Source organism: Canis aureus, chromosome 30, assembly GCF_053574225.1.
Source record: "Canis aureus isolate CA01 chromosome 30, VMU_Caureus_v.1.0, whole genome shotgun sequence".
NCBI lineage: Eukaryota > Metazoa > Chordata > Mammalia > Carnivora > Canidae > Canis > Canis aureus.
In genome coordinates, this window is record NC_135640.1 from 37,206,229 (window position 1) to 37,749,608 (window position 543,380).

The 543,380-nt window shown below is 42.9% G+C and overlaps 3 protein-coding genes and 11 long non-coding RNA genes across 42 annotated transcripts; 7 read left to right on the forward strand and 7 right to left on the reverse strand.

The window, feature by feature from the left end:
* The first annotated feature begins 29,164 nt into the window (after positions 1-29,164).
* On the forward strand, positions 29,165-107,728 carry KCNJ15 (potassium inwardly rectifying channel subfamily J member 15). Of its 9 annotated transcripts, none has more exons than XM_077879201.1 (4): positions 29,165-29,183; positions 59,666-59,860; positions 97,491-97,591; positions 99,912-107,728. In XM_077879201.1, the coding sequence occupies exon 4, from the start codon at positions 99,929-99,931 to the stop codon at positions 101,057-101,059; it is 1,131 nt and encodes a 376-aa protein (XP_077735327.1). In that variant the 5' UTR covers positions 29,165-29,183; positions 59,666-59,860; positions 97,491-97,591; positions 99,912-99,928; the 3' UTR covers positions 101,060-107,728. The 9 variants fall into 9 exon arrangements, with proteins under 9 accessions (XP_077735327.1, XP_077735332.1, XP_077735328.1 ...); XM_077879202.1 differs by lacking the exon at positions 29,165-29,183 and adding an exon at positions 59,120-59,537 and having other exon boundaries at positions 59,719-59,860; XM_077879200.1 differs by lacking the exon at positions 29,165-29,183 and adding an exon at positions 59,435-59,537.
* Positions 41,885-49,478, reverse strand: LOC144301947 (uncharacterized). The gene is made up of 3 exons (XR_013368870.1): positions 49,344-49,478; positions 45,538-45,599; positions 41,885-42,158 (listed from the first exon to the last, which is right to left on the reverse strand). It is a non-coding gene; the product is annotated as an uncharacterized LOC144301947 (long non-coding RNA).
* Positions 107,729-142,342: 34,614 nt separating the features above from the next.
* LOC144301948 (uncharacterized) lies at positions 142,343-147,070 on the reverse strand. Its single transcript, XR_013368872.1, has 4 exons — positions 146,885-147,070; positions 145,438-145,584; positions 144,570-144,732; positions 142,343-143,196 (listed from the first exon to the last, which is right to left on the reverse strand). It is a non-coding gene; the product is annotated as an uncharacterized LOC144301948 (long non-coding RNA).
* Positions 147,071-173,764: 26,694 nt separating this feature from the next.
* Positions 173,765-360,015, reverse strand: ERG (ETS transcription factor ERG). Of its 8 annotated transcripts, XM_077879208.1 has the most exons (12): positions 359,853-360,012; positions 357,416-357,517; positions 349,450-349,537; positions 232,475-232,692; positions 214,814-214,965; positions 194,709-194,912; positions 193,808-193,888; positions 191,793-191,864; positions 183,941-184,009; positions 183,219-183,275; positions 182,469-182,516; positions 173,765-175,736 (listed from the first exon to the last, which is right to left on the reverse strand). In XM_077879208.1, the coding sequence occupies exons 3-12, from the start codon at positions 349,486-349,488 to the stop codon at positions 175,216-175,218; spliced, it is 1,461 nt and encodes a 486-aa protein (XP_077735334.1). In that variant the 5' UTR covers positions 349,489-349,537; positions 357,416-357,517; positions 359,853-360,012; the 3' UTR covers positions 173,765-175,215. The 8 variants fall into 8 exon arrangements, with proteins under 8 accessions (XP_077735334.1, XP_077735339.1, XP_077735338.1 ...); XM_077879213.1 differs by lacking the exon at positions 232,475-232,692 and having other exon boundaries at positions 359,853-360,015; XM_077879212.1 differs by lacking the exons at positions 349,450-349,537; positions 357,416-357,517; positions 359,853-360,012 and adding exons at positions 268,778-268,904; positions 279,952-280,092.
* On the forward strand, positions 270,392-273,757 carry LOC144301956 (uncharacterized). The gene is made up of 3 exons (XR_013368891.1): positions 270,392-270,564; positions 271,353-272,517; positions 272,985-273,757. It is a non-coding gene; the product is annotated as an uncharacterized LOC144301956 (long non-coding RNA).
* On the forward strand, positions 277,391-282,329 carry LOC144301952 (uncharacterized). The gene is made up of 2 exons (XR_013368887.1): positions 277,391-277,645; positions 279,005-282,329. It is a non-coding gene; the product is annotated as an uncharacterized LOC144301952 (long non-coding RNA).
* On the reverse strand, positions 287,119-288,492 carry LOC144301959 (uncharacterized). Its single transcript, XR_013368893.1, has 2 exons — positions 287,456-288,492; positions 287,119-287,252 (listed from the first exon to the last, which is right to left on the reverse strand). It is a non-coding gene; the product is annotated as an uncharacterized LOC144301959 (long non-coding RNA).
* Positions 359,590-422,950, forward strand: LOC144301951 (uncharacterized). Of its 12 annotated transcripts, none has more exons than XR_013368876.1 (9): positions 359,592-359,865; positions 363,736-364,168; positions 375,332-375,513; positions 381,137-381,291; positions 384,802-384,889; positions 384,991-385,874; positions 408,234-408,591; positions 416,010-416,260; positions 416,480-418,997. It is a non-coding gene; the product is annotated as an uncharacterized LOC144301951 (long non-coding RNA). The 12 variants fall into 12 exon arrangements; XR_013368875.1 differs by lacking the exon at positions 363,736-364,168 and adding an exon at positions 422,479-422,950 and having other exon boundaries at positions 359,593-359,865; positions 416,480-419,058; XR_013368883.1 differs by lacking the exon at positions 363,736-364,168 and having other exon boundaries at positions 359,593-359,865; positions 416,480-416,703; positions 417,877-418,997.
* On the forward strand, positions 364,178-368,509 carry LOC144301955 (uncharacterized). The gene is made up of 2 exons (XR_013368890.1): positions 364,178-366,542; positions 368,100-368,509. It is a non-coding gene; the product is annotated as an uncharacterized LOC144301955 (long non-coding RNA).
* Positions 386,203-395,690, forward strand: LOC144301958 (uncharacterized). Its single transcript, XR_013368892.1, has 2 exons — positions 386,203-386,618; positions 391,723-395,690. It is a non-coding gene; the product is annotated as an uncharacterized LOC144301958 (long non-coding RNA).
* Positions 409,856-415,494, reverse strand: LOC144301954 (uncharacterized). Its single transcript, XR_013368889.1, has 2 exons — positions 414,181-415,494; positions 409,856-412,513 (listed from the first exon to the last, which is right to left on the reverse strand). It is a non-coding gene; the product is annotated as an uncharacterized LOC144301954 (long non-coding RNA).
* Positions 422,951-449,010: 26,060 nt separating the features above from the next.
* Positions 449,011-464,333, reverse strand: LOC144301953 (uncharacterized). Its single transcript, XR_013368888.1, has 2 exons — positions 463,893-464,333; positions 449,011-449,736 (listed from the first exon to the last, which is right to left on the reverse strand). It is a non-coding gene; the product is annotated as an uncharacterized LOC144301953 (long non-coding RNA).
* A 10,385-nt stretch (positions 464,334-474,718) lies between these two features.
* Positions 474,719-484,589, reverse strand: LOC144301961 (uncharacterized). The gene is made up of 3 exons (XR_013368896.1): positions 483,760-484,589; positions 483,013-483,205; positions 474,719-475,113 (listed from the first exon to the last, which is right to left on the reverse strand). It is a non-coding gene; the product is annotated as an uncharacterized LOC144301961 (long non-coding RNA).
* LOC144301960 (uncharacterized) lies at positions 481,859-501,330 on the forward strand. Of its 3 annotated transcripts, XM_077879215.1 has the most exons (4): positions 481,859-482,015; positions 485,564-485,703; positions 491,230-491,556; positions 497,039-501,330. In XM_077879215.1, the coding sequence occupies exons 2-4, from the start codon at positions 485,701-485,703 to the stop codon at positions 497,042-497,044; spliced, it is 336 nt and encodes a 111-aa protein (XP_077735341.1). In that variant the 5' UTR covers positions 481,859-482,015; positions 485,564-485,700; the 3' UTR covers positions 497,045-501,330. The 3 variants fall into 3 exon arrangements, 1 of the variants encoding a protein (XP_077735341.1); XR_013368895.1 differs by lacking the exon at positions 485,564-485,703; XR_013368894.1 differs by lacking the exons at positions 485,564-485,703; positions 491,230-491,556; positions 497,039-501,330 and adding an exon at positions 488,778-489,211.
* The last annotated feature ends 42,050 nt before the right edge of the window (positions 501,331-543,380 follow it).

Here is a 543,380-nt window from a genome sequence, read left to right on the forward strand (position 1 = left end):
TAGGCACCAGCCTGGAGCTGAGGCACCCACGTCCCCCGGGGTCCTCCAGGGAACCTAGGGGGTCAAGGCAGGGCCAGGCCCTATTCCTTTCTGAGGACAAGAGAAGTCAGGGCAGAGAGTTAGGGTCTCCTGCCCTGGCCAGGCCAATTCTCGATCTCATGTTCCCTCTGCTGCTGGGACTCCTGGTCCTGTCTGCAAAGGTCCCAGGGATCTCCCTCCTCTGAGGCTCCCTCCCTCATTGGTGTGGTTCCTGTGGGCAGGCTGGTCACTGGGGGTTGAGACCCTGGGTGTCCCCAGAAGTCCTAACTCAGGAGAAATCTATTAGGACAACCAGGGTGTTAGAATTTCATGGACTCTGTGGGGCCAGCCTGTCCTTGTTTACTGCAGGTGTTCCTGGAAGGGGATGACTCTGCTACAGGGTGATACAGTGACCTGGTCTGTTTCCCTCATGAGGCCCTCCATCTCCAGCCTGTGCCTCCCCTCATGTCCAGTGGAAGGTACCCATTCCAGTGAGACATCTTCAGAAGTAGGCCCCTGAGGATGGAGCAGTTTGTATTTGGGATCATTTTGCCTCCTTTTATCACTTTAAACAGTGGGTGGCTTCCTAGTATCTCTGTGGCAGAGCCAGGCTCAGAGTCCTCTTGTCCATCCCCTGGGACTCTGCCACGAGAGGCAGTTCCCCGAACCCAATACTGACAAGGGAACAAGGCACCTGTCATCACAGCCCAGTAGGCAGATCCTGGAAGGTGCCAGAAGAGCATCAGTGGACAAGGTGTGAGTATGGGGGCAGTGGTGTCTCCCCAGTGAAATCACATACCTTCAGAGGTACTCTGCAACTACAAGTGGCTGGTCTTTTAAAAGTGACGAAAAGGGGTAAAAAAAAAAAAAAAGTATTCTTCAAAAACCAGGTCTGAAGAGGTAAAATAAAATTAAAAGTATTGACCCTTAGAGAAGTCCAGGATATTTTATGGACTGAAATAACCAAGTGCAAGAAAATACATAGAAAGAGGACTCAGAGAATGTTCTGGGATGGTAGCCTTTTCCCAAATCCCATCTGTGGAGTGGAATTTAAAGAAGCCAGGAGGAGCCTTTCCTCATCGCTGGTATCTGTGCCTCTCCTGTCCTGTCCTCCTCTCCTCTCCTCTGTTGTTTTATCCTATTATTTCCTTTCTTTTTTTTCTGTGGTTTTAAAAATATATTTTTAAAAGTTTTATCTCGTAAGTACCAACCTACATAATCTCTAACTCTTTACAGTTTGCACATATTCAGGTTTGGGTTTATCACCCAGATCATACAGTGTCCCCTGAGGTCTGTCTCCCCTGCAAGTGAGCTGCTTCCTGTGGCCCCCAGACAGAGGCAGCCCTGCCCCCAATCAGCCTCCACCCATTGGTCACAGCACTCAGAGTACAGGCTGTACGTCCTCTTGGGTTTTCTCTGGCCAAGCAGTTCACAGCATCCCCTCCATGCAGAGTGCTGCCTGCTTTTCTTCTTTCTCTCTTCTTCTTCTTCTTTTTTTTTGGATTGTATTTAAATTCAAGCTAGTTAACATATAGTGTATTAATAGTTTAGGAGGTAGAATTTAGTGATTTAATGTTGCATACAACACCCAATGCTCATTCCATCACATGCTCTCCTTCATGCCCATCACCCAGTTACCCCATCCCTCCCTACACCCTCCCCTCCAGTAACCCTCAGTTGGTTCTCTACGGTTAAGAGTCTCTTATGGTTTTTCTCCCTCTCTATTTTCATCTTCTTTTATTTTTCCTTCCCTTCCCCAACGTTCTTCTGCTTTGTTTCGTAAATTTCACACATGACTAAAATCATATGATATTTGTCTTTCTTTGCTCGACATATTTCACTTAGCATAATATCCTCTAGCTCCACCCACATCCTTGCAAATGGCAGGATTTCATTCCTTTTGATGGCTGAGTAATATTCCATTGTATGTATATAGACCACATCTTCTTTATCCATTTATCTGTCAATGGACATGTGGGCTCTTTCCGTATTTTGGCTATTGTGCACATTGCTCCTACAAACATTAGGGTACATGTGCCCCCTGACCACTAATCAGGCCTCGACCAGTACAAAAAGATTGAGATCATACTGTGCATAATTTCAGACCACAATGTGATGAAACTTGAAGTCAGCCACAAGAAAAAGTTTGGAAAGACCACACATACATGGAGGTTAAAGAACAACCTTCTAAGGAAAGAATGAGTCAACCAGAACATTAAAGAATAATTTAAAAAAATACATGGAAGCAGATGAAAATGAAAACCTAACTGTCCAAAACCTTTGGGACACAGCAAAGGTGGTCAGAAGAGGGAAGTATAGAGCAATACAGGTCTTCCTCAAGAAGCAGGAAAAGTCTTGGGACACCTGGGTGGCTCAGTGGTTGAATGTCTGCCTTCAGCTCAGGTTGTGATCCTGGGGTCCTGGGACCAAGTCCAGAATCAGGCACCGTGGAGGGAGCTAGCTTCTCCCTCTACCTATGTCTTTGCCTCTCTCTGTGAGTCTCTCATGAATAAATAAATAAATAAAATCTCTAAAAATTAAAAAGAAGCAGGAAAAACACAACCTAAGCTGACACATAGTAAAGGAGCTGGAAAAAGAACAGCAAATAAAGCTTCGATCCAACAAGAGAGGAGAAATAATACATATTAGATCTGAAATAAAGGTTAGGGAAATCAAAACAACAGAACGGATCAATGAAACTGGGAGCTGGTTATTTGAAAGAATTAACAAAATTGATAAAACCTCTAGCCAGATTGATCAAAAAGAAAAGAGAAAGGACCCAAATAAAATCATGAATGACTTCTGCCCAGGGCATGATCCTGGAGACCCGGGATCGAGTCCCATGTCGGGCTCCCTGCATGGAGCCTGCTTCTCCCTCTGCTTGTGTCTCTGCCTCTCTCTCTGTGTGTGTCTCTCATGAATAAGTAAATCTTAAAAATAATAATAAAATAAAATAAAATAAAATCATGAATGAAAGAGGTTTCATAGCTTTCCACTGCAGGGTCACCTTTGAGCTGTGCTCCCTCCTGTGTGTACGTGTGTGAGAATGTGTGTGTGTTTATTTGCCATCAAGGGGGAACTTTTATCAAGAGAAACTTTTATTTTATCTCCTAAATATTAGAAACATTTAAAGAACAAACAATATTTTAAAACAACAGAGGCAAAAAATAAAAATAAAAAATAAAACAACAAAGACTTAAAAATGAGAAAATAAGAAATGGTGGTTGGGAAATCTGAACTCCCCTAAAATAATCAAAGAATGTGGGGCTACACTCCTAAAAATTTCTAAACAAATCAAAATTCCTTCTTGCAGCTTCCATGACACAGAAACGGACTTCATTGTTTTAAGTGTCTTTCTCATGTCAGACTGAGATGATGGCACGTCCTAGTGGACCTTTCATTTTAATAAAAATGCAATACTATCTAGTTCCACAGAGTCCAATGATGAGGAAATATGTATTCATGAGAATTATATCACTGAATCTGTATTTTAAAAATACCAACTTAAGTTATACCAGAAGTTTCAATGAAAGCAGTCATGGCATTAAATAATAGTAGCTTCCCTCAAGAAAGAGCAATCAGACATTATTCACAGAACTCCAGGCAAAGGCTGCCCTGTGTCCAGTCCCACCTGGATCCCTGCACCCTCACAGTGGGACCATTCTCCTTCTTGCGGGCATGATGACCCCGGGGACCCCCGCACACTTGCCAGCCTCTGTAGGAGGAGAGCAGCAGGAGAAAGAGGACCAGTCAGGAAAGGCTGGCAGTTCCTCCATGATGGCCAGCATCGGCCTTTTGGGATCATTTTCTTGCCTTAGCTGCTGGAACTTTCCCTTGCTGGACACAGCTGCCACCCAGCTTTTTGCGGCCCTGTCCTGATGGAAGAGGATCTCCTGTGATAGTGGGTGGTGTTTCTCTCCAGCTCTTGATCCAGGTCTTGGGCCATCCTCTTGTAGAGATTGCGAATCTCACATATGGAGCTCATATGTCTGCTTGCAGTAGAAATAACATTGGCACAGGCCAACCTGCTGTGTGTGTCTACCGATACAATGCACTGAGGAGAACACAATGTTGCCTCTGTGGTACTCTGTCAGAAGTCCATAACTGGACTCTGATTATGGAGAAATTCCAAGCAAATCTGAAGTCGGGAACATTTTGCAGAGTGGCCCATCTGCTTCAAACCTTTAAGGGTCATTAAAGACCAAGAAGTCCTGAGAAATTATTTCAGATTCAAAGAAGCTCATGGGACAGGACAACTAAATGCAAGGTATGATCCTGGAATAAATCCTGAGCCACAGGAAAGAAACAGAGGTGATGGTATTGGATAAATTGAAAAAAAATGGGAATATGGGCAATAGATTAGATAAACATTGTGTCCATGTTAAATTCCAATTGTGGTCATCATACTCTAGTGGGGATATACTAGAATGCCTGGGGGGTCAGAGGCTTTATGGCTTTAACTTTGTCAAGATAAAGTTAGTCTGGTCTCCTCTTGATTCTAGAGTTTACCTTTGCATAGGGCTCTTTCCCTCTACCTACCTCTCAGAGTTTCCCCCACTGCAGGAAACTCTCCCATGCCTCTTTTGGCTTCTTTTTTCTATATTCCATAGCCCAGAGGGACGGATATGTCCCCCTCATACCCAGCACTGGCTTCCACAGCCGGGGTGTATTAAACAGAACCCATGTTTCACGTGTGGCTTCTACACAGGATCCTGAAAAATGAAAGAATTGTGTGGCTGTGTTTGTGGAGGTTACATATGGGCACCTATGTTGGGGTGCCTGCTCCCAGGTTCTCTGATCCTCACAGAGAACTATGTTTTGCTGAGTTACTCAGAATCACTGAAATTTTCTGTTCACCCTCACTCTAGTTATTTTGGCTCTACGATAAAGAAAAGTTAATTACTTGCACATTTGATTAACTGAAAAAAAAATCCAGACTGTAATTTTTGAGTCTTGATCAATTAGGACTACTTGCCCAGAGGAACCAAATTAATGGTTTTCACATTCAAGTTGCAGAGAAGAAGTTCTGGCTGCCTTTCTTATTGCACCTTCCCAAAGGTCAGAGCTTGTAAAAACAATTGTGATGGTACTAGTAATCCTGGTGCTTGGTCATCAACAAATCTGTTCCAGGCTTGGTCTTGGGAGAACTTTGCACCATGAGATATGGATGGGCCAATTTCAAGTACAGATGAGGAAATGGCCCTGCTGCTTAGATTCTTGCATGGGTCCTATATGTACATAGTTTGGGCATGGCTGCAAACAATTTGCTCATAACTTTGTTTAAGCCTCTCCAAAGGTCAAAGAAGAATCTTCAGAATTTAATCTTTGTGTAAAAGAACACCAACTGTCTTGCCCAGTTAACTCCTCTCTTGCCTTGATCCGTCTCTGTTTTCCTTTTATTTCTCTTTAAAAGGCAAATTAAGGGGCATCTGGGTGGCTCAGTGGCTGAGTGTCTGCCTTTAGCTCGGATCGTGATCCTGGGGTCCGGGGATCGAGTTCCACATCAGGCTCCCTGCAGGGAGCCTGCTTGTCCCTCTGCCTGTGTCTCTGCCTCTCTCTGTCTCTCATGAATAAATAAATAAAATATATTTTTTAAAAAGTCAAACTAAAAACAACAAGATAGACTTATTTCACTCAGCATAATACCCTCCAGTTCCATCCACGTTGAAGCAAATGGTGGGTATTTGTCATTTCTAATGGCTGAGTAATATTCCACAGTATACATAGACCACATCTTCTTTATCCATTCATCTTTCGATGGACACCGAGGCTCCTTCCACAGTTTGGCTATTGTGGACATTGCTGCTATAAACATCGGGGTGCAGGCAACTCTGGGAAACGAACTAGGGGTGGTGGAAGGGAAGGAGGGCGGGGGTTGGGGGTGAAATGGGTGACAGGCACTGAGGGGGGCACTTGACGGGATGAGCACTGGGTGTTATTCTGTATGTTAGCAAATTGAACACCAATAAAAAATAAATTACAAAAAAGAAAAAAAAAAACAAGATAGCATGGAGTAGCTCAGGCTGCAGAACAACTCAACTTGAATTCACTTCTGTCAGCTACAAACATGTCAAGCTCTTCCCTTAGTTCCTTGAGCCTCAATTTACTCACCTGTAATGTCAACGTCAAAATCAAGTTGAGGAGATTGAAGAAAGGACATTCATCACACAACAGACTTGAAGCTTCTCACAGAACACATGTATCCAGTGGTAGCAGTCTTCGTCTCCCCTCTTGGGAGACTCTGATCTTGAAACAGAGTTGGCATCAGGCTCCAGTGGCGATGCTGACACTACACAAACTTCCAGCCAGTGTGCAAGCACTCTGCTCTACCATGCTGGGGTGGGGCAGGTGTGCACAATATGAATGAGTGCCTGGGGAGAAAGGGGTGGGCTATTCTCTAAGCGGTCAAGCCTGACCACTGGTCTGCCTCCCGGAAACTCACCTCTCTTTTTGTGCTTGGATTCTTGCCTTCCAAATGGAAGGAAATCGTCTCTCCATCATACCACTGTAAAGAATTGTTGAAAACAGTTGTTCTAAAAAATTTTTTTGAGACAAAAACGTTAAGTAATGACTACCAAGGCATTAGTCATCAATATCAATAAGGAAGTCTGCTTTTAGTTAGCAAGATCCCTAACTAGGAGGGATTAAGCAGCTCTTACAAAAGTGTGTATTATATAATTTTGTCCTAAGCTGAAAGCCAGCATCTCTGTATCCAGCCCCACATCAACATCTGAAATACCTTTTCCCATAATCCAAATCATCCAAGAATAAACACTCTTAATCAAAGTCTTAAGAGGAGGGAAAAAGGAATTTGTTTTTCCAGTTGATTTTAACCATCTTTTCCAAAGCAGGAGGCTGTCCCTGGTGGTACCTTCCTCATAATGCTTTAGTGAAATATGGCCATTGCCACTACTTCTAGCAAGTTCTCCGGGTGCAGAGAATCAAGACATGGCACCTGCCATGACTAACAGGCACCAGAATTTTGGAGGTTCCAACTAACTCATTTTACTCTTTGGGTGAGCTCATATTTTTTACACTTTGCAAAGAGAGAGATACCCTTGAACTCTGCAGTCCGTCCCACAGTGTGGAAAGCTTAAAAGAGATAGAGAACTGTTATTATGAAATGCTAGAGCAAATATTTCCAAGACTGCTTCACAAGGTTTCTTGGAATTAACATCAGTTACTTACTATATGATGAAAAAGCCATGCATTCATGAGTGTTTTTTTAGCCGGAGGAGTGTTTGCTGGGAATAGTGCAAACAGAGCTTGAGAGCCAGATCATAAGTGGGAGCATAATAGCAGCTCTAAAGATGGGAAGTGGTGTCCCCTGGTAGTCATTGTTGCTGAATCCTGAATAGCTCTGCTCATGGTTTCACCAGGAGCTTGCAACATCATGTAGAAAATAGATTTATAAAAATAATTAAGTAAATATAGAACTACATGGAAAATTTGGCAGAGAATTATATATTTTTATGATTATGTAAGTAATATACATGTTCTTAGTGGAAAATATGAAAAATAAAAATATGGCAAATAAAAGAAAATAAAAATCATCCAAATTGCCCAATTCCACCATGAAAGGTAACCATTTTCTGAGATACATATATATTTTTCTTTTTCTACAAAATTATGTTCATGCACTATACTTGTCTTGTGATTTTTCACTTAAGTTAATTATTTTTTGTGTTTTAGTATCTGAGTGACTGAATCCTTAGGACATCCATTGCAAAAATAATATTTCATTGAAATCTAAGTTTTTTCCTAAAATATTTATTTGAACTTTGCTGTCTACTCTAAAACATACCTGTATTTGTTTTAATATAAATTAAAACATATTTTATATAAAATATGCAACATATAAATATGAAATGTAAAATATGTTATAGGCAAATAAACAATCTATAAAGTATAAAATGTAATATATTTTGTTACATAAAATATATAATATAAAATATATAAAAAATATGCTTCATTCTATGTAAATGAAAGCTGCTGTTTTCCTGTACTCTTAGATATTTCAGGTAATGCCATTTAAATACTTCTACTAAAAAAATTCCTGAAAATAATAAACAAACAAACAAATAAATAAGCACTTATACTTACCACACACCTAGGAATTCTTTTTGCCTAATTTTAGCCAGCATCTTTAAAATACTCTATGTCACTGGAAAAAAGCTCATTAATAATTTTTATATGTAACCCTGCCCACCCCACCAACACATACTCTACTATTGATTTAGAGACTAATTAATATGCATTTAGGGACTCTTTGGCCATAATTTCAAGGTGTGGAAAAAATAGGTTTCCTCAGGAAAACTGATTCTCCAACCCAATTCTAGAGTCGATCTGAGGTGCCCCTTCATTACGCATAAATGTATCAATTTACAGAAAAAAAAAAACATAAAATCAATGGGTCACAACTTTTTACTTAAAAAATTTCTCCACTGGAAACCTGACTGGCTCAGTGGTTGAGCGTCTGCCTTTGGCTCAGGGCATGATCCCCGGGTCCTGGGATGGAGTCCCGCATCAGGCTCCCTGGAGGGAGCCTGCCTCTCCCTCTGCCTATGTCTCTGCCTTTCTTTCTGTGTCTCTCATTAATAAATAAATAAGATCTTAAAAAATTTTTTCTTCCACTAAGTGTCATGCAGTTTGGGCTTATTTTTTTGCTGGCCTATGAGGAAATTAGTCACCGCATGGCAAAAGATGAGCCATAAACATGTCCCTCCTGCTTGACATGACAAGTTGCTTCCCTCATATTCTCCAGGTTGCTATGGTATGTTGCAGATGATAAAATCATGTTCTCTCCAGACACAGGCATGGTGCTTCTAAGATGGAATTAAATGTGTCAATATTTCCTGACTCATTTCCCAAAATGTCATAACTCCCCATTTTATCACCATTGTAGGGACCACCCAAATCAGATATTTGGACAACAGAAATATGGATTGAAAGATGGAGAAACAACTTCCTTCCCAGTGACTTACAAATGAGCCCAGCTCTGCTGATCAGGAGCTATCTGAGGAGATATCCCCACCATCCAACTCACCAAAGCCTAACATTCCACAGTTGGATCTTCATACTTTTGGCTTTAGACTGCTAAAGTTGTATTGTTTACAAAGATGCAAGTGTCAAAGAGCTCAAGCTGTACACTTTTTTTTTAATAAATTTATTTTTTATTGGTGTTCAATTTACCAACATACAGAATAACACCCAGTGCTCATCCCGTCAAGTGCCCCGCTCAGTGCCTGTCACCCAGTCACCCCCACCCCCCCGCCCACCTCCTCTTCCACCACCCCTAGTTCGTTTCCCAGAGTTAGGAGTCTTTATGTTCTGTCTCCCTTTCTGATATTTCCCACACATTTCTTCTCCCTTCCCTTATATTCCCTTTCACTATTTTTTAAAATTTATTTATTTATGATAGTCACAGAGAGAGAGAGAGAAAGAGGCAGAGACACAGGCAGAGGGAGAAGCAGGCTCCATGCACAGGATCCCGATGTGGGATTCGATCCCGGGTCGCCAGGATCGCGCCCTGGGCCAAAGGTAGGCGCCAAACCGCTACACCACCCAGGGATCCCCCCCTTTCACTATTATTTATATTCCCCAAATGAATGAGAACATATAATGTTTGTCCTTCTCCGATTGTCTTACTTCACTCAGCATAATACCCTCCAGTTCCATCCACGTTGAAGCAAATGGTGGGTATTTGTCATTTCTAATGGCTGAGTAATATTCCATTGTATACATAAACCACATCTTCTTTATCCACTCATCTTTCGATGGACACCGAGGCTCCTTCCACAGTTTGGCTATTGTGGCCATTGCTGCTATAAACATTGGGTTGCAGGTGTCCCAGCATTTCATTGCATCTGTATCTTTGGGGTAAATCTCCAGCAGTGCAACTGCTGGGTCGTAGGGCAGGTCTATTTTTAACTCTTTGAGGAACCTCCACACAGTTTTCCAGAGTGGCTGCACCAGTTCACATTCCCACCAACAGTGTAAGAGGGTTCCCTTTTCTCCGCATCCTCTCCAACATTTGTAGAACAAATTATTTTAAGATTTGTGTGGAATCAGAAAAGACCCCGAATAGCCAGGGGAATTTTAAAAAAGAAAACCATATCTGGGGGCATCACGATGCCAGATTTCAGGTTGTACTAGAAAGCTGTGGTCATCAAGACAGTGTGGTACTGGCACAAAAACAGACACATAGATCAATGGGACAGAATAGAGAACCCAGAAGTGGACCCTCAACTTTATGGTTAACTAATATTCGATAAAGGAGGAAAGACTATCCATTGGAAGAAAGACAGTCTCTTCAATAAATGGTGCTGAGACAATTGGATATCCACATGCAGAAGAATGAAACTAGACCACTCTCTTTCACCATACACAAAGATCAACTCAAAATGGATGAAAGATCTAAATGTGAGACAAGATTCCATCACAATCCTAGAGGAGAACACAGGCAACACCCTTTTTGAACTTGGCCACAGTAACTTCTTGCAAGATACATCCACGAAGGCAAAAGAAACAAAAGCAAAAATGAACTATTGGGACTTCATCAAGATAAGAAGCTTCTGCACAGCAAAGGATACAGTCAACAAAACTAAAAGACAACCTACAGAATGGGAGAAGATATTTGCAAATGACGTATCAGATAAAGGGCTAGTTTCCAAGATCTATAAAGAACTTATTAAACTCAACACCAAAGAAACAAACAATCCAATCATGAAATGGGCAAAAGACATGAAGAGAAATCTCACAGAGGAAGACATAGACATGGCCAACATGCACATGAGAAAATGCTCTGCTTCACTTGCCATCAGGGAAATACAAATCAAAACCACAATGAGATCCCACCTCACTCCAGGGAGAATGGGGAAAATTAACAAGGCAGGAAGCCGTACACTTTTGTCAGTCATTTGCCACAGTGTTTCTCAAGCAGGGGTGATCAAATTACCTTTATCAGTAACTTAAGGAAGGGGGGGAGAGGTGGAACATGGTTAATTAAATATCTCTAAGCCCATCCCCTAGAGATTCTAATTCTGTAGCTCTGTGGAGGGCTCTTGGAATCTGAAGTTCAGCCTCTCCAGGAGATTTCTATCTGAGAACCAATAATTATGACTGCAGTTGGGCACCTATGTGGCTCAGTCGGCTAAGTGTCTGCCTTCAGCTCAGGTCATGATCCTGAGGTCCTGGGATAGACTACAGTATAAGGCTCCCTGCTCAGTGGGGAGTCTATTTATCTCTCTCTCTCTCTCTGTCTCTCTGCTTGTTCTCTCTCTTAAATAAATAAATAAAAATTTTAAAAAATTTTTTTTATTTTTTTTTATTTTTTTGATTTATTTTTTATTGGTGTTCAATTTACTAACATACAGAATAACCCCCAGTGCCCATCACCCATTCACTCCCACCCCCCGCCCTCCTCCCCTTCTACCACCCCTAGTTCGTTTCCCAGAGTTAGCAGCCTTTACGTTCTGTCTCCCTTTCTGATATTTCCCACACATTTCTTCCCCCTTCCCTTATATTCCCTTTCACTATTATTTATATTCCCCAAATGAATGAGAACATATAATGTTTGTCCTTCTCCGACTGGCTTACTTCACTCATTCCTGATCAAAACTCTTCAGAGTGTAGGGATAGAGGGAACATTCCTCAACATCTTAAAAGCCATCTATGAAAAGCCCACAGCAAATATCATTCTCAATGGGGAAGTACTGGGAGCCTTTCCCCTAAGATCAGGAACAAGACAGGGATGTCCACTCTCACCACTGCTGTTCAACATAGTACTGGAAGTCCTAGCCTCAGCAATCAGACAACAAAAAGACATTAAAGGCATTCAAATTGGCAAAGAAGAAGTCAAACTCTCCCTCTTCGCCGATGACATGATACTCTACATAGAAAACCCAAAAGTCTCCACCCCAAGATTGCTAGAACTCATACAGCAATTCGGTAGCGTGGCAGGATACAAAATCAATGCCCAGAAGTCAGTGGCATTTCTATACACTAACAATGAGACTGAAGAAAGAGAAATTAAGGAGTCAATCCCATTTACAATTGCACCCAAAAGCATAAGATACCTAGGAATAAACCTAACCAAAGATGTAAAGGATCTATACCCTCAAAACTATAGAACACTTCTGAAAGAAATTGAGGAAGACACAAAGAGATGGAAAAATATTCCATGCTCATGGATTGGCAGAATTAATATTGTGAAAATGTCAATGTTACCCAGGGCAATACACACGTTTAATGCAATCCCTATCAAAATACCATGGACTTTCTTCAGAGAGTTAGAACAAATTATTTTAAGATTTGTGTGGAATCAGAAAAGACCCCGAATAGCCAGGGGAATTTTAAAAAAGAAAACCATATCTGGGGGCATCACAATGCCAGATTTCAGGTTGTACTACAAAGCTGTGGTCATCAAGACAGTGTGGTACTGGCACAAAAACAGACACATAGATCAGTGGAACAGAATAGAGAATCCAGAAGTGGACCCTGAACTTTATGGGCAACTAATATTCGATAAAGGAGGAAAGACTATCCATTGGAAGAAAGACAGTCTCTTCAATAAATGGTGCTGGGAAAATTGGACATCCACATGCAGAAGAATGAAACTAGACCACTCTCTTTCACCATACACAAAGATCAACTCAAAATGGATGAAAGATCTATATGTGAGACAAGATTCCATCAAAATCCTAGAGAAGAACACAGGCAACACCCTTTTTGAACTCGGCCACAGTAACTTCTTGCAAGATACATCCACGAAGGCAAAAGAAACAAAAGCAAAAATGAACTATTGGGACTTCATCAAGATAAGAAGCTTTTGCACAGCAAAGGATACAGTCAACAAAACTAAAAGACAACCTACAGAATGGGAGAAGATATTTGCAAATGACGTATCAGATAAAGGGCTAGTTTCCAAGATCTATAAAGAACTTATTAAACTCAACACCAAAGAAACAAACAATCCAATCATGAAATGGGCAAAAGACATGAAGAGAAATCTCACAGAGGAAGACATAGACATGGCCAACATGCACATGAGAAAATGCTCTGCATCACTTGCCATCAGGGAAATACAAATCAAAACCACAATGAGATACCACCTCACACCAGTGAGAATGGGGAAAATTAACAAGGCAGGAAACAACAAATGTTGGAGAGGATGCGGAGAAAAGGGAACCCTCATACACTGTTGGTGGGAATGTGAACTGGTGCAGCCACTCTGGAAAACTGTGTGGAGGTTCCTCAAACAGTTAAAAATATACCTGCCCTACGACCCAGCAATTGCCCTGCTGGAGATTTTCCCCAAAGATACAAATGCAATGAAACGCCGGGACACCTGCACCCCGATGTTTATAGCAGCAATGGCCACGATAGCCAAACTGTGGAAGGAGCCTCGGTGTCCAACGAAAGATGAATGGATAAAGAAGATGTGGTTTATGTATACAATGGAATATTACTCAGGTATTATGCTGAGTAAAATTTTAATTAATAATTAAAAACGTATGAGTGCGGGATCCCTGGGTGGCGCAGTGGTTTAGCGCCTGCCTTTGGCCCAGGGCGCGATCCTGGAGACCCGGGATCGAATCCCACGTCAGGCTCCCGGTGCATGGAGCCTGCTTCTCCCTCTGCCTGTGTCTCTGCCTCTCTCTCTCTCTCTGTGACTATCATAAATAAATAAATAAAAAAAAAAAAAAACAAAAAACGTATGAGTGCAATCATGAATACTTTCTTGAGATCAGAGGAGACATTTAATGATCTCTGGGGGTGATTCAGTGAATGAGGGACACAGAGGAGTCTACACAGGGCACTGAACAAGCCCGATTTTTCCTGGAGTGGTCTTCTATCAAGTGCTTTCTCAGAGAGGGTACGATAATTGTATATTTTGAATAAATGTCCTGTGAAAAGACAAAAACAAATATGTGAGCATTTGTGTCTCCTTCTGTTCATCTAGGGAGAGGTTTACATGGCATATATTAAGCCTTCCCACTCACCCTGAAGTTCCATCCTTCACACAGGCATGAGCCCCAGCAGGGTGGTCCTGGACCAGCTATTTTTAAACCCATTCTGACCTCACCTATCAGGTCAGAGGCCAGTGATGGGAGGAGGTACTTGCCTCCTGTGTTAGTTTCCTAGGCCTGCCATCACAAAATACCCACACACAGGGTGACTTGAGCAACAGGTTTATCATCTCACAGCTCTGGAGGTTAGTCTGAGATCAATGGGGTCAGAAGGGTTAGTTCCTTCTGAGGGTCTGAGAATGATCAGTTCCGGGCCTCTTCCCCAGCTTCCAGTGGCTTTGTACATTCCTTGGCTTGATGGCCATCTTCTCCTTGTGTTTTCATACTTTCTTCCCTCTGTGTGTCTGTCTCTGTGTCCAAATTTCCCCTCTTTATAAAGACATCAGTCATCTTGGATTAGAGCCAGCCTAATGACTTCATCTTAGTTTGATCATTTGAGACCAAATGACTCTATACCCTAATAAGGTCACATTCACAGGTACTGGGGACTTCAACATCTTTCGGGAATGCAATTTGGCCTTATAGGCTTATAGGCTTCTGCTTTTCTCCCTCGGATCTGTCTCAGCCATGCATTTCTGTGCCCTTAGTGGCTGGGGACAGCACCTGGTCCTGCACCTGGTTCTCTACTTTGTTCTGAGCAGCTGGGCAAACACCTCTCATCAGTGCCCCCACAGCTCCATGAAGGATCCTAGCAACTTCTCAGTGACTTATGTGAGCCCAGTAAAGGCAGCTAATCACAGCAGGGACACAAAGAAATAGAGCTCAAACCAGATGTTTGCAACAAGCTAGGAAATTGACAAGTGAGCTCCAGATGGTCTTTCCAACTTTAATTTTACCAGATTTCTCCTTACTGTGACTTTTATTAAATCATTATTTATTATTATTATTATTAATTTGTCTAATCTTAGAAACAAATTATACCCATTTCTCTGGAGGGATTTTTAGATCTTGCTTCCAGGTCTTGCCCAATAAAAGGTTAAAATTCAAATACCTAATGATCGAAGAGTTCACTTTCTCCATGGAACCATTTTTACCTAAGGTGATAATAGTGACAACAGCAATCATCCTTAAGATGCTATGATGTAATTTTTTTTTTAATTGTATATATCGGGCAGCCCTGGTGGCTCAGCAGTTTAGCGCTGCCTACAGCCCAGGGCGTGATCCTGCAGACCCAGGATCAAGTCCCATGTCGGGCTCCCTGCATGAAGCCTGCTTCTCCCTCTGCCTGTGTCTCTGCCTCTCTCTCTCTCTCTCTCCTCTCTGTGTATTCTCATGAATAAATAAATAAAATCTTTAAAAAATTGTATATATAAAAAAGAAGAAGAAGAATGATCTACTTGTCACCTCAGAGGAAACCAAGAGGAATAGGATTCTTAGTCCTCACTGGAGGTGAAACTTTCCACCTATCATAAGGTACCTGATATACTTCCCATGAGTATTACTCTTCATGTCCAAGAGTACTGAGCACACTTCCTTTGAAATCTTCCCCAGAAGGACCAGCTGATGAAGCCATTGGCTCCATCAGTGCTGGTGCCATCATGGACCTCCTCTGGCACTGCAAGGCCACAGCTCAACTCTTGGTAGCCTGGGGAAGGTGAGGTGTTCTAAGTGCCCCAGGGCATTGCTGAAACAGACTTGGCAGCAAGGCATTAAAGCAACAGACATTAGTTTAGGATTCCAACACAGGGCTATGTGCTTACTGTTGCCTAAATATTAGGAAATACTGCTCTATTAGCAGTGGCGTTAGATATGTTCTCTAGGGCACAAATTGAAATATGATGGCCTCCACTCTGGCTGAGCTCTCTTCACTTAAAACACTCATATTTACTGGAGAGACTCATTCCCAAGAAGTCATGTCCATTTATTCCATCTGCAAAGTAAGGCGAGGCTTCTTATCCAGACTCCATGTGTGCACACACGTACATGCGTGCATGTACATTGAAGGACAGAGATAGCCCTGCATACAACCTGAATGTATCTGGAAAAAGTTTGGTTATTGTTCCTTCAACATCAGGGATAATTAGAGACTAAGCCCGGAGCCCCCTTGTGTGATAGCTTAGGGAAAGAGACCTGAGAGGGGCAGGTAGCCCAAAGGGACCAGGGTGTGAAGAGTCACTGTGTGTGCTGGCTCTGCCCAATGATATGCTCAGAGTCAGACAGGGTGACAAAATGTGTTCTAGGGGCATCTGGGTGGCTCAGTCAGTTAAGTTTCCAACTCTTGACTTCAGCTTGGGTCATGGTCTCAGGGTCCTGGGATTGAGCCTCATGTCAGGCTCTGCACCCACCGTGGAGTCTACTTGAGACTGTCTCTCCCTCTCCATTGATCCCTCTCCACTTACACTCTTTCTCTCTCTCTCAAAAAATAAATAAAATAAAATTTAAATAAAAAATATATGTTCAGCATTTTTTCATGTGTCTGTTGGGTGTTTGTATGTCTTCTTTGGAGAAATGTCTGTTCATGTCTTAGCCATCAAAAAGAATGAAAGTTGGGATGCCTGGATGGCTCAGTGGTTAATTGTCTGTCTTTGGCTCAGGGCGTGATCCTGGAGTCTCTGGATTGAGTCCCATATCAGGCTCATAGAGCCTACTTCTCCCCCTGCCTATGTCTCTGCCTCTCTTTCTCTGTGTGTCTCACGAGTAAATAAATAAAATCTTAAAAAAAAAAAGAATGAAATTCTTGCCATTTGCAATGACATGGATGGAACTGGAGGATATTATGCTGAGTGAAATAAATCAGTCAAAGAAAGACAAATACCATATGATTTAACTCATATGAGGAATTTAAGAAACAAAACAGATGGACATACAGGAAGGAAAGGAAAAATAAAATAAGATGAAAATAGAGAGAACGGCATACCATAAGAGACTCTTAACTATAGGAAATCAATTGAGGGTTGCTGGATTGGAGAGGAGTGGGGGGATGGGATAAATGGGTGATGGGTATTAGGAGGGCACTTGATGGAATGAGCACTGGGTGTTATATGCAACTGATGAATCACTGAATTCTACTTCTGAAACTAATAATACAGTATATGGTACTTAAATTGAATTTAAATAAAAAATTTAAAGAATATATATGTTCTACAAATCCCAGCAACAAGTCTGGGGTCGGGAAAGGGAATCTTCACTAAACAGCATTAGAAGCCCCTGATGGTGCAACATAAAGCTGAGTGATGGTGCAACATAAAACTGATTTATAATGGTGCAACATAAAACTGAGGGGCATCTGGCAGTTGCCATGAACAGGCCTCTTGCCAGGTTAGTTCAAGCTTTCCCTTTGTACTGCAGCAAAATGTCTAGCCCCTGGCCACCAGCAGTTATGAATGGAGGCCCTTCCTGCAGGATTTAGGGCCTGGGTGGGTCTGTGGGTCTTGGAAAGGGCTCTACCCTTGTATCTAGAGGCTCCAAGGTCAGTAGTCCCAGGCGTGCTGCTTTCAATCTATGTAATCCTGAGATAATCACATGACTTTGCTGAGTTCTGCTTTCCTAATCTGAAACTTGGGAAAATAAAGTCTCCCCCATGGGAGTTGAGTGTCTGGCACTTGTGAAAGTGCCTTGCCCATATGAAACACATAATTCATTTTCCCTTAAGTGAATTTAACTTTTATTTGTTGAGCCTTGAAGTGACCTAGAAGGATGTACCTTTAAAAAGCCAGAAAATGGGGCACTGTGCATTTGTACGTGTCTTGACTCTTTCTTTGACTTCATAACACTCGACAATTTCACATTTCATACTTATATACAGACAGTTTTCCATTTTTACTGAAAATTAATACTTGCTTATTTTTCTATGAAATAATATTAGAGGAAAAGTGTGGGAAAATACAGAAATTTCTAAAGAAACATCCCAAATCACCTTGTAAAACTCACCATTTATTGTTGAAATGTATTTTCTTTCAATGTATATTTATTAATTATTGACACATTAATCAATTGATTGATTTAATAATTTCCTAAGGGGAGTTTCCTAGGGATATTAGTGTCAAGAATGGTTTTAAGTCCCTGGGCTAGAATTTACTCTCTCTTTAGGAATATTGTGCTGATTTGCAGCCCTGTGATCACTGAGGTAGAGTTCAAGTTTTATCATGTTTTCCTTCATATTAAATACATTATTTAAAATTTTGCTAACTTGATAGGTAAAAATTGTGACATAATTTCTCTTACTTATACCTCTTTGAATTTTTAGGAAAGTTGAATATATGTGCATTTTGGTAATTGACACTTCATTTTCTAAATTATTTATTTGTGTACCCCTTTTATTTTTTATTCAGATCTTAGCTTTTCTTAGTGTTTGTAGAAGCTTTCGACAATATAATAGCTTGGTTTGTCATATATGCTATCAAAGCTTTGTGCTGTCATTTAGAAATTATATGATTATATTAGTTATCTATTACTTCCTAACAAATTACCCCAAAACATAGGGACATAACACAAGAAACATTTATTATTTCACAAGTTCTGTAGGTTGGAAATTCCAGAGCAGCTTGGCTGTTTGATTCTAGTTCAGATCTCCCTAGAGCTGCCAGCAGGGTGTTGGCTGGGATGGCAGGTACTGGAGGCTTGACCAGATCTATGCAAGGTAAGTAAGAGGAAGCCACAGTGATGTCTTTTATGACTTACCATAAGGAATTCACACTGTAGTAGTTTTGTAAATAAATTACCAAAATTGACTGAAAAGAAAATCTCAATAGATCTAGAACAATTGGGCAGCCTGGGTGGCTCAGCAGTTTAGCGCCGCCTTCAGCCCAGGGTGTGATCGTGGAGACCCGGGATCGAGTCCCACGTCGGGCTCCCTGCATGGAGCCTACTTCTCCCTCTGCCTCTCTCTCTCTGTGTCTCTCATGAATAAATAAAATCTTAAAAAAAAAAGATCTAGAACAATTAAAGAAATAAAATCGACAGTGAGATTGTCTCCACATGAAAAAGGCACATTATCACATGGTTCAACCCAAGTCAACTTTTCAGGAAATAGATATTCTTATTCCACATCATATTTTCAGAAGAGTAATGGATAGAGTAAGTTTGACAACATACTTTATGACACCAAGAAATAAAACAAAACACCTGGATAACACCCCCAGACAAGCACAGTACATGAAGGAAATTATAAGACCGATGTCACTAATGGAAACAAGTGGGATGCCTGAGTGACTCAGTGGTTTTGCATCTGCCTTTGGGTCAGGGTACGATCCCGGGGTCCAGAGATCAAATCCTACATCGGGCTCCCTGCAGGGAGCCTGCTTCTCCCTCTGCCTATGTCTCTGCCTCTTTCTGTGTTTCAAATGAATGAATGAATGAATAAAATCTTTGAAAAAAAAAAGAAACAAGCAATATTACTTATGAAAATCCAAATCTAAAGAATATTAGCAAACCAAATAGAACTTATATAAAAATACATCATAATGAAATAGGATTTATCACAGGAGTGTATTAATGGTTTAACTTTAGAAAATCTATTATCTGATTCACTACATTTTCAGGTTCAAGGGAAAGTCACATTATGGCCTTCTTGCAAATAGGAACATCAACCCACCAGCACCTGAGCACTATGTTGGGGGTGGAAGGTATTGTAAACAGTGAAATCATTCACTGAAAGCCAAAAATGTGGAAAATGTCATACTAACCAGGCTGCAGGAGGGTAAAGTGCAAGCACCGAAGCAAAAAGGCAGGGCATTGTCTCACTTAAGCCTTCACTAAGATCAAAACTGGACATCTCAAAATTTTCACCGATTTGTGCATGCATGTCTATAAACAACAGTGAGGGCACCATGGATCTAAATTCGGAGGTTACAGATACATTTTTAAAATTTATTTATATAGTTTTAAAAGATTTTATTTATCTATTCATGAAAGACACAGAGAGAGGCAGAGACATAGACAGAGGGAGGAGAAGCAGGCTCCATGCAGGAGCCTGATGTGGGACTCGATCCCGGAACTCCAGAATCATATCCTGAGCTGAAAGCAGATGCTCAATGCTCAACCACTGAGCGACTCAGGCATCCCTACAGTTACATTTTAGAAAGTAGGTAAATTTGCAAATATGGAACCTGTGAACAATGAAGATCAATTCTATATATATACATATATGTGTATGTACATATACACATGAACACAAACACACATATTTATAATATAAGCAGATATATACATATATGTAATAAAAGACATTGAGGCACAGAGATGCTTGTGGAAAAAGTAAAAAACAAAGTTAAACAAAACCCACCAAAAGACATACAGAGGAATTCTAGGTGGAGAGACATGTCATGTTCACAAATGAGATTTCCTTTCTCAAAGGTGAGAGCTCTCTGTTGATCTATGAACTTAATCTAAGTTCACACAAAATCCAACCAGGAGTATTTTGTGGAGAATGACAAGCTGATATCTATGTTTCTCTGGAAGAGTTCAGGAATTATCAAGACAGCTTTGAAGAGGAAGAAGGAGAGCAAAAGAACAGAGGCCAAAAGAAGGAGAGTTGATACTCACTTCGCCAGATGTGAAATAAATGCCTAAAATCAACTAAAAGAGGACAAGTAGCCAATAAAACTTGGCAAATACTTATAGGTAAATCACAGATGAGCAACTTGAAAAGCTGAACGACATAGGGAAGTATTGTCTACCTTTCTAGATTGTTTAAAATGACAGCTTTATTGGACTTTTTTCACACACCATCAAATTCACCCTTTTAAAGCATCTAGTTTAGTGGATTTTGTTACATTCACAGAGCTGTGCAACCATCTGTTGCACTATTTCATTTCTGGATATTTTTATCTCTCTCCAACACAAAACTGTCTTCTTTAGCAGTCACTCCTCATGCCTTCCTCCCCTAACTCCCTAGAAAAACACAAATCTATTTACTGTTCCTTTGGATTTGCCTATTCGGGACATTTCATATAAATGGAATCATATAGTATGTAGCTTTTTGTGATTGGCTTCTTCCACTTAGCGTCATGTTTTTAAGATTCATCCATGCTGTGTCATGTATCGGTACTCCATTTGTTTCTAATCCTGAGTAATATTCCATTGCATGGATAGACCATATTTTATGAATCCATTCATCCATTGATAGACATTCAGGTTGTTTCCACTTTTTGGTTATTATGAATAATGCTGCTGTGAACATTCATGTACATATTTTTGGGTTAACATACATTTTAATTCCTCTTGAGTATCTACCTAGAACTGGAATTGCTGGGTTATATGGTAACTCCATGTTAACATTTTGAAAAACTGCCAAACTGTTTTCCTAAGCAGCTTTACCATTTTGCAATCACATCAGCAATCCATGGGGGTTGTAATTTCTCCACACCCTCACCAGCACATGTCATTGCCTGCATTGGACAACGAAGAGTCCTAGAGGGCAAGTCTTGTCATGGTTTGTACTTGATTTCCCCAGTTAACTAATGGAGTTGTGCATTTCTTCATGTGCTTATTGGCCATTTCTATGCCTTCTTGGGAGAACTGTCTATTGACATCTTTTCTCCATTTCTCATTTGAATTATTTATCATTTTAGTGTTGAATTGGAAGGGTTCTTTATATAGGCTGAATACAAGTCAGTCTTTTCAAAATTTCTTGAAACAAATGAAATAATAGGGATGTCTGGGTGGCTCAGTGGTTGAGCATCTTCCTTTGGTTTAGGGCATGATCCCCGGGTCCTGGATTGAGTCTCACATCGGGCTCCCTGTGGGGAGCTTGCTACTCCCTCTGCCTATGTCTCTGCCTCTCTCTCTCTGTGTTTCTCATGAATAAATAATATCTTAAAAACATAAATAATAATGACATTTATATCCATCCAAGGGGCAAACTTTAAAATACATGAAAAGCAAGCGAGAAACTATCCTAATTCCTGCTGGGCATGTAAATTGTGTCATGTATATTGTAGAGCAGTTTGGTGATATCTGGTAAAAGCTACAGGTCAATAGACCATGGGCCCAGCCGTTCTCCTTGTTGGTATATACACTAAGGAACCTTTCTATATGTCCAAGAGACCTGTTCAGATGCGTTCACTGCAGCATTGTTTGCAATAACCCCAAACTGGAAGCCAGCCAGATGCCTATCGATAGTAGAATGCACACATAACTTGTGGGAAAGTCACACAATGGGATACTACATAGAAGTAAAATGAATGAATGCGATCTACACACATCGGCATGGATAAAATGTGGAAGGTGTAATAGTGAGTGAAAAAGGAAGTTTGTAGAACCATCCTAGCAGAGGCTGGTCTATTGTACCCTAATCTCATTTCTCTTTCCTGACAGTCCCTATTTCTCAGCCTCCTTTGCATAAGTAAGGCCATGTTTCTGAGTTACAGCCAAGGAGATGTGCATAGAAGAGATGCATGCAGCTTCCAGGCCTGCCCCAAGACACTTCCTCTGCAACCCTCCACTCTGTCCTTGCCCAGGATGTTGACCTCAAGGAGGCGCCTTTCATCCGTGGCAGCCACAACCCCAGAAGGACTGCAAGGAGTAGAGTCCCTCCTTCCAACCCACAGCCCCACTACCCCCTTACTGACTGCATATGGACTGTCTGTGAGATATGTTCTATCATGGTAAGCTGCAAGATTCTGAGGTTCCCCTGTTGCAGAGGCTGTCAATACCAGGAATATAAGAGTTAGAAGATAGGAGAAAGACAATATATTACTCATGTCATAAAAGCACAGTTAGGAAGAAGCCTCTCAATTTGAAGATACTGTTTAACTCTAAAGACTGGCATCTTAGTGTGAACTTAGATGATTGTCCATCTCAGGAGCTGGCACAATTTTTCTGCAAAGGATCGACCAGAAAGTAAGTATTTTAGGCTTTGTGGGCCCTATGTGCCCCTGTGGCAACTACTCAGCTCTGCCAATATAGTATGAAAGCCACCATGCATAAGCAGATGGTCATGACCTGGTCTGCCTGCAGGCTGTGGTCTGCCCACCTCCTCTGGAGTCCCCAGTTTCCACATCTGTAAAATGGGCATGATAATAATCGTACCTACCCAAAGTGGTTGGTTTTTATTTTATAAATTTATTTTTTATTGGTGTTCAATTTGCCAACATATAGAATAACACCCAGTGCTCATCCCGTCAAGTGCCCCCCTCAGTGCCCGTCACCCAGTCACCCACACCCCCCACCCACCTCCCCTTCCACCACCCCTAGTTCGTTTCCCAGAGTAAAGAGTCTCTCATGTTCTGTCTCCCTTTCTGATATTTCCCACTCATTTTTTCTCCTTTCCCCTTTATTCCCTTTCACTATTTTTTATATTCCCCAAATGAATGATACCATATAATGTTTGTCCTTCTCCAATTGACTTACTTCACTCAGCATAATACCCTCCAGTTCCATCCCCAATGTGGTGGTTTGAAGGCTGAGTTAAATGCATAGGAATTGCTTAGCTATATAATATTTCATAAATATAATAATTACTACCGTTGCTTTTAACATTTTTAATAATAACATTTTATTAATATTTATTACTTTCACTGATGCTGCTACATCATCTATGGAAGTAAGGGAGTGCATCTAATACATAATGAGCATCACCAGCAAACTAAGAATATTGTACCCCATAATTTCACCCACAGCAATCCTCAGGGAAAAGTATCATTATTATTTTACACTCACAAAAGAGAAAACTGACTTGTAGGGTAACTCATTAACTGGTAAGAAATAGAACTAGTGTATGAACACAGGTCATTCTGACATGTCTTCCAGCTAACCTGTGTGTCCAGAAGACTCCACATGAGCATAATTTGCATTGAGGATCTTATTCATGCCTTTCATTTACGAATTCAGGATATGTGGTGTCCTAAAGACTTTTCTGGCCATACTAGGTTTTGTGAGTTTACTTTCTAATGAAACTAAATTATTGATAATATTGCAAAGGGAATCTAGAAGAGGAGCAAGAGAAAAAAAAGATACCTAAACTGCCTTGACTGACGGAAGAATAAAATGCTGTTTAGCTATTGTGGCGGCCTCAAATGTGCAACAAAAATCCTAGAATTAAGAGAAGTTTTTTAACATGCAGCTGGCAGCACATGTCAAACGGCTGTCAGAGAAGAGAGCAAGATCTAAATTCTAGATGCGCCCCACGTGAGGGGTCACTAAACACATCAAAGTCCTTTCCAAACGCTTGGTATGTTGAGCTAAACAGTTTCTCCTGTTAATTTTTAAACTTATGGATATTTCAAAGATAAATGAAACACAACTTCTAACTCATTTATGTGCATGTCATAAAAATGTGATTTTATATAAAAATCTCTTGGCTTTTAGAAGTAAATCGAGCTGATGCAATCAAAATAAGAAACTTCAGGGTATGAGGCAATCATTTCTAAAAAAAAAAAAAACAGCTCAAAAATTCAGGCCAGTCTATAAAGAAATTTTTGAGGTTCGAGGGCAAAATGTGAGATACAGGAAAAATGTAATAATCATTTTTCATAAAGATATTTCTTTCATTTACATGATTCATCTTTTATTCTGACATAATATCATCTCTTTCTCTCTCTATGTATATATTTTTGGTGTTAAAAATATTCTTTTAATGTAGTTGACATTATCTACTTTTTCTTCATTTATCATTTCATTATTCAGGGCATTTTTTTTCTTGAGCTACTTTATGGTGAGGTCTATCCTTTTTCTAACTTCTCACACTGACTACATATCTCATTAATTTTAAGATTTGCTATTTTTTTCCCCTAATGACTGTGATACATATTCCTACTAAAATCGATATGTTTCCTTTGAAAGACTGCTCCAGTATTTTGGGGGTGTAGTAGTTGTATTTTTATGCACTTCTAACTATTATCCACTTTAATCTGTTCTATGAGCCAGGTTTATTTAGAAGTGTGTTTTTAAATTTCCAAATGTTTAAAACATATGTTTTAAATTAACTTCAAATAATTGTTTTCTATTTTTATTTTATTTTATTTTGTTTTCTATTTTTAAAAATATTGTGCCATTATAGAAGTTCTTTGATATTTTAAAGATTTGCTTTGTGGTTTATTACGAGGTCAATTTTTGTGTGTTCGTGGATGCATAAAAGTGTTATGTTCTCTCATTTTGAGATAGGGTTTTCATGGATGCTAGCTACATCAAATTGTTAATTCTCTCGCTTTAAAATTCTGTTTATATCTAATAATTTCTTTTTATCTCATCTAGTTTTCTGAGACGGATGTGTTAAAATTTGCAGTTCTTGCTGATGTTTCAGTTTTAACCTGATAATTTCCTCATCTTGAGTATATTTATTTTCAGGCTACATAATCCAATACATAGAGTTTCAGAATTTTTATATATTTTTTTCTTGAATTATTCCTCTTTCATGATGTGTTGGCCCTCTTGATTTCTAATAACATTTGTGTGTGTGTGTGTGTGTGTGTGTGTGTTTTTACCTTAAAGCCTATTTTGTCTGGCATGAATAACTACATTAGTTTTCTGCCATCTTCTTTATGTCTTCATATTTTGTTTAGCTTAAACTGCATAGTTGGATTTTTTTAAAATCAAAATTGAAAATCTCTATCTTTTAATTAAGTAAACTCAGCCCATTTTAGTCATTTAAAAAGTTAATTTCTACCATGTCCATTTAAGTTTTATGCATACCATAATTTTTTGCTTCTCTTGTCCTGCTTCCTTTTCTTTTAGAAATTAAGTTGTTGTTGTGTTGCTGTTTTTTTTTTTTTTCTAAAATTCCCTCTTATCTATTCTTATTAAGTTATATACTGTACTTCTGGTCTTTCACTGGTAACACTTAAATATTTAGTATGCATACTTAACTGGGTTCTAATGTTAATGATTGTCTCAGCCATTCTCATGAACTGTAGAAACACAAGGGTTTGACTTAATACCAGATCACTCCCTCTCATATTCTATGCTATGTTTATCTCGTGGTTTAGTTGAGCCTCATCATTATGCTTTATATTTAGTTGCAATTTTTAAAGAACCTCTAAATCACTTGTAGTTATCTGCATATTCAATTAAGTTTGTAGTTCTTACTCAGGTTTTATGTAAATAAAAGTATATCATAGATGTATATATTTTATTTATATAAAAAAGAGTTAAAAATAAAAATGTTATTTGGGTGCCTGGGTGGCTAAGTCGGCTGAATGTTCAACTGTTGATTTCAGCTCAGGTCATGATGTTAGGGTCCTGAGATTGAGCCCAGTATGAGGCTCCATGCTGAGTGCAGAGCCTGCTTGAGATTCCTCTCCATCTGCCCCTTCCTCCTCCTTGTGTTCTCTTTCTCTCACAAATCAATCAATCAATCAATCAATGAAATCTTAAAAAATAATTAATGAAAATGTTATTCCATCCTTACTCCTGAAGAATAGCTTATTTGTTTATAAAATTCTCTATTTCCCCCAGCACCTTAACTATATTACCTCACCATCTTCTGATCTCTTTTATTGTCTTTGAGAACTCTGCTTTACTCTACACTAGTTGTTGTTCCCTTGTAGTTGGTCTGCTTTTCTCTCTTATACTTTTTTATTATTTTATCTTTGCTACAATATGTGCAGGGGTGAATTTAGATCCCTATCTTCCTGCTCCAAGCTCAGTATATTTATTGAGTCTGAGTGTCCTCTCTCTTTTTTCTTTTTTAAAAAGACCTTAACTATTTAAATTATTGAAATATAATTGACATACAATTTTTATTAGCTCCAGGTGTACAACATATTGATTTGACAATTCTGTACATTATAGAGTGCTCACCATGATGTCTGTCACCACACTTTATTATAACATTATTGACTTTATTTCTCATACTGTACTTTTCATCCCCTTGACATATTTATTTTGTAACTAGAAGTGTGTACATTTTACTCTCCTTTACCTATCCCCCCCACCTCCCTTCTTGTAACCATCAGTTTGTTGCCTATATTTGAGTCTGTGCTTGTGTGGTTGTTTTGGTGGTTAGTTTCTTGGATTCCACATATAAGTGAAATCATATGGTATTTGTCTTTCTCTCCCTGCTTTAGAAAATCCTCAGCAATTATTTACTTGAATTTTGCATCTCCCTTACTTTTTCCATTTTCTTGCTGGAACACTTATAAAACATGTTATTTATCCTCTCATATTTCCCTTTTCTTTATCTCTCTATACTGCTTTGTTAGTCATTTCTCATATCTGTCTTCCAATTCACCAATATTCTCTTCAGCTGTATTTCTTCTGCCTGCCAATTGAGATTTTAATTTCAGTAACTATGTTTTGTTTCTCAAAGATATAGCTTGGTTTTTCTCAATCTGTTTATTCCTTTTCAGTAGCATTTTTAAAACCTATATCGCCAATCATTTTAAACACACTTATCTTATATTCTCTTTTGTATTCTTATATCCCTACTACTAGAATTCTAATTCTTCTATTTACTGTGTGCCTGCTTACCCTTGCAGAGTGTATTGTGTCCTTGCATATTTTAATTTAAAAAAATGGAAACTAATCTTCATTGAGGTTTATGTTTTTCCTCTATGTGGTCTGGGTTATCAGAGTTTTTCTCAAGGGAGATTTTTATCTTTGCTTATCTGCTAAGATTCCAAAGGGGCACATTTGTCTGGAACGAGTTTTATGCTTATTTCTTAGCTAGGAAATTCCTGGACAAAGTGAGGGAGTGAAAATTTAAACCCTAACTTTGTGATCAGAGAGGGCTATGCTACTGAATTCTTAGGATTATTCCTACCTTTGCACCCAAATCCAGACAGAAAGAGGTAGTCTTTCTTGTTGCAACCCTGTACTAATGAGTAGGTGATTTTCTGGTCCAGCTTTCACAATCCAGTCCTAATAGGGTAATCTCAGTTCCCACCTTTGCTTTGTCTGGTTCCAAGACCTCAACTTATGTCCCTGTATGGGTATTGATGATTTAGGCTCCTGTAGTTCCAAAATCAAAATCTACTCCACTCCCTCCTATCTACTTTAGTATCAGGTCACATGTTTCTAGCACCTCTTTTGTGCTTTTTTTGTGTGTGCTTTTTTTTTTTAATGCTATGCTGTGTTTTTAAATATTTGGAGCATGAGGTATATAATCTGACCTACATTATTATCCAACCTGGTCTCAGGGATGTTTCCCTAGATTCAACACAAAGAATTGGAGAGTTAAAATATGAAACATAACCTCTTCTGAAAAAAATACTACTAAAAATAAAACTAACATCTTAAGTGTCCCTCTTGATGTTCTAAATTATATATTATATATTTGTGTTTCCTAAATCGTTCATCATTGCTGAGACCTCTGTTTTCTTGGAAGCCTTGGGCACAGAACAAGGATACTGTGGCTTGCAGAAACACATGCAGTTCCACGAACACCCGGTAGATGGCGTAAATATAACCAGCTTCCAGGGAAGGGCCTCAGTGATGTTCAGAATCAGAAGCAAGAGAACCATTTATCACTAAAAAGAGAGTTTTGATGGAGGGCTAAAGTTGTATGAAGTTTGAGGCAATCAGGGAAGTTGAAGTATCTTGATCTCTCCCAAACAATATATGAAAATATCTTCTGCGAGGACAACTCTATTTAAGTTTTGTTCAATTTCTTAAAAAAACAAAAAACAAAAAAAGTGGTTGTCCCAACAGTAGATCAGAAGGATGAAGAGGGGAAAATATCCAAAGTAGGGGAAAGTCTGAATTTTATGGAACATTTTCACCAGGTGATTCTTTCGTTGATGGTAACACTTTTTTTTTTCCTTTTTCCTTTTTTTTCTTACTCAGGTTGATTAAAAGTGGAACCCCCCAAAGACAAAACAAACAAAAAACCATATTTAGTCACTCTTGCCACAGCATGGACTTTCCTTTTCAGAAAAGGAACTTCAGGCCCTACTGAACTGGCAACCCCAACGTTGAGGGAGAGTCCCGCCCTTAGATTGCCCAATGCGCTGGGTTGTGGTAAGACCAAGGCTTGTCCAATTCCTGTCAACTCCAAGACGTGGAAGAAATTCCTTGTGAGACAAGAAAGTCTGCGGAGAAGAGCTTTAAAATCCACAGCCCTGGTGCCTTCATTTAGATGAATCCAAGTTCTCACTCTACCTCGCACTCCACATGTAGCAACAGAGAGACACATGCAGGTGAGGGCGCACACACTCAGCGTTCACACACACTCTGCGTGGAGGGCTTCCTCGTCCTCTCCTGCCCCCAACCCTGGAGTCCAGGATTTCCCAGAGGAACAAAACAGGACCAGTCTGAGTGGTAAGTGTTAAAGCCAAGAGGGGTGCAGAACGGCTTTTCCACGTGGGGCTAGAGGCCTCCTGTTCTGTTCTCCTAACATGTGGCCAGGGTCATTCTGGCTTTAGGAATTGGAGGCTCAGCAGGAGACGGCAGATGAAAGAATCCAGGGTAAGATTTAGTCACAAGAAGAGGAAAAAGGGTGATGCCAAATATTCAGATCCAGGTGTGAGTGGAAAGAGCAGGATGGGAGTGCAACTTTGATGGTGTCCGTCTCTTTGGATCAGATAGATTGGAAAGAGAAATATGCGCAGGGTAAGGCAAGAAATCACTAACACAAACGGGCTGGAACATACTGGCTGTGCTCCCGGCTGATCCTGGGCAACGTGGAAAAGACAGCATGCAATCCTCAGACCACCTCCCACCCACCCACCCCCATGGCAATGTCCTTTGTTGACTGTCCCAGAGGACACGGGTATTTCACTAGCAAGAGAGGTCAGTAGTGGAAAGACTGCATGATTTTGCTGTGGAGGGAAAGTCATTCAATGTGAGGCATCCAATTTTCATAGCACGAAGTGAGCTCATGAGGATGAGCATTACTACTCCGCGGTGAGTAATGTGTTTGTGAGGATGTGTGCGTAAAACCGAGATGTTTTCCCATTGCATTAGCTCTTGGCTTTCCTTGTTTGTTTCTATTGCTGCAACTCTGTGAGGGAGCTAGCGACCGTTCCCTTTTATCAGTGACCGATTCAACACCCTCTTGTCACATTCATCACATTTTTCTCATTTTTTTTTTTCCCCGGGACTCACAGTTCTGATTCTGGCCTCTCCTGGGGTTTCAAGATGATTAATCTCTCTCATTCGTTCCTTTTCAGCTTTGTGTTAAGCAGTGGTAGAAGCAATCACATGCCTTCTTGCTTTACTTGGAAATCAACTTTCATGTTTTCCAATCACTGGAGTTTTTGTGGGACTCTGAATGCAGATTGAGAAGTTCGCTTGGCTGAGTTGCCAAAAACAATTAAATTCAAGTGAAACATTTTTATTTAAATCTCCATGGAATCCTGCTTGGGTTTTTTATTTTCCTTACTTTGCATAGATATTAATGATATTTACTCTATAACCAGTAATAGGATAAAAGATAGATGCATTTTTTTCTTCTCTAAATATTTTCTTATTTAGAAGAACAGTCTACTAACGTGTGGCAAACAAATTTAACATTTGATTAGACACAGGCTAAATTACAACCCCGAGTATAGCAGTTGAATAGAGACCTAGTGCAGGCACCCATCTGTGGAAAGTTATAATTGCACCTAGACTGTTTTCCTCACTGGCTTCCCCTTGAGCTCCAGGACAAAAGTTGAGTAACAAAAACAATCTATTCTTCAGTTTTATTGTGAGAAACAAGGGGCAAGTGTTTAAGTTTCTAGCAGCCCAAAGGGTTGGTAAGACGGTAAGAACTGACAGGTTGATTTTTACAATTACTGCTATTAAGCGCTCCACACAGTGGTTCTCAACCGGGAACTATTTTGCATCCCTCCTCATCCCCACCCCAGGAACATTTGTCAATGTCCAGAGACAGTTTTGGTTGTCATAACTGGGGGAAGGGACGCTGCTGGCTTCCAGAGGGTAGAGGCCAAGGATACAGCCAAACATCCAATGCACAGGACAAAGGGACATTCCCCAACAACAAATGATTTAGCCCCAAATGTCACTAGTGGCAACACATTGAAAAATGCTACTGTAATACTTTGTCTAAGGAAACAAAAACTCATACTACATGACTGATTTACATAGGTTAGATTTTTTTAACACCTTTATTGAGGTATCATTCACACACCAAAATATGTACACATTTGGAGTGCGTAATTCAGTGTCGTTTAGTTTGTTTGCAGATTGTGCAATCGCCACAGTCAATTTTACATTTTGGTCACCCGCCCCAAAAGTTACATTTTCATTCACTTTCGTCATCATCCCCCCTCCCCAAGGCCTAGACAACCACCCACCTACTTGCTATCTCTGAAGTTTTGCCTATTGCGTATATTTCATATCAATGGAATTATATGATATGGTACCTTTTGTGTCTGGCTTCTTTCACTGAGCATCATGTTTTCAAGGTTCATCCATTTTGTGGCAGATGTCAGTACTTCATCCCTTTTAATTGATGAACAATATGGTATATAAACAAACTATATCTTATCTATGCATTCATCAGTTTATGGCATTGGAGTTATTTCTACTCTGGCAGTTTTGAAGAGTGCTGGTTGAACATTCAGGTACAAGTTATCATGTGAAAGTATATTTTAATTTCTCTTGGGCACATACCCAAGAATAGAATTAACAGGTCCTATAATTAACAGGTCATGTTTCCCATTTTGAGGAACTGCCATACTGTTTTCCAAACTAGTGCACCCATTCTGTATCACCACCAGGAACATAGGAGGTTCCAATTTCTTCACATTCTGTGTCTTTTTCATGATTGTTATCTTAGTGGGTGCCAAGTGGTATCTCACTGTGGGTTTGACGTGCATTTCTCTAATTAATAATGAGGTTGAGCATCTTTTAATGTGCTTATTGTCCAGCTGCTTATCTTCTCTGAAGAAATGTCTATTTTTTAAAAATATTTTATTTATTTATTCACGAGAGACACACAGAGAGAGGCAGAGACATAGGCAGAGGGAGAAGCAGGCTCCCTGCACGGAGCCTGATGTGGGACTCAATTCCAGGACCCCACCTGGCTCATGACTTGAGCTAAAGGCAGACACTCAACCAGTGAGCCACCCGGGTGCCCCAGAAGAAATGTCTATTCAGATCAATCATTTTTTAATTATATTTTTTATTTTTTATTATTGCCTTGTTAAAAAGTCTTTGTATAGACACAAGTTCCTTATCAGATATGTGGTTTGCAAATATTTTCTTTCATTCTGTGGGTTGTCTTTTCACTTTCTTGATGGTGTGATTCGCAACCTAAAAGTTTTCAGTTTCGGTAAGTTCCAATTTATCTATTTTTTTCCTTTTGTTACTTGTGCTTTTTACATCATATTTAAGGCTTTATTTCCATATTCCCTCTTAAGAGTTGTATAATTTCAGCTCTTGGATTTAGCTCTATAGTCTATTTTGAGTTAATTTTTTTGTATAACAAAGGCATCCAGCTTCATTCTTTTCCAAGTGGACATCCAGTTGTGTCAGCACCATTTGTCAAAAAGACTTTTCTGGCACCATTGAGTTGTCTTGGCTCCTTGTTGAAACCAATTGATCATAAATGTGAGAGTTTATTTGGGGTCTCTATTCTATTTTATTGATCTGTCTGTACTTATGCCAGTACTACACTGTCATATTTATTGTAGTTTTGTAACAAGTTTTGAAATCAGGAAGTATGAGTCTTCTTTGGACTTTGGTTGTCTTCTATATTGTTTTAGGTATTCTGTGTCCTTTGAATTTTCACATAAACTGTTAATTTTGGAAACACAATCAGCTGGGAATTTAATAGGCATTGCATTGAATCTGTAGATCAGTTTGAGAAATATTGCCATTTTAACAATATTAAGTCTTTAAATCCATGAACATGGAATACTTTCTCATTTGTTTTGCTTTTCTTTAATTCCTTTCAACAATTTTTTTTGTAATTTTCAGTGTAAGAGTCTTATATTACTTTTGTTAAGTTTATTCCTAAATATTTTTTGATGCTTTTAAAAATGGAATTTTATTTTTTAAATATAAATTCAATTTGCTAACATACATAGCAAACATCATAACATACATAACATCATTAGTTTCAGATGTAGTTTTTAATAACATCATTTGGATATAACACCCAGTGCTCATCACATCATGTGCCCTCCTTAATGCCCATCATACAGTTACCCCATCTCCCGCTTCCCCCATGACCCTCAGTTTGCTTCCCAAAGAGTCTCCTTATGTCATTTTCAGATTGTTCATTGCTAGCATATAGCAATACAATTGATGTTTGTAAATTGATCTTGTGTCCTGCAATCTTGATGAACTCATGACTTTTTAGTGGATTCCTTAGGATTTTCTACAAGATGCCATATGCAAATAGAGATAATTTGCCTTCTTCCTTTACAATCTAGATGGGTTTTCTTCCTTTTATTTGCCTAATTTCCCAAGCTAGACCCTCCAATACAATGTTGAATAGACATGGTGAGAAAGGATATGTTAATATTGTTCCCAATCTTGGGGAAGAAGCATTCAATCTTTCATAATTAAGTATAATGTTATCTGTAGATTTTTTGTAAATATCCTTTATTGTGTTGAAGAAAATTTTTTCTCTTCCTAATTTGTTGACTTTTTAAAAAAATAATGAATGGATATTAGATTTTGTCAAATGCTTTTTTGCTCTTTTGAAATGACCATGTGGTTTTGTCCTTTATTTTATTGATATGGTGTATTACATTGATTGTTGTATATTATTTTGTTGTTGTATGTTAAACCAGCCTTACATTGGTCATAGTGAATAATCCTTTTTACATATTGCTAGATTCAGTTTGTTAGTATTTTGTTGAGGATTTTTAGGGTCTATATTCATAAAAGACATTGGTCGGCAGTTTTAAGAGTTTTCTTAGGATGTATTTGGTTTTTGTATCTGTAATACTGGTCTCATAGAATGAGTTGAAAATAGTTCCCTCCTTTTTTATTTGCTCAAATAATTTTTGAATAGTTGTATTTATTTATCTTATTTTTGCGGGGGGTGGGGAGCAGAGAGAGAGAGAAAATCTTAAGCAGGCTCCACACCCAACACAGAGCCATAGGGATATAAGATCTCACGATCCTGAGATCACGACCAGAGCGGAAATCAAGAGTTGGGTGCTTAACTGACTGAGCTGCCCTGGCACCCCTCCTTTTATATTTCTATAAGATTGGTAATGATGACCAATCTGCTCTTTCATTCTTTATTTTAATAATTTGGGTTTTTTATTTTTTCCTTAGTCAGTCTAGCCAAAGCTTTGTCAATTTTGTTGGTCTTTTCAAGGAACCAACTTTTGGTTTCATTAATTTTTGCATGTTTTTTCTAATCTCTATTTCATTATTTTCCACTCTAATTTTTAGTATTTATTCCCTATACTTACTTCAGCTCCAGTTTTTTGTTATTTTTCCAGTGCCTTAAGGGGGAAGTTTGGGTTATTGATTTGAAGCTCTTTCTTCCTTTTTAATGTAGGTGTTTCTGGCTATGCATCTCCTTATAACCATTTCTTTACTTGTATCCTGTATGTTTTCATGTGATGAGTTTAGTTTTTATTCATCTCAAAGTATATCCTAATTTCCTTTGTGATTTATTCTTTGATTGATTATTTAGGAGTGTGCTGTTTAATTTCCACATATTTGTTAATTTCTCAAATCACTTTTTATTATATATTTCTAATTTCATTCATTGTGGTTCATAGAACATACTTTACATGATTTCAAACTTTTGAAATTTACTGAACCAAGTATAAAGTCTATCTAGGAAAATGTTTCATGTGCGTTTTGTACTATAAATAAATAGTAAATTTATTTATTTATGTATTTATTTATTTATTATAAATTTGTAGATATATGTACTATATTATATTATATGTATATTATATATGTACTGTATTATACATATAGTACAATGGTCTATAAATGTTCATTAGTTTTTGTTTGTTGATAGTGTTGTTCAATTCTTATATCTTTTTGACCTACTTCCTAGATGTTCTATACATTATTGAAAATGGGATATAGGAGTCCTCACCAATTATTGTTGAATTGTCTATTTCTTCTTTGATTCTGTCTGCTTTTGCTTCATGTGTTTTAGGGTATTGTTGTTAGTTGCATATATGTTTTCAATTATTATATTTTTCTGATCCATTGACACTTTCTTCATTACAAAATGTCCTGTTTATCTCTAGTAATATTTTTTTTTTGCCTTCAAATCTATTTTCCCTGATACTAGTAGTATTTTTCTGGTTACTGTTTGTATAGTATAACTTTCTCCACACTTTTTATTTTCAATATATTTGTATTACTGAATCTAAGGTTTGTATCTTGTGGACAGCATATAGTGGAATTATGTTTTCTTATCCAATCTAAGAATTTCTGCCTTTTGATTAGACTGCTTAATCCATTTCCATGTAATGTTGTTATTGATATGGTTGAATTTGCAGCTTTCATTTTATGTTTTGCTTTTTATCACATTTTGTTCCTCTATTCCTCCTTTACCCACTTTCTTTTGCATTGAATTCATATTTTAGTGTAATATTTTAATCCCTCCAATGACTTTTCAAGTATATTTTTTAGTTATTTTCTCAGTGGCTTAGAGTAAGTTATTTTCTAGAGTTTATAGTATATGTCTTAACTTATTGAAATTGACTTTAAACTTATGCTAACTTAATATCTATAATAATTATAATAATGATATTATTATTATTATTAAAGATTTTATTTATTTACTAATGATAGACACACAGAGAGAGGCAGAGACACAGGCAGAGGGAGAAGCAGGCTCCCTGTAGGGAGCCTGATGTGGGACTCGATACCCAGACTCTGGGATCACAACCTGAGCCAAAGGCAGATGCTCAACCACTGTGCCACCCAAGCATCCCTGTAATATTGTTATACATATTATCTCTCTGTATGTTACAAATCCTACAATAAATTGTTGTAATTATTACATTATACAATTTTATATCTTTTAAGGAAGTTAAGATGAGAAGGGAGAGAAAGTATAGATCTAAATACTTTGTTATGTCAATCTTTGTATTTTTCATTTCTTCTTCTCTTCATTTGTTCCTGTAGATTCAAGTTACCATCTGGTGTCATCTCATCACCGCAACATAGCTTTGTTCCCTTCCACCTCTTTTATGCTGTCATAGTCAGATATATTACATTAATATATGTAATAAGCCCTGAATCATACCCTGAATAAAGTTCTACATAATATGGTGAAGTGATTAGTTACTGCAGCCCTGGGTCCCATGTAGGTAAAAAAGGAACACCCAAATGAAATAACTTCTTTCCAGCAAGATATAACAATGGCAATTAAGAGACTTCATAACTTTGTGATCTCTTTGAAGGACTGACTAAGGCTGGGTCTAAAGATCTCCAATCCATGAAAGAGTGCTTCACAACTGGGAACTTTTTTTGAATAGGCCAACTATTCCCTGAAACCATCACAACCAAGGCTTCCATGTCTGATATTCCTGTGGTTATAGAGACCCAGCTTGAGTGCTGTCATTAATATTATTATAGAGTTTCTTCTTGCCTATATAAACATTTCAATAATTAAGAGGTTAGGCATAAAGACATCTGCTATTTTGGAAAGCTGAGTAGTGAGTGACTGGTTTTTACAATGATTCATATTTCTGAATTTTAAAATTTGTTCAGCATCCCAAGTCTGACAAGTTTAAGAATGAAATGAAATGCAATATTGGCAACAGAGGTGTTTTCTGACTCATGAATAAGCCATCCAGGTAAAGGCAGTACCTGTCAGACAGGTTGGGCATGTTGCTAGATCACTTTCTCCATGCTTCAGCAGAGGGTGATGTCTAGACACCCACATAAAGTAGTTTCCTGCTAAAGTCAAGAAATGCTGGGAGTTTAACTGAAACCTTCACTTTCCAGAAAAAATCAATATGCTCAGCAAATGGTTTCAGTAGATTTAGCAGGTTTTTGGCTACAGAGACTCTAGTTTGGGGCCTTTCTTGAAGAAGTTTAAGAAGTTTCCTCCCCTTTCCTTTTGCCTTTGCTTTTTTTTAAAATAAATTTATTTTTTATTGGTGTTCAATTTACCAACATACAGAATAACACCCAGTGCTCATCCCGTCAAGTGCCCCCCCCATGCCCGTCACCCATTCACCCCCACCCCCCGCCCTCCTCCCCTTCCACCACCCCTAGTTCGTTTCCCAGAGTTAGGAGTCTTTATGTTATGTCTCCCTTTCTGATATTTCCCACACATTTCTCCTCCCTTCCCTTATATTCCCTTTCACTATTATTTATATTCCCCAAATGGATGAGAACATACACTGTTTGTGAACATACACTGATTGACTTACTTCACTCAGCATAATACCTTTTGCCTTTGCTTTTAAGAAAACCTGTCAACAAACTGCTTCAGGTTTTGTCTCAACTCTATCCTCTTATGCCCAAAGAGTTGAGCTGGAATTTGAGCTTATTTGTTACTCCTGGAAAAGAAGGTATAGCCACTCCCAACTGCTATCCCAGGTAGGGCTGTGTTGGGAGCCTTGTGAGGGTATTTTTCATCCTTGTTTTCTCTGATTGTGTACTCACTCTATCAACGACATGAACGTTTAGCATTTTGTCTTTGACATATGGACTATCAAAAATGCTAAGATATTGAGTACTTAAAACTTTTAAAAACTGCTTCACATCAGTGGCTATTGGTCTGTGATGCACTCTGGAAGTTGTCTGTTGACTTTTACCAGCAACAAAGAGAAATGTGAAGATAAAATACTTCAATCTTTGATGAGCTCCAGTCAGAGATGATTTTCTCTAGAATAAGTCTGTCATTTTTGTAAAGATAGGTGATTTAGACTATGTTAAACTTTCTATTCTGCAATTGTATTGTTACTTCCTTTTGCCTATAAACTTGGTATTCGTTCATTTCCTCAAAAAATAAATGCTGTGTTGTTTCATCACAGTGCTCATATGAAAAAGTCACACCATCAGGAGGTCTGCTCTCTCCCCTTTCTGAATTATCTGCCAGGTCAGGATGGGGCATACCATTTAGCTTATTGAGGGCAATAATGGGGGGATCTAGCTTTAGTCAGTGTCCTGGATATGGCTTACATGATTTTCTTCATCATCACTTGCACCTGATTTTCTGTGTCAATTTATCCAAACCAAATTTTAATTATATTTGAAAAGGCCTGTTGTCATTCCCTTTATGAATTTTTAGCATGCTTGCACTAACTCCTCCACCAGGTGTTAAGGGAAGAAAGCCTATATTCTCCTCCCTGCACATCTAGTGCATTATCAGTGGAAGAAATGGTACTCGATAAGCAGTCCCTTTTCTTCCTGACACTGGTTCTCTTAGGTACATTCACAGTATGAGTTAGATATATGGATGGTTTCTCAACCAAAATGCTTGGTTCTGAACCTCTCTCCAAATTTCACTATAGACCAATCTCCAGACTATTTTACGGCTATGAAAATCAGGTTCTTTCTGTGAACATATGTGTTCTTGTTTCTCCTCAGAGGAGTCTGACCAGAAAATATCCAGTGATTTCCCTTAGTTACAGGGACACTCCTCTGAGAAGGACTTAGTCCCAGGTGTGGTTCAAGTATTTTGACATTGACCTGTTGACATTCTGGCAAAAGTACTAATTTCCACTTGGGAGGTCAAGATACAACTTAGTCATAGTCCTGTATTTGGAACTGTCTTCAGCTACATGCAGCTGAGCAAATTTGACATGTTTTCATGACTTGAGAGACTCAAGCAGGCAGTGTAGGGATGGCAGAGGAACTCACAATGTCATCAGGGACCTAGGTTCCCTCTTTCTTTCTACTCAGACATTCTTAGCACAGGTTTGCTTCTCCACATTGCAAGAGGGCTGGCTGTTATACCACCAGCAGGAATAGAGAAAGGGTGAAAGGAAAAAGTGACACATTCTGTTAAGTAAAATCTTGTAAAGAGATCTTCCAGAGGTGTGTGGACACCTTACCCAAAATTTGGTTTAGGTGTTGAAACTGATGACATGGTACATGTATCCACCAAGGGTATGGCAAGTTTTACTACTGACATATGAGGCTTTAAGGGGTGAGCAAGGCAGGCTCCCAAGATGATCCAAAAATAGAACAGAGACTGCTGTGTCCTTTACTGAGGGTAGGAAATGTGGCCAGGGTGAGAGTTCCTGCATGTGGGTAGGAGCTTATGGGGTTGAAACTTTCCACCATGTCAAAGGAGGGAGCATCTAGGCTTCTTTATCAGCCTCCTAGATGTGGGGCAGAAAAGGAAGGGAGGTGGGGCTTGAAAGCAGTCAGATATCAGAAATGGAGTCAGACTATTACACCAGCTCAGTAATCTTCTGCTTATTCCTCATAGGTGGCTGAGAAGTGTAATGTTTTAGCTGCTATAATAGACCTTTGACTCTTCGGGTATAAAGATTTGAAGATGCTGGTGAGTTAGGCAAACATCAGTCTCTTCTCTCCTATTGTCTTCATTTAACAATCATAGGAAAAGTTCCTCCTGTTGTTCTTCATTTGGACATTAAAAGTGATTTTGGCTGTCCATCAAGATCAATGGTGTTCACGCACTCTGCTTATATTTGGTAGATGACCAGATCCAGTGAACTACTGCAACTTGGGCTTTCCCAAGGCTTTCAGAGGAGCAACAGGGAAACTCTGAGAAGGGAGCTGGTAGCTACCCTTTGGGCTATAGTAGGACCCATAGTGTGTGTTCAGTTATAAATACAAGCATATGAACACAGGCATCTTTTTTTAATTAATTATTTATTTTTTTAATAATACATTTATTTTTTATTGGTGTTCAATTTGCCAACATACAGAATAACACCCAGTGCTCATCCCGTCAAGTGCCCCCCTCAGTGCCCGCCACCCAATCACCCCCACCTCCCGCCCTTCTCCCCTTCCACCACCCCTAGTTCGTTTCCCAGTTAGGAGTGAACACAGGCATCTTAAAGCTTGATCACAGTCATACCTCCTTTGTTAATTGCAAAGACAAAATGAACATACATCATTTAAAAACCAGCCTAAATCTGACTTCTGAGTTGAAGGCTGTAATGCTTTAAACTCAAGGAAGAAGTCCTCTGAAAGATATTTCATAAAGGGAAGAAATTTTCCCCAGTGGAAGGAAAAGAGGAGAGAAATAGAATAATTAGCTTAAAATGTCTTCCAATACTATATTGTCCAGGGTTTAATATGGAAAAACAAGAGTGTTGGAGAAAAACATTTCTCCCTCTGGCTCTCTAAATCTCCTTACCTGTCCTTCCCTTACAAAGCTTTTTTTTTTTTTTTACTCAGAGGTCACTCCCTCGTTAAAGACAATCCTGCAACTGGAAGGCAACTCCCTGGGGAAGGTCTGTAAGTTCAAACCTTACTATTAGGTTCTCAGCTGTGACAGTGGACATCTAGGGTGTTCCTGGATGAAGGTAACAAGCCATTTCCCACTGACCCACAGAAGCTGTGGTTTCTGGCTTGCTGATACAGGAGGAAAAAAGACCTATTCACACGGCAGGGATGGAGAAGAATTCAGAACTAGTTTTTGTTTTTGTTTTTGTGTTCAATATTTCAGGGAGCCAGATGTTCCTGGAGGTATGTTCACACTTACTACTAAGAATTCAAGCAGAAATATTTTTGATTTGACATTTACTTTACAACTTTAATATTTGTAGCCACTGCTCAGTTCCCACGAGATTGCTATCTGACCAGCCCAAGGGTCACAAAGCCACCAAGCCAGAAAGCACACCAAATTTAATAGCCACCTAGGGCACTCAGTGTGAAGGCATCTCGCTTTCCCAGAGAACCCATGGGCAACCCACAGGACTCCCTTGGCAGGGAATCTGAACACATGAGTTCTGAAAAACCTATTCTAGGTCCTGATTTATTTTTATGTTTTTCCTCCTCCTCCCCCAGCCCCGCTTTTTTCTTTTGAAGAGCTTCAAACAAAAATAATTTCCACTGTAGCTGGAAAAACAGAAAAGGTACTTAACTCCAACCACATTTTTGGTACCCCATAAAAGCTAAATAAAAAATAATAGTTAAACAATGCACGAGGTACTGCATAGATGTGCAAGACCTTCGCAGGCTAATGAGCAAACCAAAGTATGAAAAAAAGTCTGCTCCTCCAACCTTATCTCAAAATACGAATTAGAGCTATAAGGGAAACACCAGCACCAATGCTCGCAGTACAGGAGCTTCACTTGGGCTCTCCTCTCAACCTGAGGTGAAAGCAACAAACGTTCTGTATGTCTGCTTCTCTGTGATGGCCTAACAGTGGAAAAGATATTGTTGCCATGACTTTATCATTTGATGCAGATGTTTAACTTGTGTCTTTTGATCTTGTCAGCAAAATTGATGCTAAAACATTAGAACAGGACTCTTGGTGTATGTATGTTTTCTTATGAGGTGTAAATTTGCACATATGAGCATTATTTTTACTGCAATCCCTTGCAGAGCTTCTCATTCTGGCATATATTCCCTATTCTCTCTCCCTGTTATGAATAAACTTACTAGTCATTTCTACCTCCCCTCACCCTTGTATCTCCAAGGACCACTATACTAAAATACACATTATCAAGGGAATTGCTGTGTCCCACCCTCTTTTTTAACAGCCATTGAGAAACGTAGACTCCCACCATGGCATTGTAGATGCCTAACCTCTTGGGATCTCTAGATTTTTCAAGGTCAGCAAAAAGTTAGAAGAATGGGGAATTCTCAAAGGTCATCGAGGCTAGATCTTCTTCAGAGGGCCTGATGACCGGATTGGGTGCATTCTTCCAGTTTTTCTGATTAAAAATGGTTAAAAAGTAGCTAGAAGGTTCTGAAAAATCAAAAGTGGTTACGATAACAAGTTAAGCATTAGCAAGGAAGTTTTTCTTGAGCCTAAGACTTAATGCATGGTCTGGGCTTTACCAGTAATCTTATACCGGTTGTCTGTTTTTCTTTCAGAGGTGGGTGGGAAGTCGTTTCCCAAATGCATCTGAGTTGTTGAATATCCATTATGTTACAGGGGAGCCATTCCTTCTTCCAAAACAACTGTAATTTTTATGGAGTCTAAGTGAAAACAGGCACATTTATTTTCTTATGGGTAAAGTTCTTGGAATGCTCTATTACAAGGAGTTAGTACATTTCTTGACCAAGTAACACTTGACCAAACATTGCTTTCACAATTGACTTCTCTTAAAAGAAAGGGAAAAAAAAAAGATTTAAAAATGTAAGCATTTGGTCTGTAAACTCAAGAGTTTTCCGGGGACTCGGTTTCTAGAAAGGCCCATCTTCCATGAAAAATTTCCATGGTCAACAGGTGGTACGTCATCAGTGTATTGCCTACAATAAAAGTTACATATGAATATTATTGCTGCTCTTGAGTTTAACAAACACACCCAAACTAGTTATTTTATTCAAATTATTGACAGATTCTCTGTGACTTAGGATTGATGAGTATGGCAAATGCAATTAAAAAAAAAAAAAAGGTCCAGGATAGACAGCATCATGGAACATATTGTACCTTATTGTAAAATAAAAATAGCCTTGGACAGCCCATGGAATGTGTTCTAGCAGCCTAATCAGTTCTTTACTGTGGTTTTCCTGCCAGTCGGGGAGCCCTGCGTCACAGAGAGTGGGTGCCAAGTGTCTGGTTTGAGCTTTGGTAAGACATGTTTTTCTTGCTGAAAATTTTCAGGTTTTCAGTTTCGCCAAGTACAAGGCAGCCAGGTCACCTTTCTATGCAGTGGGACATTGCTTTAGTTCCGGGTGTCTCATTGAAGGCTAGGGTATTGGAGCTCAGCTCACCAGTGGGCAGCGTGAGCCTACAGTCTGCGGGAAGACCTGCTGGACAACGCCTTGTCCACGGTGAATGGCAAGGATGAGGGTAGCCCAGTGGAATTTTCATCTTGTACAAAATAATTCACTCTCCAGATCCAGACTCTCTGCTACAAACAGCAAATCTGTGATGTACAGTTGAGGCAACTGCATAGATAAATTTGGGCAAAGTAATATGGGATTTTCACCCTCCATGGATTATCCCATTTTTTTAGTCTAAACTTTTCAAGAAAGACTTGCTCTTTTTCACCCTTGGTTCCAGTGTTGTGTATAAACAGCTTTGTTTTGTCCAGGGAGGGATTATCCTCAATAGGCACAAGAGTCCCTGGTGCCACGGCTGCCCTTCTGGGCTCTGGTCGCCTTCATCCTACACTGTGTTCATTGGTTATTTTGTCTTGTTCAGGGAAGACCCAAATGGTGCATTTTCCATGCTATTTCTTGATTCTTTACCTTAATATAAAATGTAATCAGGGAGCCAGCACTACCATGGTTATGTGCTTCCCAAGTCAACCCAAAGTTGCTCCTAAATAGATGCTGTCCCACTGATGCTTCTCTGATACTTGTTTCTGCCATATCGACAGTGATCTGGGGATATCTGAGCACCAGCATTTCACATGGGGCTGCATGCAGAAAAGCCTCCTTCCCTGTATACACACACACATACATGCACACACGCACGCACGCTGCATGCATTGGCACACACGCATGAACATGCACCCTTTGAGTCCAAACCAAACAAACACCCAGGGCAAGAAGTTTAAAGAGAATGAGCCTCATCCAACATTTATTATCATTTTAAGTGCCCAAGTAGTTTCATTTCAAATTCTTACTATGCCTGTGGGCTCTACAACTTTTCTTGCCCAGCCCTCACCACCATGCCTCTCCTACCGGACTGGCATCCTTGCTTCCCGGCACATGCCCAAACCATCCCTTCCCCCGCTTCTTCTCTAGGACTCTCTCTATCTGCTCAGCAAAATCCTTCATCCCTGAAGGTCTCAGTCCAAAACGAACCTCTTCAGTCATACATTCCCATCCTCCCAGCCACCTCTTTGAGCCCCGTGACCTCTTCTTGCCTTCTTTGTCCTCTTTTCCTCTTGACAAATGAAGCATCTGTGTGCTCACTTAAAAGCTCTAGGTGAAGAGGAAAGAAAATTCAATTGCACTAAGGATCTATTCTATTTACTGCTGTTCTCAGAGCTGTTAGGAGAGTACCTGGCCCATAGCAGGTGCTTCACTAAACTTAGTGGATGTTGAATAAACAAAATTATCAAGCCAAATGATGCAGCATATGAGGAGTAAACAAAGAGCAGAGATTCAATTCCCTGCCTGTCCACCTGGCTCTGGACCTCAGCACAAGACTTAGCATGTCTTTATTCCAGTAACAAATGACCAACAATGGAAATCAGGCTTGAACTATCTGCCATAGCTCATGTCTAAATCAGAAACATCGAACGTCTCTTGCCCTTGTCCCCACCATTAGTGAGATTTGGGCGAAGTTTTTAGAAAGTTAAGATTTTGGATGGTTTTTCAAGCTATAATGTTTGAGGACTATTTATCTTCTTTCTGACTTTTTCTATTGGACCATACTTTTCTGAAGGGTAGGACTATAGAGTAAGTATCCTTTTATTTTCTTATATTCAGAGCACAAACCTTGCATTTAGTGCTCAATAATTACTTATTGGAAAGAATCCCTTTTTTTTTTTCTTCCTGTACTTACTGCACAGGGAAGATTGTTTCAAATGATACATTTTATACTATTTGACCTGCTGGATCAAGGATTGGCAAATTTTTTCTCAAAAAGACCAGATGGGAAACATTTTTTGTTTTGTGGGCCATACGTTCTTTTCACAATTCTGTGACACTGCCACTATGGCATGAGAGCAGCCATAAACAATTTGTAAACAATTGCATGGCTATACTGTAATAAATCTTTATAAAAATAGGTGGTGGGCCATATTTGACTTCTGGGCTATGGTTTGCTGGCCCCCATGCTAGAATATTCTTATCATAAAAGAACCATTAGTCAAACAAACTGTTTGGTTCTATTGTGTTGAGTTGGACATAAACCCTGTGAGATCATTTTTGTTGCATTTCTATTGTTGTCCATTTGTTACTTGAATAAAGACTTGCTCAGTGACTCCCAAGCTTGAATCCTTATTTATTTCATTTTTAGATGGTATGAAGCTTGACCCATTTAAAAAATGCACCAAGGCACTGCCTTTTCTTTTTTCTTTTAAATAACTCCTCCTTTTTTCTTGTAAATAATACCCCATCTTTGTGACTATCTTGTTTATGCAAACCGAACCTGAGACAAAGCTCCTGGTGCTAGCTCACTAAGCTCTTTGTGGTTAAACTGGTTTCTCACCCACCAGAGTCCAGGAGGGAGACAGAAAGGACTGTACCAGATTAGATGTATTTTGAGGAGGAATTGATAGGTAATATAAACCAGGCTGCACCTCCTCATTCTCCCTGAGCCTAACAACAACTAGTTCTCATACAGAAGTTGTACACAAGGAAGGACAAAGGGGTGGACTTTGGTCCCTTAGTTGAGATCCTAAAAATACTAAGAAAGCAGAGATGAGCCCACATTCCAGAATGTGGTACAGAAATTTGACCTAAACTGCACCTTAGGACCTGACCATTGACCATTGTCCTTCCTCATCTGGTGCTTACCAACCACCCTCTGCAGAGCTGTGCCTTACACTTTGTTCAAACACTGGAGAAGGTTGGAGATTGTAGAAATTTTGACTCCCTTAGTAGGAGGACACCCCGGAGCTCCCTAGTCTCCAACTACCCCCTCTAAACAGATCTACACACAACCAATAAGTTATTTACCTCTGGCTCCACCCCATCCCTGCACAAACCAGAGTTCAAAATGACTTACGGAAGTGAGGGAAGAGAAACATTTTCCTTTGACCCTTGGAAAAGCTGTGTCTCATCCAGGCCCTAGGGACAATGTAAACTGGTTAATAAGGCAGTGGGAATTTGTCGTTTATTTTTTTAAGATTTATTTATTTATTTCTAGAGATTGAGAGAGAGTGAGTGACAGAAGGGGCAGAGGGAGAGAATCTTCAAGCAGACTCCCTGCAGAGCACAAAGTCTGAGATCATGACCTGAGCCAACACCAAGAGCCAACACTCAACAGACTGATCCACCTAGGTGCCCCAGTCTTGTAACTTTTAAGGTTCTTATTCTGCAGAATTAACAGGAACCAGTAGGTACTCCAGACTAAGAACAGCATCTGTTCTTTTTGAGAAGAGGTCATCAAAGGGAGCACCTGGATGGCTCAGTCAGTTGGGCAACTGCTTTCGGCTCAGGTCATGATCTAGGGTCCTAGGATCGAGCTCCACATTAGGCTCTTGTTTGGTGGGGAGTCTGCTTCTCTCTCTGCTTCTCGCTGCTTATACTCTTTCTCTCTCTCAAATAAATATATATATATTTTTAAAGAGGTCATCAAAGTAACCAGAGTGGTAGACTGGGAGCAGACCAAAGTGCCATCTATGGGACTTGGATACATCTGGAAGCAGATGGCCACATGGACATTGTGAGTCTAAGATGTTTTTTTCAGGGTTGGGGAAGGTACAGGGAAAGGCACAGCTCTCTCTGTGGCCACAGAATGGTTCTATAGGTACCACTATCACAGGGAGGGTCTAAAAACAGAAGGAAGTGGAGATAGTGGGTTGGGAACCTGGACTAGAAATCTGAGTTTACCTCATCCTGGTTCTGTGCCAATATCTTCTCTCTGTCTTCCTCTCTGTGTCTCAACCCTGGTTTTATCTCCATCATCCCAGGATTACAAGCACAACATTGATATCCAACCATCACCCCAGACCAACTAAATCTGAAACCCTTGGCTATTTAAAAAGTCTCAAAAAAAAAAAAAAGTCTCTCTTGGTGATTCTAATGTATAGTCATGATTGGGAACCACTGTTCTATTTCATTATTGTTATAATGCTAAAAATACTACTGGGAGAAGTTACCAAAGGCTACTTGTTACCCCATAGTCCCTTTACTTGAGAACTCCCTCATCTGAAACTAGGCTGTGAGATCACCTTATAAATAATTCCACCTATATATTCTTTTAAAAAGATGAAAGATGTCTGTAGCTAGAATAGTCAAATAGGACTCTGGTCTGATGTAATGTGTTCATTTTTGACCATTTCTGTTTTCTTCATGGTGTGACCCATTACTGCAGCTCAATCCTGAGATGACCCACATGGGTTGTGAACTCATAGGTGGCTGCAAAATACAGTGATTCAGAGTATGAGCTTTGAATGAGGCCATGATTTGTATCTCTGTGCCTCACATTACTAGCTATTTGGTCTTGGGCAAGTGACTTTATCTAAGGTTTAGTTTTTTCTTCTATAAAGTCGAAAGAATTATGTTATAGACACTGATTTGTTAAATATAGTAGTGAATGTACTATTAGAATAAATAACCTAATAGTTAATAATAATTAAACAAGATAATGGCTATAAAACACCTAAATCAAATTCCTGATCCATGGTAATACTTCCACAAATGGCAGTTTTTATCATTAAAACCAAAATGAATTGCGTGTTTGGGCCAGAGTCTCAATTTCTTGTCATATGGAATAATGGCTCCAGGATACTAATCAAGTCCACTAATAAAGTCTTGATTTTTTTTGAGCAGTAAGCTCACTAAAGTTTGCTTGTTTTGCCAAGTTCAATCAGATCCAGGAGTATTGGTTACTGTCGGCATACAAAGAAGACAAACTTTTGGAGAGATCTTTCTGCAGAATACAAGCCAAAAACAAAAAACTCCAGGGCTGTCTTTGATTTTCTTTGAATTCACAAAACTCATATGAGGGATGAGGATATTTTCATATTCCCTACTATCTGCTGGGGGTTAAGAGTTGAATTACAGTGACTTGAAAGGAGTGTTTCTAAAATCTTGGTTAAAATCAGTGTTAATCATTTAGATGAAGTATGAACCTCCCCATGCCTGATTTCAATTATGAAAAAATAAAGCAGAAATATATTCCAAAGCAAGTGGAGTTCCAACATAATCTGCAGGAGATAAATTATGTTTCATGTAGCCCTACCTTGTGACCACAGTACTTGTATCTGGCCAGTATGGTGTGTGTGTATGTGTGTGTGCGTGTGTGTGTGTGTTGAAGGGGCATGTATTTACCTACTTCTCTATCACACTGGTAGAACCAGTCCTACTTTACAAATTTCACATCTGGGATTTGCTGTTCATAATAGTGTAAATGTATGTTTGAGAACCAAACAGGAGACACTTAAGGTGGGAAGCCATCCTGAGCTTCAATTTAAAGAAAAAAGGAAGTTTAAAAGAAAAAGAGAAAGTCCCATCACAAAACCAGAAAATGAAGGACAGATGGGTGGATGGATGGGTAGATAGATAGACGATAGATTTAATAAAGCACTGGAGTTAAAAGAAATCCCTGTTACTCTGCATACCGTGCTCTCCAAGGTTACTCGTACTCTCAACCTCTTGGTGGAAGGACAGTGTCATTGTTTCATTCTTGTTCCATATTGTGCTAGTTTCCTCACATGCACGTAAAAGAAGCTTTCCATTACCTGCCACCCTCATTGCACTCTGAGGATTGAACCCAACACCTAACAAACACCAAAAAGGACCTTGCTGGTGTGGGCTTCCCTCTTAACCGAAATTCCATCTCTTGGACTCAGTGAAGTGATGAGCATTACTGTTTCCAAATTTGGCCCCTGCTGACCCTGCCTAGTGATTTCTACAATCCACTTTCTCCCCCTATATATTGCTGGTAAGAGGATATTGACTCATAGAAGAACACCATCCATACACTCCGAACCCCATAATCTCTGACCTTCCTTGCTTACACACATCAACAAGTTAGTTGTATCTGTATTTGATTCAGCATCAGGTGGAGTCAGCATGTCTGCAGCAAACAAGGAACAGAAGGAGTGTTTGAGCAACGTCAACTATTATCAGGTTCTATAACCAAGATAGGAGATAGATTCCCATGCTTGATTTCTGGGAATACTAATGTCCCATGAAAGTCAAGAAACAATGCTGAACTAAGTGGCATAAACCGTATGACTTATCATTGCAATGCAAGTCACTTCAGGGAAATTGGCGTGACAAAACTCAAGTTTCCTAGGAATGAACTAATTGAGTTCTATTTATTCAAGTAATCTAAACTATTTGACTACTCAAGTGGTTTTTTATTTTAAAAAAGAGAATATTCAGAAAACCTTCAGATCTACACTGCTATCCTTGGAAGAAACAGCAGGACTTCTAGGGAATGCAAATCATTTAAGGTATTTTAAGCCAGCTCTGGGTCTCTGCATAAGAACCGGTAAAAACAGCAGATCTTGAAGGAATCAAGAGTATCCAGTGTATCTGTCCCACAATTTGAACACAGAAGAAGAAAGGGTAATCTAGGTATTAGAACAGGGATTTGCACAGGACCATTAGTGGGTGTGAGTTCCGGCAAAACAAATGAGTATCCTGTCACAGTGGCCAAGTGCAATAGGCAGGAAGAGTGTCTTGATACCAGACACCTTCACCATAGAACTCTCCTCCCCAGTGTCCTCTGACAGAGTGCTCATGAAGTCAGACACTTCCTGTCTCCTCCTTCATCTAAACTGCACAAGAACTCAGAAGGTAAATTTGCTCCCCCATTCACTAGTGCAAAAACCAGCCCAGAGAAGTGAGTTAACTTACCTTGGTCATGCAGTTAGTGCATAGCCATTCTGGATGGCGTGTCTGGAACTAAATCTATACTTTTCCCCATTATATTGTACTGCTTACCAGAAAGAAATAATATAACAATTCAGCATTCCAAGGCAAGGATTACATTTTGCATTCAGTTTTTCTGTTAGTCTCACACTGTAAAGTGAGAACTGACGGGTAAGATAAGATATACCATTAAGCAATTTGAAAAACAAAACATGACGATGTTTGCCCAAGAGCTCAGTGTGAGTCTAAGCTGATAATTCAAGTACTCCTGTTGGTGTGCATGCTTCACTGAGTGATAAGTGCTATTTACTGACTGATAAATCATAATGCCGTGCCTTTGGAATCACCGCTGCCTAGTAAGTACACACAGATTTCAGAAGGGAAGTGAGCTCAGGCAAGTTTTCAGTGATTAGCAGAAAGTTGACAATGGGAATAGTGTGAAGAGGAGCAAGTCAATGCTCACTCTGGCCAAGGGCGACCACCTTCGAAAATGAACCAAAGCTAGTGAGACAGAACCGAATGTCCTCCAGTACATGGTGAAAATTAAATGCATGAGGGACAAATAACCCAAGGAATATTTCTCAGTGGGGGAGTTAAGCAAATTCAGTCATGCCATTTCTAGCCTGGATAGGTGCTAGTAACCTTAGACGAAGTTGAAGGTGGCACAACCTGGCTTTCAGGAGCCCAGGCTTGCCTCAGAACTGTCCAGATTCTCTTATTCAGGCTGCACCATCAAGGAGGAGAATAGCAAAGAAAAAGAAGAGAAAAGAAAAAAAAGAAAAGAAAAGAAAAGACAAGAAAAGGAGAAAGAAGAGAAGAGGAGAAGAGAAAAGAGAAGAGAAGAGAAGAGAAGAGAAGAGAAGAAGAGAAGAGATAGAAGAAAAGCAATCTTTTATTAGCCTTCTTTATTGTTTCTTTGTTTTGCTGGTGACTCAGCAATACCTACAGATGTACCTGGTAAGATGAAGTGCCATGCAAGGACAAGAGTGACCATGGACAGCCTTCCCTTTGAGCCTATTTTTAAAAAATATTTTATTTCAATTCAATTTGCCAACGTACAATATTAACATCCAGTGATCGTCACCTCATGTGCCTTCCTTAATGCTGGTCACCTGGTCTCCCCATCCCCCCACGCACCTCCCCTTCTGCAACCCTTTGTTTGTTTCCCAGAGTTAGGAGTCTCTCATGGTTTGTCTTCCTCCCTAATTGAGACCATTTTGGGGAGGGGGGGTAGAGCTTCACCTTCTCCAGGCAGTGTTACCTGAACCACATGAACCCTCTGCTGTGGCTGACAAGGAACAAATGGGGTTTTACAGCTGAAATTTTAAGAGTTCCCAACACCCTCTTTCTACACTCATACTACATCTTTGGTGTGAAGTCCTTCAGAGCTTATGACAACTCAGCTGGGATTTTGCACTTTGCATAATTTAGCCAATTTGTATCACTCAGTTTTTCCACAATAACTAGAATATTTTGGCAAAAGGTACAATTCTGCAATGGGAAAGATCCCAAAGTAAAAAACCCTAGTTGTTTACCCAGTTCTGCTAATAATTAAATACCTAAAATGAGCCCTCAGAATTCTCTTAGGCCCTCCCACATTTGTCATGTAGGAATAGGGGTATTGAGGTAGAAGCAGAATGTTTTATGACATTCTTTTGCATGGCTATCAGAGATAGGGGCTATATGGGTTCATAGGGAAGTGATTCAGGGCATTAGAAATGTATGCATTACAGCATAGTAATATCATTAACCGCTAAATCAAATAAAGGGCTGGAAAACATGTGATGTGCCCCCAGTGGGCTGTGCCAGAGGCCAAGGACTGAACTTAGCTCTCAGTGTGTTCAGGGACCCAAATATCAGGGCAAGAAGTGTCAGAACAATGAGGCCTATAGAGAGGGGACAGTATGATGCAATAGGGTGAGGAAGGGTAGTGTCTTCAACAGCAGATGGAGTTGTACACTTTGCTTGTCCTTTGATATATCCAGCCCCAAAAGAAGGATGCATCGTCAACTTGGTGATTTTTTTTAAAGCTGAAGTATACAGCTTATCACTAACTAAGGAGCAGTCACTAAAATATGAAAATGGGGAAAAGTAGAATAATGCACTGCTTTTTTCTTCCCCAAATGATCGCTGAAATTATTCAGGGTGATACTAGTATTTTCTGTACTATTCTATTTTAAATATTCTAAATGTAGCTCTTGGAGTCTCAGACACAGATTCAACCTACCGAGTGTAAAATACTGTATTTGACCATCTGGTGGAGATAGTTCCATGGCCACACATCTCTCACTGTCTGGCCTAGAAGATTCCCTCTATAATTGGTTCAGGATTAAAAAACAGTAAGATAACAATAGAAGAAGTGAGTTAATGCATGTAACACATTGCCAGATCAGTGATACGGTTAAGCTTTGAAAGGAAGGTGGCATCATATTGGTTGCAATGACCTGGGGATGGTAACTCTACCCTGTAGGTGTTGCATTTCTGTCTATCAGCCCGTACTGTCAACACTGAAAACCAGACATTACGATATACCTTTCACTGGTGTGAATTGCCACTGTTCACTTAGTAAAAGTGGCTCTGAGGTGAACCAGAAACAAATTGTGTGTTTTTAACATGAGGTCTAAGGTTGCACCATCAACAGCTAACACAACAGAGTCTAACTTGAATAACGCAAGGGGATACTGGGTCACTGTTGGGTACATGTCAGTGGGCTCTGTAACTCACCAACTCCCAAGTCTTACTACAGATGGGGACCTAGAATATCCAACTCACTCTGCTAGAGGTTTTAAGGAAGGTGTCCAGCTTCTATACAGAGCAGTGAACATTTCTTGCATCTAACTTTTTAAGTACGCATTTTCCCATTTGACAAAATTGGATTTTACACATGCCCTAGCAAAAGTCAGATTGGTGCTCACAAATTAGGATATAGTGCTTATATTAACACTTTTATTTTCAAATCAAGTTTTAAAAATTTAGCAGTTGACTACAAAAGAACTGAGGACACACTTGGGAATAGGGTGACCAGCCAGAGTTGTTTTTCTGGGACTGAGGGATTTTCCAGGACATGAGACTTTCTGAGCTAAAACTCAGAGAATCATGGGTAAACCAGGATGATTGCTCACCCTTCAGAGGAATAACTTGGAGATTACATTTCTGTTAAGTAACTTGTGCATTTTGGGGTACTTTTTGTGCGATTCCATTAAAGAAGCATGTGAGAAAGCCTCCATGTTTTCCTGAGGAGGAATTCTTTTTGTTGGGAATAATGGTGGGAAGATGGAGAAAACTTCAGCGACAGACCAACAGGAGGTTGTTCTCAATTCCATCTGATTTTCCCATAGGAACCTGAAGGACAAGGGGAGATGGGTCATTTTTGAAATCTGCTAGAAGAATGAATAGGGCAGGGGATCCCTGGGTGGCGCAGCGGTTTGGCGCCTGCCTTTGGCCCAGGGCGCGATCCTGGAGACCCGGGATCGAATCCCACGTCAGGCTCCCGGTGCCTGGGGCCTGCTTCTCCCTCTGCCTGTGTCTCTGCCTCTCCCTCTCTCTCTGTGACTATCCTAAATAAATAAATAAAATATTTAAAAAAAAAAAAAAAAAGAATGAATAGGGCAAAGGATATTCTAGTTGGAGGAGCTGTGCCCGCCTTTTAAGACCTGGTTTAAAAACCAGTACATGATATGAAGTTCAAGAATGTATGACCTTTTAGATAACTCAGTGACGGCCATTCACCTGTTCTGTGAAAGAGGTCTTTCTTCCATAGGACAGGAATAAGCGGCCTTGTCACAAGGGCTGGGAAAGCTTTTAAAGCCATCTTACCTACAAGGTCAGCTTTTCCATTAGGTTTACAGAAAGACTGTTATTTTGCCTTATTCTTTTAGTTGGTAGCTCCTATGACTTGTGTAGTTGGCTTGTTAAGCTCCTTTTCAGAATTTGTTGTTATTGTCGATAATTTCAGAATCTCTCAGGTTCTTCACAGAACATAGAACAGCCACATTCCTCACCCTAAATGATGCCCTAAAACTTGGCATGTTTGGTCATGATTGCATTCAACAGAAGAGGGCCTAACGTGTATTTATCTGCTTCTCTATCTGTCTCAACCTCAGTTAAGAAAAAAAATTGAGTGGCTTGTGAGTTCTGGGTTGAGGTAAGCTGGCAGCAGGAAAAAGTTAATGCAACAGGGACCTTGTTTGGGCCATATGGCATGTTACGGGAAGGAGGAGCAGAGAGAATGCTAGAACTCACCACCATCCTTGGAAGGCAAAATGAGACCATTCTGTCTTTGGATTCTTCAGAGATGTTGTACGTGTCACCAATGATCAGCACCAAAAGCAAAGGGTGAGCTCTGGGATAAGGGCGGCCACCTGCTTCAATTTCTGCATTAAATGCCTGGGGACACTCTTTTATTTCTAGCCTGATCTGGTGTAGTATCCACCAGGAGAGCTTCTCATGCCCACATCTTTGGAGTCTTTGTTCTTATTGTTCTACTAACACTTGAACCTCCTAGCCCATCAGCCAAATCTGGGGAGGAAATGAGTCCAACAGTTTATTCTCATATTCTGATGGCATCAAACTGGGTACCCACAGCTCATTTTATACCAATACAGGCTTTGATGTAGGTTTCTACCACTTGAAGAAATTATATGGGTATGAACATGTTTAAAAGTAGGGACTAACGTGGTATAGCACAGTGTATAAGAACCTTTAATGAGATGTTGGTGTAGATTCTGGGTTTCATGCTCTGTGGACACTGTAAAGCTCACTCTCTGGTCTTCTGAGTCTAACTTGAAATATTAAGAGACCAGACAGAATGACCCGTAGGTTCCTTTGAGCTATAACTAAGCCTTGCTGATTCTTCTTTTTGCTTCTTTTCTGGGATATAACTGCTAGTGAAAGTTTCCCTCTTCCTCAGAGCCATGCCATTGAAGAGATGTTCAGCAGGAGAGGCAAGACTGCAAAGGGGGGAGACAAGGTATTTAAGTATAGGATGGCACAGAGAGCTGGTGAGTTGCTCTGATAAAGTGGGGTTTACAGGTTAGTTCAAGCTCATTTCTGTTTCGTGATGGGAACGTCTGAATGGAAGGTAGAAATGTAAAGAACATGAGCTCAGATCACTTAACTAAAAAAATTAATATCAACAAAATGTTAATGTTAATAAATAAAGATGTCGCCTTTATACTTTGGATGTTACTAAGAGAAGGGTAACTTTCAGGCTTATGAGGTCACTCCAGGGCCAACCTGATCTATACTTTTTCCTAGTCAATGAAACACCCTAATGATTCTCTAACTGAATCCATTTCTGTTTTTGTGGATTCTTGCTGTCTGGACAGGATTCCGTGAGGTTAAGGTTAGAGCTGCATTGCTGGGTTGTCTCTGGGGGGAGCTCACTTGGCTCATTTCATCTTCACTGTTATTTGTTCTGTTCCTTCTTTCTGAAATGCCTACAGCCCTTCTTTATCTCCACCTATGAAAACCTTGTCAGTTGAATTTGATTATTTCCTCCTCTGGAGGCCTACCTTCAAACTCCGGGGTGGAGTCCATTGCCCTTCCTGTGGGCTTCTAGAATATTTCCATCATATAGTACTTATCATACAGTTTATAGTCAGCTATTTTCCAATCTTTCTTCTGAACTGCATTTTAGTCCAGTCCCGGGACTGTGGGGTCATTGTAACCCAGCAAAGAGGAGATACTCAGTTTAGTTATGAATCAAATGAAATTGACAGGGTATCAAAAATGAAGTGTTCTATTGGTGCTCGAAGGCTCTGCTGGGATCCTTCTGGCACTTTGAGGAGCTGACCATGTGCATAGAAAGACCACGTGCGTCTTAGATCAAATTCCAAATTTTAGTGCTGATACCCCAATTTTATTATTTTTTATTTATTTTTTTAAAAAGATTTATTTATTCATTTAAAGAGAGAGAGAGAACAAGTGAGCACACATGCCTGAAAGCAGGGATGAGGGGAGGAGCAGAGGGAGAGAGAGAGAGAGAGAGAGAGAATCTCAAGCAGACTCCCCCACTGACCACAGAGCCCAACGTGGGACTCGATCTTACCACCTCAAAATCATGACCTGAGCTGACACCAAGAGTCTGATACTTAGATGACTGAACCACCCAGCCCCCCCACCCCTGACTCCAATTTTATTTTGATTGAGAAACTGATGTAGCAGAGGAAGAGAGTGGGGATGCTGTGGGAGTGAGGGTTCACAGTAAGGGGGGTAACTGTACCAGTGGAAAGGAACACTTCCAGTGTTCACGGGATGAGCCTATGTCGCTGGTGGTCTGCCCAGATCCCCCCCCTCCCCCCGCCCAGATCTCTTTCCCTGCTCCTGGGTGTGCATTCCCCATCTTCCAGGTGTACTACTTCTGATGCCTTGCAGCTGCTACCCCTGACCTCCCACCTCTTCATAAGCCTGCCCCTGTGCTACCGGAGCCACTTCCTTGTGGATACAGAAAGCCAGAGCACCAGGACAGCTGGATGCCCCATTGGCCCTTCTACTCCTAGCAAAGGTGGCTGGGCAGGAGCAAGGCAGTCCAGCTCCCACATCTAATATGCGACTTTCACTCCAAAACTCCCTCCAGATTCAGGCAGGGAACTGGCCTGAACTTAAAATTGCCCTCTTAACTTCATTCCCTCCCCTGCTTGCCCCACCTCCTCTCCCTCAGATTTCTCCCAGGAGCACTTTAATAAATTGCACATGCATCTTTGTCGCAACAGCTGCTTCTAGAGAGCCACTCCAAGACAAGATTTCAACATTGTGGCTTCCTGACACAAGCCTCCCCCTGGCAAGGTCAAAGGCAAGCAGGCCCCCAGGTCTGGCTTTGCAGAGTCTTGAAAGGATTGAGATGGGCATTCTTCATTCTCCACGGCTCACCTACATTCCTGGGGGATGTTTGACATGCCTCTGGGCCAGGGGCTATGAGCGCAAATGAGGCACCCGACCAAGTCCTGCCTGGCCTGTGGGGGACACTTGAAGCCCCTGGGGTCATAAGCGGCTTCCAGGAAGTTTTAAAAACTGACATAATCCTCCGTAAATAGTCCCATATCTAAAGCAACTTAAATAGGTAAAAATGTACTTTTTTCCTCTTATCACACTTGAAGGTTTTTTATGTCTCAATTTAAGCCAAGATGAGAATTGGAAGCACTACAGCTTTTTTTTTTTCTTCTTCTTCTTCTCTTTTGGAAATTTTTCTTGGGAAATGGCTCTCTCAGAAGAGCTGGTTCTTGTGATCTTTTCTGTCCAGTTTTCAGACATCATTTAAAACTTTGGATAAAAATTCAGACTTTAGATGTATACTCTATTAAAATTTGACACATATAAGAGTCTTGCTTTCAATTAACTAGGGAGGAAGGAAAGAAGAAAGAGTTACGGAATACTCCTTCATGTTTGTTTTTTATTTTAGGCTAAAAGATCAGTAACATCGACCATCTTCAGTTACAAGATGATTAGCTATGTTTTTTTGAAGTAATCTGATTGTAGATTCTGATAGAAGTGGGTTGCAAAGCAGATTTCACTCACTGTATGGGAGGGAGACTGGTGACACAAATGCTTTTGTCAAGATTAGTAATTTGTCTCGTTTCTCTCCCTCATTTAGCACTGGAAATACTTAGATCATTCAATTACTGGAGCGTGCCAAGGAGTCTGTCCCCTGCGACAGAAATCTCGTAGATACTTTTCTAGAGCTATCGCACACACATCTCATCACTTTATCATGCATTTATAATGCCTTATGTCCTTTTGTGAATTGTTACAGCTACGACCTCCATATCTGATAGTTGATGTGTAGCCCCAAAGGAAAATGAACAAAAACAGGTGGACACCGCCAACATGAAGCATATTGTCTTAACCTTTAAATCTTTCCATGTTTTCATACTATTTTGAACTCCTTTTCTTCTTTCATCATTTTTAAGAGCGTGTTATTAAGGAATACGAGCTCTGCTGTGTATGGTCCTGCAAGATCTAAAACTTGCCAGAGTATTAGACTGTGATTATCATTCAGGTAGTGTATGAATTGATATTCAAAGGGATTGACACATGCATATGTATGTCCACAACAGACGAATTTGAGAAAAATGTAGCCTAATGAAGAATGCATGAGGAGAGTTGTTTTGAGCCTCACTCCCTTCCAGCTCTGTGACTCTGAGCACGTCACTTAACCTCTCTGACTTCCACTTCCTGGCCCTGAAACTAATCGTGCCTTTTTGGTCTGAGCACCAAATTAATAACATATCTGAACGAACTTTATACATTGAGAAACAGTATTCGAATGTTACTTTACTAATTAAAGCTGGCCCTGGGAATATTCATTAAAAGTAAGAAAATAAGAATTAAATTTCAATTGTGACAAGCCGCACTGTCTATTCATAATCTTTTATCAAGCTACCTGACGATTAATTGTTTGAGGGACTATGATGTGCCAGGTGTCCCTCAACAGACACATAGTGCACAAGACAGGTGTGGTCAAGCACTAAACGAAATCGACAGCAAATGATAAAGAGTCAGGACAATTTAGACAGTGCTAAGTGGCATACAGAATAAAAGGGAGAACTAGGCATCCAGTTGGGTTGGGGCTGTATGAGATGGGGGGCCTGGGTCCCCTGAGAAGGTGCCACGGGGCTAAGTCTTGACCAGAATCGCTGGGTGAATGAAGATCTGAGGGAGAACATTCCAGGCCAATGGGACAGCCTGCACAAACCACTTGACGTAGGATACGGTCAGGCCTTGAAGCTGGGTTTTCCACTTGCTATTTTGCACTTCTGTGTTTCCCTGTTCTATGTGGGGCTTTCATCACATCCTCCTCTGATATGTGTCTGATTCTACGGTCTGGAGTAGGATCACCAGCTTGAAGACATCTGCACTCCCTCATGTCTTCTTCATCCCCTCCAGTTCTGAGGCCCCAGGGGAGCCCAGCATCTTCTCTGAGGAGCCACCCTACTTTCGCAGGCTGAAAAGGCCTCTGCTCCCTGGGAAAGAGGACAAAAGGGAAGGATGATGCATCATTCCCACTGGGGAATCAGAAAAAGGGCATGATTTACACCAAGGCTTGGAGTCAAGGAAGGTGGTAGGGTAAAGTAGGCAGTTTCAGGCTTTACCCCTTAAAAAAAAAATAACCCCTCATCCCTTCCTGCCCCCATTTATTCGAGCCCCCTGAAAAGCAAGAGCTGCATCCAGCATGAAGTGGAGGAGATGCATAGGAGTGGACCCAGGATGCAGGGGAGGGGATGTACCATTTGCTACCAACAAATCAGTCGGGTCATCTAGTCTTCCCTCCAGCTTAAGGCACCTGCAGAGCCCTGGCCCTGCCGAGGTGCTTGTACAGGGGACATGTGAGTGCGTCATCATCATTTTGTGACAGAGAGCCTTCACTTCCCTTGACAGCATTGCCTGTGACCCGTGCCGGGGAGCTCACTGGGGAAGGCACCTGCGGGAAAGCCATCCTGTCTCTTAGGGCTTCCCCGAGCTCCATGTGCACTCTGGCCCCAGAAGTTTGGCGACCCTGACGGGCCTCGGACGGGCCTCCCTGGCATGATGGCCACAAGAAATGACTTGGCATAGGAAGGACATACAACACTATTCCAGAAAGAAACCTTGCCTCCACTTCCAGAGACTGAGACCTCCCTTTAGACTTCTGCCTCAAGGATGAAGTCTGGCCGTTTCTCATAAAAGCACCGGACACTGGGCACAAATGCTGGAAACCAGATTCCAACACGGAGCCTCAATCCGAGCTTCTGTGATCCCAAAGAACTCGATTTTACCCACATCTATGCAACTTCTTTAAGCTTTTTTTGGTTAGGGAAAACAGAGGCTCCAGGGAGATTGAGCTAAAAACACAAGAGTTTTCCTCTGTGACATTTTGCTTATGTACATTCGATATATGTATCATCTGTATGGGTTTGTTCTGCTTTTCCCAAGAGGCAGGGATTCTGTTAACATTCATTTGCAGTGGGGAGAGGGACGAGGAGGAGGGAACATGGGATGTCGGAGAGCTGGTTAGCAGAGATGTTAACTGGTTATTTATTTATGGTTTATTTAGGCAAAGGGGCCTTTAAAAAAGGCTTTGATAAGAGTGGCCAAAGTTTCTTCAAAGATTAACTGGCCCCTTGTCTTTAAAAGGGAATCAGTTTTCTTTCCTACAGGTGTTCGGGGAGCTCAGGACCCGGTGTCCACTAGAATCTTTTGCTGGTCTGTAGATTTCCTTAAGGCACACTGCTGACATCATGGAGCCCTCTCTCCCTCTCCCCCTCCCTCCTCCCTCCTCGTCCCTCCTCCCTCTGCTCAATCTCTCCCAATCTCTTTCCTCCTCTCTTCAGTTCCTTCAGGTAAATCCTACTCCAACTTGTACCAACTTGTTTTTGACTGACAGCGAACGGCGAGAGACTTTTCTTCACTTTGAGAGAACCTAAACACCTATCTTTCCCAAGGCAACCTGCATCGCCTGGACATTTCTTTGCCGGGGTCATCACTTCCCATCCAGGCAGGAGTCTGGTGCATCCGCGTCTCTGCAGGTAAGAGGTACGCGCTTCGGTCAACCCCGCAGCACTGAGCCCGGCTGGAGAGGTTTCTGAACAAACTTTGCTCCAAAGCAATGAACGAGGGGTGATTCTCTTAAAACTCCCTTAAATCATTCAAAACTTCCAAGCTTATCTGGGGAAACTTTACAAGGGCTGTTTGCATGTGGAGAACGGGTTTTTTACTTAATGATGGGGCAAAAAAAAAAAAAAAAGTGCTTTATTCTTGCCTGTGAAACAATATCCAGATGTTGTCTTGTTTGCTGTGGGTGTAAGTGATCTAGGTGGAGGGAAGGAGGGACTCCCAGACTTCTCCTTGCAAGGGTTTTCCTTTCGCAGTGGCTGTCAGAGCAAGTTTGTTACTGATTTTTCAGTGATTATAGAGTTCTTGGGTCTTTTTCTGGCAGTCAGTCTCCTTTGTCCGGGGAGAAGGCAGTCCAGGTTGCCGTAAGGCGAAACCTCAGCGGAATATTTTTAAATCTGTTACCTATGCTTAGGAAGGGGGAAAAAAAGTTACGTAAGTTTTCCACGGTAGGTGGAAGGAAGGTAAACAATTCTGACTTTGGAAATATTATGAACCTTTGTTCACAACCCGTGGGGAAGCGGGTCTCAGAACCTGTGTGTGATCGCCTGTAAGTTTCGACTGCTCGCAGCCGAGAAATGTTCCTCTGAGTGGCACTTCCACGCTGCTCCCGGGAAGTAGGTTTTTGTTTGTCTGTTTTTTTTTGTTTTGTTTTGTTTTTATCTCCTCTCTGTACTTCCGCATGTAGTCGCCTGAAGGAAGTAAGAATCTGTCATTGGGTGAGGTGTTTCTTGACCTCCCAACTCCCAAAAGCCACGGGTTAGGACACTGTCGACCAATGCAGTGGCCACCTGGGGGAATTAAAGACCAGGATGACTCGTGCCACTCGGTTCACACATGTAGGTTTAGTTCTTCGGAATGGAAAATATTTCGACTTTTTTCTTATTCTTTTTTTCTTTTTCTTTTTCCTTTTTTTTCTTTGTTTTTTTTTTTGTGTTTTATTTTTTATTTTTTAATTTTTTTATCGGAGTTCAATTTGCCAACCTATAGCATAACCCCCAGTGCTCATCCCGCCAAGTGCCCCCCTAAGTGCCCGTCACCCAGTCACCCTGTCCCCCCGCCCACCTCCCCTTCCACTACCCCTTGTTCGTTTCCCAGAGTTAGGTGTGTCTCATGTTTTGTCACCCTCTCTGATATTTTCACTCATTTTCTCTTCTGTCCCCTTTATTCCCTTTCACTATTTTTTATACTCCCCAAATGAATGAGACGTATCATGTTTGTCCTTCTCTGATTGACTTACTTCACTCAGCATAATACCCTCCAGGTCCATCCACCTCAAAGCAAATGGTGGGTATTTGTCGTTTCTAATGGCTGTTTTTTTTTTTTCCTTTTTCTTTTTTTTTTTTACCTAAAGGAAGAATCTTGAAAACTAAAATGGCAAATGATCTGTAAAGTCCTTTCCTGCCTGGAAGCCCCAGAGTCACACTCATGCACACGCGCGATCTACTGTTATCCCAGACCCCTACCTTGCGTTGTCCCCTCTCGTAAATGCTTGGACAACAATAGCCTTAGGTGACACGTCCTCTCCATTTCTTTTTTTTTTTTTTTTTTTTTTATTTTATTTTTATTTTTATTTTTTTTTTGTCCTCTCCATTTCAAGTCCCCCTAAGCATCCAAAGAAAAGAGTCGCAGGGCACCTTCCGGGGACCGTGACCCACACAACAAGGCAGCACTTACCCCACACACGACTCCCTCGACTCTTTCTTCCCTGGGTTTTCAGGGTGTGTGTGGGTGGTGGTGGTGGTGGTGTTATTATTATTTTTTCCCCTCTTGTTTTGTGTTGCTTTGTTTAGCAGTTTCACTGCGTTTCTGGCTGGGAGTGTAATCCGTGCCGGTGCAGGGAGCCACCCAGGGGTCACGTGGCAAGTCTTCAGGAAAAGTTAGAGTAGGAGAGTTGAACCGGATCAGGTCCCTATCTCGGAAATGCTAATCAAATAACGGAGCTGACGTGTCTCAGCAAAGGCAGAAGTACCTTGGGGGTTGGTTAGGAAGGGGCTTGGTTGAATGCTGTGAATCTGGTTGTTTAAGGAAAACACATTAAAAAAAATATATTTTATTTGTTTATTCATGAGAGAGGCAGAGACACAGGCAGAGACACAGGCAGAGGGAGAAGCAGGCTCTGGGCAGGGAGCCCAGATGTGGGACTCGATCCCTGAACCCCTAGATCACGCCCTGGGCCAAAGGCAGACGCTCAACCACTTAGCCACCCAGGTGCCCCTAGCAGGTTCTTTCTTTTTTTATTTTATTTATTTATTCATGAGAGACACATGCAGAGAGAGAGAGAGAGAGGCAGAGATACAGGCAGAGGGAGAAGCAGGCTCCATGCAGGGAGCCCCATGTGGGACTCGATCCCCGGTCTCCCGGATCACACCCTGGGCTGCAGGCGTCACTAAACCGCTGAGCCACCCGGGCTGCCCAGGAAAACACATTTTTAAAAAGCCCTCCCACCCTCTCCCTACGGCTTCCTCCACCAACCGTTGTGGTCATTTTACGGAAAGTGCTATTTTCCCAATTTCCTCTCCTCACACTGCACACTGGTGCAGTCGGCTCGTTTTTTTTTGGGGGGGGGTGGAAGAGAGCGAGACCCCAGGCTTCCCCTGCCAGCCGTCCTGAGAGCCAACAAAAGCAGGTCTGCGGGCTCCTGGATGCAGGGCTCAGCGGGCACACTTGGCTCTGCCCTTGCAGGAGGAAATCTGGGGAGGGCTGCACTTTCTCGTTTTGGTGTGTGTATGTGTGTGTGTGTGTACACACGTGTGTAATTATCCACCTGACACACGGCCACATGCTCATACACGGAAAGCCACCGGTGTGTGGCACTGAACGAGCAGAGCGCAAACTTTTCCAGACTTAATCAGCAAGTGTCAAGCACTTGAAATATCCTTTCCTGCCTCACCCCCTCCTGGGTTAGAGATGGAGCAATGCTCTGACTTCCTCGCCTGCCCCACTTAGGAGCCCAGACTGTATTTTGCGGACTGTATTTGCGCGGTGGCCACATCTGAGTCTCCCAGCCCACCCAACAGTCCCCGGGGGGCGCCCCAAGCAGGACGGGGCCCAGATGGCGAGCCCCTGCGCAGGGCTCACAGCCTCCCTATCATTCTGATCATTGCCTGCAGTCTTCAATGTGTAAGTGACTCAGCTACTGTCTTTCCGCCTGCAACAATTGAAGCACATCACGCTGGAGGAAACGAGGTGTCTCCACATGTGTTTTAATTTGTCTTTCAAGTCAGAGTGAGTTCACTCCAAAAAATAGTCAGGCAGCTATGGCAAGTGTTAATGTTAGTTTGTACACTTGCAAAGAAGAGGTTGTTGCGTGTTAGTGGATAAATGCAAGAGGCATTTAATACTAACCAAGCAGAGGTGATTATCCATCCTTCTCTCTCCCCTGCCCCTCACCTCCATCTCATAGGGGGGCCACCTAGGCAGTGGGGTTTTGGCTGCAGGTGGAGAGTGGGGTGCAGCAGGGCTGGGTAGAGGGGTTGCAGAAGAGCAAAGTGAACCAAGCCGGGCTGTGCTCTGTGTGTAAGGATGGAAGGCTCTGGAAGGGGACAGCTCCGACCCAACACACCTGGCTCTTTGCTGCTTGTTCAGGTAGCTTCCCTGTGCCAGTTTTACAGGCAGGTAAAAGGAATGGTGTGGCCAGAAACAAGCAGCCCTAGAAATGCCAAACCTTCCCTCAACTAAAGAAAAAAAAAAAAAAACAGGCAGCCTGCTTCTCCACCTTGAAAGGGAGAAATGAGGGCACAGAATGAGAGAAAATAATGTGTAATCTAAAAAAACAAACAATCTAAATAAAACAAGTTTTATTTTGTAAGTGTTACTTGGTTGAAATGAAAGGGGAAAAATGAGCAAATGCACATTCTTGCTGTAAGACAAGGCAAGAAACTGGAGTCTGACAAATGTGACAAAATATTCTCTGGGTTAATACAGACAAGGGTGAGGGCTTCTCCACTCGGTGTGATGCAGCTGGAGTCCACATAGGGATTCTTACCATATTTCTAGGGCCTTTTAGCCAAAAATATTTCTGTTCATTTCCTAGAAAAAATATCATCAGACCTCACAAGGGGTCTGTGTACCTGTGTTCCCTTCAGTGGGCATGGTGCCTTAACAGGTGAAAAGATCAATATACCCATGGTCATAGCAGTTCAGTGTGACTCTAGAAGGTCCCATGGAGCCTGATTCCAGAATACAGTCTGTGCTTCTAGACCTAAAATCCTATAGCACAAAATGCCAGATATTTTAGTCATGGTATAGACACAAGTCAGGGCTGCCTGATAATGCTCACAGCATCGGACAGATGGTACACGAGGTGGACAAGATGGTGATTTGTGGTACAAAAACACTCTTGTTCATAGGAACCAACTAAGTGGAAGATCATGTCTATCCTGCCAGGGGACCGAGGACCCAGAGGAAATGTGGGAAAGAATTAGTAACAGAATAAGAACAGTTTTATTTTGTTCTTTCATTTGAGCCCTGCAGCTCAAATTTAGGGCAATCTAGATGCGTATCGATCCACAGTAAACAAAGCAAGCGATTCCTTCAGGGATGAGGACGGTGATATTTATCCAGAGCCACCGTGTTCCATTGGCCATTTATGCCCTCATCCAGGGTTCTGGGTTCTCAACCTGACATGTCCCTGGGATTACAGATCACCCTGAGGCCATTGAAATACACAGGGGACTCGGAGGGTGACTCCTGCAGTAGAGATCCAATCCTCAGGTTGTTTTGAGGACGCTGGTAGTCAAGTTTGGGTTTCAGTCCACATCCTATTTCAGCTGGGGTTGCCCCCATGTCAGGGTGATCACTATGAAAATTCTTGTGTGTTTTCTCCAGCACCAACACACAGGCTGATCAAGATCACATGGAGCTTGAAGAATATACAATTTGGAGGGCCCTCTTTAAGGAGAAGGAATGCAAAATCATGACTAGAAAATTAGGTACAAAGCTTTGGAGAGGGCTGGTCTAAGTATAAGCGAGGCTCCCTGAAGCTTGGTTTCATTACCTTCAAGATCAATCCACGCTGTGTCATACATAATAAAGGCCCAATGCTTGTTTTGTGAAGGAATGGTTGCATTCACTTATGTAAATTTTAACTGCTGGCTGCCCTCTGAGTAACTGGAAAATGATAAGCAAAAATACCATCGTGCTTATACATATCTAATGATCGGTGGTGATATATGGAAAATTGATCTGGGCGATATGTAGAATGTTTCTCATTTCACTGGCAGGTTGCCGTGAAATGTAGATCCTTATGCTGTGGCCAAACCTTTAGGCCATAACTAGGCCCAAGGGCAAGATGCTATCAAAGTTCTGTTTTTCCTACAGCAGAATGTGTGGGCACTGAAATTAATGGTGCACTTTTTCCATTTGAAAGGCCCTCACTCAAGTTAAAACCAGAAGAACACCCTGCTAACCATGGGCCTAGAACCTAGAATGAATTTAAAGGCATCAGGAATGTGCCTCTCTTCTAACTGACTAGAGGGTTTGCCCTGTGAAATGTCCATGTGTCTGGCAAGGGACAGCCTCTTTCCTCCTTTCTGTTAATGCTGTTTCCCACTCAGACAGCAGGGTAACAGAGCCATTTCTCGGTATGAATGCTTGCAAAACCCATGCATACCAGGTCAGGTAATGCACTCACTCAGCAATGTTTATGCCTTCAAACGTTGGCAGAGTGATATCTTGCTCCATCCTACTCCACCCTGCCAAAGAACACAAAGTCAGTTCCCCAAATCGGTCTTTCTTACTTCTTGAATTACCCTTTATTCCTATCTTTTAAGAACACATTTGAGAAGTTTATCCTTTGCTTTGAAACATCACGAAATTTGGCATCATCTGTACTCTTCCTAAAAACCCCATCCCAACATACCTGCTAGAGGCTGAAAAAAAATATATAAGCCCTGGAGCACCTTGTTCCTTTGCCTAGAATTCTCTAAATACTAAGGAATGAGAACCTGTTGGGTCTTCTTTATATTTTCAAAAGTCCATGGAAAGATTTTATATTTAAATGCAAGGAGAGTGTGCATTTAGACGCAACATTAATAATGAAACAGTGTAGGTATAGACAGAGTATTTCAGTGTTAACAACATCACGAAACAGTGGTGCTTTATTTTCAACATTTTGTCTTATTTAATGAATTTCAAATCTGTAATTTCCACCTGAGGTCCATATTAAAGATGAAACATCCCCCAACATTGCTGTCTAAACAGCATCAAAAAATGCTGTCATTTTTTACAAAAATGTTTATCTATTCATTTTTTAAAAAGACTTTTTAAAAATCATTTATTTAAAAAGATCTATTCATTTTTTTAAAAAAGATTTTATCTATTCATTTGAGAGAGAGAGGGAGCAGAAAGAAAGAGAGCACAAGTGGGGGGAGGAGGAGCAAAGGGAGAAGTAGGCTCCCCACTAAGCAGGGAACTAGACTCGGGGTACTCAATTCCAGGACCCAGGGATCACGACCCGAGCAGAGGACAGACCAACTGAGCTACCCAGACACCCTGTGATGTTGGTCTTACCAACACTCCTTAACAAAGGAGTTGGGTATTATGTCACATGGCTCAATTGTTGTCAATGAGAATGCTGGGATAATCCGATCAAGAAAGACTCAGGGTTCCATTTCCTGATACCACAACCCACCTGGCTCTTATGGGCAGAAGAATTGGCTTCTCCCAGGCAGGCCATAGCTGCCTTGGGAGGTAAGGGGAAGTGAGGACACCACTCCAGGTCTCCATGACTCCATCACCTGGGAACTAGAGGAGACCCTTAGGTGCTGGCCTACTACTTCCTGGCCCAGGGGTCTGGGAGGAGGAGTGGTTCCCCTAGCCAAAAGGCAGGAGGGGGTATCCTGAACCACAATGGGACTTGATAGTAAAGCATCATCTGTCCTAGGACATTCTACTGGCAAGCAATGAGTCCTGAAGAGGGGTTCCATGTCACTCTTGCCCTACAAAAAATAAGGTGGCTTGTACTTAGATAGGAATCTATCATAGTCTATAACTCCCTCTTGGCCTTCACAATCATCATCAGCATGCTAAAACTCTGAGAAGTCCCACAGCAGAGGCATCCTTTGACTTTGACTCCCAAGTCGTAGAACCATGTTGGACTATAGAACTGCCTCCCACCTCCTCCTACTTCCTTACAGCTATTCTTTACTCCTTTGACTAATATTTCATGCAGCTTCACTGGGAACACCTTTTCAAACTCCAATCGGTATGGGGTGGCAAGGTGTCATGTTCTCCAAGAAAGAACATGTTGTAATGTTCATGTGCTACTTGGCTGTGGGTTGTACCTTCTGGACCTGAGCTGTCCTTGCAGGTGATTGGCCAGTTTCTGGGATTGTGACATGACCACAGACCAGTTTCTGGAATTGTGACATGACCACAGACCATTCTTAGTCATCCCCTAAGAATGTATTTACTTCTCACTTCTGTGAAAAGTACATCCATCTTATTCCCTAAGGATCTAAGTGGATTTACATTCCACTTAAGTGGATTTCCAAAGGCACATCCACATACCTTCACACAAATACAACATGACCATAAAAGTAGATGAGAAAGGAAAATACAGGTAAGCCTCAAAGAGGTAATTTGATTAAATCATTTGCTTCCTTTATGTGAGTTTCATCTATTTTTTAAAAACACAAACTAAATGTACACAGGCCCACAGCAGCAGAATCTTATTTGTTACTTCAGAATTAAATGTGAGTTTTAAATGCACCTTATATTTGAACCTGGAAATCAATCAGGGCCCTTGCTGTGTCTAGTCTTCTCATGTACCATATTTTATAATTCCTTTGAAAGACAAGGTCTATTCTCCCTCTTGGGATTTTTTTTTTTTTTTGCATATCTATCTCTATAATTTAATTGTCTGTAAGTGAGGGGACAAACATTCTCCACTGGTTTAGACTCAGGTCTGGCACCAGCACCAGAAAGCCATCTAGGATCCACCACACCTGGGCTAGGAGCCCTCTGTCGACATCCCTCCCCACCCTGGATTAGCTGGTTCATCACACTTGGTCCCACATTACAAGAGCCCATCTACTCATCTCTCTCACCTACTGAATTGCAAGGTCCATGATGATGGAGATTTTACATGATTCTTCCTCTGTGCTCCCAGAGCTTGCCACAAATAATTCCTCAGGCGATGCTTTTTGAATCGACACGCATTGACACGAAGGTGGAATTTTTGCCATAATTACATCTTCAGTTGAACCACGACATGCATTTATGCCAACGGAGAACTTTTTATCCAAAGTGTTTTAAAAATACATGTATCTGAAAACTACCTACGGGTGCATTTTTTTTTCTCTTGGTGTACATTACAAAGTGATAGATCAACTGCTAGAATTGCTTAAGTGGGGTCATTATGGAAGGGAGACATATTTTTACGAGTTTCTACAGGGCACCCCATACCTGTTACAAAGTAGTTGAGTAAATTTTCCCCACACAGGGAAAATAGGCAGCATGCAAAGTATTTTGCAAAGAGGGAAACTGAAATAGAACTCCATGGCTTTGGCATGGGTCTGTGCACTGAAAGTTTGATCCTAGGGAAAGAAAGAAGAGGAGGCATTTGCTGCAATCCTGGAGAGGAAGAGGGTGATTTGATCCATGGTTTGGACAATCCAGGGAACCCGGCCGTATTGTCACATCATTCAAGTTGTCCTCAAGTGCTATGTTTTAGTCTGGCATGTGTTAGCATACCTATAGCAATGAGGTTATTTGGGTTCCAATGTGCTTTAAATTTTAAGTTGAAGAGAATTTTCTAAGATTTCCCATTTTAAGGATGAAAGGTGATAGGACTAAAACTTACAGGAACCACCTTTCTGTGATCACCATCAAATACATCTCACTCCGACCAAGAGCAGCCTGTGCCAGTACACAGTGTTTCAGAGTCCAAGGCTGTGTGAGCATATATATATATATTTAAAAATACATTTTATAATGATGGATATTAGCTTGTGTAGTCCAGTCTCTTGGGGGATGTTCTCTAAACTATCCTTTATGTAACACACCTCATTTAGTTTTCAATATCTGAAGAAATGGCCTATGACGTACCAGCCCTAAAGTGGGTGGAAATGAATATTTAATGAGTTTTTAATCAAATCCAAACAGGATTTTGGATATTTGGATTCTAGCCCTGATCCCCTTCGTCCTGCACATGTGTGTGGGTAGCTTGCTCGGCAGGAGGCTGGGTGGCTGTGGGAGAAGACTCAGTCCTTGATCTCAAGGAGCCCCCAGTCTGCTTCTGTGAGGATGTGTGGGTAGGAACAGAGGTGGAGAAATAGTAAAAAAACACTCAAAGAGCGGAACATCTGTGGTGCCAGGAAGAACACGAGAACTGCACGAGGAGCCATGGTAAACAGCTGGAGATAGTCAAGAGATAAGACCAGATATGTTTGGGACAGTAAGGAAAGGCCTGGGGCATTCCAGAGAGTACTAAAGAATGAATAAGACTTTGAAAGTCAGGATGGGAGGAGAAGCCATCAGAGTCAGAGGATAGCAGGTGCCCCAGGGAGGGAATGAAGGGGCAGTGCTGGCAGTAGTCAAGGTGAGGTTGAGTGCTCACCAAAGGCCACTAGGTTCTAGACCCACCTTAATCCTGACAACTATCTATCCTATCTGGCAGGCTGTATTATGGGCCTTGTTTTCAAGAGGAGGAAAGCAGGGTGCAGACGTTATGTAACTTGCTTCAGAAGGGGTGAAGTCATCTTTGAAGTAGGGTCATTGGCCTCTGGAGACCACCTCCTTAAATGCTGTGCCTCTGGAAATGAGACTCAAGGGTAGGCTGGTTGCCAAAGACTGTTTTTGGGGTTCAGTTTGGTAAGCAGTGAGGAGTCACTTTGAAGGCTTTGGTTTGGGGGGTCCTGAGCTGCACTTTAAAGGAATGAAGGCCACGTGACTGGCCGGAAGGATGTTTTGAGAGGCTGAAGATGTGGAGCCCAAAGTGACAGAAGAAGGGGAAAGGAAAGCACTCGCAAGGTGCATTAAAAGGCGGAGTCTCTGGGTTCCCACTAGATTAAGCAGGAGGGAAGGATTTTACAGGCAGGTGTCAGATTGAGGATGCTGTTGCTTGGAACCAAAAGTCAGGAGAAGTAACTTCATTTAGGGGGAACGAATAGTACGATTTCTGTTTGGCACAGGTCAGTTCTGGGCAGTTCTCTAGGAAAGGTGTCCCATGGGATGTTGGAAGCACAGAGTAGATCTGAGAGGAAGTGCTGTTGGTCAGCAGCAGTTAATGTAATGGGACCAGTCATGGTCAAGAAGGTCAGGTGGAGGACACAAGAGACAGTATAAAAAGAAATAAAGGAGGATGAACAACGGACCTTGGAGAACATAACTGGTGGGGGCCCGAGGTTGAGAAAAGGGAAAGTCTACCATGCAGAAAGAGAACAAATCATCAGAGAAGCAGATAGAGGACCAAAGCAGCAATGGGCAGTAGGAATTTTCTGGAGACGCTCTTACTGATACCACCTTGACTCATTTATCAGAGTAGGTGAGAAGCAGGTTTGGAAGTTGAGGGAAAGAAGCTGCAGGTGGTCTGATGGTGCCAACAAGAAAAGAGAGTAGAGAGGGCTTGGTGGCCTCTTCCCAACTCCACAAGAGATAAAAAAAATCAGACGATTGAGAGATTATCGTTTGGCTGGCAAGTCAGAGTCCTCAGAGGTTCTTCTGAGCCTGCTCTTGGTGAAAGTTTCCTTCCCTACATGCCCCAATCTGTGGGTGGCTACCCATGCCTTTCCTCCTGAAACCCAACCAAGTGATTCAATAAATTAACCTCCATCACAATTTTAAAAGTATAGGCTTAGGGTGGAGCAGAGCTTACATGTACCCCTGAAGGAAGATTCTAGCAACTCAAGCCCTTTCACACCTGGGTGAATACCTGGCTTTTGCAAGTTACCAGCTTCAGTTCTCCCGAGACACTCTGGATAAACGACAAGTCCATTCTTGAATGTGTTTCCAGTAAAAGGGGAAAGATAATGCAGTGTCCAAATTTGCTAATTACTGCAATGATTAAAGCAAGACTTTTCAAGTCTATTCTTTCATAAGATCAGCGACCTTTTGAACACAAGCAGGATCTGACAAAGACCGTCATAAGGAGGGAAAGAGAATGAGCAAGCAATGCCAGTTCCCTCAGAACAATTAGTTGCTGTTGGCATTGAACCTACAGCTTAAAGTTTGTTTTGCTGGGACTACTTTCTGGTTTCTTGGTGCTGTGCTGTGATTAAACAAAACTCAGCAAGACATAAATGCTATATATTATAGTCATTTTGAAAAATATATAGGTGGATTAAAAGAATGGAAACTTTCATTTTCTTAGCAAAAGTCAAGTCAATACTATTTCGGAAACTTCTGGATAGGAGAACATACATATGTGATAAGATTTCTTGAAGTCCTGCAGAAACGAAAGATGAGCGAGAAAAAGCCCCTGGTAGGTAGTGGTGGAAGCTGCCACTCTGTTAAGAGAGACAGGCTGATCTCATGACAAGAGACTTTGGACTTTGGAAGCCAGCATTCCTGGATGTGAATTCCAGGCATGCAATCCCAGCCACAGAGTCCTTGAGTAAGGCACATGGACGTTTGAGCCTCGGTGTCTTTGCACATTTGGGGGCACATGGGAAGCCATCAATCTGTAAAGACTGGTTCCTTCTGTTCCCATTCAAGATTCCCCACCTCCCGCGTGGATTTTCCAGCATCACCCCTGCCCCAACCCAAGGTGAACACAGGCTTTTCTTTAAGGTGGCTGGAGAGAGGAGAGAAATTGAGTAGATCTGAGGGTGGAAGCCCGGGCTGTGTGATCCTCTGCTAGTTATCTAACTTCTCAGTTTCTCATCTGTAAACTTAGAGGGATTCCTGCCACAGGGAAACCAGGGAGTTAAAGGAGATGCTTTTTGTGAAAATGTCAGGAAGGCTCTTCTGGCTTCTAGGAATTAATAGATAACGACCATTCTCCAAATGACCAAAATGAGCTTGCTTTCCTCCCTAAGGACTTAACTCCCTCCTTATACAGTTCTGTTTTTCAAAAACTTACTTTGTAAGGAAACTCAGAATTCCAGAATCTAGCTCACCACTCTTACAAAAATCTTCAAATGAATTTTCTTATTCTTTTACTTATAAAAGGGATTATACCCCTATAGCTACTCATACCTTGATAAACAAGATTTAGATTTGGTAGAGGCTGATTTACTGGGTGGTTCTTAATGCAGATTCAATCAGAAAATATACCCTCATAATTATTTTTTGACATTCTTCTTTCTTTGTTTTTTTTTTTTTTCTGTCAAAACCACATAGAAACGTTAAAAAGGTAACTTTCTCCTAGGTTTTATAAGGAGAGGAGAGTGACAAAGAGAAATACTATGAACTTGGCATACAAATGAAGCATGCTCTGGAATTTGGGTGGGTCTAGGAAAAAGTACAGACTTCAGTGGAAAACATACATGGGTGTGTGAGAAATCCCTGTAAACTATAAATTGAGTGCATACTGCACAGGCTGGTATGGAAAGCAACCACAGTGCTCTCTAAAATCAGGGGAAGGGAGACAGAAAGGAAGCTTGGCACCAAAACACCAGGTGTCCCTGGCAGTCGGGGAGGTTTGCAGTTAGGGACGGTCTTGCCCAGACTTATGGTACCTGACTGTCAAAAGCATCGACCAGGGTGTCTGTTAGCCAACATTCTCCATCACTGACCTCAGTTTCTCAACTCTCCTCCCCCACCTCTCCTTACCAAGGTCCCCTATTCAGTTCCTCTGGATTTGTCCTCATCTCATTGCCTTTGCCCACATGATTTCTTTCCTCGAAGCTGCTAATCGTTGCCATTCCAGTCTTGTGATCCACCCTCAACACTTTCCTTCAAGGCCCAATAGGCTTGGCTTTCCCTTCCATGGAGCCTCATCACATTTGGACTCCCTGAATTTCCTTTTCTCTAGACAGAACCAGACCTAGAATGTGTCTGTGCCATGAAGACCTTTTCATACATTGGGTCCCCGTGTGGGCATCTGTTCAGTACAGGTGTCATCATCCCTTGCCCCAATCAGATAATGAGCCCCTGGTGGTGGTGGTGGGAGGAACGTCTCATTTGACCCAGTGACAGACAGCTACCCTTCTCAGAGTCCTGCTTTGCACCCTAAGTTGGATGAAGTCAGCTAGCCATTAGTGTTTCTATTCTAATGCAAGGTAAGCTTTATCATCTCCCTTGTTTGAAAGGAGGACGCTGAAAACCAGGAAGCATGGATACTTGTCCAAAGTCACCAGCTCAAGTACCTTCCACAGGGCATCTTCCTTTGTCCTCAGGATGTGCCCATCAGGTTGGCCTTGGCACAAGCTTTTAGACTTTAAGGACTGCCCCCACTGTCATACCAGGAGACTGAGATTTAGGGTTCCAACCCTATATCTTTCCACTATATCATGTTCCTTTCCTATCAGCAAAACGATCAAGACAAAGCTGAGCATGGAATAATATTGAATGCATATGTGATCATTCATCCGGTTTTGTCAAGACCAAGGGAAGATAACAAAATTCTGTAAATTGGACCAGAGTATGTGTGTGTTTGTATATATGTAAGTGTGTACAGAAAGAGAGAGAGAGAGGTCAGGTTTAACACAGGTAAGCAATTCCTACTGTCCCTAAACTGTTGATGTTTGTCAGTAGTTCCTTCCCAGAACTGTTATTCCTAAGGTTGATCCTATAAGGAAAATCCCTGAGGACTGAGCTGAGCACCATTTTGGTTATTTTTCTAGTCAGAAAGCAATAAGCCTGTGTGCTATGCTGCTTATACTCTATAATCGTCTACACCCAAGTTTACCTCATCTGTAAACTTAGAGGGATTCCTGCCACAGGGAAACCAGGGAGTTAAAGGAGATGCTTTTTGTGAAAATGTCAGGAAGGCATTGGCTTTGGGCCTGGTCATTATTATTCCATGCAGGTAGTCCACATCCTGTCCAGAGGTCATTATGGGAACAGATCAGCAGAGAAGAAATATCCGTAGAAATGCATGTGGAGGTCATCGAAAGTGAAGGTTCATGAGATCCATCCAGTCAGGGAAATTTCTAGTGTGTTCCCATTTGTTTATAATAATTATCCACCACAAAGGGCTGCTTGGTAGCCCAGTGTTTCATTTTTTATTTATTTATTTTTTAAAAAGATTGATTGATTGATTGATTGATTGATTGATTTATGATAGACATAGAGAGAGAGGCAGAGACACAGGAGGAGGGAGAAGCAGGCTCCATGCTGGGAGCCTGACGTGGGACTTGATCTGGGGACTCCAGGATCACACCCTGGGCCAAAGGCAAGCGCTAAACTGCTGATCCACCCAGGGATCCCCTAGCCCAGTGTTTTAAAAACAAACTACAAAACCTGCGACCTAACACTAAGATCAGGCTCATGACAGAGAGTATGAAGCCCATGACAGCTTGGAGAGCTACTAAAATGTGATTCTTTTTCTTTTGTTTGTTTTAGATTTTATTTATTTATTTATTTATTTATTTATTTATTTATTTATTTGAGAGCAACGGAGTGAGCATGAGCAGGGGGAGAAGCAGAGACAGAGGGAGAAGCAGACTCCCCACTGAGCAGGGAACCTGACTTGGAGCTCACTCCCAGGACCCTGAGATCATGATCACTTGAGCTGAAGGCAGATGCTTCACAGACTGAGCCACCCAGGTGTCCCCTAAAATGTGATTCTTGATCAGATAATTTTCCAAGGTTTCAGAGCCCTTTGGAGAGAATTCAGGAGAGAGAAAAAATTTCTAGTGTCCCCCAGCACCGATGAAGAATGAAAAAATGCTGTATTGCCTTCCAGGTAGTAGTTCTGCTTGGCAGTTTCTGTTGTCAAATAACTTAAAAAAATAGATATACTCTATGTTGGCAAATTGAATACAAATAAAAAATTAAAAAAAATAAAACAGCACAACTTCCCACTCCCCCAAAATAAAATATAGATACCTTTTTTGGCAAAGGGGCTGTCATTTACCCATAAAAACCAAAGTCTTGTGCTGGCCATCCTTGTGGCCCAAGGGCTCTACTGTTCATCCACCATGGAAGTGGGTGAGGAGGGCTCAAATGCTTGGCTTCACCTTCTGGGGTAGAGGGCAAGTTCCCACCCATTTTAGCTATCACATGAGCATGTAGCCTAAGATTGGACTGCACACACCCTCCCAGTGCCCCAGGATTCTTTCCTGCAGAGCCAGGCCCCCTCATTACTGCCCTGGATCTCTGGGACCTTCAGTTGAGTTGGGCCCCAGCACCTGGACTTGAGGTAAGACCCCCAGAGTGCTTCCTGCTGGTCACACAGGGTGGTACAGAAGGAAGGGAAAAATAAAACACCGAAACCTCAAAACACCAGGGAATTTCTGGAAGGTCCAACCAAAATGATTCATCTTGACCTCAGGCATGATTTTTTTTCCCTACTCTCTATTTCATTTCCACTAGTATGTATCTTACTGATTTGAAGAAAACTTCCACTTTTGGCATTTCTAGTGCTTAAATATGAATAAGCATGACTGTATGAGATTGCAAATAATATACAGCATTAACTTTATTAGGAAAAAGAGCAATTAATACTTGTAACCTATACTGTTAAGATTGAAACCCCAGTGTGTGTGAACAAAGGCTTTGGGTATAAAACTCTCAGTAATGCATCAAATATGATTCTAAACATAGCAATTAGCTATTAATTCAGATTAAATGCACAAATAAATAACTTGCAGAATTAGTCACTAAGATCTTAGTGACATGGTATATGATAAATGCAGCTATGTGAACAAGCACACATCCCTAGGTTTATTTCTTTCAATATCATGTACCATATTACTCATAAACTGCATTGCATGTGAAAACTGATGTTTAAAATATTAAATTAAAAATAAATAAATAAAATAAAATAAAATATTAAATGATTGTAGCTAGCTAGTAGCCTAGTTATCCTTACTGGTTGTTCAGTTGATCACATTTTACCTTAGGTCTTTACGACCTACTTAAGGCCTGATTAACTCTTGTTCACATTTTTTGAGAGCGAGAAAGAGCCTACATATATTGCTGTGAATACATCTTAGCTCTGAGAGATGACTCACTTGTGTGTAACTTTATTTAATATCCCTAGCTATTCATTCTGGTCCTGGAAAATCTCCTTTTTATTTCTTTCTTTTTCTTTCTTCCTTCTTCCTTCCCTCCTCCCATCTTCCTTCTTTCCTTTCTTTCTTGCTTTTTTTAAACCACTGTCTCCCTCTTTTCCCCAATATTAACAAAGCAACTTCCCCAGCTTGCAAATATTAGAACCTATTCATCTCTAATAATTTTCAAGTCAGTCTGTTCCAACGTCCTATAGATAAATTATCAGTTACTCATGACACCTGAGATCTCTCCCACCAGAATTTAGGTTGTGTGTTTTCAGAGGGCCATTTATTTTTAAAACCAGCATGGTCCATAAGACCAAGGGCTTCGTTCACCAGAGCTCTGTTAGCCCTACAGCAGCATTGTTGAGCACCAATAGTTATACATTCAATGTATACGTTAAAGAAGTAAATGAAGTTTCAGAATTTCGCATGCGCTCTGATGTTCACCGCTGCCCATGCTGAAGAGAGCTTGGAGACCATTTCGTCCAACCCTCTCATTTTACAGATGAGGAAAACAGGCCTAATTGATAGCTGGCAATACTAAATTATAGCCCTTCTAAAACTCAATAGCAGAGTTAGTAGGCTTCTTAATGTGCTCAATTACCATATGGATCCCACGAGCTGATGAGTGTGCTGTGACCTTGAGCATTTACATTCTGTGGTTTTCAGATGTTTATGTTTCTAACGTGGTATTTGTAATCCCAAGGCCCGGTAACCTTTACCATGAAGGTCTTGCCAGTCCCCAGCTCTGGGCACCTCCCCTCTTCCATACTCAGCCAGGGCTCCCAGGCTGCCCAGTATCGGCAAAGTCACAGCAGGTGCAGCCTAGAGACCAGGTCCTGTGTGAGGGGCTCACAGGCCCTGTGGCTGGTTGAACTCCTTTCTTTATCCCCTATCTCCTCTCCTGGCTTCTCAGGAACTAGCTCAGATCCTTCCACATCCTTCAGCCCTGCTCATGTTACCCCAAAGGACCATACCATCATTCCCTGGATGAAGAGCACAGTTCATCAAATTTCATCCTCTATTCCTTAATATTTCTCTATAGCTCTTCCTATCTTTCTTCCCCTTCCCCTCAAATGGAACAGAAGTTTCATGAGAACAAGCACTTTGTTTGTACACTGGTATCCCCAGTGTCTGGAATAGTCTGGAAAGTAGTAGGTGCTCAATAAATACATGTGTAATGGAGATAACCTTTCTTCTTTCCTTCCTATCTTAGGGAAATAGGTGTCCCCCTCCTTTCTAGGACTCACCCCTGGGAGCATCAATGCCTCCTGAACAGTGTCTCTCTCAAATCTTTGACCTCTAGAACATGTCCTCTCTCCTGAAATCTTATTTCCTTAGTTGTCTCTTCTGATGAACCTATATGGCTGTCCAACAATCAGGTGGCACTTTCTCCAGCTGCTTTGCTTGAAAGTCTTCTCTCCTTCTTTTCAATGCAGGCAGTCTCCAAGATTCTGTCCTCAGCTGCCTTCTGCCCTTAGTGCTTTTCTTTTGTACAGATCTTATTGACTCATGTGGTTAACTCCTGCTCCTTGAGATGAGAGCCAACTTCACCATGTTGTCTTCAGTATTCTCTACTTTTCATGTAAATCCTCCTTTTTATCCGGGGACCAACCCCAGAGACCTGCCAGCTCCTGTTCCCCTGCCACTACTCTACCTCTAATAGGTGTGTGAATTTCACCTGTTGGTAGGCCAAGGTGGTGATGCCCTTGAGTTCATGTATTGCTTAGGTGAATAAAACAGCATCCTGAATAATGTCTCTGTAGCTACTCCCTCCATCTACACCTGTCTTGCTACTGGCTTCTCTTTACTTGTTGAAAGATCCATGGCCTTTTAAAATCTATTGCCAGTATAGCCTTAAATTTGTCCTCATACTAACTTTCTTGAGGTACCACAGTGATTCTCAACCATCAATACACAGTAGAAACAAATAGGGAATTTTGAAAAAGTACCAAAACTCAGGTTCCAAATAATATGTCCCTTCTTTCCCTTGTGTCTGATGAGCGGTTCTGATTCAATTGATATGTGGGGAAGCCAAGGTATTAGGGCACTTGAAAACTTCCCCAGATGTTTCTTAGATGCCAGCCACAGTGGAAAAGTATTGATATAACCTATGATCCAATCAAATGAATGTGCCCAAGAAAGTACTTTGCTACCACATCATACTTTCGCCTGGGCAATTCCCTTCACAGACAATTCTCTTTCTTCTATTTCCTCTTCCTATAGAAAATGCATGAAGGCTTCTGTGATTCTTTCAGTTGGAAAGAATCAATCCTTTCTTGAAAGTTTTTGTATGTTTCTATACGTTACATTCATCCATGTCAGCCGGGGAGATACTATGTTAAATAAGGACAATATAGAGTATGAGAATAAGAAAAAGTCCCTGTCTTTATACTGTTTACAGTCTCATGGGATAGAAGAAACACACGAGCCACTAAATAATATTAAGCCTTATGATAGAAGTCTAAAAGTGTCCACAAGATAGTGTTTAGCCATAATGGATTCTATTCTGCTTGGTGTTGCAACAATTCATGTATATGTCATCTCCCCTATTAGATGGTATCGTTTGAGGACCAGGACATCAGACATAAGACTGAATTTTCTTAGAGCTAAATGTTTGGTGAATGAGTGAGTGACCGAGTGAGTAAATTAGTAACATGTTGGCAATTAGGCAATAATGGAGAATAGTAGCAATTTCCAGGAAATAGTGGCCGAGATGGAGGGGTTGTCCCACTGGAATTTAAAAGCCACGTCATCATTTTTAATCCTAGGCTATGTATGAGTTTTACAGTTTTTCTCAAACATCCACTCCATAGTTTGTTTAAAATGCCAATAGGACTAGCATTAGAAACTAGGTCTTATTTATCATGACTGAGAAGGGGGTAATGGTCTACCCAAAATAATACTTAGCTCTTTTGGCTTAAGAAGTAAATCCTAGAGATCAAATGTGGTGGCTTAATAGATGAAGAGAAGAACTAGAGGAGATTAGAAGGAATCTATTAGAAGGAATAGATCCCTATGGATCCATGAGCCTTCCCTCCATTCCTTCTAACCTTACCGTGGTCTTCAAGTTAAGTCCTTGGGCTTCTTAAAGATATTCTCGAGAAACCTGCTACATTGAATGAAGACAAATAGGATTTTGCAGCAATTTCCAGGCTAATGTTGTATGTGGGTGCATGTATGTGTGTATGCATGTGTGTGGGGTGGGCGAGGTAAATAAAGGAGGAACCAAAACACATGTGAAAGTAATTAGATTTCTTTAGTGGAAACCTCTAATCCCTTGAGTAACTACGGGTATGATTAATCATTCCTGAAAAAGGAAGCCATCCTCAGAGAGAAAAGCTGTATCTGAACATCTCTGTATTCTTTGAGGACACCTGTGAATCACAGCATAAGGGTCATCAGCAAAGGAAACTGAAATGGTCAGGCCAGCTTCCGGGAGCGTCTGAGTCAGGATGGTCAAAAGGAAATGTTCCTTAACCCAGAGAATTGCAGCATAGTGGAAAGTCGCTTCCCACAGAGGTGGAACAGTATGTAACTATAAGTTGCTTCAAAGAAAGAATTCAGAAAACTTCTTGTGTACTGATAAATGTGTTGAAACTGCTCATGTGTTTTGGGTGATCTTTGACCTTCACTCATTCTTTAATTTATAGATTGCTTATTAATCCATTTATTGGTTCATTTGTTGACTCATTTGTAGAGTGATGAATATGAATCATTAAAACTTTTGTTTTGAGCACCTTCTGGATGCCAGGGACTGTGTTACTGTGGGTACAAAGATGAACACCGCCAATCTTTGTTCTCAAGAAACTCACCAACTGGAAGAGGAGATGAATGCATTCAGAGACAATCATGGTGCTGGAGTGAGGGCATTATAGTTTGAGTTACAGTGGTGAAGGAGAGGCAGGGTCCTAAATGAACCCTTAGTGGGAGGAGTGAGCCAAGGGTACCATGGAGGTTCAGCTGAGAGATCTGGCACTAGGATAGGCTTTTCAGGCAGCCAAGATGCCAGGAACAAAGACAGGTAGAAAGATGTGGGGCATTATGCAGCCTGCACAGAAGTGAAAGCAACTCATCATCCCTGAAGCATGGGCAGTGGAGAGAACATCCAGAGATGTCACCAGCAGGATGAAGCCTTGAAAGGGCAGCAGAACTGGGGATGGACACAAGAATTATTCTGGAGGCAGAACTGAAGACAATGTGTTGTGGTCATAAAGGTAGGGGGGTAGGAAGGTGACCTGGCATCAAGCTTGGGTGAATGTGGAGCCACTCACAGAAAGGATACAGGAGTAGCAGCAGCATTGGAGTGGGAGGCTTCAAGGCAGTACAGCGCACAGGGAATGCTGACTTCGAGGACAGAATCCCTCCTGCATCTTCTGCCGGTAAATGAGGATGTGTGTTACAGGGGACCGAGGCAAAGGCACTTTTTCTCCACTCAATTCATCAATACACCAATGCATAAGAGTGTTCATTTTGAGACCCATGGCTGCTTTCCCTAGCACTGCAAGAATCTAAGCTGCCTTTGCTTCCATCATCCATCCATCATCCATCCATCCATCCATCATCCATCCATCCATTCATCTATCAACACTAAACCCCTGCTAGAACCTTGGCATTGGCACATGCAATATAAGGTATGACAGCTTATATTCCAATGAAGGGCAATGGAATATGACACATAATGACCCGGATTTGGGGTCAGACAGACCAGGATCTAAATACTGCCACCACCACTGACTAGTCATATGGCCTTAGGCAATCTTTCTAACTTGTCTGAGACCCTTAATTTTTTTAAAGTTAAATTCAATTAGCCACCATATAGTGCATACTTAGTTTCAGATGTAGTGTTCAATAATTTTTCGGTTGTGTATAACACCTAGTGCTCATCACATCACATACCCCCCTTAATGCCCATCACCCAGTTACTCCATCCCCTCCACCTCCCTCCCCTCCAACAATTCTCAGTTTGTTTCCTATAGTTAAGAGACTCATGGGTTTTCTCCCTCTCTGATGACTTTTCAGTTTTCCCTCCCCTACATTATGATCCTCTGCACTGTTTCTTATATTCCACATATGAGTGAAACCATATGATAATTGTCTTTCTCTGATTGACTTATTTTGCTCAGCATAATGCCCTCCAGTTCCATCCATGTCTATGTAAATGGTAAATAATTTCTGATGGCTGAGTAACATCCCATGGTATATATAGACCACGTCTTCTTTATCCATTCATCTGTCGATGGACATCTGGGCTCTTTCCACAGTTTCACTATTGTGGACATTGCTTCTATAAACATTGGGGTGTAGGGGTGCCCCTTCAGATCACCAAATTTGTAATGGTTTGTATCTTTGGGGTAAATACCTAGTAGTACAATTGCTGGGTCATAAGGTAGCTCTATTTTTAACTTTTTGAAAAACCTCCATACTGTTCTCCAGAACAGCTGCATCAGTTTGCATTCCCACCAACAGTGTAAGAGGGTTCCTCTTTCTCTGCATCCTCACCAACATCTGTTGTTTCCTGTCTTGTTAATTTTAGCCATTCTGACTGGTATGAGGTGGGATCTCATTGTGGTTTTGTTTTGTATATCCCTGTTGCTGAGTGATGTTGAGCATTTTTCATGTGTCTGTTGTGAGCCCTTTATTTTCACCAGAGTTCTACCAGAGTTACTGTCGTTTGGAGTTAAGGAATAGGAAGTGCCAACACGGTGCTGGTCATGTGTATGTTCTCAGTTAATGGTTGTTGGTAACTTGGTAAGTGTTATTGCAATGAGATGTACATAAGGAAACAAACAATTCCACCACACCGAGGTAAATATTCCAAGAGACTGAAGCACAGGGACAGGGAAACATATAGGGAAATCACCGAACCCATGAGAACAGGGGAAGCACCTACCTAGAATGAACAGTGTCTCAAAGGTAGATATGAGAAAGCAGCCGAAGAAAGGGAGAGAGCTTTCTAGCAGATAGTCTGGCATGTTTGGAAGCATAGAATCAGTCAATAAAGGACCAACCCATTTGGGCAACTATGAGTCATTCAGCATGGCTTGCACAGGCTGCAGAGCGGCTGGTGCCAAGGCAGAGGTAGTGGGTGGCTCCTGAAGGGTGCACACACCATGCTCAGAAGGTCAGCAGCTCAGGCCTTGGTTTGTGGATAACCTGGGCCCCATAGCTGGGCAGTGGAGGAGCACTTTCAGAAGCTCTTAAAGGCTGTAATGTGGGGAATACCTTAGAAGGACAGCCACTGGAGACAGGGACCTAGTTATGAGCCTGCTGTGGTCACCAGAGAAAGAAAGTATGTGCCTCTACACCAAGGTGGTGGTGGTGACAAGAGAGAAGGACACCTTTAAGGATATTGAGATAAACTAAAGGTATTCCAAACGTGGCTATGGGATGCAACACATTCTCCTTAGCTGAACTTTTTGTCCCTCCTCACAACCCCAAAACAACAAATTGGCTTTTCTCATTCCATGAGGGTTGTTTACCAATGATCACGAGGAAGCAAGAGATGGCACCCAGGGAGCACAGGGACCATTACCCAGCTTTGCAACTAGGGTCTCACTCTCGGTTCCACCCTCTGAAAATGGGATCTCTAGTGGAAAATAGGGCTGAAGACAGATTCAAGATAGAACACTGAATTGGCCAACTAGGTGTAATTTAGATGCCAATTCATGTCAAGTGGTCATTTAGAACTTAAAACTTTCTTTGTTGCCCCCTCCATGGTCCTTGTCAATCCCAAACATGTGCTCTTAGGCGCCGAGGTATTCCAGTCTGAGTTCTTTTGGGCTACATTATGTTTGTGTGTGATGTGAACCTAGACTCAGAGGAGGTATCATCCTAATTCAATCACACATCACTTTTCCCTGACACTAGCTGCACAGTATAGAAGATGCAGATATTTGAAAATGGGTTCACTACCACTAGTGCAGAGTGCCATATGGCTCAGAAATTAAGCAAAGGCATGTGGTTCAAATTAGACCAAAGTAGTCTTTTGAAAGTTGTACTGGGACACACAAACATAAATGGCCAAGTAGACTCTGTGAATTAAAAGAATCATTTTGTTTGTCAATAATGAATGTGTGTGTGTGTTTTTACTCGCAAATATTCATTGAGCACCATATGTATTTTTCTCCTCTTCCTTTGGATAAAGAACATTTGTAACCCACTGACTCTCAGGACCAGGGTCCCATCAGAGTGAGAGTGTATGGAAGTAGCTCTTACTAGTCAGAAACTTCTGACGTGGCTTTCTTTAACTTAACGTTAGCACCACGGGATCTTTGATAATAGGAGTGGTCAAAACGTTGGTTTCTAGCTATGCTTCTCGTAAAGGAAGTTTCCTTTAAGCCAACACGGGAAAAGAATTGCTGACTACAGGATTGGCTTGTGATGCTTTTTAATGTTCTCTCTCTCTCTCTCTTTTTTTAAATGAAGTCAGCTAGTGATCTTGAACTTCTTCCCATAGGTAAAGCTCCTTTTGCAACAGTTTGTGAGAGAAATCAGCCTTACTGGCTCCCACAGCTGGGGATGGCCGTCCATGAAAGACGACAGAGTCACCCCAACCATTTTCTGTGTTCTGTTGTGCCATTCAGATGAGGAATTGTGGTTGCAAAATGCTAATTGCATCCCCAAGTGTAGCTGCCTCATCGCTGGGGAGCTTGTTAGAAATGCAAATTCTCAGACCTCAGCCCAGAACTTCTGAATCAGAATCTGCATTTTAGCAGGAACCCCAGGGAATCTGTCTGCATATTAAGATTTGATAAGCACTCATCTAAAGTAACAGACTGAAAAATATACAGCCTCCCTCTACACACACAAACACACACAGACACGGACACTTTGGGACCTACAGGCACGATGCATACACGTATCGTCCTGCATTAATACACTATGTACATTTGAAAATACGCACAACATATAAACATTGAAAAGGATGAAGTGGAAATTCAATTTGAATACTTCTATTTCTTCCTTGCTCTTGGATTCTTGACTCACAAAACATCAGAGACTCCAGTTCTAAGGAAGCAAACAGAGAGCTATTGCTGAAAAGGATCTTAGAGCCTTTTATATATGATGGCCAGTATGCTTGAAGCCTCACAGCACGTGAAACCGTAGAAATTAGTTAGGCTAAATCGAATATATTGATGCCTCTTGTGCTTCTCAATTTCATCAGTGTGAAAACTATAAAACCCATTTTCTCTACAAGGCAGGATCCTGTAGGATATTCTTTGAGCTATGGCACAAAATAGGAAGTCTAAACCTTCATTTCTACTTTGGTGATTCAAGTCAGTGGTGTATTTGTACCCCTCTCCTTCTGAGGCGCCTAGCTTTGGACTGGCCTCCCCTCTGACCTACAGCATCAGTTCTCATGTCTTTAAGTTTTATCAGTTACTAAATCTGGACATTTGGGAGTTCACTTGCATGACACCTTTGTCCTCCTGGTTCTTCTCTCAGACACAAAGTCCCTACCATGTGGTCGGACTTGTGCTAGCATGAGGGTTAAAAGAGGAATTACCATTAAGCCTGGTTTAAGGAGAATCAGAAGTCTCAAACACAGTGCTGCAGCAACACTTAAATGTTATCATGAAGTGTAAACAACTTGCAAAAGGCAGAAGAAAGGAGGAAGAGGAACTCTCCCTGGAAGCTGAAGGAAGTGATATTTGAGCTGGGCCTTGGGGGATGAATAGGAGTTTGCCACACACGGGGGCACAGGAAAGGAATTTGAGGTAAAGGACCTGCCTGAGCAAAGGCATTGGGCAGGAAACCTGCTTTATATTAGCATGCATTTCACTCGAGTGAAATAGAACTCAACTAAATGAAGCCTCAAGTTGATATGAAATAGCAACCCTGAATGCTTCCCCAACACTAGGTTCTTGGAGTTGTACAATCTAAACGTCTCTGAAAATAAATTATTTCATACGGTTTGGCCACAGCAGTGTGTGGAAAGTTTTTCAGTAGGGCACAGTAAGTACTTCTCATTTACAGTAAAATCTGGAATGTTTGGGAATGGTCTGTGCTAGGGAAATTGAATTTTCAGATTAACTCCATAAAAATGGAAAGTGTGGTTGAAAACCTTCCTCGTTTTGTTTTCCTTTGAAGAGATAACTGCTCTTAACATTTTAGAGGCATTTCATTTTCATCTAACCTAGAGAGGGAAACATGGAGCAAATACACTCTATGCCCGGCTTTATCAAATCCCTATTTTTAACGGACATGGTTAGCATTTTTGCCATGGTTTTTAAAGACTGAACAATATTTCGGCTTATGAATATTTTATAAATTTAAAACCATTTCTATGTTATTGGTAATGCAGATTGACTTGAATATTTCAGTATTGTAACTAATGTAGAAGGCATTCTTGTACATAATCCCAATGTCTCTGGATCAAAGAGTATAAATAAATAGTTTTAAATTTTAAGCATATTGTCAATTAGCACCAGAAAAAGCTATGGCAAATGATTCTATCATAAGCCATATATGGAGCCATTCATCTCTGCATGCTTGTCTGTATGGACTATTGACGTGTCTTTAAAAATCTTTGATGACTTGACCAGTGAGAAGCTGTGTTTCTTGGACCTGTGGTGCCTCTGCCTCCTATCCTGCCAGGCTCTGGGGCTGCCCAAGGCTCAGATGGGGACTGCTTCTCCCACACTCCATTTCTGGGAGAATCTCATCCACTTATACGTTTCAGATTTTATTTGCAGGCTTCAACGTCAAAGTCGGCCCGCCTGCCCCACCTTCTCTTGTGAACCTCAGCCTAGACCCCAGGTCTTATCTCTGCTTATCTCTGCTCTGTCCTATGCATCCCCCAGAGCACTCCTTCAAACCTCACCTCTAGAGGAGCTAGATCCTCCATCTGGATTGAGATTGTGTGCCAGAGTGAGCGTCACACACTATGGGGATCTGAGAACATATGAATGATTTTTAAATTCCAGAAGATTCAGTGCCCTCTGAATCAGTATGTTTACTTTAACTCCCCACCCCCATCCCATCTACCTCATTTTCATGCCAGGAGGTCATGAGCCATTTTAGGACTCATCTGTTAGAGGTGTCTATTGGCTATCTTGAACAGGTAACTCAGAAGCCCTTGGCTCCCTCAGTCTGCTAACACTGTCCTTGTCCATGCGTAGGTACTTATGGCTTGGATTGTTGAAAGCACCAGCTAGCCAGACTTCAAGCATCTATGCTTGTCTCCTTCCAATTTATTCTACATGTTGTGTCAGAAATGATGGCTTTGAAAGCAAGTCTGATCCCCTTTTTCTTGATTGAAACTCTGAAATTCTTCTTGTTCCCCTAGTATGAGGGTAATAGTCCTCATGGAGCTCCCCATGCATGGCAGGGCTTTGCCCCAAGCTCTTGCTTGATCTTGACCCTTATCTACTCAATGTCCCTTCCCACTTCCTGGAAGGTGGAAGTTCCATGCCAGTTGGGCCTTTGCAAACACATGTGTCCCTCTGCCCAGAACACTCATCTTGATCCTAGCCCACCTCCTTACCTGCTGAGTGCTCCACATTCTTTATGTCTCCACCTTAATGCCACCTCCCCAGGGAAGCCTTCCTGGGACCCCTGACTAGGACATATTATATACACTATGTTCCATTCTCTCGTCCTTTCTTGCGTTTCTCCCTAATTCTTCTCACAAATATCTTCAAAAATTCACCTAATGATTTATTTAATACCTCCCTTCCCTGCTCTATTATAAACTACACAAAAGCAAGGGCCAAGCAAGTCTTATTCACTGTTGGATCTCCAGCATGCAGTGCAGGGCTTAGCACATAACAGGTGCTCAATAATCTCTTGGTGTGCAAATGAATGAAAAACACTGTCGAAATATCTTCAGATTTTTCACCTTTTTAATTTTTTTGATGCGTATGTTTATAAAGGTTGTTGTTTGGGGGGCCATCGTTTGTTTTTTTATTAACTTACAAGAACTTTCTATAATCAAAATATTAACCCTCTGCTGTTTTCTTTGTTAAACGTAATTTCCCTTTGTTAGGTCATATCTTATATGTTTTGTTTATTGTAAACATATAATGATAATAGCTCTTTATACTAATTAGTGTAAGCAAGCAGAGCACCAAGGTGCTTTATGCATTATAACCTCACACCACCCTGTCAAGCATAGGAGTTCTTATTGTCACTATTCTGCAGGTGAGAAACTGAGGCACAGAGGGGTTAGGTAAGTTATCGAAAGTCACATAGCTACTATTAATATAAGTAGGACTCTGTACTCTTAACCTTTATGCTCCTTCTGAAGAAAGGTTTTTTTTTTTTTTTTTTTTTTTTAAGTACAGAGTAGGTAATATTCAACTTGACTTTTAAAGTGCAGGTTGAGTTAACGGAGAATGAGAACCTTTAGGAAGGAATGGCATGTACAGGACAAGGAACCTCGAGGGGATTGTGCGCAGAAGGAAAAGGCAAGTATGCACCCAGGCTACATCCTGAAGGGAACAAAGATAGAGAGAGAGAGAGCAAGAGTCAGACAAAACTCAAGTTAGCTTTGTAGAGGTGTGTAGTGTAGAGACTACCTACACTACACTATCCTGTCCTGTCAGCAGGGAGGGCCACCGGAGGATTTATAAAGGGGAGTGTTGTCAGAATGACTGCTCTGTAGATGAGTAGCTTTCTTTCTTTCTGGTAAGAATGAGAAGGAAATCATGGTAAGATCAAGTTGGGTGCAACTGAACAGTGTATTTGCTGTAAAAACCCAGCTTCACAATTCTGAGAAATGCAACGTGTCAGGCTCTGCAGACAGAAGGTTATCTGTGAATTTGAGCTGTCTTTTCCTCTTCTGTTTCCATGTAAGAAGAAATTGTACTGTTGCTTCTGAGTAAGGGGTGTTGGGATGTCCCCCCACGGCTACTGCCATTGCCTTCTCGCTGCATCCGAGCCCTGTCACTGCCAATGCCGGGCCATGCTGTGATGTCACACTGGAAAAGAATGAACTGTGGTTCTCATTGTTAGGGATCACAGATATTCTTCTAGAAGGAACAAGGATTGCTACAAATGTTAAGTGTCTATGGGGAAATCAGTCAAGGAGGATTCAAGATGTTGGCCGTACTTCTGTGACAGAATCAGAAGCACTGTCCCTCAGAGCCTCACTAATGACAGGTGAAACCCTGTCCAGGTCCACGGAGCCTGGAGAGATTAGGGGCAAAATTCAGGAGTGTCCATGATCAAGGCTGGGGCAGAGGGAGGAGCAGTTTGTTCTGAATCACCTCTAACTAAAGTCTATACTTTTGTACTATGAATGGGGAAAACATTGCCATCCTACCAGCCCCAACTGTGACTTGGTCAGAGCAGGAATCATGCTTTTTCACTTCATTTTCACAATGCATTTGTTTCAGAGACTTTGAAATAACATGTCTGCTCAGTGCACCTCCATTGCTTGAAAAAGAAGCCCAACTCTTTTTTTTTTTTTTAATGCTTGAATAAGTGCATTTTAATATTACTGGTGTCTTTTGTAATCCTATTTAGCTAATTTTTATCTATTTAAACCCATCCTAAGAAGGCAGTCCAACCCAAAGGACCACATCACAAAAATGGTTATAAGGAATCCCTGAGCTGAAAGATTAAAAATGAGACTCGCTAGCTAGACTTTCTGATCCTTCTGGTGAACCATGCATGAAATGGCCACACTCTCATTCCACAATGATTGTATTTGTCTTCAGGGTTCCTAGTACTGGGAAAGTCTGGGTGGTTGTTCTCCTAAGAGTGTTATCTGTATGTGAAAACTTGTCTTTAAAATTTTTTGGCCTTCTGAGCTACTCTTGAGCGTACATTTGCTCTTCCCTAGGGATATCAGATTTAGCAAATAAAAATACAGGTCTTGTTTGTGCTACATCTATCTAGTACATGTATATGGATTTTAGATTAGCAACGAATACTTTTTAGTATAAATAAGTATATATCAAATATTGCATGGGACATAGTTATACTAAAAGATTATTGGTTGTCCACTTGAAATTCAGTTTTGACTGGGCATCTCATATTTTAACCTAGCAACTCTAAAAGTGCCAAAATTGGGCTGATGGTCCTCCAGCTAATTAACTATAGATGGTTAGAAAGTGTCTCCTGACACTGTTTACTGATGGAGATTCATTAACCACCAAGGGTCTCAGACTGAATGGGAAGGGATTTTGAAGTTTGAGATTTTCTTAGTGATCATAAGCATCTATATTTTCAACTTGGGGACAAGCAGACAACTCAGAAGTATGACCAGTCCTTCAAGTAAACTAACCACAAATCCAAGAATTTGGGTATAAACTGTATACCCCTGAGGTCCTGTGATATCCAGTTTCTCTATCAGAGAAATGTGGTCAAAGTTTAGACTGACAGTGAAGCTGAATTTCAAAACCTTTTGACACTCGTCCCATTGTTAAATAACCTGGTTCCAAATCAAGCAAAAGTCTTAATTTCTTCTGTCTGGGACGAGATTCCAATCATGATAATAATGAGCGTGGAAATCACCAAGGACAAGAATGCCACTTCTGTGTCCAGGTGAATCACACCAGGTGAATCACACCAGAGGCCATTAATCATCAGTTGATAGAGACCAGCAATTCCAAATTAATTCTAAACAGAAGAAAAAGTAGTCAGCTTGCAGCCAGAAAAATAACCCAGCCTGAAATCGGTATGTATATTTATACTGTGATACTCTTCCTATATTTCTTTGCCTTTATCAGAGTGGAAATATAATTGTGAGGCAAAGCAAGATGTGAAGGGTTGAAGGTGGTGGATTCAATGTCTTAATGAGTGAGAGATTTATTAAGGGGAAGGTCAACTTGAAATTTTGCAAATTATGTAATGATAATTGTAACAACACAGTGCTCTCTGCTCTCAAGCCACCTTTCAAGCAGGGATATGAAGGTTAGAGAAAAGGAACATCCTGGCTTGCTTCCTACTTTTTCCTTCCTTTTTTAATGCTCCAACTATGCTCAGTTTGAGTTTTATTAAAGAGAATATACCAAATAAAATACTTGTTTCTCTACAAGTACTATCTGCAAAGACAATATCTTCCATTCTGATTTATAGCAGGTTACAGTCAGACAAACCCAAATGCTCTGTATTTCCTTCTCCTTACCTAAAATCTGAAGGGGACAATGCTGAGCCACCTCCTCCCCGTTGCATTTGAACCGATGCAGACAAGAAGAGTAAGTGAGAGTCCATGAGCTAGTTAAAGAAATCTCTTCCCTGGAGAGAAAATTGGGGGCAGTGTCACTAGGGAGGCTAACGCAACACAATTCGCCTTGGGTTTTTTTTCCCCCCTCAGACATAAATTTTCCTGTTTTACCAGTCATCCCACAACAATGCATGTCCAAGCCATGCTGTGATTAGAGGGGAGAGTATGCTTATTACCCAACTTCTTCACATGTTGGAGCAAGGAGAGACCAAGGGTGGTAAACCAAAGGAAATTTCCATTTGCTGTTTAGCTGCTGCACATTCTTACTCTATAGGAAAGTTAGCTGTTATTAAGTAATAATGTTCAGCTGAAGTTGGTCACTTGTAACAACAGACAGATGTATAATGTTTTATTTAGGTTAGCCAGCTCTTTCACAAATAAAGGGCTTGAAATTAAACTGTCTTTACAAAAATATTCTGCAAATGATACCTCTGCCTTATTCCAGTGCTCAGATTCTTTGCCATGGAAAATGGAAAATGAGTCTCCTGTTGAACCCTGTGTCTGTTTAAACTTGTTTTTGCCGAGTAGAGAAAGGTTGATGTGCTACAGAATGAAAAAAAAATTTTTTTTAAAGAATCTGCATTGAGGAATAAAGGGTATAACTATGCAAACCACATTTAGAGATGGAAAAGGATTTTTTTAGTACTTATGGAATTTGAAACAATAATAATGGAATGGAAACATAGGGAAAGGGCTAAATGTTTGACCGCAGAGGCAAATTGGATCATCAGATGCTCACATGCAATGCAAAATGTGGGATTTGTCTTTAAAGGAGTACTTGTTGGTTTCCAAAGGAAAGAGCTCGCCAACCCACCAAGCCATCGCTGACAAACTCTGGCCACATAATCCCTTGGGAAGTTGGGTTCTTTTTAAGACACAGGTTTTGGGCAGCACCTGCAGAGCTTCTGATTCAGTAGCTGAAGTGTGAAACTTAAGAACTGGCATTTCAAATGAGCTTTCAAGTGGTATGGATGCTGCAGTTGTTGGGGGGACGGGTTTGCCCTCTTCTATGCCACCCTGTTGTCAGTATCCAGAGAGATGGATAGCTCATCTCAAGATATTTTGTGACAATAAACACAGAAACCTGCCTGTCAGACAAATTGAAAGGCACAAAGCCTTGCTTCCTCCCCTAATCCTGCCACAGTCTCAGCGACCTTGAACAAGTCATGCAACTTTTTGATCCTTTTTTCCCCCAGATATAAATTGCAGAGTTTAAACTGGATCAGCACTCTTTAAAGTGTTCTCAAATGTTATAGAAATGCCAGATATATCAGACTCTGTAATATACAACCATGAGATGTCAATCTCCACTGGGTGCAGACCAGGAACCATTTGGATGTTTGGAAGCAAAGCTTCCCAAAATTATCTGAGTACAAATCCCTTTATTTGTGGAATGCCTGCACCACACACTTGGGGGAAGATCTAACAAGGGATGGCTAAGACCCTTCAGGCCCCGCTCACTCAGCCATGGAGTCCAGGTTCACTCTTCTGGCCTCTGACATTCCTGGCCAGTGAACCCTGAAATCCACTCCAGGATGATACCCTCCATCTAAGGAAGAAACTTTCAGGCAATTTTCAACCAAAATTGCTTTCCTTTTCACCAAAATTTCCCTTTTATTTCCCCAGGATAATATACTTGAACTTCTATCCCCTAGGATGCTTCTCCTGGCAATTGAATACCCTACCAGGCATCTACCATACTTATATATTTAACCCCATCAACTTTCTCTTCTTTCTTACATCAAAGGGCCCATTCTTTTGTTTGAAAGTAATGAGACTGAACTTTGAGATGATCCGCTTTATGTGCTTGTGAATTTCCTACGTATTTTATATAGTTCATATATAATTCATTAAGCGGTGCATGGTGCAAATCATGCTCTCAAAGTGCGGTCTCAATACCAGCAGGTCAGCGTCACCTGGGAACTCATTAGAAATGCAGATTCTCAGAAGACTCCACTTTGGACCTACTGAATCAGAAACTCTGACCCAGCATGTTTCAAGGCCTCTGGGTGATTCTGATGCCCGCTGAGGTTAGAGAAGTCATGGTTTCGAGACGAGAGAAAATGGATACTGGCTCAAGCAAACCTTGTGCTGTCTTATAGTTTCCTAATCTAGAATCCTTGAACAATAACAGTACCTCTTTCAGAATTGATGTGAAAATTAAATTACTATATGGCACGTCTATAAGGTCTGGCATGCTATCAACAATAAGTCACTGGGTGACGGGCACTGAGGAGAGCACTTGATGGAATGAGTAGTGGTTGGTATACATTGGCAAATCGAACTTCAATTAAAAAAACAATAAATCAAATATAGCTATTTATTCTGTAATGGATACTAACATGAAGTGAGCAGGGACTTACCTTATGCTGCATCAAAGTTCATCATGAATAGAAACATTCCTTCTGAGCTGAATTTGACGACTGAGGGGCACAGTGGCTAGATAGGAACACAGCTACAGAGACAGACAGATCTGGTCTGCCAACAAGGTCCTCCATGGATTAATTTTATGAATATGTGTAAATTATCTCATCTCTCTAAACTTCATTTCCTCATGTGGAAAATAGAGAAAATACTTTCTTCGCAAGGTAAAGAGAAGGGTGAAATACTATATTGTCTGTAATTGCTTTGGAAAGTGCCTGGTCCTTTTTAAGTACCCTCTTCCCAAATGAAAGTTGCCAGAGGTATAACGATAATGTGTGTCTCTCATTACAGATTATGAGGCTACCTTAACTAAGGGTGTCTTGTTCAACAGAATATTAGAGTGATAACATCTAAGGCCCTTCTACCTCATCCTGAAAACTTGTCAAGATAAACTTAAATATTGATTTAGAAACAATTTATATGAGAATTTATTCACCTTTCTATGTTGTCCTTGAGATCAGGCAAATCTGTTCCTACTTGAATCTTGTTAGATTTGGGTTTCTTTTTTGATTCATTGTTTAGTCATAGACCAACATTCAGAGTTTACATTAGGGATATTTCAAGACTTTCCATATTTTCTTTAAAATACTGTATCCTTTAGGTCAGGCCTATAATCCTAAAACACAAAAACATGTAGTAGGGCTGTCCTTGTGGTCAGGCTTTCACTAGATTTTGCCTCAGTAACAATCACTTCTAAGAATCCAGTGGCTTAAGCAACCAGAGTCATTTGTCACTTGTGTTGCAAGTCAGCTTTGGCTCGGCTGTGGCTCAGCTGGAGGTGCCTCCCTCCTCCCATTCCTCAGAGGAAGGAGCAGCCCATCTGAGACTATCTGAGACCCCAACACGAGTCTGATGCCTCTGTTGAAGCATGGGTGAGTCACTGCGGCTCACATCCCATTGGCCAACACAGTCACTTGGCCACATCTGACACTAAAGGATGAAAACAGATTCTCTATCCCCCAACCCCTAGAGAGAGGCCTAAGGAAGAGTTCCTTATAGATGGACCCAGCAGAGAGGTACAGCAAATAACTGGAAGCCACAATCAGCTACAACAACCAACAATGACCCTAGCTTTGTCAATTAGGATCCTAGTTCTTAGCCTCAAAATATAGATCAAGATAGAGCAATTGCTGGGTCGTAGGGCAGGTATATTTTTAACTGTTTGAGGAACCTCCACACAGTTTTCCAGAGTGGCTGCACCAGTTCACATTCCCACCAACAAGATAGAGGAAACTTAGTTGCAAGTTTCCTATCATCTCAACTGGTACTTCCCCTCAGATCCTTAAGATTCTTATGGAGAAGAATGGCCAATTCCACAGCTTCCTGGAAGCTATCATTCCTTCCAGCCTTCCCCAGTCCTCAATGGCTTGATGGGAAAAATGGATTTGCAGAAGAAAATAATCATTTCCCCAGGAGATAAGAGTCAAAGAACGACCCTTTGGAATCTGCTGAGAGTCAACTTTATCCACCTTCTTCTTTTTCTGTAGAGATGCCCATTTCTGAGGCCACCTGGACAAGGTCAACTGTGTCCTCAGCTGACATGGATGGAGTCAACAATTACGTTAAGAACAGTCAGATCAGCCACTGAAGCGAGTCCTAGACTGCTTTGAAGTGCAGGGAAGAATATGGCATGAGGCCAGACCCAAAGGTCCCAGCACATGTATTTGTGTGACCATAGTTACAGGATCCAAAGAAAGGATAGCCAAGCCTCACTGATTTTATTTTCAATTATTTTTAAAGCTTTTGAGTTCAGTGAACCCCAAGTACATGCTTGTCAAGCATTTCTTTTTCTACTTACTAGCTAAACCCAAACCTTAAAGTGAAATTTAATCTAGGTATTTTGGATTCATAGCTATGAGACATATCATCCAAAAACTGTTTTGTTAGAAATATTTGATGTCCAAGGAAGCTTTTTAAGCAACTTTCCCTACAAACAGAAAGCTGTTTTGATAGAGCTTTGTAGTCAGATCCTCTCAAACTGCAATTTTCATCTGGAAATCCAAAATTATGGTTTGATTTGGATTTCATTACTTCATGCCACCCCACCCCCTTTAAAGGTACATGAAATCACATCACTTGACTTTGGCTGAGGAACTCTGCTGTCTCCCTATTTTGTTATTAGCTATTTTTCTGCAGGTGAAAGTTAGTTATTTTTCTGCCCACTGAGGAACCCAGAATGAAGTTTTTGTCAGGATGGGCACATTGAAAACTTCAAATTTGACTCAACAGAGCAAGTTTTTAGAAGGAATCAGTGTTGTACTAATGAGTAAGGAAAAAAATCATTCTTTAATGCTTTAAAAATCAGTACTTATCACTGGCTCACTAGGTAGTTGGCATTCATCCATGAGTATGGTGGAGATTGGACATTTCTGAAAACTAACAACCAGATGTTTCCAGTGCTTATGTGCAACAGTGTTATTTTAGAATTCTCAGTGAAAGTGAGGGGATAAGGCTCTCCATCAAGAGCAGAAAAGCTGTTGATATCATTTGAGCTGTACATCATGCTGTGGAAGTTTCCAACGTGTGTTCCTGGAGCATCACCTGTGAGCTTGTTAGATGTACAAATTCTTGTACATCCCAAACCTACTGAAATCAGAAACTCCATCCCAAACCTACTGAAATCAGAAACTCTAACACTTCCAGGTGATTCTGATGCAGCTAAAGCTTGAGCACCTTTGTCAAGGTGGCAGAGAGGGTAGGCATGGGAGCTTCACAGGGGCACTACTGCCACATGCCAGCTGTTGAGAACTTGGGTGAGTTGCTTAACCTCTGTTGCTTAACCCTCCTATTTCCTCCTCATGGGGATAATGACAGCACTTGCCTCATAGGGTTGGTATGAGGGTTAATTAAGTTCATGCATGGAAAGCACGGAGAACAATGGCTGGCACATAGCACTGTATAGTGTTATCTATTGATGATGATGATGATGATGATGATGATGATGATGATAACTTATCTGAATCTTTATTTTATAATTGTCATTGTTATTATTCATCCGCATCTTTCCCACATTGGACCACTTCTGACTCTATTCTGACTTTATTCAGGCTTATTAGTTGCATGCATATTTCTTCTAATTGGTCAGTGGATTTCTGGTCATTTATAGATTGATTCCTCTCTAATAGGATGAGTATTCCAGCTCGGTGTGGCTAAATTCTTTGATCATTCATTCTTATAAGATGCTCTCTATTTGATAGAATTTTGTCCTCTCTGAGGAAATGTTGGGAACTCTATTTCATTTTTCCATTCTCATTGTTTTGCTCCCAAGACTGGAGGTGTAGTTCTTCATATAGCTAAATACCGTTTTCAATGTGCCTACTGTTTAATTCTATTTCAAAAATATGTTTTTCTTTCCTTTATCTCCAGAAAACAAATGCTCCACAGCATAGGCAATAAATGACTTCATTCTATGTGTGTGTTATTGGCTTGAAGTAGGAAAGGAATGTTGACCTCTTTATTCAGTAGTTTCAAGGACTTGACTTCAATAAAGATATCACAGTTCTAAGATTACAATCCCACCCCACATGCTGGAACAATATAATGAAAACTGGAGAAATAAATACAATTTCCAGAGACTAAAGAAAACTATCATGACTTGTATGGAATATTCCTTATTTGTGGGATTAGGAGAAGGGAACTTAGAGGAGAATATCTTTTATTGTTCTTTCCATCTTGAGCTTTAAGAAACTGCTACTATTTCTTAACATTTTAGAAGTGAAGCCAGGTAAATAGCACAATCAGTAAAGAAAAACATACCCAAGAAAGTGACACAAAATTTTATGAAATGGGAATGTGTATAAACAATGAGGTAGACTTCGTGAAGGAAGTCTGCTGCAGAATATAATACTGAAAATTCAGAGCATATGATGAAGTATAAATGAAAAAGGATACTGGTAAGATTTATGGGTGCAAAGAAAGATGCTGGATCTTCACAGATGATCATTACAGGTGGTAATAGATCAGTGATGAAGAGATGGTTTGCCAAACACTGCAAACACACTAGGGGAATCGAGTGCATGAGAGGCTATCCAGGTTGATAAATGGGGCCACGGGCATGAAGAGAGAGCACATTTACAATAATTGATAAATCAGAAGGGAAGTGTGAAGGATATGTATACCCGTGTGTAAGACAGACAAAAATGTGGGTAGATCTACAGATATATATCTTAGTAAGAAGTATTCCAGGAAAGTAGGAGGTGAAAGAGCCTTCTGAATTTAGAATAGATTACATTAAACTCTGGAGGCTGAAGAGGCATTTGTGGTGTACTGACAAGAACTCCGGTCAAGCTTTTAAAGACTTTGGACCTTGTTCTTTCTGCCATGAACCATCTGTGTGATGAAGACCTGTCACTCCAACCTCCTGGGTCTATCTCCGTGTTTGAAAAACGTGTGTCAGATGCCTTGGGTTTGACAATCTTTTCAGCTCTGATGTTCTGTGACTCAACAGTAATAATGCATTTCCACAGGCGGTAAAAATATTCTAGACTCTTCCCTTCCAATGCTCACTGTTTACTTCCTCTGCACTTCCCCTTCCTGCCTCCCTGTTTGCTGGTCAGTTGATAGTGGGCCTCAATGGGGGTGAGTTAACCCACTCTTTCCAGGGTGTTTTACTATTGAGCTCCCTCCAGAGGGTGGGAATTCTATGGGGAGAGCTGTGGTTGGGGCTTCAATTTAATTCTTAAAACATTCCTTGAGCCTTTGGTCTATTCTGGGCACCGTGCCAGATTATCAGGGATTGGAAGGTGAATGCTAGGGCCCTAGCCCTGGGGAGAATCGTGAAGGGTCAGTTTCACTGGGTCAGTCTCTCTGTAAACACCTGTGCGTCCCTCTTTCTTTCAGGCAGAAGCAGAATCCCATGGTAGCCAGGTGGGTGAAGGGGAGCGAGGACGTCCCATCTGCCTTGAAGAAGACGCCTTCTGACCTGCTGAGGGAGTGACCAGGTAGTAAACAGTCTGAGGGCACAGGGTGTTGAGAGGGAGGGAAAAGGTGCTTACCCTTTGAGTGTGGTCTACCAGCCACTCTTTTCCACAGAGAGATGCTAAAACCAAGAATCCCCTCCCCAGAGGCTCTAAGTCTTGTTCCCCCTTTTAAGGCCATCAATCTTGAATAGCTATTGGTGTCATTACCTCCAACACTAGATGTGCAGAAATGTAACAAGAGAGCTTTCAGCAGAAAGAGGGAAAAGATCCAGCTCATCTGAAGCCTGGCCCATTGCCTCTTTTAAAGAGAGGTTAAAACAGAAGCTTCATGGCACTGCCTTCATGTAAACAGGGCCAAGTTTTCCAGAATCTGGCAGACAGCTGAGCTTGGAGCTTCGCTCGTGCCCGCAGGACACTCGTGTGTCACTCACACTTGAAAACTTAAGCCTCTGTTTTTATTTCAGTGGATTGAATGGCATGCACTTTCCCTTAGCAGTTTCTCTCTCTCTCTCTCTCTCTCTCTCCCTTTTTTTAAAGTGCATGCATTTACTTGTACATAAACTTCATTTGCTTTGGGCAATGCTCACGTTCTGAGCTTGACTATGCTTTTGGGCATGGTGGCATGTTGTTTTGTTCCCAAGTTTTTGTGGTGGTCACTTTCCTCTTGGTTACGGAAAAATGCTGCTGAGGGGCTGATAAAGCCTATGTTCTTCAGTTATATCCTGTATTTTTCTCTTAAATTAATCTCTACATAAGTGGAATAGGCTTCAAAAAGAAAAATAAATTCTGAATAGCTTAGGGCCCTTCTTTGCAATGAAAATGAAAAAGTAACTTTTCTTTCCAAGAAAAAAAAAATCATTTCAAGGGTTATTCAGTAAATGACACGCTCTTAATATAACAGGAAAATTAAAAAGCACAAATCCCTGCATCTTCAACAAGTGTTAGTTTCTGATGGATGGTTTCAGTTTCCTTGAAAGGATTTGCCCAGAAGATTACTTCCAAAACTTCTGTTGAGATAATGCTGCCCTAACAGCGAAGATTATTGCATGAATCACAGACCACTGTATCCAGTTCCTTTTTAAAGGGGGGATTTTTTCCTTTATCCTTAAAATACCAATGAGGTGGAAAAAACCCCACATGCCAACCAGGTAGTGTTACCCTGTAATTACTCCCATTGTCTGTTTCAAGGAATATAGGATGATTTATTTCAGTTGTCAGGCAGGTAGTATAAGATGCTGTATGGCCTCACACTCAGCTTGTTCCTGTCTGTTGATGCAGAGGGAAGCATTCCCGGGGACTCAGCTTGGAAACCTGGTCCTTTTCCAGGTGGGTCTCTTCTGCCACAATGTCAGATGCCTGTACTTGCCTACTTGTTCTATAGCTTTTTACAAGAGATTCCTATGTTGGTTCTGGTTGTTTCTAAAGGAATAAGGCAAAAATTTTGTGCCATACCTAAATGTCATACCTAATATGACATTTTGATAATTAGCATATTAACCAAGCTATTAATGAAGCATAATTATTCACTATGTGTTTGTTGTTGGTTGGTTGATGACTTAGTCCTTTCCAATATAATCATGAACCAGGAGAGGTCATCAATTCTAAAGTATTCATTGGATTGGGGGGGGATGCATTTCTGTTGCAGAGAATGCCACACAAAAGGGTAAGTTTTTTAAAAATTGTATTTATATTACCAGTTTTAAAAATATGTATTAATATTCTCTATTGCTATATTAAAACTATCATATAGATGGTGCATTTTAGTTGTATGAGTGCTGACCCAATGCTCAGTCAACTTATTTTTAAACTTTCTAGAATTGGAAATTTGTGCTAACTATACATAAATATTCATAATACTCAGTGGGGTAGATGCATGTGAGTGTGATTTTATAATGAGAAAAACTGGCATCATTTTTGAGTGTAAGGCTTTGTTTTGGCACTTTCTAGGCATTATTTCATTTAACCATCACAAAAACCTGAGGAGTAGGTTATATTCCCATTTTACAGATCAAGGAGCTGAGATCCAGAGAACTTAAATAGCTCTGGGCACTGTGCCAGATTATCAGAGATTGGAAGTGTGAAGGATATGCAAGGTCACACAGCAAATAAATTGGACAGTTGGCATTTAGCCCAGGTTTGCTGATCTCCAGAGTTCATGCTCCTCACTCCACCCTACTGTCTTCCTTAAGTACTGGTAGACTAGTCTTGCCTGCCAAATTCACCTTTCTTATATAGATCTATATACATTCCTACATACTTCATTTGATTATCCTATTTCTGTTTTCTGGTTGTTCTACTACATGTGACAGTACCAGAACATCTTTCTTTGCCATTTCCTTAGGTGGTCGCAATAGCCTGATGATGGATGCCATTCACATCAGTATGTCCAGTGCTCCCCTGGTGAAGCACACGGCAGGAGCTGGGCTCAAAGCCAACAGGCCCCGAGTCATGTCCAAGAGTGGGCACAGCAATGTGAGAATTGACAAAGTGGATGGCATATACTTACTCTACCTTCAAGACTTGTGGACAACTGTCATTGACATGAAGTGGAGATATAAGCTCACCCTGTTTGCCGCCACATTCGTGATGACCTGGTTCCTTTTTGGAGTGATCTACTATGCCATTGCTTTTATTCATGGGGATTTAGAACCAAGTGAGGATGTTTCAAATCACACCCCCTGCATCATGAAAGTAGACTCTCTCACTGGAGCATTTCTGTTTTCTCTGGAATCCCAGACTACCATTGGCTATGGAGTCCGCTCCATCACTGAGGAATGCCCTCATGCCATTTTTTTGTTGGTTGCTCAGCTGGTCATTACGACCCTGATTGAGATCTTCATCACGGGCACCTTTCTGGCCAAGATTGCCAGACCCAAAAAGCGGGCAGAGACCATCAAGTTCAGCCACTGTGCGGTCATTACCAAGCAGAATGGGAAGCTGTGTTTGGTGATCCAGGTGGCGAACATGAGGAAGAGCCTCCTGATTCAGTGCCAGCTCTCAGGCAAGCTCCTCCAGACCCATGTCACCAAGGAGGGGGAGCGGATTCTGCTCAACCAAGCCACTGTCAAATTCCATGTGGACTCCTCTTCTGAGAGCCCCTTCCTCATCTTGCCCATGACATTCTACCACGTATTGGATGAGACGAGCCCCCTGAGAGATCTCACACCCCAGAACCTGAAGGAGAAGGAGTTTGAACTCGTGGTCCTCCTCAACGCCACCGTGGAATCCACCAGCGCAGTCTGCCAGAGTCGCACATCTTATATCCCAGAAGAGATCTACTGGGGCTTCGAGTTTGTGCCTGTGGTTTCTCTCTCAAAAAATGGAAAGTATGTGGCTGATTTCAGCCAGTTTGAACAGATCCGGAAGAGCCCGGATTGCACCTTTTACTGCGCAGATTCTGAGAAGCAGAAACTGGAAGAGAAGTACAGGCAGGAGGATCAGAGGGAAAGGGAACTGAGAACTCTTCTGTTACAACAGAGCAATGTCTGATGGCGGCGGCCACCCCTGGTTTGACTCTGTGAGCCATTTCCACCTCTGAGCTCCTTTCGAACGCAAAGGTCACCATGAGAATGGAAACGTGTGGATTCACTCTAAAACACTACACAGACATACAAAATCCACTTTTTTCCCTGGCACCTGAGCAAGCGTTTCTGTGTTTGAGAAGGTTCCTTTTCAACATGCTTTGTCTGAAGCAAACTCTCAAAATTCCTATTTTCTAAGGCGGGGCTGTATTTCCAAAAACTTGGTGTAGGGCAACTGAAATCATGTCGGGCTGGGTGGAGAGTTAGCAATGCTGCTGTTGAAAGGAAATGCATTTCTACACAGGATATCAGCTATAACGCAAGGTATTTATTCTAAACAAGTATCAAAGACGTTATGGCCAAGAGTTGAAATGTGGTTCAGTATCCCTTTATACCGTTGCTTTATAACACCCTCTTTTTAGGCAGAGAAAATGTTATATTTAATGGAGGCTATCAGGTAATGGAGTCAAGGGACTCTGTGCTCACAAAAATAATAATTCCATTCTTACCTCTTTGCAATGGATTTAATTGTGCAGAGTGAAATAGAATCAATCAGGTATTAAGGACTGTGAAACATATACAAATGGAGTTGACTCCTTTGTTCACAGTAATTTTTTTGTTGGAATGTACTAGTCATTTTCTATTCAAAATATAGCTCACAAACCAGCAGTATCAGCACCATCCGGGAGCTTATTAGCAATATAGACTCTGTGGCCCCACCCGGACTTCGAGAAATAGTCTGTATCTTCACGAGACCTCCAAGTGATTTGTATACAAAAGAAAGCCTGAAACATGGAAAGTTTTCAGGGGAACTTTCTAAAGCCATAGCATGCCATGGGTCCCAAACCCACATGGTCTCCAGACCTGTCCTTCTTTCTTCAGCTTATTATTATGGGCCAATATTCTTATCAGCCATTTCGTTCCTTGTCTGTTAAAATTGTCCACTAAGGAACTGCCACTGATATTCCAAAATAAAAAAAAATCACTTGAGAATAATGGTTGCCTCACTCATGCTAAGCATATGCATGTTGACTACAGTTAGCACAAAAGAAAAATGAAGCTGTGTTTCAATCAGAAATTTGCTCAGATGTTGAAGCCTACAAGGTTGGATGGGGCCATGAGGAACAAGAAGAGCCGAGGATAATGAATTCACATACAGATGACTCTTTGAAGCATGAATGGGATTGGATGATATGATGACATGTAAAGAATGCCTTCAATATTTAAATAAATCTCATGCAACTGAGTGGTACAAGGGTAACATTTTACTCTTGGCAGAACTTAGGGGCCATGTATTTCTTTGAGGCAAAGAATATACATGGGCTTGGACTGGTTAAACATGCAAAAGGTGAATTCTCATTTCATTCAAACCAGGACAGACTTGTGTACTCACTCAAGAAAAATGTGACTGTAAGTGGGTAGGCACCGTATAGAACTACACATGAGCCCACATACATGTACACACAGACACACACATGCACACACACACATCCATGCACATTCTAGCTTTTCAAGCATAATTGTGGAAATTATCAGTGAAAGACATTTGCAGTTAAGAAAGCAAGTCCTCGACAAATATGCTCACATATGTTTTATTCCACAAAAATTAAGAAACCAGGGCTCAGAGAAAAGGAGAAAGTAATCCAGATTCAGGTGATCAGTGAAATGATGCTATGGATTATAGCAAACGTAGTCATATCTTTATGCTACCACATTTTCAAATGTCCTTCCATGGGAGAGAGGATGTGGCTGAAATCTCTGACCTGGAGCCAAACATCTAACACAGATGTAAGAACAGCGGTAAAGTTAGTTCTAGAGGTTTAAAGGGCAATTTCAATGCACAAGAGGCTTTTTCTTTATTATTCAGGAATATTTTCTCTCTTTCTGTTAATAATTTAATGGCAGATTGTTTTAGATCTTCATTCTTCTAAAGAAATTATGTTAGTTTAGTTAGACATTAGCCCTTTAGTCATTATGTGTGGTTTTTTTTATTGTCTATTGTGCTATAATCGACAGGAAAATAATGCCACAGGCATGTTTACAGGTTTTCTGTTGCACTATTAAATTCTTTACACAGGATTTACATCAATGCTAATTTGAATGTGATCAAGATTAGGAAACTTGCATACTTCATTGTATTTGGTACAGTGATGTAGCATGAGATGGAGAAGTCTTTTGTTTGTTCATTTAGCATATCTATTTTAGCCAATCTGGAGGACTTGATCATTTGATCTTTTGCACTATACACAAGACAAATATGCAGTATCTTAAAAATCTTAAAAGCCAATACTTGTACAAGTCAATAGATTGTATTGTAATAGAATATCCTGTAAATAGTTTTAAACTTGTATCTGGTTTGAAAGTTAGCATTCCAAAAAAGAAGAAAGAAAGAAAGAAGAAAGAAAGAAAGAAAGAAAGAAAGAAAGAAAGAAAGAAAGAAAGAAAGAAAGAAAGAAAAGAAAGTTAGCATTCCCTACTTATTATTACTTTCTACACAAAACTCTGGTGTTAACATACTAGCAAAAGATGTAGGTGGCAAAGTTATTTCATTATATCTAAACAGTCTTTTGACTGAGACAGATTCAAGCTCAACACCCAACTAAGACATAATCAAACTAATGGAATGTTGTTGGCCCAAGAAGTCTTTTGTATTTTGAAACATTTCCAATACATCAGGCCTTCTCAGTGAGACCATTCAAATATGTCATGTTCCATTTGAAAAATCACAAAGTAAATAACAGCAAATCAGTGTAATCTGAAAGCTGTGTCTAATTTCAGTAAGAAAATATATTGTACGTGCATGGTACCTAGTAGCCAATGGTTCCAGACAGCATAGCCAAGATTCACTCATTGATCCTCCCAAGGAGTCATCTTTGGAATCAGGTTGGAGTCACACATTAGTTCCTTTTCTCACTCGGGAAAATTATAGCACTAGATGAGACTCCGGAAATGTAAAATAACTGGCTAAAAGTGAAAAATGCTATGAATAAGTGGACCAGATATTGAGATGACTGTAAACAATTATTCATTTGAATTTTCTTTGAATTGAATTTTCAATTTTAATTGATAGTGATTTTGATACCATTGAATGTAAATTAAGATATATAAATAAGTGACACTTCTACTCCTATGTGATTCTTTCTCCCTTACTTGGATCCTCATATCATATCACCTCGAGAAACAAGGAAAGAGAGGTGAAAAGCAAAGAAGGCACTAGGCCTTTGCATTGGTAGCTGAGGAAAGGATTATCCCCACCTTTGGGCTCAGTTCTGTATTTTGTCACTATAGTCAAAGGGTCAGACATTTGACGCTCTGGTATAATGAATACTGCGAGCCTCTCAATCTTGGTTTTTCCTTCTTGCTAGACTTTTCTTTGCCTGTTAAGCATTTGAAACACATCATTTTGAATGCAGGTTATTTTATCAAAACTTTCTGAGATGGTATTTTTTAAATGAAATATTAGCATTTCAAGTCCTGATTTCCATATTCTGTGGTTTGCACTTGAATTCCAGCATTTGACTCCAGATAGGTCCAAGATGCACTTCATTTTCTTCCTCTGGGAAGACACACCTGAAAGTCTAAATGTTTAACATTTCATTTGTAATTGATTAACTACCTACATTTAACCTTCTGTGAACCTCAGGTTATTTTTAATCAGAATCGGCTGCCCATCCTTCCTTGGGCCTATGGACAGCAATCCCCAGCCTTTAAGAAATACTGATGGATTTTTTTTTAATTTTTATTTATTTATGATAGTCACACACAGAGAGAGAGGCAGAGACATAGGCAGAGGGAGAAGCAGGCTCCATGCACCAGGAGCCCGACGTGGGATTCGATCCCAGGTCTCCAGTATCGTGCCCCGGGCCAAAGGCAGGTGCTAAACCGCTGCGCCACCCAGGGATCCCAAGAAACACTGATGAATTAAGACAAATTTTTTCCTGAAGTTGTTTTTTTTTTTAATTTTTTTTTTTTTATGATAGTCACAGAGAGAGAGAGAGAGAGAGGCAGAGACATAGGCAGAGGGAGAAGCAGGCTCCAGGAGCCCAATGTGGGATTCAATCCCGGGTTTCCAGGATCGTGCCCTGGGCCAAAGGCAGGCGCCAAACCGCTGTGCCACCCAGGGATCCCGTTTCCTGAAGTTTTCCACTAAATACTTAACGAGAAAGAAACAGGAAGCAGAAATAAGACTTCAGCCACTTCATCTTTATCCTCTGTCAATTCTTCTGAGTTTAATTTCCTTTCTACTTAATGTGTGCTTCACTGGCTTTTCTTCATCTTTGTCATCTACTCTAACAAGTTAATTATCCTGTGGATTAAAAAAATTAACTCAAATTAGTAATTTGGGGGCATTTAGATGGCCAGAATTTGGGGACAGGGATTTTTATTTTTCAGTTGCTATGTTGTCAGTGTATAAGAAATAGAAAACCAACAAACAGCTAATTGCAGTTGATAGTTAATTCCTAATTAAATTACACTAATTGATTGTAGAAGTCAAAGGATATAATTGATATAGAAGCACAAAAGCCAAAGATGTCATATGTGTAGGTAAAAGCCATATAACTCGAATGGGTTGATAATACCAGAGTGAGGAATGTCGGACATGCTGTATCTACAGGATATGTCTTGTATTTAATTTTTGTCCAGCATCCTGTATTAAGATGCTATAAATGTTCTATATTCATTTTTTTCTTAGAAAATTTACAAAATTGCACAGCCAATTAGAAAAATATTTCAAATTTAACTAAATGTCTTGTATATTTGTTTGCTAAATCTGACAGTCCTGTAGAGAGTATTCACATCATCCCAAGCTATGCCCAGCTCTAGAAGAACAACAAACAAATATTCCTTCACTTGGAAGCAATATTTTTCATACAACCGGCAATAAAGGGAGTATTCCAGAAAAATATTTCGTTGGCTTGCCCCATTAGTAAAAGTAAATTTCAGCAAAACACAGAGGGCCTCTGATACATTCCATACAGTGCAAAATAGCATGTTTTTCGAGGATGTCTATCAGGGAAAGGCCTAGAATGATGGGTTCAAAGTCTCCTGCCACATGGTGTACAAGAGTCCTGTTTTCCAACCCCTGGCCAGAGAATCAGGCCAATGGTTAGGGTGGATTCCCAATGACCAGTGAGTGGGCAAAGCCAAAGATGGGGAAATCAACTGAAAAGTCCATCACCAAGCTTTTGCTTCACACCTCCCACCTCATGACGGTGTAACTATATTTCACCAGGATCTTATCTTCATTCAAGGCCAAACTGTATCTAGTATCCAGGCATTCTGATGCCCTGAAGATACCCAATTTCACCCCTCAAAAATTATTCAAGAAAAAATAGAACTCATTCAAAATTAGACTCCAAGGAAGCTACCACAATTGATGGTCAAGTACCCATTAAAAAAAATCAGAAGTTGTTGACTCTGAGCTAGGAAATGTGACCTCTTAGTTTATCATTACTCTTATTGTTATTACTGCAAATGTCCTTAATATTATGGAAAAAGTAAAAAGCTTCCAAGAAGGTGATTGGAGGGGAGTTCAAAGGAGTGATTTTTTCATTCACTATAATTTAACTATATTCTTTCATCTGTAATCAAATCTTAAGATTAAGGATGTTGTATTAAATCAAATCATTACAGGAAGTATGACTGTATCAGGGACTTTTTACAAAAACAAACTTCCAGATCACCAGAGGAAGCTGTGTTTGTGTGCTGACAGAGTATTAAATAGCAGGCAGTACAGGAAGGCAGGATAACAGCCAACTTGGATCTATTTTGGAAGAATTATTTCTGTAGGGTGTCATGGAATTGTAAGTTACATAAAGTATGCTTTGGTAAACAGACATCTCCATTCCAAAAGGACCCACTCCAAAATACCACTTAATCAAATTCACGAGAATGTTATGGAGATCAAAATCCCAAATGACATGCAGATTTTACAAGCAAACAGTCCCACTACTTAGAAACCCTGGCAGTGGGGCGCCTGAGTGGCTCAGATGGTTAAGTGTCTGTGTTCGGCTTGGGTCGTGATCTTTGTCCAGGTCCTGGGATCAAGCCCCACATCCAGCTCCCGACTCAGCTGGGAGCCTGTTTCTGCCTCTGCCTCTCCCCCTACTCATTCTCTCTCTCTCTCTCTCTCTCTCTTTCTCTGTATCTCTTTGTCTCAATTGAATAAATAAAATCTTTTTTAAAAATTGAAAAAAAAAAAAGAACCCCTGGCAATGTGTGCATAGCAAAATCTTGATCATGCTTCTGTCTCTTGTTACATACAGCACTAGATTTGATGGCTGCCTGTATTATGCCACAAGATGAGTGTCCATGCTTCCCTATGATATTTGAACTGGTTCTATGCTTGGATTTGCCTAAGCAGAATCATGATTTACATTTCTCAAGATTGAGTTAGTACCAGTTGGTGTTGGAAATCTCATACTAACTGATTCCTATACTATGTCACCACCAAGCCCAATCAGACCATGACCAATCAGCTTGAAATATATACTTCCATGTTCTACAAACCCACACCTCGATTTGTCAAGCCATTTCTTGTTTTTGTAGGTATCTCCTCCTTTTCCTGTTTATATATGGAATCTCTCTAGTCTGTGAAACAATAGCAAGTACAATAAAGCTCATTTTACAATCTTGAGTTTCTTTTCATTTCATTGGAATGGTAACAGTGTCACAGTGGCACTCTGATGGAGAGGGATCTAGTATTTCCTTGAAGAGCTCAGAGGCTGTTTCCAGTGACAGCAACTACAATAATTTGGGACTGAGTAGGTACTAAAACCTTGTGAAGATGGGATTATCTGTCAGGGCCTGAAAGAATGTATTTCCCTTCCTTTTTTAGTCAAAGAAAAGAAAATGAAACCACTGTCTCATCTCTTTCTTTTGCCTCAATACTCTAGTGATCATTTCATTTTCATCACTGATTAAAGATTAACTATTTAACAACATCTTTTGAGCACCTCATCCTTTATCAAAGTCCTTTATGTTCCATTGCCCTTTTACTTTGATGGATTAAAAGAAAGAAAACACAATGTTATGTAACCCTTAAGGGCATCTTTACGGTGTAACTGTGGAACAACACGCCTATTTAAAATCCACACAGCAGAGGTAAGCAATGGGGACAGCTGTAGTGCTGGAAGCACCTTGCTGGGGAAACCATCCACACATACAACAGAATAGCAGCCGTAGCTCCAACCCTGCTACAGGTGTCTCCTTGGAATCTTCTCTTTTGGAATCCTGGCTCATTCACTTCTACATTCTCGGTGGTGCTAAGACTCTGTTCTTTGAGTGAGAACGTGACAGTTGGAAATAAAAAAAGACTGGTGTCTATATTAAGAAGTCAAATTTGAGGATGCTGTCTGGGCAAGGAAACAAATTGTTTTCCAGAAAGTGCACAGTAATTTGGAACACAATAATAAGGCTCAGGAGTAGGAAACATTTTATTAATTTCAATTTGCACTGAATTTCTCAGACCCATATTTTTTTCTACCCCTTTATCTCAAGAATCTGCTTGCTCTTGTGGGGTCACCTTGGCCAAGAACAGAGCTCTCCATGTCCAAGACTTAAGATAGCTTTTCCTTTACCACACCATATCCCTGGGGCAGTGAATATGGGCATTTGTCACAGCAGCACGGGAAGCTTTGCTTCTGGGCTAGACACAAGGCATCCTGGAAGCTGTCATTTCTCTTCTCAGAAATCCTTGGTTTTGGTAACCTGCCTTCAAAAATGTTAGACAAACAAGTATAATGGTTTAATTTTTCATGCAAAAGTTCATACTCTTCCTGGAAATTCTTACTCATTTGAGATTTTTTGCCAAATTTCCTATATCTTTACTTGAATTTAATGTATCCATTATAGTGTTTAGCCTGTAATATATCTGAGTATCCCAAATGATTTTCACCCCAGGACCACTTTCTGTATATCTTAGACTTTCTTTTTTTTTTTTTTAATTTTTATTTATTTATGATAGTCACACACACAGAGAGAGAGGCAGAGACATAGACAGAGGGAGAAGCAGGCTCCATGCACCGGGAGCCCGACGTGGGATTCGATCCTGGGTATCCAGGATCGCGCCCTGGGCCAAAGGCAGGCGCCAAACCGCTGCACCACCCAGGGATCCCCTATCTTAGACTTTCTGAAGCTGTCAGAAACTCTTGCTTTTGACAGTACACCTTCTCTGTAAACTCTGTTTACGTGTGATTTAAAGATCTTCCACAACTCTGCTACAAACAATTAGACTCACAGTTTTATACCAACACAGAACAGTGTTTGGTTTTCCTTAACCCTTCACCCCATGCATCTGGATGACCTCTACATGTGAAACATGTTGTAGCATGTCTTATTGCCAGTACCTTTCTTCTGTTCAAAACACACACACACACACACACACACACACACACACACATTTCATGATTTCTGGCCACACCTTGAATTTGCAGAGAACAAACCATACTATGCTTGTAGGGTTCTGAACACTTCAGCAATGTCAAATATTTATTAGTCCATTATATACTTGGTAAAGGAGGTAGGACATTTCTGATCACCTATACTTTGCAGGAGAAGACCCTACTGTTCACTGAGGTTAGTGTCTTACCTACTGTGACCTAGCAAGCCAGCACAGCAATCTACAGTTTTCCTTCCTGCTCTCATTTACATTCTCCTAAATTTACAATGTGAAATGTCATTATGGAGCTGATGACATAGGTCAAAATTGGGCAGAATGAATCACCCAGTGAAAGCATAAGGCTAGGAGTCTAGATAAATTCCATGAGGGCCTAGCATGCTGCAAGAGGCCTATTATTCAGAAGCCAAAACACACAGGATAAGGAGCTAGAAGGCAGAAAAGACATGCAGGAATCATTCTGGAAGGAAAGGACAGAGGGGCATGAATACCAGAGTCCAAACAGAGTCTACAGCCCTGCTATTCATCTAAGTAGGGGCAAATAGTCAAAGAATAGATGTAGGGGTGGCCAGGATTAAGAAATCCGGAAGGAAAGTCATGGTGACCAAGCAAATGTACTTTGTTTGGTTCAAGGTTCTTTATATTTATTGTCATAATGAATAATTGCAACATATTTCCTTAACACAGGTAAGCATTGTTAGGATCCCCATTTTACAGAAGATAAAACCGAGGCTCAGAGAAATTTATCAACTTGTCCAAAGCTATATAGCTAGTAAGGGACAGAACCATGAGTAAAGCCCAGACTGAACAAAGTGAAAGCTTGTCTTCTTCCCCAGTCTCTATCCTGCATCCCGGGTGGGCCCTTACACAAGGCATCCAAAGGAGCCTCGTGGATTTAGTGGTTGATGTTTTTGGAGCAAAACAACATTTGCTTGGCCCTCAAGTGTTTTTGCCAAGTAAAAACAAAAGCATGGTTGAGTTGCTGTGTCACCACAGACCTGGCCCATGAGGGCTGAATTAATGCTGAAGAACAGCAACACAAATAATAAAGGATTTTGTTCGAGTGTTTCCTACTGTGGATGGCATGGTATGTTTCCAACTGGTTGTTTTGCTGTGTTCTGAAGACCTGACTTGTAAGGATTGATATTAGGATCTTTAGTGAAACTCCAAGGTAGGTAATCACTTCAAGATCTTGGCTGATTGGGTGAGAGACAAAGAGAGTTTTATAGAGATAAGCAAATACTACAGAATCAGCAGAACTTTCTGGAATCTGGTACTGAGTATATGGAGCCTATTGGGGGCAAGTGAGTGGCCCCAGCACACACTGTCACTGCTATGATAATGGCCAAGGCTGGAGTGGGAGTGATCAGGATCCAGACACCAAGCAAAGCTAGAAACACATGATCACAAGGGAGTCTCTAGAAGCTGACTATGAAGGGAATTCTAATGGATAGGTCCTGACACCAGGAAAGACAGGTCTGCAAATATCCCCATTTTGTGGGCAAATGGGAGGGAAGGGTGGTATGAAACCACAACAGAGGATGAGATCAAGTGAGTGAAGTTTCAGGAGCAGGCCTCCAGTCCCAGGGTCTCCAAATCAGGAGCAGAATCCTGTCCCTAGGAATGCATGAAGAAAAGCAGGGAAGATCTTATTTCTGGAACAACAACAACAACAACAACAACAACAACAAAAAACTGAGGCTAGAATTCCAACACAAAGAGGCTGGCTGAGATAGGAATGGAACTGGGTAAAATATTGTGGCTTCTTCCTGGAAAGAAGTACAACTTGCTTTGTCAAGGAAGACTTGGTGAGGACTCAATGGCCCATCACATCTTCACTTCCCCTGAGTAGAATTCAAGCTGGAAACCAGAGCTCATGCTTTAGAGCTCACTAAAGCAAAGCTGGGAGGCCTAGAGGCAAGAACACCATTTTCCTTCCAGACATGGTGTGTAGTTTACTGACAGAAAAAGTAGTTCCTTGCTTTACTTAATATTTACTCAGCCAAGCCGGACACTTTAATAATCACCTGATTACAAAGCCACATCCTTGGAGTGCTGTGATCTCCACATTAATATTGACTTGGCAAATAAAAATGCAACTGATAAACTCAACACCCAAAAAACAAATAATCCAGTCAGGAAATGGGCAGAAGATATGAACAGACATTTCTTCAAAAAAGACTTACAAATGGGCAATAGACACACGAGAAAATAAATGTATCATATCACTTGGCATCAGGGAAACACAAATCAAAGCCACAATGAGATACCACCTCACACCAGTCAGAATGGCTAAAATTAACAAGACAGGAAACAACAAATGTTAGCAAGGATGCAGAAAGGGTGAAGCCTCTTACACTGTTGGTGGGAATGCAAGCTGGTACAGCCACTCTGGAAAACAGTATGGAGGTTCCTTAAGAAGTTGAAAATAGAGCTACCCTATGACACACCAATTGCACTACTAGGTATTTACCCCAAAGATACAAATGTAGTGATCCCAAATGACACCTGCACCACAATGTTTATGGCAGCAATGTCCACAATAGCCAAACTGTGGGAAGAGCTGAGATGTCCATGGATAGAAGAATGGGTAAAGAAGATGTGGTATATATACAATGGAATCTTACTCAGCCATCAGAAAAGATGAATATTTACCATTTACATGGGCATGGATGAAACCAGAGGGTATTATGCTGAGCAAAATAAGTCAATGAGAGAAAGACAATTATATGGTTTCACTCATATGTGGAATATAAGAAACAGTGAAGAGGATCATAGGGCCAGGGAGGGAAAACTGAATGGAAAATCATCAGAGAAGGAGAAAAACCATGAGAGACTCTTAACCTTAGGAAACAAACTGAGGGTTGCTGGAGGGGACTTGAGAGGGATGGGATAATTGGGTGATGGGCCTTAAGGAGGGCACTTGATGTGATGAGCACTGAGTGTTACATGCAACTCATAAATTATTGAACACTACATCTGAAATTAATAATGTACTAAATGTTGGCTAATTGAATTTAAAAAACTTTTTAAAAAATATTGATTTGGCAATGTTCCTTGCACTAAGGAGTTCAAAGCAGATTCCTAAAAGAGCCATACTATTCATATTCTTTTCCTAGGGCTGCCATAACAAATTGCCACAAACTTAGTGGTTTATAGCAACAGAAATTTGTTGTCCCAGTTGTGGAGGCAAGAGTCTGAAATAGGTTTTCAGGGCTGTGCTCTCTCTGTAACCTGTAAGACAGGTTCCTTTCTGACCTCTTCCAGGTTCTGGAAGCCCCGGACATTCTTTGGTTTGTGGCTGTGCCTCTCCAACCTCTGCTCTGTCTTCACAAGGCCTCTCTACCTGGGTCTTCGTATCATCTCTTCTCAGGGTATTTTTCCATTTTAAGGACACGAGTTAGATTGAATTAAGGACCACTTAATGAGCTCATTTTGATTTGATTACCTTTGTAAAGACCTTATTTCCAAATAAGATCACATTCTGAGGTACTAGGAGTTAGGACCTCCACATATCTTTTTGAAGGGACAGTTCAACATATAACACTCTTCTTTCCTATTGACTTCATCACCAGCTTGTCTACACTCAACGCTGCTCCTCTTCTCCTCCTTGGAAGAGATACATGCTCCTCTCAATTACAGTGACTGTCCTGGATCTCCCAGTGCTGCATAATGAACAGACAAAGCAGATCTTCAGCAGATTTTCTGTTGTAATTTGATCATAGCTCTGTGGAAACCATGGCAGAGGACACTCCTAGATAGTCCTTCTGAAAGGGTTTCTGGTTTTCAGTGTAGAGAACAAAAAGTCTTCTTGGGAATCCTCTCCACTGCTTCATACATGGGATGCCTTTTTTTTTTTTAAGATTTTATTTATTTATTCTTGAGAGACACACAGAGAGAGACGGAGACATAGGCAGAGAGAGAAGCAGGCTCCCATGCAGGGAGCCCAGTGTGGGATTCGATCCCAGGACTCCAGGATCACGCCCTTGGCCAACTGCTGAGCCACCCAGGTGTCCCCATGGGAAGACTTTTTGACACTGGTTTTCATGTAGTCAGAGGATAGCTGTAGCCTCTACAAGTTCATCACATACTGGGCTCCTTGCCACCACAACTGCTATCACAAAGAGCTTGCTGATTTCCCAAGACTTGAAAGTACTTGATTTTTAGATGCATTTCATAATTCTGTGTCTGTAATTTTTGGCATCTTGTGTCCTCTACTACAAAGGTTAGGAAAAACCCTTCTTTCAATTAAGGCATGCTTCATGAAGGCAGCTCTGCAGGGTCCACAGTTTAGAGCTAAGGAACAACTGCTGCGTTCTCACACTTGCATCATTTTGCTGAATCAGGTGGCATCACATGTTCTGAGAACAATGCTCTCATTCATTGTTTTCATCCTCAAACCATCTCCTCTCCTAGCACTGGAAATCTGAATTCCACCTTGCTACTCCTACCTCTCTCTAACATAATCTTTCTTTTTTTTAAAAAAATATTTTATTTATTCATGAGAGACACAGAGAGAGGCAGAGACACAGGAAGAGGGAGAAGCAGGCTTCATGCAGGGAGCCCGATATGGGACCTGATCCTGGGACTCCAGGATCATGCCCTGGGCTGAAGGCAGGCACTAAACTGCTGAGCCATCCAGGGATCCCTCTCCAGCATAATCTAACCCATTGCCAGTCTCTGTCCATAGCACCCCTGACATGGCTTTCATTCTATTGCTCCACCTTTTGTTCAGGCTATCATCATCCATCATCTGTTTTATCCAAAAAGATTTGCAGTGGCTGTACTGTCTCCAGTCTTTTTCCCTTTCAGTCTGCCTTCCATGCTGTACCCAGAGTGGTCATTCTAGAATGTATGACATTACAATCTGATCATATTACATCCTCACACCAAACTTGACTCTTTAAAATAAAGACCAAGTGTCCTAACATGAATTGATGGCTTTCTGAGTTCTGGTTCCTGACAACAACCTTCTTTTGCTTCGCATTCTGTCTTCATACATCATACATCCTGAACCATTTGGAATTCCCTGAATGCTTCCTCCTCTTTCCAGCCTCTAGGCTGTTGGGTACGCTTCTCCCTCTGTCTGGCATGTCCCTGGCCAAGTCCTGAGAGTGCTGCTGAATGCCTTGTTTGAACGGCTTTCTTGACAAGTCTGTGATATCCCTGATATGGGCTCCTGGCCACTCTATTGTCTCCCCATAACACACAGCTCCAGCCTCTCAGAAAGTTTCCCTGACGTGATTGAGCTTACTATGCCTATAGATAATAGTCCACAACTGCCCAGCTATATCTCCAGAGCCAGGCCTTGCAACTGGGCTGCTTCCAGGCCTTGATTCACTTAGGTAAGTGACTCAACATGGATTCTTCTGATAAAACTAGGGTGGAGTGAGGTAAGATAATGAGACATTTGCCTTGGGTGCTAAATATAAGGGGTGCTGAAAAGGTAAGCAATCAAGACGAATATTTTGAGGCAATGGTTTTTTAAAACCAAAATTAATGCAAAAAATCCATGATGGACAAACTACCAAAAATTTAAATAAAGATAGGATCAGTAAGAGTGCTCAAAGGAAATTCTATAGCTTTAGGTCTTTATTTTAGAGAAGAAAGGCCTAAAATCAATAATTTAGTCTCCAGCCTCAATAAGTTATAAGAATAGTAAATTGAACCCAAAATAAATGGAAGGAAATATCAAAAACAAGCCAGAAATCAATGAAATAAAAAATATAGGAACAATAGTTCTGTTTGAAGTAACAAATTTAACCTTCTACAGATAATAGCTATGCATGCTGGGGAAAAATACATAAAATTAGTTACCCAAGGATTCTACAGAATAAAGAGAAACACTCTCTTAAAGAGAGTTGAAATTCATGGGAATCAACAAGTATGGGTGAAGTTCCCATCTGTGTTGTCTTGCCCTAAGACAACTGCAGTTGTGATATGTCATAGATCAGCTAATACTCCTATGAAAAGTTATCATTATTCTGGCTCAAGATAAAAGGGAAGGTTCCCAAGGCAACCAGGGTTACTGGAGGGTGGCAAAAATCTAAGAAAGAGGGGAATGGGAATCCCTAATTCTGTGCATAAAATCTAGAAAAGTCTGTGGGTGACCACTGAACCATTTACACATGGGGTAGACTTCAAAGTCCAAACTAAGAACAGAGGCACTGCATAACCATGGTTGAGATCAAGTTTGAAGTTTAACCCTACCCAAGTTGTTGCCTGTTAAAAGAAAAGCATTAGCACACTTTATAAGAAGGACACTACAAGTCCTTGACAATTTTCAAGATACAGTGCAAAATTAAATGACATATAAAGAATCAGAAAAATGTGATCCAGACTCAGGAGAAAAGACATTTAACAGAGGTTGACCCTGAGATGACTCATAAATGTTAAAACTGCTCAATGAGACAGAGAAAATACAATGGTGATGAATGAAAAAATAAAACTCACTAGTAATATAGAATGTATAAATAAGAACCAAGCTGAAATTTTGGAACTAAAAAAAATAAAATATCTGCAATAAAAAATTTACTAATGGGTTGAATAGCAGAATGGAAGTGAAAAAGGGAAGGATAGGTAAACTTGAATATATCAGAAGTAGCCAAACTAAAGAAAAGAGTGGGAAAAAAAAGACTTTAAAAAGTTGACAAAGCCCAGGGACCTGGGGGATAATGATAAATGCCTAATGTACAGCCAAGCAGAGACCCAGTCAATTCTATTTCTAGACATTACCCAAGTGCAAGGAAAATATATATCCATTCAAAGACGTATACATCATTGTTCATGGGAACTTTATTTATAATAGCTGGAAAATCTGTGAACAGTCTAAATGTTCAATAGGTGAGCGGGTTAACAAAATGTGATCTACTTGTACAATGGGATACAATAAAAATTAAGATCTACTGATGAAGACAACAATATAGATGGATCTCAAAGTCATTATGATGAACAAAGGAAGCCAGCTAAAGAGAATACATACTGCTTTTTCCATATAGAATTCTAAAATATTCCAAATAATCTACAGTAACAGAAGGATAACCAGATGCTGCCTGGGGTCAAAGGTGGAGAATGAAACAGAAAGCAAAGGGCATGAGGAAATTCTTGAGGATGATGGAAATGTTCAGAATTTTTGTCGTGATGATATAGTTTTTTTAATCTCAAAACTAAGGTCTAGAGGTCTACTGTTTGGCATAGTACCTATTATTAACAATAAACTATTCTATAATTTACAATATTTTAAGAGGATAGATCTCAGGTTAAATAGTCTTACAAAAAAATCTCCACAAAATGGAACATAAGGAAATTTTTTGAAATAATGAATATGTTTAGAATTTTGGTTGTGGTGATCGTATCATGTGTGTGCACGTGTTCAAACTCATGGACATATGCATTAAGTGTGTGCTATTTTGTTTGTCAATTATACCTCAATAAGCTAAACACCCCCTCCCACACACACACACACCTCACACACACCAGGACAACGTAAGTGAATGAAGTTATTATATCTTAATTTTACCACAATAAATAGGATTCAAGAATTAGCGTACATATTCATCACTAGGGAGCTAGTTGAAATGAAGATTCTGATTCACTAGACTTGGGATGGGTCCTGAGATCCCTCATTTTTGTAACAAGCTCCCAGATGATACCAAAGCTGGTAGTTGAATTCTATACTAAAGGGAGCCTGAGACCACATGACTAAATCTAGATATTGCCAAGGAGCATTTTATAAATCCTCTTCCCATGTGTGATTAGCATCACCAATCCCATTCTTATAGAGCTGTGGCATGTCCCACAACTTTTCCTATATAGTCTTATCAATCTGTGAGAGTCTGACAGAAATAACAATCACCTCTGACATTAATTAGACACGTACTAAGTGTTGGGTACTGTTCTCACAGCAGCACAGAAATTTACTCATTTAATCCTCAGTGCAAAAGCAGGTACTATTACTATCCCATAACAAACAATATCAAGACTAAAGTAAAGTGAGTTTAAAGGATTTGCCAAGGTCACTCAGCTGATACCCAGAAGAGGCAGACTCAGCCACAGGCATTGCTCACTTCATCATTGTGCATTATGGCTTCTTCTCAGAAGAATTATCATCTTCCAAGTGTGGCAGGTTCTGGCCTGAAAGTCAGAGCTGCTGATCCATGCCAGGAATCTTCCCACTTTGCCATTCCTTATGGAGAGCTTTACTATTTCAACATCAAATATTTATTGATCACTTGCCATGTGTCAGGCTTTATCCACAAGATGGTAGTGATCTTGGCATGTTCCCCCGAAAGTATGGCATCCATTGGCAGTTTGCTCTTTGCGGAGTTTGCTGAGAATGCCCACTGGCATTCCTCACCCTTTTTCCCTAATTTTGATGTTGTGTCAGAGCAAAATCAGTACCATATTTTTCCTTAGTGTCTCTTCGTACCAGAGTCCAGGCTGTGGGAGAACCATGATATGAGCTTCTGGGGACTTGGGCTGTCCTTTTGATCCCTGCTATCAAGGGAATGGAGTGGTGATCAGATATCCCTGTTGTAAGGGAGACTATACATGAAATAGTAGTCAGGGAAAACTCTGGAGTTTCTTCTTAGAGGCCTATCAAACATTTCCATCCAGTCATTTTCTAAGGAGGGAGCAGACACCCTGGGCTCATCATCCATCCACCAAGTCTCCTGATTGTAAATGTTTAAAACTTCCTTTTTTTCCTGTTGTCTCTATGTGCCCACAAATAGGCTGTAAATACCCCACCCAGGAGACCAGGTGTACCAGGGTGATAAGGCTGGTTCCTTCCACAAGTTCCCTTCTTTGCCCTCCCTGACTGTGACCTAGTGACAACAAATGTACCAGTAAAACCCGCTCACACTTTTTTAAAAAAGATTTTATTTATTTATTCATGAGAGACACAGAGAGGGAGAGAGAAAGAGAGAGAGAGAGGCAGAGACACAGGCAGAGGGAGAAGCAGGCTCCATGCAGGGAGCCCGACCTGAGACTTGATCCTGGGTCTCCAGGATCACACCCTGGGCCGAAGGTGGCGCTAAACTGCTGGGCCACCTGGGCTGCCCCGGCTCACCCTTTTGCTGGTGTACTCCACCTGACCCCACTACAGGCACTTGTCCTTGGGTGTCATTCCTTCTGGGCTTCCCACCTGCGTGGTTGAACCCACTCCCTGAGTGTTCTGTCCATGTGGCCCCTACATGCTATACCATGCCATGCCTCTCTCCTCCAGGACCTGCAAGTATAATCTTTTATTTTCATATGCCTCTCTTTTGCATTATTCTGTGCCCACCCAGATCAGTCACCAAAGAAACCCATTTTAAGTCACATAACTATTCCTTACAATACATGATTCTTCTTTCTCCTGCCTGAACTGAGGGTGTGAGAGTTCCAGGTTCCCAGGGTGAACCTCTAGCAGCAAAGTTTGTAAAAGTTGGGAGCTGGGCACGGTATCCAGAGACTTCTAAGTGAAACATTGACAGTGTCCATTATAGCACAGGAGCCTTTCAGAGCAGCTGGAAGGAGGAATTTCCTGAAGGGCAGGGTTGTTGTTGATAAGAACAGATTGGCAAAGAAGACAGAACCAAACTGTAGTAACAAGACCTCTAACTGTAGGTCTTCCCTGAGGCAGGGACCTGGACTCTTGACCTCTCCAAGCCCTCACATATCTGTGAGTCTACCTCAGAGAATTTTGAGTCTATTAGGACTTTGTGGGTTCCACAAAGTGGAACATCAGCCACCAGAGAGGCTGATCCAAGGGGACACTGGCCAGGCTCACTTCCCAGCTGAGGACATGGCTTAAAAACAGACTGGGCAGCTTCCTGGTAGTCCCGTCGCTCTTACGGAACAGTATTTTGGTGAGCTGAGTGTAAATGAATGAGAAACACATGGATTTAATTTCCCTTGAAATTAGGGATGGGTGAGCCCAGCCACAGTTTGGAATTACTGAATGTCTCAAACTATTTTGTTCAAGTGCTTTTGGTTCAGAAAAACCAACACCATGGTTCTGTAAAGCATGTTTCTCCTCATTTATATGAGCCTTCATGTATTTTAAAGAGAATTTGATCTTCATACTTTTTTTTTTTTGATCTTCATACTTCAACTTCTTTGTATTCCACTTATCAAGATGTTTAATAAAATTTCTTGGAAGTCTGAGAAATGCTTTATAACTTTTATTTTCAAACATCTAACTTAGGAAAATGAAACAATGGGGAAGTTTGGGGAAATCCTATGCCAGAAAATGTGGGTGGGGGTTAAAGTTCACACTTTTAGGAAGTTCTTAGGGCCCGGAATTACATAGCCATATGTAATAGGTGCACGGTCATAATGTGCTAAAGGAGTATATTCAAAAGCCTCTTGGAAAGTGCAGGGAAATGTGGGTAAGGTCGATAAGGACAAGCTTGGGGGAGACTGGAAAGTGCGGTGTCAGATTACTCCAGGTCCCATCTCTTGTCAGGATGTATACCCTTAGCAGCAATAATAGAATGGAGCAGAACTATAGCATCCTAACATCACCCACCAGCACGGATCTCCACCATTGTCCAGGAATCTCTTTGTTTTACAAGACAAGTAATAAAAGAGTTGCTTATGAACTGTTAAAGGGTGGATGGATGACAGAGATGGGAGAAATGTGTCACAGGTGGTGGGTATAGGGGGGAGGGGGAGAGCTACTGCTGGAGGAATGCTAGTGCCATTTTTGTTTCAATAATGTGGCTCCAGCCAAAGACACACATGTGAGTCCTAAAGAGCTGTTTTCATCCAAAGCTCAGCTTCACGTTCCAAGACACCAAGTAAGACACAAAGTGGAGAGAGACAGTTGTCTCCCTTTTCATGGAACGGTCTGTTTGCCTTCTGTTGGAAGCACAGTACTCACCAAACCCTAATGGACCTACTTCTCTTCACAGTGCCATGGGCAGATCGCAGAGTGCTGGATGCTGCCCAGCAGGAGAAAGGAAGGAAATAACAGACTCCTTGGTTTTCTGATAAAGTTTGTCTCAGGTGCCTGGGGGATTCTCAGAAAAACAATTTGTGTTGGGGACTTTACGTAGGAAACAGTAAAATTTACTGACAAAATCCAAAGAATAAGATAATAGGGTTTATTATGGTTAATATGTGTCCCATTTCAATCCCCAGGCTGTGTACACAGAACAAACGCAGATTACATACCTATTTAATTTTTAAAAAGATTTTATTTATATTCATGAGAGACACACAGAGAGACGCAGAGACACAGGCAGAGGAGAAGCAGGCTCATGGGACTCCATCCCCAGAACCTAGGTACACAACCTGAGCCAAAGGTAGACGCTCAACCATTGAGCCACCCAGGTGCTCTCATACCTCTTTAAAACCAGGTTTACTTCAGCTTTGAAATTAGAAGACCGAGTTAGGAGTCTTCCATGTTCTGTCTCCCTTTCTGATATTTCCGACTCCTAACTCTGGGAAACGAACTAGGGGAGGTGGAAGGGGAGGAGGGCGGGGGGGGGTGGGGGGGGGTGACTGGGTGGCGGGCACTGAGGGGGGCACTTGACGGGATGAGCACTGGGTGTTATTCTGTATGTTGGCAAATTGAACACCAATAAAAAATAAATTTATTATTAAAAAAAAAAAGAAATTAGAAGACCCTAACAGGGGCCACGTGGCAGTGTCAATAGCAGTCATCAATATTCTTGGACTCCCCAAAATTTCGTAGTCTCCATTGTAGCTAGCTGGATTGAGGACATGTGATTGGTTCTGGACAACAGAGTACCAGTATAACTGATGTATATTCTTTTCTGACCAAGGCAGTTAATTCTTCTATTCCTTCTTTTGCTTTGCTCAGTGATCTAGGACTGCAGATGGCTGTGCAGATGGCTTAGCTACATTGGACTTCTTGCAAAGGAGAACTATGGGATGCCTAGATGGCTCAGTGGTTGAGCCTTGCTTTTGGATCAGGGCGTGATCCTGGAGTTCAGGGATCAAGTCCCACATTGGGATCCTTGAGGGGAGCCTGCTTATCCCTCTGCCTATGTCTCTGCCTCTCTCTCTCTCTCTTTCTCTGTGTGTGTGTGTGTCTGTGTCTTTGAATAAATAAGCAAAATCTTAAAAAAAAAAAGAACTAAGCATTTATTCTGATAAGTACCTGGGATTTGTGGGTGGGGGAGGCTTGTTTGTTATAGTAGCTGGTGCTAATTAGCCTAACTAACACAAGCGATAAACTTTGGGTTTCTGTCTTAAGACATGTCATTATAATGCCCTGGCATTGATAAAACTCATAATTTTATGCTAGATTCTTAGTAATTTTTGTAAATGTAATGATGCCTTGTATTAGTTATCTGCTGTTGCCTAACAAATTACCTTGGAAGGTGGTGGTTTATAGCAACAAGCATTTATTACTTTATTATTATTATCAATGTTTTTGATGGTCAAGAATGTGGAAGAGACTTGGTCAGGTGCTTCTACTCCAAGTCTCTCATGAGGTTTCAGGCAAGGTGTTAGCAGGAGCTGCAGTCATCTGAGAAGCCAATTGGGGCTGGAGAAGACACCACTGATGGAAGCACTTAAGTTTCACTGGCTTGACTGGAGTTCTCACTTCCTCACTACATGGGCCTCTACACAGTAATTCTTATTACACGAAAGCTAGCATCTTCCAGGGATAGTGATTCAAGGGAGAAAGCAAACAAGAAAACACCACACCTTCAAGTGCCCTGCCCCTGACATTGTCCTCTGTCACTTGTGCTTTGCTTCCCTGTTCACTAGAAGTGAGTCACTGCCTCCATTGTCTAAGTCAAGAGGAGAATAGGCTCCACCTTTTCAAGAGAGTGTCAAAGAATTTGTAGGCATATTTTAGACAACACATACCCCATCACTTCAGAACAGGTTTGTAAGTAGCTGATGGGAATGGAATAATGGGTTGTGCCTAAAGTTTCAGGGGAAGGGCTTCAGCAAACCATCATAGATTGGGCTAATGGAGTGTAATTATGTGAGTACTCCTTTTTTTAAAACTATATTCCCTGGTCTCATGAGCAAAGAAAAAAGCTCAAGTCATTCTATTGGGGCTAAGCAGACTGAGCCCCTGACATGAAGCCACCGAGATGCCAAGGTGAGATGCCTTGCAAATTATAAGCTCATATGACATGATGCAGAGGAAATGGCTTTTCATGAAACAGGGGCCTGGTTGTGTAGGCAGGCTGTGTTAGAGATACAGCTTTTCTCTAACATAACCACCACCTCCTCCTAACTTCCCAGTTTATCCAGTGTGATATAGCATGTTGTTTGCTGGTACAAATTCCAGGAGTTTGCACACAGGAAGACAGGATAAAATAGAATAGAATAGGATAGATAATAATAAATACTTCCCTTTGCAGAAAACATGGTAGGTAGGTGAAGCTGGTCTTGACTTAAGTTCAATAGCAGGAAGTAGCCTTAACACTGGAAATATTAAGTCTATAGTATTGGGATTTTTCTTCATTCCTCCCATATCCATGGTGTCTATTAAAATATGCCCTACATAATAAGCACTTTGTTGAATGTTTTTTTATTCATTGAATGAGATAGCACTCATCATGGAGGAGAAAGTAGTGAGATTCACTAGGTTACTGCTGTCAGGAACTTCCTAATCCCGGACATATTGGTGACAGACTTGCAGCCTGGGGAATGGTTGTGTGTGTGCCTAGGGATCAGATTGGGATTTAATCCAATTCTATGGTGGCCCATCCTTGGCTGAGCCCACTGGGATCTTCACCAAAAGGTAGGGCAAAGACAAGAGATGAAAGCTCAGTCAAGCCACACTTTCTCAGGTTGTTGGTGTTTCAGGAGCCAGATACCATAATTTGCTTCAGCGGTCATGGAAAGTAGCTATTGGAGACATCTGGTGAGTGTGGTCAAGCTGGCTATGTCCCATTGGCCTGCCAGGCCCTAGGAACTACTGGTGGCCACAAGAAGGGGATATCACTTTAGATGCACAACGCTGCCCCCAGATTGGGTAACAACATCAGGCTCTGGTGCTATCTAGCAGTACACTTATTCTGAGCTGCTGTCAGTAACCAGGTTATGAAGTCCTCCAGCTTCAAGGTAGCATAGCTGAGTTTGGTCTCCTCCCTCTAGAAACAGAGAGCTAAAGGGCCGAGGGGAAATGAACTTCCTTCTAATCTGGGCATGTGCAGTTCTGGTTGCTGAAGTTTGAGACAACAGACTGATGAAGTAAGACATCCTGACTTGAGTTAGTTTTATTTTAGCTTAAAAAGGACTCTGTTTGTTTGTTTGAATACCAAGAGGAGAAAAGATGGAGTATGATGTCACAGAAGCCAAAGCCACTGTCAACAGTCGCAAGTGCCCCTGAAAAGCCAAGAAAATGAAGACCAAAAAGTTTCCATTGACTTCACTCTCATGGAACTCACTGATGATCCCAGGAGAATGGTTTTGATAAAATAAATAATGGGTGGGGTGGGTTAAGTAGAAAATTAAGATTAGGAAATGAAACCAATGAGTATAGATACTTCCAAGAATTTATGCTATGAAGAAGACCAGAAAGTGCTGTGTAGGTGAAGATTGTTCAGGTGATTGAGGGAAGGTTTGGGTTTTTGTTGTTTTTGATTTGTTTTGTTTATATAATCATTCATGAACATTATTGGTTTGGGGTATTTTTTTGTTATTTTGTTTAAATTCAATTAGTTAACATATAGTGTATCATTAGTTTTAGATTTAGAGTTCAGTAATTCACCAATTGCATATAACACTCAGTGCTCATTCCATCATGTGCACTCCTTAATGCCCATCACCCAGTTTCCCCATTCCCCTCAATTCCTCTCCAGCAACCCTCAGTTTGTTCCTTATAGTTAAAAGTTTTTTATGGTTTATCTCCCTCTCTAATTTTGTTTTATTTTATTTTTCCTTCCCTTTCCCTATGATCCTGCTTTGTTTCTTAAATTCCACATGAGTGAAGCCAAATGAAAATTATTTCTCTGATTGACTTATTTCACTTAGCATAATATCCTCCAGTTCTACCCACATCAATGTAGGTGGTAAGATTTCATCCTTTTTGATGGCTGAGTAATATTCCATTATATATATATATATATACATATATATACACATAAAATATGTATATATACACACACACACCATATCTTCTTTATCCATCCATCTGTTGATGGATATATGGGCTCTTTCTATAGTTTGACTATGGTGGACATTGCTGCTATAACATAAAGATGCAGGTGCCCCTTCAGATAAATATCTAGTAATGCAACTGCTGGGTTGTAGGGAAGCCATATTTTTAAATTAAGGAACCTCCATACTGTTTTCCAGAGTGACTGCACCAGCTTGTTTTTTGGGGGGTTTTGGTGGTTTTTTTTTTTTTTTTTTGAGAGAGAGTGAGTGTGTGAGTGGGGGGAGGGGCAGGAGGAGAGGTGGAGAGGTAGAGAGTGAATCCCAAGTAGGCACCATGCTTAGCAAGGAACCTGTTGCAAGGCTGAATCTCATGACCCTGAGATCATGACTTGAGCCAAAATCAAGAGACACTTAATGAACTGAGCCACCCAGGTGCCCCAGGGAAGGTTTTATTATATTTGTTTGTTTGTTTATAGTTTTTCTTTTTTCCCAATGTAAATGTGTGTGTGTGTAAAGCCAATATTGTAAGAATGATTTAAAATTTATATGTCTGTTTTATATCAACTAAATTATTTTTCTTTTTACCTTTTAAACTTCTTTCAAATACCCCATATTCTACCTCTTTTTCTGGCAACCACTAATCTGTTGTCTACAACCATGAGTTTGTTTTTGTTTTGTTTTGGTTTTGGTTTTTAAAAATTACACATAAAAAGATACCATAAAGTCTTCGTTTTTCATTGACTTATTTCACTTAGCATAGTGTCCTTAAGTTTCATCCATGTTGTCACAAATGCAAGATTTTATTCTTTTTTATGGCTGAGTAGCATTCCATTATAGATATGGATAGATAGGTAGATAGATGATAGACAAGATAAGAAGCTTTTGCACAGCAAAGGATACAGTCAACAAAACTAAAAGACAACCTGCAGAATGGTAGAAGATATTTGCAAATGACGTATCAGATAAAGGGCTAGTTTCCAAGATCTATAAAGAACTTATTAAACTCAACACCAAAGAAACAAACAATCCAATCATGAAATGGGCAAAAGACATGAAGAGAAATCTCACAGAGGAAGACATAGACATGGCCAACATGCACATGAGAAAATGCTCTGCATCACTTGCCATCATGGAAATACAAATCAAAACCACAATGAGATACCACCTCACACCAGTGATAATGGGGAAAATTAACAAGGCAGGAAACAACAAATGTTGAAGAGGATGCGGAGAAAAGGGAACCCTCCTGCACTGTTGGTGGGAATGTGAACTGGTGCAGCCACTCTGGAAAACTGTGTGGAGGTTCCTCAAAGAGTTAAAAATAGACCTGCCCTACGACCCAGCAATTGCACTGTTGGGAATTTACCCCAAAGATTCAGATGCAATGAAACACCGGGACACTTGCACCCCGATGTTTCTAACAGCAATGTCCACAATAGCCAAACTGTGGAAGGAGCCTTGGTGTCCATCGAAAGATGAATGGATAAAGAAGATGTGGTCTAGGTATACAATGGAATATTACTCAGCCATTAGAAATGACAAATACCCACCATTTGCTTCAATGTGGATGGAACTGGAGGGTATTATGCTGAGTAAGTCAATCGGAGAAGGACAAACAGTGTATGTTCTCATTCATTTGGGGAATATAAATAATAGTGAAAGGGAATATAAAGGAAGGGAGAAGAAATGTGTGGGAAATATCAGAAAGGGAGACAGAACATAAAGACTCCTAACTCTGGGAAATGAACTAGGGGTGGTGGAAGGGGAGGAGGGAGGGGGGTGGGGGTGACTGGGTGACGGGCACTGAAGGGGGCACTTGATGGGATGAGCACTGGGTGTTATTCTGTATGTTGGCAAATTGAACACCAATAAAAAATTAATTCATTAAAAAAGATAGATAATAGATATGTGTATATATAGCACATGATTTCTTTATCCATTTATTGATTGCTGGACACTTAGGTTGTTTCCATATCTTGGCTATTGTAAATAATTCTACAATGAACAATGGGATACAGACATCTTTTCAAATTAATGTTTTTGTTTTCTTTGGACAAATGCCCCAAAGTAGAATTTCTGATCACATGAGAATTCTGTTTTTAACTTTTTTAGAAATATTCTTTCAGTTTCCCATAATGGCTACACCAATTATATTCCCACCAATAGTACATAAGGGTTTCCTTTTCTTCACCGACAACACTTGCTATTTCTTGTCTTTTCAATAATAGCCATTTTAACAGCTGTGAGATGGGATCTCATTGTGGTTTTGATTTGCACTTCCCTAAGGGCTAATAATGTTGAGCATTTTTTCATGTATCTGTTTGCCATCTATATGTCTTCTTTGGAAAATGTCTATTTAGATCTTATGTCCATCTTTTAATCCAATTGTTTGTTTTGTTTTACTATAGAGTTGTATGAGTTCTTCATGTATTAGCCCTTTATTCGATACACAATTTCAAATATTTTCTCTTACTCAGTAGGTTGTCTTTTCATTTTGTTGATTTTTTTTGTTGTTGTGCAGAAGCTTTTTAGTATGATGCAATTTCACTTATCTATTTATGGTTTTGCTTTTGGTGTCAGATTCAAAAAGTAATCACAAAGACAAAGGTCAAGAAGCTTACTACCTATGTTTTCTTCTAGGAATTTTATGGTTTTAGGTCTTATGTTCTAGTCTTTAATTGATTTTAAATTAATTTTTATGTATGATGTAAGATAGTGGTCCAGTTTCATTCTTTTGCATGTGGCTGTCCACTTTTCCCAACACCATTTATTGAAGAGACTGTCCTTTCCCCATTGTATGTTCTTGGCTCCTTTGTCATAAATTAATTGACCATATATGTGTGGGTTTATTTTTGGACTCTTGATTCTGTTCCATTGATCTTCATGTCTGTTTTTTATGCCAATACCATACTATTTTAATTATTATAGCTTTGTAATATAGTTTGAAATCAGGAGCAATATGCCTTTAGCTTTGTTTTCTTCCTCAAGATTTTTTTGACAATTCAGAGTCTCCTGTGGTTCCATACACATTTTGGAATTATTTATTCTATTTCTTTGAAAAATGCCATTGGAATTTTGATAGAGATTGCATTGAACCTGTGGATTGCTTTGGGCGGTATGGATAGTTTAACAACATTGATCTTTTCAATTCATGAGCAGGTAACACAATGGAAATAGAAACATGCTTATTAATAATAACTCTAAATGTAAAAGAATTAAGTTCTTCAATCAAAAGATGTAGAATGGCTGAATAGAAAAAAAGCAGCAAGATCCATCTATATACTACTCATAAGAGGCTTACTGGATGTAAAGACACACACAGATTGAAAGTGAAAAGATAGAAAAACGTTTCCCTTTTTTCTATGGAAAACCAAAAGAAAGCTGGAGTAGCTATATTTATATCAGACTAAATGGACTTTAAAGTAAAGACTGTAATAAGAGACAAAGCTGGGTGTTACATAATGATAAAGGGGTCAATCCAACAAGAAGTCATAACATTTATAAATATTTTTGCACCCAACATAGGATGGCTTAAATATATAAAACAAATATTGTAGCAAATTAGAGAAATAAATTGACAGCAGTACAGTAATAGTAGAGAACTTTAATACCTCACTTACATCAATAGACCATCCACACACACACACACACACACACGGACACGCACATACACACAAACAAAAACAAAAACAAAAACAAAAAACCAGTAAGGAAACATTGGTCCTAAATGACACATTAGACCAGATGGACTTAACAGATATACAGAACATTCCATCCAAAAACAAAATAAGGATGCCTTAGTGGCTCAGTAGTTGAGCGTCTGTCTTTGGCTCAAGGCATGATCCCGGGGTCCTGGGATCGAGTTACGCATTGGGATCCCTGCAGGGAGCCTGCTTCTCCTTCTGCCTATGTCTCTGCCTCTCTCTGTGTATCTCTCATGAATGAATAAATAAAATATTTATTTTTTAAAATTTGTTTAAAATATTATTTATCTGTTTATTTATTTATTTATGAGAGACACAGAGAGAGGCAGACATAGGCAGATGGAGAAGTAGGCTCTTCGCAGGGAGCCCAATGTGTGACTCGATCCCAGGACCCCAGGATCACAGCCGAGCCAAAAGCAGATGCTCAACTACTGGGCCACCTGGGCATCCCTAAATAAAATCTTGAAAAAAAAATAAATAAAAGCAAGAGAATAGACGTTCTTCTCAAGTACACATGGTACATTCTGCAGGATTAATCACAGGTTAGTCCACAAAATAAGTCATATAAATGTAGGAGAATTTAAATCATATCAGACATATTTTCTGACCACAATGATATGAAACTGTAAATTAATTAAACTTTAAAAAATCACAAATATGTAGAGATGAAACTACATGCTACACAACAATCAATGGATCAAAGAAGAAATCAAAAAGAAAATCAAGAAATACCTTGACACAAAGGAAAATGGAAATATAATGTACCAAAATTTGTAAGATGCAGCAAAAGCAGTTTTAAGAGGCAAGTTCAGAATGCTAAAAGCCTAGAGCAAGAAACAAGAAAAGTCCAAGCAAGCAACCCAATTTTACACCTCAAGGAACTAGAAAAAGAACAAATGAAGTTCAAAGTTAGTAGAAGGAAATAAATAACAAAGAAAAGAGCAGAAAGAAATGAAATAGAGACAAGACAATAGAGAAGATTCTGATCTTTTATAATATTTCCTCTCTGTTCCTTTCTTCTCTTGCTCTCTTCCTTTATGGTTTGATAGTCATCAAACCATCACTTCAGTGGCATATTTCTACTCCTCTCTATCTTTTGTGAATTTACTACAGATTTTGGCTGCATGATTACCATAAGGTTTACATTTAAGCAGGTGTATTAACAGACCTAAAGGAATAAATTGACAGCAATTAAATAATAGCAGGGGACTTTAACACCTCACTGGCATCCATGGATAAGGTACCACGACATGACTGCCTTGCTTGAACAATTCTGTGAGCCGGCAGAGAAATGACTGAAGCCCACTACTCAAGGAGAAGCTAAGAACTGCACCTCGTCCACTCGATAAGAAGTGTTCCTTGCTTAGGAGGACCTTATCTGCAGGAACAGAATGGGGAGGGACTAGCAGTTAGGCTATTTGAGGCTCTCCTGATTTGAACAGATTTACGACAGCACATAGTATTAAGCCTCAATTTTAGGCCTTATTCCAAACACACATCAAGTATCTTCATCATCAAACACTCCTATGAAATATCATTGCACCATTTTACAGATGGTGGATCCGAAGCGTAAATCTGGACTTAGCAAACTTGACAGGGTTGGCCAGTTTGTAAGTGGCTGAGGTGGAGGCCTGACCCCATAAACCATTGCTTCCAGGGCGGACACCCTAGAAATGGATTGGGAGAGGGAAAGAGAAAGAAGGAAAGGAGATCAGCAAATACATCAGACACACCCTCCCCCAATAGCCATAAAGCTCCATTTAAACACAGCCTCTTTCTCTGCTCACCCACCATTTGACCTTTCCAGTTCCACACAACCTTCCCCAAGGCAGCTGCGTTAATAGCACAGCCCCACTGACTGTTAGCAGCCAGGCTCTACTTCAGATGTCCATCTTGGTGCTTTCTTTAATCAGTGGCCCCTGAAATAGCTATAAGCCCAACTGCTCCAGACACACTCTGATTACACAGTCCCAGGGAAGAAAAATCATCCAAGCAGATCAACCAGCTCCCAGGTGTTTCAAACTCCCAAGCTAGGGACTGCCCTGAATTAGTCACCCTTTTGCACATGCATGTTGGGCATGCCAGTGGGGTTTGGATTTCTAGAATAAATTCCTCTGCACTGAAAGAGACCCTAACTCTCATCCAATCCAACCCTTTCAATTCCCCATAAAAGAAACTAAGTTTAAGTGATATCCTCAAAGTCACAAAGCTAGTTAGGGCAGGACCTGCTAGAGTCCCTTTCTTAGGCCCTTTACCAACTCCTTCTTCTGGTGAGCCCTGCCACTACAAAGGTCAAAGAAGGCAGCTGCTCTATTTCTCAAAATCCTTTGCAGTTAGAGTGACCATATGACCCAGTTCCAGACATGCCATGAGCCAATCTGCTGGAGGGAATCTGGGAGTGATTTTTCTTCCCTGGCAGAAGAAAAGAGGCAAGCAAAAAGAGCTCTATCTTCCCTGGCCACCTGTCTGGGGCTGAACTGTCCTTACCCCCAAATTCTTATGCTGACATCTTAACCCCCAGTCCTTGGAATGTGACAGTATTTTTTAGAGGTACTGTTTTTAAAGAGTTAAATAAGTTAAAATGGGGTCATTAAGGTGGCCCTAGTCTAATAAGACTGCTATCCCAATAAGAGGAGATTAGGTCACAGACACACACACAGATGAGAGGAGGACACATGGAAAAGAGAACATCTATAAGCCAGGGAGATATGTCTCAGCAGAAACCAACCCTCCCTGCTGACCTCTTGATCTCAGATCTCCAGTCTCCAGAGCTGTGAGACAATAAGTTTCTGTTGCTGAAGCCGTCCAGTATGCAGACTTTGTCATCGCAGCCCTAGGACACTATATTCTATCCCCCCTTCCCTGGCTTCTATAACAGCCTTTGAGGACATGATACTTGAAGTCAAAGAAGGTATCTTTTAACCATGAGGAGAATATTAGAGATGTTACACAGCAACTTGGCCTGAGACTGCACCTCTGCAAGCTCCAGGGCATGGCCCTGCTACACTGTGGGGAGTGAGGCTGTAAGACCCTCTTAGTCTGTTCCCTGCTTGTTCAGCCTTCCAGCCGGAGGATCTTCTCTAACGTCGTGCCTAGACATCACTTACTCATGAGATGTCATTCCTGTAGTTGGACTGTCCTGACATCCCAGCAGCATCACCATTAAACCTCAACTCCCACACCAAGCCTGTGACTTATACTCTGCTTCCCCAGGTCCAAGACTTATCATTATCAATCACAATGTCACCTTCAATCTTTCATGGTTTAGTCAAGTTCCAGGGAACTTGATTTACAAAAAGAGAGGTATTTGGAGGCAGTGTGTACTCTGGAGATTAGTTCAAAGTAGGGGTTCATGGACTCCAGGATTTCTGGAGCCACTGGAGGCCTCTCTGCAGGACCTTGGTCCTAAGATCATCTACATTATGTTATGTCAGCCCCTGAGATGGAAATCAATCCAGCACTGTGCCCTAGCCCTGCCACCTGCTCAAAGTCTGCCCTGACCCAGTTCACTAGGCTGCCTGCACATCTGTCACCTGCCTTTGCCAGCTGCCCTAGTCCCATCCCTCAAACCCATGGAGAAGCCTGGTGCCTACTGAGAACTCTACTCCCTTCAGATACCAGCCTCACACTCAAGGCACCTCTTGTGACTCTCCTCCCCTCCTCTCTCCCCTGTCCCTCTCTCACCCCACTCCCCAGTCCTAAGCTTTTACTCTCCTCACACTCAAGTTCACCTTCTGCCTTCCAGGTTGCGCAGTGAATTCATCCCACTACCTCTCTTAGTGCCTGCTATAAGCTCCTAGTTTAGAATATGCCCAAAGGCCACAGTCATTCCTTCTTTAAAGCATGTTTTTTTCCTCTCAATACCTGAGCTCCTTAAGGGGAGGAACCACCGTTTGTTTGTTTTGTTTTGTTTTGTTTTGTTTATTATTTTTTTTTAATTTATTTTTTATTGGTGTTCAATTTACGAACATACAGAATAACCCCCAGTGCCCGTCACCCACTCACTCCCACCTTTTTTGAATCCTTGCTCCCACCCAAGGTTCTCTGGGACCTCACACGGTCCAACAGCTTCCCCAGGCACCCATGTGACCTGGAGGCCAGGAGGCACAGGCACTCACCTGAGTGGTATACTTGTTCTTACCTGTTTCTTTACTTCTACCAACCTTCTGATCCTAGCAACCAGAAGCTGTGATGATGTGATGAAATAAAAAATGAAATCTCAGATTTATTGATCACTTCCAAAGTGCTGCACACTGCTAAGGATTTTGTTAATTCTGTTGGCAACTATTATTACTATTTTTATGTATGATTTCCTACCTTACAGATGCAGGAATGGAGGCTTAGGGTGGGTGATGAGAATATGGGAATATGGCCCATGATCGCACAGCTAGGAAACTGTGAAGCCAGAAGCCCAGAAAGAGAGCTCCAGGAAATAGCAGCCCAAACCTGATTCTTTGCCGCCTTCTCATTTTCAGTGGCAGACAGAGTGGTGTGAAAGTGGGGGTTCCTGATTAAGAGACAGGATTACTGAAATTTCTGAGCTCAGTCTCCTCTTCCCTTCCCTCTACCAAACTGTGGGTTTGCACTGCAGGATCCATGAGTCAGTGCCAGCCTTCCATGGGCCCAGGATTTCAAATACCCCTAACAGGGAGCACTCAATCAGTTAGGGAATGCACTCTAATACTTCAAGATATCTATGTATGCAAATCTCATGCAGTATATTCTCCTATGGCTGCATTTTAGGTATGTAATTGAGAATGCATTTTAGGTGATGTGTTTAGCATTGAACATGCTTGAGCTCAGGACTTGGCTAGAATAACAAGTACCAAAAGTGAAGGCCCAACTCATGTGCCCGTACTATGTGAAGGGCTGTGGGCAGATGCCAGGCAGAGAGATGCTAGGTTCACTCCCACCCCCAGCTCAGCTTCAGGGGCAAGTCCATACCAGGGGTTTACCTGGAGTGGTGTCCCACATAACATAGATGGTTCTGGAGACCAAGATCTCCCAGGAGGCCCCAGGTGGCTCCAGAAATCTGGAATCTGTGACTCTCACTTTGAACTGAATCTCCACAGTACCCCAAATGCCTTCTTTATCATAAGTCTAGCTCCCTGTGACTTAGGGAAACCACTGACAGTAGGCTAAGTTTTGCAAGGCCTTTGGTATATATAGGGCAGAATTTCTTTGAAATTTCTACCAATACCTCCAGCAGTAAAAAGAGGGTGAATAGATACCCAAGGTCTTGAAGGACAGTTTGGAGTTGCCCCATAATGAGCATGGAATTTCTTTGAAGTCTTGTATTTATCTCAATAATTCATGATAATTTTATGTCCCACTCCATAATACACTGGTGTCTATTTTATATTAAATACATAATTAGTGATTGCCTGAAACCTCAAAAAAATTGATGCCCCAGGAAGCTGTGGTTTCACATCACCTCAGTGAGGGCTGTGTGCCCTGGAGTAAAAATACCCCTGTTGGAAAGCATGTTAATATAAGACATTAACCTCACTGACTATTCCAGAACCTTCTGTGGCTCACACTTAGGAAAACTACAGGCAGCTGGAGGCTTAAACTTAAACAACATGCACAGAAGGTAAAACTAACTAAAAGGCAAAATTTCTAGGAGATATTTGCACAAAGGCAACCATTTCATTTTCAGGTATACATATATGTTCCAAGTATCGGTTCATCTTTCCTGATGACAGAACCCCAACAAGTACCACTATCTGAGTATTTATATAATGTTTGATCCAAAAGCAAGGATCACAAACAAAGCCAGTGTATCTATTCTATACAGTGTCCACCCAGAGGCTACTGGCCAGAGAGACAGTGAAATGGTCTCTAGAAGTGGAGGTGCAGACTTACAGAGGATATGCCTGCAAGGATAGGGTGCCATCATGCAGGATATGGTCCACCTAACGACCATCATATGGTGCTCTGTCCAAATCAGGTCCAAGATCTGAGTCTGGGAACCAGAGGTTGGGAGTAGAATGGCCCTGCTCTCACCATGACTACTAACCACTAATGTAAAGAATTTGTGCTTTGATGTCACCACAGTTTGAGGATTTCTGGGTCTAGAGATCCTCTTTCCCAAAGTGGGGAAATGCTTCCCCCAGGGGATAGGAAAAGCCTCATTGAAACTTAAGGTATGGCTGCCGTCCAGCAACTTTCTTATGCCAAGGGGCCAACAGGTGAAGAAAGGAAGTAGCATATTGCCAGTGGTAAGCCCTGGTCTTCAGGAGAAGACAGTACTGCTGCTACACAGCAGGCAGAGGAAAATATGTTTGGCTCCTGGGTAACAAACTAGGGCATCTCTTGATGCTCTTACATTCAGTTTCAGTGCTAAAAGTACAGCATCCATGGCCTAAAGGGGTATCATACCCAAGGACTTAGATTGGTCAGAGAGGAGACTCTGCATCATCCTATCAGATGATCTGTCTATACCAGCAGAGGTATAGCTGAGGAGAAGGAAATCTAGATTGGGCAGTGGGTAGGAGAAAGATAAGTATCGATTCAATTGTAGCTGTTGATTATCAGCCTCTCTTGCTGCTCACCCTTGTGTTCCTCACTTCCTTAGATACAGATCTTCCCAGAACACTCCCCAGTAGACTTCTCCATCCAGCTTTCTGAGTCTCTTTTCAAAGGGCCTATGCTAAGATGGTGCCCTTCCTAAGATGTATCTGTCTGAGAGTGAACCTTTATTCAGGATAGTCCTTTCCCACTATAAAAATCGGTATCCCTCACCCACTTCAAATATTACTGTGGCTCATTGCCACATTGCCCTTGGCTGAAATACAGCTACGGCATCATATGAAAAAACTATTTCAATGATTAAACAAAGACCATTGAGCCACAGGGCTTCCTGTCCTTCCCTGTTAGAAAGATATTTCTGTTAATGGTGAAGCTTGGTATTAGAAATGGTGTGTTTTGACCTGTATTGTGACATTCTGAATATAGAACAGCCAAAGCAGTTCAAGTCATTGTCACTTCTTCTTATATGTAAGCAGAACACTTTGTGGAATGAGCGATTTCTTCAAGATATATCATATAAAATGTGCAGAGAAAAATGTTATGAGATTCCTTTTATAGTTGGTGGGTTTTCTTCAATAAAATGGTTAAAACTTATTTTATCAAGTCCTGTAACATATATTCTAATCATAATTGATAATCTTATTTTACCATATAGAATAGTGTGTATTTGTCTTATTGATTGCCAAGAAATCGATTTTTTTCAAATGTATTAAAACATTTAGGTTCTAACTTACAAATACACAGGGGTAGGTAGATTTTTCATCTTTCTTTTAAGATATACCTTAAAAGAAAGGTATGTGAACAATATGAAGTGTAACTGAAAATAGGAAAAATAATGCCACTCATAACTGCTCATGTTTTTAAACTATTAGCAAATAAGAAAAAGAGGAAGACAAACAAGAGGCCAAAGTACATAATAGTTAACCCTCCACATGGGGTGGGGAAGAAGCATCACCTCACCCACATGACAGTCACATATTCTAGATTTTCCCAGATGCCACTCTTTTGATCTATTATCCTTAGAAGAGCATGCAGGGCAGTCAGATAACTTGTCCTCCTTGGGAAAGAGATATGGAACACATAGCCCTTATAATAACCACACACCTTCGTTTCCATCCTACAGGACCTTGAAACACAGAGGCTTCCTGTCCTTGGCTTCCTGACCAGGTGCTCCTGGCTGGCCCTTTCCCCAGAAATTCCCAGCAGACCTGGTTCCTGGCAGTGTTTTGCTTCCAGGTATATTTTTGCCCAGAGTTGCAAATTCTCTACCTTATTCTCTACCATAAGTCTCTGTTCTTTTCCCCCCAACAACCCCCATCCATTTTCATAAAGAAAGGTTTCCCTTGCCCATGCCTCATGCTTTAAGTTACAGCCAGCATCTTTGCCAGTGGGCCACCAGCCCACTCTGCTAACTAACCAACAACTTTATATTGGCCTCTGAGGAAAAGTGCCTCATGTGATCATCAAAACTTCTGCCAGAGAACACATATGGGCAGAGCCTAGACCAAGGGCCAAACGCAACAAGCCTAAGCCAAGAACAGAGACATAAAGTCATCAACAGTCACTGATACTCCAAACACACCCCTGGTAGAGCCTGAGGTGTCCCGGGAGTGACCAAGAGTTCCCATTCCCTTGAGTCAAGAGCCTTAGCCTTGGAGAGGTCAACAGGCTTAAATGGACATATATGAGGTTGAGTCTTCACTGTCGTATCTTGACACTTGATGCTGTATAAGTAGGTAAGCAGAAGAAGTCTCACTCTCAGATCTTGTATGTTCTCTACCAAAAGGTTTGAAGCCTGGTAAGTTCCGGAAAACTGCACACCACTGTCTGTGGTAGCCACGTCTTCAATTAACTGCTATCCATGGAACAATGCATTAGCTCAGTGTGGGCAGGGACATGTCTCTCGTCATTATTTTATCCCTTATGCCTAGCTCATTCCTGGCACCAGTAAGTGCTAAACAAATATTGATGGAATGAACAATCACTATGACTTGAAAGCTTTTTATTCCAACAAACATAGGAGACTATTGATCATTATCCCCTTTGCCCTAACTTTTCAGTGTTTGCAAAGCAAGGCTTGTTCACAACCCCAACAAAATATGGCAATCACCCTCACCCAACTCCCCTGTACTACCTTTGATCCCGAGCACTCAGGCTCTCCAATGCATCTTACAGAAGATCCTCTTGTAATCAAAACCAGGTAGACCAGAAGGATTGGAAAATTCAAGATTCTTTAGGTGAATTTGTTTCTAGTAAGATCATGAAAGTATGAATTTGTATTCAGCCTGTTTCTCACGCTGCCTTGTTCCTCACTTTCTGGTAGGCCAACTTCACAACATCTCTCAGAGCAGATGTCAGGTTTTTTGTCTTGGGAGAAAATTTCAGCTTCTTATTACCAGGGTTTTATCTCCATATATGCTACTCAATGACCATCTCACTCATTCTTACCCACATATGACATGAGTTGAATATCTTCTGTTACCTTGCTTCCCCAGTTGATCTCCAAATGCAATCAGAAATATGTGGAGAGGTTCAGCATAGGAGTTCCTGAGGTGGCAGATAAGGAATTGTCCCTCCACAACCATCTTCTCAAATTCTTTTTCATTTTCCCACCTCAAACTTCCCACTTCCCCAAAATAATCATGAAATAGAAACAGAATTTTGGATTAAAACGTCTCTGTGAAGCACCAGGCCATCTGCTATAATACATTGTTATCAACATATTTATAATCATATTTATAGCTACAGAAATATTGGCCTTGCATTTTCTTGAGAGATACTGACCTCATAAATACCCCCAAAACATTATAGTAGACTAGAAAGTTTGTTAGTTTGTTTTTCGTGACAACTTGTTAAAATGTAAATTTGCCACCATATAGTATAACATCCAGTGCTAATCCCATCATGTGCCCTCCTTAACGCCCATCACCCAGTTACCCCATCTTCCCACCTACCTCCTCTTCTGCAACCCTTTGTTTGTTTCCCATAATTAGGAGTCTCTCATGGTTTGTCTTCCACTCTAATAGTAGACTAGAGTTAAGAAGGTTTTTTCAAGAATGATGGGGATTGTATGAAGATTAAGAATCAGCCTCTTTAATCTGACAGTCTTGGTAACTTAGACTGTGATACAATCCTTCTGCTCAGTTTTTCCCACATCATAATAATCAAATAGTCCCTTCCTTAACCTGAATGAATTCAAATACAACAGCTTTACACAGTAAAAGAGGCCACAGTTGATTTGAGTGAGAAATGCCTTTTCCACCTGTGAAAATGGCCCTGCAGTGCATGTAAGCTCTGGTGAGCACTAGGCCTGCCACAAGTGAGCCCAGAACAGTTATTTCTGCTGACACTGCCATTATTCTCTCTCCCCAGGACACTTCCTCTGTTATCAAGTAGAGCAAAGCCAGGAAAAAGTAAGTGAATCAAGTGTTTACTTGGCTGTTGAGTGTTGATGAAATGTTGGCCTTTGTGTGGTTCTGGACGAGGCATGCACTCTACAACCCAGCAAGCCCCAGGGTACAAAGACAGCCAAGGAGCAGGTGATACTCCTTAAACAATGCCCAGTTCCGGGTTTCCAGCCCTGTGTTTGTTCACTTACCCCAGAAGCTTGACTCGCAAGGGGCCATGTTTATGCTGACTGTGTCTCAGGGTCACTTTGGCTGAATGTGTCCACTGGTGCAGGTCCCCCAGCAAGAGACCGAGTCCTAATGCCAAGAGAGATTAGGAGCCTGCTGGCAGGAAAAAACAGGGAGGGACAAAAAGAGCAGTCCCAAGTATAGGAGTTGCCAGCTTGCTAAGCTGTTGTGAGCTTGTATCTACTTGTGGAAAATTAAAATCAGTCTTTAGCCTGGTTGAAATAATCCTCAGACTGTCTGAAAACATAGACCAGGGAATGGATTTATAGACATCTTTTCAGATTGGGAGTGCAGGAAAGCAGAGAATAAGTGAGACAAAATAAGAAAATAAGAGCCAACTTAAAGCTTCACTCTGCTGAGACTAGAGCCTGTCTTTCCAGAAAGGCAAAAAGAAAAAAAAAATAATCATGATTACTAGTATTACTGTAATTATTGTTATTATTATAATGATCTAATGATTGTACACTAATAAACATCCACTGAGCTGTTTGCTCACTTCTGTTGGTGTCTACACTTTCTGGCTCCCTTGAGGTTTGCTGGTGCAATGTGGCAAAAACTGGGCTCTTCTGACATGAAAAAAAAAAAAAAAAAAAAGCAAATTCTAGCCAAGTTTAGGGCCTGAGTAATTTAATTGGACAATAAAAGAAATATTGATATTTGCACAAAAAGTAAACTACCACAAAAAAGGTTATTCTTCCTGTGACTGACCAGTTCTCCCTAAAAAGCTGAAGAGTGTAGGGCTCTGAGTGTTGAAAGACCCATTGTTTTCCTCCTGATTCCACCATGAGTTGGCACCATGGTCTTGAGCATTGTACCGACCTCTGTATGTCCTTTCTCGTTCGGGAAGGGATTGATAACTGCTGTGCCTGCCTTGATATGAGACATCAAGCACATGCGGAGACCCTCTGAGAAGGGCAAAGGGCTGAACAGCAGCAAGATCCATTGGGTGTGGGTCCTCTCACAGCATTATGTAATTTTGTAGAAATTACCCTCATAAGAAAATGAATTATAGGTTGGAATAAAAGCCTCTCATGGAAAATGACAGGTAAGTTCCTTTTGATTTTGTTCTTTCTTCGGTTTTAATGCCTTAGGCCCAGCAATCGCTCTTGTGTCAGACATCACAGATCAAAAATTCCACACACTCAGCCACACGGCCACTCTAGGATGATAGGTCCATATCACTAGAAACTTATTCAGGAAAATTCCTTCCAGACTGATGAGTGACTAAACTGCAAGGAAAGAGTAAGAGAAAGGGTGAAACCATAAATCAGGTAGAAAAAGCAGGAAGCAGGGACTTGCTACATAGACATGATGATGCCCTACCCAGATTCCCCTTCAATGGAAGATATATTGCCCCAGCTGCCAGGACAGCTACTCGTCCTCCTTGAATGGCCTTAGTCGCAGAGGGATGGCTTACAACCAATGATGGATGGAGGAGGGAGTATTGTAAAGGCGTAGTATTTGGCCATTTTATCTCCCAGCTGGGACTGCCTGTCCTGCACCACAACTCAGCTTCTCCCCTGGCCCACCCGTGCTTTCCTACCTCCTCCCTCCCTCTGGTGTCCATCCAAGGTCACACATTCTTAAACAACTTCCACCCTAAAGTCCATCTCAAAGGGTGTACTTCTAGGCAACCCAACTTTGACAACTAAGGAAGAGAACAGATGGAAATCTCCAAGACAAAGAGGAGAATGAGGACAAGGGACAGATCTCTTTCCTTTGTACTGTTGTCACTTGCCCTTAGCTGGATTACTGCTGCAGCTAGATGCTGGAGTACAGCTAGGTTCTTAGGGTGTCTGTCTCATCCTAGCTCTGCCACTCACTAGCTGTATGGCTCTGAATAGATCAACCTCTTGGGGCATCTGTCTGCCTATTGGCAAGTGGGGAGACTCATGACCTCACCTGCCAATTGAGTCTTTGTGAGGGTCTGGTAGAGTAATGATGGGAATGTCAGTGTCTGGTAGGGAACTATCACATTCCACCTGCTGGCGATCGTTTCTCTTCCCTCCACCCAAAGCTTGAAAAGCCAGTAAGATCTTGAAAACAATAGTCCAAAAGGAAGAGTTTCTACTCTGCCTTTCAATTTTCAGATTGGCAAGGTGATTGTGGGGAAGAATTAGGGGCTGGAAGTAAGGGGAGGTGGGGGGCATTGTTGTCTCATTAAACTCTCATGTAGTAGGGTAATCTTGAGTCTCTGCTACCTGTGAGTCATCAGACCAGTCCCTCATACTCCTCAAGTGGGGGTCATGGGCATTATTAAAAATATTACACACAAATAAAAACCTCCCATACGGAAATGAGCCAAGTAAGAGGAGTCCTAGAAGACCTCCCTGAAGAAGTAGCACTTAAACTAAGAAATAAATGATAGATAGGAGTTATGTCGATGAAGAAGAGGGGGATGGTGATCCCCTAATCTGAGAAAGTGCAAGTGTAAAAGAATACCCATGGTGAAGAGAGCAGTGAGCACAAAATTTGGAAAGCATGAGGGTAAAGCCTGGAGAAGTATGGGAGTGAGTTGTGGGGCAAGACTCTAGAACTAGGTGAAAACCACATAGAGCAATTCCTGGTAGGTGATTGAAAGACTTATTAATTTATATATTTGAAAAAGAGAGAGAGAGAGCACGAGTGGGGTGGGGCAGAGGAAGAGGGAGAAGCAGACTCACTACTGAGCAGGGAGCTCAATGTGAGGCTGGATCCCAGGATGCTGGGATCATGACCTGAGCCAAAGGCAGACACTTAACCAGCTGAGCCACCCAGGCACCCCAAGACTTTTATCTTTATCCTAAGTGCAAGGGGGAGCCATACAATGGCTTTCCATAGAGTATTCAAATGAGTGTTCTGGGTGCACAGGGAAGGATAGATGAGAGGAGGCCAGAGTAGGTAATATTAATGACAACTAGCACTGATTGATTTAGTATGTGTCTGGCACACTCATAAGTGTTTTAATGAAGTGCAGGCACCTGATCAAGCAAGTACTATTATGATCTTTATTTTAACTATGATGAAATTAAAACACAGAGAGAATAAATAGCCACTATTCCATCCAGGCTATCTGGCTGCAAAGTCACACACTTAACAACTACACAACACTATGCTATGGGTAGACCAGATGGATGGCTATTTCAGTACTCTAAGCTGGGTGGTAGCAATGGAGCTGGGGGGAAGTGGATGTATTTTGAAGATATGTAGGACATTAAAAGAAAAAAAACACAGGGGATTAATAGTATACTTGTGAGGAGCACTGAGCAACATATAAAATTGTCAAATCATTATATTGTACACCTGAAATGAATATAACACTGTATGTTAACTATACCTTAATAAACTTTAAAAAAAGAAAAAAAGGAAGAGATCAAAATTCTGTTACAGATGGGTCAGAGGATGTGAAGGATGCAGTCTCAGAAATAGGGCTAGGATGGAGCTGGACAGTGCCACTCACTGCGATGTGGAGCATGGGCAGAGAACCAGGGTTGTGGTGTTTTGGGGCAGGGGAAGGAGGTGGGGGACAGCAAGGGTCCACTTGGACCTGCAGAGCACTGAGGTGCCTTAGGGACATATCTGGTAGTATTGAATTCTCAAAAGGAGACATGGTTCTATCCTCTCACAAGATTCCAGACCTTTCTGCTTGTTTATTATCCATCCAATCTGGCATGTTTATTTGTTAATATAATAGAGCTAGTGTGCTCCCAGGGTAAGAGGCCGCTATCACCCTTAACGCTTCTTTCTGAGGGCAAGAGAACTCCCCATTGGAACTGGATATCAGCACTAGGTCACCCCATCAAGCCTGAAAGCTGCTACTGTGCAATGAGGGGACAGTTGAACATGAGCAAAGGTTAGGAACATAGATTTTCCATAGGACTCTGTGCAGTCAGCTCAGGTTGCCATAACAAATATCACAAACAGGGTGGCTTAAACATCAGATGTTTATTTTCTCATAGTTCTGAAGGCTGGAAGTATAAGACCAAGATACTTTCATCGTTTATTTCTGGTGAGGGATCTCTTTCTGGCTTGTAGATGGCCTCCTTCTCAATATGTCCTCACATGGACTCCACCCTGTGTGCTTTGAAGAAAGAAAGATCCCTAGTGTCTCCTCCTCTTCTTAAAAGAATACCAGTCCTAGGGCACCTGGGTGGCTCAGTCAGTTAAGCATTTGCCTTTGGCTTAGGTCATGGTCCTGGGGGCCCTGGGAGGGGGGTCCTCAGCTCAGCAGGGGGTCTGCTTGTCCCTCTGCCCCTCCCCCTCACTCGAGCATGAGCACTCTCTTGCTCTCTCTCTCAAATAATAAAGTAAAATCTTTAAAACAAAAAAAGGATACTAGTCCCATTGGATTAGGGCTTCATTTAATCTTAATTATCTTCTTAAAGGCTCTATCTCTGCATATAGTCACATTGAGGGTTAGGGCTCCAACATATAAATTTGGGGGTGGGGACACAATCCAGTCCATAACAGATTCTAAGCCCCACCATTTATGAATTGTGAAATTGCATTCTTGTTCCATATATTACTCTTCTAAAGTTCAATTTTTCTATCTGTAAATATAGTCACTGAGAAGATGCAGTGAGATAATACACATAAGACGTGGGTAGCCCAGAACCTGACAGGCAGTAAACACTGGTAGAAATTATCTTCTTCTCTAGCAGATGTACGGTGGATAATCACTCTTCGATTGTTGTGCAGTTCAGAGCTCAGATTCCTGGGCCCACAGCGATCCTCTCCAGTTACTCCTGTCCTTATTCTTTTAATCTTGTGGTCTGACCTGCAAAAATCGTGGCCGTGAGTTGTGAGGACAGTTCTGCAACATCTTCCCAGACAAGACTGCCCTTCATCCCAAAGATGCCTTGTCCCTGTGCAGGCACAACCATGCTTGGCATTTTGCTGCCCTGCGTGAACAAGAAGCCTCACCTATGACATTTGCTCAGTGAGAGCAAGTTTAGGGAGAGGGGTAAGGAGTTTCTTTTGGAGAGCATCCCAGAAACTGAAAGGTGATTTTCTCATGTGAATTATGGGTGGGGCAATCCCCTTTGCTGGGACTCCCTTTCTCCTCACAGTTTGTTCCCAGGGCAAAATGACTGCCCCATCTACGACCTCTGATGAGTCTTTCCCTGAGAAAGAGGCACCAGTGCTGTCTTGCTTCCATTCAGAGTTTTCTTTGCTGAAGCTCCCAAAATATAACTGGTCTCAGAAGCTGGTGGGTCCCGTGTGCTGTGGCCCCTGGTGTGGGGCGTGATTATAAATCAGGCAACTGAGTCACGCATTGTCTTGCCGCCCAGGACACTAGAGATCTTTCACTTTGATGGTGAGGTACGAACTGAGACAGCTGAGTCCCTTTGACTCTGGTTTCACGGTCTAATGGTTTGAATGAAAGAGGAATTCCTAGATGCCCCAGATCCTGAAAGAGAAGATGTCCCCGCTAAGGAAACCACGGGGAGTGCAAGCATGCCTGATTTGGGGACAGGAATTCATAGGGAAGCGACTATTGACAGGGCCCTCCCCACCCTCCTACAGCCCATGGACCAACCACCCATAGGGAAGCATGCTATGTCCATGGAGATGCCTCAAGATTCTATCACTGTTTATATCAGAAATAAATAGCCAAGTTTCCCATTAATTGTCATCATTTGCACCAAACAGAGAGGAAGAACTCATATGACTATAGTTTTTAAAAAACAAATAATCTTTAAAAAAAAAACCCAATAGTTTCCTATTTCTTTTCCCAGCAACCATTTTCTTAAGAGAAAGGGGTGGGGGGAAGACTGAATTTATACTTTTGTGGGTACTAGGAGAACAAGGGAAGAAAAACACCCCATGCACCTGACCTCTTGGTACCCTTCCTCAGGATGGGAGGTTCATGTCTGAAGCCTCACAAGCTGGGGCTTCATAAGGCACCCCTGCAGCCCTGTTTCCTGGAATCCGCTAAGAGAAAAATGGCAAACCAGCCAAGATATTTGACTGAGGTTTGCTAAGAAAACATATTCTCAGTTTGGGTTGTTTTCTGAGGGGAGGGTCGGAGATGTGGTTTAAGCAAGAAAATTGCTCGTGGACAGTTATGGAAATAATGACTCTTTCACTGTCTTGCATGTCTCTGGCTATAGTTACAGGAAGCAAAGTGGAACAGTGTTTTAAAATTACCTGGGGAACGAACACAGGCAGGGGCAACAACCAAGTGAGAAGTGCCGGAGCCAAGGAAACATCATTCCATGTCAGTGATCAGGATAATTCCACAGCCGGAGGAGGCCGTTAGTTACTCTTAAGTGGGAGGTGGGAAGGTTCTGGTTTCTGGAACCTGGCTAGACTTTGAAATGAAAGGAGAGAATCAACTTCATCTGATTTGTTGCCCACACTCCCTAGAGAAGAACGTAGCTCAGGTCTCTGACGTCTACCCACCAGGAACCTCAAAGGACTCACTTTCCTGCTCTTTTAATGAGGTCACCCTATTACATGTCCTCCAGACTGCTGGACTCGAAGATGGTTCTAGGTACTTATAGTGTGTAGCATAAAGGCATGAACGGTTTCTGCCGCTCTGAGTCAACCCATGACTTGAAAATGTGGATGATTTTAGTTGTTTGACCATCAGAATGAGTTTTTTCTCCCTCCTGGATCTCTGTGGTTACCTGAGTGATATCCTGTGTCTCTTACTCTCTATCAGTTCGGAACAACGAAAAACTTGAGGGCATGGCATATCTGCTTATATATTTGGGGTTAAAGACTCAAACTTTTTATCCAACTATCTTCACTAATCCGTGGAAGATGCTAAATTCTTGGAGATCACGGCGCTCCCGTGGTCGGTCGGGATGGGTCGTTCATTGCACAATTCTTGCTCAATGAGTCACTCCTTCTGGGAGCCTAGTAACATGTACTCCGGACCCGCAGGACACCCGCTGCGGGGCTAAGCTTTGGGCCTGGCAAGGTGAGTCCCACCCATCCCTGAATATGATGCCCCTCAAGGCAGCATCCATAGCACCGTGGGAAGACAGAGGAGGGGGTGGTTACTTCTTACAGAAATCCCCAGAGAGGGAGAATATGGATGTTGGTCCAGGAAGGATGAGAAAGACCTTGGCAGGGAAGCTCTAGGTAGATGGCTTTCCAAGTACGAGCAAACACGGCTGCCGGAAGTCAGGAAAATGGAGTGGCTAACACTGCTGTCCTAGAAGATACAGAATGAAGTAGCAGGTGAGTGGGTGGTGAAATACAGCAGGTCTTCAGAAGACAGCGATTTGGATTTTTTTTTTTTTTTGTAACAGCTAGGAACCACAAAAAATGTGTGAGTGGGTCAGGAAAAAATAGTGGGTGTTGTCAAGGGAATGGTGGGTATGAGGGGGTGGCTATGATGAAGGTGCTTCAGACCAAGGGTGCAAACCCCTGGACTTCGTCCTGGCCTGCACCTGGCAGCTGTGGACCAGGACTTAATCTATCCGGCCTCAGTTCCTCCAGAGCGAGGGGCAGAGGCTGGCTGCCCCCGACCGTCCAGCACAGCAGCGCTTCCTGCGAGCCTCCTGAGACACCGTAGGGAAGACAGCTTGACTACTTGGGAAAGAGACGCAGCATTGGACGCGACCCTGGTGATGGTGGCTCTCAGATGCAAGTACTGGTCGGAATCACGTGGGTGGTGTGACAGGAGGTGGGGCAGCTGGGACCTACCCCCAGAGATTCTGGTGCAGTCCGGGGATGCGCAACACTTGGCAGAACCCTAATTGCCTGCCCCAGGGTTGTCCAGTGCCCTCAGATTGGAGGAGTGTGAAGCCCGGCAGGGCTGAGTCGGCGTCCAGCATGAGAGGGGCACCTCCTGCCTCCCCAGCTCACCCCGATCGAATGAGGGGTCTCCTCACAATTTTCTTCTCCTCCTTTCCACTCACCTCAGCCCTTCTTGCAGAACCAGATGAGAGCCTGTTGAGTTCAAAAGATCCCCAAGAGCCAAGAGGCAAAGCTGCAGCTTCCAGAGTAGCTGGTCTGAGGGGCACAGGGACCGGCTGTCCAGGTGCCACCAGCTGCCCCAGCTGCCCGGGCCTCATCAAAGTTGGTCAGCAGCCCCTGCTGAGCCCTCCCCAGAGCTAGCTGGGCCAGGCCAGGCGCCACCCCTTGGCCCTTGATGCCTCCTCATGCCTTTCTGTTCAAAGCCTCACACAGCAGCTGCAGCAGCAGCGCTGCTGAGAACTTGCTGGAAATGCACAATCTCGGCTCTCCCCCCAGACTTTAACAAAGACTTGAAGGGATTTATCGGGGAGCACATTAACATTTGAGAGGCTCTGGTCTCTGCCTCCTGGGCTGGCTGTCAATGGTGCCTTCCTACCCCACCCTGGGGGTAAGAAGGAAGGGGAGGGAGTGAAGGGGAGAGGAGGAAAGAGGAAGGAAACAAAGGAGGAAGTTGGTGGGGGGGGCAAGGGTGAGTGGAAGCAGGGGGAGAGGAGGAGGGAGAGAGAGAGGGGATGCAGACTGTCCAGACCTACCCTCTTATGGGCAAATCTCATGCCCCAGGTACTTCTCCTTTCTCCTTTCTTCCATGGCAGCCTTGCTGATGTCAACCAGGACCAGAGGGTGGGGAATTTAAAGAACTTTGAAACAAAAGACAGCTTCTGTTTGCCTTCCACTTCCTAAAAAGGAAGGCCTTATTCACCGTTCCTGTAAGAGATACAAAGCTCTGTGGATTAGGGGTGACTCGTCCCACAGCAATTTGCAGCAGGAAGCACCTCAGACCCTAGAGTCAGTCTGAGCGTAAGCAACTGAAACCCTCAATTAATCAGATTGGCTTCCACCTTTCGGGAATAGCAAACACGGAGAAAACAAATTAGCACCTGGGATGGATCCTCTTGTCTTCCCGTACCGTTCAGAGAGTTCAGAGTGTCGCCGGGGCTGGTGGCAGGTGCACAGACATCTGTGCCCCGGTGCTCCCAGGCAGGGCGGGGTGGGCGGACGGGAGACCGAAGTGCCAGGGTTTCCATCCTGAGCTGCCCTACACATGTTGGCTTGGCAGCCGCTCAGCTCAGTCTTAATTTCTTGGCCCATGCACTGGGGATTAAAAACCTAATAACTTGTTCTGTAGAGCCATTGTCAGGAAGATGAAGGCTTTGTGGGACTGCTCACCTGGTGGCCACTCCACAGGCCTCAGCACCCGTCTCGACTCCCCAGTACGGTTGCTCATGTAGGAAAGACGTTGGGGTTCAGAGCTGATGGCCAAGGAGGAATTCTTGAGACATCTTTGCTGCACAAAGGTGGTTTTATTAAAGCACCGGGATGGGACCTGTGGGCAGGAAGAGCTGCCCTGGGGTCATGAGAAGTGGCCCTTGATATACTTTCAAGTTGGGAGGGGGTTAGGGAAAGCGTAAGCCTCTGAGGAATTTTGGAAGCAAGGTTTCCAGGACCTTGAGGAGGCTGGCTATTTTTGGGGGAAAGGTTATTTATTACCGTCTAATAAAACTTGAGCCACGAGACCCTTCAGGTGTCTATCGGTGGGTCATATGCTCGGGGGAGGATTGCCAACTTGTCTTGGGGGAAGAAATAAAGAAAGCTTCCAAAGGGATTTTCTATGTTAAAGTAGACTTGCAGGGTCCTGGGGGTCGGGCTAAGATTGCCTTTTGTTCTTAGCAAAGTATTAACAGCGAGACAGCGGAGTTTCTAGAGGAAGGTCACTCTGCCTGTTTCGGGGACTGGTCAGTGGGCTGTGGGCAGTCAGGAGATTTAATTCTTCTTTTGCCTCTGCCTCCCACATCACTGTGTTTGCACGAGGTGAAGGGGACCCTGGGCTCGCCCCAAGGCCCAAGCCCTTGGCTCTGCGAAGAGAGCTTTGATTAGGGCCCTCCCCGCTGTCCACAACACCCGCAGGAGCGTGTTTCCCCGCTGAGGGATCCCAGGAAAGGCCTTCCTGCTCTAAAGCAACAACTACTGGGTGTTATGCTATATGTTGGCAAATTGAACTCCAGTAAAAAAAAAAAAAAAGAAAAAAAAGAAAACATATTTGCATGCAAAAAAAATAAAAATAAAGCAACAACCAACACAAACCGAACAGGAGCCGAAGCACTTCAGGGGAGCCTGGGAGTGAGGGCACCTCCCTTGTAGGAAACACACACAGCACCATCTCTTGGAGGAGAGCCGTACTGACTCTCGGGCTGCTCCCTGTGAGCCTCTCACCTGTACTTTCAGCCTAAACCCCAGGGCTTCTTCCCAGAGAAAGGTTCCTCTTTTCTTGCAAGGGTCTCGAATACCTTTGTTCCTCCCTCTTCTCCATCCTCCCCCCCAACCATTCCTTCTCTCTAGCTTCACTGAGTCTTCGATCAGTATCCCCCAGTTTCCGTCCTAATTTCTAAATTTATAACTCAGGCCAAACCTTCAAAGACGAGTTCTCTAAGAGGATTATGTTTAGCCCCGTAACACAAAGGGCCTTCCTTCTTCCATCTTAGCAGGGGCAGAGCAGCACCGTCGTTAAGATCCTGGCCTCTGCTGCCCCGCTGGCCTCTCTCCTGCTGCGTGACCCTGGGCAAGTTACTTAACCTCTCTGTGCTTCCGTTTCCGACCCGAAAACAAAGCTGCAGCCGAAACCACGGTGCTTGCTATAGAGTTAGGTGAGTTCATGCATCAAGCACTCAGAAGAGGTCCGCGGAGGACTCAGAGCTACTGTGTTTGCCCTCAATGGACTTCAGGGCTGTTCTCTCCTGCAGGGAGATGATTTCCCTCCGTGTGTCGGGTCACCCACCAGGCCAGCGTTTCTGCAGTGAGCTGTAAAAAGCCGATGAAGGCCACACTTGAGAATGCACATTGTTAGCACACGGATGCGGTGATCTTGATACAGGAGGTCCACAGCCTCAGTTTCAGAACCGCTGCACCCCCTGTGCGCACCCCAGGGGCAGTGATTGCCCTACATCCCAGCCCCCCAGCACCTGCAGGAGGGAGCACCAGGCCCCCTGGAAAGAGGGGCTCCATTTACGCTGGTTTGCTTCTCCATCTCCTTTGAGAAATGGCTTTTGACTGAACAAATGCTGGCCCGACTGGACATTTATGCTAAAAGAACGGGACATTTCAGGGCAACTGGCAATCCGAGTGCTCGCCTCTTCTTTTTCTTCCGTTAAGAGCACATGTGCATACATTCTCCCTATTTGAGCTGAGCCATTGTCATGAACTCTATCTGAAAAGGGGATGAAATAATAAATGGGTCTTTCACAACACAAATCTATGGAGTGGATTATTGGCGAGGGTGATAGGGATCCTGGCTCTGACTTTCATCATGTTTTACGACGAAGGAATGTCTCCCTGTTGCATCAACCACCACACGTGGACTTGCTCTTCCTCACATCTGATTGAGCGGCGGAGAAAGCAAAACCACCCTTCACGGAGAGAGTGCCGGGGCCGAGACTCCTAGCACGCCGTCCGTGTGACCGACTTGGGCAGGTACGACAGGTGCATCACACCCGTGCGCTCCCGCCCAGGATCCACCACGGAGGACCTTCTCTGTTTCTTCTTGGGAAACATGACCATGACCGAAGCCCTCAGCCGATAAGCCAGGGCTCTTCTCGGCACCTAACACCTCCACCCTGTGCCACGGGAGAACACAGCCCATGAGCAGGAAGGAGTTCGAATGCCCCCCAAGGGACCACGCCTGTGTCCTGAAGTCAGAGCCAGGGCAGGGTCTGCAGGAGGCTCCCGGCTTCCAGGACTGGGATTCCCAGACCCCAGGGGCCATCAGGAGGTCTGCTGACCCCAAGCTCCCAGTGTTGGCTCTTCTCCGGGGACCTGCTCCAAATTCTCCCCATCAATCTGAACTGAACGGACAGTTCCAGGGCATCAGAGCTCTAGGACGGCGGCCTGCAACACACACACACACACACACACACAGGGACACACACATGTGGACACACACACAGAGACTCACAACATACACACAGGGACTCGTACCACACACGCAGGCACACACAGACCGATAACACGCACAGAGGCATGCACACTTAGAACATACACACGGGTACACACAAAGACTTAGAACATACACACGGGTACACACAAAGACTCACAACACACACCTGGGTGTGCGCGCATACACACACACACACATACACAGACATTCCAAAAAAGAAGTGTGTGTCCACAAGTTCAGTCCCATGCCCCTCTCCAGGCCCTGCGCAGGCTCATGGAGTGGGGGTGGGGGCCTGCAGGGAGCACACTGGGCTCTCCAGAGCTTGCATATTCCATAGTGGGGGGAAACATTACACTGCTGAGCCCCCATAGCCCAGCTGCCCCCTCGAGGTTGTGCCCTCCTCCACTGCCAACCTCGCAGAAGGACGGATGAACCCAGTGGGAGTGGCGGGAGGAGAGACGGAGAGACACAGTGTCTGCAGGGGAAGGAAGAGCTTGGACATGAATTCCCTTTATAAATGTTCCCTACATCCTTGTGAAGCCCAGGGTTTGGCGCAGGACCACGGGGGACAAGAGAGAACTCCCGGGTTCTTCTCAGGGAGGCTGGGGGCAGGCCAGTGCACACAGGCTGACCCGCGAGCATGGGCCATGCGGGGTCAATGAGCTGCTGGACGCTGGCGGTCAGGGCAAGGACCGGGACGGGTGGCGTTGAAGGCAGTCAAGGGAGGCTCAGGCAGAGAAAGTGTCCATGGAGCTGGGTCCCGGAACGCAGGCTCCTGAGAAGGGTGCCCGGGAGGTCCCGAGCCAGGAGCCAGGCCTGCCCTGACCCGGCTGCATGCTGGGGCCCCCGGGCTGCGGGAGCTGCACCTGTGCGGGCGCTGGGCCAGGCCGAGGGCGAGCCGGAGCCGGGCAGGCAGGAGGGAGCACACACACACACACACACACCAGCTGGGCAAGGAGGCTGGTCCTGCTGGGGTACGGGACTCGGGTTCCTGTAGGACAGGGGGGAGGGCGGGAGGGGGCAGGAGGGGGAAGGGATGGCTGCAGTGATGCAGAGGACACGAAAGATGTCTCACCCCAGTGTCTCCGCCTTAAGCCGCTGGTCTACCCCCCTCCCAACAGGTGCACAGCCCACGACCTTGGTTACCCCCTCCACTTCCACCCTCCACACCCAGTCTTGGAAATCAGGGCCAATCTTCCAACAAAATGTTTCTAAGAACCTACGTGTCTAAGTAAAATATGCTTTCACGGAGGCGACCAAAATTCGATGTTCATTCCCAGTCTGAAGCAATGAACTGGGGCTCCCTCTGTTCCCAGAGTCGGGGCCGCCGCGCCTCCCTTTAAACGCCCATCAAGGGAGCTTTGGTGCGGCGGGGCGCGCGGGGAGGTGCCCTGACCCCCGCCTCTGTATTCCGGAGAGATGGTGAGAGATGATGAGAGATGATGAGAGATGATGAGAGATGCCTTGGAAGCTGAGCGGTCCAGGTTGGGAAGGCCAGGCCGCGGTGCGCGGGGCTGCAGCGCCCCCTGCTGGCAGGACGGGGTTGGTCGGGCCCAGGGCTCCCCCTCTGCAGACCCGAGCCCTCCCTGCGCTTAAAGACTCCCAGGAGGGTCTCCCAGGGCGCCTTCCCCAGGAAAGAGGGGGACCAGCTCCAAATCCTCCCCATCAGTGTGAGCTGGAAAACATGTTTCAGAGGAGTTAAGACTCTGACACTGCAGCCCACAACACACACACACACACACACGGATGCATGCGGACACACATAACACAGGGACACACACACAGGCCCAGGGACACAGGCAGAGATACACACACACGAGAACACACAGACGCACACATGGAGACTCACAACACACACACATACACACACACACACACAGACGTGTACACACATTCAGAAAGAGAAATGTGTCCCCAAAGGGCTCAGTCCCCAATCTCTCTGCAGGCCCTGCCCAGGCTCCTGGGCTGGGGGTGGGGACGCTGCACGCTGCACGGAGCACATTGGCCTCCTCCCCAGAGCTTGCTCTGTTCTAGAGTGCGGGAGAAGCGTGGCACTGATGAGCCTTGATGGCCAGCCTGCCTCGTCAAGATCCAGTCCCTGGTTTTGAACATTCATTTGGGGAATATAAAAATAGTGAAAGGGAATAAAGGGGAAAAGAGAAAAAGTGAGTGGGAAATATCAGAAAGGGAGACAGAACATGAGAGACTCCTAACTCTGGGAAACGAACTAGGGGTGGTAGGAAGGAAGGTGGGTGGGGGGTGGGGGTGACTGGGTGACGGGCACTGAGGGGGGCACTTGATGGGATGAGCACTGGGTGTTATTCTGTATGTTGGCAAATTGAACACCAATAAAAAATAAATTTATAAAAAAATAAAAATAAAACAGTCTCCTTTTCTGCTAACCTCAGATATGGATGAAGGTGGGCCGTCCACCCCACCCCCCCACCCCCACCCCCGGCCCAGGAGGAGCCTAGAACATCCTAGGATCCTCCCGCTGTGAGCCAGGGTGGTTGACAATTTGCATTCACATTCCCTGCCTGTGCAGCCCTTATCAGGGCCATGGCGGAAGGTCCTGGGGACAGGTCATGCCCCACATTCCTCCCAGGAGGCTGCTGGCCCACCAAGCTGTAACGTGCTTCCTGCTGCAGGCCGATGAGATGCGGGGCTGGTAAGTCCCCTTGCCCACGGGTGATGACGGCCTGGCCTTCACGTAGGCTGGTTTACCCTGTGGGGAGCTGATGTGAAGTCAGTCACAAGAGGCCAGGGAAGAACAGGATTTAGAAAAGATAAATGGAAACAAACAACAAGCAGCAAGGGCCGCATGTCTGCGAGTCCTGAGAGCCGCAGGGAAGGAAATTGGTTCCAAGTGACAGGAAACCTCAGATCTCAGGCCTGAGTGTGAATCTCGTCCTTCTGAGCTGTGTGACTTTGGACAGGCCACTTAACCTCTCTGAGTCCCAGCTCCGCCACCCACAAAATGAAGATTTTAATAGTGCGCGCTTCCTAATGGAGGCCCAATGAGCCAGCAGCATGTGCTGACCTGAGGAAGAGCAGGCTTTTGCTTTGCTAGCCCATCCCGCATAGCAGCACATGGGACAGACGTGGAGCTGAATCCACAGCCTTTGCAAAGGAATGTGGGCCTTTCCTTGTCACTCGAAGTGGGTGGGTGGGGGGAAGGTAGAGCCACAGAGTACACAACTCAACTAAACAGACTACAGAAAAAATTTTAAAAACCCTTTGTTGACTTTTTGCTCAAGTCCACACAGCTGTCCCAAACCTCTCCTCCCTCCCCCTCCAGCGTCCCCTCTCCCTAAATGCTTTCCTTTCCATGCATTCCCCATCCCCCTCAAATGCATGGTTCTCAGCCTTGGCTGTCCATTCAATGCACCTGAAAAACTTTAAAAAGGGCCAATCCCTGGGTTGCACCTCAGACGGGTGAAATCTGAATTTCTGGAAGCTGGGTCTGGGCATCCCTAGCTTTTAGATGCTCCAAGGTGATTTTGTATGCATCTCGGGTTGAAACCATTACTCCAAATATATTTAAAACTACTCCTTTGAAACATGAATCCATTGACCACTTCCGGCTTCTGCTAATTCCCCTCCGTGTGTCCAAGATTACTCATTGCTGGGTTATTTGTAAACTGTAAAATTCCTTGGACGGGGAGAAGTCAAATAAAACGTCGCACATCCAAGCACTGGAATACTATGCAGCTATGAAAACAAACCAGACGCTCTCATGGAACTGTTGTGGAATGTCTCTGGGGTACATTTTTAAGCAGAAAAGGCAAAATGTGTTCTGCTATATTTCACATAGAAGGTGAAGGAAGATAGAAGTTTATATTCACGGCTTTTTTTGCTTATTCATTTAAAAAATTACAAAAAGATACACAAGAGTTGAACAATAGTTATTAAATATTGAGGGTGGCCTGGGAAGGTGGAGGACAGGGTGAGAATAAAGCTTTTCACTATATGCTATTCTGTATTGCCAAATTTTTGAATCATGAGAACATGTTCATTATTCAAAAATTAAGGCAACCCTGTTGACTGTGCCCTTGACCGTGTAACTTGCAACTTGCTCTGACTCAAGGGATGTGAACAGAGGCCACATCTCAGCAAGAGTTGTAAGGGTCATGGCCTTAAAACTCTTTTTTTTTTTCCTTTTTCTACAAGAATGGGGGTGCCAAACTGGGAGAAAGCATCCTTCCTTCAACCCAGGATCTAGAACAAGCAAACACAGGGGCAAAGCCAGGAACTGCGCACAGCTGCTGACATGAAGTGTGAGTGAGAAATAGATGGCTGTTCAAAGCCTCTCTGGTTTGGGGATGTTTGTTAGTCAGCAAATCTGAGGCTGCAGGGCCTGTTGAGGCATGACGCTACAAAGGTTTGGGTGGAGGCGATGGGACCTCAACTGATTTTATACCTTTTCTGAAGTTAAAGCCAATCGGACTTGAATTTGATGTGTGGCAAAATAGGAAACTTGGTTTTGCTTGGGAGGTGGGAGGGCATGCTAAGTGTCAGGTGGCTGCTGCGCATCCGGAGACTGGAGCCCGTGGAAGGTGCCAGCTAGAGGTACACCCGGGGAGCCATCTATTTGCATTTACACCGTCAGCAGACACAGCGCCTCACGTCTGTATGAGCTCATCCAGAGAGGCGTAGAAAGAGAAGCGTTCTGAAGCCTCATCCAGGGCCCTGTAAAACGTGTAAGACAGAGGTCTGAATGGGTCCTGGAGCCAGGAAGGCGCACTGAGCAGGTGGCTATGTGGACGGGGCATTCAGGGAGAGGGTGCAGGGGAGGGAACATCTAGGGGCATTGAGGTGGTGAGCGGTGGAAGGGCTGGTCCCAGGGCTCTGGCCCTTCCTCATCTAGTAGCCTTACCCTCCCGTCCCCCACTTCTTTGTGACCATGCTCTGCTTGGAAGCATCTCCCTGGGTTCGCTCTTGGTGGACTAGTTCTCATGTACCCCAAGGTTTTCGTGTCTCCTGGCAGGGACAGCCTTTCCCTGTCCTGGCTCAACCACTTAGGCTTAGTCGCTTTCCCCTCCTAGGACCTGAAGGTGGCTTCGTCTTGCCCACCCGCATTTGATCAACGTGGTCCAGCCTCACCCCCGCTTCCCCAGGCAGGAGACTGCTTTTCGTCACCAGAGGTTTTATCTTATTGTGAGAGGCATGAAGCTTGCCCAAGACTTCTCTTCCCCTGTGTCAACCTTCCCTGACCTCAAGTTCATCATTATCTGCCAAGGTCCTGGCCACAGCATCCATCGGCAAGTCCTGGCCCAAGGGCTGTTCGCTCCCCTTTCATCCAGTGCTCCGAGGGGGTCAATCGGCCTGCAGACCCTGCACTGCTCCGGTCGCTCTGCAGCAGCCAGTGTCTCCCCCCACCCAGATCCTTCTCCGCCAAAGCCTCAGAGCAATCCTTCTAAGACAAAAAAAAAGTTGCCACTCACATCCTCCCATTCCGTATTTCCATCCAGTAACTCCCTCAGTTTCAACCTTTCACTTTCAACCTCACTGGGACCTCAAGTCCCTTGGCACCCCATCACTGTCACAGTGTCTGCAGCACTCCACAAATATTAGGCAAAATGTACATCTGGTTGTTCTTGCAGTTAGGGAGTAGGAGAGGAATTCCGTGTATCCACGTTTCTCCTGTTTCCCTGGAAACTTTTTTCTGGGATGAAAGAGGAGCCAGGGAGTGGACGGAGTGGGGGACTGAAGAAAGAGGAGAGAAAAAAGACAAAAGGGCAAGTTAGGAGGGTGGGAAAGAAAGAATAAAACCGTGTGAACTGTGTGATCCAGTGATATAATTGTCAGCCACAGAGGTCTTGGTAAAACTACTTCAACTCTCTTTAGTGTAAGTCCTCAGGTGTATGCAGGGGTTAGGGGGGAAATCACAGCAAAGCTGCTCTTCTCAGCAAAGAGACAGCCAGAGTGTCCTGCCGGCATAAAGGGCGGGCGTTGACTTTACCCCAGTCCCCCACCCACTGTCTTCCTCACACCCTGTGAAACCAACAGTGTCCACGTGTAAGACACTCACCAAGAGGAGCCAAAGACATCCCAGAGCAGGACCAAGTGGCCACATGAGCTCAAAATCATAATGCAAACAGGTGGCATGTTTGCATCTGTCCCCACCATGACTTTCATTTCATGGAAGGTGCTACAGGGCTGTTTCTCTATTAAAATAGAATAGAATAGAATAGAATAGAATAGAATAGAATAGAATAGAATAGAATAAAGTAAAATAAAATAAAATAAAATAAAATAAAATAAAATAAAATAAAATAAAATAAAATAAATAAAATAAAATATGAGTGAGTGACTCAGTCAAACAGACAGACAGATAAATAATTCTGTTGATTTGGTGCCTGCTACTGCTATGACCACTCACTACCTGGATTTCTGTGGCCTTTCAGAACAGAGGCAGGCTGGCAGGTGCTCATTACCTCCCTCACCAGAGTGCTTTGCCTGAAATCACATCTTTCGGAGCTCCTGGGGAAGAGTCATAGATATTAAATGCACTATCATCTAGTTTACATTTCTTGGCTGTGTTAAAAAAGTTTGAAAACCTTGATTAATATATTTACAGGTAGGGGCACTTGGGTGGCTCAGTCAGTTAAGCATTTTCCTTCATGCTCAGATCATGGTCCCAGGGTCCTGGGATTGAGCCCCGAGTCAGGCTCCTTGCTCAGCAGGGAGTCTGCTTCTCCCTCTCTCTCTGCCTCTCCCCCTGCTTGTGCGCTTTCTCTCTCTCTCTCAAGTAAATAAATAAAAGATAAAATCTTTAAAAAATATATTCACAGAGAACATTTGAGTTTATCTAAACTAGTAATTCTATTATCTACTGACTATTACCATATTTAGTTTCCCATGAATGAACTATGGGCCCAAACCAACAGATGTCAAGTATTTGTTTAGAGCACTGTTCGGTAAAACACAGATGGCTATTCCTAGGTCTGTACTTGATTTACCATTAAAAGGTTTGAAACTTGATGAGCACCGTGAAATGTATGGAGTTGTAGAATCAGCATATCGCACACCTGAAACTCATATAACATTGTATGTTATCTATCCTTCAGTTTAAAAATTTTTTAAGAAAAAACCTAAATTTCGTATCAATAAAGCTGTTCAAAAATATATAGGTGATTTTTGTTCATTTTCCCATCTGATAAACTTGGGAAATCAGAATAAATATCTTCAGGACTTTGGAAAAAATGAACAGTCTTCTTAAAAGTTTGAAGTGAGGAGGTCAGTTTCTAGAACAATGGCCTTTAATATTTCAGGGTGATGGTAAATTTGGGGATTTGGTGAAAGAATTGAACCATATCACCAGAAAAATTCATAAGTACTAGGAATTTTGCTATATAATTTAGAGGGTACTGAGCCATAGCTGAGGCTCTCCATTCTATGGATTAAAGTACTGAAGTCAAACTGTGCTTTCCTAGAAAATGATGACCACCATCACCTGGCATGAAGCAGGCCCAGTGTAGGTCACAGTATATGTGGGAACACGGACTTGCCCTCCGGATGAGACTTCCTCCTGACTCCGTGATAACTCTTCCCTTGTGGTTGCAATTTCCCTCACTCACCTTTGGGTAACATCTCCTCCCTACCCGTCAAAAGCTTGAGCGTGACCAAACCAACCCTAATTCCAGGGCACATGACTCAGGTTGGCCAACCTGTGTATCCCCTCTCTGTGGCTGCAGTGACGGGGTCAGGGGTGGGCATGTGACCAAAGTCTGGGAGTGACCGTCAATTCCAGTTACTTCTCTTGTAACCACTGGGAAAAAAGATGTGCTTTTTCTTTTGGGGTGGATGAGAGGTCATAATGTAGGCCAACGAGTCTCAACCAGGGCTGACTCTGTTTCTCCTGGACCCTTTGGGAATATGTCTGGAGATCTTGCTGGTTGTCATGTCAGGGAGGATGCTACTCGCATCTCAGTGGGTAGAGGACCAGGATGCTGCTGACCATCCTCAGGGAGGATGCTACTGGCATCTAGTGGATAGAGGACCAGGATGCTGCTGACCATCTACAACGCACAGGACGGCTCCCACAATAAGGAATTTTTAGGCTTGCTGTATCAATGGTCCTGGAGCTGAGAGATCTTCTGGAAGCCTGGAGTTTTGTTTTGGCCACCACCTTGCTCTGACGTAGAATGAGCCTGCCCAAGGCAGAGAGGACCAACACTGAAAGTTGGAGCAAATCCAAGCCAGGAAGACTCTGGATGCACCTCTGCCTGAAGGCCATGCCTGAAACATTCCAAGTCTGCATCATCTACAGGTACAACGTCCTTGCTCAGTCCCCCCCACACCCCCAGTGCCAGGAATCTCTCCTTCATGGAGGTTAAAACAGTGATGACGATGACGATGGGAAGCCAGGATGTGAAAGAGGAGAACACCAGTTAGAAAGACACAAGGAAACAGCGCTGGGGATGTGGGACTGGGTGGGGAGGACTCCCTGATTGAGGCAGGGCAAGGAGCCTGCTTTGTGAAGACCTGGAGGACAAGTCCCCGGGAGAAGGGGGAATGGCTGGAGCAGAGGCCTAGATGTGGAAGAGGCCATGGGGATGAGCCACAGGAAGGGGGCAGGGAGGGATAGGTGAGCCATGAAGCCAGGGAAGCAGGCAGGGAGAATCACGCAAAGCCTTGCAGACATGGTGGGAAGTGTGGTTGTACTCTTGGCCTGAAAAGAAGCTCCCAGGACGGGCCCCCTGCACCCCAATGTTCATAGCAGCAATGTCCACAAGAGCCAAACTGTGGGAGGAGCCCAGATGTCCTTCGGCAGATGAATGGATAGAGACGATGTGATCTGTATACACATTGGAATATCACTCAGCCATCAGAAAGGATGAATACCCACCATTTGCTTCAACGTGGATGGAACTGGAGGGTGTTGTGCTGAAAGAATGAAGTCAACTGGAGAAGGACAATCATCATATGGTTTCACTCATATGTGGAATATAGGAAATAATGAAAGGGACTACAAGGGAAAGGAGGGAAACTGAGTGGGGCAACATTAGAGAGGAAGACAACCATGAGAGACTCCCAACTCTAGGAAACAAACGGTTGCAGAAGGGGAGGGGGTGGGGGTGGGGTGACTGGGTGACGGGCACTGAGGGGGGCACTTGATGAGATGAGCACTGGGGGTTATACTATATGTTGGCAAATTGGATTTAATTTTTTTTAAAAAAGAAGAGGCTTCCATACTAAGAGCCCCAGGCAGCTCCCTTGTGAGAAGGAGCTGGAAAGCGAACGTCCTCCATCCGTATCCCACACAGCCCATTATAGATAAAAATCAGAAGCACACACTGCCCGGTATCCGGCTGTCCTTAAAACGCGTGGCTGCAATCATGTCATCTAATCCTTTCCGCATCTTCATGAGGTTCAGGGCCGGAGCCCCCCACCAGGACTGCCATTCTGGCTGCAGCACAGGAGAGGGTTTCTGGCCTCCAAACGGGCAAGGCGCGCGGTTCTTCCCCGGGTGTCCTGTCCCTGGGCTGGAGCACAGGACATATGCCCGTCACAGAGGATTTCCAGCACTCAACTCCCGTGTCCGTCCCCGTTTCTGAAAGGACCGTGTGTGCTGATGTTCAGGGATGGGTCACTTAGGCGGGCAGGAAGGGCAGCTGGGTCGTGGCAGGCGGTGTGACCACACGGGGCCCAGCTGTCGGGGCAGCTCGGAAAGGGCACCCCTGGGGGCAAGCGGAGGCTGACCGGGAGCCCTTGCTCATGTCACCAGCCTCGGCTCCTGGCGCTCAGCGTGGTCCCCGGGGGTCGGGCCACATGGTTGTGAATCCTCGTCCCAGGGAGGTTGTCTGTGCCTTTTCTAATTTGCACAAAGGAGCCCTTGTGCCGGTGGAGGCCCCGCTGGCAAAAACCAACCTCTTCCCTTGTCCTTTCTCGGCACTGATAGCGACGGCTGTGTCCTTCGGGCCTCCTGCCACTTGGCGTGTCAGCGGGAAGCAAGCACCTCCTCGTGTGCTGGGTGTCCCTGGACCGCTTTAGCCCTTCCTCCTTCGCACTACCTGTACTGCAGGTACTACTCAAGCGAGGAGGCAGGGCCCCACTGCACATGCTGGGCCTGCTGGGAAACAAGGATTGGAGGAAACTCATGGAAGCAGAAGCAGGTGCGAGAGTCTCCTGTTGGACTTGTTCTGTGGCAGGACCTGGAGGGCTAGCAGGGCCCGGCATCAGGCTGCAGTGGGGGGACCCCGATCCCTAGGGGTTTTAAGCTTGCCTCTCCCAGCAAGGCTAGGAGCTGGGATCCAGCACAGGGCAGATGGGGGGTGGGGGCAGGATGGCAGGACTTCATCTCTGGGTGATCTCCCAGCAGCTCAGATTCATGCTTGGGGAGCTCTGGTCGCTCCTCTGGCTCTCAGTGCAGGCCTTGTAGATGCACTTTCTGTGACATGGCAGAGGGGATGTGCTTCACCCCTTGACTACTCAGCCGTAGCTGTTTGTCGTGGAGCTTTGCAGGAGACCAACGGGTGGGAGATCAATCTGAACTAGACTTGTAGCCTGCACCGGTCACTCTCAGCAGGTATTCAAACACTAATCCAGGTATCACTCTGTCCTTTGTAGGTGTGGTTAACACCTGTAATCAGTTCACTTTAAGGAAAAGGAAATTATTCTTGATAACCTGTGTGGGCCTCATCCAACCAGTTGAAGGACTTTAAGAAGAAAACTGAAGAAGAAATTCTGCCCAAGAGTTTCCAGCCAGGTGGCCAGCCCACCGGATTTCAGACCTACCCAGCTGGATTCTACAACTGCAGAATCCAATTCCTTGAAATACACATGTGTGCACGCACACGCACACACACACGCATGTGCGCACACTTAAATCCTATTAGTTCTGCTTCTCTAACTGATACATAGTCCAAGTCCAACTCTTGCTTTTCAGTGAGTATTTTAGAGTTAGAGCATCTGTCTTGGACCAGAATAATTACGCAAGGTGAAACAACAAGACAAAAAGATCCTGGGTTTCTGAATATCATGGATGCCATACCAGCCCTAAACCATCTGCCTTTGGATTTTGATATGGAAGAGACACAAAATTCTCCCTTGAGTAAGACATTGTTTTTCTTCTTTCACAGACAAACTTAATCCTACGTGATACATATATATTTACTGAGTGATTATGATTTGACCAACAGCTGAGAAAGAGAACTTCTGAGGGGCTAATGCTACACCCAAGGTCCAACAACCAGCAAAGGGCAGGACTTAGTGCTTGCTGGTGGGATTGGAAAGCCCACAGTATCTCAACTACAATCTGCAAAACCCAGAATTTCAAGGTCCTAGGTTTTTGTAATGTCCCTTTATCATCTGTAGGGGAGGGGAGAATATATTTCTTTAAGCAATATTATTTAGTCTCAGAAAACCTGAGAGTCAGCACATACTCCGTCAGTGGGATGAGCTAAGAATCAGCTACGGATATTTCAGAAGCCCAGGGAGCACCGTGGACCTGGGGTCAGTGCAAGCTGTATCACCTCAGGCATTCTCAAAATCCGAAGCAATATACTAGGCTGAGTCCAAAGCAATCCCGAGAATGCAGGCTTGTTGGTTATCTAATGCTGTGTAATACGCTCCCCTAAAATGTAGTGGGTTAAAACGAAGAATATTTATTACCTCACAGCTTCTGTGGGGCAGGAATTCGGAAGCGGTTCAGCCGGGTGGTTCGGTGCATGTTGTCTTAGGAGATTTCAGACCAAGTCGTGGCCAAGAGCAAGGTCATCTGAAGGCTTTACTGGGGCTGGAGGACTGGCTATTGGCAGGAACCCCTCACCCCTTGGACCTCTTTCATAGTGCCTCTTGGGTGTCCCCACGGCACGGCAGCCAGCTTTCCCCAGAATGAGTTATCGAAGGGACAAGCCAAGGAGAAGATCACAATGCCTTTCATCACCTAATCTCAGAGGTCACACACTGTCACATCTGCCATCTTGTATTCAGCAGGAGCAGGTTCATGAGTCTACCCTACACTTAAAGTTTGGGGGAATTAAGCTGTCTCTTGAGGGGAGGATCATCACAGGGGACTCATGGTAGGGACAGACAAAATGCTGCCCAGACGTTCAACAATAACTAATCAACAGAGAGCATTTGGCAGAGGAAGCAAATCTACTGGGGATACCCAAACCCGTTGTGCCAAAAGTTAACTCTCAGCCACCGCACAGAGGAAATGGAGCTTCCATCCTGTGCCACAGCAATCAATGCAGCACGTCCCCCAAGGCTGCTGAACGTTGCTCCAACAGGAGCCCGCTCTGCTGGGTGTGAAACTGTGACTCAGTCTATGTTTACCCTCTTTTTGTCATGGTGCTTGAAAGACATTTATACTAGAAGATAATCATATGTGCAGATGAGTGTTTGTTTTTTTTTTTTTTTTTCAGATGAGTGTTTAAAATGACTACATCTAACAAATAAAGAAATCACCACCACGTTGGGAAATAAAACATTGCCAGGTCCTTAAAATACCATGTGTTCCTCCTTGACCCCATCTCTTTTCTTCCTGCTGAGAGGTAATCACTATCTTGATTTTGAAATAACCAGTCTCTTGCTTTTATTCATATTTTTAAAAACGCCATTACATGATCTCTCAACATGTTGTTTGTCTTTGCCTGCTTTTGAAATCTAAATAAATGAAACCATATTGAATATGTTTTCCTGCTATTTGCTTCTCTGGCTCAATATTGAGTTTGTGAGTTTTATTCATTATATGTATTTCCATTGTATAAATATACTAAAATTGTCTTAACTAATCTAATGTTGATGGACTCTTGGATTATATCCAGTTCTGATTATTCTAAGCATGCTTGTAGGGACACTGACCACAATGTGTCATGTAGGTTAGTGGGCTTGTGAGAGATTCCTGGTTTTATTTGGAATTTCTCTAACAGAATTTTGAGTATATGCTTCATCCGTTCTACAGTGAGTGCCAAAGAATGCCAAAAGGTTTGCCAAGGAGATTGTATCAGTCTCCACTCCTACCAGCAGTGCATGAGAGCCCCCCCCCTTTTTTTATATCCTCACCATTACTACTTTTTGATTGGACTACTTTTTAATGTTTGCCAAGATGGTGGGTGTAAATGGATACCATTTTGGTTTGAATTTACATATCCTGGATTACCATGAGCTTGAGCACTATCCATACATTCATTGTCCATCATGTTTCCACTCTTGAAAAGGGGGCTATTCAATTCTTTTACACATCTACTTCTTTTTCTTATTGATTTATAAAGGCTGTACATTCTGGATACTAATACTTCGCAGGTTATATGAGTCACAAATATCTTTTCCCAGCGTGTAGTTTGTCTTCACTGTCTTTAATGATACCTTTTAATGAAACAAAGTTTATTATTTTAATATAATTTTATCAAGATTTCTTTTTTTATTTTGTAGTTTTTGTGTCACTAAATTCTTTTCCACCTGAAGGTCATGAACATGTTTTTCCTGTAAAATCTTTGAAAATCTTTATACTTTGCATTTTAAATTTTAGTTTTTAACCACATGCTATGGATTTTTATGTGTGGTTTTATATAGTGCTCTAATGTATTTTTTTTATTTTTTTTATTTATGATAGTCACAGAGAGAGAGAGAGAGAGAGAGAGAGAGAGGCAGAGACATAGGCAGAGGGAGAAGCAGGCTCCATGCACCGGGAGCCTGATGTGGGATTCGATCCCGGGTCTCCAGGATCACGCCCTGGGCCAAAGGCAGGCGCCAAACCGCTGTGCCACCCAGGGATCCCTCTAATGTATTTTTTTCCTCATATATGACTTCCAATTGTTCTAGCTCCATTTATTTAAAAGTTCATTATTTGTGTAATGATCTTCACTATCATTTCTGATTATATCAGGTATTCATATATGTTGAATTTGTTTATGGATTTCTCCTCTATTCCATTGGTCTATTTTTCTCTTTTTGAGCCATTTCACATCGTGATTCTTAATTCTTTTCACTTAATGAGATTTAGTATTTTGGAGGACAAAAAAAACCATAAAATGTAAACTGTGTTTTCTTCAAGGGTATCTTGGTTAATCTGGCTCTCTCTTTTTGGTTAAAACCAAAAAACCAAAAAACAAAAAACAAAACTTTTGGGAGTTTTTGCAGGAATTCAGTGAATTTCTAGGTGATTTTGTAAATAATAGACATCTTTATAATACTGAATTATCAAACCCATGAAGATGATTCATCCCCTTATTTATTTAAATCTTCTTTGATGTCTCTCAATTAAGTTTTATTATTTTTCCATAGAGATCTTGCATATCTTTATTGTATTTATTCTCAGATACAACATATTTTATGCTATTATAAGTAATACATTTTAAGCTTAATTTTCTAGATTACTTAATATGTTAGTATGCAGAAATGCAATTGAATTTTTATTTCAACAATCTTACTAAAACTCTTATAAATTCCAAAAAATTAACCTAAGGATTAATTTGGATTTTCCATATGCACAGCCATATTTTCTGTGAATAATGAAATATCCATTTCTTTCTTTCCAATACTTAAATTTTTCATTTTATAGTCTTAGTCTTCCAGTGAGAACCTCCAAAATTATGTTGAATAGAAATGATAATAGTAGGCAACTTTGTCTTGTTCTTGAAATCAAAGAAACTGTTTCAAATTTTAAATCTTTAAGTTTGACATTTGCTGTAGGTTTTCTATAGATAACCCTTTATCAGGTTAAAGAAGTCACATTCTATTCTCAGTTTGTTAATACTTAATATATAGAAGTTTTGTTATATTTTTAGAAGTTTTACTATATTAAATTATTTTTCTGTATCCATCAGATGATGATATTTTGCTCCTATGGTGTGCTCATATGGAGATTACATTAATTGATATTTCAATGATAACTCAACTTTGCATTATTTGATAAGCCCAACTTGGTTGTAATGTATTGCTTTGATATGTGTGACTGAATTCTGTTGGCTAATACTTTGTTTAATATGTTTGCCTCTTACATTCACAAGTGTAACTGACTAGCTTTTTTATACTGTTGATTTTACTATCAAGGTTGTATTAGCATTAAAAACCATATTGAGGATTGTTTCTTCTTTTTGTATTCCTTATAATATTTTGGGAAATTTTAAAACTATTTGGACCTTGAATATTTGGTTTATTTCATTAATGAAGCCATCTGACTAATGGGAGTTTTATGACTACTAATTCAATTTCTTTAATAGCTATAAGACTATTCAGGCTTTCCACTTCTTGAGTCTTATGTCATCTGTTTTATTTTTTATAAGAATTTGTCAACTTAATCTAATTTTCAAATGAAAAGGCATAAATTGGTTTGCAATACCCTCTAATGTTTTAAAAGTCCTTAACAACCATATTTTTATTCCCTTAGTTATTTTTAATTAATACTTAATTTGCATCCTCTCTTCTTTTTAAGCAATTTTACCACAGATTTTTCAATTTTATTAATCCTTTCCAAAAACAACTTTCGTTGGTAATTCTCTATATTTTAACTCTGATTTTCACTCTATGCTCTCATATTTATATTTCACTTTCTACTTTTTTGTTGTTTGTTTATATTGCTTTATCCATTTTATTCAAATATAAATATTTATGTATACTTTTATGCGGTGCTTTAGCTATATTCCACAAAATTCTTATATATATGTTCAATTTATTATGCCATAAATGTTTTCTAACTTCCATTGTAATATCTTTTTTGAAAATGTTAGTATAGGGGCACCTGGGTGGCTCAGTGGTTGAGTATCTATCTGCCTTCGGCTCAGGGCATGATCCCTGGAATCCTGGGATCAAGTTCCGCATTAGGCTCCCCGGAGGGAGCCTGCTTCTCCCTCTGCCTGTGTCTCTGCCTCTCTCTCTGTGTCTCTCATGAATAAATAAATAAAATAATTTTTAAAAAGAAAATGTTAGTATATTTCATGAGTATAATTTTTCTGCTTGAATTTTTTTAATTGACATGTAGCATAATTACCTTGGGTCAAAGAAGGTACTTTATGATTTTAAACCTTTAAATGTGCTGAGACTTGCCTAATAAACCTACATACGATGATTTTTATAAATGATCTATATGTGAGAACAAAGTCTATCCTTCAGTTGTTGGGAATAGTTCCCTAACTTCATTAGGGCAAGTTTGCCCATCTTACATCCTTTTCTTTTTTTCCACATGTGTTATCAATAACCGAGAGAAGTATATTGATACATGAACATGACTCTAGTGTAAGAAACTGCATTATTTTGTTTTAAAATCAAAATGATATTGACTCCACCAAGAGTTGGTGAGAACTTTGAATCTTTGAATGTCATCATTCCCATGGGTTCCTCTAGTTCTAGGTCCTGGAATTGAAAGTTTTCTGGTATTTAGCGCACACTCATTGCCCCAAACTGTAGAGATTCTTGCTTTGGTGTCAGGTAGGGTCCTTGATAGAGTTGGAACCCCCAGGACTGGGCTGCAGCCCCCTCGGAGCACCATTCAGCCACATCTCTGAACTCCTGTCACTTTCCAGGGCCTATACATTCATGATGGTATAAGTCCCCATTGCTTGTGAATCCCATAGACCATAGTCTCCCATTCTTGGGGAATCTCCTCCCAACTTTCCTCCTGTCTTAGAACCCTTCTTATCTCTTTTACATGTTGTTCTCAGTAATTCTCCCCTCAAGAATCTTTGGAAGCTCAAATGAAGCTACCTCATCCTGGACGGAGCTGAAAGAATGAGATGATGACAGTTAATATATTTTTTTAATTATTTATGGTAGTCACACAGAGAGAGGGGGAGAGAGAGGCAGAGACACAGGCAGAGGGAGAAGCAGGCTCCATGCACCGGGAGCCCGATGTGGGATTCGATCCCGGGTCTACAGGATCACGCCCTGGGCCAAAGGCAGGCGCCAAACCGCTGCGCCACCCAGGGATCCCGAGATGATGACAGTTAAGATCAGGTATTTGTATAAAAAAAATAGGTATGCATCATTGCACACAGAGGTCAGCAGCTGTGTACATATACTAACAGCTGCCGCTTCATAACGTTTCTGTATGGAGTTCCTGCACTGAAGGGGCAGCAGTGGGTGGTTGAAAGTGCACCTGGCAAGCATCAAAATCCTGGGCTCGGCTGGCCTCTATTTCTCACTTGACTCACTGTTTTTTGTTTTGTTTTAAGATTTTAAGAAATTTATTCATTTGAGAGAGAGAGAGAGAAAGAGCGCGAGCAAACATGCCCTGGGGAGAGGGGTGGAGGGAAAGAGAGAAGCAGACTCCCTGCTGAAGGGGAGCCCCACACGGGTTTCATTCAGCTTTCTCTGGGAGGTAGAACAGCACCTGGAGTCAGACAGATCCTCATTGAAATCCCCATTTTCCTGTTTCACAGTCGTGCAAAATTGAACAAAGGATCTTAACAAGTGCTCAGCTTTAATTGAGCGAATGCCATAGAACACCTGAGTGTTTTCTTCTTAATTGGAATGAAGCAATTTAACTGCAAGCATGGAATGAACAGTGCTGGCTTCACACCCAGGGACCACTGCACAATCCCACCTGGCGATGCTCTGGGCCACGTGAGTGCAGGAGAAGTACAGACATGTGCAGAATGTCACATCAGAACACAGGAGGGGCACCTGGGTGGCTCAGCCTGCTAAGCGGCGGGCCTCTTGATCTCACCTCAGGTCTCGATCTCCCAGTCTTGAGTTCAAACCCTTTGGGGGGGCGGGTCCTAGAGCCTACTTAAAAAAAGAAATATAGGAGAGCAGGGATTTCTTCTAAGGAGAAGTGTCCTACTGACCAAGCTGAGACTGGTTCCACTGATGAGAGGGAACAATTATTCTCCACTCTACAGGTTTCTGGCAGTGAGAAGGTGGGCCTGGTCTAATCAGGTGAGCCTTTGAAAGAAGTCCAAGAGATTCAACATGAGAGTCTCCTGCTGGCCTTGAAGAAGCAACTGTCTTGCTGTGGGATGGCCTGACACGCTTCCAGCGGCGCCGCGTCTGATGCTGAGTGGGCCAAGACCCACCCCGCAGGGTGTGCGCCTTCAGGGACACGTGCTGTGCGGGGTTGCTCTTCTGTCCTCCCTGGGAAGGAGGGGGAGGTGCTGCAGTCCCTGCAGACAGCTGCCCCTGGCCCTGTGGGGCCTGGCAGGTAGGATGTGTTGTGACCTCCAGGTGGAGTGGGTGCCAGGCACCCTGAGGGGACAGAGCCACGTCACAAGTGAACTTGGGAGGATTCTCACGCCCATGTGACGCCTCACTCCCCAGGGTGCTCATGCCCTTAGAACTAAGTGAGATCGATGGAGAGAGAGACTGCTGAGCTGTCCTGCGTCTCTTTGCTGACCTGTGGACATGAACCCCAATTGCATAGAAGCGAAAAAAGTCCTCCACAGCCAAGTAGTCCCCTTACCAAGTGCTGCTAAACGTCTGCGACAAGGTCCCTCGTGAGCACACCCACCCACATCCAGGAACTGCTAGGCCAATGTTGGCCAGTCCGTAGGCAGCTTCTCAACTCAAGGGTTCTTCCTTGACTGTGGCCAGTGGGCATCTCTGCTGAGTCCACCTTTGGTCCAGACGTTACCTTTCTGGATGTTCCCTCATGCACACAGCTGGAGACGTTTACTGACGGCTTGAGATTGCCATGCACCCACCATGTGGGGCCTGAATTGATGAAGCATAAATGTAACCCAGCTCCCATGAGAGACACCAAACAGTGCCTTCAGTTATCGCTCCATGGCATGGTCTTGCATTCCTTCATTCCCGTCTCTCTCCAATGGGCTTGCTCTAGCTGGCCTATGTCCCTGGGCAAGTGCATGTTCAGAAATATTGGAATCACTTCAAAATGGAATAAATAGGGCAGCCCGGGTGGCTCAGCAGTTTTGCACCACCTTCAGCCCAGGGCGTGATCCTGGAGACCTGGGATCGAGTCCCGTGTCAGGTTCCCTGCAGGGAGCCTGCTTCTTCTCCCTCTGCCTGTGTCTCCGCCTCTTTCTCTCTCATGAATAAATAAAATCTTTAAAAAAGACAAAATGAAATAAAAATTCCTCTTTTACAATCCATTTTAGAAAATGCAACGTAAGTGTAGGCAATCATGGGGAAAAATAGATTAAGAGCAGAAGTCTTGGAGTCAGATGGAATGGGGACAAGTATCAGCTCATTCTCTTATCTTGGGTAAGCAAAGTAAATTATCAGCACTGAGTATCAGCATTTTTACTTTTAATGTGTATTATGAGGGCAGTTGGAAGGATAATAATGCATTATGAAATAATGCATTTGAGGTACCTGGGATGGTGTCTGCCCCTTAGCTCATTAAATATTGGTTATCTTGCATATCAGCAAGACCCTGTTTCTTTTCACATGTGCTTCTGTTCCTGGGTGTTTTTGACATAATGCAGGTGCTCACATGGAGTCCCAGCAAGTTTGTTAGACTTGCCCTGTTCCTTCAGCCTGCTATTTGAGATCCTGCATTCATCATATAACCAGTTGTCCTCATCTAACTTGTTCATCAAATAACCTATCGGGGTTGTCTTCAGTGCACCTTCTATGCCCTCCTCCTAGAAAGGTATGAGTCAGTAAGGTCAAGGACAGAGACCTGGAGTCTGTCCCTAGAAACTTCCTTTCAGATGAGTTTTGATCTCTTGATGAGTAATCTTTGGCCATGTCATTCAGTCAGTCACGACCTTGTAAAGTCTCACAATCATTTTATCAAGTCCTCTCAGAATGAAATTTGGCTACCATTTTTGTATTATTTTCCTTAAGAAATATGCTGTGTCTACGGAACATGAAAAACTCCTCTATGTTTTTTTATAAAGTTCTTATATTTAACATGCTTCCTCCGTAAGTCTGTAATTCAACATTTTTCTGGCACAAATCACAACCAAATAATATCATGGCTTGCCTTGACAGGATAATATTTTGTGAGACACTTTTATGAGAAAATGAATGAAGCTATTTTGCTTTATAAAATTAGTTTAAAATAAAAATTTTAAGTTATAAAAGTAGGCATGTTCTTTCTATATAGAAATAACGGGTTGCTTTTTAGATAGAATCAAAAGAATATGTAAATATTGCTGAGCAGTTAGCATTAACCCTTATAGTTTCAAGGTAAAGCTTTCCAGATTGGTCAGATGAAGACCATAAGGCCTGCTGAAAGAGATCCACATTGCCAGTGGGAGAGGGCTGGGAACACATGGCTTTAGATATACAAGGCTTCTGAGTTGTGGCTGGTCTATTGGGCAATTTTAGGGAGGTTTGGTTGGCAGAGATGCTTAGAACAAGCTAGAAGACAGGCCATATATCCATGGTGTGTATACAGAATTCTAATTTGAGGGGCACCTGGTTGGCTCAGCAGTTGAGTGTCTGCCTTCGGCTCAGGGTGTGATCCCAAGATCTGGGATCTAGTCCCACATCAGGCTCCTTTCAGAGAGCCTGCTTCTCCCTCTGCCTGTGTCTCTGCCTCTCATGAATAAATAAATAAAACCTTTTTTGTTTAAATTCTAATTTGACTCCTAAGAACCCATGCCCTGGTGTACATAACCCTTTCTACTGGAACGTGAACAGGACCTGTGAATATGATGGATTGTCAGTCCCACAATTAGGTTATATTCTATGACAAAAGGACCATTTCAGATATAATTAAAGCATCTAATGACCTGAGTTTGGGTTAATTTTTTTAAAAGGAAATTATTCTGGGTGGGCCTGGTCTAATCAGGTGAGCCTTTAAAAGAAGTCCAAGAGATTCAACGTGGGAGTCTCCTGCTGGCCTTGAAGAAGCAACTGTCTTGCTGTGGTGGGGACCATGTGGTGAGGACTCTGGCCCCAAAGAGTTGAGGGTGACAGCCAGTAAGGAAAGGAGACCTCAGTCCTACAGTTGCAAGGATCTGAGTTCTGGCAACACCCAGGGAGCTAGGAAAAGGACTCCAGCTTCAGATGAGATCACGATCTTATCTGACTCCTTGATTTCCACCTGGTGAGACCCTGAGCAGAGGACCCAGTTACATTGTGCCTGGACCCTTGACCCACAGAAAGTGCGAGATAATAGATGTGAACTGCTTCCAACTGCTGGGCTTGTGGTCATGTGTTCCTGGGCAGTAGATAACTAATACACATGGGAGCAAGTTGCCAGCAGGGAGGAGAGCTGCTCAGAGGGTTCATAACTCAGGAGGACACATCCAGAGTCTGCTGGCTTCCCCGATGGTGGATTTTCATGTGGCCACAGTAAAACCTGTACAGGATTGAGATTTCCCACTGAACATCACACACAAAGATTCTCTATTGTGGTGGCTCCCAGACCTCAGCACGCACCAGGATCACTTGAAGGGCTTGTCAGAATCCATGGTGGGCTTCTGCCCACAGAGTTTCTGAATCAGGAGGTCTGGGCTGGGGCCTGGGAATCTCCATGACTAACAAGTTCCCAAGTGAGGTTGATGATGCTGGACCTGGGACCTCACTTTGAGAATCACAGCTCTATGATAAACAAAGAGGTTCTAGTTACTTTTAATATTTGACTTCTACAGTCAACCTTTTCCTCATTTGATATAAAAACATTTTAGCAATTTTTTAAAAAAATCAAGGTGAAAATAAAGGAACAGAAATTACGTAACTTTGAGTAATCCAAAGTGTTTTTTATTTTTGATTAGCCATCCCAGAACTTGTATTTGAGTGGGTGATGAGAGCCAATTAAACCAGGCTTTTAAAAAAAAGTCATGTTGTGTCCACAGTTAAAGGCCCATTTGGGGGCCTGTAGGACATCTGTGTTTTCCTATTTGCCAGAGCTCCAGAACATCAGGAGCTTGTGCTGTGCCCACCATCCAAGGCGAGCCCCTCCGGGCCCTTGTTCCCGGTAACAGGTGCTTCCATGGCTCAGACAGGTGCTTGGGAGGAGCAGCGACTCCTCCGAATGCATCAGTCCTGCCAGACGACTTCACCATGGACCCTCTGCGATGTGGCAAAGGCATCAGACTGGGGGCAAAAATGAAGTCTTGCCTGAGATTTGGGAAGAGCAGGGATGCTACCAAGTGCCCAAAAGTCCATTGCGGGGATTTCACTAATGAAAAAGCCCCGAAGACCATTGAAGACGAGAGTGGACAGATCTCTTGCCAAGAGAAGTGATAGCAGGCAGGGATCGGGTGCATCAGGGCAAACCAAGAGAGGGGAGCCTCAGAGAGAGAAAAGGTTCTTCACGTAATTATAAACCGGAACTGAAGAGTGCTCTGGAGTTAGATAAAGTCAGGAGCAGAGACTTAATGTTATTTTGAGATGTAATTTAAGAATTATTTATTTGAGAGAACACAGCATTATCATGTTATCCGAAATTATCCCAGTTGCTCATGCTTGTCATAAAGCTTGCTAATAATCTGGGTTGGGGAGGGGCGTGCTGGAGAACCTAATTGAAAACATCTGCTAAAACTGAGTATGATAATCAGGTCTTATTTTTATTATTTTGCTCATGATATAATCTTGAAGGAGTGGAACTGAGTGGTGATTCAAGTAAACTCATCTTTATATGCAGAATGTAGGTAGGTGTCCTTGGCTTTGCATTCCAAAATAAAGATGACCGATCTTTTCCATTAGAAAAGTTTGGGTCACCCCAGCTGCCAACTTTTATGCTTTTATTTATTTTTTCTCCCTAAGGAGATACAGGCACTTTATGGACCTTTCCCAAACTGCTGCAAAATGATTGATGGTTGGACTCCTTCTAATCCAAGTAATGCAGAGTGTCTGAAGCTTCGGTAATCAGATCCTACTGACTTTAAAGACCACTGCCAAAATATCCATAGCACAGAGGTTTGGCAACTTGATTTAATCATAGCAAAAGGATTACAAAGTGCAAAACAAGCCCCAAAACAGCTATGAAATGGGCCAATTCAGAAACTGACTCAGGCTAAGAAGTTGCTCAGTGTCTGAAACTGCCTTCACCTTGGCCAAGGTTGGGAGGCATGTGTGACACACAGAAAAGATGTCAAGGGAAATCGACCTTAGATCACAGTGTCTGGAGACTGGTGAATCCCAAACCAGGACACCCAGGTCCTCCTGGTGTGGGAAGACCTGGCGAGGTCCTCTGAAAGGGAAGCCAAATGGCAAATTCAGAAGCTGTCGCTTATTTCTTTAGAGTGAGAAATTGTGGCTATCCGTGAGGCTTTACTGACCAACAGGAATGCAGTTAGCATTAAGAGCAGTGGCTTGTTCACCATTCAACAAACATGATCACAGCAGGAATTCAGGGTGACTTGTGACCAGGCGCTTATTTGGAATTTGTCACAACCTCAGCGCTAGATGCCTCTTTCCATTCTGGGTGCAAATATGGAGGTCCCAACGCAAAACCTTTGGTCCTTCTGCTCCAGGAGAGGCTAGGAATGAGTAAGAGAAAGTGAGCAAGAAGGACCTGGAGAGGCCAAGGCCGTTTGGGCACTAAACATCCTATTTGCTTGGCTCGCCCTCGCATGAGTTCCTGGACGAAACAAAATTATAACACAAAACCCAAAGTTCAGCACGCGTTTTGTTAGGCTACTTTAGTCGCTTAAAAAAAAAAGTGCAAATGCGGACTCCTGTGTAAATCTGATTTGCCATGCGAGGCCAAGCTTGTTTTATTACATACATTCTGCATTCTAAGAACTAATAACTTCATATTGTAAACATCAAGCATACAGAGTTAAAATTCAAGGCCACATTCTATCATTGATTGTCTCTTTTGTCGTGTATCTTTGGCTGGCCGAGATCAACTCGTAGTGTATAAATGCATAAGTTATATAATTATTATATAAAAAGGAAAAAAACAAAACAAAACAAAACAAAACAATTGACTTGTATACTTCATTCTGACAAACGCACAGCGTTCGCGACTCAAAAGGAAAACCGGAGCCTCCGCCTAACCCAATGCCTAGGTGGTTTCGGATGGCAGCAGCCAAGAAGGCCGCCTCTTACCTGACCCAGTGGGGAGCAGAGCCCCCACATCATGATGAGGTCCCGAATGTTTCTTTTAAATATCAGACAATTCCAGTTAAAATTTTCTTTTGACAAACAAACAAAAAAAAAGAGAGATGCATATTTTTTGTTTCTGCATTCTACTACGTCCCCCTCCCGTCCTCCTCCACCGTGCGGTACTCTTCCTCTTAACACTATGTTTGGTAGAACACTGACCGATGAACCCGCAAGTCTCCTCCACTCGATTCTCCAGTCTCCGTACTGTCCTAAGTCCAGTCTCTACTGCTTGACAAGTGTCTCTCCCCACCCTGTGGCCTCCTCCTCGGCTCCCTCCTCTTCCACCTTCTCCAGCCCTCCGTCTACACCACTCGCTCGCTGTCCGCACACACATTCGCAGCCCCGCCGCCCTGCCGGGCTCGCAGTTCTCAGGATGCTGTCAAGGGGTTGGCAGCTTTGGGTCACCTTCACAGCTGGCGACAGCTGGTGGCTCTCCACCCAATGGAATGAATCGGATTTCACCCCAAACAGCAAGTGCTGCTGAGTTCCACATGGCCATCTGTTCACAGGCCAGTCTCTCTCTTTCTTTCTCTTTCTTTTGTCCTTTTTCAAATTTTTGATATGTTTCTATTTTTAAATACAGGTAGTTTTCTTAAAATGACATTTCAATGGTATGTTAGGTCAAGACCGTGTTACCACTATTGCTTTGCTTTCACCCCCCCTCCCCATTTGCATGAGCAGGACCCCAAACTCTTCTCTGGAGTTTGTACACTCCTTAAGAACACTTTCTTTGGCACTTTGTCCTTGTGACTCCATGCTTCTACTTACAACGTCTCTTATAAGCTTGGTCCACATGTGGTATGTCCATGTACATTACATCTGTAGCATCCTCTTTGTTCCTGTAGTAATACTTTAGTAATCCCCTCCCACTAAGAGTCTTTGGATCTCTTCCCTGGCTTCCTTCCCCAGCGCCAGTCAGGCTTTTTCATTCCTCTTGAGGCACTTTTGATTCACGTTCTCCAATAGAGTTTGTGGCAATTTCTTGGTGATCGTATGCTGTTGGGAAAGGCCTCCGTCAGGGCTCTAGTAGTAGGTGCCCAGATGAGAAGGCATATGGCTGGCTGGAAGCCTAGTGTTGGGGTAGATACCTCCAGTTGGCGAATTCCAGTAGGGGTTCGGGGTGGCGAAAAAACTGGATGATGTCACAGGGAGGGCCGGGGGGTGCGGAGCCACAAAGTTCATCTTCTGTGGGTGGGCGTGATAGGAGCCCATGTAAGGGAGGTCCGAGGGGTACTTGTACAGAGATGATTCTGGAGGGTGGGGCTGCAGGGCCTGGGCGATCCCATGGAAGTCAAACTTGTAGGCGTAGCGCTTCCCATGGACTTTGGTCATGATATTTTTGTCATAGTAGTAACGGAGGGCGCGGCTGAGTTTATCGTAGTTCATATTGGGTTTGCTCTTCCGTTCTCCCCAGCGCCGGGCAACCTCATCAGGATCGGTCATCTTGAATTCCCCATTGGTGCCTTCCCAGGTGATGCAGTTAGAGTTTGAGCTATCTGACAGGAGCTCCAGGAGAAACTGCCAAAGCTGGATCTGTCCACTCCCTAAGGAGGTGGGAAAAGGAAACGGGACACCAGTGAGAACAGGCTCTGAGCTAACAGCATTGTTTCTCCAGCGACAGAAGTGGGTGCTGGTGCTGTGCCATGCAAATCCCCTTAACCTGGCCTGCGCACCCATCCCTTAGCTGCTGGGGGTGGCCACAGCTCTTGTCCCAAGGCCTCCCGCCCCCTTCTCCAGAAAACTGGCCTTGGCTGAACAGGAGATGCTTCACCCACCCCAGGTAGCCCATGGCCAGAGGGGCTGACACCATGGGCCAGAGGCAGGTCTCCTTGCTCCAGGAGGGGCTGATTCTGTGATGCTGTTCAAACTCCAGAGCTCCTCGTGGGACCAGACCATGGCAAGGTTCTGCTTAAGGCCACCAGCCCCCGTAGCCTGAGCCCTGCACTATCCTGCTTCATCGCCACCTCTCTCCCAAAAACCTCCACTTAACTGATCACTTGCACAAGTATATCCTTATCGCAAGCTCCGTGTCTAGGGGATCTGACCCGGGGTGAGGATCCTTGGAGACTATCAGGGGGATCCACAGATCCAAGTTCTTTATAAAATGCAAAGAATTCCTATGGTACAAAGTTTAGGTTGTAAATTTCTGACTTCCTTCCTTAGCCAAGTCAACTTTGCGTTTCAGAGGCAAAAGCGTTTATTTTTCCTATTTTGTGAGGCAAAAAGTGCCATTATGTCGATGGCAATAATGACTTAATACCATTTATATTGGCTAGGTCAAGTAAAATAATAAAAGTCAGATTTAGGAAATGAACTTCTAAAAGTTTATGGAAAAACATAGAGAATGGAAGTAAACACCGTTATTTCTAACATAACATTTTGCTGGCACCCAGAAAGCAATTCTGTCAAAACTTTTCCTAGAACAGAATTAACCCACTCAGAATGAGGAAGTTTAGAAAAAAGTTGGCTCTTTTTCAAACCAGATCACCTATTTCCAGTACTTAGGCAACTGCATCGTAACGGAAATCCACGTGTTGCCCCTGCATTGCGATGCCAATTGTGTTCAGAAGAGTTTCCAGAAGAAGAAAGGCAGTGGTGCGTGGCTGCAAGCCATTTCGGGGGGACCAAGCAAGACTCCAGCTTCATCAGTGAGATCTCATTTAGCTGGGGGTGCACGGTCAGAATTTTTTTGATCCCATTGGAGACATGTGGATGTGGCTTTTAGGTTTTATTAAATTCCAAGAAAAACCCAGGCCCAAGATTCTAGCCACCATGTTACACTACTTTAAGATGATTTATGGCTCCCCACAGGAGGGAAGCATGTAAATATCAACAGCAATCTGGAGCACCAGGAGAAGCTAAGATGTGCTGAACAGATTTTAGAAGCTTTAAAAGCAATTAAGAGGCACGTCTTTTCCCCCAAACTCCAGCTACAGCACTGCCTTGGGCTTATACCAAAAAGATTACTTTATGTTACACTATCAGTAAATATCAATAGATGTGATAAAATGATTAAGGTAACTTTAACTGGCAACTCTTCAGGGAACTGATGTCATGTAAAGGTCAATTATAAATGTTTTTTTTCCTAAATCCTCCCCTCTCACTAGCTCCCTATATAAACTGTCCAACTCGTAAGTCCTTGTTTCCGCATTGGCTACATGGAAATGGGTATGTTTGTGAATTCATCCATACAATAGCATCGTGAGAAAGGTCAGCCTTTTCTGAATGTGTTCTGGAAAATTATCATTTTCAGTCTCACAACACATTTGAAATATATTAACAGCTTGTCGCTCATCTCAATGGAAGCGTATGCTTTTTCCGAACCACATATTCAAACTGTTCCCAATCAAGTTTTGTTGCCCCCAACATCTTATTAATATGCATTTTAAAAAATACAAAGAATGGTATGAGAAAACCATATGGTTTTAGTATAGATATTGTAACCAAAGGATTACTACTTGAAAAAGATTCCATATAGGACCTGGGAATAGGGAAAAACATGGATTTTTTATTTAACATTCCAATGTATGCTTCAATGTAAACACATAGACTTGTCTGAAAATAAATATTCACTGTCAACCTTCTCCCACAGAGAGAGCAGTTCCACAGATTTTGCATAAATACACAGACCTTCCTAAATAGCCAGAAAAATACTTGGTATTTATTCAAACCTTGGCATTGTTCTTAGGAATCTATCCCTGGCCTACTTCCTTTGTAAACGTGTATGGGAGAACAAGTGGACAAAAGTGGTTTCCTATCTCTCCTGCTCCTGAAGGAGGAAGTCAGGGACCTAAGTTCATGGCTGGAAATTCAAAGATGAGCAATTTCTTACTAGACCATGTTACCCATTAGCCAGGCTCAGGCCTCTGAGCATTTCAAGGGTCTATGAAAATAAGAGATCTATAAACAAAATTCATCAGCTTCCAAACCTGAGAACAAATGCAAAAATGCAAAATTGCCTCCTGTATAAATAAATGTTACAAAATACAACATGATATCAAGCTTATTAATCGTTAAATGTAATATTCATAACAAAATTTGTTATATATATATATATAGGGCAGATTTTCTCGCTGTGCAGAAATTGTCAAGGATACACCGTGGCTGCTGAGAACTCAGCCAATGGTAGATTAATGAAGTTCCCTGTGGCCACAAATTTCAAAAGCAGTTTATTAAAACAGTAACATTTTGATAAAGGTACATCTCAGAACATCTAATAGGGAATCCAAAACAAGGATAGGAAGCCTAAGAGGGGCCTGAGTTGCTCACTGGCCAAGCCAACCAGTGGAAGAGAAGCTCTAACATTTGGGATCTGCCCTCCAGCAGCCCTGCCACCTCCCTCTGGTCCCTCACCTTCCTTCCGGAAAACCCTTCACATCTGTTTTCTTGCCCTATCTGGGTGGCAGCCTTGCAACATCAGAGGGGAGTAGCAACTTTTGCCCTGGTTTTGTCCAGGATTAACCCAAAAGCCAGGACTGGTTAGAAACACAAAGATATCAGCTGCCCACCCCCAGAAGAGCCCAATGGGATGAAGGGAGGAGGGATGCAGCCTGGAATAGATGAATGCAATCCTTTAATTTTTAGAAGGAAAGTGGTCTCTTAATGCAATTAAAAGAAGAGAAATAACAGTAGCAAAAAAGAACGACTGAATTGAAAAAGGCAAAATATCTAAAAGGTTTCTAAAGCACGGAGAAGCAGGGCTGGGAATGACTCAGCAGCTGTGGCTCCAGTTGGGTGGGGATCCCCAGAGCAGGACACAGCAGCCACCTCCCAACAGAGGGCAAAGAAAGCAGAGAGGGGCCCAATAGGCACCACGGTGGCAGCCATCTGGGGACCCTTCGCTGGGCACGCTGCAGAGAAATGGGTGCACACAGCCTGGCCCCTCCACCATGTTAAGCTCCAGGTGGCAGGCGTGTCCCAGGCTTGGTGTGGCTCACACAAGACTCAGGAGAGTGCAAGGCACTAGGGTGGTCGGAAGCACCACTTTGGAATCATCGCCGCTTCTGCTGAATCCTGGTGCTGGCACACATGGGACCTCGGGCAACTCACCCAATTCTCTGTGCCTCAGTGCCTCCATCTGTAAACTGGGGGTGACTGCAATGCTACTATCTGGCTGGGTCACTATGAGGATAAACTCAATCATGAGGGGGTCTTATCATAATTTGAGCTGAAAATCAGAGTTGAAAGAGAGGCACACACCTTGCCTATAGCTACAAGCTGAAAAAGGAAGCCAAATGTCCCCCCATGCAGCCTTCATTGGCTGTGAAGGACTTTGAACCATGTTCTCAGGGCTGGCCGGAGGCCACTGAGAGCCTACCATGTGCCAAGCACTGTTCTGAACATTTGATATTTTTAATCCCCATCGGTTCATCTGACAGCCCATTGTAGAGGTGAGGAAATTAGAGCCCAGAAAACAGACCGATTTCTGACTTATTCTGTCCAAGGTCAGCAAGGGTTGAAACCCAGCCTCCAAGCTTGGACGCCAAATCACAGCATAAACCATTGCTCTCAGGTCTGAGTTTCTGCGCACACCTCCACACTCCTAACTCCTCTCCAGGTTGTCCCTTCCCTGGGCCTGGAGCTTGGGAGGTTCCCAGTGGGAGACTGGACACTCCTACCTTCTAACAAATGGCAAAACATCCCAGAACATTGGTTTCTGGGTATGCATGAAGCTGGATACATTTCATGCCCATCATTAAAGAGCATCCAGTTAACATCGAGGGAGCCCCTGCACACCACCTGAGAAAATGCTTTTTCATGGAAAGGCAACTTCAGTTCATTAGAGAAGCTACAGTAGATGTGCAGCCATCCTGATGCGACATAAAGCTGCTGCGTGGTGTATATGTGGTCCCTGTCCTAATTATGCAGGGACATACCTCTCAGCAGGAGAAATACGGCCCATCCAATGCACATCAAATAACTCTCATTGAGACATTGAGATGCTGTGATGATCTTGCACATTTATACACTATGATGTCACCTTTCCATTTAAAATGATTAAGAACAGTTTGCATGGTACAAAGAGCAAAGGCAGCAATTTTCAGTAATGAAGGATTTATTTACCAGAGAATGGGAAAACAGAATCAAACAGGAAGAGATGTTCTCATTCACAGAAAGATAAAAGACATTCCGGTTTGTGGGGAGAAAGCCACACGAATACAACTGACGTGTGGCCCAAGGAGAGATGGAGAGAGAAGGTCTAATTCATTGTAAACGGAGGGACAGAAATCTTTACCTTCCAGCCCCAGGTGGGGATGTTGCTACTCTCCCCAGGGCCAGTGAGGATGGTCTTTGTGATACAAAGTGCAGTCTTCACCCGCCAGTCCTGAGCTGCTGACCCACTATGGACCGAGATGTTTTCCTGGCGCCTAAAGAGTCGTTGAACTAAATGGAAACCCCTCCCTTCTACTCTCTTGGCGTCCCTTCTCCAAACAGTGCCTCCTCCCTCTTGCCTATCCAGAGGTGATGTAGGGAAAGGAAATAAAACCAGGCCTTGGAGACAAAGAGTCAGGGCTCAAATCCCACCTCCCTTCTTATTGGCTGTGTGACCCAGGGAAAGTTACCTAATGTCTCTGGACCTCTGATTCCTCTTCTGTAGGATGAAGATAATGAGCCGCCAGGGCTGTCATGTGGCGGCGCCAACACAGGAGCGCCTGCCCAGGCATTACACAGGGTGGGAGCTATTTGTTATTTCACATTATTGTACTAACGTCCCCAGAGTGCTTCCGCTTCCGGGCCTTTCCTCTTTCTAATCTATCCTGAACACTGCAGCCAGATCAGTCTTCCTGAAGCACAACTGATAATAGTCATCTCAAAACATAGTAATCATTTTTATTTGAACAGTTATGCAGCGGTCATAGGGATGAGGGGGGAACCAGGGACCCAGGCGCCTTGGCCACCAGTTGGATGCTCACTGAAGAGACAAGCACCTGTGGCTCCATGAACAGTGGACAGGGCTGTCATCACCCATGTTTATTTCTCTGCCAAAATATAAGGTCCCTGAGGGTCAAGGATGCTATCTCCTTATTCCTTGCCATTCATTTCTTCAACAAATAATGGTTGAGCACCTGGTCCAGTCCCCAGGGTGCAGTAGTAAACAAAACAGCCCCTTCTAACTGTTCAGATGCCTAAAAGGTATTTGCTGAACTGGTTAATGGTACCTAAAATTGAATGCCAAAGCTCAAGACACTCAATAATGATGATATTTCATGTTCTCAAAATATAGATTCCCTTGTGGGGATGCATGCTGATTGAATCTGGACTCCTCGGTTTCCAACCCTGTTTGGGCCTCAGTGTTTAGGAAATATACATTCCAGCTTGTACTTGCAATATGCCTGTGTCATCTTGGCATTTGAATGTGCTGTTGAGAATACACAGCATATGCCATGAATTTCTGAAGTTGATGCCAGCACAGCTGGTTCTAATCTGAATACAAACAAATAAAACAGTTCGGTGGGCACTGAAATGTGATGACAGGTGATGATCCCTGGCAAGGTACGGGTCACAAGTGGGCCAATTAGGGACTCGCACTTGGTGCTAGCCTCTAAGTTCAAAAACAGGCTATTCATTGACGATGATCCTAAATCTGATGCCTCATGGTTGTAGTTAAGGTTCTCCTTTTCAAGATATTATTTGATCAGTTTGTGTGATAGGCTGAACTGTGTTCCCCCAAAATGCATATGCTGGAATCCTAACCTCCAGGATCTCAGAATGTGACCTTGTTTGGAAATAGGGTCTTTGCAGAGGTGACCAAGTGAAACTAACACCAGGGTATGTTCTAATCCAATATGACTGGGGTCCTTATAAAGGGAAATTTGGACCCAGAAACACATGCACAGAGGAGACAGGTAAAAGAGATACAAGGATACAATGACCATTGACAAGCCAAGGAGAGACGTCTGGAACAGATCCGCCCTTCACAGTCCTCAGACGGAACCAACCCTGCCTGACACCTGACACCTTCAATTTTGGACTTCTGGCCTCCAGACTGTGAGATAATAAATGTCTGTTGTGTAAACCTCCATTTGTGGCATTTTGTTATGGCGGCCCAAGGGAACCAATAGGGTTTAGATTAGGTGATACTGCTCTTTGCTGAAGCTAAAGTCTTAATTTATAACATGACCCATTTTTTTCCACTTTGGCAAATAATCCAGTGAGATCTAAAACTCAACTTTGTTCTGTTGAAGGGATTTCTCACCAATACAAGTTCATCTTTCAAAACAGCCACTGCCAAAAAGGTAACTCTATAAGGAGCAAAACCACCAGCATTATCTCACCTGGATTGGCAAGGCGGCTACTTGTTGGTCCAAGAATCTGATAAGGATCTACAGCAAAAAAAAAAAAAAAAAAAAAAAAAAGAAAGAAGTCAAATCTCAGAGACCTAGTCATGACTCGGTATGATGTCACTACAGGCATAATGCTGACCCACTTGCGTTTCCAGATTTCAGAGTTGAACACACCAAAGTTACCCAGCACCACTTCCTTTACTGAATAAGATGTCACATGGAATCTGAGAGAAGTTTCTTGTTAAAGGCCTCTTAAGCTAGTGGCCAAGCACAGATTTGGCTCAGAGCTCCCGACACCTGGCACTCTCCATCCCTGGACATAAACTGGGCAAACATGTTACATCCCCACTTGGCCTGGCCTGGGGGCCACGTTGCCTGTGCTGTTCAGCACACTGGCACTATCAGCCGTCTACTGTGCTCCACACTGGGCCTGGCACAAATGCTGGCATGCTGCACATGACCTGAAGGTGAAATGAAAAGAACTCATTTGTCACAAAGACACAGCCTGTGTGCCACAGGGTGTTTTTTCCATATTTACTGCATAGGTTTTGGAAATGTTTTAGCAAAATCTCAAGTTATCTCTAGTGAAAAGACTGATGACTTGGTCCACATTTTATACATGGAACCATGAAAAAGAAGACAAAATTCCATTGATTTCATTTAGAAAGTAACACATTTTAGAAATATGCTACTAAACCAACTTCTTTTTTGATGGCCAGCAGGATGTTCCCTGAAACATACCTAACTGAGGACGCTGGTCTTCAGTTTTGGGCACTGCGGAAGGAGATGGTTGAGCAGCTGAAAATCCAAAAACAAAAGACAGAGTTAGCTGTAGCTTCTATTTGGCCACTAGTCTTTGATGCTGTTATATTACCATCCTATCCATTATCTTAGTTATTAACATAATAGTCTTACTCTTATACATAACATCTTAGTCCTATAAGCAGCATTTAACAGCAAGAAAATTTCCTTTGTAATGAAACCAAACATTGACATTGTGACATAAAAAGAGAGGACACTTCCATTATTTAAAAAATAAACAGCACTGTTTCTGAAACTAAAAAAAAAAAATTCTTTTGAGAAACCAATGAAAATGAATCATAGTCTAAATGAAACAGAAAGAGAAATCACTAGGAAAATAAAGCTAGGGATACTTTTAAACATGGCCAAGATTAGGAAATCACCCAGTATTTAATCTGTGCGCAGAAATCTCATGACACTTGCCTTTGTCCATGTTGAAACACATCATTTGTTTCTTTTTGTTATAAAAATATAGAAGTAGGTATAACCCCAGCAGAAAAAGAATCATTGCACTTAAAGATCAGTTGCATTTTGCTGCCACTGGAACAAACATTTTATGCATTAAAAAAAGCATAGATTTGCTGCAGAAATCGTTGTGTTCTATCAATGGTTATCTGCTGCCTAGTGACCTGCAGATTCAAGCAGCTGAGCCAACACTGTACCTTTTGACTGGGGGGTGGGGTGGCCGTGACTAGTCCAGGCTGATCTCCTGGGTGGGTCATAAGGTAAATCTGCAAAGACAAATAAATTGACTGAAAGATCAATAATGTAATTTTATAATAGAAATTTTGTGTTCTGTGTTTTTTGTGAATGTTGTGACTTTTGTGTATATGAGAATAAATATTGTGGAAGAAAATCCAGTAATTCAAAGAAATATCCAACCTGTATCCCATTAGATTTGGGTTTTGTTTTGTTTTTAAAGATTTTATTTATCCATATGAGAGAGAGAGAGAGAGAGAGAGAGAGAGAGAGAGAGGCAGAGACATAGGCAGAGGAAGAAGCAGGCTCCATGCGGGGAGCCTGATGTGGGACTCGATCCCAGGAGCCCAGGATCATGCCCTGGGCTGAAGGCAGTGCTAAAACCACTGAGCCACCCGGGCTGCCCAGGTTTGGATTTTACTTAGAAATTATTGTTTTGTTTATTTTATTGATTTAACATTTTCACCCATTGATCTGACAACTCGCACTGACAGACTCTTGCAGGGTTTGCTGAGTCTTCCAAGGAAACTTCTTACAATCACAGGTCAAGACCATTTTTTAGAGTTTCTAACAATCTACTTTGACCTGCTTCCATCTGCAACCAACTTAAATTCATCCCTTTGTTATCTTCATGAACCATCCAAAACAGTGCTCACAGATTTGATAAGCCCACCAATTCTTGCTTGAGGTCTGCCCCTAAGTCCACCAACTGACACTCGTGTTCCTTTCTCTTCCTCCTTGGAAATGGGCATGGTCATCTTATCCATCAGCTGGCTCTCTCAATGACCCCTCATTTTCTTTTTATAATCTCACCCAGTTATATTACACCAGTTTTAAGTGTCCAGTTATTTTCCTATGTCAGTATCTACTTTCTCTTTTTCTCTAAATGAATTTAGAATTTCTCTAAAAGAATTTCATGAAATCAACTGCAAGACTGAAATAGTATTGCCCATGCAACACATTAACGATGAGCATAAGAGCCGAAGCATATACCAATGATTTCTTTGTATTTGCAATGCATTATCATTTGTCTCATAAATCTTCATTGCACTTTACAATGCAAACTTTACTTCTGCATCCTCAGTGCAAGTTCTATTAATGATTATGAAGACTCTAAGTCATTTCAAGGTTCTTTCAAAAATATACTCCCACACATTACCACGCATAGTCTTGCATACATAAAATGATTTCTACATGAAATCTCATTAAAGAACCACTTCAAAACTATGTCTTCTTAAATTGATGGGTACTCAGTTCAATGCCATGTGTCATTCTGAACCAACTGAAAGCCACAGCCAGATACTTCAGGTATTTCTGTTGCCAGACACCTGGAAATCACTGTAAAATCTCACTTGAAGGGCAGTGCAATTTGTTTGAAGCCTCTCTTTAAACAGAGGATTTGACCCTGCTTTAGACTGGTAGTTTGACCAGTCTTCAGAAAGTCTGACTACGTTAAAAAAAGATGCATCTCTTCCTATTTTTGGATCCCAAAGAGAATACCACTGAAATGCAACGTGAAATTCAACACAGAATTGCCTTAATTTATTTGGTCTGTTGGGCTACAAGCATCTCAACCAGTGTGGTCTATGAAATCCTACCCTCTATAGCTTTGGTTGAGTTAGATAATTTTTCTTTGTAAACTCTTCCACTGGCATTTTTGCAGTTTGGACCATAAGCCTCTTCCCACTCAGCTCCTCAGATTCTCACTTTTCTGGTGCTGGGGTTGCCCATGGGAATTAAATCTGCAGCCGCTATCAATTTACAACTGTATTTCAACTTAAGTCTCTGGGAGCACTTTGCACGTGGAGACTTATCCAGTTGCATTTTGTCTAAAACATGGTCAGCCAGTTTCAGTTTGAGAATTGTCTCAGAAAGAAAACTGGACCAGCAAGGCAACTATAACAACTTGCTTCTAGGCAGGAATCTGTGTTCCTACAGATAATAATCTCAAAATTATTATCTGAGCGTGTCAGTACAAATGAATAAATGCACGCAAAGAGCTCTAATTTGGGTTTCACCAGAGAGAATGCTAAGAGAATGAACAGCGAATGTCAGTAGGTTGGTCCACTACCACTTTAATCATAAAAGTATTCCTCATGAAGTGTGGCTGAAAAAAATTAAACACCCAACTACTAAGAGAAAAATATTTTGAAACTTTTTATTCATAAATCCTTCTTAGGATGTATAACCATGTTCCATCCTCCTTTGAAAATAAGTCAGGACCTAAACAACACCAAGTCTGACTTTTAGCCAAGAATTTGAGATGTTTATATGAACAATGATTAACATGTTCATAAACATATTGCTATGGAAGATAAGTAGGCTTTTGTTTTCGTTCATGAAATTCTGGTCCAATGTTGCCTTATCTGCTACCGCTCACGCACTGTGGGCACTGAGCCCCCCTCCAGTGGGAGGGGGAAGGGACACCGGGGAAAGATTGAATGAAGCCACAGTGAGACAGGAGGTCATGAGGGGGGGCCCTCCAGCCACACCTCCCACCCCACAGCATGGCCAGCTCTAGGCAGTCCTACTCCTGGGCTGTTTGGGAAATTATGACTCCATGCACATTTGCGATGTGTCTCTAACAATAGGACATAGAACTTCTACTAAGAACAGATTTTACATTTAATTTTTGGCACTCATTTCAATATACTCTCCATTTCTCTTGAACCGTGATCTTCGAGGTAATTAACTCATACACTTGGCAGAAGGTCCCATGTCAGAGAAGGGCTGCTTTCTGGCATCAGTTCCATTTTTTTCTATGTGTTTTAGAAACTGAAATTTATAAAAGCCATTCATGGGCAGCTTAGGGTTACCACAGAAATGTGCTTAATGCCATGATCCAGATCAAAAAGCACAAAACTAAAAATAGGGAGTTTTACTGGTTTTGGGTCCTTCCATACCAGCACTTCATTTACTGGGAGCTGGAACTGGTTGCCAGTGAATCAAGATAATATATATATTCTATTCTCCTTCCTGTGTTAGGTCCACCAAGTTTTGTATTCTGCTTTCATCAAGCTTAGAGATGAACATCCTCTAGCCCTCACCAAGTCCACTTGCTCACTTTATTTTTTTAATGGACCAGAACTTGGACCATGGAAAAGCTCATTATCATTCTGCAGGATCCATGCCATGTTTGCAAAGTAGTGCTAAAGGGCCCTGGCTGAGGTGGGAGGGAAAAGATGAGATCTGCCTGCTATCTGTGAACCTAGATGCTAATGTGAAGACAGACCAAGAGCTATTGTCCAGGACCAACCAATAAAGCCATACTCAATGGAAAGAAGTTTTGGAGTCAACCCTAATGTGATTAAGTCATTCATTCTCCTTGTTTTCCTCCAGACCCTCCTACAGTATTCTAATATCCTCTATCAAAGACATAGAGATCTGGGAACATCTTGCATTCCTGTATCACATAGCTTGTGCAGATCTCTGTGGTAATAGTCTAGCCAGGGGGAAAGCAAAGAGTGCATTTTTGGCCATGAGCTGGGATACAGGTTTTATATAGCACCTGATAGAGGAGAACATGCATAGCTGCACTGCCTTGCCACTTGACTGGTAACAATGAGTATCACTAGGTTGAGAACTCTGATGGAGTCATTTAAGTTTCTGAGAAACCCTAGAAGAGCACCAGCTGAAAAGCGAAAATCAAGGCTATATTTGCTGGCTCAACCCTCCAGCCTCTTTTGATAACATTCAAGATGGGTGTCACAGTACACGGATTGTGTGCTAATGGAGTAGGAGAGACAAGATTACAGAATGGCCCTGATGGCACACACCAGAGCTTTCCTATGAATGGGACCATGGCTCCAAATGACAAATACCCACCATTTGCTTCAACGTGGATGGAACTGGAGGGTATTATGCTGAGTGAAGTAAGCCAGTCGGAGAAGGACAAACATTATATGTTCTCATTCATTTGGGGAATATAAATAATAGTGAAAGGGAATATAAGGGAAGGGGGAAGAAATGTGTGGGCAATATCAGAAAGGGAGACAGAACGTAAAGACTGCTAACTCTGGGAAACGAACTAGGGGTGTTGGAAGGGGAGGAGGGCGGGGGGTGGGAGTGAATGGGTGACGGGCACTGGGGGTTATTCTGTATGTTAGTAAATTGAACACAAATATAAAAAATAATAAATAAAATAAAATAAAATAAAATTAGTATATATAAAAAAAAAACAATCATTGAAAGAAGTTTACACACCAAAATCTGATTGGGATTAATTTAGGGGAGAGACAAGTGATTAGTTTCAGGGAAGCTATTCAAAGGGCACTGCATAAGTATCTAGATTTTTTTATGTTTTTAAAAATATATCTGAAGAAAATACCGTAAAATGTTAAAATTTATTTAGACTTGGTGATGGTTTGTATAAGTGGTTTGTTTAAAATTTGTGTAACTTTTTAATAAATCACTCTCATACTTTATGAAATTACAAAAAATAATCACCAAAGTAAGTGTATAAATTCTACCTCTAAAGGCAAAAACCATTGTAAAGAGTAAGAAGATTTATACTTGGTTAGTATAGTTGAATATTATTAGAATTTCTGCAGTTAGAAAGTTTTCATACATTTATTTTCCTAAGTAAAAAACTGAAATAAATAAAAAATATAAAAACATAAAAAAAAAAAAAGGCATGTGTTTGAGAAGGAAAGAGGGTACTTACAGGAGAGAAGGAGAAAGGGTTTCTAGTAGTTACAACTGACACAACCCAAAAAACCATGAAACACCATAAAATCATGACCACAAAAACCAGAATGCAAAACGATATGCCTATGTGCCAATAATTTATAAGAGTAGGTAGTAGAGAGATGGATCTAAATGCTAACCTAACAAAGGGATCACGAAAGAGGGTGCACTTTGAACCAGGAACATCTGGGAAAAACAAATAGAAGCAAGCCTGGGAAGAGAAGGAAGATAAATGAACAGAGCAGTAATATGTCCACGTGTCCTTGTCTGTGAAGTCAGTAAACAGTCTTGGACAGCTGTGGGGTAAGACTAAATGACACAGTGACTTGACTGGGTAAGCAGTCAGCAGACTCAGGAATCAGTGACGCATTTGGGAAGGAAGGCTAGGAAAGAGGGGAAAAGTAGACTGGGACCAACAGCTCAGGGACGGGTCACTCAAGGCAGAAAGAAGGGAGGGGGCAGAACATGTGGGGAGGGGGCCTGCGAAGTAGGACCTGGCAGGATGGCTGGAACAAGTGCCCTGTTCCCACGGCTGTGGGGTTAGAGAATGGAGTGGCCATGAAGGTCACAATTCAGCAAACCAAGAGGGCAGGGAATGGGGAACTCGGGTCTCTATCCCCAAGGGCCCAAGAACCTCTCACAGGGAGACAACCAGCAACCACCTCTTCTGACAGCACAGGAGCACAGCTGGATCCTCAGTGCTGCTCTGGGAACTGCCCTGTTTCCCCAGAGCCAGTGCAAGCTTTTCACCTACACCGTAAAGGGCTTTCTGACTCAAAAGAGCATTCCTTCAAGGTTGATCCCTGTCTCCCACCTAGTAGGGAAATAAGTCTCTTCTCCAAGGCTGAAACCCAGAATCTGGCTTTCAGCAAATAGTCCTGGCTTGCTGGGTTTGACTCTTTATAGCTCACATATCAATGTGTATGTATCTCCCTTGACAATCACAGCAGCGGCTATCAAAACAGGTATTTTTGATACAAACGGACTCTTAGGAATGGACTCTCCTGGTATGGAAGTATGGAGGTATGGAGGTGTGATCTCCTTCCAGGTCACACACAAATTATGGCCCCAAGGAAGAGCCTTATCAGAGCTCTGGAAGGTGCACCTGACTTTGCCACCTGTCCTCCCCAGGGCAGCACAGAGGGGTGTCCCAGCCATCACCTCCCAGCCTCCCCCTCTCTATACACCTGGGAGGCCATATTTTCCAAATCTACTATGTCCGAAAATATGAAAAAGAAGTGGTTCCAGGATCCACTGTCCTATGCAGCAACAAGCAACCAGCTAGCTGGTCTGACCACTGGGCTTTATCAATGGATTTGGCTAATGTTGTGGCCTTTTGACCAGACTCCCACACTAGCTCACAATCCCTGGATTTTGTGACTTAGTCAGAGGCATCTATGAGGCAGCTTCAAACAAACAAGCAAGCAAGCAAACAAGCCCTGGCCCACCATTTTAGATAAGTTCCGTTTTTTTTTTTTTTTTTTTTTTAAGTATGGATGGAAATGTTTGTTGTTGTTGTTGTTATTGTTTTTTGTTGTTGTTTTGGAAATATTTTTTAAATGCTCACAAAAATCTTTGTGATTTTCCTATACTTCTGTTTGTTTTCCCAAGGATGCATTTATTAGAGGTAAATAGCAGGGTTTTTCACAGTCTAGTTCACTCTGGATCCTGGGTCTTGTTCCCTATTAAATGGCCTAGGCCATCTCTACAATGGCAGAGGTAACTGAGCACTTTGGCTAAGCCTTTCCGCCACGATCCCTGGGAGCAGTGGGCCAAACCCTTCATCCAAGATTAGAGAAGAGGATAATCGCCAGCCTGAAGGCAGTATGGCTGTAACAGGGCAGTGTCGGGGTGGGAGCAATGCTAAAAAGCTTCTTCACTCTTGCTATTTAGCTCAATGATCCCGTCTTTCTCACTGGAAAGAGTGGTGCCATGCTTAGTGCCCTGGATGAATTCAAAATGAGTTCTGGACATGACCCAGAGGTCAAAGGGTGACAGCTTGGGTCTAGGAAGACATGATCCACGAATGAATATGGAAAAACCAGCCCAGTGCCCTGAATGGCCACATCCTCAGTAGCAGGCTGGCAGGTTATCATTTCAAGTCCTGGTGAGGAGACAGGTCTACACTGTGCATACCCTTCTCCTCCTTTTCCACCTGGCACACATCTAATCCTCCATCAGCATGTGGCCCTTCCTCTGGAGAGCATCCTTCTTCCTTTCATGGGAGGTACATTTGCAAGCCCTCCTGCTCCTACAGTCTCTGGTGTTAGAGGTGGCGCCTCCACCGTCAGGTGGGAGCTTCAGGCTAGACGTTCACATGTAAGTGTCTGTCTCCGGCTCTGATGCTAGCTCTTATGATTAAATGCTTATGTGTGTGCATCTATCTCTGGCTCTAGGTGGCTCTACTGAAACATCTAGAACTTCGGGCAAAGCACGTACGTGCGCCTGTAAGCTGGATCCCATTGTACCCTCCGTGGTTGGCATACAGGAAGCACGCCTGGACATCTGTGGAATGAACAGGCCAGCTTTCTGAAGGTGGGATGCTTCCTGAAGCCTAGCTCATCCTCACACTCCCAAAACGTAATATTGTGCTCGTCACTAACAAGCACTTGATAATATGTACTTTCTGTAAATGGTACGTAAATCAACTACCTAGAGAAATCATCAGGAAAGACGTAAAGTAAGGGTCCGATGTAAATTCTATCTATCGCATGCTTCTGCCCTGTATGACTGGCTCTTGGGACATGCTGGGAAGTCGCCACTAGCACCAAGGGGATGCCTTGTGCGTTGCGTGTTCGCCCAAGGATGTAAATCCTTCCATCACCTCGAGAGCAGACGGGTTCCTGACTGCCAGGCATCCACATGCCGTCTTTGCCCGTCTGTCTTTGAAAGCAGCTAGTTAAAGGGCTGATCTGTTTTGAATTCTGCAGTCAGGGACCTTCGGTGTGATCTTTGAATGAAATGGTCGGATCGAATTTAGGCTCCCGATCCAGAGGCAGTATGAGACTTCTCAGACTCCCTTCAGACCCAGGATCCGCTCCCTCTGACTCACGTGACTTAGGTCACGGATCTCACGGGACATCCTGGGATGTGTCTCAAGGAACAGATCACACAGGGGCGTTTTCGTACCTGGCCTAGTTGTAATTCTTTGCGTAGCTTCAGGATATACTGAAGTATTTGGGAATATAAAAGCTGCACCCCCTGCAGACGAAAGGAAAGACAAAACATGTGAAGGTCTTTAGCTGTGGTTGTTGATCTCAGCAACAGTGTCAAATCTACTCTGCCCTGTGACACCAAAGGGAGGTGAGCCCCTCTATCCTGCTGTTCCAGACTTCAGGAGGAAGGGACGAGCACTTGGGGCAGAAGTGGATTCTGACTATGGAAGTGGACGTCAAGCTGTGCCCCATTTGTTATAGTGTCTTGTGTTTTGATTTTATAGCTTCTTGCTGAAGCCCATCTGTTTGTCTCCACCCACTCACCCTAGCCCCACCAGCAATCTCATCTTATTAAGAAAAAAAATTATATGGTGTATCTTTGCATTTTTAAATTCATAAAAATCCATAAAACATTTTACAGAGCCCTTGCAAAGAAAGTCATACCAAAGAATTGCAAAAATTTTGCCAAAGAATATATGGATCTTATTAAAAGTGACTCCACATCTCTATTCAGAGGCATGTTTCCCCTCCTCTCCATCAATGCCCCTGTTGTGAGCAGAAAAAAAAATCCCTTGCTGCAGTTCAGTCCATTTGGAATTGGTTGTCCTGTTCTCTGACTGCTTTGATGTTTAACAGTGACAACAGTCACAAAAGCAGAGCTTTCTTGAAACTTTCACTCCCTGTTATACATTTTTTAAACAACTGTGAAATTATCAGAAACTGTGGATAGCCCAAAGGTGTTTCCTAAGAGAAGGAAATTACTTTGTCTAAGTTATTTGTTATTCCTGGCCACAAGGTCAAGAATAGGCTGATGCGATAGATAGAATTTGCACACATCAGCCTTGAGAGGCGCACTCATGACTCAAAGCATTTTCTTCCTTACTTTACATTAAAAGCGCAAAGTTCTGAATATTGAGGACCAAGATTAAGCAGCAATTTCACTGTAACACTCAAACCTGGACTCACTCACATTACACATTATAAAGTAAACTGGCAAATGGTTGGAACACTGCTGTACTTCCATGGGAGGCTGGCCAAGAACTTGCTTACGAGTGGGTTACCCAAGCCTTGCCAGAATGTGAAGCTTTCCCCCCTAGCCTGGGTGGTGGCACAGGGTCCCTGCAGCTGAAACAGCGGGGTGAGCAGCCTGTGGCCATGCTTCTGTAGTGGTCTCTATCTGGAGGGAGACAGTGGATGCCAGCCGGGAGCACATCATCTGCAGAAAGCCAACTTCTACTATAAGGGCAGTGGGGGGGGGGGGGGAGGTTAGCAGGGACGAAGCATCCTGTTAGACTCTACTAGGCTCAGGCAATAAATAAAGAAAACGCAGAATCTGTGGTTAGAGGCAGAACAGCAGTATTGGGTTAGTAACCAATTTCATATCCTCCAAAATTGTAACGCGGCTTCCCTTTCGACAGAAGCTCATAGAAAGTGACCAATGAGCGTTCCTTCCTGCTGCCTTTTGCCAATGTCCAAAGTCTGTGCAAGAAGATTCGACTCGAGACAAGTCAAATGTCCTGAAACTTTTCCTAAAAGGAATAAATAAAAACTGCCTGTCCTGAGACACATTCCTTTAAGAACAAAAATGAAAAGGGCGGGGGGAGGAATACTAAGGGCCCCTTTATATTGAACATGCTTTTAGTGTCTACAGTCAGCACAGCGTATATTTGAGGACAAACAGCAGCAGATTATAATCCAGCCAACGTGAGCTAAGGCCATGGCTAAAGGCTAGTTCTGCACGGCTCTGTTACAAGAAGTCCTCTGACGGTCAAGGGGAGGGGGGCGTGCTCGGAAACCAAGGGGCACCCCCTGCCTGTAGGCGCTGGTTCCTCCAGCAGCCAGAGCCTCCTGCGCAGCCAGAAGCCCTCAACCATCCTGTGTTCTGTCTTCCTGACCGCTCTGAGGGTCCTGCGATCCAGCCTGAGAGCATGCGACCTGGAGCCAAGACCCTACGTTTGTCCTGTGGGGTAGGGGCGGGGCCAGCATTACCTGTGTTTCTAGCATGCATTAACCGTGGAGAGTTTTGTAAGGCTTTATCAACATCATCTGAAGTCAAATGTGGAAGAGGAGCTACAAAACAAAACAAAAAAGCAACATCAAAATGAAAAAAAAAAGAGAGAATTACCTTCTTTTAAAAAAAGAAGAGAAAAGGAAGAAAAACACCTCCCCACTCCCACCCTAGTATCGTGGGCTGCTTGGAAATCTCTCCATGGCCCTGCTGCTTGTTAGCGTGTTAAAACCTAGGTGGGCCCATATTTAATTCAGGGAATGAGTGATGGAGATGCCAGGCAAAGCATTTACACCAGAGTTCACAACCCCCCACTACTGCACTACTTCCATCTCCCGCTAACCATGCTTGATGCCTGAAACATTAAAGCATGCAGCAAACTTCGTGAATTCATGCCTCCGATTGCCAATATGCCATTCCCATTGTCAGGTGAGCCACATCTCACGATCCCAAACGGAAACCTGTGTTCAGGTGGGATCTGGGAGAGACCCAGTTTAGCCTTAGGGAGGATAAACCCCCTAATCCCATCAGAGAGGGGCCTTTCCGTCTGTTGCTGTTTCGGGGTGGGGCACCACGGAGACTCAGTCATGTGTGACCAGACAATGCTTTGCTTCCCTCTGCCATGTGGTCTTCTTGCTGGACGTGACCCTGGTGGAGGCAGCTGAAAGCCAATGTGACTTTGGGGCTCCTGGGGCACGCGCTGGCTGCTTCTTACCACGTTCACCTAAATCACGGCCTGGTAAGCATTTGGTCCTCTCAGACCCTAACTGAGAACTACTAGGACAGGAAGAAGCTGTCAACAAACTGTTTTGAACCTTCCCCACTCGGGTTAGCCAGAACCAGCACGACAGTGACCTCTGCCCCGAGCGGGGACCATCTTACTCTCTCTGAGGTAGTGCAGGTGGGAGAGAAGGATGTCAGCGTTGTAGCTCGGGGTGAGCCTCTGGAAGTCGTCCTTGGTCATCTTGCACAGTTCCTTTCCATCAATGTTCTGGAACAGCAAGATGTCAACATCCGGAAGGCCGTATTCTTTCACTGCCCACTCCAGCCACTGCCGGACGTGGTCCGTGCTCCACAGCGTGGGATCTGAAAGGGGAAGGAGCATAACCCATCAGTTCCCGTGGACACATTCCCAGGGCAGAGTCATGTCCCAGGCGGGGCCCCCAGCAGTCGCAGCTTTCCAGAGCGGCCCCTTTTCCCCCCCGCTGTCCCAGGAGAAGAGCCTCCAGCCAGGCTCAGGGACCTGTCACAAGGTGTCTGGGGGAAAGATAAAAACACAACTGACCCAACAGGCAGAGATCACTGCCTTTAAAGTGAATCGTTCTGGAAAGCCTAGGACTATTCCCACCACTTGGCCCCCTGGTTGCTCGGGAAATCGAAAGTTTCACTTGGGGATGGATTGTTTTTATTATTATTCTTTTTTTTTTTTCATTTACTTTTGCTTTTATGTATTTATTTTTTTTAATTTTTATTTATTTATGATAGTCACAGAGAGAGAGAGAGAGAGGCAGAGACACAGGCAGAGGGAGAAGCAGGCTCCATGCACCAGGAGCCCGACGTGGGATTCGATCCCGGGTCTCCAGGATCACGCCCTGGGCCAAAGGCAGGCGCTAAACCGCTGCGCCACCCAGGGGTCCCTACTTTTATGTATTTAAAAATGAAAAAAAATGGCAACTTTCTTTCCTTATTAAACCATGGGCATCTTTATATGAAAATAGAGTTCACAACACACATGGGGAAGGTGTTAATTACTGTCACACCAGAAAGTATTTGTACAAAATACTGAAGACTCCTGACCACAAAATTGGAAGTAAAGTGTAGGTAAACCAAAACCCTAACACCTCTGATGAGCTAGCATTTCTAGGAGAGAGCTGTCAGTTAGTCACTTGCTTTTCCCGCAGAAACTCTGGTTTTGCACCTAGCTGGCGCTGCAGGGGTAGGGGAAGGGCTGGGGGACTTTCTCACTCCACAGCTGCAGCAAACACCCCAAGGCATGCAGGCAATGCCACATATGGGAGGGGACCCCGTGGGATCCCAGATGGCACAGCCCTGGGGAGAATCCCCATGGAAATACAGCCGGAACTGCCCCCACAGGAACAGTCCGGGTAGAGGGATATTCAAGGTCCCCAAATACTGGCAGATGGGAGACACTCGGGCAACCCAGAGTTCAAATCCCAGGGTCTCTCAGTGTGCTGCAACCCCCAGAGACTGCTTCTTCCGTGTCTGTTTTATATGTAAATGAGAGCCTTGACCTTGGTTCTTAGGACAGACCCTTAGAGGTTGGGCATGCCAAGATGCTCTGATCATGAGTGAGAATCTGGTGTAGGGATAAGTCATCCCTTTGAATCACTTCATGGCTAATAGCTTTAGAAGCTTGTTTGATCTTATGAGTGTTTCAGGCTACTCAGGAGTGGCACATGCTGTGTGCTGTTGGGAGAGACTTCAAGTTTCCAGAAGTAAAGAGCAGTAACAGGGAGAAGCAGCCAGATCGTCACAGCACCAGAGGTCTCGCCTCTTCCCTCCCTGCCTTCCTCCCTTCCTTCCTTTTTCCTTCTCTCTCCTTCTGCCTCCCCTCCCCCTTCCCTTTCACACCCTAATGTTTCATATCTTTTTAACTGAAAGATTGGATTCAAATCCAATAGAATCCACTCCCTCGCTTTCCCCTCCTGAACATTCCAGAAGCAATCACCATTCTGGACTTGATGCATGCATCATCTCTATGTGTATTTGAATACTGTTACCGTATCAACTATGTGTATTGTTTGTGTTTTTAAACTTAACATGAATGGTATCTGATTTTCTTTTGGCACCCACCACCGTGTTTTCAAGATGGGTTCAAGTTAACACATGTTCAATTGGGTAAGCAGCTCTTGGGCACCACCACCCGCACAGACCAGTGAACGTCTGAGTGCCTCCCTTCCCGCGCACATGTGAAGGCATCTGCCTTGGTCCACAGCTCTGGCTCTACCCTGGAGTCACGGGGGATGGGAGCACTGAGCCTGGTCTCATCCCAGGAGATTCTAGCTTAATTCTGCTGGAGGGCAGCCCTGGCATCAGAACTATCAAAAGCTCCCCAGGTAATTCTTAGGTGCAAGTGAAGTTCAGACCATCGACCCATGGGCCTCACTGCTTGGAGTGTGGTCCTGGGATACTGAGGCGTTGACATCACCTGGGAGACCTACTTCGAAAAGCAGAATCTCAGGTGCCGCTCCCCACCTGTATTTTCATCAGATCCTCAGATGATCCGCATGCAGGTTAAGCACAGGGAAGTGCTGGCCTGAGGGGAGCACCCAGATGTGGAACTGCTGGGCTGTAGGGCAGGCACATGTTCCATTTTTCTGGTTAGGATTTCAACCAATTTTGTAACACTCACATTCTCAACCAGCCACCAGTGTACAGAATCTGAAAACCCAGGAGAGCTCTGATTCTGTGCCATCTACAGAAACTGAAATGGTAGTGTTGACAGGAAGGTGCGCACATCCCTGTGTAATTCAAACACGCGGAGATACTTTGTTAGTGTGTGAAAATTGAGTGTATCCACGGGAGGTTAGCTTTGTCTACCATTAAGTTCAGATGGCTCTTTTGCCATTATGTTGGGATTTGACCTTGGGGGAGAAAATGGTCAAAACTCTAGACTATTTTCATAGAAGGTCCTTCTTTCTTCTTTTGCTCATGGCCTGTCACAATTCCTCATTATGCAGACATGGATCCTTTCAATTCAAGCCCTCATGCCCCTAGGTTCTACGCAGAGGACAGTCACAGGCTCTCAGACAGAAGGTCTTCCCATCCGCCAGCCTTCTCGGGTCATTTCTTTAAATCCCACCATGAGGTATTAGGCAAACCCTTCATATTTGTTTTGTTTTGTTTTTGCCTTTAACAACTTAGAAGGACTATTTTGGGGGGGGGGGGGGAGGAGCATCTACTTCCTAGAAATCAGTCCAGAGTGAAATTGCATTTTCTTCTCTTAATGGTATAACTAGATATTCTAAAAATGATATATAAACATCTTCCCAAAAGTCATGGACTTCATGTTAAAATGGTAAAATGACATCTTACGATAACAGCCAAAAAGAGAAGTCTAATCTCTCTGTGGTCCCTTGGTACACTGTTAATTGGTTTCCCTTGTTAAGCCCAGGACTATCATGGCTCATTCAGTTTTCCTTTCGAAGACCTATGGGCAAGACCCCAGAGGCCAATTCCTCAGACCTGCATTGTTCTTATTACGAACATTCTCACTTTGGGTTGGTGAAATGGCTGTTCTCTCGTACTGCTGGCATGACTATAAATCGCTACCACCTTTCCAACAAACAATTCAGCAATACATTTGAAATGTCTTTTAAAAAAATGTGTGCATCGTCTCTCAACTAAAAATTCCACTTCTAGAAATTTATCGTAAGGAAATAATAGAGGATGTGCGCAATGATTTATTTTCAAGGATGTCCTTTGTAGTGCTGTTTATAATAGCATAACGTTGGAAACACCCTAAATGTCCAACCAAAGAAAACTAGTTAAGTTGCAGCACATTTAGGGATATTCCTGTGATACTTTGAAATGAAAATCATACTGCTGAATCTATTGATATGAAAAAATGCTTAAAGTGGATTAAGTTGAAACCTTTGAAAACATTACTGAAGCATAATTATTGTTGGCGAAGAAATGTAAATATAACCACAGAAAGAATATTGGAGAGCTTGGCAGTAAGATGTCAACTGTCGTCTCTGGGGAGAAGGTGATGGAGATTTTTTTTTTTTTCACTAAACTGTATTTTCTCTCCAATAGACATATAATACTTAGGTTTAAAAATTGTTTATAAAAATGTATTCTGCTCTGTTTCAAAATCAAAACAAGATCTTACAAAGAATTTATATACATATATATGTTTGTTAAAGTGTTTTTATAAAGCTTTCAAGGGCATACTATTTTAATCTCACTTTCTTATACAGTTTATTAATGGGGATTGTTTCATTCAAAAAGAATAAAGTTACACAAAGTTGTATTACTCCTGAATCTTTTTAGGAATGGATCTCTGCATCCCTGCCCTACAAGTTTATAAGCAAAGAATAGAAAAACAAACCATGGTTATATGATAGAGTAAATAAGGATGGTCCTTTCTGACCTACTCATGGGGTGCCATTATTCCAGACCTACTCTGGAGGTGTCATAACAGAGAATACTTTTCAAGGGACAAGCCCAATCACCTCAACATGAAGCACAGAAGCCTGAGTTTGCTAGACCCCAGTATCTTCATGGGATGTCATGCTAACCACTCCCCATCCTGTCATCCTACAACCACACACTACTGCCTGCCATCTCCTGAACCACTGCCTCATGCCTGTGCCTAAACACACCCACTGCATGCAGAACTAGCCCCTTCTTAATCCCTTACCTTCCCTCACCACCTCCTTTGGGGATCAGTTCTTGATGCTCTTGAGGGATAAGCACTTATAATGACCCTCTGGGCAGGGAAGTGACAACAAGACTTGCAAGCCCGAATCCTGCACCAATGATAGTCCCACAGTGAGCCCCACCTTCCCCAGCTACCAAGGCCAGGCATGGGTGCTGCAGCGGTAGGCAGCGTTTTGTAGAGTTCAGGTCAGTATGTTCGGTCCCAGCTCTCTCTTCAACTCCAGACACCCCAGTAGTCTCTAGGGTCTCCTCCATGCTCATGGTATATTAGCAAAGCTGTCTTCTTCTGTCCCACTCTGCCATCACAGAAGGGGGCTCACAAGGTCCCACAAGATTCAACAGACCTTACCTCCTTCCCTTATCCCCAACTATGCATACAAAGGAGAAACAGGAGGGAGCCACAGAATTAACCCCAGCCAAGGCATCACCTTTAGCTACGTTTAGGTGTGCCATTCCATACCTTCGGCCTCCAGAGACCAGTGGGGCTCAGGACCCATCACTTGACCTCATGATGAAGCCGGCTATTCCTTCTTCTATGAAACAACATGCAGAATTCAAGGACCTAAAGCAAGACTCCCATCAAATGAGGTCTAAGATTAATTAACTCAAGCTAGAAGGATCCAGAGGAGACAAGGAAAAGGAGACCTACCAAGGGAAAAGGCAGAGTTTTCACCAGAAAGGCTTTGCTCGAGACTACATAAATGAAAAGCATTTGACAGGATTCGGGTGACAGAAGCAGAGAAGCCCTTTAGTTTAGGGGAACAGCGAGAGCCCAGCTTCATGCCCGCAGAGACATGAAACACCTGAGGTGTTGAGGGAGAAGTGAGAAATTGGGTGTGGCTGGAGTAGAGGGCTTGAGAGGGGGCACACAAACACAGGAGGACGGAGATGAAAGTTGGGGTACCATCACAGGGAGCCTTCAGTATCTTGCTAAGAAGCCTGAACTTTATGATTCAGGAATTTCAGAGTCACTGAAAATGTCTGAGGAATCAAATTACAATTACATCAAGCACAGCAACCTCGGTGGTAAAATAAAAGGCTTTATTGGGAGCCAGAATACCAATATTTGGGTTCTGATTCAACGATTTACTAGATGTAAATGCTAACCTTTCTGGATTTTGTTTTCTTTTTCTGTGGGTAATTAAGTGAAATGTTAGGGGAATAGAAAAGTAAATGAGATAATGTATGTGAAAGCACTTTGCCAACAATAACACTGCAGAGAAATAATGCATCCACACAGTGGATTTCACATCGCAAACTCTGCTGAGATGGAATAAACAATCTCCTATCTCAGGGCCAGCCTCTTCCTTTAAGCACAAAAGTCTGATTTACGCTTTATTTTGAGAAGCTTTTGGAGGTGCTTCTGTCAGATGAATCACGAACCACTGAAGATAAGTTGTTTTGTTTTCAGCCTCCGGGCCAATTGTTTTGAAAATAGCTGTGTCATCAGTCCACATTTCATGGACATCAAAATGGTAAACCCCATACTCCAAGGGAAAAGGGAAAAAGAAGTCCTCAGTCTCTGAAGCCTCTTATTTGTATCTTTGATTCCATGGTTAATAACTACAAGTTTTACGAAGGCTATTTCGGTAAGTTGAAATGAAAAGAAAAATAATAAAGGCGAAGCATAGAGTTCAGGAGTTGCACCATTTAAATTACTGCTGGGGTTGGGGGGTGGCAAGCGGTGTGTGGGTAGAGGGTTGAAATTATTTTTACATTTCCCTGAAACTGTTTTCTGACCTAGTAGCATTCCACTGATGCCAGGAAAATATTAAGTAGATATTTAAATCAGGCAAAAGGATATTGCATTGCCAAAGACGTACTGAATCTTCACGAAATAGAATACCTCATGTGGGCAAACATTCTGTGTCAGAGACCCCCCAGAGGAACGAATAAAAGTCAGGTTAAGCAAGAGTCAAACTGGTGAGAATATAAGCCCTAGTGTCATTTTTCTTGAATACCAGCGTAAAATATTGGCTTCCAGATAGAAAAATCACCCTTGTTTAAGAACAAATATCGACACAAATTGTACCTCTAAGCCATATCACAATCCTATGAAGTCTTTGTTTATAAAACCAGGCCCTGGGCAAGTCTGCCAATCTGCTGTCCAAGACACTCAAAAGCCTGCAAAAATAAGATTTAACATTTTGCCTCTTGTTAGGGAGAGACTTTACATTCACAAAGTAGGCTCAACAGAGAGAACTGGCTTCACTTTGGGCTTTACTTTACCCCAGATTGAAATTTGAACTCAAGAAGCCTACACTGGTGGACGCCTGGGTGACTCAGCGTTTGAGCATCTGCCTTCCTTGGCTCAGGACATGGTCCCAGGTCCCCGGATCGGGTCCCACATCGGGCTCCTTGCAGGGAGCCTGCTTTTCCCTCTGTCTTTCTGCCTTTCTGTGTGTCTGTCATGAATAAATAAATAAAATCTTTTAAAAAACAAAAAAGAAGCCTACACTGGATTCTGTTTCTGAACCTTTTAATTTCCTAATTTATAGATGAGGTTCAGTTACCATTTTGATAGCTTTGATCTCTAATTTTTTTTGAATTAGTGAATTAGCCAGTGAATGAGGTCTATATAACACTGATTTTCTTTGATTCTGGTTGTTCTTTTTTGGTGGCCTATTGAATGGCCAATTTCTGCAATTTCTGCAAATGCCCCTTGAGAGTTTAAAAAGAATGCATATTCTCCTTGTTAGGTAGAGGTTTCCTCAAATCATTGGATCAAAATTGATAATGGATACCTAATTTTTTGGTCAATGATCTATCAGCTGCTGAGAAAGGCAAATTAAAATCTCTCACCTAAAGTGGATTTGTCTTTTTCTCTTTACAATTCTTTACATATCTTGAGGCTATGTTACTATGTATATACAAGTTCATCATTGTCATGTAGTTTTCATGAATGTAACTCAATTATCTCCAGTAGTGCTTTCTGCTATTTCCACTTTTGTCAAGTTTGTTTTGATTAGAATTTGACTAGTACATCTTATTCCATCTGTTTGCTGTCATCCTTTCTTTGTGTTAATGTTTTTGTAAACAGTACTTAATTGACTTTCGAGTATTTTCTTTTAAATCTAATCACTCTCTCTTTAATGGCAACTTTGGTCTACTTATACGTATTGTTACTGATCTGATTTCTGCCACCTTATTGTGTTCTTTTTATTTACCTTGCTTTATATGTTCTTTATTCCTCCTTCGTAAGCGTCTTATTGAATTTATCGATTTTTCTTCATTTTTTTTTTCCTTTCTCTACTGGTCTGGCTGTTTAACATTCAAGTTCTATTTCTTTACTTGTTACTCTTTAACAAAATCCAAATTTAATCACCAAATTTATCCCTTTCCCAAAGAAAGCAAGGAATTTAAAAGTCTTCAACTCTCATCATGATCATCCTTAATCTTGAATGATGATATTATCCAGTGTTTTTATTCTACTCTGTTGCTATTCTCCCTACTTAGGAGGTTGTGGTTGTTACTCTATAGCCATTTCTCTTTAGATCTATTCTTCTTTTTTTTTTTTTTTTAAGATTTATTTGACAGAATGAGAGAGAGAGAGAGCGCACAAGCAGGGGGAGCAGCAGGCAGAGGGACAGAGAGAGGGAGAAGTCGACTCCCCACAGAGTAGGGAGCCCAATATAGGGCTCAATACCAGGACCCTGAGATCATGACCCGAACTGAAGGCAGACACTTAACCGACTAAGCCACCCAGGCACCTCTAGAGCTATTCTTATTTCAACTAATTTCATTGCTCCCATTTCCGTATCTTATTCCTTTCTTCTAGGATCTACTTTCTTTATTAGATTTTCTGTTATTTCTTGAAGTGAGGGTCGGTTAGCAACAAACTCAGACTTTTGTTTGAGAGTATCTTTATTCTCCCCACAATTTACAGAATGGATTATAATGCACTCTTAATAAAGTTTTTTTTTTTTAAATCATATTCCTCTGAAGTTTATTCTAAAGAGCCCATTGGCTTCAAGAAGCTACTAAATGAGTCTATGGCAGAAAAAAAAAAGTTAAGAGCCCAGAAGAGAGCTAGAATTTTGTCAGTTTCTCCTAGCTCACTGAATATTTTTCTCTACTGCCCTCAGTGTTGTGTGTCATTGTGGAGAAGTCTGCTGTCCTTACAACTGTCATTATTTTCAAATAGTCTTTTTTCTTTGCTGGTTTTTAAGTTCTTTGTCTTTGGTGTTCTACAGTCTTGCCAGAATATGATTAGTGTGTACTTATTCTTATTTATCTCTATCTTCTGCTTCCTGTATATGGAAAATGGTCTTGTTCATAAATTTTGAAAAGTCAGATTTTTTTAAAAAGATTTTACTTATTTATTCATGAGAGACAGAGAGAGAGAGAGAGAGAGGCAGAGACATAGACAGAGGGAGAGGCAGGCTCCCTGGAGGGAGCCCGATGCGGGACTCGATCTCAGGACCCTGGGACCATGACCTAAGCCAAAGGCAGACACTCAACCACTGAGAGCCACCCAGGTGCCCCAAGTCAGATTTTATCTCTTCAAATATTTCATCTTGTCCATTCTTTTTACTCCCTCCTTTCTGGAACTTCTATTAGATTCAGCACATTATCACGAGCCCCATCCCTGCCCTTGACCTTTGCTCATAAATTCCATGTCTTTATCAGTGATCTGCACCCTGAAATCAATTGCAAGTCTACTTTCCTTAATTCACTCTTCGACTTTTTCAAATCAACTGTTTAACCCACCTACTGAGTTCCTGATAACTTGTAAATCCTTTTTTGTGTTTCTAGGAATTTTCATGCTGCTTCTTCAACATTATCTGTTCTTGGGATGCCTGGGTGGCTCAGTGGTTGAGTGTCTGCCTTTGGCTCAGGGCACGATCTCGGATTCCCGGGTTCGACTCCCATATCAGGCTCCCTGCATGGAGCCTGCTTCTCCCTCTGCCTGTGTCTCTGCCTCTCTCTCTCTCTCTCTCTCTCTCTGTCTCTCATGAATAAATAAAAATATTTTTAAAAAACAAAAAAACAAACAAAAGTATCTGTTCTTTTCCATAATGTCTTGCTCCTCTATTTCTAGTTCCTTCTACTGTGTGTTTAACCCCTTTTAAACCTACTTACTTTATAGTCTCAATCCCATGCTTCAATTATCTAACATTCTTGAGGCTTCATCATGTTGTCTGTCGTTTCTGCTGACTCCTGTTCTAGGTAGATTGCTTCTTCCTGTTTTTGTAATTTGGAGTCACAGAGTCATTTTACAGTGAAGCTTTCTCTGCAGGAATATTCTGTAAAGTTTGGATTGAAGATGTGTCTCTCCAGGAGGATCACATACATACTTCAGTGAGGTGTCGGAGGTGGGCATTAGCCTACGACCACTTTTCAATGCTTAATTTCTCAGCCTAGGATTGCTGGAAAACACAGTTGTGTGCATATGTACATAGAGAGAGATCAAGTCCCACTCCTTGCTTTGCATAAGACCGAGACCAAGACCTCATCTCTTGCTGCTTAAAGACCTAAATCTCTGAATGAGAGACACTGGTATCCCACCCCCATACACGTCACCTGTGACAGCCAGGTGACAAAAGGACAGAGGAATACTCTGTTCTCAGTTCCTTCCTTGTTTTGAGTTGCTAAGGAATTCACTGACTTTTTCCCCCACAGTTAGACATATAAAAGATGTCAGATTCCATGCTACATTTCCAGGTATTCTTTAAGAGGAACACCTTAAGTCTCTCTTAAGCTCAACATTTTACTAGGCCCAAGAGTCTTCTCGGCATATTTTTTTACCTATTTAAAACTTTCCCATTTCCAATGTACCGGTCAGCCTAGCTCATGCTATGCTCTGTTTCATGCATTTATTAACTGTCAAAAAATTAATTGTACATGTTAATCATGTAATACCCTACAAAAGAGTCAAACACTATAAGGAAATATGGCTATCTTTAGCCTGCTTGAGAATCAATAATTTCATTAAGTGTTTTATTCATAACACATGACTAAATTATTTTTGCTGGGCTCTAAACATATCTTTGACATTCTGACACGCCAAAATACTTCACTGGATGGAGTCATTCTCAGCTCTTCCTGAGTGGATTAACTAGTTTCAGGATTTTGTTTTCCTTCATTTCTTCCCCCTGTTGCCTCTCCTTGGTTATCCCATGACAACACAGCTTTTGCTCATCATGTTTTAGAGATGCATTGACCTGTTCCACTTAAAGTTTCTCCTTGCTCGGGTTTCCTTTGCCTCTTTAGATATTGATGTCCACAGAGTTTTGTCATGGTCCTCACTCCATACTTACCCCTGTACTTTCTGTCTATTCCCATGTCTACCTACAACATGCATAGCACATTAGTTTCCAGTGGTTGCCATTAGAGAGTACACTAAGTGACTCAAAACAACATAAATGTGTTGTCTGATGGTTGTGGAGGCCAACATCTGAGAGCAAGGTTCAGCAGGGCCCTGCTCCCTCTGGGGATCTGTGTAGAATTCTTCCCTTATCTGTTCTAGCTTCTGGTTGTGGTCAGAATCCTTGGTATTCCTTGGCCTGCAGTTCCATCAATTCAATCTCTGCTTCCATTATTACAAGGCCTTCTCCCTGTGTGTCTTCACATCATCCTCCCTTTCTGTATGTCTGTGTCCAATGTTTCCCTTCAATAAGGACACCATTTTATTAGACCCACCCCCAGGACCTCAGCTTGACTTGATTCAATCTAAAAACACTCTACTTCCAGATAAATAAATATAAAAAAATACTCTATTTCCAAATAAGGTCATGTCCTAAAGCACTGGGAGTTAGGGCTTTAACCTTTCTTTTTGTGGGGCCACAATTCAACCCACACCACATGCTTATGTCTGTGGATCGACCTCAAATCTCAGGATTTCTCCCAAATGCTTGACTTGAGTATGAAAAAAAAAACCACTATAATATCTGGAGGTCTTACAATATCCTCAGCATTGTTTATGTGCTTCAGATGTATTTTCTTATTTAATCCATACAGTGTCATACAAAGTGGGTATTACCATCATCTGTATTTTGGTGCAGCTGCAGGCCAAGGAACACCAAGATTAAGTGACTTTCCAGGTCCCAGAGAGAGACAATGGCAGAGTTTAGAACCCAGGTGTGGTAAGCCCTGATAAATGACTTTTAACCCTAATGGCTCTCAGATTGCCTTGTGGGTGGATGTCCCACTGGTAACTTAAATACAGAATAAACCAAACCAAATCATCTAACTTAATTTTTTTTCTCCACACATTAACATCCATCTAGCCACTCATGCTAAATCTAAGTTATTTTCAATTCCATCACAGAAATGTAGTGGTTACATCCTGAGCAACACAGTAGACTATTTTAACATCTCCTCTAGTATCTTGTCCCTTACTTAGTCTCCTTTGAAAAGGCCATTTCAGAATCTCTGCAACAAGAGCATCTCACCATTTCATGTCCTTGTGTTCCTCTCTGGGTAATTTTTTAAAAAAGATTTATTCATTTATTTATGACAGACATAGAGAGAGAGAGAGGCAGAGACACAGGAGGAGGGAGCAGCAGGCTCCATGCCGGGAGCCCGACACGGGACTCGATCCCGGGACTCCAGAATCACGCCCTGGGCCAAAGGCAGGCGCTAAACCACTGAGCCACCCAGGGATTCCCCTCTCTGGGTAATTTTGATAGGGTAGCACAAGAATGAGAAACTCAGACTCTAGAGTCAGAAAGAACTGGATTAGAATCCTGGCTCTCAGAGTTGTTAATTGTTGGCTGGGACTTTCTGAGCAATGATCTTTAGTTTCTTTATCTATAAAGTGAGAATAATGAATAATACCTACACCACAGGGTGCTTGGGGATTTAAATGAGATAATACCTTTTTCTACAAAGTGGATGGTCCAGTGCCTGACAATAGGGTGCACTCAACAGATGGCAGCTGTATCATTTCTGTGTTTATGATTTCAGTCACACATAGAAGAACCCCGGGACAGTTTCCTCAATCAGTATCCAGCTTATAGTGTAAGAATATAATTAACTTTGACTTCGGATTTAAGGTTTAGATGGTTTGCTTGTCTGGTTACTTGACTTGGTTGCACAGAAGCAATTTAAACAGAAGATTATAGAAACCCATTTCATAATGTAGACATAGTGGAAGAGATCCTTGGGAGCGTTTAGTGGCGTGACAAAATAACATGAAGACGTGTCATCTTTCTTACAAGTTCTGTAGGTAGATGTGAACACAAGCCTGGGAACTGGCTCTGGTCTTATCCACCTGTGCAAGTATCTCGGGGAGAGGTGCTTCCCTTCTCTCCAGTACTCTACGTTCTCATGTTTAAAGGAAGAGGTTTGTGATATAGTTAGCATTATGTGTCAACCTGACTGGATCATGGGATGTCCAGACATTTGGTTAAACATTTTTTCTGGGTGTGTCTGTAAGGGTGTATCTAGAAGAAATCAACATTTGAACTGAAAGACTGAATAGAGCAGTCTGCCCTCCCCTGTGTGGGTGGGTGACATCAACTAACCCACTAGGGACCTGAATGGAACAAAAAGGTGGAGGAAGGAAGGGACGATTTGCTCCCTTTGCCTGGTTTTTGAGCTGAGACATCGATCTTCTGCCTTCAGGTTTCTGGCTTTCATGCTTTGAGACTTGAACTAAAATCTACACCATTGACTCTCCTGGGCTTCCAGTTTGCAGACAGCAGATTGTGGGCTGTGAGACTTCTCAGCCTCCATAGTCACATGAGTTAATTCCTCATAATAAATAAATAAATGGGGAAGAGGAGAGAGAGAGATGGAGAGACATTGGTTCTGTTTCTCTGAAGAATCTTGACTAATGATACAAAGTTGAAGGCAGCCTGGTGGCTCAGCAGTTTAGTGCTGCCTTCAGCCCAGGATCGAGTCCCATGTCAGGCTCCCTGGATGGAGCCTGCTTCTCTCTCTGCCTGTGTCTCTGCCTCTCTCTCTCTGTGTGTGTGTGTGTGTGTGTGTGTGTGTGTGTGTGTGTGTGTGTCTCATGAATAAATAAATAAGATCTTTAAAAATAATAATAATACAAAGTTGAGCTAAGATCATCCAGGGTCTTATACCTTCCACTCCTGTGATTCCATGATTCTTGCTAACTAAATCTAGATTACCACTCACTCAACAGATGCACATTTACTGACCTCTGCATACAGGCCACAAGCCTGCTGCTATTTTGTCTGGTGATTAAAAATGCAAAAGATGTGTTCCCCAACCTGCAATCTAATAGAATAGACAGGCTCTAATTAACTCTAGCAAGATTCAAACAAAATAGGTTTACCGTCCAAGGTTGGTGAGGATATTCTTCTATAACTTGTTATTCACCTGCTTTCGAAGCCCAGCTTGGAGGTGTCACATTGAGAAGGAATCATGTGAGAGCCACGTGAGTCCTCTTCCACTCTTGAGAACTCAAAATCTTGACTTTACAATAAGCCAGACCAGCAAAGACTCACCGTGGACATATGCTCTCTGTCCACAATGAGCTGTTCTCTAATGTAATTCACTCTGTTCATAAAGGATGTCTTAAGGACCATACTAGTGAAATGCAGTGCTGCAATCATGTCAGAAATATGGTCACCTCTACAGTCTCACTGGACCTCAAGTGTAAAGTCCAGGGATCCTGCATTTGGGATTCAGAATTAAGAAAAACATTGTCTTCCTTGTGAAACTTCTTTGTAAAATCAGGGATTATGTCCCCACATGACTTTTTATTTTGGCTGCCAGGAAGCTCAAAGCCATACTGGAAGCTTGGCTACAATTTCTTGGCCAACCTTGTGGTCAAATGTGGTCAAAATGGATACATTCTTCTTTCATGTGATTTTGGTTTTTCATTAATATTTTAATTGCCTCAAAACTGATACCTAATTTCTTTTTGATCAGTAATTTGGTTCACAGGTTTATCAGTAGTTTAGTCTACAAAGCATCTCCAATCCTTGTGGGATTAAATGGTATATGCAGATTTAAGTACATATGAGATGCATTCTAGAATATAATGTGAAAGAAAATTAAGCATGCTAATAAAAGAACTGGTTAGATGTTTTAAAAGAAGCAATTAAATTGCCAAAAGATTAAGGTTGGCTTCCTAGACAGGGTGGATTTTCCCTGAAGAAATATTTGTGAGCAAAGAAAGGAGGAAGGGCATTCCATCAGAGGGAACCACATGGATCTAGACATAGGCTTGTGGCAATGCAGACTGTGAGAACACATGACTCAGGGCCAGGATATGGCAGAGAAAAATGATGGAGGCTGCAAAGAGATTAAGGAATCATATGAGATTCCAAGGAAACTACTCTTGACAGTCATGTTTATTGTCATCTCATCTCAGATGCTCTGAAACATGTGTCTGAACCAGTCATTTAAGCTCTTAATCCCATATGCTCTTGTCAGGAACCACTTACTTCATGTGGATGGGTCTTATCTACTCTTGATCAGTTCTGGTCACTTCCTATGTGACAGGCATGAGATTCGCAAATACTCACTGATACTTCATGAATTGAGGAGAAAGGATCCAGTGTGGAGGGCCTGAAGATGACATAATACAAGGAGCTGCAGCCATGTGTGTTTGGGCGGGGGGGGGGGGTCAAAAAAAAGGGGGGGGGTCTTAAATCATAGAAGAGCTTTTATTCATGGTGACTAAAACACAGTAAGCCTCAGTGAATGAATGAATGTAGGGAACAAGTGAATGTGGCAACTCTTTATCTCTGAGACTTCTGATTGCCATGAGTGTTTGTGCTCAAGGTGAATATTGAGACAATAAAAGTAGAAATGTTTGACTGATGAGTCACTAAATTACCTCTGAAACTAATAATACACTATATGTTAATCAACTGAATTTAAGTTGAAAAAAGGGGAAAAAAAGTAGAAATGTTTGACAAGCCCAATGCCCAATGCTTCTGCACCCATTTTAGGGAATAAAAACAGAGAAAAGGAAAAATCTTTCAAAATGATGTAAGCTGCTAAAACCTGAGGTCCTATTGCATTTTGGTCAGCATTTTGCAACTTTTAAGAAAAGTGGATGAAGACTGTGCCTTCCTCTTTGTTAGCCCTGCTGGTTAGCACACTGCCAAGTACACTGTCAATACGGAAAAAGCTACAATGACCACCAGAGGTATAGCTGGTACACAGAGGGCCAGTGTCCCCGATGGCAGATGCTCTGTGAAATGTGGAGAAATCCAGTTTTAGAATACTAGCTCCATCATGCAATGGCGACCCATTTGTTTCTAAACAGTGATCTATGTTCACAGACTCAATGAGGCAAACGTGGAACACTTGGAAGTCAGGGGCCTGCATTGTGCCCAAGTTGTCTTGGCTGTTGATAGGAATGCAGCCAAATGCCTGCAGGCCTCATACTGCGCTTGACCCAGTTTGTCAGAATGGAGCTCCAGGCTTCCTCCACTCTTCACTGCGTTCTGTACCTTTAATTGTCCTGGGTTTTCCTGTGGATGCCTCAACATATGACCGCTTGTTTTATTTTATTTTATTGATTTTATTTTTATTTTTTGAGTACCTTTGTCACACAATATTACATTGCTTCCCACCAAATGGGCGACTCTTCATTTTTTTAAATTGCTTGGAATGTCAATGTGAAATTGTTGGTTATTTCCTATCTTCCTGGCCACTCCCTCTTCTAAAAAGTAACCCAGCCTGCCTTCATTAAAAACAGTTAAGGTGTACTCAAGTAAAATTTACTCGCAGTCTCTTATTTAGATTAGAGCTTCTCAAATCGTATTATGCATGAAATCACCCAAACAGTGCATCAACAATGTGGAATCCTTGACCCTCCCCACATCCAGATTCAGGAAACTTGGAAATGTGCATTTTCAAATCATAAGTCTCCCAGGGAGTCCTGATGCAAGTGCTTCTGACTGTACTTGGAGAAACATTTTCTAGTCGACATCCAAATCCAGCTGAGCCAACCACTGAAGTGCCATTTCACCAGGCTACACGTGTCTAGCTCCTCATTAAGATTGATTTCACTGAATGACACTCTGATCTACAACCATGTCAGGAACAGCCCAACTCCATGAGATGTAGACTTAGACATACAGATGTACACCAAATAGACAGGTAGATGAAAACGCACAAATGTGATTTACCATCTAACCAGTGTACTGTGAGAGGAAGAAACACACATACAATTTTTCCAGGACAACATGCATAAGCCAGGGCTCCCCAGAATGTCTGCTGGTCTCATTGATTGAGTGTTTTTCTCAGGACTTTCTCGTTCTTCGAGGGAATATTTTTCTCTAGATTTAGAGTGAGTAGCTGGGCCATCTCTCCTATACTACTTTCCTTTTTAGCCTATGAACACTTCATGCAATGATTGAGGCATCCCCTTCTCACTGCCTGCTGACACCTTGGAGCTGAGTGACACTCACCTTTTGCAACTGTACAAGACTTAAAAATTTGCATTTTAAAAGCAGATGCTTAGAGGGGATCCCTGAGTGGCTCAGCGGTTTGGCGCCTCCCTTTGGCCCAGGGTAGGATCCTGGAGTCCCGGGATCGAGTCCCGCGTCGGGCTCCCGGCATGGAGCCTGCATCTCCCTCTGCCTGTCTCTCTCTCTCTCTCTCTCTCTGTCTATCATGAACAAATAAATAAATAAATATTTAAAAAAAATAAAAGCAGATGCTTAGAAATAAGTCATTGTTCTCAGCTATCTTTATGATTTGCCCTTCTGAGTGTCAATCAATGTGTTTAACTAGTAGGAACTCAATGTGCCAGGTGGAAGCAGATTTGGAGAATTCCATTTGTGTGCAGAGTGCTTTATGCCTGCAAGAGGTGCCTGGGTCCTGGAGTGGGGGCTGAAGGTCCAGATGCAGCAGCTGACAGAGCTGCCCCCAGGGCCTGAAATCTCATGGCCACATTGGGGAATTATTTGGATTGTGCAATGCAGCCGTCTGGGTAGGTGGGTGGGTGGGTAGGTGGGTGTGGGTGTGTGGCGTGTGTGTTCATCTGTGTGTCTGAGCACACATACATGAAGCTTGGCCAATAACTGAAAGACTCACAACTTGCAAAATCAGCCACCACTAGCTCTCTTACAAACACTATTAACTGAATAACTGCCTGCATTGGCGTGAAGCAACCAAAGGAGGGAACAGCTGAAAGAGGACTTTCTTCAGGGGATGAAACCAGTCTTTACACAAAACCTTCAGTGTGAGCCAATCTGCACGACCATCAGTCCACTCATCCAACTGACACTTAATGAGCAGCTACTATACAATATCAGGCACGCTGGATGCTCTGACTCCATTAAAGTGGTTCTTTGCCTCCTCCCCATATAAGTATCTCTCCTGTTTTCTCAACATTTTACTTAAGGTAGCAACCCTCAAGTCTGTGCCTGCTGGGAATGATACTGATGACTTCAAAGCACACTGACGATGTGACAGAAATATGACCCCGTGGGTGAACAGTTTAAGTGGTACCACACATTACCTCCTGGGTCTGTGATTCTCTAAAGTACCAAGACAAGAATCTTCAATATAGACCTTGACTGGTTCTCCCATCTTAGAGAACTAAAAGCTTTGTTTTGCCTGAATTGGAGGAACAACACTCTTAAGAAACAAGGCTACGGGTGAGATGGGCATGGATGGACATCCTTTACATTCCTACCTCATCCTGGTTATATCCGGATAGTGTCTGAGGCAACACCATCCTTTCCCTCCATTCCTCCCCAGGAACAACTGCTCTCAGCCTTTTGTAGGTACCACACATCCAGGATGCTTGCCTTGGACATTTGCATATCCATATTTTTCCCAGAGGAACAACATTCTATTCTACAGCCCAAGAGCGAGCAATGGGTTTCAGATAAGTAGCTCAGCTGCTATGATCAAACCAAGTACAGGGCTTCTGTAGAAAAGTCAACTGCCTTTTAATCAGCATCAAAATCAGTTCTGTCCCTGTCATCAAGTACACATGAGACTTCATCTCTGCTGTCTCCAGTAAAAGTCTTACAAAATGCCTCAAGATGAGGGACGGCTCCACAGGATAATGCTTTTCAATCAACTGCACCAAATCAGCTTCATGCAGTTTGCTGAGAGCCACCCTCTCCCCGTGACAATCCTAAAGCAAAGTCCGGTCCACAAGCCCACGCCAGAAGTTGGGCCACATCCTCTATATGTTGCCGTCTATGTGGAAGGGGACAGAAGTCCGTGAAAGTGAGCGTATGCAGACTAAGGGGCAGTGGGATGGGAATCACACCATGGAGGGGACTGTTTGTCATCACACTTCACAGAGATGCATTTAGTGACCCCTGGAGCAAGGGAGAATCAAGTTCTTGCAAACCTTGCCCATGCATAGATATCCTTTCACTCATCCTCCCCTTAGTTAATATTCACTTGAACACCTACTGCATTCCAGGTCAGCACCTGGTTGGCCATGGAGGTTGGGCCTTTGGGGGGGCTGAGGCTGTATGGAGGGAGGAAGCTAAAAAGCAAACACTCACATGAATGTGCAGTATGATGACCAATGGGAGTGAACACAGTAAAGACAAATAAGGCAGGGAAGATGAGGATGCTGAGATCAGCCAACTGGAGTTGAGAATGGTTCTAGATGAGAAGCCCTCAGGAAAGGGCTCTCTGAGGAGAAGTTTGCACCCAGCCCTGATGAAAGACAGAGCTACCTGGAATCAAGGGTTTCAGGCTGAAGTGGCAGCAAATCCAAGCTCCCGAGGCTGAGCCACAGGGTGACCAGATGGCTAGCCACAAGGAGTGACAGGGAGGATCCCACGGGGGCTGTGTCAGGAGCCAAGACTGAGCCCAGAACCTCAAGGAGGAGAACAAAGTGGGCAGGCAGGTCTGTGTGAACTCTAACGTGGCCTCTTACTAACTATTAGACCCTGGGAAAAGTTAGTTGACCTCTGGAAGCTCCATTTTCCTCATCAGGGAAATTGTGATTAAGAATTCCATTTCCCAAGATTTCCTGAGATGGTGTCTCCAAACTGCTTACCAAAAACCCTGCCATGGAGTAAGTTCTTATTGTGGCCATGGTATTTTTGGTTTTATGTGGCACATTTCCTCTGAGAAGCTGTGTGAAACTCATCTTTCCCATTCCCTTCAGTTTTGCTCAACAAGTTAGTTCCTGGCATTTCCTCAAATTCAGAGCTATTGCTTTGGTTTGAGTTTAGAATTACTTCTGTGGCAAAGAATTACTCTGGTTCTCGGAATCTGTAGTATAGGCCAGGGATAGCTGGAATTCTTGATTTTGAGAACGCGCAATACATAGCTCCCAGCGTTTTATTTTTTGCTGGATAAAAATTTCTTTTTTTTAAAGCCTACTATCTAGTATGAAGAGCACTTCATCTAAAAAATATTTAATACCAAATAATCTCAGAAAAAAGGGCAATTCTTCCCTTGAGTGGTCACTTTTCATAGATTTCCATTCTCTCTCTCTCTCTCTCTCTCTCTCTCTCTCTCTCTCTCTCACACACACACACACACACACACACAGATCAGGGGGCATTTCACCAAAGGTGGTCAGACTCCTGCTGGCTTCCGTGTAGAATAATGGCCCTAGACCAGTGAGGATGATGGAAGCCAGAGGTGGGAAGAGAAAGCTGAACAGCCTTCTGGAAAGGTGTGGCTTGCGGACTGAGCAGAGTGAAGTATGAGCATCTGACCTGCTGGGACGATGACTCTACGCTCGTTCGTGGTCATGTTTGGGGGCGGCATGTGCTTCTCCTCCATGTAGCTGCCATAATTCATGCCCACAGTGTCGGGGCTGCCCACCATCTTCCCGCCTTTGGCCATACTGCATTCATCCGGGGAGTTCCTGAAGGAGAAGAAGATAAATCCTACCATTATTGTTGCCACCAAGAAGCCTGCCTCCCAGTCTTTTTGTGATATACAGAGAGAACCAAAGAAGGGCAAGGTGGGGAGGCTGAGGAAGGAGGAGGAGAGAAGAGAAATGTCAAAGGGCAAATACAGTGTCTGCTCTGCGCTGAATGACCGTGTCCCCTCAAAACTCCATTTTTGAAGCCCTGACACCAAAAGTAATGGTTTTTGGAAGTGGGGCCTTTGGGAGGTGACCAGGGTCCCACAAGGTCATGACAGTGAGGACCCTGTGATGGAATTAGTGCCCTTACAAGAAGCAGAAGAGACCAGAGGACTCTCCTTCTCTGTCTCTGCCACTGAGCACACACTGAGAAGGTGGCCGTCCACAGCTCAACGAGAGAGCTCTCCCTAGACCCCAACCCTGCCAGCACCTTGGTCCTGAAGTTCTAGCCTCCAGAACTGTGAGAAATACATTAATAGATGCCTGCTGGGTAAGCCCCCCCAGTCTGTGGTATTTTGTTATGACAGCGGAGTTGGACTAATATAGCGCCCACGCTCAGTTGAAGCACCAAGCAGACACCAGGGATGCAAAGCTGCCACCTGGCTTCTCTTTCTTAAGCCAGCTCCTTCTGAAACTGTCATGTCAAAACTTCCCTGGTGACAGCTGTTTGGAAACACTTGCAGGGAACAGTGAACTACCATTGTCCTCTCTCTGTGACTATAAACAAGCCATGTACACAGATGCTTGGAGGCAACACCGGCTCTGAAGGCACTCTGACAGGCTTATCCTAGAACGGCATTCCTCTTCCAAACCTCAGAATGAGATCCTTGTGTCCAATTTCAAATCCCTATAGCCAATCTTTAGATATGGAGCTTTGAAGGCTCACCATGTCCCCAGCGGAGGTGCAAGCAGGCAGGACAGAGGAGGAGGCAGGCCTGGTACCCTGGGAGGTGGCAGGAGAGTACACTCAGCAGCCCCTAGGCTGGGATAGGATGAAGCCAGCTCTGAGGATGCAGAAAGGGATCAGCAGCTGGCACTCGGGTAACCCTTCACAGGGCTACTGTTACTAAGGCAGTTGTAGTCATTTGGATAAAGACAAATCTGCCTTTCTTTTCTGGAAATATATATATATATATTTAGTGAAATTTGAAGGGTAGAGGATATGGTGGAATCATATCTAATAGGGAAATCCCACATGGAATATCCAGCTTACCTAGGAAACAGAAAAATATGTCAATGTCTTTTAGAAATTAACCCACAGATGGTTAACTCAAGCTCACTGTATAGCTGAGGGATCTTGATAGTTGGGTTACGTCTTCTAAGGTGGATTTCTAGCAATTGCCTCTCCAGCTCTACCCAACACAGGACTTTCATGCCTTTGGGAATCTCCAAATTTCCACTGGATGTCGGATTTCCTCACCCAGTGTCTAAAGCCTTGAGGCTATGGACTCCACTCCAAGGGGTTTTACTTCATCTTCTCCACAGCTCAGTAGTAGGAGCTCTGCAGCCAACTTGTGGAATCATGGAACTGTGGGACTGGCATGGACCCGACCCTCAAGTCTGAGAAGGTCAAAACCATCTGAGGCAGAAGGGCACTCTCCAGGTGGGACAGGGCTGAGTTGGGATGGAGGAGTTTATTCAAGAGCCAAAGGTGTGGTAAGGGTGTGGACAGAAAGGGCAGACAGATGGGCAGTGCCCTGCAAAGAGCATTCAGCATCTCTAGAACTATAAAAAAACCAAAGGGCCTTCTCTGCACTTGCTCACGTGGCTGGTGCTGATGGAAGGGGCTGAGGACTGTCGAGGAGGAAGGAGCAGGCATGTCTGTGGGTAGAGATCATGGTCAGGGTCACAGGACTAGGGCCCTACCACAGGCCTGGAAATCCATGGTCCTGCTTCATGGCATCCTCACAGCTGTGCTAACATGAAGGAAATTTAAAAATAAACACAGTCTGAGTTCCCATGGTGCGGATCCTCTATATTTCCACCGCTGCCTACACATGCACTACTTCCTGCTGATGCTACTTTTCCTGGCTTCAAACACTTATCTCTAGAAGCCTCATCCTAATATCACAACATGGAATGTCTTCACTTGAGACTTTGTTTCCTATGCCTTTGGAAAATTCCACCAGTTGAGTGGAGGATGTGTGTTTTGGTCTATTTGCCTCAAGGAGAGAAGTTACTAGGGACGAGGGGACAGTCTGAAAATTTTGGTTCTTCAGGGCAAAAGCTTTAGATGCTGCTCAGTGGATGAGAGTAACTCCAGCTACAACTATAAAATCTAGGGTGAGCACTGTGGGTTCTGCTCATTCAGTCATCTGTTTAGACCACTTTTATTGAGTGCCCGCTGTATACCAGGCACCATAAATCCCCTCTTCTCCAGCAAGACAGGTAAGCTTTCCCATTCAGCTTTCATTGTAAAAAAACAGCCACATGAACCCATCAGACCTGATTTTCAAAAGCTGCCTCTTCAGAACATTGTATTTTGTTTAAGCTTCAGAGGAAGACAGATTGGAACCATGTTCTTGATCATTTCAAATAGTTTTTGTAAAAACTCTAAGGGAACTCCATCCCCGAGGAGAGGAGAGGGTCACTCCACAGGCCTCCAACATGCTGGACTCAAGCAGGTAATCAAGGCATAAGGGCCCCAGAGATCCCAGGTGTGCTGTTCCCGCTTCTCAATCTTCTCCCTTGTTTATTCTCTTGGGAATTTTAACAGCCCAAGAGGAGAGCATATATACATGGGCCCTGTCCTGAGACCCTAACCTTTATCGGTCCTCTCACAGCCTGAGGTAGCAGGTATGGGCACCATATCTACTTTTCAGAGGTATAGCTGAAGGGGTATGCTCAGTTCCCAGAGCCAGGAGGGGTCAGAATGAAGACTGGAAGCTAGACAGCCTAACCCACTGTCCATGCTTCTGGTCCCCATGTGGGGACCTCCACAAGGAAGCCTCCACCAAGGAAAGGAAGATGCTGTTCTTACAAGGTGAAATAGGCCTTAATTTCAGAAAGGCATGGAGAACTCCCTGACCACGTGTTACTCTGGTTTAAGGCATGCATTGCAACACCTGCACAATTCCTATTCTAGGACACCACTGTAGCCCCATGGCTTGTTCAATTCCTGGCACAGCAGGTATGGGACCCAACCAGGACATGTCTAAAAAAAAAAAAACCTGAGTAAGAAATAGAGGCAATTCCCGGAGATTTTTTCAGAGGCATCTATTTAGACACTTTGTTTAAGGGGAAAAAAAAATCCCAACATGATTCAGAGAACTGGCAAGTGTCTATTTAAAAGTCTCCCAATAAATACATTTTCAGCTCATGGCCCAGGTGTGATAAGGAAAGACCCACACTTCAGAAATCTGCCTCCTGGCTGACTGCACTGAGCTCCACAGACACTGTGCATTCTAAGGCTTGCAAGTTGGCAGGGAGAAACTTCCCAGGAACAGTTTGGTATTCCACTCGCATCACGTGATTCCTACTCCAACAAAAAGATTTGGACGTTCAATGCATTGCTTTTGAAATACACGTAGCAAAGGGCATCCCTTTAAATATTCTATTTTTAGTATTTGCATATGTGTTTTCCAGCAGTTTCTGTGAAAATTCTCAGGCAATTCATTAGATGCTTGTTAAATGGAGAATCGTTTGGGGAATATGAAATGTCTCTGTGTTGTTGTTCCGGGGGTTAATTTCATTATTGCAAATAGATGTCATGAAAGATATTTCTCTCAAGGACTCTGTCTTTTGGGGGCATACAGAAGTTATTATGCAAATCAAAATCACAAGGAGAGATCACCCCACACCTGTCAGGATGGCTAGTCCAAAATAAATAAATAAATAAATGTTGGCAAAGATGTAAAGAAACTGGAGCCCTCATGCTGTCGGTGGGGATGCAAAATGGTGCAGCATTGGGACACAGGATGGAGGTTCCTTGAAAGTCTTCAGAAAAGACAACCATATGACCCAGCAATCTCATTTATGCATATTTATCTGAAAGAACTGAAATCTAAACTTCAAAGAGATACTAGCACTACTATAGTCACTGCACACTCTTCACAATGATCAAGGCGTGGAAGTGACTGTCCACTGATAGGTGAATGGATAAAGATAATGTGGTGTATACAATAGTGGGATACTATTTTCCTTTAAAAAAAGGAAATTCTACAGTCTATGTGCACAAACCTTGAGGACATTACACTGAGTGACATAAGCCAGTCACAGAAGGACAAATAGCATGGGATTCCATTTACATGAGGTGTCTAATGTGGTCAATTTGAGGGAATTGAAGTGGTTTTTCAGAGCTCAGGGAGGGAGAAATGGGGAGTTAATACTAATCAAGAGGCATAAAATTTCAGTCAAGCGAGATGAAAAATCTTTTGAGACCTGTTCTCCAATATTCTACCTATGGTGAACAATAATAATGTACATCTCAAAATTTGTTGAAAGGGTAGATCTCATATTAAGTGTTCTCACCCCAATAAAATAAAATAAATTAAGAATTACTGTGCCTTCGGGTGCCTGGGTGGCTCAGCGAGTTAAGTGTTTGCCTTTGGCTCAGGTCAGGATCCAGGATCAAGTCCTGAGTTGGGTTCCCCACCCTCAGCAGGAAGTCTGCTTCTCCATCTGCCCCTCCCCCTGCTTGTACTCTTTCTCTCTCTCATTCTCTCAAATAAATAAATAAAATCTTTTTAAAAAAAGAGTTACTAGGTCTTAACTACATTCTCAAATGCACATTTTCATGTCTGGGTTTTATGTGTAACCCGAAAACCACCAGTCTTGGCAATCCCATAGAGAATGTGGCATCAGTGAGAGGGACCAGGAGCTGAGAGGACAGCTGCTCCCCTCTGTCAGAGCAGGAGAAATCTCACATTGGGCTGAGGTTGCCTCAGGGGGGGAAGGCTGGTGCAGAGGGAAGAATTTCACCAAGACACTGGACAACAGCTGGGGCACCATATCACTTCCCAACTCCCCTACCATCCCCTTGGAGCCACACAGCCTTAGGAGGTCAGTATCAGAAGCAACCTCACAGATCTCCCTGGGGTGTGGGCTAATTGGGGTCACTCCGGGGAATGCAGAAAGCCCATTCTACCAACATGATAAAAAGATGGGGCAATGGAGCCCTTCTTCAGGTAACTGGAGACACACGCCCAATTAAGTTGTTTTATTGAGCCTCAAGGAATGAATCACTTATAAACAGTAGAAAATAAAGCCTGTGACTGAGATAACCAGCACTGACTTCTTACGACATACTGGTATTTCAAATTAACGGTGAAAGGACATGGCAAAGAATATCAAATAAACTGGAACTGCATTAAATTTAAATTCAGGTGAGAAGTCAGACATGAACCCCCCCATGAACATGAACATGAACCCCCACAGGGTTCTCATACAGTTTCAGAATCAAGGAGTTAGAAGAGGCTCCATTCCCAAGCCCCCAGACATGACTTTCCAGAAGCTACTTAGACCAACAAATGTTCAGTTTATGTGAACATTTTTCTAAACAGGAGATTCCATCATTTTCCACTGTACCTTTAGAGTTATATTTCTGTGGATATGTGGTGGTTTTCAATATATTTTCCCCTACCCTTTCTCAAACTGTGTGTCATTTATAAGATTGCATACATGACACGCAATATAAGACAGTTATAAAATACATACAAGACAAAATGATAACATGAATAATCAAAGGATTGAAGTGAATGGAATGTAAGGCAGAAAAATAATTAATCATGAGATAATATCAGCACATTGAGTAGGCTTACTCTTTATAGCTGCTAGAAGTAGGACACCAATTTATCTCTGAGCTTCCTACTAGCCAAAGCAAAGAAGGAAATGTATCCTGTCATAATTCAAGGTGTCAGACACATCAAGATGAACCAGTTATTCAGCAGAAGCAGAAGTTTCTCTCATGGCTTCTCCCAAAGAAAAGTGGGTGATACAGCAAGCAATATCCTTCCCAAATCCAGAGCATTCCACGCAGTGCCTGGGAGCTGGTGACAAAGCAGGGGGCTCCAAGAACACAGATCTCAGCTGCTTTGGCTACAGAAATCAAGAGATTGCACATGCTTAGCTAGTCCTTCATACTTGCCATTTCTTGACACTTTTGGAAAGAATGGGCCAACCAGAGAGATCGGTGAAGGGATCTTGAGAGATGGAATGCTATATATTCCAGTTTCCACAATCTTCTATTTCTGTGTTTTAAACTCAAATTTGCCTCTGAAAGTGCCTAATGCATTGTGGACAAACAAATGTTTATAGACCTCAGTTGATTTGAACTTAGGCTGTTGGGATCCTGAGTCCAAGTACCTTTTTTAAAGATTTTATTTATTTATTCATGAGACACACAGAAAGAGAGGCAGAGACATAGGCAGAGGGAGAAGCAGGATCCTTGCAGGAGCCCGATGTGGGACTTGATCCCAGGACCCCAGAATCATGCCCTGAGCCAAAGGCAGACGCTCAACCACTGAGCCTCCCAGGTGCCCCTTGAGTCCAAGTATTTGACCACTACACTCTAGGACTTCACCTGGTAACTCCACATGAGCAGTCACTCTCATGGACATGCAACATAAGTGGATGGGCCCTCAGAAAACTCCATTTCTTTACTGTTGGGTATTTTCAGAAGAATATCCTCGGAGTGGCCCTGAAGGCAGTCATGGAGAGATGTGCAGATGTGAGCTGAGCAGTGGCAGCCACGTACAAAGCCAGGGCCTCCAGGGAGAAGCCCAAGATGGCATGTTGATGTGGATATACACATGAATTTTGATTAGTCTAGGTTTTTTTTTTGATCACCTCAATTTCCAGTTGAATGTCAAATGCTCCCCCCACAAGACTCCCTTGAGGTGCTCGGTACCGTACATGCTCTGCAGAGATGACGGGCTTGCACACTGGGAGCCTGGGAGGGAGTCAGATGAGAGGTCCCCACACTAAGAGGCATAGCAAGCAATAAATCTGATCCAGAATGTCGGCCCAAGAACTGAGGACCAGGACACAAGCTGGACCATCAGAAAAGCAGTCTCAGGTTTTAAGATCAAGTGGAACACAGCCCGAGACAAAAGCTTCATTTAGCTGTTCCTATACATAATACCTTATTTTTAAAAGGGGTAACACACCTGTGAAAATGTACTGAGAAATTAAAGCCGGGGCTTTGTTTTTGAAAAACAGAATAAACTTGGCATCTGACATTGGTTTGCTCACATCAGAGACTGCTTACAGCAGGGGAGATTCCATCATGGAAAGAGCCCGCAGTGAAGGGCACAGACGTGGCCATTAGCTTGACAAAAATGGAGCCTCAGCCCTGCGCTGTCCTCTGTACCACTTGAATGGACCTCATTGATCTGAGAATGTCGCTGAGGGCAGCCCCAGGCAACAATCCTGAGCTCACTAGCCACATGAAGTCTGTGATTCACCCTCACTTCAGAAGAGTTAGCAGAGGCACTAGTGCCTTAGAAAAAAGTCCAAGGCAAGTCAAATTAAATTTGGAAAATCAATATACTTCCTCTAGAAGTGGGTAGAGACAAACCCACAATCCTCTTGAAAATCCACCTATTCTTCAAGACCCATCCTTCTTCCCATGCCTGGATTCCTCTTGCACTTAAAGAGACCACTGTCTGCAGTCTTGCTCTCCACCTCATGCTGGTGGAGTGTTCCTAAGCTTTAACTTCCAGACTGATCTTCCGCAAATACAAACCCATGCTGGCTATGTGTATCCTAAATCCTTCCCACCTTTGGATAAACCCACACTCCCTAGATTCTCCATTGGCCCTGGGTCTCCTCAATTCATTCACTCCTTTAACCAGTACTTAGGGAGCAAGTCTCTCAGCCAGGCCCTGTCCCAGGTGCTAAGAATACATCGGCGTCCCTATTCTCATGGTGTCTGCATTTGAGTGCAGAAACCCCCTCTCCCACACTCCACATTCTCTTGCCCTCAAAGACCATGTTCTGTATCACCCTGACTCTTAAGTGGATAAGCAAGCTAATGTTACTATGGTGCGGTCTTCAGCTCGTCCCTGTTTACCAGAATGTCACTATCTTCCCGAATGTTCTTTTTAGTTTATTGGGTGATGAAGCTATGTGAGAGAAATACAAAGGTTTTCTTTGGCAGCTCTGCCCTAAAAGCCCAAAGAGGTCAGTTCCGAGAGAGGGCCCGTGGGAGGCTGGCTGGGGCATGCATTCCGGGCCTGTCTTAAACCCGAATACCGAAAAACCCTTCTCAGGTGGTTTTCCTCCTAAGAACCCTAAAAGCACATACTTAGTCCTAATCGACCGAACAAACTCCTAATCGAGTTTCATAGCATGAATTGAGGTAAGGCACCACAAAAAGTATTTTCAGGACCCCAGACAAGGAGGGGATTGTCTGGAGAGCGCCGGGGTAATTTGTGGGTCTGTTTTATTTCTGAATCAGAGGCAGTGGAAAAGCTGCTTCAGACCCCATGGCCCGAGCAGCGGGTGGAGCTCGGCAGTGATTCATGGAGAGCTCCCCGCTCAAACTGAAACTGTAGATGTTTGTCTTCACAGCTGTGTGTTATTTTTACCCTTGCTAAATATGTTCTCTTACACCTGGAATCCCAGTCTCTTCCCTCCAGTCCAGTCCCCTTCCCCTTCTCCAAAGCAGCTGAAGACTAAGTTAATTAAAAAAGTCACCACTAACTCACTAACAGTTAGTTCTTTGTCCCTGAAAGGGGTTTGAAGTTTCCCTGCATTTCACTATTTAAGTTTCTATTTCTCTTTATGGCTTGAGAACGGATATCAGCAAGATCTTGAAATCTGGGGAGAAATGCATCCTTTTGGGACTCATCATTTGGAAATAAAATATTCTACAGACTAAGATCTCTATAAACGTGCTCAGGATGTTTTACCTTGTGAGTGGTGTGTGTGTGTGTGTGTGTGTGTGTGTGTGTGCGCGCGCGCATGTGTGTCTTTCTTTTATTCTTTGCTCAAAACAGGTTTCTCAGAGAGGAATGAATTAAGCCCAATAGCCACCAAGGTGCTTCAATTTTTTATTTTCATAACAGGCTATGTAAATTCTGGTTAACCAACATGATTTCACTTTTGAGACAGAGTATGCCAAAGCAGTCCCCCTGTCCCTCTGCCAACACCCACAGTGACCTGATGGGACTCCCGTGTGTCATAATGGGGAGCAGGACTCCTAGGCTCTTTTCCCCTACAAAATGGAACCCATCCACTGGACGTCCCAAGAGATGGCAAAGACAGCAAGGAGTGTCTGCTGCAAAGAGGGGATGAGGAGAAGTCTGCTCCAGACAGAGAAGCAGTAGCAGAGGCTTTGTCCCCTCCTGACTTTTCCTTGAGTAAGACTCTGTCAGGCCATGTCTCAGTTTTGCAGCCCAAGGAACTGACATCTATAAAGACTCAAGGCCTCTTACAAGTAGGACAAGCTATTACTAACTGACCTCACTATCACCCTTTGGAAAATTCACCAGCTTACCAGTCTCCAACACCGTGCCACCCACACCTTGGAAGAAGGCCGAGCTTAATTAGGAGCCATCAGAAGCCTGAGGCAGACAGAAGCAAATGCAATTGCTGTTGCAGGTGTCACAGTCCTAACATAATACATGAAGTCTTACAGAAAATATAGGAAAACACATATTAAGTCAAATGTCGAGGAGTCAAAGTAGAAAGGCATGGAGAAAGTGCAGGCCCAGCAAACCACTTTCAAATACCAAATACTGAGTGCTGCACATAAAAGGAGGAATCCTGGCATTCGAAGACTTTCAGCCAAGATTCCATTCTGTAGGTAGAGGATGGGCACAGCAAGCTCAGCACAGATGACATGCAGAGTCCATGAGCCGTCACCATCCTGAGAACTCTACATTTCAGCCCAATGAGTATTTACTGGGAGCCACCAATGTGCTCGGATTGCAAGTCTCTTCATCACGCTTACAATTTTTAAAATGTGATTTTGTTTGGAGACATCTCACGAAGGTAATGTGAAGGTGAGTGCGGATAACTTGACCTGCTGTAATAAATTCAAATGAGATGCAGGTAAATGGTTTTTAATGTGTACTCTCTGCAAGACAACAAAATGGTCAGGGTGTGGATGTAATGCCTGTCGGACAAGAGACAGAATGCATGGCTCGTCTGTCATTTGGAGGAAGCGCCGCTGTCCCTGTCAACACAGAAGAGCTGTCTGGCTCAAGGAAGCAGCCTGAGGGAGAGGAGAGGAGCCCAGGCCTAGGGTCAAAGGGCCTATGACAGGTGGATGTGAGCAAGTTATGAAAATATTGAGAAACTCAATGTTTTTCATCCAAAAAAAGGGATATAATCATAATGCCATTTCACAAATTTAATGAAGAAATTGGAGGAGATACTGTGTACTAAAATTCTGTTAATAAATCACAGTATGCTGTGGAGGTACTGATGAATGTTGCTCATCTGGGATGCTCTGTTTCATGCCCAGGAGGACTGGGTCACACCATCATGCCTGCTACGGTTGAGCCCTGAACATCCCTCTGTTCTGAACTTGTCACGTGATTTCACAGAACATTCCTCACCTTTGAGGGACCATGAGCTTCTTTTACTCATCTTCATAGCAGCTAACACAGTGCATGATGTAAACACCAATTAAATGTTAATTTAGGACAAGTTTTCTCAGTTTGGGCACTATTGACATTTGGGGCCAGACCATTCTTTTGGAGATGGAAGGAGTGGGGTGGGGGCGGGGATCCTCTCTTGTATATTATGGGATGTTGAGCAGGATCTTTGGCTTCCAGCCACTAAATGTGAGGAACGCCCCCCAGTTGTGACAAAAATGTCTGCAGACTTTGCCAAATGTGCCCTGAGGCACAATCACTGTGGTTGACCACTGCTGGTTTAATGAATTAAGATCCACTGAACTCAGGCAAGAAGGCAAGGGCTCCCTCATTGTGCCTGGTGTTTATGAGCACTAAGTGTGTGGCCTCAAGGTCTCGCCCAATACTTGGAGGGGCCCAGGCTCTAACCACAGGAGGATTCTCAGTGTGGCTTGTCCACACCTCATCTGGAGTATACCCCCAGACCTTATTCACCCCCACTTCCCTCTTTCTTACTCTGTAGGTCCAACCTAGCAGCAAAGCACATCAATTCTACCTTCAAAATATATCCAGAACGCCATCATTCTCCCCACCCCTCCACCACTACCACTCTCACCGAGGCCCCACCATCCCATACCCTAATTCCTGCAGAGGCCTCTCAGCAGGTCTCGGCTTCACTACCGGAGCCAGGAGATCCTGCTAAATCCTGCTAAATCACACCCCCACTTTTGCCTACAGCACCCCGTTGGGTCTCCTAACTCACTCAGAGTGAGGCCCACGATCACTTTAACTCATTGCCTGTTTGTGGCTTGGGTTACTAAATGTCAGTCACGATTGTCCTCTAAAGCTTCAGCCTGACCTCAGGGCCTTTGCACTCAGCACTTCCTTTTCCTGGTATATTCTGCTGTTTAACCAGGGGGCAGTCTCCCTCACTACCTTTGGGGCTTTATTCAAATATCACTTTCTTAGAGGTAATGTTCTCAGGCCACCCTCTGTCCTGCCTCATTTTTCTCCTTAACATTTACCGTAATCTAACCAGCTATATGTTTTAATTGGTTATCTGATTCAATGGCCATCTTCCCCGAGGAGAAAGTGAATATAGCAGGGCAGATATTTTTTTGTGTTTTATGCCTCTCTATGTCAGGTACCTAGAACAGTGACTGCACATGGTAGATGCTCAATAAATACTTGTTGCATGAATGAACAACTGCCAGCATACCCGGTATGTCTGATGTCAAGATGGACCAATCAGATAGCCCCTTTCCTGTCGTCGTCATCACACTGCAGGTGGCATGCTCATTAAACATTATGTCCAAAGCATCTTGCTATTTCATGCTAGGCTGGAGTTACCCACCCAGTGAATCTTCCTGCCAGACCACACAGAGGGGCAAGACCCAGTCTCCCCCTCCCAGCCACACAGGCTCAGGCAGGTAAAACCCCACTATGGTGTGAGGTGAGGGAGGCGCACCTCGGCTCAGGCAGACGGACCTCCCGGGGGCAGACCAACCTCTCCACGTTGCATTCTCCCAGACTCTGCCGGCCACTCATTTTTCATCTCCCTGAATCCTGCAACAGAGCACTGATTCTCAGATCGGTGAGCACAGGAATCCCCAGAAGGCTCATTAAAGCACAGAGCTGGGCTCCATCCCAGAGTCTTGTCAGATTCAGCAGGTGTGGGGAGGGCCCAAGAATGTGCATGTCTAACAGCTCCCGGCTGGTGCTGATGCTGCTGATCTTGGGGCTCCACTGTGAGAATTGCCACACCAGGGAGCCCTCACTGGACTCGAGCAAGAGGTTAATGACTCCAGGTGGTGTGGGGACTGGGCTGGGGCAGGATTCACAGCATGGCACCCAAATTCATTATGTTCCAGCTGCAATAAGCTTCCAGGGGGGCCTACATGGATTTGTTACTTCCAGGTGGGCTACATGGGATTTTCACGTATGGAAGGATGCAGGAGATGTCCAATGCAGCCTTTCTGAGATCCGGCTGACTCTCTGAGTCAGAGATACTCAGATGCCATCAAACAGCTGCTTTGCACACAATACTGCCTTTCATTTAAGGCAATCATGTGTGTGAGTGTGTGTGCATGCGTGCATGTATGCGTGTGTGTCTTTTTCTCGCCCATCTTGCCTGTCTATAGTGACTTGAGCCTTAGCAACCTCACAGTAAATTAAGGTCATCAGCAGGGGGCTTGCTGGAGGCCAGGCGAGCATGCAACCCCACTGGCAGGAACCTTTGTGTGTACTGTGTGGGCAAACAGCTGGTTCAAGTTTGACTGTGCACAGACACTTCCCCACCGTATGAACACTTGGGGGTTTCTTGTGTGTAAGGCTGGAGTGAAGAAAGGGGGAAGGCAGGGTGGCCATGGACTACTGAGGCTGAGAAATGATGTCCTGTGTCTACACAGTGTGCAGTGAGATTAGTGTCTGCAAGAACCGTGCCCTCTGATACAGCAGCAGCCAAGCCAAACCCACAATTACTTCCCTGTTGGCTCACAAAGCAGTGGTTCCTTTCTCTCCTGTTTTCCTTTTATTATTTTTTATAGAGCTCTATTATAATGGCAACAGATTTCATTTCACCACTTATATTTCATTTCAGGACCCTGTGAGCCCAGAAGGGCTGAGGTTTTGTAGAATTCCATCATTTGGTTAAGGAACAAAGTCCCTCCCTCTACCCAAAGCACTTGGCCTTTTCCTCCAAGGGTAACAGATTGAGAGGGTCAGAAAGGACCATTCCCAAGGATGGTGTTCTGTCAGAGGGAGCTGGGTCAGATTCAGGCAAGACCCCAGCTACAGAGTGCTCTTGTCCTGGGGGATATTCACCAAAGAGCAATGAAGGACTGCAAAGGGAACTGCTCACATGTTGCAGCCAAAGTCTGGGTTTTGACTTATGTCAATTCCCCCTTGAACTTGACTTCTAGAGGCACGTGGCCCCCTCCAAAGTCCACTGCATGAAAGCTCATAGCAATGACAATTAGAAGAAGCTGCTGAGCTGGGGGCCAGGACATACACTTCTTTTCTTGCTTCTGTCCCAGAGTCCCTGACATACCGTGTCTGGGGCTTCCAGTCAGGGGACTGGTGGGGAGGTGGCCACTACCTCCAGAAAGATGCTTGGCAGGGGGTGGGGGGAATGTTCAGGAGCTACACCCCTTTTCTTGGTTCCCATGCCCTCCTCCACACTGACTCTGCCATGAAACCTGCAGGGCAGGACCCCTGTTCTCCATGGCACTGCCTCTGCCCCTGACACCTTAGATAGAGCTGATATATAGCCAGGGGCCCATTCAAGGTTTCCAGAATGAAAGTCCAGTTTCCAGTGACTGCAGGGCCATGTCCTCTTGTTACGGAGCTGGGACTGATGTGTGTATAAGTATCATGCAGTGAGTCAGAAAACCCTGCAGGTCTGACCCACAGCCATCTTCTGTCTGCTTTTTGGGCCTCTAGATGAAGTAAGCCTTAGCTACACTGAGGGATTCTGAGTATTCCCTTTCTCCATGAACCCCCCTGGCAGCCTGGCATGCTCTGAAGCACAGACTCTGCTGGGCCACCCACCTCTCAGTACTCTGGTAGGTCCCAGTGAACTACAGATATTATGAACCACCCCCTACCACTTCCCATCCGGCCAGGCTGAGCCCCTTAGTGACAAGGAACTGGACACCCCCAGGGAACCTTGGTTAGGAAGTCTAAAAGGAATGGCTTCACCAACCACTGACCAGCACAGGGTCTGGGAGTACCAGGTATGGCCAGTTTCCTGTGTCCATCTGGTCAGGGCACCACAGCCAGTGACTTAACCCAACACTAATCGAGGTGTTGCTGTGATACTATTGCATAGATACTGTTAACATCTATAACCCACTGACATTAAATAAAGGCAATTATTCTTCATAATGTGGGTGGGCCTCATCTAATCCATTGAAGGTCTAAAGAGCAAAAACTCAGCTCTCCCTAAGGAAGAGAAAGTCTGCAGCATCAACTCCTGCCTGAGTTTTCAGCCTGCCAGCCTAGCCTGTCCTCCAGATCTCACACTTGAGAGCCCACACAACCGCAAGAGCCAATTCAACAGACACACCAAGCCGGCCCCGCACCCAACTCCAGCAGATACACTGGGCTCTGGCAAGGATGGACAGGAGCACTGGATTTGTCTCTATAGTAGACATGTCAGCTGTATTGGGGTGGGTAACGATGTCACTTGGTGACCAGCTGATACCTGCGTCAGAGTTCAACTCCACAAAGCCTAGGAGGTGACTGAAGCCCCTCCCTCCCCATTTCACACCAGATCTGCCATTTTTCATCAAAGAAGCATATGGACCTTGATCAAAGGTAGATACAGTCAGCTGTGCTCTCTTCACGGACGGCACCTGCCAAACATACCACCGTGGATCCAAGAGGAAGACAAGGATCATGAGACTGAATTCCCTCAGTATCCACCACCAAAACACATCACAGTTGGCTTCAAAAGCTGGAACTGCCTTCAAAACTTCTGTCATGGGAACCTTCTGAGCAATCCTAGAATTTTGTGAGGGCCTAAGAGAGGAAGGTAGTAAGGTTTCCATTGTTCCTTCACAAGAAAACTGATAGGTTCCTCCAAAAACAATTTCATTTCACAGAAAATAGACCCACCTTTGCTCCTGAAAGGAACCCCCAAAGGGCCTCCCTTAGTCAGCTGGGCTGAGGAATATGGAAGAAGCTTCCTGGGAGCCCCGTCCTTCTTGAGGACCCAGCCCCTGGGCTAGGCTCATTGTTCCTGTCCTGAATCCCTGTGGGGACCTCCTCAGGTTGAGAAGGCTGGCGCACGGCCCCAGCCAGGTGGCAAATGGACACTGGCTACAGATGGGAAACACAAGCTCGCCTCAAAGGAAATAGCGGCCACTTCTGCAAGACACCAGGCTTCTTCTATTTACATGTTCTGCTAAACTCAGGAATAGCAGAATGAGAACAAGAGAAGGTTTCGCTTCTCTGACACCATCCTCGACTCCTTGCTTGGTCTCCTCCCGAGGCTGCTAAATCCAGGCTGGCAATTCCTAGAGCTGGTCGAAGGCCATGCTCCAGAAATAAGGGCCCGGGCCTGGCTCACTCTGCGCAGACCTGCCTGGAATCACCTCAGCACCCTCTGTCCGAAGTGTTCTCTCCCACTCTCTCCCACATGCACAGTCTTTCTCTAACACACAGACATAGACACAGACACACACACACACACACACACTGGTGGATTCCCTGCAGATAGAAACTAGATTTGGAAGAAGAAGTGCTAAGTACTCTCAGTGCTCACAGCACGATGACCAGTTAATGAACCCTGGGAACATTCTATCAGATGGATAGGTTTACCTGTGAAATACGGGCACGTAACCATCAACTAGCTGGGACTCCGCTCCCCTGAACCCTTTGACGGCATTTCCTACTGAGCTCTTTCCATCCTATCGGGACTCAAGGAGCCACTCACTGCCTTGCTGGGCCTGCCTTGGGTTTAACTCCATTTAAAGGACCAGCATCATAGCAAGATTCAACAGCAGAGTTATCATTCTCATTTTGCAGAAGCAGCTAGATGCATGGAGGGAATGGACTTCTTGGAGCCGAGGAAAGCTCTGACATCTGCAGTCTCCCTGTCTGGCATGCCAGCCTCCCCTCAGCATTCTTGCTAAGGTACGGTGACTTGGCCCCTTTATCAACTACAAGCTGATACAATGGTTTCCAGCACTTATAAAACAATTATAAAAAGCGCATTTAGCAATATATAGCAATATATATTATATATTGCAATATATAATATATATTGCAACAGGGTGGAAAACGCACTCACTGGGTGTGGAGTCAAACACTCCTGGTTTGAATCCAGTTGCTTTAAGCTGTGATCTTGGGTTAGCCAGAAAATGTGTGAGCCTCAGTTCCCTCTTCCATGGTATGGGGACAAGCATTCCTCACAGGGCTGCTTGGAGGACTGATAAATATGAAAGGGTTTTGTACGTGATAGAGCACTAACAAATGTAGGCTGTTCTTACGACTCCGTGTCAGACTGTGCAACATTTAAAAGAAATTACCCAGGGACGCCTGGGTGGCTCAGTTGGTTAAATGTCTGACCTTTGGTTTCAGCTCAGGTCGTGATCTCAGAGTCCTGGGATGGTGCCCACCTCGAGCTCTGCACTCAGCAGCAAGTACACTTGAGATTCTCTCTCTCCCTTCCCCCCTGCCACTCCCCCTGCTTGTGCTGTTTTTCTCTTACTCTTTCAAATGAATAAATAAATCCTTGGGGGGGAAAAAAAAGAAATTATCCCCTTCTTGTCTTAAGATTTTATATTCTTTCTGAATAAATATGGAGCATTATACCATATTTGAAATCAACTTTACTTTTCAAACCCCCATTGGATTAAATGTTTTTGAGTCTCAGGGACTGTTGTTCTGCATCTGACAATACATTCTATGCGACAGAGGCTTTATTGTGACAAACTCAGGAAAGTGGATACTCATGCATGCCATCAGAGCTGGGCTTTAAATATAAGAACGATGAGAAGAAACAGCGTGCAGTAAGAGAAGGGACAGAGGAGGGTGGGGGGGGGTGGAGGACATATGAAGTAGACGTGCCAGCCAAGTCATATGGCTTGGACATATGCTGCACTGCCTGGCCACTAGCTGACACTCTCCCTCCATAAAAACATAAGACAGCACTATTTTCCAGGCAATAAAAACCTCAGAGATGAATCCTGCCATATGTGGGCATGGCCCCCCTCCCACGGAGCCCTCATGCCTGGGAAATAGAATTGAACACTACATCTTCAAAGGGAGTTCTTGGTAAATATACTACCGGTTTTACAACCTCTATCCTCCACGCAAACCACTGGAGAACACATTTTATCAGCATTGCCCAATGTTACCGTTCGGAGGCCTTAGGTTCTGAAACAGTCTTTGGAGAAGCGTGACTGACTTCCAATTTACCTTTTCAGGGGACAGGAAAACCAGAAGTCCCGGAGAACAAGAGTCAGGGGTCTCCTTACCTTGAGCCGTTCACCTGGTTAGGGTTACATTCCATCTTGATGGTGACCCTGGCTGGGGGTTGAGACAGCCAGTCCTGCTGAGGGACGCGTGGGCTCATCTTGGAGGTCTGTCCATAGTCGCCAGAGGAGGACGCGGTCATGTCCGTCTTAGCCAGGTGTGGTGTCCCGTAGGCACACTCAAACAATGACTGGTCCTCGCTCACAACCGATAACGCTTCCTGAATGCCCAAAGAAACACACATTCAGGACACGCCGAAGGACAGTCATGCTTCAAAGAGCCACTGACTTTAGAGTCGTTTCTTACGGGGGGCTACATTTTAGGGAGTTTTCATAGAATCCATTCCTATGTCTGAGGAGAAAAAAGTAGCTTGTTTTCTTTCCCTTCAGACTGTAACAGTTGGAACTGACCGGCCCAGAAAAACTTTCCTGTGGGTCTCCGAGCATCCCCGGCTTGACTGCAGCAGTGCAGATAATACCCACTTTAATCTCAACTCAAGGAAGTTGAATTTCAAAGGTCTTAGAAGACATCCAATTGCATGTGTCATTATTTGACAAATGCAATCTATAATTCAAGCAGACAGGGTACAGAATGGTCGTGGAGATTAAAAAAAGAAATGTGATGGGTAACACCTAAACATCTGGCGAAATTGCTACATTCCCAGGAGATTTTAAAGAAGAGTCACTTAGAAGAAGGCTAAATAAAGGGAAGTGGAGCCCTGAAGGACAAACGTACAAAGATACAAATTTTTCCACTTCTAAGTTATTAGCTGAAATAGAGTTTCAAGCAGTGCTTCCATGATGGCGAACATCTGGATGATAAATGAACCAGAAAAAAAAAAAAAAGCTGTGAATTATCCAGATGCCTCCAAATACCAGGGTGTTTAAAATATCTGGATCTCTGACTAGCTCTTTTTCTCCTTTATTTTCTGTTAGTATCTTCGGTCTTTTGTAGGATTTGGTGAAAAGAAACAGAAGTATGTCATTGTTGGATCATTAATTCTCCTGGGGTTTGAGGTCACACAAGTGGTTAGCCTATGGCTACACTTCTATATTCTATGGCCAAATCAGCAAAGGCAAGTTAGATTTGGACATTTCAACTACTAATGATATATCATATAGCAGAAGAACTATGACACAATCTAATATTGATTTCTATCAGAGAAAAAAATTGTGCAATAACTCATTTTAATTTTAATCCTTTGGCATCCTCAGTATTGCTACTAACTGGTGAGAAGCAAATGCTGCCCAGGTCACATTTTTTTTTAATGGAAATTTTGATGCCGGGGTGGAGGCAGACCGTGGAGAACTTTAGTCCAAACTTCTCATCCCCAAATGAGAAAATGTGAGATCCAGAAAGGTCTAGAACTCACCTTGAAGTAAGCTGTGGAACTGGGGACACATCGGGCAGGTGTGTTACTGTCCACTCCCTCAACCTATGACGATGCCTTTCTTACATCTCTTGGTTTGGGATACTGTTTACATTAGCACTCCCTTCTTCTTCTTCAATTTGATATTTAAGTAAGTAGGGACCCTCCCTGTTAGTCACAGAGCCTTAAGCAGCAGCCTTTCTAAGATTCAGACCACTCTCCTTACCCAGAAGCATCGGGATCTTTAGGGAACACATGCAATTTCACAAAGCCCCCCTCCAAACCCAGTGCATACTCTGCTACTCTCTCCGCCACCCACCCAAGGACTAACTTCACAGGTACCGGAACGATGTGGCCAGGCACACTGCGCTAGGAATCAGTGAGCAGGAAAGAAGCACAAGGACCCAGCAGCGCTCTGCCCCCAGAGCAGTGGCCAAGTGCCTGTAGATACCTAACACCCCACCACCCCCAACTTATTAAACCCAACTTCTTAAAGATCCCTCAAATCACAGCTTGGGGGGACACCTGGGTGGCTCAGCAGTTGAGCATCTGCCTTCAGCTCAGGGTGTGATACTAGAGACCCGGGATCAAGTACCACATCAGGCTCCCTGCATGGAGCGTGCTTCTCCCTCTGCCCATGTCTCTGCGTGCCTCTCTGTCTGTCTCTCTCATGAATAAATAAATAAAATCTTTTTTAAAAAATCACAGCTTGGGACACTTGAGGGAAGAGTAAGCTGGTGGTTGACACAGTAACACAAAACATACAAAAAAGAACACGTTGAAAAAAGAAAAGAACACGTTGTAGCTGCTAGACAGCCAGAATCAGACATGAGAACGAAAAAAAAAAAAGGTAAGGCATCTCTGAATACATGCCAAAATCAAACACATCGACAACACACAGCAACAACACAAGGCAGCAGCACCAAAGCGCAGTGTGCGGTAACAGGCATGGGGGACCTCAGGGTTCTCTCCTCTGCAAGGGGAGTGAAGGAACCTGAGCCACCTACACTCCCAGATGGGGATTTAAGAGTAAGACTGGCATCACTACATGGACCTAGTGTAGCAGTGCTATTCAATAAAGACATAAATCACAGCTGCTTATATAATGTTTGCGGAACAGAGTCTCCCACCCCGGAGCAGCCCTGGACAGAAAGTTTTCACACACTCACAACAGGACACAAGGCTGACTGGCGCCCTCCACTCCCGCCTGATCCTGCAGACTCCAGCCCGATTCCAGCTCCGGCTCCAAGGGGGATAATGCATTACCGCATGTTACTAGCATCAGCTCACCCGGGAAAAGAAATATGAATAAAGGTGCAATTTCTAACAGAACTTGGCAGAAACAGGTGAGGTTTAAGGGACAGGCTCAGTTTTAAATTACAAGTGAAAAAGAAAAAAGTTTTCATAGCAGAGGTGAGCCTACAAGGTCAAAATATTAGTATACCCCCAAGATAAAGCAGGGTATCCTTGCAAAGCCTGCCAATGACTGAATAAATGTAGTATAAGGTTTAAGAAGTGGACCGAAAGAGCAGAACTAAGACAAGGCTCCAGTGTGTGTTTGGTGGGGGAGGAACCCCGTTCTCACATCTGGCAAAGCATTATTTCAGCATATGGCTTTCTAAAGAAAGAAATCAAAGTTAATTGAGATCGATTTTTTTTGGGGGGGTACTTACAAAGCTAAAGATAAGGGAGACACACATCTTTTCTTCATATCTTAGAATTCTCCTCAAAGTTAACATTGCATAAAAGATGAGAAAGGTGATGCAACTCAGAATATCAAAGGTTGCTTTTGTTCACTAGAGGAGAAAGAGCCCCAAAGTGAGGGTGCTTCAGAATAAACACCTCAGAAAGAGTGAAATACAATCCACATTCTGGAACGACAGAGCAATTAGAAAGCATGGCCCAAAGTGATTCTAACTAACCCGAGAGTACCGAACACCTAGAAGTAAGTACAGGTCAGCAAAAGGAAACACACAAAATCAACCTCCCGTTCTCTCTCTCCCTCTCTCACACACACCCGTACCCATGTAGCACATCTGAATGAGGGGGGAGTAAAAAAAAGCCCAAAGGGTGATTTTTCCAAGACCTACTTCAACAGCACAATCACTAGAATTAACTGCTGCTCTTCAGAGGAAAACAGGCAACAGACGCCATGGGCCAGCAGCATCTGTTTGTTCATCCATTAGACTCAGTCATGTTATTACACGCAGGCTTCATCATCCCTTTGGTTCGATATGAATGACAAAGGCTATTGCACAGGATTCTCCCGCCCTGGCAGCTCTGGGACTTCAAAGCGGGAGAGGATCTCGCCCAGTAGGATTAAAACCAGAACGGAGCTCTGAGCACAGGCTAGTAACCAGGAACACATGAATCCCTCAACTCCAGCTCGGCAAGGGACTTCTGGCCTTGACTGATGCTGTCGTTGCTTCCCTGCCTGCCACCTGGCTTCCCTCCTCATCCGTGGCCACCTCACCTACCTACCTGCCTACCTGCCAAGGGTGTCGGCAGATGCCTTAGTTAACATGTATAGGTTATGCTCTCAGAACCTTCAGCCAGCCGCAGGACTTGGGAGACTGCTTTGGTTGCTTTATAGCAGAGAACTCAAAAAAAAAAAAAAAAAAAGTCAAAACCTGGCAGAAACATGGCATAATAATTTAATATGCTTGCCTCTATGTTACTATAAAAAGACCTGAACTTTAGATTGGTGTGTGCTAGTGTGTGGGGATGTTTTCTCTGTAGCTCCAGGAAAGTTGGGATAGTCCAATGTGGCAAGTGGCAGGCTACCAATGTCATTTTTTTTTTTGAACTTACAAGACACACATAAATTCTAAGCTAAATGCCCCCAAACTAAAGGTGCTGCTGTGTTAGCACTCGAGTGTTTATTATTTCATATGAATACTGAATATACCAATAACATACAAGGACCATTCCTTCCAATCTTGGTCAGGGGACAACAGTCAACTGATAGTTTCAGAAACTGGGAAGTTCTCAACTAGATGATATTTCATAGTGTAAGACTAAAATTTGATTTATTTTCAAGTAACTAGATGTGGGTACAGCAAAGGATCCAAATGCTTAGATTACAAAGACAGCAATAAAAAGTCGACTGCACTTTGTAAGTGCACTGACATTTTCGGCAAAAGACTTCAGGGATCCTGAAACAGATGAATCCCTTCTGTAACAGATGAATATTTTTGAGGGGCTCCTATATTTCAAGTAAAAGAATTAGAAAATAAGGGATCCTATTTGCTTTTTTTTTTTTAATTTTTATTTATTTATGATAGTCACAGAGAGAGAGAGAGGCAGAGACATAGGCAGAGGGAGAAGCAGGCCCCATGCACCGGGAGCCCGACGTGGGATTCGATCCCGGGTCCCCAGGATCGCGCCCCGGGCCAAAGGCAGGCGCCAAACCGCTGCGCCACCCAGGGATCCCCCTATTTGCTTCTAATTTGTCATCCCCCCGGGTTAAAAGTACTATACTGTTAAATCCAGAGAACCCAACATACTTAGATTTCCATGAAATCCGGGCTTGACGTGGAAGCCAGTCTCAGAATGATCAGCTCTCTTTCACAGCTGGAGCAAGTGAAGCCCACAGAGAGACACGGTCCTTCCATGGTTTTCAAAAATTCAGAACATAACCAGAACTCAACATCCACAGACCTGGATTCTCAAGCCCTCCGGTGGTGAGGAAACACAAGTGGAAAAACTAAATGGAACAAGTATGCTGAGTAAGATTATGGTCATGCTTTAGAAAACATCCTTAAAGATGTCCTGGTCGTCACAACACAGTGTCTACTCCAGAAAGCTAGTGTCATCTGAAATCAGGAGCCTGCCTCTTCCACTGTGCCTCTTAGCACATTACAACCCAATACAAAACTCCACCTTAAATTTCCTCCCGCACACAGCCAAGCAGAATTTGGTGCATCACACAACTCCACACCCTGCCATGAGTAAGATATCTTGTGGCCACTTTCTCACAAACAGCCGATCCATCACAGAACACCCAGGTTGCCCAGTTAAAAAAGCGCTCTGCATGCATATCTTTTTAAAACCTATGTCACTGACTTTAAGATACACCATTTTTCACATTTTCCCAGCTCTGAAATCCAGATGATCCTACAGTCAATGGTATGCCATGGTTTATGGGCAGCATGTCTTCCACTTTGGTGGCAGAGAAAATAATTGTTCGTTTTATAACCAGTGGGGATCTTAAATCTATGAAATGTGGTTATTCAGTTCTGACAACAGTCCCATACAGTCAGTTGTCATTCCTGGATGAGAAAGTGGAATGGAGAAGAAGTGTGTTATTAACAGTGTGGACCAGGTGGAAGCAGAATCCCAGGATTTAGGATGGAATTGAAGTATCATCAGAAGATGGAAATGAACCCTCTAAGTACAACAGACTCTCCCATGAACCTAAAAGCTACTCAGCAATAGGCTCCAGTATTTATGTAATCCACAAAGCTGTTCTTTTCTCTGGTTAATCAGATAATTTAGATTCAAACTGATTGTCATGTACTGGGATGCGTTCATGGTGGATGGATGCCAGACTTCTCTTAGTGAATAATACACAGGAAAAATCGGACAGGTAGGAACACCATTATAAGTATGCTAGAGCCAGTGCCACTTGGTGGCCTTAATGGATGTCTGCAGACCTAATGATATGGGAAAACTATTTATTAGGTTGTCTCAAGCAAAATTGTTCAGAACATCTCTTTGACGCAGATGCCACACAATTGATGCTTCTAGAAAGTCACCTCCTACTCTCATTTGGGAGAGAAAAAGGCAACACAAACAAAACAGACAAAGCACCTAGGGGAGACCCTCACTTCCCACCATTCATCCAACAACCACATACCAACTGCTCGGGAGTTTTTTAAATAAATAAATAAATAAATAAATAAATAAATAAATAAATAAATAATTTCATTCATTCATTCATTCATTCATTCATTCATTTAAGACACGGGGAGAGAGAGCAAGAGAGGGGCAGAGACACAGGCAGAGGGAGAAGCAGGCTCCATGCAGGAAGCCTGACGTGGGATTCGATCTGGGGTCTCCAGGATCACACCCTGGGCTGCAGGCAGTGCTAAACCGCTGTGCCACTGGGGCTGCCCTCAGGAGTTTTTATTCTAAATGTGTATGGTTTTGCATTCAGATACAGCCAACATCTCATGTAATAAGAAACTTCATCTGACCAGTGTGTCTTTTCATCATGACACGAAAAAAGCCAAACATTAAGTGACACAGGACTCATCAAGCTGGGTGTGAATCACTGCTGCCCTTTCTTGGCATTCTTTTCTTTTTAACTCTTCAGTGTGGGGAATCATTAAAATCATAGATTAAATGCAGCATCTAGCTTTGTGTCACGTTTTTCTCATTTAACACGTTGCTATTTTAGTCCTTCAAAAAATATAAAAAATCTTGGATTAACCTCAAAGGAAAAACGCACGTAGGCAAATGAAGTCCATGTAAAGAATGTATTTATTCTCCAATATGGCATTGTTGCAGTATCGGAAAAGTTGACAATGCACAACACCAGCTCTGTGCTAGGAGAATGAGACACAGGGCTGGTGCAGAGATAAGGAGATACATCCAGATGTGCAGATACCCACTGAGACACACAGATGTACACCCATCTCACTGTCTACAATCCATCTGTCCATCTATCTGTCATCATCTTTATTCACAGAGCATGTGAGAAGACCTTCACATATTCCCCATCTCTCAGCACACTCACTGGGACAGATATTGCCTAGATGATGCAGAAGACCTGAATTCTCCCCCTTCCATTTTTCCTCGTTTCTTCCTTTTTCATCCTAGGAGTTTTCCCCCCTCTCTGTATATCCCTTTGGAAAACACTGAGCCGGAGATGGGTCCCCTGGTGACCTCCTGTCGCACTTCCCTGGTCTGAACTCTCTGGGTTTCTCCTTGGCTATGGGGCAGGCTGAGGTGGCTTCCAGAATTCTCTTTGTTCAGATACTTCTTCCTCAACTCCTGCATTTATTAAATTATAAGCACTTTCAGGGCAGGATCCTTTGTGCATGTGTTACTAGCATCAAAAGAACTTCCCAACACCACATGTTTGCTGATGTTAATATTAACCATTGAAGTCATGAAATCATATTATAGCCACATCATAATGCAATAAGTAGGGTCCAGAAACATCTATCACATCACAACAAAGGATCGACACTTATAAGATCATTGGATTTTGCAGCCAGTGACCACGAATCCAGAGGCTGTCACCAGCAATATGTCTGTAGTCACTCTCATGGAGCACATGATTGCAGCAGGGTCTTGCCTTAAATCTTTGTGGGCATAAACTGGGGACTTTGTGGAGTTAGAAATATACAAATGAAATAAGGCTTCCTGGAAAATGAGAATTCCAAAGCAAGGAAGAAGCATTCATCAGGGAGTAGAAATCCTAGAAATATTGTGAAAGCCTAGAGCTCTGCAGAAAAATTTCCAAGAAAGAATAGGTCTATCTCACACGATGAAAATGAGATTTCAGTGAACCCTGAGCAATTAGAGAGCCAGCTAACATAATGTTAAAATAACTTCTGTTTACTTGCTCGGTGATGCGCAGGATGCCCTTTCAAATATTTGAAAGGAGAGCATAAGGAGACTATTTCTCCCAGCAATCAAAGGGTACAGTTTCAGATGTGCAAGATGAGTGCGTCCCAGAGACCCACCACACAGCTTGGGGCTGGAGTTAACCACACTGTGTTGTCAACCTAAACATTTGCTATGAGGGTGCATTTTATGTTAAGTGTTCTTATCACACACACAAAAATAAATAAAGAGGGAGGAAGGAAACTTGTTGAGGTGATGGATGTGTTTATGGCATAGATTGCGGTGGTGGTTTCACGGGTGGATACTCATCCCAGACTCATTAAATTGTATACATTAAATACGTATGGCTTTTTGTATGTCAATCAAGACTCAATAAAAAAGGTTAAAAAAGGGACGCCTGGGTGGCTCAGTGGTTGAGCATCTGCCTTTGGCTCAGGGCATGATCCCAGAGTCCCAGCTTCGGGCTCTCTGCATGAAGCCTGCTTCTTCTCCTCCATCTTCCTATGTCTCTGTCTCTGTCTCTCTCTCTCTCTGTGTCTCTCATGAACAAATATATAAAATCTTAAAAAAAAAAAAAAGGTTAAAAAAAAAAACCCTAAAGGAACAATATGTAAGTGATGTCAATAGCTTCTTTGTTCTTCTACAAAGAAATGCATTCCCCCCCGCCCCACAGGCTTCTTTCCTTCTTTAGAGGTGAACGAAAAGTGTGAAAACACGTGTGGAAGCATCATGTTTATAGGTTTTAGGTAGAAGTGAGCACAAAGAATGGAACCACTGCCCCCATAGACCCTCCTATGCCCTTGGCTTTGTGTGGCTGGCATTCCATGGTTGGTTGGTTTTGTTTTCCTCATCACCGCCATCACAGAACACTCACAGATTGTCAAAAGTCTTCATCTTATTTTTATGAAGTTTTATTTTTAAGTGATTCATTTGAGATGAAAAGATTTTCTTTTCACTTCTTATAGTAAAATTTAGGATACACATGGAGTCATATCACAATGCAGGAAACAACATGGTAGAGCGTAGTGGCACTGGATCTGGGTTCAGAAGAACCAAGTTTGAAGCCAGATTCTGTCCTTGCTCTCCTTGCCACCTCAGGAACTTCGGGGACCTCTTTCTGCTCCGTGTCCCAAAAGGAGCTTGTTGGAGATGTAGAGTCTGGTCTCCAACTCTGCTGAATCAGAGTCCATTCTACCACAGCCTCCTGCGTGGACTGGGACTATTGCATACTTGCACAGTCAAGTGCAAGTAGAGCCATTTTACCCCTGCTGGAGTCTCGATTTCTTCAACCAATAAAAAATGGCATTGATAACAGCTGCCCAGCTCCCAACCATGTTAAATGGACCAAATGAGCCAGCATGTGTAAAAGGTTTTATAAACCTTAATGTTGTATTTCAATTGTTATTACGTTACAGAAAGCTGATGTGCCTGACTTGAATTCTCCACATGGTTCAAGCAGTGGTTTAGATGATCCATTTCTAGTCATATTGTTCTAGCAAGCCAGATGCACGAAAAGTGTGACATCTCTAATGTGCAATTAGTCACTTATCTTTGTAAGTACTACATTTAAAAGTCACGTACCTTCATCTAACATGGGGGAGCGAATAGGCTAACATCTCTTCTTTTATTGTTAAGAGGGCATTTGTCACTTTGGCCCCACGTGATTTAATCTTTCTGGTTCCTGATCAGTTCTTGTAGGGTTTTTGGTTGTAATTCTACCTTAGTTTCTTTGATATCAATTATCTATAAGTTTTGTATGAGAGGGGATCTAGATCCTCTGGTCAAAACTGTAGCTTCAACTACTGGTATGTTCCTTGGCATGCTTGGCATTCTCTATGTAACGAGTAAATGGATGAATAGATGGATAGGATGGATGGATGGATGAAGATACCATGTTCTTGTAACATAAGCTCTATATCTTTCCCTAGAATAGCCCATGGCATACAGTTGATGTTCCTCTAACTCCTAAAAATATCTCCTTTTCCAGCATGTGGGATCCCTGATGCTTTTTATTTTAACTTTCCCTAAAACGTCATGCGTTTTTAATAAACTTATACAAGGACATGTTTCTATAGCAGCTTGGCTAAGCAACTCACAGGGACTATGCCATCCTTCTGATTTTTGAAGCTTACTCGCCAGGAGTAAGGTGATTCAGGTTTTAAGAGGCACAGAGGATCCTCAGAATAGCATCCTGGGCTCACAGGGTAACATGGGCTTTTGCATTTTTCCTCTGTTGGAAAAGAATGGAAAAGTCCATTTCTGAACACCAAGGGTGGGATGCGTATCAACCCTCTCATCTTCAGAAGGATCTCCATGAAACACAGGCAGCACTACACTTGGCCTTTTCAAAACACACAGGCGTATGCTAAAAATACAGTGCACTGCACATCTGGAATTTGTCTCATCCATGAATCTCTCACACATGGATTCATTGTTTTCGATAAAATTCCAAGAATTTTATTCATGAGAAAGTTCTGGCACAATGGAAAACCCTGGCAAGTACAGTACGGGATAGGAGCAGCAGATGTCCCGGCCTCCACCCTCAGTGCTGCTGGCTCAGTTCATTTGCATCAGGCTTCTCTCTCATGCCTTCAAACCTCCAAGCCAAGCTTCCCTAGAAAAGGGAGCAGTATAGCAGCCTTACTTGAAAAACAAACTTGATGCAGTTCCCCCACAATTTCGACATGCAGGTGTCAGGAGGGGCCCATGGGGGTGTGAAAGCAGCATCAAGGCTCAGGGTCACTGGTTCCAGATGCAGCTGCTCACTCAGTACAGCTCAGGCCTGGGGCTGTTGACTCCTTATCTTTGAAATGAAAGTCTGCTCTTCTGATGTGTCCTAAGGTCCCTTCTTGAACCAAAACAAAATCTATTTTATTTAACTAGTGACATACTCTTCCTGCCATGGCCGGGCTGCAAGCTCCACCTTCTCTATCTCGGAGCAGATGTGCAGACGTGGCAGTGCGCAGGGTTTGGGGGGGAGGAGGAAGTCTATCCCCTGTGCCGTGGTTGCCAAGAAGTCTTTACACGTTCAAGTTAAAGGTTAACTGTAGGCTCTGTCCATGCTGTCTCAGATTTTAATTTCCCATGTCCTATGGATATCTTCTTTCTTGCTCACCGTGAGAAGGTAGGCAGGACCCTGAGAGCTCACTTCATGTCTTCAAGTGTGGTTAGGACCTAATCTCCTGCATGGGGACTCGGGTTGTTTGGCACATAAAGAACACCAGTCATAATAAAGTATGGTTCTACTAACCAAAGTCTTCGGAAGCCAGGATGATCAGGCAAGGAAGGGAGCACATGTTGGAAGCCCCTATCCCTCACAAGGTCCAAAGACCTCCCTGCTTTCTTTCCCATCCCCAACCCCAAATAATTTTTGGCACAGACTGCATACCGTATAAAGCAGAACCAAACATGGACACTCTTTCTTTCCCAGACACTGACTCCCACTGTGGAAAGAGCCAAATGCTCACCCACTGTGAGGGTTCCCTCCCTGCCAAACTCCTGCTTCAGCCCTGTGAGTGATGATGCTGCCGTCCCCGGGGCTGGGAGGCTAAGCCTGTGCTTTGCAGAAGATTTTCCAGTACATAAATCTGCCCTGGTTGCTGCACAGGAAGGAGACCAAGCAGCCAGGGTATCATAACCTTTGTTCACGCTCTGGGCTGAGCTCATTCTTCTCCCATGATGTAGTGTGCAGCACCAGGGAGTACCCTGTCACTGGAACACTTTGCATGCACCAGCAAGCTAGTTGCCAGCGAGACTCATTTTTATGACTCTGGGAGTGTTGATCTCAAAACCTAATACATTTGAATTATTCATTGTAAACTCGTCCAACAATTTCAAACTACACATACATATGTCATAACCAACAGGACTCTCTTAGAGTCTAGCTCGAGCCCCTCTGTAAATTGGTCTACGCTGGAAGCCAAAATCACTCTTTAAAACTCTGTAGGTCCATTCATACCAAAACCACTATAACCTGCAGAACAGCAGGTGGCCTAAAAATTTTAATGAGGCCTACAAAAGGGTCTAAACCTTGGGTTTTGGACTGCCTCCTTTTTTGGGACCTCTTTATACTAATTGCACTGAACACTCATGGAGAAAGCAGAACCACTGATGTCCAGTGTGTTCCCATCTTTTCCAGGGCTCGGGGCTCTGTGCATTTTGTACAGGCCCATGCTGCGCAAAGACATCTGCTGGATGGGTGAGGGGTGGCCCCTGCAGAGCCCTGTGGCCCCTGCAGAGCTAGCTCCTGTCAAAGGGGTGGGGTTTTCTGTGTTACTCATCCACCTATTTTGCACAACGAGCCTATGTATGTGTATATCACACATGGCTCTCTCTACTTAAAAAGGGCTTACCTGAAATAAAAGATGGTTCCCTGTCTTCTATCCTGGTGGACTTCCACTGATCACTACTGTAAGCACAGGTGTACTCTAAATTAATTTAAAAATTAAAACGACATATGCAAAAAAAAAAAAAAAGACATATGCAGAGCCATGTTGCTGGAAGTGACAAAAGCCACTTCTGCCCTTGTCAAATCTTACGCCGGTGAGCGACAGATCTAAAAGCGAGCAGATTGGTGCCCCTCTCAAGTCCTAATCAAGAGGGGACCAAACGGGCTCCCATGGGCTCCAACATCTGAGGCCAGACTGTTACTAATGCAGCTGATGCTGATGCTGGAACTCCCACAGTCACAAGGCGCTTCTACAGAACTCATCCTTGCACGCAGGTCTCACTAGCATCCATTGGATTTTCACTCATGTTAATGTCACTAACCTCCATTTTTGCTTCCAAGCAAAAGAGTAGACGTGTGTCCATATGCATCTTGGCAGGTGGGGTGATGAAAAGCAGCATACCTACTTAAGTATTTTTTTATATAAATTTATTTTTTAATGGTGTTCAATTTGCCAACATATAGAATAACACCCAGTGCTCATCCCCTCAAGTGCCCACCTCAGTGCCCGCCACCCAGTCACCCCCATCCCCTGCCCACCTCCCTTTCCACCACCCCTTGTTCGTTTCCCAGAGTTAGGAGTCTCTCATGTTCTGTCTCCCTTTCTGATTATTTCCCACTCATTTTTTCTCCTTTCCCCTTTACTCCCTTTCACTATTTTTTATATTCCACAAACGAATGAGACCATATAATGTTTGTTCTTCTCCGATTGACTTACTTCACTCAGCATAATACCCTCCAGTTCCAACCACCTCGAAGCAAATGGTGGTTGTCATTTCTAATGGCTGAGGAATATTCCATTGTATACATAAACCTACTTAAGTATTTGATAACTCTAACTCCTCTAAACTCATCTCCCGCTGGCTCCTCGAACCTCACAATCTGGGCAGACATTGTCATGCCAGGCAATGAACTCTCTCTCTATAGCACCAACAAAGCCATACCTTCCAGCTTCCCCTTCGTTACCCATTCAAGTGCAGGCAACAGACAAACAAACTCTAAAATTCAAAATAATTAAGTACATATTTGTAGAGTGAATTAGAGCCTTGCTTTTCGGGGTCCGATGCTGGCACAGGCAGCATCAACATTACCTGAGACCCTGTTCTATACACAGAATCCAGGCCTTGCCCCAGAGCTAGGGAGCCCAAATCCCGATGGACAAGATTACTAAGATGAATGGCATACACAAGTAGTTCTGGGAACTGGGTTAAAAAGTTGCAAGGGTTCTGAAAAGAAAGAAAAGGCAGAGCCGAGTGAGGAGGGCCAGGGAGAGAGGGACAGACAGCTGTTGTTAATATAGAATGGTCAGCGAGGTTCTCGTGGGGGGAGGCGAGGCCTGAATAAACTTAAGGAAATGAGGGAGCCATCCCAATGCACTCCTGGGGAGTGAGCCTCCAGGGTCACTGAAGCCACAACGCCAAGGCCAGAGGAGGGCACTGGGGTTGGAGGTGGGACTCTGAGATCAGGAGCAGCCAGGAAGGAAGTGCCATCGCAGAGAGGGAGAGTGTGACTATTGGCTGAGAAGGGGATTCTGATGAGGCTGAGGATGAGCAGAGCCGTGGCCAGAACCTGGTCTCCTGGGAGTGAAGGGGAACCAGGGAAATGTCTTCTTTCCTGAGATGTACTAATATTTTTTACCTTGTAAGCATTCTGCAAAGAAAGATCTTTCTATCTTTTAAGTATTATGATTTTCAAAACTCAGCGTGATCAGAATGCATGTATTATGCATGCCAGAGTATATACCAGGAGTCACACCTAATGAGACATGATAGCCATCCTTTGCCGCCTATACAATGGAGCTTACTTCCATACATCATCATATACAGAAACTTCAGGAATTCAGGATGCGTATTTTCATTCAGAGAGCCTGTCCATGGCCATGACCGTTTTTTGTGCTATTTTGCACATATAGGAAATACCTCGTTGAGGCTTCCCGCCATCCTGGACACCTCCTATAAAGGGCAGCCCTCAGGGAAACCAACCACTGGCAGTCAAAAGGAACAGCACCAAAGTGCTCCCCCGCCCTGAAGTCAGGGACAACCCCAGGGACAGAAAGTGTGAGGTGAGCAGGTATTAACAGCTCTAGATGGTGAGCAGCAGACAGCAGTTATCACTTCCGTTCTGCTCACCTCACACCCCAGTGACAGCTTCAGAGCTGGAGAAGGGATTCAGATGAACAGCTATTTCCTCTTTAGACAAAAGGATAAACTTGCTTTAGGGCAGAGGCCTTCTGAAGAACTATTTCTACTATGCTTGCCTATCAAGAACCCTAAATTCTCAAAGCTTTATCAGTGGAACGTGCCTCCTCACTGAAAAAGGGTGCTAAATTCCTTGCTAAGGAATTTGAATCCAATGTCAAAATTCAGTACATAGTCTGTGTATTAGTTTCCTAAAGCTTCAAAAAAAAAAAAAAAAAGCAGCCTAAATTAAAAGATATTTTTAAACAACAGAAATGTGTTCTCTTACAGCTCTGGAGACAGAAGTCCAAAATCAAAGTGCCAGCAGGGCTAGTTCCTTCTCAAGCTATGAGGAAGGGATCTGCCCCAGGGCTCTCCCCTTGCCTTGTAGACGGCTGTCTTCTCCCCATGGCTTCACAGAGTGTAGGCATGACTGTGTCTCTGACAAGTTTCCCCTCTGTACACAGATGCCAGCATCCTGGATTAGGGCCACCCTGATGACTTCATTCTCACTTGATAACTACTGGAAGGCTGGTTCTCTGAATAAGGTCATGTTCCGAGGTTCTGGGGATTGGGACACTAACATATGAATATGGGTGGCACAGTTTAGCCTGTAGCAGGCTGTAGGTTCCTGGAGAGCAGAGAATGGGTCGACTTCGTTCATTGCTATCCCCTGCTGCCTAGCAGAGTGTGAGGTCCCAGACTAAGTAGTTGTTGAAGTGTGTTCCAGGAACCTCCTGGGCTCCCAAGGTCCTTCCAGGCAGTCTCAGGGCTCTACAGTGTTTTCGTGATGTACTAATATATTATCTGCCTTTTCCATACTGAACCTCTCACAGGAGTGCAGTGAAGTTTTCCAGAGGCTACAGGACATATGATAGCAGAGGTGATTGGACACAGAAGCAGATATGAGAATCCAGCTGTCTCCTATTAAGCTGGACATTTTAGAGATTTGCAAAAATATAGAACAATGCCACTCTGCTCACTAAATATATTTTTTGGTAATTATAGTTATTTCTCACTGCACTGTGTTCTTTACACTAACACAATGAGTTTATTACTGTTGTTTTTTAATGAATTCATAAATAATGCTTCAAAAACATCTCAGTTTTGGTTTCTAATTCAGTCAATGTCAATAGATATTATCTAAATAAACAATGGCTTCTTAGAAACTTCAATCATTTTTAATGGTGCAAAGGAGTCCTGAAGCCACAAGTTTGAGGACCATTGCTGCAGGGGTTTAAACCAGCTGGGACATGGTCCATCTTCTCTGAAGTAACCCACAGTCTTATGGCCATTAATGTCCTTTATAAAAAAAATATTTTTAGTAGCTAAATGCTACAAAAATGAAGCCTACTGGCGATTCCCATAAGTTGACAAAAAGGAGTTATTAAAAAAAAAAAAAAAGGCAAGCCAATCTTGAGTCTCTGAAGATAGCACTTAGCCATGTGTTAAATTTGCAACTTACACGCTTCAAAACCCAAGAGTCAGGGGGGAATGGCATTCCACGTATCCCAGCTGCTGAGTGCTGGCCCCCAGATACTCCAGCACTGGACAGAAGCTACTAAAGAAGCAGGCTGCCCATCCCCTCTTAGCTACCGACTACCCACCGACATCTGTTTTCAGCTGAGACTTCTGGAGAGTGCTGTGTCTTCTGGCAAAATGGGAGAAGGTCTGGTGAGGGACCACAGACCAGCAGGAAATGAGGGGAGGCTGTAGACCACCTACCTGCTGCCAAGCTGGTTGTGGTTTGGGGGCAGGGCCAACTTGAGAAAGTGGTCCTGGGGCCATAGGGCTGCAGAACCTAGGCATGAACTTCAGGCCCATCTCTTCGCATGCCCATCTTGATGCACTTGGTGCATCTCTGGATTGGGAAGTGGCATTCTCCAATTAATGCCAAGTACCACTCTTTTTTTTTTTTTAATAACCAGGGTATCTTAGGTTCTCAACTCATTTCTTGGATGAGTTCCAATACTTGGATATTGGAAGATCCTCCCTGTTTATTTCCTTGCTGAAGACTGTGTGAAAATGTCATGTCTCATTCTAAAACAGGTTCTCAAAAATAAATAAATAAAATAAAATAAGTAAGATTCTTAAAGGCATTTGATGTAAATAATCAGTAGTTCGGCATCCACTACAACCAAAACAACCACAGTAGGCACTGGTGGTGGTGACAGAAAGCTGTCCTCAGAATCAATTATTTTAGATAGACTGTAATTACTTTAATAGAGGGACAAAATACCCTGGGAGAAAAGAAGAGCAGATTCATCAGGACTGGGGGAATGCAGGCTCCATGAGAGCAGGGATTCCCTTCTTTCAGTGACTTTTTTCACCAGTGCTTGGAAAAGTGCCCATACTCAATGCACACATGCTAATTATCTGTCATGTAACTTTGTAGTATGTGGGTGCTAGTTTGTTGATTGCTTTGGTGGGGGAGGAAGGAGGGATGAAGGAGAAAGGGAGAAGGAAGGAATTGGTGTTCACTGACCTTGAAGAATGGAGGGACAAGACAGGTTGAGATGGCGAGGAACGTTTTCAGGTAAAGAACACATGAAAAAAACTGCAGAAGTAGGACCATCCTTGTGAGTTGGAGAGGGCCGAGGATGATTCAAGGTGGGGGCAGGTTGTGGAAGCTCAGATTGGATCCAAAGACTGCACCTCATTTCTGATGGCCCTGGATGCCCCATCCAGGGTTTGTCTTTCATTCTGCACAAAACATGGGCTTCTTACTTCCATGTTTCCATAGCCTCTCCGTCCTGATCACTATTGTCTCACATCCTTTCCATTCACAATATTAATCACCTCATCTAGTCTGGGATTATATCCCTCCTATTTAGGTGAAGTACATACTTGATTATCATTTAAATTAATTTGAAAATGTAATTAATTTGTTTTGCATTATCAGGAGTGGTTTAATTTCCTACACAGAATACCTAAGAAGGCTTTCTCATGGGCTTACAATCCTGGAAGACCCAATGCCCAATGGGAGGGAATATATGTTGGAAACAAAAATAAAAGTCAGCAATTTAAAGAAAGCCAAGTTTGGAAAATTCTATCTAAGGACAGGCAATTCCCCATATGGTAAAATGGCAGTGACAACCAAAACAGGGACAGTGTCTATGGAGAATGAACTCATATATCTGAGCCACGACTTGTATTAGTCAACTTGACAGACAGTACATTTCATTAGTTTGGGACTATTGGCTCTTCTGAATGTGGGACAGCTCACAACAAATCACAAGGTCATGTGTAAAATGAAAAGAAGGGCTCCTTTACAGTAATAATAATCACACTGTGTCCCCCTGCTGCCCCTAAATAAAGTCCAACTTCCCAATGTGTCCTGGCCCCTAGAAGCCCTTAAGTCCTGAGCTTGTTTTTCTTAGTGACTACTCTTGCATTCACTGTTAGTGACCTAAGCAACGAAAGTAATTCCCAATCAACCGGAAGAAGCAGGTTAACCTGGCAAGGGATGGCCGACATCATTTGACTTTCCAGGAAAATCCTCCTTTTCTACTAACTCAAGAAACATGTACTGTGCTACCTTGTATTTAGCAGAGAGATGCAACACACAATAGCCAAAAGCAAGAGGTGCATCAATGTCAGTGCTTGTGCTGTCAACATTTCTGAGGAAGTATGTACATTCAGAAGCGAGCATTGGAGGGACCCCCTATGGCCCCAGGACTTCTGTTCATTATATGGTTTCCCAAAAAAGAGACACCGAAATCTGAAATCAGAAACACATTTTCAAGGGACAAGTGCATGATGCTCACAAGTTAGGTGCAGTGAGGCAGGGGTGTTGGCAGAGGTGGAAGAGGAGGAGGAGGAGGAGAGGAGGGAGGTCAGGAGGATGTCCGTGGGAAACCTGACAGACCCACAGCGAAGGATCTCGAAATTGCCAATGTATTCTCATCAAATTGCCGATTTCAAAAGACTTGGATCTGAGCCCAGCGAGAGATCTAATTTGGACCTTGACTCTGGCCCTCCCAAAAATTACTACTTCTATCTCAGCACCCAAACAACAGAAAAGCAGTACATGTTCAGTTGGTTAATTCCAAGTAAAGTCTGCATATCGAAACAAAATGTATACTTTTCAGGCATATGAAGTAGAAGTGAGCCAAATTAGCAAAATGCACAAGCGTGTTGGCAGTGTTTCCGTGCAGGGTTGAGCAGACCTGTCATCCACGTACAGGGGCTACATGTGTACCCACCTCATGGCCCGTTACCCACTCTAGGAATTACTCAAGCCTTTGTTTTTCTCCCTCCAGCTTCCTGCCTTCTTAAAGCATTTGCTGGCCATCAGCCAATGGGGGAAAAAGGTAAACTCCACTCTGTCCACGTCGCGACTTATCAGTGCTTCCAGTAAAAGGCCTGTGGTGGAGAGCCAGGGAAGTGAGATTTGTGGTTCCTTCAGATCTACACCTTCCTCATTACCCAGAAGGTCGGTCAATCAATAATTCTTATCTCCTGACTGGCACGGCCCTGCCTGACTTCTTACCCTCTCCCATGGGGCTGCTGTAGGGCCTGCTGAGCTTCCCTGAAGCTCTATGTAAAGGAAAATGTGTGCTTCTCTGGATGTTACCCAGGGTTAACACAGAATAGATACTGTGAGCTTAATTTTGTTTTCTAACAACAAAAATTAAACTGGAGACAACAAAGATTTCCCAAACTCCTTTAGTGCCAGACTCAATTCCTAAAGATCTTTTCCTTGGCAAGACCCATGGAATGACTCTGGAACCCTAGGTGCCCCAATGAGCATAGTTAATGATGCTAAAAAAAAAAAAAAATGTCATGATAGAGGCAAGAATGGAACATTCTGATTTCTCCTTTGGCAACTGCCACCCAAGGGGGAGTCTTGGCTGGCTGGGGGGAGCGAGCTCTTCAGTTCACATAACACCCCATCCAGCCACCCCATATAAACATGCTATCTCAGCCAAAGTGGTGTGCCCACTCTGAAAATGTGACTGGAAGGCAAGGCCTCCAGCCCCTTGTCCAACTGGAACACAAACCTGAGGCCCCAATAGAACTGATGCTCGCCTTCAGACTCTGGCCATACATTTTTAAAAAATACATTAAATCTATCCATCTAGGAACTCAGTAATTCACTTACCAAACATTTACTGACTCGTCACTCTGTGCCACGCACGCACCATGACACAACTTCAGGACCTCTTGCAAGAAGATGCAAGGGTTCTATCTACCTGCTAGTTGTATGTCATTATTGTAAGAAACCTTCCCATCTCTCTGAATGTCATGTCATAGAAATTCAGCCACCAATGCTCATAAACATCATCTATGGGAGCTGGGCTCTAAAGCTTCAAGAAGATCCAGCTTTCTTAGAAAAATCACTGACTACATATGGATATAATTATCTTCATTCTGTTTTCCCCTAGAATCACTGTATTTATAGCTTTGAGCAATTTTCTTTTTTCCCTTTGAGGAAATACTGTGAAACATTTTTCTTATAGGTAATATTAATTTGTAATAAATGCATTTTTTGATATAATAAATGACTTTTCATATTTATTTTTGAACAAACCAGGGAGTATGAAAGTAAATTTACGGGCAGCTTGCAAGCATGTCTTGCTTTTATGTGAGAAAGGAAATAAATGTAGATGCTTACTGTTAAAGTTAATGAGGCAATGCTAGTGTCAGAATTATAAGCTTCATACTTCCTCCTGTTGTGCAGTACATAGAGCATGTTTACACACCCCATCTCACTTGGATCTAATAAAATCTTTACACATTGCAAGTATCAACACCTGCAGTAGTGTTACAATGATTTCCCTCAGAACTTGTCTTTGTAAGATGATCATTTGTGTTGCATACTGGTGTTTACAATTTATGTACAACTTTGTTGCACCTCATGGTTTATCTGTCTGTTTCAGGCCATTAAACTGTAAGCTCCTGGAGGGCAGGGACATATCTGACTCGCTTCTGTGTCTTCAGGGCCAACCACACAGTCACTCAATACAGTCATCTAGTGCAGCCTTGCTTGGTGACTTACCCTTTCCAATAGCTCTGTGTTGTCATGTGTGATATGAGGATAGCAACTGTACCACTTATCTTACCTATTCCAATCTATGAGACAATTAATACAACATCGGGCATAAAGTAAGTACCTGTAAGTGTTTGCCACTAGTACCACTGCTGTTCTTGTTATTTAGACTGAATTGAATTGAAGTTCGTGAGAGCAAGGTAACTTATACAGGGGAATGGGACAGATGACCAGCAGAAAGAAAGGACCATCAGGGATTCTGTGTCCTGGTCTGCAGCTCTAGCTAAGCTATGAAACAAAGTCATAGATCTTTTTTTTTTCTAAATCATTTCCATTAATATAATTTTTAAAATAATTTACTTGTAAGTGTTCCCTGTGTTTCTTTTCCTGCCATGACGGTCTTTACCTTACCAAATACACATGGGACATTGACACACTGGAAAGCTGAGGAGACACAGAAATAGTATACCCTGGCCTCGCTGTGCAGTGGCATCTCTTCTCCTCAACATTTTACATTTTATAATTACATCTGGCAAACTGCTTTATCAGCGTAACCTTGTACCAGGAATCAAATGAAAATGAGCCAGCTCTCAGCATAGAAAGTGGAAAATCAGAAGTACACTCAACATTGACACCATTATATTCTCTACATTTCTGTTTCTAAGACAGTCTATTAAAGTTGCCATCCTAACAGTAGAAGATTCCGTTGAGCACAATGTTGGGTGAGTCCAGATTATAGATTAACAAGAGGCCACCAGAGAAGATGGGATGGGCTGGGTTTCCAGGAAGGATCTGTTAGAAGCCTCTCATGTCTGGGGGGCTTTTCAGACCCTGAAAAATCCAAAAGGGGTTCCCTTTCCTGGGCCAATCCTTATTCTCCACAACACGTTTATGTAATAACAATATTTGCAAGTGCAGTCAGAAAAGGAACTGCCGCCCATCATTAACAAATAGATGGGGCTCTGAATCATGTTCACTTTTATTGGCCAATGAATTCTCAGACTTTTTATCTTATTGTTCAATTCAGGAAAGAGGGGATTAAATAGAATTAAGCAAGGAGGGGAAACTCACTTTTTTCACTTGCAGAAAGCTAATTATAGTTTGGTCACTGAGTAATTTCATTATCTGCTTAGGATCCTTAATTAGATTTGATGTTCACTATGAAGTGTGGCAGATTTCCTTGGGGAAGCAGAACTAGGATAGAACATAAATGTTCAGTGTCACCGAATATGTTCAGAAGAATTAGACATCAGTCTTTTTAATTATTCTAGCAGTTTATCATTCCCTCATGAGCTCTACAGACATCACCATTTCAGCAGGAGAAACCAGTAGACTTCTGGGAAGATGGTCTTCCTCAATTACATGGAACTACATAATACATTTAAGACATCCCTGGCTCTGTCCATTGATGGCCAGAGCACTCCTTCCATGGTCATGGCGTGGGAACCCAAATGCCACACATTCCCTGAGCACCACCCCACGTGGAAGATAAGAGACAGCTGCCTCCACCTGAGAACCACGGTATGGTCATTACTTTCCTGGCTTTCTTGTTTTCCCTTACCCTAATATTTAAATCAAGCAATGGAACTATGTACATGATTTCATCACTGAGCTCCATATTCTGTGGTCTTCCTACAAATAACATATATTTTTTTTTAAATCTTCAGTGTTTATGTGTCACACAGGCATCCACTGATACAAACTAAGCTATAATGAATATACAAACCAGACAGCTGAGGCCATGTAGTGCCCAAGGTGTGGAGAAACCCAACATCCATTCCCATGCATTTGCTGCAGCACCGAGTCACCTTGACCTTCCCTAGCTTATAGTCCAGTCTTACGAGTGTACATACATCCTGTGTGGTATCTGCCTGTGGATGAGTTGACACCCTCTGATAGGCTATCTTAAGTCCTCATATAATAGATTGTGTGCTGGCACTCCATGAAATGGATGTTAGATTAGCCTTTACGCAAAGTCATTTACCGGATTATAGGTTGAGCACTTTGCAGTTTAATGAACACCTTTCGATCATTATCTTTTGTGATCCTTCAACCCCTCCGTCTAGACAGAGAATAGATTTTATGATACCCGGTTTATAAAGACATGGGTTGTGTTCCCAGTGGTTGACTGTGAGCCTGTTCTTTGTAACTTCTAACTCTCTGATTCACCCACAGAGACACGATAGGTTCTAAGTGAGTTGAGTGAGGCTTCCACGTAAGGCTCCTGTCTGCAGCCCTCACGATTGACCCACACTGAGCAGGGCTCTTCAGAGAGCCTGAGGCCTGGGACGTGGGAGATGGAGCTCTGAGCGTCTGGAGGGAAAGGAAAGAAGGCCAACCTCTTGAAAAAGACACTCCTGAACTGCAATGGCAGGGAGAGAAAAGAAGTCACAGCTACTAATGCAGCTTCTCTCTCTCAGGACCTTAGGGGGAAGTGGCTGTACGTGGGCTGTGCTCACACCTGCAGGACTAAGTTTATCGGCCATGTCTAGGTGTCCACTGAGCTCAGCTCTCCTGTCTTCCCATGTTGAGGAACCCTGGCAGGGCCCAAAGGAAATGAGCTCTGCAGCCTCATCTGCATACTTGCATGCAGCCCCTCAGGCTGACCCTCAGCTCTTGGCCAGCAGAGCCCATGAGGGGCAGGCAGCAGCCACCCAGGGGTGGGATACCCAGGACCTGCGAACCTGTCAACCTCCTTCTGGGATGGGGCTTTTTTTAAAAAAGATTTTATTTATTTGTTCATGAGAGACACAGACAGAAAGGCAGAGACACAGGCAGAGAGAGAAGCAGGCTCCCTATGGGGACGCTGATGTAGGACTCTATCCTAGGACCCCGGGATTCACGACCTGAGCCAAAGGCAGATGCTTAGTCACTGAGCCACCCCGGTGCCCCATGGGCTGGGGCTGTGAAGCATGGGGTGTTTTCAAGACATAACAGTCAACAAAAAGGTACTTCAAAATTAAATGGAGGAAGTGCTCAAACAAAACAAAACAAAAAGAGTCAGAGACCCGTCAAAAGCACACAGGAACCAACCTGAGAGTTCCCAATGTTGGTTGAACTCCCGAGAGTTCAACTTTGATGTGGTGGTCAAAGTTGGAACAAGATACACAACAAAATAAGTAACAAGACAATAGGATTACAACCCAAAGAGTGAAAGAAAGATCCAAATATGAACAAATAATGGAATGAGGTAAATAAATAAATGAGGGAGAAAAAGACAACTCTTCTTAACAGGAAAATCCCAAGGGATAAACACAGAAGGAATGAGGGAAATAGAAAATCACCCTCAAAAGCCCACAGTCCAAACTGCTGTGGGCATGATGTATGGACAGGTGCTACAATTAGCGGCTGGTGCTTCAAGGAAAAAAACAGGGTATCTGAACATCCTCAAAGTATCTCCTGCAAAATATGTATCGATTACTGTTATGTTAATCTACATCCACAAAATCTTTGATGCTTCCCCTTTCAGAGATGGAGCTTAATTCCCCAGACACTACCTTTGCCAATGATTCAGGTCAACCTCACCGGCAGGCAGGCTGCCGTCATGTACCCATGTGATCTGATGCGTGAGATCACCTCCTGGGTGTTTTCTTCCTAAGTACCGACAACCTCCACCTACCTGGGACAAACCCCCAATGAAGCACGCTCTACAACATGCCTGAGCAACGCTCCTCATAACCGTCAGGGTCATGAAAGACTAGGAAGAGCATGACACTGTTCCAGAGCCCAGGAATCCAATGCAATGTGGTGACCTGCTTCAGAAAAGGGACCAGTGGAAAACTGGGGGAATTTGGATAAGGTGTATAGTTTATTTAAAAGGAGGTAGCAGAGTGCCTGGGTGGCTCAGTAGGCTAAGCATCTACCTTGGGCTCAGGTCATGATCCCGGGGTCCTTGAATCAAGGCCTGTATCAGGCTCCCTGTTCACTGGGGGCCCGCTTCTCCTTCTCTGCTTCTCCCCTCCTGTCTGCCACCCCCCTCACTCTCTTCTCTCTCTCTCAAATAAAAAAAAAATAAAATCTTAAAACAAAAGGAGGTAGCAGCATTTTCTATCAAGAAGAGTGGTAAATATTTTTGGCCTTTTGGCCTTTGAAACTACAGTGTGAAAGTGGTCAAAGACAACATGTAAGTCAGTGGGTGTGGCTGAGTTCCGGCAAAACCTTCTATACAAAGAAAAAAGCTGTGAGCTGGATTTGGTGCGTGAGCCAGGCTTCCTGACTCCTGGACAGTAAAGTTGTATCAAGGTCAATTTCTCAGTTTAGACAAATGTACCCTGGTTATGAAAGACATTAACACAAGGGGAAACTAGGTAAAGGGATCTGGGAACTCTCCACGCTATCTTTGTAACTCTTCTATAAACTTAAATTTTTTTCCAAAAAAAGTTTTGAAATGAAGTAGAAATAATTGGGGTGAGTTGTGTGCCATTTTTGGATCGTCTTTGCTACCACTGCTCTGAATTTTCTTCCTCTAGTGACTATACTCAAGAATTGGTCATATATGTGGATCACATCCCACCAAACATGACCAATTCCATGTTTTCTATCTGTATTCCGCACAGAATGAGTGATATGGCGCTCATTACAGCACATGAATGTGAGAAGAGATTGCAAGACATGCTTCCTAAGTCTAAGGGAGCCCCAGCCTCAGAATGGATCCCCAAAGGGGGTTAATGGGAGTGCCTTTGGACAATGGTGGCCTCACTGTACCTCTGCTCATAAAAATGGCTGGACAGTTCCCACTAAAACCTAGGTGCCATTTTCAAGAACACAGAGTAGCAGAACCAAACGTACTCCCTCCCAAGAAAGATGAATACTGCTCTGCCACAGCCAGTGGGTAGAATGACCAGGGCTAGAATTCCTATCTCTGTATGTCCATTCTTCTGTAACAGTGGCATTAAAATCATCCTACAGTCATAGACCCCTTCCTCCAACCATACTCTTAGGCGGGAGTTCAGTGTATAAAGCAAGCAGCCTCACAGAGAAGTGACACCACAGTTAAGCCTTTGGGGGATGAGAAGGGCTTTGTGGGCAGACATGAGCAGAGCAGAAAGTGCCCACCATGCTGAAGAATCCTAACACGGTGCCAGGATCACAGGTGGTAAGGGGCACAGTGCCCCTGGTCTGAGACTCAGATGGCCCCACCTGCCACTGAGCAGTTAGGTATTTGTTACAGGTGATGGGCGGCCAGAAAAGGTTTCCCTGCAGGTGAGTGGCACACCAAGCCGTGTCTTGAAAAGACAGCATCAAGTCTAGAGGTGGATCCACACTAGGGAGGTAACATGCCCGTGAACCAAGAGCATGAGCTGGCCGGATCTGGTGGGGTCCACACCCCGAGGCCCCCGGAGCAGGCGTGTGGCCAGGGGATTACAGCTAGTTCTCTCGGCTGGGGCAGGAGGAGATTGGGGCCTGGACTCTCTTAGTCGAGAAGCACCAAGGTCCTGATCTGAAAGCTCTAATTGTAGCCATTTCCGAACCTGAGGCCTGACACCCAAGAAGCTCAGTCTTCTTCCTCTGATGCACCCCAGGCTGCTCAGGTTGAGTAGAGATGTGCTCCTTACCTCTCAAACATAAATTTGTGACTCAGATCCCGTAAGTCAGGACACAGCACAGGCACTGCAAGGACACTGTGTACTGAACTGAGCCACAGTGAGCAGTTTCCTAAATTCGCTTTCCGATCCATCCAGCCCCCACCTTGCCGTTAATCACATTCAGTCCAAGTAGGTGAGGGCTTGATGAAATTGTTGATCTTTAGCATAAACCCCTTCATTTGACTTGTTCAGCTTTCCATTGTTCTTTGGGATGCTGAGCCCCCGCCCCCTTTTTATATTAACATGATCCTACATTCAATTCTCTATATAAAACAATTCTTTTTTTTGAAAAATACTTTAAATAAGAAAACATTTATTTTAGGTATCAGTGAGTGGTGATATAGGAATGATTCAAACTTAATCCTGCCCTGACGTATGGGAAACTGACTCAAATTTGGGAGTGTCAGAAATCAAGAAGCATTTACAAATACCCAGGAGGAAATGTCCTTCAACTTTGTGGCCACAGAGAAAACAGTCCAGGTGGGAGGTTGTGGGGAAGATGGAGTTTGGGGATGCTGCCATTTTGTGAAATGGAGCTGTACTTAAATGTATGAAATTGATAACTATTTTAAAGCTCACTTAAATTCTACCTGTGATATAAGTGGGTGAGTTTGGAACTAAACGTGTATAAATTTTTAAAACAGATAGATTCATAACCTCAAAGAAGGAAGTCAGGAAAATGAACCCATTGACTCTTTCTCGGATGGCATCAGAGTGGAGCTAGGCTTCAGAAGAATGGCTAGGAGTCTACTCATGAGCAAATCTGTATTTAAGGAGTGTTTCCTTCCCATAAGCAGGGAAATGTGGGAGGGCATTTCTTGCTGATGTGTGAGTCACCCATTGAGTCACTGTGAGAGGCAAGCCCCATTGTTGGTCCTGGAATCCACTGACAAAAATGGTCATGCCTGTCAATTTCCTGTCACTTCTCTCAGCCCGACTGTCCCCAAAGCACTCAAGGTTTGTATATTCATAGAAGGACACCTCTGGAAAATGGTGAATGTCTCAAGGAGAAAGCCAAGAAATGGGAACCCAGTAGGTGCCACCTTTCCAGGTGTTCCGACATCCTGCTGTCTGCCCTCTGGCTGAGTGTCTTGGGCTATGCCATCTCTTTCTCATGCCAGGAGCTCTTGGGTCTCCGAGCCCAGCTGGGTCCCCAGGTGGGGGCTATGCTCTGCCTTAAGTGCCATCATCTGTCCGTCCGAGGCCCAGGACAGATTCCACAGCAACGATTCCAAATCTCACCCTGCCTCTCCTCTCCTCCTCAGCTTTTTGCCCTGAAAACTACACGCATCTTGAGGGTTTGAGCAAAATCTCATCAATCACGTGATGGCTAGTAGGACAGATAAAACACCTGCTCTTACAGGGCCACAGGAAAACCAAGAGAGTCCTGGCTGTGTAGAAGGTGGTGGCTGTCCCTTCTTTTCCAAATAAAGAAACAGAGTGAAAGGGGCAGGAGTGGGGGATGGGCAATATGGGTGAAGTGGGGTGGGAGGTGCAGGTTTCCAGCTATGGGGTAAGTGTGTAGCATAAGGGGTGAAAGGTGAAGCATAGGGAATATGGGCAATGGAACTGTAACAGCACTACATGGCACAAGTGGCAGCTGCACTTGTGCTGAGCAGGAGAGAGGAGAGGAAGGACAGGGAAATGGAAAGCTTAGCTCCCTCATTTTTATTTAGAGGAAATGTAATAAGTCTCTAACCAAGGTGCCTGGGTGGCTCAGTTGGTTAAGCATCTGCTTTCAACTCACATCATGATCCTGGAGTCCTGGGATGAAGCCCCACATCGCATCGGGCTCCCTGCTCAGCGCAGTCTGCTTCTCCTTCTACCTGTGCCCCTCCCCTTGCTTGTGCTCTCTCCCTCTCTCTCCCTCTCTCTCTGTCAAATAAATAAATAAAATCTTAAATAAAATCTCTAACCAAAAAAATTATCTCCAGGCTTAATGATAATTTATCCTCAGGGAGATGGACGAGTCTAGGTAAAGGAAACATAGACACTGTAGGACTTCAAGACAATAACCGCTGATGTGAACAACATGGTCACAGTGTAGCAGGGGCGCTAAGTGCCTGGGTGAACTCATGCATGGGACCTGCCCTCTCTCTTCAGAAAGGAGGAGCTACTGTCACACCCATTGTAGAGATGGTGATACTGAGCCTTCACACATTGACTAAGTTGCCTAGAGCATATCGTTAGGAAACCCCAGAATTCTGACCCAGCTGCCTGCTTCCAAAGAGGATGTCTAACTATTGAGCACAATGCACCAAATGGCCTGGGACTGAAGTGGCTGCAAAGAGGTTTTGAAACTAGCTCAGCCTGTGAAAAGACACAATGTACAGGACATAAGATGGAAGAAGGGACAGCGACCTAATTGATGTTTCTCTTCATGCTTTTAACTCTGGGCCCCTGAAAGGGACACACACACACACTTCCACTGGTACTCCATGGCCAAGGCACTCACCAGTCTTGTCACATCCAATGGAAGGCTGCAGCTGGCTACACCCAACACACAGATGGAGCCCTTTGTTAGGTAGGAGGTTCTTCGCACTGCTGCCTCTGAGGAATTAGGTCACAAGAGGCCACGATGCCTGCCACCTGTATTCAGTTCCTCTTCCCAGTGGCCACACAAGTACAGTCGCTGTTCCCAGCCACCCAAGCCTGTTCCTGCCTCAGGGCCTTTGCCCCTACTGTTCCCGCTCTGTGCACTCTCCCACGGGATATGCGACCCTGGTTCTCACATTTCCTTTCTGTCTTCGCCTGACAGCCATCTCCAATCACCTTATCAACACTGGAGCCCCCCACCCCCTGCCACTCGGTGTGTCCCCCACACTTCTCACCCCTGATGTACTCTATCATCACTGTCCCACTGAGTCCTATTTGTCTGTCACACCTCCCATCCCCACTCAATCGGGAGTACTGCATGAGTCCCTCTGCCCCTGCTTCACGTACCCTCTTGTGCTGACCGTCCCATGGGTGTCCAACACATCGGGAGCAAATATGTGAGTTGATTCCCACATCCTAAGCCCCAAAGGGATAAAGTGGTATTGCTCGTTCGCCATGCTCCCGGCAGAACTTCTTGAGACAAGCCAAAAAAACGAAGCTACCTGTCATCCAACAAAGAAAAAATCTGCCTACTGTCTTTGGGCAAATATGCGATGAACTCTAAAATCAAACCAGTCTGAAATGGGCACGGGGATTAAACGAAGGTGCCTCCCTGCAGGTGCTTGCTGCCGCAGGAATTCATCGTGGACGCAGTGAACAACCCCCCGCTGCCCAGGTGGAGGGCCACAAGAGCGAAGATCTGATCAGAGGATAATTTTTTTAAAAAAATCTTCAGCAGGGGACATATCCCAACATGTCATTCTGTATTACAAGAGCTGGGTCCTGGCAGTGGGGAGGTGACCGCTTTTGCCTCGGGCCTCTGCAGGGGAACGCAGGCGTCAGTGGCCCAATTGTCCTGGCTGTTTACGAGCCTGATCCTTGTAACACCCCTGAAATGTGTTCTCCTAAAGATGTTCCCCAAGATATGACAGCGCTCTGCATTGTTTCGCTGCATACCACACTCCTATCCCAGAGTAATCCGCCCTTCTTTTAACGGCTGATGACAGCTCCAATGGCTGGGCGAAAATCAGTTGAAGGAAAGGGAAGTCTTGTCGGAAATGAGATTAATCTTGTAACGAGTGTTCAGCTCTGATAACCCATCTGGGCACAACTGCTTAAACCGGAGAGCAATTAACCTTCACCCGACAAGCTCTGTCCAACCGTTATAACCATTAAAGAGACAGGATCCTCCCCTCCTCCTTGTAGACTAAACAACCAGATTTGAATTCCATATAAACGGCCTCTTTCTGCAGATGTGCGCTGATGACAAAGGCCAGGGGAGAGGTGGGTCACGGCTCTGCTCGTAACTCAGGTAACCTGGACCTTGGCTGGAGCCCGCGGAGGTCGCTAGCGTGAACAGTCGCTCCGGGCACTTTTAAATCAAATCCCTAGCTTTAGGGGAGGTGGGCTTAGCTGCTTTCATGCAGGAACACGTCTGCTAACAGCAACACAACCTGAAGGGGGTGGGGTTTTTTCCCCTTTTCCTTTTGTCCAACAGTAGGCATATTTGCACGGAGCTGGCCCCTTGCACTCGATTCCTCTCTTGCAACCACGCGGGCAACTGCATGAGTGAATGTATCTTGTGGTCACAAAGGGAGATTTTTTTTTTTTTAATCTCTGAGAAGTTACTAGCTTTCATGGAGAGCAAACCTGTGATCTTGCCTTTATCAGCACATGCTGTAACCGACGGGGCTAACCAAGTGGCCCACGGAGAACACTGCGTGGTTAGGGGACCCTACGGTGAAAGTAAGTTTCCCAACACTGAAGAGAAACCTCTGACATCACTTACCACTCAGACAATAGCTTTCTGGAGCATTCTTTAAAGATTTGTTTTTATGTATATTTAGAGAGAGAGAGAGCATGCATGAGCCAGGAGGAGGGGCAGGGAGAGAGGAAGAGAGAGTCTTAAGCAGATTCCATGCTGACCACAGAGCCTGAAGCAGGGCTCGATCTCATGAACCTGAGATCATGACCTGAGCCAAAACCAAGAGTCTGGACACTCAATGGACTGGGCCACCCAGGCATCCTTGGAACATTCTTTTATATGGGGGCCACTGGATTGTGTTTATGGACATGGTATTAATAATAAATAAAGAATAAGGCCCCGTGACTTAGAGGTGGCTCCAAACCAAGGCAGGTACATAATATACCCTACAGAACATGTAAACAAGAATATGTAAGTATATGTACAAACTGATACAAAGGACAGATGTTCTATATAACCAGCCAGTCTGCTAGTGGGCTAAAGCCTCAGATTCTAAAAAATAAACAAATAATAAAAGGGGAAACATGAGAACAGTCACTTAGCATGTTCTACACAAATCTCTCTCCTGAGGTTTCAATCCAGTCTTCATGATGGCCAGAGACAGTTCTCTAAATACTTCAGGCTAACGTTTAATCTCATCTTATCCCTTGAACTCAGTTTCTTTCTTCCAATGGGTAAGTCATGATATTTGAGGCCTCGCAGATGTGTCTGTACATGACAGGGCTGAGCTTACAAGACACGAGTCACTCACGCTGGCCTCTCATAACAGAATGAGAGAGAACAGGAGAGCACTGGCATCCGCTGGGCACTATTACTGCCACAGGGACACACTCTTGCAGCCACAGCCAGGAAAGCATGCTTTCATGGTCTACATTTGCATCTCCACAGTGCCTTTTCCTGCCACTGCTGGGCAGGAGTTGTGAAGGACACCCAGTGGGACTTACCCTTGCCTCACAAGGCTTTATGCCACCTCTGTGTTTGCAGCTACATGAGGTAGAAGCAGAAGATTCTGGATGTCCAGTTCTCCCAGTCCCACTGGGAGCTTTCCAGTGTCTCAGCCAGAGGCCAAGTGAAGATGGGCTGGTCAACTTTTCATCCCCAAGGAGCCATCGAGTGCACTCCAAGTAGACAAAGGTGCACATAAACAACACAACAAGAGCTCCTGACTGGTTCTTGATTTAAATTTGCACGTCTTCCCCAAGAAAAATCTTGCGGAGCCTTCATCATTATGGCTAAGATGAAACTCCCTTCTTTGTTTAGTGACAGATTCATGTCATAAGACATGACACCAGGACGCTGAGGGGAAGTTCATGTTTCTGGGCCAGTATCCTCTATGTCTACAACTCAGCAGGTATCAAAACCAGAAGACAAAAATGAAATCATTTTTGATGAGCTTAGTCTTAGGGCCGTGGAGGTTCAACTTGAGAACTTTAGAGAAAAAAGCCACAGGAATCACATATATATATATGATGTAAAAAGCATATTCATCCATGAGTCTACACTGATGGTGAAGCCAGTTCCCCATGTGACACTGATGAGCCCTGCGGTGGCACCAACCTTGCTGCACTCCTTGACATCCACCAAGTAAAACTCTGAGATAAGGAGAAACCACAGCATCACACCCAGTATCTTGTGAAACTGAAACAGCTGTAGAGTGAACGCCTGCCTTACAGTGATTTGTGATTTTGATCATCACACTGGATTTAACAGTGTGATGGCTGCCATTCATTCTGCAGAGCTGTACATGCTTTTCCTGAAACTAACTGCAGTTGACTATTCCCCAATGGCACTTACACACAGGCATGATGCCGGAATCCTAGCATCAGCACTCGGTTGTGAGGATTATCGATGAGTGGCTGCCTGTATTTCCAAAGCCCAAGAGAGGCTGCCAACCTCAAGGCCTGCCTTGTCTCCTTCCTGCCTGAATGGTGCCCCCATCCACGCCCACCTGGAACCTCAGGATGTGGGCTTATTTGGAAACAGGGTCTTTATTGATGTAATGAAGGCAAGGACTGGGGGCGGGGGAGGATCATACGAGATGAGGGCAGAACCTAAATCCAACAAGAGAACCCCAGCAAGGGACCAGAGAGGAGAGAGCAGCCAGATGCAGAGACAGGGTGATGAGATGACAGAGGAGGGGTTCAGGGGATGTGGTTACAAGCCAAGGAATGCGGGCAGCCATCTGAAGCTGGGACAGGCATGGGACCCACTCTCCCTCAGAGCTGCCAGAAGGAACTGACTCTGCTCATACCCTGATTTTGGATGTCTGGCCTCCCAAACCGCAAGAGAATAAATTTCTGTTATTGAAAGCCACCCGGTTTGTGGTTATGTGTTACAGCGGCCCTGGGAAACTAATACACTACGTATAGACACAGTTTTTAACAAAATTTTTGCCACTTTGGGGCATTATATGGCTCACTATTTGCCTTATAGAGTTAGTAAAGTTTCCAAAAGTGCTTGAGTTTATGCCAAAATTACATAAACTCCTGGTTACAGCAACCAGAGAGTCTTACGCTGTCAGAATACTAATTTTTACAAACTTTCCACGTAAACGCCTTTGTCTGACAGTGCCCTGATTCTTCTAAGAATTTTTCTGCTTGTACCACTGAGGGAACAAATGTCTGGTTCACATTCTAATGAAAGTCATCATTGTGTGGGGAGATGTCTTCACAAAGATCTTTAAATCTCTCAAAATGTTATTTGTTTGAAAATAATGTTAGAAGTTAAAAAAAAACAGCCAATGGAAATGAAAATTTAATTTCTTTAGTATTTTTTCCAACCAACATTTGTGAGGCAAATTATGACAGGTTCATGTATATTCTCTTCCCAACAAAATCTTAGTTCTTTTAAGAATTCCTTTCAATTATCCTAAGAACAATTAAGAGTGTACGGACCTCAAGTAAAATTGGTTGAGAAACACTGGACCCCTACACGGCCAATCAAGTTTCATCTAACTTTTGGACTCCCAAATAAAAGTTGTGGGTGGCTTTCCTTTGACTCCTTAAAAACTAGATCATAGTTTTTGCAGGAGAGGAACCAAGTCAGATTTGTTTTGTTCATATATACTGGCTGGAGACATGCTCCACTTAGGCAAAGATTTCAATACACATTTGGTCATGTGTTCATGTTTTCATTCATTCAGCAAACATTTACAGGGTAGCACTTCACGTGCCAGGCACTGTGCTAGGTGCAGGAGAAACAACATTAGACCAAATTCATAAACCGTTACATTGAAAATCAGTTAAAGTTACCAAGATAACAGAATACTTTAGGTTTTATGAAAGATCACATTTTCTTTGGCTTATATATAATGCCTTAAACAGTAAGGCTTATCACTAAGCTAAATACTATGTTTGCTAAACTTAAAATCTTAACTTAAAATTTCAATAGGAAATCCGGTTTTATTATCTGGCTTAGATAAGTTGGTTGTTAATTGCTATTAAAGTTAATCTTTAGGGACACCTGGGTGGCTCAGTGGTTGAGTGTCTGCCTTCGGCTCAGGGCGTGATCCCGGGGTCCTGGGATCAAGTCTCGCATCAGGCTCCCTACAGGGAGCCTGCATCTCCCTCTGCCTGTGTCTCTGCCTCTCTCTCTGTCTCCCATGAATGAATAAATAAAATCTTTAAAAATAATAATAAAAAATAAAGTTAATCTTTATTATAAAGCAGATTGTCTTGCAATCAAATACAAAGAACTTACTATTAACAAAAATGTCCTAGCACATCATACCCATTGCAGATGGGTATTAAATATTACTATTATATACTATATTACTATATATATACGATACTATATACTACTATAGGATTATTATACAGTAATTACAGTAGAGTAAGACTGCCTGATTCACTGATGATTATGGAAGCTGTCAGTGTGAACCAGTACATCAGATACCAGTATATGTCTTAGGAGATTAAGTTCTAGCCTCCCTGAAATTTCAAAGGAGGGGCTGCAGTAACAACAAAAGAGAAACACGTAGTGCCCATTGTAATTCATTAAACCCAACTCTTGATTTCTTTGTGCCCAGAAAGACTTTTTGCATAAGGGATTCTAATGCCTGAACACTGAGGTGATGTGAGGCAAAGTTTGGATATATAAACACTAATGGGTGTTGCCACTTAGTGAAAGTGAAAGCACTGCTTGGCTTTACCCCATCTGGACAGGTGTCATGTAGCAGAATGCAGGCTCCAAGAACCGTATTTCTGCTTCTAGTTTTCTAAATTTTTTTTAATTTTTTTTATTTATGATAGTCACACAGAGAGAAAGAGAGAGAGGCAGAGACACAGGCAGAGGGAGAAGCAGGCTCCATGCACCGGGAGCCCGATGTGGGATTCGATCCCAGGTCTCCAGGATCACGCCCTGGGCCAAAGGCAGGCGCCAAACCGCTGTGCCACCCAGGGATCCCTGCTTCTAGTTTTCAAATGGAAAGCATCTCCCATCACAGCCTTGGCAGAGACATGTGCACATATCAGCACATGCTCACAAATGTTCCCATCACAGTTATATTCTGGACAGCCCCATGATCACCCCACCTTCCCAAACATGGGCAGGTTCTTTAGGACACACATGCCTGTGTCTAACATTAGGTGTCCACATGTGACCCAGGGGCATTCAAGACACTGGTCTCAACACATAGTAATACCTCTGTCTTCTGATCAAAGAAGTGCAACTTCCCTCATAACTTTGAGGGGCAACTAACACAATACAGTGCATATAAGAAGTCAATAATTGCCCATTGAATGAAATGAATGAATTCTCTATGACATATGAGCAAGTATCACCTCACAATTAATGAACTCATTCAGGCATTTATTACCCAGGCAGACAGTTATTTATTATTGAACAGACATCTAATAAAGGCTTGCTTCTTACTGGGCATGTTCATCACAAACAAAAGATATGATAATTCAATAGATGGAGACGCCTGGGTGGCTCAGCGGTTGAGTATCTGCCTTTAGCTCAGGGCATGATCCCAGGATCTGGGATCGAGTCTCACATCAGGCTCCAAGCATGGGGCCTGCTTCTCCCTCTGCCTATGTCTCTACCTCTCTCTGTGTGTGTCTCTCATGAATAAATAAACAAATCTTAAAAAAAAATAGATGCCTCCTCTCCTCCTGTAGAAAATGTACCAGCTATAGTAGCTGGTTCAATCTAGCACTTGACTTCTTCCACTCTAGGGCTCCTCCAGAAACCAGCTGTAACTCGCCATTGCAGACATGCATTCATTCACGCATAGAAAAGGCGAGGGAGGTGACAGTGAGTACCTCACAGTCCTCCATCTTGGTTTTTCTTTGGATCTTCAAAATTGTTGGTTTTCTGAGCTCATGAAAATGCAGCTGAGTTCAGCAGCTAAAATTTTAAGTAACATGTTGCTTGAACCATTGAAGGGACCCCCGGTGGTGACTCTATTATGGCATGTCTACTATTCTAAGAAAAAAAAAAAAGCAAAAAAAAATACCATGAGAAAGCAGCAAATAATATATAGGGAAAGATTTTCACCTCTTTAGATAGATCCATATCTATTTAGATAAATACCCAAAGCATATTAGAGGATACCTTTCAAAAGCTGAACACTGAAACAAACAGTCAAGAATGGATTACTTCAGAAAAAGTAAAATACGGGATGAGATTAAATACTAGGAACGAGACTAGAGTGAGTAACCAAAGTGCTCATAAAAGCAAATATTGCACACAACGCATGCTATTATTTAATGCTCAAACCACCAAGATGCAGGCACTGTTATCATTACTCAATCTGTTCTACAAATGAGCAAGTGAGGCACAGAAAAGTGAAGTCACCTTGCCAGGGCACAGTGGAGCTAGGACCCGCCCCAGGCAGTCTGGTTCTGCTTCCTAAGATGGAATATGAAGCCTTAATCTCTAAAGGGGATCATGAGAAATTTAGCTCTCACTCCTCTTCTGTATCCTAGAAAAAAAGGAAGCGAGTAGAAAAAGACTCTTAAAAATGAGTTTAATTTCTCAAATGTTATTATTCTTTTAAAAGAATATGTCTCTGTGCATGGAAAAAAGACCAAAATATCCAAGAAGTGCCAAGTCTTCACCGACCCTTCACGGTGAAATATCAATCATTTTAATTTCCTTTTCTAAATGCTTATTTTCTAAAACCTATAGTAATTGTTTTTAAAATAGGGGTTAAAGAACAAAGGTTTTATTATTGTTGTTGTTTGAGCAATGCTATTCAGTGGATATACTGAACCTGTATCCACTTCAGGCTAAAGAAAATAAGACAAAACAAACCCAACCACAAGCCCCAGTCAAGCAGTGGTGATTTTCAGGGAGGATGCCAGTAGGGGTGCTGCTCCATCCCACACCAAAGTCATGTCTATCTGCTGTACAACCCTTCACCAGCATCACAAAACCGTGATTCTGCTGGCACTGGAACCAATATGGACTCTGGAGATCAGAGTCATTTTGCAAAGAACCAGAGGTGCGGGAGGTGGCATCTGGAGGGAGGCATGTTGGGGGACGCCCCAGGACATTTCAGTAAAATGTAACAAGGGACGGAAGGAGTCTTCACTCAAACAGGAGGATCTGAAGAGCTTCCAGTGTCTTCCAAGAAGATGAGTAAAAGTATATCAACAAATGACTCCTGAAAAGAGTGTCTCTTTGAGCAATTTCATGTCAACTCAACCTGCATATACGTACGGAGTAACTGTAGATAAAATCATAGGGCACACGCATGTACTAGCCTCTTCATGAGACAGGACTGCATCTAACCATGTCTGGCAGTTCCTCTGGGTCAAGTGCAGTCTGCCACCCCACCTGGTGGTCATCAACATCTATGGAGAAGGTCCTGGAGGAGGCGCTCTACTGGACATGATGTTCTTGACATTGCAAGAGCTTTCAGATCATCAAAGGAGGTGCTCTAGCATGATGTGACCCAACAACTAAGGGCAGCTCGGTCTTCTGATTCTTTTCAGGCCCAGTAGGAGATGGGAGGCGGAGGTTTCCGTGTTTGTAGTATGTAAACATCACTCTTTGGAGTTCTGCCCATGCTTGACTTGAGTGGTTTTCAGGTGCTGTTTATTTGGTTTAGTTTATTGTTAAGTGTTACTGTTTGTTGACTTGGTATATTATTTTCCCTTACAAAGGGGCCAGTTGGTAAGGACACATCCTGTAGATGGATAATTGATGATTCCCCATTGTTCAATGTTTGTGTGTTGTGGTTTTATGTGCTTTGGTTCAAAGGACCCAAACAATGCATTCACTGGAACTTCATAGCTGGTGTAAAGTCAGCACACAGAACAATCTGTGCACTGAGATTTCTGTACCCAAATCTGGTGATCTCCACTTGGCTGAAGAAAGCAAAATCTAAAATGACCTTTACTCTAAATAACCACAGAAAAAAAACCCCAGCACTTGAATCTCCAAGAGCCTTATTTTCCACCGACTACAAAGGCAGACTCACGCATCGTTCACCATGATTCACAGGGGACGGAGGTTCCTACACGACACACCTCTTACTCACAGACACGTCTGGTCTGGTGACACTCATCCCCGCCAACAACAGCACGGAGACAAGAGCAAGGATGGAACAAGAGACTAAAACCATTACTTCAGAGACGGTGGGTTTCCAACTGCTTTGAGATAGAGAATTAGGCCAGAAGGTCTGTAGCAACAGGTTTATTTCCCCCGGGAGAGAAGACAGTGAGTGAGGAGCACACATGCGCAGGGGAAGTCTCCAGCGGAGCCCTTCCTGCCGCGGTGTGCCTCTGGCGGGGCTGGCGATCTGCGGAGGAAGTGAGCTCAGGAAGTATCTGTCTACAAACCCTTTATCCTCAAGGCAATTGCTGCTACAGCATTTTACTGTTTACCAAAGCAGTAAACATGTGATCTAAAAAAAGATGTTTTCCATCTCCAAAGAGCAAGGCTTAACAAAAATATATGTGTGCTTATTTCATAACCAGCCTCTTATCAAAGCTGTGCGTGGTATGATTGTGCTTCCCAGAGAAGGGAGTCAATGGGAACGGCTTTTTAAGGAGGACAGAAGGTACTCTGTCAGAGGTGCCCAAGGAACAAACAGTGGTTCTCTCCACTGGGCTGCTCCTCTAGCCAAGTAAATTGTATTTCTCCTCTAAAGCTTAATGCAAGCTTAAAAGGGCTCATTGACTGGCTTGAGAGGTAAAGTCAAGACAACTATCCATATCGACTCAAATTGGTGGGATGGACAACCCCCAAATCAGATCAATCATAAAGTCACCTGTACCTGACTTTGGACAATATTCTTATTTTACACCTGACTCTAAACACACTTCTAATTCTAAGAGTTCACATAAGATGAAGTAAAAAATAGAACTCGAAGTAGACGTGTGGCGGCTAGGGGTTTTGATGGCATTTACCTGATTCTTTTCAGGCCTTGTAAGGAGCCTCTTGGCCACTCCTCCCTGTACGTCTTTATCCCAGATCGAAGGCCTATGAGCTGCACCATCCCAGATGCCTGTGGACAGACCAGCAGTGGAGAATCCCAGAGAGCCAGCGTGATGTGAAAGGAGGCAGGTCCCAGGGGAACCTGTGAGCACTCCTCATTCCTGTTGTCCCATATGTTTTCGAACCCTCCACTGGGTTGTTAGCTATCGCAAAGAGGGGGAAAGAGGAGGGAAAGAGGGTGAAGGTGAGAAGTACAGAGAGGAGCAGGGAGTGACAATGCCCCAAAGTGTCTTCTCCAGGAGCGGCTGCACCCAGACTCCACCACAAGCACCTCCCAGCATGGTAAGTCACCTCCAGGGCAGATGAAGTGCTGTGAGTAACGGAGAACTCATCATCTGTAGGAGTTTTTACTTCATAATAAAAGAAAGAGAACATTGGAAAATTGGCTCAAAAAAAAAAAAACTGCTGCAGAAATTGAAAAAAGAAAGAAAGAAAGAAAGCTTTTGTGGATTTCCTGATTTTAACCCTAGAAGAATTTGACTTGAGTAAACATTTATTAAGTACTTCGTACGCAATTAGTAACTTTCAGTTCACCTCACCAGGACCCCATTACACAGGTGAGAAAAAACAGATATTGTGAGGTCAGCACTTGTCAAGGGTGATATGCCCGGAAGACCATGTCCATGTTCCCTGAGGAGGTGCTAAGGCTCAGCAGAGGTGAATTCACCTGTTGGCTCCCACAGCAGCAAGCTCGGGCCACCATCCCCTAGGCTAGCTCCCTCCCTCCCCACCCCACCCTTCCCTTCCTTTCCCCTGCAAGCAAGATAAGACCAATCCTTTCCCCCACAGAGGCTATTTTAAGGATGCTGTGAAGACATGTAGAGTATCAGTGTCTCCCTGGGCACGAGATAAACACAGGCTGGGCTTGCTCCATTTCACCTTCAGCTTTCTGTTTGATCTTTGGAACATTAGGGAATACATACACATACCACAGGTCCAAGGAGCGCTTTGCAATATTAAACCACACACACATTTTTTTTTTTCTTTTAACTTGGAGCAATGTCTTGGGAAATCTACCTCAAATTGAGACACAGACTAATCGTGTTGACAAATTCTGAAGTGTTGTTTCAACAGCTTCCTCTTCCTCAAAGGTGAGTATCACATGCATACAGTTAAGTCGGAGAAAGAAAACTCGGTAAGGCCAGTGGGACCCAAAGGGGACAGGATGGTGAACCTGCTACCGGCCCTAGAGGGTCAGGGGGATTCTATCTTCGGTACAGACTCTACATCCATAAAAAAAAAAAAAAAAAAAAAAAAAAATCAATCTGCTACGCTGTAATTTTATAAGGGGAAGACAGCCATTCAATCACCAAAATGTAATGATTTAAAGGTGGCTCTGCTAGATTCAAGAGCGCAGGTTCTTTGCCTGATAGGTTATAAACGTTCTTGACAACGTTCTCCAGAACTTGACACGCACTGTCTTGAACAAAAGCATGGGAAGGACCAGCCCTGGCATCCATGTTATGATTGGACTGTGATGTGGCTTTAAAAATAAATAATTTTGCTTAGCCTTGGCATTTCTTTTCTACATGTCTCAACACTTATCTGTGCACAACAGAAGTTTACCGTTCTTCCCAGAGTTGAATCCCATGAGCACCCCTGCTGAAAGACTTGTAAGGCCTGCTGGAAAACGAAGCTGCATTTTCATGACCGATGCCAAGGCGAGAGAGCAAGGAAGTTGATACTTGGGATGAGGAAATTTAAATCAGCAGCTGATTTGGAATCTGGAACCACTGCCCTGTGGATATGGCCAAATATGGGAAAGAATTCTTGTCACCAAGCAAATGCAGATGGGTGCTGGAGTTGAGCTCTTGAATTTTCTGGCATTTTATCTTGATTAGTCACCGAAAGCAGAATAACTGTTGCCTATGGAGTTTTTCACACAAGAGTAGCAACAAAATAAGCCAGTTATAAGAAGTTTCATTATTCAGTTATTTAATGTATCATTGTTTCATTTGATAAATCATTTTTCTACATAGTCATTCAGTATTTGAGGCAGGGCAAGTAGCAGGAGAAAGAGATCATAGGATGGTAAATTGAGGGGAGACAAACAGATTTGTGTTACCTGAGCAAGTGCCTCAGCCTCTCTAACCCTCTCCCCTGGTTCCTGGTATGTACAAAAAGCAACAGTATCTAGGGGGCATGAGTATCAAATGAGATAATGCAAGCACCTAGCACAGAATCTGGCTTTTATGCAGTTTTGAGGATGATGGTAATTTGGACTAGGAACTCAAGATACAACAGCTACCTCTTAAAAACATTTCCTTAAGCTCTTTTAAAACATCAATGTAATTCTATTAAATTAATTTTTACTTAACTAAGAGAACTCTCTCTCAAGAAATATGACTTCTATTTAAAATCTATGATAATGGTTAATTATTCTACATCTTAATTTTCTCTTTATGACTTCAAAAGATTTTAATTTTTAAAAAATTAACAAAAAAAACTTTAACAAGTATTCATTGAACCTCTATACTTTGCCAGTCACTGATGAGGACACAAAAGTGGTGGACAGACTGTCACTAAGAATGAGTTCCAAGGCTTACATAGGTCTGTGCACATGATGTATTCACAGAGTATTCACACTCATAAACACAAGCAGAGCTGGGAGTATGTGCTGACAAGAGACAACGAAGTTTAAGAGAACAGAAAGAATAAGGAATGATCTTTAACTTTAGGAAACATCCCTCAGGCAAGTTTTATAAGGGGAATGTGTGGGAAATACGTTTGATCAAACAGAATGAAGGCATGAAGAAGAAATCTGTCCAGAAGTCCAGTGGCCACTGGTTGAAATAGGTTCACAGCAAAACACAAAAAACAACAAAAACAAAAAACAGCAAAACCTAATGAAATACTATAAATAAGGAAACACAAATAAGAGATGCCAGCCTTGCCTGTGAGAATGGCAAAGATTCAAAGGGTAAAATATTCACAATTGTATGGAGTGCATGCAACCGGCCTTCTCTATGGCTAGAGGTGGGAACTAGTAGAATATTTCTGTAAAGTCAAGTGGCAGGTTTTTTTTTTTTTAATTGCCAAATATTTAAATTTCCCAGTTAAAAATATGACTTTAAAAATATGTATGCCCATTGGCCCAACAATTCCTTTTGTAAGTGCCGATACTAATAAAGTGAATTTTTAAAAATTAGAGAATGTATGGCAATGCTAGTAGTGAAAAACTGAAAGCAACATTATTTTCTATAACAGGATATTGGTTATATAAAAGATAATATTTATTGTAGATGGGATATAAGGAAGCCTAAGAATTTTGCTTATTGAAAATGTTTTAAGTGACATGGGGAAATCACCTAAAAAAAGAATGTTAACTAAGAAAACCTGGATGGATAGTCAGGTGGATAAAAAACATGCGGAAGGAAGACACACCAAATGTTAGTAATTTTCTCTGGCTGCTCGGGATCAGGAGCAACTTACATTGACTTTGTAATGATTTTGTTTTTGTTTTTTTCTACATTGCGAATGTTTTATTACTATATAATTTGTGCAAAACAAGATGTATTTTTCAAAATTAATGAGAAAATAGAACAGTGGAAGATATTTCAATATTCCCATTCTTGCCCTAATCAGGAGCAACATGCACTGCAGGTCTCAACCCTCCTTCAGCAAAACAGCAAACAGCCTCTGCCCTCAAAACAAACCTAAACCAACCCTCTGCCCAGCCACACCTTGAGTGACCCCTGCATGTGTTTGCTATCTGCCCTGCTGCACCCTGACCCAAGGACTCCTACAGGCTCCTCCTCCTCCTGACCTCCCCTAGCTTGGTACCTCCCAGACCTAGGTGTGCCCTGGTCTAGGTGGGGACACTACAGTACTGACATGTAGAGGTGACCCTGTTCTTTTTGAAAGCACTGGAGCAGAGGCTGTGTAGCTCTGGGCTTCACAACTGAAGCGGGATAAGGTAAGACTAAATGGATTTGGATGGTCCAATGGCATCTGCCATTTATTGGGCACCTACCAGAGGCTCTATAGACCCCTACCAACACAAAATGGGATAGCCATTTTAATCCCATTTTACAGGTGAGGAAACTGAGGTCAGACAGGTTAAGTCACACAGGCTCACGTGACTAGTCAGGATCCAAATGCAGGTGTCCCTGTAGAAATGAAATCTCAGAAGCTGTGTACAGAATCCCCAGGGCAGGGAATAGCTGTCCTCCATCCTGTTGGGACAAAAGGAGGAGGTGGGTCCTGTGGCATCTGCAGTGTTTCCTAGCCCTGAAGAGAAGATCCTGCCAGAGCAGAGTGTGCTACCAAACACTAGAAGGACCTGGAGACTGTCTCTGTCAGTCTTCTCGGAAGATTTAGACTTCAGAGAAATCCATAATCCTGGCTTTCCCACAGCCTCCTGTATGGGTGATTCTCTTCTGCATCAGCCATTTAATCAATGTACCTGCCAAGTTACTGGGATGCCAATAACATGTTTTCTGCTTTGGGTCAACACTTCTACAGAGGGACTCTTAACTCCAAAGTTCTAAACACAGAAGTAATATTTTCCATAAGGCATTGGTAGTGGTGGTTTTATTTATTCTATTTTTATGTATGCTTTTTCAAGAGACTCAAATAAGTATGTGTGTGTTTGTAGGGTTTTTTTTTTTTTAAGTAAAGGTCTATTTTGCAAAATAATGATGATAATAATGAAATAATCACTTTAAAGAAAATGTAGATAATTAAGAAATGATTCAGGCTTTCAGAACATTCTGAGTGCACTAGAATCCTACGTAAGAGTATTTAATAGGAAAGAATCCAAAAACTTCATTGTTTCTTGTTCCCCTTTCCATGGTCACTGAGTCAGGACGGTGAGTGGACACAGGTGCACACACACAGAGGGCTAGGGAGTGCAAACCATGTCAGAGAACTGCCCATGAATGCAGGCAACATGCACTTTAAGTTAATGGCCTGGAGGTGCCTGGGTGGCTCAAGTCAGTTAAGCTTCTACCGTCAGCTCAGGTCATGATCTCAGGGTCCTGGGATCAAGCCCTGCATCAGGCTCCCAGTTCAGCGGGGAGCCTGCTTCTCCCTCTGCCTGCTGCTCCCCCTGCTTGTGCTCACTCTGTCAAATAAATAAAATCTTTAAAGAAAAAAAAAAAAAAAAGATAATGGCCTTGACGTCCACTTTCAAGCAAGGACAGGAGATCAGGGCCTGCTCTGGGGACATGCCATTTACATAGCGGGACAGCAGCATATTACATTTTATATTCCTTCCGCTGCCACTGAGTATCCCCCTCCCCCACAGTAACGAAGACTGAAACAAGTCTCACCCCACATAAGCCAACGGACTGATGAAAAATTACATGCCTAGAGCCATTCAGCTCATTAATCACATCCACCCAAACCCTAGGAGATGAACTTTACTTCATACAACCCTGAGCTTTTCACTAACTTTTCCTTCACACATGATGGCAAATATTCAGAGTGCCTGCTATGTGCAAAGCATGAAACATAGAAAATAAGCAATATATTTTTAAATTAACACCATGTTTCAATCATCAAACCCTCCAAACTCTCTTAAATCAAAGTAACTTCTTTAAACAACTAATGAAACAGTGATAGTGTGCTCCCTCACCAAGCCTTGTAATTTTCCACATCCTGCCTGCTTCTAAGATGCCTTCCAGTGGCACCATTCTCTCCTTGTCCTTCACAGTCAGAGCTCTGTGATAACGGAAAATCCCCACACTCCCATTTTCAGGACGAAGGGTCTTGAAATTCTAGGATCAGGGATTATAATGTAGCATTCAAGGGCCACCAGAGGAATCCAAGAGTTGAATTGTACTTGGACAGATTCATTTGCTTTATCATTCTAAGCATCGCATTATACACATTTAAGGGCATTTATCCTGAGATGGGATCACTGGCTTCATTAGACTTGCCAAGTGACCCAAGGCATAATGAAGGGATCAACGAAGTCTTTGGAGACTGGATTAAAAGTTCTAACCTAAGCACAACCAAAGTTCCGAGGGTAACAACTGGCTCCTTGGAGTCTCTAAGCAACACCATGCAGTTCTGAGAGGAAGTACGGAAACAGGGTGTTAAGCACCCCTCAGTACTGTCAGATGGTGGGAAAGGCAAAAAGCAGATGGGAGCACCAAAACTGATCCATGAATCACCCATGGGGACATCACCTTTGATGCTTACGTGTTTATTTGAGAACTCTTAAAATCTGATCTTAAAATCTGTGGACACTTAGAGATAAACAGGCACTCTCAGGTAAGTTCCCCAAATTCCTTTGCTTCTTCCAATGGAAACTTTTTATTCCCGATTCCAAACACCAAGAGAAAATGATGACAAGGGTCACAAAGACGGGATACAAACATCTAACTTTTCATAGTGCCTCACAAGGTCTTATAAATATTAATGAGAAAAAAGCCCACTCCAATGGGGAGTACCAAATTCAGTGAATCTGATGCTTAATCGACTAATTGATTTATTTACTGAAACAACAAAAGAACAGAGTGTGTTTGAGACTAGAAATTGCCTGTATGACAGGCTGTTTCCTAATTCCAACGGACAGCCATAATTTTCCTTATGCTAATTTGAGCTTTGCACTCACATAATTAAAACTGCAGTCAACAGAGTCGGGCCACCTTTTTCCACTCTATAAACAAGTCTGTAAAGTCATCTCATTACTTTACCCAGGAAGCCCAACAGAACACGTTTTAAAGGAAGTTACCTATAAAGATGGGCTATTTTGTTTGAACAGAGGATTAAAAAGAATCCACTTGAAGTTATTTTAAAATTCACCTGAGATATATAAAATATACACATAACCAGTGCCATCACATATTAAAGTGATCACAGTACCCTAGAAAAGTGTTAACTACGATCCAAAGTTTATTCTAAAACATTCAAGCTTCAAAATAACTTCCTATCTTCAGAAATGTATGCTTCAAATTAAACAGTATAATACATTTGTCTTTCACAAAACATACCCCACATTCTAAAGAACGGGCCATTATGTCAATGTCCTTCAATACACTGATTTTTTTTTGGAAACACACACAATTGTACTCAAGCTATTCAAAATTCACAAAGAATATTTTATTTAATTGTTATGAAATATGGACACAATTAGTAAGAATAAGAAAAGGGTAGCATTCTGCATTATAAAAAATAATTTCTGCTCATATAGTTGAAAGAGGGGCACATCAAACCTCCACTTTTAAAATTCTTTCCCATGATAGCTACATTTCACAGCAGACTCCAATCCTTGATGCCAAAGAAAGAAAAACCTTTGTAAGGTTAGTTTTTGGTACATGATTTTTTCATACATATTACTGAACGTTCCGCGAAAAATAAAACATACCTTGAGAGGCAAAAACTGAACAAAGCTTCTAAGACACAGTTCATATGGCAGGTATTAATCATACCCTCTAATACAAACATTTCAGATACCAAACCAAGAAGGATTTTTGAAAATGCCGTGGCCCAATTCTGGGCAAACTTCCATATTCATGAGCTTTCAAATTAACCAAGACCCTTGATGAAAATACAACCAAATGCTTCCTGCCTATACACAGCAAAACTAAAGACACACAACTAATTAAGCTTTCTTTTTCTTCCTTTCAGTAGATTTTTGCTGCTGATTTTTCTCATTTCAACAAATGTCACCAAGGCAAGGTGGCCTTGAAAATATTTCAACAGACCACCACTTCACAGACTCCATGCCGCTACCTTATACTAACGATTCTACTGGCTTCGCTTAGAGGAATTAAGCTAAATATAGGTTCCCATCTACACGGATTCACCACCCCATTAATAGCTCTATGCTATCTACTAGAGACATTTGCAAGAAAAACATCAGACCACATACCCCGGAGCACAGAGCACTGGTCGGCCACCGCTCTTCTATTCCCACAAACCAACCATGATGGGCAAGAACATTTACTCACAGCGCACAGAGGAGTAGTATTTTATTAAAGTTAAATATGTAACCCAACAAATCGAATTACCACCGTTTGAGTTATGAGAACAATCCACTCTCAGCATGAAGGATCCAAAAACCAAGCCAACATTTGCGTGTCCCATGACCAACCGCCACTTGTCAGGTATCTCTTCGTTTCCACTGGGGCTGGCTGGCAACCCTGATGCTAAGGAGTCATTCAAGAGCATCCAGAAGTTCAACATTTACCAGCCCATCTTTTTCTCCGACCCTGCCCTCCAACCTCTCTGAGTCCAATGCCTTCCAGCAGATACACATCCACGCACCGCTAGGGATGGTTAAAGAATACGAAAATTCGGACGCGCTCCAAAAAGCCTTTGCAAAAGTCATCCACAGCACTCAACAGTGAATTTAGAAACCCCAATTTTTTTCTGAGTTTGAAGTTTTTAAGCCTTGCGGATGGTTGGAGTAGGAAAAAGGAAATTTACTAGGCAGTGCAGAGGAAATCTTGTTGTCCTCTATTGTGGCAGTGGGGGTGTTGCCCAATCCTGACTTATCTGCCTTGATAAAGGAAACCAAAGAAAAGAGTAACAAGCACAAGATTTTGTCAAACAAAAAGGAACCCTTTTCTTACCTTAATGGTGCTGGCCATAATGCAATCAAATTTATTGATCGTTAATAAATGTTAATAATAATTATTGCTTCTCTCTGACCAGAAAGTAGTTTTGATGAGGTTGTTTAGAGCGGATGAGATTGTGCTAAGTCTGGGAAATGAAGTCAGCCAATGGCAGGAAGAGGTTTCTATTGGTCCTGGCTGCCCAGCCCGAAGAAACAGGATATTTGGGAGTGGAGAGATAAGGGACCCTGAAAACAATGTTGTTTTTCTTGATGATATGCAGCCAGGAGGTTTTTTTTTTTTTTTTTTTTTTTTTTAATTAAAAGAAAAAAGCATCCATTGCCTGGGACCAGGACCGCCACAGCAGGTGTGATTTGGTGTGCTGTCGTGTGACACGCTGCCCTGAGGCAGGATGCAGATGTGGCGGGACTCCACATGGCTTCACACGGGCTCTGAGCACCTCGGAACGAGGCGCAGAGGGCCCCCTCGAGCCAGGGTGCCAGGCATTCTGCACCCCCAGCTCCCTGGACCTGTCACACGCCTGGGACACAGGCCATGAGCCGCTCCTCCCCATACCCTCCCTGTTCCTTTCTCCCAAAAGGAAACTCTGCAGGTAGAACTTAGTTCATATCAATGTAATATATTTCCTTGCAGATTTTTAATGGCCTTCATTTATTCAACATCTCACATGAGTTTTCCAGAAGAATTTCATTTTCTCTTTCCAAACACATGCAATTTTTATTTTGCTCCATGATAAACCAGATGAAAACATAAAGACTTGCTAATCAATAAGGTAAGCAAGGCAAACAGAGAAGAGTAATAAACCTGTCAAATCCTAGTTTTTAAATATTTACTGAAAATTCAAGTAACAAAAATAAATAAATCCCAAATAACTAAAATTATACTACAGGTGGTTTATAATGTGAGCATGCCAGTCCTGCTCTAACAAAAGTCAGTGTGGCAGGACTACAGACCCCGAGAGAACTCTTGGCTATGCACGGATGCCACGTGAAGACCTCATTAAGTGTTTGAAAACCCAAGCTCCAAGTTCAGGGCCACACGTCTGTTTTCCACTCAAAGGAAGTACAGCTAATGGGGGCTTGAACATTCCTTAGAGGATTTCAAGCCTTTAATTACTCATTTTCAGGAAATTACTTGTTCTCTGGAAGAAACAACATTTTGCTTTGAATCTAGCTACACGAAAGCTGGACCAGGGAAGAGGTGTGGTCTCCATAGGGGACCCGCAGAACACAAGAGACCAAATCCTGAGTGATTGAGCAATGCCTGTTTCCAGAGGTGGGTGGTCAGGGGAATGGATTTCGCTGGGACTTCAGGCCTGCATCTGTCAAGAGTTCTATAAACAAGCCCAGGTTCCCATATCTTCTATTGTCCCCTGGCTCCCCTCCTAGGAGGAGGGGGGACAAAGAGACAGCAAAGGGAAGAGAGAATAGAATAGAATAGAATAGGATAGAATAGAATAGAATAGAAGAAAAATAAAAGGCAAAGAGAAAAGAAAAGAAAAGAGAAAAGGAAAGAAAAGGAAAAGAAAAAGAAAAAAAGAAAAGAAGAAAAGGAAAGGAAAGAAAAGAAAAGAAAGAAAAGAAAAGAAAAAAGAAAAGAAAAGAAAAAAAAAGAAAAGAAAAGAAAAGAAAAGAGAAAAGAAAAGAAAGAAACCCTGTTCTGGCTCAAAATCATAACCTTCAGGTTCTCAGCATCTACACGTCGAAGGGGGCGCTGATTTCCCCTCTTTTCATCTCTGAACAATGAACGAGATGGCAGGCTGATTAAAATTTTGTTTCCCTGAAAATTTCAAAGCACTGAGTTGTTTTATCTGGGCAGCTTCCACAAGGCTTCAAGAGTGCTGAGAAAAATGCTCTCGGCTGGCTCCACCAGGATTCCTTGCTTTTCTGCTCTCCTGAGAAGCATCAACCTTACATGTTAACCTCAGTACTCCAGTGAGCAGTGCTCCATTATGGATTCCCCAAAGAACAGCCTGAAACAGGATGAAGGCTTTGCTAACAAAAGAGCCCAGGGAGAAAGCACTGCCTAGGCCAACCTCACCCTCATCTCCTGGTTCCTAACCCTGCCCCTTCCTTGTCCTCACCCAGAGACCCAATTCTTCATGGAGTCTCTGCTTTTAATTCCTTGGTTACTGCTTAATTCAGCTGAAATAGTGAAATCTCTTAACTGTTTATGCAGAAATAAATCTCCAATGTACAGAAACAAAATACAAAGGACTCCTAATATCCTCCACCCAGTTACTCCAATTGCTGGAAATTTACATCACTTGCTTTGTGCTCTCTTTCACTCTCTAATATTTATGAATAATGCATATATGTGTATATTCGTATATATCCTTTATTCTTTAATAAAAATATTGTTTTAGTAGAGACTAATTTCCCTGCTTGGATACTTATGAATAGAAAACCAGATGCTACTATTTGATCTACCTCCTGAAGATTCTATCCATATGTTTCATTGTGTCAAATTTTGAAAATGCACACAAATACAGAAAAGTGATCTTTATTAGATCACTTATGGGCTGTAATTCCCACAATTTTTTTAAAAGGCAAATCTTCCTCACTTCTAATGACAAGATTTCAGTTGATTCTTAGCATCTTCAAAGATAATCATTCCTGATCTCTAGAATGGCATAATAGCATCCAAGCCCAGTATTCTCTGAATATTTAATGCAAAGTTATTTTTTTTACTTTGATTGGCTATTTATTAGCAGATGGCATATCTATTAACTAGAATATATTAATGCAGAAGCCATTTCCTAAACATTATCCTGGGGGAATCACCCAAAGATAAAGATCCCACTTTATCTTTCCCTTCACCCCTACCCCAAGCCTATACCTACAAATGGTCTCAGCACCAGGTCACTCAGCAGCCTAGGGACTGGGCAGCTTCTGACCAAGCACCACCCCTCCTGGGGGGAAGCCACCCTTTAGGTAGCCAGATAAATCCATGTCAGGGGCAATCTAGCAGAGGGGCACTGCCTAGGGACCATCCTGTCATGAGTCTGCAGGACAGGTTCCTTCTCTGCCCTCCCTGGGACATACAGTAAACACCACGCTGGCCCGGTATGGCCCCCTAGAGTCTGTGGTCATCAGACTCCCAGGAGTAAATTCTGCATTTCCATTTTTACTTACCCACCATGGACTCATTAGCTACAACTTATGAAAACCCTTTGTAAGCCTGTTCTTCTCTTGGTCCAAATGATAAAAAGGAAGTAATATAAAATTGACTACACATTGACTAAAACAATAAAAGGGACACTGTCATTTATTTGTCTTAAAACCACGTATTCCCGTTTTCTCAAGATTCAACAAATTCTCATCCTTGTTCTGTTAAGTAACTTCTCTGAGTGGGATATGCAAAGGAAGGTCAAGAGTTAAGATACTTTGGATGAGGGCAACATAGTTCTAAAAATGATATATGGGCACAGCAAAGAAATAAGGCCCATAATTTTAACTGGATACACAAAAGGTTTGCTCATCAATGTCTGATCGCTGTATTAAACATCCATACACTGGAATGCTCATTATCATTGAAAATATTGCAGGAAAATCAAGTAGTAGGTGAATTCTCAGTGATATGGAAAATTGTTACGATACTATGCCTGGTTAAGGTAAAAATCCAGTTATAAAGGAGAATTATATCAGAGAACCATTTTGTTAAAGGGAAAAAAGCAAGACAGAAATACTAGCAGGCTATATACTACAGTACTCATGGTAGAGAATCTTTCTTGTTTTCCCTCTTCCTTTGGCTCATCTAGATTTCCAAACATTTATAGTAAATAGAAATCAAATTTTTAAGATAAAAATTACATGAGTAACATAATGTTCTATGTTTTTGTAAATATCTGTGTCACACACAGCTCACAATACCCATGCTTCTTGAGCTCTATGTGTGTGTACCCAAAATTCACATTCCTTTTTATATCTCTAGCAGGAAGAGAATAGTTCTTTTTTTTTAATTAATTTTAGTAAAGAAACCCAGAAGATACTCATGTGTTTTGTCATGGTCATCTACCAACATATCAGTATTAATAAAGTGCCTTTTCCATGCCAGGCCCTCTGGCTAGCACTAGGAAACAAGGATGACAGGGCTCTGTCCAGCCACTGAGTGTCCTAGCATTCCGGAAGTCTGTGTTTGTTTACTTAAATTCCACCCACATAAAACTCCAGAGCCTGGAAGCAACCCATGAAATGCAAACTTTTTAAGAGTCAAACAATAGGACAAAGTGCTCTATATTGTCCCTAAAAGGACACATGAATCTTTAAATGTAAAATGTTTGGATTATTCATGAAAGCCCTGCACGGAGGATGTTCTAAGGATCCTTGCCAGGGACATGCCTGAGATTATAGATAAGGATCAAGCATCTGGAGCTGCCCCCACAATGCAAAACTGTATCACTCAGTGGAACTTTTCTATGTCAATTGGAGGATTTGCCTGAGAATATAATTCAGCATAAGGCATTCTTAGGCACCAAGGTCACTCTCATTATACACTGGTTAAGAACTGTTTTCCATTCAAAGCATGCTTCGTGAGCACAGTTTCACTCCACTGGATAAGACTGTGTGTGTGTGTGTGTGTGTGTGTGAGAGAGAGAGAGAGAGAGATAGAGAGAGAGAGAGAGAGAAAGAGAGAAATGCCCTCCAGCAACACATTAAGAAATAATCCAATTACAATTTAAATAACTATTGTTTCAACACCTTCCCTAAGTGGTTAACATATTCTTCAGCATCTTGGTTGATTTGAACTAATCTAAACCAAGGAAATTGTTATCACATACTAAATCCTCAACTTCTCAACACCAAGTTGCAATTTCCTTAATTTTGAAGCATGCGTCAGTTCAGTTCCGCAGGCTCAAATGGAGCAATGATTTCAATGAACACAATTTCATAAGCATCGCATATATTCTCAAATTTTGACAACTTTGCTCTTACCTAACTCTGTATGCCTCTAAAAATGGAGGAGTATTAAAACCAGTATTAGGAACCCTAAATATGTCAATTTATTACTCAGGGCTAAAAAGAAAAGCTGAAAAAGAAAACCCTAAGAACAATTATTTTACACAATAATTTAAAGGAACTTTTAAATTTCCTGTTTCAATGATCATGATTCTGTACACAATTTGTGAACCATTAAACGCATTAAGGTCTTCATCCATGTCACTAGGCATATATAGGCAGATGTGTTACAGTCTTTGGACTGCACGGGTCACCAAAAGGCATGGTCTACCTACAGGGCAGTCTAGCACCCATGCCACACAACTGATGGCCACCTTGTCTAGAGGCCGTCCTGCTCCTCTGCCCCTACTCAGATCTGGAGTACTATGTCCCAATTACTTCTCGGTAATCGAGAAGTTATCTTGAGTTGTATAAATTAACTTAGATTTTGATCTAGTTAGATTTTTAACTTTCTTAAGTATGTCAGGCTCACTTATAAGAGACTAGATATCAGCATTTATTTTTGTCTTGGTATTTCATAAACAACAGGCTACTTTTTTAAGAAAGATAAGAAGTAGCACTAGACTGTCCCCCAAATAATGGAAATTTACAGAGAAGCCTGCACTAGACAATTGCTCTTCCTGCTTTCAGAAAGTCTGTTCTGAGTCAGATTCAGATGGCCTTTCTTCCTATATCACTTAATACTGTTACATATTTGCTAATTTATTTATATCACAAATTGAATCAGAAATGAAGCCAAGGAACAGAACATTTGCCATAAATAATGCATTTACATTTGCAAGAGCAGAAGACAGCAACTTACATACTTAAGGGAGTCGTATGCCTACACTTGAAGGCAGGTGTGTGCAAGAGGGTGAGTCTGCATGGCTGTGGCACCTGCTACGCCGTATCCTCCTGGCACTGCACCGTCCCCCTGCATTGTACCCTCCATGCATTGTATGTACCTCTCTGCACCGTGTCCTTTCTCTGCAAACTGATGGAGAGGACCTTTCCACAGTGTCCAGTTCAAATGCAAGCAGGCCAGTTCTCTTCCAGTGGAGCCTGACAAACATCTGTTTAATCCACTTATATGTACTGAACTGAACTATGATGTCGGTTAATTCATAGTCTTCATTTGATCCCAATGCAAATCCCAGCACATATTTTGGGGAAAACTACAGTACTGGGGGACAAATGGAAATGCTCTTTCTAAATATATTATCAATGATAGGCCAGAAGACAAGCTGGGGTGTCTCTGTCTCCAGTGGACACATTTTTATCCTTTATTTACAGGCACAAAAATAATCCTGCCTCATGAATTTTAGGAGGCAACCACTTACTGGCCAAAGAACTTCACTGTTTTGTTGACTTGCTAGCTCGAATTCAGAAGCATTGCAGGGACTTTCCTTTCAACTGCTTGAACTACTGTCACTAGAGGGTGCTAAATGTCCCTTTAAAAGGCCCTTAAAGGGACTATGGGCATGGGTAATTTTTCACTTCACACATTTTGAATTGGTATCATTATCCTACACACTCATCTCATTTTTATCCATTAAAATTAAAATCCAACATTCATAATGCAAAAAACTTTTTTGGAAAATTTACATTGTTCATCCATATAACGTAAGGAAATATACCCGGATAAGGAGCAGAGATAAATCACACAGATATGCATCTAAGACTAAAGGAATCACTTTTCTAAAGGGTGAGATTTGGCCATGGCAAATGTAGAATATTCTACACCACTATCAGTAATTCCAAACCATAAAAATATTCTACTTCCCAGTAATTCTAGATGGTTCAGTATGTTCCCCATGCAAGTCCCATCAAAAACAGGTCAATTTTGAGTGCAGCTGTTTTATGTGTAGTCAATTGCTGGTATCATGCAAGCACCTTGCCTAAAGTCAGATATCAAAAGATCCTTTCCAGAGATGAGAACTGCAGGAAGGATGTGGATTATATGATAATATGTCAGAGATACCTTACAGTACCTTTGATTTTCTTTCATTATAGTTTTGGGAATATGCTACATTTCACTTATGAAAAGGATATACAATGTTAAAATATATAAAATATATTAAACTTTAAAATAGAGGATATTCTTTAAAATAATCCAATTAATGTGGATACATGGACTTCTAGGTCATCTAAATGCTAAACACTTAAAACCAAACACAGTGCCTAGGAAACACTTGCAAAAAATTCAACTGATCTTGCAAACTTCCTCTTTTTTGTCCTCACTTGTACTTTATTTTATTTTGGGGAAGGGGGGAAGGAGGGGGAGAGAGAGAACCCCAGCAGGCTCCAAGCTCGGCACAATGCCAGACGCAGGGCTTGATCTGACAACCCCGAGACCACGGCCTGAAAGAAAACCAAGAGTCGGAGGTTTAACCCACTGAGCCGTCCAGGCGCCCCCTCCCTTGTGCTTTAAAATATCTGCAGTTTTTCCTTCTTCTCCTCTTCTACTTTGGGGCGTATACCAAAGAATAGCAAGGTCAGTGGGTGACAGCTGTTTATGTGCACAGCTGTCTGGAGGCAGGGCTGCGTGTGGCTAAGGCTCCCACCTCTGAAGAGGCCACAGTAACTGGTCGCCAGGGATGTGTTTTCCTCTGGGTCCGCCAGGAGAGCAGAGGTTTATTTGCAATGCACTCCGCAGAAGGAGAATCAAGGCAGAGTTTCATCTGTCAGCCTGCAATTTTTTTTCTTTCTTTTTTTTTAATGGAGGGTGGATTGCAACTTATTATCTTTTTTATTATTATTCATTCATGAGAGACACAGAGAGAGAGAGAGAGAGAGGGGCAGAGACACAGGAAGAGGGAAAAGCAGGCTCCAGGCAGGAAGCCCAACGTGGGACTCGATCCTGGGACTCCAGGGACTCCAGGATCACGCCCTGGGCTGAAGGCAGGTGCTAAACCACTGAGCCACCCGGGCTGCCCCTCAGCCTGCGACTTTTAAAGGGAAACACACTTTACCTTGGCATGAGAGAGGCACACAGCAGATGGACGAGGTGCGGAAAATGGGGGGGGGACCCTCTGCCCACCTCCCTGTGACGCCACTCCAGACAGAGGCACTGTGAACGGAAGAGCACCTCCAGGCTCAGGGGGGTTGACATCCACACCATTCGGTTCCAATAACAAGCGCCTTAGGGGGGAAGTGCAGCATGGACGCACCGAGCTACTCCTGGATCACTGAGTGAGGCTGACACAAATGTGCTGGAGGGGAACCCAGGCGGTACCCCCCGCCGAGGGCACGAGTCCAGCGCAGCACCCTGCACATGCGCGCCCGTGCAACCGCGAAGGCAGCGATGAAGGCAGACAGATGATGATGGACAGAGTGACAGGTGCTGAGAGGCAGAGATAGAGAGGCTAGCCGGCTGTCCCACCGCCAGGCCCCGTCCCCCGAGGGTCCTGGCCACGTGACCTGGGGAACTTCGGGGGTGACTTTCTCGAGCAACGCCCCCAGATGGAGCTCCGGGAAGTGAAGACGACCAACCAATGGTCTCTAAGAGTCCTCCCAAGTCTGCATGTTATGGGATCTCCCTCTCAATAAAGGAACTAACACCACCTGGCAGTGAAAGGATATTCAATAATAACAATAATAATAATAATAATAATAATAATAATAAATACTGAGTAAATAAACAAGCAAATGAAGGAGTATGTGCCTTCTATTTTGCCTGCATCGTGATATACTTACAGCCAATTTGTCTGAATTTCAAGACAAATAATAGCTCTCCTTTTTATGCTCAGAGCCCTTGCAATTTTCCAAAGCAACTCTGGCTAAAATTATTTCCAGTTAAACTAGTTCAGCAACTGAGTTGATCCCACATGAGTGACAGATCCATTGCATTTCTAGACATTTGCCATAGCACTCCTGGCGACCATATTTCCAAGATAGCCCAATAAGATTTCCTATCAAATGTGCCCATCTAATAAGGTGACACTGACATTACTCCCACCAAAAGGTAGGGTCCGTGTCCCCACTCTTCGAAGCTGAAAAGATCTGTCACTACAGTGTAAGTTCAGCTATGTGCCTTCCAAGGTTGCCTGTGAAGACGATACAGGCAGCCTTGGATTTTTCTTGTCAAGAGCCACTCTTAAACCCCAGCCATCATAGTGAGAGAAAGCTCAAGGCACATGGAGAGGCCGCCTGTAGATATTTCAGTTCTGAGTTCCACTGAGCCAGCCGCCCCAGGCCCAGGGGTGCAAGTGGAGCAGACTTGCAGATGACGCCAGCCCCTGGCCACCATTTGACTGCAACCATCTAAGAGATCTTGGGTGAAAATGCCTGTCTTGACCTAGCCAGCTCCAGGAACCATGAAGAACATAAGTAATAAAATGGGCATTGTGATTCTAAGCCACCAAGTTCCAGAGCGATTTGTTATGCAGGGAAAGGTGACTGGAACACCCTGAGAAGTTTCCTTACTCAAAAAAGATTTTTGCAGCATTGTTACAGCAGCAAATATTCTTCTTATGTGATTGTTCATCCATTCACCAAGATCTTTACTGGCATCGACTCTATGCTCAGCATTGTGTCAAGCACTGAAGATGTGGGAAAGATGAGAAGCGGTCTTCAGCCAAAAAAGCCTATTAGTTGGGGAGGAAAGATGCCAAAATTACAACAACAACATTTGACTCAAGAGAAAGGACAAAAGAGGCAGACGTTAGGTGTGCTTCCCTCCACTCTTCCCCCCACTTCCTCTCTGCCCCTTACAGGTCCACGTGCCTCTGGATCACCTGAGCTCACCAGACTAGGACCCCCTCGCTGCCCCACTGTGACTCCCCTACTCCGTTCCCCACCCCAGCCTTCATCCTGCTGGTGCCCTGTTCCCATTTTCTGGAAGCATCTCTGCCCATCAACCTCAGGTTACTTTCCCAAGGAGACGTGGGAAAACTTTAATTTCCCCTCTGTGACTTCCCCAGAAATGGGACTGGTAAATGAGAAGCAGAGGGAGAAGGGTTCATTACCCTGAGTTACTAAAAAGAAAAGCCCCAGTGTTTGGGAGGTGTTATTATTTCCCTTGAAACATTAGCTCCTAGAAACCAGGGGCTCTGTCCCCCGTGCCGTCTCTCAGGCTTCCAGGATGCCACGGGGGCTCCCATCGGTCAGTCCTGCCCATAATGAGAGCCATCTGGAAGGCCGCACGGCGGGCCTGGCCACCCGCTGCACCAGAGCTCCTCTGCGGGCAGAGGTGAGACGCACAGGTACACACGGCGGGTCTCCGGTTTTCCAGAACCACAGTCCGAGGTGCTCCTTCCCCCAAAAAGCGCGTGAGAAAGCAGCAGTCCCCTGGAATTCTCCGCAAACATCTGTGAGGCTGCTGAAAAGGTAAGTTCTCTTGCTTTGAAACTCACACAGGAGTTCTTGCGGATGGGGCGCTGCTGTTCTGACCCCAGGCAGCCCGAGCGCCCGGACCTCACCTCCCAGACTTTGAGACATTTGGATGGGAGGCATTTGATTCCCTATTACTTAAAGCTGTTTCGAACTTTTCATCAGGAATGGAAACCATTAATGTGTCTCGCATGCCGCTCTGTTTTATGGAATTCTTGCACTGGGGAGCTCTTTTTATTTTATTATTTTCTTTAACAGCCAGAAACCTGGGAAGTTCACAAAGGAATTTTTCAACTGCCTGAAGTGACCCCTAACCTGAGAGGTTTTTGCCTAATCTGTAAATTGGAGTTAGAAGTACTGCAGTACCTTTGGAGTGGGGGGCTCTTTGTCTTTAAAAGAGCAGGGAAACCGCTAACAATGAGGCTATACATACCTTGGGCTTCTTTGTTAGTGACTCTAAACCAAAAGCAGATGTGAAGTATCAGCGGCCACCTTGTACTGACCCATGGAAGTTGAGGCTAATCCAGACCATTCTTAATAACTCAAAACTGCCACCCTTTAACTTTCTAATTTTTTTCTCACTTACAAGTGCAAAAAAGAATTGACAGTACGCATTATAGTCCATTTCCCTCTGAACACATACAGATTTTCCCCGATAGGAGCCAGGAGCAAAAGCTGTCCCCACTAAATTGTGCAGCTGTCAGCTAACCCGGTACCAGCTGAGGTGCTCATCACCTTTAACAAACAGTATCTAGAAGGAGAGAATTTATGCTGAAAATTAGATGTTCCTGTTGTTACCTTTTTCCGAGAACCAGTAAGTGCAGAGTTAAGTGAATTATTAGACTGTAAGTTAGAAAACAGAGGTTTCATGGGAAAATCCAGCAATCCAAAATGTTTCCTTAACATTGAAAACTGAAACCCTTTTAATTTCCAACTATCTTCCTGAATTTAAGAGGAATGAATGTACATGAAGAAGAAAAATCAATAGACACAGAAGTGATTCATAACCCCCAAATGAAGAAATCAATCATTCTGCACTAAATTTGAACATTCTATCAATATTGTGTCTATTTACTAAATCCGAAAGGAACTCTTCTAACATAAAATCAAATACAAAATTGTTTCAGACACTGAATATTGTTTTTTGCCTGAAAGCAGACACAAGGTGGAATGGGTACCGATGCAAGGCTAGACACTGATTGATTTTAACACCTATCAATACAACAATTAAATTGTCATGTGACACAGGACTTCCTCCTCTTACACTGAAATTAGATTGATGCATAGGTATAGCTGGAAAACAATAAGACATGATCATATTACCGTATTTCATTGACGTGAGACAGTGGATGGTAGGTGTAATGCACCATCTACTGCATCACTAGGAGAGAAAAAATAATTCTGCCAAACAAAATTAGTCACAATACTTTCTTACCCAACAGCTGTAAGACACATCCCAATTTCTGAAAATAAATATGTGCCTTAGAATAGATGAGATCGAGTCTACTTATGAAAAAACAAATCATGAAAGCACTAAAATGTCATTTTTCTTCTAAAATGTCATTTGGAACATACTGCAGGGGTTCTCAGCATTAGCACTGTCCACATTTTGAGCTGGACAATTCTTTGTTGTGGGGGACCATCCAGTTGAAGGACGTCTGCCAGCATCCCTGGCCTCTACCTATTAGCTGCTAGTAGCAACACCCCTACTCCCAGTTATAACATCCCCAACCATCTTCAGACACTGGAGGCAAAATCATGCCAGTTGAAAAACACTGGAACAAAGCAATTCAATTTGGTCAGCTTCGCAATATGATTTAGCCTGTGTATAAATGAAGAGTATCAGCCAAGTGAAGAATATTATGGGATGAGATGTATTGATCCAAAAAACCATTACATAAAAGACAGTTGGTGCTCATACAAGAGTGTGCACCGACCATCCCAACAGTCGCGATGTAAAAAAAACTTGGAAAAGTGCTCAACATCACTCATCATCAGGGAAATGCAAATCAAAACCACAGTGAGATATCACCACACACCTGCTAGGATGCCTGTTATCAAAAAGAGAGAATAAAAGTGCTGGCGAAGATGTGGAGAAAGGAAACCCCAATGTACTGCTGATGGAAATGTGAATTGGCATAGCCACTAAGGAAAACAGTATGGGAGCTTCTCGAAAAATTAAAAAATGATCTACCATATGATCCAGCAATTCCACTTCTGGGTGTTCAACCCAAGGAAATGAAATAAATCTCTTGAGAAGGTATCTACACCCTCCCTCCATGTTCAGTGCAGCGTTATTCACAATAGCCAAGATGTGGAAACCACCTGAGAGTCCATGGACAGATGAATGGATAAAGAAAAGGTAGTACATATATATAGTGAAATATTCTTCAAGCTATAAAAGATAAGGAAATCTTGCCATATGCAACAACATACATGGACCTTGAGGATATTATGTCAAGTGAACTAAGTCAGACAAAGAAAGACAAAAACTGTATGATCTGACTTACATGTGGAATATTCTTCAAAACCATAACTGAACCCATAAATATAGAGAACAGACTGGTAGTTGCCAGAGGCAAAAGAAAGATGAGCAAAATGGGTGAACTGGTCTAAAAGTATAAACCTCCAGATAGAAGATAAGTGAGTCCCAGGAGTATAGTGTACAGTATGGTGACTGCAGTCAACAACACTGTATTGTGTACTGGAAGGTTGCTAAAAGAGTAAATCTTAACGTTCTCATCACAAGAAGAAGAAATGTGTAACAATATGCGGTGATGTATGTTCACTAAACTTTTTGTGGCAATCATTTCATAATATAAACATCAAGTCTTGTCGTACACTAGAAACTAATACAACGTTATGTCAGCTATAACTCAATAAAAAAATGAAAAATCAGAATTTGGATAAAAAGCAAGTCACTATCACAAGATCTCACCACTTATAAACTACACAATAAATATTAAAAGAAATTTTTAAAAATCAAAATAAGGAAGCCATATCACAATATTTTGGGCCTATCCATATGACAAAAATGAAAAAAATTTCATTTTGGCAGCACTGGTAAGAATGTGAAGGATACACACTCTCATTCATGTATACTAGGAATGCAAATTAAGATCTTATCAGAAAATAATTTATCCTCTCACTCAGCAATTTCAATTCTGGAAATCCACCTTTTAGAAAGGCTTTCATTAAACAAATACATGGGTAAGAATATTCGCTCTAGCAATTTTTAACTAGTAATAAAACATGAGAATAAGTTGAATACCTATCAATCAGAGACTAGATAAACATATTACACAGTATTAAGAAGGACAAACCTAAATTTATCACATAAAAAAATATTCAAGGTATATTAACTTCAAAAAATTACCAGATATAGGGCACCTGGATGGTTTAGAGAGTTAAGTATCCAACTCTTGATCTCAGCTCAGGTCTTGATCTCAGGGTCGTGAGTTCAAGCCCCATGTTGGGCTCCATGCTGGGATGGAGCCTACTTTAAGAAAAACATTAATAAGATAATAAGACTTATTAATACAAGCTTTTTGAGAAAAATGAAATTTTACTTGTGTTCCACATAATTAGCATGTGTTCAAATGGTAGGAAAAAGTGGCAAAATCTTTCAGGAACAAAATTTTAAAACTTGGGTAAAGGATTTGGTTCAACACAAAAGAAACTATAGGCTAAGATTATTCTGAAAAAAAATGTGTCAGAGTGAGGAAATATCTTGACGTCTACAGAAAGATATTTGTTGTTGATTCATGTGGGCAATGAGGACTCACAAGAATAATCCAAAGGAACCTGACATAAAATGCTTCTGATTAGAACACATTGTATGACATTATGTGAAGAGATGCCTGTAGAAATTACATGTATCTTAATTCTCACTTGAACCAGGTTTGGTTCTGCAAATAAAAAGGAGTAAATATGAGACAGATTAGACAATTACGTTACTATTTCTGTAGCTAATACCTCACAGTAAAGAGGCAAAGTTATTAATCTTAAGAAGTTAGAAAAATCCAAAGAAAAAAGGAGGAAAATAACAAAGATATGAGTAAAATAAAATTAGAGAATGACCATATAATGGAGGAGATTAACAAAGTCAGATCTTTGAAAAGATCAGTTATTTAAAATCCCTTAAGTATTAAATGACAAAGAGAGAAGGTAAAAATAGCCTACAAGAATGAAAAAGGAGCCCTTACTACAGATTGTACAGACATTAGAAGGATTATAAAGAACATTATAGACCATTTCCTATTAATAGATATGAAAGTTTAGATGAAATTGATAAAATCTTTGAAAAATATAATTTACCAAAACTGCCAAAGAAAAAAACACAAGATCTGAAGTCCTGTAAATATTAAAGACATTGATTAAATCATCTAAAGCATTCCCAAAAGAAAACCAGAGAAATGAGAAAGGAACATTCCAGGCCCAGACTGACTTAACAGCAAATTCTAACATCATTCAAACAACTAATGCTAATCTTATACAAATTGCACTAGATAATAGAAAAAAGGAAAATCTGACTCAAAATGTGACTAAGACATTATGAGAGAGAAAAATTACAGGCTGATTTCACACATAAAAGCAGATGCAAAATAAACTGAACAAAAATCTCAGAAATCTAAATCCAACAGTATATGAGACATAAAAATATATACTATGATGAAGTTGAGTTTATTCGAAGAATGTAGGGTTATTTTAATCAATGTAAATATCAAAGTTAAATTGTAAAGGAGAAAAGTCATATGATAATCTCAAATAAAAGAGGGGAAAGCATTTAATAAAATTCAATATTGATTCATGATAAAAAAAATTCTTAGTAAATTACAAATAAAAGGGAACTTTGTCAGTCTCATAAATGGCATCTATGAAACCTTACAGTAAGCCACACACTTTAATGATGAAACAAAAATTTAATCCTAAAAAAAAATTAATCCTAGGAGAAAAGACAAAGAGGCTCACTGTCACCACACCTGCTGCAAATTGTACTGGAAGTCCCAGTCAGTCCATAAGGTAAAAAAATGAAGTAAAATGCCAAGAGATTAGGGGAAAAAATAGATAAGACCTTAACTCTTTGCAGATAGAGTTTTTTATCTAAAAAATCCAAGAGAATTTAAAAATACATCATTAGAATTAATAAGTTTGGAAAGCTTGCTGGCCATAGGCCAATACAGAAAACTTAATTTTATTTTTATATATCAGCATTAATAGAAAATAAAATTTTAAACAGTACTATTTTCATTAACATCAAAAATACCTTAAAATATGGTAATAAATTAAGTATAAGAATGCAGGACTTCTACACAGAGAACTACAAAATATAATTGAAAGAAGGGTCAAATAAATGGATAACCATACCATATTCATGGATTGAAAGACTTAATACTATAAAGATATCAGTTCTCTTCAAATTGATTAAGAAGAGATTCAATGTATATCTAATCAAAATTGCAACAAGATTTTTGCAGAACTTGAAAAATTGATTCCAAAATGTATGTAGAAATGCAGTGGGTCAAAACTAGAATAGATGCTCTTAAAAAAAGGTGAGGTAGAGTCACTGGGGTGGCTCAGTTGGTAAAGTGTCTGCCTTTAGCTCAGGTCACAGGATCCCAGGGTCCTGGGATTGAGCCCTGTGTGGGGCTCCCTGCTCAATGGATAGTCTGCTTCTCTCTTTCCCTCTGCTTGTTGCTGCCCTGCTTGTTACACACACACTCTCTCTCTAATAATTAAATAAAATCTTAAAAAAAAAAAAGGTAAGGCAGGACAACTTATTCTATCAAACATAATTACCAAGGCACAGTCATTAGGTCAGAGTGGTATTCATGGAAGTATGGATGAACTGAACCAACAGAAAAGAGAAGATAGCCCAGAGACAGATTTATACACATATGAACATGCTTGTTCATGACAAAGGTTGTATGCAAAGCAATGTAGAAGAAAGGAATCTCTACAAAATGGAACCAGAGAAATGGGATATCCACATGGGAAAAAGGAACTTGACAACTAACTCATACCATCAAAAATCAATCAAAAGTCAAAAATCAATTCCAGGCTAATTGTAAATATAAATGTGAGGCAAAATAATTAGGTTTCTAGAACATAATATAAAAGGATAGCTTCATGACTTTGGGATGGGGAAGATTTTAAAAATAAGGCACAAAAACATTAACTATAAAGGGCAAGACTGATAAATTGAACTCCATTAATTATTAAGAAAAAATTAAGAAATTATTTTCATCAAAAGATACCACTAAGAGAATTAAAAAAGCATCAATGAAAAAAAAAAGCATCAATGGAGTGAAAGATTATATTCATAACTCATCTAACCCTCTATTCACATTCAGAATATGTAAACAACACTGGTAAATCAGTAAGAAGACACACAACTCAGTGGAAACACAGGGAAGAAAACCTGACAGTCATTCATAAGAAAAGGGTAAGTGTCCATTGAAAGATGAATGGATAAAGAAGATGTGGTTTATGGATACAATGGAATATTACTCAACCATTAGAAGTGACAAATACCCATTTGCTTCGACATGGATGCAACTGGAGGGTATTATGCTGAGTGAAATAAGTCAATCGGAGAAGGACAAACATTATATGGTCTCATTCATTTGGGGAATATAAAAAGTAGTGAAAAGGAATAAAGGGGAAAGGAGAAAAAATGAGGGGGAAATATCAGAAAGGGAGACAGAACATGAGATACTCCTAACTCTGGGAAACGAACTAGGGGTGGTGGAAGGGAAGGTGGGCGGGGTTGGGGGTGACTGGGTGACGGGCACAGAGGGGGCACTTGAGGGGATGAGCACTGGGTGTTATTCTATACGTTGGCAAATTGAACACCAATAAAAAATAAATTTATAAAAAAAAAGGGTAAGCAGATTGGAGAAATAGAGAAAATGCAGCACACCTCTATCATTAAACCTTGCAACTCCACTATGTAATAAATCTGCAATGAAATGGATGCATATGAGCACCAAGAAAACATGTACAGTAATGTTCTCAGCAGCTTTATCTGCTGTAGCCAAACGCTGGGGACTTCTCAAAAGCCCTTCAGTAGTAGCATGAATCACCAAGTGTGGCACATTTGTATATTGGGTACTCCACGGCAAATAAAATGAAGAAACCGCACCACATTGTGGATCAATCTCACACATGTAACAGTGAGTGGAGCCAGCCATTCCACAAAGGAATACACTACACAATTACTTTTATATAAAGATCACAATGGAGGCAAAACTCCACTATAGCGACTAGGTATGCACATTAGGTGAGAAAACCACAGAGCATGGCAAAGAGGCAATGATCAAAAAATTAAGATGATATTTACCTTAGAGGGAGGTGGGGAGGAGTAAGTCTAGGGGAGGGGCCCGGGTGAGGGGAGGTCTATTCCTGTATTATAATTAATCACAGCATACATGTATTTTTCAGGTACTTTTCTCTGTTATGTTTTGAAATTTTAAAAGATTAATGAAAAGGTGTGTGTGACCATGAAATATTAGATGTTAGGCACCCATTCTCTTGTTCTCACAGATAAACATTGTATCTGGCTTCATGGGCAAGATATAAATCAGGACAGAGACCCTGATCTGGGAGAAAGGAACGATCAAGAAACGCTTTGCCATCCAATTAGCTTCCAAATAAGAGAAACTCAGATCAGGTCACAGAAAGCATTTTGTGTAAAATACCTTTTACATAATCCATCCCTCAGAAGGAGGAAGGAAGGAAGGAAGGAAGGGGGTGGGGGGAAGAGAGAGAAAGGGAGAGAGAGAGAAAAGGAGAGGAGAGGGAGTGAGGGAGAAAGGAAGGAGGAAAAGAAAAAGCTCCAGGGCTACATTTTCTCTTCAAGCCAGCAGATCAAAACTTTTCACTTGAGGAATACTTTTACAGGCAGCCAAAAGAAACGTGGGATCTGGCAATGGAGAAGAGGTAGTCTTGCCTTGCACTAATGTATCAGTTCCACTTTTCCAGGTGGGAGGAAATGGGGAGCATCACAAATACTTCTCATGACCCTCACCACCCAGTGACGAAGATCACCTCCTCCCTCCATGAGGGCCCCCACCCAGGAGGTGGTGTTAATTTAAAACCCACGCAACAAATCAGAGCCATTTATAGATGCAGAGGAGCAGCCCTCCAAGTGAAGGACCAGCTAGCTCAGTATTCCCGAGCCAGGCAGAAGCTTGGCACATCAGAGCAACAGACAGAGTTTACTGAAGCACCATGAGCCAGGGCAGGGTAATTTCATCCTGCATCTGTAGGGTGGGCAAAAGCCAGATCATACTCAGGGGTTTGGGCTTATCCCCAGTATGGCAGCAAGCCACTGGGGCTGGAGAACAAATAGACACTGTATAATCCAGCTCACGTGAACAAAGGTTTGTCAGCGTGCACAGAGGGAAGCTGGGAGAACCCAACTAAGATGCCATTGCACCTCCCAGGTAAGGGATGAGGGGCTAGGAGCTGTTGGTCGTTGTTTTGATGTTATATCTGGCCTTAGCAACTGGGAAGATAGTGTTTGCACTTCAGAGATGCGAGGAACTTGGAAAATTCAAGTTTAGGGAGGGCGGATCAGGATTTGTACTTAAAGTTGGAGGAGCTTATAAACACGGTTATGAATAAGATGGGAAAAGGTTATAAACAGGGAGGTAAGATTGTGAATCATCAAAACACATGTGCTCAGATCACATTTTTTAGAGGTGGAGAGGTGAATTCCACAAACAAGAGGTGATCAAAGCTGCATCTTGAGCTTCTCTATCACTTAGATGCTGAAGAGAGAAAAGAAGAGCCCGCCTATGACCTCAGGGCAGTGCAGGACCTGGAGGCAGCCGTGCTGAGTGCCCATTGGAGATTTGTGGTCACAGATTTAAATACCAGCCAGCACAGTTCTGTATGTTTTCTCAGGCAACATTCAGCAGCTCAAAGTGCAGCTACTATATGTGGAGCCAAAGCCTGAGCCAATCATCACAAAACCTTAATAGGTATGTCTATTATTAGCAAGATTTTATACCTGAATGTATGGAGGATAGAGAGGTTAAGTAACTTGCCCAAGGTCCCTGCCGGTGACCCAGTAGGAGATGGTTATAAAGACAGAGGTGAGAACAGGAATCCATTACTTTGAAGCAAAGTGTTTCTAACTCCACACTTCACATCCTTAAACACCATTATGATGCTACCTCTACAGGAAATAAGAAGATACCCTGGGGCAAAAGAAGCTCATAAAAGAGAAAACTTACAAAAAGACACAAGGTGGAATTTAAATTAAGAACAATACTCAGGGTTCCTGGGAAGGGTATCATCCATGTAAATACAATGTGGTACATCACGGTGTGATGATTAAAATGAGGGGGGAAAAAAAACAATACAAAAGTAGTTCACTTGACTTGCTTTTAAGGATCCATAATTCAGGTCTTGAATTTTGGAAACTAAAATAAAATAGTCAGCAACTTAAGAATGAAAGAATTTGCAGCCCAAATTAGGCACAAGGATGATAGAGCACCTCTGAGCAGGCGTGAAAAATCTAATCTTGGAATTCTCAAGTGAATGGGCTTAACTTGACAACTGTGATCATCATAAGTTTGATCAGATAAGCATATGCCAATCCTGACACACTTACTTGTGATATTCTTGATCACATATTGAGAATTTATGGTCTGAATATTAAAAACACGATGTAAGGTGCACCTGGGTGGCTCAATCGGTTAAACCTCTGCCTTCGGCTCAGGTCACAGTCCTGGGGTCCTGGGACTGAGCTCCACATCCTGCCAAGCAGGGAGCCCACGTCTCCCTTTCCCTCTGCCCCTCCCCCTGCTTGTGTGCACTCTCTTTCTAAAATAAAAATAAGTAAAAATAAAAATAAAAATATGATTGGAACTCTGCTATCTCTAGGTAAAGATAATAATTAGTTCTCTGGTCAGTTCAAGTTCTCAATGTGAAGGGTGATAATTTGTGTTTTGTGCAATAATTACAAATAGTACCAGATGAAAACTAAGAGTTTTCTCTTACAGAAAGAACTGCTTAAATCTATACCTATACCTAGAGTAGCATTAACAATGTTCCATAATAAGTGGTCTCCTCCCTATGAATAAGTTGCAGGGGGGAAATAAAAAGATTTCCTTTTAAGAAGAGGTATACAGGGGTGGTCTGTTTTATACATAAATTTTGGCCAAATATAGTTAATTAAATTAAAATATATAAAATAAGATTTGTACTTTCCCTAAAATGTGAGGAAAGATTTACTTCTGAAGTAATGGTTTTTACAAAATATGCATTTTTGGTTTCCTTTTTCTTATTGTATCTATAAATTTACTAATAAAAGGTTTTGTCTTGATTTACTAACATTTGAAAAGATGGATTATATTGGTATGGAAAGAAAAGGATGTCATAAATTAAAAATCCATACATGAACTGTATTTTCTTACTTGCAATATGACAAATGATTGTGTAGAGTTACAATCAATAAAAGCTATTTGAAAGTTATAGAATGGATTTGGCCATAACTGCTCTACTAGCAATGTTAAAATACTCCAACTCTTCTTAATTATCAGTTTATGGTGTGGATCGAGCATGTCAAAATATTTAATTTTAAGCAAGCAATTATCTACATGTGGCTTCCCATTTCAATGCAAAAGTTCGATCAAATATTTCCTGGGTATTTATCAAAGTTCAATAAAGGTCCTGTCTCATAAATCAATTTCAGACCAGACAAAAGGAATAAGCAAATTCTTGTTTATTTCAGTATTTTCTAAACCAATCCCAAAGACAGCTGCTATTTTCATGTGACTTTTCAGTAGAAACCTGAGCAATCTCGCCCTGACAATATCTTTAGATACGATATGATGGAAATAAAACAAAAAAGAAGGCATAAGCTCTATTAAACTATTTCTCTTGGACATAAAATATGTTTGGGGAAGAAATGAGTTGTTCCATATGAGCTAGGGTAGTTATTTCTTACGTGGGAGCAACTTTGGCTCTGCAAAATGTTTTATCAAAGGAGGCTTTGTGTCCGGGTGAGACTAGTTTTCCACTCAAAATCATTTCATTAAATGCCATTGGATCATACGCTTCTAGGTTCCCTCTCTGAAATATGGCCTATACAGTTCTTTAAAAAAACACATAAGTTGGGGGGAGAGGTGGAATGCTAAAATAATATGGGTTAATATTTATATCCTGCTTATGTTTTCTAAGTATCTCCTGCCTGGGCATTCAATATTTTTAAATAAATTATCCAATCATTGGTTGTCTATCATGGATAACAATCTATTATGTTAAACCTGTACCTTTTCATAGAATCAAAACAGTGGTGTTATTGTTGATACATCTTTTAGAACACCAAGTCTATACATATAATAAACATTCCAATGAGCGTCTGTCACTGCCATTCCTCCAGAAATACTCACAAAAAAAAAAATAAATTCTAAGAAAAATACTTTCTCTTGTCTACTTCGTCTGGAGAGTGATGTTGGTTGTAATAGCGACATACGCCACTAATTTATCATATACCGGGAATCACAGTAAATGCTTTATATACACTAATGATCTGAGTTCACTCTTGCCATAATCCTATGAATTGTGTGCTATTCTTCCCATTTTACAGATGAATCAACTGAGGCTTAGACAGGCTAAGTCCTTCATCTAAAGTCAGAAGCTTGCTCTGAGCAGGAATCTGGTGGTCATCCTGACCTGCCCCTCTGAGCTTCCATCCCTGGTTAGTCTACTGGGTCTGATCCTCACGCGACTCATTACTGTAATTCTCAATAAAATCCCAGTTACCCATGTGGAATACCCATCTACATCTAGCCCAATTTGCTACTGGATTTCAGTGTTTTTTCATATGAAAACCATCAATAGCAGGAGGGGCCTGAATCTGGTTTCGAAAACACAATTTGAAAGGAATTCACTCTGAAAGCTCCAAGAAGCCCAGGGATCTCTGACCAGCACCCTGGAAAGGCTCCTCAGATACCTTCACTCTCCTCTGGTTGCCTCCATCCATCTAAAAATACACATCTGGCTCCTCCTGCTCACAAACAGAAACAGAGAGTTCCAGTATCCAAAGGCAAGGCTGCTCTTTTAAGAGGCACTTTGTTTTTGTAGGTGTTCAAGGATTTGGAATCAAAGCAGCAGAATTATTAAAATTAATCCAATTTTCTTTCATTTATTTTGTTAGTTCATACCTCTAAAAGATATATTTTGGAAGGCACCGTTCAACCCGACCATTTACAAATCAAAGCTTTCTCTGGAATCCCAGAGACCTAATCCAAGCTAGACAGCGACACTCTGCCAGCTTCTGAGCCCTCCCCACTGGAAGGAATATGGAATGCGTTATTTGATTTGTGCTCACATTTAATTATAGTGTCAAAAATCTAACTTAAATGGCTTTAATCACCTGCCAAAACTATGAGTCTTTCTGGCTTGAACTTCTATAAACAAAGAATAAATTCAAATATGTCACAAAGTGGCAGCACCTCGTTGGCCACCGGACGAGGAAGGGCAACCACTGCTCTCTGGGAAGAAAGTCAATGTCTTCATATACATGACTCTTTGCCGGTTGTTTTCAAGTGATTAAACAGAACAGACATGAAGCTGAATGAGCTACCAGCACCAATATCCCACAGCCTCAGCCACCCCAATTGGCAGCACCTGAACAGAGCTACTGCTGGCTTTCCCCTGCTCCATTTTGGAGCACTTTTCGAAACATCATTGCGTGTCTAAAATATATGAAGCAAAAAGATCCTTGATAGATAACAGAATGTTCTGCTATCAGAAACTCCAAATTCCAGGAGGGAGGATAAGAAGTTACATTTTCTTGGGTGAGAGGAACCACTTGGCTGAGGATCCCCCTAGAGACAAGGAACTCCAGAGCCAGAAACAGTGTCCTTTATTTTGGAAATATTTAAAAGTCTTGAAGGAGAGATGTCAACCTCAGCACTTCTGGAAATAACTTCTGCCTCTTCTGTTTGAAATCCTTTCCTAAAGAAAATACAGAACTGGCGCAAAACACAAGAGCCCATGCTAATTCCAAACAATGAGACCCACAGTCACAAATGAAGGCTCAGTCGCAGAAGGTACACATACTGCTTTCCACTAAGCCACAATCAGAAGGAGTAGAGAATTAATAGCGCTTGTAATCATAGCAAAAGATCAGAAATTAATGTTAAAAACTAAGACAGAAATTTATTTCAGATATTCTAAGAAAATGGGTAAAGATGACCCAGGGGGATGGTCAAAAGCCATCTCTCCTGGTGTGATGTGGATGAAGGTCATGGGCAGTGAAGGTGACCCCGCTCACATCACCTTCCTGGCACCTGTTTTGCCACCTGGCCTCTGGCATTCACACTTTCTGCTCCCTGCCCACATTCTCCGTGAAAGGCCATGTTCATGCTCATGGTGGCCCCTGCCTCTTAGACTGCTGCCGTCCACGGCTGCCCGAGCTCTGACCCTCCTCGGACTGGATCTGGATCTGTGCATCCAAATGCCTGCCAGACGGCTCAGCAGGAGGAACCCTCACACATCAGTGAAACATGATCCCCACGGAGAGGAGAGCGGCTCTGTCCACAAGTGCTTTCCCTCAATGCTTTCCCCCACCCCGCGGTCCCCAAACCAAGATAAAGGAGCCGGTTGTTATGAGCCATCCCGCTACCTCATCCCCTCCAAGCAATCCTGCCCCAAGACCCCGCTGACTTTGCCTCCTAACTGTTGCTACTTCACTGACTTTTCACGGGGGAGCAGAGGCGTAACTGTATCCGTGGAAAAACGAATGCCCACGCACCTCCGCCAGCGCGCTGGAACTGGCAAAGAAGAAGAGAAAGCAAGCCTGAAGTCTCACGGTATTCGCCAGTCCTTCTGGCGATCACATCTTGGGTTGAGATATGGGTCTGTGGATATGAAAAGGTAGACTGGAAGCCAAAGGAGCCAGCCAGGGGTGTGAGCCAAACATTCAGCTCATATTTTCCTTAAGGCATGAGATCAAGAGAGATACAGGAAGATTCCATCTCTTGACTATAACAGTGTTTAGATGACAGCGGGGAAAACAGTAACTCTCCACTGGAGGGCAGGAGCTCAGAGACACCTGGGCTGTACGAGGAGTCTTGAAGAAGAGGACTGAAGTTCACTGATGCGGCCTGTTGCACACCCAGTTCTGGGGAACGCAAGGACACTCTCTTCTCTGCCTGTGGAAGCAGCGTAACTCATGAATGGACCAAATTCCCTGGAAGCAGGAAGCTCGAGCCAGAGGCGATTAAGAGAGAGCTGCAACCACCTCTGCACCTCTCTCTCACTGAAGTCCATCTGTAAAATGTTTTGCTAGATAAATTACGTGTATCTACTATAATGTGGATCACAATGCTGTCTGTGATGGCAAAAATCTGGAAACTACCTCGAAGAGTCAAAGCAAGACTCTAAGAATAGGGATCCCTGGGTGGCGCAGCGGTTTAGCGCCTGCCTTTGGCCCAGGGCGTGATCCTGGTAGACCCGGGATCAAATCCCACGTCGGGCTTCCGGTGCTTGGAGCCTGCTTCTCCCTCTGCCTATGTCTCTGCCTCTCTCTCTCTCTCTCTGTGACTATCATAAAAAAAAAAAAAAAAGAATTCTTTATAAAAAAAAAAAAAAGACTCTAAGAATATATTGGGAGACTTTACGATGTCACCGGAGACTGTGTCAAGGCAGAAAAAGATACTCATAATTATACTGACAAATAGAGCAAGTAATAAAACTCCAAGTGAACGATTTTTAATTTTAGTAATTTAAATCATGTTCGTTTTAAGTTTTAAAATAATTTGTTATTTCATACATAAGTATAGAACTGAATTAAAATAAATTGACATGTTAACAAAAAGACTAATACCTAAAAATATCAATAGATATTCCTTCCATGTGATGGGACCAAAGAGGGTTTCTCTTTTTCCTAATTGTATTTACTAAAATATCTACTGTTTATTAACTTTGTACTAGAAAGATTACTTTAAAAAAGATTTTATTTATTTATTTGAGATAGAGAGCAGAGAGAGAGAGAAAGAGAGAGCGCGCATGAGCAGGGGGAGGCACAGAGGGAGAGGGGAGAAGCAGACTCCTGCTGAGCAGGGAGCTGCATGTGGGACTCGATCCCAGAACCCTGGGATCATGATCTGAGCCGAAAGCAGATGCTTAACCAACTGAGCCACCCAGGTGCCCCTTGAAATGTTATTTTTTTAAAAAGCATGAGTATATTAATATTATTAGGACATGTGAAGGCACAAAATCAAGCCGCAAAAAACATAAAAAATTGGAAAATTATGTGACGTAGTCTGAGTGTAGCCATGGTAATCGAGAAAAATCCTAGTTCTGAGCACCTTATTAGACGGTGACTTAGGGAGTTCTCACCATCTACCAGAAGTCCACCAGTGAGATAAAGCGAGCAGAGTCCCCAATAGGAAGAAACACATGGCCTATCCCACCCTGGCCTGTAGTGAAACTCAAGACCACCAGATTAAACTGAAATTGTGGGAAGAAATTTCCACCTGGCCTGGGGGCAAGCATGTGGGATAGTCCTGGAAGGCCAGAGCTACCACAAGGGTGGACTGCAAACCAGCAGTGTTTCCTCCACTGGGGGGTCTGTTAGAAAAGAAATGCTCAGGCCCCCTCCCCAGACCCATGGAATCAGAACTTCTGAGGCAGATCTGGGAATCACGTCTGACATCCAGTTTGGAAACCCTAGTGACAGGTAATTCCCCGCTGCTTGGCGCTCAGTGAATGCTGAGCGATGCCTGGCTTTATAATCCCTACATCATTCCTTAGAATATAAACCAGCCAGTGTGTTGGCGCCAGTGACGACAAACGGGACTGCAGTAACAAGGAGTGTCTGAAGAGGACACTGACTGTAAGGCAACACACGATGGTTCTGGCTTCTTCTCTTGTGAGTGGAGCCCCACCCCTACTTCTCTAGGAGGGATGTTAAAAGGAGGAACTTTCTAGAGAAAGTAAGATCTGTCAAAGACCAGAGGACAATGGAAATAGGATGGGAATGGCCCTACCCGAGAAAGCTCTGAGGTCAAAGGTTACTCAACGGGGTTACCCCGATAAAACCTGAATGTGACCACAGTAACGTGTGATTTTATAGAATTTTCTTCTGTAAGCATAGTCTCCTGGTATATTAAGTGACTTCACTTCCAGTAGGGTTGTGTGTCAGCCTCCTGGGGTGGCCCTAACAAAGTAGCCCAGACAGATGGTTTAAGCAACAGGAATGTCCTACAGTTCTGGAGGCCAGAAGTCTGAGCCGGAGGTCAGCAGGTCCTAAGGGCTGTCAGAGAGAGTCTGCTCCAGGCCTCTCTCCTGGCTTCTGGGGATGCTGGGAATTTTTGATGCTCCTTGGCTTGTAGATGAATCACCTGGATCTCCATATTCATGTTCAGGTGGAGTTCCCCCTGTGTTGTGTGTACATGTGTGTGTGCATGCATCTGATCATCTGTCTTCCGATTTCCCCTTTGATACAGACACCAGTCCTCTGGATTAGGGCCCACCCTCTTCCAAAATGACCTCATCTTAACTTAATTACATATGCTGTGACCCTATTTCTAAACAAGATCACATTCTGATGCACAGAAGAGTTAGGTTCTAACGTGCAAATTTCATGAGGACATAATTCAACCCAAAAGAGGCTGTTTGGTATCACGTACAAGGAAGCTGGAATAAACTTTTCAAAAATAACTGTTTATTTAGAGTTCAGTATAATTAATATGTGAATATCCTTCCTGGCAAGATTTAGCTAAAATATTCAGCTGCACTTACAGTACCAGGATATTAGCATTAATAATAGAATGGTCTTTTTTAATACCATGTCGCTGTTCCAGTTAAAACTCGTAACAAACATTTTTAGGTATAAGGGAAATAAGGAAATCACTGTCAACCTTTTGAATTATTTCCTTTCAGATATCTTTCCAAGTGTACGTTTACAAATAGCAGTGTGTAACATTTTTTGCCAAAAATAATGGGACTTTCTACATACATCATTTCAAAATCTGCTTTTTTCCACTAATTATATTATGGCTATCTTTCCATGTGCATACACAGATCTTTACCTCAATATTTTAGTGGCTGCCAAGGACTCCCTTGTGTGACTGGGTCGGGGTTATCCCTTATTTGGTCTTCCTACATGTTAGATGTTAGGCACAAGATCACCTCTGTGCCTTTGTCCTTGTTCCTTATACTGAGAATGAATCTTCCTCCATTCATCCATATGCCCGGCTCCCCTCACCTTCTACATGTGTTTGCTCAGACTGTGCCTTCTCTACAGCCTTGCTACCACTTTATGAAAAACCCCAACTCTCTTTCCCATACTTCCTGTCCTTCTCTGCCCAATTTTTCCTCATCTCACTCAACACCTTCCATGTATTTTACTTAATTACCTTGGGAACTGCCTCCCCCGTCGGAATGAAGGCTCTCCGTGGAAAGGGATTTCTGCCACTTGGGCAGCTTTAACCCTGGGCCAAAAGCAGTGCTCAGCACGGCTCATGAACTCAAATAAAAAGTGTTCAGTGATGGAACCACTTTTCTATTAGTAGAAAATCAGGTCACTTCCGATATTCCAATATTAAAAACAAAGATCTTCTTAAACTCGTCCAGTTATTTAGTTAGGGGGAAAATCTAGAAATACCATTAACTCAAAGGGTACAAATGTTTTAAAAGTGCCAAATTTATACCTCACACTGTATTATCAAGCTTATAAGTTATAAATTGTAATTATAAATTAAATTGTAAATTATAAATTGTTTTTAGATACATTATCACATTTACATCACTTAATAATCTAACAGTAGCTAATGGCATAGTAATTCATCCTAAAGCCCATCTAAGTCCTGAGGCTAGACCATTTAATTGAAACATCCTCATCTGGAGTTCACTAAGGGAAAATTGGGTGTTAAGTTTTGATCCAAAAGATGGATGAATTTGAAATTAAAAGTTGAGCACTTGGGGGATCCCTGGGTGGCTCAGCGTTTTAGCACCTGCCTTTGACCCAGGGCACGATCCGGGAGTCCCGGGATCGAGTCCCGCGTCGGGGTCCTGGCATGGAGCCTGCTTCACCCTCCTCCTGTGTCTCTGCCTCTCTCTCTCTCTCTCTCTCTCTCTTTCTATCATAAATAAAAAAATAAATCTTTAAATAAAAAAATTTAAAAAAAGATTTAGATATGATATTCCTTTAAAAAAAACATTGAGCACTTTTTACAAGATTTGGGACTAATCAGTTAGACATGGTTTAAAACTTCCAAATTAAAAAAAATCTTTCTGGGGTTTAATCATATGTCACATAAACAGAGGCATGAGTAGGTCATGGTTAGAATCCCGTGACTAGGGGGCCCTTGCTTCTCCTCTGCTACAGACAAGCCAGTGTCTGTGACATTCAGATCTTAGTTGGAAATTAGCCTTAAAATCTTCAGTTGCCTGAGTTTGTTTATGAAATGAGCTACTTGTAGGCAATTATTAAGAAATTCACTATGCTTAAAATTATTTATGAATTTCTCAGTAAGCTTTTTTAAAAGCTTTTGTTATTGTTTCAAAGGCTTTATAAAGCTTAATAAATTTCTTAGTGTTTATCTAATTATTACTATTACCTTTTCAAAAATTTTTTAAGCATAATGTATTTCTCAGTAATTTCTGGGGCACATTGGAAGATTTCTAATCCTTGCAGTGATGTGGGACCTCTGGCCTCTATGTTCACAGACCAGAAGTGAAGGGTGTCACTGATGTCCCCAGGATCAATAGTACATACAGATATGAATCTTATGTGCTCATCTTTCCCTGCTCGGGTGAACCCAGAAGCCATGTATTGATAGGACAGTTGCCTAAGATGGCAGAAGTTCCATCAGTCAGGGTGCCTGAGGGACTATGCGGTAGCACATGAAACAAATGCTCATTGGGGATAGGCCACTAGGATTTGGAGTTCATTTCTTACCACAGCATGACAGTCTACCCTGATGCCACGCCTCCTCAGAGCTCCATTAACAGAGTCACTGACTCTACCATGGTGCTCTTGCATTCCTGCAGGATGGATCAAACCAGGGAACTTCCTGCCATTTCTTTCACTCCTCAGGGCCAGAATGTAAAAGATTTCCAATTTGACTACAACATGTGGGCTCAGGTATGCACATCGAAAGAGAAGAATACAAAGGAGAGTTCTCATACCATGAAAAGTTGCTTATGGTGCCTGAGTGGCTCTTGCTTCTTCTCACATATCTTGACCTTCTCATTCACCATGTGTTTCAGGTACATAATCAGACACTAAATGCATAATGCTGCCCCCAGAGGAAATTTAAAGGAGAAACAGGCACTACATGTAATGTGAATGTCAGAGATGAAAACACAACAGGGGCATGATCAAAAGGGCTCCTTGTCCTGAAACGTATCTCTGAGGCTCACACTGATAAGAAGTGAGTCACAACACTACATTACTTTAGTTACTTCTCTTCAAGTAACACTGAAGTAGTTATCTCTAGAGTTATGGCCCAAAGGAGGTCCATCTGCCTAAGAGAATTAAGAGCATGGACTAAGGTTTTTGCCTGAAACGTTCCCCAACCCAAGGCCATCTGGATTTATTCACTCCAAAACCATTTGTTTACTGAATGAATACCACATGCCAGGCACTGTTCTAGGTACTGGAAATACAGCAATGAATAAGACAAACACTGCCCCCATGGCACTTACATTCTAGTGTGGGAAATAGACAACACAACAAAAATCTATAAATAAACTTAAAAATTAAAACAGCCAAGTTGGAGATGAGAGGTGGCTCTTTTTGGATAGTGGTGTCAAGGCAGGGCTCTCCAGGAGAACTCTAGAGCAGAGAGCCAAGGTATGTGAAGGAGTAAGCCATAATGATTTATGAGGAAGAATGTTCTAGGCAAAGGAAACAGTGAGCACAAGGACTCTGAGGTGGGAATGAGCATGGAATATTCTAGAACCAGTAAGAGCCAGTGTGGGGGCAACAGAGTGGGTTAGTGGCTCTGGGAGACAGGCCAGATCATGTAGGAGTTGATCTTACTGGGAACATCAGAAGGAGTTGGGATGTTATTCAGATTGCCAAGGGAAGTGTGCATTGTGGTTGTTTTTGTTTTTGTTTTTCCTGGTTGGTGATATCACTTGATTTGTACATGAAGGAAAACACTCTGTTTTCTGCTTGGAGAAGAGACTAGAGGGGACCAAAACTGGAAGGAGAGGGGTGAGTGAAGAGTTGTTAGTATCCAAGAGGATGATGTGATGGTGTGAATTAAGATGCTAGTGGCAGGGATCAGTAGTGGGCACTTTGGGATATATGTAGAGCCTACAGAACTTATTGATGGATTGGATATGGGATAAAGAGGAGGAAATCATGATGCCAAGGTTTTGGGACTAAACAGCTGGGTGAATGGTTCTCCCATTACTAAGATGGGTAATACTAGGGGAGGAGGAGACTTGGGCAGGGGAGAGGGGTTGAGTGATCAACTGTCTTCTCAGAAAGTCTATGAGGTTCAACAGAGTCTCAGGTTACTTTCAAATACCTAATGGACTGATGTATGTCTTTGTTGTTTCTGTCAAGATATACATGATCACATTAGGTCCCCCCTTTAATAGTCTTTATTTAGACAGATACAGGTGTAGAAATAGGTATGGATATAGATGATACAGATGTACCACATTCTTTAAAAGGTCAAATCAGAGGCTCCTGGCTGGTTCATTTAGAGGGGCACAAGGCTTTTGATCACCGGGTTGTGAGTTTGAGCCCCACATTGGGTGTAGCTATTACTTAAATAAAAACTTTTTGAAAAGTCATCATTAACATTTGGTACTTCATCACTGTCTCTAAACATAAAAATACACATAGATATGATTTTCCACATACAAGTCCTATATTAAACATACCATTTTGATATTGAGTGGTGTGTTCATCATCGTTATTTCTCAAGAGTAGGATTCCAGATTTTTTTAACTTTTATTCTTTATATTTCTGTGAATTGGTTACAATTTTTAAATGAGCAAATAATTATTTATGTAACCATGCACATACAAAAGTAGTGGAGGTCCTCCTGTAAGGCACTTCTTATACAGGTAAGCAGACAGCAAGCTAGAATATGGAGCAGAGGGGCTCCTGTTATACCCTACAAGTGACTCAGATGGAGCCCCTCCAGCTTCAGAAATTGCACTGTGCTGCTGGGCTCCAAACTGAAATACCCCACTCGCATTAGGCTGACCAGCACAGAATGAAATGCCAGCATTTTTTAAAGTGATGGGAATACATTCTATCAAAGAGCGAAGCTGGTACATGAAATAAAATCATGGGAAAGAGGAGTGAGGAAACCAGGGAACTATCTTGGAAAGGACGAGAATGAGGATTAGTTGGGAGGAGCATGAGTCTGTCTTCATCTGTTTGAAAGGTTCCATTTGGAAAAGGGATTGCCTCATCCATTGGGTTTTAGTAGTTCTGGAGGGTAAGACCAAGGGGTGAACTTTTCAGAAATGCCAAAATAACGTTCCCCCAGGGGAACAAAGAGACATCAGCTTCTGTTAGGATTCTGTGGAGAAGATCCATCAGTAGAGCAAGGAATGGGCAGGGGATAGCTCTAAATTTCTCTCAATCTACACACTTTACACTGTTTGGTCTCTTGGAGAGGAGGAGACATCACCATTTCCCTAAACCTCTGCTACATGGACAGTTACATGCTCAAGTGGTACACGGCTGTTCCTGATGACAGTGACAGAAGGCGGGAAAGCGGGCTTTTTGTAAAAAGGGAGTTTGACTTCAATGAGATTCATTTTATAGTTTGCAAGCTTCCAAAGGAAATCTGATGCAATGAAATGCCGGGACACCTGCACCCAGATGTTTCTAGCAGCAATGTCCACAATAGCCAAACTGTGGAAGGAGCCTCGGTGTCCATCGAAAGATGAATGGATAAAGAAGATGTGGTTTATGTATACAATGGAATATTACTCAGCCATTAGAAACGACAAATACCCACCATTTGCTTCAACGTGGATGGAACTGGAGGGTATTATGCTGAGTGAAATAAGTCAATCGGAGAAGGACAAACAGTGTATGTTCTCATTCATTTGGGGAATATAAATAATAGTGAAAGGGAATATAAGGGAAGGGAGGAGAAATGTGTGGGAAATATCAGAAAGGGAGACAGAACATAAAGACTCCTAACTCTGGGAAATGAACTAGGGGTGGTGGAAGGGGAGGAGGGCGGGGGGTGGGGGTGAATGGGTGACGGGCACTGAGGGGGGCACTTGTCGGGATGAGCACTGGGTGTTATTCTGTATGTTGGTAAATTGAACACCAATAAAAAATTAATTTATTAAAAAAAAAACAAAGGAAATCTGAAAATGTAAAGATCCCAAAAAGCAAATGATCTTCCAAGTCCCTTCAAGGTTTACAATCCAGGGTTTTGTAGTTATATCTAAACATAAAAATTCCCTCCTCAGAAAATGCTTGAAGTATTTAATACTTGCTCAAAAGGATCTCTATTTGGGCAGCAGCTGAACTGAAGCCCATGCCAAACATTCATGCCAAAGAACAAGAGACGTGAATATTAATCACAAATCATCATAAACTAGACCTTTCTTTATCAGAGTGGTAGGCAGAGAGAGGGCTTCAGGTGTGGCCTTCCTTCGGCAAGGATTAACACTGAGAGCAGTATCTGAACACATGTAGCTCACAGGACCATCAGAAAGCTTGAAGCGCCTGCCCTAAACATCTGGTGACCAGTGGTGCGGACTCCCCATGGATGGGATGTCAAGGCATCATTATTCAAAGTGACCCTCCCTCAATTGGGATAATCAGAAACAGTTCACAAATCAAATAAGCCATAAGATTCTTCATCTTCTCTAGGTAACCTCCCCGCCTGGTGACATCACTCAACATGTGGTGACATGGTTTTTCCACAACCTTTTTTTTTTTTTTTCAAGATTGGAATCTGGCTGAAGGCTAAAATTACCACTTAAAACAAGGATTGACCCCTCCTTGACACTTTGAAGAAGGGTCCGTGTCAATAGTTACCCTTACCCCTTGGACTTGCCAAAAGGAAAATCTCTGCTTTGCTTTTGTAGGACATGCTCTTCTTTAACTGGTATAAGATTTTTAAGAATCTAAATGAATAAAGAGATGCACACTTTGTTTTTTAAGTCTGGCTTGGATATATTAAGGCAATTGCTATTTTATATGTAGAACAGGGGCAAACAAATCTCAAGAGATTAAAAATCATGTTCCTGTGGTTTTCTTTTAAAAGCTGCAAATTTGAATTCAATTTAAAAAATCATGGCACAGGGACAAAATAAGAAAGAACAAAGCTGGGAAAAACGTCCGTACCATTCTTCAGAGTCAAGTGCCGCTGCGAATGTGCATGTTTCCAATTACACATTACGGCTCAGAGAGCTCCAGGAGACATATTCAGACAGAACCCAAATGCAGGGTGTTAAACAGAACCCAGTCCAGCAAAAGCTTCACAAAGTCTTTCTTTCAATGGAAACAACCGTGTAGACAATTCAGTTCAGTTCAAGAAAGGAAAACTTATATGAAAAAGAAAAATAATATTACATGATTTCTCTTTTGCCTCTCAATACAAAGCTAAGTTGTGTTGGCATAAGAGCCAATACTTTGTATCTTCTTGATCGCTTTTAGAACAACAGGACTTATAAAGAGAAAAATAGCAAAAGAAATTCTTGTGGAGACAATCTGAAATAACAAAGCAGGGAGGACCTTCCATCTATTATTCACAGGGACAGAGGGAAAAACCAATGAAAACAGAATGCACATGTGGAGGTATTGACAAGATAAACTGTTATATGTGAGTCAAAGGTGCTCATTATTGGCATCGAGCTACAGAAAAAAAATATCTTTTTTTCACATAAAAGACACAATAGCTAGAGGTGGAGACTGTATTTTAAGGGGGAAATATATTTGTGGGCTTCCATTGTAATGGCTAGCATTTCTCAAGTTGCTACTAAAGCTTCATTCAGGGACACCTGGGTGGCTCAGTGGTTGAGCATCTGCCTTTGGTTCAGGTCATGATCCCCGGGTCCTGGGATCAAGTCCACATCAGGCTCCCTGCAGGGATCCTGCTTCTCCCTCTGCCTCTGTCTCTGCCTACTTCTCTGTGTCTCTCAAGAATAAAATCTTTAAAAAAAAAGCTTTGTTCATAAAACTCAAAGAAGCCTCCCCACCTTGTGCAACCAACCCCCTTATCTGAAGCACTTCTAGTGTGAAAACAGGTGGCTCTCTGCAGAAGATTCCAAAAGGGGAGCTTTATGGAAAAGGCTGGAACTTCAGGAGACTTTCCATAAGAAGAGCTAAATGCAAAGACTTCTGATTTCAGCCCCTGGCCTCAATGTGTTCATGCTGAGAACAGATCATCCCCAGGCAGCTCTGATATTCTGACCAGGCAGCTCTGATATTCTGACCAGGCAGCTCTGATATTCTGAATAGAATGAAGCTTTGACAATGACATTGCTGTCACACACTCTCTCAGCTCCCTCCAACTCCACACCTAAGGATAGCAGAAGTCACTGCCTCTCTGATGTTCTCACTGGTGATTTACACGGGCAGTAGACTAAAAAGAAACAAAGAAATCAAACAGTAAGATTACATCAATGGACCCCACACACCTCCCAATGCCCTATCAGTTGTCAACTGACTTTAGAGATTTTTGGTCAAAATTAACTCCCTAGCTAGCTAGCCACAGCACTTCCTGAGGACACCATCTCTTTTTCCTATGTTCCCTGACCTGGGAAGTCAGCAAAATACCTGTTCAACTAAAAGGAATTAGAGCACTTTGAGACTTTATATTTCTCAATCAAAGGATATTATACAAAAACTGCCATTTTTCAGAAAAGTAGTATTAGAACCCATAGCTAATACCCATATGAGGTTACAGGACACCTTTTTCTAAAAACATTTACTAACAAGAGAAACAGAAACCTGACTTGGTAACTTGAACCCAAATCAGCACATAGCCAGGGCAATGGAACGGCTCACCTAGAACACACAATCTGGTGTCCTGACTCCAAAATTTGCCAGTGCATGTCTGCGATCAGTAAACCAGCCATGCTTTTATGTAAATACAAAAAAAGTCAACCACTGAAAAATGCGTTTCTTCTTATTTTAGCGTTTTTGTGTCAAACTCAAAGAAGCCTCACATAAACGATCAAAGACTTTTCAGTAGTTCTTCCAAACGCACGTACCAGCAAGGGCTGCTGCACTTCAATAGTTTTCAATGAATCCTCTAAAATGAAGGTTTTGAAGATGCTTGCCAATGGAACGTCCTGCCTCACAGCTATAATATTTTTTAAAAGGCATTCAGTTTAAATTAATATATTTGGCCAGACAACCGTATTAAAATTTTTGTTATTTTTTCTGTTATAATGGTAGCCTGTGGTATGACTAGTCTTCTTCAAAAATCTGTAGAGTTATTGCTTCTCCCTTGCCTGGGGTACATCATGTGTTTTTCATTTGAGTGTGCTACACGGCAATACCTCATTAAAACAAACACTTAGGCTAAACGAAAGTCTTCATATCATGCCATGAAGGGCGTACACTCCCTTAGAACGTTTCAGAGCCTCATAACTTATTGCAAACCACTCTTATACCAGCTGCTAAACTGATATTTAACTCTGCTGGGTGATGTCACAGTATCCATGGTCTTAAAATGGTATGCTTTCACCTTTGGCAAGGAATTTTTTTTTCTTATGCAGTAAGCAAGGGGAATTTCAGGAGTAAATAGAGCCCATTTTTCCTACAGGAGAAACATCTCCATCAAAACACACATGTGCATGTGCACAAGCACATCAAACACTTCACTTCTACTTGTCCCGCAACCAAGAGTCATAGTACACTCCTTGCAAATAAACCCTTTGTAATGTGCCTCCGTCCTGCTGGACAGCTCCTTCAGCCAAGGATTTTCCATCACAGACAATACCATCAAGATCCGTTCTCATCATTACTGTCTGCATATCATCCTTCAAAGACTTACCTATGAGTCTTAACTTCTATATGGGCCCACAAGCTACTGTTGACAGCAATCAATTTTTACTTTTAAATTAACAATGTCTACTATTTTCCTTTTAAGATTTGATAGAAAGGACACCTGGTGGCTCAGTGGTTGAGCATCTACCTTTGGCTCAGGTCATGATCCTGGGGTCCTGGCATCAAGTCTCACATTGGGCTCCCCATAGGGAGCCTGCTTCTCCCTCTGCCTATGTCTCTGCCTCTCTATGTCTCTCATTAATAAATAAAATCTTTTAAAAAATTTGAGAGAAGATGTCATTTTGGATGCTTCATTGAAGCTGCTTTCCTAAAACAACACTTGATTCAGTTCTCTAAAGTCACACATAAGAAGCCTCTGACATCTGAATATAGTCTCTTTGAAGAATGATTTCTTAAAAGGTATCGACTGATCAAAGACAAACAAGTAGCACGCAATAGCTTCATTCATTAATCCTAAAGAAGGGCAGCCTCAGTGGCTTAGCAGTTTAGTGCCTGCCTTCAGCCCAGGGTGTGATCCTGGAGACCCGGGATCGAGTCCCACGTCCAGCTCCCTACATGGAGCCTGCTTCTCCCTCTGCCTGTGTCTCTGCCTCTCTCTCTTTCCATGTGTCTCTCATGAATAAATAAATAAAATCTTTTTTAAAAATCCTAAAAAAAATGTGTTATGCCTCACACCAAAAACAATGGCTACTATAAAAACAAAAACTGAACATAAGTGTTGGCAAGGATGTGGAGAAATTGGAACCCTTGTGTGTTGGTGGTGGAAATGTAAATGGTGCGGCTGCTTTGGAAAAGAGTATGGAGGTTCCTCAAAAACCCAAACACAGAATCCAGCAATTCCACTGCTCAGTATATATACCCCCAAAGAATTGGAAGCAAGGGTGTGACAAGATATTTGTATACTCATGTTCATAGTAGCATTAGTCACAATGATGAAAAATGAAAACAACTGAAGTGTCCATCTACAGATGCATGGAAAAGCCAAGTGTGGTATATACGTATGATGGAATATTATTCAGCCCTAAAAAGGGAAGAATTCTGACACCTGCAACAACAAGGATGTGATTCTGGAAGACGTTATGCTGAGTGAAACAAGTCAGGCACAAAAAGACACTGCATGATTCAACTTTTAGGAGGCCCCTGGGATGGTCCAATTCATAGAGATGGAAAGCAGAAGAGTGGTTCCCAAGGGCAGGGAGAGGAGGGAATGGGAAGTTGTTGATTAATGAGTATGGAGTTTCAGTTCTACAAGACAAGAAAGTTCTGGAGATTGCACAACAATGTAAGTATACTGAACATTACCAAACTCTACACTTAAAATGGCTAGGTTTTATGTTGTGTATTTTACAATGAAAAATGCAAACAAAATTTTAAAAACCAAGGATTTTTTAGCACCTATTACAAACATAAAACATTTAATATCTTTCACTGGTGACTATTTTGTGATTGTCAAAGCATCCTTCATCCATTCCTATAGCAGGTATTTCCAGGGACCCACAGTGTGTATATACCTAAGAGCTGCGCAACTAGAAGACCCATAGAGGATTCAGGGTGAACTCCACACTTAAAGACCTTGGAGGAATTTAATACTGGCTATTTAAAGTAAAATGGGTTAACATGCTGATTTTGATGCCAGCTCACTTATCACAAGAGAGATACAGTCAAGATGCTATGAGATTTCAGAGGTAAAAGAACTTACCGTGAATTCCACATCTTCAACCAGTAAGGACACACAGGTCATTGTGGTTTTTGTAACCAGCACTATCTTTTCTACGAGACATGTAAGAGCACACCTCATCCTCTCTGCTTCTCTGCCCTGCCTGAGGACCCCATCCCAGGTCATTACATCTGACAGCAAACATTATGTGAGTGGTGAGCCATCAGTTCCCTCTACACCCTCCCATCCCAAGGATGGAGCTCGCATGAGGATTCCCAGCAGATCGTGGTGAAATGCCCTCCTGGTGAATCAGCCCTGAAAACAGACTCTCCGGGTAGATGGTGAATTTGTCTCCAACCAAACCTAACTTCTGTGGGTGGCTCTGGGAGCCATGAGAGCTGTACAGCTGAATCTCCATCCAGGGCCCAAAGCGGAAACCTAATGAGAGAACACCAAGCAAGGGTGAGCCATTTGGGGAAGCAGATCACATGGAAATAACTGGTTTCCAGAACAGCCATTCCCTCCCAGGTCTAAAATACCCTTCCTTCTTTTTATTGACCTTGAGAACAATCCTCCATCTTTCCATGCCAACCCAGCCTCACCTCCTAAGTGAAGCCTTCCCCTGCAATGTCACCTGCTCTTCTGTGTCCCCCAGCATTTTATACATTCTCTGTTAAAGCACCATTTGCAAGGCGGTATCCAGAACTGCACTTGGAGGCAACAGGCCACACTTGTGAATGTTCAGAATCAACACCCAGCATGGATGGAAGAATGTGTGAGCAGATGGAGCAATGGGGTGTCTCATCGCTATTCATATTTCAAAATGCTACAAGAAAAATGTGCAACCAGCCATGGCCAATCTGTACTCAAAAATGCCCAAAACTGATTTGGCTGCAACTATTTAAACCTTGCAATTTCTTTCTACAAGTTAAATCTTTACTTAACAACAACAACAATAAAAGATAAATTTAATAGATGCTTTTTTTTTAGCCCATAAAAATCTCAGAATTGAGTGCTACAGGAGGGAAATAGAATTAAATGTGTCCTCAAGTATCCCTGTGTCTAGCTGGTCCTCCTTCCTTCACAGCACCCAGACTGTGGAGAGAGGAGAGTATCCAAAGTGACACAGAAATGGGCCCCATCTAGGCCCCACCTGTTTTACTGAGCTGCAGTGGGAGAGGCACTGGCTGAGAGCAATCCAGATATCTGGAATTGGTGTCTGGTTGGAGCTTGCCCTAGCTGTGCTGCTCAGGCAATGAAAATAGTCTGTCAGAGATCATAGTTTCAATAGAGTCATGCAATTTCACAACGTACCACTGTCTTTTGCTTTCAGCCACATGGTCAGGAGTGGCTGATACTGGCCAAGACACTGGGGGGTAGGAGGTGCCCTGGGCTCCTGCTTGTACAGTGAAATCAAAGAGCTCAGTGTGACTTGTTCAAGCTCTGTTGTTGACCAACAACAACAACAAGAGAAGAAGAAAGAAGAAGGAAGAAGGAAGAAGGAAGAAGGAAGAAGGAAGAAGAAGAAGAAGAAGAAGAAGAAGAAGAAGAAGAAGAAAAAAAGAAGAAGAATTCACTTAGAGTACATTTCTGGCCTCTGAAGCCTCTGCCTCAGTTTCCTTCCCTACACACTTTTATGTGTATGTGGACAGAGCAGTCCTGTGCAGTAAATGCCATGCCACACCCAGGAAGGAACAGGTGCACTAACCCTTGGTCTGGTGAGCATTATGGGGGCAAGACCTCCACCCCCTTCTTCTTCCACTCCAGGTCTGACGTGCAAAACCAGCATCTCAGCCTTGTGCTTTTTTTTTTTTTTTAATATCATTCAAAAATAGTTTTCTGGGGGCACCTGGTGGCTCAGTTGGTTAAGCGCCTGCCTTTGGCTCAGGACATGATCCCAGGGTCCTAGGATTGAGCCCTGCATCTGGCTCCCAGCTCAGCAGAGGGCTTGTTTCTCCCTCTCCCTCTGCCTGCCACTCTGCTTTGTGCTCCCGTTCTCTGTCAAATAAGTAAATAAAATCTTTTAAAAAAGTAGTTTTCTACTGCCATTTTTTTAACGGAGATGAAATTCACCAGATATGAAATAAATCATTTTAAAGTGAATAATTAGCAACATTTAGCACCTTCAAAATGTTGTGCAACCACCACCACTACTGAGCTCCAAACCATTCTCATCGTCTCAAAAGGAAACCCTGTACCCATTAAGCAGTCACTGTTTTGTGCACAATGGGTTGCCCTTAGCTTTAAGTTAAAATGCAAACAAAATTATTAAAAGGGCACCTGGGTAGCTCAGTGGTTGAGCATCTGCCTTTGGCTCAGGTTGAGATCCCGGGGGTCCTGAGATCGAGTCCACATCGAGCTCCCAGTAGGGAGCCTATTTCTCCCTCTGCCTGTGTCTCTCATGAATAAATAAAATCTTTAAAAAATTATTTAGAAAAAGCCAAATCCACATAAGTGAACTATTTAATATCTCCCCAAATCCCAACATGGGCTGATTCATCCACAATGCCACAGAAGACACTGACAAGGATGCTGCAGTAGAATAGCACCCCCTCCACAGGGTGAGGCACAGCCGGGGGGCAGGCTCCGTGATCATGGGTTAGACTTAATCACCCACTCATTCAGCAACGCACAGGTATGAGAGCCTGCCTTCCAGATCTTTCCAAGATCCCTTATTAGCTCAAACCAATCCTTCCCTGGAAGTAGGATCTTCTCCTGAGTATAATACTGTTCATGCTGTTTCCAAAAATACTGGCCTCGTATCAAATGACTGACTTCCCAGCTCTAAGTGAGGGGACACTGTGGCGATGACAAGGGAGGGCGGCTCACTGGTGAGATCAACAAAGTGCCTGAAGAGGACCAGGACCCAGGGCCCACGTCAGGGACCAGTGTCCCCATGCAGCAGACCTCTTGTAGACAGTGGTGGGCTGGTTAGACTTCCGGGTGAGAACAGGGATGGGGACTTAGTACACGTAACATCTTCCCTAACTGGATAAGGTGCTTTTCTATGAACTCACATCTCCTTTCTATAGCAGACCACAATGCAAGGGGAAAGCGTGCCATTGTGTGCCTGTCTTGCCTTTCTGTACGATATTTCAGAGTGCTGTCGAACCCATCTGGATGAAAGATGTCATCCAATTATAAATTCTTATTACTCTTTTTATTGCCTTGTAAGAGTTCTGATGCTGGCTTTTACATGCCCATATGTTTCTGTTTAAGACGCTTCATTCAAATTGAATTTGAAGAAAAGTCCAGATTACCCAACCACAATGACCTGAGTAAAAATCCTCTCAATCATTTTGGTAATCCAAATAAATCCAGAGCATGAAGGTAAGTTGCCTGCATAGCTCTGGCTAAAAAATGCACTGTCTTCTATTTCACCTTATGTTATTATAACACACTTAATTATACTGTATTTATAATAATGGGAAGGCTTTATTTTATGCCATATATTGCCACTTGCCATAGAATAAAATGAGCCTTACATGGTTGACGCTAATCACCGACATTATCTGAAAAAGCAATCGTAACAGGAATTTTAAGGCAGTGAGTCAGGCTTAAATAGAATCTCAAGCAATTTAAAATTTATTTTGTGAACAACTGAGATTCAAACACCATCAAATTTATTCCAAAAAAAAGTTTTACTTCAAACTCATTTAAAACACAGATCAAATATAATATATAATCTGTAGTGTATTTAACATCACAACTTGTGCAATTCAAGTAGAATTCATGTCACTCTTCTTAAATATAGATCATCTGAAAATATCAATAGCTTTAAAGTAAAAATACTACACGCTGTTAGTCCTATCACTTCATCTATACATCTACCAAGATGCCCTGAGGTTCTTTAACATAAATTACTCAAATTACTGACTTTTCTTTGTATGTATTTTCTAATGGCTTGTTTATGAATTCCACTGATAGATCTGCTATGATTCTCCAAAGGCTAAAGATGTTTACAGGACAAGTGACATCATCTCCATGACAGGGTTAGTTGTGTTTATACCAACTGGGCTTAGAGGGTCTTCAAAACATGGCTTTAAAATCTTAGTTATTATGTAGGTTAATGTGTTCCTGATGTGTCTGGAGTATGGTACTTCTAAAAATAGAGAAATCGTTTGTTAAGAGAAAATGAACTACTTGTCCCATCTATCTTATGCATGATTAATTCACATTCTTCCAAGAGAATGTGACACTTAACCTGTGAATACCAATGGCGTGATAAAAAAGAAAAGAAAAAGAAAAAGACAACAACACTAAATAGGTATTCTATGAAGTCATTGCTACATAAAAAATAAAAAGGATATTTTATGGACAAAATATCCTCAGAAATATAAGAAATGTCTTATTACTATTAGTAAATTTACTGTTGCTGGCTTAAAACTGTTAGAAGTTTTTTAAGTGTGTTCTTAGTACCTGAGAGTCTTCAGATGAAAGCCCACAAGTAGAACATACCTAATGTGGCCGCAGAATTTCTATTTGAACTCTCAGTGATGGAAAGTTCTGTCCTTTGAAATTTAGTTCCACTGGTGGGTGGCCAGTTGGAGAGAACTGATCTTTCTATGGAGCTGAAAGCAACCGTTCAGTAACTTTCCCCATTAACGCACGTTCTATCCTAGTCTAGATTTATGCAGAGTATATATAATTTGACTTAGAGGCCATACTATCTAAAACATTCAACATGTTCCCCAAAACCTTCTCATCTCCGGGACAAATATCCCTCAAAATATTCTCCAGGTGATGTAATCTGAGATCTTTATGCTCCTGGTCATATTCCTGCAATCCCATTATGTTTACCTATATCCCTGTTGAGGTGTCAACTCTGTATGCACCGGTTGAAAAATAAAAAGACTCTATACCAAAATATTAGTGGAAAGTGTTTTCTAGATAGAATTATGGACCATTTCTATTTTCTTCTGCTCTTCTGTGTTTTCCCAAATTTTCTACAGTGGTCATATATGACTTTGATAACCAGATCATTCAACATCCATGCATTCGCCCACCATCATCAAGCACTCAACCCCGGCTGGGAACTGCCAGGTGAAGTGAGCATGCAACCACAAACAAGAAATGTAAAGCTCTGTCCTTGTGAACTTACCTTCTCATTGGAGGAAACATGCAGTGAAGGAGGAGGAAGAGGAGAATAGTAGTAGCAGTAGTAGTAGTAGTAGTAACAAACAACATGTGAGGAGGTGACATAAAACTGTGAAGGGGAGGGATGCCTGGGTGGCTCAGTGGTTGTGTGTCTGCCCTTGGCTCAGGGCCTTATCCCAGAGTCCTGGGATCGAGTCCCACGTAGAACTCCCCACAGGGAGCCTGCTTCTCCCTCTACCTATGTCTCTGCACCCCCCCCCGCCCCATCTCTCATGAATAAATAAATAGAAAATCTTTTTAAAAAAACTGTGAAGGGGAGCAAGAGTGAAGGGGGACACTGTTAAATAAGATGGTCAGGGATGGCCTTACTAGGAAGGTGATAAAGACCTAAAGGAATTGAGGGAATAAGCCACAGAGATACTGGAAAGAACATTCCAGATAGGAGGAACAGCAACTGCAAAAGCCCTGGGGTAGCAACATGCCTGAAATTCTCGACAAACACCAAGAAAGCCTGCATGAGCAAGGTAAAGGGAAGAAAGGGTTAGGTAGTAGTAGATGAGATGGAAGACATAATGAGGTAAGATGTTGTAGGGCCTCATGGGCCACTGGGAAGACGTGAGTCTTCGCTAGCAGAGAGGCAGAAGCACTAGAGGGGTTTGCAGCTATGGAGTGGCAGGCCCTCACTTCACCTTTAAACAGGTCACTTTGGTTGCCTGTGGAGAGTAGACCCACGAAAGGTCAGAGCAGAGGAAGGAAGGGTGGTAAGGAAAGCAGAGTCAGGATTCATGCACAGGATAATGGGGGCCAGGATGAGAGACCCAGGAGCAGAGAAGTGCCCACATTCTGGATTCTCGATGTTCAGCCACCAGGATTTGTGGAAAGAACAGGGTTAAAAGAAATGTCTGGAACTAAATGTGACACTCCCAATGTGGTCTTACTATGTAGAAGAGATAGGGTTTTACATTTCCTTTCTCAGAATATCTATTTCCAGCAAACACAGAAACCCTCAGGCCAAGCCAGCCAACACACTGAGCATGATTAAGTAAGGTACGCAGTCCATGCAGGATTGGACCTACGGAGGCCGAAAAGCCCTCTAAGGGCAACTGCTCCCCACAGCTACAGCTTTCCCTCCTTTCCCCAGAGCCAGAAAACTCCCTGCATCCTCCTGAATGCTCCTCTTCCTGGACTAGTCTCTGTTTTCCCAGACCCTCTATCAACTCATGGCCTCACTGATATCCCCATGAGCAGCTCGTTAACCTCCTCCCGGTATCCTGAAACCCCTCATCTCCTTATTAAACAGAAACCTGGCCACCCCTCCTTGATCCCCCTTTCTCCACCCAACCCCAAGACTAAGCATTGCTTATGCAATGGTACTGGTCAGGTCAACCACAAATCCCAGAACTGTTTAAGCTCATTTGGAATCTACTCCTACTCCTGAATATCTTTGTCTTCATTTCTAATTCACTTCCTATGTAATACCCGGGACACCTGTCAGACCCCTTATATATTCTTTCCCCTCACCCCAAACTCTCTCACCTCACTCACAGAGGGCGACTTTGTTCTCTAACTCATCACGAAGTCTGAAGCCACAAAATATAAATTCTTCCACTGTGAACCTCTCACGCTCGAGCTTTCTATGTAGCTTCACCCACAGTCTTGCCATTTTCTCTTGACTGAGAGGAAGAAACTCCCTTGCACCTTTCCAAATGTAACCCTCCATCTGGACCCTGGATGCAGGCACTGCCAGTTTTCCAGCATGCTGTTGCACTCACTGTCTTGTCCTTTCTGCATCTTCCATCTTTCTTTCTCCAATGGATAAGTTCCCCTTGCAAGAAAAATTTCTTCTAAAATAATCCAAACCATCTCTTGACTCCACCATCTCTTGACTTGAATGAGTGAACATTCAAGATCTTAGCTTCCCTTGTTTCAACAAACTCTAGTTGAGCCACTAAGGCACAACAACTGTGGAACACAAAAACAAAGATGATATAGTCCCAGGCTTCACCACCACATTTCTCAAAAGATCAGTCAACACTCTGCCATTTTGCCTGTGTTTTCTTTAATTACTTGCAAGATGGCATCTAGAGAATTCTACTGAAAGATCTTGCATGATGGAACCACACTCATTCACAAGAGTTCCTCCCCTCGCTCTGTGGACTTCAAAACCCTCCAGCTCCACAGTCTCCCTGGCTTCAGTTCATCCTTGCTGGACATGGTTACTCAACTCTAAAGCCACAGGTCAGAAACCAAGTTCTCCAAACTTCTTCCACTTTCTGTCTCCTATCCAACTCCATTTCTTCCTCAGGACTTTTATTGTCCCAAAAAATGTCACCCCCTTACCCAGACCTCCAGGCCCAGCCTTTAGTGATCCTTGGCTCCTCCCTGATTCTGATGCCTTAGACTCAATTGGGTTCAAAAGTGGCTTTTCTGCATATGGCGCCTTAGTATGGCCCTCCTCCATCTTGCATGTTCCACACCTTGTCCCTTTGTCTGTAAAGCCTTTCTTTTACTTAAGATGAGTGGTATCCCCCTTAAAATCCCATAACATTGGTATTGGCGCAGCGGTTTGGCGCCTGCCTTTGGCCCAGGGCGCGATCCTGGAGACCCGGGATCGAATCCCACGTCGGGCTCCCGGTGCATGGAGCCTGCTTCTCCCTCTGCCTGTGTCTCTGCCTCTCTCTCTCTCTCTCTCTCTCTCTGTTACTATCATAAATAAATAAAAATTTTTTAAAAATCCCAAACATTATGATTATTTTTTGTTACCACACATCCACTTGTATTAGAACTTTTTATGTTATGTCTGACCTTCCCTACTCACACAGAAGTGCTCCAATTACAGGAATCCTGTTCTATTTCTTTTTCTGTCCACCACAGAGCCATATAATCCTCAACAATGGCTGAACTATGTTTCCTTCAGTCTTGTTTTAGGACACCCTTCCTTGCCAAGGTGTGTTCATGTGACATTACAACGGGCAGTGCCTACTACACAATATACATTTGCCACAATCACAATATTGTGACCTGAACTCATTTTTCAGTGCCCACACCGCTAAAGAGTATGCATTTCTCCTTTTTTTGTTTTGTTTTTGATACATAATGTTTAATGGCTCTACTCTGGAGCCAAGGCATTTTTCCTCCTAATCGCTGTGTCCAACATCAAAAGAAATACAGTAAGAGAGAGCTGGAAGTGGCTCTAAGAAACAACCTGGTCTAGTCCCCAGCCCTCAGTCCCCACAAAGAATGCTTGTACAATGCTTATGAGTGGCATCTGCTCCTGGGCTCAGCTTCTCAGAAACAAATGCACATTTGGGGAAACAGAATGCTCAGTCAAAGCCTCCCACTGAATCTGGCTGTCCATCTCCTGTTGAGCTCTCTCCCTCCCTGAACATTTCTGGAGAGTAAGAATGATGTTAATAGATCTGATTATTTCCAGTGCCCAGGAAATGAATCAATGATGACTTATTTCTTATTTGTGGATGGACATATGAACTGGTTATCAATCCAGCTGACAACCATGGGGAATAATATTCCTCGAAGGTGATTTTGCTTGTCTATAGGCAGCGTGCCTGTTTGAAGAATTTCTTGTAATTTCTTTGAGCCAAAGTATGAGCTTGAATGTTGGGAGAAGGAAGAGTCTAAGAGATGACTCACAGGGAATTTCCCATCTCCATTGGCCTAGTCTGTCCTGGATCACCTCTGAGTCAGTTCACAGGGTTAAATGAAGAGACGTGGATTTTCTGCCATCTACGTGACCTCAAATGTCCTGATTTGGCATTAATATCCAGCTTCCTATGTATTTGGCTATAAGTTCATTCTTGCCAAGATATTTGGAATTGGGTTAGTAATGAAAAACGGTATATTCCTCACTGTTCATTAAGATCTCCATAGCTGACAATAGGTGGTGGACTATACATAATATTTAAACCCTACTACCCATTCACTAAAAATAAGGAGAGTATCAAACTTACTCCCACAAAGAAAGAGGGAATGCTGGCTCCAAGTGAGAGTGCTGCCACTATCTGAGACACCAGAAAGATTCTCCTAACAGTAAACAAAAGAAAAGCACAGATGAGTGGTGAATTTTTAACTATTAAAGAGGCCAACCAGATCATAGGCAATATCTACCATTAGCACCAAAATTCCACTTTAGATTTTGCTGACTCATGGATGTTTTTTTGTTTTGTTTTATTTTGTTTACTTTGTGGAAACTGATTTGCCTTCGACAAGCAAAAAGTGTTGTTATAAACACATATCTCTACAGAAGAAAAATAAATAATGCCCTTAGCCCATTCAGCTGTATTACTGGCCATTGAAATACTCCCCTGAATCTAGTAAGCCAAGAATATTCCATACCAGAAACTTTGTTACCACAGCCCGAATTTGTAAGACTTCACCCTTGTTAATTTGTGGCAATTTTTAACATATAAGGCATAATAATCACACATAGCAAAAGGCAAAAATTGCATAAAATGTTATATAATCTTTCACTTCTTGTCTAATTAAACCCATAAGTGCTAAGCAGAAAAATATTTAAGATATCTAAAGTTATGTAATCATAATTGTTCTACATCAGAGGTACTTTCATGATATACATGATGATATTTTGCTCTAAAAAATTTACCATGTTACTCCCTTGGTCTTTTGTCAAGCCCTTGGGGTCTAGAAAAGTGGAATAGCTATAGAGATGAAGACAACACCTGTCATCAGCAAAATGGGAGCAAAAAATTGCAAAATATCCCCTTCACAAATATCCCCCTCTCTGAGCAAGCTCTGATTATATCAGGGTGAGGATCCCATCCCATCACAGGGAACTGACTTTGTACCTTAACCTACCAAGAGATCAGGAACAGCTTTTCAAAAAAAAAAGTTATGATGTATATAAAAGTTGATATAATATAGTTATATTCCACTGTTAGTTTAATTTGTAAATTATGTTCCAAAACTAAGGCCCCCTCAAACCAATGCAGGCAACCACTCTAAGATTATTAAAATTTGCTTCCCTTGAACAGAGTCCATTCTCATATGATTGTTTTTAAGATTTTTTAATTTATTTATTTGAGAGAGAGAGAGAGAGAGAGAGAACCAGAGAGCACAAACAGGGGGAAGAGTAGTGAGAGAAGGAGAAGCAGGCTTCCTGCTGAGCAGGGAACCTGACAGCGTCTCCATCTGAGAACCCTGGGATCATGACCTGAGCTGAAGGCAGACACTTAGCCAACTGAGCCACCCAAGCACCTCTCGTGATATTTCTTAAAAGGGAAACTAAAAAATAGTTTTTAAAGACTCCACAAAGCATGACTTTGGAGTATTTTTTTTTAAAGCAACAAAAGTTTATTTCTATTTAAGTCATTTTAGTTCAACTCAAGAATGTGATTAAGAATTAAAATAATACAAGTTTTATAGATTCTTGACAGGATGAGCACTGGGTGTTATACTATATGTTGACAAATCAAACTTTAATAAAAATATACAAAAAAGGTAAATGGAAGATATTTTCAATTGTTATTATTTATAGCAGTGGTGTGTGAACTTTCGGAAGCACATAAGAATCCCTAGCAGCATTTTTAAAAACAGCCACGTCCCTACCCATCGCTGACCAAGTTAGACTCTCTAGGGGTGGGGCTATTTTTAATGCACCCTAGATGATCCCTACAACCCTAAGTCTTTTAAAAGCATCATCTGAAGGCTCCTGAGAGTATTAGAGAAGCTTCGAATTAAGATCCTGCTCCATGGCATATCCTGACACTAACCAGCTTTGCACGTGAGACGGGGCATATCTAAGCAGCTAGTTTAAAATCTGCAGCTAAAAATATTTCTCCATCTCCATATTAGCTGAGAGTTCAATATGCCTTTCTATGATTTGCTGTTAACAATGTAACACACATAGTAATGCATATGTAGTGATACTTGGCATTTTGTTTTGTATTAAGGACTTCTTTAGTTGTATAATGGGATAATGTCATGGAAGATGAGTCTTTCAAAACAGAAGCTTGTTTATGTGTATATTTTAATAATATGAAAAAAAGTAGAGGAAAAAACCCGAGCAGTAACATGGAACTGAGTGCCTTCCTTCATACAGCATGTTTTAGCCTCAGATTTCTTAGAACATGTAGCCTGAGGTAAAGACTAAGCACTGCTGCTTCATTTTGGAGGTGCAAACCCAGGGCTGTAATAGTGAGGGGAGTGGGAAGCAAGGCAAGGAGCCATGAGAAGCAATGCAAAGCAACGTGCCACTGCTGGCTTCATTGATGAGCCACAAATGGAGACAGCAGGCTCTAGGGAGATGCCTCCCCTCACACAGATGCCTTTCAGCAAGTTGTAGAGAAACCCTGCTTCACTGCAGCCCATGGGAAGGAAGGAAAAGAGGTACTTAGTTGCCTATATTATTTCCATATCCTGCTTGCAATGAGATGAAGTTACCTTGCACTTCTGGGTTATGTCATCTGGCCCTGAAGGTGACGATCTCAAAGTCAGATTCTATAGCTGTAGTTGAGTACTTCATCCAACTGTAGTTGAGTACTTCATCCAAGTGCAAATAGCAAGAGGATCCAGATACTCTCTGGCCTGCCTGCTCAGCCACAGGCAGGAAGTCTCAGCATTTCTGAGGCAGCTAACTGGCAGGTGATTGGGGTTCCCAGGCAGTATAATTGAGAGTTTTGGAGGGAGAGGATGGGTGGAGGCCCCTGAGAAGTGTTCAAACACATAATCTGTTTAAGGTTTACTATGTTTGAGCAAGTGACCTCCAGACAATTGAGGGAACAGACTGTCACTACCACCAGCCAGAGACAGGCAAATGGGACTGAAGCCATACAATGCCTGTGACACAGGATATGGGGCCCAAAAATGAGCAATCAGGAATTGACAACTATTAGATTGATGAAACAGTCTAGGAAATCTAGGAAAAAACCTCTGTATTCATGAGAATTTAGAAGGAGAAGTGACACTTTTACATCAGTTGGATTAAAATGAGTTATTCAATAATAGGGTGGGTATAGCCTCTGTCAGGATGAGCTAACAGCAGAATCTATTATGGACAACAGCAATAGATTAAACTACATTTGAAAAAAATCAAGACAAATATTCTAAACAAAGATGAAAAGCCCATAGTTTTGTCGTTTCTCAGTAACAAAAGAAATACTCTATGTGAAAAAAATTTAAAAATTTTTCAACTATCTGGGGAAAATATATGAAACACATTCGACAGAATTTTAACTCTCTTCATATGTAAGAAATCCTTCCAATTTCCCTTATTCATTTAGCAAATGTTAACTGCCTGCCTATACTGTAGTAAGTTCTGTGCCTCACACTAGCAATATATTTGAGGAACTAGAGAAGAAACTTTGAGTTCTCATGGAAAAATGGGCAAAAAATAAATGACAGAAGTATAAATGACTGTAATGCTTTAAAAAATAATATTAAAGGAAATGCAAATGAACAATGACAAATCAATTTTTGGCCATTTATATTGTCAAATTAGAAAAAAAAATAATGAATACTGGCAAGCAGTGGGGGGGAAAGTAGTCCTGCATATTGGTGCACATTTAAACTGGTATAAGTCTTGAAGGAAACTCTGAAATTTACATAGTATTAGAACTTTGCTTTTTGTTTTTGTTTTTTTTTTATAATAAATTTATTTTTTATTGGTGTTCGATTTACCAACATACAGAATAACACCCAGTGCTCATCCCATCAAGTGCCCCCCTCAGTGCCCGTCACCCATTCACCCCCACCCCCCACCCTCCTCCCCTTCCACCACCCCTAGTTCGTTTCCCAGAGTTAGGAGTCTTTATATTCTGTCTCCCTTTCCCCTTCCCTTATAACTTTGCAATTCTTTGACTTAGCATTTCCATATCTGTGATTATATCTCAAAGAGGTTATCATAAGTATTAGCAAAGATACAGGATGGTCCTATATGTAACAGCATGGTCCTATATGTAGCAGTGAAAATTTTAAAACTGTCTAAAAATGCATCAATAAATATTTAGTTCAGAATTCATGGAATATGCATAAGAGGGATTCCATGAGGTATTAAACAGTTTTTAGGATATGGAAAAAATGTCACTGCAATAATCCTGGATGATAAAAGAACAGTTTTGAAATTTGTTTACTATGAACTCTTCTTAGCTAGAATAATTATATATGTAATATTATTTATGGAAAAACAGGCAGGATGTCCATCAAAACATTAATTGTGGGTATCTGAGTTGGTGGGATTTTATTTAATTCCTTATTTTACTTAAGTTGTTCACAGTGACATATAACATTCTGGCATGAGAGAAAATGAACAAAAAGACTATTATTTTGCAATCATAGAAAGAGACAGAGGGGGGATCCCTGGGTGGCGCAGCGGTTTGGCGCCTGCCTTTGGCCCAGGGCGCGATTCTGGAGACCCAGGATCGAATCCCACATCGCGCTCCCGGTGCATGGAGCCTGCTTCTCCCTCTGCCTATGTCTCTGCCTCTCTCTCTCTCTCTCTCTCTGTGACTATCATAAATAAATAAAATTAAAAAAAAAAGAAAGAAAGAGACAGAGGAAAAACAGTCACATACGGAGGCAGGAATGTGAAATGATGGACCTGCAGCTCCGCTACAATCCAACCAGTTTTCACCCTTGCCATGATGATCACTAAGCATTTGCCAAGGTCTCCTTCCTCCCAGGTGCCCAGATAGACTACATTTTCCAGCCTCCTTTGCAGTCAGGTTTGGTCATGTAATTGAATTCTGGCCAATAGAAAGTGAAGGGAAACCTGGCCTGTGGCACATTCCCATAGTGGAATCCCCCATCCTCTCCCCCACTACCTGGTTGAATGGAAGGGTTTCTGGGGACCACAGAGAAGGATACAGACTGGGAGGGAAGGTGACTGGGTCCCTGAATCACTGTTTACAGGTAACAGAGCTACCCAGGAGAGCCACCAAACCAGCAACTCCTGCAATGGACCGAGTAAGAAACACACTTTTATTTGTTTGACTACAGAAATTGCAGTGTTTATGAGAGTTGTTAGCATTTCCAGATTAACCCTGAGGTAGTTAGTTCCTCACTCTTGCCTGCACCCCCAGCCAAACCTAACCCAGGAATCTGAAGTTATGCAGCAGAGAACTAGCATCTTCCAGTGGAGTGATCATCACAATGGGGCACTGGATCTTCCTGCATCTGCCCATGCTTTGGGAGACTCTTCACTTGAATACTCACAAAGCACATGGATTCAACTACCCAAAGCTACAGGTGCTCATGAAGACAAAGTTCTAAAATCTCTGTTTTCTGGCACCAGTGATATCATGTATTACATTCCTTGAAGTACCAAGAAAAGTGTTAAATCACCCCCCAATAACTACGAAAAAATGAGAAATTTGGAACTTTCTCTATTTTTAGTTGTTAACATATGCATTTCTGAAAACTTTCTTTAAAGCCAAAAGAAATATTTCCATATTGAATTTCAATAGTGCAATATGCTGTTTTAGAATAAAATTTTAAAATCTGGTACATAAAGATCTGTAAAATTATATAATCTCTGGTGGGTATCACAGACAGTGCTGCTCCACACTACAAGTTATAAGTGGATTGCCAAGACTTTGTGTCACGTGCCATTAGGAAACATCTCCCAGTCCTCTTAGGGTCTCACTGGAGGTTTTAAAGATCTGTGAGGATCAATGGCCAAAGAGACAGTAGCTTGAGATAAAGCTAGTATTTTTTTTAAATGATTAGATGTTGAACAACTTAGAAGTCTTGGGACTTTAACCAAAGAAAACAACACAGTGATCATTTAGATGTAAAGCTCTTAAAAGTGCAGAGTAAACCATAACCACATGAGGAAAACAACATGTGTTGTGGACAGTTCCCCCAGATTCTTCAGAAGACTCTCAGAACGTTCTAAGTATGTCTTTTGAGGTGACTGTCCCATAAAGATGCATACCCCAGCACCACCTCCATATTTAACCTTTCTTCTTTGCCCCTAAAGATACAGAATTAACTGAGAGTGGGAGATATACAGAGTTTTCCCTCATGTGTCAGCAAGCAAACAAAATTTCTAAAAACTTCGTATGATTTGCAACTATTTTATTTAACATATGCTGTTGACAACTGGTATTTTATATTTCATTTTACTATATATTTTTCTTTTAATGGTAGCAGGGTACTAAGTTCCTCATAGGATTTAGAGTTCTGGTGTCAAGACATTCAGCAGAGACCATCATTATAAAGAGAGGTACCAGACTACTGAAATAGAACATGCCTAGAGAGTTGCCCCAAAGTTGGTCTGCTGAACTCAGCCCGCCACGGATCTCAAGAACCCAGGAGGAGTCAAGACCATGGCTTGACTCATCCAGAGGTAGATGAGTAAGGTGAGAAAGGGGGCACACTCCACATCCTTCTTCCATATGGGGTTTCTCAAGATGAAACAGGTCAGAATCAAAGGAAACAAGAAACCTTAAATTGAATGGAAGATTGAAGCTTAAGAATTAAATGAACTCCTCAATGCCTGGAAACAAAATTGTGCATTAACCATTATAAGGAACATAAGACTATGGATGGCCTGAGATAGCATCTGAGAGTGGAAGAGAATATTTCCTCTAAACAGGTGTGCACCTGGCTGATCAGCTCATTCAAAAAATGGTTACACATATGTATGTTGGCACTCTAATAAATGAGCATGACCATTTGTAAAAATCATATTGGTAACAGTTTTAAATTTCATCCTCTGAGAGAGAATAAATCCTAATCCCCTCTATCTTGGTCTTATCTATTAGGCATTCTATTTTTTAAAAGGCATTCAAAAACTTCTCATCCTAAGGCAAAGATTACTGTAAGTGTGCCTCAAACAAGAAATTGTTTTCCAGCCTCAGCCTCGGTGTCCATCAAAAGATGAATGGATAAAGAAGATGTGGTTTATGTATACAATGGAATATTACGCCATTAGAAACGACAAATACCCACCATTTGCTTCAATGTGGATGGAACTGGAGGGTATTATGCGGAGTGAAGTAAGTCAATCGAGAAGGATAAACAGTGTATGTTCTCATTCATTTGGGGAATATAAATAATAGTGAAAGGGAATATAAGGGAAGGGAGAAGAAATGTGTGGGAAATATCAGAAAGGGAGACAGAACATAAAGACTCCTAACTCTGGGAAACAAACTAGGGATGGTGGAAAGGGAGGAGGGCGGGGGGTGAGGGTGAATGGGTGACGGGCACTGAGGGGGGCACTTGACGGGATGAGCACTGGGTGTTATTCTGTATGTTGGTAAATTGAACACCAATAAAAAAATAAATTTATTAAAAAAAAAAAAAGAAATTGTTTTCCACCTCTTTCCAAGTCCTCAAATATGACACAGCAAAAGTGTGGAAATACAAGATAGAACAATGTGTAATGTCACCACAACATTCCTATAAGTCTGGAATAGATCTTCCTTAAGAATTAATTTATTTTCAATGATATGTCAGTAAAAAAAAAAAAAAAATGGCTTTAGGTGAGCCAAACATAATAAGAGAGGAAGCCTCACAGATATACTTACCACACACAGAGGTAACAAAGATTACAATCCAAGATAAGGGGTAAAGCTAATGATCCCAATGAATAAGACAAACGCACTGAGGTACCTTGAGAAGAAATGAAGTCATGAGGGCAGTATTTGTAAAGAGTTTAACCATCAACACAGAGAAAAGTGAGAAACGTACAATCTTTCCTCAGGACGGAGGGAAATACATAAGGTAATGTTAGTTACTGACTGTATAATCAGAACACAAGGAAAATATCAGAGACCCAGGAAAGAGAAGAGAGATCGAGATTCAGTCCACAAGGCAAACAGAAGAAGCCCAACACTATGAAGGGCCCACAGCAGACTTAAAACTTTACACAGCATTGAAGCCACAGACCCGGCTGATTGAGGGAGATGGGAAGGTGGCCTGGTGAAGAAACATCAGGAGTAGAACAAGGAAATCCATATGAGCATCCTCTTCCAATTGCTTTTTCTGGTCAGAAATTCCCAAATCTGGTATCAAAGCAGGAGGGCTGCAGCAGGAGCATGTCGGGTCCCATTTTCTGCAAGTGCCCATGAGGTATACCACTCAGCTCTCCCTTCAAAGAAGAATCCAGCATCCAATTGAACAGCCCTCAGCTGTTGTCAGCTCAGACTCACCCCATCACAGACAGCCCCAAGCCAGTAAGTGAACACAATGGGAGGCGAGAGCCTGGCCATTTCTGCCCAATGCAGGACCCCTCCAAGGGCAATCTCTGCTCCAGGGCTCCCTGCTGGGTTGGTCAAACTGTCCAATCTGTATCTGGTCTGAGGCTCTCCTTGCCCAGACCTGCTTCATCATCATTTTATCATTCACAGGCACACCCCTGCCTCGTCCCCTCTAATAAACTTCTTGCATTCCTAATTCTGTCTCAACATCTGCTTCCCAGTAAATCCAACTAACACAATGCTCCTAAAACTGATAATGGGGGAAGTGACTTTCTATGCCCCAAAATGAAGACCAACTTTCTGGAAAATAAAACTTCCTATAATTACAGTTATCCATGATGTTATTTGACTATTTTTAAAGGCAATGAGTAAGCATCCCACATTTTAATCCGCAGTGAGTGAATTGATGATTGAAACATTACTGTCATTATGACACAAAATAATCATGGTTGTATGTAACATGTTAGCTTTTATATTTTCAGGTAAATCCAAGTAGTTTCACTTGATGCAAAAATAATAGTACTTAATAAATTCTTCAATTGATTGATATCCTGTATTAATTTCAATCAAAAGGTTTTCTAAGACATATGCAGTCTTAATAATGTAAAATGTGTTAAAAAATGTGAAGGCATTATGCTAATTGAAATAAATCAGTCAGAGAAAGATAAATATTGTGTGATCACACTACATGTGAATCTTAAAAAAATCAAACTCAGACACAGAGCAGCATGGCTTTCACCAGAGGCTGGAGGAGGGGACTGGGGATATCCTGATCATAGGGTACAAACTTCCAGTTATAAAATGAAGAATTCTGGGATGTAATGCACAGCATGGTGACTATAGTCAATAATACTGTATCTTGAAATATCTTTAAATGGTTGAAAGTTGTTGAGAGAGTAGACCTTAAGTGTTCTCACCATTAAAAAAAAAAAAAAAAAAAAAAAGATAATTAGGGGCACCTAAGTGGCTCAGTCAGCATCTTGATTTTGACTCAGATCATGATCTCAGGGTCATGAGATCCTGAGCCAGCTCCATGTTAGGTGTGGAGCCTGCTTAAGATTCTCTCTTCTTCCTCTGCCTGGCTCCCTGCTTGCACTCTCTATTCTCCCTCCCTATCTCTCAAAAAAAAAAAAAAAAAGATAATTATGTGTGGTGAGGGCCATGTTAACTAACCCTACTCTGGTAATCATTTTGGAACACATCTGTACATGTGTCAAGTCATCATGTTATATACCTTAAAATTACACAATGTTAAGTGTCAGTTCTATATCAATAAGGCTGGACAAGGCAAAAACAAAAAACCTCCTATTATTTTTTCTTATTCATAGCCACATTTCCTTACCGGTATGTGTTACAGCACATGATTTGGAGGTTGTTGCTATTGTTTTAAATTCCAGTTTTGAAGAATCAATGGGTCTTACATTCAATGGATATATGTGAAATTTCCATTCCAGAAGACTAAGAAGTAAGAGCAGCAGCATACTGTTTAAATTATTCATAAGATAAAAATATCTTTTCTCTTTGGGTCTGTTTTCTTTCCTGACATCTTCGTTCATTGCTAATATTGTCTATTTTATGGGTAATTCTTCCAGGACAACCTCTCCTGACAGCCTAATAGGAAACCCACCCAGCTGGCCTAACCTGCAGGCTCCAGATCTCCTTTGTAATGTGCAATGAAATAGGTAAATTTATACAAATCTTTTTTTTTCCCAAACAATAATAGCAAGTATTTGAATTGAGCGTTTTTTCAAACAACATTAAGTCATGAAAAATGTGACTTGTTTGTGACTGTTACTTTAGGCATACACTTTGGGGATTATGGACGATTAAACTTAAGTATAAAGACATTTTAAATTTGGAGTTTAAAACAAAGGACATAAGAATCACATGGTTAGAGTTTTACATTTTTGTCAGCCTCAAACGTGGTTCAATAATAACACTACCATAAAATTTTATGAGACTAATTTGGAGGTCCATATAAATCGGCGTTATTGTTTATTTTTGGATATTGATACTAGCAGTCTATTAGCAGTTAATGTGTAATGCAAATGAACAGTACTTCCCAGAAAACCCACCAAAAAAATCACTAAAAAATTAAGAGCCATGCTTTAGTTAATTTTTTTCACTTTTTTTAAAGTACATTCTCAAAATTAACGTGTATTCTCAATTAAGCAATACACGGCCAGGATTTTAATTTAATCCTGGAATTTGATCTTTAAAATTAAAAAAATAAACAAAACACACACACACACAAAAAGAAACCATCCCTTTCTCTGCTATTTACAGTTCCTGCTTTGGGATAAATCCCAACATCTGGATACCAGAATCAGAGCAGCAAAAATCCATGGAGACACATGTGCAATTTTATGCCTGCAAACACACTACTTTTTAGGGTGAAACAGCTATGGTGCTTCCCCCCTCATTTCTTACTTCACAGAAATCCTGAGGAGTGTTTTCCAAATGTATCTAGAGCAAGAAGTCATATATTATATATCACAACCCCACTATATACACATTCACATATATAACCAAAATGAAAGTTTTCTCAAAGAGCACTTTTGCTTTCTGTATGCAGTGCGCACTGATGGTTTCCACGTTATTCCATTCCATCCCATTTCCTTTCGTTAATCCCAGCCTTGACTCACTTCCACAAATGGGTCGTGACCTGTAATCTGAAAACCAGAGTTTCAGAGTCTTGCCCATAAGAAGGCTGGTCCTGAGGCCAGCCACACTGGCAGCACTCGGCCTGAATTCAGTGCAGAATGTCAAAGCCCACCCTGGTCCCTGGGTGACTTGTAGGCACAGGGAAGCCTGAGAAGCCCCGCTCTAGAATACAAAACTGTGGAATGAACATCCATCACCCGAACTGAATTTAGATCAAGAATGTGCTTCAGAACAACCTTTGGTCAAAGCAGCTCTGTCAGCCCACTGAATTCCAGAGGCAATACATTTTATGACAGAATAAATCAGTGCAAATGAGAATTTATTTTCAACTTCATTAACTGCATCCAGTGGGTTTCCATCACTAGCACAGGGTTCCTAATCTGGGATCCCAGGGACTCTGGGGACAGGTGTGCAGGGCTGCTGAGTCAGCTGCAACAGATCTGGAGGATATGAGGGAAAGAGAGAGGGAAAGAGAGAACATGCTTTTTCTGGGGAGAAAATGTATGACGACATTTAGCAAATTTTTAAAGAGTTCCGTGACTCTAAAAAATTAAGATGAATTATTAAGCTATGAAAAGACCTGGAGAAATCTTAAATGCGTATCACTAAGCGAAAGAAGCCAATTTGAAAACACTACATACTGTATAATTCCAACTCTATGACATTCTGAAAACCATAAAACGATGGAAACAGTTGAAAGATCAGTGGTTTCCAGGGGCTGGGGCAGGGATAGGCCACGGCAGGGAACGATGAACAGAGCACGGAGGATTTTTAGGACAGTGAAACTATTTGTATGATACTACAGTATCATATGACATGACACCTACCATTATACATTAATCTAAACCCATAGAATATACAACACAAAGCATGAGCCCTACTATAAACTATGGGCTTTGGGTGGTAATGATGTGTCAATGTAGGTGTCAATTGTTAACAAGTGCACTACTCTGGTGCAGGAGTTGATAATGAAAAGGCTGAGGGTAAGGAGTGGGCAGGGGGCAGAGGGGAGATCTGAACTTTCCGCTCAGCTTTGCTGGGAACCTAAAACTCTTCTAAGAATAAATATATATAAAAGTTAGGACACACTGCCCTTGAGAACACATTGTCTCTACTGCACATAGGCAGTGTGGTTACAATCATACCTACAAAGGAGGATAGGGACGTATAAAGAGTAAGTGAATACCAAATAGGGCCATTTGTCCCAGAATAGAACAGGGTCCCTGGATCATTCTCATTTCATTAGAACCACTGCTACTTAATCTGATCAACAGACATATTAAGAAGCTACTAAGCACAAGGTACAATGAGAGACAATAATGACCATCTGATCACTTTAAGTCACGTATAATCTAGCAAGCAGAGAAAACAAGCATTCAGATATCATTATATGGTAAACACCCTCTCCTCTCTACAAATGGCAAGGAGCCAGATGTGCAGATTTGGAGGGTAGAGAGATAAAAGCAAGAGGTCAGAAGAGCATAGGGCAAAAAATTCAGTTCACTGTTGGGTGGGTGCTGGACAGACATGTATAAGCAGGGACATTAGCAGTTTCCAACCATGACCTCTCCCAATTGTTCTGTGCTGCATCCTGATTAGTGTGCTCATGCTCCTTGTCAAATATTTTATTTACCCTTCAGGGTCCCTTCAGGGGGTATTACCAGGAAAAACCTGCTGCAAAGTTATTCTGGGTTCATTCTGACCAGAATGAAGAACCCCAGATGGAAGAACCTGGCTTTGATGCTGAGAGCCAATGCTGCATGTCTTCTGTGAACACTGAATGCCTTTGCTGGTGGTTCTTAAAAGAAAATCGATTTTCTCTTCTTTTTATTAAACAAGTCCTATGGAAAACTGGGAAATACACAAAAGTGAAAATAAGAAAAAAACTCATGGGGTGCCTGGGTGGTTCAGTCGGTTGAGCGTCTGACTCTTGATTTTGGCTCAGGGTCCTTGCATTTAGCTCCATGCTGGATGTGGAGTCTGCTTAAAATTCTCTCTCTCTCTCCCCCTCAGCTCCTTGCCTCCCCACAACCTGCACTCTCTCTCAAAAAGAAAAGAAAACCAGATAAGAACTTCCTATGTTTTTAAGTTAAGGGAAAGATAGTAAAGAAAAATATAAGTAATGTGAACAAATAAAAATATTTATCTTGTAGGTATAATCATAAAAACTAAAAATCCTAATAGACATAAAACAATCTGTATGACAAATATGACATAGCTCAGGGTTAATCTCATGAAAATGTAATCTATACAAGTTGTTGAGAAAGGTACTAAACCTTCTAAACCCTGTGAGAAGAGCAGCTGGCAAGAATCTTCTGCAGGTTTCTTCCTTTTTATGTTTGCACCACTCCAAGGGGACTTTTGTCCCCTCCAGGCAAGTCACTGCTACCATAGCTACCATGACTTCCGAGCTGTCAAAGCTGATGGTCCTCACCTTTACCTTCTACCCACTGGCTGCTCCTCTCAGCCCTGCAATGGGTTCCTCCTCCTCTTCCCAACCTCTGCATGTCGGAGGGACTCAAAGCCAATCCCTAAGACTCTTCTGTATCTGGGTCCCTAGGTGACCTTGTCTGGTGGCCCAAACTCATATACAAGCTTCTGACTCAATCAAATTGGGTCACCCATTTTGCTTAAAACCTTCCCACTGATCCCAGCCCCCACATGCAAGACAAGATTTAAGAATCTTTCCCCTTGCAGTGTGCCTGGGTGGCTCAACAGTTGAGCAGCTGTCTTTGGCTCAGGGCATGATCCTGGGGTCCTAGGATGGAATGTCACATTGGGCTCCATGTGAGGAGCCTGCTTCTCCCTCTGCCTATGCTTCTGCCTCTCTCTGTGTATTGCTCATGAATAAATAAAATCTTAATAATAAAAAAAGAATCTTTCCCCTTGCATATCAGAACTCATCTATATGGCCTCACCACTGCCTCCCCAAGCTCATAGCCCACAGCTCTACTCTCACTCCTTGGTCAGCCCCCAGTCTCCTTGGTATTCCTTCAATACGCCAAGCAAGCTCCTTCCTAATGGCCTTTGCACACATTGTTCTCATTCTCCAGGATGCACTTCCCCCAGATGATGATGTGGCTCATGCTCTCACCTCTTCAGCTGTTTGAATTTCAGCTCCTCCAATGATCTTCCCTCACCTCCTGTATAAAATGGCATCTCTCCCTCCATTACTCTCTTGATTACCTCTTGCTTACCTTACATTTTGTTCTGGAGAATATCAACCAGCATTGATGTGTTTAAGTTGTAATATTGTAATGTTACGTGTATACAAACATATCCTATCTCAACCCCTAGAACGTAAGCTTCATGGAAGCAGGATCTTATCTGTTTGGTTCATGCCCTGCTCTCAGCAATGTTGAATGATTTCACTGAAATGGTAAAAAAAAAAATGACCATTTATAACTTGCTGATAAATGTATGAGATGATCACATGCACAAATTTCCAAATGAAATAACATTTGTAAAACTCCACTTTCCACCAGTCAAATCAGCAAGGTTAAAAAACACAACACAGTGTGATCAAATACTTGTTGGAGAAGTATAGAGAAAGGCACAATCAGGTGGGGAGATTGGTATAAAAGCCTTAAAAGTAATCATGCCCCTTGAATTTATCATGGTTTCTGATGAGAAAAGTGTGAAGGAGGTAGGCTTCCAGGAGGATTAATCTGGCAGCACGGGGGAAGAAGGTAAAGCCAGGTGGGAAGAGAACAGCAGGCAGAGCAGTTAGGGATTCCAGCGACAGAACAGGAGGGAGACAGTGCAGACTTGTCCTAGTGCCACACAGAGTAGGGGCTATAAGGTAGACACAAAGTGAGACATGAAAGAGAAAAGTTAAAAATATATCTTAAATTTTAAGCCTCAATCCCTGGGAGAAGTGGCCACCATGAAAAAAAGGGGAAGAGAATTAAATTAACAAAAGTGCTTACATGATGATGACAAGAGTAACAACTGCTATTTACTAGACACTGTTCTAAGGCCTTCCCATGAATCACCTCACCTCATCCTCCTAAAAGCCTAGGAAGTGATGCCACTGTCCTCACTTCATGGATGGAGACCCGGTGCTCACAGAGGCTCAGCAGCTTGCCCAAGGTCAATGAGCAAAGGTTCTGCCTGAGATCATAAAGTCTGGCTTCAGAGCCCGCCTGCTCACTCCTCTATAACTGCCCCAGAAGTGCTCTAGAACAACTGTGTACAACTTCTACTCATTCTCCTGGGATGTGATCTGAATCTCCTCCAACCCTGCTGTACCTCCTGATAAAGCTGGTGCCCTCCCTGCACGTTAGCATCTCTGAATCTCAGCGAGGAGTCACCAGTTTGGGGGATACTGTTCCACATGCCCAGGGGAAGCATGCCATTTGAACCCCCTGTGAGCATCCTGAGCTCAGCACCTAGGGGCACAGGAAGCCAGTGAGGAGACAGAGAGTACAGCCCAGCCCCAGCAAACCCCACATAAGGTATCAGCAGGCGGGCCCAGCGGATATTAGAAGTCTGCATGTTTTGCCATATCAAATGCCTGAGTATCTTTAAACATTATTTTCTGATTTTAAAAATATGACACATTCATTGCAGAAATTCAGGCAGATCTGCTCTTCTATGTTTAATTAAGTGCCACCATTCTGCAGAAAGAGAAGTGTGGTGATAAACGGCCACTAAGTCGTCAGGCTTGTCGGGATGTGTGAACCCCGCTGGAATCTGATCAAAGCTGATTTAGTGAGAAAAAAACAGGCAGCTTATCAAAGGCTTCCCTCATTTCCACAGTACAGACTCTGGGGGAGAACTGGGTTTCTGCCGAGTAGGTCTTCAAAAAGATACACCTTCTATCCTCCTGTGAAGTAGTTGCTGTAAAATCAGGTTTGCAAATATGTGGGAAATGTTTACAACTCAATGGGGCTTTTGACACCCAGCTGGGGGGTAGGTAGTGAGCTCCACACTTCTCCCCAGGGAGGGGCTACATCACCACAAGCTGGAGAAGTCCCCCCATCCCTCACTGGGGATACAGGCTAGGGCAGGCATCTCTTGCACCTGCTCCATCCTACTCACATGCTGGATTCTCTGGCTTCCCAGTGACCACACACTTAACGCTGGCTACCTCCTGAAACTCTTCTAGAACCTTCTGTGACACACAAACAGAGCTTCTGTGTAGCATCTTTTATAGTCAGAAACATTTAGGGCCACTTCCAGAGAGGCAGCCACAGAATCAGTGGGAAAGAACTCAGTTCAGCAGTTTACTTTTTGGCAAGTACTGACCTTATGTCTGTCCAATTCTCTCCTAAATATTCTCTCTTTTTCCTTCGTCCCTTCTACTGCTATTATGAAAGAATATGCTAACATAGAACATTATATATTAATAGCATAACAATAAGTTATATAACTGCCACTTCTAATAACATATTGTTTTATGAATAATATTAATATATTAGCATACTAATATATTACTGTCATATATAACTAACAATGTTTTATTAATTTAACAATACGTTCCATAATTACTATGATATACAAATGTAACAAAATATAATATATAACATTATATATTAGTATTTTATAACTAATGTGGTTTAATAACATAATACATTAATGAAGATATGTAAAGTAATAGTGCTGAACATGCTCCAGCCACTGCTCTGAATGCCTTAGATACATTAACAGTTACTAATTTAATCCTCATGATTCTATGAGGCATGTACACTATTTAGCTCCATTTTACAGCTGAGGGAACTGAAGCAATCGCTAAGTGAAGCCAAGAGTCCAACCCAGACTATCTGACCCAAAAACACTTAATTAGCAAAAAATATAGAGGCTGAAAGGAAAAGGAGAAGAGGAAAAATCACAATTAAAAATAAATCCTGCATAAGCCGATTTTTCAGTCCTTCTCACATAGAAGCAACAGGAAACCTGGACAGAGACCGTGTTTACTCCATTGTCCACCCTCTGGGACTGATCTTTACATGAAATCTCGGGGGGCAGGATCTACACTAGCTAGAAGGGGACACAGAAGCGAACCTGCCCCCCACCCCCCAGAGGACAGAGGGTCAGTGTGTTAGTGCAGTGATAGACTGCAGGCATTTTTAAGCGTGGTGGCACCCGAGCTGCCCCTCTGATCCATTAGCCACACAGAGCATGCTCAAAACACCTGCGTGCTTCTGCTACAATAAATAGTAAAGTGGAATGCCCAGGGGGCCCCGAGGCCACCAGGTGGTCCGCGGGCAGAAACACTGGGACGGGTGAGCACAGGTGGTGTGAGCGGGACAAGGCAGGACAGGTGAGGGTGACGGCTGAGCTTGGGGTAGCAGGTGAGGCAGCTTCCCTTAGACACCTGCCCAGCCCCCTACCCCTGCCCCAGTTCCTTTCTCAGCTGCATGCAGTGCCACGTCCCAGGTGTTTGGGAACATGTGACCTGCACCCGGGGTGGCAGGTACTGTGTCTTTGTGGTCTCCTATCCCCCTTCCACCCCCAAGCCCATTGTGGGCACACAGAAGGCTCTGATAAATGTGGTGAGCCACTCTCAGAGCTAAAGACAGAGGACTCACTCCACACTCAACTCAGAAATGCCTAGAGCTTCCAGAAGCTCATGCTCAGGCTCAGTGCAGACTTGGCTCTCACCCAGGTCCGCGGCCGGGATGTCCCTTGATCAGCACAGGCCCCCGCCTTCCATTCTAGACCAGCACTGGGCCAAGTGATCTCTAATGGTAACAATTTGTGAGAGTGCACAGTGGTTCACAATTAGAAAGTATCTCCTCCCCAGGCATGATTTCATCTTGAGCTTCCCACCTCCATCTTCCTTTCCCCTTCTGTTAGCATCCTAACTTTTTTCAATGAATGTCACTCTCACACAAACAGGATAGGTAATAATTTGTGCTTTTTAAAGAACAGGAAAGGGGATCCCTGGGTGGCGCAGTGGTTTAGCGCCTGCCTTTGGCCCAGGGCGCGATCCTGGAGACCCGGGATCGAATCCCACATCGGGCTCCCGGTGCATGGAGCCTGCTTCTCCCTCTGCCTGTGTCTCTGCGTCTCTCTCTCTCTCTCTCTCTCTCTCTCTCTCTCTCTGTGACTATCATAAATAAGTAAAATTAAAAAAAAAAAAAAAAGAACAGGAAGCAGGGATCCCTGGGTGGCGCAGCGGTTTGGCGCCTGCCTTTGGCCCAGGGCGTGGTCCTGGAGACCCGGGATCGAGTCCCACGTCGGGCTCCCGGTGCATGGAGCCTGCTTCTCCCTCTGCCTGTGTCTCTGCCTCTCTCTCTCTGTGACTATCATGAATAAATAAATAAAATATTAAAAAAAAAAAAAAAAAAGAACAGGAAGCAAATACCCTTGTACGCGCTCACAACAGGCAACACCAGGACTTCAGAAGCCCCTTCCTGAAGCTCTCCCCTCCTCGACAAGGTAACTCCTCTCAAGTGTGTACTCAACATGGCTTTTTTCCTTTTTGACACGTATATGTTTCTCTGAAAACACAATGTCTTTTAGTTCTGCCACTTTTGATCTTTATATGTAGAATCATGTGGTATGTATTCTCCTGTGACCTGGGGTTTCACCCAACCTTGAGAATTATCCAGATTGATACACAGACACAGGCAGACACTTGTTGATTTTCACTGCTGTACAATATCCCGTTACAGGACTAGAATGCCATTTATTTATCCATTCTCCTGGTGGGCATCTGGGCTGTTCAGTTTTGCTCACATACATCTCCGGGTGTCCAAATGCATCAGGATATATGCCTAGGGTGAAACCGCTGGTGCACAGGGTGGGTGCATTGTTAGCTTCACAAGGTGACACCCAACTGATACCAAAGTGGCTGTGTTGGTTTACACTCCCACCAATGTGAAAGGGATGACCCCGTGTGCCATAGCCAAACCTTTATGCTATAAACCTGTTTTATCTGTGTATTACTATATTTTTCCTTATCCCTTAGCCACTTCTCAAAGCAACTAGCCAACATGTCCCACATATGCACAAATCTACTCTGTGGAGTCACGACGTTTTATTTAAGTACGTGCATATACACGAAAAATATATGATGCTCTTTGACAAGTGTGTACGTGTTTTCATGTATGTGAAAAGCACTGTGCCACAGAGGGCACTGTTTTAGATTTTTTTACATTTGACTCAATATTTTGTAAGATATACCCATTGTTGCTCCATGTGTATTAGAGACACTCTAATACCGTATCTTTAAGATAGATGTTGCCCTCATTTTATAAACACCACAGGAATAGCTGGTGATAGTTCAGCACTCAATGAGGTTTTGGTGTGTTGCACGTAATAACTCACTGAATCCTCACACTGACCCCAAAAAGTAGATGCCTGCATCTCAGACAAGAGGAAAACCAGGCACTGAAATTAAGGAACCTGTTCAATGTTCGTAAACGATGAAGCAGGATTTGAAACAAGTCAAAGATGCCAGAACCCTCGCTCTGATCCACAGCATGAACCTAGCTAGGAGGGAGGACTCCCAACAATTTTGTATCTAGCATCTCCAGATTACACAGCTGGTGAACCAGTGAGTGAAACTGATATTCACGCTGCCTCGCCTTCATCCTGTCCTCACCTGGTCAGTTCCAAGAGGGACAGCCTTCTATGAGACTAGCTGGTGAATGGTAGAGGGCTGCAACTGAAAAACGTGCCAATCAGGTGCCTCTTTAAAGCTGTAAACTTAACTAATGCGTTAATCCTCTTCATCAAACGTTAGTACATGAAAATATTAAGAAGATGGAACTCTTGAGAGGAAATGCAATAATGTAAATTGGAAATTCCTTTACCAGAATGAGAATTAATGACCAAAATCTTGAATCCTTATGAGATAAATCCGCAACTCCTTTCCCCTGCTTGGGATGATAGCAGGAGTCCATCTTTGGCAACGGTGGATTCTAACCCTCTGCAGAGCAGAAGCATACCCCCCACACACCGAGCATGCTAAGATCACGCTTATGTGACATGTGAAGCATAGTTTCTATTCTAAGAAAGGACGCAGAAAGGCCAACAAAGAAAGACAAGTTAAAATGTGCTGAGTGGCTTGGTATTATCACCAAGAGAAGGAGCTAAAATTTTTTTAAAGTCCTGCTCATTTTCTTTGTAAAGGAATTGCCACAACTGTTACACTATTTAAATCAAGAATGTTTTATATTTCACAGTTACTTACCATCCCTCCCTTTTACTATTATTATTTCTAGCTCCTTAAACATATAAAAGGGTAAAAGTAATTTGTTCTGGCAGACAAGAACTATAGTAAATCATGCAGAATAAATTTCTTAAATACGAAAGGAACACTGCTTCCCTCCAGATCAGCCTATGGACACTCGTGTGAAGGACACATAAAAAAGCCTGTCTCCCTACACACACCTGCCACGTGAAGTCACTTCTGTGGAGAATTCAGGTCTTTTTCAGATGAAAAAAAAAAAATGTTCAATAGCAAAGTGCCAACGACAAAGTCTTCCACTATTTACATTAACACATCAAGTAGAACCATCCATATGCCATTTATAAGAACTCTCCCTCCCAGAAATAAAAGCTGCACTAGTCCTGAACCAGAAACTTCTCAGCACATAAAATTTTACTGAATAAATTTCCCAAATCAGGTATCTTAAGGAAACAGTGGATGACCATCTATTTTTTCTGACTTTGTTGTCAAGGACACCAATTTGATTTACAAAAACAAACAAAAAACAAAAAGGAAGTCAAAGACTAATTATCCAAATTCCAAGAGGTGAAATTTGATAGATTTACAAAGGAAACAAACATCTTTAATATCTTTCTCTCCAACTCAGAGCCAACATCAGCTGTTGCACCTCCAAATTGCCAGTTCATCTTCAAAATACACAGAGGCAAGGTGAGTTGAAATTTATTTTTAAAAAACTTTCTAGGCTACCATTTCTCTTTGTCCTTCACTAAAAGTTATGGTAACCAATACAATGATAATAAGATAAATCAGAGCTGAAAATAAGGCTCACTCCTGAGGTCAAATATGAACATTTCCACTAACCACATTTTCAGAGATCATGTTTCTCAAGTTTATTGAAGACTGTTGGCCCTTGATGAATTAACTTTTAAGAATCTGTCATAATTTCTTGCTGACTTCATCTTTTCCTTCTGATTGGCTAGGAATAAAATGGCAGTTAAAAAAGAATTTCAGTTGTTGACTTCCATACCCTGAAGTATAGAAAATACTTCTTGTATCCCCTTCTCTGTGAGCTTTTATTTGCATCCTGCAGCTTTGATTGTCAACAAAGACTAAAAAGAAAAAAGTCATCCCCACCCTCCTCCCTGAGTAGCATGGATACACTTGCCAGCTATGCTCCAGGGAGAGAAACCTTATCACGGCCACAAATTCCCATTTGAATTTTGTAGACATAACTGTTATACCCCAATGAAACACCACAGAGAAATCACATTACAGTGTCCCCCACAAAGATCTGCTTCTCCCCATCTCTGAATGAAATCCAGAACCCTTAACACTCCTTGGGCAGCCCCTCCTTTTGGCACTTTGGGAGCACCCACAAAGTTTAATGCACTGAACGCGTTACCTCTAAATTCATTTTGGAATGTGTACAAATGTGAATGAGACATGGTACATAATGCTCCCAAATGTACTGCTTTTACAATGTGCATGTGTGCGTGTGTGTGTGTGTGATGTGGGAGGGCATTTTATATTTTAGCCAAAAAATATAATTTTTGAAAAATTATATTTATTTAGCCGTTCAATTACAAGCCACTTTGCATGTTCAATAAATGTTTTAGGCAAAGTATATAGATTAGTAAAACCTACTAGGCCACTTAGGGAAAATGAACTTATATGGGGAACATGAAGAACTGGCAAGGTGGTGAATGATTTGGGCCAGTGTAGACAGCTGAACTAACTACGACAGGTGTAGACAGCCTATCTGGGTAATGTAGCTCAAGTCCCAGTATTTCCTGAAACTTTTATTTGGGTTAAGTTACTAAAACCATCACTTCACTTCCTCCTGCGGCTATACCCACGTGTACTACAGTGTTGGCACAAATAGCTGGCTTCCTCTCAGGGACTTTGAGTGGCTCAAGTCTCACTTCCTCGTTGCCCACCTCCAGAGAAAGTGCCACAGGAGAGCAGCTGGAACAGGTGTGACCTGACAGCTGCTGACGTGCAGGCATGCCCAGGTAAAACCACCTCTGAGCATGGGAAGTGTGAGTGCTCAGCCTCCAGGGCCTTCCCAGGGAACTCCAAGCAAGTGTAAACAGGGTGAAATTAAAACAGAAGTCCGAAGAATCTGGATGTGGCTTATCCATTAATTCAGAGGTCAGCGATCCTCTACAAAAGGCCAGACCATAGAGATTTTCAGCTTTGTGGACGACACGGTGTTTGTCACCACCACTCAACTCTGCCATCAGAGCACAAAAACAGCCACAGACGGTATGGAAATGAAGGGAGTGTGGCTGTGTCCCAGTAAAACCTTCTTTATGGACAATGAAATATAAATCTCATGTAATTTACACGTTATGAAATATTATTCTTTGATTTTTTTCAACCACTGAATATTGTGAAAAGCATTTTCTTAGCTCATGGCTGAGGCTGGCTGCCCCCTGCATTCACTGAGACGTGGGTAGGCATCCACAAACATCCAGCCAAGAAGGAAGCCCATGCAGCTTCCCAGCCAAGGTGAGACCTACCTTGATATGAGCTGCTGGGTCTGGGACAGTCTGAACCATGTCCTTCAGCAGGTCAGCTCACTCACCATCCACTCAGAACCAGAGACAGCTGGGAGACAAAAAGGGGCAATCAACAATCACATTTCTAGGTTTTGTTTTCCATTAGGACCCCAAGGCAACACACCAAGAGGAAAAGAATCATAGCTTTACACTGAATGTCTTTGCCCGCAAGCATCTTTTGGGCATGCAAATGAAAGAACTAGAAAGAAGATCCACTTGGGTTCTGTTGGGAATGTCACTTACTTTAAGTCCCCATCAGACACCGGTCTGACAAGCCTAAGCAAACCCACATCACAGGCAGCTCACACACATCATTTTACGTGGGCAGCATCTGTGAGTGATCATTTAAAGGAAGAAATAAACAAAAAATGAGACATTTCCTAGTATATTGAGAGAACTGGCTTCTCTCAGTTCCCACCAAAACTACTGCCATCTACACATCTTCTTAAGTTTCACAATTAAGCTCTTAATATAGAGCACAGCCGCCAGTAATCACGTGCCTAGCGTCCAGTCCCTGGACCAAGGGCTCCACAGCATGTTCTCACTTAATCCTGACCACTACTCAAAGTTAGCATCCCCATCACCCAGTCGGAGACCCAGGAGGGCCACTGATTTTTTGGGATTAATAAGCAACAGAGACAGGATTCAAGTCAGATTGGCCTGACTCCAAGGCCAATAAGAAATTTCAGTTTGACATGATGAACAGGTTTCACCCTATTTGGATGATATGTGAATTCATTTTAAAAATTAATTTAAACAAATTAAATTTTGAGGTGTCCATACTCTAGGGATCAATACTTCATCCAATGTATTGCTTTACTCATATTATAAACCAATGAGTTCTGGCTACTGTCCGTCTGCCCCTCCCTATCCCCAGAGCCACTCTCCACAGCCTCCTTCTCTGTCCCATGCCCCCCAGGCTGACCCCCATAGGCTGCCTTGGCAGGGATCCCTAGCTTCTGGCCCCCATCATGTTTTGGTCAATGTGACACCATCTGGAGATGAGGGAGCAGGAGGGAAGAGGGCTGGAGTGTCTCTTCCCCACACCTTCCCACCACCCACTCCACACTCCCTCCCTATTTGGCAACCATTCCGGCCATAGCTGGACCCTGCCATGATCTCTCCTGTCCTGGGGATCCTCCCTCAGGGCTCGTAGCTCCAGGAACCATGCCCCACCCAGGCTTTGGTTCTCTGAACATCTTAGCCATACATTGTTTCCTGGCACTGAAAACCCGTCTTTCAATTTATATTTTTAGGTGTCATCGCTATTTGCTCTCAATTGTCATTTTGTTGTTGTCGTCTTCATCTTTGTAAATCAGGCCTATGACTCTTCGCAGTAGTAAAATGCCAAATAAAAATCAACAGTTTAGGGCAGCCCCGGTGGCACAGCGGTTTAGCGCCGCCTGCAGCCCAGGGCGTGATCCTGGAGACCCTGGATGAGTCCCACGTCAGACTCTCTGCATGGAGCCTGCTTCTCCCTCTGCCTGTGTCTCTGCATCTCTATGAATAAATAAATAAGATCTTTAAAAAAAAATAAATAAAAATCAACAGTTTAAAAAAAACCAACAGCTTATAGGACAATACCCACCAAAGCTGCCTCTCAAGTCTACCATTGACATCATTATTCCAAGGATATGCAAAAGCATTCACTAGAGCCCCAACCACATCTGTGTTCTGCCTTTCTGACCCTTTCAAGGTGCAATCACATCCACTTCCAACAAAGATGGGCTTCTCGTGGGAGGCCTCCACCTCCAGGTCTACATGCTTCTCTTCTGGCCTATCTCCCAAAAGGGCTCCATGAAGCCATCCCAGATCTGGGGAAGTCTGGCTGGACAAGGAGACAACAAACATGGAAATTTAGGCAATACTTTTTAATACAGCCAATTTTGTTGATCTTAGAAAGTAGGCAGTGTTCCTAAACCTAAAGCAAGTCCTTTTTGGGATAATAGTTGCTAAGAAAGCCAAAGGAACAAAGCACAATCTTGAAACTGAAATGGGCAGCTATTTAAGGGGACCCACAGTCCTGGTGTGCTGGTGACAACAGAGGCTGGGAGACGATGGAAGCCTGGTTAAAGCTCTCTTGAAGCTTGCTCCTCTGACCCAGGAACCTTCAACTCCCTCAAGACCATCTCCTCAGGGGAGCAGTAGTTACCCCCAGGAAAACAACACTCTGTTCCCAAGGCCCTTCAGCCTGACAGAGGCCCCTCCTCGAGTCCTCTCAATGAAAGGAAGGCTTCCCATTGCATGACCACATGCTCAGGAGCAGACCATTCTTTCAACATGTTTTGGTACCCCCCTGGGGCAGCTTACCCTACACAATTCCTCCTTCTCTGCACACACATGCTGCTGCTCATGCCAAGAGCTGAAGCTTGTCCCCTCCCATTGAATCAGCAGAAGGAATATTCTGAGGGTCCTAAGCCCAGGTCTTAACAGATTCAGAAGATTCCTCTTCTTGCCTCTGGGAACCCAGTTTCCATACCTCAAGCAGCACAGTCCTGTGGCCAAGGCCCAACGTGGGTGTGCAGGTGACAGCACTTCATGCCAGAGCCATAAGGGAGCCTTCCTGGACGTTCTAGAATGTCATCCTCAGATGACTGCACCCCCTCCTGACATGAGGAAAGCAGAACTAACCAGCTGAGTCTAGGCAGCCCACAGAATCATGAGAAATAATAAATATTGTTTTAAACTACTAGGTTCAGGGATGGTTTATTACACAGCTAGATAACTTGTAAACCCTGGAAATGTTCTAGAACCTAGAAAAGGTAGAGTAGCTTATGGTTCTCTGTCACACCATGGTATACTACAGTTATGTTTCCAATTCCCCTCTCTTCCTTGTGTCTGTGCCTTTTGCCATGTGACTTTGTGGTTCTCTCACTAAAGAAGTCAAATTTGCTTCCCCAATCCTTGTTTTAGAGCTGTCCACGTGACTTCCTTCACACAACAGAATGCAGCAGCAGGACAGTGTGCTGGTTGCTAGCTAAAGCCTCAAAAGGCATGAATTGTTTCCACTTGCAACCTTCCACCACCATGGGAGCATGCCAGGATACCATGCTGAAAGATGAGGGGCACGTGGAACACAGCGGAGTCATCCAGTCTTCCCAGTCAAGTCTACTCTAGACAGAAAACCTAACCCCAAGTATGGGAGGGAAACTTCAAGATCAAAACTGACCAGCCAAGTCAACTGGAATGGTCAACCCACAGGCTCATAAGCTAATAAATGGTTCCTGTTTTAAAACACTGAGATTTGAGGTGGTTGTTACATAGCTTTTTTGTAACAGTAAATTGCTAATACACACAATTAGCCTCGAATAACTAGGTTATCAAGATCCCCCTTAAAAATTCTCCACCCAGAGAGATAAAAGGAGAATCAAACAGTGGCTTCAAAGGAAGCAAACTTCATCCCAACACAATCATATAATTTTCATCCAGCTAAGAGACATGACCTCAAACCCTGGTCTTCCCCTCAAAATAAGTTTGGACACCAAAGAATAACCAAGACACTGCTACCACAAGAGTCTGAGATTCTCAGAGCCCTTCCTACAACAGCTGAATTCCCATTTCACAGAGGGGAACCCTGCCGGCTTTCTGGGGATTTCAAATATGAAATGGAATCAATTTTCTGGACGTCCAAGACAACAGAAATGTCACAGCAGTTACAGCAGCCATTCCAGCTGTGAACCAAAAGATAAATTTAAGAAAGAACTGTTTGTGTCTCCCACCTTTTATGGGGAAGCTTTGGGTACTTACAATATATCAAAGATAAAATGGCAGGGAAGGGAATATATAGATTCCAGATGCAACACCACCCCACCCCTCAAGGGATGGGAAAATAATTCACACAGATATCAAGAGGTGCCAAATGCAGGTCAGAGAGAGAGGAGGGATAGATTAGACACATAAGGAGAGCCAAGGAGGTGCCACCAGGGAGCCTTGAAGAACAAGAGGCACCTGGGCTGGCAGGACAGCAGGAAACAAACCTCCTCCTAGCTCCCCACATTAAGGAACCAAGGTATATGACCCTAACCCACAACCACCAGCAGGATCGCCTTCATCAGAGGAATTTATCATTCATTGTGAATGGTATCCCTACCTTGCAAACCAGATTAGCAAAAAAGCAAAGCACCTCAAGACCAAGAGGATGAAAGTTCTACCACTTAGCATGCCCCCTTCGCCCACAAATATCCTTGACTGTTCATATAGCCATTCAGGTGCCTATTCCTTTCTGCCCCTTGGGAGGAATTTTATGGATTTCCTAAGAGCACTTCTAATTTACATTTGTGTTTCTAACGATCATTTTTCAAATATTTAATTGATGAATGACATTTGGTTTTATATCACTGTGAGAACTCTTCCATTTCCTATTTTACCTGGCTTGAAACCCTTACAGAACTCGAATCTGTGTTGTCCAAAAGCCCTTTAATATTTATTTCTTGTGATAAATTCATTTGGTAATGTGTATGTTTACAACTTTGTGTTTCATGACCTAGCATTATTTCATCATCAGGCATCTTAAAAAATAAAATACATTGACATTCAACAGAATTCTACTTGTCTCCCTTCTTCATCCTTTTTTTTTAAAAATACCAATGTCTTATTAAACAAAACAAATACTTTGAGTTATTTTAGCCATAATTGCATCAAGTGTGGACTGACACAGTACCAAAATGAAAACAAGGATTTCATAATTAGGGAGGAAATGCTGAAAAAAAAAATGGCTAAGAAAAGACAGGAATATTTGTAGGGTTGGGCAAGAATTAGAAATGGAGCGGTCCTACCATTCCTTCTCTTCCCAACCCAAGCCTGTCCATATGCAAGGTGCCCCCACCCAGAGTCAAGTGGGCACCCCAGTCCACATGGCCATGCCCCACCAAATAGCTGCCTTGCTGGCCATGCTTGCAGTTTGGGGGAACACACAGACTCTGCCAAACAAGATGGACCCCAGGAAAGAGGCCTGTGTAGACCCCAAAGATGCTCAGGCCAGTTTGGACAGGAACTATGGGCTCCCAGGTACCCCCAGGTATGGTATGGAATGCTGGATGGGTGCAGTTGAGGAGGGCAAGAGTGGTCCTGGATGGTATCAGGGCAGGCTCTCTGGTGAGGCAGTGCTGCATCTGAGTTGGAGGTGCGGGGTCTCATTTTCTTCCTCAGAGACCTAGAAAAGGCCACCTCACCCTTTAGGAACTATAATTACACATCTGTAAAATGGGGATAATATAACTGGTATAATAAAAAAGATATTTGGTCTCTGTCCCAGTTCCTGGCACAGAGCTCTTAAAAATCACTGGATTTCCTGAGTGAGAAGAGCAACAGAATCATCCCTGAATGACAGGAGTCAAAGCTTCCAAGTTGGAGACACACATGTGCCGAGAAAGTGGCACACCCCACCTCCATGGGGGCAGAAGCACCTGGGCTCAGGAACCTTCTAGAGCTCACCTATGAACCTCTCTATTCATCTGTTTACCTGCATCTTTTAAAATAAACTGAAGTAGTGAGTACAGCATTTTCCTGACTTCTGTGTCCTTCTAGCAAATTACTGAGTCATGGAGGGGGATGTGGGAATCCCCAACTCTGCAGCCACGTTGAACAGAAGTGTAGGTAATCTGGGGAGAGACTGGATACTTTGAATTGGTGTATGAAGTGGATGAAGGAGGTCAGTCTTGTGGGACTGAGCCCTTAACCTGTGGGGTCCGAATGCTAATTCCAGGTAGTGTCAGAACTGAATTAAATTGTAGGCTACCTAGCAGGGTTGGAGACCTAGAAAACTGGTTCATGAGACACTATATACCTGATGTCAGGAGGGAGACAAATTCCTCAGTTATCTACCTCCAAACTGATGGTCAGTGGTTCACACAGGTATGAACACAAGGTTTGGCCAGTGTCTGTTCCAACTGGTTAGTACCTGAATGGGACCACTATCTGGCTCTCTCCCCAGCTGACTCCATTAGATTTTGTGAAGATTACGCTAAATTATGCCTAAGAAATCTCTTGTGGTGCTAGGCATACAGCAAGCACTTAATAAGTGTTAGTCACTATGATTAAGAAAGCAAAAATTCAATACTGTATAAAGTGTTGGCAACCTTTGAGAAAAATAATTCTCAATAAATAAATTCATAAGAGACCTTTGTCAATTAACTAAAGATATCCCTAATTTAAATACTAGATGTTTAATTTTAAGCTAACTAGTTTTCATTAAGTAAAAATATTTCAGGCAAAATGGCTCTAAGCAAACCTACGATAACAAATCCATTAATCCAATGAGCTGGTCATCAAGCACACTGCTCTTGATGAGTAGGGATCAAGCATGCCAGTCTTTTACCAGCAAAGCCTAAGCCTACCATAAGAACTGCACAGGTCTGATTCCTAACAAGAGCATAAGCACCCTTCCCCCTAAAGGAATGGGAAGCACTCCCTCTCAGGCCTACCCTAGTCCTAGCCCTGGTGCCTGCATACCTGAAGTAGGCAAGAGAGGCCAGTGGGAGGTGGAAGAGTCAACCAAATGTACCTTCAACAATTATCTACAAAGACAAAATAGAGAGTTTCTTCAATAGGATAGGATATGGCTTCTTTCCAAATAACTACAAATACCTATTGCAAAGAGTTGAACACTATAGATCTCCATCACTTCACGGGTTGGGGATCCTCACCCCCAGCAGCTCAGAAAGCGTCCTTACAGGGCATACGGTCCTTATAGAAATTATCAAATTACAGTGAGGTCACAGGGTGTACCCTAATCCAGTATGACTGGTGTCCTTACTCATAGAGGGCAGATTGATATGAAGACATGGGAAGAAGATGACCATCACAAACCAAGGAGAGAAGCCTGAGACAGACTCTCTCTCATGGCCTCACAAAAACCAACTCTGCCCACATCCTGACCTCAGACATCCAGCCTCCAGAACTGTGAACCTATTTGTGTTGTCTGAACCCTCAGTCTGCAGTACTTTGTTACAGCTGCTCTGGAAAATGAATATACTTTTATTAAGGGACTTGCTCAATATTTCAATTGACAAAAACTAGTGGCCTGATTTGGGAGGGTAGGGGGAAGGGTGTGCCTCAGGAATCACATCCAATTTATTTGCACCCTTTCTTACTAGACATCAACTCTGTTCAAGGAATGTACCAGGCCCCATGTATTATTGTCCCACCCACTAATCACTCCTGGTTTCATTTTGGCAAAACAGAGACTTTTATAAGTTCTGTGGCCTGAATGAGTGCTATCTGTATAAGCCCCATCATAACCTCTTCTAACCACTGAAATGCTTTTCTGAGAGAAGCTTGATGGTTTTCCAACAGCTAAGGGGTGTATTTTGCAGATAAAGGGATGAAATCCTCCACCTTTTTTTTCTTCTTTTTTTTTTTTTTTTTTTTTTTGCCTAACTAATGACGACAGAAACCAATTCCCTGTGTGTGCCTCTTGAAATGAGGCTTCCACTGAATTCCGGTGAGATAACTATAAAATAGCCATAACCTAAACTTTGTAATATAATAGGAAAATGTAAACAACATAAAGTATAAATATCCATAGATACTGCCCTTGGCCTCTGGTCCTTCTGGAAGGAGCAGACCAGGGCTGAAGGCAATAAAAAAAGGAGTGGTAACAAGGTTTATACTTGGAAGGCAGTGACATAACCAACACTCCCGTATCAGTGTCAGGGGCTGGCAGGCATTCCTGGGCTCAGGGCATCTTACTTAGCAGAGACAATCAGTGGAACCAACACAATCTCTCAACATATACCAAATGGTCCACGGAGAGATCTTTGGTTTTTGTTTTTTCACCATAAGTATAATCTTCAATCCTCATCACCTATTTCACAAACCCCTTACCCACCTCCCAGCGCAACAAAAGGTCTTGGGAGGTTTGGGAACACAAATATCAAATATTCAAGATGTTAAAGGAGAGATAGGGTTATCTGGGATTTTGTTTTACCTTTAATTGCCCTTGGCCCCACCATCTTTTTTCTCTATGAGTCATTTGTCTTGCTTTGGGTCAATACTGCTTTTCTTGGGTCTTCAAAGATCTTGAAACAAACTGAAAAAGAATTTAAATATATTAAAACTTGGGTTTTTTCCCCAAAATATTAATACCAAAGATCAACTCTATGTTTAGTGACAAAGTCTATTTCTTAAACAAATACTCTAAAATGAGAACGAACTTAAAATCCTCCCTTTAAATAAAAGGGGGGGGGGGAGGAGTGGCAACATTCCTCCAGGGAAGCTCAGCGTTATGAAGCAAAAATGAGGAGTGAAACAAAGGCCAAGCCTGAACTGGCATACTGAAGCACACATATACTTTTGCAAAGAAAATATTTTGAAAACGTTTTCCTTTCCTTACAGACCCCAGCTTTAGTAATAATGGTTTCCCCAGATCATCCTTTTAGCACTTTTGTCTGCTCAAAACAAAGAGTAATAGGGTTTATTAAACATCTTGAGAACTGTAATTAAACAGTCGTTTTAGTTCCAGGAAAGAAACAACCCTTTTAATTTGTAGATGCTGAGGAGGATCCGTATTTTTAAAAACATTAGAACACGAACAAGCTGAAATGGGGGGGGGGGGGCAGAGAGGGAAGGAGGGGGAGAGGGAGGGAGAGAGAGAGAGGGAGAGAGAGAGACTTCCTTAGAATATGCTTGTTGCCACAGTTCTAAAATTCAATCTCTTTTTTGGAGATACAGGAATTTCTGTGCTGATGCAACTTTCCAAGTAAAATATCCAATCCGAAAATATTACATTTAACAGAATCCTCACAACATGACAAATTGCAAATGGCAACTGTTTCAGTTGAAAATATTTTCAAACTAGAAAATGTCTTAAGTATTGCATCAAAATCAATATTTGCAATGGGCAATAGTATTTATAAATGTTTCCGCAGCCCCACTGACCCTCCCACTCTGCTTGGGGTGCCAGCCAAGTCCATCTGAAGTCTTTGGGCCTGTGCTTTGGGACAGTTCATCCAGTTGCCCAATGTCACCACAAAGCGTGTTACAATACGAAAAATATAAACTCTTGGGAAACTAGTAGAATCCAAATCCACATGTATAATATGATTCCCATATTGTAAAAAGACCAAGAAACCTAGATGGATGAAAGATTAAAAGGAAGGGAGCAGCTCTAAGGAAGGGCATGAGATCCCTACCAGAAACGGGCTTTGAGTTTCCAGTGTGAATTAGGGGGGAGTCTTGTTTTGTTCAGTTATCTTCTTTCAGGGATTTTCTTCGTAACCAGGAAAAAACTAAGCAATAATCATTTTATACCCCTGAACGTATTTTCAAAGCGCTTTTCTCAACCGCAACGGGTGACTTCGGCACCCAGCCTTACGGAGCAGTGTTAGCCTAACTCAGGGACGGCATTTTTAGCCGGAAAGGAGAAGGTAACCGTGAATTAGAGCATGCTTTGCCTGGCTGCGCAGACCTGGAGTCAACAAAGGGGTTCCCAATTTTTTTTCTCTATATCCAAAAGGCGATATTGATTATCACTTGGTTAAATGGTTTCCATAGACAAGTGGTTAAAATCGTATTTAGTTTCCAATTGCTGAAAAGGGAATAAGAGTTTTAAAAGCGTGGGCTAAGATTTACTATACTATGTCATCCTAGAGTATACTTTAGTGCCAAAATCTCTACATGCCGAAAGAATAACTTGATTTATGGCTGAATATTGCTGGACCTGATTTAAAGACAAGAGTAAAGCCCAGAGAAGATTCTATTAAATATGTGCAATGGGTATTTTTAAATTAGCATTATGGCGTTATTAATATTTCATTTATCCAGAGGGCACTTATCTGACAACATAAATTATCCATAACACAGCTGAGAAGCCACAAAGGATCCAAAAAAATGTCATGAAGTCCGAGGAGAGCAGCTTTGCCAGGGAAAGGCACGCTACCAGCCGCGTGAGGTAACAGCTGGCCCAATCAAAGCAGAAAAGCCAGAAAATTATGCAAACCAGACTCAAGAACTCAAAAAACACACAGCCATTTGAGAACTCTGGCGCGAGAGCACACGGCTTAACCCTGCCCGCAGCCCCCGGTCCTGCAGGAGGGACGGGCCCCAGAACCACGTGACCCGCGGGAGGTGGGGGGGGCCCCCAGCCCCACCCCCACCCCCGCCACAGCCGAGGACACGACGCACGTCACCCGCGGGTTCACCGAGGCTCCATGTTCCCCACAGTCAGAGGCAGGAGAACGTTCGCGGTCGTTAGAAAGTGGCCCCTGGAGAGGAGTCAATAAAGCCAAACAGCTCTGAGCACCTCAAGGGCAGGCCTCCTTTGCCAAAGCAGCCTTGGGGCAAAGAAAGTGCCCTGGACGGGGAGCTCCGGGCGGAGCTGGCCTCCCAGCAGCTGGCAGAGCCGCTCTCTGCCTCAGTTTGCTCACCCGGAAGCCGTGGGTAAGAGAGAAGTACCGGGGGAACCGGAACCCGCATTGTGGGTGAGTGGGAGGCGGTGCGGGATGGGCGGCCGTTGCGGGGGAAAGAGGTATTGTGGGTAGGAGAGGGGCATTGTGGGTGAGAGGGAGGCGGTGCGGGATGGGCGGCCGTTGCGGAGGAGAGAGGTACTGTGGGTAGGAGAGGGGCATTGTGGGTGAGAGGGAGGCAGTGCAGGTACACGGCGGGCATTGTGGGTAAAAGGGAAGTGGTACGGGATGGGCATTGCTGGTGAGAGATGTATTGCGGGTAGGAGACAGGTATTGTGGGTAGGAGATGGGCATTGTCTTAAAAGGGAGGCGGGACGGGTGCGGGACGGGCATTGTGGGCGAGAGAGGTCTTGTGGGTAGGAGACGGGCATTGTGGGTAAGAGGGAGGCAGTGCGGGTACGGGGCAGGTGTTGTGGGTGAGAGAGGTATTGTGGGTGGAAGACGGGCATTGTGGGTAAGAGAGGTATTATGGGTAGGAGACGGGCATTGCGGGTGAGAGAGAGTGTGGGTAGGAGAGGGGCATTGCGGGTGAGAGGGAGGCGGTGCAAGTCGCGGAGGGGTGCTTTGGCCGTGCCAGGTGGATGAACAGAAGCATAATTATGTTGAGGGCTGCGTGTCCTCTCTGTTCCCCTCATCGCTGGACAAGGAGCCACTCGGCGCACACAGATTTTCCTGGCCGCCCAGTGTCGGCAGCAGCGCGTGTACCACAGGGGAGGCGGGCTCGCGGGAAGATGCACACCTCGATGCCCGGGAGCGCTGCCTCCATGACAGCACAGCGAACGGCAGCCTTTCGTGAGAAGAAACGGACTGACAGATGCCGGGGACAGAAGGGCTGTAGTCACCCCCGTGGTCCCGGTGACCACGGCCACGGAGGACACAGTTTGTCCATTCCCTGCCCCCGCAGATGGCAAAGGCGGCCTGCCCTTCCTGCCTTACAGAAGGAACCCCAGCTGTGGGTGTCCTGCTCATTCCCAGCGCCGCTTCACGGGTAAATCCTATCATGCGCACCCCTTCTTCCCGCCCCTGGTTGGCTGGTTTAGGGATGGGCGCTTGGATCCTGCGGGAAGTGAGCCCGAGGACTTCCGGGAAACATCTCTAGGCGGATAGAGAAAGGCCACATGATACCATCCTCTGTGTGACACTCGGAGCTGTGACAGCCACCCCAGGCCTATGAAGGGCGGTAGCCGGTGGACGAAACTAACATGCTGTGAGTGTCTGGGAGTCCATGAAGGACTACTCAGGGTGGGGAAAAGAAGACTTACCCAAGCCTGGAGGCACAAAACATCCCATACACCATAGTACCTACGTACAAAAGAGTCACTTTCAACTCATTTACCATCTGCATCCAACTCAGACATGCTGAATATGCTCCACGGTTCTAACTTTAAAATGATCCACTGGAAATTAGCTCAGCCTGTAAGTCTCCCTGTATAAACACTATATCTAGGACTTAGAGAACGAAGAACGATTATCAAGATGAGAGACCTATCGCAACCGATGTATGTATTGAGTGCCCAGCGCTGGAGATGACATAGGACATGCCCTCTATAAACAGGGTTTATATATAAGGGTTTGATGGAAGGATAATACTTACAGTTAAATAGGTGCAGAGTAGGGGGAGAGGTACAAAAGAGGTAATTCTATCTAGCGCTGTCGAATAGCAAGGCCTCTCTGGGGGAGTTGGGGATGGGCCGTTAGTATTCGATAGGTAGGAATGGAGCAAAGAGCATGCAAGGTGGATGAGACAGGTGAGCAATGGTCTGAAGGTGAACAGGTGTACTTAAAGGTGTGCTGTAAGGAGAGTGTCTTTCATCTCCATGTCCACTTAGGGCACAGGGTGTGAGCTCAGATATATTGAGTGGTTCATCTCTGTAATTCAGGAGAAGGTCCACTGGTATTTATCTCCTTCCATTATCTAAACTCAACCCACTTTTCAAACCCATTCATTTATTCAATCGTGCATCCATCACCCATCCATCTGTCCTACATGCAATTGACTGAGGCCCCCACACGTGCCAGCTTCTGAGCTAAGCAGTAACTAGCACAGGCTTTGCCCATGAGCTGAGTCTAGTGGGAGAGACCAGGCTGCAGGGAACAGTGATAAATACCCACTACCCGCTGCTTTGTTTGACATGCCCCCCACTGCCCCACCGCAGAATATGATTGAGGGCAGCCCCTGAGCTGTTTGGGACATTGAAGGAGATAATAAAACATTTAAGATCACAGGGAAGAGCAGTGAGAATTAGAAAGCTAGAAAAGATCCGCATCATGGACTCCAAAGAAGGACGTCCAGTAAGACACAAATAGTTCACAGCATCTGATCTGCAGAGGGATGAATAAGCATGAAAAATTCATTCAACCCACCATACAATTGAGAACAGGCATTGGATCTGGCATGTCAGAACCTCATGGGGGCCTCTAACAGTGTTGCAGCAGAATGGTCAAGCAAGCTGGTTTCCAAATGAATGGTTGAGGATGTGTGAAAGTCAATGCAGGATTTTTTTTTTTTTTTTTTGAGACAGAGAAGGCATGAGCTGAAGTAGGAGCAGGAGAGAGAGAATCCAAGCACTCTCACTGAACGAAGAGCCCAAGGACTTGATGCCAAGACCTCAAGATCATGAGCTGAGCTGAAATCAGGAGTCCTACACTTAACCAACTGAGCCACCCAGGTGCTCCAGATGCAAACTATTTTTAAGAGAAATTGAGCAGCCAAGAGAAAAGAAGGCAGAGAAGTTGGAGGAAAAAGCACCGGTGCCTTTACCCACCCAACACTTGTTGTGTACCTACTATGCTTCAGAAACTGCTAGAAGTTCGGGATATATCAGGGCTCAAGAAGTCTTCCCCTCAAGTTTATGATCCACTTTGCTTATTGTTCTTTGTTTACTGATAATGAGCAAAGAAGATGGTACGTTTATGAATAGGATAGAGGGAACCAGTGGAGTAGTAGACCTAGAGATTCTTGAGACAGAGGAACCAGGGGTGGTCCCCACTGGAAGAGACATAGGAGAGGCCAGACACCACAGCACGTGGGTGGGGTCAGCTCTGGCAGGTGGGTGGGACCCCACTGCTGCAGAAGAAGTGGCATGCTGTTGGATGTTTAACCACCAGCTCTCCAAGGGAAAATGGATATGAAGCATTTGGCAATTTCTGTGGAGAACTGTTGCCACCGTGGCCACACTCATGGAACCAACGGCAGTGCCTACACGCAGACTTGGATGGAGATGCGCACCATCACTCTAGGAAGCCCGCAGGAGCCGGCCCTGGCATACACCTGTGCTCCAGAAGCCAAGTGACAAAGGAGCCTGAGACTATATTAAAGGAAGAAGAGGATGGCAGAGGCAGTCTGTGCAAGGCAGCCCAGCCAGCTGCTGTCCCAGTAGCTGAGTCCCTGTGATGAGTCGCTTCTGGGAGGGGCAAATGCTAGGGAGATGGAGTTCAAAACCCAGAAAATACGAGCGGTCTGGCTGCTCTAAATTACTTCCATATCAGCTCTCTGCTTCCTGAAGCTCATTAATAGCCCAAAATGATGCCGTTTATCGTTGTCTTCTTCAGGCTGACACTGTTGGTTGTGTGCACATGTGTGTTTCCTGCTCTGACTTAGAACTCAGTGAGGCAGTGCTTGAAATCTTACAGAGTCCCCTGAAGGGTCTCCTTTTGCTCCCCATCATAAAGAAACGTCGCCAAAATAAACTAAGAGCAGTTTAACTGGAAAAAAAAAAATAGTAAGGGTCTGCATGAATCACGTGTGAGCTTCACAACGGCCACAACCGTATGCTTCTTACCAGTTCGGTTTGCCTGGGTTGGCTGTTGTTTGGTTTATTTCATTTCATTCATTGTGCTTTAGGGTCAGCGTTTTGCCATTGGTGATGCTACATCGACCTCCGGCTCCAGGGCTTCTTCTCCATTCTTTCCTCGTGTGGAGAACAGAATGAAGAGAAACATCAACCCGCCCAGACACACAGACTCTTGCAAAGCCCATACTGCTCTTGAAGGAAGGGCCTGTCCCCTCTTCTCAGCCTTGCCCCTCGCATGTGAAAGCATCAGGCTGACCTTGGAGGGGAAGGTGTGGCTGCCAGTTTCCACCAAGACCAAACCCACAGCAGCAAAACAGCTCCACAGCCTCTCAGTCTGGGGACCGTGATCTGCCTCAAGGTCCCAGTAAAAATGAGACGTTTGAAGGAAAACAGGCTACATTTGAAGGGCGGGGGACATCAAGAAAGAGAAAACAGCTATAAATACCACTTCTCTCCCCTTTTACACTGAGCCTTCTGTTAAAGGTACATTTACCAGGTTTTTTGTGTTTTTTTTTTTCCTAGTTCAACTAGAAAAACATACATATTTAGTCATTTCATAACAGCTGACAAGTGGGCCACAGGTTAAGGGACACTATGTATTTCTAAGAAAGTTCATCTAACAACATGTACCTTTGGGAGGAGAATCCCAAAGTCTGTTTTAGAAACAAACCTGACCATGATGACTTTTGTCTTGATATTCTCACAGGATCAAATCTTAAAGATGCCAAAGGCATTGATACCATCTTTGCAAACAATGAGATCCATTTCGTGTTTTTAAATTAACACAGGACAGAAAAAACACTGGTAATAACACATGATCATTCTTGAGGTTGTCTATGGAAATCACTAATTGCTAGTTAAATTAATGGATACTGTATTAACATCTCAATACTATAAACCAAAAAAAAAGCAAAATTCCTGAGTGACAAGACAATCCATAACAGAACCAAAAAAGACAACAATGTACATTAATAGAGTCAGGGGCCCAAAGAATATTACACATCATCACTACTAGGTGAAACCCTCCTGTTGGCATCACCCTGATGCTTTGCAGAAGGCAGATGTTTTTATTTTGAATACAGTAGGAAGAGGCAGATGGGAAGAGGGTAGAAGCTTTCTTAACAAAAATCAACCAGCATAAAGGAAGAAAAAAATACTGAACAATGTACAGAATTCTCTATGTTATCTGCCATTATTGCTCTGTTAAAAAATAAAAAGCCCAAAATACCTACAAAATACCAACAGGGAAGGTTTCTCTTGTACCCTTTAAGGGTAAAGAATTTCACAAAGCCTTGAACTCACCATGAAAGTAGGTCTGTGCCCCCTGACTTTGCTCAAACACTTTGGCACACCAGTGACGAGCTCACCAGCAGGAGCTCTGAAACCAGCTTTTCCATCTCCACTGACTTCTGACAAGCTTCGGAGCCTGGCATAAAGATCACCTTATTTGTACTGGACACAATTTGGAAGTGAAACTTTTTAAATCCTCAGACGTATGTTACATAGAAGTCATGAGCCTCGCCACAAATGTCCTTCACCGATGTGAGGTTTATAACATACTTCTCACTTTACAGCTACGCACTCCAGATAGGATTTTCCATGATCTCCACCATTAACGAGTCGTTCAGTAGGAATTAACCGATCACCCCATGTGCAAAGCCATGCCCTGAGGTTTTGTAGGATGAGAAAGTTCCATGGTGTGTGTGTCTCACTCCTGGAGAGTCTACATGCCTTGCAAGACCGTAAGCTTGTGGATCGAGGTTTTATGATACAGAACAAGAGGACAATGTAGTGGCTCCCGTAAGAAGCACTGGGATAGCTCAGGGGAGACGAAGACAGAGCTTCAGCTTGGGGTGGGTGGCAGGACCTAAATGCAACCACAAGGTGAGAGAGATTTCTTATAGACAAGAAAGGAGTGTAATCCAGGTAGAAGGACTAAGTAAACTATGCACAGTCCTCGTGTACACAGGGCGCACAGTGGAGCCACGTTTTCTGTGAGGATTGAGTGAGCCATGTGGGACTGGGCCTCCATCAACAGCATAACAACGTCTTTACCACCTCCTGAGGCATGGAGGAGAGGCTTTCAGAGCAGGGCAGTGGCCTCAGACGGGGTGTGGAGAGAATCGGGTGGTCTCTCAGGCACATGTTCCAGAAAAGTGGAGAAGCAAGAGGGCCCAAGGCGGGAGAGATGGTGGGCACACCAGCTGGATGATTAGCACTCTGTGGATCACAGATGTTGGACACAGACCACCGGGGGGAGCCCAGGAGGACCATCTATCCAGCCCTCACCCCTTTTTCTGGAGATTTCTGAGCATCTGTGGCACAGAACTTCACAAGAGGCTTCTGGGAGGATAACCGAGGCATTGACTGGAGAGAGGGAGAGTCCGCAACACACTGCTGCTATGGCCCCACCAGGGTGTGATGCTTGGGCAGCCACGGGATGCAGGATGAGGGAGTGCCAGAGCCTGATGGCCAGCTGGGCCCAGAAGTGGGGCGGGAGGGAGGATGGCGAAGAAGCAAGAGGAGGAGGAGAGTCGTGACAAAGATGGGGAGCTCTGTTTCAGCCCCAAGAATGGGAAGTTTCATCCTGGGGTGCCTGACCCACAAAGTTGGTCAAAGTGAGCGGGGTTTCCACAGCTTCGTCTGGTCAGGGGCCACGACCCCGGCCTGTGCAGGGCCCCCTGCAGAAATTGCTTCCAGGGTGGGCTGCACTACACAGAACACGGTGACAGAGCTGCCGAAGCCGCGGGAGGACCCTCTCTGGCCTCCCACACACCTGCCTGTTGAACCAGCCCCGTTGGAGCGTTCTTTTCTCACCTGCAACCTCTTCGCATTTTCAATTTGCAGCACTCACGAGGTATAATTACAGAGCTCATTCAGCGATTTTGTTAATCTTCTCTTGCTGGGAAAGGAGCTAAGTACCAGCACTTTTCTTTGCTGGCCTCACCCTCTGGAATCTGCTGGGTTTTGCAATCCCCAAACCAGACCTTCCAGGCTGACACTCTAAACAAAAGGAGTGGGGAGGGGGGGCTTCTCTCTACTTATCTCATGTAGATAGAACATCTCAGTCTTTGTGCAAAAAAAAAAAAAAAAAAAAAGACGTCCTGAGCCAGAAAACACAGCAAGGCCACTGCCATTCCTCTGCAGGACAGTAACCGCCTCGTTCATCAGCCCAAACTCCAAGGCCTTTGGGGGCACCAATCATCAGGCCCATTTTTTTTTTTTAAGATTTTATTTATTTATTCTTGAGAGACAGAGAGAGAGAGAGAGAGAGAGGCAGAGGGAGGAGGAGGCCCCACGCAGGGAGCCTGACATGGGACTCGATCCCGGGACTCCAGGATCACGCCCTGGGCTGAAGGCAGCACTGAGCCACCAGGGCTGCCTCATCGGGCCTATTTATTGAGAGAGCCTGGAAGGTGACTATTACTATCTTCAATTCTCTTGGTAAAGACCTTGAGTCTTATGAAGATCACAGAGCTGGTGAGTGGATGGGCAGGGACTCAAACTCAGAATTCAGACCCAGCTTCTAGTATTTCATGGATGGTGCTGTCTCCTGAGTGGAGGGAAAGCCACACCCTGCTGCACCAGCAGAGAAGGCAAGTGGGAGTCAAGCTTCCTCGAAGCATTCTGCATGTCACCTCCATTGTGGGGCCCTTTCTCAAGCCCCACAAACCCAGGAGAAAGTGGAAAGGTTTTCCTAAAAGAGCAGAGCAGCATTTCAGTCAGATCAATTACTTGACAGAACTAAGTCTCCTGTCCCAAAGCCAAAAATCCACATGTATGGGTACACGCAAGCTAGTCTTTGCTTTTTCCTAGATTCTCCGAAGAATCTCTTAGTTTACCAGATATCTCGGAAATGCTAAGTTTCATTAATCACCTCTCTGGATTAACTTCCTAAAATCTCAGGCCAGCCCAACCGGCCTTCCTGAAAGTTCAAGAATGTGATTTCAGGGACGCCTGGGTGGCTCAATCTGAAGCATCTGCCTTCGGCTCAGGTCATGATCCCAGGTCCTGGGATAGAGTCCCACATCGGGCTCCCCACAGGGAGCCTGCTTCCCCCCTGCCCCTGTCCCTTGTGTGTGTGCTCACTCGCTCTCCCTTAAAATAAATAAATAAAATCTTTAAAAGAAAAAAAAAAAAAGAATGTGATTTCAGGCAGCCTCTCGGCAGGTGTTCCCCACACTGGTGTTTCAGACATGGCATGGACAAACCGGGGGCAGACCCAGAAATCACACCACCCACCCTCCACCCCATCATATCAACCAGCATCTAACAGAACCAAAAGGCAGTCTCCCAAAACAAAAAGCCTCGAGACCCTTCCATGGGAAATCAGAGCAGACACCAATTATCTGATCTGGAGGGGAGCTAGCTGCTCTAACACCACTGTCTTCTTGTTCCTTCCTACCACCACCAGCCCGCTACTTGCTCTGGAGAACTTCCCTCTGAAGCCAAGAATGAGGCCCTGGTTGTGTACCAATTCACTCCTCTCAATCCACTTGGAGCTCAGGGCCCAGAAAACACACTCCAGCTGTCCTTGGGGCTGAGGATGTGTGTACACAGGACAAACCCATCAGTATCCTCCATCCACTCCTGCTTGACGTTTATAGCATCACGAGTGAGAAGACAAGCTGTGTGACCCTGGGCAAGTCGACCTCTGCCTCCACCTGCACATCTATAAAATGGATACAATAGCAATAGCTACCTTATACGTCTGTTGAGAGGACTAAATAAGCTATTTAAAGACCTTCGAAGAGTTCTTGGAACATGGCGAGTGCAGTAAATGTTAACTACTTAATTAGTCACTAAATGGTATATGGAAAAGAACTTAACACAAGTTTGGGGGGATTATTTCTGAGTTTTAAATACTTTGTCCGCTAGCGTCATATTTCTTGCTGTTAGAGGTCATTTAAAGGTGAGTGTGAATTACAGCAAGGGTGAATTACACACCCGCGACAGAAAAGGCAGGACAGGAAATGACAGTCCACTGCTGTGGCCTGACTTTGCCAGGTTTGGTTTTGTGGGATGGGTTCCCAGGGAGGTGGAACCAGAGCTGGAGATAAGTACACAGGGCACTCAACAAGCCATGCTCTTGGGATCAGCACACATGGATGCAGGTGGAGGAAGCAGGGCTGGGCAGGGGGAAAGGTGAACTGTGATCCAGCCCTGACAAAGGCCTCAGATGAGCCCCTGGGGCCCTCTGGAGCTGGGCTGATCCCTCAGAGCTGGGAGTCAAGTTCAATGGGGCCTGGCCTTTAACTCCTGCTGTGTGGTGAGCTCTCTGTGAGGCTCTGGTGTCCAGCCCTAGTCTAGGTGTTGCTGTGGTGATATTTTGTAGATGTGGTTCTATCTATAACTTACTGACTTCTAGGTTAAAGCAGATTGCTCTCCCTAATATCAGTGGGCCTCATCCAATCACTTGAAGGCCTTAAGAGAGCAGACTGAGGTTTCTTAGGAAAGAAATTCTTAACCCCAGGCTGTAACATAAAAATCCTTCTGAGGGGTCCCTGGGTGGCTCAGTGGTTTAGCGCCTGCCTTTGGCCCAGGGCGCGATCCTGGAGACCCGGGATCGAGTCCCACGTCAGGCTCCCGGCATGGAGCCTGCCTCTCCCTGCCTGTGTCTCTACCTCTCTCTCTCTCTCTCTCTCTGTCTATCATAAATAAATAAAATCTTAAAAAAAATAAAAAATAAAAAAAATAAAAATCCTTCTGAGTGTCCAGTTTGCCAGCCTGCCTGATAAGCGCCAGACTCAAGAGTGGGACATTTTCCCTTGCCTAAGTACTCAGCCTGCTGGCCCTCCTACAGGTTTCAGACCTGCCACTCCCACAGTTGTGTGGGTCAATTCTTCAAACTAAATTTCATTAAAATATAGACAGAGATACAGATGATACAGATACAGATACTGCTAGAAATCTACCTACATACGCCATGTCTATTCTACTAGACCTGCTTCTCCCTGCAGAGCTGTTACTGCTATGATGAATTAGTCATGGGCTGCCCTGGGAAAGAGGCATTGCCCTGGGCAGGGTTGCATCATCAGCTGGCACCAAAGAGGCATCTTCCAGAGACATTCTCAGCATCAGAGAAAACAAGGTCCTGCATTCTTGAGGGGAAGCTGAGCACCACATCCCAGAGTCCATGCCTATGGAGAAAACTCTATAGGTACGGGGAAAATTACTAGAACTGCAAGGTAAAACCAAGAATAATAAAATCACATCATTTAGAATTGGAAGGAATCTATCCATTATAAGTGTGAAATAATAGAAATGGACAGCATCAGATGCTCATGATGTTGAAGTAAGTCTCAGCAGACCAGGGACGTCAGGTGGCCCCACATGAAGTTACAGTGACCTCTGATATCAGGGGATCCACGACATTCATGCACAGTCAGAATGGGAGCCTGACACTCCCCTATGCACAGGAGGGAGGGGAGCCCCCCCCTAAAATCTGGACTCGGAGAGGGAGGATGCTGATTTGTAGGGTTTGCTGATCTCTATGTGGTATAAATACTGCACCCCCCATTCCGTTTACCAACAGTAAGGGATGGGAAGAGAAGGGCACATACACAGTTCCACATGTGACACTCGGAGACACTAAGTGGCCCATGGAAGAGAAAAGACACCTGGTGCAGCAGCTCCTCCACTCCACCTGGACGGGGAATGGGGACTTGGGTGAGGAAATCCACGAGCATGGCCACACTGAATCAGTGAGCTTCAGAAGAACCATTCAAGGCTTGAAGCTGCCAGTGTACAGAGACAGGTGCCTGATCCCCAGGTGAAGAGCGCCCTGAGGGCAGGTAAGTAAGGCCGTGGTGGGAGTGTGTTGAGCTACCATCCAGGGTGAGGCAAGATGGCCTGAGTGTCCTCTCATGCCATGGAGCCCATAGAAGGTTGCTGGGCTTCTGAGGGCAAGTGAACCTTGAGAGAAAGAGACTGGATGTGTACCAAGGGTGAAGAATCTGGGGACAGGGTGGTACAAGCAGGTAAATACAGGGAGCACCATGTTGCCACAGAGAGCTGTAGTCAGATGACCCTATAGGAGCCCAGAAGTCTCCACCACCAATGCCACATGAAGGAGAGCCAGGGCTTGGACCTCAACTACAATAAGTCAATAGCCTCTCTTTCTGCTCCAGCCCTAGGGGGCCAGAGGCAAAGATCAGTGGGGTAGGAGACACAGAAGAGGGAGTGTAGGAAGAAGTGGAAACAGCTGGAAGACAGGGAGACAGCCAATGAGGCCATCACAGTTCTGAGACAAGCCCAAGTGCAGAGGATCTTTACATGGACTGGAAAATGGATGAGAAAGGGACTTTTGTTTGGTACATTTGTCTGAACCTCTCAATACTTGAAAATTAGACTGTTAATTAGTATCTGGAAGTGATGGGGAAAGTCTGGCACCTGGCAAGACTTGGATCTGGGGGGTGGAAAAGTGTCTCAGACTTGAGCAGTGAGTGTGGGTAACAAAGTCATGCTACACCTGACTGGGTCCAGCTCATTCGGCCAACAGGGACACTGGTTTTCATATGCATGGCAGAGGGCTGCCATGGCAAGAAAACCTGTAACAAAGCCAGGGGGAAATAGGCAGGTGTCAGGACCAATCAGGTCAAGAGTCAGCGACAGCCCACCTGGTCTCTAACAGGAGATGGGGAAATAAGAAAATGCCAAAGCAGTGAGCAGGGGGTCCAACATCAAAGACAAGACATCAACAAGACTGAGAAGCATCAGATGAATAAGCACCAAGAGACAGAATGGTCTAGAGCAGCCAGTGATCCAGGCTGGCACCAAACCCACTCCTCTACCCCCACCCCGCCCCATCCTGTCCTTGGGTCAAAGATACTGCACCTCACACCAGTCAGAATGGCTACAAGTAACAAGTCAGGAATGGACAGATGTTGATGAGGATGCAGAGAAAGGGGTACCCTCTTATACTGTTGGTAGGAATGAAAGCTGGTGTAGCCACTCTGGAAAACAGTATGGAGGTTCCTCAAGAAGCTGAAAATAGAGCTACCCAACAACCCAACAATTGCACTACTCGATATTTACCCCAAAGATACAAATGTAGTGATTCAAAGGGGCACCTGCACCCCAATGTTTATAGCAGCAATGTCCACAATAGCCAAACTGTGGAAAGAGCCCAGATGCCCACTGACCCATGAATGGATAAAGAAGATGTGGTATACACACAATGGAATATTACTCAGTCATCAAAAAATGAAACCTTGTCATTTGCCAATAACGTGCCAATATAGTAAGTGAAATAGGTCAATCGGAGAAAGATAACTATTATATGATCTCACTCATATCGGCATTTAAGAAACAAAACAGGATCATAGGGGAAGAGAAGAAATAAAACAAGATGAAATCAGAGAGGGAAGCATAACAGACTCTGAGCTACAGGAAACAAACTGAGGATTGCTGGAGGGGAGGTGTGTGGGAGTTAGGGTAACTGGGTGATGGGCATTCAGGAGGGCACATGATGTCATGAGCTCTGGGTGTTATATGAATCACTGAACTCCACCTCTGAAACCAATAATACATATATTAATTAATTAAATTTAAATAAAATAAATTTTTAAAAAAGATATTGAGACTGCAAAGGTAATTAGTAAGAATATCTAGCAGGGAGAATGGATGGGCATCAAGGCAGTTCTAACGACCTCAGAGCCAGAAGGGCTTGCCTGGAGGCCAGAAGCCAGAAGAAATGTTCAGCTATATAGAAATATAAAATTCCCAGCTGGGTTCTCATTCTCTCTCGCAGTAGGGTAGGTCAGACAAAAAAATGTCCCATGAAGGACAAGACTCAGAACAGCTCTAGTGTGGTGTCACAGAGACCCCACCTGTGCTACAGGTGGCAGCCCCACAAAGTGCAATGAAGGGGTACAGAGGGGACCCTGCCATATGTGGCTCCCTCTCTCCTGCCAGGACTGTAGGACATTTTCAATAATATCAACCACCCATCCTTCCTCTTGAGATGAGTGAAGTGTAGGCAGGAGGAGCTCCTTGTGCTTGCCCAAGAAATACAATAAGAAATCTTAAAAAGGATAAAATCATAGAACCAGTTGAAGTAGAATTAAACAATTAAGGGATGTTTATGGCTGAAATATACCAAGAAGTTTTTGCTTATTTTCTTTTGTTTCTTTGTGTTTCAACTGTTTTTGGACAACCACTCACTAATATAGAATGTCCTCTAGAGCTGAGCCAAGATTATCAATTTGAGACTCCTGGCAATTTCCAAACTCTGATATGGCTCATTGCAAAGTGAAGGCAGGCCTGGGATTTCAATCCTTCCACATATCTAACCCCACCTGGGAATCCTTGGCTCCAAGATTTTCCCAGTTGTCACAGTATGTTGTTTGCTTTTCTCCCTTGGTTATTGTGATTGAGTTTACAGGGAAACAACTGTCTGCCAGACCATCACCTCACCCACCAGACACAGGATTCGCCAACTTTTATCATTGGGACTCAGATTTCATATAATTCAGAGAATCACTGGATTCCAGGATTAGTCAGAAGGACCCCCATCCCCACTCTCAGCCAACTCAGACAACAGAATTCCCAACACAACAGTCAGACCAGCCAAGAATCCAACCTAATGTTCAAGTAGCACCGATGATAGGGATCCTAACTGAAGGCTTGACTATGAAATACTGTGGTCTAGAAATGGCTACAGCTTTGTAAAACCTAAAGAAAATCATGGCAAATCCCTTAAGGGACAAGGACAATGTACTAAGCTAACTTTTGAAGCAATCCAATGCTGTATGAGTGTAACAGACATGCTCAGTAGGAAAAAGTCATATAGACAGATGCAAAGATGTATATATAGAGAAATAGATGATAGGTAGGTAAGGTAGATAGATGATAGATGATGATTGATAGGTAGATAGATGATAGATAGATAGAGATAGAGAGAGATAGAGATATTTGAGTCTTAACTATGAAAGCCTAGCCAGAGAAATCAGGACAGATAACACGGTGGGGATTAGAATCACAAGGAAACACTATTCCCATACAAGGGAAATTTCCCTCATTTTAATTCTTGAATTACTTAACTCTCACGTTTCTCATTCCCTTGACATGCTCCGTGAGCACTTTGCTGTGAACATGATCTTCACATGGCTGTGGGCAAGCTTTCTGTCACCACTTTTAAGGAGAGGGATTGCAGTTCGCTTCTAGAGTCTTAATAGAAGCAAGTTTAAAATAAATTCATAGCCATAAAGAAATAAAAATGCACACAAGTCAAGCTTAACAAGCACTTTGTAGAAAGGAAGTTATTTTATGAAGAACGTTTGGAACTTGTGAAGGCTTTGAAGGACCTCTGAGCCACTTCCATTGTCTTCCTGAATGCTTTTCATCCTGTTCTTTTGCACTTGGCATAAACCTCCTACTTCTTGATTTAATTTACATTTTTAACTTTTGACACTTGCCTCGCAAATGTGGAGGAACTTTTGAAGAAGAAACCAAAACAGCTGTACAAACGTAAGATATCAGAAAATCAAATGTTTTTTGATAAATATTGATTTAAATGAGGGGAAAGGTGGTAAGGACTGGAAAAGCAGCAACTGATGTATTTATAGGAATTAAATCCGCCCTTATCGGTACAAATGCTTCCGCATTCTGTAAATAGCAGCCCAGAGTGACAACCCTGTGAAAGTCATGCTCTGTCACATGTTCACGGGTGGACTTTGCGATTTTCATTCTATTCCTCTCAAGCCCTTTCGGAGAATATCTCTGAACTCCTAACAGTGTTTGGTGTTTAACGGTCCACTCCTTTAAGCAGCTGGAAGTTTCTTGAATGAAACACAGGAGGCTTTCACTTCTGGAACTCTAAGATCTGGTGAGAGTCCTCAAAAAAGTATGACGCCAGTTGGTACGAATTTCCTCCTGAGAAGTGAAAGATAAACCACATCAAAAAGTTACCGAAGAGCTTCCTGACTCTACTGAGAATGGGTTACCCTAGCCACAGCCGGGGTGAGAGCACAACCCCACCATCTGTTTTTCCAGCGGGGCAGGGCACATTCAGACCTATTGCAGGCAGAAGCACAGGCCGGGCATAAACCTGTCCCACATAGACGCTATGAACTCAGCCAGTTAAAAAACGTTCAATGTTTAACATGAATTATTATTCTCCTAAAGAATTTTTCTTTGAGAGGGTCTCTGTCCCAGAGGAAGAGATCTGAAACGTGTCCAGATCGAGTCCTTCTTTGACAAAAAATGCAGACGGAGATAGACGTAAGGGTCTCCAGCAACGGGCCTTATCTGAACATTTTCTGGGATTTTCAGACAAAATTTTATGAAAACCAACAGACAAAAACCAGAGTCTTCCTTTGGGGTTTCTGACCCTGGGACCTCACAGAGAAGCTCCACCTGGACGGAGCAACAGTGGATGGAGGGGTCTTCCATGTGAACGCCAGCTTTCTCTCTGCTTCTACTGAATTCATCGGCTGTTTTGCAAGCAAAATCACAAACTCATACAGCAATAACTTCTTCTAGACATCACCTAGCCCAGGTAATATGTGATCCTATTCTTGGATTGGGGAAGGTCTCTGATAAGGTTTTTGGTCATCCTTAGAAAAGTAAAAGAACAGTCATTTTATTCATGAAGCTGAATTAGAGAAATTCAGTCTTTTTTTTTTTTTTTTTTTTACATTACAGTTGACCCTTGGACAACAGAGGATTGGGACACCCATCCCTGGCACGTTGGAGTCCATGGGTAACTAACTGTTGACTCACCAAAACCTAACTGCTAATAGCCTACAGTTGACCTGTACTGTATCAAAAAAATCCACGTACAAGAGCATCTGTGTATTTCAAACCTGTGTTGTTCAAAGATCAAGGTATATACATTGTTTTTGTTTTTTGGGTTTTTCTTTTTTTGGTGTTAAAATTTTTCATTTGCAGAAATGCTGTGAAATTACAGAATAGGTAATATTTTAATATTCTTGCCTCCCTTTTATAATTTTAGTCATCCCATGTCTCCTTTCTAAAATCTCCACAAAATTATGATAATTTCATTAGGTACCTGCAAATATTTTTTATAAAATAAGTGGGAGGAAATGCAAAATATTATATACACTAGGATAACAACCAGGAAAGACAATACACAAATATGATATGAGACAAAATGGAAACAGGTGCATACAGATGGTATAATTGGGGCAGTGCAAATTTTTTAAATTTCTTTTAATATTCCTACAGATCTTTTAAATTAAAAGAAGTTTCAAATGAATATACATTACTATAATGAGCAAATCAAAACACAAAACAATAAAATTCCCTATCAAGGCATGCACATTTCTCTCTAGAGCCATTGGAGACTGTCTTTCCAAAAATATTCAAATAAATGTTAACTCTTTTATCACTTTCTTAATTTATGCATTATGAGTATTATTATTGTATCCTGTCTAAGTACTAATCCAATTCACATGTCCGTGCTGGGTCCTAAAGAACACTCTAGACCACATTCAAAAAGCCTTCTCTGGTAGGGTAATCTTGAATAGGACCAATTTTAAAACCCTCATGGAATTGCTATTAGTTTTATGCCACTACAAGAGTTATAATCCATTTGCTTTCTTATTGCAAGTCTGAAATGTTAACTGGAGAGTATACTTATTACAGAAGATCTGACCTCTTCTTCCTCAATTCCCAATGAAGATTCTGCTTTGGTTCCCCTTAAGACAATCTTCCCATTATACCTACAGTTAACTAGTGAAAAGTATTTAAGAGGGTAGATCTCTATTAAGTGTTCTTAATAATAATAATAATAATAATAATAATAATAATAAATGTTCAATGCTTATTACATGAAATCATTTTCCCTATCTGTCCTCCCAACTTCCTTTTGCACATAATTGCAAATGTAATCTCTTCCTGAATCCTCAGTTTTTCCCACCAAATGAATGACATAATTTTTATTATCTTCCTCCCCACTTCTGTCCACTTTTTTTTAACTATCAAAAACTATCTATACTATCCAATGTTTTCAACACCAGTAACAGATATTATATGAAGAAAATCATCTTGGGGCACCTGGTTGGCCCAGTCAGTTAAGCATCTGACTCTTGATTTTGGCTCAGGTCATGATCTCAGAGTTGTGAGATAAAGCCCCACATTAGGTTCTGTACTCAGCAAAGAGTCTGCTTAAGTTTATATCTCTCCCTTCCCCCTGCCATTCCCCCCACTTGCTCACACTTGCATGCATGCGCTCTCTCTCTCTCTCTAAGCAAAATGAAAAGAAAATCATCTTTGAATGGTCAATATGCCTCCCTGTCATCCAAAAAGATTTTTTTAATGATTTTTTCTTACTTAATGTCTGCTCTGTCCCTGGACTTAGCTATAAATACAATAAATAATAAATATTCTTCTGGAAAAGCAACCATAGGCCATCACATGGCAGACTCACCTGAGACAATCAGGCCCTATTCCCATTACAAACACATTAAAATCCTATGGAAAAGATAACCATCCACACTCATTATCCAGAAAAACAATAAATATAACAGCCAAAAGAGAAAGAAATTCTCAAGATCCAGAATCAAAGACAGATATTAAAGCAAGAGTGGTTAAATGCTAGCTGAAATCACAATAAGCCATAGGAATTTGGGTCACAAATATAGATCCTAAGGACTTTGAGTGGGGTTCTTAGGCCCAAGTAAGAACCAAAGACAAAGTTATGGCCCAGAGGAAGCAGTAGAGTGGGGAATTAGAACCCTCCCTAGGAAGAAAGTTTGTTGTGTGCCTAAAGCCAGATGCAGAAAAAAAAAATCATCTGTGAGAACTCATTTCTATTATCTGTATAGTACATACCAGCATAGGTGAAGAGATAGATAGATAGATAGATAGATAGATAGATAGATAGATAGATAGATGATAGATAGATAGACTGACTCATAATGATCAATACTCTCAGGGCTCTGGCAGAAGTAAACAGAAAACCTACATTGCAGGGACAATTTCACATTTTCACATTTTAGGGTACAGTGAACTTACAAAGAAAAACTAACACCCACTGAAGATGAGATCACAAGCAACAACTACAAAGTACACGAAGAAAAAAATAAAATGAGTAGAGTTTAGTAGATGTGACAAATGTAAAAGGAGGAATTAGCTTCACAAACACTGTGGGAAAAAAATCAAACCAAAAGAGTCCATAAAATGAGTTTAAAATACTTTTTTCAGTAATTACTTTTTGATGAAAAACAGTATAACAGTAAACCAGTAACAGGCAGAGCAATAATAATTGAAGACAATGTAATTAAAATAATTGAATAATAATTGAAATAACTGAAGACACTTACAGAAGTGAAAAACTTGTTAGACAATTTTAAAAATTACTTATTCACAAACGATGAGAAGAATCAGTGAACTACCTAGAAAGAAGTCAAGAGAGGGAGTGAGACATATGGTAAAGGGCATGAAGGCTAGAAAGTGATGTCTAAGCCTATTAGGATTTCCGTAGTAAGTGAGTAGTGAAGACAGGGGATTAAAAAATATTCAAAAGGGATACTTAGGGAGAAATCACAACCAGATTGGAAGAAATAAATGTGACTGCAGAATAAATTTTTTTTTAAAAAAGAGTCCTGTCCCAAATAAATATAATCAAATCTCCATTTAGCCCTATTGTGACAAAACATGAAAGACCAAGCATTAAAAGTGGCCAGAGGACATGAGGTGCCTGGGTGGCTCAGTTGGTTAAGCATCTGACTTGTGACTTCAGCTTATGGTCTCATGAGATGTAGGATCTAATCTGTGCTCATCAGAGAGTCTGCTTGAGATCTTCTCCCCCTGCCCTCCACACACACTGTCTCTCACACACACTGTCTCTCTCTATATATAATACTAATTAATAGATAAATAAATCTATCTTTAAAAAAAAAGTGGCCAGAGGACAGGAAAGAGACTAGCTACAAAGGAGGCAGTGCAAAGGGTACAAGCTTCTCCCCAGTGACAAACCTTCAAAGTGCTGAAGGAGGAGAACTGGTAACCTCAGGTTTGGCCATGCAAAATGATCATTCAAGAGGGAAGGCAAATGGATGAAATATGGAGGTGAAGTCCAAAGAAAGATTTTTCCACTCATATATCTTTCATTAAAGAACTACCAACGTATGTCTGTAGTAACAAGGAAATTAAACCAGAAGGTAAAAACAAATACACTTAAGAACCAAAGGTAAACAAAATCAGTCAGCAATTGAGAGAAGCAGATAAACACTGATACAGTTAGAACAATGGTCTAGGGGATTGGCATGGGGCAGTGGTCACAGGGCAGATGGAAGGAGGGGCTGGGAGTCCAGAGTCTGGGACTGTGTGGGAAGAGGACAGATACAGGGCTGGACTGTTGACTTTGTTGGGTGAGGAATAATCCTAACATGGTAGCAGGAGCCCAAACCTTCCAAAACCTGTAGGCAGGGGGAGGAATTAAAGACATCTGATAAAGTGATTAGAGGAGTAAAAACAGAAAAGCATAGGCACACCTGGGTGGCTCAGTGGTTGAACATCTGCCTTTGGCTCATGTCATGATCCCGGGATCCTGGGATCGAATCTCATATCATGCTCCTGCAGGGAGCTTGCTTCTTACTCTGCCTGTGTCTCTGCCTCTCTCTGTGTATCTCTCATGAATAAATAAATAAAATCTTAAAAAAAAGAAAAGCACAGAATAAGTTAACAGTAGTAAAAAATAAATAGATGCTAGAGTAATATTATAAATATACACATGAAACTCACTAGTCAAACAGAAATATTCTCATTTAGGGCACCTTTTAAAACCAGTTGTATTCTGTTTCTGGCAGACTTTTTAAAACATAACCAAACAGAAAAGTTAAAGATAAATGTGTTAAAGAAGATACACCTGGGAGCGCCTGGCTGGCTCAGTTTGTAGAACATGTGACGAGTTCAAGCCCCAAGTTATGCAGATATTGCACAATAAATAAGTAAACTTAAAAAAAAAAGACACAACTGGTAAACCAAGAAAGCAGCAGCTCGACCACCAACAAAAAGAAAGCTGAAACAATTTTAATTTCAAGAAAAAGTAGATTTTAAGGTGAAATTAATTATTTGGAATAAAGATGTACAATCCGGAATGATAAAAGGAAATAATTCACCAAGAAAATAGAAAAATCCAGAAGCTGCATGCACCAAACAACAAAGCCTCAGAATATATAAGCAAAACATGAATAGAATTATTAAAAAAAAAAACAGAAAGATCTATTATAGGTCACAGAGAGAAATGGTCACTTCCTCCAAAACTGTTAGATCAAACAGACAAAAAAATCAGTATAGATGACTGAGGATGCCTTGTGCTACTTGACCTGGTGCCTGAGATCTGATGACTGGACCCAAAGCTGAGAACACAGAGTCTGGGACCCCACATTCTGAAGAGAGACATGAATCACTGCGGGCTCGTGTTTAATAGGAGGTGGCTGACATGGCTCCAGGCATGTACAGAGGGGGTGAGGGACAGGTTGAGGATGTGTTTCCTAGAAATGCCACAGGAGACAGCAAGGCTTCAAGCCTCTTGCTTATACAGAGTGGGCTTGGGAATCAGTAGAGCTTCCTATCAGGTGAAGGGGGCACTGAGGGAGCTTGAGCAATCAAGCCAAAGGGGTCTCTCATCCTGGGAACCTGGCAGGTCCCCTGACGTACTCACATGGCTGCCACCCAAACAGCCTGTATCAGACAGACAGAAGCAGCCAGAAAATTCGTTTCACTTATACCTCACCCCACGCATGCTGGACGGCCAGAACCAGACTGGGTAACAACTAATAGAACCATCGTTCCCTCCATATCCCATAAGCAGGAGAGAGGGATGAAATCAGGTAAGAGTCTTTAATTAGACTAGATCCAACTTTTAAATGGCTTGAAGGACACTGGAAAGCTCTTGGGTTTACCCAGGATAGTGAAGATGTAAAGAGAGATGCATCTACAAGGGGATGAAGGCCGAATAATAGTAATAAAAAATAAAAAATAAACCTGCTCAAAGTATCCATTACATACAGATTTGAAAAACACTGATCCAGCTAGATCTAACAGGCATAAAAGAATCCCGCACCAAAGAGAGAGAGAGAGAGAGAGAGAGAGAGAGAGAGAACAACAACAACACTCTTGCTGTGCCCACATGGAAGATTTATAAAAATTGACTATGTAGTAGGTCCCAAAGAAATAACCCACAAATGCCAAAGAATGGATATCCACATAGCACGTTCTCTCATCACAAGCCGAATGAAGTTAGAAACAACAAATGGACATCTCAAAAAAAAAAGACTTTTAAGTAAAAAATAATCAAAAAGATTACGAGTCAAAGAAAATTATGAAACGGTTTAGAACAAAAAATCAGTATATGTATCTATCTATATGTATCGATGTGGATAAATCTCAAAACATAATGTTGGAGGGGAAAGCGCACAGCAGAAGGGTATGTGTGGAATCACAGTATATTCATGTAAAAACCTTTTAACGTGTTTCTAGAGTACACACGCGGAGGAGTGTGCGGTGTGGGGCACATACAGGCAAGCAGAGAGCCCAGGCACGTGAGAAGAAGGAACACACCCACTTCTGGATACTGAATGGAGAAACAAGAGACGGGTCTGGGAAGTGATACAAATGAATCATCCACTCCATTTGTAAGTTGTATTTCTTTCAAAAGAACCTGGAAAAAAAAATATAGCTAAGTGTTAGCATATGTTAAACTTGGTTGTTGAGTACACAGATTGTTTTTGTTGTGGGTTTTGTGTGTGTGTGTGTGTGTGTGTGACTGGGCTCTTGTGTTTTCAAATACACAGAATTAAAGGAAAGAAAAGCCATTCGAAAACTCAAAGTTATTTTAGCGCAGCTGCTTCTCTCCTTGAGCACTGGCTCCGGTGGGGACAGAGGGGGGTCACAAGGAGGGGACGCAGGGGGGGCCAGCTCACAGGGCTTTTGCGACTGACACGGGAAGTACCAGGTCGGTGCTCAAGCAAAGGATAAGCTGAGGTTTTCCCCACCTGCAAAGGCAGTGCTTCCCAGGAAGGAACGAGAATGGATGTCCTCCTGGATTCCTGGGAGTCAGACCCACACTCAGATTTTATTTATTTATTCATGGGAGACATACAGAGAGAGAGGCAGAGACACAGGCAGAGACAGAAGCAGGCTCCCTGCAGGGAGCCCGATGTGGGACTCCATCCGGGGACCCTGAGGTCACACCCTGGGCCGAAGCAGACGCTCAACCGCTGAGCCACCCGGGCGTCCCGACAATAAACTTTTGATCAGATCCGAACAGGGGTATGAGAAAGGAAACCCAGGATTGACACCGCCTTCCAGTGACCACATGAGAGGTGCAGGGTGGCTCCCAGGCCTCTCCTCGTCTGTGATGCCCCCACAAGCTGGAGGAAGCCAACAGGAGGCGCACAGTGGGCCAGAAAACTATTCCCCAGGAGGGAGGAGGGAAGCTCTAGGGTAAGATCACTCAAATGACAGAGGTTCCCCGTCACCGCTTCCCCACTGTACTACCCCAAACTGCCCCAAACAGAAGCCCCTCCCCTCCCCTCCCCGGCCTCAAAATCAGGGGAGATGTGACACAGGTGTCAATCCCTGCAAAGCACCAGCTCCATCCTTGTCCTCTCCCATCTCCTGCCATCCATGCAGACCCATCCGGAACATCAGATACCCTGCCACCACCCACCCGAGGGCAGCCTCCCTCGTCCAGGCCACACTCCCATCTCATCAGGACCACCCCATGGCATCCTGCATCCGGCATCCCTACCTCAACCCTGGACATCACTGTCCACATGGGAACCACCATGACCTAGTAAAAACCCTCCAGGGTATCCCATCGCTGCTCCTCAAAGCCCTCCGCTCCTGGGCTTCCCATCTCACACTGATTAAGAACCAGATTTGACCATTTGGTTCAAGAGCCAACGGCATGTATGTGATACACAGAGAATGTCTATTATATATGCCACATATTATATAATATAATAATAAATATAATTTATTTTTTAAGATTTTTTTTTTATTTATTCATGAGAGACACAGAGAGAGAGTCAGAGACACAGGCAGAGGGAGAAGCAGGCTCCATGCAGGAAGCCCAATGCGGGACTCAATCCCAGGACCCCAGGATCATGTCCTGGGCCAAAGGCAGATGCTCAACCGCTGAGCCACCCGGGCGTCCTTAAAATAATTTTTAAAAAGAGCCAGATTTGCCCCTGTTCTTACAGTGGCCTGTCAGCCCCCTTGTGCCTTTGTGATGGGCTCCCCTGTTTCTCTGACCTCATCTCCACTCTGCCCACACCGGCTTCTCACCACCCTGCAAATTTGGGAGGCCCTGGTTGTTCCCTCCTTCTGGAATCTTCTTCCCCCAGATAGCTGGTGGCTTCCCCCACCTCCTACAGCCTTCCTCAAAAAGGCGCTCCTGCCGCTATCAGTCACTCCATAAAATCCTAACCCCTAAGGTTCACTATCTGCTATTCCCACTTCATTTTTCTTCTTAGTACTTGCTTCCACCCAGTGGGGCGTTTCCAGTTTGTCCTATTTTTTGACTGTCCTCCCCATCCCACCCCCAGGGGGGATAGTGGTTGGCAAGTAATATGTATCTGTCAACTGAATTATGAAAGTCTGTGACAAAACAGAAGGGGGAAGGGTCCGCTTTTGTTTCCTGGTTGAAATTCGTGCTAGGCAGGAACAAAACAGGTCCTATTCTAATCTTCTTTTCTCAAGTCCAAATGCTAATGGCTTTGATTTTTGAATAAACTAAATTTAGTCAGAGACATTTTTTTTATAAATTTATTTTTTATTGGTGTTCAATTTGCCAACATATAGAATAACACCCAGTGCTCATCCCGTCAAATGCCCACCTCAGTGCCTGTCACCCAGTCACCCCGACCCCCCGCCCACCTCCCCTTCCACCACCCCTAGTTCGTTTCCCAGAGTTAGGAGTCTCTCATGTTCTTTCTTCCTTTCTGATATTTCCCACTCATTTTTTCTAGTCAGAGACATATTAAATCATTTTTCTCAAGTAAGTTATACGTACTCCAGCTCATAAATAGGAGGAAGAATGTGGGTGACATTTCCAACACTTGGCAAAAGCCAGCCAAGGAAAGAACATATAGGAAGATGTCCTGAAGCTCTAGCAATGTCTTGCACACGAAGGATTCCATCTTGCAAAATTACAGCCACGAAATGCTTAGAAAAGTTTAAAATACTATTTAAATAGGATCTGAAAAGCTTTCTCAAAAAGAGTTTGTGGAAACATGATTGATTTGGATGCCTTTTCTCTTTTTTTTTTCTTTTTCTTTTAGAAATAAAATAATAGGAGTAGCTTTCTGGTTAAAGCATATGAGTAAAAAATTGAGATCTTATTTGGTTTAAGAATATTTTCCAGTTTGTATCATTATACATGGTGCCTTCTCTGTAATATGCCTATTTTTTTAAAAGGCTAAAATCACATGTAGTGGGCAGATTCCATTTACACCAAGAACATCTGCACTTATTAAACCCTGTATGTCCCTTTTGAAAATGGTCCTTTGCCTTCCTACATCTTCCATTTCAACCGAATTATTTAAATCCTCATGAATAAACAGATGAAGAAAAGAAATACAGTGAGTAGGCGTCTATTTAGAGTTAATTTCTTGGACATTTCTAAGCAGCAGGTGACCTCTGAACATGCTGACCATTCGTCTAACAGCGGAGGGCCCCCAAAATCCTAATTCACCCTCAATGGTTTGCTGGTTCTTATCTGCATAAACACCATGTTCATCTCGTCAACTGCATTCCAAGCACACAGGAGGGCTGGTGTGGTAGCAACACTGTCTGGACGTGTCCATCCAGGGCACCCTAGACGCCAATCACCTTACTTAACACTATTTAGTAAACTCTCAAATGAGACTGAGCCATTCACTGCCATGGGCTTAAGACGATCACAGGCCTCTAGTTAGATTTAGTTTCCAAAATAAAAATTAGCACTAGCAACTTCTTTTCAGCCTATTGTTGATGCAGTGATAAGAACAGGAAATCCGATGGTCTCACCATCATCAGAGTCATTGCATAAATTTATTGCTTGGGAGCCAGTTAGTAAAGCATGCCACGTGACCACATTCCATGGCAGTGAAAAGCTGTCCTTGCGGAAAGCACAACTCCCCTTCCTTTCCTGTTTGCAGTGGGTTGCTGGTCACTTTCTGGAGAGCGTAAGAATCCTCCCCCAAGTAGCTCTGTCCCCAAAGCACTGACATCAGCAAACACCAGCAGGTAATGTACCGCAGACTGGTCGTCTTCTTGTTCACCATACAGCCTGGCAGGCAAGAACATCACTTTGTTTTCCTCTCTCTCTGGTCCATTCCCACCAACAGTCACCACAGTGGACAAATGGCTGGCCTGGTTGAAGCAGTGAGAGTGACAAATGACCCTGAAGTCGCTACATTCCTTCTCATCAAAATGGCAGAGAAGGAGCTCTACATGTGCAGTTCGCTCCCAAAAGAGGAGAAATGATCTGTCTAGAAGGGGAGCCCATCCACACCCAACAACAGGCTTGGGTTCACCAACATGGCCAGCCCTTCTAAGCTCTGCCGACCAAGCTTCCTCAGGACACAAGATCAACTCAGAACCCCGATATCTTCATCACTTGTTCCTGCCCTCTGGGTCAAGGTGTTTTAGAAACACAGAACCATGGGCTTTTGGAGCCACTCAGGACTTTGGAGCTCACCCCATTCTGTTCATCGGAGAAAGGAGGAAACTAAGCAAACTTTTCCTCAAAAAATCCCTGAGGCATTTTTCCCTCTGGTTTTATAAGCAATGGAAGAGGACCAGCTAGAAGTGCCTACACTCAGAGGCCAAAGCCCACCTTCCTTTCTGGCACCCTCCTCCCTCTCCAAAGTAGTACTACACAACTGATATGTAGAAGGAACAGCTTTGACCCTTTTCCATGGGTCCATAGAAGGAATGTGACATAAAAGCATGGGTGCCTTGGCCAAGAAGATGTAGGCAGACATCTACTCTGGAATTCTGGGAAAATTTTACCCTCCTAAAATAAGCCCCGCCTGTCCATTGTGACATCATCCTTATTGCATCAAAATCAGATGCGAGGTTGCAGGTGGGCAGCCATCTCAGGACCAATCAGATGAAACCAGTTTCGAAGGTGGCAGAGCAGGAGCTAGAAGGGGTCTGGGTCCAGGACTACTCCTGTCCACACTGCTCCTTATGCAAGACACACACTCTGGGGGAGACAGGCTGACCAGTAAGTAGGAGAAAAAACACAGAGTATGCCCAGCTTGGCCCCAGCAGAGTGTCTTTTGGTTGGGGAACCAGCCTGCCCAAAGGCATTAACCTGGTCTACCATATGCTAAGATTCCTGGGACAGGGTCTCTCCGGGGGAGGCCTGAGGTTGTCCACCTCGGCCTATGACTAATGGGTAAGTGTGTATCAGAGGTGACAGACACATCAGCAAACATATTGCTTATTTATTAAGGCAGGGATTACATCCCAGCCTAGCAAGTGGGTTTTCAGAGCTGGCATTACTCAGCATAACAAGAAGCAGAGACACCCAGAAGTCGCAGGTATGCACTTAATTTCGTACTTTACTAAAACAGCTGACAGAGTTTCACTGACAATACCGGTGCTTCCCACACACCTACCTCCGCCTCGTCAACAGATAAAATGTCAGCCATGTAAATTAAACAGGTGATAAATGATCTAACTGAATGTAATGATTATCTGAGCAAAATATCCTGATTGACTTGTCACAGAGCCTACAAGTCTTCTGGTTCCTATCCCAAGGGTGTAGCCACTGTACGTGTGGAAGGCACCTGTTCAAAATGCAGTAGAGTCCAACTCTGGCTCCGACATTTACTGCCTGTCGAGACCTTTATGATGCTCATAATGGCCCCAAGCCTCAGTTTCCTGGTGAACAGAAGCCACCTCAAAGGTAGCTGTAAAAATACTGAGACAAGGTCTGTAAAGCACCCAGCATGTAGAAAGCCAGGTAAGGAAATATATATTAATAATGCTATGAAATCATAATGTTCACACCAAATGATGGCTGATAATTAGAATTATCTGTGCTGCCTTCTTTCTTTGGGAAAAAAGTCCCAATTTATAAGGACTGCCAATTTCTATGGTGCAAATGTGCCCACTGTGGCCAACTTCCAGCCACCAGCGAGATGTCACTGAATGTGGAGTTGGGAAGATGTGCATACAGTCAGCAATCATGAGCTGGAAAGAGCTAGCAACAGCTCGCTGCTGGCTTGAGCATAGTGGCCACACTCATGCAGCTTCTCCTGTGTATGGCTTATACCTGCCACACAGTCGGCACTAAGAAACAGTTAATGGATGAATGAATGATTGACTAATAAGGTACTAAGCTATTTTCATCTCTTAATAATTCGGCATACATTTGAACTGAGACTTAGAAAACAAAGTTTTGATGAATACTAACTAAATCAGGAGGGAATACCTTAAGGGCATAGGCGGGGGGCACAGCCAGAGCAAAGAGGCTGCTCTCCTACTATCCAGCACCACCCTAGGGACACAGCACATGGTCAATAAACATCTGCTCAATTGGATGGAACCAAAGGAGGCTCCAGAAAGAAATGAGCTGTAAGTTGGCTTGGGAAACACGCAAACTATAGGAGATGTATTAGGCTTCTCCAGAGACACAGGATGTGTGTGTGTGCATGTGTGTGTGTGTGTGTGTGTGTGTGTGTGTGTGTCTAAAGAAATTTACTATAAGAAATTGGCTCACATGATTATAGAGGCTGAGAAGTCCCAAGATCTGCAAGCTGGGGAACTAGGGAAGCAGGCAGCATAAGTTCCAACCCAAAAGCAGGCAGTCTTGAAACCCCCAAAAACGTTCATGTCTCAATTCAAGTGTAAAGGCAGGGAAAGACTAAGCTCAAGGCAGTCGAGCCGGGGAAGTTTCCTATTACTCATGGGGGGCGGGGGGGTCAGGCTTATTGTTCTATTCAGGCCTTCGACTGATAGAATGAGGCCCACCCTCATCAGGTGAGCAGCTTTACTCAGGTAAAGGGTTCCTTTCGTCCAGGAACACCCTCACAGTGTTGAGGCGCCTGTCCTCTCCTCCCTCATTTATATTGTAAGTGCTGCCTTGAGGAAACACAGCCTAAGATGCTGCTCAGTTAATGGAGGTGACTCTTTATCTTAAATCCAGTTCAGCTTCAATTTCTGAAATTTCCTAACCACCAAAAGGTTCTAAAAAAGCCACTATGCAATGCACCAGCAAACTCCCCGGGGATCCCCAAAGGAAGCGACGTGATGTTCCTCTCAGCAAAAGTCAAGCTGTGCGTCAAAATTTATTGACAGAGACAGCACTTCGTGAACCCCCCTGCCTGAATTTCCAGCAAAAAGACCTAAAGCATCGAGTCCCATTCTGCTTCTCCAAATCCACCTGTGAGTGACCTCCACCTGGGGATGACACAGTCTCATTAACAACACTGTGGTAAATGTCATCTACTCCCTCGTGAATTTTGGCAGAGATGACCGACCTCACATTCTTCCCTTTCTAAGATTCAGTGGTACCATAAATACGTCTAAAACAGATAAGGTTTCATAAAAATTCCTCTGCAAAGAGTTGCTTATGAGGGACCACAGGCCCTCCTTGCCTCTGGCACGGAGTCCATGTCCTTTTGCAGCCCTTGCTCCAGCCACAGCAGATCTGGAATGGACATCTAAGGAGGGTCCCTCAAACCAGCCTGTGCTCAGCCTCCCCTCAGACCAAAGGGGAAGGACAGACCACTGCTCCGAGCTGGGAATCCCCTACACGTTGCAGTCCCCGGCTGACATTTGAGGAGGAACATTTTGTTGGATAAGTGTAGATTTTTCTTTAAAAGCATACCCACACCTTCATTTTTAATGCTCAACGGATTTTCAAAAGAACAAATAAATGTAGCAAGTATACACTTTAACCTCCTTTTCCACCAATTCCCCTCCTGATAATGTTCACTGAACTAATTCCCCTCCTGATAATGTTCATCAAACAAGAGATAGAGACGGTGCAAGTCCTGCACTCATTTCTTTCTTTCTTTTTTAAGATTTTATTTATAAGGTATCTCTATGCCTAACATGGGGCTCGAACTCATGATCCTGAGATCAAGAGTCGTAGGCTCCACCAACTGAGCCAGCCAGGGACCCCATACCCATTTCTACTGCACTTAGTCACCGGGAAAGCTTCTATTTCATGCAGCAATGCGGAGATTTGTTGCTTCCTAGAGTTTGCCGAGAGTCAGCTGCTGAGGGAGTCCAGGGAGATGCCCCTGTCCAGAGCAGAGTAAGGATAGTGAGAAAGGAAGGCCCTGATTGCACCCTGTATGGACACCATCCATGGCAGCAGGCAGAGGGGAGGGATACCAGTGGCATGGAGTCAGCCCAGAGACATGGTAGGAAGAAAAAAGGGAAGTGGACCTGAGGCCACCTATGCTGGGCACAACTTTCGCTTCCTTGTCGATATGGACAGAGGATAGTCTTCTAGAGAGAAGACAGAGGCTTCTAGAACATCACTAGTGAGACTAGAAAGGATAAGGACACATAAAATGAAGGCAAAGCCATTGGGGGAAACCCCCTGCAACAACCCAGCCCCAACCAGAAGCTGGAAGTAAGACCCCCCCTCGTGGGAGTTGCCTTGAGTCGTGAAAGTGACCTTGCAGCCTTTGCAAAAACAGGGCAGGAAGACGATGTGAGAATAAACAGATTAATTCAGGAGAAGGTAAGAATGGAAAGCAGCAAACGTCGGAATCATAAACTGGCAGAAGCATGCATGTCCCTTAAAATCACAGCTGATGATGAAAAAGTAACATAGATGGATCGCCAAAAAGTCACTTAGATCTGATTGAATCTAAGAGACAATCCTTGGCCCCAAAGCAAGAGGCTTAGTTAGTGACATTTTAAATCACCATAAGTATAAGGTGGGCAAGAACGAGCAAGTTCTCGGGGCACCCTGGTGGCTCAGTGGTTGGGCATCTGGCTTTGGCTCAGGTTGTGATCCTGGAGTCCGGGGATCAAGTTCCGCATCAGGCTCCCTCTGCGTATCTCTCATAAATAAATAAAATCTTAAAAAAGAAAGAAGAAAAGGAAGGAAGGAAGGAAGGAAGGAAGGAAGGAAGGAAGGAAGGAAGGAAAGAAAGAAAGAAAGAAAAAAAGAAAGAAAGAAAGAAAGAGAGAGAGAGAAAGAAAGAAAGAGAGAGAAAGAAAGAAGCAGCAAGTTCTCTCATTTTGGGACAAAAAAAGAAAAGAAAAGAAAAAAGAAAAGAAAAGGAAAAGAAAAGAAAAGAAAAAAGAACAAAAAGTCTTAAAAACATAACAATAAAATGGATAATACTGAGCCCTTCAGAAAATTCTTCCAATAAAGGGCAATGGTCTATTGGGGATGTAGCTTTGCTGTCACCAGCACACAAAAACAGCGCCTTCTCCGCAGCAGGATGATACCCAGGACCACCCAGCACTGCCTTCCCCTGAAAAATCAGAGTACATGGAGATTTTTTGTTTTTTTGTTTTGTTTTGGTTTTTGTTTTTTTTTTTTTTTTTTTTAGAGTACGTGGAGATTAAGGTGGACTGATGAACTGAAGTGCGTTCTGGTTCCCCCCTGCCACTCACCAGCAGCATGACGCTGGCCAAGTTATAATTCTGTGCCTTATGTTTACAACTATAAAATGAGAATTAAATCTATAAAATGAGAATTAAAACTATAAAATGAGAATTAAATCTTGATTGTCCCAGGGGCCTGGGACAATCAAGTGGGTCACTGTGCATTAGCTCAACCCAGCTCCGAAAATTTAGCCAGCACTTAATAACTCAAGGGCAGTATCTGAAGAAGGCACTGAGAAGGACCCTACAATATGAAGAAGATGTAATTCAACAAGGGCCATGCAGACCACTTGGTCTGCTAGATATTCCAAATCAAATCAAATTCAGGCTTTGTGATCCGTTGCCATCCTCTCCCCTGGCTCCTTCCAGGATGGCATCAGTGACGGACCAGGCCCTTTCCCATCCCCCAGGCAGCCCAGATGCTAGGCTGAAGGTATTTCAAGGGCTCTGGCTTCATGAGCCAAAGGGATCTGGAACTGTGGCCACATACCTGGTGTCCAGGGAGCCAGAGAAGAGCCTTGGCCACTTATAAACGACCTCTCCAAAATGTGGCATTTCTTTGTTCTCTCCTCCCTCCCCCCACTCCCTCTCCCACTTAATCTCCCTGCAATGCTAGCCTACTTCACTACCTTTACAGTTCACTAAAACTGTGACCCTTAGTCTTCCATGTAAAGAAAAAAATGGTGCATGAGATCTCCTGGCAAACCTAAGAGCATCACTTTTCCGAGATTCTAGCTAATGGGGACAGCTCAGGAGGCCCTACATGATGTACCAGGTGAATCTATTATATTTCAATCTACATTGCCTGACACAGTTTATGGGACCAGAATTTATTACCAGCCTTATGGCTTCATAAATTAGCTAGTCAAGCTATTGTCCCATCTCCGTGCGCTGTTTTAGCCATGAATTTATGGTATTCTGGCTTAAAGTAGCATCATTGCCATCACTTCCCAGTACTGGGAGCATTAATTTTATCCTGAGATATAATTCATCACGGTTATTATGAGAATACCAACATAAACAAAAGAGGAAGAAAAATATGTAGGTTATGGTCTAATTGCCAGAACCAATCCCAAAAGGAAAGGGGACACTTGATAAAGTTTGTAATCTTTGGATGAGTCTTGAGTGTGCTTAGCGTGATTCCAACTCAAAAACCTTTACACACTTGAATGGGAAAATATACAGTGAAAAGCCCGTTGAAAATCCACAGAGCGCCAGCCAAGCAAAAGTGCTGTACTCTGTCAGGATATCTGGGCTGTGTTCCCTCTGTAAATCAGCATTTTAAGTGTTAGATAAAGAGAATCCATAAATCAGTATTCTATTTCCTCAACGTGACCTGGTGTCTTCGGCAAGGATCTTCTGCTATTTGGCTGTTTGGTCTGGTCTGGTTTTATGTGGTCAGTTGTGGGCTTGGTTTGGTTTAGGGGGTGGAGAGATCATACGGCCTAAAAGCTATGATTTGTTCTTCTGTTCCTGCTCATTACTCCAAGGACTAAAACTGCTGCCAATTCAACTATCCTGCCCACGTGTGCTAGCCAAACGGACCTCTGGCTTGTAGCTGCAGAACCCCGGTGCATGCCACAGTTCTGCAGCCAGTGGGTGGCACAGTACCATCAGAAGGCACAATATCACCACTTGAAAATGACCAAAAAAAAGCGAACACTGGCTTTATTTACTTTAAAATACAGCCTACATTGTCTCATGAGTAAGGAATTGATTTTTAATGCATTAAAAAAATAGTCAAAACCATTAAAATGTTCCCATCATCAAGATTTTAAGGATGCCAAAAGCAGCTGGCATTATCAATGATATCTCTGTAGGGAAAGAGCATGGATTTTGGAAATAGAAAGATGTGGATTCCAATGTGGACTCTACCACTACCCCGTTTTATCCAAGGACAGACCTTCTGGTCCCCAGACTCTGGGGCTAAGTCAAGTTTCCATTGCAGAGTTGGGGTGGGTGCATGGGCAGCAGCCTTAGTAAATTTGGCCTGAAAACAACAGGTCTAAAGAGCTTGGAAAGGAATCCAGGGGTGCCCGGGTGGCTCAGTCGGGTAAGTATTTGTCTTCGGCTCAGGTCATGATCCCGGGGTCCTGGGATCGAGCCTTGCCTGAATCTCCCTGCTCAGCGGGAAGTCTGTTTCTCCCTCTCCCTCTGCCCCACCCTCCACATATCCTCTGTCTCTCGCTTTCTCTCCCTCAAATAAATGAAAAATTGAAAAAAGAAAGGAAGAAAGAAAGAAAAAAAAGAGGAATCCATTTGGCAGCTACTCAAATACACTCGTCTTTGCTTGGTTAGAAGGACTTTAGACATACTCCAATACACTCGAGGGGTGAAGAGTTGAGGATGACACTGAGGATTTTCAAAATTTAAGAGGGCACAGATTACTGGAAGAATAAGCATTAAAGATGCCCATTCAGTATCCAAGTGAAATGCCAAGTCAACAGTTGGATATCGGAATTTGAGAATGGGGGACGGTCAGTGATGGAAATATGGGGAGTCATTGGCACACATGGGGAGAACTGGAAGCCATCGGATGAATGAGGTCACTGAAAGTAACAGACTAATGCCCTTCTGTGATAAATAGATTGAGGCAAGTTACCGTGGATTACAGTTCCAACTCTTAGCTTTCCTCCCTCCTGTAATAGGATAATGCAATTCTTGTGGTCTTGTGACTTGTTCCCCACTTCCAGTGGCCAAGTATACTTGCCTTTCCCTTAGCTTTGAGCTTGGCCATGTGCCTCACTTTGACCAATAAATATCGGCAAAAGTGTCCTCGTGCCACTTCCAGATGGCAACTTGAAAAGGAATGATAGATTTTTGCCTGCTTTTAAGCTACCTCCCACCGCCATGAGAAAAGCATGCTCCAGAGAGCTGCTGCCTCTTCAGTGTGGGACCCAGGATGGAGCTCCATGAAGCCCAGCTGACCCCAACTGAGCTGCATCTGAATGAGAAATAAATGTTTGCTATTATAAGGCACTGAGACTTTAAGGGTTGTCACTGCAGCAAAAACTGGCTAATGCATAAGTGAAACCAGTCCCCTAGTATATACACCCAAAAACCAACATCAACCTACCTCAAGGATGTTTGGTGCCCCCCCACCAAGTCTAATAAGAGTTCCAGGTGGCTGTACAAGGTCGGCCCGACTCCCTGCATGGAGCCTGCTCCTCCTTCTGCCTGTGTCTCTGCCTCACTCTCTTTCTCTGTCCCTCATGAATAAATAAAATCTTTTTTTAAAAAAAGAAAAAAACAAGGTCAGCCCGAGATAAGACTATTAAATTGGTTCAAGTTTACCTCTGGAACTTCCAGACTTTGCTTAGGTGTTCTCCACCTCACTCCACATGAGTGAGTGCCTTTCCAAGTGAAAACCTGCTCTGAAGGAGAGCTCTGACATGAGTCATTGTGGTAGCTCAGTTAGACAAATATTTACAGGATTCATGAGCCAGCAGAGCTGCTTACATACAAAGGTGAACACAAAACAATCTTGGCCTTTGGTGAGCTGACATCCAGTCTGCTCCTTACTGAGGGCAATGGGAAATGATGGAGACTGCCTTCAATCTCTACATAAACAGGTGATTGTTCTGGAAGGGAGCCTGACCCAGTGGCCTCAAGGACTCTAGCTCATGCCCAGACTGCCTGGGTGCAGCCCCAGGTATGCTGAGAAGACGGGAGCACATCCTGGCGGATGCTCCTCAGCTGTCACTATCCACTGCACCAGGCTGTCAGCTCAGTAGGGGCCTGGATATACCCCTCATTTCAACCAAAATCTGGGCTCTTCACTCTCCATAGTCCAATGCAACTCACCAAAGGGCGTTCTTCTTTGCATTCTGAGCCAGATCCATGCAGAAGATTGAAAGCTGGCTTGCAACTAGGAACCTGAGGCTCTGCTACTCTCGAGCAAAAGGCTTCTTGAGACTCCTTCAATATCAAATAGCTAATACATGCACGCATGCAGGCTTGCACACCCACACAGGTGCACACACGCACAGGCAAAATGAAGCAAACAGAAAGGAAATGAAAACAAAGACTCATTTCTCTTGTAGTGCAGACTGGCTTAAAATGTAGAGAACAATAACCAAATTTAAGGCTTTGGTAAAATATCTCTGAAAAGCTCATCACGCTCAAAATATGAGTTCACTTGTCTCTTCACCTACCGAGTAGTGGTTGCGGCTTCTGTCACCTGACAGTAACATGTTCTGTAGTATTACCTCACAGAAGGGCTCTTCTGTGTCTTAGCTTATTTTATACATCATCACAGGAGCAGAGAACCAAAGTCCTACACACCGATGCACTCCTCTCCCCTTTCAGAAATGAAGCACATACGTTTCTTTGCACCAACGGCAATCATATGACATATTTCACCTGCCTGGGAGAAATTAAATTTGAAATGAATCTGTGTATTTGGGCGCGTTGCCTTTGACACACAAGCAACATCATTCCATAAATAAAGGGGGCAGCACTAAGCCTCAGCCATCAGATCTCTTAAAGGACATCTCCACTGTATCTTTGATAAAATACAATTCAAATGAGTCATTTCTTCCCAAGCAAATTTTTACAATAATTTCTTAAAGCTCTCAGAGTCATAGTAATCACATATCAAATAAAAACATTCTTGAGATGTTTTTCATTTTCAATAGTGAAACTATTTATTGAAGCATCTCGGGTTTCTTTATCCTTCAGGCTGTATTTAAAGCCTTGGAGAAAAGTTCCAAGTGAGGCCAACAATGTCACTTGGAGGTCCTCGCTCCTACTTTATGGGTCATCCTTGGTTATTCCACTGCCCATCCTATGGTCCAGCCTCGCTGTACCACTGGCTGCATCCAGAATGCACCAAGCACCGTGGCTACACTTTGCATATAGTTCTCCAAACCTGCCTCCTACTCATCCCAGATAACTCAAGTCTGCCCTTTACAATCAATGTGTGTACCAGACTGTCTGGGAAGGCAGCCCTGTCCCCTGGGCAGTCTTGGTGAAATACCCCTTCCCTGGCTCCTCCTAGAGCACCCGCCTGCCCCCATCCTCCTGTGGAGCTGGGAGCAGAGCTCTGCTGGATGGCTTTGAATCTCAGCTCTCCCACTCACTAGCTGTGTGCCCCTTGGGCCACGTAACTCTTCTGCCTCTCAGTTTCATCATCTGTAAAATGCCAATAATGAGTACCCATTTGATAAAACTGGGGTAGTGATCAGACATTTTAAGAAATGTAAAAGCACTGGGGGTGCCTGGTGGCTCAATCAATTAAGTAAGCATCTGCTTTTGGTTCAAATCATGATCCTGGGGTCTTGAAATGGAACCCCGTGTTGGGTTCCCTGCTCCAAGGGGAGCCTGCTGCTCTCTCTCCCTCTGCCCCTGTTCCTGTGCTCTCTCATTCATACACTCTCTCAAAGAAGTAAAATCTTAAAAAAAAAGAAAAGAAAAAAAGAGAAGAAAAGAAAAAAGAAAGAAAAGAAAAGAAAAGAAAGACATATCTCCAATATCCAGCAAATATTCTGGCACATGGAAAACATACTTCAAGAATGCTGAATGAACAAATGAATGAAATAAAAATATATATCCATGTATATTCACATTACATTCCTGCAACACTTCCCCCAAAAGACAATGTGATACCATAACTGCTTCAAAGAGGAAGTATGTTATTTCACACATCAATTCACCAACATCCTCTGAGGATTGTTTTTAGAACAGAAATAAATTCTATGCATACCTTATGGCATGAAGCTATTGCTTTTAAAGATAAAGGCATTCTCCAAAACTACTGACGTACTTCACCCAGAATATTCATTTTCAGCACTACAAATTCATGAAGGAAGAATGAAAAATTGAGAAATATATAAATTTCTCTCTTAAAGATGAAGGTTTGAAAAACATGGCCAACAGACTCATGAAAAGATGCTCAACATCACTGGACATCAGGGAAATACAAATAAAAACCACAATGAGATACCACCTCACAACAGTCAGAATGGCTAAAATTAACAACTCAGGAAACAACAGATGTTGGCAAGGATGCAGAGAAAGGGAAAACCTCTTACACTGTTGGTGGAAATGCAAGCTGGTGCAGCTACTCTGGAAAACAGTATGGAGGTTCCTCAAAAACTTAAAAATAGATCTACCCTATGACCCAGCAACTGCACTACTAGGTATTTACCTCAAAGGATACAAACATGGTGATTTGAAGGGGCACCCACACCCCAATGTTTACAGCAGCAATGTCACTATAGCCAAACTAGGGAAAGAGCCCAGATGTCCATCAACTGATGAATGGATAAAGATATACATGGAAGATATATAGTGGAATGTTACTCAGTCACCAAAAAGAATGAAATCCTGCCATTTGCAAGTACATGGAACTACAGGGTATTATGCTAAGTGAAATAGTTCAGTCAGAGGAAGATAAATATCACATGATTTCACTCATGTGGAATTTAAGAAACAAAACAGATAAACATAGCAGATGGGAAGGAAAAATAAAATAAGATTAAAATTGAGAGAGAAGCAAACCATAAGATACACTAAACTCTGGGAAACAAACGGGGTGGCTGGGGGGGGGTTGGGAGAATGAGGTAACTGGGTGATGGGCATTAAGGAGGGAACGTGATGTGATGAGCAGTGGGTGTTAGATGCAACTGATGAATCACTAAATTCTACCACTGAAACTATTTTCAAAAAAAAAAAAGAAAGAAAGAAACGTGAATTGATTAAATAGGAAAAAAAGATATATGATCTCTTAAATTATCTTGTAGGAATTCAGCAATATTGAAAAACAAAATGTAGTCTTCCACTATGTAATCTCACAAAGGATGAGATTAAAAAAACAAACCAAAGACCTCAAAAACAAGAAAAGAAAAAAAGAAAACCTTAGTTATTTGTTCTGCTTATACCATAAGTTTTGAAGAGTTGCTAATCTTTTAAAGACCATGTGGCCTCCCCTTATATTCACCACCTTGTTCTCTGGGAAAGAGGTTAAAATATCCTGTAAAGGAAGCATATTCTGTTAAGGTGCTAAATGAGGAGACTCAAACAGTGAGCATTCCCTGGCTCAAACAACAGAAGGCAAAGCGTGCCCTCAGACTGAGCAGAGGGTGAGACACTGCTTCCACAAAGCCAAAAGGAAAAAAAAAAGAAGCCCTAAGTCAGCTTGCCGCTGGAGAGTTGGCTTCGGGATCTAACTTCTCTTGGTTTTCACATCAACACTTTATTTTTGAATAGGTCTGTGATAAAAGCATTGCTCCTGCAACTGGCTGCTTTGTTGAAAGCAAAGTATTGTGCACTTAATTAAATAATACTGCTGGCATTATGGTGACTGTTCAGAATAATCTTACGAAAACTCATCGAAGTAGCCCCCCAAAAGCCCATTATAATAATAATAATAATAATAATAATAATAATAATAATAATAATATTTGAAGCTCATTTGAATAAATGTGTTGAGCAACAGACTGAATTCTGAGTCACCTATGACTCTTCTGTAGCATTGGTACTCAGAGTGTGGTCCGTGGACTAGCACCAGTTTGCAAAACATCCATTCTTCAACCAGGATGAGGGAAGGACACAAACGGAGAAGGGTTTAGAAATCTTTACGTCAAAAAAAAAAAAAAAAGGGAAAGTAAAGAAACTTTTACAGCAATTTGACATCATTGTGACATCCACTGTGTGCTCAGTGGACCCGTTCCTCTGAACAGGGTATAGGTCAGCTCAGAAGTCACATCATGACCCAATGTGGTCATGCACTGGTAGGGTCATCTCATAATGCATGACATTTTAAGGTTACTGTGTCAAGAATAACCCAAAAATGTATTTAAAAATGAGAAAAAGTAAGCATATAGTTATTTTTGTAACTTGCTACTTTTACATCTTTTTAAGTTTTATCATCCTCTCTAAATGTATAGTTTAACACTGCAACTAAATAAGGAAAGTAAAATTTGTATTATTTATTTACAACTCCAATTTACTGATAGCCTCTTTTTTTATGTACTCATTTTTTGGAGACAGAGAGTGAGAGAGGCAGAGGCAGAAGGAGAGGCAGGCTCTCCACAGAGCAGAGAGCCTGATGCGGGACTCATTCTAGGACCCTCGGATCATGACCTGAGCCAAAGGCAGACACTTCACCAGCTGAGCCACCCAGGCGCCCACTGATGTCCTCTTTTTGGTCAAGAGAAGACACATCTATTCTGAATGTGACAATCACAGTAAACCAAACAATGACAAAGAAACTGCTTTTGAAGAAATTAAGATGAGAAAACTTTGTATTTGTTTTACCTGGAAGGATGATCCCTCATACAACTGAATTCCATTTTGTGGCCATAATTGATGGCGAAGTGCTACACACACTGCGTGTCATTCGAAAAGATATATTGGCAAATGAAACAATGAAACAATGAAAGTGTAAGCATTATTTTACACAGAAAATGGTTTCTAAAAACTCAAAGATATATTTGCAAGAAATAGCACTAACTGAAAAGCAACAGAAGCAAATGTCCAAATTTCATACTTAAAAAAAAAAAAAGATTGTTTTTGAAGGCTCCTTATGAAGCGGCACGAAAGACATAAAATTGCCCAGACATTAATGTAACGGTGCATCCAGTAAGTCTACTTGGAAATACTGGGTGAATCTGTGACCAAGAAAGGGTTGATCAAGTATCACTTCGCAAAAATATGATAAATATTATGTTTCCAGTGGGGGCTGCTTGCAGAGCCTCAATGCAGGAGGCCAATCATGGACGGCTGCCCTGCTAAGTGACATGTACTTGAGCAGCACTCAGCAAACTGCTTCCTTGCTTGAGAAAGCCCTGCCACAATGTCAGCTGAGCAACACGCCTGGTGACATAGGACATGAAAGTTAATGCATTACCTTCAATACCCCTGTTTTTATTTTTGAAGAGTTACTTATTTGAGAGAGAGAATGAGTGGGGAGGAAGAGGCAGAGAGAATGAGAATCTTCAAGCAGACTCCCCACTGAGCATGGAGCCCAATACAGGGCTCGATCTCATGACCCTGTGATGTGGTCATGATCCGAGTTGAAACCAAGAGTCGGATGCTTAACCGACTGAACCACTTAGGTGTTCCTATATTTCTGTCTTTATTATGTGATCTTATGGAAGATGAGCGCAAAGGAACTCAGTGTTTCCTAAGAAACCAGTTTTTTCCAGATTTTTAAAGATGTGACTCGCTCATTTGTCTGACTTAGTATTTTTAAATATTCTAACACTCTTATGCAAGGAAGAGATGCAGTGCTTCTTTAACGTATGTCTTTATATAATGATGCATCGTAGAGTCTGGAAATATATAAAACAAGATAATGATAGTGGCTAACTCTAAGGACAGTTACAGGGAGCTTTTTTCCCCCCTCCTTTGGCTTCTCTGTATTTATAACTTTTTTCTACACTGAATTATACTCATGTCATAAAGAAACAAAAGACCACAGAGTCAATAAAAGGGTTGCATGAGGTCAGCCATTTAAAAACAATTCTCAAGAGCTTTGCCCATCTAGGGGACCACGTGAGCTGTCAATTATGGATGAGCCCCATACACTACTCAGAACCACAAACTCATCACTCTGAATGTGATGACCTCACAGCTGAGGAAGGGGTCAATTAAAACACACAATGGCCCTGACCAGTAGCCACCTGCACACCCACAACTATGGGGCCAAGCAAAGAGAGTATTCATCCCTGGATGTGTCCATAACAAGACAACTGTGAACACAGCAGGATCGGCCATGCCAATCGAGGAACTCAAAGAACGCTGTTTCCTTCTCATAATAGTGGGGGGCCCTCCTAGGGGGTATATAGCACCTCACTGTCCATCCCCACTTCTCTTCTATCCAGCTCCCCACTTCTTCCTTCCACTTGCTTCAGGCTCTCAGAATAACACCTGTCGTGCTCCAGAGCCAACCAGGCTCAGTCAAGCATTTTTACACAATTTTTTAATAATCACTGCATTTATTTTTTTCTCCTTTATCAAGAGATACAAAAAAAAAAAGAGATACAGAAAGGAACAATATACAAATTTTGTGTATAAATGTCATCCAAAGTCATCCAAATGTAATCCAAAGCCTCCTGTCCCCAAACTGTCCCAAACTGATTATTGTTATTGTTGCCTTTATCACTATTAATGCTAAGAAGGGACCTGTTTTTAGGTAGGTAATATTTACAGTTTGCCAGTAAAATTCCCATGTTAAGCACACAATTCACAGCATCCCACAGCCCCTGGAAACAAGTATCTAATGCTCACAGATGCCTGTTTATAGAGCTTTCTAGTTGGAGGCAGTGAAATATACACTCCTAGATGAGAAAGTAGAAGACCAAAATCCCTCCATCTCTGCTCAACCTCCACGCAGGTAAGCTGAGGCCGATCAGCCACTCTCTCTGCACCTAGCCCAGAGGCAATGTTAGCTGGCTTTGAGAATTGATATATCAGGTCTCTATGACCTCCCCCCTTCCAAGGGGTTCTCATCAGAGCCAGAGCAACAGGGCAATGTGTAGTTATGGTTCATTTCACTTGCAAATGACAGAAGAGAAGTTGATTTTTTAAAAAATAATAATGGCTGCTTTTAAAAACAAGCTACCCAACTTAAAAACGGGCAAAGGACTTGAACAGACATTTCTGGAAAGCAGACATATAGCCAACAAGCACAAGAAAAGGTCGTCAACGTCACTCATCATTTGGGAAATGAATATCAAAACCACAATGAGATACCACCATTTCGCACCCATTAGGATGGCTACTATCAAAGTGGCAGAAAGTAACAAGTGTTGGTGAGAATGTGGGAAAAAATTGGATCACTTAGGCATTACTGGTAGGAATGTAAAGTGGTATAGCCACCATGAAAGGATGCATGGCAGCGCCTCAAACAGTAGAATTATCATATGATCCAGCAATTCCGCTTCTGGGTTTATACACAAAAGAAGAGAAAGCAGAGAATCAGACATATTTCTGTACATCAATGTTCGCAACAGCACTATTCACAACAGGCAAAAGATAGAAACAATTCAAATGTCTAACAATACATAAATGGGTAAACGAAATGTGGTACAGACATAGATGGCATGTTATTCAGTCTAAAAAGGAATGAAATTCTCATACATGCTACATTACAGATGAACCTAAAAGACATTCTGCTAGGTGAAATAAGCCAGACAAAAAGACTGCCCCAACTCCAGCCATCACATCAACAATCCATCAGGTAGGAAGGATAAAAGGAAAGAGAGTGCACATTCTTTAAATATTCTATGTCGTACGACAGTACAACTCAACAAGATGACCTTTTGAGTTCCCTCTTGTGATAAGATGATATAAGAAAAATAGCTCCCCTAGGGGCACCTGCATGGCTCAGTTGGTTAAGCACTGACTCTTCACTTCAGCTCAGGTCATAATCTCATGGTCACGATCTCAGGGTCATGGTATCAAGCCCCACCTTGGGCTTGTGCTCAGTGAGGAGTTTGCTTAAGATTCTCTCTCTCCTTCTCCCTTTTCCCCCTTTACCTGCTCACACATGTGTGTGTTTGCGCACACTCTCTCTCTCTCAAAAAAAAAAAAAAAAATAGCTCCCCTCTCTGAACACTGATGGTGATTTAGGCACTGTACCTGTACCTTTTCTCTGTTGCTCCTCACTCCTGCCTAGAGAGGTACAGACACCCTTGTCAGCATTTCATAGATGAGGAACATCAAGGCCAGGAGCCTTGAGCCATCAGAAAGGGGATGAATGCTTTTAGCATTAAAAACATTGTCCTTTGGGGGCACCTTAAGTGTCTGCCTTCAGCTCATGTCATGATCCCAGAGTTCTGGAATGAAGTCCTGTGTCAGGCTCCCTGGAGCTTGCTTCTCCTTCTCCCACTCCCCCTGCTTACACTCTTTCTCTTTCTCTCTCTCAAATAAATAAATAAAATATTTTTTAAAATTAAAAAAAAAAAATTCTACCTGGAAGTCCAACCTTCCCTTTAGGGATACTACCTGGAGGTTGTACAGGGCCCTTCTGCTCACATTCTAGTGTCAGCACAGTCACATGGCTGCACTCTACTGCAAATGAAGCTGGGAAATGTGATCTTTTTCTTGGGGAGCATGCAGGAATTTTATTACTGAGGATGAAGGAAGAATAAGTATTGACAGACAGCAAGCCATCTTTGTACACATGAAAATTACCTTGAAAGTTTTTTTTTTAACACCAAGCTGAAAATCTTCAAGGTTTCATAGGATCACATGCAGAAAGGGGGAGCTTTAGGAAACAGCTGTGACCCAGTAAGTACTTGCTCCTTTGATGAGCTCACTTTGCAAAACAAAGAATCCAGGGATGTGCCGTACAAAGACCCTTATTCACCACACACCTATCCAAGGAAGAAAGACGTGCAGGTTGAGAATTGAGAAGCCCAGCAAAGAAAAGGAAAAGGAAAAGGAAAGAAAAGAAAAAAAAGACGAAGATAAAGGATGCCTCATCCCAGCCATTTCATAGAATTTGAAACATGGCAAGAAAGCTCTTATAATCTGGCTGCATTCAGTGCTGGCAGAGACCAGGAAGATTCATTGGCACATTCCTAACATTTCAGGTGGGGACATGTTTTCTTGATCCTGGACATCCAACCCCCTCAACTACGTGAGCATCCTGCCCTGGAGAACAAAGATGTAGCACCTTCAAAACATAGGGTTAGAGTTCCCCACACTGTGCTTCCCATTAAGTCTGTCTTTGCTTAAATATTTCACAGGCTGAGCACACGCTCTCACATATTCATTCTCACAGTTGAGAGAGAGAGAGAATGGGAGTTCCTATGAGTCATAGAAAATTTGGTTTTTAAAAAAATGGCATCAGGAAGAATCAGTAACACTCAACGCCCACATGTCTCGTCTCTTTAAAGCACATTGGGGGAAATTTTGCTTTTAGTGGTAACTTAACATTCTGTTGCTGCTATATATGTCATTTGCAGCAGAGACAAAATAACTAACAGCCTGGGAAGACTTTTATAGCCTGCCCATCCTTTTTAAGAGATGGCGTGGTCCCAATTTTGACCTCCTTTTTACTACTCTCCTTTCCTTTGGACAAAATCCATGTAATCCCCAGTAATACTAGAACAACTGTGTTACTGCGTATGCACACCTGATTCCCGTGCCTTTTCCATCCCCGACTTTGGCAAAGATCTGTTCGTAGAGGCAGAAAGCCCCTATACCCTTGTCCTGACCTCGTAGTAGCCATGGCCCTCATCCCAACTCAGCCCTCCTGGCATCTCCTGTCTCCTGCCAAGGCTACTGCCTCAAGTCAGGAAGCACTGCAGACCTAATGCCTGCAAACCAAATCCCATAGACAGTTCGAGGGTGTGCTTTGCTTGGGAAACCCAGCTTAAATGGCTTCTGTCTGATTCATCACTCCACCAACACGACACTACACAAAGTCATCTCTCGAGTTCTAAAATGCTTTAAACCTTCCCTTAATTTTAGCATTTATTACCCAACTTACATTACAGCTTTTCATATATGCCTTATCTCTGAATCACACATTCTAGTTTGTCCAAGACAGTCTTAGTTTAGCCTGCCATCAATACAATTCTTTTTCTGTCTTCTTTCTTTCCAGTTTAGAAGAGAAATTACACAGACACCCAATTCACCACCCAAATTTGTCTGTGACCTCCTTGATAACCAGACTCTGTCCTGGTCACCTTGCCATTCTCCAAGGACCTGCATATAGCACCTGAGCCAGGCAGGTGCACTGTACAAACTTGTTGAAAGGAAGAAAGGAAAAAAAGAAGGAGGGAGAGGGGAGTAGAAGAAGAAAGCGCTCTCTCCTACTCCTCTTGCTCAAAATCCAGTCATGTGTCCAATATAAGGAAGAGTATTTGAAAAAACTAGTTGATGAGGCACCTGGATGTCTCAGTTGGTTGAGCATCAACTTTTGGTTTCAGCTCAGGGTCATGATCTTAAGGTCCAGAGATCTCAGGTCAGGCTCTGTGCTTAGCGGAGAGTCTGCTTGAATTTCTCTCTCCTTCCCCCTCTTCCCCTGCCCCCTTGAAATAAATAAATAAAATCTTAAAAATAGAAAAGAAAAAATAACTACTTGAAGAAACAGCATTCTCCCACACTGAAGGTGTGCTCCCATAGGGAAGGATAAAACACAGTGGTTATGACATGAGGCTCTGTAGCTGTATGTCCAGATTCAAATTCTGGTTCTATCATTTACTCTTTATATGACTTTGAACAAACTGACTAACCTTTCTCACCTAAATTTCCTTATGCATATAATGGATGTAGTAAAAGTGCTCCCCATATACATGTGACCAACAAGCATATCACTGGGCATCAGAAAAGTGCATGTCAAAAACACAATGGAAAAAAAAAAGAAAAAAAAACACAATGAAATACCACCTCACACCCACTAGGATGGCTATTATAAAAAATTTTTTTTAAGAAACTGATAATGGCATGTGTTAACCAGGATGTAGAAGAATCTGGAACCCTTGTGCACTACTGGTGGGATTATAAAGTGGTACAACTGTTATAAAACACAACTGTTATAAAACCTCCACAGTATGGAGGTTCCTCAAAAAATTAAACATGGAATTACCATAATATCCAACAACTCCACTGCTGGGTATATGCGCAAAAGAATTTAAAGAGGATCTTTCCTCTGTTCACCCATCTGTACACCCATATTCATAACAGCATTATTCACTAGCCAAGAGATGGAAGCAACTCAAGTATCAGTCAACAGATGAACAGATTTAAAAAATATGGTCTATACAAATAATGGAATAGCATTCAGCCTTAAAAAGGAAGGAAATTTTGTCTCATGCTACAACATGGAAGACATAAAGCTAGGTGAAATAAGCCAGTCATAGAAGAACAAATGCAGCATGATTCCACTGATGGGAGGTATCTAAAGCAGTCAAATTTACGGAGCCAGAAAGTATAATGGTGGCAACCAGCAGTAGTGGAGGGAAGAGAGAGGAACTGTTGTTTAGTGGAGACAGAGTTGCAGATTTGGCAGATGAAAATATCTGGAGATCTGCTTCATAACAGTGTGATTATACTTAACACCATTAAGCTGTACACTTAAAAATGGTTCGGATGGCCCACTTCATGTCATGTGTTTTTTACCACAATAAAAAATAATCATAAAGATGTGCCTTTCCATAGGCTGTTGTATGGATTAAATGGATTCACATGTGAAAAGCCTAGAACACTGGTTGGCACAGTCATAAATGTCATCTTTATTAATGAACCCACATCCTTTGTTCCACACTACATCAATGTGTAGAAATCCTTTTAGGTTTGGGGTCTTTTCTGTCTCATGTATTCTCACTTTTCTATCTCATGTATTACTCTCTAAGCTTTATTTGTCCTATCTACAAATTATTATTAGGTGTCCATCGCACTCAAATAAAAAAGTTATCACTTCCAAACACCACCTTGCCCGAAATTACTGAGTATTCATGGGCCCAAATCATTGAAAGTTAACTTAATTAAAACATGTGGAATATATCCTGTTAAAAAAAATTCTTATTAGGCCACTAAAAAATATCACATGAATTTTTAAGAAAAATATTATTTGCAACTTCTTTAATTTCATAAGATACAATTTGAAGTCTCAGATTATTTTCTTTGTCTTGAGTTTTTAATGGCCACCCAATTTATTGAATGGCAGGGGTCTGACTCGGCAGCAGTCGATGTCAAGAAAACACATGAGTGTTTTCAAAGGCAGTGTGATGGGTCTGTCCCGAATCTAACATAGTCAAAGGAAGCATTGAGCCCAGATCACAAAATGTAATGGTCCCTTATTTCTTAGGGACTATTCTGGTCACGACTTTCCAAGAACAATATGGGTAGAAAAAAAACAAATGTCCATAAAAATAAAATCAATATATGATAGCTCAAAAAATATTGTATAAAATGGGTTTTTAAAAAAAGCTAGTTGTGTTTTGTCTGCAAAAAAGACATTTAAGCAGATACGCATTTGAAATGTATGAGAGTCAGCCAAATATTTATCCATCCATTTGTTCGGCTTTAAAATTATTTGATAAAAATTCATTGAAAGATTTCTAGGAACTAGGCACCATGTTAGGTGTTAATTGTACCAGTCATGAGCAGAAACAGCCACCCTACTGTGTTATTCTAGAAGGCAAAAGTTGACATAATGATGGACACCATCTGAGGTCAGTATAAGGAAGCCCCGGCTGACAGAATGAGCCTAAGATGGGAAGGACCATTTAGGGAGGGGGTGATGTCCCCACCCTGGGACTATGCAGGTAGAGACAATATGAGCATTAGGAATGCCAAGAAGAAACTTCTACACTAGGTTCTAATGATCTGGTGTAGATAACAATCTACCTCTCCTCCAACTAGAAACACAATGAGCTCCAGTTTCAGAACACACTGAGTGGAGAATAATTTGGGTATATGATGTCCAAAGAAGTTTCATTTCAGTTCACCCTCTGAGCAAAGACCCAAAATGACTCAGACCTATCTGAAATCTGCAACAAAAATAATCAGCTCCCCTCTGCATGGAAGAGTATTGATGACCCATTATTAGAATCTCAATTTTGCTTATGATAGGACAGCATTCACCTAGAGGTCACACCCTCCCCTCTGAAACTTCATTGCAGCTTTGAAAAATATCACAAAGATAACAGCTAAAAATAGCTGGAAGCAACCAAGATGCCCTTTAATAGATGAACAGATAAGCAACCTACAGTATGTCCATAGCATGGAATATTATTTGGCCATGAAAAGAAATGAGCTATTGAACCACAGAAAGATGTAGAGGAAAGTTAAATGTACTAAATGAAAGAAGCCGTCTGAAAAGTACTACATACTGTATAGTCTAACTCTGTGACATTATGGAAAAGGCAAAACCATGGAAACAGGAGCGCCTGGGTGGCTCAGTGGTTGAACATCTGCCTTTGGCTCAGGGCATGATCCCAGATCCTGGCATCGAGTTCCACATCAGCCTTCCTGCATGGAGCCTGCTTCTCCCTCTGACTGTGTATCTGCCTGCCTCTCTGTATCTCTCATGAATAAATAAGTAAAATCTTAAAAAAAAAAAAAAAACCCATGGAGATAGTAACAAGGTTGGTGTTTGCTGGGGGTTCAGGGGAAGGAAGGGAGGGGTGAATAGGTGTAACAGGGGATTTTTAGGGTGGTGGAATTGCCCACTAGGATACTGTAATGATACATATATGGCATTACACGTGTCCAATCCTACAGAATAGACAACACAGAGTGAACCTCAATATAAATTATGTACTTTAGTTGGTAATAATGTATATTGGTTCATCAATATAATGAATGCATCACACTTTAAAAAAAAGAAATAAATATTTAAAAATTTAAAGACAATCTATGCTGAGACAGCAAAATATTAATAGATACATAGATAAATAGTAAATAAACAAATGAAAAAAAGTCATGAGGAAACTTCGCAGGCATGTCTTCCTTTACAGAAAAAAAATAATTCTCATTTCCAAAATCCAAAAACTATTGCAAAAGAATTCAATGTGGTATTTTCAAAGCATAATTATTGAGTATGAAATACAATGTGAAGATAAACCGCTTTGCATGTTTAGGTAAGGTCAACTGCAGGGCTGATAGCAAGCTGTGGGCGTCTGGAGTCACGTGATGGCGATCCCCTCGGACTGTCACCACATGTGTTCAAACGTGACTGACCCCAGCACGACTCAGGCTGGAATGAGAAACAGGATATGAGCGACCGGGCAAGGGTTCCCCTCTTTGCCAATCACCTGTCCTGCAACATTGGACAACTGGCTTTTACAGGTGTCTATTTTCCCAGGCAAGAAATGGACAGAATAGACCAGCTAGTAGTTTTCACACTGGTTCCCAATGGGAGAGAGCATCTGGGGACAGTGGGGGGGGGGGGGGGGGCGGACAGTGCAGGGCAGGAGCGCACTGGCTTCCACCAAAAGAGTTCCACTCTATTAGGAGGGGGTATTTATTGGGCTTTTCTGTACAATTTTAGTTATATAAAGGTCTCCTCAAGCTAAATAGTTCTTTTTTTTTTTTTAAGAGACATCTGGTTCCTTTTCCCTGAAGGTATTTGCTCAAGCCAAGGAATGAAGCACCTGTGAGTGAGGAGCAGATGAAAGCTGGAAACATAAAAACTTGAGAGAACCTTTTTTTCATTTTCAAGGGGATTATCGAGGGAGGAATGTACTTTGGCTCCCGTAAGCCCATCCAATATCTGATCTCCCACCTTGGCCACTGCTGCAGTTCTACAGGATGTCATCCAGAGTTCCAACTGCCTAAAGGAAGAAAGAATCCCATCTGGATTACCAGGGGCCCGTGTTTGGAGGGACCAGTGGGCACTATCTGGGTAATCTCCATACTCAGAAGGAAACAAATGTTTCTTCCAGGTTATTTACCAGGTAATAAGACAAACTAACAAAAAGAACAGAGGCAAATCCCCACGATGGTTTACCGACAAGAATCATGGACCCTTAAGTCATAAGAGCCCTAAATGAGGAAGGAAATAAAGCCACAGAGGGAAGATACTGCAGCATGCCATGCAATGGGAGGCACATCTGTAACCCAAAGCTGGTCCTGCCAGTGATGATCTATTCTAAGCAAAGATCTAAATGAAGATCCTTTTGCTCAGTCACCAGCTTCTCTTTGCTTGCTGGTTGGTGTAAAAAGCATCTCAAAATCCTTACCTTCCTGGACTTAACAGTGAAGGAAGACCCAAGACAACAGCATGCCTGGAAGGAGCCAGTTCAGCTGGAGCCTGTCAGCCCAGCGCCCCCAAGGGTCCTCCTCTGCCCTGAGAGGTCACCCAAAGTGTCCCCACCCCACCCAGAGAGGAGATGCCAGTCCTGCAGGGGAGCAGAGGGCAGTCTTATTGATAAGTACCTAGAAAACTAAGGCAACACCCACATCCCAGTTATTAAATCTGGGAAAAGAAAATGTCACCACAGCGCATCATGCAGCTCACCTCTTACATTTATATAGTTATAATAATGTTAGAAGTGAACATTAATCTCACTGACATTTTTGCTTAACTACTCTGGAAGAATGGAGGAATGGAGAATGGAGGGAGGGGAGTAAACTCAACTCTCCTCTTCCTTAATAGAAAATCAATAATATCCAGATTGAAAGCTCAAGAAGAAGCGCCAGGAGCCCAGGACTTATAAATATGGACAGAAGAACAGCCAAGAACAGCTAAGGGAAGCTGGAAGGCAAAGAACGAGCACTTTTCATTATAAGCCCCGAAATACCATTTAACTTTATGCATATGTATTATGTTGAGAAAAAAAAAACAGCAATTAAAGTAGAAAACTGATAAAGGACATAAGAGGCCTTCAGAGTGAATAAACTCAATACTTGATGGGTGTTGTGTGGGAGATTTCCATGGATGGGTGAGAGCCCAGAGAGACATAAAACTTGGTCCTGTAGCACTGCCACTTGCTCCTGGCCAGGGCTGTCTCATTTGCCCAGTGTCTGACCAAAGCTCCATGGGGAGAAACTGGCACCAAATACATTTGTCTTCATGATTTTAGGAGCACGCTCATTTGTTTATTTAGGTCATGTCACAATACCAAAAAACTAAGCAAAACCCCAACAGCCCCATGTGCCTGTTTGGTACTGTACAAACCTCTTCCCCAAGTCCACAGGCAAATTCTTTTCATCCTTCGCCTTTCAGAAGCCTTGAAGCTTAAAGTGTAAATTAGTTTAAGAAGAAAAACCTTCTGAACGATAAGGTGGCAGTGTATATAGCAAGAGACTAAGACACATACCTCGATCACACAATTCCACTTCCAAGAATGTACCCTAGTCTTTGGAAAACTGTGGAGAATGATTTGTAGCCATGATTTCCAACCCTACAGGCATGTGAGAATACGGACTTCTAGGCTTCACCATCAAGAGAGCCTGATGTAACTGGTCTGTGATGGGTCCTGGGCACCCATATCCTGCAGTCAAGATAGAGAACTCTGGGATCATAATACAACAGAAAACACTCTAAATACTCAATGGAAAGGATGGGTTAAATCCATCACACTAGAACCCCACAATGGAATCCCAAACAATCTTAAAATAATGTGGCAGAAGGAAGATATTTCATTAAACATATTTATTGAGATGGACAGATATTTATAATGTGTTATTAATAAAAAAAAACACCAGGTTATATAAACTTTGTAAATGTGATATGATCTACTTTTGGAAAAAGAGTATCTATAAAAGAATCGCCACTATTGTAGAATTAAATGCACCATTGTCAGTAGCCATAATGTCTGAGTGTGGAAAGATTTAAATATTTTTGTTTATGTGTGTGTTCTAATATTTCCACAATGAACAAAGTATTACAGATACCACCCTCTCAAGTTCCAAAATGCCCAGACATACCTCTTGTAAGCTTTAAACATTTTAATGCTGTTCATCTAGATTTCAGCTCACACCACCTCTGCTATAACCAATAAACCCACACACACATCCCCAGCCTTTTCCCGGGGCACTCCACTGCCTGCCAAGTCTCCAGGGTGGAAAAACAGCCCCTGGGTTTCAGCTTTCCTTTGCAGGTAACAAAGTTCGGCTGCCTGAAATCCAAACTATTCTGGTAACTTTGTTGTACTCACTGACCTTCTAAATTCAAAAAAAAAAAATTTTTTTTTTCAAAAAGAAACCCATAAAATTTAATTTAATTAACTAATTAATTCACTAATTAATTCCAACTCTGAGGCTCGAGAAGGGAGCACCTAGATTTGGGACTGTGAGAAAGACAATGCGGAAATCCCAAACACACCCCCGATCCCTCCCATTTCCAGCCCCACTGCATCATTCACCATCACTGGTGGAAGATGCTGGAGCACTGGGGATACAGGGGTAGGTAGGAAGAACTGGTCCTAATAGACATTGGGAACATACACGCAGTTTCTTAAGAAGCTTGCAACAGGAGAAAGGGGCTGAGTTTCAGACCACTGAGAGGGATCAGAGCCTTGTGTTCTTAGCAAAGATGGCAGGCTTCCATTGCCTCTATCCTTCGCTGTAACCACCTGATGCCCACTCTCTGCCCGAAGCCCCTTCTTGGTTCCTTACATCAGAGCTGTCCACCAAAAAGAACCAAGCTGCGGTGTTTCAAAGAGTTATCTTCAGAAGCTTTTGAAACTTAAGATAAAAGCCATCCAGGAATTACAACCAAACCCCAAATATGAGGCTTTGGGTTCATATTTGAGAAGAAGGCTTTCACACGTGGCCCAGTTTAAACAGCCTACTCCCCAGGTCCTGCCTTTTTGCCACCCTAGTAGCAATCAGGCGGGACACCGGAGCAAGCAGGAAATCTAAAATTAGGTTTGACTACCTATAATGGAGGATTTATGGGATGGTTTAATTAGCAGTCTCAGGATGAAAACCCAAAGTGGAAGAAGGAGAAACATCTTTGTGGACATACCCAGTGGGCCTGCATGCACTCCGTGAACCTCACCTACAGCCAGGGAAGATGCAGGAAGGCAGAGGGACAGGGCAAGGACGCACTTCTTCCTTCTCCTAAGCTTGACACATGCCACATCCAATGGTGCAGTGGCCCTGGTCCCTTTACTTAAAAGGCAAACGGAGGTCTTGACACCACACAAAGAAACTAGGTGTTCTGAAGAACAGAAGAACCGGTTCGGTTGAATCCCCTCCTGAAATATTCTAAACCACAAGAACAATGCTCCAAAGGTCAAAAGAAGATTCTCCTGGACCACAACGTGTTGGTGAGTGTTGCCATTGCACCTGTGCTTTGCCATTTTCAGTACCTGGCAGGATCCTTCGAAAACTCCCAGAGTACCATTTTTGGGGAGCAATGTTAAAGACTAATTAAACTATGTGTTAACATAAATTCCATGTGTTCAGAGAGTTTTCAAGAAAATATGAGAAAAAAAACAAAGGGCTTGAGCCTGTGTGGGCAGGGGACGGAGACAGGATAACCAACTCTGTCCCCTGAAGTGGGGACCCACAGCTGAGTGCCCAGAGAAACCACTCACGGGTAGCGGTTTGGAAAGCAGGGGTCACTGGAGACTGGCATGACCACCCACAGTCCCCTTCTGTGCTCCCCTCGACAAAAGTTAGTGAGCCTGGACATCTCCCCTACAAGTGTTCCCAGCCAAGCTCTCTCCCCTCTCCGGGTGGCATCCCTGGACCCAGCAGGGAGTCGGAGATGCCAGCCTGAATCAGGGCCAAGCCAGAAAGAGAAATGAAAAAGCAGGGGCTGTGCTGTGGTTGGCTTCTTTTCCAGCGAAAAATATGGCTCCAGTTAGCAGGGCGGCTTTCTCTCTGCAAATCGACGTGACAATATTCCTATGAGTAGAAGAGTCCCTTGAAAAGAAACGTTGCATTTATTACAACACACAACAAAACCGGAGGACATCGTTGCTTTAAAAAAAAATCTTATTTTCTTAAAGGAGATTTCAACTTTCCATGGCAAAAGCACTTTCCAAGGTCCCTCTTGAGAAGGCTGGTATTTAGATGTGGTTTCTTAGCATACTAGAGCCTTCCTGGACATGGAACAGCAGGTGCCTCGGCCTATAGAAATCCCTTATAAGGAGATCAGCACAGAACAGTCCTTTTCTTTTTTAAAAAATATTCTATTTATTTATTCATGACAGACACAGGGAGAGAGAGAGAGAGGCAGAGACACAGGCAGAGGGAGAAGCAGGCTCCATGCAGGGAGCCCGACGTGGGACTCGATCCCGGGTCTCCAGAATCACACCTCGGGCTGAAGGCAGCGCTAAACCACTGAGCCACCCAGGATGCCCAAACAGTCCTTTTCTACATGAGTAATTAGCAGGAGGGTAAAATTCAGTATGACTCGGGTCCTCCTCAGACTTCTTTGAATGTGGTCTAGAAAGAGAGAGTTTAACCTTAACTCTAAGGCTCTGGTCACACGGTTATCATAATACAGGATTATTACAATATATGTGTTATAATGTAATATACATACACATAACCCATGTAATATTATATGTAAGAGCTTACATCTATTAAAAGATTTGGAGAGGAAAAATGCCACATAGAAATCATATTGAATAAAATAGAGCCAAGTGGGAAGCCTGGGTGGCTCAGCGGTTGAGCATCCCTCTTCAGCTCAGGTTGTGACCCTGGGGTCCTGGGATCGAGTCCCACGTTGGGCTCCCCGCAGGGAGCCTGCTTCTCCCTCTGCCTGTGTCTCTGCCTCTCTTTCTGTGTGTCTCATGAATAAACAAATAAAATCTTTAAAAAATAAATAAAAATAAATAAAACAGAGCCAAGCAGTGAAATAAGCCTGAAATGACCTAGGAAAGGAAACAGTGTTTGATATTTACTCTGTCTGGATACAGACGTGGATGGACTTTGTGTCATCATTGACTCTGGTTCGTTAGGATCATCAGCGTTTTCTAAGTTCCTGGGCTGTTTTATGGTCAAAAGGCCCAATTATTAAGTTTGAAGAGAATTCCCCAGAAAGAGCCCAGCAAAGTAAGTGTCAGCTATTGTCGTAGAAGAGGAGATCTCATCTACAGTATAGATGAGCCTATACTATAAGCAAACATCATAGGTAAGTGTTCAGGCACACATTGTGCTATGTCATCTAACCCGACCTGATTACCAAAAAGAAAAAAAAAGAAAAAAGAAAAAAAAAGAATGAAACACCAGATACCAATGTGATCTTACTACGATGGCATCCACTGTGTGAGGAGTCACCTCATAAAGAGGTATTTTTAGTGATTTTTAAGGGCAAGTATTCAGAAAAGTCCAAATCTCTGCTCCATGTGACCATGACCTAGCACTTGGTCACCCTGCTGCTAATTATCCAAATTCTGACTGCAGGTCACCGCTGACTCAAGCTCATGTCTGTCTGTAAGGCATTAAAAAGAAGCCATGTGGGAAGAAGAAGAGGGGAAAGTTTAAGGAGAGGGAGCTCTCCTAACCAGCCAGCGCTTGCTTGGAGTTAAGCACCCCTTCCAAGGCAGGCAACAAAGACAAAAAGAATCCTGGAAAAAACGTACCTTTCACATTCCAAGGAGCGGGCACAGATGGCCCCGGGGGCGGGTGGAGGGAGCCACAGGGCTCTGCAGGGCAGCTGGGAGATGCTCGTGCATAACCACTTGGATCTCCTGCCTCAGATGCAAGCAAGCTGCCTTGTGATGTTCCAGAAGGAAGTGTACCAGCAGAAAATACCATAACACTTCCTCTGCCACGAGCTGGAGGTAAGCATTTAAGGGAGAGACTTCATCCGTGCGCCTTCCTCACTCCAGGAACGTCGTCTCCCATTTGGCCCTTCTAGAAGATCATCGGGGACTGTGCAGCCCTCAGCGGAGAACAAGAGGGTTATTTGTGGGGCTGCTCCTGGGGAGGAGAGACTCAAATGCAGCGCTAGATTCTTCCCAAGCCGTGCTGGTTTCACAACACACATTTCTCTCCCTGCCTAAGAATCTGGCTTTTCCCTCGTGAACTTTTTTTCCTATTTTCGGGATGGTTGGGTCACTTCTAGTAACTGTGCTTGAGCGGAGCTGTCAGCCTCGGGCGTGGGCGGGCCCTTCCGACTCTGGTCTGCCTCACGGGACACTCACCCTCCGTCTCTGAGTCAGTTGCCTTTTCATGGAAATACTATTCAATGATCATTTTCATAAAAATTTGTGCTGGCGCGGTTTTGTTGCTCTTGACGCTGGCCCAAGTGTTTTTCTCTTCTGATTGATTTTTGGTCTAAACTCAGCATGTCTTTTTTGGTTGTTTATTTTTTAATATATTTCCATTTTTACTGGAGGGGAAACATTAGCGTCAATGTGATCCAGCTGCACCAGATCGGCCACACGACCCGCATTTATACATCCAAGAGGACGGGAAAAGGCTGTCCGCAGAAGCCGGAGGGCTGCTCCTGCCCGGACTCCGAAGGGAAGGCAGCCCTGCCAGTGGCTACCACACTAGGGGCCACTGGCCCCTGTCGACTTGTTTTTGCAGCGTGGGTGTTTTGGCAGCCCCTCCGATCTTGTACACCCAAGTCTGATCAGAATCCTCCCTCCGGGGCACCTGGGTGGCTCAGTGGTTGAGCATTGCCTCCAGCTCAGGGCGTGATCCCTGGGTCCTAGGGTCCTGTCCTGCATCGGGCTCCCCGCAGGGAGCCGGCTTCTCCCTCTGCCTGTGTCTCTGCCTCTCTCTGTGTCTCCAGTGAATAAATAAATAAAATCTTAAAAAAAAAAAAAAAAAGAATTCTACCACCTTTTCGCATGTGGAAAGAACGTGTGGGTCCAGAGTTTGCAGGTTTAATGGAGCCCTCTGGGAAAGGGAGCCGTCAATTGCTTTTTGCTTTATCGCTATCCGTTCTCAGGCCACGCTCCCAGACAGATGCCCTCTCTTCTCCTAAGCCGAATCTTTTTCAAAGCTAAGCACGGGCACTGTGTACATAAGCCATGTGTTCCCAAAGAGGCTAAAATCAGTTCTCGGAGGATGAGAAAAAGTCTTCACTCTTTTCTTGTATAAAGTACAGACTACACCTGAATGTAGATAGACATATAAATGTATAATGTGAAATTCCTAAACAGATAGGGTATCTGTGCTGTTAGATTAGTACATGGGAGAAGGAGGATTTGGGGGAAAATGGTTGAAAAGACTCCACCTGCAGTGGATTGGTCAGGAAAAATAGTTGAAAACACTAATTTAAGCCTAAGGGTAACTGCATCACAAAACATTGTCTCTTCGCCACTTGTTAAGCACCGAAGCCTCAGTGATAAAGTAAATGCTGTCTGCACTTACTCGCATCTGTTTAGGATGTCCCCATCGTTATTCCCGTGAGAGCAATGCTACCCTGACAGGCTCTTTTTTTTTTTTTTCCTGACAGGCTCTTCAACCAACGACTCACACACACACACATCACCCCTTGCTTTAGAAGCCAGTGGGTGTCGAGCAGAAGAAACAAAACCAGAGAGAAACAAAAAAAATAAATAAAAAATAAAAAAGGACAGAAATAGGAGTGAACGATCTGAGACAAATGAAGCTGAGGAGTGTACTTATTCAAAAACATCAACCTATTTTTTTTTTAAGTGTCTACCAACCGAAGATTTCTCAGGACATCGTTTCATTCCATATTAAGTAAGTATCCAGGGAGCAATCTTTGCCTTGCCTGAGTCTGTTATGAATCTTGCTTATTCCAGAAGGGAAGCATGCATTTAACTTTCTCAAATACATGATATGCAATTCTTATTTCACTTGCTTGGAGCAAAGACTAAAAACTAGTGTTCAATCTTGTTCTCCGTGCCAGTGCAAACATAACGAATCCTGATCCTCATTTCCACTACTTCTTTAATCTAGGGTGGACCAGAATTTATTCTCCACCTCTCAGGACCCAGCTTGTATTTCCAACAGCACCAGCCGTGATGCTGCCGCACGTCTTCCTGACCTGAACTGGCCATCTCTTGCCAGAGAAAGAAATGGAGTCGTTTTACCCATGATCTCTGAAGTTATGTACACCAGCATCACAGGCTATAGAAATAACATTGCGACGAACTCAAATGGTAATTTACGGAGCACGGACAGTGAGTGGAGCGTGTTTTCTGTCCTAAAAATCCCAGTCTAGGGCAGACTTATGAATAATTTTAAAAAATCAGGAAGTCTGTGAAAATCCCCCCACTGTCTTATAAAGACTGCAGGGTGCTCATCAAATCTCCTAAGACCTCTGGGTCCCTCCCCCTCTGAGGAGGTCCCTGGACCTGACTCCTAATGGCCAAAGCCAAGGAACGCAGGCACCTGCCTCCAGCAAATCCACTCCGATTCCCTCTCATTCCCAGACACAAATTTCCATGAAAACCAGACACAGGACAGAAAGCAGAGCAGGATATTCCAAAATCGCTTCAGATCTGCAGCCTGATTTCATTAGACTCGCCGGCTTGTTTCTTTTAGCCCTTGTGTGTGCCCATGGCAGGTGAAATTTCGCTGGCGCTGCCGTCTATCTACAACATCCATGCCTTCTATACACTTACGGAGACCAGGCTCTTGCAGGAGAGATAGGAGACTGTGATGCCGAGGGGGACACGTGTCTGTCCAGAGGTCAACAGGAGGAGGGAGGCACTAGGCGATGCTCAGAATCCTTGACGAGGTGGCTCTACGGGGTGCCACTTGTCATGTCGCTGAACCCACCCCCACAGCCCTATAGCATATGAAAGTTGTTCAGCCTGAAGGGAAAAACTCCATAGTTGTCGTTATTAATCCAAGTCTAACTAAATACAGCCGCTTCCAAGAGCACATGTTGGCCATTTCACACCACAGACACCCAACCTGAGAAGCTTGTGGGGAACCCACTGGGGGTGGGGCCCTTCTCTCACCTTCTTCCTGCCACAGCAGCACCCACCGGCTGACAATCCCACATTCGACACTTTGTCACCAAGGTCTTCCCGGATGAAGTGGCAAGGACCCAGCGCAGGAGCGACTGGACATCAACCCTGCCTTGGGAGCCACCCGGCCAGCCTAAAGCTCTGCTTGCCAGCGATGACACGGATTTTCCTCCAAGATCTTAAGCACATGTGGCTTACATCAATGTGGTCTCGTATCCACTCTCTGTTGAGACCACTTGCCTCGCACATTCTCATATTTACACATGTTCACTGAACGTAACCCCAAGTGAATTATTTAAGAAGCCTTAATGTGCTTCAGACTTCGCAAATATAATTTAGACCTTAAATTAAATTTGTACTCCCCTGGGAAACCGGTAGGTTGAACGCGGCCTACGGCATCCAGTGGACGGCAGTAGCCCCAGAAGGGAATTTCAGTTTACCTCCGGGAGGATCTCACCTGGTGGCCCATGCTCCGTGTTGAACGGAACGGGATTCGACTGCAAAATGGGATTTGTTGCCCACATCTGAAAGCAGCGGAGCCGACGGAGCGCGAGATAAGTATTCTTGCTTTTTTGTTTGTCCCCCGATGGCCTTTACAACGGAGCATCCCAGCAACCAGAGATGTGCTACTAGTACAGACGAGAACACACAGCCCCGTTTGTCAGTTTTGAGGCTTGGGGGTTTTTAAATATAAATCCCAATATTCTCTTTCCCCTGTGTTCGGTTGCCAATAACTGAACAAATGAGGTGTTAAATTTGACACAGTGATTAGATTTGAGAAAAGCCACATGCATCCATTCCACTTAACGCAGTTTTGTTTTGTCTTCTGTTTCTTTACAGTAAGCATTGCCCACTGGGAAAAATACAGCAGAATAGGGACAGTGAAATTCCCTTATCATGCACTAGTGATAATGAAAGCAAACCATTTACAAGGAAGCACAGACTAGGAGTTTGCTGCTGCAGACCAGGCACTAGAACTGAAAACAAATTTCTTATTCAGGGAAATGCGAATGAGGAAGATCTACAGTGGGGGTCTTTTACTTTGCATAAAAATTAAATTAAATCTGAACTCTAAAGCACGCATAAGGTAAAGAGCTAAGTTATTCAAAGACTCATCACACACAGCACATTGATAATAACAAGTAGCATATGAACCACACACGACTGACTTCATAAGACTTTGCCATGAGCTGGTGCGTTACTTAAGAGGGAGAGGCCTGTGTTAGTGGAACCTGCCATTACCAAATTGTGTGAATACGTGCTCTTGAAAGTTAATCCTGCAACAATCCATCTCACTGATGTTCTTTCCAGCACCTCAAGAATGCTATCCTTCAAAATGATAAAGTGCATTATTCTCAAGAAACTGTCCACCGGCAAAACAAGAAATTTGTCATCATGCTGGAATTATCTTTAAATAAGGGAATATTCAAGTAAGAATTTTTTTACTCATGAAGTTGTCAGAGCATGATTCCAATAAAAGCAGCACTACTCGTTCGTTACCAGGCATGCAAAGCCTCAGCCTGAAAGCAGAGATTTTATTTTGCTCTTTAAAAGCATGAAGTGAGTCAACAGGAAATTATATATACATTTTCCCTCCAATTTGAAAACTGCAAATTTAGTACTGAATATGTCATGCTAGCACTCAATGTTTTACTGCTATCATATCTGGTTCCACAGTGATATTCTGGGTGAGATCCAAAGGAGACACAAAGTCACAAAATTCTACTCCTGTGATCGAGTTTTATAATGGATTTCATGGTTACTGATTATATCAAATATGAATCCAAAGATTCGTATCCAAAGATTCTAAACCTGCACTAATAATACAGTAGCCACTACACACACGCGGCCACTGAGCCCTTGAAACACGGTCAGTCCAGACAGAGATGTGCTGTAAGTGCAAACCCCACACTGGATTTGGAAGATCTAATATAAAAAATAATAATATTAAATATCCCACCAATCTTTATATGCATTACACTTGAAACGATAATATTTTGGACATGTTGCGTTACATGAAACAGATTATTAAAATTAATTTAACTGGGGTTTTTTTTCTTTCTTTTTTTTAAAGATTTTATTTCTTTATTTGAGAGAGAGAGAGAGAGAGCACAAGCAGGAGGCAGGGGCAGAGGGAAAAGCAGAACTCAATCCCAGGACCCCGGGATCATGAGCTGAGTGGAAGGCAGACGCTCAACTGACTGAACCACCCAGGAGCCCCTCCTTTTCTTTCTTAATGGAAAATTTTAAATGAGCCATGAGACTTGCACTCTATTTTCTCTGCCCAGCACTGCCCAGCACTCCTGACTCCACCTCTGCATCACCCTGCTCCCTCCTTGTCACCTCTATAAGTGGGCCCTCTGCTCCATCCAACCAAGAGGATTCCGGACACCAGAGCCTCTTGCACAGATTCCAGGACTTGGTTCTGCAAGTCCTTACCTAACTCTGGCCTTAACACTCCCAAGCCTCACTCTGCTATTCTGGAAAATGGGAGGATTAAGGGACCCTCCTTGAAAGAGCCGTGGTGAGCGGGACAACACATGCCCCAGGCCTGCCCCATCCCTGATGCAGTCACTGTCCCTCAATCAGCCAAAAACCACATTCTCCCTTTCCTATTGCAAGATCCTCTCCTCCCTACCTCTTAACTTCACACTTGGGATATTGAAGTTAAGTGTCTAGGTTGGTCCCTCCAAAACCTGAGACGGTTGGGTAGCCCTTGTGCTACAGGACCCAGCTCCTGGGTAACACTTCCACGGCTCCAAGCACCAACAGTGCCTGACTCCCCTGCCCTCCTGCCCCCTGCCACCTGTCAGGTCAGCCCCCTGACCCAACACCAGGTATGGCATGGGGACATGGTACAGCCCCAATGCCTCATCCTTCGGGCAGCACTCTCTTCCCATGGTACAGTTTAGATCATTCTTTGATTATATGATTTTTATATGATGGACTATTTTATTTATACTGTACCTTGCTCCAAAAAGAAAAAAAAAAGATTTGAACTCATCTACAAGGATATATGCAATATAAAAAGGCTTTTAAAAACTCAAAAGTAGATGCAAAATAAATACTAAAGATGGAGCTAAAGAGAAACAAGAGTAAGAACACAGCGGGTAGCTAAGGCCGTGGGGGCCCTCCCTGTGCTGGAGCCAGGCCATCCAGCCAAAGGCTCCCACAAGTACTCCTGATGCTGAGACTAAAAAAGTTCTCCCACCAGTCTGTAGGAGATAATGGGCTGTGTGATGGGATAGCAAGCTTGCCCAGTGTGTTGCATGGGCGGTTGCTGCCATGGCCCCCAAATAGCACTTGACGTAGACACTCCATAGGGGCCACTGCCTCGGCCAGCATACAGTGTTGGGGGGGGCGCCCTACCTCACCATAACACCCATCACACCGGCCTGGTCTGAGCAGCTGGCATTACTGAATGAGCCACTTTTGTTAGCATATGAAGTCACTCCCTCTCTAGATCCCATGACTCCAGGCTTCACTCCCCTTCTAGATCCCATGGCATGTGCCTTCCCCACCCCACCCCACCCCCCCCTTATTCCCTTTCTAAATTTCAACTTCCTTAAGGTATAACCTGAGGCTTCCCCACAGAGCCCTGCACAGCATCTTGCACAGAATATAAGGCAATAACACAGGCTAAAAGGCAGCTTGCCATACTCTGATACACTCTGCACTTTCTAGTCTCTCTTCCTGTACTTGTCTCTCTGTGACCCAGAATGCCCTTCCTCTGCTGGAGTCCTGAACCTTCACAACCTGGATCAAATCTGACCACAGACCAGTCTCTGCCCTATCAGCATTCCCAGCATTCTTGGGCATGCCACTTGTCTTGCATTAATTTCCACCTGCAGATATTTATCCCAAGGACGCTGCTTTCAGAGTGAATGCTATTAGCTATTTGGAGTAGAAAGGGCTAGAGTTTGTTTACATGTTGTCAGTACGACTGGTTGAAAAAAGAATAATTCAGGCAGGTCACTAAATTGTGGGAGTCAGACAAGTAAATAGGTGAGCTCCACACTGGACTTTTCTGGCTTTCCCCCCATTAAAGTTGCAGCTGTCTTTCCAGACTCTAGACATATCCAGAGCCTTCACAGCCCCTAACCAACCCATGTTCCCCACACCTCTCTGTGGCCAGTGCTCTCAGGCAACAGGTGATCAAGAAATTTCAATTGAGGGACGCCTGTGTGGCTCAGTGGTTGAGCACCTGCCTTTGGCTCAGGGTGTGATCCCAGAGTCCTGGGATTGAGCCCCACATCGGGCTCCCTGCGAGAAGCTTGCTTCTCCCTCTAATAAATAAAATCTTAAAAAAAAAAAGAAATTTTGATTGAGAAATGTGTTCCCAGGTTGCTTAAAATTAATAAAGGAAATATAACACGATTGAATGCTGAGCTTTTGCAAAGAAAAAGTTTATACTGAAGCCAACTGTAGTTATAAATATGTTATTAATAGGCACACAAATGTAACCCCTTCTCTGCCTCCTGGTAGCTTACCATGGGGTCTACATACTTATGGGAAGATTTTATTTTATTTTAATTATTTATTTGTTTATTTATTCATTTATTTGAGAGAGAGCTCGCAGGAGTGGGGGTGAGGGGCAGAGGGAGGAGAATCTCAAGCAGACTCCCCACTGAGCAAAAGCGGGACTCGGGGCTCCATCTCAATACCCCAGGATCATAACCTGAGCCGAAACCAAGAGTCAGACACCCAACTGACTGAACCACGGGGGCGCCCCGGGGATGATTTCATGGACGTACCTCTGGTTTTTGGTACGGAGTATTTGGGAGGAACTGTCCTTGTGGGACATTCTGTTTGACCACCTGTGTTTAGAAGCCTTCGGAAATTGCAAAAATAAATCCGAATTTATCATACCAACCATACGACGGTCAGCCACCTCCCAACTAACAGTCTCAGCCATGAAATCCTCCCATTTTTGATACTTTGAGCAACAATCAGTAATCTATTCCTCTGCCTCCACAACAGGGACTTTCGGCTGGGCTTCAGAACTTGCAACAAATATCGGTCATATGCTAACATAAGGTGCCTTCTCCAGACAAGACCCGGGATATTCCCCAGGACTTGATCTTTATTGTCATGACTTCTATTTTAGAACTCCGAAGAGAAGTGCATTTTCCTGCCAGGGTCAAACAGACTAGAAAGTACTTTTCGATACTGAAGAAGCAAATTTTCCTCCACTTTTGCTTATCCTGTCATCTTGCCGCTGAATCTTGCACTGCAAAAAGAGCAAGCCTTGCACAAGACGAGTTTAAATTCTGTGCAATTAGAAACCCAGATTTGTAAATCTGGCAGCAGGCTCACATCAGCTTTGTGAGGTTGGATATAATTTTAATGAGAACGCATTCGAAGGATGAGATCTTCTTATGAACGTTCCTGAGCAGGCTAGTCAGTTTGTTTTCTATGTGTTTTCCTAATAAAAGAAACTTCAGCTTTCTCATACATTTCACTTAAAAGTTTTATCTTGAGATTGTAAGTGTAAGTGGCTTGTGTTTCCAAACACTTTATTTTACTAGCACTTACTTTAGTTACTATTTATACCAGATCTGTGTAGGCCCAAGCGAGGATCCCAAAGTCTACCTTGTTCCCTCCTGGGGTCCAAAGCTTCACTTAACAGATGGGGCCGCAGTGGTCCCTTCCCCACCCCACCCCACCCCCATGATGGCTTCTTCTAATCCCTCTCCGATGCCTGAGATCCTCATTCATCCTGGCCTCAAGCAAATTTCCAGCCTCAGGGACGCACAGAGGAGGGAACAGCACTTTTCCCATTGCCAATTCCAACCAATTTATTCTGTTAAGGCAATGGGCCATGAACAGATAGGGTAAGACCTTGGGTTTCCCCTATTGTTCCAGAGGGTACTGAATCTGATGCCCATCTTAGTTCAGAACGACACTGGCGAATCCATCTCCACAAAGCAGTTTATGACTACACCCAAGGTGGTTACACAAACTGCCCTGCCTGGGACACAGAAGAATGTGCACAGTCCGATTCAGCCTTTCGTTGACTTTGCAACTTTCATGGACTTAGTAAGCCCCAAGAATCCATAACGCACACTTCCACTCCATCACAGAGAAAATGAATCTCCCCACCGGGATGGAGATTCATGTAACAGAAATATGGCAACAATGGTACATTGCCAAACAGGGCTTACCTCCTTTGCTCCTCTGCACCCAGAACGAGAAACAAGCACCCGTCTTCACTTTTAAATTAAGATTTGGGAGCCCTTGCCGAACCCTTAATTAAGTGAAAATTAGAGTTTCCTGCTATTAAAAGTAAAATGTGGCCATACATGAGCCTGTATTTCGTATTCATTGGAGAGATGCTTTTCTCCCCCTTCCAGAGGGAATAATTATTGGAATAATATTATTCCTAAAGGGAATATCATATGAGACACCAGTATGTATGAAAACCTCATTCCCACTAAAGCAATTCAAAATTATAGTGTATGTTTTAAAAAGAAGGAGCCACAGATCTAGTTTTTTAAAACCTTTAGACATGCTAGCAGTTTGTCCTAGATCATATCTCACGTCTAGTTCTCTAAGATTATAATCGAAGACTGATAGATTAATTCAAAGGGCTTATTATACACACTTTAAGGATATTTCAGTCTTGACACACATAGAAAAACGTCACATAATAAAACTTCTTTGCACACACTTCTGAGCATACACTGAGTCAAGGTAACTGAACCCCTTACTTTCATTGTCAAATTACTATTTCTCATACGCAATCAGGGTCTTCCAGATTATGACATGTCACTATAAAAATAGAAGAACTTAAAAGTTAGTTTAAATCTAAAACTCAGACCCAGTGCTCCATTCTTAGACGCACCCTTTAATTTCTTGGTGTTGTCTACATTTTACTTACACTTAAATTTAGCAAAGTAATTTTAGATCATCCGCCTTCACTACCTTCACTAGATTTGCAATGTTACAAACATGAAGCATTGAATCCTCTCTCCTTTAAATGCCAAAATGTTACAAATAAAAGGTAAAATTAAAAGCGGACAATTCCCCCGGCTCTTTTGAAAAACTGATTCTGAGGCTCCTCCAATGATTGGAAACCCCTGTTGTTTATCTACAGAACACCTCTGATCCAATAAATGTGACGTGTATATTGACAATGCAAAATGCACAACTAATTAATTGACTGCTAACAAGCTGCTAGAAGTGCAAAGAAGCACTGGGGAGATCATCCTGAGCCGCAACAATACAGAGGGATGCCTGGTCAACCTCATGCCTGAGCAATCACCAATTATCACCATGACTTACAAAGTCCCCCCAACACCCCAACTGGCGCTGCTATAGCCAAGTATCCAAACAGCCTGAAATTGTGCCCAAAATATTTGACTATTCCTATTGTGTCAGCTTGCTTTTCTTACAAATGTCATTCCAGAGTTTTTAAGACAGTTTCAAATTCAAGGTGTGGATCATAAACAATTGCTGTATTTTGAAGGACTATGTTCCCCCTGGGAAAGCCCAAGAAGCCTTATACGGAAAGGGGAAAGAAAACAGAACCCCTTTGGTTTTCTCCTCATTGGAAAAGCTTGCCTGGAAAGCAAAAGGGTGATGAAGCCAGGAGGTGACCTTTGTCTCTTTACCCTCGTTTAGAGAGAGCAACTCCCACCATAAACGGAGCAGCATCAAAAGGCTGCGATTTTGCTCATGATGACTTAAGTTACCTTGACCACATCTTGCTTCCCTGGCTCCGTAAGTCTCATTAGAAACATGCAGGTGTCTCTATGTCAACACCTCCTGAATGGAGTTCTATGAAATAGCAGGCAGCACTGACATTTATTCAACATGACAATGTCTCCCCACCACTCCATATCATATGACTGACGCTGACCTGCTATCCTTTTTCACTAGCGAGTAGGGAAAGCCTTTAGAAACATTAGCTCCTCTGTCTTGCGAAGAAATAAATGCCTCTTTTATTATTTTACGTTCTTGTTGTTTAAGGATAACTAACTGGGAAAAAAATCAGAGCTAATATTAATTTTAGGAAAAAAGGTTGAGAGCTTTCTAGTATTTATTTATCTATAACATGATATATTCTATATATGCACAGAATACGTATAATATTTTAGAATAGCACATTAAGCTAAAACTCAATGTTGACATGTTTCGGAGATGCTTTACTTCGTACTTATATATCTAGCAGTCCCCTGGGATCTTAGCCCTTGCCATAAAATACCTGATTTTATGAGATTAGAAATTCAAAAAGGTGTTTCTTTAATACCAAAACAAAGCAGGAGAAGTAGGGGGGGGGGAATGTTTATCTACGCCTGTATATACAGCCCCAATCACATAATCCATTCAATGGTAAAAAACGCTGGTTTCAAAGTTTTAGCCGAAGGAGGAATATCGGATCAAGTCACCCAGCACCCATCATGAAATAACAGACACATGTAAAATAATGCATCACAATTCTCTCCTGAATTTTTAAAAATAAAATGAAGTGATGGCAAAGTGTTAGAAGAGAAACTATAATTTTAAGTAGTGCTAGAATTACATATTCTTAAACCTATAAATCAAAAGATATAATACTCATTCACCAGTTTAGTGTAATTTCCAGAAGTCATTGAGTCAAATCGAAGCTAGGATTACCAAACCACAAACAGCATTGGTGATGTGGGTAGCACTCATAAAACCTTTCTTTAGAATTATAAAACTTTACATATTAGCCACAAGTTTGCATAGCTCATCCTGTTTCCACTAGATTTGTAATTTCAATGGTATGATTAGCTCATTCATAATTTGACACCCAGTGAAGTAATTTTTCTGGTTGGGTTTTTACATAAGTTCTATTGCCTGGTCTTCCCACTGGTGAAGGAACTGGCAGAAGCTGATGCTAGCAGAGCAAGGGTTAAACCCCAGGAATGTGACAGTTCTCCTGGTGATAAGGTGATGGGGAGCTGAGGTCGGTCAAGGGCTCTAAACTGCTTGGAGAGAACTGAAAATACTCAAAAGTAGTTCCGATGATAAATAAACTCTATGCGCTAGGTTATGTCACCCAGGGAAAAATACAATGTTGTTGTTTTTTTTTTTTTTATTTCCCACGCACACTGAAAGTTTTTTGAACTGCAGAAACTACAGAAACATGTCGAGTGTGAAATCTGTGGCCCATATGAATATGTTCTTTTGAAGGATAAACGAAATTCTCCTTATATCAACGAAGAGTTGCATTAAGCCCACATCTGCCTTAAAAACTGTTTATGCACTTTATTGGGCAGTCTGGCCTGCTATTAATAAACAGCATATAAGTTTATGCTTAAAAATAATAAAGATAACTGCAGAGAGTCTCAGTACCTTTTGCAACACATCTAGCAATATGTAATAGCAATAAATGGATGATGGATTTTCGGAAGATACCCAGTCTAGCGGAGGAAGAGGAGGAGGAGGAGGAGGAGGAGGAGGAGGAGGAGGAGAGGAGAAGAAGAAAGAAGAAGAAGGAGGAGGAGGAGGAGGAGGAGAAGGAGGAGGAGGAGGAAGAGGAGAAGGAGAAGGAGAAGGAGAAGGAGAAGGAGAAGGAGAAGGAGAAGAAGAAGAAGAAGAAGAAGAAGAAGAAGAAGAAGAAGAAGAAGAAGAAGAAGAAGAAAGAAGAATTATTATGATTATTATTATTATTCCAGGCTACATTGTTAAACACGCCAAGGACCCCCAATTAAGGTAGCAAATTGTAAGCACCATACACAGAACAGCTGCAAGGTGGTAGCACGGGGCAGGGGAGAAGAAAGAGAGGGAGCCCGGGGTTGGGGCGCCGTCGGAGGGAGAGTCCACGCCTGCGAGGACCACCGCGCAGTGACAGCCGAGCGCACACCTGGTCCCTGCTTTTCAGCCAAGAGGGGGCTTTCAGGTAACATCTACTTGCAGTCTAGACAAGAAGAAGTCGGCTTTTGCTCGCGGGGGGCCCCAGATGAGCCCCCCTGCAGACTTCGGGGCGCCCGCTCGCTCCATCCCTCCGGGACCCCGCGCGCCCTCGGGGCCGGGCAGCTGCGAGCCACCCCTCCGCGCCGCACGCCCCACCTGTCCCTCCGCCAGCGCGGGAGCCGCGGGGCAGGGCGCGCGGGGCGCGGGACTTACCGGAGGCGAGCGCCGCCGTCGGGGAGGGCGTGTCCCGCACGTGCGTGTCCGCGCGTGTCCGCGCCCGCGCGTGCCTGGCGGTGCGCGCCGAGCCGGGCCGCACTGACTCCCGGGGCGCCGACGGGCTCAGCCCATGGTGTGGGCGCCGGCCTCGGGGAGGCTCCGGCTCCCGCCAATCGCCGAGCAGGGAGGCCGCCCCGACGCGCGACCCGCGATCCGGGGGTGCGCGCCGGGGGCGGGGCGCGCGGGGGCCAAGCGCGCGTGGGTGTGCGCGCGTGGGAGTGCGAGGGCGGGGAGCCCCGCGGCGCGGGCAGGTCTGCTCGCTTCTGGGTGTAGGACGGAGCTGGCGGCTGGGGGGGGGCGGATGGTGGAGGGGAGGCGGAGAGGGAGGAGGAGAAGGAGGAGGAGGAGGAGCAGCTGCAGCAGCCGAGCCTGGGACGGCGTGAGCGCGGAGCCGGCCCCGCAGGAGACGCACCCGGGACGCGCCTCCAGGAGGCGAGACGGGAGCACGCGGGTGGGGGGAGCGGGGGAGCCGCGGATGTGCCTCCTCTTCCTCGGGGCTCAAGGTCGCATTTAGTGAGAAATAGTTTTTTTGTTTGTTTCCTTTCTTTGTTTTTTTGTTTTTGTTTTTTTTCCCTAGCTTCAGCCACCGCAGACATGCAAAATCATAAAAGAACTGGTTGCTGCCCTAGAAGTTTAAGACGGCCGCGGACAGCCTCGGATGCTCGTCGCTGTGAAGACGCCGCCCTCAGGCTAATGCAGAGGAGACGGGGTGGCCGGGTGCCGCCGGCTTCGGGAGGCCGAGCGGTGGAGGCTCGGCGGCAGCGCGATGCGGACGCGGCGCGAGGATGCTCGGCCCGCCCGAGAGCGGTGGCTGCAAAACGCCGCTCGCAAGAGGGGGAGCGCGAGGTCCTCTCCGGGGCCGGGGCGCGCGGTGCTAAGCCCCTCCAGATGGTTTAGTTTATCAGTGAATCCTGACATCAACGTCGCGCTTACCTGAGTGCTGCTGCGGTTCACTCGCTCGTGTCCCACGGGGGCTGTCACGACCGTCCCTGCGTGATGGCTAGGAACCCATCCCACAGCGTCCTCTCGCACACTCTCCCCTTTTCCGACCGAGTGAAAACTCCTCGTGTCCCTCCCTCTGCAAACTTTAACAGCCAAGAATTTCAGCAAACAGCCAGAAAGAAAGCTAAGCCCCCCCCCAACACACACACACACCCCAAGGGAAGGGAGGGAATAAGCACTCCTTTAATTTGAAAAATAATAATTAAAACTCCCTCAACTTTTAAGGCCGGGCAACATAATCTATTAATTGGTCGCTATTAACATGCAGTTTTATTGACCATAGCACACAGAAGTCTGATTGTGAAGGAGGAGTGTTTTCAATGAAAGTGGAGTTATTTTAGCTGCAGACGTGTTTACATTTCTGTGGTTTAGTCTATAACTTTCTCTTTTTCTTGCTGCAGAATTCTGCTCCATGAAGCAAAGCCCTTAGCTCCCAGACATTCCAAAAAGTCTGCCAAAATAATAGAAAAAAAAGAGAGAGAAGAAAAAACACACAGAGACCCCCAAGTCTGGGTCAGGCTCGGGGTTGTAAGTGGGCATCGTGAGTATGCCCCCTCCCCACACTTTCCAATTTAAAAAAAAAAAAAAAAGGCCTTCAGGGCTCCATTTCCTGTTTGCTGGGGGAAAAAAATGGGTCTAAGCAGCTGAGTTTAGAAGCTGCCTTCTCCAGGACCTATAGATTCTGAGAGGATCTTTAACCCTCAAGATGCCAAAATAGACTCCTTAATTTGAGAATCTACCATTACAAACGCTCCAAGGAAGTGTTTCTTTTTTAAATGGGCAACTTTCATGCAATTACAGATCTGTTCTTAGGAAATTTCTGGAACAAACACACACATCATAATAAATGAGATACAAGCCCCCCTCCTTAGGGGGCCAAGATAAAACACCAATAAAAATAAAAAGCGAAAACAGAATAAGCTTCTAACAAGAACGCATCCTTTTCTTAAAGAGGTTATGGGTACTGGGAACCCTAGGTGGCTCAGCGGTTTAGTGCCTGCCTTTGGCCCAGGGCGTGATCCCAGGATCCTGGGATCGAGTCCCACATTGGGCTCCCTGCAGGGAACCTGCTTCTCCCTCTGCCTGGGTCTCTGCCTCTGTGTGTGTGCATGTCTCTCATGAATGAATAAATAAAATCTTTTAAAAAAGAGGCTATGGGCACAAAGAACAGAATGCATATGAAAAGGTGCACATTTATAGGAACATGTCAATTTATATGATCTGTGCTAGAATCGTCATTTGCAGAATCGATTGATTCTTTTCAGATGCTCACTACTAACAGAGAAATCACAATACTGCAGTCTATGTGGTCTTCAACAACTTTCAACCTGCCTTTCCCCTTCACGTCAATTGCATATTTGGGTTCCTTTTCTCTCTAGCTTTTCTCCAAAAATTCCAGATCCAAGAAACCTCACTGTATTTTGAAATCTTCCCCTTAGCCACTAATTTTCAAAACTCACCACAGGGAACCCTTAACATTTAGGAAAGTGCCTTAAAATAAATAGATTCCCAACCTATTCAATGAGATCAGCGGTCCACTGGGCAATGACTCTGCTTTATAATACTACGGTATGCTAGTGAAATTTCTCAAGCTCATCACTGGCACATAATATTATACTGCAGTACAGTGCTGAAAATAGTACTACATGTGCTAATGGTAAGGAAGAAAGAAGAAAGAAAGAAAGAAAGAAAGAAAGAAAGAAAGAAAGAAAGAAAGAAAGAAAGAAAGAAAGAAAGAAGAAAAAGAAAGAAAGAAAGAAAGAAAAAAAGAAAGAGAGAAAGAAAGAGAGAAAGAAAGAAAGAAAACAACCCATACTTAAAGAATAAAGAACCGCTCCTTCATAGTAGAAAGAACATGACCTCAATAATCCAAGTGACCACTGTTGAAACTGAAATTGAGGTTTCACTTCCACTTCCCTTGTATTACTCTTCTTCCATTCCCCAAGAGACATTATGCGCAGAGAGAGAATTTCTTAAAAGGCAAGAGGTACATTCTGAGCATACTCAAAAATTTGAGGTCATCTACTTGAAAAAATCTTAAAATGCCAAAATCCCAGAGTTCTCCATTGATCTTGTGACACCATGTCCTCCAACTGATTGCATTTTATAATTCGCAAATAGGAAATTCTTCCTATTGTCTCATCTATTCCCCACCTACTGCCACAGCTTTGCCTGTGGTATGGTCCATACTCAAGGTCAAAATAATAGGAAATCTGTGTCACCTAACCGGATCAATTAACTTAATTCAAGAGGCCAACAGAAACCAAGTGATGAAGACGTATTCACTCTCTGTGCTGCCGGACAAATACAAAAGACAGTAATTGTAACTAAGCTAATAATATATCATTTAAAAGAAAGGTTTTTACAAAAACATGACTTGACATGCTTCAGGAGAATTAGTATTTGTAAGAATTTCATATGTGAAATGGTCTTCTTTCCATATAAAATTTTGTGGTCAACTTAATTCTTTTTGAAATCCCTTTTATCCGAAAGATGTTTTGGATTAATTTAAGTATTTGTTACTGGATAATGTCAAGCTCTTGTTCAATGAAATGTCCTGCATTGGATTGTCACACCTGTTAAATATAAGGCTCCTTTTCTTTTGATATTCTGAGAAGGGCCTTAAAAGGTTTACATCCTTCAATATGGAGATTTAATTGCTTTACTATAATAAAAATAATCCCTATAAAATTCAGATTGTGGATATTTCAAAGCTGAAAGAACTATTGGATCGGAATGTAAAGGTTGCAGTTCAAAAAGCCTTCCACTTTTAATATAACGTGCATGGGGTTATGAGTTATAAACTCCTGGTTATCATTTTGTAAGGTCTGGCCTTTGTCGTCCTCACACGGAGCATCTTTGAGCTTACTTTATGGCTCATAGTTAGTTCTGCATGCGCATGTGTTAAATATGGAAAGGGTAGCATATCCCTCTGCAGTAAATGCTCACAAAGGAGGAAGTCTCAGATTCTGTTTTAAATGAGGTCCTGAAGTGAGGTTCCCCCACTGACACATTCATGTCTTTGGGGAGCTCAGATCTGGTGTGAAGCCATTCTACAGGACAGCGGTGGTTTGAGGAAGCAGATGTTGTCCAAGCTTCAGCAGTTGGCCATTGCATGAGCCGACCGGGGTCAGCGTTCACCCGGGAATCCTGAGCCCTTCCCCACAGCCTCCACTCAATCACCTGGGACCCTTTTTTCACTGAGGAGGTGGGTGGATGGGGGTTTGTGCATTCCAAGCCCCACCCTCTCCCAGGGTTACCCAAGACCAGGTAGGGAGGAGAATAAGCACTAGAAATCCAGAGTTGAGGTTCTAGACATAGCATCCCTGGGGCCCCCTCTCCCCACCACCACTGGCATCCCACTCTCTGACTTCTATCACCAATCGTTAGCGAGCACAAAAGGACAGAGGTACACACTGTCCTGGGAAAGTCCTCAGCCTCCTACAGAAGCTGGTATCTTATATGACCACCTGCTGGGTTCAGTTTTCTGTGTTCTTTATCCTTTCAGACAAACTACTTTCCTGCAACACTCTTAGCCTCTGAAGCATTTTTTTGATCTCCGTCAGATAGAGTTTGAGCATTCAGTATGCACAGCAGTTCTCAATAACACGTGGTGGCCACAAACTGCTCTGTAAAATTGCATAATGCATAATTCCTATCAACTTGCATAATGCACAAAATACGTTGATATGAAACACATTGTGCGTCTGTCAGTGAGCTTTAGTGACAAAGGGTCTACAAAATGGATCAGGAGACTAGATTTGCTTTTTTAAAAATGGAATTACATAGGACACTTCAGGAGATTTGCCCCGGCTCTTTTGGCGATTATACTTAGCCAATTTGCTTTTGAGCTTCATGTACTGTGACACTAAATCTATCAATGAACAATTTTTGTCGTGTACATTTTCATCAACATGATCACTCATGAGTATAAAAATAGTTGCATTTTAGAAAATCGAGACAATATCTTCTCAGTGATTTTTCTGTATTGATACAGGCACTGGTATAACAGTGCATCAGTGCAAATAAAATCAGTATCTTAATGACTTCCTTTTGTATCTTAGGATAGTAAATTAGCATTTTAGGGTTATAGATGAACTGATATAATTTTCACGTGTGGAAACACTATTTCAGATACAATGCAGAGACATTTGTTGAGGAACCCATGAGAAGAGGAATCCAGCACCTATCAGCCATGTGACCTTGGGCAAGTCACAGCTTCTTGACTAAAGCCTCAATTTTCTTGCCTATTAAGTGAAGCTATTGGAATGGATGACCTCATATAGGCTCAAAACAGGACTTCCCCAGGAAGAACTGGGATTATTCATCTTCATATTCCTACTTTGTGGTGTAATGACTAACTGTTCCAACTGCTTTGTTGGAGGCACCTATTAGAAATTATACCCCTCTCCCATAAGCCCTAACTTGCACACCTCCTGCTTCCCTTTCCTGCATCCACGCAGAAATAGCAGTGCCCTCTTGGGATGGGTTCCCTTACCTTTGGGTCCTACATCAGCCTGATGTTGGATGGAGCACTGCAGTCTGTACAGCAGTGACCTGGACCTTCCTCCACATCAGAATCACCTGTAGCTTCAAAAATAATGCCATCATCTGGACCCTGCCTCAGAGACAGTAAATCAGAATCTCAGGGGACAAAGGGACTATGGCACTGACATTGATATATATGTTTGAAACTCTCCAGGTGGTTGGAATGGACCTCTCGGGTTGAGGATCATAGCTATGGAAATTATAGTCTTTAAATGAATAAAGAAGGAAGTCCAGGCTCTCATCTGGTACCAAGACTCTGGGAAATGCACTTTAAAAGATGAACTCAGGACACCTGGTGACTCAGCGGTTGAGTGTCTGCTTTCAGCTCAGGGCATGATACCAAGGTCCTGGGTTTGAATCCCACAATGGGCTCCCCGCAAGGACCCTGCTTCTCCTTCTGCCTATGTCTCTGCCTCTCTCTCTGTGTCTCTCATGAATAAATAAATAAAATCTTTTAAAAAAATGAACTACATCCTCCAAAACAGCTGCCTGGCTGGAGTGCCCTTTTTCTGGGTTCAATATTCTCACTCAGTTACAAAATCCTGAGATCTTGGGAATTCTCCCTTATTCTGCCTCCCTTTCTTGGACTGTCCTTCCCATCTTCATGTGATCTGCCACTGATAAAGCCCTTACAGTAATGTGTATCATGCAGGTGACTTCAGTCACTTTGTGCAGTAGGGGCAAGGCCTGTCACTCTCCAAGTTCTAAGGGCTCCAAAGTGAGTCAAGACTCAAACCCAGATCTTAGAAGCTTTCATTGAGTGGCCATTTGCTACCCTTCCTTATTCAGGATATCCACCTTCTGGATCCCTCTGCACCACCCCTGAGCCTACCTTACTCCCTGTTCTCCAGCAAGCCCTCCCACCTTTGGGACAGCACCCATGTGCCTTTACTACATCATTCACACATTGGAACTCAATAAGAACTATCTGATAAGAATTGACCTTTGAACCCTGCCTCTTACTTGCCCTATGCTGAAGAGTCAACGTGGGCCATACTGACTCCCTACAGCTCCCATGCATACCCCCTTTGTTTATTTCCAGGGCACAAGCCTCTTACTCAAGGTTTTATAACCTCACATCTGGCTGCTGGGGATGTCTCCTGACTACCCACCCACCCCCTAGCACAATCTTGCTCAAGAGTCCTTACCTCATCACACTATGGCTGGCTTCAGAAGCCTTTGGGAGCACCTCTTGCTATTGGGTAGATTCCAGGTGCGTTGGTAGGCATCACTGAAGAATTTGAAAATCATAAACACACCCTGCGGAGGGCAAGCTCCTCACCCACAGACAGTCTTGGCTGTCTACCTACTTACCCAGAAGGGAGGGGAAGATTAGTATTTGTTACAGAAGAATCTCCAGGTGAAGATTCTGATATACAGAGTAGGATTACACAGCAGGACGAGTTCCTTTCTTTAAGACCCCTGTGCTTCACTCATCACTGTATACATTGGAACACCCTGCCCGAGGAGTCCTCTCACAGTGTGGAAGAAGAAAGTCCTGTTGGATTCAGGAGGAAGAGAGCACAAAATGGGGGAAAGCACACTCCTTTTAAGGCCCAGATTAGCAGCAGGGGTAAAGGAGGAGCTGCACATGATGAAACCTGGGCGAAGTCTGAGTCCCATTTGGAACTTCTCTGGCCTCTGCCCAAAGATACAGGACAACTAAGGGCAACAGTGGGGCAGAGGTGGTTCTTGCACAACAATGCCTAATGGGGAACCTGGAAACCCCCACAATCCAGAGCCTAGGGTGACGGAGGGGGACGCAAGTGTTCCTCTGTGGCATGAATGCCAAGTTGAGATCCCAAAAATCTGTTGTGGAAAGGTAAGTTTATGGTAAACCTTGGAGGCCAACGTGTGGGCTTACATACTGGGTGCACAATGTGGTTGAGCCTCAGAGTTTGATGGCCAAACCAGCCAGGTGGCACCAAGATGGTCTCTGAAGAGCAGGTTCAGAGGCTCCATCTACAAACACCAGCAGGGCGAGTGGTAATCAGCAGGATAAATGATCTCCAGAAGCCCGAGGATGTTGTACCTGAGAAACCCATCTCTTCTCAGAGACGATACAACTCCAAGGGTGGTTCCTGGAAAGGTACCTGTCTGTGAAATCTATTACTAGTCATGACGAGATAAGTCCAGAAATTGAGAATGAGTATACAAACACTCCTAAAAGCAATTTGACAGAGTAATTTTATGTATGTTCAATCTAATAGTAAAAATGTAAGTTTGGATTTTGAATGTCTTTTTTTATTTCATTTTCCTAGTAACTTAGTTTTCTTATTTTTATGAAGTGTCTGTGAAACACATATTGGGAATGTTTTAAAAATAAAATTAAAGTGGTGTTTCGCCACAGAGAGTTTGAGAAACGCTGCCATAGATCACACGGATCCTATGCGCCCTGGACACCACTTGGGGATGACCTGCAAGGGGAGTACTTCCTAGTCTTTTATCCAGGGGGACCTACCTCCACTTAAGAAACTGTTTAATTTGTTGGATCAGACTAAAAGTTCTAAGGCAGACTTGCTCATAAAGCTAATATTTTTCCTGTTAACCAGCAGGTGGGGCATATGAAGAAGCTCAGAGTCACGGAAAAAAAAATCATCTTTCTCTGAACTTGTTAGTTGTAGTGTGGATTGCATGGGTATTTGGGTCTCCCACAGTCTGGGTCCAGGTTTTCTTTCTAATTTCACACCCATCATTTTCTTACTCAGATCCCTTGGGTCCCCTGGGCTCTCTCCCACTGCTCTCTGACTACATAGACTATTGCTATTATTTTTGTATCATGGAACAAGCACAGGGTCAGAAAGAAAACATTTTAACAACTGTCTACTGATTTATTGATCTTTGGTGTCACGTTGTAAACCTCAGGTGGCACTATCTGTGACCCACCTCACATCCTGCTACCTACATGGGATAGCAGAGTTGGCGCCCTCCCCTGGACCCCATTGGCCACCTCTGAGTTTACCTGCCATTGTGGTGGCTGTTTCCTCAACATGCCAGAAGCTGCCCTCTCCGGCATCCCTGGCTGCCCCGCAGAAGGTTCTCTCTGGGCCATCAGAGCTCACTTAGCCTCTGGGAAAAGCGGCCCAGGAGTGCTGGGGATTGTACCAAGGTCGAGTCTTAACCAACAAGAGAGAGAACTTGGTGAGTTAATATCCCAGCTCTTCACTGCCCCCCCACCCCACAGGTACCACTTTGAAGTATGTCCTACAAGGTTCCTTAGCAGGTTTCCATGGAATCGAGCCTTGACTGCCCCCAGAGTAGTAACCAACTCAAGAACATTCTCTATATTGGCTTGCCCCATCCCTCATTCCTCTTCCCTCCTCCTTCACTCTTACTTCTTGGAACCACTTTCCAGATAAACTACCTGAACCCAAAAGTTTGTCTCAAGTTCGTTTGGGCTGGGAACCAAACAGAGGAACCACCACAGAGTCATCTGTCTATCACGTATATACCCTGACCCTTACCCTGCCGGCATTGGGTGCAGTGGCAACATTGGGCTTGACCCTGGAGCGGACCAAGGGCCACGTGGTACAGCTGGCATGAGGCTTAGGACCCAGAAGGAGTAGATCCTCTGTGAGGGATTGAGCTGTAAGGGATGCAGGCACCTCACCCTCTTGCAACATGACTGATGAGGTAGTTCCATTGTCTAAAAATGCCCAGAGCTCCCTGTTATCCAAGAGAACTTCCTCTTTCCCACCAACCACAAGGCAAACGGGACACTATCCAATGTCTTTTCTCCTTTGTAGTCCCTTTAACCCAGCAGGGAAGAAAAAAGCAGCAGAAAGCAGTGCTGGGAGTCAAGCTAAAACACATGCAGTGTCACATTGCGTCGCCCACAGTGATGTGACTGTAAGGCCAGTGGCGACAGCTTCTAGAAGCAAGTGTGCACACAGCACTGCGCATCATGTCCAGAGCAACATGAGTCACTGAGTCCCGAGAAAGCAAGTGCCAGACAGGCAATGGGCCACAGAGAGAACGTAAAAGCATCCGATGGAGTGCCAGTCAGTGTGTTTCACGTGTCACCTCTTATACAGTCCAGGCTGTTCTCTTCCCCTTGGAGTTCACACTCTCTCCCATCACGGAACTCGGCACAGGATGTTGGTTGCATTTGTCTGTCTCCTGCCAGCCTGTACATTGCCTGACAGTTGGTTTGGTCCCATTTATCTGAGTGCTCTCAGAGCCTGGCACATGGGAGATATTGAATAAATGCTTTTTAAATTGTGTTGAAAGGAATTAAATTGGGTCTGCTTTGGTTTGGATTAAAATACTCTGGAGCTAAAAACAGAGCATAATGTAGTTCGTATGAGTTGTTCCCTCGATAGATAGATGATAGAGAAGGAGCTAGAAAGATAGATGGATGGGGCGCGGGGCGCCTGGGTGGTGCAAGCCTTTAAAGAGCCGGACTCTTGGTTTGGGCTCGGGTCATGATCTCAGGGTTGTGAGATGGAGCCCCGATTCGGGGTCCCCACTTAGTAGGGAATCTGCTTGAGATTCTCTCTCTCTCTCTCTCTCTCTCAAAGAAATAAATCTTAAAAAAAAAAAGGAAAAAAGAAAGATGGTTGGATAGATAGATACATACCATATGCATTTATGTGTAAACACACACCCTCTCTTCCACGTAGGTCTGAATCCAGGCAGAACAATTTCTGTTCATTTCCTTAATCAGCCAAATCCAGGTCATAAGGATGTTCAGCATATGATTCCAAACCATCAACAGGCAAAGACAACCCCAGAGCCCAGAGCCTCACAACCCAGTTCCAAAGAAAAGAAAATGTGAACTTTTTCTCCAAAGCAGTCAGTTCTAAGGAGGGGTTTGGTTTTCCTTGCACACATTGTTTCTGGGCCCATGGGTGAGTGCCAGATTGCTAACGAACAGGCCGACTTAGCTGTCCATTGACTCTTGGCAATTAAGGCTAAAGTTAACATAGTCGTGATATCCTCCCCCCGAAGGAGCCCCTGCAGCTCTATCTTGCCCCCCGCAATGCTCCCTTCTCACCCTCCACCTCGGCAACTGCTCCAGGAACTGGTCTCCCTTTCATGAGTTCCAATGGAGCCATGTCAGCCCCCAAGTCCCACCATGGGCCACAGCACCCCAGACCAGACTGCTTTTGTTGAGTTAGCTGTCTATTTCTATGGGGTCTATCACCAAAGTAGTTGCATTCTTTCACTACCAAAGTCACTGGGTTCTTTTTTTTTTTTTTTCTCAATAATCCTTGGAAACGATCCCAGCTTAAGAAAGAACGAAACTCAACATTCAGCCAAATACAACTTTTGAATAATTTAAATGAGAGCTACTTAAGTCTTCTGAAAACAACTCCAACCCTGTGTTCTCTTATGTGAACAGAAAAAAAAAATTATGCACCCATGTGCAGAATTTGAGCCCATGCAGATGGCATGTTTTGCACTAGAGACTGTTGTTCCTGTTTTGGCAGGAGCCATCCTATGACTGGCTCCGCAGAGGGTTTCCACGCCCGCACGTTTGGCAAACCAGGCTTCGGGTTTTTGCTTGTGGACAGATCTCTAAGTTACATTACAGTTAAATCCATCATCATCACCATCATATTTTCCTAGGTTTTTTGTTTCTCCGCAATTTAGATACATCAGGCATAGAGTTATAGGCAGGAGCCAGGTTCCTCAGCTTCCCTTTGGCAAAAATGTCCACTCACTTCCAGAAGGATCTGTGGTGGTCATTTGACACGCAAAGACAGAATTGGGCATTGAGAAATTTTCTAAAGGAAAATAAACCTTAATGAAGCCACTGCAAAGACATCTTTCTCCTGGGGCCATGAACACAGCACTGCATAAAGAAACACAGAACCAGATGATTTGCTTTCCACCCACTCGTGACACTGTGGATGGATGTAAAAAAGAGTTTTGGGAGATTATTACTAAGCAGTGTGAAAATTAAGAAATGGTAAAAATCACCAAAATGGAGTCAGGAGGGAGAATGGGGAAGCCCTACCCTTCCATGTCAATTATAGGAAGGTCAACCACAGACCCAAAAGAAGAATGTCAACAGGAGAGAACCATCAGCTAGGCGACCCAGCAGAAAAGGATGTACACTCCTAGAAGCAATTGACTGCCCTTGCAATTCAGCCAAGGGAAAATTGTCAGCACCCAGAATGCTTGCCTTTCTCCAATGAGCAGAGTTCAAAACAACCCAACTTCCTCCTTCTTCTCCATAAAATAAAGTTCCTCAGCTTTGTTTTGTTGAACTTGCCTATGGTTGTGCCATGGCTTGAATGTTCCAGTTTGCAATTCTCTGTTATTCCCAAATAAACTCATCTTTACCAGTAAAAAAATGGACTTAAAAAAATAAATAAAAATTAAAAAATGGACTTGACTTATTTTTAAGGCTACCATCACTCACTACATACACTGCTCTGTGCCTGGTACAATGAGGGGTACAAGGATGTTAAACTAAAAGATCTCAATTTTCACCAAGTGTACTTTCTTATTAAAAAAAAAGTTAAGACATCTTCATGAGAATCAACAAAAAGGATACTATAAGCTAAAGGCTATGGAGGTAGAACAGAGTACTAGCACCGAAGTGTGGAGCTGCAGGCAAAATCTCTTTAGATCTCAGCAACCAAGGTGGGCTTCCCATAAGTGGTTCAAACTGGTTTACCGCCCTTGTGTTCTCCTCATTCTATGGATAGTGGATTAGGTATCAGCTAGAGAAGTACACATTCTTCTATGCATCCAGCACACATACATTGAGCACCTACTGTCTACAGCATGCCAAGCACTGGCAATGAAAAGGTGATAGGACTTCCACCCTCCCAGAACTCCCATTCTACAGGGGTAAAAAGATATGCACTCACATTCTTGCAGAGCAGTACAATGAGAGAGAGAGAAGCTCTCTCAGGGCATGAGACTCACTCTTGTGAACCCAGATGCAGTACAAACGTAGAGATGATTTCATCGGTTGGGCAGAACCATTTATTTTAAGTAGACTCAAACTATATCTGTTCAGGAAGCTGTATTTAGATGTCCAAGCAAAATCGCAGTGAGACAGATGACTCTCATTGGCATGAACATAATCCATAAGGTCTCCATGTGAATGAGCAGGGCAAAATTCAGAAATGAATATTGGAACACAAATTCCATAAATTTGCACCTTGTGGAAGTATTCATTATTATCCTAATCGGATAACATCCAAACAAACAAATTTAACTTTGGAGTAAAAGAATAAAAATTATTTGACACCATTTATTTAACACCTATTTGGGTTTCTGTTGTTGTGTTTAGTGATTTCACAGTTGAGAAGCCAACCTAACTTCTCTAATATAAGCAATTAGCATGACTTTGCATATCCTTAGTAAAAGGCTACCGATACTTTTGAAAGAGTTTATGATGTTTTTAGGAGAAATTAAGTGCTAGAATCTAAATCTATTAAGAAAATAGAGCATAGGGGCAGTTAAGTGTCTAACTCTTGATTTCGGCTCAGGCCATAAGCTTAGGGTGGGATTGAACCCCACATCAGGCTCTGTGCTGGACATGTAACCTGCTTAAGATTCTCTTCCCCCCACCACAAAAAAAAAGATTCTCTTTCCCTCTCCCTCTGCCCCTCTCCTTGTTCATACTTTCTCTCCCTCTCTAAAAAAAGAAAAAGAAAAAGAAAGAAAGAAAGAAAGAAAGAAAGAAAGAAAGAAAGAAAGCAAGCAAGCACAGGACATTGGGTATAAATTCAAAAGTGAAAGTGAAATTATGTTAAAAAGAAAATTGGGCATAATTCGAAAGTGAAATTATGCTGTGGGGGGTGGGGGCTTCCCAGATCATCCTGACCCACAAAAATCCTTCTTTCCTTAAGATTTAAATGCATCAGGATCTCTTCTTTCCCGTGTTGTCTGTCAGTGTCTGTCTCATACAACCAGCATTTTGTTATCTCTTCACACAAATCGTTTCTCCGCCCAAAGGAACCCCCCCCTTCTCTTCCCACTGAGCTTGAGGACTTTTCAAAATCAAGAGTCAATTGTCCCTTTTCTCTTTTTATGGTTCTCAAATTTTCTGGAACACTAACAAATGTAGAAATATAAAAAATATTGTTGGGTCCTTTGGTTCTGCTCAGTCGTTGCTAAATTGCCTGTAAAACAATTAAGATACAGTTTATTTTTCTCCAATCATCCAGTACAGATGCATAAAGTAGGTGCTCAAAACAAGTTATGGGGGAATGAAGCAATATTGAAGAAAAGAGTGCACCACAAGAGTTCTATAATGCAAGGACAATTCTGCATATTTTTAGGAAAAGGTTCCCATAGCCCCTAAAAAGCTTATAATATAAATTACGACGAGGTTCTCAGGTTTTAAATCTCTAGTTAATAGGCCCAAGGGTACCACTTTGTGGGATATATTTCAAAACAGAATAGAGAGGGAGAAGGAAAAAAAACAATATACAGAAATATTTGAATTTCTTCTCATTTGCTATGGGAAGCCTATTTGCATGTCATGTATCCACTACTTCTGTTTTTCTTTGTTTCAGTGGACCTTGAAACCTGTCTTCAAGTTTCTGAACAAATATCTCTCATTTTTGAGATGCCATAAATAGCATGATTTTATTCATCCTTTTCTTGAGAAATCTTCCCCATATTACTAGCTCGATTTGTTAAATCGCATACGGAAAGCTTGTTAAACCAAAGAAAACGAACTTCATCTCCATAGAAACTGCAGAAGTTTGGGATGGGATTAAATAAGGCGGCTTTAAACCACCACAACGGGAATGTGCCCCAGTCCCCATTGGTCAAATCGAGGGGCCCTTCATCTTTCTAGCATCTCATCTCATTCAAGAGATTCAGTCATGGTAATGTTTTTTCAAGCCCAAGTCAGAAAAGAAAAAAAAAATGATTCCTTACCCCCGGAAGAATAAGATATATACAAATCCTGCCAATTAATAGGGCATTTGTGTCATAAAAATTTCCCCCATCTTCTTTTATTAAGTGACTATATTTTCACTCAGATCATCGGCACACTCAACAAGATATGCCCCCAGTAATAGAATGACATCATTTCTTCACTCCCCAAAAGCCATTTCCTAAGACAATGCACATTTCAGCAGCAGCATAAATAACAGCGTTGTTGGAAAACTCAGGAGGCAGCTTTCCCGTTTCTCTGCTTCTTTCCCTGCCTGCCTTCCCACCCAGCCCTCCCCCGCCTCCCAGCCCCAGCCACACCTCTCTAGAAATGCTCGCTTTCTTAATGAAAACCATATTTAAAAAAAAAAAAAAAGTTTGCATGACCCGCTGAAACGCCTGGACAATCTTTAATGTCAGCTTCAGACGACACGTGTCTTATGAAAGTCTGGGGGCCCTGCTTGTCTGGCAGAGCGAGCTCTGTCCCACATCTTTATGAGAAAGAGGGACAAAACTTCTGTTTTTGGCATTTTATATTGGAGTCTGTTTTAAGCGAGGAGGAAAAAAATAGCAACGTAGAGTCTAGACAGAAGAGATGGGGGTGAAATCTGGAAGCCATTCACCCCGGCGAGGGCAGCGGCAGCCCGCCGGCAGCGGGGATCGCCTTACACTGCCTAATTACACATGAAAAATGTACACATCATTGCTCTCAACTGCTTGGAAAAATAGATGCTCAGATGGCGCTTTGGGGCTGTGGCAACCCAACCAGCCGTACATACGGGGCGTGGGGTATCTTACTCCTTGCCTTTGGCAAGGTGATTTTTTTGCTTTTTGTTTTTTTGGGGGTTTGGGGGAGCTTCTTTTTTCAGGGACGTTGGTATTCCCTCATCCCTCCCCCAAAATTGTAGCATATTCTAAATTTGGCAAATGGTCATATTCTCCGAAGGAGATTTAGATGTTAAAGTAGCCTCTACGTGGGATGAAATTAAATACATTCCTGTTGTAAAGACTTCACTCGATATTAAGACCCGGACTGTGAGGTCTGCAGGGTTATTTTAGGATCTAATTTATGGTTCGAGTTGATTTGTTGTCACAATGATAACTTCTAAATCATTAAGTTGGCCTGCCCATGTAGTCAACGGCCTTCTTACTGGGCACGGCTCTGCCTTTTAGGCGGGATGATGATTTTTTTTAGAATTCTTTTTAATACAGTATCTTTTTCCAAGAGTTCAAAGCATTTTTCAGATATTAACACTCAGTCACATTATATTCCTGGGACCTACAGAGGAGATGAGGCTGTAGCCTGGGACTGCATGTGCAGAGTGTGTTTTATGTGGACTTTGATGCTGTAGTGTCTCTTCATGCAGAGAAATGAAAGAGGAAAAGAAATTTAGATCTATCCTTCACTGACACAAAAGAGCAGAGCTAGTCGTGTGTGTGTGTGTGTGTGTGTGTGTGTGTATGACAGAGACAGAGACACAGAGACACAGAGAGAGAACACAACGGGCTTATAAAATGAGAAATATAATAAGCTTCAGTGTCCTGCCGAAGTGCTCACAGTGGCATTTATGACTGAGACCAAAACAAAGTCATTTCTATCATCTCCTTTATATTCCCCAGCCCTCACTAAGTAAGCTGAACGGAACAAAGTATTTCACGAGAATAATAGTATATGTGATCTGCCAACATGTATAACTTGTTTTTACACTTCCTACAATTTTTTTCCTGTCTACCACCATCCTTTCTCCAAATATTTGCTTTGGACTTAGAAACTCATTGAACTCTACAGTTTGATGCTTTGTTTGAACTTGATAGGAAAATGCGATCATCTGTCTTTATGAATTTAAGGCTTCTCCGAAATACAGAGGCTCGGTCTAGATTAGGGGTTTGGGTACCACAGAGTGGCAGCTTGTTTTGTAACTGCTTCCACACAGGTGTCTTCACCTTCACAGCCAGGTAAGGGAAAGGCAAATATGCTTCCCTTTTTGACAGTAGCAAAATCCTGTAAGGATACGAGTGACTTGGTCGTGTTTATTGGAAACAGTTGGGACTAGAAGGGTAGGCAGATTGGATGGAGGAAAGGAAGAATTGACAAAATGCCTGGGTGGCGGAGGTTCTAATCCCCTGATGCCAACACCTGAGGTCACCCTTCGCCCAAGTCCCAGGACCTGGACCAAGGTTGAGTGGGCGGGGCCAATGTTCTTGGTTCAGATGAGGCTTTTCCTGTCAACCCTCAGCTCCAAAGACAGGGACCCCTTCCCGGTGTATGCCATGGATCCCCTTAGGTTTCGATGACAACTGTGGACTGCTTCTCGGAAAACGTTCTTAAATCCATAAAATACGACAGGATCTCAAAGCAAATCAATGGTACAGATACCAGATACTAAATGATTTCTAAAAAATGAATTTGTGATCTATATGCTTCTTTATTAACTTGTTAAATAAAATGACCTACTGGTGCATCTGAGAATTATAATATCAAAGTCACAACGAGCAAAAACCATCTATCAAGATAGCTCTAATGTGATATAGAAATATATGCGAGCCATATTGGTGACAAATCACAAGTATTGCTAATAATAACGGAAGGGGTTCTATCAGGTATAAGTCAAGGGCATGCTGGCCATCAGTGAGGCTGCAGTGAAAGCAGGGATCATGGTCTTCTCACCTCCAAGGTTACAACTCCACACCTTAGGAGAGCTCCTGCACAAATGCTTGGAGCAACAGCCCCACTCCCAACCCTACCAGCAAAGGGCAGGAGAGCACCGCATGCCCTCAGCCCTTCCAGGAACCACTGTCAGCCCCACTATATGGTACCAGGCTTGGCCTGAATCTTGGACTGGAAAGCGCCACCTGAGGTCCTCAGCTAGTCTCATCCCTCTAAACAATTGTCTTTGGACTCTCCACATTCCCTCCATTCACCCACTCATATGTTCCCACCCCGAATGTCTATTTAGCACAGACTTTGGATCCTTGTATCCTACACGGTGAGGTCCTGAAGATCCTGGAGCCATGGAGAGCACAAATCCTGGCTCTCCTGGAGTGTGCATTTGCAGTTTGGTGGAGGAAGAGATAGATCACAAACCAATCAACATGCAAGGAGGTGCCAAATGGTGATGAGTACTGAGGTAAACTGAGGCAGGGTGGGAGGGCAGAGAAGACGTGGAGGGGCCAGTGTCAGGAAGTCCTTGGATAAAGCCTCTGAACAGAAGTCAAAGAGAGGGAGGGTGCTGGGGATATTTGAGGAGGGGTCTTGTGTGGTGGGTTGGGGAACAGCAAGGACCCAGGGAGGCTGCAGCTTCATGTACATGGTCAATGGGCCAGGGCCTATGGCTTCGGGACCCTTCTTTGGGATGCTTTCTGGGGATGGTGAGAGTAGAGACTGTGGAAGCCACAGGAGACCAGAAAAGAGACAGTGTGGAAGGCACCTGACTGATTTAGGGCTGCACGTATCACCCTGCCAGGCTCCTAAGTCCATAGTGGTGGACACAGCAAAATAGCAAAGACAGGAGCCCCTTCTAACATGAGACTCCAAGTGCTCTTTGGTCAGGGTTAAGTCAAGCCAGGCAAACCGACCACTGACCCCTGCATAGTGGTCACCACAAAGGTACCTGCACTGTTGCAGCGTACTTCATAGCTGACCACTTTATTCTATGTAAATCTTACTCCCTTAATAAATACAAAATTCATTTTAAAAACGTACGTCTGAAAAAAATATAAATAAAAAATAAAAACGTACATCTGGTCCAAGCCTCGTACAAGCTTTTGCATTTGACTTGTCCTCTGGCTCTGATTTCAACAGCAACAGCTAACGTGTAATGTGGCCAGCACTGTTCTGAGCAAGGGGTGGAGATTAATTCAGTTAATCGTCATGATGATGGTCTCAGATACTGTCTTTATCTTTACGTTGCTGGGGAGGAACTGGAGAGGAGACAGAAAATTTATGAGATGCAGCCGGTTTCTGGTAACACAGTAAGGCATATTACAGGGCCACCATCAGCCTCTTCCTCCTTCTCAAGGCAAGTCCGAGAACCAAATGAGAGGCAGATACCAACAGTCGTGGAAGAGTGTCCAGAGCTGGAGCCAACGTGTGGTGGCCAGAATGCCTTTCCAGAGGCTCTAGCTGTTTCTCTACAGAGTTCAAAATCACCGGTCATCGGTGAGAATCCAACCAAGATTCTCATGACAACAGCCATCCCCCAATTTCCCTACAGAACCAAATAATTACCTGTCCTAACAGCCCTGTTTTCCAGTCTTTACCTTTGTTCTCTGAAATTCTATCCAATTTTCATATACCCCCCCACCTCCAAAATTTGTTTTGAACACTTTTAGCCTTTGAAGAAAGTTTGAAATAGTTTACGACGAAGGAAACTTGTGACAAGATCTGCAAGAGACAGACAAGACTATCAGAAGATTTTGATCTCTGGGAGTTACACATGGGGTGGGTATCCAAACCTTGACTCAGATGCCAAACTTAGATCCCAAGGGTTTAAGTCACCAATGAGGAAATGTTCCTGTGACCAAGGCAGGTGTGAAGCAGACTGGGGAGATGGGTCTGTGACTTAGAGGTTGCCATCCTAGATGGTTTTTGAGGTTGTCCCTTGAAATCTCCAGAAGGGCTTAAGTCTTAGGTCACTTGGCCAGGTGACTGCCTTATAGCCACATGGAGTGGTTTCATGGAACAATGCCTTCTTTCTCAGGTTGGCATGGGGCACCATGAAGGGCACAAGGAGACCCCAGAGAGAATCCTGCCTCTACCATGAAGCTTTGCACCTTTACACAAATTCCTTAAGCTCTTTGGGCTTTATTCTCCTTGGAAATGCTAAATCCTTCCCTACAGCAGGTCTGAAAAGCAGAGGTGGTGGGAAGTAAAGTGCCTAGCATGTAGTAAGAGCTCAACAGCAGTCTTTGTGATGATGGTGGAAACATCACATCCCAGGTCCCATCTCACCCCGTGGTGTGGAGGGGTTAGAGGTTGGGTTTCCGTGGTTGTTACTTGCAGATGGACACGGTGAGAGTGAGTCGACATTCCAAGCCTTTCCCATAAGCAGATTTTCATCTCCAAGAGAGTCAGGAATGGCTCCCTAGGAGAAGAGGAACAAGCATCACAGAAAGCCGGGGGTCTGAAGGAGAACGTGGCAGAGCTGATAACCTGCCTGGGGGAGAAACGCCTGCTTGTGGCAGCCTAGAGCTTCTAGGCTTGACAGTTTTTTGGGTATTTATTGAAAAGCGCAAGCCAAAGAGGGAGAAGCTGGCTTATTTAACCAGAACTAAGTCCCATGCTGCCCTCTGGACCCTTGCACGTGGCCCAGTAAGCCGTACTGAAGCCATAGGACTGATCACTTTTTACCCGGTACTGAGTTTTATCCCAGCACACACAAGTGTGATTTTTTTTCAATGAAGCAAATAAATGTTTAATACCTACATAGCATTGTGTCCACTGTTGTCCGTAAGATGACACGTTCAAGATTAGCAAGTCGCACACATAGCTTCCGTGTTTATATGTTATGTGTTTGCTATGTTTAACTATGCATATTTTTTAAATGTGGGAGAAAGGGTGAATACATCCCAAATTTCAAACTTTGACTAATCCCCTGAGAATGAGATTCTAGATGGTACTTTCCTCCATTCTTTGTGCATTTCCAAATTGCTGATTTTTTTCAATATATTCCATTTGTTTATTTATTTATTTATTTATTTATTTATTTATTTATTTATTTTTGAGAGAGAGAGCTGTTGAGTGAGGGGAGGGGCTGAGGGAGAGAGGACTTCAAACAGGCTCCGCAGTCAGCATGGAGTCCTACCTGGGACTTCAGTGACCCTGAGGTCATGAACTGAGCTGCAAGCAAGAGTCAGACACTCAACCAACTGAGCCACCCAGGTGCCCCAATTTTATAATTAAAAAAATTAATTACAGCTCTAGTCCTTCTGTTTTTTTAATTTTTATTTATTTTAGAGAAGTGGGTGCAGTGGAGGAGGGGTAGAGGGTAAGAGAGTCAAGCATACTCTGCCCTGAGTGAATCCCAGCCTGCTGCTTGAACCCATGACCCTGATATCAGGACCTCAGATCATGACTTGAGCCAAAACCAAGAGTCAGACATTTCATTGACTGTGCCACCCAGGCATCCCTGGTCCTTTTGATTTAATCACTGAACCCGAGATTTTTCGAGTTGGATGAACCCATGGTGATTGAGGTGCACCTCTATTTGTTCTTTTTCCCCTTTATCTCCTTGCTGAAAGGAGCCTTATCTCATTGTTGAGGCAGCCTCCCTTCCCTGTGACCCTGACTGCTCAGAGCACCAGTGGGCATAGGAGGAGCAGGAACACTATCTTCCCAAGAGAAAACCCACATAAAGTCCTTGCAGTTGGGAAGGTCATTTCTGGAGGTTCACAAGCCCCAGGTTAAGAAACTCTGGCGCGTTGCACTGGCAACCTGCAGACCAAAGTGTCCTCTGCCCTCCTCTCCCCCTTCATTCAAACCTTAGGGGGTATGGGCTCTGACCCCACTGGAGTGCACTCCTTCCCACACTGTCTAAAATGGTGCATTCTCAATGCCACTTTGACTTGCTTGGGAGAAAGAACAATTGAAAACTTGCAAATATTGGGTGACTGGTCAACCTGCATTCCACAAAGCAGTCATGAAATTATAATGGGGTAATGGGCAACAAGCATTGGTACCAGTCATCTGGAGACCCTTCGGGATGCCCCATGGGCTCTTAGCTCAGTCCTTCTCCTCCACCCCTGCTTCCCTGGCTCACCTGTGCAGCTCGCTGCCTTCTCCTTTACAATCATCCTGCCTGTCCATCTGTCCTCATTTCTTATTTCCTCCTCTCCATCTCTCTCCCACTCTCCACATTTCTTCCTTTTTCCCTTTTCATCACAAAGCTCTTTACTGACTAGAATGTGGAATTAAAACACTGGTTTTGTGTATTGGATTAAAAACATTTTTAAAAATTCTTTAACATTTTGCAAATTATTTTTTCCAAAACATTTATTTAAAAAAATTTTATTTATTTTAAAGAGAGAGATTGAGAGAGACAGCATGAATGGAAGGGGTAAAGGAAGATGGAGAGAGAATCCCAAGCAGACCCTGCAGTGAGAATGGAGCCTGTTGCAGGCCTTGACTCCAGGACCCTGAGATCATGACCTGAGCCAAAACTAAGTTGGATGCTTCACCGACTGAGCCCCCCAGGCACCCCTTTTCTAAAACATCTTAAGTGATTTCTTTTAGAAGTTTGCTAATGAATCTTGATAGATTTTTTGTGATTGTTCTGATTTGATGGATCATTTTATTTATTTTTAATCCACTTTGTTCCAAAAAATATTTCGTCAAGTGATTTTTGAAAGTATATATTTACATCTTCCAAAAAACTTATTCCTCATTCAGGGCTTATAGATTCAGTTGAATAATAATTGTGTGATATGCTTTACTGAAAGTAAGAGAAAGAAAGGAGAAACGGGAGCATCCGAGGGCTCAGACCCTCCATAATACGGCTCACCAGCTTTCATCCCCTGAATGGGGAATCACATTTTCCCATTTCTCTGGCCAGAGGTGGGGCAGGGAAGTCTCCTAGTCAGCCTATGGGGCCTTTGAGCCCTCTTCTGTCTCCTGAGGGAAGGACACTGAAGACCGTCCAGATCCAGTGCACATTAATGAGACCTCACTGGAGAAAATGTAATCTGTAAAACACCAGATAAGGCGCAAAGTCAGTACAATTATTCTTGTCTGGGCATACCACTGTCTTAAGAGAAGCCAACATAGCCTTGACCAGCAAAACAAATGGAATGGTTTGGACCACCTTGAAGGGTCTATTGGAACTGGACCAAAGGCCACCGATGGAAGTCCATACCACCACCTCCAGCTCCAACATGTACCCATAAGCAGAGGGGAAAGTGTCTCTGTTGTAGAGACCATCCACTATACCATTTCAATGTTAGAGGGAAGAATTGGATTTGTGGAGTGGAAGTTAGGCATGATTCCAGACTTCAAAGATAGTCTCAGTGACAAGTAGAAATGCATCTTAAATCAGCTTAGTCACTGCTGGAAAGAGGAATCAAGAGATGGTGCCAGACCCTCATGTCCCTTGAGCAAGTCATTTTGCACTCAATGATTTTGAGCTGCTGTCTGCCCTGTATGGTTGTCAGCCCACCGGACTGACAGGTCCAGTCTAGCAATGACCCACCACATTCCTTCAGTGTAATTTCTATTATTTCTATTTCTCAGGAGTTGGTAGGTGTCCGAGAAGCTGACCAGAGGAAGTGAATCACTTCCTATGGTCATTCCTCTGCCCACAGTTGTGCTATTTTTAACAATCTGTATAAAAATCAGAAATCCCACCTTGGGTGTGTGTATTATTGGTTAAGCAAGAACTCAAAAGATGAAGTGGAGGTGGAGACAAAAATGGGCAGAACTGAGGCAGTGAGGAGACAGTTCAAACAATCGCCCAGATAAAGACAACCTTTTTGTAACTTCTTTTGGAAAACTTGTCACAAAGAACAAAAATAATCTTTTTAGAATCACTTCTTAGAGTAATTTTCCACTTGCTGTGGAAGAAAGTAATGTTTAAAGCAAAGCAGCTTCCCAGCTTTGTCTATAGTAAATTACTCGAACTATCCCAACAACCAGCCAGGATGACTTTTGAAAAGCTCTCTGCCCTTTATCAGTGCTATTTCTTTTGCTTCAAATATGTATCATCACATACAAAATCTGTGAACAATTAGACAGAAATGAGAAATGATTTACAAAGAAATGTTTGCATATTAAGCACAATTTCACTCCAAAATCAAATGAGGTGGTGTATCAGTCGCTTGGCTGCCATAACAAAGTACCACAGGCTGGATGGCTTGAGATAACAAAAAATTGTTCTCTTCTTTTAAAAGATTTATTTATTTGAGAAAGATAGTGGGTAGAAGAGCAGAGGGAGAGAATCTTCAAGCAGACTCCTCGCTGAGCGTGAAGTTCCACTTGGGGCTCAATCTCATGACACATGAGATCACAACCTGAGCCAAAACCAAAAGTTAGCTGCTTAATCAACTGAACCACACAGGTGCCCCCCAAAATTATTTTCTCATAGCTATAGGGCACAGGATGTGGGCAGGATTGGTTTCTTCTGAGGGTTGTGAGGGAGAATTTGTTTTGGGTGTCTGTCCTTGGCTTAGACAGCCATCTTCTCTCTGTGTCTTCATGTGGTCCTCCCTCTGTGCATGTCTGTGGCTTAATTTCCTCTTCTGATAAGGACACCAGTCTTTTTGGATTAGGGCCTCATTTTAACTTAATTACTTCTGTAAAGACTCTGTCTCCAAATAAGCTCACATTCTGAGATGCTGGGGGTTAGAGCTTCAACTAACGAATTTGGGAATGGGGGGACACAGTTCAACCCATAACATATAGAAAGTCAACGTAAGAGCCAAATGTCTCTGTTCCTTTGTGACTTTGTCACATACTAGGCTTTCTTAGTCACTACAGATCTTTATAACACCTCCAGGCTCTCTTCTTCCACTTTTTTATCCTGAGTAGATGCAGCCCACCAGAGAGAGAGCCCAACACAAACTCTGGAAGACGTGTTGTCTCCTGGTTCTGTCCACTGTAGGCACCATTATCTGGAGACCTCTGGTTGATACTGTTCCTAACATTAACTCAGGCAGTTTTAACACCAGACTTCACGGAGATCACAGACCACACTCTGAGGACTGCTTGTGATTTAATATACACAACATACAATAAAAGCCGTACAATGCATTTCTCTTCAGTGATGCTCTGGAACAGGAGTCAGCAAGCTTCTAAAAAGGGATAGATAGCAGATATTTTAGACTCTGTGGGCCATTTTTCCTCTTCACAACTTCCAGGCTCTGCTGCTGTGGTGTAAAAGAAGCCATTCATACATGAATGAGCTAGACTGTGTTTTAGTGAAACCATTGTCTTTATGAATATGGAAATTGGACTTTTACGTGTTTTGCATATACCACAAAACAGTCTTCATCTGCTCCTTTTCCAACCATTTGAAAATGTAAAGCCATTCTTACTTAGCTCACAGGCCATTCAAAAACTTAGCAGGTCAGATTTGGCCGAGGACTTTAGTATAGTGACCCCATCCCTTTTGGCTCCTGGTGAACCACAGTTGTCTTCACTCTGTGCTCATTTATTCCTTTCTGGTCCTGATGTATCCCTCTTGGTCTTCATTGATCAGCTTGCCACAACTAAGCCTTAAGTCCTTTTTCTTTTTAAGTGATCTCTACACTCAATGTGGGGCTCAAACTCACAACCCTGAGATCAAGAGTCACAGGCTCTACTGACTGAGCCAGTCAGACATCCCAGCCCTGAGTCCTCTTTGACTCACTTCTCCAAAGACTTTGATTCAAATACCCTCTGTGATATGATGGCTGCATGCCCAATGAGGAACCTCCAATACCATTTCCAAGTCTTTGCTTCCTTTGATCAATGTTTCCTAGGATCAGGATTTTTCCTTGCCCTGGACAGAGATGGTGGGGAGTTGAAATCTGTGGTGGTAGTCAGAGTCACTCTTACTTTAAGAGGAGCTGAGAACAGCTCTCCATTGAGCCAAAACACGTGCATCCCCGCTCCTTTGCTTAATATCATGGCGCTGATCTGCAGGCTTCATAGAGCCTTGAGCAGAACTCAGTCAGCCTCCCAGGACACTGCCTGAGTGAGTGCTGAAAACCCACGGCGTGAAGGTATCTCCTTGTTACAAAAACCATTTCTTGAACAAGGAGTTTTCTCTCCTCTATGCTGGAGGCAAATCCAAGCTTTCTCATGAAGGGTAATTATGAATCATGAAAATATTTTAGGCATGGAATGGTGGCTCAGATGTGCACACTATAAACTCAGAGACTGGTGATGCTGTTTTTCATTCCAGGAATTAATTAATCAACAAGCATACCTCCGATAAGTATGTGTCTGAGGGTGTTCACCTTTTAGAGAAAGTATAAGGAATCCATGTTATGGAGATTTGTTACAAGTTGTACTTTTTTTTTAAGATTTTATTTATTTATTCATGAGAGACACAGAGAGGGAGGCAGAGACACAGGCAGAGCGAGAAGCAGGCTCCATGCAGGGAGCCCAAAGTGGAACTTGATCCCTGGTCTCCAGGATCCCGCCCCAGGCCGAAGGCAGCGCTAAGCCACTGAGCCACCCAGGCTGCCCAACAAGTTATACTTTTGATGTGTACCATGACAAGGAATTTTCAAATAGCATTAGTAAATTTGACTTGGATGCTGACAACTGTGATGTCCTACTCATCTTAAATCATGGTATTAATTATGTTTTAATCATACTCATATGCTGCCCATATTTGAAAACCAAAGACATATCCATGGGATATTTTCCCCAAGTACCAAGTCCTGTGGCCAGGAGGCATTGACTGATTATGCTCAGACCCGGCACCTCCACCTCGGATTGTAAATTCTCTGAGGAAAAGGGCTACTTGGCTGAAGAACTTGCTCAGTGGTGCTCTTGGCACAGGAGTGATACAGGATGACAGCTTTCCCTGCATGGGAACCAGGTGCCATGACCCTCCTAAGCAGGTGTGCACAAACAGGAGTGAATCCTCCCAGCTTCAGAGGGACCTGTCCAGCCTTGGGTCCTGGATACACCTCAGTATTGCTTGCTGGCAACCTTGCACCTCATCTGTTTGCCCGCTGGAGCCCCCCTTCATGACTTTGTAATTAGATGCGACTTTCTTCGCTAGTTCATGGGTTCAAGAGCAGCCTAGGTCCTCTGGAGGTGGCCATGAAATGTTGCTTTGTTCTCCCTCTACACTGCACTCCCCCTAAATTCCTAAGAACTGCCATTCCCTCTTCTGCCTCCTTTCCAAGCTGAGAGCCATGCTGAGCTCTGACCTGGCTTTGAAGCACTGAGTTTCCGCAGAACTCCATGGTGTGAGGCCACCACGGGAAGCCAGACCAGAGACAGAAGCAAAACCAACAGGTGGCAGGAAGCCGACAGGATCTATGGGAATCCGATACCCCAGACTCTTCCAAGTGGTGTGGGTCATCTCTACTAACTGTACCCCCAAATGAAAACTCCCCTGGCAGGGCAGCACAGGCCACAGAGCATCTCCACCAAAGAAGCAGACCAAGAGGGACCTATTGGCAGGACAAATATTAATTTGTCAAGGATAAGATATTTTTATTCCAAGAACATAACCATTGTCCGATCATCTTGAAAAGGCAGCCCCACCCTCATCTCTGACTTCATGAATTTCTAAAAGATTCGTAATATTCAGTGTTGCTGTCCCCAGGTTATTAAACTGCTCAGGATATGAACTTGAGGGTGTAGCTCCCAAGAGGGCTGATGTTACTCTGACTCCAAGGACTAATACGGAACTTTAGTTTTCATGAATTACTGGCAGTTTTCTGCCAAGAAGCTGTCTGGGGTGCCCTAGTCCTAAGCTTGACCTTGTCAAGGGAAGAACATTGCCCCTGATGTTCTAGCCCTAATACCATAGTCACTACCAGGAGTATCGGCTCTGCTGCTAAAAGAGGAGTTTCTTGTAGTTCATAGAAAACATGAACTGAGGAATCCTCATTGTGGCAAACCTATCAGCTGACGGGGGCCATGGGTAAGTGACCCCAGACTCCATGTGCCAAGTGGACACCAAGATATGCATGAGCTAATCAGCTGAGCCAGCCATAGCAAACTACCACCATCAAGTGGCTTAAACAGCAGAAATATATTTTCTCACAGTTCTGGCCACTGGAAAGTCTGCCATCTAGATTCCAGCTGGTTTGGGTTTCTGGTGAGAGCTTTCTTTTTGGCTTATAGGTGGCCACTTTCTCCCTGTGTCCTTATGTGGCCTATCCTTTGGGCGTGGACAGAGGGCGAGTTCTCTGGTCTCTCTTCTCTCCTCCTTGTAAGGACACTAATCTTATCAGACCAGGATCCAACCTTTTGACCTCACTTACCCTTAATTACTTTCCTGAAGGCCCTATCACCAAATATAGCCACCTGGGGGTTGGCACTTGAACATAGGAATTTGGGAAGGCAGGGGAGACAAATGCTCAGTCCCTAGGAGATATGTGACCAAAGCACTGTCCTGAAGCACTTGCACTGATCGTTCACCCCTGGGTTTGTTTCTTTATTTAATAGCTGTTCCATGTACCGGGTGCCTTCTCAGGGGCTGGCGTCACAGTGCAGCCAGAAGCGCCTCTAAGGAAGCAGCTGCCACCTTAGGGAAGAGTCAGATAAATAAACTCATAAAGAAATAAACAAAAATACTATGCAGTACACTTCATAATTAGAATATTGCTTTTCGTGTGTGCCCTACTTTACATTGATTTTTAAATAATCTGGCTTGTATTTCTTGATCTTAAAAACTATGCAACTGATAAATTATTGAACACAACATCTGAAACCAAATATGTACTATATGTTGGCTAATTGAATTTAAATTCTAGAAAAAGAGAGAAACAAAAACAAAAACAGAAAACACACACACACAAACCCTATCCCTATCCCTTCTTTTAACTTTACCAAACATATGTGCATCCTCAAACTTTAGACCACATGTCCCTTCTGTGAGGAATTTAAACAGTATTTCTTGCTGCTTTGTGTTGTTTGTTATAAGTCATAACAGTCATGGGCACAAGAGCTGGATTTGAACAGGAGGGTGGGTGTGATTTTAAAATAAAAGAGTATCAAGATACTTCTGAAATAATTGTAAATTATAACAAAGAAGATACTGTTTCTTTCTTTGGAACTTCTTTTGAATACGTGGATCTCTACTTTTTCTCCCAGATTTGTTGCTCTGGCAAAACAAACAAACAAACACAAAAAGTGCCATAAGGAGGAAGAGACACTGGTGGGTACAGTCATTACGAACTTGACATTTCTAAACTGGGCTTGACAGTGGAACTTTGAAAATATTTATCTATCAGAAAATAGTTTCAGCCATGGGCAATTTGGTGAAAAGGTTTAGTTGATGGAAAAACCATAACTCAGTGTGACTGGCTTTAATGTAAGATGTTCTTGAAGGCCACAGGATAACCAGGGTTTCCAACAACCTGGAAAATTTAGACCAGCTTGGAAAAATAACAGGGGGCTAGGGGCAGTAGCCAAAGTACTGTACGGGATCAGATAAATTTATGTGCTTTAGACTTAGATTTTAATATTAAATTATAAATGAAAACAACTGTGGACTAAGTATTTAAGCAGGTCTCCCTGCCTATGCCCTATTCTCCTTGCCTTCCAGAAGATTGGGATAATTTTCCAAAATAAGGTACTCTGCTGCATCTATATGTGATTCTTTCCTATTTGCATTTCTGAACAAAAATGTGTATTTCTGTGGCTCCTTTACATAGTGGACAAAGACTGTGCCTTGGGGACACGGCCTGTGTCTTGGTATTTTTGTGTGGCTTCCAAGCCCAAGACAATGACTTGCCATCCTTGATGTGCCCAGAACACTTGCCATTTGCCATGGCTGGTGGCTGGACAAGCTGCCCCAGAGCTGCCCTATGCAGCTCCTGCAAGAGACAGAACTGCCTATCAGAGGTAGTATGGTGCCAAGCCCGGCTGGTCTGTTGTTTCAACCTCTGTATAGGCAGTGGGTTTGTAGGATCATGGCAGGATTTCTGTTTTCACATCAAAATTAAAGAAAGCAATTCCCTTCAAGAACAAACAATCAGCAGAACAAAGGAAAAGTGTACCCAGGCCTTCATCCTGATGGTCCTCCCTGTCACAACTTTGGCCCCTCCCACTATCCCTCAAACCACACATATTAACCATGTCTCAGTTTAAAGTGCTCCTCCCCATTGCCCTTGGAAAAAGTTCCAAAACCATAGCATGGTTTACAAACCTCTACTCATCTTCTCAGTCTCAGAGATCCCCAATACCCCCAAAGGCTCTCTCTTTCCACCATAGGTAAGTGTGTCCTATTCCCCTTGGAACATTCCAGACCCCAGACCTTGGAACATTCCAGAACCAGGGTGTTATTTTTACATTCCTATCTCTCCCTCAGTGGGCCAACTCCCACTCCCTTTACCAGGGTCACCGCTCGCCCCAACTGTACCCCAGCACTGACTCAAGTGCCCCACCATGACTCCTAGCTCTCAATCATGGTGTTAGTTTTGCACTCTGTACACAATTTCTGACATTTGTGCAGCTGCTCCCTATTAGGCTCTCAGGGGACAGGGCTGTGTCTTATTCCCTGCTGTAGCTTCACAGCCTAGTGCTGTGTCAGCCACATGACAGGTGCTGGACAAATGTTTGAGGAATGAATGAACACAATCACAAGAACCAATATTTAGATCAAGCCATATGAAATTGCTGATATTTGACAGCTTTAACCTACAAAAATGGCAATTTCCTGATCATATCTAATAAACAAACTACATTAGGAATACTGTCCCCCAGCACTCAGAGGGGCTAAAAGTTGCCTACAAAAGGCATAGAAGTTCAAGTCCCATGAAAAGAAAGTTTCAGATAACAGACTAAGACAAAAGTGGAAGGAAGAAAGGATTTTGTAAAAAGGACTGAACAGGCATTTCCCATAAATTATATGCTGGGAATTTTTCCTGGTCTCCCAAATTTTGCCCCTTAGCCTTCCAAACCATCTGGAAAAATCTTTCTTCTGGATGAAGCATAATCATGCTAAATGTGAACTCTGCACCCTCTGACATTCTTAAGGAAGCCTGTCAAATTATGTAGCACCATGGGGGAAAAAAGAACTTTTCTAAATCACAAAATGATTCAATCTTGTTCAATCTTCAGAGAACTTGATAACAGTAGGATTAATATGTCAAATGTATAGCAGATCATTGGTTTATAAATACTAATGTTTAGAGAAACTGGATTCTATGAGAAAAATGAAGCTCAAAATAAGAAATGAGAAAATATGAGATGGTTCAATTTGGGTGGAAGCTGAGAACATGTCACTCTTGTCGTGATTAATTAAGAGCTTGATGGTTACAAAGAAAAAGAACCTGACACATTTCTCCTCCCCTGTAGGAAAGGTGGTCAAGGGCGTAAATCCACACTCAAATCCAATCCCTCTGGCTGCAATCAAGGGGAAGCTGAGAGTGTCTCAGCAGCAATTACAATTCTCTATGGTGGGAAGGTCTCCAGGTACCAAATGAGATAATTTTCAAAAATCCAAATGGGAAACCAGCCTCAGAACTGAACTTCTGTGCTTGTGCAATGCATAGAACTCACATTCTTATGCATTCTGTTTGCACAGATTCGGTTTTAGAAGGATGCTCTTGAGAGGTAGAATATGTTCAACATTGTTATCTGCATCACCGACACCCAGGGGATATCATTCCACAATAACCATTTACCAAGCACCCATCAAGAACTTGACTGTGAAGCCAAAAGCCAAAAGGGAAGAAGAGCAATGACTCTAGTCCTCCAGGAGCTTGCCTTCTTGGGCGGGAGCTGGGCTGCTAGAAGTCCCTGAAGCCAGGTGGAATGGACAAGCACAGAGAAAGGATGCAAGGCTATGGCTAATGGTTGGGTGTAAGGAGTGGACCCAGTGTGCCAAGAGTCAAAAAAAAAGATGCCAACTGGGAACACTGAGAAGTCTGGGAGGATGTCACATGGAAAGTTGAAACTGCTCAGTGTTCAAAGATGATGACTGAGGTGAACCATTTCTCTGATACATCTCTTAAAGAAACATCCTCAAGAAGGAAAAGAGGATTAGGGTGCTCTGAGGTTTGGGACTAAATCAGAGGTGAGAATTCAACTGTGGTTCTGAAATCGAATATCCTTTGAGTTGGTAGGAAGCCACTAAGAAAGCACAGACATGATGTTCTGTTTCATTTTTTTTTCAGAGTAGTTTCCTTTTATGGATAAATTTATCACATTTACTTTTATTAATATGTTTAAAATTAGTCCTAATATTTTATTTCTTTTTATGCTTTCTGGGCTGTTTTTTTAATTTTTTAAAAATATTTCATCTATTCATTTGACTGAATGAAAGAGCACAAGCAGAGGGAGCAGAGGGAGCAGCAGGCAGAAGTAGAGGGAGAAGCAGGCTTCCTGCAGAGCAGGGAGCCCCGTGTGTGGCTCTATCTCAGGACCCTGAGACAATGACCCGAGCTGAAGGCAGACGCCCAACTGGCTGAGCCACCCAGGTGCCCCGAGTCATTTAATGTTTTTGTTTGAGAGGAGGAAACAGGGCTCAGGGAGCAAATATTTACTTTCTCACAGTGGGACATAATGGGCACATTTTTGCATATTGCATCAGGTAAGGTGTTTTACTTCTATACCAAACTAGCCAGTTTATGAAGAGGGAAATTTATTATTACAGGGTATTAGATTGAAGTACATCTGTACAGAAAAAATGAACAAATCAAAAATGTCCATTTGAAAGACTTGAATAGAGTTAATACACATGAGTAACCAGCAAGCAGATCAAGAATAGGACATGACTGATGTCTGTGCTAGTCTTCCCTTGTGACCCTTCCAGCCACTAAGTCTCCCCAAAGACATCCATTAGCCTGGCTTCCACTACCATACATTCATTTTGCCTATTTTCCAACTTTATATAAATGGAATAGTAATAGTATATACTTTGCCCAATATCATGCTTAAGAGATTCAATCATATTGTTGCATGTGGTTGTATTTTATTCATTCTTCCAACTGTATAGTATTCCGTTTTGCGAATATACCATGATCAATCTATCTACTCCAGCGCTGAAGAGCATTTGGAGGTTTCCGTTGGGCGCCACTATGAATATTCTGGTATTTTTCTTTTTACAAACACATGTACACATTCCTGTTTGGTACACATCCAGGAATAGAATTGCTAGGCTAAAAGGTTTCTAAATTGTCAGATCTAGTAGATTCTTCCAAGTGTTCCAAAGCAATCACACAAATTTAGATTCCCACCAACAGTCAGAAAGCCAGTAAGATTTGGTTAACAAAAAACTCTAATGCACCCTTAGGGAATATATACTGAAGAAAACTTTTTTATACCAAGTCAGCATGGCCTGAGAGCTTAAGTATGAAACATTTTTGTTGCTTTCTTAGAACAAAAGTACAACTGAGCTCTACTGTTTTTAAAAGGAAGGAGACTAGAAAGAAGTGTGTTCTGATAAGCATTAAGGATCCTTTCCAAGACGAATGAATAATGTAAAATAAATAAAAGTTGATAAAATGGCACAAAATAACAGTTAAGAGTTACCAAGATCATGCCAGATGGTGGATAGAGAACCAGATGTTTCCAGGAAATTATGGTCCTTGTTTTGAACTCAGCTGGCTAAAATATGGGTAAAATTGGACATGTCAAACTCACAGGGCTATCTGACAACAACGCTTAACCCATTTCGCAAAGAAAGATTTCTTTGGATGAATCAAGAAGAAAATGCTGATGAGAATGTTAAAACTCCTGGGAGAAATTCTTAATAATTTTCCTTTTTTTTTTCTTATTTTTTGTATCATTTTCTAAGCACCATTGTTTCAAAAAAAAAAAAAAAAGTGTTGAAAGAAATTGAAAGTGAGTATCCAAGCTGGCTCAGAGACTTACAGAGGTGAAAACTCTTCTAAGCTGCAGGAAAATACAATGAAACTACAGTTATGGAGACACACCCTCATGATGATTTCCTATGGCTTTAAAAAGGGTGTGCAGTGTAGGCACACAAACCTACATACAAGGGCATAAAATTTTTTCCAGAATGAGACACAAATCCCACTATGTTTATTCTCTCCTTAAAATCGTTCCAGTGGTTTCTCCTGTTGCCTAAAATCCCAGCTTTTTGACATGGCATCCAAGGCCTTGATGAGCAAGCTCTTGCCTCTTCACCTCCATCCCCTCTTGGCCACCTCGCACCCATTCCCTCTGACGCACCCCCTTCCAGCAGGAGCAGCCCACCTCCAGTGTGTACAGTCTGTCCTGTTGCTGCAGCATGCTTTCTCTGTAGAGCCCATCCTGGCCTGGATTCACTTTGCATCACTCTTCTCAGACTGTTCACACTGAGCTCACCAGTAACCTCCCTTTTGCCCAACTCAAGGAGTCCATTCTCAATGCCCCCTTACTTGGCCACCCTCCTTCCAGGCACACATTGCCCACGGTGCTCTGGGAAGCCTTCTGTCCAGATTTTCCTCCGACCTCACCAGTCTCTCCATTCCAGGTCCCTTTGTGGGTTCCTCTTGCTCTTCCAACCCTTGAATGTTGAGTTGCTAGAGGCCTCAGTTTTTGAGGCTATTCTCTTCCGCATCCCATTACCTCCTGACTTGTTCTCAGCTAGTTTCATGGCTTTAAATATCAGGCTACACACTGCTGCTCCCCTACCTTTATCCCCTCAAGCCCCAATTTCCTCTCTGAGCTCCAGTTGTCTACTCTACTCCTCTACTTGGTTGTCTACCTGGCAGTGTAATAGACCTTCTGCAAGCCAGTGTGTCCCTCACTCGGGGATTGTACGTATTGGCTGCGAGTAGCTCACAACTGCATCCTTTCCACAGAATCCCCGTGGCTGCTGAGAGATGAGGGCTGATGAAAGACACCTCATCCAGAAATGTTGGGGAGATTATGCCCTCAAAGGGGTGAGTGAGTACCCTAGCCAGTTCGCTGTTATGGGGATACAAAAACCCAGCCTGCTTGCTTGCATCAAAGAGAGACCATGCCACAGTGCCACTCATGCTGAAGAGTTCCCTGTGGCATCAGGTCCCTGCTCTACCCCACATAACTTTTCTCCTGAGAGCCCACCCTCTAAATCACATGCACAGGAATCTCCAGTCCAGGCACTCCTTCTAGGAAACCCAACTTGAGAGCAGTGTTTCCCACTTAACAGTCAAAACTGTGCTGTTGATCATTGCCTCCCAGGTGTCCTCTTCTGATCTAACCATCCTCTTCATTGTCACAAATAGCACCATTTGCCCAGTGCAAGAAACTAAAAGTTGCCCAGTATAGTTGTCCAGTGCAGGAACCTAGAAATTGTCCTTGTTTCTTCTCTTTCTCTAATGCTCCAGATCCAATCCATCCATGAATCCTATTACCTTCACCTTTAAAAACACATTCTGAATCTGAGTCCTTCCTCTCCTACCAGCATCACTGAAAGAGCCTCCTTACCACTCTCTGCCTCCCTATTCTTCAAAATGTGAATAGAAACAAGTCCTTCCTCTGCTCAGGACCCCCTGGCTTCTGTTATACCTGGAATTGGCTTGCTCCCATTTTGTATCTTAATAGTCCCAACACCAAAAGGACAATGACATTCTTATTTAGAGTGTACTGTGCATATTAATTTCACGGGCTTTATGAAGGCACATTATTATTTCTGTTACCATCACAACTAAATGTTCATCTTTTAAACATCTAAGGTGAAGAAATGCTTAAAGAGAAAAAAGAAACCAGTACCTATCCCATCTAAAAAAAAAAAAAAAGATTAGTTTACAAATGCAACATCCTCTATCTTCAGAGGAAAACAGAGTAATAACAACAATGGATAAGAACTAAAAAGTGGATGCTCACAGCGGTATTAAACCCAGCATGCCTCTGGGTTTCCATTTGACTTTGCTATTCATCTTCTCTTCCTGAACAACAATCCCAGGCTGAAGCACAAATGATGTTTGGTGAATTAATAATTGGATGAAAATATTAATCATTTACAAAAAATGACTCTGGAGTGGGCTATCCCACCTTGCACATATCACCACTTGCTTATGAGGAGATGAGATGTCTAAAATACAGAAAGTTTAAATTTTGTTCCCACTCAACCATCATCAGTGAGCATAAAAGATGCTGTGTTCTGCTGTTTAATAAATGTATCTAGTTCAACACTCTGATGGAAGAAGGTCTAATTTAAAAAAATGTTTTGACGTCTTTAAATCAAGCATGCTATTGCCTACCTAGGGATTAATTCAGGACACCTAAGGAGATTTCTAACTGCATAAAAACACCTTTCTAGAAGCTACTTCCCCATCTACGTCTGCTTGTGCTTTCAGGAATCAGGAAGGATGAGCAAGAAATGGATGAGTGCCTTTATGCACTTGAGCGCTCCTCTGGGCTGGCACTCACGGCTGGCTCACTTAGGAAGTTTGCTTCTGCTGGTGGACGGGATCCGCCTGTCCACTTGCTAGGTCTCCACGCCCAAATGAGAAAGAAGGGAGGAATCCCTTTGCGGTTCTGGAAATAGATTCTGGGTGTGAAAACCATTTGGCAAAGTTAAACATTAAATATTTGGAAAGTCAAGTTTTGACAGAGTTGGACAGACTGCGTTTCCATACACTCTCCATAATTTCAAACCAGGAAGAACAGTGAACAATTCAATTCAAACAAAACATCGTAGTCTTGTGAAAATTACAAAGAAAGGCATTTACAAAACTGTTCTCCTTTCCCTTTTTTTTTTTTTTCTTCTCATAAAATAGACCATTATAGATGTTGGTCCTCTTTGCAAATAGACTTTAAACAGCATGGAATAATCTTATATAGGATTACACATGAGCATCAGACAGGCCTGGTACCTTGCAAAATAGTATGTAACGTCTTTATTTTTTTTTTATTTTTATTTCTTTTTAGAGATGGAGAGAGAGAGGAAGGGCAGAGGGAGAGAGAGAATCTCAAGCAGGCCCCACACCCAGCACAGAGCCCAATGTGGGGCTCCATCTCATGCCCTGAGCCAAAATCAAGAGTCGGATGCTTAACCAACTGAGCCACCCAGGCACCCTAGTCATTAGCATCTTTATAAAGCTCAGATATGAGATTTAACTACAGTGTTCCTCTGGTAAGCCACTCACTTACAAATTGAACCACAACAGAAGGGATTTGTGTTTACTTCCATCCCTAGGTGGAGAAAGCCCCTCTCCCCAGGCCCTCACCCTAGTGGGAGCACAGATTTTTGCCCTCCCTTGGAGTTGCCTCCCCACCACTGGTAGTCTCAGCCTACCTGGTTCCATCCTCTATGGAAAGTGGCAGTGGGACACTTGGTCCGCCTTCTGAAGCTGGAGATACTTTCATAAATGTCCAGACCTTCTTGGCAAAGTTCTGGCTTAATTATTGACCATGGATCTCCATCCATTCTGATGCCAGAGATGGACTTTGAGATCCCCATAACCATGGAAAGTTCTCAAAGATTCAGAGACACTATCCTGGAGCTGAAGCCTTAGTCAAAGGAGCAGTATATTCAGTGCCAAGCACTGCCCTGGGCACTCACGGATGATGGTAAAAATTAAATTTAAATAAACGGTCCTCTCTGTCTCTGTTGAACATTAAAGTCAGTGCCCATCTCTCTCCTCACCAACCTGAATTTAAGAAGCATGGGAGCAAAGGACCCCTGAATCTTTTCAGGTGATCAGACTCAGCACCTGGCTGTCCCTCCTTCCCCCACCCAGCCCCACCCACCCATTGTCTCCTCATCACCCCACTGTGCTCCCTCCTTAGTGACACGTGTGACAGTCTATAGAAAAAATTCTACTCTCTCTTCCAGAAGGCAATGCCAAAAAAAACTACATTTCCCATCCTCAAAGAAGTGGAGATTAAACCACAGTAAAGTAGATCCAAATTGGCAAACATTTTTTAAATTCACCAAACTTAATATTGGTGACATTTGAGAACAGATATACTTTCATATGTTGGGAAATAAAAATTCATTTAACCTTTCCATAGAGTTATTTAGTTATAAATATCAAAAGTTTAAGAACTTCACAGCCCTCTAATTTCACTGCAAGGAATTTATTACAGGGAATGACAAAAATCTATGCAAAGACATATTCACTAGCATGTTTGTCTCAATCTTGTTAGATTTTAAGATTCATGTATATAAGGGATATCATACAACTATGAGAAATAGTGTAGGGACGCCTGAGTGACTCAGTCAGTTAAGGGTCTGCCTTTGGCTCAGGCCATGATCCTGGAGTCCCAGGATTGATCAGGCTTCCTGCTCAGCAGGTAGTTTGCTTCTCCCTGTCCCTCTGCCTGCCACTCCCGCTGATTGTGCTCTCTCTCTTTGTCAAATAAATAAAAAACACCTTTTAAAAAATTAAAAAATGGTGTATATAAAGATTATCATGGCCTACAAAGTAAAAAGTAAAGCAGTTACCAACAAAATATGCACTATTACACTGGTTTTATAAAAATCAAAATGCACCTATTAATTGGAAAAAAAAAAAAAACAACCCTGAAGCATCACATCGAACTTTAACAATGATATCCATGTCTAGGAGCATCATTAAAAACTGTTTTGATGCCGGTATTTTATATTTTCCTTATTTTAAAAATTAACAAAACTACAAATCCATTTGAATGGCCAAAATCCAGAACAGTGACAACGCTAAGTGCTGGTAGAGACAACAGGAACTCTTGTTCATTCCCGGCAGGAATGCAAAGCTCAGTAGATAAATAGATAAGCTGTGGTCCATGCAGACAATGAGATATTACTCATTATTAGAAAGAAATGATCCATCAGGCTAGGAGAAGGCATGGAGGGACACTAAATGCCTAGAACTAAGTAAAGGGAACCAGTCTGGTGTGACATTCTGAAAAAGACACAAGGATAGAGACAGTAAAAAGGTCAGTGCTGGCCTGAGGTGGAAGGAGGTGAGGGGTGGATGGCAGGCCAAGAGAGAAGGTTTTTAGGACAGTGAAACTATTCTCTAGGACATTTGTCCAAACCCACAGAATGTGCAGCACCAACAGTGAACCCCAATGTCAACTAGGGGCCCTGGATGATTATGACGTGTCAATGCAGGCTCATCGGTTGTGACAAATGTACCCTCTGGTGAGGAGTGTTGGTAGTGGGGGAATCTGTGCTGGTGTGGGGGGTAGAGGGTGTATGGGAACTCCCTGTCCCTTCCCCTTAATTTTGCTTTGAATCCAAAACTGTTCTAAAAAAAAAATAAAATCTCAAAAAATTAATGATCCTTTGGTCTATCCAGTAAAATGCTGAATGTTCCCTTCCAGGGCTGATGACAAATCTCCCAATTTGCTCTCTGCATTCATACTCTAGTAGGAAAAGTTCCACCGTTGGCTGCCCTCTCGAGATGCGGAGAGGGAAGATACATAAATAAAATGATGGAAGAGTCATGACGTTTTGTCAGTGAATAATATCCTCCGACTCAGAAGTTGTTTTGGGAAAATCGTTCGGTTCTGTCTCTCAAGTACATTTTTATTCCAATATATCGATTAGTTCTTCCATTCATCAGAATTGTTGAGGCTCCTGTGTGCCAGGCCCTGTTGTAGACAAACAGGACAAACTCCCCACCGTCATGGGCTTCCATCCTAGCGCCGTGAGCAGAATGATTTCTGGCTGGGTAAGTATCAGGAGAGATATAAGCCAGGTGATATGACAGCATGAGAATAATAGCAGGGAAGGGGGGGCTGCTTTAGATCTGGAAAGGACTCTGTGAGGAAGAAACTCAGGCTGAAAGAGGAAGAGCAGGGGACAGAAGACATAGCAAGTGTAAAAGTCCTGGGGCGGGAAGCAGGGGGATACTTTTAAGGATGGGTGGAGTCCAGTGAGCTCAGCAGGCAGGGGCATAAGATGCCCACAGGGATGAGATGCCCACTACACATCAGGGTAGAAATACCACCTAGGTGTATTTTTTCTTTTTTTTTTAATTGGAGTTCAATTTGCCAACATATAGCATAACACCCAGTGCACATCCTGCCCATTGCCTCCTCAGTGCCCATCACCCAGTCACCCAACCCCACCTAGGTGTTTGATCCCAGGATCTGGAGTCAGGGGAGAGGCTGGGGCTGCAGATACAAATCTGTGAAACTCCCAGCACTAGATGGTATCTGGGGCGACCTGCTCATCCCAGCTTGCCTGGGGCTTTCTGGTGTCAGCACTCCAGGTCCTGCAAGCAGGGAAACAGCTCGGTCCCAAGCACATTGGGATGGTCAGTCACCCTAATGACAATTAAAGCCATGAGAAAGGATAATATTACCTTTCACCCTTTCTCATGGACCTTAGGAAAGTGGTCCAGTCACCTCAATGCTTAGAGGTCAGAGAGGAGGTGCCAGTCCTGATTCTTTTATGAACCAGCAGTGCCCACTCCTAATTCAGACCCAAAAGCCCTGCTCAGTGAAGTGGGGGCCAGGTGGAACCAAAGCTAATGTCGCCGTCCTGGAGGTGGGGAGTCAGGGAGTCCAGGAGTCGGGAGGCAAGCAGAGCCCCAAAATCATCTACTGGGGACACGGAGGTGGCATTCACTCTGAGATGGGGAGGATGACCAGGCTCCACCTCAGGGGGTGAAGAAAGGAGAAGGAGGGCTGGGGGAGCCTGGAGTTTATCTGGCCCTGCTGACACTAGGGTCCACGTTGAGAAGGCAGGCGAGGCAGGACTTCATCCTGTGGGCCAAAGTGCACAATGCATGGCTTCCGGGCAGAAGAGTGATGGGATAGGGTTTGCACTGTAGAAGGACCAGTGGCCTAAGTGCAGAGAAGAAATGGAGGGAGGGTAAAGACAGTGGTCAGGAGAGCAGTGGGGGCCTTTGCAACAGTCCTGTGGTGGCAGAGCGACAGGTGGATGGCAGGTGGCATAGACAAGACAGGGCCACTGTAGAGAATGGGCCAGGAAGGAGAATGCTGGGTGCAGCAAGTGACTCTGTTGTATCCTCAGTGGGTTGGAATGTCTCTTTGGGATGCCCGTGTGGGGCCCAGACCCATCACTGCACCTATACCTGTGTCCCTTGGCCCAAGGGTGTGGGCCGAAGATCAGTGGGAAGCATCAGCTTCATGGGGAAGGGTCTAGCAAAATAGTAACAAGTCAAAGAAAGAAAAATTACCTGTTCAATCCTGAGAATGAGAGATGGTGAGTAATCAAGAGGTTGTCATGGTTGTGACTCTGAGCTTTCTACTTTTGCCTATGCTTTGCAAAATTTACCCTGTGAACATAAATTATGTTTTAGGAAAAGAAAAAATCAATAAAGTGCTATTTTTAAGGGGGAAATGTGTAGTAGTCAGTGAAAAGGGGGAAGTCACCTGAAAGATCACCATGACGTGGTGGGTGCGACAGGCAGTGGAGGTACAGTAAGCCAGGTCAGCTGGCTCTTCCTGACGAGAACACACATTGGGTGGGGACTCCTGATTCTGCTCTGCCTCCCCTCCCGCCCCCCCCCGCCCCCCGCTGCACACACCGTGCATCTCTTCAGATGCTGTTTCTTTTCTGGAAGGTTCGAACCCATGCCAAACTAACACGACCTAGAACAACCTGCTTTATCCCTTACCAGGATAAACTATTCGGTGCATGCATTTGTGTGAGGCAAGGGGAGAGGAAGCAGGAGGGTCTCTTCCATCAGTCGATCCTCAACATTTTACTGCCTCTCTCACCTTCACAGCCAACTGTTATTGTGCTCATCTTCAACTTAGAAATTGAGACTGATGGATACAGCAAGTGATCTGCCCCAAATCAGAGCCTACTGGAGAGTAGCAGGATGAGGATTTGTCCTGTTGCCTCCCAGGCTGCAAAGCCAGTGGAGTTACAATAGAGGGATGCCCAGTGTGGACTCCGGAGGAGGACCTCCTAGTTCATATTTTAGTTTTGCCACTTATGAGCCATGACTTGGGGAAGACACTATCACCAGACTGTGAAGTTGGTGAAGTGGGTTCTTGATGAGAGTATCCACCACCACACTGAGTAGTTGGGAGAGCGAACACTGGGGAATTCATGGCAGGGGCTGAGAGCATGCCTGGCACAACACAGCTTCTCACTGTTGCTTTTCTTCTCACTATCTCCCTCTACTTCTCCAGGAACTCAGGAACTCCAGCCTTGGGAGTCTTTTGGGCACCTCACTAACAAATTTCCTCAGCTCCAGTATGGTGGCTTCTCTATGGTAAAGAGGGTGGGAGAAGATACCAGCTTAAAGATTAAAGATCAAATAAAGTCAAGTTCTCTACTGCATTCTGCTTTCCCTGCCCTTCAGAGAATACTTCTGAATGCTGTATGTCTCATGCTCAGAGCCACTGGAAACATCTAACTTGATCCTTTTCCGCATGTGTTGCTAAGCCTTGGTATGAACTCTGAGCCATCCTGGAACCTCTCTGAGTCTGACAAAGTGCCCTATATGACATTGAGTCACTTGTAATCTAGTTACAGAGACAAGAGAACTTGATGAATAGGGATTTCTTGAGGCAGGAGAGAAGGAAAGGCATTCCTGAAAAAAAAGATGGAAGAGGATGCAGCAAGGTAGTGATACAGATGCTAGACAACTAAGGCAGGATAGGAGAAGGGAGCATTGTGCTGGGAGTGTAGCCCCTACTAAGGTATGGCACCTGGGCTTCCAGCTCTTTCCAGTGGCTGTCAGCCTAAAGCCTGACATGATATTGATGAATAAATGTCCAATGAGAAACAACCATCAGATGGTTGAGCAGCATTTCTCACAGCCCCAGGCAAACATATGCAGGAAGATAAACTATAGCTGAAAGGCAGTTTGGCCAGCTTCAAATCACAGCTATTAGTGGAAGTCACGGGAATCCAAGAGCTGTGTTCACCAGACAGGGCCCCTGATGCCCACGTCTCCTCTGGGGCTTCCCCGTGGCCCAGACCCCACATGTAACACTCTGGGGAGAGCACCATCTCCCTGGGACCTGTTGTGAAAGTATTGTCAATCTACAGAACATGGTATTATATAGGATGCCTTCTCTAAGACACCTGGGGTAGGAGATTTCAGATTACAAGTAAATGGTAAAATAGATCTCCACGTAAATGTTTTAAAGTAGATGGTCAAGGACTAGTTAGATAACTCACATCAGGGATATAAAGAGGTCAGGCTTTGGAGACGGAGAGCCTGTGAAAAAGATTTTCCTGGAGAAACCTTGCAGGGGTCCTGGGTGGAAGTGTGTATCCCCCTTCATCTCAGACCAAGAGACCCACATCAATGAATTGATTGGAGACCTTGGATTTGGGGAGACCTGGCGGATTAATATCTGACACTTGCTTGAAGAACCCAATGATGGGAAGCTGTAGGCTGTAGGGTTGCAGCAGCAGGGCAAAGATGGGATGGGAACACATGGGCATGAAGTCAACTTCTAGTGATGGGCACCCTGCACACTTAGCTGCTTCCCATGGACCAGGTATGAGTCCTGTCAGAGAAAGGGCAGATCTCAGAGTCTGTTCAAGGGAACCTCCTGGATGGCTGCTGGGACCACAGCAAAGAGATTCTGGGAGGTGGGATCTCCAACAACCAGGGGTCAGGAAGGGCAGCAGCTGGAAACCTCATGGGAGGGCAGGTGAACGCTCCCAGCAGGGCCTGCAGAGACCCCACGGAGAAAGAGCCAGCAGTCAACACAATCAGCGGATGTCATTTGGCCAAGCCCTACTCCTCTGAGTCCTTGGTCACATTAGGACATCACAGCTATGAGCCAAGGCTGATGCCTGAAGGAGATGGCTGTCACTGCTCAGATATTTAAATATCCATAAAGGCAGGAGGATGTGGCAAGAACCCAGAATTCAATCAGGCAACAGAGAATTGAGACAAGGAGATCAGCTGGGCCCTTAATGAAATGCCTGCAGTCTACACAAATCAGACGCAATAGTCAGGTAACGGCAGGACTTCAACCCAAAGGGCACTGGAAGAGTGTGGACTTGGAGTCGCCTATTATATAAAACACTCGGTTAGTCCAGGTCCAATTTTGCAAATAGGATTATGCTTTTATCAGCCAGGGTTTGGTTAGGAAAGAAAAGCACTAGGAAGTGATAAAACAAGGGATTTATTACAGGGATTTCGCTGGATGCAGTTGCGGGAGCTGGTTGGACAGTCTCCACCAGCCTGTTGTCTTTTTGTCTGGTGCTGGAGCTTGAAGTCGGCAGAGCAAGCAGTCAGGTTGGGAGAGGTGAAAATGATGACAGGCCTCATAGCTGTGCAAAATTAGAAAGAAAAATAGTAACGCCATTGGCCAATCTCACCAGCAGGAGTGGGCACACAGAGTTCCATGATTAGGGGTGCCTGATGGGGTTTCCACTGATCCCCGGGAGGTCCCTGGCCCTTCCATTCTTCCTGGAGCTAGAATATGATGGGAAAAGAAAAAAAGAACTATTCTAATTCTCATCCATCATTCCCAAACCCATTCTCCATCATTAATGAAACTGAAGGGTTGAATGAGGGCCAAGGGAATGAATGAGTTGCAGGGAAACAGGAACCAGGTCAGGAAGTAGAAAAAAAGAGCTTTTGATAAACTGTGTAGTTGTCACAACCCTTTCCTGTTCCTGTCCTGTGTCACTGGAGCCTCTAATCACCCCACAGGGCACAGCCTCGGGTATTATTATCCTTCATTTACAGATGAAGGAAGAGATAGGAGCGTGCTGCTGATGGGAGGGGTGGTGTGTGTGCAACGTTGGTGTCCTGACTCCCAGGAGCCCCGGGAACAATCTTCACTCATTTCACCCCCAAGCCTCCCAGCTTCATGGGACTGGGTGTAGCAGCACCCAGTAATAAGACAGGCCTTGAGGAGGGGCTCTTCTTCCCCAACCACCCCCACACATCCCCCATCTCTCACTCTGAATAACTGAGCAGCATCACCACACCTAGTCCCCGTCCCCTGAGTCGTCGAGGATGACAAGGAGGGATGAGCTGGCGTAGCTCAGAAACAGCCAAGGCCTCAGTGTCCCCGGGCAGAAACCAAGTAGACCAAAGCCAACACAAAAACTGGGAGAGGGTGTCATCTGGCTCCCTCCTCGTCTCACAGATAACAAATCATACAGAGACTTGCGACCTTTACTATTGAAGGGACCCCTAACTTGACATCTGTCCTTCTCCACATCATCACTTACAGACAGAGTTCAACAGGCAGATGCCAGAGCCTCACTCAGGGCACCTGAACCAGCAGAGTTTCAGACTTTGCATTTTTAGCAACTACCCCCTAGGAGACTCTGGGGGATTAGAGGTGCTGTGCTGAGGGTGGGGGGTAGAGAGCAGCATCATTATTCTCATTACACCAACAAGGAGAGGGCACACAGCTGGTTTGAGTAACTTGCCTCGAGTCCCACAGCTTTGGAGCAGCAGAGAGGGGCCCCTGGGACAGGGCCCCAGCCCTTTGCCTGCACCCTTCTGGCGAGAACTGTATGAGCATCACCTGGAACCCCGGGCAAACTGAAGGCATGTCTGGATGGGTAAGTGCACCCGTGCCTTCCTGCAGGGCCACCTCCAGGCACGTGGCTGTATAGCCATGCTGGGACGTGGATTTGTCGCAGCACACACATTTAGGGACAAAGGTGGGTAGCAGAAAACACGAAAGGTGAGTGAGTGCTCTGCGTTGCCAGCTCATCACCTCCTGCCCCTCCGGTAATTGCTTTGCAAGAAGGTGCCTGTATCTTGCTGTGTTCGTTTTGAGATACTTATTCTTCCCTACGACTCTGGAAGGAACAGACAAATGGCAAGAGTAGAGAGCTGGCATTTATTTCCCCCAGTGCCGTTTCCCTTGACTGCTGTGCCTGCGCAGGCTCCCAGGGCTCATGCAACTATAAACACACATGACAACTCACAGTTGACAGACGTGATTTGGTGGGGCTTAATTGATTCCATCTTTGCTTTCTCAATCAAGCCAGAAGACAGCATGCTTTGTAGCTTTTAGCAATCCTTCACCCCAAATGCAAATGGTCCTTGTTTTCATTCAGGGAGCACGTCGTGGCCTACCCACTTAACTCCTATGACATTAGGATCTGATGACTTCTTTGCATGTCCCTTCTGTTGAAGCCAGCTCCGCGGCTATATGAAGAACTCCTCCCAAACCTGACAGAGGATGCCTGGGGCCTGTGATGGGACCCAGGTGCTTCTGCACTAAGATAGCGCTGCGAGCGGAGCACGTTTGTCCACCCGCCAGGGGCTCCTGGCCCCACCGCCTGCCAAACCAGCAATTACACTCTGCAGTTTCCCTGATTAAAAAGTGTTTAAACATCTACTACTTAGAGGATACTTAAAAAGTAATAAATTAAAAATAGGGAGGAGAGGAACTTACATCGACTGAGCAGAGAAGGAAAAGGTCTGTATACACAGACAAGTTTTTTTTCTTTTTTCATTTCTGGAATGATCTCTTGACAGCTTAAAAATAAGCACTGACTCAGGTGTTCGGGGAGTAAAATAAATCTGAATAAGCTTACTGAAATTCGGGCAGTGGCCCATAAAGAAAGGGAATAGGCCTGCCCTCTTCCTTCTGATGGGGCTGAGTTTGCTTTGTGTGGGTTTTGAGCGAGGGGAGGGTCCCTGGCAGAGTGCAAGAGCGAGGCCCAGAAGCCAAAGCCGGGGTCCCCAGCCCCAGCCTGTACACCCAGCACCACACTGCACAGGGAGTGGGCTGGGCCACAATCAACTCAACACACGGAAGATAATTTTGTGGTGCCTCGTTACTTTTACTTTTTTAATTTTTTAAAAATATTTTATTTATTTATTCATGAGACACAGAGAGAGAGAGGCAGAGACAGAGGAAGAGGGAGAAGCAGGCTCCATGCAGGGAGCCCGAAGTGGGACTCGATCTCAGGACCCCAGGATCATGCCCCGAACCGAAGGTAGATGCTCAACCAGATGCTCCTGGTTACTTTTAGAAAGAATTTTCCAGTTTTTATGTCACCAACAGTCGGTTCGAAAGAACCCTGTTGACCATTGCTCCTAATTTTCAACAACTGTATCATTGCTGCCTCACATTCCAATACTTACTTCCACGTCTCTGAGGGCTCCCCTACCATTATATCGTCCCTCAAGGTGGTTTAACGATCTCTTTGGTAAACAAGCACTTCTTTGGGAATATTCTAACCCACAGTAGACTTGGCCACACCTGTCCCTAAAGGAGAAGTTGATTTTCAAAACCAAAAATTTGCTCGTGGCGCCGTATGTCAACGGCGAGAATCGATTCATCAGTTAAGGCGAACACAGCCACTCGAATCCAAGTCGCTCTGTCCGAGGTTCACACGAGCGTAGGTGTGCGGGGCTTCTGCATGGCACCCAGCTTAAAGTCCCAAGCTCCTCCACGTGCAGTGATGCAGGTCCACACAGCTTACATGATTCGCAATCTGCTCTCCGTGACTGGTAGCGGCCTTGGCACTTAGCTCAAAGGCAGATTTCTGGTTCTGCATATTGGTTATGTTACAGAAGTGGGTGGCGGGTGGGGCTGAGAAGTTGATATAAATAAGTGCTTGGAACGTATGTAATTTGTGCAGCTCACAGCTGTGTTCCTCACTGTCTTCCTGTCTGGACAGAAAACCAGCTTCTCTCCTTGATCTGTCTTGTGATTATAGGGAACTTTGTTTGTGGCTCTCATTGGGGATGTGCTTACCTTCGTGATAGAAATCCCAATGTCAAAGCAGGAACTAGTGGATTAGGGTCAGCTGAGCCGGGTCAGGCCCTGGCTCTGCCTCTTAAGGGCTGAATGACCTTCAGGAAGACACCTGGTTCTCCTCTGTCTCCTTTGGAACTGAAGGGTAACATACATCCTTAGCTAACTCCCAGAACCATTGGCAAGTGCAAGTGAGTATATGAGTGTGTGCGATCATGCCCAGAGTCCTTTATATGATGACTCTATTTGGTGAATTCAGCCCGTCCCTGGCAAATTTTAAAATAAACTAAAAGAAGGACCTATATCCAAAGCCTCCTAAAGGTGTTTCACTGTTATTTCCACAAAAGCAGTAGGATTCCAAGGATAGAGACTTGGGCCTAATATTATTCTTTTAAATCACTTCTGTTGTATTTTCCCAACTTCCAAATTAATGCATGCTCTTTCTACAAAAACTTAAAAAGAAAAAACAGCATACCACTCAACACAAGAGATAACAATTCTTAACACGTTTGTATTATTTCCCTGCAGTCTATGTCTATGAAGATACATTTTCTTTCTTTCTTACGAAGTTTGGATCACAGTATATGTACATCTGTGTTCCTGTTACTCTGTTCTTGGAAAGATTCCCAAGGGTTAAATTACTTGGTCAAAGAGTAGTAACTGTTTGAGGGATCTTCATAAATTCATACACATCTTTTGAGAAAGTCTTTGCTGATACATAACACCACCAGGAGTGAAAGAGAACACTTATCTCCCAGGATCCCCACATGCACAGAATGTGATCATCACTTCAAAAATCCCTAAATTTCACTTCTTTTATTATTCCTGAAGCTGAATTTTTTTTCATCTCCCGTTGGCCATGTGTGTTTCTCATTTTGCACATTGTTTGTCAGGAATGCTTTGAGCTGCAAGTAAGAGAAAAATTGGACTTACAAGGATGGAAACAAATAGAGTTTTTTCCTAAGTCTGTAGGAATTGGCTTTCAAGTGTTGGTTTGGAAGCACAATAGCATCAAGGACAATATTTCTGCTAATCTCAGAGCCTTGCACTCATAGTGGCAAGATGGTTCCCCAGACCAATGAGAAAGGAAGAAAAATGAGGCAGCAATATCTCTCCCTTCCTTCCAAAAACTCTCACCATGAAGATGTCTGCTTATGTCTCATTGAAGGGGACTATGACACATGACCACCTGAACCACCAAAGGAGCTAGAAAAGACAGCCTCTATAATGGAAGTGAGCAAGAATGAAGGAGGCTTGCAAATAGATTTTGGGTTGGCCAACAGGCATGATCTTGTCTTCTGTGCATTTTCACCAGAAGCTTCTTCCTTATGACATGTAACATACCAACCAGCCTTTCTGGTACACCTTTGAAGAAGCATAAATTATCATTAAATAAATAAAAGCATTGATAATCACTTTGGCCCATGTTCCATAGTCTGACTGTGTGATAATCAGCTGGATCACAAACCCATATCTGCATTTTCAAGGCAGACTCCATATGACTCTGTAACTCATCGGAAGCTATGGTTTCTGATTCAAATATCTAAATGCATTTGCCATGGTTTTCTGATGAAAGACACCTCTTATGAGATGGCAGTTGAATTCACTGTTCTCATGACCACATCCAGTGGGAAGAGGAGAAAGGGAACAGGTGAAAGGCAAAAAGAACAATTTCTTGTGATCAGGAGGGAGCTACTTCTCTGTGCCCTAAGCTTTACCCACAGCTTCTTCAATAGCAAGAAAGCCTAGGTAAGTGACTTTTCTTTAGCTCAGGCATTGTGGCCCCAGGCCATGAAGGTTCTGTTGAAAAGAAAGGTGAAAACACAATATCGAGTGGGCAGCTGGCCTTAACGCCCATACAACTGCTGCAAACACATACAACTATACCTACCACCAAAATCTTTCTTATTTATAAATTGAATTTTTAGGGGATGCCTCAGTGGCCTAGTGGTTGACTGTCTGTCTTCCTTTTAGGGCACAATCCTGGGGCCCTCGGATTGAGTCCTGCATCGGCCTCCTCGCAGGGAACCTGCTTCTCCCTCTGCCTGTGTCTCTGCCTCTCTCTTGTCTCTCATGAATAAGGAATTAAAATATTTTTAAAAATGAATTTGTAATCTATGCTTTCAAATTATTTTAATGCAAAGGGTAACATGAATACAAACTTTTAGATACTAACTTATCACCTATACACCATCACCTTCCTAAGGAGCCAGCTGGAGGTATTTGATGGGCACCCATCACTAATTGAGTAGTCACCCAAAGCAGTAGGAGCTGAGAATCATAAAACAGAGATGCATTTCAGAGAATTCTAAAATGCTAGAACTGAAAAATGGCCCTAGGGATACCCCAACCAACTTTTTAATTTTAAAGACTAAAATGCCAAAGCCTAAAGAGCTTTTAAGGTCCCCAGACCTCTCCTTCCAATTTCCATTGTTATGTTACATTAAACAATGCAATTTGCTTATGTTCTTTCTTCCTATGTTGGGCTAGACTTGTCCTAGAAATAAATAAATATTAAAAAAAATACTATGGGGCATTTATGTATGTGTTTAATGCTCAACCAACCTAAAGATCACAAAATAGGAAAAAATAAGATCAAAATAAAATATTCTTCCACTTTACCATCTACCTACACCCCCACTACCCAGGGTCAAACCCAAGGTCTTCAATGTCTACCTCTGCATACTTTTTCTCCATCTCTTTTTCTTTTTCTTTTTCTTTTTTTAGGTATGTTGGCATTTATATATATTTTTTAAATTTTTTATGTTGGCACTTTAAAAAAAAGGTTTTATTTTAATTCTAGTTAGTTAACATACAGTGTTATATTAGCTTCAGGCGTACAAAATATAATGATTCAACACCTCCATACATCATCCACCAGCTCTTAATGTAAAGCTCTTTCTACCCCCATGGTGGTGCTTGTCATGTGCAAGGAGAATGAAAAAGAATTTATAGAAACTTTGACTTCCAGTCATCACTTCTCAATATTCCCTGCACACTCACACGGTCAACCAAAAGCATGTGTACCGACAGTTCACACTCTCCCACACCCCTCCCCAGGGTCCTCAAAATTATTTAGAAGAGGCTGGATTGAAAGCTGTTTATGATTTTGGTTTTTGTTTCTAGATCCATTTTAAAGAAGGCAGCTTGAGGGAACAATTGGCTAAACTTCTCACCTGAATTAAAAGTTGAGAAATGCGATGAGTGGCCTCAAGGAACCATTCAAGTACAGACATACCAAAAAATATTCAAGCACAGCCTCATTCTCAGGAGGAGGAAAAGGCCACAGAGATATTTAGCCCAAGAAATCCTGAGTTGATCTAACTTATATATTTCAGACAGAGAAATAACTTTACTCCCACAACCATGCTTCATGAATTTGCGATGCAGATTATAAATGATGCAAGGAGAGAACAGATTCCTATTTCCTAGTGTTAACTTTTCAAAAAGGACATGATCACCTAAGGGTTCCAAAGGAGATTCCCTATCTCCACATTAATATCTGTTGTACTGTTGTTTCTGAAGTTGTAAGATGTTTAAAGTCATTACTATTCATCATCATCACTGGTTAAAGTCATTACTATTCATCCTCATCACCGTCACCATCATGATCATCATTATGGTCATCATAGTAAAGCAACATTTCTTGAGTAACTGCTTTTCTTTAAGGCAAACTTAATCTTGCTGGAGCAAAGTCTTCCTGGGCTGAGATTGTTGGGCTTGATGCCATGAATTTTCTCCTGGCTGAACTTGTAGGTAGGTCACTCAGCTGATGCACATGTTCTACCTTCGCTAAACAGGGGCCTTGATTGCTCAGTTTAAGTGTGCACGTCTTTTTGGCTTTTACGGAAGGAGTGATGTGTTTTCTACGGCATTTTCTATGTCATTCATTGAACTGGCCACTGTAGATTACTACCCTACACACTCCTGACAATGTATATCCCATGGATAGGCCAAAAGGACCATAAGCAAATTCATTCAAGAAGAACTAAGGAATTCTCTGATGGCACCAGTCACACACCAGAGTTGTCGATTTCAACAGTGATTCGAGTGTATAAGTAACTGTAGCTATAGCAAATCACATAGTACTTTATAAGTCACACATCAATCAAAGGGATGACTTCTCTATATTTGGTAGCTACCCACATGGTTGTATTCACACCCAACCTGAATAGGACTGACTGTATAACCAAGACGCTACTGTAGAAGTGACTGTGTGCCTTTCAAGTCTAGATCACAAGACTTGGCAGATTCTATCCTGCTGTCTTGTGTCACTCCGGCAGAAGGCTGCTGTGTCATGAGGACATCTCATCAGGACTAGGAAGAGGTTTGTGAAGACTAGAATTGCCAATAATCAGCACAGACTTACAGACCACAGGGTAAGCTGCTTTTGAAGCTGACCCTCCAATTTCTATCTCTCAGGGGACAGCAGTCTTGGCCAACATGACTGAAATCTCATGAGACCCTGAACCAGAACTTCCCAGCTAAGCCACTTCTGAATTCCCAACCTGCAGCAACTTTTGGATAATAAATATTTATAGTTTTAAGCCTTAAAATTTGAGATCATTTGTTATTCATCAATAGGTAATCCAGAGCAGCCTGGTGGCTCAGCGGTTTAGCGCCGCCTTCAGCCCAGGGTATGATCCTGGAGACCTGGGATCCAGTCCCACATCAGGCTCCCTGCATGGAGCCTGCTTCTCCCTCTGCCTGTGCCTCTCTCCCTCTCTCTCTGTGGATCTCTCATTAATAAATAAAAATATTTTTTTAAATTTTTTAAAAATAGGTAATCCATCTTAGTGCATGAACACAGGTAAGATGTATCCTCTACATCCATGTCACTAAATCGGAAAGAACATTCAGAGGTGGAAAATTTGAATCCTGTTAGGCAAAAAGACAAAACAGGCCTTGTGGAAGAATGGAATTGACGTTTCATGGGAATCTCACTTATGACTTTGCTTGGTTTAGTCCACCTCTGACACACATAAACAGCAGATGAGCAAATGGGGCCTCCAGTGGCCACGTGCTAGTGCAAAAGTCCACAAAGGTGGTGAATGGCAGAGCTCAGATTCAAACCCAATTCTGTCTGCCTTCAAATCCATGCTTTTTCCCTGTTTGAAGACAAAACCTTCTTCCAACATCAATGAAACCTAAGGTGTCCATTGTTTTATTCCCTCTTCTCATTCCAGAGAAGGTTTGCATTACACATCTTTTGTCAGAAATGTGTTCTGTGCCATATGAAGTGGGCCATCGCATTCACATTGCAAAGCACATTATCTCCAATATGATCTATTGAGTGTACATTTCAATTTGCTTCTATACTGTGCCTCCTTTGGGGGCACCCTGTATCTTTTGGGCAAGGATAAGACAAAACCAACAAAGAAACATGAATTACTAATGGGGGATAATTCCTACTATCATCTCAGATGTATCAGCTAATAGAAAATTGATCTGAGCTACAAAAGGCTGTAGCCTAGAAGACATCAGACCATCGAGGGCAGGTCCCAGGGTCTAGAATTGGGAGAAGGGTTTTCTCACATATGGCAACAATGCCAGTGTATGACAATTCTTTACCTTTGTTTCACCCTCAGTTTTAATATCTGTGGAATGGCAACAATGTGTTCACTGGATATTGCCTAAGACCTACTCATGCATTCTGTGTTATATGAGCACAGATAACCGCCCCCCCCCCACACACACACACACTCATACACACATGGCAGGGCTTGGACAGGAAGCAAAAGAAAGAAAAGACCATGTCATTGATATTTGTTATTTATCTTTCAAGCACTCGTTGCTGCCTCTTTGAGTAGTAATTCCTAATTTGTCTATTGCAAATCTACCCTTCTTCCACTAGTAGTCCATGGATCCTGGGTGAGACTGCACTCTCAGTTCTAGGAGTAGAGGATATAGTCCAGGCTTGGCCAATCAAAGCATCACAATCCTACATCCTTAATCCTAAAGTAAGGGAGAGGCACATGACCTAAAGTAATCTAGCTAGAAGGAATGTCAGAACATCAGTAGGAGCTTCTCCTTTCCAACGGAATAAGTCTAGAAGACTGTTGGCTTAGCTGGAGTTGCCTAAGGCACCTTGCCACCACTGACAAAGGTGGGGAAAAGAACAGAGAGAGAGAGACTAGGTCCTGGTGATTTACTGGAGTCTCTAGGCCAGTGGTTCTAAGTAGTAATTCTCTTCTACATGGTATTTTGGTTTGGGTTTCTGCGCAAAACAGATTATGAGGTAAGATTCCTCATACAAGTAATTTATTTGGGAAGTGATCCCAAGAAAGACCAATGAGGAAGTGGGATAGAGAGATAAGAAGGAAAGGAAGCCAACAAAGGTTATTGCAATAAGCAGAAAAAAAGGCCCCCCAAAGATGCCTGAATCCTGGAATCTGTGAGTACTTTGGGTTTACAAGGTAAAAGGGAATGAAAGTCTGCAGATGGAATTGTTTGTCAACCAGATGACCCTCAGATAAGGAGAGTATCCTGCATTATCCTGTTTGGTCCAATGTAATCCCAAGGGTTTTTAAAAAGACAAGAGGGAGACAGAAGAGAGAACCAAAGAGATGACGACATGGGAAAAACTCAGCCTTTTCAGACAGACTTTGAGAGCCCATTGTTATTGGCTTTGAAGGTGGAGCAAGGAGTCACAAGCCAACAAATGTGAACAGTCTCTGGAAGATGGAAAAGGCAAGGAAATGGATCCTTACTTAGAGCCTCCAGAATGGAATGCACCCTGCTGGCACCTTGATCTTTAGCCCATTTGACTTCCAAAGTCCAAAACTGTAAGGAAATGGATATATGTTGTTTTAATCACTAAGGCATGGTGATTCTTTACTGCAGCCATAGCAAACAAATACAAGGGCATTCCAAGTTGACTACCATGTAGACAGTAGGAGCTCAGTACCCCTGGGGAGCACTGGGAGACAGTGCAGAGCATGCCTCCAGGTTGTCCCAAGTAAGGGTGAGGAGCTGGAGTATTCACCACCAATTTGCATCCACCAGGGCAAATGCTCTAGCATTCCCAGGTATCCCATGTATGCTTTGTCACCTGACTACCACCCCACAGGCAGAGAGTCGCAGGCATTCACAACAAGCAGCCTTTTGTGTGCAGATGTGATGTCTAAGGGCACCAACAACAACTGCAATAAGCAGTTTCTGGAGAGAAATGGTGTGTGTGTGTGTGTGTGTGTGTGTGTGTGTAGAAGTGGATTTTAGTTGTCATAATCATCGGGGATTCCTATTCCTATTTCCTGGTTGTAGTCAGGCTTGGGATGATCCTGCACAACCAACATGGTGGAAGTGCCCCCACCCCACCCCCTTAAGAAATACTGGCTGAGACCAAAGCACTTCTAGTCCTGGACTGTTTGCTCAGACTCACTTATGTACTTCCTTCCTTCTGGAGCTAGCCTGAAAGGAGTTAGTCCAGTGACCCTCAAGTGATACACAATATAGATGACAGAGACATATAGAAAGGTCTAGATATTGCTTTTGGTAAAAATGTCCAACAATAACTTTCTGAAGAAACAAAAAATAATTCACAACAGCCAGGACCAAATTTCCATTCATTCTTCACACTTTTCTGCGCGGTGTTGAAAGGAGCATAAAATCAGCCCAACCCAGTTAGAACATTCTGTCATGAAGTCACAGAGACACATTCCAAGAGGCAGGAAAAGGTGATTGCAACGTGCTTTCTCCTCCCCAAAGGCGTATGTGCCACAAACATGTTGATGTTCAAAGATCGAAACAAGAGCCTGAACAACCTGCTTCCTAAAGTCTAACACCCCTGTCAACAAACAACACACAGGTAAGCAAGCAAGATTGAGAAAATGTGTAAAAGGAAGGAAGGAAATATATCCTTTTCTTGTCTTTCTTTAAAATACCCTGTGGAGTTCTTTCACCAGATGAAATTTTGGTTGGCCTTCCTTTTGCATTCTGGAATGGAAAGCCACATCACTAGCACATGTTTCAGACATAGGTCACTCTGGAAGAGAGGGACAGAGAGAAAAAATCTGCAAGCGGAGGGACAGGCCCAGAGCGGCCCATACATTAGTTCTCTCAGACAAGCACCCATGCCAGCCTGTCAGCCTACTTCCTGTATCCGTTTCCTGGGCACCCAGAACAAATGACCGTAAACTAGAGGGCTTAACACGATAGAAATGTACCCTCTTGTAGTTCTAGAGGCCAAAAGTCTGACATTATGGTGTCACAGGGCTATACTCCCTCTGAAGACTCTGGGGAGGGTCCTTCCTGTTCCTTCCACCTTCTGGGGATTGCCAGAAGTTCCTTCATGTTCCTTCACTCCAATCCCTACCTCTGTCATCTCATGACATGCTCTAATGCATCTGTATCCATGTCCAAATGTCCCTTTTCCTATAAGGAGGGCAGTTCTTGGATGAGGACCCACCCTAACCCAGGACAGCCTTATCTTAATATGATTACATCTGCAATGACTCACTTCCAAATAAGATCATTTTCACAGGAACTGGGGATTAGAGCTTCAGTTGGTGGACACGCTTCCATGCATAACACCTCCTCAAACCACACTGTAGAAACGACTCTTGGTCATGCATCTCAGACATAAGAAATATTCAGAATTCTATTTGAAATGTCAAATGACTGAGAAGTGGTGTAGGAATAGCAAAAGGTCCACCCTCAACATCATGTCCACACAACACTATATTACCCTGGGTCTTGTGGCCTCGATGGGCACATGGCCATTCTTAGAAGAATGACCTCTATGGATGTACAACAGATTCAGGAAAGGAATACGCCTATAGTTGTGCTTTCATCAGGTTGTGCACCTGGGAGTCGGAGAAGCTCCTCTTGTCCAAGCCTAGGCAGTCTTCATCTGGCTGGGATGTCTTGGACATCTCTTCTACGCTTTCTGCCTCTGAGTGGACCATGAGCCCGCTGGCCCGAGAATACTTCCTTCCTTCCATGCTCAGCCCTGCAGGCTGGGCCATCAGCTGCATTCCAACTGGGTTTGGCAGGAAACTGATGGAAATATGAGGTTAACCATATTAAATCACCAATACTTAACCATTTTGTGCCTTCTAAGGTAATTTCATATCAACTTTGAGGCATTCCTGTTTTGTTGATTGGACCCCCATTGATATACTGATTGAGGCTGGCTACACAATAATCAACCTTGCTGAGAGATTAGCCAGCAAAACTGTAAGTCACTTCCAAGGCCAGAAGAAGCAGAAACCATCCATTTCCAGTTCAGCATATCATTATCTGGGTATATTGTTTCACCAGTAAAGGAAGTATCAGTCCAATTTATAAGAATTTCCAATAATGGTTTTTAGTCAATAATGCCCACTAATAAAAATACAATAAATGTCTTGAGCTTGTGGAAAAGTGAACTGTTATGATTTTATTTTAAACACCAGGGTTTAACCTTTAAATTAATGTATCCATCTTCAAAGCTGTCTCTTCAAAAGACTGTGACGTTTCCCAGGTTAGCATGCAGGGATCAGAGTACCTCTCAAGAACCTAACATGGCTTTTCAGAGCCACTTTTTTTATTTATATAGTAGTTTCACTCACCTTGATAATTCACCTTATTCATCAAATGAATCAGTAACTGACTTCTGGTTTTCTTGAAAGATTGAGCTCATCCTTCCATGGCACGAGGGGCCACCATTTATTATATTCCAAACAAGGTCTGAAAAGTATCTAGACTTGCTTTAAGTTTCATATGAGTAAATGTGTAAACTCACACAATAACGACTTAGAAGCGATTCATTTTTACTTCGAAATTTAAGTTCTAATAGACTGATTTGTTTTTAAAGCACCTGGATTTTATGGTCCCATCTATTTGTGGCAAAACCTCCCTATTTTTCCCAAAGGAATAGCAAATCTCATTCAGGTCAAGAAGCTTAAAAGCACAATGCTGATCTAGCCCAGCTTCAGAGGAACCAAAATCCACTTTTACCACAGAGGACTTTATGCTGCCTAAATGCTGCCTAATTTATGCCTAAATACTGCCTTAATGGCTTTCTAGTGACTGTTACAGAGACTGAAACACACATGGTTAGTGTCCCAGCTCTAGGTTGTCCTGTACCCAGAGTTCCTGCTGAATGGTGCAGGTGTATAATGATGAAGTGGCCTAGCAACCCTTTGGGATCCACTACCTTGTATTATTTTGCCTGGATATACCATAGGAGGTAGAGAGAAAGAGCCTATTTAAAGGGATGTGGAACAAGGACTGTCTCAAAAAAAGTAGAGGAGGTAAAGGGCTAGGTGTTGAGGTATAAGGAAGGTAAAAGGCAGAATAAGGACCTGATTCCACTGTTGGGTCCTGTAATGCAGGGAGCAGAGGGCTTTGGACAGCTTGGGGACCATTAGGTAGTACTCAGGCAAGGAAGCAAGGTAACTGTGGGTATTACAAGAGAAAGGAATTATAGGAATTAGAGCTTCTAGAATTCTGAGAGTTACTAAGGAAGCTAAAGTCTAGAAGTAGGAGGAGGATCAGTGTTGGAGACCCCAACCCATGAGCTTGGGAGCCAAGCACATCTAGTTGCCAAAATGAGACCACAAAGGTAGAGTTTGGGGACAGGAACACTCCTGATTCTTTGTAGCTGTCATCTCTGAAAGCATACAGCCAAGAGCCCCAAGAAGGCCACTGGTCAGGATTGGAAGAGTGGAGAAGGAAGGGAGGAGATGAGCTAAAGCCCCTATGACCTCCATGTCTATCCACTACCATATCTAGAGGACCCGAAGATCTTCAGAAAGTAACAGCCACCATGTTGCAGGCTTTCAAATATCACAAACTTCTCTTTTGGCTAACTCCAACTAAGAACCAGACAGGATCATTCAACTGTAGGTTTCAATGAGCCATTTTATAGAAACATATCATCATTAGAATGATTGGAGAGTAGATTCGTTAGATTATTGATCAGAAAGAGTCACTCTCCACTTTTATGAGAAGGATGAAGAATATTTCCCTAGCACTTGGCTTTATTTGTGTGCCTTGCTTTAGCCCGCAGAATGCGGCAAGAGATGGTGAGCCAGTTCTGTGCCTAGGTCTGAAGAGTCTTCATATGTTTCCACTCATCCTCTTTGCCTCTGTCATTGGCACAAGACTTCAGACCATTAGGCTGGACTGTTGGCCCCTAGGGAGGATGAGGGACACATTGAGCAGAGATGAACCACCCCCAGCGGAGCCAATCATAGATGGGCTAATCACTAGCTGAACCCCAGAGGTGTGGATAAACCTGGCCCAAATCATCAGACCAGCCTTGACAAACTCAGCCTGAGTTGGCTGACGGCAACCATCTCCTGGCTACATGAGTTAAATAAATGCTTATCATTGTATGCCACCAAGATCTTGTGATTGTGTCTTACACAGCTTTGCTTTGGCCACAAGAAATCAAAACTGAAATTGGCACCAGAAGTGGAGCGCTTTTCTACTAAAACCCCAAGATATGTTGAATTGCCTTGGGGAATCAATGGCAGGAAATTGAGAAACTTAAGGAAGCTGAGAAAATGGTGAGAAAGAGGCTGGGACAATGTTACAGAATAAGACAGAAAATGCACCTAAAGAACATATGAATCTAGGCAGAGATCTCCAGGCAAAATACCAATAGTGTTTTTTAGCAACATATGATGAAAAGTACTTCAGGAAAGAGAAGGGCTCAGAAAAGAAATGGCCAGTCTGCAAGCAGAACTTGGAGGAAACACAAGACTTTAGAACTTGTTGAGTTAGAAAATAGAACTGTTTCTCCTTTCTAGCCTTTCCTATCAGCAAAATGTTTTCAAATTAGGATACAGTTGGGAGACAGTGATCAGTTCCAGAGCACTTCCACCATGACCTGGCCTCAGAGTAGAGACCAAATCCAGCTTCTGGCCATAAGATCATTGGAAGAACTAATGTGGGGTAGAGTGTGTGGGCCGGAGCGTGCTCTTTCAGTTGAACATAAAGACTTTAAGGAACCATAAGGGTGAGATGTGAGAGCAGCCTGATATGCCTACAACAGCAGGGAGTCCAGTGAGAGAGGAATATTTCAAAATGAGGTACGAGTGTGGCTTTTGGTACATGGAGTAGACTGGAACCAAATATGTAAAAAACACACTTTTTTAGGGAACTGTATAGGCAAAATGCTGGCAGTCAGGGTTAAAAGATTTTGTTTAAAATACAAAATGCAAAATAAATAAATAAATAAATAAATAAATAAATAAATAAAATAAAATAAAATAAAATAAAATAAAATACAAAATGCTGGGCTTCTATATTAGGGCCCCAGAGAAACAGAACCAATAGAGTCTCTTGATAGATGGATGGATAGATAGATATAGATAGATAGATAGATAGATAGATAGATAATCTATAGATGATAATCCATACGTGATAGTTGATAGATGATAGATAGGGAGAGAGAGGGATTTATTTTGAGGAACTGGCTCACGGACTGTGGAAGCCAAGAGTCCAACACTATCACTGCCCTCACCATCTTCACCACCTTGAAAAATGGTAACTCTGATCTACCAGTTGCTCAGGTCAAAATCTTGTAGTGTCCTCATTCCTCCTTTTCTTTCACTTCTTGCATCCAATCCATCAGCAAATTCCCTTGACTCTTCCTTTAAAATGTCTCCAGAATCCAAAAATATATTTCATGGCTCTCCCCCTGGCTTCCAGCCACCATCATCCCTGAGCCCTGACTGTGGCATCCTGAGTGTCCTCCTGCCTCTCCTCTGACCGTCAGACACGCCAGTCTCCACACCATAGCCAGAGACTTCCAGAACAAGTGAGATCATACCATGATTCCCATATCCCCCAGAATAGAACTTACAGGGGATTTGAATTAAGCCCTACCAAAGGCCCGCTTGCTTGTCCCACTCTCACCATGTTGGCTTTTGTAGTAGGTGCAGCCAGAGCCCACTCCCGTCTCCTCAGCACTCACCTTCCCTCCACCTGGGATAGCCTTCCTGCTATAAGATCTTGTCACTCCCGGCTTGAGCACCTTCCCTGGTGCATGGGGCCCACACTCAGAGAAAGCCACTGTGCTGGAAAGCAGCTCCCATCTAATGATGAACCAGACTGGGAAGGTTGACACCCCACTTTCCTCCCCGCCAGGAGAACAACAGTGAGGCTTCTTAGACACACTCCCTGTGGTCCTGAGTAGCATCGCAGCACAGTGGTCCACAGTGAGAGCTCGCTCACTAGTTCCCCTGGCATGGGCTCCCTTCTCCTCCCTCCCTCACTTTGTCACTCCTTTGTCTGGGCTTCCTGGATCTCTTCCCAAGTAGTCAGCCTGCACTGGAATCCTTGTCTCAGAATCTGTTTCTGGGATTATCCAACCTTGTAAGCTTCCTTACTGTTCCTTAAGTGAGCCAGGCCTACCTCAGGGCCCTTGCACTGACTTCACTCCAGGCTGATATTCTTCACACAGCTGGGTTGGCTCACTTCCACACTCAGGTGTCCACTCAAATGTTACCCAAAACAACTCTAACAAGCCCACCTTCCCATCTTTTCTTTCATTTTTCCTCTTAAGACTTTAATCCCCAAGTTTAATTGCTGTCAGTTTTCCCACTAATGCACAGCTCCATGAGAGTAGACATTACTCGCACTGTTCGCTTCTGTACTGCAGCACGCCCAGCACAGACTGTGCCTGGCACAAAGTAGGTGCTCAGGAAACATCAGTCGAATTAGTATTGGTTTTTCCATTTAACAGAGAATGATAATAGCTAACAGTGCTTTCTATGGGTCAAGACTTATATACACTGACTATTAACTCTCCGGACATGTACTCTTACTATCCTACCTTCACAGTGGAAGAAACTGAGGCAGAGAAACTAAGGTGTCACTCAAGTAGTCTAGTTCTGGAGTCCACGGTCTATAGTACTTTCCTTTTTTCCTCAAATCCCAGAAATGCCTGTAATCTAACACGAGGCAAAAACCTGATCAGACCACGAACTCTACATTTTGTTCCATGTTTGGAATTTCACTTTGTTTCTCCCAACTATAAGAAAAAAATACATATTTATTGTGGGAAATTTGGAAGCTCAGGAAAAAATATAAAGAATTTTAAATCACCTAGGAACACTATTCACATGTGGTTGTTTTTACTAGACTTTCTTCATGCAAATGTATGTCTCAAATACTTAACGCAAAATTGGTATCACGCAATGTAGACATTTTGCCTTACTTTTTACAATTTTAAAATTATATTGTGAACATTTATTGTGCTAATATCCTTTGAAAACATGGCCTGTAATGTCTGCATAATATTCCATTGAAAAACTGCCTTAATTTATTTAGAAATGCTCTTACTCTCAAACATCTAGCTTGTCTCAAAATTTTTTGGAGTACATGTGATGTGCATAAATCTGTCTCCATCACTGGAAATATCCTTAGGACCTTTTCCTATGGGCAGAATGGCTGGGTCAGAGAGCATTCATGTGGCTAATAAAGCGTGTGATTCATGCTTCCAAACGCTGCTCCCAAAAGGTTTAGCTAATATTTACTCCCACCAGGGTAGATAAAGCCCCAGAACTCCACTGCTAGAGGTTTCTTGGCTCAATCGTGCTGCCCTCCCAATGCACTCAAAATCCTGATTTTACAGATGAGGAAAGAAGGCCCAGATCAGCTGGATGTCTTGCCCAAGATCAGTGACAACAAAAAATGACAGCTCCTCAGAAATAAGAGAAGACAGATCAAGAGCCAGGTGACACCCACCTGGCAGAGATACTCCAGCCTGGGATGTCACCTCCCCACCTCCCAGCTCCCGGCCACCCACAGACTCTCTTGCAAAGCAACACAACATACTGCATCTTCAGTGATTCCAGAAACTACACCTCTTGGAAACTGCCAGAACATTTCCAAATCATGGTCAAATTATGATTTCTCTCAACCACACAGTCACCAAATGACCCATGTGATGAGGAATTTGCTATTCACTGCAGACAAGATCCAACACCAATAAAATGTTCTGGCCTGAAGCTGTTCAAAGGAAGGCCTCTGTTTTTAAATCTAAAATAAAAATAATAATAAATTTGACAGCTGTCAGCAAGTCATAGGTAAACCAAAAATACAGGTCTTTGTCTCTGGTCTTCCTCTAAAACAAGACAAGATTTCTGTTGTCTGCAATGATTTGGGTCACATCAGTAGGAACGTAACTAGCTTTAGATCTGAGTTAAAGCTGTCACTCGTATTTATGTCACCATTCCGAAGCCAGGGCTGCAGAGTAAAATATTCCCCACTTGTCCTTTTAGAACTTGGAGTTTCTGGTTTCATTTTCCAAAGACTTATCAAAAACGACCATTAAAAAAATAGCAACTTAGCCCATGATTCATTAATTGTATTTTCTCCATCCACTTTGAAAAAAGATAGATATAATACAGATTTTATAATGTAAGGTTCCATCCTTTTTTAATTTAATTTAACTTTTTTAGGATTTTATTCATTCATTCATGAGAGACACAGAGAGAAGGTAGAGACACAAGCAGGCTCCTTGCAGGGATCCTGACGTAGGACTCGATCCCAGAACTCTGGAATCACGCCCTGGGTCAAAGGCAGAGACACTCAGCTGCCGAGCCACCTAGGCAGCCCTTAATTTGATTTATAATACAGATTTTATAATGTAAGATTCATTCTTTTTTAATTTGATTTTAATCTCAATAAGGGCACCAATTGTTTTGTCTTGTGAAAAAAAATTAAAAGATAAAATAAATAAATAAATAAAATTTTAAAAGAGCACCAAAATTCCATAAGCAAACACATGGTCTTGAAGAGCCTGGAGAGGTCTCTAGAATTCATCTTTTCTTAGGTATATTAGATCTTTTATTTTTAATCATGTGTATAAAATTAATTTTTAATCTTGTGTTTTTAAATTTTATATAATTTTTCAGTTCAAATGAAAGTTGATCTCCATTGCAAACACCCTAGATGAGCCCAATGTCCTGTTCACATGTTATCCTCAATACACCCACCCCACCTGGTGTCCAACACCTGATTGATCCTCTTTACCCATTTCTCCAGCAAAAGAAAACCTCCCCCGGATGTGAAGTGGTTTACTCTGGTTTTATATAATGAGACTGACAGAGGCAGCCCTGAGACCCCCTTTCTGAGTCTAAACCCCCTGCTGGTCTCCCCACCCAGAGGAAGAGGCTGGCTAATTACCCACCAGCCAGGCCTCATTCCAGTTGCCTGCAGGTCTGTTATGTCACCTCCAAGTGCCAGTTAGGACAGTATTGAGAATATCCTTAACTTTAATGCAGTTTCAGACCTGTGGGGTTTGGTCATGAACTTCTATCAGTAAAATATTTCTTAACCCACACTCTCAATACTTTTCAAAATACTCACTTGTAAATGATATACAACTGTTCTCATAACTGTATGTGCAAAATAAAAATGTTGAAGCTTGAGATTTAAAATAAGTATGAACAGAACTCTTAATTTTTTCTTTGAACACCCCAGGGGGTCAGCTCACATAGCAGGTACATCTGTACACACACACACACACACACACACACACACACACCTGCACTGGGGTGAACACATGCTTTTAAGAACCTTCCATGGGACAACTGGGTGGCTCAGCGGTTGACGTCTGCCTTTGGCTCAGGGTGTGATCCCGGGGATCCCAGTCCCACATCAGGCTTCCTGCAGGGAAACTGCTTCTCCCTCTGCCTGTGTCTTTGCCTCTCCCTCTGTCTCTCGTAAATAAATAAACAAAATCTTTAAAAAAGAAAAAAAAAAGGAACCTTCCAATCCCGTCTATTCTGACTCCAGCCCATAGAATCTAAACTGTACCTGAGCCATGGAGGGGCCAGGATGCCAAGATTTCATGCAGGGGTGAGCTCTTTCAACTTTAAACGGATCCTGCCATAGACAGAATGCTGAAAAAAAAAGAAAAAGAAAAAAAAGCAAGGAAAGAGTGTTTCCCTCACAGTCCTGCTCTTGTGTTTTTATATCACCAAAGCGTATCATATCCAACGCATTTATAAAGAATGTAATGTATAGGATTTATTTTTTGGTTGCGAGTACAGGATGGTTCCCCCTCTCAATTTCCCTAGATCCAAGTTATTGCGAGAGGAACGTGTCTATTTATTCACAAGAAAAATGCCTGCATCAGTAAGCGAGACCATCCATCGCAGCCACTTTACAGAAAACGGGTAAGGGTGGGGATTGTGCAGAAACTCGACGTTGCACCTGGCCGGGTTCCAGACGCCGCTCCCCGACCGGCCGAGGTCGTTCCCGTGTTGGCCAGGCGGTGGCGCTCGAGGCAAGTGGTGCCGCTCCCGGGTCCCGCACGCCGCATCTCCAAGCAGGTGGCTCGGAGAGGGGACTTGACACAGGTTCCGGAACACCGTGCTGGGGACGAAGCTTCTGGAAGCCGCCAGGTGAGTCTGCGCCGCGGAGGAGACTGGGCCCGGCACACAGAAGCGGCCGACAGGCGGGGGGCGCCGCCGGGAGCCGCCCGGCCTCGGGATGCGCGGGCGCCCGGGATAGAGACCCGCGGCAGGTGCAGCGCCGGCTGGGCGGGAGGGGAGGCAGGTGCCCGGGGGCTCGGGGGGGGGGGGGCGGGCCAGGGTCCGGCCCAGCGTGCAGGCTGAGGCCCGCTCCCCGAAAACCCGAACCCCAGCCTCATTTAGATTCAACCTTTCAGCCTGAACCCCGCAGGTCCTTTCAGATTTAAAAATTGATTTTTTGAAGATTGAAAAGCAGCCTTTTCGAGTCCCACTAGTTCTCCTTCCATATGCAAACGAATCCAAGGTGAACGGTTTTTCCTGGTGTCCTATTACTGCACAAAATTACGGTTGGCTTTTCTTTTCTTTTTTTTTTTTTTCCCCCAAGGGACCAAAATGTTTTATTGAATACACTCAGCCTCCTCATACATCCTTTTTTAAAAAATAATAAATTTAATTTTTATTGGTGTTCAATTTGCCAACATACAGAATAACACCCAGTGCTCATCCCGTCAAGTGCCCCCCTCAGTGCCCGCCACCCAGTCACCCCCACCCCCCGCCCTCCTCCCCTTCCACCACCCCTAGTTCGTTTCCCAGAGTTAGGAGTCTTCCATGTTCTGTCTCCCTTTCTGATATTTCCTACCCATTTCTTCTTCCTTCCCCTCTATTCCCTTTCACTATTATTTATATTCCCCAAATGAATGAGACCATATAATGTTTGTCCTTCTCCGATTGACTTATTTCACTGAGTTGGCTTTTTGTAGTGAAAGATCATCTGGTCCTTCCAATCACTGTTTAAATACAGGTAACTATCATCTCTATTTAAATAAACCCGAAAAAAATAAATAAAATAAAATAAAATAAAACAAGATAAGATAGATAAGATAAAATATAAAATAAAATAATAAAATAAAATATAAAATAAAATAAAATAATTAAAATAAAAGATAAGATTAAATAAATAAATAAAATAAGATATAAGATAAAATAAATAAATAAAATGAGATATAAGATAAGATAAGATAAAATAAAATAAAATAAAATAAAGTAAAATAAAATAAGACCATGTAGGCAAAAGTTCAATTTCAGGAAGGAAGTTCTTCTGAAAGCCAGGCTACGTACATTTTGCTTAAGTCTGCATATTTTTCAAAAACAGACTTCTAAAAGGAAGTGTTCTGTGAACCCGAAATTAAAGGCAAGTGCTTCCTCTTTTCAATAAGACAAGATGTATTCTGGATCCCTGCCCTTTGTAAGAATTAAACTCTCTAGAGAGGTACACCTTTGGGTTCATTTCCAATTTCTAAATAACTTCTCATAGGAGTCACCGTTATAAAAAAAACCTCATTTGGTTTGGGGAATGACAAGGACTGTGGCTCACAATGGTGCTCAAAGAAAAGAATGAGCAAAAGCCAGCATCTGCCAGGGCAGTCATGTTGGTGCAAGGCTGAGCCGCGTACCAAATGCAGCAGAATAGCACACCCCTCTTCCAGTCACGCTCAGGTCAAGTTGAAGACAGACTGAAGTGGAAGAAAGAGCCTGATCATCTGGCACGCCATTGCCTATTTTTCTGTTTTATTTTGTACCAGTTCGTGGACAGTTCCCTGTGAACTTCATAACAGGCTCTCTGCTTTCGGAGCACCCACGACCTATAGGATGGCACACGGTGCTCCTTTCTTTCCCCTTGACTATATATGCACGTGGCTTCTCTCCCCTCACTCAGCTCTATTATGGCCCCGAGAGTGTGTATGGAGATGTCGGATCCTTATCTATTATTCGCTCAATTTGGACAAAATAGGGGGAAAGGGAAGTAGTGGCTCAGCTGTGTCCTGGATGGCTGATTGGAAAACACCTACGCAGAAAAGACAGTGAGTGTTCTTCTCTTTTTTCCAGCTGCATGCATCCTTCCCAACAGATGTGCGCTTTGGCAAGGTAGACCTTTGTTCTGTAAAAAAAGCAGTGCTTATTTGAAAAAAAATGTAGTCCTGCTCTCCAAAGTTATACCTTAACCCACTTTAAAATAGGATGGGAAGCAACCCACTGATACTTTGCTCCGGCTCTAAATGAGAGAGCAGAAAACCAAATGCCTAACTGGTTCATTATGGGAAAGCCCATCCAAGCTCTGTATTCCGAAAAACTATCCACTGACCACCATTTACTTGACCTTTCCATTGTCTTCCCAATAAACGGCAAAGAAAGGAGAGCAGCAGGAGAGCATTCCCGATCAAACACCCAGAATGAAGGGCCTGCATAAGAAGACTGGGTAGGTGAAGCAATCAGGAAGTAATTTCCTGGGTTCAAACCCCCTCTCTGCAAATTGCTAGACTAGTGACCATGGGCAAGTCATTACCACTTCAGTGTCTCAGTTTTCTGATCTGTTCAATAGGCATGAAAAGAGAAGCACCTCTTCAGGTGGCTGCGCCGTGTGAGTTAACGCGTGCAACGTGCGGGAGGTTGGTTGGTTCTGCCCTGAGAACGTGAAAAGTGCTCCATACATTTACCTTGCTATTATTCCTCAGCCCTCATCACTCTTTCCCAACACCCTGATAAAAAGGCGTCGTTACCATTGTGTTTTAACAGTCCTGCATCTAACACATCATGCGCTGTAGGGTTTCAGAAATGCATGTGATTTTATTAGCAGAGAGGGGGAAAGGGCTCTCTGGTTTAGAGGCAGCTCCATAGAATGAGGGTAGAACTAAGTTTGGTTTTTTTTTAAGTGTTTTGATGTCTTTAGAAACAGGGTAAGTATCTAAAAATCGGGAAATAAGATAATTATGGGAGGGGCACAGAGAGTTGACAAATAATTTAAATAATATAAATAAATGTTCCTGATGGTTAAGTGAGGCAAAGGTAGGAACCTTTCTATAAACGGTACACTCTCAAAACAGGTCATAAAATGGGTAGGAAAAGAAAAGGTGGAATGTGTTGGAAAATGGGAGACTTTTATTTTCTTCTCCAGACCTTTCCAGCTCGCCAAACTGCGGCAAGATTAGTTGAGCACTTACTTTGTGCAAAGCACAGCTCAAAGCGTTTAAACATTTATTCCCCACAAAAGCCATTTTTACTTACATGGCACTAGTGTTCCCATTTTACAGATGAGAAAACAAGGAAGAGTGAGAATAACCCACTGGCTCACGGCCACACCCCTAGTCACTGGGGGAGATGGGATCCTAACACGGGCTTCTGGCTGCAGAACATCCTTAATCATCAGGGTACCCTGTCTCTTTGTGTATATATCACCTTGAAATCAGGGGGGAAGGTCATTTTTTAAAGAATTTAACGTTGTCGGGGTGTCTACGTGGCTCAGTGGGTTAAGCATCTGCCTCCGATTCAGGTCATGATCCCAGGGTCCTGGGATGGAGCCCCACATCAGGCTCCCTGCTGAGCAAGGACTCTGCTACTCTCTCTCTCTCTCTCTCTCTCTCTCCCTCTGCCGAGCCTCCCCACAGTGCATCCTCTCTCTCTTTTTCTCTCTCTCAAATAAATAAAATCTTTTTAAAAAAGAATTTAATGTTGTCATATAAATAATTTGACAAAATATGGTGTTCACATGAGAATACATTCCTCAAACATAGTATGGATTTAGTCTTTATATAGCCCCAGATAGGATCTGAAAGATACTAAATTTGTACAGCTTATTTTGACTTTTCTAAAATACTCTTTCTCAAAAAATTAAAAAATAAAATACTCTTTCTTTCAAATATCCCTGTTGAAAATGCCTTTTTAGAAATACAAATACAAATTCCCCCTCTAAATAAACATAACTACTATATTATTAAATCTACTTTTAAAAGCATTTTTGAGGGGCATCTGGGTGGCTCTGTGGATGAGCATCTGCTTTTGGCTCAGGGCATGATCCCAGGATCCTGGGATGAGTCCTGAATTGGGATCCCCACAGGGAGCCTACTTCTCCCTCTGCCTGTGTCTCTGCCTCTCTGTGTGTGTCTTTCATGAATAAATTTTAAAAATCTTTTTTTAAAAAATGAAAAATAAAACCATATTTGAGCAGGGGATATCTTGGAATATTTTTTTGCCATTTGGATCTAGAGAAGACAATTAGCAACTGAGCAGGAAGTGGGGACTGACTCCCACTTATGTAAGAATCAGAAGTCTTCATAAAATTCTACACTTGATTTTGTTTTGTGTCTTCTTTGAGCACCAACATTAAGGATTTGAAAACAGAAAGGTGAAAAACAAGATATTTCTTCTTCGTTTAAAAAATACTTTCTGGTTTAGGGGGCAGCCCCAGTGGCTTAGCGGTTTAATGCCGCCTTCGGCCTGGGGCGTGATCCTGGGGTCCCGGGATCGAGTCCCACGTCGGGCTCCCTGCATGGAGCCTGCTTCTCCCTCTGCCTGTGTCTCTGCCTCTCTCTCTCTCTCTCTCTCTCTCTCTCTCTCTGTGTCTCTCATGAATAAATAAATAAAATCTTTAAAAAAATACTTTCTGGTTTATTTCTTAAATGCAGCACACCTCTGTCCTTTAAAAAGGGGGTTGCTGCTCTGAGACCCCGGTATGATGGCAGGTTACAATGGCCATGGTCATAGACCTCCAATAACTGATATTCTAGTGTTTCCATTCAACAGATATCTACTGGATGTCTTCCACTGCCCCAGCCACAGTTCTAAGATTTAATAGCATTTGGCAAACCATTTTTGAAATGTCTGCTCAGTCCAGAAGTCTGAGGTTATTTAAAAAAAAAAAAGTCTACAGATGTTTGGCTTTCAGAAAAGAGGCCATCAGGGATATGTTGAGCCATCCAACATCAACCCTGGACCATATTTCCCTTCAAAGAAGTAAACAAGGAACATGAAGAATTCTCCTTGAAAGTCTTGGTGGACCATGAAAAAGATGAACAAGGGCTTGCATGATGTTTTGGGAGGTGGAGCCTAGCAACTGAGTTTATGGAAGGTTCTGGGAAAGCCTTTCCCAGTTAGTGTGCCAGCAGTAAACCTAAAATAAACAGCATCCCTCAAGCAAGGAATTTTTGAGAATTAAAGCTTGAGCATGTCTTTGAAAGCAGGACATACCCTCATTGACTCAAATAGGACCTTGACATAAAACCGTGCCCTCTTGGCTTTCTTCTTCCTGTTTGCCTATTTATTTAATCAAATTACACTGGCCATCCTGCAACTGCATATTATAGTGGTTTCTAAAAGGAAACCATTGGAGTTCATTCCATTTGCATCAATGAAAGGTTTCTTTCCCTTAAAATTGACTTCCCTGTAGCCTTTAAAATGACACCAAGGGGTGGCTTTTGTCTCCCAGCCTTACCAGGAAGTATGGAAAGAGAACAATTGCCTTCTCTCTTATAAGCAGCCTGCACAGAAGGGTCCTCCCACATACATTGTAAAATACGCCTGTTCTGCAGATCAAAAATGATTGTGCGTGATGAAGTCTTTTCTTTCTTTTTCTTTTCAGATGTAACATGAAAACTGCAACAAACTTGAGGACAATTTGTGTCTAAGAAAGAGTTTTTAGAAAGTGAGTCTAGACCCCAAGAAACGATGAATCACAGGCTGCTGGGACCTGACTCTCAACGCTCAAGGTGGCCCGTGACCAGTGCTTCCCACACTGGGTGATAAGGAGGAAGGAACACTTTTCACCTCTCAGGCTTCTAGTCCACACCTGAGAGAGAGACCAGTTGAACCACAGTCTCCCAGGGGCTCCTTCTTGTCCTCACTTTGTAGTTCTAGAACAATGGGATGGTGTCAGGAGGCCAGGAAGGCTGCCTTTCTCCCCTGAGTGTGCCGGATGCCAGGAAAGACCTGCTTCATTTCCACCCTAGGAACTGAGCCGGAAACCCTGGATGCCTCTGCTCAGGGCTTTCCTAGATCGTCCTGGGCCAACACACCCTCTCTGAGGGGTGGGACTCCAAGCCCCCAGTCCCTAACAGCTCAACTTCCCTCTAGCATTTTCAGCACCTCCTTAGAGTCTCCTGGCCACAGGAGAAAGAACCAACATTGATCCACAAAGGCAATGAGGATGGGGAATGAGTGATGACTATCTCATAATGGTCATTATGAGATGACTCCTCCCAGCAAGGTGATGAAGGCTGGTCAACCATCTGATCAACCGCCAAATATTTCCGAGCCTATTTGTTATGTGACTGGTGCTGTGTGGCCTGATTCTCCAGCAGGGGACAAAGCAGAGCTAAGCCCTGCACCCATGGAGGGGACTCTGAAGCAGGAAACAGTCAGGAAGGCAAGGGAACAACCAAATTAATAGAGTGCTTTCACATTTGGAGGGCCCCAAGGAGGAAAAGGGAATGCATTGGGAATGTGTGAGGAGTGGCCTCAAAGGGAGGGGGAGGGGAGCAGCCAGTCTGAGATGGGGAGGAGCTGGGGAGGAGCCCACACTGGGGGGTCAGGGTGCAGGCCCAGGGCCACAGAAAGCCAGGGGAGTCTCAGACTAGGACTGGACACAGGTGACATCCCCAGGCAGGCAGGGCCAAGGCCTGCTGAGGCTCGGACACCAGACAGCAAGTGTGGGTTCATTCCGAGTGCTGCTCTACCTGTGATATCTGTCACCTTCCCTGCCACATCAGCCACTTGTGCTTTAAGTCTCATCTTTCATTGTAGCGCTGAAGGGTTTGGCCTCCACAATATAAACTCGAGGTAGCAGTCACTTGAGGAAGCTGGGGGGAGGAAGGGGAAAGGGAGGATCTTTCCCAGCTGCCCTGCCTCATTTATGTAAAAAAAGAATGTGGCTCCAAGCTCTCCTCTGATTACGAGAGCTTTAGGGAAATCAGTTGTCAACTTCCCCTGAATTGTTGGGTTTATAAAGGGCAGTATTTCCCCAAGTGTGGACAGTGGGTATTTTGAGAGATGTCCCAGAGCGTGTTGTATGGAGAGATTTGGCAATAGGGGATTAGGGAAAATTAAGTTGATTTCTTGACCACAGGACTTGCCAGTAAACAAAGCCTCTTGATTTTCCTACTTGGAGATTTGATGCCTAATTATATTGGTTTGAAAGACCAAACACACAATATCAGTTCATCTGTCTTCATCCTACGAAACCAAAAGTATTGATTGCCATTTGTCTTCTTGCCAGTGGACTCAATATTTAATCAGTGTGTCCGATGTGGACCTTACTTGCCTCAGGTTGCTGAAGCAGAAAGCCTTTAGTAAGGAGCTAACGCAGAAGGCTGGAGGCTGATGCGTCGTCATCATACCTGTGCCCTGTCTTGCGTGTCACCTACACACATCACTGATTCCAGCAGGAACCCTGTGCTGCTGCACACACACTCCGGTGGGACATGACTTCCAAAATGGTGCCTGCGCATAGGAAATGTTCAGTAAATGTTAGTTTCTGTTTTATTGAAGAAATACGTACTAAGTTCCTTACAAATATCACTTCATTTAAGACTCATGACATTCCCTGGGGGAGTTTCGAGGACCAGCACATCTTACAGTTGAGGAACCAGGGACAGAAGGAGATGAGTCATGTTTAGGCCGTGGTGCTGACATTCTCTGTTCTATTCCCAAACATTGTTAAAGATCCACAACATTTCTCCACCTGGATAGGCCTTACATTGCTTTTGTTTCTCTCCCTCTTTATGAGCAAAGTTCTGGAAGGGCATTTAACACAGCCCTGGACTTCCTCCCTCCCCAGTCGTTCCTTCTGGTCCCCAAGATCCATGCATTGCTCTTCCCCTCAGCCCTCAGCCTCCCAGGGGTCTCCCCATCCACCACCCACCCCTGAGGACCATCTCTCCCTTGGGCTTCTGTTAGCCCATTCAGGCTGCCATAACACAATACCAGGGACTGAGGGGCTTATACAACAGTTATTTATTTATTCCATCTTATTTCTGGAGGCTAAAAGTGCAAGATCAAGGTCCTGGCAAATTCCTCACCTGGCCTTTCATCCGTATGTGCATAGAGTGATCTCTCTCTCTTTCAGAGCTCTTCTTTCTCTTTAAGGACACCAGTCCTATTGGATTAGGATCTCACCCCAATGACCTCATTTGACCTTACTTACCTCCCTGAAGGCCCTAATACAATCAAGTTGGAGGTTAGGGCTTCAACAAAGGAATTTTGAGAGGAACACGATTCAGTCCATAATAGGCACGATGGTCCGATGGAAAGCCAGAGCTTTGGACTCAGAACTAGGCCCAGTTCAACACTGGGTTCTGTCCTTGGCACTGCTGTTAGATTCATTTACCCAATTAAATCAGTCTGATTGACTAACCACGTAAAAAACAGTCCTTTGTTTCCTTTTTCCCCATTTAGCAAACATTTTACCAAGAAAATAGAAATGGTACTTGTGTGCATTATTTCACACTGCCGCCCTGCCAACCTAAGACCCATAGGGGCAGACTCTATGAGGAGGCTTGTCTATCTATTGTTGTGGACCTTTCCTGATTCCCTAGTGAAAGTACTTAGTCCCAGGAACCAGCCACAGTTGGCCACCAATGGCATCCTCATTAGCACCTGCTTTGATTCCCTGGTGGTTCTGGACTCCTATAAGCTCTGTGCAGCCCACAATTGGGGACAAGGGACCAAGAGGACACTCCTCTGGACCCTGCTGTCCCTGGAGGGAAGTAAAAGCTGGGGCAAATGGCCATGCAGATATAGTGCCCAGGCAGCATCTTGAAGGCTGGAAGTGCCTTGAGAGTGAGGTTCCTATAGCTAAAACCTCCCCACTGCAAAAAGATCCATCTTCCCCCCACAGCAAGAATTTGCTTCTTTTCCTTGTTTCTCCCTTTATTTGGCATGTAGCATAACATCTTTCAAAGATGTCACAAAAATAGCTGTTCAATATGTCACTCCAGGACATGAGTTGTTTGGTGGGACACACATTTCCGGAACCCATTGCAAGGTTATAGGTCAGCCGCTTCACTATCATTGCCACCAAAGCAGATGGATTTTGGAACGAAGCTGCTTCCTGGCAATGGAGGATTGATCCCAGCCTTCAGAGTGCGAGGCTTCAGCTGCATCCGGACTCATCCTGGGATGGGGTCATGAGTCTTTCTGAGCGTCTGACTGGGTCAGGCCCCATCACATTCCTCACCTCCCAAAGACCTGACCCACTGAGGCAGGCGAGCATTCAAGCATTTTCCTGGCCCATCCTGAGAAAGCTAACAAGCACCCCCCACCACCACCACCACCATTTGAATCCCAGTGTTCCTAATGTGCAAGCAAGCTTTTCACAGAAAAGCATTACAATCTTGTAATTAAATTAGGTGCTTGTGGGAAACAGCACAATTAAAACCAGAAAATAATTTAGAAAGATTAAGCCCATTAGGGCAGGGCATTTCTTATTTAGTGGAGAGGAAATAGAATTAGGTGAACTAACTTATTAAAAACACCTACACAGATATCTGAACATCTCCCCAGTGCACTGAATCGCCTGGCTCCGTATGAGGCAGACAGATTCCACTTCCTTTCCTTCCAAATCAAATTAGAAAGCCGAACTCAATGATTCCCCAGGAGAAATATTTACACCTTAAAGCAGATTGAAAGAAATTTAATCTGAAGCTGCCCGGAAATTATTGCAGAACTAAGTTATTTTCATCATTTTAAGGGTGGTAAGCTCTTGATTTTGTGACAAGGAGATCCGTTCTATCACCTAAATTCTATAAAGCTTGAAATAAACAAGAGGGTAGAAATCTACTTCTCAGGACCCAAAGAGAAAAGTTCTTATGAGCATGATGGTATATGAGGACAAGTAGAGATATGAACTGAACTGTGCAATAAACAGTTTAACTATAATATTGGCTAATGTGTGTGTCTGCGTCACTGTAGATATAGGAAAGGTTACCAGGCAGATATCCTCAGAGTTTTGTGACTAGAGAAATATAACGAAGTGATTACAAGCTTCACTTTTAGAACCAGATAGACTTCAGTCCAGTGTGGCCATGGGAATTTTAAATATCTCCCAAACCTCATCTCCTCATCTCTAAAATGGGGATTATGGAGCTATCTTTTTAGGACTATTATGGGGATTGGATTGAGCAATACCTATAGTTGGCTTAGCATCACCCCTGCACTCAGGGAATGCCCAATGTTCACTATTTTGGAGAATAAAAATAATAGTTCATACATTCACAGCTCCTACCCATGGGCCAGGCTCTGATGTGTTTTCTGTGTATGTCACATTATTTAACCCTCATGGTGATCTTGTGAGTAGGCATTATTAATTCCACCCCTGGGTTCCAAAATGGGAAATCAAGGTACAGAAGGTTTGAGTAATGTGTCAAAGTCATACAGCCAACCAGAGGTTGAGTCCAGACTCAAACTCCTCATCCCACAAGTTGTGGGAACTTAGATCACGTTTGCAGATGGGAAAAGTGGTCTCCAGAGCAAGAACACTGGGAAGCCCAGTAAAGTCACTGCATTTCTAAAATCAGTGTCATCAATGTTGAAAAGCTAAAGCATGCAATCCTCACTTTGGTCCTATTCAGACAAATTTCAATTTACCACCATCTAGGTAAATAATACCAGTTCCTCAACAATATGGTCCAAGTATCTGTCATGGGGGTACAGTAACTATGAGTAATTCCATAAAATGCAAACTTGCCACTGGCTCTTAAATCCCCAGATCACTGTGGAAATTACAACCATGTTGTTTCTTGTCCCCTGGTAACTGGCCACTGAACATCCATGACTTAGGTCATGCACAGACAGTAAAGGGTGTCATTGTGTGGCTTCCTTGTAGCCCACCAATAAACTTACATGGCATTTTACAAAAATGGAAAGAGGGATTGGCCCCCCCAAAATGGAAGTGCATCCAAGGAAATAATAATATTCCAAGCAAAATTCAAATCAGATATACAATGAATTATAGAAGAAATAACTGATCATGGGCACGTTGCTGCTGCTGCAGTTCCAGACACTTCTAGATATTCAGCCAAAGAATGGAAGAAGGCCCCTCATCAGCAGAATGAGGAACATGGGATGCCTGGGTGGCTCAGTGGTTGAGCGTCTGCCTTTGGGTCAGGTTGTGATCCTGGGGTCCTGAGATCGAGTCCCACCTCCCCGCGGGGGACTATGCTTCTCCCTCTGCATATGTCTCTGCTTTTCTCTGTGTGTCTCTCATGAATAAATAAATAACATCTTAAAAAATTTTTAAATGGGGAACATGGTTCTGATATAAAGGATGACAACATTCAGAGGAAATGACACCAGCAAAAATCTTCTCATTAAAAGAACACTCGGGTATTTCACAACAATGAATGCACAAAGGAAATCGGAAGTTGGCCCAAACTTAGAACAGTTTGCCAAGGCAGAGGAAAGATGCTCACTGGGTATGGAAAGTTATGTGATAAGAAGTCAAGTACTGTTCCAGCTACTTTCATTAAATTCTTCTGAAAGAAATAAAACACTTCAATTCTCCATGTTTCTGATGTATAAGTTGCAGTGTGTGAAATACATATTAGTTTTACAGTTTCACATTTCCCTATACATTCAGCACTAGTGTTAACACAACTTTTAATGCTTTGACAAGCCCTACTAAAGATCACTGAATAATAGTAAGTTTTTCCCTTGATTATTATGATTGCTTTGCACAGCGTACAGCCACTTTTATGGCCCCAAATGTGCACATGCCATATACACTAGATGTCGACCCATGCAAAGTGTGTTCATGCCTTCCCAAACAGAGCATGGGGCTAAATGAGAGCTTCTTCTCCCACACTCTTCTGATCCTTGCTGTCTCCACTTGTCAGCATCCCTGGGGCTGGCTTCCATCTCCACAGGGATACTTTACCCATTCTAAGGTGGCTTCCCACCTTTCCATGTCCTCTTCCTGCCTCCTGACACGCAGACTCATGGGCACTCCTAGGTCGCCCTCAGCACCCTTCTGTTTTGCAACAGCAAGCAGTTTGTTGAGTTTGCTGAGTGCATGCTTACTAGTAATGCATTCTATCTTCACTCGCCCAAGCCCCTACAAGGAGGGTGAGATTCATATCCCTCCGACTCTGCTGGAGAAACCGAGGCACAAAAAAAAAAAAAAGAAACCAAGGCACAGGGAAAGAAGATGACTTTCTTGAGTCACAGAAAGTGATTAAGAACAAAATTCACAGCCAAGTGGTCTGGCTTTAGAACCTGCATGCTTGACTTCTCATCTTGGTTGCCCCATGTGGTCCTTCTGCAGAGCCACAAGCTTCTCACAAGACTACAAAAAATATTGAAAACTTGGTCAAAGAAATATATGTATAGTTTCTAGAATACAAAAACTGTAAAGAAAAAAAAAACAGTCCATGTAAGTGTGAACACACATAGTATTTATCAACTTTAAAAATAACTAAATTAGGTGTTAAGAAAAGATTCTTCAGGTTTTAAATAATGTGTAAGTTCGATTTTAGGACTTGAAATCATCCCTAAGTATGCAGGTTGATTGCCCAGCATCTGAGCCAAACATAAAACAACTCATTTTTCAAACAAATAAAAAAATATTTCAAATTTTTTATAGCTAAATACATATATATGTGAAGTGAGATGTAGCCTCATTTTTAACTGTGTGATTTGAAGTGGACACAAGTCTTTCCATAATAATCATTGGAAAGGAGAGTCTAAGCTATCTTGCCCTGGACCCTAGTTTCGAACATCGCTCATTTGTAGATGGTCCTATATAGGCCCCTCCTGGCCTGAGAGACCTGCATCCCAGCTGCCTGCCTGGGACCAACCCCAGGACTTTTGCATGCAGCAGCCTACAGGCTCAGGCCTTTGGTCCATGGCCAAAGGTTTCAGGGCCAAAACTCTGGAGCCAAATCCCATTGGTTGGGATTAGGTTCAAATCCCATTCTCCTGCCATGCACAATACTACCTTGGGAGGGGGTAGCCTAATCTTTTGCTCTTCAATGCAGATAACAAACATACCAACTTGTAGGGGTTGTTTGTGTAGATTGAGCTTGCACATGGCACCTAGAGAGCCATCAGTGGATTCATTAATTCATCTATTCATTCACCAAGACTTTGCAGCACGACTGAGTGTTATACACTGGTCTAGGCACTGGACAGAAAAACTCCTGCCCTGGAGGAGCCCACATCAGTGAGGAAGATGGATGATAAATGGGAGAAGAAGATACAGCGTGTTCATGGGGCAGGAGATATGCGCTAAGGAAAGAAGACAGGTGGGGGGGGGATGGGCAGAGTGGGGAGCTCCCAAGTTTAGTTCAAGAGCTCATGGAAGGTCATTCTCCATCTGAATGAAGACCTGAAGCAAGCAGGGAAGTGAGTTCTGAGAAGTCTGGGGGAAGTGTTCCAGGCAAAGGGAGCAGCCAAGGCCAAGGTCCTGAGGCAGGAATTTGCCTGTATGTCTGAGGAACAGCCAAGGAAGCCAATGCAGCTGGATCAAAATGAGAGAGGTTGTATTAATTTGCTATGGCTGCAAAACAAAGTATCACAGACCAGGAGGCCCAAACAACATAGATTAATTTTCTTACAGCTCTGGAGGCTAGAAATCTAAGATCAAGGTTTCAGTAGGGCTGATTCCTCTGAAGCCCCCTCCTTGGCATATAGATAGCTGTCCTCTCCCTATGTCGTCACATGGCTGTTCCTCTGTGTGTGTCTGTGTCCTGACCTCTGCTTGTCAGGGTGGACCAGGGCTCACCCTAGTGAACTCATTTACCTTTTTAAAGGCCTCATCCCCAAATATAGTCACTCTTTTGCAGTCACATTTGAGTTAGGGCTTTCACATGTGAATATTGGGGCGATGTAGTTCAGGCTCTGTAGTCTAAGAGAACACAGATGAACCACCACTGGTGTGTCATGCAGGAAGGAATTGAGGCCAGGAACCCTGTGGCTCATAGACCACTGAATGGGCCTCCAAGAAGACTTGCAGAACCACTTAGGACTCAGGGTCTGAGCAATGAGTCTCCCACTGGAACTACAAGTTCAAGCACATGTGCTCTCTCTCGGAACGCTGCCCTGATTGAGCCATGCAGACTCCCATTAGCGAAAGGGGTGGTATTTAAAGATGGCAGGGAGGGTAGGAACTTGTATTTTCCAGCACCTTCCATGGCTGGGCCCCATGGTGGGTCCCTTCCATAGTCACATGGGTGGGAGAAGAGACAGCCCCCCCCCACCTGGACATCAGACACATACGTGACCCTGGAATCTGGACTCACACAGCCCCCACAGGATCCACTTTTCCCCTATGAATCTGGAGGCTACTTTCCTCCTGAGAGCTTTGGTTTCTTCCTGGGGCACTGTGAAGGTCTCCTGATATAAGCAGAGAAACCTCCACATGAGTCTACATGCAGCAGCGGCTCTCCTTAGTCCCAAGGCTGTGTCCTCTGTGCCCCTACTGTCACCACAGTAAGTCTGAAAAAAACCTGACTTTCCAGGAAGGATGCCTCTGACCAGGAGAGGTCAGGCCTGGGCAAATCCCCACCTCCCCCAGGAGGGGGTGCCCTTTTTCAGAGGCCTCAGTGACAACTTGGTCACATGGGCAAAAGGGAACACCATGCCCAACCCTCAACACAGAGTGGGCCACAGTGGACTCTAATTCCTACCACAATTATGCTACTTATGTCTCTGGGAAAAATTAATCTACATTGTTTTTGAAAAATCTGATGGCCAGCGTAAGGGACAGGGATGCCACAGAGAGGGCAGCAAGCAGTGTTTCTTCTCAATGATGGGGGGCAGAGGGGCTGCAGTGTCGGGAACAGACCTCAGGCAGCTCTCTCAGCTTCTTCTGCAAACGGAGAAAGTGACCAATCTCTGCCCTTCCCACAATGGATAATTTCTGAAAAGTCTGGGGGGAAAATTAAGTTGATTTGTTAAAAAGATAGTATCTCTTCTCTTTTGCTCCCTCTCTGAAGTCTTCTTAATGAAGTGCTTACTTTATCATTTCCTTGTCTTAGCTCGGACGGGTTAAATACTGGGCTAAATTGCTAAATTTGTTTAGACAAGCTCTATAATATTAAAATGGAAGAAGGCGAACATAGTTTCCAAGTCCAGAGAACATTCCGTTCCCTGGTCTTCAGTTGACAACTGAGTGTGCTTTACGTTTACAAGACAAGCTATAGCTTGTGAAACAAATGTGGGAATGATCTGAAGCATGAGACATCCATTATTTATTATGTAATTGGAGAAAATTCTGGCTGGGAGAAGTCCCTGGCTGAAAGCACAGAGGATTTATCCTTTTTTCTATGTGTAGCATAGTTCACAATTTTGTTCTTCAACAAAATTCAAGTATATTGGTTTCTTTGATAATTACCCTGGTGGCAGTTCCCCTTTTAGGCCACCACGTGAGACTTGTCAAGTTGGGTGTCACACACATAATCATTATGCCTGGAGAGTATGAGTCTCTTGGTTAAGAAAGACAAATAATTCAAAAAAAGTGGTAAGTAATTTTTTTCAAAGTCTTAAATTTAGAATGATGATGTTATTTTGTCTCCAAAATTAGTAATTTTGCTCCAAAAACAGCACCCAAAATCATGTAGATACCTGTCTATGCCTTAAAAGCACAGAGGTAATATTAGTCTATAAATTGCCCCTATTTTATTCACTGTATATCTACACTACAACCTCTTCAAGCCATAAAAATAGTTCTGGTTCAATCAAGGAAAAGAAATGCTTCATAATGACCTTATTTATTGCCTTTCATTAACAAAACCATCTCCCCAATGACACCTCCCTCCAGCCATCTGGGACTTGTGGAGCTCCACCTTATGAATGGCTGTGACTTTAATATAGCAATCCTTCTGCATCTGGGCCCCTGGGGCAAGGGTCTGTGGAGCCTTCTGGAGGATTACCTCTCTACCACCCTCCCTTTACCACCTTCACTCTCTCTCTATAGCTGCTCTATTTTCTTCCCAACAATACTCTGTCAACTATATTATTACTTGACTCCTGTACTATCTTTCTCTCCCAACAAGAAAACAAGCTCCAAGAAGACAAGGATGTTTTCTGTTTTATTCACTTCTCTATCCCTAGCTTCTAGGAAAGCACTGACACATAGTAGGTGCTCAATCAATATGTGTGGAGCTACTTAGTTAAGTAAGAACTAATGACAAAAGGCATAGGTGAATTCATTAACAACATTAAAGAGTTTTGTTCTTTTATTACATGCAATAAACACATATGTGTAACAAGGGTGGTGTAAGCATATACATTACTATTTCATGCTATTATGGGTTCCTGAATACCTGGGAGAAACTCTAAGGACCATCAATTAAGAACCATTGATATAAGGGAGCAAGAGCTACACTGAAATGCTGAAGACTTAATCCTGTTACCTACTGTGTAACCCTGAGCAAACCCACTTACATCTTCCTGAGTATTGGTTTTCTTGCATGGCAAATGGGAATAATAATAGCTGATCTACCTACCCAAAGAGTTAAAAAAAAATGAAACCAGTGGATGCAAACAAAGTCTGTAAGCTACAAAGTACCACATACACGTGGGCTATTCTTAGGAAAGTCTGTTACAGTGAGTCTTGTCTTTACTCCATGATCCCCGCAAGACAGAGGATTGCACCACTGGTGCCTTCAATCAACTTGACCACCAGGGTCTATCATCACCAATACTGCACCTCTCTCTGGGGTCTATTGACCATCCCCTGTCAAAGGAAATCCCATGTAGATTTGCCCTGAGTATGACTCTTCCCCATTTGCCACGGTGGTAGTATATTGGATTCATGCTGTGTGGACACGATGACTCATAGAATGCATGCTTTTTGGCTTTCAGCCTTGGCACCATTGACTAGTCCTCAAAATCTTCTAACAGACTCTCTCTGTAATTGTACTATTGTCTTATAGTAACACTGCTTTTTCTTTAGACCAGGTGATATTTTAAAACATGTTGGAAACATTTTTATCTCTGATAAAAATAAATGTTCAGTGTAAATGACAAAGTGCTGGATGAACATGGTGATCCTAATGATTGATTATTCTCCCTCTATTCTGACCAATAAGATGTGCTCTTTGCAAGCATGGTTCAAAACAACTAGCACATACTGGGGAAATTGAGCATCAAGGCACCCTGGTATAGCCTATCTGGTTGTCATCCCAGTAGATACTTAAACATTGCCAATACAGACCCAAACAGCTTTGTATTTTTCAAATGTAGAGTGTTGGGTTATTTTTTAACTGCTTTGATTGTGAACTATGCTACACATAAGAAAAGGGTGCAAATCAGAAATGAGCTGTTCAATGTATATCATAAATCAACAACAAAAACCAAACCAAACAAACAAACAAAAAAAATGCCCATATAACAGTGCCAAGGTCTAGAAATAGAACGTTGAGAACACCCTGTAGTGTTCTCTCCAAAGACGACTGTTACACTTTTTTGACTCTTGGTAAATATTTCCTTACTCTTTTTTAGATTCTCACTGAAGCATGGCCTTCTTTACAGTATAGTTGACTTCCGCCTGTTTTTTAAACTCTGTTTGAGTGGAATTCTACAATATATTTTCTTGAGGATCTGGCTTCTTTTGTTCCTTGTTATATTTGCAAGATTCATTCATCTTCATGTAACAGTAGTTCCATTTTCACTGAGGTATAGTAGTTTATGGTATGAAAATAACACCTTCATACAAAAAAAAAAAAAGAAAGAAAGAAAATAACACCTTCATGAATCCATTCTTGATAAACAGTTGGGTTGCTTCCAGGCTAAAGGCACAACACAGATGCTGCTGTGAACATTTTCTCGTGGGGCGCCTGGGTGGTTCAATGTTTGAGCATCTGCCTTTGGCTCAGGTCATGATTCTGGGGTTCTGGGATTGAGTCTCACATCGGGTTCCCCACAGGGAGCCTGCTTCTCCCTCTGCCTGTGTCTCTGCCTCTCTCTCTGTGTTTCTCATGAATAAATGAATAAAATCTTTTAAAAAGAAAATTTTCTTGTACATGTGAAGACTCTTATACAAATCTCTTGGTAGACATGGTTTTCTTCTGGGTCTCTACCTCGGAGTGGAATTACTGAGAATGAAGGCATCCAGATATTCACTTCAGTAGAGAATATCAAAACTACTTTCTTTAGTTATGAGAACTGCAGTATATAGGACAGAGTTTCCATTGCTCCCTATCTTCACCAGCTTTTGACTGGACACTTCTTCTAATTTTAGCCACTGTGATTAAAACCATCAACGGTTTTAATTTGCATTTTTCTCATTATTAATGAAGTTGAGCATTTTTTCCTATATTTATTGGCCTTTTGAATATCTGTCTTTGTTATACATCTTCATCCATTTTTCTCTTGGGTAATTTGAGGTTAGTGTATAATCCTCATGTCAAGGAGTCTTGCTAAACTTACTGACTGATATCACTAATTTACCTAAATCCCAATTGGTTTCTTTTTCTTTCTTTCTATATATAATTGCATCATTTGTGAATACTGACCTTTTTATCTCTTTCTTTGCAAAACTTATATTTTATGTTTCTTTTTCCTGCCTTATTGCACTGGCTAAGATCTCCAATGCAGTGGAGAACAGAAGTAGCATAGTAGATATCCTTACCTTCTTGCTGATTTCAAAAGTAAAGCTTTCAGTATTGCACCATGAAGAATGAGAATCATTAGGTGTTCTAAGATGTCAATTGAAAAATCAAGGAAGTCCCTATCCATTCTTGATATGCTAAGACTTTTTCTCATGTATGACTATTGAATTTTATAAAATGCTTTCCTAGTGAGAAGATCTTATCTTTCTCCTTTATTCCGTTAATGTGGTAAATCACCATCATTTATTTTTCAAATGTTTACCAACCTTGTATTCTTAAATTAAACCCAACTTGGTCATGATGTGCTATCCTCTTTCTTTTTTTTAATATTTTATTAATTTGAGAGACAGAATAGTGAGACAGAGCATGAGCTGGGGAGGAGAGTTGGAGAAGCAAGCTCCCCACCAGGCAGGGAGCCCAATTCAGGGCTTGATCCCAAGACCCTGAAATTCATGACCTGAGCCCAAAGTGGATGCTTAACTGACCAAGCCACTTAGGCACCCCTGTGCTATCCTTTTCCTATCTTGGATTTGATCAGTTAAAGTTTGGTTTTGGACTTTTTTTTTTATCTATGTAGATCCATGAGGTTGGACTGCAATTTTGTTTTCTCGTGATGTCTTTGTCAGTTTTTTGTATCAGGGATATTGTCTTGTGAACAGTTTAATAGTGGTCTTCTTTTTCTGCTCTATAAAACAATTTATACAATTTCAGTGATGTTCTTTCCTTCTTAAATGCTTGTTAGATTTGCCAGTGAAGACCTCTGATCCCAAGGATCTGTGTGTGTGCAGAAGGGAGAATAGAAAGTAGTGTTAAATCCTGAATTTAATTATCTTAATAGTCATAGGATTATCCTAATTTTCCTTCTTTTAAATGTTGTTTTGGTATGTTTTGGTATTTTCCCACTATTACCTTACCTTTTAAATGTTTTTTAAAAAGTTAGCCATGATATCTGCTTAACATAAAAATTGTAATGTTATCTTTTTTCTGATTCCTGGTATTGGTTATTTGTGTCTTCTGTCTTTTTTTTTTTTTTTCTCAATCTGTTTTGCCAGAGATTATCAATTTAATTAGTCTTTTGAAAGAACTACCTTTTGGCTTTGTTCATTTTCTCTATTAAAATGTTTGTTACATAGACATATGACTCATCCATTTCTGTTCTTATCTTTAATATTTCCTTTCCCCTCTTGGCAAGCCCTGGGTTCCACACTTTTAGCTTCACAAGGCTCAACTTCTCCGCCTTTTAGATGCCTTTGCAGAAATCAGGAAAAAAAATAAAGGCAGCATAAGACCCAGGCATATCACCTTAGACTTTTATTTTCCCCCTGTATACTGGCCCTAGTAGTTCTTTACTATTTTGTTGGCTTTTTGATACCTTTAAGAAGATTTTTAAAAACTATTTCCACCAGACTTTCTGGCTGCCCTGAATTACCTAGTCTACTATTACAACTCTCCCAAACTTCACCCCCATTGTTTTAGTGGCAAATAATGTATTGATGATAGAATCCATGTTCTGAAATAAAAATTATATCCATTCTCTTGTTCATCAACTTGAGGATAGGTGTGTACAATAACTGTAAAATTGTGCTGTTGAGTAGAGATAGAAACTTCCAGGCTCTGGTTTTTGAGGATCTTCCAGGAACTCTCCATCAGTGGAATTATAAATTACTGGCCCAATTGAGATTTCACTTTTTTTCCAGGTTACAGAGATTTTTTTTTTCAATCTTCTTTGGCCTTATTTTGCTTTCCCCACATTCTTTTGGGCTTTTGCTGGTCCTATTTCAGGACTTCTAATTATTTACAGTTTATTTTTAGTTCTGCTATTGCAACTACTCACAACTCACTCCAAAGACTGAGTCTTCATCGATTGATTTTCATGAAAGTTCATTCTTTCCATACAGGCTGCAAGTAAAGAAAGGACTTGTCCTTAGATCGAGGAATCCTGAGCCTGCATCTTTCATGATTGAGTAACAGGGAGGAATGGCATCTGACTCATCCTTTTGGCTTAAAAAGCCACTTCTGAATTGGAACCCAAACTGAAAAGGAATTTCCCCAAACGGCCAGAAATGTGAGCACTGTGCAACATCACATTGACCCCTCCCATCTTCCTCCACCCAGTTTCTTGGGATCTAGTCTCCTTCAACCAATTTATCTACATCTATAGGTATTCTGCTGCTTTCCCTACACTGATATCACTGTTAGGTAACACCCTCTGGTATCTTTCTCAATTATGTAATAATAGCTCTTCATGAATGTTCTGACAAGTTCATGAATAAATTTAAGAACCACAAGCTCTGAGAATAATGAGAGACTCCATAGCCACAAAATCATCAATGTCATTCTTTCATAGCCATACCCTAAGCATATTTATTTTGAGGAAGAAGTTGTCAGGAAATTTCTAGAGGTTTGCGTGCTTCCATTATTCCTTTAAGTTACTTATGTTCACCTGTGTCAGCAGTAGACCCTTTTGCCCTGACGCCACAGCCCAAACTGGAATTCTTGTAAAGCAGTGATATGGTGTATGTATTTGTGAATGCATGCAAGTGTACATAAAATGAAACAATTTTTAAAGGCCAAACAAAGAAAAATCACCCATAATTCCACCATCATAGAACAACCAACATTAATCCTCAGGAATTTCTCTCTTTTAATGTTTTGTCTACTATGCCTTTGTCAGTATTAGCAAATAACATGTCATTTTGGGGGTTTGTTTCTTTTGTGAATTTCATAGCCAAAAACTGGTCTTTCCTTAAATTTCCATTTCTTTGAATGCTAATGAGACTGAATATTTCTTATAAACTGGATACTAGTTGCATTTCTTTTGTTCATGTCCCATGGCCACTCATACATTTTGTGCATCTGTGTGCCTGTAGCACTCATTCAATAAAAAGTTAGGAAACAATCTTTGGATAATACAATATCTTATCTATTATAATGTGAAATAAAGACACACACTTATTTGATTTTATTATTTTATTTTATTTATTTTTTGTTAGCTCAGACCTTCCACCTTTTGGCAGAACAAGAATCCTTACTTTCCTAGTTCTAGGGGTGGAACTCCTGAAATTTTTGAGCCCATATCCTCACAGACATTCTATCCCTCCCTCGGTGGCTTCTTATTTAATATAAACAGAAGCACGTGTAAAATTTTGAGCTTTTTTGCAGCTTTGAAACAAAGGCTCACATTTCTTCTATTTTGCTTGTGCTTGTTCTTGTACTTAGCATTTGTTCACTTGATATATATTTCTGATGCCTAAATGTGCCAGGCAGAGTTCCAAGGACTGGGACTAAAGGAAGTCCATGCCCAAGAGGAATTTCTAGTGTGGAGAGGGCAAAAACAATTGATGTGAGAAACAAATGAATGTGTAATGTAACATAATGTCTTATAAGCTCTGGAGAAAAATAAGGCAGGATGGCTAAGGATCAACATGGGAAACAGGTTAAGAATGATATTGAGCAGAATTGTACATTCCACCTCGCCTCGTATTATGATCAGTTAAAGCCATTTTGACTGATGCTTTTCACACACACACACACATACACACACACACACATACACACAATAACCTCCACAGCAGTGACAAGGTCAGTCTCAGCTTTGTATGCCCACAAGGCCTAACAAGGCACCTGTGCATGATGGACACAATTTTATTAAAACAAAGAAAATCTTTTCGGGGTGTTTCCATTAATTTAATGCGACCCAAGAGCAATTTCTGGAAGTTTCTTGAATTTTCTGGAGATATCCCTTCCCCTCGGTCTACCTGGTCAGTAGTTTCTGGGGCTTTCATACCAGCAATTCATGCTTATGGAATATTTGCTGGATGCTGCTCTGCAAGATGACATTTGAGGCCTTGGAGGGCTCCACTCCATTTATTTGGTTGGGTTTCAAATCTTCATGTAAACATAGCACCATCCATGATTGCAGTGAACATGGACTCATCAAAAGGCAATCTTGTGCTCCCACGCAGTCCCACAAATGCTTCGGACTCCACTAACTCATCATTAAATACCATGCTTCATGGGAGGCCCTGGAGGCCTGGCAAGGAGAGTGTGTCACTCCTAAGATAAGGGGGTCCCTTTCACAGTCCATGATAAAATACCAAATTTGGCAAAATAAAAATAGGAGACTTTGTTTCAAAGCTGCAAAAGAAGCTCGCACTTTTATGTGTGTTTCTGTTTACATTTTTATAAGGAACCCATTTTTCTTTGGATAACAGTGTCTTAGGATGGGCAGTGAGGAGAAAATAAACCAGCGAGACTCTTCAGCCAGCCACAAAAGAGAAACTATAATCTGCTTTCAGATCTGGTTCTATCAGATCAAAGCCATGAACATGAGACAGCATTATGGAAAAAATTTTAAGCTAAAACCCTGCTACTGTGGTTTCTGATGAAAGAGGGGGATGGTTCCAGTCACATGCTGCTTTAATAAGATCAAACAACCCATACAATGGAGGACTGAGATAAAAATTGGGTCCTCAACCTGCAGAAATAATGATCAAGATGTGTTTGGTGTTTTATCCCTAAATGATATACTCACATTTTATTCAGATGATTTTCAAATGCATTGGAGAGCTTGGCATCATTATTTTGCACACTGAATCACCGAAGGTTATCTGTCTACCTGTTATGGGCTGAATTAATCCCCTCAAATTCATACACTGAAGTCCTAACCCCCAGTACCTCAGAATGTGACCTTATTTGAAGATATGGTCTATAAAGATGTGAATAATATAAAATGAGGTCATTGGGTAGATATGTTTGTGCCTTTATAAGACAATAGGACAGAGAGGCATGGAAGGATGACCATGAACCATGTGAGGACACACAGAGAAGAGAACCATCCACAACCATAGATAGAGACCCCAGAAGACACTGAACTACCCAACACCTTGATCTGAGACTTTTAGCCTCTATGACAAGAAAATAAATGTCTGTTGGTCAAGCCCCCCAGCAAGTGGTACTTTGTTATGGTGGCTGAGTGGAGACTCCAACACAGGGTCTCCCAGGGCTGGAGTTGGTTTCTGCTACTCTGATGGAGGCGCTGCAGATTCTGCACAGCTGAGGGGTACGCTGGGTGGCTTCAGTGGACCTCACAGAGCCCCCACACACACACACCCGCCATCTGTTCCTCCTCCTGCCTCTCACCAGGCTTCACTTCCTGTCCCATATCCTCCCTCTTTCCTCCTCCCCCCTCCACCACAGCCTCCACACATGCCAACCCTCTGCCAAATGCACATTACTTTTTTTGCATAAACTCTTATAACTCGTATTATTTATCCCATTATGTTTCTTACTTTTCCTTCAGGACAGTTTTTAAGCTCAATTCTTGTTCAGGATGAATATTTAATTAGTTACTTGTTATTGCTGCCCCAACTTCTTAAATGTCTTTATTCTGCCTTTGTATTTTATTGATAGTTTCTGTGGATATAGAATTCCAGGTAGGAAATCATCTTCCTCCAGAACACTCCATTATCTTTTAGTTCCCAAAGTTCTTGCTGGCAAAGCCAAACCCATTTGAGTTCTGATTCTTTACATGTTGCCTTCCCCCCCAACCCTTGCCCTACTTCCTGGAACCTCATAGAATATTCTTTTTGACCTGGTAGTTCTGGAATTTCACAGCAACATGCTTTAGTGTTGGTCTATTTTTATCCATTACACTGGACCTTTCCAACCTGCAAGCTGGTGTCCTTCATTTCTTGAAAAGTGTTTTGGATTGTGTTTTAAAGACATCATCTTGTATGCTGTCTCTTTCTAGAATGTCTTTCTAGAATGTCTAGAATGTCTAGTAACCATGTTGTTACTTCCTCAAAGCTTGTTACGTTGTCGTTCACCAAAAATTCCTTTTTTTATAGTACCCAATTCTTGACATTCATAGAAGAAAAGTCTTTGCTCTCTGAAGAGGTTAACAGTAGATATTGTCTCTGTTTCCTCCAGTTTCAATTTTTTTTCACTGAGATATGATTCACAGACCATAAAATTCACCCTTTTAAAGTATACACAGTGGGTTTTTTTCCAGAGTATGCAACTATTGATCTGCTTTTGTCCCTATAGATTTGTCCAATCTGCACATTTCATATAAATGGAATCATAGAACATGTAGTCTTGGATCTGACTTCTTATTTTCAAGGTTTACCCAGGAGTCTCTGCTTAGTTCATTTTTATGATTGAGTGATATTCCATCGTATGTATAAACCACATTTTATTTTCCCATTCATCAGTGGGTGAATATTCAGGTTATTTCTATCTTTTGACTATTACAAATAATGCTGCCATGAACATACATGGACAAGATTTTGTGTAGACATACATTTTCATTTCTCTTGGGAAGTAGAACCACTGAATCACATGGTAACTATATGTTTAACCATTTTAGGCAAAGCAGCTGCACCATTTTACCTCTGAGTCAGTAGTGTGGGGAGGTTCTGATATCTCCACATCCTCTCCAACATTTATTACCTGTCCTGATTGTAGCCATCCTGTGGCTGTGAATTGGTATCTCCATGTGTAGGTTTTTAAAATTATAGTAAAATATATGTAACATAAAATGTATTATCTTAACCATTACAAAGTGTACAGTTGAGTGGCATTAGGTGCCTTCATGCTTCTGTGTGACCATCATCATCATCCTTCTCCAGAACCCCTTCATCTTCTCAAACTGAAGCTCCGTACCCATGAAACCTGAACTCCCCATTCTCCCTCAGCCCCCAACAACCACCACTCTACCTTATGTCTCTATGACTCTGGTGAGTCCAGGGACCCCTTATATAAATGACATCACATGATACTTGTCCATTTCTGTCTGGCTTATTTGACTTAGCCCAACATCCTCAAGGCTCATGCATGCTGCAGCCGGTATCAACATTGCCTTCCTCTTTAAGGCTGAATAATTTTCCAGGGTATGGATAGACCACGTGATGTTTAGCTATCTATCCATCAATGACATTCAGATATTTTCTACCTTTGGCTATTGTGAACATAGCTGCTGTGAACACTGATGGAACACATGGTTTTAAATTATACTTCCTTGATGGCTAATGAAAACAAACCATGCATTTTTCCCACGCTTTCTGAACTGGCTTATTTTTTAGACTTTTAAATGGATTTGTCTTTTGTATTCATCATTTTTCACAGATACTTTTAAAAAAATTTTTTAAAGATTTTATTTATTAATTTGAGAGACAGAAAACTTGACCAGGAGGAGGGACAGAGAGTCCTCAAGTAGACTCTGCACTGAGTCCAAAGCCAATACAGGGCTTGATCTCATGACCCTGAGACCATGACCTGAGCTAAAACTAAGAGTCAGACACTCAACTGAGTCACCCCAGCGCCCCTGCAGATACTTGACAGTCAGTCCTTGGCTGCCTTGGGCATCTGCTCACTTTTAATCTGGGGAAACTAGAAAGTGGATTGAAGCCTCTACATACTGGCACAAGGAGCACCCTGGGTCCTGTCCACGGAGAGCTCCCCTGTAGCATGGTCTAGCAATGTCATCTTTAAGGGACCACTGCTATAATTTCCTTTGGGTCCTTCTTTTGGACTAGGGAAGATGCTTCAACTTGTTGGCTGGAAAATGAAAGTCTGGCTCCTGGCTGAGGGAATGCAGGGGCTCTGCAACCTGCTGTGTGTGCTTGTTCCCTCAATTCATCCAGTCTTCTGCAGAGTTCCACCTGCCATTGTGCCTGAGTTCACCTGTTATAGCAAATCCATTGACAGCCTCTCCAGAGGGTAAACCTCTAAGTTCCGCAGGGCTGGAAGAGCACATCCAGGGTGCATCCAGCTGCTTCTGAAACAACCTTAATGATACCCCTCCACTCCCACGTCCAGGGTACTGCATCCGGTTCTCCATGTTCTGCACTGTTGGCACTGAATTTGGCTTTCTTGAAGTTGGCCCAGCCCAGCACCATTCTGCTGTGTGCCAGCCTTCACAAGTCCCTACTCCTCTCTCTCCTAGTCTCCCCACCATCCTGAGGCTTTATAACTTTTTTTTAAAGATTTATTCATGAGAGACACACAGAGAGAGGCAGAGACACAGGCAGAGGGAGAAGCAGGCTCCTTGCAGGGAGCCCAATGCAGGACTCAATCCCAGGACCCCGGGATCACACCCTAAGTCAAAGGCAGGCACTCAACCACTGAGCCACTCAGGCATTCCATGGGGTTTTATAACTTAAGAAAAAAATCTCCATATTGGAGATGGATAAGTGAGTTTGGTCTTTGCCAAATTTATCTGATGCCTTCATAGTGATGCCTCTGATTTAGCTTTAGTGCTTCATGCTTCACACCAAAGGCTCCTTTAATCCTTATGAGAGCCTGGGTGGGGGCGGGGGGGATGCTCTAGTTATCCCCAAATCAGAAATGAGGATTGGATACTCAGGAAGTTTGTTATATGCCCATGGCTACACACTAGCAATGTGGAGCTAAAATTTGTACCCTGACATCTAACTGCAGATGTCCCACTTCTAATGCTGAGCAGAACCCAATAGTCATGATTCATTACACATGGCGAGGTCCTGCCCCAAGGAAGGAAAGGGGCCCATCAGCAGCATTACCCCCGGAAAAGAGGCAGGGCACTGGAGGTAGAGAGATGCTACAGGGTGGTGCTTGGGGCCAGCACTCCACCAGTGGATTAGAGAGGACAGGGGTCTGCTCCAGCCCTCACCCCATCCCCCACCCCCTGTGCTAATGACAGGCAGAAGTCCTCACCCCCTGGTACCCAAGACTGACCTTACTGGGATTTTTTTTTTTTTTTTTTTTTTTGCAGTTACTAATTAGTTAAATTAAGAAGAGGTCATGCTGGGTTAGGGTGGGCCTTTCATCCAAGGTAGCTGGTGTCCCTCCCAGGAGAGGAAAAGAGGCCAGGAGTCAGAGATGCAGGGAGGGGCCCAGGAGCAGATGGGGAGAGATGTGGGTGATGCAGCCACAAGCCAAGGGACACCAAGGACTGTGAGAAACCAGCAGCAGCTGGGACAGGCAAGGGAGGGTCCCCTCCTACAGGTGTCAGATGGAGTACTGCCCTGCCCACACCCCGATTTCAGGCCTTTGGCCTCCAGAACAACCTCTCAGTCTGTAACACTTTTGTGAGGCAGCCCTAGGGCACTCCCACCACATCCGGGTCTGGAGGCCAAGCCTGGGGGCTCCGCTGCAGTCTGCCTCTCCCCATCTCCCTCTCCACACCCCCTGCTGTCCCCCATCCTTAGCTTGATTCATCTTTTCAAAAGTCCCTGCTTTCAGGCCGGGCCCGGGGTGGGTGGTGACTGTTGGCCTGTTCCCTCCATCAGCCGTTCCTCCCCAAGGCCCAGGCCATGCAACTGTTCTCTGCAGCTCAGGAGCCTGCAGGCCTGGGAGTGGAGAACCGCCATCACACCGGAGGAGGAACGTGGGGTGCATCTAGACAATGCTGTCCCCGCTGGGCCGGGGTGAGTGACCACACCAACTGTGTCCCAGGCATACAGCCCCAGGCAGGTGAGACGTGGCACCCCTATTCAAATGGAAACTGAAAGCATCACGAAGGGGAGGGAAGAGGTCAGAAGTGAGGACACAAAGGTGCCGCGGGTCCAACCACAGGCGCAAAGAAAGGGAAATTTGGTTTCACTTATTTGAGGTGCTAAAGCATCTGCGGGTGCAAAGAATGCCAGCTCTACAAAAGCATCTCCAGTCAGAAGAGCAGGGCTTCTGGCTCCAGCTACACCCCCCCTCACCACCCCCATCATGCTCCCCAGAAGCAGTTATCTTGAACAACGTGCTGAATGCACTTCGCAGAACACGCTCCGTGGCCGCATAGACAGGCTCCAGCAGCGTTTCCTTTCATGTTATCTTAAAAAGCATCGTGTCCAGCCACGTGTGTTCCCACTCACGGGAACGTCCTCATCATCTTTCTGCATCAGCCCAGGGGATTGATCTCAGCCAGCAGCTGGAATGGGCTGAGCCCTGCGCAGCAGAGGGGTGATCGTAAGTTTTCAGTGCTCCCTGAGGAACACCCCAAACACACACACACGTTTCTGGGGGTGCAGCTGACAGCACATTAATCTGGCACGGTGCAGAGGCTGGAGAAGAACGGCTCTTAAACAGATCAACAAGACGAGCTGCAAAAACCAGCAGCTAATTTGAAAAGATGAGGTTCCCCCCCCCCCGATGTTTATAGCAGCAATGGCCACGATAGCCAAACTGTGGAAGGAGCCTCGGTGTCCATCGAAAGATGAATGGATAAGGAAGATGTGGTTTATGTATACAATGGAATATTACTCAGCTATTAGAAATGACAAATACCCACCATTTGCTTCGACGTGGATGGAACTGGAGGGTATTATGCTGAGTGAAGTAAGTCAGTTGGAGAAGGACAAACATTATATGTTCTCATTCATTTGGGGAATATAAATAATAGTGAAAGGGAATATAAGGGAAGGGAGAAGAAATGTGTGGGAAATATCAGAAAGGGAGACAGAACATAGAGACTCCTAACTCTGGGAAACGAACTAAGGGTGGTAGAAGGGGAGGAGGGCGGGGGGTGGGAGTGAGTGGGTGATGGGCACTGGGGGTTATTCTGTATGTTAGTAAATTGAACACCAATAAAAAATAAATTAAAAAAAAAAAAAAGAAAAGATGAGGTTTGTGACGGTGGAGGTGTGCGGTCTCTCTCCCGTGGCTGGGAGAAAGCGGTGGCCAGCGAAGGCCCCAGAAGGGCCAACAGGTCTGAGCGCTTACACCTTCTGGCCGTGGAGAGTGGAGTTGAGAAGCCAGTGGAAAGTACAGATTTTTATTGTGGGTCAAAGGAGAGAAAAAAAGACCTAATTTAAATAGTGCAGCAAAGGCCAACGTGCCCCGTAATTCCTAAATCTTAACAGTTTGGAAGGTGAATCGCAAAGAGGGAAAAAAAAAAAAAAGATAAAAATATGAGTAAGAAAAACAAGAGACTGTCATCTTGAAAACGGTAACAATCTTGAGATTCAGCAATTCGTTGAATTCCTCAAAAAACAAAATCTGGGGCAGCCCTCGTGGCTCAGTGGTTTAGCATCTGCCTTAAGCCCAGGGCTTGATCCTGGAGTCCCGGGATCGAGTCCCACATCGGGCTCCCTGCATGGAGCCTGCTTCTCCCTCTGCCTGTGTCTCTGCCTCTCTCTGTGTGTCTCTCATCAATAAATAAATAAAATCTTTAAAAAAATCTGTTCAAGATGGTTTAGACATTCGGAAGGCCAGAATTAATTTTCCACACCCTGATTAATCATGTTAGAGGAGACATGCAGGACCAGGGCAGTTTTGCCCCTACCCCCAGGGGACATTTGCAATGTCTGGAAACATCACTGATTGTCATGACTGGGGGGTGGGGCGCCACTAGCACTAGGTGCGGAAGCAGGGGTGCTGCTGAACACCCTGCAGGGCACAGGAAGGCCCCTCACCACAACAAACAATCCCACCCCAAATCTGAGCACTGTCAAGGCTCAGAAACACTGTGGCATATCCTTCCTGAAGAGATCGCTTTTTGTTTTGTAAAGGATGTGAAACCCTATTTAATCAACTTGACAAACACATTAGAAACACAGATTCACACCATTTTCTAGTGAATCTAAGCCAATTGAATGGGAATGTTGATATTAATATTAATCTAAACTCAGTTGTCCTGTTCCCTCCCCAAATAAGCAGGAATGAAAATTTTGAGCAAGACTGACTCCACCTGTAAAACTATGGAGGAAAGGAATGTCTGGGTGGCTCAGTGGTTGAGCATCTGCCTTCTGCTCAGGCCATGACCCCGGGGTCCTGGATCGAGTCCTACATCGGGCTCCCCCCAGGAAGCCTGCTTCTCCCTCTGCCTGTGTCTCTGCCTCTCTCTCTGTGTCTCATGAATAAATAAATAAAATCTTAAAAAAAAAAAAACAAGCTATGAAAGAAGGATAAACAGTAGTACCCAAAACGTGGAACCAAATCTCTAGGCAGGCAAGATATGACTTCAGACCCTGTGTGTAGGGCTGCTTCTCACATAACTAATCCAGGTGCCGTGATGTACCTCACAATGAACCTACTCATGGCTTGAAAATGACATTTCAGAGCCTGAAGAACAAGGTTAAAAATTGTGTCCATCAGAAAGGGGAATAGAAACTTACTCTCTTATATGGTTAGTTGCCTAATAGACACGCACACACCCACTTAGTCTTGATTTTTGTGAATAAAACCCAGCTCAAACCAGGGGAAAAAATCATGACCAGAAAAATCTTTCCTTTTTTTTTTTTTTTCACTGAGTACCAGCCAGTGAGTATCAGCCTCGAGTGCCTGCTAGAGTTAAGCCTGTCACCTTCCCACATGGCCACACCCAGGCACTGGCTGCGAATTTTGAACTCGTGAGGTCAGCCCGGGCACTGGTAGAGGCTGGCTACCTCATTGCCTCATGCCTGCTCTGAAGGTTACCATTGTCTCAGTAAGTGGGAAGCTCTTGAAGCCCACCCGTGAGTGACAGAAACAAAAAACAAACAAAGTGTGGAACATCTCCAATGGCAGCATTGTGCATATAAACTGTTTTTTAAAAGGAAGGTAGTAATAGGCTGTGAGTGAGCCAAGACTTTTATCAATAGGTTCAAGGTGGCCTTAGAAAAACCCATGAGTAACCACGGTGCCAGAGATGACAAAGGATTAGTTCCATGAGGCCTCTGCCAGAATGAGGCTGTCACCTGCCACTGTGAAGTTCAGGCAGTGCTTATGGCCCCGCCAAGGGGTCTGGAAGGGGCTGACTCCAGCCCCAGCCTGGCTTGCCTTGTTTTGCCCTGGGAGAGGGCTTTGCTGCAGCCTTCCCGGGAGGCAGGATCGACTTGCAGCAGCCTGCACGAGGGCTTTGGAGGAAAATGAAAAGCCATAGCCATTCCTGGAGGTACAATCAGGGGTTCTCTCCAAAGAAGCTTTGCTCTGCTCTGTTTTTATTAGAAATGAGAAATCTGCTGATCCATATTTATTTTTACGCTATCATAAACTAAATAATCAGCTCCTATTAATGACCCTAATTATTCAGCTCCTATTTTTAAATGCTGGTCTTTCAGCATGCTCTACACGAGTGGTTTTAATTAAGCCTAATTGCAGATACGTCACATCCAAATATACACCCCACACCAATGATTAACAGGGCTTGGAATTTAGTTCATTAAACAGGGGTTTGCAGTGGGATGATGGTGTGTCTCAAACTTAAGCGTATCATATAAATTGCCTTTCTGATAGCTATGAGGGTGGAGAGGATTGTTTATTAGAGTCATGTAAGGTACAGTGTAGGCACCACATCCTTAGAAGTTCAATTCCCAGAGCAGTTGTCAAGTTCAGGAAAGGTTGGTTTCCTCGAAGCGCTAGGTTGGAAAGTACTGACTTTTTCTTTTGGATTTGGATACCCAGATCTCTTCTTCTTCTTCAAAAAAAAGTGTCTTCTAACATGGCAACATGATTCATTAAAGAAGCACTAATCCTAAGTCTTGAAAAAAAAAAATCACATTCTGTGCAAAGTCAATTGCTACCCTTCAGCCTGTCCCTAGAAATCAGGTTCTTTTTAAATTTTATTTTATTTTTTTTAATTTTTAAAATTTTATTTAAATTCAATTTGCCAACATATAGTATAACACCCAGTGCTCATCTCATCATACACCCTCCTTAATGCCTGTCACCCAGTTACCCCATCCATTCCCCCCACCCACCTCTCCTTCTGCAACCCTTTGTTTCCCAGAGTTAGGAGTCTCTCATGGCTTGTCTCCCTCATTTTTCCCCGCTCAGGTTCCCCCTCAGAAAGCATTAATACCTACCATTTACATCCATGTGGATGGAAATCAGCTTTTTAATGCTAACAACACACTCTCACATACTTTATGACATCTTGCCTGATTCTCTCATACCTCCAGAAGCCTGGTGTTGTTAGTTTTTACACTTTGGAGGTGAGGAAACCGAAGCTCTGAGGTGACCTGATCAGCACGAGCTGTCCTAGGGCTGGCCCTAAAGGGCACCTGCCAGAGAATTCACCTGCAAGGGCTGGGTTGTCCTGGAGATCCGGTCCAAACTGTGACCTCACACAGCATTACTCCCTGGGAGCGGAGCAACCAGCCCAGCAGCCAATCAGGGGCCCCTAAGAAAGGCCTGGTGACTCAGCTCCCCAACCCCTGCCCCCTCCACCTGCAGGTTCACTGTCCCTAATGTGTGCCAGGCAGGGTTGTATCATTTCGGGGACGCCCTTCCTTACAGGAATGCGACAGAGATTTTGAACGAATTATTATGGAAGCACCTGGAATTCAAATCGTGTCCCATTTCAGATGTGGCCAAAGCAGCTCCCACACGTTGGCCTTACCTTTCAGTTGAATTGAGGCTGGTTCCTTTTAGTCGTGGCCAGAGGTTTGGAGGTTTGAAACGTCAAGGGCTGGTTCTTGTCCGTGGGTAGATTTGACCTTTAGACATCTGGGCACTGAGTGCACTTGCCTTGGACCAAGTGTGCAGAGAGGTGAAGGCCAGTGGCTTGGAAATCAGGCACAGGGGACTATGGGCCCTAGCTCATCCATCTTCCACCGTCTGATTTCAGGCATCTCAACTCTCTGATTTCTGCCTCCATAAAACTAGTATACATTTTTAAGTATACATCAGCCACAATCAAATTATTGGGTTATTTGTGAAGTTTGAATGAATTAATGGAGATAAAGTGCCTTGCTCATAATGAACACCCATACATGTCAAAAAGCGTCTTTTTTTAATCAGAACATTTCTCCCGAACTTGGAATTATGACAGTATTGCACAGCTAAGCCAAAGCAACCATAATTCTTAAATATTCTCTAGTGAACTGACCATTTAGAGAAGTAGCTGACACTCTAACCCCTCCACGTCCACAAAGTCTCTTGGGCCAGTGTCTGCCCCTGTCTAATTTACAAATTTTGAAACCATCTGAAAACACTGTGCAAAGACAATGTGAGCCGATGACAAAGAGATGCTTCAAAGCTTGCCTAGGATGGAAGGGTTCATGAAGTGAAACAGCACGACGGAGGAGCTCCCAAAATTGTTCAGCGTGCCGTGGAGGCTGGAGTTGAAAGGATAACCTAAAACTTATTGGTGAAAAGCCAAAATGCTTATTTTCATCATTTTAAGTTTCATTTTCAAGATGACATTCCAGTTACCGCATCTTCCCCTCTGGCTCTATCAAATCCCATTCCCCATCTTACTTAGGTTCACTTCAACTGACCTTTATTCAGTAGAAATTAGCCACCAAGAAAAGAGGTCCCCGTATATATAGACTTATGTAGGTCATTTCCCAGGATGGCTTCACACATTATCTCCATCCATGTGAACTCTCATTAGGCACAAATGCAAGACAAATACGTGGAGTAGGATGAAACATCTGTGTCCCACTGATGTATGGGATGGACATGGAGGAGAGAAGACCAGGCAAGAAGAAGCCAGCAAACATAGATCAGGATTCAGTTAGAGACGCTGCTTCCTGAAAGGCAGTATAGACTTCGTGGGGCCCCTGAGAGCACGAAGTCCTCCCACCTGAAGCCAGCAGAGCCCTACAGTGCAGTGAATGGACCAGAGCTCTTCTGACCACAGGACCAGAGTCTGATATGTGCAAGACACCTCATTGCCTGAGCATGACCTTCAAGTACAGGTGGAATGTAGCCTCATCCTGGGTCTCCTCCACAATTCTCCATGAGTGTCTGATTCATTAGCATTGCTGCACCCTGTAACACCCCCTCCCTCATTTTCCCACCCACTTCCAATAGGCCTCTGCCCTGTGTTCCATGACAAGATGGTGTTCTCAAGACACCACTGGTGCACAGCTTCCAGCCTTCAAGCTTTCCTCTGTGAGTGAATAATCCCATTACTGCTTCTAAGCAAGTTGGCTCCCCCAGAAGTATGGTCTTCCAGCCCTCATGGTGCAAAAATGATTCATTAGTCCCTCCATCACCACAGAAACATGAGTCATGGGTTATGAAAAGCTAAAAGGATGTATTTTGTGTACACAGATATATAAGGTTTGCAAATTTCTAGTACTTAACTTCATTGGGGAAGGAGCAGGGTAGAAATGAATTCCACATTTTTCCTAAGTGAATTGTATTAAAAACCCACATCATGCAACATCTGTGTGAATCAATCTCCAAGGACTCAAATGTAAATGGTTGTTGATATAAATAGACATGCTTTTAAGCAAAGACAGATGTTCCAAACCAAAATGTTGGGAAAACACGTGAAACAGTTAAGTTCAAAGACATCTTGGCTTTTATTTCTTTCCCAATAGGTGAATCTTTGCCGGGCTATGACAGCAAGGCATGGAAGAGAGAACATTTTGTTTCCCAATAGAAAGGCATGTTGTGCCATGGGAAGCAGGTGTGTGAACAGCACATCTTCAAGAAGAGCATCCACTTGCCTTGTTGTGATATGTTCTCTTACTCATACATTCTCATAATGTTCATTGATTTATTTGAAGAACATTCCAGAAGACTCCTGTACTCAGACCGCCTCAGAATATTATTTCAGGGAGTACTTAGTGGGAGGTGTTGGGAAATTAGTCACTGGAATTTGGGGGTGGGCCAGGCTGACATCAGTGGGAGAAGAAGTTAGGAGCCAGCAGGGTTCTGGAGCAAGAGCAGACCCTGGGACCAAGGTCCCCAGCCGATCCATGGAAAACACTGCTTGGTTAGTGGGAACAGGCCTGATTCTCATTTTTTCAGTACAGGGACCCGAGATCGGAAAGATAAATGAGTATGTGTTTCAGTGAGGGGACCATGATCACTGAGATTACTAAGAAAACCAGAGCCAGGCAGAAAGGTCATTTATAAATAGAGCAATTCACATTTTTTGCATGTCAGGCTCTGTGCTAAGAAGCATTTTCACATACATTCCCTCACTGAATGTGAGGGATAAAGTTAAGAATTTAAAATTCCAAAGGAATTAGTGACAGAAGGCAAGTACGTATTTTGATCATACTATTCTTTATATGGTAAAAAAATTCTGCTGGACCCTGCCAGAGCAGGTCCTCCTTCCTTCCAGGGGACATAGAAAAGATGTTTGCCTTTGGATTGAGCTTTCTCTGGAAGGAAGCTGTACTGCTTCGGAAGGAGCTGAAGACTGGTTTGAAGGTGCTAGTGCTGGGAAATGAAACAGGTTGGAACACCAACCCAGGGGTCATCTTTGGTGATCCCCTAGCTGTCCTAGCCAGGGCGCCCCAGGCTCCAGGACAGGCACAGGGAAGAGAGCTGGTGCCCTGGCTGTGAGGGCATGACCTCTTGCTGACGACATGCAAGAGTGGGCACACATGAAGGCTGAGGCTTAAGGTAGAAAAGCCCTGCTTTTGTTTCATTGGTCATGAGGCCAAATGATCTGGAAATTGGTTCTTTCTCAAATACTCACAGAAGAAAGTCAAAATAAAGCCCCCATCACAAACCCCTTTAGGATACATGCTATCTTCCTCCCAAACCCAAACATTATCATATATGAGAAGTTACTGTTAGATTGTGCACACCGGCTGGGCAAGTTGTCAGGAATTGCAAAAAACGTCCCTGATTGTGTAGATATAATTACATCATCAATCAGTAATCTGGAGGTTTGGTCTCTAAGACCCCAGACATCTGTGAGTATTAGGATAAAATGTATTAAATATTCAGAGGAGTCTACAGGTGATACTCCATATGTGCAGACATGCTATAGGAGAGATGGTCAAGGCAAAATGTCTGTAGTACCAGGTCCTCTACCTGGGTACACAGGAAGATGCATTTTTCAGCCTCTTTTGCAATTAGGTTGGCCATCTCACAGGTGCTGGCCAATGGAAAAAATGGTCGGGAGGAATGGGGGCTACTAGGACCCTTGGCCATAACACTCCCTGTATGAATTTGGATGCACTCTCCTCTTTGTCATGACCCTGGACATCATGTGTGAATATGGTGGCTTCACTAGATGTGAGGAGACTGGATCCCTGAGTTATGCCACTCAAAGGGGTGCCCAAAAGAGAGGCACAGACAACATCAGATTGTGAACGATGGGAAACAGATCTTTATTCTGTTGAGACATGAGAATTTGGAGATTGTTTGTTACAGCAACTAGTATTTATTATCTTGATTCCCGCATCTAGTTTCTGGGAAGTATACCAAAATACTGCCAAATGGGGTGCTTTTAAATAACGTATTTTTCAGTATTTTCCTGATTGAGTGTGCAGTTCAAAACTGGTCCCAAAAGATCACAGCTGGGAAGAGAAAGAAGCGGGGAATGAAAGGAGTACCATGATGCTCACTCTGGACCTGACGCACCCTAGCTTCTGGGAACAGAAGGAAACCAAAGTGTTGTTGAGTTCATTCTCTGATTCTAAACATGGCCTCCCCCAGATGATCCTGGAAGACTGGTCTATTCTCTCTTCCGAAAGGCAGCCAAACAGAGATCTACAGCCCATCTTATCATCTGGGGCTTTGTTGAGGACTGATCTAAGCCCGTTGGCATGCCACATCTTGTTCTCATTCATTCTGTGCATTAAGGGAGCTGACTGTTGTTCTCAGTCTCCACACTGTATATCTTTATTGATTTGGCTACTGACATGTGAATTCTTCATCTCTCTTTATTGGCTAAGAAAAATAATGCATTTCTCTTAAATTTATTTCATCCAACCAGCAATGGCAGAGTCTCAGTCTCTGTCCTGAAAGAGATAAGACAGAGAGATAAAAAAAAAAAAAAAAAAAAGCTAACAGGATCCTGTACATGTTATGATAGATGTGAGGGCCCTAAGGAAGAGGAAAAGGTGGGCCTCCAGCTTCAAGGGGGCTTCCCAGTGAACGTGGGCTTCTAGAGGCCCTAAAAATGCTGAGAGCTTAGAAGAATCAGGAGAGGGGTTAGAACGTTAGAGAATTCTGGAAGCCAGGATGAGTGTGGGTCAGGATGGTGAGAAAATCAACATGGCTGGAATAGAAAATTCCACTGAGAACAGAAAAGAAGAGGAATTGAGAGACTAAGAATGAGGGTGTGGTAGGTGGAATAATCCAAGGATGTCCAAGGCTGAATCCCCCAAACCTATGAATGTTGCCTTACATGGCAAAAGGAACTTTGCAGATGTGATTAAGTTAACGACCTCAAGATGGGGAGAGAGTATCCTGGATTACCCAGGTGGACCCTAAATGTAATCACAGGGTCTTTATAAGAGGGAACCAAGAGTGTCTGACTCAGAAAAGGAAATATCACAATGGAAGCAGAGGTCAGAGAGAGAGATATCAAGATGGTATGTTATGCCTATGCCGTTGAAGAAGGAAGAGGGACATGGCCAAGGGATAAGGCAAAGGAACAGATTCCCCACCACAGCCTCCAGTGGGAATGCATCCTTGTGGATACCTGGATTTGGGGACTTCTGGTCTCCAGAATTATAAGATAATAAATTTATGTTGATTTAAGCTATTAAGTTTGTTGTAATTGGTTTCAGCAGCCACTGAAAACAAATACAGAGGACTTCAACTTGGAGGTAAGTCAAACAGTGACCTAAAACAGAGTCTTAGAAGGCTTTTGAGCAGAGGCATGAGGTTACTCATCCCACATGCATGTGTTGCACAAGTTCCATATTAGCATCACAAAAACAGGTCCTTGCCTGTCCTGGTCCCCAAGTGCCTTTGTATGGAGAACAGTGCTGCCACACAGATGAAACCCAGTCAAGTATTTTCTGGTTGAATGAGCACATGGGTAGTAGATGCTGCAATCTCTCTAGGGGAAGTCCTTACTCCCTGTCTCCTGAACTATTTCAATATTCACCTCACTGGTCTCTCAATCTTTGATCTTGTCTCCATTCCAATCTACTGTCAAGTTCATAGCCCAAAACAAACTCTGGTTATGTAATTTTTATCCAAATAAAATTTAACTTCCTTCAAATGTTATTTAAAGCCTTTTGTGACATGGCCTCAGATTACCTTCAGGAGCAGAAACTGTCTACACTCACATAGTCTCCTGTCTACATTGACATGACTTGGCCATTAAGCTGCACTCCCTAACTTGACTTTACCATCCCACTGTGCTCAGGACTTTTGTGTTCTAAGAAACCCTTGCAGGGGAAAGTGCAAGTTAGCAACAAGCTCTTTAGTTTCAGGAATTTCCCCTAAAAATCTACCTAAGTGAGCATCGAACCATTCAACTCTCCAATAGATAGTCTCAAGGACTATTATTCTCCAAGCTCTTTTGAGAATCCTGCCTCAAAACTCTCACCTGCTGTCCACACCATCCCCAAACACAACCAAGCTTCCTCCCACTTTGAAAAATCCACTAAGCTTCTGGAACCTTCTAAATATCCCAACTTTGCTTTACACATTGAAAACACTGCTTGGACTCTGTTAAAATGATGGCCTCCATTACTGTGGTAAACAGTGAACTCACCTTTGTCTGAGGCAAGTTGTAAGTATTTGGGGCAAGTTGGCATTGGACATTCAACCAATCATGCCACTTCCTGCTTCCCTCTTGTAGAAGGCAGAAAAATGACCACCCAAAAATATCAACAACCTCACACCAGAAATCTATGAATATGTAACATTATAGAGCAAAGAGGAATTAAAGTAGCACATGGGTGTGAGGTTGCTAATCAGTTTATTTTGAAATGGGGAGATTGTCCTGGATTATACAAGTAGGACCAGTGTAGACCCAAAGGTCCTTAAGTGCAGAAGAGGGAATTGAGAGAGTCAGGATTAAATTGATGCAATGTGGGAAAGACTCAACCTGCCATTGCTGGCTTTGGAGATGGAGAAAGGAGTCATGATCCAAGAAATGCAGAAGGCCTCAACAAGTTGGAAACAGTGAGGAAATGGAGTTTGCCTTAGAGCTCTCAGAAGGAACAGCTCTGCCAACACCCGAGTTCAGCCAGGTGACACCCATGTCAGACTTCTGACCTTCAGAAATCTACGAAAATAGATGTGTGTCATTTTAACCCACTAGGTTTTGATATGTTGTTACAGTAGCTATAGGAAACCAAAGCACTCCACTTGTTCATACTCTCCTGCCCCTGAAATCCTGGTCTGATCTCCCTTCTCCACTGTTGAAATCCTGCCTGTCCTTTCAGATTAATGACAAAGGCTGCCACTTCCAAGGCAGCCTTGTCCAAATACCCATTTTCTGAATTCTGATTTGTCTATTTTGTTTTTCTTCATTTAATTCTAAGTACTGTATTTATTTGGACATGTAACACATGCCTTATATGTCTTATATTCCCCCATTAGCTTCCCAGCAACTGATGGGCGCAGACAGATCTATTCTTTCATTATAACCACATGATTATCCTTTGAGCCAACTGAATGATGTGGGCAGTGGGTACACAAATGGGTCAATGAAAGTCATATATTTGGGAATCAAATATCTGTTTCTCATAAATTAGAGGTGGGAGAAGAATCCTCTATTGGTGACTAATACAATAACAAAGGAAAAAACAACTGCAGAAGAAGATTTAGGAGTTTGATATGTAAAGAAATTTGTAAATAATGAGATAGAAACCAAAAGGGCATTTTCTGTAGTGTCCATTCATTACTAGGCATGATGGGCTAGGGCTTTCTGCCTACAGTCTTGTGAGAGGCTGTGAAAATGTTTGAAGTCCTGGATAAGAAATGAAAATTACGAAAATAAAATTGTCTCATCAAGTGTCTCCAAACTGTAACACAATCTCAATGCACTAATTGTTGAAATTTGAATACATACAAATTCCCCTATATTTGAAAACAATTTGTCAGCTTGGTTTTTCTCAATCCACCAGAATTCAGAATTCTCAAGTATACCCAATAGATTCAACTAGCTACTTGTAGTGAGCTAATTTTGAAAACAGTGTTATTTTTTTTAAAGGTCTTAAATTATTTATTTATTTTTTAAGAGATGTGTGGGGTGGGGAGGGCAGGAGGAGAAGGAGAGAATCTTAAGCAGGCTGCAAGCTCAGTGAAGAGCTGGACATGAGGTTTGATCTCACCACCCTGAGGTCATGACCTAAGCCAAGGTGAAGAGTCTAACACCCAACCCACGGAGCCACCCAAGTGCCCTTCAAAATATTTTACATTAAAAAAAATACTGAAGATGGGAAGTGGGTGTACTTTAACCTATGTGATGTCAAGTGTTGTGGTGCCCCTAAAAGTTGAATACAGCCTACACAGGCCCTGCAATGTGTCTGCTAGTAATGGGGCAGGCAGGAATTCAGTGACCAAGTGATAAGGACGATGGGAAAAATAACAGCAGTTAATAGTCATTGCACTTACTTGCCACCAATTCCTTCCATCTTTTGTTTAATAAATCAAGGTGAAAATCAAATAACATACAATTAGCCATTTTAGATTGCATGATTCAATAACATTTAGTCCATCCACAATGTGGCACAGCCACCAACTCTCTGCAGAGTCAAGTCCTTCCCATCACCCTGGACATATACTACTTACCCATCAACCTGCCACTCCCCATTCTCTTCTTCCTTCCTCCATTAACCACTGATCTGCTTTCTCTCTGTGGATTTGCCTGTTCCGGTCATTTCAAATGAATGGAATCATACAGTCTGTAACCTTTTGTGTCTGGCTTCTTTCTTAGAATATTTTCATCACCTTGACAAGAAACTCCATTGCCATGAGCTGTCATCCCATTATCCATCCAGCCACAGTCATAAGAAACCAATAATCTACTTTCTATCTCCATATAATTGCCTAATCTGGACATGTCATATGAATGGAATCATACAATATATGGTATTTTGTGACTGGCTTCTTCCACTCAGTGTATTTTCAGGGTTCATTCATATTGTAGTACTTCATTCCTCTTTACAATTGCATGATGTTCCATCATATGCCTATGTCACAATTTATTGATCCATTCATCTGTTGATAGGCACTCAGGTTGTTTCTACATTGAGCCCTTATGAATAACGCTGCTATAGAGACTCATGCACAAGTTTCTCTATGGACAAACGTTTTCATTTCTCTTGAGTACACACCTTGGAGTGAAATTTCTGGTTAATACGGTAACTCTATGCTCAACTTTTTGAGGAATGGTCTCTTTCATCTTTGTAATAGCAAAGAAATGGAATTGGAACTAGATATGTTTGTGTGCTCAAGGTGACAACCAGTAAAAAGTAAAGCCTGGAGCACCTGGGTTGCTTAGTCTGCCTTTTGCTCAGGTCCTGATTTCAGGGTCCTGGGATGGAGCTCTGTGTTAGGCTCCTCACTAAGTAGGGGAGTCTGCTTCTCCCTCTCCCTCCTCCTGCCTTCATGCTTGCTTTCTCTTTCTCAAATAAATAAAATCTTTTTTTTTTTTTAAAAAAGAGGTAAAGTAATAATTTAAATTCTGGCCAACCTGAGTCCCTGTACTTCTACCTCCTTTAGACTCCTTCCTATCAGCACACAAGCTAGAGAGTATTGGTGGGGAAGGGAACTGATGGATATGTACAGGGCATGACAAGAAGTAAAGGCTAGCAAGTGTCTGATGTACTCGGGGGCATCCTGAATGAAAGACTGTGCAGGTAGATAGGAGCCAGAACCTGGAAGATACTCAATGTCAGGATGATAGCCAAAGTCCAGTAGCCAACAGCGAATTGGCTTTGAGGATCAGCAGGGCAAGGATGTATCATTAGGGTCCTTTAGGTACTCAGGTAAAAATGGTGGCCAAGAGTAAACCAGGTTAAAGAACTCACCCTGGGACATAGACTTTAGCAAAACATGCAGCTCCAAAGACTACTCACATGACTTTTATGATTGGGTTGAGGGAATTACCACCTTTTAGCAGGGAAGAAAAATTAATAGCGGTATACACACAGAAACACAAGAAGCAGCAGTAACCTCTGTAGCCACAGCTGCAGTGGCTGCAGCAATCAACAAAATTAAACAGAGAAGTCAGAAGAACCAGCATACAGAAATGTTGTAAATCTGTTCAGATTCCTTTCCCACATGCACACAAAATTTTGCAATTTCAGGAGTATCAGAGACTTGAAGATCTAATCTACAGGCTTAGATCCCACGTTTATTCATTTTGCTATTCTTCCTCTTGTATATTAAGATGCATCTCAGTTCCTTCATTTTTAGCCTTCTCCCCCAATATAAATACTTAAAGCTATAAACATACTTCTAGGTTCTGCTTTAGCTGCATCTCCTAAATTTTAATACTTAGTATTTTCACAGTCATTCAGTTGTAAATATTTTCTAATTCTATTCTGATTTCTCCCCTGAATTTTTGGTTTGGTTATCTATTGCTGCATTGAAAAAAAGCAATTTAGCAGCTTAAAACAATATCTTACTTTATCTCACGATTTTATGGGTCATGAATCTGGGAGACTTCCAGCTGGATAATTCTCTTGCTCCCCCAAGTGCTGGCCAAGGTGATTGGTGATATTCAACTATTCAGATGATAGATGGGCTGGTCTGTAGAATCCAAGACAGCCCCCTTCATGTGTTTAGCATCTTGGCAGGGATTGCTAGGGGATCAGGTGCAGGTGATACTGTTGGCTGGAGTGTCTACATATGGAATCTGCTACACAAGAGTCTCAGTATGGTTGGTCTAATTCAAGATGGCACAGGATTCCCAGAGAGTGTTCTGGGGGGGAAAGAAGTTGTCAGTCTAAGGTCTATACCTGGAAACAGGCGCAGCATCACTTCTGCCATATTTTGCTTGAAGCAGCCACAGAGACTCCGTAGATTCATTGGAAGCGACACGGACTCTGCCTCTGGATAGAAATGGCAAAGAATTTCTGGTCATATGTTTTGGGCTGACTTGTGTTCCCTCAAAATCCATATGTTGAAGCCCTAACCCCAATATCTCAGAATATGATATAGGGTCTTTAAAGCAGTAATTATGTTAAAATGGGGTCATTTAGGTGGTCCTTAATCTAATTTGATTGCCATCCTAACAAGAATAAGAGATTAGGGTATGGACACACAGATGGAGGGTGACATGAGGACACAGTAAGAAGATAACCATCTTCAATCAAGGAGAGAAGCCTCAGGAGAAACCAAACCTGCAGACGACTTGATCTTGGGTTTCTGGTCTCCAGAACTATGAGAAAATAATTTGTTGTTGTTGTTTTGGGGATCTCCCTCTCTCTCTCTCATGGAAAAGAAGGCACTGCTGGAAGTAATCTTAGAACACTGCTAAGGAGAAAAGTAATAGAGATTGTATAGAAGTAATTCTAACAACTGGGTCATCATGTTAATAAACATTGACATTCCAAAACATATTAGCACCTTCCATCTGAGTGTTTATAGACACAGTTCTAATGATTGATACACAAGAGCACAAGAGGCTTGATCTGGAGGGGGCACAAAGAGAACAGCTAACAATGATGGGCTACATGACAGCAATGCTCAGGAGGAAAAAGTTTTAGGACACCTGGCAATGTGTGTAGTAGGGCAAAGATTTTTTTCTCCCATGTACTCAAATATATTGAGGATTTTTGACTGAGCAGTGGGAGTGACTAAATGGCTTTGTTCTTCCTGAGAATCAGGTCATAGACAGAGAGTTAACAAGATCTAGCTTATAGGAAGAAAAGTTGAAATTCTTGGAATTTATGCCAGAAGAATTTGTAGTCTCTCCCCTCTGGCAATTCTGGAGGCAAGTACAACCAGCTCTTTTTGTTAATATTCAATATGAAATCCAGCCTAAATCATGGTGCTCATTCTAAATAATAGTGATGCCTCTGATTTATTGAGTTATGGATCCCTTCTGAGACACAGTAATGGATAATTCCACTTATAAGTTTTATTTTATTTAATCTTCTCAACATTTTTGCATTACTATGCTGATTTTGCTGGTGACGGACTTAGAGGTCTGACTGGTTAAGTTGCTAATATTGGGTTGTATGGCATTAAGCGGTAGAGCAGTGATGAAAGTCCAAGTTAGTAGGGATTTGAGGATTCCAAGCAAACCCAACTCTGGTATCTCAGGCAAAATAGATAAGTATGTAGAGTAGTCAGGGGGTTCCCAGGGAAACAACCAGTAGGAGATACATGGTATATAACAGGAGACATACAGCGGGAAGGGGCTCCTGCATTATGAAACAGGGAAGTCCCACAAGATGCCATGTGTGAGCTGGAGACCAGAAAAGCCTGTGGTGTGATTCAATCTGAAGTCCAGGAGTCCCAGTGTCCGATCTGTCTCTATAGAGACAGAAAGTAGAAGAATGGTTGCTTAGAGCTAAGAGAGGAAAAGGTGACAAGAAGTAGAAGGTAGCTAAAGGGATTCTTTCTGCAGGGGTGAAGATATTCTAACCCTGATGGTTGCACAACTCTGTGAATACACTAGAAACCACTGATTTGTACACTTTAAATGAGTGAGTTGTATGCTATGTGAATTATACCTCAATAAAGCTGGTACCAAAAAATTTTAAAAATAAATGAATAATGTCTGGGAGCTCTGATGTCTGAAGGCCAGAGAGCTGGTATTCCAGTTCAAAAAGAAAAACCAAGAGAATTTGTCCTTCTGTCTTTTTGTTTTATTTGGACCCTTAACAGATCAGATGATGCCCGCCCATATTTGTAAGGGCAGCTCTCTTTTTTCAGTCTTGGGAATCAAATGCTAATATCTTCCCAAAACACCCTCATAGACACACCCAGAAATAATGTCTTGTCAGCAATCTAGGCATGCTCAGTGGAGCTAACACATAAAATTGTGTAATAAGGAAAATAAACAAAATGTATATGGATCAAACTAGCCAATGAAGGCAGGGGTTTAGGAAAGGGTAAATTTCTATTGTGTAAGCCACCCAGGCTGTTCTGGCAGCCCTAGCAAACAAAGACCACATCTTTGATCTACACACTCATGAATTAGGTGTAACTGTGTTTCCTAAATCACATAGTCAAGGTATGTTCTCTTCTGGCTACCTTTTTGTTATTGATTTCTAATTTAACGGCCTTGTGGCTAGAGAATGTGGTGTGTGACCTATGAGTCATTTGAACTTCGTAAGGCTAGTCTTCTAACCTATTATGTGTTGCATGGTGTTGGTAAACATTCCATGTGTGCTTGATACATAGGTGAATTCCATAGTCATGGTTCCTTGGTCCTTATACATCTGTTGGGTCAAGCACTGGGCTCCAGAGAATCTGTTTTCCCCACGGTTCTCTCATGGTCATGGTACATGACTTTTGTAGCTCACCCTTGCATAGAGAGTGTAGCCACTTGGGGCCCTAGCTTTGTGGGAGCCCTCCTACTGCACTCCCTACCTTTGACAGCCCGGACTTTGCCTTCTGCTCACTTCCTCATGTCCCAAAGTTGCAGGAACGGATGCTCTAGTTCACCTACTTTACTCAAAGCAAGATCCTTCCTGACTCAGCACACCCCCTTCCAAATGCTCCACTTCACTCAGCCTCCCATTTTTGTCTTCCAGCCCTCTTGCTAGCTTTATAAAAAAGATTGATTGATTGATTGATTTGACACAAGCAGGGAGAGTGGCAGGCAGAGGGAGAGACAGGGTCCCTGCTGAGCAGAGAGCTCAGTCTCAGGAACCCAGGATCATGACGCAAGCCAAAGGCAGACTCCCAATACACGGAGCCACACAGGTGCCCTAGGATTTTTTTAAATCTTTCATTCAGTATATAAGACACTGAATATACAAAGGGACAAAGGGCCACACCGTGTACAAAAGTAGAATGTAGCAACCTACCCAGGAAAACAACCTCTTAGCTACAGTAATCGGCCCAGAGAGCCTGCCTGCTATAAGTCAGGCCTGCAGGAAGACAGACTGCTCTTTCTCCACCAACAATCCAGGAGGTCAGGCAGTAATCTGTGTAAGGAGCAGCCTCTAAGGCTAGCACTCGATTATTCCCTGTTCTAGCTTCCAATTTAGGCTCAGCCAACCAGAGAAAGCCAAATATGTGCCTCTCAGCCACCCCATAAGACACTTGGCTTGCCTTTAGCAGCCCACAGCTTCCCCAGGCTCACAGCCTCCTGTCAGGGCACTCCTGGAGCCTTTGCCCTTCTCTGCTATGAAGCTTTCCCACTCCTCCACCTGCTGCCAGGTGTAGGTGACAGCAGTTGATTCCCCTGCTACCACCACCTCAGAATAAACAAACTTGGCCTTTATCATTTGGGTAACTTTTGTTTATTTTATTTAGTTATTTTGATTATTTTAACCACCATTTCTAGTTGCTTCTTAACCTGTAATGTGGTCTGGTACTTCTCAATTGATAAATATTTTTTTTCTCACAAATCTCCACAATAAAATCCTGCTCTCAACACAGACTCAACAATGCTCCTTTGCATGTGCACTTCCCTTTTTCTACCCTGACCTCACACCAACAGGCTCCTCTGCCACCTGGGTTCTCTGCACGGTGGCCAGAAAGATGTTTCCAGAATGCACTTCTGCTCATCTCACTACCCGGATCCACCATTGCCAGCCTAGCCCCTACCTCCTTGTTGTCTATTCAGGAGATGATGCTAAGACCCCAGTTAGTTGTGTTGGGTATATCATTCACAAGTTAATTCCTTGTGAAAAAAAGGGAGATACTCAGATATGGTGAAATTAACAGAATTCTATCTCCATCCCATGTCATAATTTGTGGTTAGTGTCTGGAATCAGAAATGGAGCTCTGTGTGAAGTGCTGGGATTCACATCTGCATTCCTGGCTCTCAGGGTCTGACATCATCTTAACCAGAAGAAAGATGTTGCATCTTAACAGGAATCAGACTTTTGTGGGGAGGTGGTCTGTCAGTGGGCATTGCTCAAGCACCTGGGGACAAAGAAAATATGAAGGTTCTGCCTATAAAAGAAACTACTAGGGGAAACCCAAAGCCTCTGAGTCACTCATGATAGCAGGGGAGGAGGGGGAAGCCTAGGGGGAACGACCCTGAACTTTGCAAACATTTCTTCCTGCTATTGAAGCACTCCTGAGCCTCTGTCCTATCAGGCCACTGCCAGAAGCTTCTGGATCATTTGGCTGGGATTTGAACTGGCCTGAGGTCAGGAAAGCCTTTCCTGAAAGGTGACATTTAGATTGAGTCCTGCGGGTCTCAGAAAACAAAACTGTTGCTCAGAATTTCATCTTTTTTACTGACTATGAATGGCTGCAGGAATCTAGAATCCTAAAGCCTTTTAAATATAAGGGGTTAATTCAGCATCTTAAATTTAGTGTGCATTAGTCAAGTAAAGTTCTGTGCAGGAAAAAGACAGAGAACCTCTCTCAGGAGGGTGATCTTGCAGAGTCCTTATCAGAGAGGAAAGCTTTCAAGATTGTAATTCATTTTCACCCAATGGTTTACTTTGCGTTTGCCAGAAAGATCACTCGTTGTTAACTAAGCATCAGGTTCCATTTAAATAAAAATAATTTCTATTTACATAACTTAAAGAAGGTGTTTGGAAAAGGAAGAAATAGGCTTTGCCGAAGTATTAGCTCCCCGCCCAGTTCTAAGCAAACATTGTCTCATTAATCCGGCCACAGCCCTGCAGGGAGGTTCAGGACTCCAGATCCATTTCCTCAAGTAAGAAACAGTCTGTTAACAGTCCAAAGGGCACATGCTCTTTCTTACCCGAGTAGGTTGATTCATTGCATTGTCCGACATGATTAAACTGAACCTGGAAAGTCATCTCCATTCTACTACACAGCAATGGGACAGAACAAAGACAAGAAAATAATGTCTTCCGTTTCTACTCAGTTTTTCATTTTTACTAAGTCCTACCAGTTTCTCAAACTTCCATCAGTTGTCTAGGTTCTCAAACTCAAGACCAATGCTACTTTACACAAAAGCATAAAATCTAATAATTTTTGGATGCAGTGTAGCCAAAGACCACATGTGTGTTCCCAGCACAGATTGTGCCAAAATGCTGGTCTGGTCTATAGACTGTGTGTTAGGTAGATAGGTAGGTAGCTAGATATGTCACCAGAGCCCAAGAGTACAAGAGGAATTGGCTCCAGGGCTCTCAAGCAGACCAGGATCAGCCACTTGCCACTGACAAAATTCAAAGGCAGAGAGACAGGTCGTGGTAACACAAAAGAGGAATTTATTTCAGCGAGGCCAATGCTAGGAAGACAGCAGACTCACATGTCAGGGATTGTCTCCAAAGTGCTGAAGACACTTCTAGGTCTATACCAAAAAAAAAAAAAAAATGTGGAACTAAGGTCAGTGGGTACATGCAGCTGGGCAGCGGACATCAGATCAATCATTGTCTTGGGGTCAATCACGTGGGGGCTTGCTGGCGTCAGGGCACTCCCTATTGCTTGAGGGGATAGTTTTGGTCGCCATCATGGGATGCCTTGCCCGCCGGGTCTTTCACCCAAGTTAAGAGATGACAAGAGGACAACCCTCTAAAAAGTCTGACATATAAGGGAAACTATTTTAGATTTCTTTCTACATCAGCATGACTGTACTTTGTTTCAACCAAAAGCCTGATATATGGCCTGCCACCCATGCATTGTACACCTACTTTGTGAATGAGTAGCCTAAAGAAAAACCATGTTGTCCTTGAGATAGTGATCAACGCTCCTGTTTCTGCATTCCTTGATGTTAAAACTTGCAATTCCTGCTCATATGCTAATCTATAATCTTTTGAGCTTTTATAAGATATAAAAAAGTACATAACCCTGGTAGAACTGTTCATTCTCTGCAGCACTTTCTTCCCCATGAAATGCGTGTTTCCCGGAGAGCACTCCTAAGTTGGGCCCAAAGAAAACTCTCTTTATTTCTTTTAGAGAGTCTGAAAGGTCTGCTCATTTTGTATCAAAGAGATAAGCTGGAAAGAAGAACTTAACCAGGAGGTATAGACGGAGGTCAAAATGGAGGTGGTTAAAGCCCTCTTCCAGATAGACAGATAGATGATAGATACACAGACAGACAGATAGTTAGATCCATTGACTATCAAGGTAGCCCTGAGCCTCACAACACCACTGAGGTAGGTGCTGTGGTTCCCATGTTATATCTGAGGCCCAGAGAGGGTCAGCACCTAGCCCGAGGTCACATAGCTACTGAATGACAGAGCCAAGATCTGACCCAGGATCTCATCTGTGCTGTCTGGCTGCCTATCGAAATGCATCCGAAACAGGACTAAGGCTTCGTGTAGCATGAACGTTTAATATTACCGGGTTACTGCTGAAATGAATATATTCCACGGACCACACATGAAAATATCCAGTTGTAGAAAAATAGAAATAAATAATAGGTCTGCATACTGTACAGATGGCCGCCCACTGACAATGGGTCTACTTAGAACTTTTTGACTTTGTGATGGTGTGAAAGCGATAGGCATTTGATAGAAACTAGACTTTACATTTTGAATTTTCATCTTTCCCCAAGCTTGCGATGTGAATATACTCTCTCGTGAAGCTGCCACAAAATTACATGAGATAGTCAACACTTCAGTATAAAATAAGCTTTCTATCATGAATAAATAAATTTAAAAATTTAAAAAAAATAAAAGAAATAAAATAAGCTTTCTGTTAGGTGATTTTTGCCTAACTGTGTGCTCTAACCTAAGTGTTCTTTTTGAGGCATGTTTAAGATAGGCTCTGCTAGGCTGTGATGTTTTGTAGGTTAGATGTATTACATGCATTTTTTAAAAAAGATTTTATTTGTTTATTTGAGAGAGAGAGATAGAGCACACGACCAGGGGGAAGGGCAGAGGGAGATGGAGAAGCAGACTCCCCACTGAGCAGGGAGCCCGACACGGAATATTGATTCCAGGACTCTGGGATCATGACCTGAGCTGAGGGCAGACGCTTACTGGATTGAGCCACCCAGGCGCCCCTATTACATGCATTTTTGACATATTTTCCAGTTATGATGAGTTTATCAGGATGCAACCCTGTGGTAAGCTGAGGAAGATCTGTGTAACTGTCCAAATGTGGCTGCTTTTCAACTACTTCTTTTGAGATTGAATTCTCAAATTAATTCATAGATTTCTAATCCCAAATTGGGTCACTTAGCCTGTTAAGTTAATTAAACAAAGAGAACACTAGATTGAGGTGACTCTAATATCCTGTCGGCAAACCAAAATCTAAGCCCATAAATGCCTCAAGATTATGAAATAGAAACCTAAGGACCACCCACCTCAAACAGCCAACACTGCTTTACATGACAGCCAATCAGCAAATTCCTGTCTTTGTTCCTGGGCTTGTTCTAGGTACCTTTCTGGCCTGGGGCCTGGGGCGGGGCCGGGAGGGCTCCTCACCTCTTCCAGCTCAGCTCTGCCCACTTCAAAAAGACTTTTGCTCTAATAAAGTCTATTAACAGTCTCCTAACATACGTTTCGAGCGATTACAGAAGACAATGAAGGTGATACCAACTTGAACACTTCATGAAGTAGACAGTCTCCATCCAGAGAGCTGCAAAGTGGGGTGGATGGCAGGAAGCTTTTACAACATATAGAACAAGGAATAAGAAATAAGGAAGTAAGTGCAGAGCCCGGAGCTGGCTTGGCACTTGGGGATTGGCTGACTGGGAACACTGCATTTCTGGGCAAGCAGAGCATTGACTGGAATTTGGAGGTTATCTGTTTGGGTTTGCCAATGACATGGTGCCTGGGCAGGAGCGGCTCCATCTTGGGTCAATAACTGACCATAATACATTTTAATTCTCCTTCTGCAATTTGTTCTCAGCATTCACTCAGCAAGTACCTGCTGAGCCCCTACTACCTGCTGAGTGGCTGGTGTGAAGGAGAAGCAGAAATATGTACCACTAAGAGGCCTGTGTCTTCTCACCTGCTATGTTATACCACTGGGAAAAGCAGTGTATCTGATTCAAGTAGATCTGGAATGTTCTTATGAATATGATAAATTGAGCAACGGACTCAAGTGCTCATGATACATGGAAAGATAAGCAATGACTTGGTCAGGCAAAAACAAAAGCAAAGCTTCTCATGTTATACACCCACCCACAATAGTGACTCAAAGCAGAGCGCCTACAATCGGCATATTAGATTAGCAAACATCACTTATAAGTGATGCTCAGTGAGTGACTGTCACCAACAAGAATGTCAAGATCTTATTGTGTGTGAGAGAGAGAAGGGTATTTAAATACCATTTCAATAGAAATAAGTCTATGGTTCTTTAAACTATTAAATATTAGCATTAAATATGGTATAAGGTTATTCATAGCATACTAACTTTTGTCTACTTAATTTCCCTAAATTTTAAAGCACCGACTTTTTTTAAGTTGCCATTAGTACTGAGCCCTATCATGAGACAGTATTTATAGGCCTGTCTATACTTAATTACAGTGTGGCTTTCTGAACAAAATCAGAGTTGAATGTTTGAAAGGGAGACATGGCATATTATTTTTTTTATTTTATAGAATATAGAACATTAAATGTCTTTTTAAAGCTATTCCATCCAGACTCTCAGGAAACATGATAAATATTTGATAATTCAAACTCCCACTAGCTATAAAACTTTATCAACCAAATTATTTTATCATTTCAAAAAAGTCTAAAAAATCACATGTCTAAAATTTTTAAGATTTTAAATATTTGTGTGATAAAATATGAAAATATAGGTTCTTAGTTT

Excerpts from the sequence above, each read along its gene's own strand:
- KCNJ15 (XM_077879201.1), top strand. The coding sequence starts at position 99,929 with ATGATGGATGCCATTCACATCAGTATGTCCAGTGCTCCCCTGGTGAAG.
- ERG (XM_077879208.1), bottom strand. The coding sequence starts at position 349,488 with ATGGTTCAGACTGTCCCAGACCCAGCAGCTCATATCAAG. Across the intron at positions 193,889-194,708 it reads CCTGCACTACCTCAGAGAGA|CTCCTCTTCCACATTTGACT; the intron begins GTAAGATGGTCC and ends TTTGTTTTGTAG. Across the intron at positions 175,737-182,468 it reads TAGCCGCCTTGCCAATCCAG|GGAGTGGACAGATCCAGCTT; the intron begins GTGAGATAATGC and ends CCACCTCCTTAG.